The sequence below is a fragment of the Macaca thibetana genome, chromosome 2 (genome assembly GCF_024542745.1).
Source record: "Macaca thibetana thibetana isolate TM-01 chromosome 2, ASM2454274v1, whole genome shotgun sequence".
Taxonomy (NCBI): Eukaryota; Metazoa; Chordata; class Mammalia; order Primates; family Cercopithecidae; genus Macaca; species Macaca thibetana.
In genome coordinates, this window is record NC_065579.1 from 56,925,570 (window position 1) to 57,502,285 (window position 576,716).

General features: G+C 36.3%; 2 protein-coding genes, 1 long non-coding RNA gene, 2 other non-coding genes and 1 pseudogene across 5 annotated transcripts; 3 read left to right on the forward strand and 3 right to left on the reverse strand.

Annotated features, from left to right (window-relative positions):
- Positions 1–12,080: 12,080 nt before the first annotated feature.
- Positions 12,081–419,364, reverse strand: DHX36 (DEAH-box helicase 36). Its single transcript, XM_050778227.1, has 26 exons — positions 419,358–419,364; positions 65,730–66,050; positions 58,556–58,680; positions 57,585–57,819; positions 54,175–54,213; positions 52,252–52,422; positions 48,847–48,926; positions 47,677–47,751; positions 47,389–47,555; positions 45,907–45,988; positions 41,058–41,198; positions 40,664–40,766; positions 39,894–39,981; positions 35,493–35,548; positions 33,961–34,025; positions 32,794–32,937; positions 30,270–30,387; positions 29,473–29,571; positions 25,425–25,598; positions 25,194–25,280; positions 23,853–23,936; positions 21,398–21,497; positions 21,211–21,301; positions 17,866–17,986; positions 17,036–17,188; positions 12,081–16,651 (listed from the first exon to the last, which is right to left on the reverse strand). The coding sequence occupies exons 2-26, from the start codon at positions 65,970–65,972 to the stop codon at positions 16,466–16,468; spliced, it is 3,027 nt and encodes a 1,008-aa protein (XP_050634184.1). The 5' UTR covers positions 65,973–66,050; positions 419,358–419,364; the 3' UTR covers positions 12,081–16,465.
- On the forward strand, positions 36,430–36,533 carry LOC126949400 (U6 spliceosomal RNA). The gene has a single exon (XR_007723706.1). It is a non-coding gene; the product is annotated as a U6 spliceosomal RNA (small nuclear RNA).
- LOC126947515 (uncharacterized) lies at positions 67,262–93,404 on the forward strand. Its single transcript, XR_007723112.1, has 3 exons — positions 67,262–67,375; positions 72,011–72,159; positions 93,135–93,404. It is a non-coding gene; the product is annotated as an uncharacterized LOC126947515 (long non-coding RNA).
- On the forward strand, positions 71,288–71,391 carry LOC126949539 (small nucleolar RNA U13). The gene has a single exon (XR_007723817.1). It is a non-coding gene; the product is annotated as a small nucleolar RNA U13 (small nucleolar RNA).
- On the reverse strand, positions 76,355–165,787 carry GPR149 (G protein-coupled receptor 149). Its single transcript, XM_050778228.1, has 4 exons — positions 164,214–165,787; positions 163,071–163,263; positions 156,538–156,986; positions 76,355–79,782 (listed from the first exon to the last, which is right to left on the reverse strand). The coding sequence occupies exons 1-4, from the start codon at positions 165,192–165,194 to the stop codon at positions 79,210–79,212; spliced, it is 2,196 nt and encodes a 731-aa protein (XP_050634185.1). The 5' UTR covers positions 165,195–165,787; the 3' UTR covers positions 76,355–79,209.
- LOC126947675 (ATP-dependent RNA helicase DDX50-like) lies at positions 95,916–98,873 on the reverse strand (annotated as a pseudogene).
- Positions 419,365–576,716: the final 157,352 nt, after the last annotated feature.

Genomic DNA, 576,716 nt, shown 5'->3' on the forward strand with positions numbered 1-576,716 from the left:
TTTGGTACTGACTTTTTATCTACAACATGAAGAGCACAGTCCATGAAGAAAAAAAATTGGTAGTTAAGCTTTTACAGTAAAACCTCAGTTCTGTGAAAGGCATTGTTAGAATAAAAAGCCACAGACAGGAAATATTTGCAAAACATAAATGATAAAGGATTGGCAATCAAAAACATACAGAAAACTTAAAACTCAACAGAAAACAACCCAGTGTTCAAATTCGGGGGTTGGGGGGTGGGGGCACTAGGCAACTCACCAAAGATACACAATTAGTATATAAATATATGAAAAGATATCTGAGATCATACATTAGGGAATTATAAATCTAAAGGAGATACTACTATACTCATTAGAATAGCTGAAGTCTAAAACCCTGAAAATACTAGATACTGATGAGAATGTGGAGCCGCAGAACTCTTATTCACTGCTGATGGAAATGCAAAAACAACTTAGGAAGACAGTTGGGCAGTTTCTTACAGAAATACACACCTACCATATGATCCAGCAATTAGACTCCTTGGTATTTATCCAAATGAGTTGAAAATATGCCTACAGGAAAACCTGTTCATAGCAGCTTTACTCATCATTGTCAAAACTTGAAAGCAACTAAGATATCCTTCAATAGATGAATGGATAAACTGTTACATCTATACAATGGGATATTAATGAGCAATAAAATCAATGTTATCAAGCCATAAAAAGACATGAAGTAACCTTAAATGCACCTGCCAGGTGAAAGAAGCCAATCTGAAAAGCCTACACACTTTATGACTCCAAATATATGACATTCTGGAAAGACAAACCACGTAGAGTGGTTGCCTGGGAGTCGGGGGTAGGGAGGGAAAAATAGGTAGAGCACAGAGGATTTTTTAGGGCAGTGAAAGTGTTCTCTGATATGGTGATAGTGGATACATATTATACATGTGTCAAAATGTACAACACCAAGAGTGAACCCTATGTAAACTACGGACTTTGATAATGAAGTATCAAAATTGGCTCATTAATTATAACAAATATAATCCATAATACAAGATGTTAATTTAAAAAACTGGTGGGAGGGGGTAAAGGTGTTTATGGGACCTCTGTACCTTTTGCTCAATTTTTCTGTAAACCTAAAACTGCTCTAAAAAGTAAAGTATTAATTTTTTAAAAAGAATTGCTGAAGAAAGTATTTCAAAGAAAGGAAATAACAGAATGAAACTTGGAAGACGAGGAATGAAGAACAGAATGGGTAAACATTTGGGTAAATATAATAGGCTATCCTGGAGTTTTAAAAATGTGAGATGGCTGAAAGCAAAATTGTATTATCTGACATGGTTGTCAATGTATGTAAAGGAAATCTTTAAGAAAACAAATTATAAAGCAGTAAGCTAAATACCTAAGTGGTTGCAAAGTTCTTATATTTCACTAGAAGTGTCAAACTGTTGATACTAGGCAACTGATAAGTTATATATGTATACTGTAATCCATTGAGCAACAAAAAGTATATACAAAGTGATATATTTAAAAACACAATAGACAAGGCAAACAGAAGTTAAAAAAAATCAGGTACCCACAAGAAGGCAGGAAAAGGGAAACAGGAATGAAAAAACTACATAAAGGAAGCAAAAACAGAACAGCAGACTTCACTCCTAACATATGAATGAATATATAAAATTTAAGTGTCTCAATTGTAATTAGAAGACAGATATTCACAGAAACTTTAAAAATTACCTGACCATATGCTATCCACTCAAAACACATTTCAAATACAATTAATATAGGTAGGTTTAGAATAAATGAATGGAAAAACATGTCAAGCAAATACCAATTCAAAAAAAAAAAAAAGCTGGAATGGCTATACTAATATCAGACAAAGACTTCAGAGCAAAGAGAATTATCAGGCACAAAGGGGGACACTATATAATGATACAAGGGTCAGTATGCCAAGAAGACATAAAAATCTTAAATGTGTATGCAGCAAGTAATAGAGCTTTAAAATACATGAAGTACAAACTAGGACAGAATACATGAACTAAAATATATGAAGTACAAAACAGAACTAAAAGGAAAACATAGACAAATGATAATATAGCATTAAGAGTATAGAACACGATTTCAAAGATGGCCAAATAGGAACAGCTCCAGTCTACAGCTCCCAGTGTGAACAATGCAGAAGATGGGTGATTTCTGCACGTCCAACTGAGGTACCAGGTTCATCTCATTGGGATTTGTTGGACAGTGGGTACAGCCCAAGGAGTGTGAGCCAAAGCAGGGTGGGGCATTGGTGTACTGGGGAAGCACAAGGGGTCGGGGAATCCCATTTCCTAGCCAAGAGAAGCTGTGACTGGACAGTACCTGGACAATCGGGACACTCCCACCCAAATACTGCACTTTTCCAACAGTCTTAGCAAATGGCACACCAGGAGATTATATCCCATGCCTGGCTCAGAAGGTCCCATGCCCATGGAGCCTTGCTCACTGCTAGCACAGCAGTCTGAAATCAAACTGCGAGGTGGCAGCAAGGCTGGGGGAGGGGCATCCACCATTCCTGAGGCTTGACTAGGTAAACAAAGTGGCCAGGAAGCTTGAACTGGGTGGAGCCCACCACAGCTCAACAAGGCCTGCCTGCCTCTGTAGACTCCACCTCTGGGGGCAGGGCATAGCTGAACAAAAGGCAGTAGAAACTTCTGCAGACTTAAAGGTCCTTGTCTGATAGCTTTCAAGAGAGTAGTGGTTCTACCAGCACAGAGTTTGATATCTGAGAATGGACAGACTGCCTCCTCAAGTGGGTCCCTGACCCCTGAGTAGCCTAACTGGGTGACACCTCCCACTAGGGGCCTACTGACACCATATACAGCCAGGTGCCCCTCTGAGACAAAGCTTCCAGAGGAAGGATCAGCCAGCAACATTTGCTGTTCTGCAATATTTGCTGTTCTGCAGCCTCTGCTGTTGACACCCAGGCAAACAGGGTCTGGAGTGGACCTTCAGCAAATTCCCACAGACCTGCAGCTGAGAGTTCTAACTGTTAGAAGGAAAACTAACAAAGAGAAAGGAATAGCATCAACATCAACAAAAAGGACATCCATGCCAAAACCCCACCTGTAGGTCACCATCCTCAAAGACCAAAGGTAGATAAAACCACAAGGATGGGGAGAAACCAGAGCAGAAAAGCTGAAAATTCTAAAAATCAGAGCGCCTCTTCACCTCCAAAGGATCACAGCTCCTCACCAGCAATGTATCAAACCTGGATGGAAAATGACTTTGATGAGTTGACAGAAGTAGGCTTCAGAAGATCAGTAATAACAAACACCTCCGAGCTAAAGGAGGATGTTTGAACACATCGTAAAGAAGCTAAAAACCTTAAAAAAGATTAGACGAATGGCTAACTACAATAAACAGCATAGAGAAGACCTTAAATGGCCTGATAGAGCCGAAAACCATGGCACGAGAACTACATGATGCATACACAAGCTTCAGTAGCTGATTTGATCAAGTGGAAGAAACAGTATCAGTGATTGAAGATCAAATGAATAAAATGAAGCAAGAAGAGAAGTTTAGAGAAAAAAAAGAGTAAAAAGAAATGAACAAAGCCTCCGAGAAATATGGGACTATGTGAAAAGACCAAATCTACATTTGATTGGTGTACCTGAAAGTGACAGGGAGAATGGAACCAAGTTGGAAAACACTCTGAAGGATATTATCCAGGAGAACTTCCCCAACCTAGCAGGGAAGGCCAACATTCAAATTCAGGAAATACAGAGAAAGCCACAAAGAATTCCTCGATAAGAGCAACCCCGAGACACATAATTGTCAGATTCACCAAGTTGAAATGAAGGAAAAAATGTTAAGAGCAGCCAGAGAGAAAGGTCGGGTTACCCACAAAGGGAAGCCCAACAGACTAACAGCAGATCTCTGAGCAGAAACTCTAGAAGCCAGAAGAGAGTGGGGGTCAATATTCAACATTCTTAAGGAAAAGAAGTTTCAACCCAGAATTTCATATCCAGCCAAACTAAGCTTCATAAGTGAAGGAGAAATAAAATTCTTTAGAGACAAACAAATGCTGAGAGATTTTGTTGCCACCAGGCCTGCCTTAAAAGAGCTCCTAAAGGAAGCACTAAACATGGATAGAAACAGCTGGTACCAGTCACTGCAAAAACATGCCAAATTGTAAAGATCATTGATGTTAGGATGAAACTGCATCAACTAATGAGCAAAATAACTAGCTAACATCATAATGATAGGATCAAATTCACAATAACAATATTAGCCTTAAATGTAAATGGGCTAAATGCCCCAATTAAAAGACAAAGACTGGCAAATTGGAGAAAGAGTCAAGAGCCATCAGTGTGCTGTATTCAGGAGACCCATCTCACATGCAGAGACACACATAGGCTCGAAATAAAGGGATGGAGGAAGATCTACCAAGCAAATGGTAGACAGGTCTTGCTCTATTGCCCAGACTGGAGTGCAGTGGCTCACTGCAGCCCTGACCTCTCAGGCTCAAGCAATCCTTCTATCTCAGCTTCCTGGGTAGCTGGGACTATAGGCACATGCCAGCATGCCTGGCTCATTTTTGTAACTTTTGTAAAGACAGGGTTTCACCATGTTGCTCAGGCTGGTCTTGAATTCCTGGGCTCAAATGATCCACCCACCATGACCTTTCAAAGGACTGGGATTACAGGCATGAGCTACCACACCTGGCCAAGAGGACGTTTTATTTAAGTTTGTTAAACTAATTTAAAATTTTAAAATATTTAGAGATCTACTATGTTGGCTTCCATTTGTATTCTTACTTCAGACACCACAAAAATGTTAGAGAGAGGTCTGTTTTGCCTTTGCTTGAAAAAAAAAAGAAAAAAAATTTGGCTTCCAGAACAAGTAAAAATAATCAACTCTCTCATTTAACAAGAGAAACAGCCATTAAGAGAAAGTGAGGTGAATGAAAACTATTAAGTATTGAAATATTTAAAATATACAGCTAGAAGGGCCTAAAAGATAAGTCACCAAGGAATCCCTTTTTCATTAAATTAAAGCTTTGCTAAAATTAATTTTATTCCCAACCATGATGTTCACTGTATAAAGGTAACATAATATACTATATAAGGACTCAGAAATAGAAAAATACAACTCAAAAATTTATACCAGGCCATTAAGATATGAATCAAATTTAAGAACTAGAAAAAAAAGTAGTCACAATTTAAAAGTTCTCTGTCATTCTTGCCTCTATAGTGCTTCCACATCAGCTGTTTTCCTTATTTCCCATGACTTTCCTAATACCAATAAATATTTTTTCTTTTTTTTATTTATTTTTTATTACTATTATACTTTAAGTTCTAGGGTACATGTGCATAACGTGCAGGTTTGTTACATATGTATACTTGTGCCATGTTGCTGTGCTGCACCCATCAACTCGTCAGCACTCATCAACTCGTCATTTACATCAGGTATAACTCCCAATGCAATCCCTCCCCCCTACCCCCTCCCCATGATAGGCCCCAGTGTGTGATGTCCCCCTTCCCGAGTCCAAGTGATCTCATTGTTCAGTTCCCACCTATGAGTGAGAACATGTGGTGTTTGGTTTTCTGTTCTTGTGATAGTTTGCTAAGAATGATGGTTTCCAGCTGCATCCATGTCCCTACAAAGGACACAAACTCATCCTTTTTTACGGCTGCATAGTATTCCACGGTGTATATGTGCCACATTTTCTTAATCCAGTCTGTCACTGATGGACATTTGGGTTGATTCCAAGCCTTTGCTATTGTAAATAGTGCCGCAATAAACATACGTGTGCATGTGTCTTTATAGCAGCATGATTTATAATCCTTTGGGTATATACCCAGTAATGGGATGGCTGGGTCTTATGGTACATCTAGTTATAGATCCTTGAGGAATCGCCATACTTTTTTCCATAATGGTTGAACTAGTTTACAATCCCACCAACAGTGTAAAAGTGTTTCTATTTCTCCACATTCTCTCCAGCACCTGTTGTTTCCTGACTTTTTAATGATCGCCATTCTAACTGGTGTGAGATGGTATCTCATTGTGGTTTTGATTTGCATTTCTCTGATGGCCAGTGATGATGAGCATTTTTTCATGTGTCTGTTGGCTATATGAATGTCTTCTTTTGAGAAATGTCTGTTCATATCCTTTGCCCACTTTTTGATGGGGTTGTTTTTTTCTTGTAAATTTGTTTGAGTTCTTTGTAGGTTCTGGATATTAGCCCTTTGTCAGATGAGTAGATTGCAAAAATTTTCTCCCATTCTGTAGGTTGCCTGTTCACTCTGATGGTAGTTTCTTTTGCTGTGCAGAAGCTTTTTAGTTTAATGAGATCCCATTTGTCAATTTTGGCTTTTGCTGCCGTTGCTTTTGGTGTTTTAGACATGAAGTCTTTGCCCATGCCTATGTCCTGAATGGTACTACCTAGGTTTTCCTCTAGGGTTTTTATGATATTAGGCCTAACATTTAAGTCTCTAATCCATCTTGAATTAATTTTCATATAAGGAGTAAGGAAAGGATCCAGTTTCAGCTTTCTACTTATGGCTAGCCAATTTTCCCAGCACCATTTATTAAATAGGGAATCCTTTCCCCATTTCTTGTTTCTCTCAGGTTTGTCAAAGATCAGATGGCTGTAGATGTGTGGTATTATTTCTGAGGACTCTGTTCTGTTCCATTGGTCTATATCTCTGTTTTGGTACCAGTACCATGCTGTTTTGGTTACTGTAGCCTTGTAGTGTAGTTTGAAGTCAGGTAGCGTGATGCCTCCAGCTTCGTTCTTTTGACTTAGGATTGTCTTGGAGATGCAGGCTCTTTTTTGGTTCCATGTGAACTTCAAAGCAGTTTTTTCCAATTCTGTGAAGAAACTCATTGGTAGCTTGATGGGGATGGCATTGAATCTATAAATTACCTTGGGCAGTATGGCCATTTTCACGATATTGATTCTTCCTATCCATGAGCATGGTATGTTCTTCCATTTGTTGTGTCCTCTTTTATTTCACTGAGCAGTGGTTTGTAGTTCTCCTTGAAGAGGTCCTTTACATCCCTTGTAAGTTGGATTCCTAGATATTTTATTCTCTTTGAAGCGATTGTGAATGGAAGTTCATTCATGATTTGGCTCTCTGTTTGTCTGTTACTGGTGTATAAGAATGCTTGTGATTTTTGCACATTAATTTTTTATCCTGAGACTTTGCTGAAGTTGCTTATCAGCTTAAGGAGATTTTGGGCTGAGACAATGGGGTTTTCTAAATATACAATCATGTCATCTGCAAACAGGGACCATTTGACTTCTTCTTTTCCTAACTGAATACCCTTGATTTCTTTCTCTTGCCTGATTGCCCTAGCCAGAACTTCCAACACTATGTTGAATAGGAGTGGTGAGAGAGGGCATCCCTGTCTTGTGCCAGTTTTCAAAGGGAATTTTTCCAGTTTTTGCCCATTCAGTATGATATTGGCTGTGGGTTTGTCATAAATAGCTCTTTTTGAGGTATGTTCCATCAATACCAAATTTATTGAGCGTTTTTAGCATGAAGGGCTGTTGAATTTTGTCAAAAGCCTTTTCTGCATCTATTGAGATAATCATGTCGTTCTTGTCTTTGGTTCTGTTTATATGCTGGATTATGTTTATTGATTTGCGAATGTTGAACCAGACTTGCATCCCAGGGATGAAGCCCACTTGATCATGTTGGATAAGCTTTTTGATGTGCTGCTGAATCCGGTTTGCCAGTATTTTATTGAGGATTTTTGCATTGATGTTCATCAGGGATATTGGTCTGAAATTCTCTTTTTTTGTTGTGTCTCTGCCAGGCTTTGGTATCAGGATGATGTTGGCCTCATAAAATGAGTTAGGGAGGATTCCCTCTTTTTCTATTGATTGGAATAGTTTCAGAAGGAATGGTACCACTCCTCCTTGTACCTCTGGTAGAATTCAGCTGTGAATCCATCTGGTCCTGGACTTTTTTTGGTTGGTAGGCTATTAATTATTGCCTCAATTTCAGAGCCTGTTATTGGTGTATTCAGGGATTCAACTTCTTCCTGGTTTAGTCTTGGAAGAGTGTAAGTGTACAGGAAATTATCCATTTCTTCTAGATTTTCTAGTTTATTTGTGTAGAGGTGTTTATAGTATTCTCTGATGGTAGTTTGTATTTCTGTGGGGTTGGTGGTGATAACCCCTTTATCATTTTTTATTGCATCTATTTGATTCTTCTCTCTTTTCTTCTTTATTAGTCTTGCTAGCGGTCTGTCAATTTTGTTGATCTTTTCAAAAAACCAACTCCTGGATTCATTGATTTTTTGGAGGGTTTTTTGTGTCTCTATCTCCTTCAGTTCTGCTTTGATCTTAGTTATTTCTTGCCTTCTGCTAGCTTTTGAATGTGTTTGCTCTTGCTTCTCTCGTTCTTTTAATTGTGATGTTAGAGTGTCAATTTTAGATCTTTCCTGCTTTTTCTTGTGGGCATTTAGTGCTATAAATTTCCCTTTACACATTGCTTTAAATGTGTCCCAGAGATTCTGGTATGTTGTATCTTTGTTCTCATTGGTTTCAAAGAACATCTTTATTTCTGCCTTCATTTCGTTATGTACCCAGTAGTCATTCAGGAGCAGGTTGTTCAGTTTCCATGTAGTTGAGCGGTTTTGATTGAGTTTCTTAGTCCTGAGTTCTAGTTTGATTGCACTGTGGTCTGAGAGACAGTTTGTTATAATTTCTGTTCTTGTACATTTGCTGAGGAATGCTTTACTTCCAACTATGTGGTCAATTTTGGAATAAGTGTGATGTGGTGCTGAGAAGAATGTATATTCTGTTGATTTGGGGTGGAGAGTTCTATAGATGTCTATTAGGTCTGCTTGCTGCAGAGATGAGTTCAATTCCTGGATATCCTTGTTAACTTTCTGTCTCGTTGATCTGTCTAATGTTGACAGTGGAGTGTTGAAGTCTCCCATTATTATTGTATGGGAGTCTAAGTCTCTTTGTAAGTCTCTAAGGACTTGCTTTATGAATCTGGGTGCTCCTGTATTGGGTGCATATATATTTAGGATAGTTAGCTCTTCCTGTTGAATTGATCCCTTTACCATTATGTAATGGCCTTCTTTGTCTCTTTTGATCTTGGATGGTTTAAACTCTGTTTTATCAGAGACTAGTATTGCAACCCCTGCTTTTTTTTGTCCTCCATTTGCTTGGTAAATCTTCCTCCATCCCTTTATTTTGAGCCTATGTATGTCTCTGCATGTGAGATGGGTCTCCTGAATACAGCAGACTGATGGGTCTTGACTCTTTATCCAGTTTGCCAGTCTGTGTCTTTTAATTGGAGCATTTAGTCCATTTACATTTAAGGTTAATATTGTTATGTGTGAACTTGATCCTGCCATTTTGATATTAACTGGTTATTTTGCTCGTTAGTTGATGCAGTTTCTTCCTAGCCTAAATGGTCTTTACATTTTGGCATGTTTTTGCAATGGCTGGTACCAGTTGTTCCTTTCCATGTTTAGTGCTTCCTTCAGGGTCTCAAGAGTTGTAAGGCAGGCCTAGTGGTGACAAAATCTCTAAGCATTTGCTTATCTGTAAAGGATTTTATTTCTCCTTCACTTATGAAACTTAGTTTGGCTGGATATGAAATTCTGGGTTTAAAATTCTTTTCTTTAAGAATGTTGAATATTGGCCCCCACTCTCTTCTGGCTTGGAGAGTTTCTGCCGAGAGATCTGCTGTTAGTCTGATGGGCTTCCCTTTGTGGGTAACCCGACCTTTCTCTCTGGCTGCCCTTAAGATTTTTTCCTTCAACTTTGGTGAATCTGGCAATTATGTGTCTTGGAGTTGCTCTTCTCGAGGAGTATCTTTGTGGCTTTCTCTGTATTTCCTGGATTTGAATGTTGGCCTGCCCTACTAGGTTAGGGAAGTTCTCCTGGATGATATCCTGAAGAGTGTTTTCCAACTTGGTTCCATTTTCCCCCTCACTTTCAGGCACCCCAATCAGACGTAGATTTGGTCTTTTTACATAATCCCATACTTCTTGCAGGCTTTGTTCATTTTTTTTTCTTCTTTGTTCTTTTCGTTTCTCTTCTCGCTTCATTTCGTTCATTTGATCCTCAATCGCTGATACTCTTTCTTCCAGTTGATCGAGTTGGTTACTGAAGCTTGTGCATTTGTCACGTATTTCTTGTGTCATGGTTTTCATCTCTTTCATTTCATTTATGACCTTCTCTGCATTAATTACTCTAGCCACCAATTCTTCCACTTTTTTTTCAAGATTTTTAGTTTCTTTGCGCTGGGTACGTAATTCCTCCTTCAGCTCTGAGAAGTTTGATGGACTGAAGCCTTCTTCTCTCATCTTTTCAAAGTCATTCTCCGTCCAGCTTTGATCCATTGCTGGCGATGAGCTGCGCTCCTTTGCCGGGGGAGATGCGCTCTTATTTTTGGAATTTCCAGCTTTTCTCCCCTGCTTTTTCCCCATCTTTGTGGTTTTATCTGCCTCTGGTCTTTGATGATGATGGTGACGTACTGATGGGGTTTTGGTGTAGGTGTCCTTCCTGTTTGATACTTTTCCTTTTAACTGTCAGGACCCTCACCTGTAGGTCTGTTGGAGATTACTTGAGGTCCACTCCAGACCCTGTTTGCCTGGGTGTCAGCAGCAGAGGCTGCAGAAGATAGAATATAGCTGAACAGCGAGTGTACCTGTCTGATTCTTGCTTTGGAGGCTTCCTCTCAGGGGTGTACTCCACCCTGTTAGGTGTGGGGTGTCAGACTGCCCCTAGTGGGGGATGTCTCCCAGTTAGGCTACTCAGGGGTCAGGGACCCACTTGAACAGGCAGTCTGTCCCTTCTCAGATCTCAACCTCCCTGTTGGGAGATCCACTGCTCTCTTCAAAGCTGTCAGAGAGAGTCGTTTGCGTCTGCAGAGGTTTCTGCTGCTTTTGTTGTTTACTGTGCCCTGTCCCCAGAGGTGGAGTCTACAGAGACAGGCAGGTTTCCTTGAGCTGCTGTGAGCTCTACCCAGTTCGAGCTTCCCAGCGGCTTTGTTTACCTACTTAAGCCTCAGCAATGGTGGGCGCCCCTCCCCCAGCCTCGCTGCTGCCTTGCTGCGATCACAGACTGCTGTGCTAGCAATGAGGGAGGCTCCGTGGGGTGGGACCCTCCTGGCTAGGTGTGGCACAATCTCCTGGTGTGCCTGTTTGCTTAAAGCACAGTATTGGGGTGGGAGTTACCCGATTTTCCAGGTGTTGTGTGTCTCAGTTCCCCTGGCTAGGAAAAAGGATTCCCTTTCCCCTTGTGCTTCCCAGGTGAGGGGATGCCTCGCCCTGCTTCAGCTCTCGCTGGTCGGGCTGCAGCAGCTGACCAGCACCGATTGTCCGGCACTCCTTAGTGAGATGAACCCAGTACCTCAGTTGAAAATGCAGAAATCACAGGTCTTCTGTGTCGCTCGCGCTGGGAGTTGGAGACTGGAGCTGTTCCTATTTGGCCATCTTGCTCCGCCCCTCAGGAATTCAAATATTTTTCTTATGTCCCATTCTTCACCTCATGATGAATACACCGCTTGCCTTCATAACTATATAAAACTGGTGCTAGTCTCTCCTGGCACTTAGTAACACCAGCTTAACTCTTTACACTTTACCAACTAAGTCAAGAGTAGCACATCTGGCCATTATAAATGTCAAGGAATGTAAATAATAACTTTCTGTATCTCTAAAACTAATTAGTAATCCTCCTTCTCCCTGGTCAGATATATCCTTAAAACCCCAATCATTTGACATAAGATGAAATATCAAAACCCAAACAGAAATACATAAGATTACTAAGGAAAACAGCAAACACCACGTGAAAAGGTGCTCATCATTAATCATTTTAGAAACACAAATTAAACCCACTATGAGACAGGACTCCTCATTCACTAAAGGCTAAAATTAAAACGACAGCTAAAAATACCAAGTACTGGCAAGGACGTGGAATAAATACTCTGAACCTCCCAACATATATTGCTGTTGGGAATGTAAAATTTCAGCAAATGCTGAAAAGTTTAGCAGTTTCTTATACAAACACACTTACTATAATACAACAACCTTAATCTTGGGTATTTACCCAACAGAAATGAAAATATGTAACCACACACAGACTTATATACTTATGTTCATAGCAGCTTTATTCATAACAGCAAAAAAAACCTGAAAATAACTCAAATGTCCATTAACTGGTAAATGAATTAACAAACTAGTATGACTATACAATGCAAATACTACTGAATGATAGAAGATAAAACAGGAACTAACTACTAATACATATAACAGTGTCAGTATCTCAAAAGTATTATGTTCAGTGAAAGAAGCTGGACACAAAAGACTGTATCTGATTCTGGTTATTTGAAATTCTAGAAAAGGCAAAACGAAAGTGACAAACAGCAGATCAATGGGTTGCCAGGGGGTAGAAGTGGGGGCAAGGGATTGACTACAAAAAATAAAAGGGAAACTTTTAGGTGACAGAAATGTTCTATATCAGCCAGGCACAGTGGTTCATGCCTGTATTCCTAGCACTTTGGGAGGCCGAGGCAGGCGGATCAGGAGGTCAGGAGTTCGAACCCAGCCTGGTCAACATGGTGAAATCCCATCTCTACTAAAAATACAATAGTTAGCCGGGTGTGGTGGCACGTGCCTGTAATCCCAGCTACTCAGGAGGCTGAGGCCGGAGAATCGCTTGAACCCAGGCAGGCGAAGGTTGCAGTGAGCTGGGATCGTGCCATTGCATTCCAGCCTGGGTGACAGAGAGAAACTCCGTCTCGGGGGGGGGAAAAAGAAATGTTCTATATCAAGACTGTGGTGGTGGTAATTACATGACTACGTATTTGACAAAATTCACTGAATTATATACTTAAATTGGTTAATTTTATTATATATCATACCTTAAAATTTATTATATATAAAATAATACCTAAAGTTTATATGTATCAAAATGGAACAATGGTAACATGATTTACTTTGCTACATTTCCAAATTTTTCCAGTGAGGATGTATTATTTTAAAATAAGAACAAAAATCCCATTTAAGAACAATTAGCATATTACAAATATATGAGTATACATGATCGCAACGACTTATAAATAAATAAAAACTCAGAGCTAAGAACAGAAGGAAATTTACCACTATTTACTTTGGGTAAAGGAGTACTAAAATTCCTCCTAAAGCTTTTGTATAATTCATAACTTTTAGGGGACAACTTTGTTTTAAAAATGCAGTAATAGAGAATGCCCTGCAATAATTGGTATAAGTTTATCCAGAGTTTTGCCCAAATTAATTAATTGGGAAGGCATCACATGTGCTCACTTTTCAAAGATGCTTTTGAAAGATTATTCAGTAGTTTAATTTCTTTTTGTTTTTTCCGGTAAGTCTCTGTTTCAGGTATTTTTTTTTTCAAGAGTTATTCTCTGCATTACTCAAAATGATGAATCAAACAGACTTTGCTTCTTAATTTAATGTCTTATTCTTTAAAAACCCCTAAAGAACAAACAGTTCTTAGACCTGGAATGTATTTTCTACTCAGTAATGCCCTATTTTGTAAAGAAAAGAAACAGAACATAAGTAGCACCTTGGATCAAATCGTCCATTCTGATCAGCTGTACAGAAGACATAAATTGGAGGTAACAATAACTGCTTTAATCTCTGCGAATACCTCATCAATTAAATAATTCCTCAGGAACACTTTTCCCATTCATATGGGAATTAAATATTGGTTTGCAAACACAGAACCAACTAACAATCTTTTTTACAGAATCTCTAAATCCTTTCTTCCAAGACCATTCTGGCCAACTGACTGGATTTAAACTGGATAATAAAAGCAAGGAAAAAAAAAAAAAAAGCACAGACATAAACTCTTACAGAGCAAGAAAGACCAGATGGTCACCTCGACTTTAGAGGCAAAACCAGTATGCTCTAATATTGTGACACGACTCTAATGCCAGAATTCAATGAGAGACGGATCACTTTTAGAAGAACAGCCAAGATAATGGACTCAAGACATAACAGGTAACACACATTCCCAGGATTGCGAGCAGTACCCGAACAAGAGCTGTTAATGGATCATTGTAGCATTATCAATACATCCCAGTCATTGTATGATACCTTACTCTCTTGGTTTCCTTGTATTTGTTGGAAGGCACATTAAAATTTCCATTTTTTAGAGTGCAGAAAGATACTTTTCCTGTTTCTCTCTGCAGCATGTCCAGCACTTTTACACCTTCTGTCAGACAAACACGTTGAAATTCTTATATTGCAAAATCAATAATAATACTCAGTGATGGATAGTGTATGTTTCCGATTAACATCCTTTTTGCCAAGTTAAAAATACCCTACTAGGGACCAGGTGGAGTGGCTGATACCTGTAATGCCAGCACTTTTGGAAGCCAAGGCGGGCAAATTACTTGAGCACAGGAGTTTGAGACCAGCCTGGGCAACATGGTGAAACAATGTCTCTACAAAAAATACATAAATTAGCTAGGTGTGGTGGTGTAAGCCTGTAGTCCCAGCTACTTGGGAGGCTGAGGCAGGAGGATCACTTGAACCCAGGAAGTCGAGGCTGCAGTGAACTGAGATCATACCACTGCACTCCAGCCTGGGTGACAGGGCAAGACACTGTCTCCAAAAAACAAACAAAAAACTAACAATATCCTATGAAAAGTGGCTTAAACAATTGAAGGGTTTTTATCATATCAAAATAAGTTCACATGTAGAACAGTTCTAGAATGGATTAATTCTGTAGCTTACCAGCATTATCAAAGGCTCTGCTGAGTTCTATCTTTCCACTAAGCCAGCCTCAGTCTATGAGTCTGTGTCCCCTTGTGATCATTAGTTGGCTGCAGCAGTTCCAACTATCAGAGTCAGACAAGACAACATCCAGAGAGCGCAGGATTTCCTCCTCTATTAGTGAGTAAAACATTTTTCAGACACCCTCTTGAAGATCACTTCTCAGTTGCCATTCACTGGGACATGTTTATGTACTCACACCTTATCAATTATTTCTAAGGGGGATAAGACCACATGTGATTCATTTAGAACAGCAAGATTCACTCTTGGGGAAAGGGTCCAACATACCTGGGCACAAAGCTGCACAGAGGGGAACCCAAATAAGCAAAAAGAAGGGAGGGACAAAATAGTTGCTGGCCAGCAACCAACAGTATTTATCACTATCTGATAGGGCTGAAAATGTACAGCATGTGTTGTTACACTATTCCTTGGCTAAGAAGGTAAGTAGCAATAAAATAAAAAGTGTAATAAAATAGATCGTTAGACATTTACGAAAATACTTCAGGGACAACTAACAACTAAGATTCAGAGAGTACAGGCACTAGGCTATGTGCCAGGCACTAGCCTATGTGCTTTACATGTATTAATGTATTTCATCCTCACAACTGTTACCTTTACAGTCATCCCTCAGTATCTGTGGGGGACTGGTTTCCAACCTCAACCCCTCAAATACCAAAATCCATGGATGCTCAAGTCTTTTATATAAAATGGCATACTATGTATTTGCATGTTACCTAGGCACAACCTCCCATATACTTTAAGTCATCACTAGATTATTTACAATACCTAATACAATGTAAATACTATATAAATAGCTATTAAACTGTATTGTTTAGGGAATGACAAGGAAAAAAAGTCTGCACATGTTCAGTACAGACACAACCATCCTTTTCTTTTTTCAAATATCTTCTATCCACAGTTGTTTGAATCCACAGATGTGGAACACATGGATATGGAGGGCCAACTGTATCTTACAGACAAGGTAAAAGAGAGAGAAGCCAAGACTAAGTGACAGAGCTGAGACTGGAACCAAGGTAATCAGGCTTCAGACCATGCTCTCAATTGCTATATTATGCTGCTACAGGGTGATGTAAAAAAGGCACATGTTTTAAAAATAGTAAACACAGCAAATGAACCAAGCCATAGGTGGAAATGTAGAAACCAATCCAAGAAGTTGGCTGAGATTTAACATTGTACATTTTATTAAATACTGGACTTTATTACAACAAATTAATTTACTTCCGATAGAAGTTTCATTTTCAAAAATGTGGTTGTGTTCAAATTCTTAATTGACACTGTTTTTTTGGGTAAACATCCTATTTTTACTGGTGGTATCATCAATCATTATAAGAAAGATTAATTTTGTATAACAGGACAAAGGAATTTCTCAAGTGGACAATACTCAATATAAATAAAGGGAATATACTCCCAAAGAGTGGGCATGACCACAGCAGAGTATATGATCAGAGAACATATTGTTTTTACGGGGTGTGTGTGTGTGTGTGTGTGTGTGTGTGTGTGTGTGTATATATGTATGTATGAAATAGTTCCATATAACATCATGTCATGCACATTAAGTCTTTACTACCTACTGAAAGTTTCTACCTTACACATGAAAATTGGTCACGTCCCAGGATTTGGCATCCAGCCAAAATTTAAACAATGATGAAGAATGGCTGTCAAACAGACTTTTCAGACCACCCCTGCAAAGCTGTCAGCTGTAATATCCATCCTGGAATCGTGGCGGAAAGTTCCTGGGAGTTGCCTTTTCCTGTGTTTTGATCAAGTCTATAATAGCTGACAGCACTGCACAGTCTCTGGATTTAGTGTCATTCCAGTCTACAGGATGAGGACTTTCAATCTTCTCTTGCAGAAGAATATCTAGCTCCTTTCTTAATTCCTAAGGTTGAAAAAATTATACATATTCAACAAAGGCAGATATATTGCCAAATAACATAATAAATGAAACTGATTTACCTGATACAAGGAGTTACAAAAGCGATGGCTCAAAAGCTAAAATATTTAGTGAGCAATCAACTAAAGTGTGGTTATGAGCGAATAACTAAAGTTAAAATTCACATGCAATCACATTGAGCCATTTAGAATGGCTGGTCTGCTACCATCTCAAAAAACAATTCAGAAAAACCAGGAACCATTTTTTCAAAATTACTTGCTCTGCTGAAATACAGCAAGAAATGTTAATATATGTAACATTTTGAACAAAACCACTTGACCACATGCTGACTTACATGTAGATTAAAGATAATCACATAAAGTCAGTTACCTTAACAAGATGGGCAATTCTTGCTGGAGACTGAAATACAATCCACTCATCTACAGCAATAGTTTCCTGATCGTTATCCTTCTGGATGGAAATATCACCTCCAAAAAACAAGAGACAGTATGGGGAAACCTCTGTGCAGTCATACAAATATATCTGTAATGAAAATTAAAGTGAATTAATACATTCAGGAGTCTGAAAAGATTACTACATAAATTCAACAATATTACCAGTATTAATTAATGAGTACCTTCCTTCTAAAATATTAACCTGCTATTGTAATTACAGAGATTAATTTGTAAGATACCATTTTAAATAAGCCATCTTCATTATTCAGAGAACACAGGAATATTTTTTAGTTTAAACTAAGCACTACTGTTTGAACAAAATATTTTGAGTGACGAAACCAAAACACGAATATAGCTGAAGTTATTTTTATCCAGTTTTTTAATAAATCATCTCAAATTACTGTTCTAAAGAGAAAATATAAACAGAATCTCATTTAATATGCTGAATGATACTTATAAGATATATTGACATGCTAACAAAATTCTCTATACAATGTAAGCTCCTGTATACCATAAAATATGCCAATATTTCTTGAAAGCAAGTTCTGAAAGAAAATTATGCAATCCAGTAACTGTCCTAACTAAACTACAAAGATCTATCATTACAGACCTGAAAATTAAAAGAATAGGTTGTTTGAGGGACAAAGTTACTCATGTCACAGGAGTAAGAAACAACAAAAAAGTTTGTATATAATTATTAAAACTGTCATAAAAATATAATGAGACAGATAATCAGATCCTTAATTATTGTAAGTGTTCACTTACACTGCTTGTTCTCATCTTCAGGTGATAGATAAGCCAGTTGTAGTGAAAGTCTGTTTGCTCCACATTAACAGATTTAGGATGAATAGCAACCAGGCCATCAGTTTTTGTGTAAACTTTCACCCTTTAAAAAAAGTTAAAATGCAGTTTGTTAAAAAGAAGTCTTCTAGAGGATTTATGTTTGTTTGCTTTAACACTACTTGAAAAACTGATAGAAGAGCTTGGTAAAAACCAAACAAATTCCGGAATCTAAAAAAACTCCAGAGAATGGCCGGGTGCGGTAGCTCACGCCTGTAATCCCAGCACTTTGGGAGGCCGAGGCAGGTGGATCACGAGGTCAAGGTGATCAAGACCATCCTGGCTAACATGGTAAAACCCCGTCTCTACTAAAAATACAAAAAAATTAGCCAGGCATGGTGACGGGAACCTGTAGTTGCAGCTTCTCCAGAGACTGAAGCAGGAGAAAGACCTGAACCCAGGAGGCGGAGCTTGCAGTGAGCTGAGATCGCACCATTGCAATCCAGCCTGGGTGACAGAGCGAGACTCCGCCTCAAAAAAAAAAAAAAACCACTCCAGAAAATAATTCAGTTTATTTTTGCAAAAAATATATTTATATTTGAGGACAGAGCACAATTTCCTTAACAATATATGAAAAAATGCTATCAGTATGAATAATTTAAATCATGTAACTAATCTTCTTGCAGGTATAATTACTCAATATTTTAGAAAAATGACAGAATATTCTTTTCCTTAATGTTAATGCACACTATCCCACTGAAGAATAAAGAACAAAATAAATATCTAAAATAATTAAGTGATTCGTATCAAGAGAAGAGTCTATACATTTTACTATGACAATTGTATTGATAAATAGCCCTTGACTTACAAAATAACTGTAAAATTAATTTAAAAATTTTAGAGTATGACCCAGATGAACAAAAAATGAAAAGTTAAGAATTCTATTTAAATTCCTGTTGACAATTCTAATTCAATCTTTTTTTTTGATAGTCATATACACAGTCATATACATTTGATAGTCATATACTTTTTTTATAGTCATATACATTTTATCTCAATTTGTAAACATCTTTAATGTTATTCAACAGGGAGATGTTTAATAATTTTTAAATAGTTAATGTTAATTACCTGTATTAAATTAACAGCATAAAAGCTAATAATCCACTAATCTTTCCTATTTGTTTTTACGAGTGTCTCTTCTGAAGTTTTTTTTTTTTTTTGAGATGGAGCCTTGCTCTGTCACCCAGACTGGAGTGGAGGGGCCCAATCTCAGCTCACTGCAGCCTCCGCCTCCCGGGTTTCGGTGATTCTCCTGCCTCAGCCTCCCCGGTAGCGGGGATTACAGGCATGTACCACCACCACGCCCAGCTAGTTTTTGCATTCTTAGTAGAGATGGGGTTTCACCACGTTGGCCAGGCCAGTCTCAAACTCTTGACCTCAGGTGGTCCACCCACCTCGGCCTCCCAAAGTGCTAGGATTACAGGTATGAGCCACCGCACCCAGCCACTTCTGAAGTTCTAAGAATTCATAATACTTGTAGTTAAAATCATGAATCATAGTCATGAATTCATAGCTCTAAATACTGAGAATAAAACCAAAAAGTATTTTTTCTCACTTAAGTCAATTTACCAATGCCACCCTGCAACCCTGCATAACTAGAGCAGTAGAAGTTGGAAAATTTCTTTTTTTTTTTTTTTGAGACAGGGTCTTGTTCTGTCACCCAGGCTGGACTGCAGTAGCATGATCTCCTTTCACTGTGCAATGGTGTAATCTTGACTCACTGCAACCTCCACCTCCTGGGCTCAAGCAATCTGCCTGCCTCAGCCAACCAAAGTGCTAGGATTATAGGTGTGAGCCACTGTGCCTGGTCCAGCAAATTTCTATACAGGACCAGATAGTAAATATTTTAGGATCTATATTTGGGGGTCTATAATTTCTGTCACAACCACTTAACTCTGCTAGTGTAGAATAGATAACATGAAAACAAATGGGCCTGGCTGTGTTCCAACAAAAAATGTACAAAACCAAATTTTTGGCTTATAGGTCAAAATTTGCTGACCCCTAGTCTGGACAAAACTAATGCACCAGTCCAAGGAAAAAACTATGTTTGTTCATAAAGCCCTCCCAGGATGGCAGAGAGGAAAATAAAATGAATTTCAAAGTAACTCTCTGTTAAGCTACCTGTAAAGTTAGGTACACATTTAAAAAAAAAAAAAAAAAAAAATTGTCCAAGTATTGATTTTGAAAAAGTACTTAGATCACGTAAAATGTAAATAATCCAACCATAATGATTAAAATTCATCAGTTACCCATTCCTTCATACCTTGGAATAAGGTTTCTTGACTTTAGTACTACTGACACAATGTTACAACAACCAGAAGTATCTCTAGACACTGTCCAATGTTCCCTTTGGGGGCAAAATCACCCCGGTTGAGAACCATTGCCCAAGAACAATGCCTGCACTTTGGCCTATCTATAAAGTCTATATTTTTTCATGTTTGTAATTCTAGAATATCCAACTTTCATTTAACATCAGTTTAAATATTTTACATGTTACTACACAATGACTGTTTTAATGCCCACCTATGGAGATGCATTATATAGTATTATAAAACCACAATTTTCCATTTGCTACTAGAAATCTGTATTATTTACAATACAGCCATTAGAAAACATTTGAAATTACTTCCTTAAGACATGTCTATCAAATTAAAAACTCACTCATCCATGCACTGGGTCAGTGACTATTTTAATGACTCAATACATAATTCTAACCCAGAGTACCTTCCAAAATAGTAGCAACCACACTACTGGCCATCTGTGACTCTTAGTTTCTCTGTATCCTTTAGCTAGAATGAGCTCATTCTAGCTCATGCTTCACTGCTATCTCCAATTACTACTGAGGCTATCTACACATATGTTATTATACTTTATTTCTCAAAATAGTGATATAACAATTTTATTCAAAGAGCTAAGTTATCCATTTTATAAGACAAGAGGAAAAAAATTTTCTGAAATAAAATCTACTCTAAGCAATTTCAATCCAGGCACTGGTATTTACTGGCAGGCTGGCTTTTCTAATATTTACACTGGCATCACGTGGTAGCATTCTTTGTGAATAATGGGTTATCAGAGAGGTGATTCCAGGATATGTTGTGAGGGAAAGTGATACCAATGCTAAACAGTTCACCTTCTCTGAAATGATTAAAAGAACAAGAACATAACCCACATATGAGTAAGAACAAATTTATAATATAAGCCTTGTTACATGAGATTTCAAAAGTTTAAGAAGAGAATTACAAGTAATTCATAATAATCTTCAATGCTTACATTTTTCTTTTTTTACCCAAATTTAGTCGAATTTTAGCAACTTTGGGATATAAACCAGCACAGATGACAGCTTTAATTATCTTCTCATTATCTATGGTGGGGGGGGTGAGAAGGTAGAGGGAAAAACAAGTAAAATACTGATACAATAGAAAAAAGATACTTATTTACACTGTGTTTTCTGCTGTACCTGAATTTATATTAGATTCTGGATCTTTAGGATTTCTACTGCTTACAAATCCGGCTCCAAGAAGATGCTCAGCAAACTGTCCTTTCATGTTATGCAGCATCTAGGGAGCAATGGTAACAAATAGAACTAGAATACCTTTCACACATTGAGACTATAAAATATACACTAATAGATAAATTGAGTTGTAAGCTCTCTCTGCTTTATGAAAACTTTTGCAAACATGTTTTAAAGCAAAGGCTGGCAAACTACAAAAGCTGTTTTTGTCAATAAAATTTTATTGGAACACAGCCACACCCATTCATCTACATTTGGTTGCTTTTGCACTACAATAGTAGAGGTCAATGCTTATAACTGAGCTTATGACCTGTAAACCTAAAATATTACCTGACTTTTCATTGAAAAAGTTTGCATGTTGTAAGGAACAGCCACCGATGTTTAAGGATTACTCCATTTTGTGAAAGACTAATAGAATTTTTAAAATTACTTTCCATCCCCATTTTAAAAACAATATAGAAAAGCATAAAGAAAATAATCAACATCCACATTTCTATGACTGAGAATTAAATATGATTAACAATGGCACGTAAACTTAAGGTTTTTTTTTTTTTTTTTTTTTTTTTTTTTGGAAAAAAACGATACATGGCTTATTATAAAGCATTCAAGTAATTATAAAGCATTCAAGTAATATAGAAAAGTACTTCCCATGCCTCAATACTCAGTCTTTCTAAATAAACAAGATTGCAGACACCTATTAAGCATATATATTGATAGAAGAAATGTATCCTAATGACAGAATCATAGTATAGAAATTCTTTATACAACAATTAACTTTAGTTCAATTTAAAGAAAAGTTAAATAGAAATGAAAGTGAATGACCAGTGAATCTTAAATTTTCATAAGCACAGAAATATTTCCTAAGGAATTCCTTTTAGAGATTATGAAATATAAAGTTGGTTATATTTAAGTATATATCCCTTTTATGAAAGGTGTGACTTCCCCACCTAATTTCCTTACACCTGACTTTCTTAGACACCTGCTGGTTTTTACTGCCATTATTTTATACTATTCAGGATAATAACCTTTACATTCTATTTTTCATGTATAATTCCTAACACCATTTTATTATTAGCTCTATATTTAAATACTTCTAATGTATACTACCAGCTGATAAAGCATGCACTCTCCAATCCTGAAATCTCCACTGTGATTCCCCTTTTAATTGACAGCACTTCACTGTCAATGGGCTTTTCAAGAAGAGATCAGGGTTATAGTATTTCTTGAGTATTTTCTTGAATACCTGTTGTTTTTCTTTACACCTGAATTCGTATCCTGACGACATGACATTCTCAAACACTTGGATTCAGTTATGTTTTCATACTTCTGTTCATTTTTTCCATTTCAAAAAAAATGTTCTTATATGTGGCTCAAAATAAATATTCAATTACACAGGATTTCTATGCAGATACTAATATCTACTGTTCTCATGATGGATCAGTTCTGTCTTCCTGTCTTTAAGATTTTACTTATTGCTTTAATTTTTGTCTTTTTCAGGTACCTCCATAAACTGTGATTAGTTCAAGCTTTTTTCCTATGGCAATAACTTGTTTTTAAGGGGTGTCCATTCTATTCCTTGTGATTTCTTTTGTTCTTCAATTTGTTTTCTCAGCTCAAGAGTCTTTTCATTCACTCTATTGTTTATTTTCTAACCTTTGTTTTGCTGGATTCATATTCTTATTAGCTATTCCATATCATGAAACAGCTGTAAGGTGTTTTCTATTGAAACATGGCATTCCATTCTTTTTTTTTGTCTTTTCTTTTCCTTTCTTTTCGATTTGTGGTGAACCTTTTTTTCCATTTTGCTAATGACTGGGCACTTCTGATTCGGTACGTTAGATTTTTTTGTTTACTACTTTGTACATCTGTTAAACGTCCAGTATAAGGCCTCACGTCACATAGCTGGAGTGTATGTGTACTGAGAGATGAGGATATTTCTATTCCCACTGGCTTCGAATCCCCAGTTCAGTGTAGTCTGAAATATAATGGTATATGCACTCTTTACTGTTTTCTTCTGTTTTACAAATGCTTGTCTGCGGTGTTTCACTGTATTAAACCAGAAAACATACAGGTATCTATCCTATTTGATACTTTTCAACAGATTTTATAAGTGTTAGCAAAAATTCTCAGTCTGAATCATCAAAACGGCAACTAGAGTGTGGGGACAGGAACAGAAATTGAACCTTACTGTGCTTTGCTCTTATCCTCTGGAACTGTGTTTCTTTTCCTTGTTTTGTTGCAGTTGATTTAAGAAAGATCCCCCATTATTTTGGGTATATATACAAATATACTCAATTTCCATATATTTGACGTTTTTGCTATAGATCTAATTGTACAAAATGGATACACATATTCTGTAATCTAGCATACACGATAATTATTCCAAAACATTCACCATTACCTGCAGTGTGTTTGAAGACAGAAAATATTCCCAGCAATAGTCCTTTTCGTATCTGAAACCACGTCGTCTAGCCTCTTCCCAACCCTGTGGGGCAAAGAAATGAAGAAATATATATTCTTCCTGCAAACGAAGATTACTACTCATTTCCCTCTTTATTTCAGTAAAACTTTAATATTCTACTAATATTTAATTTTCTTTGTAAAAAATTCGAAGAACTTTATAACTGACAAACTAAAAACACATACGCTCCCCATGATCCTAGTCCTTGAGATAACCAACACTGAAGTTCCAGACCTTTATACAATTAAGTATACAGTAATATATTATGTATTTTACACAAAATGACATCCAAACTGTACATAATACACTAATCAAACAGAGCACACTATTAAACCGACCTAAATGCTATTACATATTTTCAAATTCACAACTTTTCTTTATGGCTTGCTTTTTTTTAGAGGAGGGAAATGGGGGAAAAAGGAAAGACAAGTTGAATAAGCTCAAAGACAAAAAAACTTGAATTTCCCCATAATATGCCATACGAAACAGAATGTAGAGCTACAGAAAAAAGATACTGCCTCTAAAAACCAAATTACATTTAAATTTTACCAAGATAGGTGATAAATGTTTACCCTCAGATACACCTGGCTTTTGGGAGGTGTCTCCCAATCTGAATTATGCACATGATTATGATTCTCTATTACATGTTAAATCTGAATACAGGGTAGTTTATTAATGAATAGAAAGAGATTGTCATGAATGTTAATAAGCCAAAGATACAAAGAAATTATTAAATACAAAATTTTAAAATAAACGATTCACTTGTTCATTCTTACCAAAAACTACTATGAATTATAACTTTTTTCAAATGTTCAGCTAAATTTCAACATTCTCAGCAATTTATTCCTGATATTTATGATTATATAATATAGATTTTGGTTTTTTGTTTTCATTGAGATGGAGTGTCACTCTGTCGCCCAGGTTGAAGTACAGTGGCACGATTTCGGCCCACTGCAACCTCTGCGCCCCCGGGTTCAAGCAATTCTCCTGCCTCAACCTCCTGAGTAGCTGGGATTACAGGCGCCCACCACCACACCCAGCTAATTTTTGTATTTGTAGTAGAGACAGGGTTTTGCCATGTTGGCCAGCCTGGTTTCAAACTCCTGACCTCAGGTGATCCGCCTGCCTCAGCCTTCCAAAGTGCTATAAATACAAGCATGAGCTACCATGCCCGGCCTTATGATAACACAGATTTCAAAAGGTTAAATATGATCCTTATTCTATTATCAGCATTTCATTTGAATAAACTGTCATAATCCAGAACAAGATTTTTTTTTTTACCTCAAATGCATTCACAACTGTTAAGTGATCACTTCTAGTATCTTTTGCCAATTCCTTTCTTCTTGCATCTGCAATCTTTTCTTTTCCCTTAAAAAGAGCAGATATAGGCAATTTAAATTGCTCTGATGCTATAACAGAGAACAGCATTCTAATAAAATGCTAATGAAAAATACATCTAAGCAACTCCTGTTCATATCTAAAATAAATTGATTTTGTTTCAATTTTTCTTACCAATGGAATGACAAATGGATCTTTGAAACTGAGACTAGCAGCAATAGTGAGTACTGGGTCTAAGCAGCAGAACAGAGCTCCAAAAAGAATCATTTTTCCAATATGTGGCTCAACGGGTAATCGTGCCAAGTGGACTCCAAGAGGTGTCAATTCTTCTTGTTTATCCAAAGCGTTCTGTAAAGGAAGAGTGTGTGTTTAAAATCAATCCTGTAAAGCATTACATTTAAAATGATTTTAGGTTGCTTTAAAAAGAGTAACAAGCCACTACTCTCTCTTCTAGTCCAAATGCCCGAAAATTGTTCAGCTTTAGTTTTCCCTACCAAAACATAAGTTTCGTGAGGTCAGCAAAGGTTACAAACTTATTTAAACGAAACCAAAATTAACGCGCATCTTGGCTTTTCTGTGTTAAGAAGAAATACCAGAAATGACAAACTTTTTGTTAAATAAAGAAAATCACCTAATAAAGTATAAAAGTTGTAGAAACAAATAACAAAAACAAAAGATACACTATCATACATTTGGAATGCATAATGCATACTCTCTAGTTTCTAGTAGTTTAGGTGACATGAGACAGAAAAGCAAAAGAAAAAGGAACTATCTAAAACCTTAGAAAAATAGGAGTGACTTCTGCTCTGATTCCCTAGGTCATCTGGTCCAACCACCCCACTGTGGACAGCTAGAAAAGTAGCCTGAAGATACCAAGGAGTTAACAAAGAATTACAAGTCAAGAGGTTAGGGAATGACAGACATCTAAGGGAGGTGAGTGTAGAGGTTGGGGCCTCTTTTCCTGGCAGAAAAGGAACATATCCTTGCTGAAAAAAAGCTACCCTCATCCCAAGCTTCAAATTTTTACCTATTTTTTGTAAACAGAATTTCCAGTGCACAATTAAAATAACTAGGCATACAGATGTAAACAAGAAATAATAATAAAAGAACTCATAAGCATCCCATCAGACACAGATTTTTACTCAACAGTTTTGGAGAAAATACCCTTAATTTTTTTTTTTAAGACCTCTTTCAAATGAAAGAAAAAAAAAAAAGAAAAACCCTCAACCTGTTTTCTGAATCTAGAATAGCTTGATATCTAAATTTTACAAGGACATCTGAAGAAAAGTGAATAAACTCACATACAAAAATCACAAAACAAAATAATGGCAAATGGAATGCTGGCAAGTTAGGTTTACTCTAAGAATAAAAATTTGTTTAATATTTGAAATATCAGTGTATCTGAATACATGAACCAACTAAAGAAGTCATACCATAATCTCATCAGAAGCAGAAGATACTTGATAAAACTGATTATTCATACAGGATAAAAATGTCTTAGTAAACTTAACGTAGTAAGAGCTTCCACACACCAAACAAAACAAAACAAAACAAAAAAATCAACAAACATTATACTCTCAATGACTTGCTGATGGCTGTTCCTTTACACTACCACATCACTTCTGCTCAACACTGTATTAAGGGTCCCAGAAACTTGAACAAGAATAAACAAAATTGTAATTATGTAGAGATGTGATTATATATGCAGCAAAAATCTACGTAAAGTGATTTGAATTAGGGGACTTTACAGCATTAATGAATACAAAGTCAATCATTCAAGCAACTTTATTTCTGTAAACTATCACACTCAAAAGATGATGAAATACCACTTATCTTCTAGGTTAGTGGTATTTTGGATTCTGCTTTTAAATATTTAAAATCTAAATTTTTAAAAATCTAAATAAAGACATATAAAACCCCAAAGATAACTCTAAAACACTGAGACTGAATACCCAAATAAACAGAGTAGTAGATGATGATCTTTTTGCTAAAACTCAATACTGTAAAGATACCAGTTCTCCCCAAAATGATTTATAGACAGAATTCAATCAAAATCAAACTCCCAAGATTCTCAAATGTATCTGGAAAAACAAAGCACCAAGAAGGGCCAAGACACTCGCCTGTTTTAAAACAATTCACTATTATTATTATTATTATTATTTTTTAGAGATAGGTCTTTTTCTGTCATCTGGTTTGGAGTGCAGTGGCACAAGCACAGCTCACTGCAACCCTCAAACTCCTGGGCTCAAGCAATCCTCCCACCTCAGTCTCTGGAGTCAAGACATTCTTGAAGAAGAATGAAAGGGAGTGATCTGTTCTACTAGAAAGCAAGACTTATCATAAAGCTAGAGTAATTAAGGCAATGTGATACCAGCTCAGGAGAGAAATACAGGCCAACAGACGAGAAATAAGCCTAGAAACTGACAAACAAATCCACAGACCTTGACCTATCAAAGACCACAGAACAAGGACAAAAAGAGATGAACTTTTCTATAAATGGTGCTCAGTCAATGCTCTACATATGTAAAAACTTTTATTTCTACCTCAATCCCAACACATATCAACTGCAGATGCATTATAAACAAAAACAACAAAAATTTTTTAAATGTATCTTTATGACCTCAGGAAAAGACTTATTAAAGGCTAAAAAGCAATAACCTTTGAGAATTATATATTTGACAGCATTAAAATTAGGAATTTAGGCTGGGAGTGGCGGCTCATGCCTGTAATCCCAGCACTTTGGGAGGCCAAGGTGTGCGGATCATACAGGAGTTCCACACCAGCCTGGCCAACATGGTGAAACCCCATCTCTACTAAAAATACAAAAATTAGCCAGGCGTGGTGGCACGTGCCGGTAATACCAGCAGGAGGCTAAGGAGAATTGCTTGAACCTTGGAGGCAGAGGTTGCAGGTTGCAGTGAGCCAAGATCACGCCACTGCACTCCAGCCTGCGTGACAGAGTGAGACTCTCTCAAAAAAAAAAAAAAAAAAAAAAAAAAGGGAATTTGTTTATCAAGGTATTAAAAACAGGTAAGTTGAAAACAGATATGCAATAATGCAATATACAACCAATAAAAGGTGCAGATGAAGAGTACACAAGAACTGTTATGATGATCTACAATCTAACAGAAAAACAGACACTAGCAATTTATCAAAGAGACTACACAAATGGATAATAAACATAAAAGCTGCTGAAAAATTCAATGATAGTCATAGAAATGCAAATTAAAACCACTACATACCTTTAGAATAAAAGGCCGATTAATACCAAGGAAGCTACAAAGCAACAGGAACCCTCACCCATCACTGGTAGGAGTTTAAGTGGTTTGCAGCTATGGAAAACTGTTGGGCGTTATCTACCGAACTTGATAATACATGTACCTTATAACCCAGGAGGTGGAGGTTGCAGTGATCTGAGATCACACCAGTGCACTCCAGCTTGGGTGACAAAGTGAGAGTCTGTCTCAAAAAAAAAAAAAAAGGAAAAAGACAAAAAAAAAAAAAAAAAAACACAAGAAAACCACAGCTAAAAGCAACAATACATTTGGATCTCATAATATTAAGTGAAATAATCCAGAGCTCTGCTCCCTCAAAGAACAAAAAAACCCACACACATTCTGTATGGGTAAAGTTCACGAAATAGGCAAAACTGAACTCTTCATGAAGATGCATACCTGTATGGTAAAACCATCAAAAAAAAAAAAAAAAAAAAAAAAAAAAAAAAAAGGAAGCCATTATAGTTAAAGTCATGATAGATGGTATCTATCATGATTGGGACAAAGGGACAGTGGAGTGATTGGGAGAGGGAAGGAAGGGGGCTTTCAGCATACTGAGAATGTTCTTCTTGACGTAAGTAATTACTACATAGTCCTTCCTTTGTGACGAATCATTTAGCTGCACATTTGTTTTACTCGCCAGTAATTAAAGACCAGTAACTTTAAAATTTCAAATTTTATGTAATCTTAAATCAGGCCTCCAATGAGAAAAAAAAGTGCAGAAAGATCCTAGTCTTTTAAGAATTATTACGAAGATATCACTTTATAACTTTCTAATGCCTATCTCATAACCTGATAGTTCTAAATTGATAGTCAAATAGCAAATCAAATTTGGCATTGGACATCACTGGTCTTCCTTGCAGTAATGAGAGTAAACATTATAATTAATTGGCTTACATGCTCTAGTATGGTAAGTTAGAATTAAAAAAACAAGTAAACAAATTTACCAGCTCCATCAGGTGTCTTATGGAGAGCAACACTGCCTCATTTGATGGTGGATCCATTAACCTACTCAGAAAATAAGCAATTCCACCTAGCCTTAAAATCTGGGGGTGGGGAAGACAAATATAATTAAACACATACAATATTAATATACTAGCATTACAACTTAGCCCTACCTGGGCTGATGACTCAAAGCATCAAATTTATACATGATTTTCAAGCTATTTTACCAAAATGAATTAAAATTATATTTGTATTTCTATAAAAACATGTTTAAAGGCCCATATATATATTACTACTTTCTACCATCAACTCTATTAATAGGAAAAGTAGTTGGCTAAAATCTTAATGAACAAGTTGATTATCCACTATCTTCAAAATAAGGCTAACTATATCAAAAGATACAAGACACTGAAAAAATAAGTAGTTTATAATGAAGGATAACATGTTAACATGTAATAACAGTAGAATGTTCACTGAGCACTTACTATTTGCCAGGCACTGTTCTAAGAATTTTAGGAGGTTAATTTAAACAACCTGCCCAATATAACAGAACTAGCTTTTCCGGGGTGGAAGCAGGATTCAAACACAGGCAGTCTGCCTCCTCTAGAGCAGTATGTAATTTAAAATTGCTTAATATACATTTGAAGGAAGTTTAAATACACAATTCACTAACACACACACAAAATAAATTGTGAGTTAATAATTCTTTCCTGGAGATTAATACAGTAATTTGTTCTATAAAAGATGTTGAAAATGAGATCACTTCCATTTAGTTTCTTCATTCTCCCAACTAATTTACCTTTATTTGTAAACAAAGTTCTTCCAAAGGAGTTCTCAAAATTTCTGGCAGTTGATAGTCATCTAGAAGACTTGCTCTAAGACCATTATACAGATGATAGCAATGACCAGGTTGAACTCTTAAAAACAAAACAAAACAAAACAAAACAAAGAGGGACAGTCATCAATGACTTTTTAGAACTCCAGAGAAAACAGTAGGCAGGGAAGTAGCCAATATCTATTTCTTATAAGCCACATAATAGCTAATGTACATAGTTATTTTTCCCTTTTTATGAATCATGTATTTGTTCTGTTTAGAAAAACCCTACACCCTCTACTCTTGTCACAGTTTTAAGAAAGATACACAATAATTCCTCCCCACGCCAATAATTTGCTTCCCTATTTCTGACAGATTCCAGATTACTGTGCTCAGTAACAGCAGTCTACTCAGGTTAAGGCTAAGAATAGTAACCTCAAGTATGCCTTGTGATCAATTATATTATGTAATGAATCCTGGCATTATGCTAACCTGTCTATATTACTGAAAAATATTTTAAGTACTGTATATTTTATTTAGTGAGTTCTCAGAGGGATATTAAAAGTTTTTGTTTTATATTTATAACTAGAGCCTTAAATGATACCATTTTTTGGACAATGATAAGACTAGATGTAGACTGGGCATGATGGCTCATACCTGTAATCCCAGCACTCTGGGAGGCCAAGGTGGGTGTATCACATAAGGTCAGGAGTTCAAGATCAGCCTGACCAACATGGTGAAACCTCATCTCTACTAAAAAAAAATACAAAAAATTAGCTGGCTGTGGTGGTATGCTCCTGTAGTCTCAGCTACTTGGGAGGCTGAGGCAGGAGGATCACTTGAACCCAGGAGGCGGAGGTTGCAGTGAGCCGAGATCATGCCACTGTACTCCAGCCTGGCGACAGAACGAGACTCTGTCTCAAAAAAAAAAAAAAAAAAAAAAAAAAAAGACTAGATGTGAAGTGGTGACCATATTCAAGTATTCTCAAGCAGAATAAATATTTCTATAGGCTCTTGCTGCTATAGGAACAAAAATGAATTCTAAAAATCTTAGCTATTTCTGCCATGAGTCTACATAGATCCATTGTCTATTATATAATATACCTGAATATCTCTCCAGTAGAAACTAAAATAAGAGTACCTCCATTGAGAGCCACATAGTATATAGCTTTTTCTGATCTCCAAAATAAGGCTTTGCTAAAAGAATTTTAATCTATAGACTCTACAAACGACTATTTTCCTTTTAAATTAAAACACCAATTTCAGGATTAGTTAAAATGCAATACTCTATTAAGTTTAGTTCTATTATTGTTTCATGGAACAAATCTAAGGCTTAGTGTGTTTACTATTCATATATAAAGGTGTGCCAAAACCTGTTCACTATGGTGAATACTTTTTGAATCAATATTTAGTGGTGATGGGTCTACGTGGGAAAACCTCAGTCTTTCTGGGTCCCTTATCAAGTTATTCCCTGATAACTGATTATCAGGAGGGTATACTTCTTTGACTAACCCACGATTTTGGTTCAACAGCATCAACTCTCTAATAAACTGTCTCGAAATCAAGTTATACTGGGATAATGTGCAAAGATTACAGCAAGTAAGTCAGAGCTTTATAGATATTCTACAAACTTAAAACAAGGGGTTGACAGATGGTCTGTAAAGTTTTCTTTCAACTCTCCTTTTCTTAAGTCTGTATCGAAAGATTAATGGAAATCTCTTATTCTATCTATAAAAGGTAAAAGAAAAACCCTCTTCTGAAAGTCCAGATATAATTCTATCACTCATATAAGTGTAGAAATACTGTGACATATGCATTAAAGTCCAATTTTTTGTAAAAGTTCAAGACAAATCATTTTTCCTACCATTAAGACAGAGATATTTTTACTTCTTAAGTTATTGTACCATTATGAGGAAAAGTACTTTCCTTGTGCTTTCATTGAAAAGTACTGGTGAAAAATCAGTACTGCTATAAAATCCAGTGATTACGAGTCTAGACTGTAGAGTCAGAATGTCTGGATTCAAATCCTGCGTCTGTAATTTCGAAAGTTATGGCACTTTGGACAAGTCATTTAACTTCCTTGTACCTTAATTTCCTTATCCATAAAATGGATATAATAACCTACCTCATAGTACTGTAGTGAGGATTAAGAAAGTTAATATGAATCAAGTGTTTAGGAGATGATCTGACACTCAAAAAGTATTAGTTGCTATTATTATTACACATATTATATGCTTTAAAAAAAGAAATGAAAACCAACTATTATAAATAACATAACTTATTAATCAAACTCAGAAGTTTAAGGCAAAGGATTCATAAAATAGAAAACTTGGCAGATACTTTTCCAAACTATGATTAAAATAACTTTCTATTTAAAAATGTTTTGCAGTAAGCTCAAAATAATAAGAAAGGTAACTCTTCTAATAAATATATTTAAATGCCAGCATCACATTTTGTTACACAAAATTTTTGTGTGTTCTAAAAGCTTTGGACAGAGTTCCCATCTTACCTTCCAGCTCGACCTTTTCTCTGTTTGGCATTAGCTTTACTAACCCACTCAGCGGACATTGTACTGATATTGTTCTGAGTATCAAAATGTGTCTCTTTGATTTTTCCTCCATCTATCACATAAACGACATCGTCTATGGTAATGCTGTTTGGAAAACAGATATATAAAATGTTAAAAAAAAAAAACACACATACACACACACATCAAAAGCACTATTAACCTATAAAAGACCAATAGACAGGGATTTCAGAGCATTTTTTTATTGGATCAAATGATTTTAGCCATTCAGGATGTTCACTACTCTTCACACCCACATTTACCAATATTATAGGGATCGAGTACCTAATAGTAGGTAGTGTCAGGCACTGTAAGTGACAGCACAGTATTAGTTCTTCAGATCATATACTAAATTCTTACTTGCCTACAGCCAAATATCACAGGTTGCCTCATACCTAGCTCCATGGGAACCCCAACAGCATGGTTTAATATCAGCTTCCATAAAAGAATCTGTTTCAGTGACTTAACTATGTCTTAGTACCCCAAGAGAATACAAGAAAATTTAAAGGCTGGATGTAACTAATTACCAAATACTACCCCCAACCAGAAACAGGCGAAAGGACAAAATTTACCTCAGCTCCCATGCTTCTTTAGGTAAACAAAACAAAATCTAACACCTTAAATGCTATTTCTGCGCTAAAGCATTATTATAGGTTAAAAAACCCCACAAAATTGGCCATGCATGGTGGCTCAGGCCTGTTATCCCAGCACTTTGGGAGGCTGAGGCAATAGGATCGTTTTGAGCCCAGGAGTTAGAAATCAGCCTGGGCAACACAGTGAGACTCTCTCTCTACAAAAAATGTTAAAAATCAGACAGGTGTGGTGGCACATGCCTGTGGTACAAGCTACTTGAGAGGCTGAGGTGGAAAGATCACTTGAGCTGAGGAGGTCAAGGCTGCAGTGAGTCATGATCGTACCACTGCACTCCAGCATGGGTGACAAAATGAGACCTTGTCTCGAAAAAGCCCACAAAAAATAAAACTATGCTCACTGCCATAAAAAAGGTTTTATTTTTAATAAATTACAAGGCATGTGGTAGAGAAAAAAGATTAACGTATGTAAATACTTTATGGTGTTTAATCAGTATTTGATATTTAAAACAACTTTTACCTAGTCTCCGCAATGTTGGTAGCAATTACTATTTTCCGAACACCAGGAGGGGTTCTTTTAAACACCTGTAAAAATAAATACATCAGAATCACAAAAGAACACTAATTTCTAATACATTATTTTTGTAATTAGAGGAATTTCTTCAGATACTGTTCATTTTTAGCATTCTATGTTCAGTCACTGACATATACATCTAATATTTATTGACGTATTTATAAAGTATAGATCATTTTCAATATTACAAAATTATCTTTTGGTAAACCAAACTAAATCTCCCACAGACGTCACAATCTTATCACAAACAAGATTTCCAATGAAGTATCATTATTTAAATATACAGCAGTTTTTTAACAAAAGCTGGAGGTTATAAAGTAGAGGGAGGGATATTTATGTTAAGGACAAGAATAATGAAGTCAAATCTCCATGGGTAAGAACAATAAACAATCAGGCAGATGCCCAACCCAGCAGAATAAATGTCAACTGTGCAGCTGTACCAACCACCGTCTACTAGCTTGAGATCAGACTGGAGTGAAAAAAAAATCCTCTTCAAATGGGGAATTCTACAAATACTGCCCACAACCCCGACAAAGTCACTAAAGTAGAAAGAAGATAGGTAATTAAGTACCACTGGCGATAATGCAAACAAACAAAAAAAAGCATAAACTTATCCTTTCATTTATAAAAGTGGCAATCAATAGAGAAAATGCTTCCCAGGCTACACACATACTCTCCAGCAAAGGAATACATAATTCACTAGGTTATGATGTGGAAGATGAATACTTTCACGCTGGTAACTCTTGCAGTCTTTGACATGAAGAGTTTTCTTTCTTGCCCCTTCTCTTCTCTCAGGTATGTACGCTAATTCGGGACTGAGGTACAGCAACAAAAATATTAAAAGGGTCTCAGAGAAAAATATGGTGATATTTTCTTACAAAAAGAGAAAAGGAGAAACTAGAAACGGGGAAAGGAGCAGGTTTTCTAATCAATTTCATTTTGCAAGAGCCTGCGAATACTATAGATCATAACATTATCCTGCCTCTGAGAATGCAGTGTTCACTCTAATTAGGAAAGTGCCTGTATCTGATGGAGTCAAAACATTCATAATACATTATTAAAACAAGAAATTTTATACCTGTGAATATACTAATTTTGTGAAATTAAATCTCAAATCATCATCAAACTGTAGTACGTCATAGATCACGAATTTCCACGTTTGGTTACTGTTGGTAGTACTGACATACCTCTTTCTCTTATTCAGGAAACCCAACCAAGTTACTGGTGAAACCGATTCTTTAAACTTTTCCCTAATGTAGACACAACTAATCTAATTTGTGGGTTATCCTCTAATATTCAAGTTTCTGAGCAATCATTCCCTGAAGACTCATTTGCAAAGGTTCTCAAATAAGTGTTTTTTACATGAATTACTATTTGAAAATGCCCCTTAAAAAAAATAAACGAAAACATGTAACAAGCAGTCCTTAAAGCTTGCCTCAGTTTGAAATACATTTAACAAATGTATCCATTTAACATACCTGTGTCTGGTTAACTGTAGGCATCAATGAATGTAAAGGTATAATTAAAAATTTATCTGAAAATTAAAGAGAATTAAATTTTAAGATAAAGAGCTGCAGAAAAGCTCCATCAAACACATGAGACAATGAATTCAGATGCTGAGCCACATAATTCTTTTTTTTGATAAGACATTGAACATTGTTTAATGAAAAGAGCTAAACCATCTAAGTTATTGACAAATTGCCCATGTGTTTAAGAGAACCACACAATTCTTAATTTATATTTCTACATACAAACAGACCAACTTAATTTCTTTATAGTCTTGTTTTCTGAGTGCTCCAAGTTCAAGCTAACACTTTGTTCTGTTATTTCATATCGATAAGTATTTTCCCCAAATTCTTAAAGAATGCTCAAAAGTTGGGAGTAACTTTTTCAAATTACACCAATAAAAGTTGAATAGCCGAAAATTCTGTTTAACATGAATATGTTTGTACACTTTGAGTGCTCCTATTTTTTTGTTGTTGAGACAGGGTCTCATTCTGTTGCCCAGGAGAGTGCAGTGGTATGATCTCTGCTCACTGCAACCTCTGCCTCCTGGGCTCGAGTGATCCTCCCACCTCAGCCTCCCAAGTAGCTGAGACCACAGGCATGCACCACCACGTCCAGCTAATTTTTGTATTTTTTGTAGAGATGGGGATTTGCCATGTTGCCTAGGCTGGTCTTGAACTCCTGAGCTCAGGCAATCCACCCGCCTCAGCCTTCCAAAGTACTGGGATTACAGATTACAGGCATGAGCCCGGCGCCTGCCAATCCTCACTATTCTAATCATAACAATAATATCTAAATTTTTAGAGCAAATTACTTATTAAATACCCATGTCCTACTTAGAAAATAATGAAATAGTCCTTGTTAAAAATAATACATTCCAAGAGTGACCCACATTTTAAACCTATTTTGGTGCTCACTTCGGCAGCACATATACTAAAATTGGAACAATACAGAGATTAGTATGGCCCCTGGGCAAGGATGACACGCAAATCTGTGAAGCGTTCCATATTTTTAAAAAAAGAAAAAAATAAAAAATAAACACATTTTGTTAAAAATATAAGAAATTCCTACTTTTTAAGTTTCCAAATAAAATAGCTCAAGCCCATTCACGATTATTAGCGAACACAGAAAGCCTGATATAATACAGTGATGGGTGAAAGGGAGAGTATTAAGAAAACAAGGGTTAATTTCACATTTAAGTATGCTTACAAAAATACAATCTGACTTAAATGCCCAAATGATTCAAGTCAGCTATATTTCCCCGGAAAAGAACTGTTGTTATCTAAAGGAGATATGATGATCCCCATGGATTCTGTGAAAAGATTTTACGAATCCTAAAAAATAAAAAGTAGTAAACAGCTGTCGAGCAACTGACGTCGCTAAAAAGAATGCTCTGAATTACTTGTCTCCGTGACAGTATGAAGTATTTCAACTATAATGTTCGAGCCAAAAATACTTGAATTGAATCAAGCCTTCAGATATAACTTCCAAGTTACAGGAAATACAGGTAAGAGAGAATCAAATGAAATGATAGCATAAAGAGTCAGAAAAATTCAGACAGTTGGACTTATTAGAGAACAACTGGCCTGGTCTTTTCCATGACTTTATTACCATGAGGAAAAAAGCAGGGAGTGGAGGGGAGCAATGTTCTAGAGCCAGATCAAAAGATGTATTTAGTTTGACATTTTCTATAGTTTGAACAGACTAGCTGTGAAAGACACTTCAAAAAAATGGGAAAATCTGATTACAGACTGGATTATTAGATGGTATTAAGGATTAGGTATGATAAAGACATGATGGTTATATAGAAAATTGCCTTTAGAGATTCTTGCTTATACATTTAGAAATAAAATGTGACAGCTGCAATTGACTTTAGGAAAAAACTAGGACTGAAAAAATAATTGTTGGCACGAAGTCGTGGATATATATATGGTATTCATTAAAATTCTCTAGTTTTGGCTGGGTGCAGTAGCTCACACATGTAATCCCAGCACTTTCAGAGGCCAAGGCAGATGGATCACAAGGTCAGGAGTTCAAGACCAGCCTAGCTAAGATGGTGAAACCCTGTCTCTACTAAAAATACAAAAATTCCCCAGGCATGGTGGTGGGCACCTATAATCCCAGCTACTCAGAAGGCTGAAACAGGGAACTGCTTGAACCTGGGAGGCAGAGATTGCAGTGAGCTGAGATCGCACCACTGAGCTCCAGTCTGACAGAGACAGAGACTCCATCTCAAAAAAAAAAAAAAAAAAAAAAAAAAAAAATTCTCTAGTTTTTTGTATGTTTAAAATGTTTCTTTACAAAAAGTTCAAAGCCAGGCATAATAAAAGTAAAAACAATTTTGTTGAAGACTACATAATCGGGGAAAAAAAATTTATATTGCTGATACCATACAACTAACAGAGTTAATGAGAACAAAATCTACACTCTTATGAAAAGAAAGGAACAAGAAATTGATAAGCATTTAATAAACTGAGTTTCAAAACTTAACTTCTCGGCACAGAGTTAGGCCAATTTTTTCCCCATGACAGTGACTGACTATACAACTGATTATCAAGGCTAAGCTTTTTTCAACATAATTTGAGAAAAAACACTCAAGTTCTGGAAAGATTTCCTTTAAAAGGAATTGAGCTGGTAGTGGAAGTATATACATCAGTAACTCTTTCCTTTAGAATAATTAATTCAAACTAGAAAGTTAATGAAGTCAATTATAATAATCTGTAATATCACACCCTTTTCCCACTCCCCACCACATACACTAAATGATAATATTTTGGTATATATCTTATCTTTATTGGTAAATATATGCATATATTTTTAAAAATTATAAGTACACTATGCAATAATGTTTATAATGGGGGAAGGAAAGGACAGAGTTAGAAGATTTAGCCAATAAAAAATTTTAGTTGTTTGAAAAAAAAAAATTCAGCTGTCTAATTATGACAAACTTTTCTACAGAGAAAAGTTGTCACACAAAAAGAAAACAGAAAACAGTGTTTCTTTATAGAGAAGTCAATTAGATCAAAATACTTCACCAGCTAGATAGTAAATAATTTTAATTACAGAGAATGCTTTCAGAGCATGACAACGGGATTTAACAAATAATAAAAATACGCATTTATTATTTTAGTCAATACAATTAGATCAAAATATTTTCTGGTGCCTGTAAATTTTGTCTGGCTGGGCGCGGTGGCTCATGCCTGTAATCCCAGCACTTTGGGAGGCTGAGGCAAACAGATCACGAGGTCAGGAGTTCGAGACCATCGTGGCTAACACGGTGAAACCCCGTCTACTAAAAATACAAAAAAATTAGCCGGGCGTGGTGGTGGATGCCTGTAGTCCCAGCTACTCAGGAGGCTGAGGCAGGAGAATCTCATGAACCTGGACGGCAGAGATTGCAGTGAGTCGAGATTGCACCACTGCGCTCCAGCCTGGGCAACAGAGTTAGACTGCCTCAAAAATAAATAAATAAATAAATTTTGTCAAAAGCACTTCAACAGAGTGAGGTTAGAAATTATATTTGGAGGCCACGCGTGGTGGCTCAAGCCTGTAATCCCAGCACTCTGGAAGGCTGAGGTGGGAGGATCACTTCAGGTCTGGAGTTCGAGACCAGCCTGGCCAACATAGTGAAACCCCATCTCTACTAAAAATGCAAAAAGTCGGCTGGCATGGTGGCACATGCCTGTAATCCCAGCTACCCCGGAGGCTGAGGCAGGAGAACTGCTTGAACCCAGGAGGCAGAGGTTGCAGTGAGCCGAGATGGCACCAACACACTCCAGACTGCCAACAGAGTGAGACTTCATCTCAAAATAAAAAAATTATATTCAGAACCGTAAAAACTAAATAGAATTTGTTTTGTTGTTTTTATATTTGAAGTTAATGATTGCTAAAAATACTCTAAATTTTATAGAAAAAAATGTTCTCATTCATTCCTCTGACGTTTATATGTTTCAAAATATGCTGCTCATACAGGATCAAAATCACTTGAGGAATTTTAAAAACTTCAGATGTTCAGGTCACATTCTTAGATTTGGGGTGATGATGGGGTCTACGTATCTGAACCTTAAAGAAGCTCCATGGGTGACTCTGTTGCATAGTCAGAATTCAGAAATACTGGGCTAAGGGATTTCTTTTTTGCAGCAGTGAGTGAAAAAATGAAAAACCCCACATACCTATGCTTTAAGAGCCAATTTTATTAGGCAAATTGTGAAAAAGAAAGAAAATATTCTCTTCAAAATACTAAATAAAAAGCTTTCCCTTCATTTGTGACCTAGTAGAAGCAACACTTCTTCAAATAAAAGAAAAATATACACATCCCACATATAATTCAAATACCACTCTTTGAATTATAGTAAAATATATTTACATAATACCTGATTTAAACATTACTTGTGACATCAAGAGATCATGTAAAGTGCTGATATTGTCCCAGCCTGGTAGAAAGACCAGTATCGCACCATCCTATATGAAGGGGAAATAACCATTACAAAGGATCGTATCAACAAAATGCAGTAACAGTAAAATTGTGTGCACACTTAAGTCTCCATTAAAATTACACTAGCTCAGGATAATTTTCGTTAATAATTAAAAGTATATAAGCCCACTTTTTTTTTTTTTTTAATTATTGGTTTTGAGCCAGAGTCTTGCTCTGTCACCCAGGCTGGAGTACAACGGCATGATCTCGGATCACTGCAACATCTGCCTCCTGGGTTCAAGCGATTCTCATGCTCAGCCTCCCAAGTAGCTGGGATTACAGGCCTGCGCCATCACGCTCAGCTAATTTTTGTATTTTTAGTAGAGACAGGGTTTTGCCATGTTGGCCAGGCTGGTCTCAAACTCCTGGCCTCTACTGATCCACCTGCTTTGGCCTCCCAGAGTGCTGGGATTACAGGCGTGAGCCACTGCACCCGGCTAAGCTCACTATTAAAAAATGAGATTTATAATCCAGATATTTGTTTAGTTTTTTCTTCAAACAGGTCAAATGCCTAAATCTTCTGCTACTATGAGATGATTTCTAGTATCAAAAGTAATTTTTTCCAAGCTATTTTATAAACATTTAAGAAAATTGTATTTTTCAAGGCCTTGATACATTAATAAAATTAAAATTATGTTAACTGAAGAAAGAAAAATAAACAAAACTAACCTCTTCTTCCAAAACAATGTATCGGATAAGGGCAACAATCAAATTGAGATCAACTTTATCATCATCCATCATTTCTATAACATCTACAGTACTTGCAGAATACCTATCAAAGTTAAACACAAAGTTACGAAATACTTAATCAAGTTTTCTAGTAACTTGCTATAAAAGTTTAAAATTAACTCAATCTGCAAATGGAGGAACATAATCTACACATCGCAGAGAATTACTGGGCTAATAATGCTTAAAAGTCAAATCAGCACAATATTTAGCTGGAGTAAGAGATTCACAGTCCTCTCCTTTAAGTATGTACAGATTCAAGAAGATGCTCCCAGCCCCTGGCTTTCTGTTTGTTATTGAGCCACTGATTTCTCACCTTCAAACAAAATAAACTCACCTTCTTCGCAGTTCCCTTACATAATCTGGCCAACGTTCTTTATATATTGCTTCTTTTTCTTCTTTTTCTTGTCTGTTTACATGCCCTTGCATGAAACCCCTCTTAAACTGGGATCTGTGTTCTTTTTGTTCTGGAACATACCTAAAATAAAAACATTCTTGAATATCTTCACTTTTTCGAAACTCTAGTTTTAGCTAAAATCTGTGATATTTTATATTTAGGATTTTCAAAAAGAATTCTACAGAATATTTTCATTATGCTTTCGAGTGAATGCTAGCTAAAATATCAGTTTGTGTTCACTAACTTATAAAACCTGATATTTTAGATAAAAATCATTCTTCTCTATTGAAGTATAGAAACCTATAGACCATTTTTAGTACTTAAAATTTTTAAAAAACACTAGAGTAACTTTTACCTTAAATTTTAAGTTTGCTTTAGAACAATAGTTAACATTAATGTAAGTCCAAACCTGACTGCAAATAAGAATTGAATCCCTCAGAGAGTTTGTAAAATACAGACTCCTAAATCCCATCCCTGATGATTTGGATTTGGTAGGTATGCCTTGGGTCTATTAATCTAAGAATTTTAATTAGTGCCCGCAGGAGATTCAGATAGTATATCCAGATCTACAGACCCATGCTAGAGAACTATTTAATTCTGCTCAGTCACACAGTTGTAGCTAATGGCAGATCCAGAATCAGCATTCAAGTCTCTCATATGTCAATCGAGTGCTGTACTATGATTCCACTACCATCCTATAGTGACTGCTAAAACCACAGAGGGCACATCTGGACAATAATTCTACCTATCACTGTCAGTCCTGCGAGGCATGGGGTGGGAAAAGATAAAAATGAACCCACACTTTAACCCCAAGGCGTCTCTGAGTTCAACTAGAGGACAGCCTCTAGATGGAATGGGGGAGGGGTTGGAGCATGGACTCCCAAGTCAGAATTGATGTCCTTGCTCAGCTACTGACTAGCTGCGTGACCTTATATAAGGCATTAAATATCTGGTCTTTAGTTATATTATTTGAGAGATTAATATGTTTATAACAGTACTGGCATGAGATTTTTAAAAATGTGATAAAGTTAAAAAAAAAAGTGATAAAGCCTCATGTATAGCAGACACCCAGAAAATGTTAATCCCCTTCCCTATTCAGTACCTGTGACCCAGAATTCCCCTAAGTCTTCGATACATACAGAGGAACCAACTTGAGGTAGGGCAAACTGAGACACAGATTGGTTCTAGTCAGCAGGATGGACCCACAGTCGGCTCCCTTTCCAGAAATTGCAAAACAGAGGTAACCTTCAATCCTCCCACCTCCAATCACAACCCTCCATATCATCTTGCCCTGCTCTTGTTCTGGTCATTGTATTTTCTTTGCTACCTCCCTGCTGTGCAGCTCTTCTTCTGGGAAGGGGACAGCCAGGAGCTTCTGATGAAAATCTCTAATCAAGGAACACCCTCATTCAACTCTCCTCTTAGAGTTGATCAGCAGATGACAAAAGCACAGATACCATCTTTTCGTTTCAAGAGACTGCTTGGCTACAATTCCATATGCATTCCCTAACATCCAGGGAGCTTCAGAAAGCAAGTTTCCATCAGGTGCCTTCAGATTATTGATCCTCAAAACTTTGTTTTCATTGTTGCCAAGCAGTTGCCTATTATTTTCCTGGCAAGCAATTGCTAAATGTGCCATGATAGGATGTGGGACACATGGTAAAAAGTGGAAATGAAGAGGGAGGATACAGAAAATTTATGGCCGCTGATGATAAAATCAGGACATGGAAGACCATTACATGCTGTCTCTCTGAGGCTTTTAGTATGTTCTATCTTCTCTGACATATACATTTCCCTCTTTCCTACTTTGACTTCAACTGCTTTCCTAACTTGACCAGTCTCTACCTAACATATAAAATCTAATTTCTAATATACTCTTCACTTCCCTCAGACTTCATATATAACAGCTTATGTGTCTCCCTGTCTACAAATAAATTCTGAGAGAATATACCAAGTCTCCCCTTGCTTAATGTTCAGACCCTAGCACAGTGCAAAGCATTGAGTAAATACTTGTGAAATAAATGGTCAAAACTCAGCAGATTTTTCTTCATATAAAAACGGTTGTAGGAACTTTGCTCTCACCTTCCACTCTCACTTCCTGGTTTTCTTAAGATAACTTTAGAGTCTTGAAAAATCTCATCCCAAGTGTTTCTACATCTAGTCCCCAATCCCTTTTTGAAACACGGTCTCCCTTTGTCACCTGGGCTGCAGTGCAGTGGTGTGATCTCTATTCACTGCAATCTCCGCCTCCCAGGCTCAAGAAATCCTCCCACCTCAGCGTCCTGAGTAGCTGGGTCTATAAGCGCATGGCACCTCATGCAGCTTACTTTTGTATTTTTTGTAGAGACGGGGTTTCACCACGTTGCCCAGACTGGTCTTGAACTGCTGGGCTCAAGCGATCTGCCCCACCTCTGCCTACCAAAGCATTGGGATTACAGACATGAGCCACCATGACTGGCTGTCCTTTTTTTCATTCAGATTTACCATAGGTTAGGCACTGTGCTATGTACTAGTTACTAAAATAAACAAGACAAAATCCTGAACCCCAAAAAGTCTGAAATCTAGTGCAAGAGGCAAATACAAAGAGATACACTATACAACAAATAACATAAGTGTTATAAGAGATATGATACAAACGTTGCAGGAATACAGATGAGAAAGAATTAAAGGCCGCCCGGGTGTGGTGGCTCACACCTGTAATCTCAGCAGTTTGGGAGGCCGAGGGGGGCAGATCACAAGGTCAAGAGATCGAGACCATCCTGGCAAAGATGGTGAAACCCCATCTCTACTAAAAATGCAAAAATCAGCTGGGCATGGTGGCGTGCACCTATAGTCCCAGGTACTCAGGAGGCTGAGGCAGAATTGCTTGAACCTGAGAGGTGGAGGTTGCAGTGAGCGGAGATCACACCACTGCACTCCAGCCTGGCGATGGAGTGAAACTCTGTCTCCAAAAAAAAAAAAAAAGAAGAAGAATTCAAGTCTGTGAGAGGTATTACGGAAGGCTTAACAAGCAATGAAGCTGGGATTTTTCTTATATAATCAATAGCTTACAAATGAAAGGATGGAGAAGATGGCATATAAAGGTCTAAGAGGAAGGAAAACATAACAGCGCAAATTCATGAATGAGAGGGCATGGCATGCTAAATATACCATTATGGAATGGTATACTTAGCACAAGCAGGCCATAGGACACGTGACTGGGAAATGAGGCTAGAAAAGAGGATGGGGACACACTGTAAAGGGCCTTGGAATGACCAGCTAAGGAATTTGAACCTGATCCTATGGGGTTGTGCTTCTCAGTCTTTTTCCCATCAAAGAATACAAATACAATTCTACACAAGCTCCTGGAGAAGTCTGCTAGCAGCAAAAGGCCAGTGGTCAGAATGCTGAGGGAATCAGTAACTTAGGCATACCAGCTGATGTGCTCTATTATAGCCATGGCAAACCAAAAAAGGCTCTTAACAGTTTCTTAAAGAGATATCACATATGCAAGGAGCTTGCCCAGGAGAAGAAAGCTCACATGAACAAATTGTTTTTAGGAAAATACATGGCAGCAATCCTAAGAGTGAAGAATATAGTACCAAAAGAGTAACTATTATATAGCACAGGAGAGACAATAAGGACCTTGGCAAACAAATAAAAATGAAAAGGCATGTTCAAGAAGAAAGTTCCCACGGTTTGTGTCTGTTTGAAGGCAAATACAAAATGACTTGGATTAACTTGGTTACTCAGCGTGTAAAACAGTTGCCATACTCTGGTATATAACTGCCTGATACACACTAGCTTTTGATTTATAGGTTAGAAAACTGAGTGGAGGATAATCATTAACCATTATATAGTAAAGTATAAAGTATAAAACATTGTTTTATTTTTTTGGTGGCAGAATATAAGGATAACAATTTAGGCTTGAGAAATGTTAGGTTCAAGGCATCTGTGGTGCTAGACTACTACTGAGTAGAAAGCCAGTTCAAAGATCAGGAGAAGCTTCAGTTCTGAAGCTATACTACTGAAAGCTGTGAAAATATACAACTACAGTCAGGGATATAAACAGGTTTGCACAGTGAAAACATAAATGATTGAGAAGCCTGGGGGAAATTATATTTAAATGTTAGGCAATGGAAGCCAACAAAGGAAAGTAAAAATCAGGTAACAGAACCATCAAAACGGCTCAAACACTTAAGACAAAGGTTCCCAAACTTTGCTGCCCAGGGATCTTCAAAAAACACTGATGCCAGCCAGGCGTGGTAGCTCATGCCTGTAATCCCACTACTTTGGGATGCTGAAGCGGGCAGATCACGTGAGGTCAGGAGTTTGAGACCAGCCTGGCCAACATGGTGAAACTGTGTTTCTACTAAAAATACAAAAATTAGCTGTGCACAGTGGTGTGTGCCTGTAATCCCAGTTACTTGGGAGGCTGAGGTGGGAGAATCACTTCAACCTAGAAGGCGGAGGTCGCCGTGAGTGGAGATGGCTACACTGCACTATAGGCTTGGTGACAGAGAGAGACTCTGTCTCCAAACAAAAAAAAAAAAAAAAAAAAAAAAAAAAACCCCACTGATGCCTGGCTACTACCTCAGACATTGTAATGTAATTTAGGTAGGAGTATAAATTAGGCATCTGGAGTTTAAAAAGCTCCAGGTAATTTTAATGTGCAGCCAAGTATAGCTAATTCCCAGCAAATTTTTTACAAGGCGGTAGTCAATGGTGGGTTTCTGAGACTAAAGTTTGACATAAGAAAAGTGATATATTACTACTTTTTAATGTTTTTTATTTTCTAATGTTTACTTACCTTATTTTTTCAATTATATCTTCCAAAAGATATTCCACAACCGGAAAGGTAAAACCAGGTATATGTATCATTGGACAGTTACCTATCACGGCAGACAAAATATAAGCATAAATTTGTACTCAAATGTTAAAAAAATTAATATACTGTAAATAGGACAATGACTCTATTACTTACTATTAATTCCAGAAAATGGTCCTGTAGCTTTTACAGTTCTACCCTATTTTTCCATATCTACTTTAATAAAAAGCAGCAGTCTAGTCTTCACTCAATACCACTTTACTGCTACCAAACTGTACACACATCTCAGTTCTACAAAATAACACAGAATACCAAAGAATAGAGTTTTAAGTTGAACTCAAAATCCATTAGTTAGAAGTCTATTTTCTCTTCATCATTAACCCAGATGGTATCATAACAGAATATCCAGAATATCGAAGTTTTACTGAATTCCAGATAAGCATTACTACTTGTAGCACCCAGAATTAGTGGAGAAAAGTAATCAAAACAAGACCTAAACAAATAAATTGTTACAATTTCAAAATTACTAATAAAAAAATCACTTCAGCATTGTTATTTAAATGCTCTTTACATTTCATAACAAGGAAAACAAGCAGTACACACTGAAAAATCAAACATCACATGGGAGGTCAAAATATCTGAGCAGGTATCACTGCTCTACATATGACGTGCATACATTTGAGCAAGGTACTCAATGTTAGTTCTAGAAGCCTCATTTTAGAAAAACAACAATAACACCTACCCCAACTAACCTTACATGGTTTTCAGTTTAACTGGGATGTATTTTAAAGGACTTTTATAATGCTGATGACAAGAACATTTATTAAACATAACTATATTACATTGTAATTCCCTCCCTTTCCCCTTCTTTCCTTCACAAGTATAAGCAGGAAAGACAGTTAGGACTGATTTTAAAAGAATGTGCTTTGCAGCTGGTCCAATCTACGTTCAGCTTGGGAAAGCTACTTAACTGCTCTGAGGCTGCTTTCTCATCTGTAAAAATGTGAATAATAGTACGTACCTCATAAAGTATTATAAAGACTAAGGAAGACAAAGTGGTAAATATACTACCCGGAACACTGAAGGTGTTTCGTTAAGTGGTCACTAGCAGTATTAGCAGAAAACTGCCACCCTAACCTGTGATAGTAGATAAAAGCCACAGAAAAATTACAGAAAGAAGTTTATAAAATTACGCAAATCTGTGGTTTGATTTCAACGATGCCATCTTAATTGTGTGGCGGTAGCAACAAGAAGCTACCTGTCCTCACTATCAGAGATGATGCCATCATTTAAAAATAGACCCAACTGTCTAATCCATGAAACTGTAGGGTAGAATAATATTAAAATAAAATTAATAGCTAAACATTCATTTTGACTACTCTTTACCTAGTACCATATTAATTTTTTTTAATTAAGTGGTTTTCTAGTACCTTTTCTAATGTAGTAACTACACATTTTACTCACCAAAATATTCTGAAAACTTTTCTGCATTCAATGTTGCACTCATCAGTATTACTTTCAAGTCAGATCGAAAATTGAGAAGATCTTTAACAACAGTCATTAAAACATCTGACTGCAGGTTTCTTTCATGGATTTCATCAAGTACGATATGACTAACGCTGGACAAACACCTAAGGCAGAAGTGTGAAGTACAAAATTTTAAAACCATTTTTCTTTAATGACTAGTAAAATCCAATTTAATAATTACATCTTTTCATAATACTTATATTTCCTTAATTGAAACATACTCACGGGTCTGACTGGAGCCACTGAAGGATGATTCCTGTTGTACAGTATAAGATAGAACCCTGTTTCCTTGGCAACCGACTGTGAATGAAAGACATGAACTAATAATTCTTGGTTTTCTTTCCTAGTAATTAGCTAACTACCACAAAGGTTTATATCTTCAATTTTAGAAATGCTTTCAGTTTTAATGAAAATCTTCATATTTTTTTTTTAGTTATAAGAACACCCACCACAATAGGGTAATGGGAAATACTTCATTCAAATTCATTATACATTATCATTGTTGTCATTGATACAATGTTAATTTCTTTTAAAAGATAAGACCATTGACATTGAGATAACAACTGACTTACTTACAGGGCCTAAATATTTGGTTCATCATAATTGGAAAGTTCACTCATTTGAAAAGGCAAACGTGTCAGGCATGGTGGCTCATGCCTGTAATCCCAACACTTTGAGGCTGAGATGGGAGGGTTGCTTGAGCCTAGGAGTTCAAGATCAACCTGGACAACATAGGGAGATTCAGTCTTGAAAAGTAAAAAAAATTAGCCAGTCATAGTGGTGTGCACTGATAGCCCCACCTACTTGAGAGGTTGAGGTGGGAGGATTGCTTGAACACAGGAGTCTTAGGCTGCAGTGAGCTGACTGCACCACTGCACTTCGGCCAGAGCGACAGAATGAGAACCTATCTCTGGCCAGAGCGACAGAATGAGAACCTATCTCTAAAAAACGTTAAGTAAATTAAAACATAAAAAGGCAAATGGAGTCCGAAGCTCCAGAAAAGGACCAGATATGTACTGCACAGTGGAGTTGGATAGGGGGTTAAGATACCAAAATCAATTTAAAAAGTCAGTCAGAAGTGTGTGGAGGTGGTACTGAAAGGTATAGAACACAATCTTTTCAGAGAGAGTAATGGTCTACTACTCTATGTCCAGGAAAAATGTTTATTTTTCTAATCATTCCAAATATAAAAGCACCATTTTAAAAAGGCAATCAAAGTCCGATTGGGTTAAAAGATAAATTTGTGGCAGCAAGCCATCTATGCTGCAATTACTTTAAATGGTAATTGTAATAGTAATAACCATCATAAAAATGGGGAAAATATCCTTTCTTTTGAATCTCCAGCTTCAAAGTTTCATAAAATCTGCTTGCATATAAGAAGTGAACATTTCTTACCTCTGGAGACGAATTTGATATCCAGTACTATTACCATTGCCACAAGATTCTGCCCTTTCTGCAGCCACTCTTTCCGCAACCTTTAATTCAAATAAAATATAAAGAGAATATAATTTCCTTTAGAACAAATATCCTGAATACCCATGAAAATCTCGGACAGTTGAAAAATTGCTCTTCAGATTTCTAAATGAGTTAAAAAAAAAACAGATATTAAAATCTGAGGTATCTAAAACAGTGTGTGCCTCTCTCAAGAGCTGTTCATGCTTATTTTTCATTTCCTCTTATAAAATCTTGTAAGGCCAAGTTCTCTCATCACTAGTTTCAAAGCGCCTTTCTATAGCATCCTCTCATTAATTTATACATTTTTGGTCTTTTCTAAGAGTTGCAAATCAAGATCTAAACTTGTAGAAGTTATGCGTAATTCGAAAGTAATTACATATTGATACTCTTCCCTTGTGTTTTTGTTTGTGGTAGGGACTGGTGTTGAATTTCTAGTTCTTGGTCATGCTTTGAAAGTTACAACTGCCAAAAATAAGCTTTGGAAAGATGAAATGTTATAATCTAATACTGATTTGTACAACTAAAAGTAACTGACAGTTATTTCATGACAGAACAGTGATAATAAGGGATCAGAAATAGAAAATGGCATAATTTCTAAGAAATAATATTTTGGAAGTAAAACTTTCCAAAGTATACCTAGTACACACTGACAGACCACGTTAACCTGTCTACTCAAATTCCAACAGATGGTGAAAAAAGAAGAAAAAAATTACCTACTTAGCATTTATTCCTACTATCTGCATATACAATAACGGCTATATATTAGTGAAAATATTTAAGTCTAGCTACAAAACTGTGTTATAACAAAAGTGGTTTATTTTTCACCATTCCGTAATTTTATGCTATTTCCTGGAATATCATCCCCATAAAAGGGTGAAGACCACGTGAAACTAAAACTACTAGAAGAAAACCTAGGGAAAAACTCTTTCAGACATTGGTCTAGGCCAAGAATTTATGACTAAGACCTCAAAAGCACAGACGACAAAAATAAAAATAGACAAATGGGAATCAACTGAGAAATTTCTACACAACAAAAGAAATAATCAACAGAGTAAACAGATAATCTCCAGAATGGAAGAAAATATGTACAAACTATTCATTCAGCAGCGGACAAATATCCAGTATACACAAGAAACTCAAACAACAACAACAAAAGACAAATCATCCCATTAGAAGGAGGGCAAAAGACAGGAACAGACATTTTTCAAAAGAAGATATACAAATGGCCAACAGGTATATGAAAAATGCACAACATCATCATCAGAGAAATGCAAATTAAAACCACAATGAGAAATCATCTTACTCCAGTCAAAATGGCTACTATGAAAGAGTCAAAAAATAATAGATCTTGGCCAGGACATGGATAAAAGAGAACTCTTATATACTGTTAGTGGGAATGTAAATTAGTACAGCCTCTATAGATAACAATATGGATAGAACTAAGAATAGCGCTATCATTTGATCCAGCAATCCCACTACTGGGTTTGTACCCAAAGGAAAAGAAATCAATGTATCAAAAAAAACCAACCAACCAACCAAACAAACAAAAAAACACCTGCCTTGCATGTTTATCACAGTACCATTCACAATAGTCAAGATATGGAATCAATCTAAGTGCCTATCAATGGATGACTGGATAAGGAATGGAATAATACTATTCAGCTGTGAGAGTGAAATCATGTCGAAATAGACACAGAAAGACAAATATCATATCTCACATAAGTGGGTGCTAAAAACCAGGTATATGTTGACATAAAGTATGGAATGACAAACAATGGAGACTCAGAAGAGAAGGTAGGAGGGGGACAGATGATGAGAAATTACTTAATGGGTACAATGTATATGATGTGGGTGATGGACACCCTAGAAGCCCTCACTTAACCACTACAGAATCTATGCATGTAACAAAATTGCACTTGTATCCCATAAATTTACACAATTTTTTTTTAAAAGCAGTGAAGTCTACTGCTCTTTCTTTATAGTACTTCTTAGAAACCAAAGCTTAAAACATATACTGTATTTTCTGAGAAATACTGTCGTAATTGGTAATGTTTTTAACCACAGATTCTATATTAAATGACTTAGACATGTGATAAACAGCACTGTCATAAAACCAAAGACAAACACAAACCTTTATAATTTATACACAAAATTATACAGCATAAATAAATTCACTATGCATACTGAAATATGACAAGAAACCCCAAACACCTTTAAAAAATATATAAAACATATTTAACTAGGTCATCTAACTAAAAATAATAACAACAAAATCAATGTACAGGTTGAGTATTCCTTAGCCAAAATGATCAGGACCAGAAGTGTTTCCAGTTTTGGATTTTGGAATATTTTCATTATACTTGCCCTTGTTAAGCATCCCAAATCTGAAAATCCAAAATGTGAAATGCTCTAGTGAGCATTTCCATGTTGGTACTCAAACAGTTCTAGATTTGGGAGCATTCTGGATTTCGTATAGTCAACCTGAAATAAGTTACTTATAAGTGTTACTTATGTATGCCTTCCCAAAATTTTGGACTTGACAAACCAGAAACAATACCTTATTTTTCCTCATGATAAATTTCCTCTTACTGAGTAGCTGCATTCAAAATGACTATGACTGGGCACAGTGGCTTATGCCTGTAATCCCAGCACTTTGGGAGGCTTAAGTGGGCAGATCATTTGAGCCCAGTATTCAAGACCAGCATGGGCAACACGGCAAAACCCCATCTCTACAAAAAATACAAATATTAGCCAGGTATGGTGGCACATGCCTATAGTACCACCTACTTGGGGGGCTGAGGCAGGAGGATCACTTGAACTCTAGAGGTTGAGGCTGCACCGAGGCCGTGTTATCACCACTGCATTCCACCTTAAGTGACAAAGTAAGACCCTATCTCAAAAAATAATTAAATAAAACACTGATTATAGAAATACAGCTTAAAAGGTTTCCCACTTTCACCACCATTCATATACTGAAAAAATGACAGAAGTAAAAAAAAAAAAATTAAATAATCCAAGTAGTAAAATGTAAAGGAATCAAATGATGGAGATTATTTGAAGCTTGTAATCAATTCCGGAAACATTTTATCTATTTCATTCTTGTGAATACACACTGAAATTTGCCTGGATATAAAGTTTATCTTGAATTCATAAATATCTATTATCTGTTAAGACAGTGGTTACTCAATTTTTTGGCCTTTATTATTAAACATGTTAAGCAAATATTTGCTTTCACAGTCACAAATCCTAAGCCTAATTAAGAATCACTCCACACCTTCAGAATCAGTAGGTTCTAGCAAGATTACTTTAAAAAAGACATTTGTAATAAGTTAAGAGATTACTTACTGAAATGGCACTAATTCTTCTTGGCTGAGTACAAACGATCCTACAAGCAGATCCTTTTCCTCTTTCAATGTAGTTATCCAAAATGAACTGAGTAACTTGAGTGGTTTTGCCACAACCAGTTTCACCACTTATTACTGTTACCTGATGTTTATCAATTAAATTTACCAATTCCTATTTCAAAAGGGAAAATAAAGAAAATCACATGTTGTCTAAGTTTGAAAAAAGATATTAATCAAAATTCGACCAAACTGAAGATAATTATTTTTAAAAAATATATTAATGTTTTCTAAATTTTGTCATATCCAATACCGGCAGTTTGGATATCTGGATCTACCAATCTGCAAGAGATAAGTACACCAAACTATAAAGAACAAAGCCAAAGCACTGTTAAAGAAAAACATACTGACATAAACAAGAAGAGATAGCTTATAAGTTCCACGCAGAAGAATTAAAATAATGTTGACATGTGGGGCTACTGACTACAGAAGCAAACTCCCGGCCTAAACAACTACTGATGACATTACGAATTTATATCATAATTCATAAATATGGCTTTGTCTGCAGAACAAGTTTTGTATGCCATTTTAGGAACAAGGAAGAAAATACTGTAGTTTAAAATGACTTCCTTTCAAATAATTAAAATAAAGTCATTAAATATCTAAACCAAAGCTATCTAGAAAACCTCACACTTGGGGAAGATGTTCTTCTACAAAATTGTATGTATTCGTATTTTTAATAATAATATTCACTGTATAAACAAAGTCATCTTACTATCTCAAAGGGATGTTAGGGGTTATTTTCATGTACAAAACAATTTAATTTGAAAACCTACCTTTTAAAAATTCCCCACTTAGGCCAGGCATAGTGGCTCACGCCTATAATCCCAGCACTTTGGGAGGCAGTGGCAGGTGGATCTCGAGGTCAGGAGATCGAGACCATCCTGGCCAACATGGTGAAACCCCATCTCTACTAAAACTACAAAAATTAGCTGGGCATGGTGGTGGGCACCTGTAACCTCAGCTATTCAGGAAGCTGAGGTAGGAGAATCGCTAGAATCCAGGAGTCAGAGGTTGCAGTAAGCCGAGATCATGCCACTGCACTCCAACCTGGTGACAGAGCAAGACTCCCTTTCAAAAAAAAAAAAAAAATTCCCCACTTATTCTAACACATTATACATATATATAGATGTATATATATCAGAAAAAAGTTTTAAGTTTGAACACTGAAATTATAGCTGGTAAATACCGAGAAGTGAAATGTGATTCATCCATTCAATAGGTATTTGTTTATTGGATGTCTTTAGAATGCCAGGCACTGTTCTGAGTCAAGAGACACAGAGTGAACAAAACAAATCCTATCCTCAAGAACTTACACTGGCCTGGGAAGGGAAGACACACAAATGTCAGGTGGTAATAAGTGCTATGAAAAGCAAAAAATAAAGTAAAATAAAATAAGGTTGAGAAAACAGAGAAGGATGAGCGATCATATTATTCTATATAGGGTAATCATATTTTAAGATATAGCGTAATAAATTAAAGAACTGTATTTTTAGTAGTACATAAATTATTTCGCACCTTGATTTTAATTAATATATTAATTTGTACATTAATCTTAACTGAAGTGTCTGGTCTTGACTTAAGTGCAAGCTATTTATCCAAAGTAACTTATAAGAGGAAATTTTACTTTTTAAATTTCAAAGATTTCAATTATGAACAAAAACAGGAGAAAACATCAGGAAAATTGTTTATATCCTTTTATTTCTTTCTGTCCTTAATTCAAAAGAATAAAATTAACTTCCAATACTATCCTGTAGAAGAAAGTTCATTAATTTACATTTTTTTCTTGATACAGAGCTCTTTAAAAAAAAAAAAATTGTGTATTTAATTTGTAAATCAAATTAAATAGTGGAAAAAAACACTTTACCTTTTGCATTCCATATGAAGGCAGCTTTTCTCTGAAATGCTGAAATTTAAAAAAAGTTTTAAATTTTCACAAAAGATATGTAATTAAATTATAATCATGGTAATTAGGATATATCATAGGGTAAATTCGCTAGAATCCAAAAGTATTTTTATTATCTTATGGCTTGTGTAAAAAAATTATAAAGAATAATTTATCAATTCCTTTTATGTCTGAAACATTCAAAACCAGAACTCCATTCCCAGCAAAATGGAGACAATGCTTTAAACTCAGTGGCAGTAAAATGAAATCGGATCTGTCCTAACAGCATTCTAATGATTGCTAAATTACTTTCACTATTTTTCAATATGTTTTATATATTCATCTTAGATTTGATTTCTGTATTATCTTTTCCCACCCAACAGTATACTATTTACTAATACATTAGCCACACTGGAGCAGATTCAGAAATTATTTCAGGATACTTGTCTTTGAGTGTAAGAGAAAAGTAGTATCTGCACAGTCAGAAAATGTGGTACTGCCATTTTAGAGCTGTGATCTCAGTTAAGTCATAAAGTGTGAACGTCTAAAAGATTTTATCTCACAGGGTTGCCACAATGTCTAAATGAAAAACCTTTACATAAAAAGCAAATACCAGTTTCTGACACATATAAGCCATATAAGCTACTCAACAGATTTCCAATGTGTTAAATTACAATTAGAATACTACAAAAGGAATGACTATTCTTTCCTGTATTTATGTGACAATTTCTTCCTAATTCTGAAAACTTTTATGGAACTTTATACCCATATTACATAAATACTTAAGAAGCAGTACTGTAGTTTACATTCAACTAAGTACATATAATGTAAAAAAAGAATCTTCAGTGGCATAAAAATAAAGTCAGCTTTAACAAACGCCCTTTATTAAAATGGAAAAAACTGACCGGGTGTGGTGGCTGACACCTGTAATCCCAGCACTTTGGGAGGCCGAGGCAGGCAGATCATGAGGTCAGGAGTTTGAGACCAGCCTGGCCAGCATGGTGAAACCCTGTCTCTACTAAAACTACACAAAATTAGCCGGGCATGGTGGCGCACGCCTGTAGTCCCAGCTACTTGGGAGGGTGAGGCAGGAGAATTGCTTGAACCTGGCAGGTGGAGGTTGCAGTGAGCCGAGATCGCGCCATTGCACTGCAGCCTGGGTGACAGAGCAAGACTCCATCTCAAAATAAAAAAAAAAAAAAAAAGGAAATAATTAAAATATATATATATATAAAATTAATAAAATTAGAATTGTCTTTGTTAATCTAGTATTATATTATTGTCATGTTTGTCATGGTCAGGTAATTCTTATCAGCACCATAAAAATAACAATCACTGTGATGACTGAAATGAATTCTAGCGATTTTAAAATAACAAAAGCTACCACACTTACTTTACCTTATAATAACTTCTCTTGTAATAATTTTTAAATTATCTAAAAACTATTTTTTAATGACATAAGTATTAACACCCCAGGTAGTCAAATGTTACCATCTTAACACATACTTATACACAAGGTATCCCACTGCATTTCAAACTGGCATTAACCATATATGATTTACACATGTAAATGCCACTGGAAAGAGAAGTATAGTCCAATATTCTTTCCCAAGGCAGCCAAAGTTTCTATGTGCTTTTGACCATCACCAAGATGTGAGATAGTTCAACTGTAAGCTCTCTGAGGACAGGAAATATCTTATTACTCTTAAAAAAAGAGTAATAAGCACAATTGGCTGGCGTGGTGACTCACACCCATAATTCCAGAATTTGGGGAGGTTGAGGTGGGAGGATCGCTCAAGCCCATGAGTTCAAGACCAGCCTGGGCAACAAAGCAAAACCCTATCTCCACAAAAATTACAAAAATTAACCAGGCGTACTGGCACATTCCTGTAGTCCCAGCTACTCAGGAGGCTAAGGTGGGAGGATCACTTGAGCCCAGGAGGTCGAGGTTGCAGTGAGCCATGATGGCACCACTGCACTCTAGCCTGGGTCACAGACTGAGACCCTGTCTCAAATATATATACACATACACACACACACATATAGCACAATAACTGGTATTCAGGAAGCAGAAGATTAATGTTTATTAAAGAACATCAAGAAAAAATATTGCACATGGCTAAAAATGATTAAAAAGCTGAGTTCTTAAACACAGCTGAATTTTAGATCTGATTCTGTTATGAGCTATGCAACCTTAGGTAGGTCACTTAACCTAAATCTTTTTCCTCATCTACAACAGACATGTAGTCTCATATTCAAGGTTGTTGAGAAGCTTAAATCATGTAGTATATATGAAGCATTTATGACAACACATGAGAAATAGGAAGACCATCAACTTTTCAAATGTTTTACACATTTTTTTCTTTCTCTGAACTAGATCAATCACCCATCTTTAGTATATGAGTTCTATCTACCATATATAGCAAAGAGAAAGACACTAATTCTCCTTGTTCTTAAGACTGTTCAAGCAGCTCTTCTCAACCAGAAGATTCTGAATTAATTCACCCTGAAATTTCCTCCATTTTCAAATCAGTTTTACCCAACAGGCATCAAAGAGCTACACAATTTGGCCCTGGACAACCTCGGCTTATCTATTCTAATAAGGAAATCCAACTTTCATCAGTAACAGTCCGTGGATCATTCTTTCCTAATAAGGAAATTCAGCTTTCATCAGTTAGCTGAGGGATCCTTTCTTTCCTATAGGAGGTGCTATATCCTTTCTTTATCAAAAACAGCAATGTGTATTTACATATTAAGATATGGCCCTCAGAGTTCCCTCAGTAATTTCTTTTAAAAATATACACACATACATGCAACCACTTTATTACACCTCTAGAACACCCACAAATCATACAATTTTATGTTTTAACTGAAAGGGACCTTAAAATATCTTGCCTAGCGTAGAAAGAAAATATCAGAATTCAGGAGACTCTCAGGTCTTGTGATAGTCCTGTATTTACAATGTTAGTGAACATAGCACATCACATAACTTCTGAAATATTTAATTTTATCATCTACAAAAAAAGAGATGTATTAAGTAACCTGGAACAAGCTTTACAATTTTAACTGCCTTTACTGCACATGGCACCTCACTAAACTGGCCTAGAAAAGCTGAAGAGTAAGTTTTTTTTTTCCATTTGCACCAGCATTTCTCAAACATTTCTTCTCCTCACCACATAAGCTTCTGTGGATGAGATAGGATACTGTAGGTTATGTGTAACTTCCATTCCCACTGCTTTTCTCTACCATTCGAAAATAAAGTAATTCCCACCGAGGATGTCTTGTTGAGGATCTCACTGATCTATGCCATGCAGCTACCTCTAACCATATATACATTTTTAGAAAGTATAAGAAAAAAAATGACAAAATATTTTTTGACATCTTTCTACTACCTGCATTTCAATATACCGAAGGTCATTTTTTTTCTTTTGTAAATCTTCCAATAATTTTTGGTCTAAAGTTCCATCTGGCTCATTTTCTTGCAAGAGATACTCAGAATCTCGGTCAATATATGATTTGTTCCTGATTCTAAACATTTTTTTTTCTTGGTTTATCAACTTCTTTTCCTGGATGTCAAGTTTCTTCTCTGAGCATGGTGTGTTCTTAGTGGAAACTTCAGTACCATATCTGTTTCGACAAAATAAGAAAATAAGAAAGGTCAGATGAAGAGCCACTCGAACCCTGGAACAAAACAAAACAAAACAAAACATTGTTGAAATATTTCACAGTCATCCAAATCTAAAGCTTTTCTTAGTACAGTAATTATGAAAATATACTTAGATTCTTATAACAAATTCAAATTTTTCCTTCCTTTAAATAGATATTGCCAGATTAAGTTATTCCTTGTGGTAGTTAAAAATTCCACACAATAGTCATTCCTTCACTGCAGTTAGTTACAGTGTTTCTCTTTTTCTGGTTTTCTTGAACTTGTTTCATGTCACAACATCTTTTTATCTTGCCACCCTTTCTGAGCTAAAAATAGGATGCTACAATACACAGTCCATGAAATACTTGTACTAATTTTTCCTCTAAATGATACAGTTCTTGTAACCTTTCTAAAACAGTAGCAATTTCACTTCTTGCAGATCTCGCAGATAGAATAATTTCATAAATACAAAGAGGACAGGTAGAGAGAAGAATAAATAACAACTTAATACACCTCATATCCAGATACACTATTATTCATACCATTTAGCTTTCCTGTGGAAACATGCCATCTAAATTTTTAAAAGTCATTCTCTAAATCTGCTTAATCTACATAAGAAAAAAAAGTACATCAAGGTTAAACTTCACTTATTGAAGAAAATAAAGATGTTATTTTTTACTCTTTGCCTATTCTTTAAAAAAATACTTCTTGTTGTACCCATGATCTTCAGGAGCAAACCAGGATATCTGTGCTTCCGACTCTTTATCATTCTTCGCTTGAACAGAATTCAGTAGCTGCACAATTTGTTCTTCTCGTCGTTCATCCATGTGTACTACAGCTCTCTAGTTTGTGCCAAGAAAAAAGCATCTTGTCACCATAAGAAAGCATATGCAAAAATTATTTGATACTAAAGAAAATAAAGGCTAAGTAATATACGTTCAACAAATACATATAAAAGAAAGGTATTCACACTTGTCCTCTAGCCCAATTCCCCTTCCTAGACCTAATTAATTAATATTAAAATTTTGGTACATATCCTTCTAGACCTTTTCCAACAAGCATTTAAAAAATTAGCCCTATTATGACTGGCAAAGAAAGCTCATTTATGTCTCTTCCTACAACTCTGGTTCTCTTACTCCCAATCCTCACATACTAATTATTATGAATTTCACCTTATCTTAAAATTTCGAAGTTATTAAAACTCAAATGGTTTAAGAAAAAAGTTGAAAACTGGAAATAGTTTGGTCGCAATGAACATTTGAAAGTTCTTAACACTAAACAGAAGAATATATTGGTAAGTAAGGCTGAGCTCAGAAGGAGTAAATAAAATTGATCAGTGCTCATTAGGTGATCCAATGTGGCAAATGACGCAGTTGCTTCAAAGAATGAGAACACAACAAATTGGACAAAGATAAAGGTCCATGGTGAACCATGAAAATTTTCAGAAACTTTACGCATTTAAGAAATGTCCAAGGTAAAAAAAAAAAAAAAAAGAAAATTGCCAAAACCCAATTCTTTGGAGACTTTTATATTTAGACAAAGTTGAAAAACAGATTCTTCAAAATCTACGGGTCTACAAACGTTAGGTTCTAATGTGCATATAAATCCATAGGCAAAAGGAAACACATGAGGAGTGGTGAAAATTAGAGTGTGTTAGGTTAAAGAACCAAAGGAGGAGGAAGGTAAAAGTATAAACGAAAAGAAAACAGTCAAAAATCGAAAGAAAGAAACCATAGGACTTAATGACTATTTGGTGGAAGTTGGAGACAGACAAAAAGGAAGAATCAAAGACAATTGTTTTCAAATTCGAGGGTGGATCACGAGAGAACAGCAGTAAGATGAATCATTAGGAGGAGGCTGCTCTGTGTTACTGTACATTTTTGTGTACATGTAGTGGTGATGGAGGTCAAAACAGGATGCTAAGTTTGGATTTTAGGCAATTAAGAACAATGATGAAAGTTCCCAACTTGTAATAATGATTAGCCAGATGAATATATGGAAATGGATCTCTGAAAGGTTTTGTTTTTAGAGTTATGATAGAAATTTTGGAGTGTTCTGTAAAGTTGAAATCACACAGACACAGGATTCTTTTAATTTACAAGTAATACCACCTCCAAAGATGAGGACAGACGGTCGACCAAGTCTGGCATTCAGGGGGCCAAGGCAAGAAAATAAGTCAGAGGAATAATCAAGAGAACAAGCAAAAGACTAGGAGCACACAGTGACAAACCACCCCTATGAAGTGAAGAAAGGTGTTAAAAAAAGGAATCAGAAGTATAAAATTGACATAACTAAGGCAGAGAACTGAAAAAATTACCACTGTATCCAACAACTAGGCAGTTGGGAATGTTCTTCAAGGTGTTTTTAGTTTTTGAGGTTTGGTTATTTTTGGGGAGAAAAGAGGGAAGCAGGAGCTAAGGTAAGGAGACTGATGAAAGCAGATGGCAAATGTGTAAAATATTCTAAAATCTAGAGCAACAGATTTCAATTGTTTTTTATTTTTTTCATAGCAATCTGCAGTAAAACTAATGACTCAGTACACACAAATACAACTAGGTAATTTCACAAAATACTTTCCTTACTCTGTACAGTGCAACTCTTATCTTCTCTTCACTGTATTCTATCCCAATTAAACAAACATGAAAATAGCTGGTCATAACAAAGTTTAACATAAAGTTTGAAAACCCAGGGTGGGTGGGGGAGTATATGTCCCAGGAGAACAAGACATAAACATGTTTAAGACAAGAGACAGGGTTTTATGAGACATTCTAATTCTAATTCAGTATTACATGCTTTGTGAAAGCTCAAATAAGTTTACATGAGTAGGAGGATAACCTAATGTGATAAAAATAAGAAGTTAGTAATAAAACAAATCTGAGGAAGCAAAGCCAATGAACTATACGCTACCTCCTTTTTTGAAGTGAAAATAAGTGGCTAATTTCAGTTGTCAGGATATAAAATGTGTCTACTAAAAGTCCTCTTAAGGTTTCTTGATGTATCTGTTTAGTTAGAACATAACCTGTATGTTATGATTCCTGTTATGTTAAGATTCCTACAGTTCTCACTTTTCCATGTTAACTCATTACTCTGTATTTTGTTTAGTAAACAATTTCCTAGATTGACATTTCACAACACATTGCCCACCTCCTGCCCATAACAGCACAAAAGATTATTCTAATTTTATGAGATTTCACGTCCCTTGGGAAAGGTGAATTACTGGATAACGTAACAGTCTACAGAAAATAAACAGATCTACACAATCTTTCAGTCCAAACTATCACAACAAAATTAGTTTTAATTAAAAAGTCAACATTAGTTGGTAGTCTTTAAGATACCTTACACAATGCATATATACCAAGTAAGCATCTGCTAATCAATAAGGAATTAGTTGAATTGTAGTACACCCAATGGTTAAGAGTGGGTAGATCTTTCTGCAAGTATACAAACAGGAAAGATGACCAAAGTATTAAATCAAAAAAGTCAGTAGTGTAGTAGGATCTTGTTTTTATTACTATTAATTTAAAAAGAGGCTATTCACTCTCCATATCCTATACTTTTTGCAGTGCCTCTGCCAGATATAACTCTGGCCATGGTATATGCCCCAGGAATGAACAGTTGAATCTATCTTTTACAATGAACATGTATGATTAGACCTTGAAAACATAATTTACACTCTAAATAAAAAGATTCGTATTTTTAATGATGTTCTCCCCACAATGAGTTTCTGGACGCACCAGATAGCAGAGAAAATACCTTAATTCCAAACTTGGATCTTGCCTTATTGTAGGATGCCTCTCTCCCACTCAACAACCTTCTTCTAGTTCTACCACACTTCACTTTATTTCACTCCTTGCCTGGAGAATCTCAGAAACACATTTTGTTTCATGACTATTTTCTTTTGTCATAGAATTTTGATTATTTCCTGCTTTCTTGGATATTCTCAAATATCCTGCTTCTAGTTTTCAGTTCCTGGCAACAGACCCTAAATGATGTCCACCAAATTTATCGTATCAGCTTCCTAATCATGTGCAACTACTTCAAACTATCTCCCCATTCTCTGTAACAGGCCAGCACCACCTTTCTGTTTGCCCTCAGCATGCACACACAGTTTTTCACAAAACAAAAGCCCCAAGAAGAAAAGGTCCTCAGTTGGTTATCACCAAACCTAAACCCACCTGTATCAGAATTTATCCTTTTTTCTTTCCTGTTAAAAAATAAGTGTGTTTTAAAGGCTAACCCCTCAACCTGAGCTCCGCAGTTCAATTCCTTTCCTGTCCTCAGGGCCACCTCCTTCATTGAAATTTACCTTGCTTTCCTAAATTTCTAACCTCTCCAGTAGACATTAGGCAGTCAATCGATATTCTAGTTTGCCTCTTTTAGTAATGTGGTAGAAAATCAAACCTTGCTTGTTGTAAACCATAAAGATTTGGGGGTCAGTTATTACTGCAGTATAATTTGGCCCACTTTGATTTCCTCTTCACCGTGCGCTTCCCATCAGGGCATGAACATGGTCAAATCTCTTCACCTTAGAAACAACAAAAACAAAAAACCCTCTCTTGAATTCCCTTACCCCTATCAGCTACTGCCCTATTTTTCTTCCACCTCTTCACAGCAAAACTGCTGGAAAATGTTTCACTTCTTAATCTCTGTTTCACTTGCTACCCTACTGCAATCTGGCTTTTACTTCTACAATGCCACAGAAAGGGCTCCCATTAAGATCATCAACGACCTTGTTGATAAATCCAATAGACATTCTCAGCTCTTACGTCATTTGTGCATGCTTGCCACTATCAATTACTTCCTGTTGTTGATGATACACTCTTCTCTCCTTTAAACACTACTCTTAGATTTCAAAACAACACACATCTTATTTTTCTCTTCTCTAGCTGATCCTTCCTAGATTCTTTTGTAACCTTCTTTTCCTCAGCCTGTCCCTTAAATTTTCATTTTCTGTATTTGACAGCCTGAGTGATCTACAGACCAGCAACACTGGCATCACCTGGGAGCCTGTAACAAAAGTCGAATCTCTGATCCCACCAGTGTTCTACATTTTAACAAGATGTCAGGTGATTCCTATGCACATTCAAGTCTGAGAAGCAATGGTCTACAGAATTCAGGCTGGGCCCATTCCGTTTCTGACTATTCCACTCCCACACTCCAACTACTACCCATGAGCCCATTAACTGTCAAATACTTATCTCCAGTCTAGATTTTTCTAGGCATCAGATCTACACAGCCCTCTCCCTCCTGCAAATCCTCATTTGTATGCCCTATAACAATATCAAACTCATAGTCTCCATAGCCGAGCCAATCACCTTTCTCCAACAAGCCTGATCCTTACAGACAGGCATAAAAGAGTCATCATTAACACTGTACTTACCCCTTCAGATAAAATAGATCACAAAATCATTTTGAGACTACCTCCCAAATCACTTTAATCTGTCCACTTCCCTCCATCTCCACTGCCAACATGCTAATTCAAGCTGTCATTTCTCATCTTAGTTACTGCAAGGGCTATTTAACTGGTCTCCCTGAACCAGGATTGCCTCTCTTCAATCCATTCCTTATACTGCTACCAGAGTGAATTTAAACATTTAAAATCCAGTCATTTCATTCTTTTTTTTTTTTTTTTTTTTTTTTTTGAGACGGAGTCTGGCTCTGTCACCCAGGCTGGAGTGCAGTGGCGCGATCTCGGCTCACTGCAAGCTCCGCCTCCCGGGTTTCCGCCATTCTCCTGCCTCAGCCTCCCGAGTAGCTGGGACTACAGGCGCCCGCCACCTCGCCCGGCTAGTTTTTTGTATTTTTTAGTAGAGACGGGGTTTCACCGTGTTAGCCAGGATGGTCTCGATCTCCTGACCTCGTGATCCGCCCGTCTCGGCCTCCCAATGTTTCACCAGCTTGCTACAGTCCAAAAGCTATAATTATATCAGACTGGGGACATGGGCTCGGAGAAATGTGCAAAGTGGTAAACCTGTTATGTTGAAGCCACATTACCAAGATTTCCAGAAAACATGTCAAGATGCAACTGAAATGTATTAGACTGAGACAGAAGTGACCCGACTTCCAAATTCAAGTTGTGAATTAGGGAATGAAATGATCTAATTTTTCCTTTTAAAAGATCACCATAGGCGGCTCTGCAAAGCACAGACAATGCAGAGCAGGAATGGAAGCTAGATGACTAGTTAGAAGGTAAGAACAGTTAGATTGGGATATATTAAGAAGGCAGAGATTTGCTGAAATGAAGGGGAAGAAGCAAAGATAAATCTCATTTGGCCTTGGCAAGTGAATAAATGGTTAGGTCACCACTAAAAGGAGGATAGGAACGCAAGTAGAAATCAAAAGTTCCATTCATAACATCCACTGCACAACTGGCTATATCCTTCATGTGGAAACAATAATGAACATTTTTTCCTGACTTATTTAACTTTTCATCTGTTTAGGTATTATTTTCCCAGCTAGACTGTAAGCTCCTTGAATACCACATTTCTTCAAGTCCCTGGAGCAACATGCATAAAACCTTGTTTGAAACAGAGCCTTAATAAACAAAAGTTGTAAAGTTACTTAGACGTCCCTATCCTGATTTTCAAAAGCCAGTTTGCCCAACGAAAAAGTTAATTTGGGGCTGTAAAAGAAGTGGGTTTGTTTTTTAAAGAAGTTTAAGTTATGAAGATAAATGGATAAGGCCCCCGGAAACACCTGAATGAACATGACATGGTTAAAGAAATAAAAAGAAATAGAATGGTTTTAAAATAGTAGTCTAGGCCGGGCGCGGTGGCTCATGCCTGTAATCCCAGCACTTTGGGAGGCCGAGGCGGGTGGATCACCTGAGGTCAGGAGTTAGAGACCAACCTGGCCAACATGGTGAAACCCCTCTCTACTAAAAATACAAAAATTAGCCGGAGGGGTGGCGGACGCCTGTAATCCCAGCTACTCGGGAGGCTGACGCAGGAGAATCGCTTGAACTTGGGAGTCGAAGTTGCAGTGAGCTGAGATCGCCACTGCACTCCAGCCTGGGCGACAGAGTGAAATCCTGTCTTAAAAAAAAAAAAAAAAAAAAGTAGTCTAAATGATGATCTAATTACACTCTATAATACATTTTATAAGGTGGTTTTTAAAAGGAAGTCACCAAAGGCATATACTAAGTTCCTGCTTAATGATAAAAATTATTTCTATTAGAATTTTATTTATTAGTCACTCCGACAACTTTGTTTCCTTTACTGCAGATCTTTAAGATACAAATCAACCTGACAATCACCTGAAGAGAGGAGAGTAAGCCAAATCATCTCTGGAGATTCCTTTCATTTTCCTTTTCAAAGAGAATCTGCTAATCAATAGAAATTTCTCCACCCCAACACAAAAAACAAAACAAAACAAAACCTAGGTCTGCGGATAATTTTAACACTAATAATAAAAGATGGACTATTTTCCTGAACGATCCACAGCCAAAGTAGTGTCTGCCTGCTTTTGTTCCGCACAAACCTATCTCAAATGTAGAAAGATCGTTATTTGCTTCTCCACCAGGCAAAGACCTTAAAGTGACAATTATTATTCTAAGTGAAAGGATAGCCAGAGATACGACAACGACACTCCTAATAAAGTTAATTTCGGTTAGAACGTGAACTTAACATTTGCTTTGTCACAGTTCTCAAGTCCTCTAAGCAAAGTATATATTCAGCCTGCATAAATCCTGCCTGTTTTTCGTCAGATGCGCATGGCTAATGTTAAGCAGTACGCCCGCTACTGGGAGCGCCCACACGATACATTTGCGCCTCGTTTGCATTTCACAAAGCACGTGCATCACTTAAGACACAAAACCAGGAAAAAGGGGGCAGCGGGAGAGAGAAGAAAACCTGTGCTGCCTCATCCCCTCCACTATCGAATCCGAGATTACCTCTTGTCTCTCCGCTTCCTTGTTCTTCTGTCCCTGTTTTTTCGCGTACCACATGCCGATTTCGCGGCCTTTCAGGTGCCCAGGGTGCCGGCCCCTGCCGCCTCGACCACCCCCTCCGCCGCCGCCGCCTCCTCCGGAGCCTCGGTTCCCTCCATGACCCCCTGCCGGCCCCCCTCCATAGCCCCCACCGGAGCTGCGGGGCCCCCCATCACGGCCCCAGTTCTGATGGTAGTCATAACTCATTGTCCTGGCGGACTGCAACCCGTCAGAACCAGCAACCACTGGAAATGGCGTCCGGTCCCGGAAGGCAGTGTGCGCCCACTTCCGTTTTGCTTCCGTAGCGCAGCGCAAGAGGGCGGGCCATTTAGCATCACAAGCAGCGGTTTCTGGTGACGTCACCGCGTGACGACCCCGGTGATCTGGACGGTGGCGGGGGTCTGGTTTTGTCTGATACCCCTGAGTTGTTTACCTTTGTACCTCTGGAGCAACAGCCAGCCAAAGGCCCGTAGATTTTCTTTCGCTGGGCCCAGCAAGTGAGCCAATGGCTTTTGGTTTTTACTTTCTTACTCCTGGTAAAATCCGCAATTTTCTTGCACTTAGGTCCTAGGGTAGTAAACGTTGATTGAAACGAAAGAACTCGTGTATCAGTTCGCCGTCTTCTAAAACTCTCTAAAAAATGAGTTCTTCTTAAGTCTTGAAAACAGCCTGACAATCTTTCAAACATATAATTTAAAACACCCTTAACCTCCTTGAAAGTATTGTCACTATTTACTACATTTATCCAATAGTGTAAGATGAGCGTGTCTAGCCAAATTCAGTGCAGAGCTCTTAGGCAATGTAAATAAACTACTTTGAAGATTCATATGTTCATTTGAAACCATATACTGTTTATTAACCAGAACACTTGAGTGTTTTGTGCAAGCTGTTCTTGAATAATCAAGTAATTGGGTCACACAGGCTTGGATGTTCACCAGGAGATATATAGCTCATGTTATGGTTAACTGATGTAAAGGTGCTGGGAATACTCACTGAACAAAGCAAGTATGGCATTAACTTTCATTTGCCTACAGTCTTAAGGGAAAGACAAAGGCTATCTTTGTGCAGTGAATTAAGAAAGGGAAATGTATGCCAGGAAGGGGTCTACGATACACCACTGTGACTTAAAAATTATTTTGAGCAAAGACATTTGAGTTTCTGAAATCTACCTGTCTAAACGCAGAACCACGCAGAAAAATTCAAATCAATCTCCTCCCTGGGAGGGAAACCAGGGAAGACTGACTCTTATCACTGGATGCTAGAAGCTGGCAACACGCTTGAATAGACATTGTCGCAAAGCTATCATATCTGGCATCTGTTTTAAGGTGTCATTTATTTTTTCTAAAAGTCATTTGTTTTTTCCATAAGTGCTGTTTTCCCCTTCCCTTTCCCTTTTAAGATGGTAGATAAGCCGGAATTCTGCCTCCCTGAATCACCTTTTTCTGTGAACTCTATTATGTATGTGGTTAAGTCTGCCTTTTCTCTTGCTAATCTGTTTTGTCACTTTAACTCTGGGACCTGCAAACACTGAATCTAAGAGGATAGACAAAAAGTTTTCCTCCCTAAGAGGCATGAGATATTACAGCAAAAGAATTTAATTTTGGAGTTAGGTGAGTTATGCAACAACTTTTGACATAAGTAGATTTTTGCCAGACTAATGGGCAGAAGAAAAGTATGACAGGTGTAGAGAACAATATGCAAAGACAGATGATGATGTGAAACATCGGAGAGCTTAGACAACTACCCTGAATCTTAAAGACTGATAGGGAAGGCCAAAGAGGTAGATAGGGGTCTGATTATGGACAACCTTATGTGCCACTTCAGGAACAGTGGTATGTTATAAGCAGAGGAGTGGTTATTTTGACTGCTTCAATTAGAAATAAATAGCGGAGACAAGAGTGGATACAGGGAAACTAGTTAATGTGCTATGATGTAGGGGAGGCAAAATGGGATGACAGGGTATTACATATGGAAATAATTGGAATCAGGGGACATTAGAAGATAAAATTAATTTGATGATTCATTGAATGTGGAGAATTAGAAGAGTTAAATGACTCCAAGTTTAAGATTTGAATTATTAACACATGAGGAGACACATATCCTGAGACGAGAAATATAGGACAAGGAACATTTTGGGGGTGGGGGGCAGAGTGAGTTAATGTGTTTTATTTGTACATTTCAACTTTGAGGAACTTATGAAACATACAAACAGAGTATCTGGAAAGCAGTTGGCTATAAGAGTTAAAAGCACAGAGGCCGGGTGTGGTGGCTCATGCCTGTATCCCAATACTTTCGGAGGCCAAAGTGGGCAGATCACTTGAGGCCAGGAGTTTGAGACCAGCCTGGCCAACATGGTGAAGCCTTGTCTCTACCAAAAATACAAAAATTAGCTGTGCATGGTGGTGCAAGCCTGCAATCCCAGCTACTCGGGAGGCTGAGGCAGGAGAATCACTTGAACCCAGGAGGTGGAGGTTGCAGTGAGCCGAGATTGTGCCATTGCACTCCAGCCTGGGCAACAGAGCTAGACTCTGTCTCAAAAAAAAAAAAAAAAAAAAAAAAAGAAAGAAAAGAAAAGTTGAAAAGTGAAAAGCACAAAGAGAGTATACTGAAATTATATGTTTTGAGAGTCCTTGGCACATGTGATTAAGGTCATAGGAATAAATAATTTCTACAAAAGCATCCCAATTGGACACTCCTAATATGAAAAGTATGTCAATTGTCTAAGAGATGAGATTGAGTAGGCATATTGAAGATGATAGGGGCCAAGTGGGAAGAAAATGGTGAGAGTGCTATGGGCTAAATCTTTGTGTTCATGCAAAATTCACCATGAAGCCCTAACTCCCAGTGTGGCTGTAGAAGAGGCCTCTAAAAAAATGTAATTAAATCAAAATGAGGTCGTAAAGGTGAGATCCTGATAAAAGGTTTACTGCCCTTTAAAAAGAGGCATCAGAGAGCTAGTTCCTCCCTCTCAGAGGAAAGGACATGTGAGGACAAAACAGCCATCTATGCTCCAGGAATAGCTCCGTAAACCAAAACTAAAATTCTTCCTATTTTATTTTATTTTATTTTATTTTTTGAGATGGAGCCTCACTCTGTTGCAGTGGCACGATTATGGCTCACTGCAGCCCTGAAATCCCTGGTTCAAGCTATCCTCCCATCTTAGCCCCCTAGAGTAGCTGGGACAATAGACGTGTACTGCCACACCCACCTAATTAAAAACATTGGTAGAGATGAGGTCGTCCTATGTTGCCTGGTCTGGCCTTGAACTCCTGGGCTTAAGCAATCCTCGTGCCTTGGCCTCCCAAAGTGCTGGGATTACAGATGGGAGCCACCACACCTTGCCCCAAAATAAAATTGGAAGCCCTCCCAACCAACTGAATGGATCCATCCTCTCAGCCAAGAGCATTCTAAAGTAAACCTGAAATATTTGTTCAGGCCATGATGGGAATGGGAGGTTGGACATGCCTCGTTATACCTTCCTTCCTTTGGAATCAGGTATGGCTGACCTGTATTAATGTTGAAGTAGAGACCTTAAGATTGACAGAACGGACTCTTTGTAACAATATGATATCAACATAGCAGTAGGTCCTGAAAGAAAGCATTTTACCCCAAAATATATTTCTTTGACATATTTTGAAACAGCCCTTCAAAGCTGTCTCTCATGGGGAAAATTACATTCTGTAGAGAATCTCCTTCCCTTTCCAGATCTTCTCCATGATCCAGGAGAGGATTAACTAAGAGTCTGGAACCTTTTTAAGTTGAATAAGAAATAGTTACAATCTCTTCTTTCTGAAGTCTGCTACCTTGGAGGCCTTATCAGCATAATAAGAACCTTGGTCTCCACAACTCACAACTGGGTTAACTTATCTTAACCCAGACAGTCCCTTCTGTTGATTCCAGGTCTTTAGATAAACTCTTTCAATCAGTCAGAAAATCTTTGAATTCACCTATGACCTGGAAAACTCCCTCCTCCTTTGAGTTGTCCAACCTTTTCAGATGGAATCAATGTACATCTTACATGTATTGATTGATGTTTCGTGTCTCCCTAAATATATAGAACAAAGCTGTAGCCTGACCACCTTGGACACATGTTCTCAGTATCTCCTGGGACTGTGTCACGGGCCATGGTCATTGGCATCTGGCACAGAATAAATCTCTTCAAATGTTTGAGAGTTTCACTCTTCGTTGACAGCTCTCATTAGGAATTGGATTAGCTGGCACCTTGATCTTGGACTTCCTAGTTTCCAGACTTTAAGAAACACATTTCTGTTGTTTCAGCTGCCCAGGCTGTGGTATTTTGTTATGACAACACAAACAGACTAATACAGAGAGTAAGGTTGGAAGAGAATTAGTGTTTGTTTGTCACTTAGCATTTGCTAGGTATTAGACTAGGTGACAGGCATTTGTGGCAGAATAATGGCCCCAAAGATGTCCTTGTGTGTTTTTTTTTGGGGGGGGGCTCTCACTCTGTTGCCCAGGATGGAGGGCAGTGGCATGACCATGGCTCATTATAGCCTTGACCTCCCAGACTCAAGCAATCCTCTCACCTCAGCCTTCCAAGTAGCTAGGACTGCAGGTGTACACCACCATGCCTGGCTATTTTTTTTTTTTTTTTAAATCTGTAGAGATGAGGTATTGCTGTTGCCCAGGTTGGTCTTGAACTCCTGGGATCAAGTGATCCTCCCACCTCAACCTCCCAAAGTGCTGAGATTACAGATGTGAGCCACTGTGCCTGGCCGAGATGTTCATGGAAACTCCCTGGAAACTGAATATATTACACGGCCAGGGGAAAGTAAGGTTGCTAATCAGCTAATGTGATAATTAATTTCATGTGTCAACTTAATTGGGCGAAGGGATGCTCAGAGAGTCGGTAAAACATTATTTCTAGGTGGGTCTGTGAGGGTGTTTCTGGAAGGGATTAGCGTTTGAATTCATAGACTAAGTAAAGAAGATCACCCTCATCAATGTAAGTGTGCTTGATCCAATCCATTGAGGGCTCAAGTGGAACGAAAAGGTGGAAGGCTAATTCATTCTCTCTTCTTGAGCTATGACATCCATCTCCTGTTCTTGGACATCAGCACTCTGTTCTCAAGCCTTTAGGCTTGGATTAGAACTATACCACCAGCTTTCCCAGGTCTCCAGCTTATAGAAAGCATATTGTGGGACTTCTCAGTCGCCATAATCTTGTGATCCAATCTCATGATATAGCTCAGTTTCTGTGTATCTATAGCTATCCTATTAGTTTTGTTTCTCTGGGAAACCTGATGAATGCAGCTGACTTTAAAGTAGGAAGATATCCTGCATTATCTGGGTGAGCCCTATGTAATCATAAGGGTCCTTGAAAGTAAAAGAGGGTGGCAGAACAGAAGGTCATAGTGATGTGACATAAGGATTTTACTAACTGTTGCTGGCTTTGAAGATGGAGGAAGGGGTCACAAGCAAAAGAATTCGGGCAGCCTCTAGAAACTAGAAAAGAAAATAGATTCTCCCCCAGGGCTTCCAGAAAGAATAGAACCATACTGATCCTTTTGTAGTTCATGAGCATGATCATTGGGTATTCATATGCACGTGTGAGATGTGCCACCCTCTAACCTTGTTATGACATCGGCACATTGCTCATCTAACATGAAGAAAAATAAATAAATAAAAAGAAATACAACAATATTGACCCCTTGATTTTAGCCCAATGAAGACTGTTGTCAAAACATTATGCTACAGAACTTTAAGATAGTAAATTTGTGTTAGTTAAGACTCTGTAGTAATTTCTTATGGCTATACTAGAAAAGTAATACAATTCCTTATCTCATTTCACACAATCCTCATGACAGCCCCAGAGAAAGTTAGCATTATCTCTATTTTCTGATAGTCTTTTATTGCCCTTCACCTCATGTTTGCTGATCCTAAGTCGATTCTTAGTTATAAATGTGAAATTACTGTTTTCCATGCTTCTTCAGCATGAACTAGTACTTAAGGTATTACTTGAGGCTATTCCTTTAGGTGAACACTTTAGGACAAATGTCACTGTAGTAAAAATCTGCACAAAAGGAAGATTTTCAATGAAAGACCTGAGAGATATTGATGGGAAGGAAAATGTCAGTTGTTACCTGCTTTTTCTTTTTTCCCTGTCTTCATCAGAACCACAAAATTGTTTACACTACCTAATGCCAGAAAACAAACAGAATGGTTCATTATAATTGCCATTGTTTCTCTGACTGGTCCTCTGTTGTGTGCTGTTCTTTGGGCAGGCAACCAAGATGTCTCTTCCAAATGTCCCCTTCATTAATGATGGCCTGGGCCACAGAATGCACAGCCATCGCTTTCAAACCCACAGCATTTGGTGTCCAGCTCCTGCTCTCCCCATCATACCTGCTGTCCAGTCTGGAATGCAGCAAAGGTGAGCCACACAGAACCACACCACCACTGGAAACTGTCACAATTTTCTCAGGATCAGGGAATCTTTTATTCATTTTTTTAATCTGAACCCTGTGAAACAACTCTTATATAATTTATTCATAGCTGTAATATTCATAAAGGCATGGGGTGAAGGAGATTTTCTTCAGTGTTTTTGGAAAATGAAACCTTTAACTTCTACTTCCACTTGGAGGTGGGGATAGGGACATGCTGATAAAAGTGACCGTACCCTTCTATAGAATGTAAAATCTGGCTGTGGACTGGAACACCTACACATAGCCTCTCCATTTGATTTCTCTGTGTGGCCTAGTTTGAGCCTCCTCACAGCATTGCAGCTGGATTCAAGAGCAGGTGTCACCAAGCAAGGTAGAAGTACATAACATTTGACATCTTTATGGACTAGTCTCAAATGTCACATAGCATCACTTCCTCTATGTTTTACTAGTTGAGACAGTTACAGGTGTCCACTTAGGTTTAAGGGTGGCTAGGGCCTTAGCACACCATGGGAGTATAGAGCCAAAGTCACATTAGAAGAGCAGGATGCAGAAATTAGGGATCAGCCTGGGCAACACAGGGAGACCCTGTCTCTACAAAAAATCAAAAATTAGCCAGGCATTGTGTTGCAAAGCTTGTGGTCCCAGCTACTTGGGAGGCTGAGGTGGGAGGATAGCTTAAACCCAGGATATCAAGGCTGCAGTGAGTGCATTCATGCCACTGGACTCCAGCCTGGGCAACAGAGCAAGACTCTGTCTCAGGAAAAAAAAAATGGAAGAAGAGAAGAGCATGTGGAATGGAAGGAAAACAATTCTAGAAAAACACTATGCTAGGTGAACCAGATATTTGTATGAACAAATGCCATTTCTGTCTACTAATTCCATCTGTTTCCCACAAAAAAGAAAACAAAAATTGTGACTTTGTAAGGTCATAGGGTTTCAAGATCCACATTAAAAACCTTCTTGAGAGATTTTCATAATATATTTTCCTTTTAAAACTACACAATCTCATTAAATTGGTGGATTTTCCTCACCTAGTGTAAACATGCAATCTTAGATCTTAGGAAAAAGTATTGTGAGAGTACTAAGAAATTTTAATGAATAGAACTTTTTTTAATTTAAAAAGGATAATGAAAATATAAAGCCTTTTAAGGTTCAGTTAGCAAGTAGATAATGTAACTTTACCACGCTAAGTAGTTAACCATGGCTTTGTCTAAACTCCTAATATTTTTTGACCTGACATTAGAAAGTTTTTGGGGCTGGGCATGGTGGCTCACGCCTGTAATACCAGCACTTTAGGAGGCTGAGGCAGGCGGATCACTTGAGGTCAGGAGTTCAAGACCAGCCTGGACAACATGGTGAAACCCCATCTCTACCAAAAATTAGCTGGGTGTGGTGGCAGGTGCCTGTAATCCCAGCTACTCAGGAGGCTGAGGCGGGAGAATTGCTTGAACCTGGGAGGCGGAGGTTGCAGCGAGCCGAGATCACACCACTGCACTCTAGCCAGGGTGACAGAATGAGACTCTGTCTCAAAAAAAAAAAAAAAAAAGGAAGTTTTTAGAAGTTGTATTTTTACTAAGTGGTAGAGAATACAATTTACCTCTGAGGCATATTTTTTCCCTTATTCTTGAAAAATTACCCAGTGAGACTACATATATGTGAAGGTAGAGCAAAGGTCTTCCTCTATAACAAAGTGTTTCAAAAACAACATGCCTTCGATTATCTAAACTGCTCTATATAACATTGCAACGGATTGTGTTCAAAGTTGTTTTACATTTGGATCTTTGACTGCTCAATTCTGGAAAGTGATTGCCTATTTTTGAGAGGAATATATGTTTCTATGCCTGTGTATGAATGTTTGTGTATATGTATTCTCTATGTATTTGAAATTAAGACTTCAAGGCTGTAGGAAAGACTAGCAGATATGATCTTCTTTGTACTTTAAGCTATAAAAGAGATTGTATAAACAAACCACCTTACATTTGGAGCACTATAGTCTGAACTAGAGTGTTGAAGTCACAGATTCAGGGTTAAGACCGTACAATTCAAAGTTGGGAAAATGTATTGTTGTTCAATTACTGTGTGCAATGCCTCTGCCTCTGCAGCTTATAAAAATGGGCAGGGAGCGCTATTTACATTCTCTTATGGTACAGTATGTGATTGTCTAGTTGGTTATAGGGCATGCAACAGAGACAGACTTGCTAGTTCTTCGCCATAGTTTGGGTTCTTCTTCATGTACACAGCTAGATATATTTCCTAGTCTTCTTTGGAATCAGCTGTGGTTCTGTATTGAGTTCTATCCAATAACAGAGGCTGCAATGACTGAGGTGCAGTTCTTCCAAGCCAGTCTCACCAAGCACTCCAGTGCAGAATCCTTCATGTCTTTTTCCCAATCTGTCGGCTGATGCAGATGAGCAAAATGATCATAAGAACCATACATTAACATTGTAAAACTACATGAACCTAGACCCCTGAGCCATATCTTAAAGAAGAAAGGAATGATAAGGAACATTCATTTAACTGCTGCTGCTCTCTGCCTTCCAAATCTTGTACAAATGCCTTTCATTGTTAGATGCTAAACCTGAACTTTGCAGAAAAGAGGGTCTTGGAAACAAAGTTTTCTGTCTTCTAGCCTCTGTGATACATAGAGGAGTGGAGAAACATTGAGATATTGCAGAGTATTGACAGAAAATAAATGTGATAATTGTTTTTCCCTCAAGCTATAGGCTTCATAGGCTTTTAAGAAATGTGTGATTTATTTCATGTTACCAAGGAAATCCTCTCCACTTATTGCATCAGAATACAATTCTAATGCCATCTCTACTACTACCACCCTAAACCTAACCAACATCATCTCTAGCCTAGACTATTAGAATAGCCTAAGTGTTCTTTCTGTGGTGGTTTTTGTGTCTGTACAGTCTTTGGCCCTTGCAATAGACAATCATTTTTGAAATCAGATCATGTCACTTTCTTGCTCAGAGCCCTCCGATGGCTTTTCACTTCATTTAAAACAAGACTCAGTGTTCATACCTGGTCTGCAAGGCACTAATAGCCCGTCTCCTCCTGCTATTATCTGTTTGCCTTTATCTCCAACCACTTTCTCCCTTTCTCACTCAGCTGCATTCACATTGACCTCCTTAATGGTTTCAGATTCCAAAAGCCACACTCCTACTTCTGGATACTTGCTGTTCCCTTTGCTGGGACTGTGATTTCCCTAGATAATCACATAGCATGTTTCCTCACTTTATTTGAGGCTCTGATGAAATATTACTTTATCAGTGAAGGCTTTTCTGACTAAATTATTGAAAACAAACACTCTTCCCATATTTGTCCCTTTATTCTAATTTTACTCTTTGGCCATTGTTACCTCTGGTCCCTATTTTCTGTCAATACACTTAATACCAGCATACATATATATGTACCACACACTTATCACTACCATATGTATATATATAAATGTATAGAAAAGAACGTAACCTATCCAAAGAGAGGTTTGGCGTTTGTCCTCAGCTTCTGGGGAGGTAATTTCTAAGCCCTTGGAATGTCATGGCTGAAGAGTATCTTTGTTTGTCTGGGGGCCTTGGACCAGCAGATAGTAACAATGTGTTTTGGAGAGGGGACTTTTGGGCATTCTGTATCAACTTGGCCTCCTGGAGAGCCTGAAAGAGACATCAGTCATGTGAGTAGTCAGCCATGCTTACCCTTGCTCCCACCATGATGCAGCCCCAGTAAGGACTCTGGACACCAAGGTTCAGTTGAGCTTTTCTGCTTGGCAGTATTCTGTGCAAGTTGTCACACATCGACGCCAAAGAAAGTGATGCCATCCATGACTCCATGGGGAGAGTACCATAGAAATTCCACATTTACAACTTTTCCTAGACTTGGCTCTGTGACCTCTTCTCTAGGCTGATTTTATTCTGTGTCCTTTTGCTGTAATAAACCATAACCATGAGTACACAGTTTTCTATGAATTCTGTGAGCCCTTCTAGTGAGTTATTGAAACTAGCAGTGGTTTTGGGAACTCCTTGAATTTGCAATTTGTGTCACGAGTGAGAGCAATCTTGTGTGGACTGTGTTCTCTGACTTTGTGGTTGTCTCAAACTCAGTAAATATAAATACATATATTTGTTTTGTTTGAGTTTTGTTCAAAAGTTATAAAACCAAGTACCTAGAACAATTTTTAGTATGTCGTAGTCATTTATTAAATGTTAGAATGAAGAAATGAATTAGGGTAGCTGAAAAGTATAAGAAATTAAGAGAAAATTGATTTATAAAATCCAATATTACAGACACATGTCAAGAAAAGCTTCCAAAAATGCATAACTAAGACTTTTTATTATATTTTAAGTAATATGGTGGCATTTGCTATCTTCAAAGAGTTGCCTCTGTCAGTCACAACTCTCAGAAGTCTTAGGGATTATGGATTAGGTGTTTATACTATTAGGGAGTCTTGGGGATTACGTATTTGCAGTTTATAGGAGTCACCACCAGATGGTGATATTTTTATTAGGTAACAAGAAGTTTTTGCCTTTGGATACATCAATTTATAGAGAAAAGAGATAACTATACAAAATAGAATATTTATTAATAAGAAGAACAATATAACTATACAAGGGTAAGGTATTTGGCTATATCACAATATATCTATAAAGGTATTTATTTCCTCTACTAGAAACACTTTTATAATCAATCACTCTACAGAGTAAGTAGACTTAAGTGAACTTGTGTAGTTTAATCTTCTCCTCCCTTAACAAGGATTTGGAGCGCCATTCATGCTTAAGCACAGCTCTAGTAGATTTTTCTTGTATACTTAGCTATTGTTGGCTTGGAATTTGAAGTGTTACATGTTAGTAATATGATGCTAATTAGCCTTTCAAACTATGACTTTGGGCTAAATAATCCTGGTGTTGTTTCAATGCAGCAGAATTTTTATGTGCATCCATTATACAGTTAATTCAACAACCAAGTGCAATTAAATGGGAATATCTTAATTATTTTTCCAATTCCCCTAGTTTAAACTTTTGTTCAGTTAAAATAAAATGAGAGGGAAAATGGGCATTACTATCTTCTATCTATTTCTTAATGCTCTTTAAACCTTGATTTCGGTTATAATCTCTGTCCCATTCAAATTGCTGTGCAGTTATAAAGAATGTGTTTGCCTCCAAGTCTTTGCTGTTTTTCAGCTTTATTATGATCCTGTGTCTAATTTACTTTTTGCCTGAAATTGCATTTTAAAGCAGCAATATCACCTTTCTCTTTCAGAAAATTATACATCTAAGTTTAAGATATCAAAGCCTATCTTTTACAAAGCATTATTAGAATATTCAATTCAATTTTTCTTTTATAAAGACATTTAATGCTACTGATTTATAATATCTGATTGATCTGTTCATTTGTCACTGTGTGAAAATAGCTGTTAATATTGGTGATACAGTCTTTTAAAATAAAATATATTTGTAATGAGAATACATTTGACTTTGAATTCATATGTTACACATTATTTGAGGCTTGCTTTACAAACATTATTAGTGGTAATACATATGTTTCCCAGATTTAGACAACTAGATAATGAGAAGTTAAAGATTGAGAAAGTCCATTGAAATAATTATTTTGAAAATGACTTGTCCTTGTGGCAACAAAACACCCTTTGAAGATGAAACATTCTGAAAGCCCATGTCAAGCAATTTTGAATTCTCATTCAAGCTAAAAAAGTAGAAACAGAAATAAATCATTCTAAAATACAATTCATTCATCTGTAAATAAATAGAGTATATGAGTGAGGGGAGGGGCACAAAGTCTAAGACCACGTAAAGTGTCAACTTAGTAACTTTGGAAAATAAACTTTTAGGTAATATATTTCATATATGTTTACAGGAAGGTTAGAATAAAGCAATTTGAAGAGAAATCAATTTATAATTTTTGAAATACACATTGCTATTATTCTGCCAAGGTGATTCCTGCATTTTTGCAATGTAATGCCTTCTAGAATTGTCTTGAAATGTATGTCTTACAATCACTTAATAAAATAGGTTCAATTGTTTCTTTGAGACAACACGTCTTTAGAGAAGAAACAAAGAAGCACCTAAACTTGATATAATATTTGAAGTAAACTTTTCTGTTTCAAGAATAACTAAGAAAGTTTGCCCAATCCATAGCTTTAAAAACAGATACTTCTGTTTTAGACTTACAGGATTTTGGACTGCTGTATCCAGAAGCCTACCATGTTTGAAGGCACCTCTCAGAACCGAATCTGCCAGTATTTTCCCCCAATTTCCACTCAAGTTAAAAAAATTTCAGAAAAAGTATACAATTATATGATTACAACTTTTTTCCAATAATGTTTGAATTAAAGATACTTCTAATTCCACCTCTAACACACAACATACTTGTTTTATGAGACAGTCTTGACATACTGAAAAGATGAACACTGTTATAGGTAAGAAAGAAAGAAAAAACAGTAAACAATTTGTATTTGGTAGAAATGAAGGAAACAACTATTTATAGACTAGGAACATGCATGTTTCCCAGTTGGAAGCTAATTTTTCATTTTACAGAAGAATGTAAAGCTAAAGCAGTAAGTGTAATAAGCTTGTTTTGCTAGCCACATTTAGGCAAGTTCCTTCAAATACAATTTGGAGTTTTGTTACATTTCTTCCATTCCCAAACTTTCTCTTTTTACCCCTTTGCAGTAAAGGCCAACATTATATGTAGAAACATATGCATGGAACAGTATAGTAACTGAGTTTATACAATTTTCTGTTTACTAGGAGGTTGACAAACATAAGCAAAAACACTAGTAAAGTAGGCCAAGATTTGATTTAGAACAGATTTTAATTACCACAGTGTGTGATCTCTAGCTAACACATCAAATGCACTTAATTGTTTACACTAGTTCTAGTTGTTCCCACAAAAAATTAACTATTAAATCAGTAAAACTTATGTAAACCAACAAATAAAAGGAAATCAGTCTCATAACAAAGGTGTTAGTTTCACAGCTGACGTTGCAGATCCATTCTTGCTGCTGTTAGACCAAATACCCATTAACTACCCTTGCTTTCTTCCTCTCTTTTTCTGTAAGCTTTATTTAACAACTGGATTTCCTCCTGATAGCCATCCCTCTCTTGATGCTGCCTTTTACTATTCTGCCTGTGTGCTTCTACGGTGTCTGGAATGGAGATATTGATATCACCATCAGGATTACTGGTGGGCAAAAAGAGGGAGTATGAGGCCGTTTCCCCTAGATCACAGGAAACAAACCTGTTTTCTTTCCTGGAGTAACGTAGGGATGGAGATCTGACTTGTGTGGAGGACTGGCTGATGTTACTAATGATTGACACAGTGTCCAAGGCCTCTTCATTATCGCAAATTTCAAGAACCTCCAAGTGTATTTTCACACTGGTATCTGCAAACGTGGATGAAGAATCTTCTGAGTTTGGTTCATGGCCAACACTTTTGGATCGATAGACTTCTATTTTCTTAGAGGCTGGAGTTATTTTTTGCCCTTCTGCGCTTACCTCATAGGTAGAAAGAGATAGGGTTTTCCCTGTAGGTGCATGGAGAGACACAGTCCCCTGGAATGCACACAAGGGAATGGCAAGGGCACCACCGGAACGCTGGGGACAAAAACAGAATTGTTATTATTGAAAGCTAGTTTCTGAGGCTGAGACATTTAGAAATTCATTTTGTTCATCAGAATGATAAAAGTTTTCTATTTCAGATCAATTTCCCTAGAAACATTTTATAGATATGGGATTTAAATACTGCCACCGAAGCACCATGCGTCAGTTTCTCCTAGGTCAAATCAGACATTTAATGAGGGTAGTTAGGAACATTTATTTGAAGATAAGGGCCATATCTCCCCAGTTAAAGGCAAAGGTGTGTACTGATGGGAAGCAATAGATGTTTTCAAAGGCAGAATTTGAACATAAAATTGAATGCATATTTACAATCTGAAATTGCTTTTATATTTGTGATACACACTCAGTTACATTAAAATGTTTGCAAAAGTTGGAAGAAATGTAGACTGTGTTATCAACATGAACTTTTTTTTTTTTTCCTGTTTGGTATGCTACAGTAAATGATAATTGTGAAACTGTGACTTAAGGACAAAAGATATTTCAACTGTTAGGTTTGAGTATACATAAGAGGAACCAAATGTCACCAGAATTACGCTACGGTGTGCTTACTTTTCTACAGAGAAATCAGTCATTAAAGTAAATCCAATAATAAAGAATACTATTCTACCTCTTTCAAAAACTTGCCTAAAAGTGTAAACCTTTTCTATTATGCTTTGTGTATTAAGATTTTTTAAAAACTGTACTTACCACTGAAAGGTGCTTCAGAAATGTAGAAAATAAGATTGATTCTTAAAATAGTCTGTACTTTTTATTGCTGATTCATGTGTTCATACTTTCAACTGACATGTTTTGATTTTTGATTATGTGTTAGTCCCAGAAGATGATAATGTGCAAAACTTCTAGAGCAGTAATTCTCAAAACTGAGTCTCCAACTCAGCATCATCAGCAGCTTCTGGTAACTTGTCAGAAATACAGGTTTTTAGCACTATCCCAGACCTACTCAATTAGATCTCAACCCAGGTACAGGGTCAAGCAATCTGTATTTTAACAAGCCCTTTAGGTGATTCTGTTGCATAGTAAAGTTTGGGATCGCTTGCTCTAACTAAAGAAATGTTGTAGTCCAAAATAAATAAATAAATAAATAAATAAGGGGGGTGGTGGTGGTGGTAGAGGTACACAGACACTTTTTATTTAAGTGCCTACCACCTGTAAAGCCTACAGTTACTAATTGGATTGGCCTAAGTGTGTCTGTCCACCTGGGGAACTGGCATGGGAGATAATGGCATTTTTCCAAATTAGGATGACCAGCTTTCTCAATTTTCCTGGGACTGTCCCATATTTAGCACTGAAATTTCTGCATCCCAGGAAATCCCCCAGTCTTAGACAAATGGGCAGGGGTCGGGACAGTGGGAGATTGATCACCCTACTTGCTATGGGCATTTTCAATCTGGACCCAACAGTGGCTAGAGGAAGACTGGTTCTCACTATTGGAGAACAGTTTAGATTATTTTCTATTTAAAGAAGTTTTAAAGAGGATGAATTTCATTAGGGGTGCCTTCATGCTCTACTTCTTGAATTGAGAGACTACAGAAAAATACAGTGTGGGCTGTGAGACATATGATCATTCTTTCCTGGTTATTCTCTGTGAGGGGGTCTTGAATTCTCTTTACTCATAAGGAGACCTAGAAACCTAACTGTAGAGTCTTGCACTCTAAAGTTTTGGAAATTTTGAAAATTTACATTGTAATGTTCAGTCCAGCCGTCTGCCAAGGAAAAGAACGTCATTGACTCTACATGTGTAATGCTGGCTGAAGTAAGAGAGACAGAGGAACCACACAGGTTCATCACAGCATCAGACTATTAATATTTGAGTGGTGGCAACTTCTGGCAAAAGAAAAGTAGGTTTCATTCCTATTATTGTACATCCAGTTATTAAACATTTGCTAAGTAAGGATGTACATGATTCTGAGGTTGCATTGGATGTATGGAGATGCTACCTCTTAAGACCCCACAGATGATTGGATGAGAAAGTCAGGTAAAGAGACAAAATAAAAATTTTAGTTCTAAATGTAGTAATTGAGAGATAGGTACCAAATACTATAAGGTCCAAGGAATGACTATTGTGGGTAGGGAGATTTCATATTGTGGAGAGGGGACACGTGAAATTGATCTTAAAAATCAAAAAAAGATTTACAGGTTTTTTCGTTTGTTTGTTTTTGAGACAGAGTCTTGCTCTGTCTGTCTTGCTCAGGCTGGAGTGCAATGGCGCCGTCTCGGCTCACTGCAACCTCCGCCACCTGGGTTCAAGTGATTCTCCTGCCTCAGCCTCCTGAGTAGCTGAGACTACAGATGCATGCCACCATACCCAGCTAGTTTTTGTATTTTTAGTAGAGACAGGGTTTCACTATGTTGGCCAGGTTGCTCTCGAACTCCTGACCTCGTGATCTGCCTGCCTCGGCCTCCCAAAGTGATGGGATTACAGGTGTGAGCCATCATGCCCGGTCAAGATTTACAATTTTAAAACCTTGCTTTCTGAGTGATAAATCACCAGTTAAAGGGTTATACTGAAAACTTTCCATCCTGAGAAAACATTTTTGTTATCAAAGACTGAAACTTCTGTTTTTTTTTCTGAATAAAAATTGACTGAAACATTATTCAGTCAGAAAAGTTGACTGTCATTTAATAATATCTTTCAATAATGTGAATTAGAAATTTAAGAATATTATTATTTAATAATGTGAATTATAAATACAGCCTAAGAGACATAGTTAATTTGAAAGCTGAACCTTCTGACATTTTAATTTATTACAGAATTAAAAAAACACCCAAACTTGGTGCTTAAAAAATGTTTCTAAAACTTAATAATGTGATGAAAAAAATGAGTTATTAGACAGTACCCAGCAGTATAGGCATGGCTATCTTAAAGAAACTTTTGCTAGAGCTTTAACAGCATAATTATGTCATTATATGTGCCAACTTGCTTGACTGATAAGTAGTTGATACAAAAGCAAAAGTAACAAAGAATTTTTCTGCACCTGATTTTATGCATCCATACAATGCAGATTTCAATAACTTCCCCATGCTAACCGTACCTTAAAATGAACGAACAAGCTTTACTGAATTATCAAATGACAGCTCATTAAAATTGGCATTTGAGAAATGCATAGTGCCAGAGTTTGGCTATATATGAAGTCTGATTTTTCTGAAAGAGCACACAAAGTCTCAAGTTACTAAAATCATTTCGTGAAACATTCTTATTCAAACGAGTGGTGTTTATTTGAGAGTTATAGAGGTAAAACCACAGACAACAACAACAAAAATAAACAACGTAATTAAAAAATGGCCAAGAAACTTGAATAGACATTTCTCAAAAGAAAATATGCAAAAAGCTGAGAAGCACATAAAAAGATGCTCAGCATCACTAATCATTAGACAAATGTAAGTCAAAACTATAATGAGATACCACCTCACCCATAGGATGGCTACTATCAAAATAGAAAATAAATATTGTTAAGGATATAGAGAAATTGGAACATGTGAGCACTTTTGGTGGGAATGTGAAATGGTACAGTTGATATGGAAAATAGTATGGCATTTTCTCAAAAAATTAAAAAATAAAATTACCAAGTGATCCAGGAATTCCATTTCTGGGCAGATACTCAAAAGAATTGAAAATAGGGTCTCAAAGGTATATTTGTTCATAGCAGCATTATTTATAATAGGTAAAATATGAAAGCAACCCATATCCATTGATGAATAAATGGATAGCAAAATACGGTATATATATAGCATATATAATTATATGTTATATAATAATACCTTAATATTAATATATTATTAATTAATTATATGTTATCTATCATGCATATAATATTAATATATATTGTATATATAAAATGGAATATTATTCTCCTTAATAAGAAAGAAAATTTGGACATATGCTACAACACAGAAACTTGAAGGTATTATGCTAAGTGAAATAAGCTAGTCACCAAAAGACAAATACTGTATGATTACAGTTACATGAGGTACTTAGAGTAGTCAAAATATAAAGACAGAAAGTAGAATGATGGTTTCCAGGGGCTGGAGGGAAGAAGGAATGGAGAGTGATTGTTTAATGAGTAGAGTTTCTGTTTTGCAAGAGGAAAAGAGTTCTGGACATGAATGGTGGTGATAGTTGCACAGCAATATAAATGTACTTAATACCACCGCACTCTACCCTTAAAATCAGTTAAGATAAAGGCCGGGCGCGGTTGCTCACGCCTGTAATCCCAGCACTTTGGGAGGCTGAGGCGGGTGGATCACGAGGTTGGGAGTTCGAGACCAGCCTGACCAACATGGTGAAATCCTGTCTCTACTAAAAATACAAAAATTAGCTGGGCATGGTGGCATGCGCCTGTATCCCAGCTACTTCGGCGGCTGAGGCAGAAGAATCGCTTGAATCTGGGAGACAGAGGTTGCAGTGAGCCGAGATCATGCCATTGCACTCCAGCCTGGGCTACAGGGCGAGACTCTGTTTCAAAAAAACAAAAAAAATAGTTAAGATAGTAAGTAAATTTCATGTGTGTTTTACCACAACTAAAAAACGAGGAAAAAACACAGAGACAGATTATATAGAAACAGATCTAAGTGTACATCTTTATATTATTAATTCAAAATTGATAGGTTAGTTTTGGCAAAACAGTACTGACTGTAATTTGGTCATTTTAGTTATGCTAGTTTTGAAAGTAGTAAATGTAAAAATTTGGTTTGGTTTTAGATTTGTATAAGAACTGTAAGTGTAAGAAGTTTACACCAATTTTATTTGTATATCTTTAAGCAAAATCACAAAAACTTGATTTGACAGCGAGATTCATAAAGTTTTTTCCTTTGTAAGAGACTAGTATATTATTTAAGTTAGAGAAACATTTCTCTAGGTAAGAGAAAATAGGAGCTTGAACTGAAAGAGAAGTAAAACTGAAAAGTAGTATCTGTATGATACAAGGAGGAAGCTGACAGAATCTTCCATCTCTCTTAGGAATGTGGGGTGAAGACTAATATAGAGTTAAAAGCTAAGAGATTGGGAGGCCTAGGTGGGCGGATCACCTGAGGTCAGGAGTTGGAGACCAGTCTGGCTAATACGGTGAAACCCCATCTCTACTAAAATTGCAAAAATTAGCCGGGTATGGTGGCGGGCGCCTGTAGTCCCAGCTACTCGGGAGGCTGAGGCAGGAGAATGGCGTGAACCTGGGAGGCAGAGCTTGCAGTGAGCCGAGATCGCACCACTGCACTCCAGCCTGGGCGACACAGCAGGACTCCATCTCAAAAAAAAAAAAAAAAAAAAAAAAAAAGAGCTAAGAGAACAAACTAATTGAACCACTATTATGTAGTAAGAACTGGGTTAGCCAGTAACTCCATAGCAATGCAACAATGAGACTTTCATACCTTAAGAGCACATAGAATACAGAAATGCTCAAGCTCATGAACAATTGCATGTCCATGTGTTTGATGCTAAAATAGACCCAGGCTGGGGTATTATGAGACAATGGAATGGGGTGCCTAACGTAGGTGGGGTGAGAAAAAGAAGACTTGAGAATCCTTCCCAGAGCAGGGCTCAATTTTTATAGATAATATTCATATTATTGTCTAACATTGTTCTAGAGGTCCTAGCTGTGCAAAAAATCAAGAAAAAAATAAGACATATATATAATGAGTAAGAAGAGACAACATTATTGTAATTTACAGATGAAAATATTATCTTCCTAGAAAATTCTAAAGAAGTAATCTAAAAATATTAGGGAGTTTAACAAGGTGGCTGAATTTTAGGTAAAAAATATTAAGAAATCAATAGTTATTGCCAGTTGAAAAATAATTTTTAAAAGGTACCATCCAAAATAGCAACAATACTATAGAAGTATGTGAGACTTTATGAAGAAAAAACAGCAATAATAAACGAAATCTTGAATAAGAGCGAAAGAATAATGTTTCTGCATGAGAAAACTTTCTCGCGACTACGGCAGTTTTCTTTTAGTTTACTGATTTAATACAATATTAATAAAAGTTCCACTGAAATTTTGTTTTAGAAGTTTCTCTTAAGATATAGTTTCAGGGGTAAATGCTTGCAGATAACCAAGAACACTTGGAAACAAACAATAAGGTGGATTCCCAAGTATAATATGTAGCTACAGCAATTAATACAGGGTATTCATTGCAAGATTTGGTAAATCCATGAAGGAAAATATACAGCCAAGAAAGTAGATATAGTATACGCTGAAGATAGCATTTCAAAATAAGCAGGGTAATTATACTTTAAAAAGAAACAAACAAAAAACAGAATAAATTATTCAAATAAACTTTTTACATATTATTCATTATCCATTACAAAATTAAGTTAGATAGCTTTCTGATGTTACATGCAAACATTTAAAAAAATTCTTCTTAATAATTATTTTAAAGTGCTGAGTGAATACGACCTTTCCAAATCTGGAATGAAAACTGGAAACCACAAAGTAAAAGATGGACAGATTTCATTGCAAAAAACTTTCAAATGTCTACATAGAAATATATACTATAAACAAAAGTGAAAGACTAAAGGCAACCTAGAAGAATACATTTGTAGTCCATATAGAACAAAGTTGAATAGTGATGCTATGGAGAATTCTTCTAAATCAGTAAGATAAACAGTCTGGCAGAAAAATGGAAAAGGGAAGTGGGCAAAAAACAATTAAAGAAAAATGGAGAGTAAACACATAAAAATATGTGCAATTTTACCAATTATTTTATTTTATTTTATTTTATTTTATTTATTGAGACAAAGTCTCACTCTGTTACCCAGGCTGGAGTGCAGTGGTACATGTGATCTCAGATCACTGAAACCTCCACCTCCCGAGTTCAAGTGATTCTTATGCCTCAGCCTCTCAAGTAGCTGGGATTACAGGGGTGCCCCACCAGGACTGGCTAATTTTTGTACTTTTAGAAGAGATAGGATTTTGCCATGTTGGCCAGGCTGGTCTTGAACTCCTGACCTCAGGTGATTCATCCTCCTCAGTCTCCCAAAGTGCTAGGATTACAGCTGTGGCCACTGTGCCCGGCCTTACAAATAATTTTAAAAGTAACTAAAAACAATGGTCATTTTAGCTTTTCAGAATGCCCTCCATAAAAGGTAAACAGAAAAAAAAACCCAGCAGAAATAAAAAGATTGATGCCATCTTTAGAGTACATTTTGATTGTATTTGACTATAAAATAAAAATTACATATGCTTACCATTGACCCTATGTCTGTGAGTTGGTTCCTCCAAATACCAGAACATCATAATGTTAGTTTATTTCAGCACTTTTGTAAGCCCCAAATTAGAAACAGTCTAAAGATCTACATTTAGAAAATAGTTAAATAAATTGTGATACAGTCATGTCCTGAAAAGCTATCTTGAACAGCTGAGGGAAGGCTGTAAGTTCTGCCCGGGTAAAATAATTTCCATACATTTTAAGATATAAAAGCAAGCAAATTGCAAAACAATCTGTACAGTATGATCTAGTTTTCTTGTTAAAAATCTAGTTTTCTTGTTAAAAATAATCATGAGAAATCAGCCCAGAAAATTAAACATGTATATAGGAATGAAAATAGATTCACAGACATACAAGCATACCTATATACGACAGGCATAGAAAAAAGTTTGAAAGGCTACACACCAAGAATTGTTTCCTCTGGGAGTGAATAGTGGCTTGGCATTTCACTTTCAGTATTTCTATATTTCTAAATTATCTTCTTATGATCATGATTACTCTTGATCAAGGAAGTTTATTAGGTGGCGAAGGAGGCAGAGATTACAAAATATTGCTAGAAAGGCATCCAGGATGTAGGGGCAGGGTACTGAGTGTGTTGCCGATGCTGGATGCTGGTAGTTAGCCGCAGGGTTCATCATCTGGAGTATGTGTTGGGGTTTGTTCTATTTTTAGGTTAAGAGACAAGAGACAAGCTGAGTAGAGGGCACTATTTCAAAAATTTGCCCTAATGGTTTGGTTGACTAGAATGAGAGTCTCAATTGGTGTATAGCTAATTTCCCATTCACATTTAAAAAAAAAAAGAAAAAGAAAAAATGTAGAGAATGGCACTTATGACAGGAAAGAAATATTTTAAAATTATCTAAAAGGAAAAGTGATTAAAATAATCCTATGGTTCTAGTAAGACAAATATATATAACACTCTCAAAGTGTCCAGTGTCTGTAATAAGTCAGATTATCCTCACTAATTTTACTGGAAAACTATTATAAACATTTGAGTCCAACAAGCCGCCAATGTAAAGTTCAAATAAAGAGTCTCATCTCAGGAAACAATAACAACAAACAGGGAAATACCATACAACTTGAATCACAAACCACAATGTAGCCAACAAATTTGAAAATCATTCAGAAAGTTTAAGGACAGTTTCAAAAAGAGACTTCAAAAGTAAAAGGCAATAGTATCTTAACAGAAAATGAACATTAATTGAAAGAAGTAGAATATGATACAAAAACTGTTAATATTGGTTTATGTTCATGTTTGTAATGGGTTGAATAGCATCCTCTTCCAAATTCGTGTCCCCCTGTAAACTGTGAATATGACCTTATTTGGAAATAGGGTTTTTGCAGGTGTAAGCAAGTTGTATGAGGTCATACTGAGTGAGGATGGGCCTTATGCAGTGACTCTTATCTTTATAAGAAGAGGGAAATTTGGACGCAGATGTACCTGGGGTAAGACAGTCATGTGAAGATGCAGATAACAATTGGAGTTATGCTGTCACCAGCCAAGGAACACCAAAGATTGCTGGAGCCACCAGAAGCTAGGGAGAGGCAAAAAAGGATCCTCCCCAAGAGCTTTCAGAGGGAGCATGGTCTTCATGACACCCTATTTCAGACTTCTGGTCTCTAGAAATGTGAGACAACACATTTTTGTTGTTTTCAAACATCTTGATTTGTGATAATTTGTTACGGCAGCCCTAGGAAACTAATTCAATCTTGTATGCAAACATGTACAAAAATACATTTGGAAAAAAACTTATTTTTAAAAGTCCTACAACAGACCATCTTTTTCTGGACACTGGGGCTATGTGGCCATTTCTGTCAAATCCACATATAATGTAATCTCTTCAAAGGAAGCGAACATTCCCTTGTTGATCTTTATCTTCTCTGCTACCTATAACAGTGTCTGGCATATGACAGGCCCTCAGAAATATCTGTAGAATGGATAAACAAAAGTGTGCATAAATTGGCAAAACTGACCTCATGTCCTTTCCAGATTCCATATTTTAACTTTTCGCGCAAAAATAGGATCATCTTTTAAAACATTGCTGTTTAACATTTATATTTAAACAGCCCTATATAATAAATGATGATAGTTACAAGTACATCAGAAGGTCATATTAGAACAGATTGTTTTTATCAAAATAAAATATTATGGCACTGAATTGTATGTGAAAGTTATTGCATGACAAAGAATGATAGATTCAGAGAGCATAGAACGATTCATTTTGTAGTCTCTGCTTTCTTTTTGTTTAAAAGTCTATGAATTAGCATATGCTGTCAGGAATAATGATAATCCATTATTGCTATATTCTTGAGTGTAGGTGGCAAGGAGCTTTTTTATTTGGTAATAAAGAGCAGTCTTTAAGCCACACAAATGCTCCAGGAGAAGAGAGCATGCCATGTAAACACATTAGCACCCATAATCTCCTGTGATAATTGATTCAGACTTACTGACCTTGGGCACATTGAATGTTTTGATTTCTTCACTATGAGCCTCCGGGTGAATTCAGGGTGAAATTTTAATATAAAAAGAGTTGCTGCAAATTTTTTTCCTAAGGTGGTGAAGTAGTCTGTTGATAATCTGAATCATTCCAGTTTTAGAAAGACATAATATAGCACCTAGGATCATGGCACTTAGCAGAAACTATGGCATTTAAATTTCTTATTTTATGAAACAAGAACTCACAGCCAGAGAGATCAAACACTTGCCCAGGGTCACATAGGTCGTATCAGGACTGGCATCAGGACTCAGTTTTCTTAACTCTCAGTTAAGTGCTCTTTCTATTTTTTGTATCATGTTGTTATTTTAAAAGAAATCTGCTCTAGCTAAGAGTCAGCTGTAGGTTTTCTGCCCTGCAAGGTAGAATTCTGTCACTAACTCATGAGTAACCCAAATGACTGACAATTTTAATCTCAATTAAACTCATATAGATGATCGTTAGGTGACTTGGGTGACTTTAGGCCTCTTAAAGTACAGACATTGAGGAATTAAAGTGGAACACGACCATTTAAGATGGTTAGTAGAGATAGGGACATTGAGAGTGGAAAAAAAAATAGCATGAAGAACAAGAACTTTGTGAGAAAAACAAAAATAGATTTTTAATAATTTACTTTTTGGACTTTATTTTTTATTCAATATGCAAAACTATGTGGTTACTGTTTTCACATATTCAACTCACAGAATATACCTTGTGTCATTCTGTCATTTTCATTTAAATGTTTAATGAACACAAATTAGAGAAAACACATGAATTCCTCAAGGAAAGAGAGAACAAGGGCAAGAAAATGAGGGCCTCCATCAAGGGTCTATAAGAGGCATGAAAAGTGCTAAGAATTTTAACACATTTCACATTTAATCCTCAAAAAGTTCAAGTTACAAATTAAGGTTTTTGTTTTCTTCTCTTTTTCTTTTTACTTTCCTTTTTTTGAGATAGAGTGTCACTTTGTCACCTAGGCTGGAGTGAGTGACATGATCTTGGCTCACTGCAATCTCCACCTCCTTCAAGTGATTCTCATGCCTCAGCCTCCCAAGTAGCTGGTATTACAGGTGTACCCCACCATGCCTGGCTAAATTTTTGTATTTTCAGTAGAGACAGGGTTTTGTCATGTTTGTCAGGCTGGTCTTGAACTCCTGACCTCAGGTAATCTGCCCACCTTGAAGCCACAGCGTCCGGCCAGCTTATTCTTTTTAAAGATGAAAACTCTAACAACTCAGTAACAGATTTTTAGGATTGATATCCATCCCCCAAAATATTTACTGATCCTGCTGAATAACAGCCATGTATCAACCTTCTTGCTAAGCAGTTTCTATGTACTTTCTTATTTAATATACACAACAACCTTATAAAATAGAAAGAGTAATTATCCTGAACTCGTAGATGATATAATTGAGTCATAGGGAGGTAATAAGGGAAGGTAATGAATATATATTAAGTGTCTAGTATGTGCTGGCACTGCACTTGGCATTTTACATATTGTATTAGTTGGTTCTCATGCTGCTAATAAAGACACACCTGAGGCTAGGTAATTTATAAAGGAAAGAGATTTGATTGACTCACAGTTCAGTGTGACTGGGGAGGCCTCAGGAAACTTGCAATCATGGCAGAAGAGGACGCAAGCACATCCCTCTTCACATGGTGGCAGCAAGGAGTGCTGAGCACAAAGGGGAGAAGCCCCTTATAAAAATCATCAGATCTCATGAGAATCCACTCACTATCACGAGAACAGCAGCATGGGGGTAACAGTCCCCACGATTCAATTACCTCCTACCGGGTTCCTGCCATGACATGTGGGGATTATGGGAACTACAGTTCAAGATGAGATTTGGGTGGGGACACTGCCAAATCATATTACATGTGAAATCTACTACAAGTGAAATATATAATATTATCACGTGGGTGGTAAAATTATTTGCATTTTGCAGACAAATAAATTTAAATATGAAGAGATTAACTAACTTGCCCAGGTAATACAGGAAGGTAAAGTTTTAACTATGATCTAAATTCAGCTCACATTCCAAATCCTTTCCATGATGCCACTGAGGGTCTAAGATGAATTGGAGAAAGGAGAGTGTGGTGGAAGAGAGCGCCAATAGAAGGTTTTTAAAATCATACATGGAGAGAAAAAACAAGATCTGAACTTCCATAGGTAGCAAAAATGGCAAACGTGGGATGGGCTATAGAAGTATTGCAAAGGCAAAACTATTGAGGCTGGGGAGGGTCGTGGGGAGATACTGCTGTGGAGTCGCATACACCTGAGTCACTATCTCTATAATCCTTACTTCTCTAAGCCTCAGTTGTCTCATTTGCAAAATATAACAATTAAATGAGTTAATGCACGTGAAATGATTAGGGGAGTGCCTCATACATAGTGAGTGCTCCATAAATGTTAGTTATTATTGGAAGGTGAGTAAGAGAGAGGAATCTAAGATGTTTTTAAGGTTTCTAATCCTAGTGTCTAGTGCCAATAGTTGAGACTAGAAAGAGGTAGATAATAAAACATGATTTCTACAATCTTTATCTCCGAATTAGACAGCAGATTCCTCTGCAGGAGTTTATTCTTATGGTCTACATAAACCAATTAAAAGCCAGACATTGGCAGAATGGATTAAAAACACAAATCAATTATATATTGTCTATAAGAAATTCATTTCATATATAATAATATAAGCAGGTTGAAAGTAAAAAAAGAAGATTTATCATGCAAACATCAATCAAAGGAAAAACAAGAGTGGTTATAATACTACCAGATAAAATAGGCTTCTGACCAAATAAAGTTATCAGAGACAGGGAAAATTACTATATAATAATAAAGTGATCAATCCACTTAGAAGACATAGCAATCCTAAATATGTATAGAGCAAGCAACAGAACTGTTAAATATGTAAAGCAAAACTGATAGAACTGAAAGGAGAAATAGTCAAATTTACAAATAAGTTGGAGACTTCAACACCTCTCTCTCAACAATTCATAGGATAACTAGAAAGAAATCAGCAAGAGTGTAGAAGAGCACCATTAATCAATAAAATCTAATCAACATTTGTAGAAAATGTTATGGATAGAAAATGTTTATTTATAGGACACTCCATCCAACAACAACAGAACACACATTATTTTCAAGTGCCCATGAACCATATACTGAGATAGACCATATCTAGGTCATAAAACAAACCCTAAGGAATTTAAAAGAAATACAATTAAACAGTGTGTTCTCTGACCACAACAGAAATAAGGTAGAAATAAATAGCAGAAGATAGCAAGACAATCTCCAAGCTCTTGGAAACTAAAGTAAACACTTCTAAATCATCTAAGAGTTAAAAAGGGAGTCTTGAGGGAAATAACAAAAAAAAGTGAAAGAAAATGAAAATGCAACCTATTGAAATTTGTGCTAGGGAAGATCTGAGAGAGAAATTTAAAGCACTAAATGCATGCATTACAAAAGAGGAATAGTCTTAAACCAATAGTCTAGCCTCCCACCTTGATAATCTAGAAGAGGAAGGGCAAACTAAACTGAAAGCAAATATAAAGGACGAAATAGATAAAAGCTGAAATCAATGACATTGAAAACAGAAAAACAAAGAGGAAATTTATGAAACAAAGTTTTTTTTTTTTTTTTTTTTTTTTTAACAGATCAATAAAATTGAAAAATCTCTAGCAGCAGTGACAAAGAGAAGACACAGATTACCGGTATTAGGAATGAAACAGGATATCACTGCAGGCTCTGCAGCCATGGAAAGTATCATAAGGGAGTACTACAAACACCTTTACACATTTAAATTTGACAACTTACATGAAGTAGATTGATTCCTTGAAAAACACAAACTACTACAATGTGCCTAATGCAAAATAGATAATTTGAATATCCCTGTAACCATTAAGATAATTAAACTCGCAGTTTTAAAACCTTCAAAAAGAAACCTCTCTGGGCTCATGTATTTTCTCTGGAGAAATCTAGTAAGTATTTAAGTAAGGATTAATATAAATTCTGCACAATCTCTTACAGAAAATGTAAGATGAATGAATACTTCTTGATTCATTTTATAAACCTAGTTTTACCCTAATAATAAAACTCTACAGACAGTACAAAAAATAAAACTATAGATTAGTATCACTCATGAATATAGATGCAAACATCCTTAACAAATATTAGCAAATAGTATTCAGCAATCTATAAAAAGAATTAAGTACAATAATCAAGCAGGGTTTCTTTCAGAAATTTAAGGCTGTGTCAATATTTATTTATTTACTTATTTGAGATAGGGTTTTGCACTGTCACCCAGGCTGAGTGCAGCGCTATGCTCCCAGCTCACTGTAGCCTCCACCTCTCTCTGTACAAAAAATAAAAACATTTAGCTAGGCATGGTGGTGTGTGACTATAATCCCAGCTACTGAGGAGGCTGAGGTGGGAGGATCATTTGAGCATGGGGGTTGGAGGCTGCAGTGAGCCATAATCATGCCACTGTACTCAGCCTCAGTGACAGAGTGAAACCCTGTCTCAAAAAGAAAAAGAAAAGAAAAGGAAACAAAAATTGTACAGACCAGAAAGGAAGAAATGAAACTGTTGCAACTTGTGGATGACATGATTGATTTATGTAGAAAATCCCAAGGAATGGACAAAAAATCCTTAAGCTAATGATTGAGCTAAGCAAGGTCACAGGATATAAGATACATGTACAAAATCATCTGTACTTCTATGTACTAGCAATGAACACATGGATATTAAAATAGAAAATGCAGTACCATTTATAATTGCTAAAAAGGTTAAATATTTAGGTGCAAATCTTATGAAACATGTATAGGACTAATATACTGGAAACTACTTGACACTTTAATTGACAATCTGAATAAATGAAGAGACATATTGTGTTCATGGACTGGAAGATTTGACAGTAAAGATATCTGTTCTGTAGAAACTGATCTATACATTTAATATAATTCCTGTCAAAATCCTAGCAATATATTTTTGCAGTTATAGACAACATCATTCTAAAATTAAAATGAAAAGGTACATGAACCAGAATAACCAAAATTATTTCAAAAAAATAAATACAGTTGATCTATAGTATCTGTGGGGGATTGGTTCCAGGACTTCCTGTGGATAGCAAAAATCTTCAGATGCTCAAGTCCGTTATATAAAATGGCATAGTATTTGTATATAATCTGTGCACCTCCTCCCATATACTTTGAAATCATCTCTAGATTACTTATAATACCTAATATCATGTAAATGCTATGTCAATAGCTGTTTACTGTATTGTTTAGGGAATACTGACAAGAAAAAATGTCTGGTCTGCATGTGTTTAGTATAGGCACAATTTTGTAGTTGAATATTTTTGATCCCAAGTTGGCTGAATTCGTATATAGGAACCCACAGATATGGAGAGTTGACTGTATAATGGGAGGAATCAGGATATCTATTTCAATATAGCTACAATAATCAAAATTGTGTTGTTGTTAGAGGGATAGAGACATAAAAAAATGGAACAGAATAGAGAATCCAAATGTAGACTCACTCAAATATACCCAACTGACTTTTTACAAAGGTACAAAAACAATTCAATGGAGGAAAGTTAGCCTTTTCAACTAACAGTGGTAGGGCAATTAGTCATCCACATGCAAAAAATAAAATAAAATAAAATAAGCTACAACTGTTTCATGGTTTATTAAAAAATTACCTCAAAATGAATCGTAAACTTAAATGTAAAATGTAAAACTAAAATTTTTATTTGAAAAATATAGGAGCAAATCTTTGAGATCTAAGGCTAGAAAGGAGTTATTAGACTTGACACAAAAAGTATGATCCATAAAAGGATATTTGATAAATTGGATTTCATTAAATTAAAAACTTGTTTTGTGCAAATGCAAATTTTGATTCAGGGGGTCTATGGTTGAACCTAAGATTCTGCACTTACTAAAAGTTTTCAAATGATGCTGAAGCTGCTGGTGTAGGAACCACCCTCTGAATAGCAAAAGACAGACACTCTGGCTTCTTACAGTCCTCAAATTATAGGGACAAATAATTTAATGGATAAATAAATTTTGTTATTTTATAGGGTTCACAATTTGGAGAAGTAGAGGAGATAATTTCAGTTGAAGGAATAATAGAAACACCTCAAAACCCAACTTTATAGCTGCATAAAATAAAAAACAAAATCTTATCTTTTCAAATGTCTTTAATTATCTAATATTCTAATTTTTTTTTTTCTAAAAAGAGACAATAAAAGGTTTCTTAATTCAAAGGTATAACTGGATAAGTAGATTTGTTTACAACTATTCTTGTGAAATACTTTTTTTAAAAAAATACGATCAACTTCTTTGAAAATAGCAGACACATACCTCAACTATCACGGGCTAATTTTTGGTGGATAATGTACATAACTAGGCAGAAATAGGCAAGCTGACATTGGTAGATTAACTATCAAATACTCTATCAAAACTCCATTTGTGGCCCTCACTTGTTGATCGATTTCTATTCCCACTTCGTCTTCTACCATCTTTTCAACCTCCTGAGTGACTCCCTTGTCGACTCTGTCTACCTGACCAGCCACCAGATCGACCACCTGACCCGCCTGACCTGCCCGACCAGCCACTTGACCAGTCACTCCTCTGTCTGGGATTAGAGTTGTTTCCATCATAATATTCTTCAGTTTCAGGTAATTTGCCTGGCACTGAGAGTATCCAGTTGGAATCATGCCACTCTGCCTGTAACCTTTCTGACTCAGTTGTAGAAACATCAAAGCAAACACCTATATTTCCTTTCAGGAGACACATGCTGGTAATCCGAGACACTGCATTCTTTCCAGGCACAGGTGACATCCTGTATTTCCTCTAGGCTTTCCAGAGTCATGGTCTTCAAGGGCGATCAAAGATCGTGGTTCAAAGCTTGATGCACCAGAAATGTGGGCTAAAGTTGTAGCCAATGCATCCACTGACCCTCGCTCTGTCGCCCAGGCTGGAGTGCAGTGGCCCGATCTCGGCTCAGTGCAAGCTCCGCCTCCCGGGTTCACGCCATTCTCCTGCCTCAGCCTCCCGAGTAGCTGGGACTACAGGCGCCCACCACCACGCCTGGCTAATTTTTTGTATTTTTGGTAGAGACGGGGTTTCACCGTGTTAGCCTGACCTCGTGATCTCCTGAACTCGTGATCCGCCCACCTTGGCCTCCCAAAGTGCTGGGATTACAGGCGTGAGCCACCGCACCCGGCGCCCCTTTCTCTTCTATCGGTCCCTGAGCTGATAGGTCAGAAAAAAATCAACAGCAGCATAAGAAACGAAAGTCAGAAACCTGATGATATCCATGCTTTTAGATTTAACCAAATCCATTGTAGAAGGAACACCTACACGTTTAAAAGTAATTGCTGCTTTTTGTTCCACTTATCTTAGTTGACCTCTTTCTCTTGGTTGATGAAAACATATACAAATCCCTGTCCAGCTCTACCTGTGCATCCAGAGCGATGGATATAGGACTCAACTTCCTGAGGAGGAGAATGTTGAATCACCAGGTCTACTTCAGGAATGTGCAAACTATGGGCAGCCACATTGGTTGCCACCAAAACTTTAAAACTATCTTCTCTGAAGTCTTTTAGTGTAATTTCTCTTTGTGACTGTGCAATGTCCCCATGTAAACACTGGGCATTCTGTTTTATATGTGGATTCATGGCCATTTCAGTTACATTCTTCTTGTTCTCACAGAAAATAATAGCCCTCCCTTCAGACCCACTGTAGACTTGAAGGACATCTCCAGTAACTGCTGGCCTCTGAGACCAATGACACTGAATGACCAAGTGTTCCACAGTAGTTGCAGCCTTTTGAGTCATTTTTCCAACAAGGTCAACCTGTTCATATCTGGATTTCATGAAATTTTTTTTGCAACTTTGTATACCCACTGTGGGCAAGTTGCAGAAAAAAGTAAAGTCTGAGGATTGTCTTCAGAATCAGTTTTGTAGGATTCGTGAATCATATATTCAACTTGCTCATCAAAACCTAAATCTAACATTTGATCCACTTCATCAAGCACAACATGGTGCAGTTTAGAAAGATCCAATCAGCCACTCTGCAGACGGTCATTATATGACCAGGGGTTCCAACCAAGATGTCAATACCATTTTGCATATGATTAATTGGGCTTTGATATGGTGTTCCACCATAAAAACATGCCATGCTGAATTTCCTAGTTTTATCTTTGAAGTCTTTGGCTACTTGGTTTGCCAGTTCCCTAGTTGGAGCCAAAACAAGTACCTTTGGTGTGCAGCTTTTTAAAAATTGTTTCTTAATTTCTTTGGAGTCTTTCAATCAAAGGAATGGCAAAAAAAAAAAAAAAAAGTCTTTCCTGTTCCTGTCCATGCTCGAGCTATTAAATCTTTTCCTTCATATACAGGACAAGGTCTTAACTTGAATAGGAAAGAGATATGTTACCCCTTGACCTTTCAGAAACTTTATAGTCTCTTCAGAAATACAGAAATAAGAGAAGGCTCCTTCTTCCTATTCACGTGTTAAGGTCTCCTCTAGTTTATTATCACTTGATTTATGAGTAGAACTATCTAAGGATGATATTCGCTTTGATTTTTTTTTCATATTCATCAATATTTCCATTTGGTAGATCTTTTCTTCTTATGAGATTTAGAGAATTCATCTGAAAGTCTATAAAATCCTTCTTCAGTGTCTCCATTTAGCTTTTCTTTCATTTTAGTTTTTTTTTTTTTTTTTTTTTTTGGCCTTGGGAACATCCAGGTCATCTGTAACATCATTTTCTCTTGTTTTTGATTTCTCATCCGAGTCATAATGGTGCCTTGACTTCCTTCTGTCACTCCAGCACTGTGTAATGTGTTTTCAGTTTATCTTGTTTAAATCTTCATAACAACCCTATAAGGGAAGTACGGGTCTATAATCCCTTATCCGAAATTGTGATATCCATAGAGCTCTTAGTGATAAGGTCAGAGGGGTAGATTCCGCTTCCTAAGGCTATACAAAATAAGCCTCATTCTTTTGTTGAATGTCAGCCTTCAAATACTGCTACCTTAGCCGCTTCAGCTGATTTCTTTTTTCCAGGTCAAATGTCTCCAGTAAAAATTTTATCTGTGCATTTTCCAGCATCTTGTGATCCTCTGAGTGTTTCAGGAATTTCTCCCTTTGCCCCCCGTTTTATTTTTGGAGGGCAGGGGGGTGGGAGGAGGAAAGATGCCACAACTCCTCTACAGGCTCCTTGAGGTCAGGGACCATTTCTTACTTAGTTTAAGCTCCTTGATGCTCAGCAAAGAGTATGGTACAAATTAAGGTCAATAAATGCCTTTTGCCTCTCCTTCTTCTGGCTCTCAGACTCCTCCAAGGGTATTTCCAGCTCCATAATGTCCCCCCAAGGAGTTTCCCAGGCATTACTGGCCACCACTGCCTCCCTCTGGGCACAGGGGCCACAACCACCTGCAGTCAGCAACAGCGTGGAAGGAAGTCGGGCCTAATGCTTTATTCAAATGGTACCGATATTGAAAATGATGAACTATTCTGATGAAAAATGATCAAGTTTCTGCATGAAACCTCATTTTACATTGATTTTATGGCCAAAACATAAGCTTCTGAAATGAATATATCATAATACTTAAGTTACTTTATTTATTTACTATTTATTTATTTATTTTGAGATGGAGTCTTACTCTGTCACCCAGGCTCGAGGGCAGTGGCGCGATCTTGGCTCACTGCAATCTCTGCCTCCTGGGTTCAGGCGGTTCTCCTGCCTCAGCCTCCTGTGTAGCTGGGATTATAGGTGTGTGCCACCAGGCCGAGCTAATTTTTGTGTTTTTAGTAGAGACGGGGTTTCAGCACACTGGTCAGGCTGATCTCACTACTGACCTTATGATCTGCCTGCCTTGGGCTCCCAAAGTGCTGGAATTACAGGTGTGAGACACCATGCCTCTCCACTTTATTTCTTATTATGGGAATTTGTATTCTCGTATTTTGAATTCATACTTTTTAGCCCTGTGTGAATCCGTGTGTACAATCATCACAGGCTACAAAAAGTCCTTAGGGAATTTTGGATTTAAGTGTGTTGTTGCTCTTTAAATTATTAGACAGGGTTCTCCATTCTCAGTTCTAATAGAAATGAAATCTCTAGTTTTATCTCCTAAAATGGCATTTCAAATCAGATATGATGTGTATCCAAATTTATTTCCATATTTTATCCATTATTTCTGTTTTTCTAACAAAAGAGGATAAACTAGCTTGAAAGTAAGCATACACTGATTCCAGTTTACAAGAAAATAAAATTTCATCAAGAATAAATGAATCCTAAGAAATGAAATAATTTTTTATATGTTAATGATAAGCACTCATTTGACTGGATGTTAGAAATACCACACAAAAATATTTGCAAGAAAAAAATTTCTCATACGTAATTAACCAGAATTAGGTCAGAAATGATATATTTTCCTTTGTAAGACCGTTTAAAAGGATAAATACAATGTTTTTGTAAGATTGCTATACTCCAGAAAAGGTGTTAAAGTTTACATTGATGATATTCATATAAGTGGGGAAGGCAAAAATACTTTTATCAAACATCATATTGTGGTACAAAGAGCATCAAACTAAAAAGCAAATTTACAGAGGCAAATACACTAGGCAGTGTCCTAGGGTAGAGGAAGCTAGTGACAGGGAATAAGAGCAAATGGGCACTTGGGACCTTACTGGTGTGATGAAAATGTTTTAAAACTGATTTATGGTGATGTTTGTACAAGTTGGTAAACTTACTAGAAATCATTGACTTATTCCCTTGAAGTGGATGACTTATGGGCTGTGTTAGTCCATTTTCAGACTGCTATGAAGACATACTTGAGACTGGGTAATTTATAAAGAAAAGAGATTTAATTGACTCACAGTTCTGCACGGCATAGGATGCCTCAGGAAACTTACAATCATGACAGAAGGTGAAACAGGCAACATCTTACATGGCAACAGGCAAGAGAAATGAGTGAGAGCAAGGGAAATGCCAGATGCTTATAAAATTATTAGATTTTGTGGGAACTCACTCATTATCATAAGAACAACATGGGGGAATCCACCCCCATGATTCAATTACCTCCACCTGGTCCCTCCCTTCACACATGGGGATTATAATTCAAGGTGAGATTTGGGTGGGGACACATAATCAAACTATATCAAAGGCTATGTAACATATTCCTCAATGAAGTATTCTTAAGAAAAGAGCATTTTGGCCAAACAAGGTACCTCATGTCTCCAATCCCAGCACTTTGGGAGGTTGAGGCAGGCAGATCACTTAAGGCCAGGAGTTCGAAACCAGCCTGGCCAATATGGAGAAACCTCATCTCTACAAAAATTACAAAAAAATTAGCTGGGTATGGTGGTATATGCTTCTAATCCCAGCAATTTGGGAGGCTGAGGCACGAGAATAGTTTGAACCCTGGAGGCTGAGGTTGCAGTGAGCACCACTGCACTCCAGCCTGGGTGACAGAGCAAGACTTTGTCTCAAAAAAAAAAAAAAAAAAAAAAAGCATTTTACTGACATTCAGGAGACCATGAAAGACAGCACTTGTTCTGCCACTAAATAGCTGTATGACCCTGTATGAACAAGGAGTGTATTCATTAAAGATCTTTGTTTCATTATCTATAAAGAATTGGGCTAAATAAACCCCAATGTATCTCTTATCTCTTCCTATTCCAAAATTCTGTGACTATTTTGGCAAAGTAACCTCAATGAAAGCACTTTTTTCCTTGAAAAATATCTAAGTATAAAATCTCTTCTGAAAAAAATTAAAATCACAAAACCTTCTTTAAAAACTTCCCCAAAGAAATTGTGGATCCAAGACACTTCAAAAGAAACTTTATTTATCAATAAAGCATTGTTGTTGAGGGAATATTTGTATCCTTCCAAAACATATGAAATCTAAGCCACTACACAGCCTATAATGAAAATGTCTGAGGTGGGAAGATATAACAAGAAAGAAAAGAAAGCAGATTTTAAACCAATGTTTATGTGTTTCATAGACCTTTGTGAACTAGAATGAAACCTATAAGGATGATTTAATGAAGCGCATATACTTCTAATTTATATCCTCTTTCAATAGGAAACAGTTATTAAGCTTGAATACAGGTAAGAGACCACGTAATATCCTGTAGATATGGGTATATACAGATACGTACATGTCTTATATATTTGCGTGTGCATGTTTGTATATATAATGCAGTGTTAACTCTTTTCTGGTGATAGAAAGAATACATTACTGCTTCATTTTGCTATTGAAATATATCTAAAGAACATGGACCAAGAAGTGCCTTAGGTTATAGAAAATTAAGGATGACTTCTACATGACGATAATGTTAGTAATTTTAACTCTTGTGAAAGAAATCATTTAACTCCATAGAGCCTACATGGATAGCATTATTCAAATCAATGGAATTTTCTTCTCAGTTTTTTTTTCATGCAAAATAAGGGACATTCTTCAGAAAATTCTGTGATACTTCTTATCTAGAAAATAATTTGATAAGTTTAATATTTATGCCTTAAAAACATAACATCTGGCATATTATACTCTGGTAGTTTGTATTCTTGTCAGTGAAGCTAAGCTGGGAATTAATTACATTTTCCCTAAGTCTCTTTCTTGTATCTCTCCAGATTGAAGTCGTCCAGGAAAGGAAGTTACATGCTATTTAGAAAGTGTAAAAAGCAATGGCCATAACCATTTGAAAATCTTCTCATAGGCAGAATCAGAGACAGACAGAAGAAGGGTACCAGACAGGGGCCAGCTTGTCATCACGCCTTTCTGCTCCACATCTAGCTTTTCTTGACTACTGTTATTGTTGACCAACAGAGCCTCTGATCCATCCCAGATGCTTGCCTATGGGCACACAGAGGTCGTGGTTATTCAGAGGCAACAGCTTTTCATAGACCTCTCCACAGATTTCCCCTTTGTGGTCCTACTTTGTTGGCTAGATATCCTCGGTTTCTCAAGGGGACTGAGTGGTAACTCTGTCTCTGATCCTCAAACTTCTCTTTAAGTCCTCTTCTTCTCCAGCTGTCTCCACAATTCTAAATGAAATATCTTATCCCACAACACCCATAGTGTTTTTGCTCCTTGGACTAAACCTTAATAGATACAAATTCCTAACCAACGGAAGAGAAAACCTAACTAAAATAGTGAAGAAAAATATGAAGATTTTAATTAATTCAAAAACCCAGAAATATTTATGGATGAAAGTGGTGGAAGGTAGTCCAATCACAGAATCTCTCTTATCCAGTAAAATGAAGAAAGAGAACAGTCATAGATTCACTAGCAACAACCAAATAAGGAAAGGGTCCAGTCTCATGCAAAAACTTCTAAGAGTGGTGGCCACCAAACAGAAACAAAACATTCATCCACTTCTGTAAGCAGTTGCCCAGAAAGAAGATGAGTTGAAAAAAACCTGACAATTCTGGCTATGAATGGATTCCATTTTGCCAAGAGATGGTTTAAAGTAATGAGTCTCAAAATGAGGTCTGCAAGCAGTTTCAGGAGATCTGTGGTCAAAACCCATCTTACAAACAGTTTCAGGGGGTCTGTATGGCCAAAACTATTTTAATGACTATATTAAGGTTTTATTTGTCATTTTCACCATGTTAACATTTTTTCTAAAGGTACTAAAGCAATGGTGGATAAAACTGCTGGCAGTTTAACAAGAATCAAGGCAGTGGCACCACATTTTCTTGGTAGCCACTGTATATCTAATCACCGCACATATAGAGTAAAAAATAAACCAACAATTTCACTTAAGAATGTCCTTGATGAAGGTGTGTATTATGGTTATCCCCATTTTACAGATGAGAAAATTGAGATGTACAGATGTTAAGTATCTTTTTCAAGGTCAAACAGCCAATAAGTGGTAGAACTGGAATTCCAATCTGGGCAGTATGGCACTAGAAAAAAAATAGACAGACAATTCGATTTATTCATTCACTGTATTTTTATTGAGTACTTAATATGAGGCAGATTCTACTCCAGGGACTGGAGATACAAAATAATTATCCATCTGTCCACCCAAACATCCATTCATTATTCTCTCTGCGTATGTGCATAGAGACCTATGGTAATTTCTGGGTAGTATAATTTTAGGTTAGAAGCCTCTCTCTTCTTGGTAGTTTTTTGCACTGCTTGAATTTTACAAATAATGAGCAAATGCTATTTTTATTAAAAACAATAAAGTAATTATTCTTAAGACAAAACTGAACACAACTGATTTCTCTTTTGAAGAAAATACAAAGTAAAATTTCAAGTCTTAAACTTAAAGGAGTATGAAAAGACTGCTCTGTTCTTTCTTCCACTTTTAAGTATTCTTTCTCCCCACTACTTACATAGCAACAGAATATAGTATGTGGAAAATTCTTTTCTAAAACTGATTTAGAAGACAAAGTCTCCAAAATCTTCCCATCCCACACAGAAGATACTAAAGCAATTCTTTTTAAAATACATTATTACAAAGATTCTTTAGAAAAAATTAACTGAAAATTCTAGTGGTATTATTGAATCTCAAATAAAAAGAAAGCTAATGATGAAGTTATACATAGAACATCACTCATATGCACACTTTTCAGAAATTAGACACTTGCCTTCAGAGGAAATGAGTTCTGTGAAAGTGAAAATGGCATATTCAACTAGTCTTCTTATTCCTGGGGAGAGAATAGCATACGCATTTTAACAACATCAGGAATACAGAAAAGTATGCCTCCTAATAAAATCTACATGTTTCTTTGTAACCTGATTGATAGTGCTTTTTCAATTGATGAAATTACTAAGATATTTGAATTTAAAATTTTTCTCAGTTTTGGTTTTAATTCACATTCACTGTGCATATAATGGATAGGACAATCATATGCACTAATGTATATTTTAATTTTATAGGGTGAAAATTTGTAATGCTCCAAAGCTTTTGTTTTCAAAACTTTTGGACCAGTACAGGGTGCTTTTTTTCTTTTCTCTACCAAAACTTTTTAGGGTTTCAGAATAAATTGGCCTTCCTAATGTGGAAGTCTAGGAATCTGGGTATCCAGCTTCTTAGAACCAATAATTCCCTTTATTATAAAAGTATTCGAGGAACATTAAACGCACTGATTGAGCCTATTTGTTCTTCCAGGATCCAGACCTCTAATCTTTATTCTTTAGACATGTTGTTTCCAAATGCCAGTCTTAGATTGGTGCTGAACTGACCACATACAAATACAAGCAGAGCTTATTAGAAAGATACATTTATAGTCTCTACTTTGAGAGATTTTGACTTAGTATTTTAGAATTGGAAGCCAAAGTTTATATTTGTGAAGAGTTCTCCAGATGATTTTCATATATAGCCAGATTTGAGAACCACTTGACTTAGAATATCCTAAAAAATGATGACAGAGCTGTGATGTCACATGGAAGCAAGCACTTCCTTGGTTAATTTACTGACACCCCAAAAAAGGACATGGAGAAATATCTTGCTAGATTTCCATATTCTCCTGTTTCCCAAGTTTTAGTCAGAATTACAACTAAAGAAGCCAATAAGCATTTGTGTTAGCTGAAACACTTAAAAACTATTAAAATATCAAAACTTCAGGGGAAAGAAACATTTATCATGAAGCTAAAGAAGTTTAAGTTCCACAACCAATCACATGCATGGGCAATTCTGAATGCTGATTATTGTTGAAAGTGGCAGTGCCCTGAGTGAAGACTGGAAGCCAGGTTGCAATCAGAATGCATTCTTTGTAACTGTATCTGGGAAATGGCCTAAAGAGATCTCAGACAAAATGTGTCTGAATCTCCAAGGCACCAATGCACTTATTATTGTTTTTATTGTAAATAAATATTCATTTTTTATCTAATTTTGTATTCATGATTTGCATACTTTTTCTTACAGTTGTCTTTCCCAAACAAACACTATTCAAGTCCTATATAACCTGGATCCACCCATGTATCAATGGTCAGTATTAAGGATTCAGTGCAGAAATATCAGGGCTATTTAGAGATATTCCACTGGGAAAAGATTACACGTGAGATCACTTGATAATACACATTAGCAGATATTCTTTGAAGAATCCTCTAAGAAGAATTTGGGTAGAGGGTGCAAAGGTCTTGTAGAAAGAAAGAGCATGACATATTCAAGGAAATAAAATTAATAGGTTAGAAACTGAAGCAAATAGTTCAAGGGGAGGTTGAGGAGAGATGAAACCACAGGAGTCAACCACTTAAGCCACATTAAGGAGTTTCAACCTTGTCCTTAAGGGGAAAGGAACTACCAAAGTGTTCTAAGCACAAAGTTGACAGGAGAAAAATTATATTTTTGCAAATTTATTCTGGGCTGTGATGTGTAGATCAGAGGGTTATCTTAGTCCACTTTTGCTGCTGTAACAAAATACTACAAACTGAATAATTTACAAATTATTCAGTCTTGAATAATTGGTCTCCTGGTTCTGGAGGCTAGGAAGTTCAAGATCAAGGTTCTAGCATTAGTGTCTGGTGAGGGGTGCTCTCTGCTTCCAAGATACTGTCCCATTGCTGCAGCCTCCCGAGGGACAAACACTGTGTCCTTTCATAGCAAAAGTGACAGGCAAGAGGGTGCTCTCTTCAACCTTGAGCCCATTTATAAGGGTGCTAATCCTGATAGTGACTGGAGACAGACAAATTCCTTAGGCAGACAGGGACAATCCCCATTGTAACCCAACCTTCAAGCCAAGGACAGTCTAAAACCTGAAAACCAAACTGCTAATTCTGGATAGAGTCCATGACAGGAGTGGGAACTTCCATCCCTGTCTTGCCCACTCTCTCGATTGGTTCCTTCTGAATGATGCCTTTTCAATCCAAAGGTACTTTTTCCAAGACCACTCATGGACAAATCAGCATGCATTCCCCTATTTTAAGCCCATAAAAACCCCAGACTCAGCCTCACAGACAGCAACCCACTTTTGGGTCTCCCTCCCACTGAGAGCTTTCTTTCTGTGGCTCAATAAAGGTCTACTCTGCCTTACTCACTCTCCAGTGTTCATGTACCTTATTCCTCTTGGTTGTGGGACAAGAATCTAGAATTCACTGAAATGCAGGAATGGAAACCATGCTGAGCGGTGGGCAGTGGGAATAAAAAATCTATAACTCTCTCTCCTTCTCATGAACAATGGGAGAGAAGAAGTGAAGCTGCTGGGCACAAAACTCCCTCCTACTCACCAAGGTATGGGAGTGAAGAGGCGAAGCCACTGGTGCCACTCCCTCCTGCTTGCTGAACTATGGGAGTAAAAAAGCTGCAACAGTCCCATTCATGAGGGCAGAATCCACAGGTCTAATCACCTTTCACAAATCATACTTCTTAATACTATTGCATTGGGCATTAAGTTACAACATGAGTTTTGGAGAAGACATCTGATTTAAACCATAGCATTCCACTCTTGGATCCTCAAAATTCATGTTTTTTTCACATACAAAATACATCATTCCATCTCAATAGCCCCCAAAAGTCTTAACTTGTTTCAGAATCAACTTTAAAGTCTAAGTCCAAAGTCTTATCTAAATATCATGTAAATCAGATATGAGTGAGCCTCAAGGTATGAGTCATCTCAGGCAAATTACTCTTTAGCTATGAGCCTGTGAAATCAAACAAATTATCTATTTCCCAAATACAATGGTGGGATAGGCCTGACACAGACATTTTCATCTCAAAAGGGAGAAATAGGCAAGAAGAAAGAAGTAATACGTTTCAAGTAAGTCCAACACCAAAAAGGGAAAACAACATTGAATATCAAGGCTTGAGAATAATCTTCTTCAGCTCTATCTCCTGTCTTATAGACATACTGAGACTGAAGTTGGGCTCCAAAGGCCCTGTTGGATCCCACCCCCATGACTTTGCTGGGTGCTGCTCATGTAGCAGTTCTTACAAGTTGGAGTCAGGTGCCTGCAAGCTGGGATTGCACTCTGGCAGTTCTAGAGTTCTGGAGTTTCAGGACAGCCTTACTCCCACAGCTTCATGAGACATTGCCTGAGTAGAGACTCTGTGGTGACTCCACCTTCACAGATCTGCTAGGCATTGCCCTGGTGGGGACTTTTTGCAGTGGCCCCACCCCATGACTCTGGTAGGCATTGCTCTACTGGAGACTTTCTGCAGCCACCCTGCTCCTGTGGCATTTCTTTGCCTGGCCTCCTGAGACTCTCTGAGTCATCCTTTGAAATCTAGGTGGAGGTAGCAATGCCTCCACAACTTGTGTACTTTGCATGCTTGCAATCTTAGCACCACTTCAATGATGAATGTTGATACCTTTTAACCCCACAGTTGGGAGCAGTTCACTAGAGTATGGGGGAAGAGAGACTTGAGGTGGCCCTGGGCAGCAAGCCCTAAGGTTCCACAGGTTCCCTGGGCCCCTCCTTTGAAACTTCTGCCTTCAAGGCTCTGTCATTCTTGGCCTATGATGGGAGTGGCAGTCTCAAAGATCTCCAAAATGCCTTCAGAATGATTCTTCCATTGTTTTGATCAACAGCACCTGGCTTCCCTCTATTCATACTAATCTTTTTATCAATGAGTAGCTTGGCCACACCCTCAGTTTTCCCTCTTTAACCATACTTTCGTTCTTTATATAACCAAGTTGAAAGTTTTCCAGATCTTTACCTTCTGCTCTAGTTTTGATTGTAAATTCCATCTTGAGCTATTTTTTCTCTTCTCACACTTTACTATAAGCGGTTAAGAAAAACCATGCACCACCCTGAACACTTTGCCTAGAGATTTCTTCCACCAAATGTCTTAGTTCATGGCCCTTAAATTTTGCCTTCCACAAAGGATTAGGACATGAACATAATTCAGCCAGTTTTTTGCCACTCTGTAACAAAGATGACCTTTCCTTCAGTTTCCAATAAGATATGCCTTATTTCCATCTAAGATGTCTTCAAAATGCTCTTTTCTCTCCACATTTCTACCCACAGTCTGTTCATGACCACTTAGATAATATCTAACACTGAAGCTCTTATACTGCTTTTCTCTTCTGAGCCCTCACCAGAATTGCCCTTAATGCTCCATTCACAGCAATCTAGGCTTTTTCTGGCATGCACTTAAAAGCTGGTCAAGCCTCTACCCATTATCTAGTTCCAAAGCTGTTTCCATATTTTCAGGTATTTGTTATAACAATACCTTACTTATGGTACCAACTTGTAAGCCAAAAATAAAATCCTAGCCCTCAACCAAATGACTGGACCCTCTTTGGGCCAAAGAGACCCCCAGAGAAATCTGAAAAACTAAATTCTCAGCCATGACAAAAAGGGAGGTCAGGCACTCCTTGTTATACTCTCTTCCTGTTGGAGTTTAGGAACAACTGACCAGCATTGACATTAAAATAGAGATCATAAGCCTGATCTCTTTGAGGCAATAAGATATTAAATTCCTGGTACAGCATTACATGACAGATAGCAGACCCTGAAGGAAATCAGAATACTTTACTCGAAAATACATTTCTGTGACATAATTTAAAATGGCCCTGCAAAGTTGCCTTTGGTGGGGGAAATTTGCACCAGCAGACAATCTCCATTAATGCAGCCAGGCCTTTCCCTGATTTAGGAAAGATTAACTAAGAGTCTGACACCTTTTAAGGTCCAAAAGAGACATTTACATCTGTTCTATCTGAGGTCTGTTACCTATAAGGCTTCATCTGTGTAACAAGAACTTTGGTCTCCACAACTCCCCTTACCTTAACTCGAGAATGTCTTTCTACTGACTTCAAGTCTTTAGACAAAGTTTTACTCCTTTCAACCAATTGCCAGTCAGAAAATCTTTGAATCTACCTATGACCTGTAAGCCCTGGCACTGAGATGTCCTGCCTTTCTGGGCCAAACCAAATCAATACCTTACATGTATTGATTTATATCTTTGTCTGTGACTTCTGTCTCTCTAAAATCTGTAAAACCAAACTGTAACTTCACCACCTTGGGCACACTTTCTCAGGATTTCTTGAAACTGTTCCCTAGGACATGGTCACTCATATTGGCTCAGAATAAACCTCTTTAAATATTTTACATAGCTTGGTTTTATTGTCAACAAATTTCCATCTTAGTTCATTTGTGTTGCTTTAATAAAATAAATACCTGAGACTGGATAAAGAACAGAAATGTATTGCTCACTGTTCTGGAGGCTGGAAAGTTCAAGATCAAGGCTCTGGCAGGATTGGTGTCTGCTGGAGGCTACACTAGGCTTCTGAGATAAGTTCCAGCTGGGCTTCCTGGGTGGAGTAGGGGCTCAGAAAGCTGTGAAACTCACTCCTTTCCTGCATCAGGACTTACTTTGGTCCTGGATGAATAATATTGAAGATATATGCTGAAAATATTCCTAACATCAGAATTTGTGCCTCTGTTTTCTTCCCCAAGAAAGCTATAAACAGTGAACATTTTGTTGTAAGCTTCCCTGTGTCCTCTCTCCCTCTCTCCCTTCCCCCTCCCCTGAAACTAAAAGAAATGTTAAAAGTCCTTTTTTCTGTGATCAGCAGACCTTATCTATGCTCCCAATTCCAATTCCTTGTAAACACAGTTTGTAAAGTCCTGTGAGATCCTGTCTCCTTTGCCATGCTGCTGCAAGGTTATAAAGTAAATAAAACTTAAGTTACAATTCCGGTTCTCCTCAAGATCTGAGATATGTTAATTGTCTTTGTTTCTCCTCTGGTAACATCTTCCTGCCACATGCAAGTATTTCCTGCCTTAAAGAGTTTAAAAGGTAATTGAAAAATCTAACACTGGCTACCGGCTTGGGACCCCTTCCACGCTGCGGAAGCTTTGTACTGTCACTCTGCTCAGTAAAATCTACAGCTTTTTTTCTCTTGGTCCGATCCATGTCTTTCTTTCACTGCAGGCTGCCGCTAAGGCAAGAACCTTTGGCGTTACACTTCCAAGATGGCACCTTGTTGCTACATCCTCCGGTGGGGTGAATAATATCTTCTTACGTGGCCGAAGGGAGGGAATGGCAAGAGGACACTCCTTTCAACTCTGAGTTCTTTTATAAAGTTGCATAAGGGCAGAGCCTTCATGATTTATTCACCTTCCAAAGGTTACTACTGTTGTTGTATTGGGGATTAAGTTTCAACATGAGTTTTGAAGGGGACACCATTATTTTCAAACCAGAGCAAGGGGTTCAAACCTAGAGGCCAGAGGACCACTATGGAGGTCATGGAGAGAGAATGGTGATGAGGATGGATGAGAAATAGTGGCTATAGTAAGATATTGGTATATCAAGACATATCTAGGTTGTAGGATTTGGTCACTGCTTTGATGTGAGTTGGGGCAGAGGAAGAGGAGTTAAGAAAGTAGACCAAGTATCTGGCTTGGGCAACTGAATGATGATGGGTATTATTTTCAGAGACAGGAAACACAGAAGAGAAGCAAGTTTGGGAGGATGGGATAATGGGTTCAGGAGAAGATAATACATTCAGTGTTGTAAAGCTAAAATTGTGGTGAAATTGAATGTCCAATTTTAGAAATTCAGTAGCAGGAGACTGGGCTTGGGACATGGGGCTCAGGAGATACTTTTTCTGGAATATATATTTCAGTAAATATTTGGGTATATATTTGAAATAAAATTGAATCAGGAGTTTGTGTGAAACGAGAAGAGGGTACTAAGGAACATGGACATTTAAAGAATGGGCAGAGATAAAGGAGACAATAAAGGAGGCTGAGAAAAAGTGAGCCAAAGAGGTAGGAGGATTGTTAGGAATGTGTTACGTCATAAAAGTCAAGGACAGAGTAGAACAGTGTCAAATGCTGCTTAGATATCAGGTAGGATAAGAACTGAAAAGCTCATTGATCCCTGAAAGAGCAGGGAATAAAAGATAAGCAAACAGGCTACTGCAATGGAATCGATGCAAAGATGAACATACAGATTCTTTACTACCAGGGGCCCATACTGGGACAGTGGCTGATGAAACCTACATTGAAAAGCACTTGGAAGGTTTTAAAAGGAAACCATGAGCTTTCATCACTGATTGCCAAGTACTTTAATCAAATAGCCTGTGTTTTATCTGACAGTTTCAATTTTATAAAATCCTCTCTTGTTACATTTGTTTGTATTTGTCAGAACTAATCATCAGATGTTTTTGTTCAAGGAAATATGGTGCTTGTATATTTTAGGAATAAACATGATTAGAACAAGAGATACAACTCATCCTGTTTTCTACCTTCTTGTACTTAAATGGCTTAGACAAGAACATACATGGGTTGCATCTAGAATTCTCTGTCTTCTACTTCTCTCAGGACTCCTTTGTTCAGGCCTCTATACCTCAAGTCTTCTGCACCAGTATGATGTGTGAGATTTTAGGGAAAGCTAATATACCATGAATAGAGTAGATGATTGTTCATTGCTGTATTCACAGTGCCTGACACAGGTCTGACATAGAGTAGGCACTTAATAAATGTTCATTCAATTAATGAATAAAGAAAAATGGGAAAATAAATTTTAATTTTTGTGTCTAACAAAAAAGGGCAAAAATAAACAAAACAACAAAAGCAGAAAATATCTTTTGGGTGCTTATTGTTTTCCTGACCAGTTTAAGAAATTTATGAGCTGTTTGAGAACTCAATCATATATCTAAAATGAACAACAAAAGTCTTTTTTTTCCTTCTATTTTCTTCCTTTTTTTTTTTTGAGACAGAGTCTCTTTCTGTTGCCCAGGCTGGAGTGCAGTGGCACAATCTTGGCTCACTGCAACTTCTGCCTCCCGGGTTCAAGCGATTCTTGTGCCTGAGCCTCCTGAGTAGCTGAGATGACAGGTGTGCTCCATGACGCCCAGATCATTTTTGTATTTTTGTAGAGACGGGGTTCGCCATGTTGGCCAGACTGGTATCGAACTCCTGGACTCAAATGATCCACCCACCTTGGCCTCCCAAAGTGCTGTGATTACAGGCATGAGTGATCACACCCAGTCCAAAAGTCTTTATATTCCCCAAGGGTCCCCAAATGGTAGGTAGGTGGAGGTGAGGGCTCTCTAGTCCCTCACAATATCCAGAAATAGAGGGATGTTTTAGACTCAAACTAGGGTTAGTCAAAATGCATAAAAATTAATATCCTGATTTTTAAAAAGCAAAGAAGAGGAACACTGGCATGCCAAATTTATATGGGTCATGATATAGGTCCAAAGGGCATATATATATATATATTAGAAGAAAGCATGACAAATCTTATGAACCAAGGGAAGATTGAAAAGCAGTTGACTGTTGGCTTGCCTTGTGCTTTTCTGATACCATCATTAGTGAGGCAGCCTTTGGTCCCCAGAGAAACATTTGAAATGGGCTAAGCAAACCTACTGGCATTTCCAATAACACACCCATCCTTTCTAACAGACTGCTATTACAGTTACTTAGCCTTGTTTCCTCTGACTAGCCTTCCAAGCTATATAAGATGGTATAGTTTGAGCAAAGATAAATATTTAGAATTAGTTATATGGCAGCTTTTGGCAGAGGTTTGTTCCTGAAAATTCACATTTCATATGCTCCTTAAGAAATATTCAATATGAAATTCTAATTAAAATGTTTACCCAAGAGCCACTTTTTAATATCACTTGCTTCCTTTTCTTTCATTTTCTTTTCCTTTACTCTCCTTTTCCTACTACAGGCACACTGTGTCAATATTCAATTTTATTTGGGTTAAATAGGAAACATTACCTTAAAAAATTTAACAAATGATTTGAGGACACTTTGTCTTCAATAGTTCCATGTCAAAACATTACATTATGTACATGTTGTATTAATTCAAATGACTGTAATCTTTTTAAGAGAGTTTTTCTCTCTATTTCCTCTATCGAACTCTATTCAGTACCATTATCATAGCCTACCACAGGGCATTTTTGTTGGTATTAACTCTCTATAAATTCCTGTCCAAAGTATCTGTAGGCTATTTTGTCAAATTGAAACTAAAACGTTATTTTTACCAGAGGACTATACATTCCAGAATGTAAACTTTTAACATGCTGAATAAATCCTAATACTGAAATTTATCACAAATAAAATTATGTTTTCTCATATCTCATATTCCTCAGTTGCAGTCAGTCTTATCAAACATTTTAACAGATGAATTACGTTGAAAATAGACAGATGTTCATGTCCCTGATTATGGAAAGTATATCATTTTATATGTCAACTTGACTGGACTAAGGGATCCTCAGATAGGTGATAACACATTATTTTCTGGGGGGTGAGGGTGGTCTGTGAGGGTGTTTCTAGAAGAGATGAGCATCTCAGTCAGTAGACCCAGCAAACAATATTGCTCTCACCAATGCTGGTGGGCATCATCCAATCCATGGAGGGCCTAAATAGAACAAAAAGCCATAGAAAACACAAATTTGCTGCCTGTTTTACCTGAAACATCCATCTTTCCCCGTTCTCTAACATCCATGCTCCTGCTTTTAGGGCCTTTGGCCTTGGACTGGAACTCACACCATCAGCTCCCCTGGTTCTCAGGCCTTCTGACTTGAACTGAATTATACACTGGCTTTCCAGCTTCTTCATATTCTGAATAGAAATTTGTGGGACTTCTCAGTCTCCATAATCATGTGAGCCAAATTCTATAATGAATCTATTAATCAGTCTATCTATCTATCTATCTATTTATCTATCATTTATCTACTGTTTCTCTAGGAAACCCTAGTTAATACAAAATGTATACAATGTATTACTGTTTTTATCATGTATTTGTTAATTATTTAATTCAATCTTTAGTTGCTGGAAGCAGCATCTCTCACGGTACTCATCTCATTGTAAAGAAGTCATATGGTCAGGACTTCAAGTTAGTTAAAGATACTTTAAGTTTCTCTGCTTTGTATCAATAATCAGTTTCTAAAAAGACATCTATAGTAGCTATGTGCTTATATAAGTCAATTTTCCCTGTTCAGGTTGTTCTTCCTTAAATGTATGTCAGGATGAAACACTGTATAAAGGGATTAGTTATTGGGATTAATGTCAAAGTTCTACAATGAAGTCAAATAAATTTGTAAGTGTGTACATGTATGTGTATTTATATAGTATGTGAATTTATAATTTTTTTCCAGTTGCCAGCACCAAACAAATATTTTGGAGGAATGGAAAACAAATTCATATAATGTGTTCACATATTTCATGTTTTGTCTGAGAGAAACTGAAGGAAGGGAACAGTATATTAATACAGTTCACAGGGTATTCCTGTTTTGGAGAGCTTTATCTAAAAATATACATGCCTATTATAATAGGGAAGATAAAACGCAAAACACTCCCTTTCTTGCACTGCTCCTGAGAGGCAGTGCAGCTCAGTGGTTAAGAGGTTGGGTAGAGGAGTCATATTTCGGCCTTACCACTCTGTGGTAAGGCAACTTCTTTGTGCCTCAGTTGCCTTTACGTAATAAAAAGATAACAATAATGACCACATCATAGAATTATTTTGAGAACTAAATAAAGTAAGGTGAAATAATGAAATAAAACAAACATGTAAAGTATTTAGAAGAGTGTAAACTTCAAAAATGTTAGCTTTTAGTGTTAGCACTGGTAGCCCTGAATTAAAAAAGAAAAAAACGAAAACAAAAACAGAGGATAACAAACAATAAAATACACGGGGTAGAGGGGAGTAGAAAATCATAGCAGGCATTTATAAAGTAAAAAGACGTGAATTGGCAGTGGAACATAATTTTAAAGTAAATGGAATAGAAATGTGTTATGACTTAGTGAATATTTGATAGTGTGGCCTTTTAACAAAAATATTAAATAAAAGGGATTTTAGGCAAAGGATATTTTGTCTTTAAATTTATAAAGCATGTCTTTGTAAGCTAATATTGGACAGTGAACTTTGCGCTAGAAGATCTTGATCTGTTCTGCAATTATTATTATTATTGTTATTATTATTGAGTCTCATTTTGTCACCCAGGCTGGAGTGCGGTGGTGTGATCTTGGCTCACAGCAACCTCCACCTCCGGGGTTCAAGCAAGTAGCTGGGACTCAGGTGGCGCACACCTGAGTAGCTGGGACTACAGGTGTGCGCCACCATGTCTGGCTAATTTTTGTATTTTTAGTAGAGATGGTGTTTCACTATCTAGCCAGGCTAGTCTTGAACTCCTGTCTTCACGTGATCCCTTTGCCTCGGCCTCCCAAAGTACTGGGATTACAGGTGTGAGCCACTATGCCCAGCCCACTCTGCAATTATTTTTACTAACAACTTCTTTGTAATATAATTTGAATTCCACTAAACTAACTCATTGTAAAGAGTACAATTCAATTATATTTAGTAAATTTATAGGTTGTGAAACCATCACCACAATCCAGTTTTAGAACAGTTCCATTATACCCCACAGAAATTGCTTCATGCCCATTTTTAGTTAATTCCTGATTCCAACTTCCCAGCCCTGATAATCACTGACATGCTTCCGGTTATATAGATTTAAGTTTTATGGACATTTATATAAAAGAAATCACACAATATGTAGTCTTTTGGGTCTGGCTTGTCTTACTTTGCATACTGTTTTTGAAGTTTTTCATGTGGTAAGATGTATCAGGAGTCCATTTCTTTATATTGCTGAATGGGATCCCATTCTATTGATATACCACCTCTTTTTTTTTTTTTTTTTTTTTTTTTTTTTTTTTGAGATGGAGTCCTCTCTGCTGCCCAGATTGAGTACAGTGGCATGATTTTGTCTCACTGCAACCTCTGCCTCCCAGATTCCAGTGATCCTTGAGCGTCAGCCACTGGAGCAGCTGGGATTACATGTGTGCACAACCACAACTGGCTTATTATTATTATTTTTTGCATTTTCAGTAGAGACGGGGTTTCACCATGTTGGCCAGGCTGGTACTGAACTCCTGGCCTCAAGTGATCTGCCCACCTCGGGCTCCCAAAGTGCTGGGATTACAGATGTGAGTCACCACGCCCGAACTATATACCACATTTTTAATCCATTCTCTACTTGAGGGACATTTGGATTATTTACAATCTTTGGCTGTTATGACCAATGCTGCTGTAACCATTCATGTAGCTGCCTTTGTAGGGACACATGTTTTTGATATTTTTTGGTAGAATGAGAGGAGTGAAATTGCTGGGTTGTGTTATAAGTTTATGTTTAATTTTAAAGGAAACTGCTCAACTATTGTCCAATTAGTTTGTACAACTTTGTTTTCCATACAAGTCGTGCAATAGTTTGTACAGTAATTTAGAATTTTACATTCCCACCAGCAATGCATGTTTCATTTTTTAACCTCACCAACACTTATTGCTGTATATCTTTTTGATTGTAGCCATTTTTGTGGGTGTGTAGTGGTATCCTATTGTGGTTTTAATTTCTGTTTATCTAATGATTTTGAGGATCTTTTTATGTGATTATTAGCCATTCTTATATCTTTGATCAAATATTTGTTCAAATCTTTTCTCCATTTTAAAAACTGGCTAAATTAGGTTGTCTTGTTTGTAAGAGTTCTTTATATATTCTGGATATCAAAGTCCTTTATCAGATAGATATATCACTTGCAAAGGTTTGTTTTTTTTTTTTTTTCCAGTTTATGGCTTATCTATACACTTTCTTAATGATGTCTTTTGGAGGACAAAGTTATTTGTTTACTTTCTTTTATAAATTAAATGTACTTATTTATTTACTTTGATGTTAAACTTTACCAATTTATTATTTTATGGATTGTGCTTTTGGTGTCATATCTAAGAACTCTTTTCCTAATGCAAGGTCACAGTAATATTTTCCTAAATTTTCTTCTATAAGTTTTGTTAGTTCTGGCAGTTAAATCTTCCACCCATTTTGAGTTAATTTTTGTGTATGGTATGAGGCAAGGGCCTAAGTTTTTGTTTTTGTTTTTTGCATGATATCCAAGTGTCCCAGCACTATTTGTTGAAAAGTCTAAACTTTGCCTATTCAATTGTTTGGCATCTTTGTGAAAAACCAATTGCCCATAAATGTAAGAATTTATTTTTGGATTCTAATTCTGTTTCATTTATAATATCTATATGTCTATCTTTATGCCAGTCCTGAACTGTCATAATTACTATGTCTTTATAGCAAGTTTTGAAGTCAGATAGTATAAGTTCTATGTATTTTTTTCTTAAAATATAAGATTTAAACACAGGATAAATTTGGGGATATATACATGTATGTGTGTTTTCTGTTCATTTTTTAGTAGAAACAAGCAAGCAAGCAAACAAAAATAAACAACTCCTCCAACAAAACCCAAAATAATCTTCTAATTGTCTAGAGAATCGAATAATTAGGCTCATATGATAAGTGAATATATATACATATATATTTTGTTTTGGTACACAGTTTACATTTGCTAGCTCTTATTCATTAACACCTCTGACAAAATTTGTGTGTGTGTGTGTGTGTGTGTGTGTGTGTGTGTGAGAGAGAGAGAGAGAGAGAGAAAGAGAGAGAGAGATTGAGAATCTCCCATTGGCTAAGCTTGCAAGTATCAATGGTGTGCAGTGGACTGGAACTAGCTTTGATGCTTTCACTGTGCTTCCAGGAAGTTCACTGCATGCATTATATTGCACTGCAGAAACCCTCAAAATCAAAAACTTATTGTTTGGTGTAAAGGTTTCTCTATTTGAATTGATGTCCATCTCTCCTAATCCCCACTGTTATCCCAGTCATTTAACAGAAATAAGGAAGATAACAAAATAAAGTTAACAAGAAAGGCACAAACCATATTTTGCAACAGAACTGCCTCTACACTATTCTTACATTTATATGATTCCACTAAATTATTTATGTGGATCTTTCTGCCTCAGCCTCCCAAAGTATTGGGATTAGAGGCATGAGTCATGGTACCCAGCCCCATAAATTATTTCAAGGTCAAATTTTTGTCCCTAAATCAATTAAATTCAAACTGCCAATATCCAACTCTATAAAAGCATTTGAGGATTAAATTATTCATATAGAGTTTTTTTTCTTAATGAAAACCTACTAGCTTAATCACTTGCTATTAGACCAGGTGTCCAAATAAGTCCCAAGCAAATTCAAGCTCAGTATCTTCTGAGCTAAGCCAATGTTAGATATGGGATTTTCAAAGGAGGAGCATTAAAACCAATGACCAGACTCTATTAGCAGAAACAGCTGAAGGAAAATTCCTATAGCTGTTTTACTTTTTGAATCCAGCAAATATTATGCTCAAAACTCTAGATTTTCAACTCTAGTGTTTTTCAACTCTAGATACTCATCAGAATCTCTTGGAGAAAATTTTAAAAATACAAAGATCGGGTTTCCACACACAGAATTTTTTAACTTAATTAGTCTATGTGAAACTGGACATCATTAGATAATTCTAATTTGTAGTCAGTTTGAGATAACCATTATTATAAATAAAGCCTCCAAAAGGCAGTTAAGCACGCCATCATGATAGTTGCAATTGAAATATTTTTTTCCAGGTTAAAATTCTTATACTGAATAAAACATGGATACCCTTGGAGAAGCTCACTGTAGACCATCATGGTGTATTCACTGGACCCCAACACCTGTTGCTATTCACATGAACTCGTCTGTTACATTCACGTTGTCGCAATCTAACAGAAAATAACCCAAAGAACTGATGTGTTTTTGTTGCTCCTTATATGTTTGCTTTTCTGATAACTATACCTTATACATGTGGCAGTTCAACAATTATTACAATACTTTTATCTGAGAAATCAAGCTTTTTAAACTAGCATTTTTCTTGTGTGCCAAGAAAAATAAAGTTTTACTATTTTAATGGCTGTATTTATAAATTAATACAGCTCTGTTAGTCTCCAAGTTGTTAGGGTTTAGTTTTTTTTTAAATATATAACTGATAATTATTTTGAAATGTTTCATACCTTACCAGAAATCTCTAATTGGTTTAAGATATTTAATATAAAGTCATTATATCCGTGGTGAGGATGAGTATCTGCAAGGTAAAACAGACTTTAGGATGTTTGGTGGAACTATTCTAACAACTTATCTAGGTCTATTTGAAGAAATAAAGGTAATTATTTGAAGTCTGTTTATGAAAGACCAGGAAAGCCTTGTTGATAAGTCATAATACCCAAAATTGAATTTGGTGATGTGCACTATTAAAAAAATATGTGATTACTTCCTAGCATAAATTGTTTAGGAATACATATTTGTCTTTATCAGGAAGTAAGGGAAAATATTATTCTTAACCCAGATGCATGAAATAGATGCTAAAAATGATCCACTTTCTTGCCTAACTACTTCTATCATACCCTAAATAATAAGGCTTTTTCTAATAGAGATAGTCTGCTAAAAGCCAAACAAGATTTTTTTCAACATAGTGAGTCAATCTTAATATATATCCCTGAGAGTTTTCAAGTTTTCTTATCCCGTTTGCATGATTATGAGAGACTAGAAGACATTTAAAATCTGGGTTTTGAACGTAGAAGAGCACAGGCTATGGGTTCTGTCATAGCTCAAGGTTCGCCAGTGATGCTGAGCAGGAGATTGGAAGAGAAGGAGTTGGGTCTTAGAGCTATGTGGCACCATTTGGGTAGGGCAAGTTATCTAGCAATGGTGTTTCAGTCACATAAGTAAGACCCAGCTACTTCAGGGAATGGCATTCTCCAGTCAACACCAGGGGCCAGATATAGCAGAGCTCAACCAAGGTGGATGGTGTGGAAAACACTCAGAAATCAAGGAAGGCTGCTGACAAGTATAGAAGTATGAACACAGCACCCAGATGGCTCAAGATGACACTGACAAGTCAATTTGCAGAAAGCTAATTCACTGAAGGGTCAAAAGTCAAATGACCACTTGATCAAATTTTTCAATTATCAAAATCTCATACTGAAAAATAGTCCTTTTGAATATCTTCAATTAATATATTTTACTCAGCTGTATTTTAAATAATGTTCAAATTTATTAAATGCTGAAGATCACGAGTCATTCAGTTTTCTTATGACTATGTTCCTGAAGAATAGGTTGATGAGAATATTCATATTTAATATACTCAAGAAGAATACATTCTTAATCATATCTAAACAAAGTGTGTCTTTAATATAGGCTCAACAAGAATATATCCAAATTAATTTAATATACTCAAAATAAATGTTTCAACAAAATTGTTGGCACATTAGAAAAGTCATTACATTCAGTGAATTAGTCATTCAAAAAATTGCTCCTTCAGGGAACTGATTTTTGATGACTTGGTCTGTTTTCAATGTGGACTGAAATTACTGGGGCAGGATTAGGGCTGAGATGAGGGTGGTGAGATCTGGAAACAATACAGAATGGCTCTCATTGAGAATGAAGCGAGGGCAGCCTAGGACATAGTGCCTGTGCCCATCGCTGGGGCCAGCCTGCAGGAAAAGGGGTGCTATAATAAGCCTAGATAAATGGAGACATTGGACTTGAGGCTACTTATTTATATCCTGCTAAAACCCAAATTGCTCTGAAAATAAATAGTGAGGCTGGATCTGTAGAAGATTAAATGAGTTGACCCAGCTGTGAGAGAACTGGGGAAGGCAGAAGCTGGGGAAACAGGAATGGGGGCGAGACATTCCACTGAGCAGGCCAAATTTAAGCTATCTCAGAGTTAACATATCATCTCTGCTTCTTTGAAATCATGGGCAGTTCCGTTATAGGAAATGATTCAAGGAAGGTTTGGCTGAGATTGGGGGCACCTGAATCTGTAGATTTCTTTCCTAGGAAGGAGGCAGTATTTTTATTTATTACTTTGTGTGAGTCTTTCACAGTGAATATGGGGCACACTGCTGGCTACATCGAAGTAGTTAAAAAAAAAAAAAAACGCCCATTAACTTGATACAGTCATATGTGGACACTTGCAGACTCTTTTCAAGTCATTTATGGACACTTCCATGACAGAGTTCTCATTTATACTTTGTGTGGCAAATTTTCCAGTGTTTAGAGTTCATGGGCATAGGCTTGGAAAACAGAGGTACTACAGTCATTCCTTGATATTTGAGGAGATGCTATGGTCTGGATGTTTGTGTCCCCCCAAAATTTGTATGTTGATCTTTAACTCCCCAAGTTATGGTACTGGGGGACATTTTAAGAGGTGATTAGGTCATGAGGGTAGAGCCCTCATGAGTAGGATTAGTGCCCTTGTAAAACAGCCCAAGAGAGCTTGTTTGTCCTTTTCCACCATGTGAAGACACAGTGAGAAGACGGCTGTCTCCAAACCAAAAAGCAGACCCTTACCAGACACCGACTTTGCCAGTGCCTTGATCTTGGACTTTCCAGCCTCCAGAACTGTGAGAAATACATTTTTGTTGTTTATAAGCTATTCGGAGGAAATAAGCTATTTATAAGCTTATTTATGGTATTTTGTTATAACAGCCCTTGCCAACTAAGACAAGATGAGAGAAATTTACATACAAGATACTGCGTTGAAACAATGTACTTTGCACTTAGAGTGCTGAAAGTCAAAGGAGATTTAGAAAACTGAAGATTAAAAAACCCCAGGCATTTACATAAAGCCTCAGGTAAGATCTTATTTTCAGTAAACTAAACTCAAAAAGCAAAGTTATAAATAGCTATTATTAATAAAGTGAAAGTACAGACACTTTCTCATAGCTTCTATATGTTCAGGCTCTTTAGCAATTAGGAACACCCCAAGCATAAAAAGAATTATTCCAGACCAAGGTTATTTGCCTCATCAATAACTGCGCCAATAATCAAGGTGCATACATCTACAGCTCTTCTAAACAACATCAGTGAGAAATACCAACTGAGACAATTATATAGTAACCATGGAAGCCTAAAAGTTGTGTTGATGTGACTGGGATGGGGAAAACCCTAATACTCTGGAGACAGAAGCTTTTCAAAGTGGAATTTGGGGACTGTGCAATGTATGAAAGAATTACAAACAATAGCGTTTTAGGGCTGAAAAAGACCCGAGGCTATTTAGTTTCAATCTTCCTGTTTTTCTCAAATACCTCATTTTTCAGATGAGAAAACACAGGCAAAGAGCCTGCTCACTGTTACACAATTAATCAGTTCCAGAACCAGAGCTAAGAGTCCAAAATCTACCCAGCAACAAGGAAGCCATCCAAAGTTCTGGGGTTTATGTGCCCTTAGTTATAATTACTCTGTGCCAGGTTAGAGCTAATTTAGGGTTTGTCATTGGAATTCTATCATCAGGATGACCACTGTTTTTGGCTATGGAACAACTATAGAATAGTTATCAATATTTCTCCTGGGCAGAAGAGGGCAAAATATGAATCACTGTTGCCTCTTCTTCATCTTCATTCCTGGCAAATTCTCCTATGGACTTTCTCCAAATGAATATATAAATAAACTAAAGCCTTTGATGAATATCTTTTGTGTGTGGTAGAGTACATGCCTGTGCTTCAGAAATACTGTTTCTCAAAGGATATGTGTGTGTTTCCTAAAGGATACAAGTATGAAGTGCAGAGCTGAGCTTATGTGTTGTACTTGGATCTGTTTGTGCCTGGGGACTTGGTGTTTAGATATTTTTAACTAGAGATGATTAGATTTTCAGCTAATTTGCTGAAAAGAAATTAATGCTATGTTTGCTGTAGGGCAGAATGATGGAATTGGAGTTTATTTCACCTGGCTTTCATCCCTAATCCCCACAAATTCTTTGGAGATGGAAAATTCAGAGCGGGCTTTCATACTTTTTGTAATGGTTGTGAACGCTAAGAAGCTTAAAAATCAGAAGAGGCACTCTTAATACAGGAACAACACCCTTAGGTACAAATGCTTTGTAAAATTCCAATAAACCAATAATTGTCCTCTTTGTGAATTACTGCCTTGTCTCCTGGGGTGTGAGTAGGGCAAAAACAGAGTTGAAAGTGAATACTGGAGTCTGACACTCTGGGTAGAATGTTGATTAGGCTTTTTACCAGCTGTGTGATTTTAAGGAAACTCTTTTTGGTTGGTTTGTTTTTATTATACAATCACATCTACACAAGAACTTCATTCTTAGGAGCCATGTAAGGGACAGTCACACATCCAAAGATCTCCAGTGCAATAACTTTCATGAATTTCTATAACTCTCTGTCTCTTCAGGTACAGGTAAGGGAAATGACTAAAGACTTGTGACAAATATTAGTTGAATGAATACATTATTAAATACATATTTAATGAACAACAAATATCTAATATTTGAAGGATATTTCATACTTTTATCTTGTTTTACCTTAGTATCTGGTGAAGTGAGTGTTTTCATCCTCCTTTTTAGTCAAGGGAATTGAGAGTCAAAAAGAGGTCAACAATAATTGTGAATCAGGACTAGACAATGCCAGTTTTGAAGTACCTGGGTCTGACTCTAAAGACCTGCAATTAAAACTTACACAATTGCAAAGAGCTACACATCATTTGTAAAGACCCAAGAATGTCTGTCTACCTTTGTTTGCAACAGTACAGACTCAGCCTGACGAGTTCCTACCAGAGATTCATACCTGATGTCAAGGGCATATACTCTGTTGAGGAATGTGGGTGGCACTGTCTCATAGTGTGACTCTGTAGTCATAAGAAAATGTTGTTTGTACAGACATTTAAAAAGAGAAGATCAGAGTTCCAAGGTTGAGCTTGTATTCATCTCTTTACTGCACAGGAAGCCCTTTGCAGTGCAAACCAGTTCCTTCAGGCAACATGTGTCATCCCCTCAGGAGACACCACCTCCCACTCTTTGATTTCACCTAGAACCTGCCTTAGAGAGACTGTGTGTTCTATGGACAAGCTATTCCTGTAAAAGACATTGCTGAAGAAAACATAAGATTAGGGACAAAAAAGAAGCAAAACCACTGCGGACTGAATTCTCATAGAGCTGATGTTAAGATTTGGATAGCTAAAAAATATTGTTATATTTTTTGTTACAAAACCATTCCCAAAAATAAGGTTAAATATGTCTGAATAGAAGAGCCAATATTTTAAAAATTTTATAATAACGTATGTATTTCCCTCCTATTCAACTGGGATAAATTCAGCCTTTCTTTTTTGGAAGAAGGAGCTAAAGTATATTTTTCTTTTTTTTTTTTTTCCCCTATAAAGGGAAATAGCCGAGAGAATCTGGGATTATGCTACAACATATGTTAACATTTAAAACCATTAACTGAATATATATAAAACAATACCTATCATGACGATTTTTGAATATGCATTTTATACTGAAAAGAAATGCGAAAAGTTCCTGGACATTTCATGCTTTTGGGTGTTGAACACACTCTCTTCCTCCCACCTTTTCTGCAGGGTGAACTATTACTCCTTTTAAGGCTTACAGTGAAAGCTGTAATGATTTCACTTTTCCTTTTGGCAAGATTATCTGTGCCTGTAACACTTTTGCACAAACTGTAGAACTCAATTTTCTTGAGGTACTGTCATTATCTGTGCCCTCCCGTTCCTTCTGATCTCTGAGTTACTTGAGAACAAGGGCTTGGTCTTATTTGGCTCTGAATGTTTCAGACCCAGCCTTGGGCTCAATGAATGTTTGTTGAGTGAATAATATAGGCCATGTCACAAGTATACTCATATTCTTCTCAGGTGTCTGAGGTTGAAATGCAGTGACCTGACATAAGCTCAAACCTGTCTGGAGCCAAGTATAGGTCAGATCCCATGTCTCCTTCAATTTTGGTAGAGTATGAGTCAGTGAGCCTAAATTATTTCCCTAGTTCAATCATCTACTATCTCTGGGTGTCTTATTAAACTTCAAAAATCTGTGCCTTCTTCCATCTCATGGGAATGGTGAAAAATAAATGAGATCACATCTAAAGAACCAGGATTTCTTATTAGAGAGTACATTATTATCATTATATCAAGCGAGCTCCGGGCATTCTCCAGAGTGCTAAAAAATCTGCCTTCAGGAAAAACAAAACAAATCAAAACTGGAAACATTTTTACTCTACCTGTGCTGTTTCTATTATTAAACAGTACACGCCTTATGAACCTCTATGGCATGACCTTAAAAAAACTGAAAAAAATAATAAGACAAACAGCAAGAAAAACAAGCCTAAGCATAGCTTTTTTTTTAATGTGTGGGGACATTGATTTTTATAACTTGCCTCAATGTGAAGATATATTTAAAATAAAGAAATAATCATATTTGCCTATTTTGAATTGCAGGAAAGCATTTTGATATGTGAACTATATAGTTTCTAATAAAATACTTTTAAAAACACTGGTTTTTCAGGTTACTTTGGAAAAGTATGCTTTAGTTAATGAGTTATTTAGAAAAATCCACTGATCTATGTTACCTTACATTTATAGTGCATTTACATTTACTGTTTTTTCATCTGTAAAATTAGTCTTGAAAAATACACTGTAAATTGATGAGTAAACAGCAGTATTCATATATATATATACACACACACACATACATATGTGTGTATATATACACACACCCCCTTGTGAACTGTTGTTTGTGGGAAAAGTGCCAATTTGGAATCCAATTTTCCTTTTGCTTTTCCTAAGTGTGTTAGGAGAATTCAAATAATTTCTCTACATCTTTTTTCCTCTGTCTCTGTCTATCTTTCTCCCCAGCTTTCCACTGTTATCTAAGCTGCTATTTCTGCATTTTTCTCCATTTCTGTATACTTGAGCTTCCAATTGTGCTTTTACCTGAGGGCTAATTTAGGAGTAATTTTCTGGCACCTTAGAAACAGCATTCAGAAAGCATAGTCCTTGCCTCCTTCCCAGCAAGGCCTGTGGAGCTGACAGGCAGGCTATGATCCATTACTCAACATTCCCTAACTCTATTCCACCTAACTCTATTGCCTTTAACTTGACTCCAGTCTATCCGTATGTCTTAGAGGTTGACTATCCTAACACATAACTTTATCATTCATGGCACAGACACTAGAAAACAGAATTCTTTCTGATAAATTGACTACTGTTAGAAGAACCAGGATTATGGTAAACATTTCACACATATAAAACACACACACACACACACACACACACACACAAAGAAACACTGTGTCTTGCATAAAAGCACTTCCCCCTGAATGGGAATGGGAGTTAATCCAGGTGAGGAGGAAGAACAAATGGATTTCCTCAAAATTCAATAGAAAGGTAAATCACTTGTAGGGAAATATGGGAGACAGTGGAGAACTCCAGAGCATTCATTCATTCATTCTTATGGAGTATTCATTTCACACTAGGCACCATACTAGGATCTTGGAGATACAAAGATTTGAAAATTCATTCAGTAATGTCAGCAAGATGGTAGAACAGAAGCCCTGGATCCTTCTCTCCTCAATGGAAACAATGATTCTATAATAAAGCACAAACTAATTTATTTTGTGAGAAATCCAGAAACTAGTCACAAGTCTCCTGCATCCTGGAGCAAGTGTAAAACCAACTACATGAAAACCAGCAAGAGAGACAGGCATACCCTCTTGCCAAGGGCCCTACCCCTGGCATGGTCATGGTGCCATACAACTGGGGGAGGTCCTAGCTCCCAGCTTCTCTCTGAGGAGGGAAGAAAAGGACAAGACCATATATTCAGCATTTAAACTTTTTTTTTGGAGGCCACCTGAGATGCTGGTTCCTGTCCCACTTGCCTTGGATAGCTGATGAAACCCGGAACACTATGGCCATCTGGGGCTACTGAGAATAATGACCGTGTTTTGAAATGGCAAGCTAACACATGAAGCAGCCGAGCTCAGCACAAGGGAAGCAATCAGAAACAAACAAAAGAACTCCCAGTGTCTCTATGGGAAGGGTAAGAAATAATAGGACAATGAATCCAATGCTCCAATATTTTTGTAAGGTTCCGAAAGCACTGAATCCTGTCTTGCCTGCCTTAGAGGACTAATGAAATCTGGCATATTATAGCTACCTGGGACCTGCTGAGACCAGAGACTATGGTTTGAAATAGTAAGTTAACACATGCCATAGCCCCACTCCCTTGCTCAATGCAAAGTGTGTGGGTAGGAAAAAACCTTAGCTCCAGCTTTTCCCTTGTGAGGGAAGAAAATAAATGGACCATACTTCCAAAAGTCTGATTGTGCTGAGGGCTACCAGAGGCATTGACATCTGTCTTACCTGTCTCAGAACTCTGATGAGACCTAGCATATTCTAGATGCCTGATGATCAGTGAGAACAAAGGCCAAAATTTTATCTAGCATGAGGATTTGAGGGGCCCCTGGAATTTCTGGCTGGTCTGACTGGTGAGAGTCTTCTCCTGTACAAGATCAATCCATGAAGACTGGGAGAGGTGGCTATTTTGTCTAATGTGCGGACACAAACACAAAGAGTCGAGAATAAAGACACAGGAAAATACGTTCCAAACAAAGCAACATGATAATCTTCCAGGAACCAATTCTAATAAAACAGAGATATGATTTACCTGATAGAAAATTCAAATAGATGCTCATAAAGATACTCAGTGAGTTCAGAAGAATAATGCATATAAACAAAAGGAGAATTTCAACAGAGATAGAAAATATAAGAAAATGCCAAACAGATCATAGGGATGAAGAGTAAATAACTGAAATGAAAAATTAACTAGAGAAGTTCAACAGCAGACTAGATCAAACAGAAGACAGGATCAGTGAAATTCAAGACAGGTTACTGGAAATTATCAAGTTAGAAAAGCAAAGAGAAAAAATAACAAAGAAAGCTTAAGGGACTTATAGGATGCCGTTGAGTGGACTAATACACACATTATGAGAGTGTAAGAAGAAGACAAAATACAGATAAAGAGGTAGAAAGCTTATTCAAAGAAATAATGAATGAAAACTTCCCAAATCTGGGGAAGGAAATGAATACCCAGATCAAGGATGTTCCACAAATTCAAATACAGTAAATCCAAAGAAATTCACAGTAAGACACATTATTAAATTGACAAAATTTGAAGACAAAGAGACAATTTGAAAGCAGCAAGAGAAAAGTGACTCATTCCATACAAGGAAGTCTCCATGGGGTTATCAACAGATTTATCAGCAGAAACATTGCAGGTCAGAGGAGGCAGATGAGAATAAATTCAAGGTGCTGAAAGAAAAGACCCCTGCTAAGAATACTATACCTGCTAAGAATACTATACTAAGAATACTATACCTGATAAAAATGATCCTTCAAAAATAAAGGAGAGATAAAGACTTTCCTTCACAAATAAAATCTGTGGGAGTTCATCACTACTAGACCTAACAAGAAATGCTAAAGGAAATTCTTCAAGTTGAAACAAAAGGAAGCCAAACAGCAATTGTAAAATATATGGAAGTATAAAACTTGCTGGTAAGGGTAAATGTAAAGACAAATACTCTGATACTGTAATGGTAGTGGGCAAACTTTTAATCATAGTATAAAAAAGTCAAAAGTACTGAAATAATTATAACCATAAAATATGTTAATTGATAGACAATATAAAAAGATATAAATCATGATGTCAAGAACATAACGTGTGTGGGAGGGGTGGGGGGAGAAGCAACTGTAGCTTTTGTACGCAGCTGAAGTTGTCAAAATCTTAGAATAAACTGTTATGACTGTGAGTTGTTTTATGCAAGCTTCTTGGTAACCACAAAGAAAATACATACAGAAAAGCCATAAAAAAAAGAGAAGGAAATCAAAGTAAAGCAAAAAGTACAAAACAAAACAAAATACAAAAGAATACAGCAAGGAAAAAAAGATGAACGAAAGAACTACAAGGTAGTAAAAAAACATGGCTATAGTAAGTACTTGCCCATCAAAAGGAAGTGCATTAATTACTTTAAATATAAAGGGATTAAACTCAATCAAAAGACATAGTGTAACTGAATGGATGAAAAAGACCAAGATGCAACTTATGATGGATCAATTTATGTAAACTTCTTAAGTTTGACAACTTATTAAGTTTTCATAACATTTACTTTAGATTTAAGGACACATATAGCCGGAAAGTGAAGGGATGGAACAAATTTTGCTGCAAATTTTAACCAAAAGAAAGACTGGCTATACTTATATTGGACAAAATAGACTTTAAGTCAAAAACTGTCATGAGACAAAGAAGGATATTATACAAAGATAAAATGGTAAACTCACTAAAAAGATATAATAACTATAAATGTATACACATCCAACATCAGAGCACTTAAATATACAATGCAAAATTTAACATTACTGATAAAAGAAAGAAATAATATGATGATTGTGAGAGACTTCAGTATCTCACTTTCAATAATATAACATTTGAAAAAAATCAATAAGGAAACAGGATCTGAACAACACTACAGATCAAATAAATATAACAGATCTATACAAAACATTTCACCAAATAGCATCAGAATATACATTCTCCTCCTTTCCAATCACAATAGATAAAACTAGAAATCAGTAGCTGAAGAAAAACTGGAAAATTTACAAGATGTGGCAATTAAACACATTCTTGAACAACTAATGGATCAAAGAAGAAATCAAAAGGAAAATTAGAAAGTCTCTTAAGACAAATGAAAACAAACAAACAAACAAACAAACAAAAACAATATACCTGAACTTAGGGGATGCAGCAAAAGAGGTACTAAGAGAGAAGTTTATAGCAATCAATGCCTATATTTAAAAAGCAGGAAACTCTCAAATAATCAGCCTAACTTTATGTCTCAAGAAACTGAAAAAGAAGAACAAACTAAGGCCAAAGTAAGCAGAATGAAGGAAATAATAAAGATTAGAACAAAAGTAAATGAAATAAGAGAATAAAAAAAGTGACAGAAAAACGGACAAAAGTAAGAGTTTATTTTTTGAAAGAATAAACAAAATAGACAAACCACTAGTAGATTAAAAAAAAAAAAAAAGAGGGAAGGCCCAAATAAATAAAATTAGAAATAAAACAGGAGACATTACAACGGATGGAACCAAGCTATTAATAAAAAGATTGTAAGAAACTACTATGAGCAACTATATACCAATAAATTGGATTACCTGGAAGAGACAGACAAATTGTCAGAAACATACAACCTATCAAGATTGAGTTATGAAGAAACAGAAAATCTGAACAGACCTAGACCCAGTGGTGGGATTGAAACAGTAATCAAAACCTTCCTAGCAAAGAAAAGCCTAGAACCAAATAGCTTCAATAGTGAATTCTACCAAACATTCAAAAAAGAATTAATGCCAGTTTTTCTCAATCTCTTCTAAAGAATTGAGGAGGATGGAGCACTTTCAATCTGATTTTATGAGGCCAGTGTTACCTGATGCCAAAGCCAGACAAAAATATCAGAAGAAAAGAAAACTGCAGGCCAATATCCTTGATGAACATAGATGCGAAAATCATCAAGAAAATACTGACAAACCAAATTCAACAACTTACTAAGAGGATCAGACACCCATGACCAGCACAATTTATCCCTGGAAGGCAAGTATGGTTCAACATATGAAAATCAATTAAGGTAATACACCATATTGACACAATAAAAGATAAGAATCACATGATCTTAATAGATGCAAAAAAGCATTTGTTAAAATTCAACATCTTTTCATGTTAAAAACTCCCAACAGGCTAGAAATAGAGAGAAATTACCTTAACATGAAAAGGCCATACATGAGATTATCACAGCTAACATTATACTCAATAGTGAAGAGCTTTTTAGAGTGTTTTCTTTAAGACCAGGAACAAGGCAAGGATGCCCACTCTCACCACTTTTATTCAGCCTAGTAGAGAAATCCTGGCCAGAGTAATTAGGCAAGAAAAAAAAAGGCATGTAGGTGAGAAAGAAAAAATTAAAGTTATCCATGCCTGCAGATGGCATGATCTTATGTATAGAAAACCCTACAGACTCTACCAAAGAAGTATTATAATTAATAAGTAAGTCAGTAATACAGCAGGATACAAAATCACCATACAAAAATTAGCTGTGTTTCTATATACTAACAATGAGCTATCTGAACAGGAAATTAGGAAAACAATCCTGTTTACAATAGCATCAAAAATAATAAAATACTTAGGAATAGACTTAACTAAGGAGGTGAAAGACTAATATACTGAACCCTATAAACCACTGACAAAAAATTAAAGAATATAAACGAATGAGAAGATATCCCATGTTTATGTGTTGGAAGACTTAATATTGTTAAAATGTCTATGTTACCCAAAGCAATGTAGAGATTCAATGCAATCTCTACCAAAAAACCCAATCACATCTTTCACAGAAAGAGAAAAAATAGTTCTAAGATTCATATGGAATCACAAAAAACACCGAATAGCCAAAACAATTTTAAGAAGGAAGAGCAAAGCTGGAGGCAGCACATTTCCTGATTTTCAAAATATATTACAAGGCTATAGTAATTTAAACAGTATAGTACAGGCATAAAGACAGACCTACAGACCAATGGAACAAGTCTATAGTTCATGTAGGTAAAAAACTATATTGAGGAAGGATTTTTAAATATCAGAATATTTTAGAAAGAATAGTGAGCGCTGGGATACTAACTTGCTAGAAAACCAGAACAGATATGAAGATTGAGATACCGACCAAAAAAAGAGCAATACATCTAAGAAGAACTGACTTATTCTTAGGTGAGCAGCAAGTTAAGAAGGCAGATTTTGGGAAGTGTATTTAAAATCAAGTTTTATCATAATTTCTAGAGCAAGACTAAAACCATGAATACCTTAAAAAACATGTACACTCTGCTAGTTAAAGGTAATGTTTTCTAAACCTTGATATATATATATCTAAATGTAAACACAATATGATTCTAAAAACACAATATATATAATTACATATATATATATATAATTTAAAAAATAGTAGGAAAGCAGGAAATCATTTAAAAGTTACTTTTTGGGCTTTAGCCCATGCCTGTAACCCTAGCACTTTGGGAGGCCAGGGCAAGAGGATTGCTTGAGCCTAGGAGTTGGAGCCCAGCTTGGGCAACATAGTAAGAGCCTGTTTCTACAAAAAAAAAATAAAAAAATAAACATTAGCCAGGCATGGTGGTGTGTGCCTGTAGTCCCAGCTGCTCAGGAGTCTGAGGTAGGAGGATCCTCGAGCCCAAAAGTTGGAGGCCTCAGTGAGCTATGACTGTGCCACTGTACTCCTGTACTCCAGCCTGGGTGACAGAGGGAGATCCTGTCTCTCCTAAACAAACAAACAAACAAACAAACAAACCAAATGTGATTTCCTTATTAAAAAAACACACCCAGGGGCTTCAAAATATTTAATATTTGAAAGTGTATAATTTCTTGACTATTCAATATTTTTCCTGATTCCTTAGGCTCAGATAGAGGAAACAGCAATCAAGAATTATAAATATGCTAATGTGTGTCTAGTTTTGAACCTAAGTCTAAAAAGCACGGAGGTGGTCTGAATTCTGAGATTTTCATTGGAACATATTGTTCTATGCATTTTTTTTAACGTTGCCTAGCTGAATTTTAACTTACAAATCATATAAAATTATGTAAATTTTTCATTCGGATCAACTCCGATTTTTAAAATTAGGAAATGTTTGTTTAGTGTGGGATCAACATAACTATTCTCATTTTACAAGACAGGTAACAGACACTTAAGAAACAAATTCAAGTAACTAATGAATTGTTAAGGAATAGTAGAGTTCACATGTTTTTTATTTCCATTATTAAGAAATTTTCATTTTAGTTTTAGACATTACTAAAGCAACAGTATTCTTGATTACAAATATATCTGCTTAAAATACATGTTCTTTTGATCTATTACTTTTAACTTGTAGCAATGGGAGGCTTAAAATGTTTCCGTCTGTAGATGACTTTGTTACTCTTCTTTTGCTTCAAAGTCTCCACAAATCTAAATTTGTTGTAGCTTAGTATGAAAGCATTGGTAGGTTGTCATTTTTAGAGAGTTTAATCATTATATAATCTGGTAGGGTATCATTTTTAGGGAATTTAAATCTAAATTATAATATATCTAAATGTAAACAAAATATGATTCTAAAAAACACAATTACAAACAAAGCTGGATATAAACAAAATATTTTTAGGAATATAAATATTAAGATCAGGCTTTATTATGTATGTAAGAACTTGGTAGGTGTGAGTTCCTTTTGCTCTTCCCTTTGTCTTTTTAACACTTCAGCTCTTCATGAATCATTTCTATCAGACTGGAGTAGTGAGGGAGATAGAGGTTAAAAAAAAGTAGGTAGTCTTTTGTGTTAGTTATCTCCTTTTTTTTTTTTTTTTGTCATTGTTGTTGTTGTTGTTTTTTTAAGAGCACTAAACATTGAGTCAGAAGATATGGCCTTGAGTTTAAAACTTAAAATAATGCCGCCTTGAAACTTGGGTGTTTGTGTCTTTCCCACTGATTTTTCTGTCTTTTGGATATGCTGAGAGGAAGGAGAGAAGTGTTGCTGAATTAGAGCTTGAATTTGAAATGGAAGCAAATCCAACCCCTATTACTTGGGGAAAGTTGAGCGTCAAACTAAGAAGACCAGATACCTAAACCAATTCTCAGGTGAGGTGTCTGGTAAAGGACAGGCTCATAAATGAAAAAAACAGAGCAAGAATCAGATTTTAAGAAGGGTCAGAAAAGATCATTCTAAGAGATGGCAGAGAGGGAAAGAGCAGTTCAGGACAGCCAGCTTGGAGGGACTATGGCTTATATGATCAGACTTTGGCTGTTTTTGAATGCATTTTATGCTGTATTTTCTTAAAGAATGGATTGTGTCAGGAGTGAGCTAGAGTTGACTCAGACTGGCTCATGCAATTTTTAGAAATCATGCAAGCTGATTATTAAAAATAAATTATAAAAGATTAAACTGAATTCTATTAAAAACAAAGGCAATAAATACTCAAAACTCATCACTCCCAATTATTCTAATATATTTTGTTATTACTCACATTCTTGAGATTATTTCCATCTATTCTATCTGTATGTTGGAAATACTATATAATATTGTGTTGCTGCACATCACAAGTCCTAATTTGTTGCAATTTCTGACTTGCATGCTATAAATACTCCCACCATGGCTGAGTTATAGCTACCACTGTGACATCATTGAATGCAGACTTGGGAAGAGATGCATGGGAAATTGTGTATTTGAAAACTACTGTGTGATTCAATAAAGAAATCATTTATATCATTGGCAAGTGAGTTTAGCATATACCTTAGTTCTTTAATTTTTATCTAACTCATTAGTACATATAAATGTTAACCGACATTTATATTGTCAGTTGTAACTACAGGTTGGCACTGGTTATAAGATTTTTGTAAAAATCAACCAAAGCACTCTGTGAGAATCAGGTAGCTATATGGAAATTACAATACAAAGTAATATCTATGTTAATATTATTTGTAAATTATGTGCCACACATCCTTTGTTATCAGTAAAGCTCGTATAAGCTTACATATATATACACACTTATATACACACCCATTTTCCCCACAATGCCAGTTTCAGTTGTTAAATATTTATCAACACACCATTGGGATATTAATCTCAGTTCAACTATCTGTCAAAGCAGAAGAAAACATCTTCCCTGACTATCTAGAAAGAGGATGAAATTAGGCAATGCATGTGAAAGTTTGTTACACACTGCTAAGTACTACACAAATAACAATTAAGGTAATGATTAGGGAAACCACTTTTCCTCTTCTGGTCCAGGCTTTCTTCAAGGTTTCACAATGACAATATCTTGACTTTCTGAAACAAAAAATTTCACTGGAGAAGAAAGTTGCTTATAGTAACTTGTGTCAATTTTCTCTATCTCTGATATTTTTCTTGCTTATTTTAATGGTCTTTTATCCTAAACTATAAAATAGATCATTCAGAATGGTTATTTCTATTTGCATCTGAATTGAAACCATTGTGGTTTTTCAGTTTACACAGCTGAGAACAGGAAGCTTTGAGTACAATTTAAAAAGAAAGAAACAACAACAACCCTATAATATCATGGGGAAATGAGGTAAGCAGAATAATTACTAAAATTGAAATTTGGCTGAAATGACAAGTTCAAAAACCCAACTATTTCCATATGTGCTCTTGGATCTTAAATAATTAAAAATGGCCGTGACTCATTTCATCAATGTAGGAACTGACTCAGAGAAACCAATACCATTTGTTCATGGATGCTCATGATTATTACTGCTTGATGACTTGGCAAACAGCAGGAAGATTGGATCAAGTCAACTCTGCTTAATTTTCACCATTTGCTCAAATTAAAGTACAAAATAATGTCTCATCCTATTCATCGAGCTGAATGTGACTCCAATAAACATAAGAAAAGGACTCTAATTAAAATTGGAACACTTTTCCCCTCATTATGTTATAACTTAGATTTATAAAATGCAGACTAGTGTTATTCAATCTAAGATGTTCATTGGAATCATTAATTTAAGAAACACTAAATGCCAGTACCAACCTGCTGGGATCCTCATTTGGTTATTCAGAAGTTGGGCCTTGGTATTAGTATTTTTTTTAAGTTTTAACGTCTAGAGGAGGTTGAGCACCACTGGCTGGATTTATGATATTTTCCTATAGTAAGTACTTCTCCAGAGGTCAGGCTCATTAAAGACAAGTCAGAGCTTATACCTGTAATGTGAATATCTTGTCAAAGATTCAGATTACAATAATTTTTTCTTCATACTTTTGTAAAAAATACTGCAACTCTCCTATAAAACTTAAACTTATGTAATATTAGAAAACTAATAAATGCTATTATAAATTAATATTTTTCACATAAAGATGGCCAGTTATAACCTTTCTTTCCCCTAAAATGTTCAAAAATTGTCAGTCATCACTTAGTGTCGTAACTATCACCTTTATCCTTAGTCTAAGCGTGTAATCCTTCTTTCTAATCACTCTGTATTCTACTTTGACCCTAGAGTTCCAGATAGAACTTTAAGTTCAATGTGGAACTTAAGTCTTCACATTGGAATCAAAATTCCCTCAGCATTTTCAGAGCTGTTAGCAACTTTCCTCTGCTCTACAGATTGATGGTCCATTTAGTCATCTAAAACTGTAGAAATATTTGAAGGCATGGCCTGAGGTATCTTTGGTGCACTATTATTAGGAAGTCTTGGATATCCTTTGAGTTTCTTTACCAAAGAGCAAGGAAACATCTCTATTAAAAACACCTAAATCACCTCCACACTCCAGCTTGAAATACTCAATTGCTTTCACTGAAATTTATTCATTCAGTTCACAGCATATTATAGAGCCCCTACTCTATGAAATACATGCATATCTGAAGGTTCTGTCACTAGTACTTCTGTACTATTATCATGTACGTGTGTCAATAATTGTATTTGAAATTATGTACAAATTATCACAATATTGAATCCTCATAGTTTTATAAGCTTGCTAAGGATCAGAGATTATATTTTTTGCCTTAAGTAATATTTCATATAATATGTAGTGGTTGTGTCAATGGATAACCTTGAAGAGGGTCTTAGCATCCTTTTCAATATTCTTCACTGGTGGTTTCAAAGCCACTTCAATAAACATGTTCTCTAATGAAAATCAAGGAGCTTTATATGCAAAGCACTTTAAGATAATTTATCTAGACACTCCTTCCACAAGATTGTCATTCTGATGCTCTCTCTATGTAGAAATCCTGGAGCCCCCCCGATATCACTGTACTATGTTCTATTGAATTACATGACATCATCTCTGAGTAATTTCCGCTTCATTTTTATTGCAATGAATCAAAAGTTGTAAAACCACCCTTCTAAGGTTACAGAATTAAGTTATATGCAGTTGGTAAAAGTTATAGATAATCTTGAAATATTTGAAGGAGATTTAAAGTTCAGGCCTGCCTGTTTCCAAAGCCTGTGCTCTACCTGCAACATTTCATAAAAGACTAGCCATTACTAAAATGAAAACACATGATAATTAGTGATTAAAACAAAGGAGATTAAAGATCATTTTATCTAGAGTAATGTTTGTTCCAAAATGAATGGACACACACTAGACTTTTATACTAAAATATTATAGAATTTTTTGTTGTATCACAGGATGACAAATGTGTTTGAGTCCTGGTTTTACCACTTAATGTATGATTCATGAGAGAAGAAAGCTGGTTCAAGCTATGAAATGCAAAAAACTATGAGCTGATTTCTGAAATTTTTATCTTTTAATTCCTGTAACTGCTTAAAATTGGTGACTCTTATAAATTACTAATAATTGTAAGTAAGTGGTATTAATTTGCTTTTTGTGTTGACACTTTTCTGGCCTTGCAGATAGTGCCACTGAACTGAATAAAGATTTCTAAATCACAGCTTAAGGTATAGAAAAGGTGGCTCTTGAACAGAGATTATTTATGAAGGTAGAGGGAATAGGATCTGTGTTTGCCCAGTAGCAAGGCAATGTTTTCAAATGATTCGCTGAGATCTATTAAACTATAAAGCAAATCAGATGGCATATTTTTGCCTTGCCTTGCTGACAGTTTCATCTCACAGAGAGTACAGGAAGCAAGAAGGAACAATTTCTTAGAATATAATTTTTATCAATAAGAGAGAAATAATTAGTAAAAGTAGAAGAGTTGGACACCTAAGGAGAAAAACAACTATTAATTCCTAGAGTATGTGATATCCAGAAGAAAAATGCTGAACTTACTTGGCTAGATACATTTAAACTTTCAGAAGGCAAATTTGGGGGGAAAACAGGAAAGAAAATCCCACATATGAGTGTCAAGACTGCAGTTTTGGCTGTATAATCGTAAGTGATCCAGTTAAGGGATAAAGGAAAATTTCATCTTTAAAATTAATGCAGATCAGGTCAGGCCTGAAGGAGACTTATACAGTAAATTACTCATTGCAAAAGATGGGAAGGTTGATGTAAGGAAGTCTAAATAAACATAATAACCTGTGGCTTGCAAAAATACTAAAACAACAAAGTAGGTCTTTGGAAACCTATGTTTAAATCAAAAGGTCAAAAAAAGGAATAGTTCTCACTTCTTGCAGCTAATGCCATCAAGTTAAGGGATGGCAAAGAAGAAGCTGATATCCTCAGCTCCTAATTTGTTTCTGTATCCTTTGTAAATGAATCTTAAAGCACTAAGAAAGTATTTGTGAACATTAAGAAAGACAAATTTAAAATAAAAATGAGAGATCCTTCTACTGTAGAAGCATTTCTGTAGCATTATGTAGCTTCATACAGTATGAAGCATACTGTAGAATTATTTCTCTCTGAAAATAATTATACTCAAAGTTACCGTGAAAAGTTGCTATATGAATATGGTTGTTGCTGATGTCCTTAAAGCAAATGGGAACACTAAAACTGTGCAAATATTTTCAATTTTTAAAATGGGAAGCAGGCCAGGCACCATGGCTGACACCTGTAATCTCAATACCTAGGAGGCTAAGGCAGGGTATCTTTTGAACCCAGGAGTTGGAGGCTATGGCAAGTTATGATCATACCACTGCATTCCAGCCTAGATGGCAGAGTGAGACCCTGTCTCAAATAAATAAATAAATAAATAAATAAATAAATAAATAAGGAAGCAGTGAATTCAACAAAGTAGACAAGTGATATTTACATCAATTCCTAGAAAGTTTCTAAGATCCATGAAAGTTTCTAAGTTCCATCTTTCTAAGATGAAAGGACAGAGTTTGAAAGCCAAGAAAAAAAAGCTGTAAGACCAAACCACAGTATGAGTTCTCTACAACTAAGTCTTTGTGTATCAATTCCTTCCTTCCTCAATGTTGCTGGACTTACCACTCCACGTTCTGTGGTCTGTTAAGTGCATTGTCTATATTCTGTACACTTTTTTTTCTCAATGGAGTGCCGCTAATTGTTTGAAAATCTTCACATACATGCCTGTGAGGAGCTTGAAAGCAGGAGGCTTATAGCTTTATATCCACCGTGCTTCTATGAAAAATATTTACTGAATAAACTAATGGCAGATGAAAAAAATGCATTTGAAAATTTTATGTTAGTATTCCATTAAAGCATTTTGTAATTTCCTAGTGGTATCCTTGTGAACAAGAAGGAGGAAAAAATATATTGACTGCAAGGGCAACTAGGAAATTATGACTATTGGAACCCACAATATTAACAGTGATTTTTTTTTTTTTTGATGGAGTCTCGCTCTGTTGCCCAGGCTGGAGTGCAGTGGTACAATCTTGGCTCACTGCAAGCTCCACCTCCCGGGTTCATGCCATTCTCCTGCCTCAGCCTCCTGAGTAGCTGGGACTACAGGTGCCAGCCACCACACCTGGCTAATTTTTTAGTATTTTTTTTTTTTTTAGTAGAGACAGGGTTTCATCTTGTTAGCCAGGATGGTCTCGATCTCCTGACCTTGTGATCTGCCCGCCTAGGCCTCCCAAAGTGCTGGAATTACAGGCGTGAGCCACCACTCCCAGCCAATATTAACAGTGTTTTTAAATAAATCAAAATGAATGAGAGGACTTGTTTCTAGTAGAGTATAGCAGGGCTCTGTCTTTGGCCCTGTCTTGATCTGCAATCAACTGTTTGGATAGAAACATGAAGCATAACTTGGGTGACACAAATTTTGGAATCATAGTATAGAAGCCAGATCTTAGGATCAGCATCTGAAAGTATTTTTTACAGCATTGAAAAGGCTATTGAAATTAAGGAAGAGTAAACTAAAGGAAGCAGGATGAAATTTAACAGAGATAAGACATAATTGGGTCCAAACAACAGATGACAAATGTACAACACGGGACACTTTATGCTAGGCAGTAGCATGGGCAAAAAGGGCTTGAGGGTGTCAGCTCTTTTTATGCTACATTGCTGTCATCATGTTTGCAAAACTCATTCTTGTTTTGTTAGCTTATTTTGTTTTGTTCTTTTTTAGATAGAGGTAGAATCAGATTTCAAGGGACTTGAAAGCTTACCGAGCTTTGTTCTTTAAAAAAGGACAGAAATCTTCTTTTTTTAACCTTATAAAAACGTATTTCCCCATGAACACATTGACAGGGATCCTCCTAGCCTCGGAAGAAATCAGCACAAGCAAGTTGCCCAAAGTTTTAGCTTCACTGGCTTCATGAAAAATACAATTCTGCATGTGGTATTCTATTGTAAAAATAATTCAACAATATATTCTAATGTTGATGGACTTTTGGTCTATTCCTAAATGCTAACTCTATGAAAAAACAGGGCTGCCGGCATGTAAATATGATTTAGGTGGCACTATCCAATAGAACTGCAAGATGGTCACTTTCCATTTGGGTGCTGTTCAGTACAGTAGTCACCAGCCACATCTCATTACTGAGTACTTGAGCTTTGGTGAGTGCACCTGAGGAATTAAGTTTTAAATTTAAAAAATGTTTAATTTATTTAGATGTAAACAACCACATGTGACTAGCAGTTCGTGTATTGGACAGTGCAATTCTAGGATGTGTAACTAAGAGTGTCATTGCTGAAGTATAAGGCATGGATATATTTAACTTTTGGAAATATTGCTAACCTGTTTTACAAAGTGGTTTTAACAATTTGTCCTACCAACAGTTTATATACGTTTACGTTTTTCCATATTCTCATTAACTTTTGAAATTTTCAGACTACTTAATTGGAGTTATTTGTGTGGGTGTGCGGTGGTCACTCACTGTTACTTTAATTGAGATATCTTGATTATTAACGACGTGGTATACCTTTACACACGGCCATGATTATTTGAATTTCCTTTTACGTGAAGTATCAGTTTAAATCTTTTGCTTATACTATTGGGTTGCCTGGTGTTTTCTTGTTGTGCTATTGGTGTTCTTTATAAGTTATATACTCTAAATATAAGTTCTGTGTTGTCTATTTTTCAAATATCCACACACAGAGTTTTAAAGAATAATACCCAAATCTCACTCCAGACCAATTAAATCATAGCTTCTGTGGGTGACATTGTGACATATTTAAACATCCCCTAGGTGATATTAATTTGCCTCTGTGAGGGGAATAAATTTAAACTTAGTGTACGAAAGGATTGCTAACTATCAAAATTATCTCTCTGAAACAGTGTATGGTAGTGAACATATGGACTGTCTCTGGAATCAGATAACCTAAGTTTGTTCACAGGCTCTGATAGACCTTAGGTTTAACTTCTCTGTGCTTCAGTTTTTTCATCTGTAAAATTGAGTAACGGTACCAACCACATAGAGTTGCTGTCACTACTAAGTGAGTAATTTTTTTTTTTTTTTTTTTTTTGAGACGGAGTCTCGCTCTCTGTCGCCCAGGCTGGAGTGCAGTGGCGCGATCTCGGCTCACTGCAAGCTCCGCCTCCCGGGTTCACGCCATTCTCCTGCCTCAGCCTCCTGAGTAGCTGGGACTACAGGCGCCCGCCACCGCGCCCGGCTAATTTTTTGTATTTTTAGTAGAGACGGGGTTTCCCCGTGGTCTCGATCTCCTGACCTTGTGATCCGCCCGCCTCGGCCTCCCAAAGTGCTGGGATTACAGGCGTGAGCCACCGCGCCCGGCCTAAGTGAGTAATTTTTATGTAAAGTACTTAGAACCTCATGTGAAACATAGCAAGTGTTCAATAAATGCTAGCTATCATCATCATCATCAGCAGCAGCAGCAGCAGAAATTTAAATTAGCTGTCTCACAAAGTAGTGAGAGTTGTCATCTTTCTTAATAGGAAAACATCAGAAACCTTTCCACTAAGATCAGGAAGAAGGCAAGAATGCTTACCACCTCCTCTACTATTCAACGATGTTTTAGGAGTGTTAGCCAATATAATCAGACAAGGGAAGTTAAACAGAGGCATAAATTAATAAAGAAGTAGTAAAGCAATTTCTATTTGCAGATGATATCATATTATGCTAGAAATTTTTGATAATGATAAAATAAGTTTAAACAATAAAAGAATTCAGTAATGTGGCAGATATAAAATTTACAGGCATAAATCAATACCTTCAATACACACACAAGCAATAGCCAATGAGAGGGTACAATGACAGAGAAAACCTCATTTATACTGAAGACAAAAAAGATTGAATATGGCCAGGTACGGTGGCTCACACTGGTAATCCCTGCACTTTGGGAGGCCAAGGTGGGTGGATCATGAGGTGCGGAGATTGAGACCATCCTGGCTTACATGGTGAAACCCCGTCTCTCCTAAAAATACAAAAAATTAGCTGGGCATGGTGGCTTGCACCGTAGTCCCAGTTACTCAGGAAGCTGAAGCAGGAAAATCACTTGAACCCAGGAGGCAGAGGCTGCAGTAAACTGAGACTGCACCATTGCACTCCAGCTTGGGTGACAGAGCAAGACTCCATCTCAAAAAAAAAAAAAAAAAAAAAAGAGTAGAAAGTCCAGAAATAGATCCAAGTAGATATAGAAATGCATAAGATAAAGATGATAACTCATTGTGGGTAATGATTGACCTTTAAATAAATAATACTTTTAAATAATTATAAGCAACCATTTGGAAAAAACATACAATTATACCCGTATCTTCTATCTACCACAAAAATAAAATCCAAATGGACCTGGGATCAAAATAGAAATAATTAAGCCATACAAGGACTTAGAAACAAGCATGGGTGAATTCCATTTTAAACTGGAGTTCTAACTATTACTAAAAAAATTCAAATGCAATTAATAAAAATATTGATAATTTTTATGACAAACACAAAATTGTGCATGGTAAAAAATACCATAAACAAAAATCAAAAGGCATCTGATAAATGATGAAAAATATTTGTAACATAGTATATAATGGATGAAGAACTAATATTTCTAATATGTAAAGAACTCTTAAAAATTAGAAGAACAAAAAGAAATCTATATAAAAGTCAGAAAAAATAATAACAATTTATAATAGAGAAAAAGATAGAAGTCCCTTAAATATATAAAAACTATTCAAGCTTACTTACAATTAGATAATTATAATTAAAAAACTCTGAGATATCATTTCTCTCCTATCACACTGGAAAAAGTTTAAAAGTATGATAATATACACTGTCACTGAAGTGATGGGGAAAAAGATCCTCCTCCATACGTTGCTGATAGGAGTAGAAACTGGTATAATCCTTCTAGAGGGGTATTCGGCGATTCCTAACAAAACTACATTTATCATTTGACCAAGAAACTCTAATTCTAAGAATTTATCCTGAAGCTATACCTCCAACAAAGTACAAATACATACATACAAGGTTAGTTACTCATTGCAGTACTGATTTTACTGCAAAATATTGGAAACAAGCTAGAGTAGTTAAATTTACTATGGTATATTCACACTGGGTTATTACACAGCCATGAGGAAGATATCTATGAACTAATATGTAGTGATGTCTAGTATTTATTGTTAAGGAAAAAAGTAAAGCATGAAGCATACCTACATGTAAGAGAAGAGGGGATATAAGAAGATAAACATGTATCTACCCAGTTGTGCAAAAAGAAATACAGGAATGTTAGGAAACCATAAACTATATGATTGGTTACTTATAGAGGGTATGTAGGAACAAGGTGGAAAGAATGAGAAAAATAAAATCAGGGAAGAAAAATGAATGAAGCGTATATGTCTTTTGTATTAGTCCATTCTCACGTTGCTGATAAAGACATACCTGAGACTGGGTAATTTATAAAGAAAACAAGGTTTTATGGATTCACAGTTCCACATGACTGGGAAGGCCTCACAATCATGACAGACAGGGAAAAGAATGTCTTAGGTGGTGGCAGGCAAGAGAGAATGAAAACCAAGTGAAAGGATTTTCCCCTTATGAAACCATCAGATCTTGTGAGACTTATTCACTACCACAGGAAGAGTATGGAGGAAACTAACCCCCACGATTCAATGATCTCCCACTGGGTTCCTCCCATAGTGTGTGGGAATTATGGGAGCTACAATTCAAAATGAGATTTGGGTGGAGACACAGCCAAACCACATCATGTTTTATATCGTTCTGACATTTGAAAACCTGATCATGCTTCAATAGTCAAATATAAATCATGAAAAATGTAATATAAAATGAAGGGAATGGAAAAATGGAAAAGCAAAGAACTAATCTAAGTAACTTGGAAAGATAATGTTTTGACTGTAACCTATAAGCTAAAGGTAAGAACCATTTGTAATTATTATACTCTTAATATTTTTTTCCTACAGGGTGTGGGTTAGCAATTCTAAATTTCTTTATGTGTATATCAGAACTGGGCAAAAAAGTAAACATATTTGTGAATAAGAGCCTGTTTTTTCACTGTCAGGAAAGGAAGTATATAAGAAAAAAGAAAGACTTGAAAGAACTCTGTAGTAGTTGATTGGAATTGGAGGTATCAGTATAAACTCGTTTTAAAATTACTAATATGGAGTAATTAATATAGAAATATAGATAAACACATCAGCATGTGTATATATATGTTCATGTGTATTTATTTCACATGTACACACACACACACACACACACACACATTTCCTAGCTCTGTAGGATAGGTGCTAGCAGCAAGATACCTCAGTGGCAATAAGTATATCTAGCACCCAGATTTTGGCTTCTCAATACTATTTTCCAGTTAAAGGAATTAGGGCTCCTTGGAAAAACTGTTGATTCTGAGGCAAGGTTAAGGAAAATACACAATGATGCCAGAATATCTCGTGCTGTCAGAAAGTCAGAAAATGCTAAAAAATGATTACGGCATGTTGAATAGATAGATACAAACATGAAAGAGCTCCCAATGGCCAAATATAGGATAGTTGGGGGTAACAAAATAAATGATAGTATAGTTTATGATCTATAAGTTAAAATAAACATCTATGAGTCCATACTGACATTAATAAATAAATAAATAGGTAAATGAAGGAGAAGAGATAGCTTTTCTTTATAGTAGAATTCCCATACTGAATATAGAAAGAATGGTAGAAATAAGACCCTGTGAAGATGGCAGATAGGAGGCAGGACTAGCTTGCAGCTCCCACTCAGACGGACAGAGCAGCATGTGGAGACTCACATCATGACCTTTTGTTCCAAGAACTACTGCAGGAACATACCAAGAAAGCCAAAAGAATTCACACATCCTTTGAAGGAATTGGATCACCGCTGCAGGCTCCCTGGGACTCCAAAAACCTGAGTCAGCTTGCATTCTTAGCAGGGAGGCTGGTGGTCTGAGGCAAGTTCTCAGCCTGGTCACTGGCTGCCTGGAAATTAGATGCCAGGCTGTTAGGGGGACACAGTGGGAGTGAGACTGACCTCTAGGACTGTGGGCTGCATTTGGGAGAGGAGTGAGGCCTGTGGCTGGTGGCTTTCCTCCACTTCCCTGGTGACCTGCGTGACTCAGCGTTGGTAGCCATAATCCTCTCCTTGGGAATATAACTCCATTGAACAGGGAACCGCACCCCCATCCCCCACAGCAGCTGCAGCAAGCCCTGCCCAAGGAAAGGCTGAGCTCAGACATGCCTATCCCTGCTACCACCTAGTGGTCTTTCTCCACCTGCCTTGGTAGTCAAGGCAAAAACAATAATCTCTTGGGAGCTCTATAGCCATGCCCACCACCTGAGAGGCCTGAATACTTAACCAGGTGCCCCCAGGGCAAGTTTGCATCCTCCCTATAGGACTGCAGCTGATACACTCTTGAAAGTGTCACTTCCTGGCTGAAGGTCAACAAACACAAAACCAGCACACTAAACAAAAACACAACCAAAGACCCTCACAGAATCCACTTCACGCCCCTGCTACTTCCACCGGAGGAGGTGCTGGTATCCATGTCTGCAAGATCTGAAGATGATCACATCACAGGACTCTTTGCAGGTACTCCCCAATACCAGACTGGAGTCCAGTAGCTCTGCTGGGTGGCTAGACCCAGAAGAGCAAAAACAATCACTACAGTTTGGCTCTCTGGAAGCCCCATTCCTAGGGAAAGAAGGAGAACACCATATCAAGGAATCACCCCATAGGACAAAAGAACCTGAACAGCAGTGCTTGAATTCCAGATCTTCCCTCTGACATAGTCTGCCCAAATGAGAAGGAACCAGAAAAACAATTCTGGTAATATGACAGAACAAGTTTCTTTAACACCCTGAAAAGATCATATCAGACACCAGCAGTGGATCCAAACCAAGATGAAATCTCTGAATTTCCAGAAAAACAATCCAGAAGGTCGATTAATAAGCTAATCAAGGAGGCACCAGAGAAAGGTGAAGTCCAACTTTAAGAAATCAAAAACATGATACAGGATATGAAAGGAAAATTCTTCAGTGAAATAGAAAGTGTAAAGAAAAAACAATCACAGCTTCTGGAAATCAAGTACACACTCAGAGAAATGCAAAATGCACTGGAAAGTCTCAGCAATAGAATTGAACAAGCAGAAGAAAAAACTTCAGAGCTCAAAGACAGACTTTTGAATTAACCAAATCCACCAAAGACAAAGAAAAAAGAATTTTTAAAAATGTACAAAGCCTACAAGAAGTTTGGGACTATGTTAAACATCCAAATCTAAGAACAAATTGTATTCCTGAGGAAAAAGAGAAATCTGAAAGTTTGAAAAGCATATTTGAGGGAATAATCCAGCATAACCTCCCCGGTGTTGCTAGACATCTAGACATCCAAATACAAGAAACTCAAAGAACACCTGGGAAATTCACTGCGAAAAGATCATCTCCTAGTAACATAGTCATCAAGTTACCAAAAGTCAAGACAAAGGAAATAGTCTTAAGAACTGTGAAGCAAAAACATCAGGTAACCTACAAAGGAAAACCTATCAGATTAACAGCAGATTTCTCAGCAGAAATCCTACACCCTAGAAGGGATTGGGGCCCTACTTTTAGCCTCCTTAAACAAAACAATCATCCAGGAATTTTGTATCCAGTGAAATTAAGCTTCATAAATGAAGGAAAGACACAGTCTTTTTCAGACAAACAAATGCTGACAGAATTTGCCACTACCAAGCTAGCACTACAAGAACTGCTAAAATGAGCTCTAACTATTGAAACGTATCCTCAAAATACACCAAAACAGAACCCCCTAAAAGCATAAATCTCATAGGACCTGTATAACAATAACACAGTGAAAAAAAAACCAAGGTATTCAGGCAACAAATACCATGAAGGATAGAATAGTTTCTCACATCTCAATACTAACATTGAATGTAAATGGTCTAAATGCTCCACTTACAAGATACAGAATGGCAGAGTGGATAAGAGTTCACTAACCAAGTTTCTGCCACCTTCAGGAGACTCGCCTAACACATAAGGATTCACGTGGACACGAAAAGTGAGCAAGAGTAGCTATTCTTACATCAGACAAAGCAAACTGTAAAGCAACAGCAGTTTAAAAAGACAAAGAGGGACATTGTTCAATGAAAAAAGAACTAGCGCAACAGGAAAATATCAGAATTCTAAATATACATGCACCTAACACTGGAGTTCCCAAATTTATAAAACTATTACCACCAGACCTAAGAAATGAGACAGATGGCAGCACAATAATAGTGGAGGACTTTAATACTCCAAAGACAGCACTAGACAGGTCATCAAGACGCAAAGTCAACAAAGAAACAATGAACTTAAACTGTATCCGAGAACAAGTGGACTTAACAGATATTTACAGTAAATTCTACCCAATAGAAAATACATTCTATTCATCAACACATGGAACATTCTCCAAGATAGACCATATGATAGGCCACAAAACATGTCTCAGTAAATTTAAGAAAATTGAAATTATATTGAGTATTCTCTCAGACCACAGTGGAATAAAATTGGAAATCAACTCCAAAAGGAAGCCTGAAAACCAGGCAAATACATGGAAATTAAATAACCTGCTCCCGAATGACTATTGGGTCAAAAATGAAATCAAGATAGAAATTTAAAAATTCTTTGAACTGAATGATAATAGTGACAAAACTTACCAAAACCTCTGGGATACAGCAAAAGTGGTGCTGAGAGCAAAGTTCATAGTATTAAATACCTACATCAAAAATTCTGAAAGAACACAAATAGACAATATAAGGTCACTCCTCATGGAACTGGTGAAACAAGAACAATTCAAGCCCAACCCCAGCAGAAGGAAAGAAATAACAAATATCAGAGCAGAAGTAAATGAAATTGAAACAAACAAACAAACAAAAATACAAAAGATAAATTAAACAAAAAGGTGGTTCTTTGAAAAGATAAATAAAATCTCTAGACCATTAGCGAGATAATCAAGAAAAGAAGAGAGAAAATCCAAATAAGCTCAATTGCAAATGAAATGGGAAATATTACAGCTGATACAACACACATACAGAAGATTATTCAAGGCTAATATGAATGCCTTTATGCACATAAACTAGATAACCTAGAGGAGATGAATAAATTCCCAGAACTATACAACTCTTCTAGATTAAATCAGGAAGATATAGAATCTTTAAACAGACCAATAACAAGCAGCAAGATTAAAATGTAATTAAAAATTTGCCAACCAAAAAAAGTCCAGGACCAGACGAATTCACAGCTGAATTCTATCAGACTTCCAAAGAAAAATTGGTACCAATCCTAATGACACTATTCCAAAAGATAGAGAAAGAGAGAATTCTTCCAAAATCATTCTACAAAGCCAGTATCACTCTAATATCAATACCAGGGAAGGACATAATAACTAAAGAAAACTATGGGCCAGTATTCCTAATGAACATAGATGCAAAAATCCTCAACAAAACACTAGCTAACTGAATCCAACACCATGTCAAAAGGAGAATCCACCATGATCAAGTGGGTTTCATACCAGGGATGCAGGAATGGTTTTACCTATGTAAGTCCATAAATGTAATACACCACATAAACCAAATTACAAACAAAAATCACATAATCATCTCAATAGATGCAGAAAAAGCATTTGACAAAACCCAGTATCTCTTTATGATTAAAACCCTCAGCAAAATCAGCATAGAAGGGACATATCTTAAGGTAATAAAAGCCATCTATGACAAATCCACAGCCAACATTACACTGAACAGGGAAAAGTAGACAATATACTCCCTGAGACATGGAACAAGACAAGGATACCCTCTTTCATCACTTCTATTCAACATAGAAGTCTTAGCCAAGCAATCAGACAAGAGAAAGGAATAAAGGGCAAATTGGCACAGAGGAAGTCAAATTGTTGCTGTTTGCGATGATCCTGGAAAACCTAACGACTCATCCAAAAAGCTCCTAGAACTGGTAAATAAATGCGCAAAGTTTCAGGATACAAATTCATGTACACAAATTAGTAGATCTGCTATACATCAACAGCAATCAAATTGAGAATCAAACCAATAACTCAACCCCTTTCACAACAGCTGCAAAAACAATAAAATACTTGGAGGTGAAAGACAAGGAAAACTACCAAACACTGCTGAAAGAGATCATAGATGACACAAACAAATGGAAACACATCCCATGCTCAAGAATGGGTATAATCAATTTTGTGAAAATGACCTTATTGCCAAAGGAAATCTACAAATTCAATGCAATTCCCATCAAAATACCACCATCATTCCTTCACAGAACTAGAAAAAACAGTCCTAAAATTCACGTGGAACCAAAAAAGAGCCCACATAGCCAAAGCAAGACTAAGCAAAAAGAATAAATCTGGAGGCATTACATTTCCCAAATTCAAACTATAATACAAGGCCATGGTCACCAAAATATTATGGTACTGGCATAAAAACAGACACATAGACCAATGAAACAGAATAGAGGACCCAGAAATAAAGCCAAATACTTACAGTTAACTCATCTTTGACAAAGCAAACAAAAACATAAAGAGGGGGAAAGGACACCCTATTCAACAAATGGTGCTGGGCTAATTGGCAAGTCACATGTAAAAGAAAGAAACTGGATCCTCATCTTTCACCTTATGCAAAAATCAACTCAAGATGGATCACGACTTAAATCTAAGACCTGAAGTCATAAATATCCTATAGGATAAAATTGGCAAAACCCTTCCAGACATTGACTTAGTCAAAGTCTGAATGACCAAGAACACAAAAGCAAATGCAACAAAAATGAAGATAAATAGATGGGATTTAAGTAAACTAAAAAGCTTCTACACAGTGAAAGCAATAATCAGCAGAGTTAACAGACAAGCCATAGTATGGGAAAAAAATCTTCACAGTCTATACATCTGACAAAAGGGTGATATCTAGAATCTACAAAGAACTCAAATAGGTCATCAAGGAATAAACAATCCCACCAAAAAGTGGGCAAAGGATATGAATAGACAATTCTCAAAAGAAGATATACAAATGGCCAGAAGCACACAGAAAAATGCTCAACATCACTAATGATCAGGGAACTGCAAATCAAAATCACAATGTGATACCACCTCACATTTGCAAGAATGGCCATAATTATAAAATGAAAAAAAATAGATATTGGCAGGGATGTGGTAAAACGGGAACACTTTTACACTGTTGGTGGTAATGTAAACTAGTACAATCACTATAGAAAACAGCATGGAGATTCCTTGAAGAACTAAAAGTGATATACCATTTGATCCAGCAATCCCACTAGTAGGTATCTACCCAGAGGAAAAAAAGTCATTATACGAAAAAGATACCTGCACATGCATGTTTATCACAGCAGAATTTGTAATCACAAAAATATGGAATCAGCCCAAAACCCTATCAATCAACGAGTTGATAAAGAAATTGTGGTGTATATATACATGGAATACTACTCAGCCATAAAAAGGAACAAAATATTGGCATTCACAGCAACCTGCATACAATTAGAGACTATTATTCTAAGTGAAGCAACTCAGGAATCAAAAATCAAACATCATATATTCTCATTCATATGTGTGAGTTAAGCCATGAGGATGCAAAAGTGTAAGAATGACACATTGGACTTTGGAGACTCAGGGGAAAGGGTGGGGTTAGCTAGGGATGAAAGACTACACATAACCTCAAAATATCTCTCCACAAAGACACTTAAAAATCACAAGGGGGAAAAATAGAAGCTTTGCATGGAGAAATCTGGCAGACACCAATTTTATGAAGGGAACATCACCTTCATAAGGTGCATCAACATCATGTACCTTTTGATATGACGAACTAGAAAAGACAACCATCACTTTGGTGATATTCTTGTCTTTAATTCTATCAACTGAAAAATAAGACAATTACTAATGAGGGGTATTCCAAAAACAAAAACAAAATTGGCCAGTAGTCTTCAAAAGAGTAAACATCATGCAAGACAAAGAAAGAGTGAGAAGCTGTTACAAATTGGAGGTAAGGAGTCATAAAAACAAGTGCAATATATCATCAGGGATTAGATCCAGAACCAGAAAGAGGACAATTGGTAAAACTGAAATAAAATTTAGAGATTAGTTATTAATTTCTTGATAATTGCACTGTACAGTGTAACATGTTTACGTTAGTGGAAACTGAATTAAGATATGTTAAAACTCTGTACTATTTTTTGCAACTGTTTTGTAGGTCATGTATTAGTTCACAATAAAAAGTTTTAAAAATACAGTGAGTTCCTAGTTACTTGAGTTCAAGTAGAGAGTAACCAAGAAGAGATTTAAGCCACAGCTGGGTCATTTCAGTACACAATCTTTTAGGTTTCATAAGCCAGGAGACTTTTATGAGAATGTTAACAGAATTCTTAGCTAACAGGTAAATATATGATTCAATGCAAGCTTTGATCCAATGATAATTCCCTTGAATTTGTAGAATGTGAGCAGTTAGAGCTATTTTTACTCATTGCGGCAAAATGATGCATGCTGTGAGGATCACAAAATGTACTATGAAATATCTGAAGTAGTTTAGAATAAAATTCCCTTAGGTTCAACTTCCAAGATTTTATATACTTGAGAACAAATTTATATTCATGGATGAGTTTTCAGCCACACTTCAAATAGCCACTGTAAACTACACCAGATAATGACACAAAGGGATGAAACAATTAAATTGAGGTTAAAGTTACGCTGTTAAGTGGAGAAAAGCAGAGCGCATGCAGTACATACAGCAGGACTGTGTTTGTTTGTTTGTTTTTGTCAAAAGTAAAAATATATGCATAGAAAAGAGCGTGATATTTTATACAACAAAATGTAAACAGTGGTTAACTCTGAGTAGGTGGAAATGAGTTTTTTCCTTTGCTTATCGGCAATTTCTAGATTTTCTACAATATTTATAAGTTAGTTTAATAATTATAAAAACAATAAAGTTTATACTTTTATAAAAACTAGGCAGTGTAGCAAATTTTCAAGTTTATGAGCAGCGAGCAAGAAACTAAGCACTTCAAACAAATGAATGTAGTCAAAATTAAAGTATATTCCAAATGGTCATTTTTGTTAAGATGACCAGGTGGAGGCTATAAATAGGTTTTAAGTGAATTTTTTCTAGTATGGTCATTTCAGTTAAAATGTCAGAAATTACTCAGACAAGTTTAGGCATCTTCATTTTAAGCTAATAGTGTCACAGAAAACAGCAATATGCTGTCCTCATTTTTAAAATAGTTTGTTTTTTAAAGTGAAAAGAAAAGATGCACAGTTTTTAGGAAGAGGGAAGAGATATGTGTATTGAGTATTTTTTTCCAGCTTTATACTTAATGAGTCATATCTTAAACAGAAAGAATTAATTTTGCCCTGCACTTCAAACTCATGCCCATTCTCTAGCAATTAGAATCTAAAGCAGTGCTTTTAAATTTTTAATGTGTATATTAACCTACTGCGGGATTTTGATTCTGTAGGTCTGAGGTGGGATCTTGGTTTTGTACAGAAATCATCTGGAAGCTTATTAGGAATGGAGAATCTTGGATCCCATCTCATACCTAATCAATCAAAATCCACATTTTAATAAGATACCCATTTGACTAGTATGCACATTAAAGCCTGAGAGGCTCTGATCTAAAGAACTCAAAATAGTCTAGCTAGCTTTTGGATCCTGTAGTTTCCTATGAAAATTACTTAAATAAACAATAATATTTAAAAAATACTATAGAAACCAATACTGCTACCAAATTCTGTTAACAACTGATACAACGTAACTTTAGAAAACTATTTTTAGACAGCTAAAACATTTTCCTTAAAATGAAAATAAAATTTCCTTGATTCTCAGGCAACTTGAGAGGGAATGTTTCAGAATCTGTTTTTAAAACATCCTACTGGCAAAATGGAGGACCTTGTGCCTTACAAATCCTATAATGATAGGATTGTAAATAGATTAAAAGTTTCAGGATATCTATGTTTTTGATTCACAAAAATAAATGAGTGAGTTTCTGGAACTCTAAAACTGAACATTAAAGGAAAGAAAATGGAATCCAGGGTAACTTTATGAACTTAGTATTAAAAGAGAAAATAGAGTGATCACCCACAGGCCAGTCAATTATTTTATAAGTCTAATTTTCTTTATTCATAGATGACAAAATTTGGGGTTCTAGAAAATTATCATTTCATTTCAGAAAGAGTCATACCAGTGGCTATCGCATTAAGACTTTCTAACTAAAAATCTCTGACACTTCTGACTATTCCTTCTGAACTTTCAAAATGGTAAACTGCTTAGATTTCTACTTATTAGGTGTTAAAAAAGAAGCAATTACGTGACCAGGTTAAAATTGAATTTCAGTCTTATGAATACCTTCAATTCTTGTAAATTTTATTGGATCACATTTAAATCTACTGAAGCCATTCTATTACCATCATTTCTACACCTTAACCTTGATGTGATGATAGTCTAACTCCTACCAGGACTTCCAAGAAAATATACTGAGAATTGTTAACATAAACTTTAATAAAACATTAAACAAAGTCTATTGTGCAAATAAAGGAGAGCTCACTAAATATGTTTAAAATCAAATCTGCTTTTTAAAAAATCCCGAGAACACATACTATTAAATGTAGTACCATTAGACACAAATTGATAAATTGAGCCTAAATGTTTGAAAGTACAACCATAAAACAATCAAAAGAAGTGGAGTTTTTATAGAGTAACTGCAGTGTCTACCACACAGTTTAATGCATCACTATATAAGATACATATGTTAACATAGCTGAGAGCAACAAACGGCACTGGGAAGAAAAAGATAAAAATGAAAGTCCTTTCTAAGTCATCATTCACTTCCATGTAATATTTGCTGCTGAAGAAAAGGGTAAGAATTAAAAGCTGTTTTGGTCTTAGGAAAAGTTCTCATAAGATTTTCAGTCCTAAATGTGTTTTTTGCTAACACTTTAAATTACAATGTGAACATTTTTAACTTTGTGCTTTAAAATGTTTCATATAATTTTGTAACACTTTTTTAATTTAAAATTTTGTATTTGTATTTGAGGCTAACCTTAAAGACCACAGGTACTTTTACTAAGGGAAGGTTATACAAAAAATGTCAATCTGCGGTTTAGGATTTCTTCCTGTTGTTTTAAAATTTATGATAGCATTTTATTTAATTTTAATTAGTTCCTGGAAATAAAAAGTTTTACCTTTCCAGAATATTGTATTATCCATCTTACTTCTAATCATTTTTTTCATGGTGACCATTTCAGAGAAGTTTCCTGAAAGACTTGATCATTACAGTTGCTTAAATATCTATATTTAACAAGCCAATATTTATAGCTGAAAGATATCTGGATTGATCAAAGTTTTATACTTTACATAAATCATTTTAATTTTTGATTTAAAGAAGATTGTGGGTAAGTTGTTCTTCATCATTCTTATGTGCAAACAGTGTCTGATTTTTTCACATTCTAGTTACAGTTATTCATGTTCTAGTTATAGTTATTTGACTCCACTTTCCAAACTATAACCAAGGCTTTTAAATGAAGGCATTTAGTTGTGGTATTTTAGATAATAATTCCAACTGTTTTGATGAAATAAATAAGAAAATTGAGCTACTCAGCAATGTTAAGTGAACAAAAGCAGGCCCCAGAAGACTATATACAGCATGATACCATCTTTAGAAGGCTCAAACTTAGCAAAGCTAAACAATGTATTATGTTAGAAGTACATACATTTGTGATAAAAGAATGTAACAAAAATACGAGTAAGATTCAAGATAGCTGTAATCCGTAAGGGTTAATCACGCGGATGATATAGGTGACTAGCACCGAAGGTAGTTACAAGTTATTGGGATGGACACACACACACACACTCGCTTCATTATGAACATAACTTAAAACAATTTCTAAGTGCAAGACTAAGAGGTTTAGATTATTCAGGAGCAAATTGATGATGAAAGTGTCGGAATTCCCCTCTTAGTTGGGAAAAAACATTTTTTCTAAACATATGGTGCGTTGTGTTCTTTGGCCTCCACCTTTTACTGTATTATTTAATTTATGACAAATATTTAGTGATATTTTCCTTTGATTTCTAATCTCTAAACAATATGCACAATTATCTCTTCTTATAATATATTTCATACACCTTCTTTTACTATTCAACTCACTTTAAAAACAATGATATCAGGAGACTAGTAGTTTTACTTAATGAGAATAAAGAAAATCTCAAATTATTCTGCTCATATTTATAGTTTGTGTTATATGATCATACTTTTGATCAATGAATACATTATTCCTATCAGTGTATTTCTAAAATAATGCTTTTGATTCCAGAGATTAGGTGCATGTAGATTCTGATTTCCATTAACTCATGTAGAAAAAAGACTCCTTTTTCCTAGGAAATCAATAGTGTGGAAAGCAAGGGCAACTTAATTATCACATATGAAAGCTTGGAGAAAGAAAAAAATCTCATATCAATGTCACACTGCCATTTCAATAAATAAGAAGGATCCCTCACCATTTTAGGAAGGCTGAAATCTAGGAAAGGACGAGAAATTCAAATGCAAATTCTTTTAGCTTTATAAAATACTATAAAACCATTCTTCCATATTTAAGGAGATGGAACATTCATAAGGGCTTGCAAATGCTCACCTGAATGTACTCTGGATTAATTTTTTTTCTGCTGGGTACTGGAGGGATTAGTTCTAGTAAGACTGATAGGCAAGCTGCCTAATATACTTTCAACAGAACAGCACTTCTCACTGCAAGTTGTATAACTATTTGCTTTTACAAGGAAAAAAAAACTTCCCTTGGAGACTTAAGAGATACCTTTGGAATGGAGGAGGGAAAAATAAAATCTACAAACTAAATTAATTTGAACCGTGAGTTCTGAGAATCTAATCTGAATTTATGCAGGTTACTTGAGGTTAAAAAAGAATGCCCTAGAGCCTGTTTAACTCTTCCTGTTATAAAATGTATGGATTTTAAACCGATTAAAAGAATTAAAAAGTCCTTCAAAAGACACCTTGAAATAAAATTAAATATCATGGAAATTAATTGAGGCAAGTGAAGTTAATGTTGGACTAGATTGAATAAAATAAACAACTGTTAATGTTTTTCATGACTATCACATTTAGTATCACCTTTAATTTAACAGCAAGAACAATCTTTACTGTACCTGACGCGGGGTTCTTTCTGATTTACTCCTACACCACTCCCAGTCTGAAATATCTGGTTTCTGACTCTCTTCATGAGACAGTCTTCTTTCTGGCCCTTCAGAAAAGGTAGTTTCTTCATAGTGAATATCCCCTCCTGTTTTGTCAAAAAACGCACCCTTTTTGTTGTTGGAATCCTGTTTAGCTTCTGTAATATCAGTATTTGTGCATTTATTGATGCCGCCATGTGTGGAGCTGTCCAGAGAGGGCGTGGTGCTGATCTCTACTTTTATAGCATTGAAGACGTTACGATTGTCTCTCTGAGGGTCTTTTGTAGTTTCACACTCATAGTTCATCAGGTTGTGATAGAATATGGAATTTTCATCATCATCATAGTAATCTTCATGTGCTATTTTATAAATCCCATAACTTTTTTTGAATGATAGATTGAATTCAAAGCCTTTTCTCTTGACTGAGTAAAAATAAAAACAACAGTTTATGGCTAGTAAGGTAGATATAAACCACATTGGCTATATATAGCAAATAAAAATAGAAAGTGCATTCAACTTGATTATTATAAGTTTTAAAATTATCTTCATTTACTTTTTGTTAATTATGCAAAGAAATTATGCCTCACAAAATTATCTTATTACCCTGTGCCTAATTCTTCTCATTTACACAGTGAGGGTCTTGAAATACATACAATCTTAAAAACTCTTTTGGTCACTAAAGAAGCCTTATATAACAAAAACTTAGCTATACATTAGGAAATTCTCAAATACATTGTTTTAGCTTATCTTAGTCTAACCAATTATTTTGCACATTTCCTTATATTTTGGGATAAGATATATTATTTATAAATTTTATTTTGCTAGAAATTAATTAAGTAGTCTTAATATTACATGAGTTATTCAGCTAAGAATACCACCAATAAATATAACTTCTTTAAATATTTTGGTGTATAATTTTTGTCATTTGTATGTCTATAAATGCATACATTTAAAATTAGACCATGCTGCTAAATAGCTTTTAAATTTAAAAAAAAAAATGTACATTTCTGATACAAGTAAATGTGAAATGAACAGTAAAAAATTAGATGGATTAATATTTTTTGCAAATTGAAGCACTTTATAATGTCTATAAAGCTGATTATTATAAGAGTTTAGCAGGAATGCATAAAATTTTTATGATTTAAATCAGGTGAAATATGATGATATACTAATTATAGTACTATTAGTTGGTGGAGTGATGCAAAGTCTTAGAATTAAAAGCAAGAAAGTAACAGAAAGTGATACAATTTTTATTTTGAATGTCATTAAATGCTAGGTAAGTTTTATATATTAAGAATCAAGTTATATTAAGGTGGTAGACAAGATATAATTTAATGTTTTTGCTTTCATCTGTCAAAACATGGTTTGTGTCAAACAAATTTTCTACTTTGATAGCTCTGTGTTTTATAGTGAGACATTTAGCTGTCTTTGGTAGAAAAAAATGTATGAAAAGATTTAAACTTTCTACAAAAATAAGTAAAATTTGATTCATTTTGCAACATACCCTAGTGTCATTCATATGCTGATTCTATTACTGAGATGTTTCTCAGAATCTAAGATTTGTAAACCAATTCTGTTGACTGAAAAATAGAATTTATCCGTATCATTCATTGTTGTTTGAGCCAGAATACAAGCAAGAAAAATTTTGATTCAAAGAAAAAATAAAAGTAGAAATAGATGTTCATATTTTATATACTGTCTCATTTATATTTTAATTGACCTCTTCTAGTAATGTAGTCAAGTAAAATCAAGTTATGCTGTTTAACTTGCTTTAAGAATGTGAAAGGTGAAGGAACTAAAAGGATGTTTAAATTATTGATGGGTTTCTATTTTTCTCCAAAAAAGATATAAAATGACAAATTGTCAATTCAAGGCCATTAAGAAAACAAATGCTATCATAAAATCCCAATTTTGTGATATAAAATGATAAAATTGATGTCTATGACTATAATTTTATGAGTTGCACATTGTAATCTCAAATATATAAAGCAAAAATGAGTAATGTTTGTGAAGGAGTGTGCAGAATGTGTTAATGCGGACTTCACCTCCATATCACAAGGGACAAAGGGCTGTGTGAGGTAGGTTATGAAAAGAAAGGAGGATCATCAAGAGACCATGATGTGCTAGAACATTCTGAGGTCGTTTTGCACATCGAATATCTCATTTAATACACCAACAATCCTACTTAGTAAAAAACTTACTGATTCTATTTCACGCTGGAGAAAACTGGGGATGACAGACAAAAGCTACTGAAGATTACTTACAGGTAAAATGATCTGAATTTAAAGCTAGCTGTTTTCAGAATTGGAGTTATTTGCCTTTATTTGAAATTGCTTTATTGCTAATCAGACCCATGAAAGAATTATGTTAATGGAAGCAGAGTTACACAATGTGCTGTGTCAGAGGAAATACAGTAATTGTGCAGTATAATCAATGAAACATTTCTTGTTAGTGACTTATCACTTAAAAGGCAAATTCTGCCTGAAGTAACTAATGTACCTGAGATACTTAAGTTGAGATAATAGGTTATAACAATATCACAAAGTTGACAATGTAAGATGAGAGGCTGGTTGTAAGGGGGTGAATCCCTATAAAAATACATTAATATAGTTAATAATCAAAATTATGTTGAAGAAAATGTGAGAATCAGAGTCAAAACTAATCATTTCTAAGTTCTTTGAGGATAAAGACTGGGTATTTTTTTTTAAATGAACCAAAAGCAGAAAATAAAAAGTGTCTATGGGGCCAGTTAGCTAACATTAATTATTAACAAAGACAAATGGGAAAGCTCTTTCTCCACCTAAAGCAGGATTCTCAGCTCCAGCCATTTGTGGGGAGATTAGGGGTTGGGTTGTCAAGAATCCTAATTTTTCAGACAAACCAGGTTCATAGACTTGATATAAAATATCCTGATCTTAAAATTTCGGTCCATAATTAAAATTAGTTATAAGTAACTATAAACATTGGTTAAAAACCAGCTCTTTGAACCAAATTCAGCGAATGGGTCATGGGTTGGGAATTTCTGTTCCTTATTGAACATGCGGCACAGTGCTAGACACATAGTGATGTTTTCCCTAATAAATATGTATTTATTGAGTGAGTGAATGAATGAATGAAATGGAGCAACCTGTAGGAATCATGCTTGATGTGATAGGAAAGGTTTGTTAGGTTAGCCTTGACTCGATGATGCTAGCTGAATAAAATATGATTTCAAAAAAGTGATATCTTTATAATATTGATTTGTTTATAGGAGGAAGGCCTTGACAGTGCTACAGTTTTATATCACTAAAAAATTACATAGTTGAGATTTTTTAAAAACTTTTTTTGTATTTTGTGTATTTTGTATTTTGTATTTTTTTGGTATTTTTTGTATTTTGTATTTCTGTCTATGAAATACAGACAGAATACAGACAGAATCTGTCTGTCAGATATCTTTCATTGATTAATAATTTTCAAGAAACTTAAAAGCCATCAGAATATTGTCCAGAATCCTTTGAAATTTATACTAAACATCTTAAAAATAAATATAATTTTTTGTTCTTAAAAGCAAAATCTTTATTCTTCCAAAATCCTCGATAAAACATGAATTAGCTCTAGTCTTCTGCTTTTAATCACATCTTGCCAATTACAATTTTAGATGTGAGTAATTACATCAACTTGTAAAAAAAATCATTCTTCAGAGTAATATCACTTACCAGATACTATCATTTTGTCAAAAAAAAATAAAGATCAAAAATCTATTTTTTATATAATGTATTTGACATTTAACTGTTTAAAAAACATCATGTCAGGCAAACAAAATGGGTCTGATAGCTATATCCAACCAATATGTCTACTGCCTGAGACCTCTATGTTAAAATCATTTGAAAAAAAAAAAAACACTTTGAGACACTAGTAGTACAGATTCTTGTTGGAAACAGGAGAAGATTATTATTTCTGCAAATTATTTTTCCACTGCTCACATTCATTTTCTGGTTGCACATCTCTCAGTTCCCATTTAGTGAAGTTGAGATTTATAATTATATTTACATCTTCAAAATTAACCTATGATAAATATGTTAGGAAAAAAATATATTTTCTCTCCCTTGCTTCTGAAGTTCGCTGACTGATAAAGGATATAAAGAGAGGGAATCTTAGCTTGTTACGGACAAAAAGTTTAAACATAAAACTCGAACCATCGAAGAATTAAGATACTCTAGCTGATCAACCACCTGGTCCACCTAAGCATGTGCTATGTTTGGGGTTTTAAAATTTTGTTGTGTTATACTAGCAATAGCAAAATTGATGGTGGCTTCTCAGACCGTAGAAACATATCACTGTTATTATCAGAAAGTTCTGATATCACAGCCTGGATCATGGGGGGAATGGAGTCGTTTGAAGTATAAGTATCTTAAAGTTTATCACAATGTTTTATTTGTGAAGCCATGCTTCTTTTTTTATAAGCCTTCGTATAAGTCCTTCTTTGGAATTTTAAAATAAACACAAATAAAAGCAATGGTAAGTTTAGAAAAAAATATTATTTTGATCTCAAGAGACATATTTTTAATTTCAAACCTGTGATATGAGTGTGACTGTTGATTCTGCTAGCCTGCCATAAGACTCTTCTGTCTGTGCAGTACAGAAAGTAGAATATTTCATAGGTCATTTACAAGAATAAGTCTGTTGTCTGCTTTGTTTTCAGCTCTGAGATGGATGGTCCCCACTTCTTAAAAATGACTGCCTTCAACCAATTCACTAAGACTTTTCATTTTCACTGACACTAGACTCATCCCTCTCACAATTTTAGACGTCGCAAAACTGGGCTGGTTTACTAGTTTAGTGGCAAAATGCTAAGATTTATTAGAATGTTAGAGTTTTGAGGCTTGTGAATTGTTTCCTTTATGTTACATGTCTTTATAAGTGGCCCATAAGGGTTTATTATTAATTTTCCCTGTCACTGTTGCTCTGGATATTAATCTTTAGAGACACATCATTATTATAAGTTCTAAGGTTATTTTAAAGACAAATGCATCTGTCATCTACTACTAATAAAACTTAATGACATTCTTAACAATAAAAAATTTTCTGGTCATTTGAAAAATATCTAGACATTCTAAATTTTAAATGCCATCATTATGACATAAGAAAAATGGCCAGTTCATGGCTAATTACATCAAATAACTTTGTTGTTTAATGGATTGCAGAGTATACTTTGATATTCTCTAGATTTTGCAACCCTAAGCCTGAGATGGACTGTTTTTATTTATCCTTCATCTCTGTTAAATAATAATATACTTGCATGATCTGAGCAAAGGACAATTAATAGGACAGTTAATGCAGCATACACTAATGCATTCTCAGATTAATTAAGTGATAAAACATCCTATTCTCTAGATTTTGCAACCCTAAAATAGCCTGAGATGGACTGTTTTTATTTATCCTTCATCTCTGTTAAATAATAATATACTTGCATGATCTGAGCAAAGGACAATTAACAGGACAGTTAATGCAGCATACACTAATGCATTCTCAGATTTATTAAGTGATAAAACATCCTATATTCTGTCTGGAAAAAATACAATAATATCCTTTTTCTTCCTGGCAGAGTCAAAATATACAGCTCACTCCTCAACACTTTTCCTGTCTTAGAATATGGGAACAATTACACTGTACGGAGTTCTGGAATGGACCCTACTTTCCACTCTCATTCTAGGTGTACTCTTCAGAACACAGAATCTTCTTTAAGTAAATAACTTGGCTAGATTCATACATGAACACACAGTAACAAACTGTCACTTGTGTCTTTTTTTTTTAAACTGAGGGTTTTGTTTGTTTTTGTGTTTGGTCCAGGGCACCCGCGCGCGCGCGTGTGTGTGCCTATGTGAGACAGAGAGAGAGAGAGAGAGAGAGAGAGAGAGAAAGAGAGAGAGAGAGAAAGGCCTACACTTGCAATTTGTTTTGGAACTGTTTTCAAGCACACTGATTCCTTACTCTGAAAACTTTCCAAAACCCTGGAAGAATACAAGCAGTAAAACAACAAAAATGTCTTTCTTTACTGTTCGATTGCATAATAATGGGTTATAGTGTAATGAGTTTTCAACTCCTTTCAGAGGGTTAATTATCCTTTTTCAAATTCAAGCTTGTTACGGCAATGCTGCATCTCATTCTAGACTTGGGAGAGGAGTTTGTTTTCTATTCTGGACTAAGAACTATGGTGAATACATCATCTAAGTGCCTTTGTTGACATGATGTGTTAAATGAATTCTAGTCTTTCCTTTTTTTTTTTTTCCTACTTAAAATAATTATTCAGTGCCACAGCACTTCATGGGGTTTTTCAAAACCAGCCTCATTTAAAATCTACCCCCAAACTGTGGTAGTGATTGTTTCATAATTTCCTCTCACTATTTACCACTTACATTTATCCTTGGACTCTCCATTCCCTACTGAGGCAGCTGTGTTAGTAGACTACTTTTCTGAAAGTCACTGAACGAGTATTGCTGCCAATCACCGCGGTGTTGAGGACTTACTTTTTTTCCCATCGGATGCCACTGCGTATGCGTTCTGCCTGCAGTTGATGATGCAGCCACAGGGCAAGTGGGTCCAGCGTTTGGACAAGACAAACACTGGGGTTACAGTGGTGGCCAGCAGGGTAAGTAGAAAGCTGAATGTCTCCAAGGGAAGGCTCTGAAACCCCACGACGTTCTGGACCACCATGTGCAGCTGCAAGGGCAAGAGAACTTCAGATCTAACCTAAAATTATACTTTGTACTTCCCAAGCCTTTTCTCCACGCACGCTGCCTCAGTTCCCTTTCCAGTTCCTTCTCCTGATTGACAGCGAGAGGGGAGCTCTACTACGCAGCTGGCGCCCTGTCCTTGGTGGTGGGCTGTTGGGAACGGCGGGACGCACCCCGCTACGCCAGACAGCACAGGATTGGGAGGAGTTTCTGCTTTTGAGTGCCGTGTCTGCGCCCGCTGCCTATTCAAGACTCCACCAGTAAGGCACAGTCTACAACGTGGAGGACGCTAGCTGGGAAACAGGCGTTCGGGAAACCTGCATCTGGTTCTCCGAACGGTCTTTGTCGCCTCCCTAGACCCTCACCTCCGCCCATGCGCGCTCGTCACAGCGGGGCGCCACTCTGCCACCTTTTAATCGGCTTCCTCCTAGAAGGAGGAACAAAAGCCTGTTTTGTCCCCTGTCTTCTCCCTCCACAACTGATCTCTCCTCCCCTCTATCCCTCCCTGCTGAGGATGGGCGTCGTCCTTACTAGGCGGGAATGGAACGGCGAGAAAGGGATGACAGAAGGTTGAAGGGAAAAAACCTTTTAATTCCCTTTCTCCTTTTCTGAATACTCTCAGGTTTTGCTGTGTAAGACAATATCCTTGGCCACCACCAATATGGAAAACTAAGTCGCTCGCGACGGAAAGCGATCTCCACGCCCCTGACTTTTGAAAGGAGAAGCATTTAGTAGCAAAGGTTTTGCGGCCAACTAGCCCTATCCCGGACTGCCTTCCTCTATCTAAGTGCATCTCTAAAACCCAGAGAGAGACACTTGCAAGTGGACTTCACTGTGTGTCTCTTGGTGACTCCCCAAACCAGCGACACCGGTCCCGACACTCATTTACACTGTCTGGCACCCACACTCGCGCCTTGTGAGCAACTGCACTTTTACCATCATGGGCAGCCAAAGGACGACTTTTGTAAGTGCTAGGATCAAAGCGAAGCGCTTCTGCGCTACGCTCACGGTGAAGCTCCTGGTGCCGTAGAGAGTCCCCCGTTTCTCACGCCTGCAGGCTCCAGCCCCAGCGGCAGCGGGCGCACCCGGTCCAAACACGGTGTCTGAGCTCGGGGAGCATCCCCTAGAGCGCCGCAGACTCGGGCCGGGAGCATCCTCTGGGGACAGGGAAACCACTCTCCCCGCAGTAGGAGGGGTTCCAGGAGTTGAAGCTCCACGGGAAATTTCCTGGTAGTTGGCGTGGAGTCTCGGCGGCTCCTCAGAACACAGCAATCGGTATGTAAGTGGGACCGAGAGGCCCACAAGGAGTCCGAAGGCCAAAGCGTACACGGTGGAGAGGAGCAGCACGTAGGAACTGGAGCAGTCCACCAGGCATCCCCAGGGCGTGCGCACGAAGGCGCCCCAGCCGCACAGCGGGAGCGCCGAGAGCAGCAGACTGGCTGTCCACACGGTCAGCGCCACGCCAAGCACCTGGCCCGATCTTCTGGAGGCTATCTGGCTCCCCACAGCCCGGTGCATCGTGTAAAAGTTGTAAGAGACTAGGAGAGTCGCCTTCAAGTTGCTAGAGAGGCCCTGGCATAAATACAATAAGGCAGATGTGGTGCATAGAAATTGGAAGTAACCGGGGACCTCGTTTGGCCACTGCAAAAACATGAAGATGGTCACCGACAGGACGCTCATGAGATCATCCACAGACCAGGAAGCCACAAGCATGGACACAACAGTTCTGTTCTGCATCTTCAGCAGTGAAATTAGTGAATAAATGCTGCCCACCAAGGCTGCAAAAGTCAGGAGACATGTCAAGCAAAAAAGATAGATATTCAGAGTTCCTGGCGGATTTAAAAGGTCCGTAGAATTATGATTCTCTTTCCACAGGCTAGAGTCATTTGTTGATAAGTTACTGAGAAATAAAGACATTGTCCTTGGTCAATATTTAATTTCTCTTATCAATGAGTCTGATAGTTTTCTCAAAAGAAAGACTGGCTGCTGCAAATCAGATTTCATTTCTCCTACCAAGTTCCCCTCTAGATGTTCTCCCGGTCAGTCCTGCAGGAAATGGTCAGGCTTGTCTCCTTTAGATCTGACTCAAGCTATATTTAAAAATTAGGTTCCATTTCAAGCATAAAAAAAAAAAAAAAAAAAAAAAAAAAAACCCGAGCAAACAACTTTTCAACATTCCAACTAAAAACAAAGCGAAAACTCCTTCCCACCGTCAAGTTTCAGGGAATAAAGAAAAAAAAAAAAAAAAAAAAAAAAAAAAACCAACTCTTCAGGTACATTGAAAACCAATGATGTCTGGATCCTTTGGGGTTCTTCTTACGGAGCAAAGCAGCTTGTAGCTTGAGATAATCAAACTCTGTTCACTTTTAAGAGCAGTAAAATGATGCATTTGGTTGCAGAGCTGGATTCAAAGGCAGGAGATTGTCAGGTAGGTTTCAGCTTTGAAGGTAGAGAGAAAGAAAGAGAGAGAGAGAGAGGGCGAGCGTGAGCCAGTCAGAGGGAGCTTGTGCACAGAATTCCATCTGAACTGCTGTGTTCTTCAATCAGCCTGTGATCCTCAGAGCTGCAGGAAGGAGGAGTCAGCTCCAAGCAGGAGAGAAGCAGGAAAAAAAGGGAGGGGAGTTCAGTGTGTGAACAAAATGATACACATATATCTTAGCCTGCCTCTTTCAAAGCAAGAAACAATGTCCTTGCTAAGCTTCCCCTTTGGTTTCAACATGTAAAACTAGTCCAAATACTTGCTCAGGCTTGATGTGAACTACAAATATCACCTGTGAGAGGTCTAAGCTACTCCAGTAACTAAGGGACTGCTTTTATTCTTATCTAGACTTCCTGCTTCTTAATCCAGTGGAGGAAGAATATAATCAATGCCATGTATAAGAATAAGATGAAGGAGATTTCTTTTAAAAAATTAGTGTACTTAAGATTATCATTATAGTCCTCATTACTCTAAATGGGATTATGCAGAATCTTTGGATAGAGTCACACTAGCTTTAGACATTTATTTATAGCTATTTATTTTCTGTCAATGGCATCAAGTAAGCAGGCTGTCATTCGAATAAATGATATGTCTAACTTTCCATAAAGTCCGATGATATTATACAGGGCCTAAAAGGAAGAGCACCCTACATTTTTAACCAGAGTATTTGGGACATGCAATAGTTTGTATCTCTGAATGGTCAATTTTGCAAGATGAGTGATTTAGCAAAGAAGTAACTAACAGAAGTACTTCTGGTCCAGCATTTCCCAGTAGTGTAGCATTCTTCTCAGCTCAGCCTCATGACCAAATGGTTGCATTCTCCCACATAGTGCTGGAGGTCTAAATGGAAACAGGGGAAGGGAAAGGAAACAGTTGATATGACAATGATTTAATAACTGGAAGTAGTAATAGAACTGCAATCATTCTTTTCATTTTAGAAATAACTGAAGTATCATTTTGAACCTGAATCTGTTCAAGTAGAAAATGATTGCATTAGTCATTGCCAGTCACACCCTTCAATAAACACAGCAGGTATTTCACTTATCTTGATATGTTGATTGTTTGATTTTCCCCCTCACTCAGCAAATGGAAACAAAAACCACATGTAACAGCTAGGTCAGCACTCTAGCTCTCCCTACTGATAGTATAGACTGTGTAGGGCTGTGTGAGTAAGAAAGGTTGGGCATACATTCATTTAAAAATAACATTGATTCAGAAAGCATGATGAAAAACAAATCTTATTTTTGAAGACTTCAAAGTTTGACATGCCATTCTGCCTCTTCTCACAAACCTTATTCTTCCTTGCTATGGCAAAAATATTATTCTTCAATATGGTACTGAATCCTGCATTTTCAGTTAGTTTGGGCAGTAAGTCTCAGATTGTTAATATGCAATGAATAGAAATTAATAATAGCTACTGTAGTACCATTTCAGGTCTGAGAACATTTCCTCTATTATTACTATCATTTCTGGGTTTTCCATTAAATCGTTAAATATAAATTAGGAAAAGAGATACTTAATCACCATATTGTACTGTTCTTTAGGATATTACAGAAGAAACAAGAATGTTTAGCACACTTCCAAAGGTTGGTAGTAGAACTGCAGCCAGGAGAGAGCTAGTAGAGACATCTGAATTTAACTTTAGACTCTGCTATTGCAGGATAGGTAACCTAGGACAAAAATTCTAGTACTTTCTCTGGGTGTCTGTTTCTGCATCTGTAAAATAAAGAGGCGTCTTAGTCAGTTTTGGGTTGCCAAAACAGAACACCACAAACTGTGAAATTTATAAAGAAAAAAACTATTTCTCATAGTTCTGAAGGCTGGGAAATTCAATATCAAGGTGCTAGCATCTTGTAAGGGCCTTCTTGCTGCATCATCCCATGGTAGAAGGTAGAAGGGCAAGAGAGAATGAGAGAAAGAAAGAGAGAAAGAGGGGGCTGAACTCACTTCTTTTTTTTTTTTTAATAAAGATCCAGGGTCTTGCTCTGTCACCCAGGTTGGTGTGCAGTGGCACCATCATCCAACTCCTGGGCTCAAGTGATTCTCCTGCCTCAGCCTTCCAAGTAGTTGGAACTACAGGTTTAAGCAACCACGCACAGTTTTTTGGTTTTTGTTTTTGTTTTTGTTTTTGTATTTTTTAGAGGCAAGGTCCTCACTATGTTGCCCAGGCTGGTGTCAAACTCCTGGCCTCAAGTGATTCACCCACCTCAGCCTCCTAAGGTGTTGGGATTGTAAGCGTGAGCCTCTTCACATGGTCTCACTTTTATAACAAGCCCACCTTCTGTAACTAACCCACTTCTGAGGTAATGGCAGTAATTCACTCATGAGAGCAGAACCCTCGTGATCGAATCGTCTCTTTTTAGGCCCCACTTTCCAAGACTCTTGCACTTGTATTAACTTTTCAACACATGAGCTTTGGGGGACACATTCAAAGCACAGTGAGGGGTTTGACTGGATTATTTTTAGAGACCTTTCCTGTTCTAAAATTAAATGATATAATTTTTAAGTTCAGTTAACCTTATCTCTATTTTATTTCCTGCCTACTTTACAATAATCATCATTGTCATCTAATAAGAGGTGGAAGCCAGCAAGAACTAATGCTTGGGTCTGCCTGATTTCTCCTTCTCAGTGATAGCATGGAGGCAACTGTCTATATAAAGGTAGTATAAGATTCAAGCAGCCTGAAATCTCGAGCCAGCTGAGAGATTAAGGCTTGCTCTGGAGATCTGTATGAACCTAAAGCAAGTTTTGCATGAATGAGAGGTAAAATTTATCGTGTAAATCACTGAATTTGGGAAGTTGACTGATACTGGATAATATCCTAGTTCATCCCAATATTGTTAGATGTATTATTGCTCCCCTTTCATAGGTGAGAAAACAGAGGCATGAGAGATTAATTGATTTGTCCAAAGTCACACATTTATTAAGTGGTGGAGTCAGATTTTAAAATTGTAGTTTAGTTCTGTATTCTTAATCACAACAGATACATATTTGCTAGTAACTCCCTTTTAGTTCTCCATCCTTGGGAACACTTCCAATGGATGTTGATAATCATAAAGTTTTATTTCTGCTTTTCTTTCTTTCAAAGATGTTTGAAATGTCTCGTTTATAAAATTTTAATCTGCAATATTTTACCAGGTTTTATATTTTATAATGTATTATATATGTATCTACAACATATATAAATATATGTTTTATAATGCATTATATGTATTATAAATGTATATATGTATTTATAATGCATTATATATATTATAAAACATAAAGGTTGGTAAAAGATGGTTTGTAAATTGAGTTAATGAACATTATTATGGATCAGTGAAGAGTTTCTTGAAAATTGTAAACCCTCTCTTGAGCCATAATTTCATTTTCTTTAAGATATCCTCCTGAGGGAAAAAAAATCACTCTCAATGCATTTTAAATAACCAAAATAACTTTTAGGAGACCATGAAGAAAGATTTCTAAGAAGCTTCTTTGTGCCTTAAAAAATCTTACTCAGTTCCCGTGAGTGAGCTTTGTTCATCTCTCTCATCTGTAACAGAAATTTATATCTTCAATGATTGTAAATTCTGTCTTTAAATTTGTTAATGCAAATTTACATTAATTTAAATAAAAATTACGGTTCTGCCAGAACGGCTTAGGTGAAGACATTTATTTTTATCCCACTGCTGCTTTGGCTACTTTAAAACATGTACCATATGTAATATAGCATTATAAACTGTTAAACAACCTACAGAGTGCTAAATTACAGAAATTTTACAGGAATAAATTACAGACAATTTAAACAACCTGCAGAAAATTACATGGCAATAATTCCATTAAGCTCATAGTTTATGAAGCCCTGATGTAATTATATCTTTGCAAAGCACTACAGGCAATTTATTTCTCTAAAAGTCCACACTACATCTAAAAATTCTCAGAGCATCACATCTGAAAATCCTCAAAGACTAGGAAATAGTGTAAAAAGTTATAGTTGAATATTATAAAATAACATTCTTAGCAATGTGGGGCTTTAACAATAAAAAAGTTACCACAGGACCAAATGAAATGGTTTAGTTTGTTTTATAAAAATAAATAAAGCATCATAGATAAAGTTAATCATGAAGGTATTTTTTTTTCTGTTTTTAGAAATAGCGTGCTATGCACCCAAAACATTAAGAGTACTGGCTTAGCATAAGATGCTTACAAACTTATCAACAAATCTCAAGTGAAATATCCATAAATTATTCAATTTCATGCATAAAACATATAAATAAAAGTCATATCTTATCAATGCAAATAGATATGAGTATATAAATTTATAATTTATATAATTGTATATATATCTGTATTATATAAAATACATGCATATTCTGCTTCAGCTGATAGTTTTCCAAGAAAGTGACTAGCAGTTTGGCATCATAGGAGAACCCAAATGCTGTGATTTATTTTCTTCTTTATCAATGTGTCATTAAAAACCTACAGTATCTTAGTACTATCTAATAACTATGAGTTAAGGACACAATTTCACATGACTCCAAGTCAGAGAGACTTTTTTTGTGAATATAATCTTTAGAAACCTGATTAATATGCTGTCAGTTCAAAGACAGTACTTGACATTTGTGGGGATTGTTTTAAAGGTCTCTCAAATGGGAAATTATATATTTTTTAAACCGATTCCATGGATAAGACACAAAAATGTTAAAGAGATGTGTGTTTATGTATAAAAGTAGACCAGCTAGAGAGAAAAAGCTTTCTCATTAGTGGATGTTGTTTATTCAATTTTAATAATACTCATTCTGGACATGGATCTTAACCACAGTAGTTATGTAACTTCTACCTAGCCATACAATAAATATATCTGGAGGAGAGCTTTTATAAAGAGCTGTGTGAAGCCGTTAAATGGATTGGGAATGACTCAACCCATCCCACAGAATAAAAATATAAATAACGTATTGCCATCCTAAGCATAATAATATACTAGAAACATTCATTCATTCATTTATTCAACAACTATTTGAGTGTTTAGCAATCAGACAATGTACATTAGTGGTAGACAGAACATTGTAGTTCCTGTTCTTGTGAATCTTACAGTTTAATCATTTTTCATATTATCACTTTCCTTAAATTCCTCTTTTTGAAAATAACCTCTCATCCCAAGGGACTCAATATACTAAATAATTAATGCCTGGGATGAGAATGCTCTGATGCAAAAAAAAAAATTTGACTAAGCCTTAAGTTAGTAATGAGGTAATGCAAGGCGAACCCTTGTGCCTTATTATGAGGTCCACTTAAGTTACAAGATTTCAAAGAAATTCTTTTAACATCTCAGTATTTCAAAAATAGAATATTACCCTGAGTTAATTACTGTCACTATAAATGATATGCAAGGCAGTTCTGCCATTAATTTTTAGTTTCTTTTTCATTAGCTAGCTGGTGAAAACCGTTATGTAGTTATGAGAATAGTTTTTGGTTCTGATATGGTCCCTTTCTCTTCATCTTGCATGGTTTATGTTATGCTAATCCATGATGATTATGTGCCACCCCCTGCACCCTCATTATTTCTGTCCCATACCGGGATGTATTGGGGTATTGCTCCTTTTAAAATAATGTCTTTCTTAGCATTTTCAGAAATATCTCATTCTTTACACGTACAATTGCTCAACGTTTGCTTTAAGTACCAAAAGTTAATCAACCATGTTCTCAAAGATGGTTGCTCTTTCCAATCCTTTGCAAAATGAATGACATACATGGCCCTGGAAGTAATTTTGCTAAGTGCTATAGCTTTACTTTTTAACCTGAGCACTCTGTGCACCCTTTAAGCATCATTATCTTGTCTTGAGGTGATATCTGGAGCATGTAATGGGAAATATGTTTTATCTTATGTCTTTCAGCGAAAACCAACTGTGTTATTGAGTCTAAGCTTTCCTCACTAAGTTAAAATAAGGACTTTGAAAGATTTCTTGGTTTATTTTAGGGGTTGGCAAACTATGACCTGTTTTTGTACATAAAGTTTTATCAGAACACAGTCACACCCATTCATTTACTTTTTCTTAAATGGTTGCATTCAAGCTACAACAACAGAGTTGAACTCTGAGTAGCTCTGAAAGGTGCTATGTGAACAAGAAAGCCCTTTTCAAAAAACATTTTGTTGATTCTTGGTTTATATGAAGGAGGAACATTTCAATGTAAAATTATCTCTTATTGGTAGAGTGTTTGGGTCATTTGTGAGATTTAGACATGTCCATATACCCTGTCTATTCTAAAATACATAATAATATGCTATAGTATGTAATAAAATGTTATATTTATACATAAATTATGTATAATTATTAATAATAACATTAATGGGAACAATATCAATGGCTAATATTTTAGTTCTTATAATGTGCTAGACATTCTTCTAAGCTATTTACATATATTGACTAATTTAATTTCACAACCTCATGATATGGGTATTAGGTTTAGCCCCATTTTCCAGACAGAGGAACTGAAGCAGAGGTTAAATGACCAAACTATAGCCACACTGCTGGTAATCGAAGGGGTTAGGATTGAACCTGATTATTCAGAGACAGAACCCTGGCTTATAGGGACAGGATGGTAAGTGCTTTATTTTTCTGCCCTATTCTCTGGATTTCTTGCCTTTCCAAGCATACTGTGAGCCTCAATAAATCAGAGTGATTGCTAGCGAAGAGAACTTCTTGAGGCAATACACATTTTACAGTTCCTAAATCAGCAGATGGCCTCCTGTTATTTCTTTTCATTTAGTATCATTGAGCTCCAAGGTCTTACAAAAATTACCTCAGTAGCTTTTAGTTTCCTAAAAAAGTTAGATTTTGTCCAAACTCTGCACTTGAGATGTTAAAGCACGCAAACAAAATCATTTGTTCACTGCAATTCAGTAACAATTAGAAATTAAATTGATCTCCCTCATTTTCCTCATGCCTTGTCTACTCACAAAGGTGGAAGTGTCTTTAAGATCTGTAGTGAGAAATACCCCTAGTTTGGTGTATTCAGGAGTGCAGTGGTGCAATTACGGCTCAATGCGGCGTCGACCTCCCAAGCTCAAACCATACTCCCACCTTGTTTTTTGATTTTTGTGTAGAGACGCGGTCTCACTCTCTTGCCCAGGCTGGTCTTGAACTCCTGGGCTAAAGTGATCTGTCTGCCTTGGCCTCCAAAGTTCTGGGATTACGGGCACGAGCCACCATGCCCAAACTTTAGGTGCATTCGAAGTTAAGCATTTATGAAGGACTTTTAAAATTTTCGAATGAAAGAAAAACATGGCAAGGGCTTAAAAATAAGAATCCTGCAAAGGTGAAAATTGATATCATTTCTCTAGTTACTGTAGTGGAGAAGTTAGAATCTGATAACCCAAATGTCTCGTTGTGGATTTCCTTGAATCCTTCAACAAGTCACTTAATCTATGGCTGAATTCCACTATCTTCATAAACATAGTAATATCTATCTTGAAGAACTTTTAAAGCTTAGATGAAAAGCAGATCAGAATAACAAAAGTCACTGTATACACAATTAAATTCTCCATTTGATGCTCAGATTAATAAGCTTTGCAATGAAAAGAGAGGAGAGAAAGGGAAGTGGAAGCCAGAGAGAGAGAGAGAGAGAGAGAGAGAAGAGAAAAGGGAAGGAAGAAAGATAATACATAGTGGACTTGATTTGAGGTGTCCGAGCAGATGTATTCTGGTGCTTGTGTCAAGGCATTGGAATTTAAAGAAATATGGCCAGCCCAGAAAGGTTAGGGATATAGACAAGTTAATAGACAAAGATTACACATTTTAAAGTTTATTTGTTTCAAAAAAGATTTGAGATGAATGCCATTAAGTCAGACTTGAAAATGGGCTAAATGTAACTAAAGATATAGCAAACAACAGTCACAAAAGTACAAAAAAACACTACCTTCTCCTCGTGCAGCAGTTATGACTATTGGCAGTTTCACGTGTACACACAAATGAAATCTACACTTACATATATCTCAATATCTTGTTCTTTCATGAATCAAATTTCATTGGAGACCGCATCATATCATCACTTAATTATTTTTATATTACTATTTTGTATTTTATTTTATGGATAAACTATAATTTATTTAATTATTTTCTCATTGAAGTACGTATTAGTTTTTTTCCTATTATTTTGCTTTACAAAACAATCCCAAACGCTGTCTACAAGAGACTCACTTTAGAGCCAAAGACACAGTAGGTAAAAGTGAAAGGATAGAAAAAGATATTTCATGCAAATAGTAAGAAAAAAGAGAGCAGATTATTGTAATACCAGACATTAGAGACTAAACAAAAAAATGCTTACAAGAGACAAAAAAAGACATCGTATGTTAATAAAAGTATCAATATAACAAGAATACATAACAATAAAAAACGTTTATGTATCTAATATCAGATCATCAAAATATACAAAACTGGGCCGGGCACAGTGGCTCATACCTGTAATCCCAGCACTTTGGGAGGCCGAGGCGGGTGGATCACCTGAGGTCAGGAGTTCAGGACCAGCCTGGACAACATGGCGAAACCCCATCTCTACTGAAAATACAAAAAGTAGCCGGGCGTAGTGGCGCGTGACTGTAATCCTAGCTACTTAGGAGACTGAGGCAGGAGAATTGCTTGAACCTGGAGGCTGAGGTTGCAGTGAGCTGAGATCGTGCCACTGCACTCCAGCCTGGGCGACAGAGAGAGACTCAGCCTCATCAAAATAAAAAAAAGAAAATACTCAAGGCTGAATAATGTTCCATTGTATGTATGCATCACATTTTGTTTATCATTTTATCTGTTGATGGACATTTGGGTTGCTTCCATCTCTTGGATATTGTAAATAGCGATGCTATAAAAATTCATGTGCAGATATCTCTTTGAGATTCCGCTTTAAATTCTTTGTATATATACCCAGAAGTGAAATTGTTGGGTCAGGTGGTAGTTCTATTTTTAATTTTTAAAGGAATCATCATATTGTTATTCATAGTGTTTGCACCGTTTTATAGTCCTACTAACAATACATAAGGGTTTAAATTTCTCTGCATCCTTGTCAACACTTGCTATTTTCTTCTATTGATAGTAGTCTTTGCTATCACTTTTTCATTTAAATTTTTACCTGTTGAATTTATTTTGGCATAAGAACTTAGAGAAGAACATTATTTTATTTTTATTTCCCAAGAAGCTATTCAGTTGCACCAACATAATCTTATGTATTCTATCTTTTCCCGCTGGATTTGATATGACACCTTTAATATACAGGTATAATAATTTCCCATATGAATTAGGTCTATTTACGACTTTCTTTTCTGTTCTAGAGATTATTTTCTGTTGATTCATCCAAAGAAGTAATATTTTTCAATGAATTCCATTGAAGTATAGCATGAATACAGAAAAGTGTGCAAATGGTAAGTGTGCAAATCAATAAGTTTTCAGAGAGTGAACTAACCTTGAAGAAAAACACATTAGCAGAGTGTAAGAAGCTGTGTTGTTCTCCTTCTAGTTACTACCTTTCCTCCCACAACCACTACGCTGATTTTTAATCTGTATTATTGATTAGGTTTCCTTGGAATGATAATGTAATTTTGTATGTCTAGCTTCATTTGTTCAACATAATGTTTGTAAAATGTATTCATGTTTTGGAATATAGTGGTTTGTTCTTTCTCTTTGATGTATAGTATTTAAGTTTATGAACCTTCCACAATTTATTTATTAATTCCAACACAGATGAACATATGTGTTTTTGCCAGTTGGGGGATATTTCAAAGAAATGTTGGTACAGTTTACCTTTGCAAGCTAACTTGCCAAGCTTGCTACAGTTTCTTGGCAAAAGACATAGAATTCTTGGTTGAGAAATAAAAGACTGCAACAGCAGTACTCAAAATACTATCATTTTCTTTTGCCAGTTTCCCAACCCCAAATTCCTAGAGGAACAGGTGCAGAGGGTCAGGTAACATCCATGCATACCTTAAGAGTTGTTAGAGAAGAGGAACCCTGAGTTTAGAGAATGCAAATACAGTCATGCGCCACATAATGACATTTTGGTCATAATGAAGTTTCAGTCAATGACAGACTGTATATAGAAAGGTGGCCCCATATGAGTGGAACAATTCCTGTTGCCTAGTGACACTGTAGCTGTCATAACATTGTAGCACATTAGTCACATGTCTGTAGCATTAGTCACATGTTTGTGGTGATGCTAGAGTTTTTGTCTCTATTTTTAATTCTATTTTTGGAAGGAAGGATGGCTGATTTTGTAGAGAAGAGTTGGGTAAAATTATGTTTTCACCATCTTTGTTTGGAAGTCTCTTTAATAAATAGCTAGTGTAAACAAACCTATTGTGCTGCTAGTCCTATACAAGTCTAGTGCATACAATTACATGCAGGACGTAATACTTGATAATAATGATAAATGACTGTTACTAGTTTACATATATACTGTACTATGCTTTTAATTGTTATTTTACATTTTGCATCTTATACTTACAAAAAAGAAGTTAACTGTAAAATAGCCTCAGGCAGGTCCTTCAGGAGGTAATCCAGAAGAAGGCGTTGTCATCATAAGAGATCACAATTCCATGCATGTTGTTTCCCCTGAAGAACTTCCAGTGGGTCAAGACGTGGACATGGAAGGCTGTGATATTGATGATCCTGACCCTGTGACCCTGTGCAGGCCTAGGCTAATGTGAAGCGTCTTAGTTTAAAAAAAAATATTTAAGAAGTAAAAAAAATTTAAAATTAAAAATATAAAAAGTTTGTAGAATAACTATATAAAGAGAGAAGATTTTTTGTTTAACTGCATAATGTGTTTGCATTTTAAGCTAAGTGTTATCACAAAAAGTCAGAGTGAAAAACATTTTAAGTTTATAAACTTACAGAAAGCTAAGGTTAATTTATTATTGAATAAATAATTTTTAAAAATAAATCTAGTATAGCCTAGGTATACAGTGTATATGAAGTCTACAATGGTGTATCGTGAAGTTCCAGGCCTTCACATTCACTCATCATTCATTCACTAACTCGTCCAGAGCAACTTTTAGTCCTGCAAGCTTCTTTCATGGTAAATGCCCTGTAGAAGTACAGCATTTTATCTTTTATACCACTATTTTACTGTATCTTTTTAATGTTTAGATATGTTTGGATACACAAATATTTAGGCAAATATTGTGTTAACAATTGCCTACAGAATTCAATACAGTAACATGTATAGTCACATGCTGTACAGGTTGGCAGTCTAGGAGCAATAGGCTGAACCATCTAGCCTAGATGTGCAGTGGGCTATACTATCAAGGTTTGTGTAAACACACTCTATGATACTAGCATAATCCAGTGGCAAAATCGCCTGAGGACACATTTCTTAGAACATATCCCTATCATTAAGTGACACCTGATTGCAGTTTATAATGAGAATACCTGCCCCTTACGCTGGAGACACTATCCCTTTCTTCCAAGGCTGTAAACAAATTTGCCCTTTATTTTGGAAGGAGATAGTTTATTTTTCTTCCCAAGCTGTTTAGTATACAAACTGCACTGAAAAGAGAGTGTAGAGAAAAGGGCAGTTGGTTTTTTGCAAAACATGCAGAAACATGAGAGACCCATGGAGAATTGTCTCCCCACAGGAATAGGACAAGGCTATCCACTACTGGCATTACCATTTAATGTATCATTAATAATATTACCAGTGCTATGAGGAAAAATACGAACAGAGTTTGAAAAGGATATATGTAAATAAAAAATTACCATAATGTGCAGATGAAATTATCGTAAGCATAAAACTACCCAGAGAATTTACAGATACATTATAACTGCTACAAAGGGAATTCAATTGTCGGGTATAAGATCAATTTTAAAAAATCAGTAGCAGGAACAAACAACTTAAAAAATCTAATAAAATACTTATTTTCATAATTTCATTCCTTGAAACACTAAAAGTTATGAAGTATTTGAGGAATTAGTTTAACCAGTAACACTTAAATTCTACTTAGAGAAAACTTGAAAGCTTTAATCAAAAAGGCATAGAAGATGATCTAAATAGATAGAGAGATTCCATGATTCTGGTTAAAGTGACTTAGTATTAAAATGATATAATTATTTCTAAAAATATCTACATATTAAATATAATCCACATAAAAATTCAAGTTGAATTTCTTGAGAAGTTCAATAAGCTTAAATTACTTGGAACAAATAGAGGTCCATGAAAAGCTAAGTCAGTTTTATAAAAAAGCCACAATACATACAACAAAGCTATTGTTGTAAAGGTAGTATGGTATTAATACAAGAACATATGAAGTACCAATACAACAGAAGACAGTTCAGAGACAGGCTGAATGTATATGACAACTTATTGTATTTCAAGCATGAACGCATGAAGTACAGGCTGTAGGGTAGGTGATAATGGGAAAACTGACTTACTTTATGGAGAAAAATAAAAATGGCTCCTGATGTTGTAACACAAGGAAGTGTAATTTTAGATGGATTAAAGACCTAAATATAGAAATGAAAACTTAAAAAAAAGTTGTTTGCAATTTGGTACAGTGAAGATCTTTTTCATTAAACCTTAAAACACCAACTACAAAGCAATAATATTGATGAAGCTTTTTACATCAAAATTTAGAATTTTTGCTATAAAACAAATACCATGCCCAAGGTTTATGGAGAGGTGAAAAAAGGAAAGAATATTTTTGTAGTTGCTAGAACTGAAGAAAAACAAATGATTAGCATCTATTGAAAGGAATAGCTCCAAATCAATAGTAGGAGGACAACTGTCCTGATGGAAAAATGAGAAAAGTGTACCAACAGGCAATTTATGAAAGAAGATATACTAAAAGCCAAGAAGTATGTGAAGAGGTGTTAAAAATAGAGAACTAAACATTAAAACAATTATGAGATATCATTTTACACTTATTAGACCAACGAGAATAGGAAAGGTGAATAATGCCAAGATTTGACAGGGTTATGAAGACATGGGAACATTTTTCATTGCTGGCGGAAGTATAGAGTGATGTATTCTAGGAAAGCACTCCTTAGGGAAATTAATTCCTTAATTGCATACCTATAACCTGGTAGGAACGTGAAATTTTTTATGAATTAATAAGTGGACACGTAACAGGATATTCATTATACCTTAGTTATGTGGGTGGTGAACTGGAGGTGACCTGGGTGTCCATAACTGGAAGAGAGGATACATAAAATGCGACAGATAACATACAGCAGTCAAAAGCACTGGTGTTAGCAAAATTAAAAAAAAAAAAAAGGAAAAACAAAATAAAAAAAAACTATATTGGTGATTTGTACACAGAGCAATATAGATGGATCTTAGAAAGCTGGTTGTTTAAAAGAAAAATTTAAGAAAGAAAAGGAAAATGTATGACATAGTATTATTTACAGATGTTAGAAATACACTAAAGCCTTAACTCATAGTTTGTAAGTACACATGCGAACAACAGTGTATATATTAAACAAAATAGATTAGATGCCTAAGGTGTAAGGGAAATAGCAATGAGGGATAGAAATAAAGGAGAAAGGGGGAAAATCATCCATTTCTTCTGGGTTTTCAAATATATGTGCATACAGTTGAGAAAAGCTTTTTGTAACAATTCTTACAATTTTTTTGTATCTTAGCTATTTTTCTCCTTCTAAATTCCTTTTTGAATATTTGTGTTTTGGCACTTTTCTTTCTGGATTAGATTGTGGTGGGTAGTCTATTTTATTGTTTTATTCAAAGTACCAGCTTCTGGATTATTTACTAATTCAGTTTTCATTTTTTAAAACTCTTTATATTGACAAGTCAAATTATTCTTTTTTTTTTTTTTTTAACTTGGATTGCATATTTCATTAGTTATTCTCATTTGTTCTTGTGAGGTAATGTGGATGCTTGAGGTTATTTATTTGTTTATTTTAGCTGAACTCCATTATAGCTGAATCCCCTGGGTTCTGATTTGAAGTGAGAACGGAAGTGTTAGTCTGTATGTGCTGAAACCAAATGGTAACTTTCCAATCGTGATTCTATTGTTGCCTATGGAAAAACAGTTATTGAGTAAACTAGCATCTTTTCTTTTGAGCTCAAATGATTATTGCTCTTTTATTTCTAACTGTGTGAATGTATTTATTTCATTGAATCACTGAACGTCGATCTGGAATTACATTCTGACCTCAACGACATAATTTTCCACTCACAATAAGATTTTTTTCTGCTTAAAAACTGGATAATTTTCTGTTGTTAGCTTTGATTGTTTCCTTCGCCTTTTCCCTGGGTATGGTGAACATCAACGTCTCTTTAAGGTGCCTCCTCATAAAACATGCATCAGATTTGCACAGACTGAGCAGCACAGGAGGAGGCAGATGAAGGAGAAAGTAGAGGTGTCATATTGCTTGCATAATCTCTATTTCAAAAGTTATGTGCAATTTCGACTGCTTTTCACTTGGCCCTAAAATTATCTGAGAGAGTTTTTATTCTGATTTCTAGGCGGGAGGATATGTTTTCATATTTTTTAAACATAATTACTGGTTTTATTATATTGGATGAGAGAAGGTGACCTATTATTTTAAGTTTTGGAATGAATTTAGGTTTTCTTGATAGTGTAATATTTGATTTGTTTTTATGAAATCTTCACAGGCGCTTGAAAAGAAGATATATCCTCTTGATAGAGCATTTGGCACTGAATTTTGAATAAGTCTGTTTCTGGACAACTACAGAGACATGCTTGCTCTTGTCATCTTCCCATCACATTCACCAAAAAATTCTCTGCACTAGTCATCAAAGATGGAGTTTTTTTGTCTCTATTTTTTTTTTTTTTTTTTTCTTGAGACGGAGTCTCGCTCTGTTGCCCAGGCTGGAGTGCAGTGGTGCAATCTTGACTCACTGCAAGCTCCGCCTCCTGGGTTCACGCCATTCTCCTGCCTCAGCCTCCCCAGTAGCTGGGACTACAGGTGCCCGCCACCGTGCCTGGCTAATTTTTTGTATTTTTAGTAGAGACGGGGTTTCACGGTGTTAGCCAGGGTGGTCTCGATCTCCTGACTTCATGATCCACCCGCCTTGGCCTCCCGAAGTGCTGGGATTACAGGTTGTCTCTATTTTTAATTCTATTTTTGGAAGGAAGGATGGCTGATTTTGTAGAGAAGAATTGAGTAAAATTATGTTTTCACAATCTTTGATTGGAAGTCCCTTTAATAACTATTTTAAAATACAATTTGATGATAATGGTTATAATGTCCAAGTTAACCATTTTGAACATAAGAATGTATTTACTTTAAGTCAAAACAAAGAGCCTAGGTTGTGACCTGACTAGGCAAGTTTTATAATAAAAATTGTTCATAATTCTTCATAGGATTCCTCCAATCTTCTCTTTGTATTGGATTTTATTGTTCTGAAGATCTTTAGGATCTTCCTAGAGGATTCTAAAATGAATCCTGAAATAATTTTTTTTATAGGCTTTGGATGTAATGGGATTTGTCCTATAAAAATAAGGAGCACTTATATGTTATAAATATTTACAATATAATATAATATACATATTATAGTGACATTAAAGATGATGAATCGTATCAATTGATGACAATATAAAGAATAAAAATGGATTTTAATGTATATTGATAATGGATCAAACTTCTGTAAATAATGATTGTAAAAGAGTAAAGGAAAATCTACATTATAATTTTCTCTTTTTACAGCCACGTAGGAAGAAGACTAGACTGTATAGTGTCACAAACAGAGTATAACTTTTTCAACAAATATTTGTTTTCTGAGTTGAGTTAAGCTGCCTTTGTAAAAAAAAAAAAAAAAAAAAGGAGGGGGGAGCAAAAAAAAAAAGATGAAAACGTAGCATCTTGTCACCTCATGTCAGGTTCTCAAACTCTCTGCGAATAATTTGAGTGTCCTGAACATGGTGTCAGGTTGAGGTAGAGAGAGAGAGGTCTTTAAGACATTCTAAATAAGGGGGTTTTGAATAAAGTAGTTATAGAGGCCAGAGAAATAAAAAAATTGGGATTTTCGTGATAAAAATAATAATAGCTTGCATTGATTGAGTGGTTACTTCATACTAGAGTCTCTTTCAAGGGTTCTACTTGTGATAGTTATCTCTGAATATTTATGGAGTTTTTATTAGAGAAATGATATTAGATTTATTTCTTTTTTATGTTTTTTTATTAATTAATTTTATTTTTTAAAAGTTTCAGGCAGGATGTGCATGTTTGTTACATCGGTAAGTGTGTGCCATGGTGGTTTGCTGCACCTAACAAGCCATCACCTAGGTATTAAGCCTAGCATGCATTAGTTCTTTTCCCAAATGTTCTTCCCCACTGCCCTCCCCTGACAGGCCCCAGTGAGTGTTGTTCCCCTCCCTATGTCCCTGTGTTCTCATTGTTCAGCTCCCACTTATAAGTGAGAACATGCAGTGTTTGGTTTTCTGTTCTTTCTTGCATTCGTTTGCTGAGGATAATGGCTTATGGCTTATGGAACAGAAGAGAGAACTTAGATCTATTCTTTGATTCTCCAAATGAGAAAATTAGAACTAAGGGAAATTAGAAAGGGATAGATTTAAAGTGAATACATGAATGAAAAAAAAAAAAAAAAAAGACCAGAACTCACTGAAATTCAAATGAGAATCCCCTGAAGTAGTGAGATTTCCTATGATTGGAAGTGTCCAAAGAGCACCTAGATTCTTATTGGCTTGGGAAGTTTTAGAAATGATTCATGATTTCAGTTGAAGGTTAGACTGAGTGACATTGAAGGCCTCTTCCAATTCTGAAACTCTGTGATTCTAGAATCCATTTCTTGAATCTCATTAAAGAAGGTAATGCACCTTTAGGAATAAAAATATAGGCTTTTAATAATGAGATATTGCAGTTATTCCTAGATTTAAATCATTCCACCAGACTTTGAGACACATATTAAAGTAATAAAATTGTAGGCTAGTTAATATTTGATTAATAAAACCAACAAAAGACACTTGTCTCTTAAACATATCCCCAGAAGAGTTTTACTCTTCCGCTGACATAGCCAATACCCAATGTACGACTCCCACCAGTTTATTTAAAAGACAAGAACAACACAAGACTACAAAATATTCTTTTTGTAGTTCCACTTATCCACAATTAAACACATGCAATACACAAATCTTCTAGTTCTCTAGTTTAGATTGATTTCTCTCTCTCTCTTTCTTTCTCTCTCTCTCTCTTTCTCCATCTCCCCTAATGCTTCTAATTTTGTTTCCCATTTAGTTCTTCCAAACAGAATTCCCTTTTAGAAACCTGTGGAAACATAAATGCCTAGAGGCAAAATGTACCTAGAATTTTTTGTTTTCTCAGGACTACAAAAACGGTCTCTGTCTTTTATTACACTCTAGCATTTTAAAATCATGGTGCATCTTACTATTTTTATCTATATCTATGTAGCTCCTACCATTTTTAATATCTGTAAAGTGATACAGTTTACTATGTAATTTCACCTTGTGATCTTGTTTACTCTTTTTTTTTTTTTTTTTTTTTTTTTTTTTTTTTTTGAGACGGAGTTTCACTCTGTCGCCCAGGCTGGAGTGCAGCGGCCGGATCTCCGCTCACTGCAGGCTCCGCCTCCTGGGTTTACCACATTCTCCTGCCTCAGCCTCTGCCTCTCGAGTCTTGTTTACTCTTACTACAGTGTAGTTGATTTAACAAATACTTAGGATTCTTTATTATTTGTCTTTTTTATATGACAACAAACCTTTAACATTTGCAATAGCTATATTCCAAAATGTTCAAAATGTACAATACAATAACTTCCTATGGTATATAATTTCCCCCATAGAATTCTTTTCCAGTCAAGAACTATCTGTTTTTGGGCAGCCTACGACTTTTCTGCATTTTAATTACCATCATGGGCATTTGACTCTCTTTCAGAGGCCATTTTTATAAAAAAATTTTCTTAGGACTTCACGAGAATTTCAAGTAGATTTAAAAAAACATTTTTTTAAGATGCTGCATGTTCACACGCATGTTTATAGCAGCACAATTTGCAATTGCAAAAATATGGAACCAGTCCAAGTGCCCATCAATCAATGAGTGGATAAAGAAATTGTCGTATATATATATACGATGGAATACTACTCAGCAATAATAAGGAACAAAACAATGGCATTTGCAGCAACCTGGATGAAATTGGAGACTGCACTTATTCTAAGTGAAGTAACTCAGGAATGGAAAACCAAACACTGTATGTTCTCACTCATATGTGGGAGCTAAGCTATGAGACACAAAGGCATAAGAATGATATACTGAACTTCGGAGAGCTGGGGGGAAGGGTGGGGACTGGCAAAGGGTAAAAGACTACACACTGGATACAGGGTACACTGCTCGGGTGATTGGTGTGCCAAAATCTCACAAGCCACCACTAAAGAAATTATTCATGTGACTAAACACCACTTCTTCCCCTAAAACCCATTGAAATTAGAAAATTAAAAAAAAAAAAAGTATTATGTACTTGAAGTTTGCTCAGAAAGTAGATCTTAAATGTTCTAATGACAGAAACAAATGGAAACCATGTGCATCAATGAATGTGTCATTAGCTTGACTGTGTCAATTTTTTCACAATGTCTATGTAGTATATCAAAACATTGCATTGTATACTATTAATCCATAAAAATTTTATTTGTCTGTTATACCTCAATAGAACTAAAAACAGTTAATAAAAGAAGACTGAGATTAGGAAGGCAAAAAAAAAAAAAAGATAATGTGTGTTCAGCTAGATTCACTTAATAGTTAAATTTCTCACTTCTGTGCAAAAGATTTGTCATGTAAATAGGCAAAAATATTGATAAATTAATGGATAGCATGAACCTTCTATATTGGTTAGAAATATTCAATATGAAGAATGTTTCATTGGGAATGGTAAGCCCTACCTATATGCCAAATAAAGAACTGACTTTAAGTTGCTGGGAACTAATTTCACGTTGAGAATGTTTATCTAAAGTCAATATTGATAGGAACATGATATTTTACAGTGCTTTAGAGATCTTAATAACATGAAAAATAATCCTTTTAAAGGTAGCAGAATAAATAATTTCTGTCTTAATTCTGTGGTTCTGAGGCTATGTCTTTTTTTTCTTTTTTTTTTTTGTTTTGAGACGGAGTCTCGCTCTGTCGCCCAGGCTGAAGTGCAGTGGCGCGATCTCGGCTCACTGCAAGCTCCGCCTCCCGGGTCACGTCATTCTCCTGCCTCAGCCTCCCGAGTAGCTGGGACTACACCCAGCTAATTTTTTGTATTTTTAGTAGAGACGGGATTTCACCGTGTTTGCCAGGATGGTCTCGATCTCCTGACCTCGTGATCCTCCCGCCTCGGCCTCCCAAAATCCTGGGATTACAGGCGTGAGCCACTGTGCCAAGCCTGAGGCTGTCTTTTATGGCCCCAGGAGTAGCTGGGCTATGAGTAATTCATGGAGACTCTGTAGGTTAGCCTGTTCTTTGGAGTTTTGACTTGAATGCTTTAGAATCTAATAAAGTGTTTCTCTGAAGCTATCAAGAGTCCTGGTATGATGAAGGTTTATGCCAACTAAGATTTCATTTAAGAACAGTTAGAGATAGCATATCTGAGGCATAGTAGATTTTGTAGTAAAAATCTCAAATAACTTGATGTCTTTTTGCAAAGAGATTTATTTTTGAGGGCTCTGACATTTTGTGAATCAATTCAAAATAGAGAAATAAGTTGTCACCATCTAAACCCAAGTTTGACACAAATCCCTAAATGTGATATGTGCAATTGCATCTAAACATAAAAATCATAGACTTGTGACTCATTATTCTTATCTACCCACCTCAGAGTTAGTAGCTGAGTTTTTTTGTAGGCTTAGAGAATAATCACAACTCAGATAATGGATGCAATCTTTAAAATTTTCCTAATAAATTGTTCAAGAACTAAATAGGCATTATAATATTTTCAGGCTAGTTTTTACAATGACCCTTTAGTGACCATTAGGATTTTCATAGTGTTTTGCTATTATAAAATTGAGTTGGGTGGTTCAAGGTTAAAAATAAATTGATCTAGTGCATTAGCTGAATTTGTTGGTAATTATCCTAAACTAGGTATCAGTCTCTATTATTATAAATAAAAGTCTTAAACACATAGTGAATTTTAAGAGTAGACAGTATTATTACACACAAATGAGATCTAGAGTCCCTGCAATAGCTCAATGAATTTAAAAGAAAGTATTTGATTTGTCCTTGAAAGAGCTTAAAATTTCAATCTGCTGTTAGAATCAAAGAGCTGCAAATAACCTTTCAGATTATTAGTCAGTGCTTTATTTTGGAGAGGAGGAAACTGAGGCTCAGAGAGGCTAAATGACTCACACAAGCTCAGGAGCTAGCTAATGGCAGAGTTGGCCTTGATTCCAAGCCCACTAAGCCTCAGATAATGCTTTCGTTTTCTGGCAGTGTTTTTGAGGTGATGAAGTTTCCTTACTCTTCTGCTTGGCAATCAAAGTGTTTCAATAATGATTTTCTGAGGTTTTAGGTCTCCCACATCCCAGCCCCTTTCTGCCCAATTAGAGAGTCTGCCCAATTAAATCAGAATCTCTAGGATGAGTATACTCTTTTTCTAAGCTGCCCAGGTCATTCCAAGGTGCATATATATTTGAAAACCAGTAGTTTGTGATTCAGACAGTCTAGGGTGGGGCCAGAGAAGTTTTTGTTTCAAACATGTTCCCAGGTGATACTGATGCTGCTGTCTCAGGTACCATTTAAGAATCACTGTTCTAACCTCCTTTCTTACTCCATTCCTCTGCTTTCTAGTCACTCACAAAATGTCCTGAATCCTAACTTCTAAATATCCTCATATGCAAGTCTCCTCTTCAGTTACTTGCCTCTGTCCTAAATCTCCCCTCTTGAAACTTCTTTCTCCCTGTGTTCTTGTTTCCAGTCTTACCCCCACACTAATTCATTTCCACATTGCTGCCAGAGTTATCTTTCTAAAAATATGTATATTATATAACCGTGGCTCTACAGGTTTGAATTATTAATTTGAAGTGTGAAATTCCATGAATTTTATAGTCAAACTACATTGCTACTACTTAATCCATATTGTTCCCACCTCCAGCTCATTCTTTCTTGGTGCCCAAGAGAACCTTGACACTCCTCCATCTTGCACAGAATTGAGTGTAGAATTCTGACATAGCATTTATTACAGTGGTTATTTAGACAGGAGTATTCTTTTCTGCACTGTGGAGGGAGGTAAGGTAATGTATCTTGCTGATCATTATATACCACGGATTTATTGTGGTACTTGGAACAAGGAAGAGTCCAATAAATATCTGCCGAGTGAGTGGGTTGCATTTTTAAAGTTATTTACTCCAAGTTCCTCCAGCTCTTTTTTTTCTTTTTCTTTTTTTTTGAGACAGAGTCTTTCTTGCTTCTGTCACCCAGGCTAAAGTACAGTGGCACTGTAGTGGTACTTTTTCACTCAGACTGCATTTTTTTTGTTTTTTTTTTTTTTTGAGACAGTCTTTCTCAGCCACCCAGGCTGGTATGCAGTGGCGTGATCTTGGCTCACTACAACCACTGTCTCCCGGGTTCGAGTGATTCTTCCATCTCAGCTTCCTGAGTAGCTGGGATTACAGGTGCCCACCATCATGCCCAGCTAATTTTTGTATTTTAGTAGAGATGAGTTTTCAGGATGTTGGTCAGGCTGGCCTTGAACCCCTGACCTCGGGTGATCTGCCTGCCTCAGCCTCTCAAAGTGCTGGGATGACAGGTTTGAGCCACTGCGCCCCATCCCAGACTGCTTTTTGAAAGAAAGTAAGAGCTTTGAAATCTTAACTATCTAAAAATGTCAATATTTCTTCCACAACAAAATATTATAAGCTATTATGCAAACATAATTTAAAATGCTTAGGGTTTGATTTTTGTCACAGTCGGGTACTTTTTGTAATGGTATAGCAGACTACATTGTGATCCTACATTAATGAGGTGTATTTATGACAGTAATAGACATACCATTCAAAACATTATTCTGTAACTTTGATGGTGACATTTTACTCCATTTACATAAATTGTGGGGAGGAGACAGATTCTCAAATTGAAATTGTAAAGAAGATAGTAATGTAGTTTTAAAAGAACTCAATTTGAAACCCTAAATAAATTTTAAGGTCTGATTGTAATGTTAATCACCATTATGTATTATCTAAATATTTGCATATAAATTTAGTTTGGATTTAGGATGAACTTAAATTTATTAAAGGCCAGTGTTACTGTATAAATACTGAATCGTCATATAAAAATCACATACTGGGCTAAAAGCAGAAGCTTCCTATTTTCTCCATAGGATAAAATCAGCTCTCCCACCTGTGGTAAAGCACGCCAGCATTGTGATGATAATATCATTCAAGGTGTTCCACTCTCCATGACCTAAGGGGTGGACATGTGGCCCAAGCTAAGCCCATTGGCTGGTCCCTCCTGTAATTTTGAAACCTGAGGAAATGAGGAAGAAAATGGTTGAAGCCAACTGATCTAAATGACAGTGCCGAGGGTTGGTTAATCAGTGGTGCAACATGCCATCAAAGAACTAGGGTTTACCTTGTTTTATTGGACATCTAGTTTCTGCAGTGTGTACACTTAGCTAAGAGCTAGGTTCACCTCATGGTCTCAAGATGGCTGCCATGCATCCAGATGTCACAAGACAATGTCTAAATGTAGAAAAGTTAATTTTCCTTTGTAGTATCAAAGAACACCATTTACAAAATCTTACCGCTAGGTTTTCTGTCATGTATTATTGGCCAAAATTGCCTTGTAGGTTCATTCCTAAACCAATCATGACAAGGCAAATGGGATTACTATGATTGACTGTCTGAAAACACATGATTCTAAGGTAGCCTCAGTGTTGTCTACTTTTTGTTGTTGTTTTTGGGAAAATATCCAAATTCAGCATACTGTGAAATAATTTTACTTTTATTTAGCTATATTCTAGTTTCTTCAGTTATGTTCATATAGGAGAGGCAATCTAACCCAAGGTTAGGAACACAAGCCATTTCTTCATATTCTTACTCTGTCAGCAGTACCTCAGTTTTTCTAACTCTGTAGCAATTCCATATGGCTATTGTGAGGACTATTAGAACAGTGCCTGGTACATTGTGAGCTCTCAATACATGTCAACAAATTTTACTAGCTAAGGCAGAGGCAAGGGCTGGAGAGAAAAGCTTCTAGCATAACTTCAATTTACCACATTTCTAGGAAGTTTCCAGTTTGTATTTTCAGATGTACTCATTTTGGAATATATTAGTCAAACAGATGATAAAAATAACCACTATTTATTGGACATCTTTGATGTGTAAGAAAATGGCTAGGATTTTTTTTATGTTTATTATTTATAACCTCATGTCTATTCTGTGAGGCAGTGGTCATAGAAATATTCTTTCCTTGTAATAACCTTCTAATGAGCTTTGAATTGTGATTCTAACCATAAAAAGTCAACCCAACTAAATGACAATAAGGTCAAGGTCAAGGATTTTTAATAAAACAGTTTTCATTATGAAAAATTATATACATTTAAAAGTAGAGAGAAGAGGATAACGAACCCCCATTACCCAGCTTCAACAATTCTTAGCTCATGGTCAGACTTGTTTCATCTGTGCTCCACCACTTCCTTCTAGATTATTTTAAAGCAAATTCCAGATACCATGGCTTTTCATCTGGAAATATTTTAGAATGTACTGTCTTTTTCAAAGATAAACATTGCTTGTTAAAATCATACCATGAAACATAAAAATACTAACAAGTTCTTATAAAAACAATTATCTAGACTGGATTTGTATTCTTTAATTGCCTTCTCTCTCTTTGGTGTGGTAAGAAGTAATATTCTAGGCCCATTTTACATGTTTGCTACACCCAAACTGTCAGTGAATTATTTTTTAGTCAAGGTAAGTTTCAGGGTCAGCTTAATGTGACTGATAAAGTCACATAATAGATAGTCCTGCAACACAAGTGGCCAAAAAATATTTGGAGAAGAAATATATTACTGGGGATTCTATTTTAAACCAGCATTTGGGAAGTGAGCTATTGAGTGGTGATGACCTCTACTAATTGTAATCTTTGGACTGAATTACGTTCATTGGCTCCGTTCATCTCCGAGATAATGTCACAGGTGGTCCCTGGCTCTTCTTACTGGAGGCTTTTCAGTCTCATCTATCCTCCTTACATGTTTAGTTCTATGTACAGATATAGTGCCTTGGAACAATTTCTCATCTTTCTTCCTGACCCCTTTGAGCTTCATTCTGTCTGTGACTAGTTTATTTGGCATTGAGCTGCCCTCTTCCATGAATGTTATCCTTCCCCTCTGCCTAGGCTTCTTGCTGCACTGGGTGGGCTGACCCCACCTCACTCCCCCCCAAAGAGTCTCCCAAGGCCCCACCCAAGGCAGAACTTTGTCCTTTCTTATTCTTAAAGAAGAGTTTGACATTTTCTCAATAGTGTAATTCACAATCAGTAATACGTCTGAAAAGATGATATCATGAAGATTTCCCCTAGGTTTTTGTGAGAGGAGAAAGATACCACCTTTGGACTAATAACATATGATTGTGTATATATATATTTTTTTTTTCTTTTTTTTTTTTTTTTTTTGAGACAGAGTGGTACCCTCTTACCCAGACCGGAGTGTAGTGGCATGATCACAGCTCACTGCAGCCTCCATCTTCTGGGCTTAGGTGATCCTACCACCTCAGTCTCCCAAGTTAGTTGGGAATACAGGTGCATGTCACCACACCTGGTTAATTTTTTTTGAAGTTTTGTAGAGACAAGTTCTGACTATGTTGCCTAAGCTGGTCTTGAACTCCTGGGCTCAAGTGATCCTCCTGCCTCAGCCTCCCAGAGTGTAGGCAATACGGATGTGAGCCACTGTTCCTGGTCCCAGATATTTCTAAAGAATGACTCTTAACACATAAAAAAGAAATCTTTTAAATTAAAATCTTTCAACTTAGTTACCAGTTTTAAAGGAGAGATGCTCAATCTGTCTAATTCTACTGTGGCTATTATCATACTCCAGTGTTTTGTTACATTCCTGTCTGTATCCAAGGAGGGACAGAAAATTTTATCATCGTCTTACATCAGGTAAAAGTAAAACATGGGTCAAATATTTTCCTAAGTATATTATCTCTTCATTCATCATGGATAGCATGTCTCTGATGAGCTAGAGCTTAGTTGCCTAGAAAAATATTATGAAGTCACATAATAATGACAGAGCCAGTTAAGACAGGTTTAAAAATCATGATGTATTTCCCATAAGAGAATCTTTAAGTAACAAGGCAAATTTCTCAAGAAACGGTAGCAGAGTCTGAGAAGAGTGACTGAGAAAAGAAATGATTTCATGTCTAGGAAGACTCTCAAATCATACAAATGTCCTTTTAAAACTTCACATTCTAAATAAAGATGCAAAAATAGCAATGTCAATCATGGAAAGATCATTTACTATCTGTAATTTGCTATTAGATGTCTTAGTCACTTACTGGATTTAATCTTCACAATGGTCCAGAGGTAGTAGATATTCTCCTGTTATGCAGATCAGGGTAACATCTCAGAGAAGTTAATTACTACATGCTGTATCACTCAGTCTGTTAGTGGTGGAACAGAAACTGAGAATCATGTTTGCTTGAGTAGAAAGTTCATAATATTTCCATTAACACAACATTATCTCAAAATTGCATTAAGAGCCTAAAAAGGTACTAATTTCTTATGCCCTAACCTCATTTCCTATTCCTATTTACTGTACTTTGCATTAAAATAAAATCTCATTTCTGATATTTATCTTAGTTGTTTTATACTAGTATAACATGACTAACCTTCAAAGTAAGTAATTACTTTTATATTTGCCATAATATATGTGTCATGAGCAGTCAAGGAAAACATCAATTTTAATACTATCTGCACTTTGCATGAACCATTGTTAACTAAATTAATACATTCACATTTATTCCATAATGTTTTCAGATCACAATACTTAATGTACTTTTCAAACACAACGTAGCAAGCTGTAAAATAGAGCACAATTATATTGAATGAATTATAGTATCTAAAAGCAGGATCTGTCAAAATGTCAAATAAGAAAAGAAAATGAAGCCACATATACAATGCAAAAATCATTTATCCATTATTAATCTGAGAAATGAGTACGTGAAGTCCATAAAATGTTTTTGGAGAAAAATTTATATTATCTTTGGTGACTCATTGATAAAATCGTACATATTGATGTTTAAAAATTAAAAATGAAATTTCTTTCCTTTGTAAGCTAAAAATCTTGAATTTGACTCACTGGGAAAATACTAGTTGAGGATCACCACATAATACTTCTTAATTTGGATCATCAACATATTTTCCAGTAGTCAACTAAAGTCAGTTTTATGTGATGCTAGAATATCTCAATGTTGTTGAATGCAATGATTTTTTTTTTTGGAAAAATCTTGATTAGATCTGCTAGAAAAGACACAGTTGATTACTTTTGTAAGGTACTGAAATATTAGAAGAAAACATTCTGTTATAAGTTGTAATCAAAAGTTTTAATTGAAAGCCATGTTTTGATGGTTTATTATGAGATTTTGCTACATCAGTGATAGATATTAAGTTCAAATGAAACAAATGCCTTTGATTCTGTAAAATATATGCATAGTAATAGTCCTTTAAATAGCGATAATCAGGAAGTTTTTATTTCACAGTTTTTTATGTGATTAATCTAATTCCTTTTTCTTAGAATTGTTTCTTTATGTAAAATATGAGTGTCGGTTTTTGGCTAAGGGGAGCTTTACCCTCCGTATTCATTTCCTAGGACCACCATAACACATTACCACAAACTTGGTGGTTTAAAATAACAGAAATATATTCTTACAGTTCTGGACACTTGAAGTATGAAAGAAGGTGTAGGACTGGCTGTATTCTCTCCAGTCTCCAGGGGAGAATTCTTCCTTGCCTCTTACAGCTTCTGATGGTTCCAAAGAATGACTTGTGGTTGTCTCACTCCAGTCTCTACCTCTCCCTTCATAAGACCTTCTCCCTCTCCCTGGGTCTATCGCCTGTGTGTTGCCTATAAGGACAGTGGCCATTGAATTTAAGGCTCACCTGGATAATCCAGCATGATCTCATCTTGAGATTCTTAATCACATCTGCGAAGACCTTTTCTTTAAATAAGATCCTATCCACAGGTTCTAAGAGTTAGAAAATAGAAATGTCTTCAATCCATTACACATACTCAATGTTTATGAATGGGCTTTGGGGTCTGGAAGCTGCAGAATAAAATGCTTGCTCAACCACTCATTAGCTCTGTGATATTTGGCAAGTATATTGTGTCTATTTGGAAGCTATACTGACCAAGAGTTGATGGACATAGGAATTTTGGTATTTATTGATTATTGACCCTCTTGCCTACTAAAATGAGTTTCTTTCGACCATCCATATTCTACATGGTCACTGAGTTGATATTTCTGTGCAATTTGGCATGAATGACCATTCTCTTCTTCTTGAGCTCTTTATTGCTTTAGCTTCTTTCTAAAACAATTTAATGATTATTGTTGTTATTATTATTATTTTAGAGATGGAGTCTTGTTATGTTGCCCAGCCTGGCCTCAAACTCCTGGGCTCAAGTGATCCTCCTGCCTCAGCCTTCTGAGCAGGTGGGACTTTTGGCATGTGCTAGTGTTCCTGTTTTTAACTGTCTTCGCTTCTAAAATAGTGCACTTCCCTGATTATTTTACTGCTACTTTGACTGTTCTTTCCCCTTCTTGTGCTTTTATCTTGCCCCTTAAATATTAGTTTCCAAGGTTTCTAATGTAGTCCTCTTTTTCAACTATCCTATATACTTTCTCCAGGTGACTTAACCTATTTTCAGAATGTCAGTTGACAACTGATTGCTGATGATTGAGAAATCTGGATCTCCTAATCACATATTTCCCTTCAGCTAGAAACCTGTATGCAACTGCCTCCTAGGCTTTCATACCTAGATGTCCCACTTCTAAGTCTTCATATTCAAATTCAAAGCTAAACCATAATAACTATGTTTTAAATCTAGAAATCTATATCTTCTTTGTAGACTACTGTTATTCTCTAGCCATCCTGACTGACCAGTTGTTCCCTAAATATGTCATGTTCTTTTGCTCCTTCTTTATTCTTATCCACACTTTTCTTTCAGTTTGCAATTCTCCTTTTCATCTTGTGAACATCTGTTTAGTTTTTAAGACTTAGCTCAAACATCACTTTGTCCTTAAGATAACCATTTGCTCTTTGCTTTATTTCCCTATTGAATCTTATACCTGTTTCCATTACACCAAAAGGCATTTTTGAGGGCTTGTTTTTCTTCCCCATTCAACTATGAGCTCCATGAAAGGTAGGTAACCATGTTCCATTTATCTTTGTAATCTTCCTTTTCAGAATATCATCTGACATATTGCCCTCAATAAACGTTTGTTAAAATGGTTTCTTACGCCTACTAAAAGGACATCTTGTTATTATTATTATTTGTGGTTAGCTTATTCTTAAAGGCATTCAATGATAGTAATAATGGTTAACATTTATTGATAACACACTTATCATCAAAATTCTGAAGTTGTCTATATTCCTTTTGCATTTAGAGTTTATGAAAACAGCAAAACAGGTTGTAAAAGACGGATTACAAAATTAAAGGGAGTTTGATTTGAAAGGAATTAGACAATGAATCATTTTAAAATATTTTTTTAAATTCTGGCAACTAGATGTGTAAATAAAAATATATAAATAAATAAATATAAATAAAAATAGAGAATTTCATAGTTTCCACATTTCTGGAGGATAAATTAAATAAATGGTAAAGACACATATGCTCTTAAAAATGGTCATGACTTACATATATTTTAGTGAACTGTTTTTTTCTGAGGATTTCTTAAAGCAAGCATAAACGTTTTCATTCTGAAGAAGTTCTTTAGTTATCATTTACCATGTTTAAGTCAGTTAACTGCTGTATTTCAGAACATTCATCTTTATTTTTCATTGAGGTTTTGTCATACTCCAGTCTGAAACATTCACATAGGTTCTGTGTGGGCCAAAATGCTGAAATGTACCGTAAATCTCTGTATGCTAATTAAGTTCAGTATTATTGGAATCTTTTAGTTTCCTTTTTACAGAAAGCTATCTAAAGATAATTGAAAGACATGTTACATTTGGGGAAACATTTAGGCCTATGTGCACTATAAAAATAGAAAAACTTGGAGTCATAAGGCTGAATTTGTAAGAAAAAATGCTCTCATTGATATTTGAAAAGTTTGTACATTTAAAGTATTTTATCTTAGTAAAATTATTCATAAAATAAGAGTGTCTCAAACATTTTTGTACTGATAATGATGGTCTTTTATGTCAGGCAAGTGATCACTTGCGAAGATAGGAGTCTACAGGCTGCTGAGCACACAGCATGGTGCGGTGCCATCTTGTGTGGTGGTTAAAAACAGAGGGTCAGATTGGCACCTCAATTTCCTCATCTATAAAATGGGGAATGCATTGACACTTATCTTAAAAGGGTTTTGTAAGGAAACAATGAAATCATCTGTATGGAGTCCCCAGGCCCTGTTATAAGTGCTCAAACTTAACTTTTATTCCATTACTATAATTCATGGTATCATTTTCATAGGCAATTTCTGGAATGCTAACCCATTGCTTTTCTAATGCCTCCTTAATGGGATTTCTTTCAAGAAAACCTGATAATATTTAGGCATTAAATTGAACTATGGCTACCAGGCCTCAATCATAATGGGATTTCACTATGTTTTAGTGCCTATCCTCATTCTAGATGAAGTTGGGGAAGGGCTTAGATGGCCAGGGAAGGGAACATTCAAGCTGTTTCCTTTTCAAAGGTAATAAATCTAAACCTTCCCCAAACCATTCAGGCAAACATTTTGAAACAATATTGTGATGCCCATTGTGTAAAAGAAGCCATCAAGTAAATAGACTGCCATCTTTCCATTTTCTGTACTGTCAAACTTCCTTTTGTGTATGTGTGTTTTAAATTTTGTTTTGTTTAAAGATGGGGTCTCACTATATTGCCCAGGCAGGTCTCAAACTCCTAGGCTCAAGCCCAAGGTCTCAAACTCCTACCTCAGCTTCTTGAGTAGCTCAAGGGATTACAGGAATGTGCCACTGCACTTGGCTCTGTCCTAAGTTGAAAAATATATGAAACTTAGAACAGATTCCTATTCTGCTTTTTAATTTGTGGGGTATTTGTAAGAACAAGGTCTCTGGCACAGCATGAAGAGCTGCAGTAGCATTCCCACACCTCTGTGAATCACTCCTGGGTGTGCCTTCCACCTTCCCATTGTATGTGCTTGCTCTGCTTTGATGGTTCTGGTTTCTCTCTTCTGTAACTATTCAGATCATTTGCAGCAGACAGTCTTTCAGCTTAATTCTAGTTTCACCCTCAGACAGTCTCTCTTTCAGTTTTTCCTTTTTTGGCTTTATGTTCCTCCAGACAGGGACCTTGAGATGTTCTACTCCATCCTAAGGTCCCTGTCTGGAGACAGGGAGTCAATAAGTACCCTGAGTCTTGGGTGTTCCCAGACTAGAGATTGTCCTGAAGAACTAAAAGCTCAAGTTCATTTTTCTGCAGAGTGACCCAAGGTTATGTAAATAGGGTCTCTGGAGATAATTTAGGCTCTGAACTAGGAATGAAGTAGAGCTGAGCCGGGGAGGCTGGATGCCGTTCCTGGTTGAGGTTACGAGAATGTTAAAAATACCACAAATGTTGCAGGTTGATCCAGCCTGAGTCTACTTTTTTGAGCCTTGGTTTGGAACTGTACAAGTCTCTTCATGTGGTAAAACAAAGTTTTGATGGATATTTCTGAAGATCCGACTTGGAAGAGTTGAGGAAATATTTAAAGATGATGCCCTTGCTGAGTGGTTTTTTTTTTTTTCCTTCAAACTTTAGACCAGTTTGTTCTGAGCCATTCAGTTTTTCTGACCCAGTCCTCTTGCAGCCAAAAAAAAACCTCATGGCGTAGAGGTATACTTTTTAGAGAATTACCCAATCCAAATGTAATTGGCTTTAAAAAAAATGATGCAGGGGTCTCATTATGTTGCTGGTCTGAACTTTTAGGCTTCAGCAATTGTCCTGCCTCAGCCTCCTAAGTAGCTGGGACTACAGGCGGTTTTCACCACATTCATCTTGTAATTGGCTTCTGTGGGATATGAAACTATGCTCTCCTAAGGCAATACCAGTGCCACAATGAACAACTCTGTAGCCCCAGTCTAAATTACAATGGTCAATTACTTAACTGGCAGATCCTTTTGGAATACATTATTTACTCCAAATATTGCATTGGTAGGTTTTGACGGAAATACAGAAAAATATGTAGATAATTCTTATGCTTGAACAGATTATTACCTGTGAAAAGTCAGAGAAACAATTACACGATAAAACATGCGTTTGTGTTCCAAGTGGTCAGATAAGGAAGTAATTATTTCAGATTGGTGGCAAGTGGTTTCATGGGTGAGTTAGATTCAAGCTGAGGCTTGAATACTTTAGACAGTTTGCAGATACGGAAAACATGGGATGGGGAATATTCAGAAAAATTCGCACTGCATATGGAACAAAGCTGTCTATGTTATTCTCATGCTTAAAACCCTTTCATGTTTTTTAGTTGTGCTTCTCAAACTTGAATGCATACATACAATTAAACTGATGACCTTGTTAATTGCAGATTCAGATTTAGTGGGTCTGCAGCGGAGTCTGATATTCCAAATTTCTAAGTTTGCTGCTGCTGCTGCTGGACCTCAGGTGAAACTTTGAAAGACAAAGATGTGCACTAGGACTGAGGAGTGGGGCAAACTGCAGCTTATGAGACAAATCTAGCCTGCCACATGTTTTTGAAGTTTTGTTGGAACACAGTGACATCGCTTTGTTCACCTATCGTCTATAACTACTTTTGTATTATGATGACAGCATTACGTATTGTCACAGAGACCTTATGGCCCACGAAGTCTAACATATTCACTATCTTATTATTTACAAATGATTTGCCTACCTCTGGTATATACTACAGGATAAAATCCAAATATGTTAGTATTATATATGAGGAACAGCAAAATTTGTTTTCAGCCTATCTGCCCAATCTCTCTGCTCTGCCTCCTTAGATACTTGAGTGCCTTATAATCAGCTAGCTGTTATGCAAATCCTAAATGGTCTTTCTCATTTCTTTGCAAGAATATATCGCCTGAAAATATATAAGCACATGATTTGAAAATTAAACTAAAATTACTTAGCAATAAGCTTGTCCCATTTTTCCCAATTTTGCAGACACCCTGTAGAATATTACACATTCACATGCATGCCGGTGAGTGAGAAGTGGGTGACATAGGAACAAGAGCTGTGGTAAAAAACAGTTGAAAATTTTCTGAAGCTTTTTTTTTGTTTGTTTTTTAATGGCAAGCTTTGAATTACACTCACATAGATTTGAATTCTTATCCTGAATGAATGTATCTGAATATTAGTAAAAAAGATACTTAGTGCTGTGTTTTCTGCAATTATATTTCCCACAGGATTTCTTGCAGTATTATATAGCACACACACACACGCACACACACACACACACACACACACACACACATATACATCTTGGAAAATGCTGGTTAAACAGATTTCTTTACTGTAGATATTCTCTGAGCCTTTATATAATAATATGCATTATGAATCTGTAAGAAAGGGATTTAATATGCAGGCCTTCTTACGGTTATTCGGTTATGAAATCTTTTTGATGTGAGGTACTATTTATCCTACAGTAGTATTTTATAGGATGCCAATTGAACAATGTTGTACTAGTATATAAATGTGCCATATATATATATATATCACAGAATTATAATAAGATTACTATAGAAGATAGCTTTATATTCACAGTTCTCTGAATGGTAGCCTGGCTCTACTGCTCAATAAATGTGTGATCTTGGGTAAACTTAATCTTTTGCAAATCAGTATTTCATACATAAAATAGATACAATAATTCTGGTAGTCACTACATTAAAAGTTGTTAGACCTAAATAAGATAGTATAAGTAAGGTGCTTAGCCTGGCACCTAGCACATTATAACCAGTAGTAAATACTGTCTTTTATTATACTATAATTATTAGCACAACTTGCATCTGCTGTTCAATTTTATCAGCGCCAATGTTTGCCATTACCCTTCTGTTTTCCTGCCTTGAACTGTGACCCAAAGTCATTGCCTAGGATTTACTGTCAAAAAACCTAGAAATTATATACTGACTTATTATATACTGCTATAGATTGATGTGGTAAAATTAGCTTTAATGTTAAACTGGAAACATTTTATCCTATACTTTCAAAATACCATGTTTCAGTACATTTTAGCAATAATTTTCACATAATTGTAGTGTATAGTAGCTAAACATATTATTGTAGTCTTCTGAGATCCATGAGACAAAAAAAGAATTTCTCATTTCATGATAAGATGACAAGAATATTTCTTCACCTGTTCCCTGAAATTTATCTTTGTAAAATGACACAGAGAACCACACATTTCCAGAAAAGCTAGAAAAAACTTCTTTTTATTTATATGGTTGGTGTTGTCAGAATCCTAGGGAGTAAAGAAATCCTAGGAAAAATGTAGATAGTCTTTCCCGTGATATAGGCCTCTAGGAATTGAAGAAAAACTTACATTTATGTAGTTCTTAATACCAATATAAATAATAGAGCATAATAGTTTGTGTTATATATTTCAAAACTCTTTTACTAATCTCATTGGATCATCAACTATCTCTCTGTCCTGGGTAACCCTAGATTTTGAAAATTGTACATAGATTTATTCTGAAGATTCCTAGATATGGGGAATATATATGCTCAAAAAATTTTTAAAGTAAATTCTACACTTTTGGCATTCACAAAATGATATTTATCTATTGTTCAAATTTAGAGAGAAATGCAAGTCAAAAATTAGCATAAGAGAGTACTATAAACCCTCAAATCTAGATGACCAAAACTAAAACTCTTCCATGAAAAACAGAGAGCAGTTAAAATCTATAGTTAAACAATTGCAAATGAATTATTTGTATCTTTTATAAACAACTGAAACCTAAATACAACTTTTTTCTTGTTTTCTATCCTGTGTATGATACTGATGTTTCCAGACTTGAGAATGCTCATTTTCTTTGGAATCACAATAACAACAAACTGGGTCAAGAAGGAATGGCTGCCAAGGAGCCATCTGCAAATCCTGTCTTTGGTAAACCCTTTGACCTCTCTGAAGCCTAATTTCTCTAATATCAACTGTATATTTTCCACAATATTATTATGAGGATTAAAAAGTTAATGTATGTGAAACAGAAATGAAAACCATAGATCACAACAGAAATCTTAAGGATTGTTGTGGATCATAAGCCATCTGAATTGTTTTTGATCTCAAATTTTTGCAAGCCTGGCTACTTCTCATCATTTAGGTTTTAACTTAAATGTCATCTCCTCAGAGAGGGCTTTCCTGAAGAATTAATTGAAAGTAGAAATCAGAGCCTCTGCCAGTTACTCCCTGCCTGCTACCTTTTTTATACCACTCATAACAATCTAAAATTAATCCAAAATTAACCTACTTTTCAGTTATGTGAGCTTTTTTTTTGTTTGTTCCAGTCCCCCAATACTGTAATGTGAGCTCTATGTGGCAGGGACTGTTGTTTATTGTATTCATTGTTGTTTATTGTATTCATTGCTGACTGCCAGTGTCTGGGACATTGCAATGAAGACATGTGCTCTCCACAATCGCTCTTGTTTTCATGCATGTCTATTCAAATGAATTTAGGTCTTGCAGCTACATCAAGCTGAACATTTTCATATAACTTTCTATGTGTTCAGTAACAAAAGGTCTTCGGAAAGCAACTCGTTCCTGATGGCAAATCTTATCCAAAAGAGAATGGTTCTCTCTGTGGAGTCATTTTCATGTCAGATAAAGTTTCTTTACTCAAAATGCTGCACAGAATTCATCTGTCTCCAGAGAACCAGAAGAGAGATTTATTTTTTGATTCTCCCTGTTAAAGTAGTTAAGATAATTTAGACGGCTGTTTTGGCATTTCTCTCTCCAGAGTCAGCCTGGAGTTACGATCGTAAAGCTAGGAGGTCAGTCTGGCACTCTCAAATGGCATGATTGTACTTCATAGGTTAAAAGACTGGGTACTTTATCCTATTAAGTGAAGAATCCCAACGTTTATGTGTTTAGGGAGCTAAAATATCCTTGCCTTACAAAATGAATGAATTAAACCCCGTGGTTATAGCCACTTGTGAAGTCTCACACATCTAGCCCCCCACTGGCCTCCTGGTTTTATGGCTAGTGCTCTTCCCGTCATTCCTTCATCCCAGCCACATTGGCCTCCTTGCTGTTCCTACAGTCCTCCGACAGGCCCTAACCCCAGGAAAACACAAGGCTTGCTCCCACGTATCTTCAGGTTTTAGCTCAAATGTCGCCCTAGCAGAGACATCTTCCTTACCACCCTGTTTAAAATCACAAAACCTTGCACTGCACTCTCTACCTCCTTCCTTGTTTCTTTACTGTTTTTCCCATAACATTTGTGATCATCTGACATACTTCATAATTTACTTATTAATTTCTTCATTGTGGACAAGGATTTTTGTATGTTCACTGCTAGGTACTGTTGGCACATGGTAGGTAAGTATGTAATAAATATTTATTAAATTAATTAATGAATGAAAGAAGAAATTAATATGCAAAAGAGTGGCATAATTTGAATCATTGAACTTCAAACAATTCGTTAAAATTGATTATTTGTAGTTCTCCATAACTTGAAGCTGGTTGTTAATTAGATTACTGCAAGGAACAAAAACTGTTGGGTTACTCCAGGATTTATTTTAAAGGACGGAGGGGGAAGTAAGGAAGAAGAAAAGCAATCTGTGCAGCCATCCAGGAGTTGCTAACCGGGAAGGGGATGTCGTAGAGGCCACTGTCACTGACCTAGTACAGTAGGTCAGTAGGATGCTGTCACTAACCTAATACAGTAGTTCTCAAACTGTAATGATGTATCAGAATCACCCAGGCGCTTATTAAAAACACAGTTTGCCTGGTCTCCCCATCTTAAAGTCAGTAAGTCTCAATGGGCTCTGAAAATGTGCATTTCTAATCGGTTCCTAGGTGATTCTCATGCTGCTAGATCAACCAGGGTCCACACTTTGAGCACCCTGGCCTCAGTATAAAAGCCACCTTATTGACCTTGGGCCAGTCTAAGCCTATTGACTTACTTTTTTCAGCTTTGCCTCCATATTCCTGTTGGATCCTCTGACACCAGTTCTCATTTTTAATCTCAAGTCTTTGGCTTCTTATGAAATTTAGTGCCTCATGACTTCTCCTTTTTACTTTTGCTCTCTGCGACTCCAGCCTTTGTGCCACTTTGTGCCTGCTGACTATGTCTGTGTCTCTCGTTTGCATTCCCCTGGGGAGTTTAAGGGTTGGATTAGATATTATAATCACTCTTCAGTACAGAGTATCTCTGTGAGGTACAGCTCTCATGACAGATATCTCACATTGGTCTTCTTGGTCATGTAAAGATGCTGCACTGGCAAGGTCACGTGGAATAAAACGTAATTACCTATGCGTAAGGCACCTCATGTCCCTTTATTCAGATGGGGTCTGTGAGAATGAAGGCACTGGTGGGTGTTCAGAAAGGACCACTGCACATGACATACAACTGGCATGGAGCATCTGCTTCAAGGTGATTCAGGATATTTTGAAATGGCTTAGAAAAGAATGCCTGTATTTTACTGCCAAATTAACAATAAATTAGACAGTGATAGAGGATAAATTTTTGTTTTTCTTTGCGCCTGCCTTTCCTCAGTGACAATGTGAGAGAATTTGGCAAGATGAGCTTTAAGTTCCTTTCCATATGCAGTATGCCATGACTTGATGAATCCAATTCATTAGCATACATACACAGGTACATGACTAGGTCAGCCTCCACTTCCAGGTTGCTATGATCTAATTTGTTTTTACTGTTGAACATTATATTCTGTTTTCTTTAAGTGCATGGATATAGAACCAACTTGCCTGGGTTTGAATTCTGGTTTTGCCACTTACTAGCCATATGACCTTGGGCAAATTATTTTGTCTGAGTGTCAATTTTCTCATCCATAAAATGAGGATTATAGTAATTTTCTTATAGTTTTGTTGGATTGAATGAATTATTACATGTGAAACTATAATAGAAATGAAATTCTAAAGTGTTTAAAAGGCTATCTGGCACACAGAAAAGTCTATATAAGTGTCTTAAATTATTTTAATAAATTTTTATCAGTGCTACGTTTTGTCTAATTTAATAAACATGACTATAATATGCATGGGAATTTTACTTAGAATTGTGCTTAGAATATGAAGCCATCAGAAATTCTTTCATTAAAATGATGCTGTAGTGAACCCTCTTTGAAGTATTTTAGAAATACCTACATTCTTTTAAAATATATTTCTGGAAGCGAAGAGGCACATGACATTTCGTGAAAGACTAAACTATAAGAACACAAAATATATCAATCTTTGCCAAAGGCTAGGAGTTGGTGGGGAGTGGGAGAATTTTCTACAAATGAGCATAGTGAAGCTTTTGCAAGTGATAGCAAGATGCTATATCTTGTGGTGATGGCTACATGATTGAATGTTTGTAAAACTCATATACAAAAGAAGAGTAAATTGTATTGTATCTATATTATAGCTAAGTGAACCCCACTTTTACAAGGTGCTTCTCAGTGCAATATTTTGATACATGAGATTTTGTAAACCACATAGCTGTGTATAATTCTGTCCTTGCACACTGATTTCCTAAACTTGCATTTATTCTTATTTCAAGCGTTTGAAATATAACCTAAAATGTCAGTGGAAACAATGCCACAGCTGCCTCCATGTTTGCAGGACCTCATGTTTGCATTTTCAGCATGTGGCGCTTTCTCATTAATCCTTGCAACCTCCCTTTCACCTCTGTAACTCACATGCCATTCGCTACTCCACCTTTGTCTCTGCCTACTCATTTCTTCTGGGGCTCCTTAGGCTTTCACTCACTCAGAAAATGGAAGCAAAGAGGCCTATGTGATATTTGTTGATGCTATTGTGAGTGGTACTATTTTATAAATTGTTCCTACTGCTTCTCTGAAAAAAAAAAAGAGTTTTTGGAAGGTTGATCTCATACTCATTAACCTAACCAAACTTATTTAATATTTTACAGATTATTTTTGGTATTTAAAAAATCTTATTCAAGAAACTTCTATCTTGCTGAGTACTTTTCAATGATTATAAATTGATATCAAATTCTACAAAACATTTTTCTCTGTATTTGCTGAGATCACATCACGTTTCTTTATTTTGTTAATGTGTGATGAATTATACAAATTGATATTCAAGTGTTAAAACAACCTTGCTTTCTTGATATAAATCTATTCATTATGTTTCATTAATTTTCTGTTTGTTGAATTTGATTTGTTAACGTCTTGGCTAGAATTTTTGCGTCTATGTTCATGGATGAAGTTGGACTTGATTTTCTTTCCTTGTGGTTTTCTTATTAGGTTGTAGTATCAAGATTATAATTGCTTTATAAAACAAGCAGAATGGTGCTGACACTTTTTCCATTTTCTAAGGGTTTTTGTAAGATTAGGGATAACTATTACTATTTCTTATAGGTTTAGAAAAATTCACCAGGGAAGCTACCTTGGCCTAGAGTTTTATTTAAGACAGGTTTTAAATTATGGATTTAATTTCTTTAATAATCACAGGACTATTTATATTTTAAAATTCTATTTTATTCATATTGTTAGATACTGTTTATTATAATTTGTTCATATTACTTAAATTTTCAATATTTTATCAGCATAAAGTAATTTATAACATGCTCATACATTTTCAGTGTCTAAAGAATCTGTAGTAATATTTCCTTGGTTTTATGTGTTGTCTCTTTTGTATATTTTTGATTATTTTATTCAACAGTTTTACCAACTTATTAATCTTTTTGGGTAATCAAGCTGTGACTTTGTCAATTCCCTCTAATATGTATTTTTAAAAATTTTAAATTTTTACTCTTATCTTTCTTCTTTTTTCCTTGAGTTTAATTTTGCTTTTATTCTCTTAATCTTGAGATAGATGCTTAGTTCATTAATTTTCAACCCTTCTTTTCTAATCTATGCATGTAAGGCTATAAATTTTCTTTAACACTTATTTATCTGTATCACATAAATATTAATATTTAGTTTATTATATAATTTTGTTATAATTCAGATAAAAGTGTTTTCTAATTTTTATTGTAATTCATTATTTGATGCATGGGTAATTTAGTATTTTTTAATTTCCAAATATGTAGGTATTTTCTATTATCTTTTTATTATTGATTTCTAGCTTAACTCCACTGAAGCCAGATTTGAATTTTTTGAAATTTGCCTTATGATTCAGCATAAGTTCAATTTTGATAAGCAATATGCCTGAAAATAATGTTTACTGCAGTTGTTAGTTTTTATGTCCTATATATATTTGTTTGTTCATATTTGTTATTCATGTTTTTCAAATCTTTCATATCTTTTCTGATCCTGTCTCTTCTTGTATAATCAAATATTGAGGCAGATGTGTGAAATTTTTATGTTAATTCTGGATTTTTAAATGTATTTGCAGTTCTGTCAATAGTCATGGAAATTTTAAAATGTTTCATCTTGATGAATTGAACATTTTATTATAAACTATCTTCATCTGTAGTAATTCTTTTTGCCTTAAAGTATACATGATCTAATACTTAAATACACTTCCTTTTTCTTGATTAGTGTTTGCTGGCATAAAATTTTTCATTTTGTTAATTTTAATTGTTACATATCTTTATATTTTACATGTCTTTCTTGTAAATAACATTTAGCTGTGTGTGTGCGTGCGTATGTATGTATGTGTTGTCCAGTATGAAAATCTTTTCAGAAGTTTTAAAAAGTTTTTAATGAAAAATTTAATCACACAGAATGTTAGCATTTTCACATATATATGCACCCATATTTGTGGTTAAATATATATTATTAATGTTTTATTTCAACCCATTTCAAAATAATGATTGTTAACATCATGCTACTTCATCGTTAAATATTTTATTCACATCCCAAGAATAAGGACATTTTCTTAAGCATAATACTATTATCACATCTAAAAAATGTGACTCATTTTTCTGGTATTATGTATATCTATAAAATATCAGAAATTCGAATTTCTGCCAATGTCCCCAAAACTCTTGCTTTCTTTTCAAATCAGAATTCAATCAACATCCATACTGTATTTGGCTATTATGTCTTTTTATTCTCTTGTCTTTAAAATTTAGAACAACCTCTCGCAACCTAGCTTTTCTATTATGATGTTGAGTTTTTTAAGAGATAAGGCTATGTATAGATTTGTTTGTGATATTATTTGACTTGTTTCTCTAACTCCTATATTTTGTGTTAATCTGGAAGCTAAAGGGTTGGTTAGAGTCCTGTTAAGTACTCCATTGTCGCCCAGTTTTTATTGTTTTTGTTGAAAAATCAATTGTCAGTCTACTATTGCTCTTTTTAGAATACTGGGTTTCAACCAGGTGTGATTTTTTTTCCCCCAATGAATATTTGATTGTCTGGAGACATTTTCAGTTGCTTCTAGTTGGTGGGTGGGTATGTTACTGACATTGGGTGCACAGAAGACAGGAATTATGCTAAATGTCTTGCAATCCCTCTACAACAAGGAATTATCCGGTCTCAAATGTCAATCATGTTGAGGTTGAGAAACTCTGGCATTAGAGTAACATGTCCTTTCTCTTTAGATTCTCTTAAGGTATCTTTTTTTTGCTTTTTAAAAAAATAGTTTCACTGCAATATGGCTATGTGTTTTGTTTTGTCTTTGTTTTTAATACTGCTCAGGGTTTGCTGGCCTTTCTGAGTGTATGTATTGATGTCCACCATTAGTTTTGAAATATTCTGAGCCATTACGTCTTTAAATATTGCTTTTGCTTAGGTATGGATCTAGATTTTTTGGGACCTAAAACTTTTACAATTTCATTATAACACTTAAATAAGAATACAAAGTTGATATGGTTTGGCTGTGTTCCCACCCAAATCTCATCTTGAATTGTAGCTCCCATAATTTCCACTTGTGGGAGGGACCTGGGGGGAGGTAACTGAATCATGGGGGCAGGTTTATACCAGGCCATTCTCGTGATAGTGTATAAGTCTCATGAGATCTGATGGCTTTATAAAGGGCAATTTCCCTACACATGCTTCTCTTGCCTGCTGCCGTGATCATGGGACCTCCACAGCCATGTGGAACTGTGAGTCTATTAAACCTCTTTTCCTTTATAGATTACCCAGTGTTGGGTATTTCTTCACGGCAGTATGAAAATGGACTAACACAAAAGTTAGGTACAAATTGTATTACTTATTTAGTATAATGAAATAAATCTCAACAAATTTCAAAAAAAAAATCAAAATACAAAAAAGACTTTTTAAATATTCAAAATATACTATTTAATTTGCTGCCTGACTTTGGTATAATATTTTTCCTCATCTATTTTGGATTTTTAAGTTACCAATTTGGTAAGCCACTTTCTGTTTATATAACAACAATCTGGTAATAGAATTTCTGATTGAGGGAGTAAAAAATAAATGTAGTCTTTCCTTCAGCATGATTAATCAAAGTTTTTTAATGTATTATTTATATTTTAGAAAAGTTTATTTTAGCTTCAATGAGAGAAATAGAGATGAGAAAGTGGAGCCAGAACCAATGATTCTAACAAGCTCCTTTGAGTAGTTTTACCATAAAAGGAAATGAAGTGAGGGGCACAAGATAACAGGAATTATTTTTGTTTTTTGTTTTTGTTTGTTTGTTTGCTTTGAGATGGAAGATATTAGACAACTGTTGTATGCCAATGATAATAATTAAGTAGACAGGTAAGGAGATTGGAATTATTTCAGGAATGTAACTCTTACACAGTTGTCTATGAATACTTTACAGAAATGGTATTTAATGCACAAATACAGGGGTTGGCCTTATCTGGCATGTTAAATCAGAGATCCACTGACTTCTGGGAAACCCATAAAGAGGATACATAAAGTTTGTGAAATTGAATGGGCAAAATATGACATTTTTATTTTTACTAATCTCTAACTGAAATTTAACATTTCCTTCAATATTAAATGTTGTCAACAAATCAGAATTAGCTACTAATACAGATATTTTCAAATCACATAACAACTGTTGGAAATATCTTCAAATATATGCTCACTGGATTAAAACTGATAGCTATTAGGCTGCCTGCTAAGTCAGTTTATATTATACATTAATAAAGAAGTACATATGTTACTAAATCACAGTTTAAAAATATTTAGATAACTGAATTTAAATAAAATCAGTCTCCCTTGTATCCTTAGGCATTTCATTTTATGCATTGAGAACATTGTTCTGAAAAGAGTCTACAGGCTTCACCAGATTGCTAAAGGGTATCAAGACACACAGAAAGGTTAAGAACACATGTTGTAACAGGAAGGAAGGCACAGAATATGGACACAGAGGCAGAGACGTTAGCAGATTTGGTGCTGGAAATTGGAGATTTTTTTTGCTAATTGCTTCTAGTTTCTGAGAGAAATAGAAGGCAAGGTCATCAGGAGGAAGTGAGAAAGGTGGGGGATGCGGGGTGTCAAGAGAGATAATGAAAATTTGAGTATAAGAAAGAAGGTGTGAATTAATTTTCTAAGAGAAGAAGAAAGCTAATTTACTAGGAGAATGAAGCAAGATTGCAGGGCAGTGTTGGGTAGCCACTTGTATTTTCAAAGTTGAAGAGAGACCACAGTTGTGAGTCTGCCTTCTGCTCTGTTCAGCTGCTTGTATACAAGTGCAGAGTAAGTAAAGAGTTGAGCTAACCAGAGTTAGGCCTTTACTAAAGAGGAAGGCGGGCAGAGCACAGTGGCTCACCACTATAATCCCAGCACTTTGGGATGCCGAGGTAGGTGGATCGCTGGAGCTCAGGAGTTCAAGACCAGCCTAGGCAATGTGGTGAAACTCCTTCTCTACAAAAATACAAAAATTAGACAGGCATAATGGCGCACACCTGTAGTCCCAGCTACTTGGGAGGCTAAGGTGGGAAGATTGCTTGAGCTCAGGAGGTTAAGGCTGCAGTAAGCTGAGATAGTGCCACTGCACTCCAGCCTGGGTGACAAAGTGAGACCCTGTCTCAAAAGAGAAAAAAAAAAAGAGGAAGGTGAAGGAAGAGAGGAGAGAGGAGTAAGGGAATTCATGGTTTAAGTGGGAGAGTGATACTAGAGATAAACTTTCAATATTCAGCTAGATAAAGAGAAAAATAAGAACATGAAGGGTGTTATGGTCAGCGGTGGGGTCAAAGGGTACTGTTTTCATAAAGTACATGGGATGTGTAAAATTAGGGATACTTCAGGAAATAAAATGGAGAGAGGAGGTTAAGTAGAGAGAGTGAATGAAAAAAATTCTAATACAAATTGATACAAATTATGATTTAAGGGAGTGAGACACAAGTGAATATTTTAAGGAGGTTTATAAGTTTAAACTCTCAAATTTTGACATTGTAATCAGCCACGCTTTTCTCAACTCTCTCCTAAGTTTCCACACCTAACACTCCACATGGGCTCTTCTCATTTCTCTGCCTCTGAGTCCTCCTGAAGCATGTAGTTGGCTTCCTTTTATATTTGAAAGACCCATGGCCCCTTAGTGTTATAAAATAGTAACAATGCCAATTAGTAAAACAGTGGTTGAGAATTAACATGTACTTTGCGTTTGTTCTATGCTCTGAAATATCTGGCACGTTTTGTCTCTTTTACACACAATCCTGTGAAATCGAGATGAATAAGCTTATTTTGAAGAGGGAAATTAACAAGATTAGGGAAATATAGGTAGCACCTGATGGCGCTGGAAATTTTAAAAAGTTCTGAGTATAAACACTTAATTTTCTCATGCTGTCACCTAGGCCAAGAGTCATATTTATACCATTTGTAGGATATATTTATATGCAAGCCTAAGTCTGGTGACTGATGGCTCCCTGGGGAAATCCACTCATGGTATTAGATAACATGAAACATAAATCTTACTTAATTTTGTTGTAGTTTATTAAATCAGCTGACAATTTTTCTTCCTTTTTTTCCTTCTGTACCCATCTTCCCTGAACCAGCAATTTCAATTTTAAGCAAATTTGAGACTATCCAAATAAAGTGTTCCCCAAATCCTCCTGGCCTGAATATCTGAAAGTTATTTTTGTCATTTCCTCTCTGTGATCGTTCTCAGTGTTATAATTTCTGTAAGTTGTAATTTGTTTCCATATAGTGCCAAAGTGACCAGTTTATTATGAAATCCATGGAGGGAAAATAAAATTAACTGTTTAATCATATGTATACCTAGCATAAGGTAGAGCAACTAGATTTTTAAATGATCATTGGGTTGATTTTGCACTTCCTGCATTTGACCTATGTATTATGAGGAGAAAGCAGTTAATAGAAAACATTTGGTTTGGCAGAAAATATTTATTCATTCATCCATGATCAAACTACCCATTTGTCCATTCATACATATATTCATTCAGAAACGTCTAATGAATCCACGCCAGGGACTGTGCCAGACACTGCGGATACAATGTATGTATCTTCTTCTTCACAAAATATGCTATATATTTCATGAGGGACAAAGAAAACAAAGACAGCTAAAGTGGGAGGGGCTGTAGAGAGTGCCTCCAGACAGCATTCAACTTGGAAAGACTCATGCCTTCTCACGCCTAAACTCTGATTCCTATGTATGGAAAGAATGCTGTACAAGAAATAACCCTGTTTCTAAAATCTCCCTAAGCCATGGAGCATCATTAGAGATCACTAGAGGACTTGGGAAAATGACTGGGCCCACTCCTGCATCTTTTCATTCAGTGGTTCTAAGGTGGATGTGAGGTAAGCCCAACGCTGGTCTAAACAGAACCTTGTGAGTGTTAAGGACTAGCATCCCTCTGATGAGTGTGATTATTTGGACAGTATGGCTTGGCCATCAGATGGCATCCTGAGATAGGCAGTCCCATGCCAGGATGTGAGCTTGGAGAACAGAGCATGGGATGGATTTTAGCCCTCTTTCCTCCTTTGCTCAGCAGAGCTGGTTCTAGACATCTGAAAACGCTCTCCATTTGTCATTGTTAGGTGTGTCATTGTTCTAAACGTTCTCCTTAAGTGAATGTTGCCCATAGGCCTCTGCCTCTCTAGTCATTGTATACATATGTGTCAGAGAACCTGCACTTCTGAGTAATTTTTTCCATTGAATATGTTCCACTGTTGTACGGAATTCAGCCCCACCCCCCTGCCATCACCTTGTATCTATATGATGCCAAGTAATGACATAAAATAAATGGTATCTACATATACACCATTTGCATATTTCTAAACTCCAGATTTTCTTACAGTTTTCATGGTTGGATAAAATTAATAGCTTTAATTTAATGATACTAATTAAAAAGTTAGTAAATTTGTTGCCTGTTCTGACCGATCACTGTTTACTGAGTTCTGCATGGGATGATTTGATAGTTGGTGATCACAAACACAAGGATATGAAAAAAATGACTTTGTGGGCAAAATGAAGGACTAGCAAAGTTTTGATTATCAATTTAATAATATCTTTATGTTTTTTGCATTTTCCAGACTATTTCTAGGTAGAGTGGTATAAATTTGCCAAATGTTAGTAACAAACAGTGCCAGAAAGAGCAACATAGAACTGATCAGGGAAACATTATATAGGTCCAACTAGGGCATTGAATAAAAATGGCTTTGAATTCTCAGGGAAAAAAACATCAAGGATAATTACTTTTTAGATATTTGGCCTATTCCGGAGATCTCTGTCCAAGACAAAGGTAATGACTTTGGAAAGCAAATGTAACAGCTCAAAATAGCTCTCTTTTTAGAGATCTAAATGTAATAGTCATATTTAGAAAGCAGAGATAGATTTTGCACTTTAGAAAATGAAACCAGAGTTCTAAAGAGGAAGAGGAAAGGAGAGAAAACATGTGCAGAAGGCAGTTAAATAACCCTGATTAAAGTTACTGGAAGAATCTCAGGTCATAATTAAAAATGAATCTATACCTGAAATAGATCCTACATTTTCAGCATCAAATAACTATGAGCTCACAATCTTTTTCCTAAACTTTTGATATTGGTTTTTATTTTTTCACTTTACAAAATATTGATGTTCATTTTCCTGGGATAAATGAAATACTGCTTTCATTTTGCTCCCTATTCTCCAACTAGAATTTAATTTTTTAAATGCCAATGTTAAGGGCTTGATATTTATGAAAATATACAAAATCACATACAATTTCTTTACTTTCTTATTTATATTTTTTAAAAGATTAAAGTATTAAAGTAGATAAATGTTATTTCTGTAGAAAAACTTTTATACAAAAAAGACTAATATTTATTATTCAAATGATTAGAATTTCTGTTTTCAAAAATAGAATTATCCCCAGATTAATGGTGATGTTACAAAGAATGGGCTGGCTTCCCTATACCATAGTCGTTTTATAAAGGCTGGCAAATGAAGGAGTGTCTATTAAAAGACGACAATTTAAAAATCAAGACCAAATATGCCATCTGAAAAGCAGCCATTATTCTTTCAATGGATATTATTGACTATTTACTGCATGCCAGGCTCTATGAATATCAACATGAAGCGGGGAAACACCAGTGACTGCTGGTTACAGTAGTTCTCAAATGTCAGATAATTGATTAATTCAAAACTAGAGTGACAGAGGTCTCTGTGGATCATATGAAACATAGTTTCAGTATGAAAATGTTTTAACAACCCCATCAAAAACTGGGCAAAGTACATGAATAAACACTTCTCAAAAAAAGACATACATGCAGCCAATAACCATATGAAAAAAAGCTCAACATCACTGATCATTAGAGAAATGTAAATCAAAACCACAATGAAATACCATCTCACACCAGTCAGAATGGTTATTATTAAAAAGTCAAAAAATAACAGATGCTGGTGAGGTTGTGGAGAAAAAGGAACACTTAGACGCTGTTGGTGGGAGTGTAAATTTGTTCAATCATTGTGGAAGACAGTGTGTTGATTCCTCAGAGACATAAAGGCAAAAATACGATTTGACCCAGCAATTCCATCACTGGGTATATACCCAAAGGAATATAAATCGTTCTGTTCTAAAGACACATGCAGGCATATGTTCATTGCAGACTATTCACAATAACAAAGACATGGAATCAATCTAAATGCCCATCAATGATAGACTGGATTAAGAAAATGCGGTACATATACACCACGGAATACTATGAAGCCATAAAAAGAATGAGATGATGTCCTTTGCAGGGACATGGGTGGAGCTGCAGGGCATTATCCTTAGCAAACTAAATGTAGAAACACAGAGCCAGATACTGCATGTTCTCACTAAGAGGGAGTTAATCATGAGAACACATGGACACAGAAAGGGGATCAACACACACTGGACATATCAGGGGATGGAGGGTGGGAGGAGGGAGAGGGTCAGGAAAAACAACTAGTGAGTACTAGGCTTAATACCTGGGTGATGAAATAATCTGCACAATAACTCCCCGTGACACACGTTTACCTATGTAACACACTTGTACATATACCCCTGAACTTAAAAAATATCTTAAAAAAGGAAGTGTTTTAAATATTTACAATAACAAAATATATTCTTTCTCTTAGATCAATTACATATTATATTGAATTTAAAAACATGTTATTTTAAAATAAAATACAGATATAGAGAAACATCACAAAGAAATAGATAACTTTTTGAGATATTAAAGTAAACATCCTTACAATCATCAGCAAGTTAAGAAACTTTGCCAGGGTCCCCAGATGTCCCTTTATGTGTGTGGCCCCCACAAAGGCTACCACTATCTCAACTTCTAAAGTAATAACTTTGCCTTATTTACAGTGTTATCACTGAGGTGTGAATCTCTAGTTTAAAATATAGTTTAGTCTTGTCATTAAAAAATTTTATTTGAAGTGTTTTCTAAGTCTCTTTTAATTCACAGTTTCCCCTGTCATCCCTCTACCTTTCTAACATTACATCTGCAAAAAGACCCAGGATATTTACCTGCAGAGTTTCCTACTGCCTACATTTGGCTGACTGCATTTTCATGGCAAACTTCATCATGCACCTCTGTCCTTTGCAAGTTGGTACTTGGAACCAGAGGCTCAATTAAATTAAGATCGGATCCCTTTGGCAAAACTCTAGGTGGTGGTGTGTTCCTTCAGATGGCATATGGTGTCTGCTCGTCTCTCATGTTAGAGATGGTAACGGCAGTGATCTTCAAGTGGTCTCTTGAGTCCTTTCAACATGATCCTAGACATTTGTGAGAACTTGCTCACTATGCAGTTTGACAAGATTTCCTAGTTTGTCATATCGCTTTCCTGTCCCAAGCCTGGAATCAACCCATTCTTCAAGAAGCTCTGGTTTCTTTTATTAGGAAATGACAATTGAAGACTACAATCTGGGTGCAAGGAATGTTAATTGCTACTGAGTAGGTCACTATTTCTTGGCGTCTCAGTGGGCAGAAAACATATACAATTTTTAAAGAGAGAATTCCTCATGACTTCATCCTGGTATTTGCAATTCAAATTCAAGACTACAGAATTTCCACATAGCTTCATTTAAATTATACAAATAATCAGTCTCAAATCCACAGGAGATAGTAAAATTTGAATAGCCCAATTATTTTTCCTTACATCATACACACATCTGTCTTAAAATAACACTACTATATTATCATCCTCAACATAATTAACAAGAACAATTAAAATATTGTTTGCATATGCTCTTCCCACGCTCCACCATTTTTTAGAGTTATGCTATATCTACATTGCCTGAACTTAATACCAATGCATACTGCAGTCTTTCTTTTTAATCCTCATTTAGTCTTAGTTCTAAAAGTAACTGTATATTCTACATGTTTAATTCTCTTCGTCATTTGGTTGTCTGATGTTCATTCTCTACTACATTCCTTAGTAAGGACTTACGGAAACAGTATTTACTGCAGTCTTTCATATTGATAATTGTTTGTATCTAAAATCATTGGTTCACATTTTTTTCCCTAGAATATCCTCCATTTTGTTGTGAAAGAAAGTGTGACTCTCGAAAAGTGTGCTAACGATGTAATATCTATAAGTCATTTGCTATTTTTGTTTCTTTTGCCTAGATGATCAATTTTTTTTGTTTTCATTAAAATCCAGTAGTTTTATTTGAATATGGTTTGTATTGGTTTTTCTAAGTTGATAACTTCAAGTATAGAGGCTGCTTTTTCAATATATAGATTCAAATTTATTTTATTTGAGGAAAGTTTTGTTTGAATTATAGTTTTTGTATTGGTTCTGTTCCCTTTGGTTTTTCTCTTCAGAGACTCCTTTTATTTGTACATATTTTAAAAACCTATCTTAAATATTTATCACTTTCTCTCAAATTTTTAAATATCTTTATCATGTTTATTTGATTTAAATTGTTTTCTCCTTTTTTCACCATGTAGTTCTCATAAGTGATTTTCTCATCATCTCAGTGTTTACTAATTTTTATATTCCCTCGGGTTTAATCTTCATTTTATATATGTTTTTTTCTTTTTGAGCACTGTCATTTTATCTCTGAGGTTTTTCTGATACTGATTTACATATTCTTTCACTGTTCTTTTATAGTTTTATTAATATCTTTTAGTGTAAAACAGGATACTGTCACTTTTTTTCATTTTGTTTTCTTATAATAGCTTCATATGAGATTTAACCTCAATATTTAATCTTTGCTCATTTTTAAGAGAAATTAGTTTTCCTCCCATTTTGGAAGGAGGTTTTGCTCAGATAGGCTTTCTACCTTCCCAGTGCTCGTTCTTTTCCTGTTTTTGCATAGTGTTAAAAAATATGGCGACTTGCTTTCTGAGATTTCTTGACTCTCTTCCCCTTCCCCACTTTTATCTGGAGCTTCTATTTTCTTCATCTCTGTTTCACATACTCTACTTGATTTTTATTCTGCTCCCAGGAGTTGCTACTGAATGTGAGCAGTCTCTGAAGAGGAAGCCATGTGGCAAGTCAATTGCAAGAATACACATGGTTTAGTGGCCAGACTTTTAACTAATGCCTTAGCTCCCTCACGGACTCCTTGTATTCATCCAACTTTGAGTTAAGCAAACCTCTCCAAATGTTAAGTTATTTCCAAATCAGCCCACTGTGCTTTCCAGTGATTCGTTTTTGGCTGTTTTGGATTTTTCTTATTATAAGGTCCAACAGATGCTCTGTTTCTTTCCTTTGTGTTTCCTGCTCAAATGCTAATATCATCAAGTATTGTGGCTGTATAGTCTGTCTTCACCTGCTTGTGTTTTTGACATTCCTGAGGATAGTCTGTTCCCTAATGTTGCCATGGTTGATTCTATGTAGTTTTTCTATCTATTTTTACCTAAGAATTCAAAGCTTGTTGCTGCTACCATCTTCCCAGAATCCCTTTTACTAGATTTTGATATAGATAATTTGTAGCCGATACTAAGTTTAATAAAACTGTGTGAAAGAAAACGATGACTGAAGACATTGTATCCATTACTTGTTACTATCTTACAAATTTGGGAAAATTAGATTTTACTTGATTTATATGAGCAAAACCCCTTTAGATATTGATCTCAGAAAGCTTCTGTGGTGCTGAGACAGTAATACAGGGAAAATTGCTGCAGAAGAGGGAATATATTAAAACTGCCCATGGTAAGTGATTTACCTACAGTCAGAGAAACAGGCTTCATGATATTTTTGTCATGCAACGATCACAAAAATAAGATAATTTAAGTATCTGAAGAAAACCTACTTCTGAATTTTTTAAAAAATTGTATTTCCAACTTAGTTGTGGAATACTTTGAAGGGAAAAGTAGAAAAGCTATTTCAAGGTTGTTATTTTTAAAAATGAAGATGCCAGTGAAGATAGTATACTCTGGGGGGTTGAAATTGCCTTGCTGGATGAGTAAATTGAATAGCTTGGAAGGTAACATCGTCCTTTTCAGGTCATGAGAACATCATTCCGGAAGTCACTGATATTACTACTAAAGATATTATCCCTCCTATGAGTTAATGCAGTTTCTAGGGGAGGGAGACAGAGTGCAATAAGCAAAAGTGTTCAACATATAATATCTGGTGCCAGTCCCGGTGTTATCATTTATGATCTATGTAATCTTAGGCAAGATATTTAATGTTTTTAAGTCTTGAATTCATTACCTGTAAATATACATTATATGTGACAATTTAAAACAATGATAAATATTATTATGTAAATACTACTCTTATTTACAGGGAATGGCTTAACACACCAAAACTGCACATCTTCCTCAATTTCCAATCTGTAGTAAGTGGCACAGTACCTGTCCAATTGCCCAGACCAGAAGTATTGAATATTTCTTCTCCTTCTTACTGGCAGCCAACCAATCACTAGGGCCTACAAAATCTACTTTGTCAATATCTCTCAACTACATTTATTTCTCCCCACACCCACCATCACTACTGTAGTTCAGGTCACCATTCTTTTTCATCTGAATTATTGCTAGAACACCCTTCAGAATTTCCCCGCCTACAAGTCTAACATTTTCCAAGAACAGTATCCATGGCATAGCCAGAGTGATCATTCAAATGTGCACAAGATTATGAAATTTTCTCCCTTAGGCTCCCTTAAATAATTATTATTATATTCAGACAAATTTCCAACTTCTTAACATGACTTGTCAGGTCCCCACCTAACTGGTCCATTTGTTACCATTTATAGTCCTTACTCACTTCTGTACAGCCCAGCAAACTAGTTTTGGTTTCCCGAAGGTGCTGTGCATTCCTTTGCCTCAGTGCCCTTGTCTGGAATATATTTATAGCTCTTCCATGTCTCTCACCACCAACTGCCAGTCTTCCCTGAATCTCAAAATCTGGCTTGGTTGTCCCTCTTATGTATTCCCACTACTTATTTTGCATTATACTTTTACTTATTTTGCATTATACTTGTCTGTTTAGTTTAACACTTTCCTCATTTGAGTTCAATCTCCAAGAAGTCAAATACCGTAAAATATTCACCATTGTGTCTTTTATTTCTCATAACAATATTTGCTGGATGAATGATTTACCACATTGTTCCCATAAAACTCACACTTTGTAGACATAATGGTGAGCTGCCTTTCAAACTTGATTAGGAGGTTATCCTGAACTGAACCACAAAAACAGCTCCAATTTTTAAAGATAGAAACATTTCCATTCTGTCCCACTCTTCTATAGATGTTCAAATTATGTTCTAATATTGTAAACAAATCTCTGATGGGCATAATGATAATCTTCTCAATAATTAATTTACTTCCTTTCTAGATATTAAGAAGAATCTGTACACATTAATATGTGTGTCTCAGGGAGGAGGGGCCAAGATGGCTGAAAGGAACAGCTCTGGTCTGCAGCTCCCTGCGAGACCAATGCAGAAGGCGGGCGATTTCTGCATTTCCAACTGGGGTACCCAGTTCGTCTCACTGGGACTGGTTAGGCGGTGGGTACAAACCATGGAGGGTGAGCAGAAGCAGGGTAGGGAGTCGCTTCACTCAGAAATTGCAAGGAGCTGGGGAATCTCCTGCCGCTAGCCAAGGTAAGCCGTTGAGGGACTGTGCTACCTGGCCTGGATACTACACTTTTCCCATGGTTTTCGCAATTTGCAGATCAGTAGATTCCCTCACGTGCCTAAACCACCAGGGCCATGGGTTTCAAGCACAAAACTGGGCAGCTGTTTGAGCAGATACCAAGCTAGCTGCAGGAATTTTTTTGTACCCCAGTGGCACCTGAAACCCCAGCGAGACAGAACCGTTCACTCCCCTGAAAAGGGGCTGAAGCCAGGGACCCAAGTGGTCTTGCTTAGCAGGTGCCGCTCCCACGGAGCCCAGCAAATTAAGAACCACTGGCTTGAAATTCTCACTGTCAGTATGGCAGTCGGAAGGCGTCCTGGGACGATTGAGCTTGGCGGGGGAAGGGGCATCTGCCATTACTCAGGCTTGAGTAGGCGATTCCTAACAGTGCTAAGGGAGGCTGGGAGGTTTGGACTGGGCAGAATTCACCACAGTGGTAAAGTGGCTGTGTCCAGATTGCTTCTCTAGATTCCTCCTCACTGGACAGGGCATCTCTGAAGGAAAGGCAGCTGCCTCAGTCAGGGGCTTACAGATAAAGCTCTCATTTCCCTGGGATAGAGCACCTGGGGGAAGGGGCAGCTGTGGGTACAGCTTCATTGGATTTAGTCTTTCCTGCCTGCTGGCTCTGAAGAGGGCAGCTGGTCCTGACAAGGGTGAATCTCCCAGCACAGCGCTCAAGCTCTGCTAAGGGACAGACTGACTCTTTAAGTGGGTCCCCAACCCCCATGCCTCCTGACTGGGAGAGACCTCCTAACAAGGGTCAACAGACCCTTCATACAAGAGAGCTCTGGCTGGCATCAGGCCAGTACCCCTTTGGGATGGAGCTTCCAGAGAAGGAGCAGGCTATAATCTTTGCTGTTCTGCAGCCTCCACTGGTGATACCCAGGTGAACAGGATCTGGAGTAGACCCTCCAGCAAACTGCAGCAGACCTGCAGAAGAGGGGCCTGTTACAAGAAAAATTAACAAACAGAAAGCAACAACAACATCATCAGCACAAAGGACCATCACGCAAAAACCCCATCCAAAGGCCATCAGCCTCAAAGATAAATCCACGAAGATGAGGAAAATTCCAAAAACCAGAATGCGTCTTCTTCTCCAAATGATCGCAGCTCCTCTCCAGCAAGGGCACAAAACTGAACAGAGGATGAGATTGTCGAATTCACAAAAGTAGTCTTCAGAAGGTGGGTAATAACAAACTCCTCTGAGCTAAGGGAGCATGTTCTAACCCAATGGAAGAAAGCTAAGAACCTGGATAAAAGATTGCAGGAACTGCTAACTAGAATAACCAGTTTAGAGAGGAACAAAAAATGACTTGATGGAGCTGAAAGACACAGCACAAGAACTTTGCCAAGCATATGCAAATATCAATAGCTGAATTGATCAAGTAGAAGAAAGGATATCAGAGATTGAAGACCAACTTACTGAAATAAGGCATGAAGACAAGATTAGAAAAAAAGAATGAAAAGGAACAAAGCCTCCAAGAAATATGGGACTATGTGAAAAGACTGAACCTACGTTTGACTGGAGTACCTGAATGTGATGTGGAGAAGGGAACCAAGTTGAAAAACACACTTCAGGATATTATCCAGGAGAACTTCCCCAACCTAGCAAGACAGGCCAACATTCAAATTCAGGAAATACAGAGAACACCACTAAGATACTCCTCGAGAAGAGCAACCCCAAGATACATAGCATCAGATTCTCCAAGATTGAAATGAAGGAAAAAATGTTAAAGGCAGCCAGAGAGAAAAGTCAGGTTATCTACAAAGGGAAGCCCATCAGACTAACAGCAGATCACTCTGCAGAAACCCTAGAAGCCAGAAGAGAGTGAGGGCCAATATTCAACATTCTTAAAGAAAAGAATTTTCAACCCCAAATTTCATGTCAAGCTGAACTAAATTTCATAACCAAAGGAGAAATAAAACCTTTTCCAGACAAGCAAATGCTGAGGGATTTGGTTACCACCAGACCCACCTTACAAGAGCTCCTGAAGGAAGCACTAAATATGGAAAGGAAAAACCAATATCAGCCACTGCAGAAACACATCAAAATATAAAGACCAATGACACTTTGAAGAAAGTTTATCAACTAATGTGCAAAATAACCAACTAGCATCATGATGACAGGATCAAATTCACCTATAACAATATTAGCCTTAAATGTAAATGGGCTAAATGCCCCAATTAAAAGACACAGCCTGGCAAATAGGATAAAGAGTCAAGACCCATCAATGTGCTGTATTCGGGAGACCCATCTCATGTGGAAAGACACACATAAGCTCAAAATAAAGGGATGGAGGAATAGCAAATGGAAAGAAAAAAAAAAGCAAGGGTTGCAATCCTAGTCTCTGAACCAACAAAAATAAAGAAAGACAAAGGGCATTATATAATGGTAAAGGGATCAATGCAACAAGAAGAGCTAATTATCCTAAATATATTTTCACACAATACAGGAGCACACAGATTCATAAAACAAGTTCTTAGAGGCCTACAAAGAGACTTAGACTCCCACACAATAATACTGGGAGACTTCAAAACTCCATCGTCAATATTAGACACATCAACAGGACAGAAAATAAGCAAGGATATTCAGAACTTACACTCAACTCTGGACCAAGCGGACCTAGTAGACATCTACAGAACTCTGCACCCCAAATCAACAGAATATACAGTTTTCTCAACACCATACAGCACTTATTCTAAAATTGACCACATAATTGGAAGTAAAACACGCCTCAACAAATGTGAAAGAACAGAAGTCATAACAAACAGTCTCTCAAACCACAGTGTAATCAAATTAGAACTCAGATGAAGAAACTCACTCAAAACTGCACAACTACATGGAAATTGAACAACCTGCTCCTGAATGACTACTGGGTAAATAACAAAATTAAGGCAGAAAAAAATAAGTTCTTTGAAACCAATAAGAACAGAAACACAATGTACCAGAATCTCTGGGACACAGCTAAAGCAGTGTTAAGAGGGAAATGTATAGCACTAAATGCCCATATGTGAAACCTGGAAAGATCTGAAATCAATACCCTAATATCACAATTAAAAGAACTAGAGAAGCAAGAGCAAACAAATTCTAAAGCTAGCAGAAGACAAGAATAACTAAGATCAGAGCAGAACTGAGGGAGACAGACACAAGAAAAACCCTTCAAAAAATCAGTGAATCCAGGAGCTAGATTTTTGAAAACATTAACAAAATAGACTGCTAGCTAGATTAATAAAAAAGAAAACAAAGAAGCACCAAATAGAAACAACAAGAAATGATAAATGGGATATCACTGTTGATCCCACAGAAATACAAACTACCAATCAAAGAATACTATAAACACCTCTACTCAAATAGCTAGAAAATCTAGAAAAAAATGGATAAATTCCTGGACACATACACTCTCCCAATATTAAACCAGGAAGAAGTTGAGTCCCTGAATAGACCAATAACAAGTTCTGAAATTGAGGCAGTAATTAATAGCCTACCAACCAAAATAAATAAAGAAATAAAAGCCTAGGACCAGATGGATTCACAGCCGAATTCTACCAGAGGTACAAAGAAGAGCTGGTACCATTCCTTCTGAAACTATTCCAAACAATAGAAAAAGAGAGACTCCTCCATAACTCATTTTATGAGATCAGCATTATCCTAATAACAATGGATATTGTTATTAGGATAACAATATCAGAGACACAACAAAAAAGAAAATTTTAGGGCAATATTCCTAATAAACATTGATGCAAAAATCCTCAGTATAATACTGGCAAACCGAATCCAGCAGCACATCAAAAAGCTTATCCACCACAATCAAGCCAACTTCATCCCTGGCATGCAAGGGTGGTTCCACGTACAAAAATCAATAAACATAATTCATCATATAAACGGAAACAGTGACAAAACCACATGATTATCTTAATAGGTGCAGAAAAGGCTTTTTATAAAATTCAATATCCCTTAGGCTAAAAAGTATCAATAAACTAGGTATTGACGGAACATATTTCAAAATAATAAGAGCTGTTCATTACAAACCCGTAGCCAATTTCATATTGAATAGGCAAAAGCTGGAAGCATTCCCTTTGAAAACTGGCACAAGACAAGCTGCCCTCTCTCACCACTCCTATTCAATGTAGTATTGGAAGTTCTGGCCAGGGCAATCAGGCAAGAGAAAGAAAGAAAGTGTATTCAGATAGGAAGAGAGGAAGTCAGATGTCTCTGTTTGCAGATGATATGATTGTATATTTAGAAAATCCCATCGTCTCAGCCCCAAAACTCCTTAAGCTGATAAGCAATTTCAGCAAAGTCTCAGGATACAAAATCAATGTGCAAAAATCACAAGCGTTCCTATACAACAATAATAAACAAGCAGAGAGCCAAATCATGAGTGAACTCCCATTCACATTTTCTACAAAGAGAATAAAATATCCAGGAACACAACTTACAAGGGGTGTGAAGGACCTCTTCAAGGAGAACTACAAACCACTGCTCAAGGAAATAAGAGAGGACACAAACAAATTGAAAAAAAAATTCCATGCTTATGGATAGGAAGATACAATATTGTGAAAATGGCCATACTGTCCGAAGTAATTTATAGATTCAATGCTATTCCCATCAAGCTACCATTGACTTTCTTTGCAGAGTTAGAAAAAACTACTTTAAATTTCATATGGAATCCAAAAAAGAGCCCATATATCCAAGACAATACTGAGCAAAAAGAACAAAGCTAGAGGCATTATGATACCTGACTTCAAACTATACTACAAGACTACAGTAACCAAAACAGCATGATACTGGTACCAAAACAATTATAAGAACTAATGGAACAGAACAGAGAGCACAGAAATAACGCTACACATCTACAACCATCTGATCTTTGAAAAACCCGACAAAAACAAGCAATGGGGAAAGGATTCCCTGTTTAATAAATGGTGCTGGGAAAACTGGCTAGCCATATGCAGAAAACAAAAAATGGACCCCTTCCTTACACCTCATACAAAAGTTAACTCAAGATGACTAAAGACTTAAATGTAAATCCTAAAATCATAAAACCCTGGAAGAAAACCTAAGCAATCCCATTCAGGATATAGGCATGGGATAAGACTTCATAACTAAAACACCAAATGCAATTGAAACAAAAGTCAAAACTGACAAATGGGATTTAATTAAACTAAAGAGCTTCTGTCAGCAAAATAAACTATTATCAGAGTGAACACGCAACCTACAGAATTGGAGAAAATTTTTGCAATCTATCCATCTGACAAAAGGCTAATATCCAGAATCTACAAGGAACTTAAACAAATTTACAAGAAACAAACAACCCCATCAACAAGTAGGCAAAGAATAAGAACAGACACTTCTCAAAAGAAGACGTTTATGAAGTCAACAAACTTGAAAAAAAAGCTCATCATCACTGGTCATTAGAGAAATGCAAATCAAAACCACAATGCCATACCATCTCACTCCAGTTGGAATGGCAATCATTAAAAAGTCAGGAAAAAACAGATGCTGGCAAGGCTGTGGAGAAAAAGGAACACTTTTACATTGTTGATGGGAGTGTAAATTAGTTTAACCATTGTGGAAGACTGTGTGGCTATTCCTCAAGGATCTGGAACCATAAATACTATTTGACCCTTTACTGGGTATATACCCAAAAGATTAAAAATCATTCTACTATAAAGACACATGCACATGTATGTTTATTGCAGCACTACTTACAATAGCAAAGACTTGGAACCAACCCAAATGTCCATAAATGATAGACTGGATAAAGAAAATATGGCACATATACATCATGGAATACTATGCAGCCATTAAAAAGAATGAATTTGTGTCCTTTGCAGAGACATGGATGAAGCTGGAAGCCATCATTCTCAGCAAACTAACACAGGAACAGGAAACCAAACACTGTACATCCTCACTTACAAGTGGCAGTTGAACAATGAGAACATATGAACCCAGGGAGGGGAACATCACACATGGGGGCCCGTGAGAGGGTGGGGAGCAAGAGGAGGGAGAGCATTAGGACAAATACATAATGCATGTGGGACTTAAAACCTAGATGACCAGTTGATAGGTGCAGCAAACCACCATGGCACATGTATACCTATATAACAAACCTACATGTTCTGTACATGTATCCCAGAACTTAAAGTAAAATAAAATTTATATGTGTGTGTGTGTGTGCACACGCGTGTGCCTCATAACTCTTTGTGGTGCTTGTTGCTGTTCTTTCCGATGTGTAATACCTGAAATTCTTGAAAATACATAACCATCCAGGAATCACTCTTTTGAGTCCTAGTCTTACTGTTATGAATTGAATGTGTGTGTGTGTCATATGTTGAAGCCCCAAATTCTTATGTTGAAGCTCTAATCCCTAGTATGATGGTATTTGAGAATGGAGTCTCTGGGAGGTAATTAGATTTAGATAACATCATAATGATGGTAATATATTTTGGCTGTGTCCCCACCCAAATCTCATCTTGAACTGTAGTTCCCGTAATCACCATGTGTTATGGGAAAGACCTGGTGGAAGGTAATTGAATCATGGCGGGGGGGTGTCCCCCTATGCTGCTATTCTCATTATAGTAAGTTCTCATGAGATCTGATGGTGTTATAAAAGGTTTTTACCCCCTTCACGCCGCACTTCCCTTGCTGTCACCATGTGAAGAAAGACATGTTTGCTTCCCCTTCCACCATGATTGTAAGTTTCCTGCGGTCTTCCAGACATGCTGAACTGTGAGTCAATCAAACCCCTTTCCTTTATAAATTACCCAATCTCGGGTATGTCTTTTTTTAGCAGCGTGCAAACAAGCTAATACAGGTATGATTTCCATGAGGGGATTAGTGTATTTATAAGGAAAAGGAGAGAACAGAGTTGTCTCTCTCTCTCTCTCTCTCTGCCATGTGAGGACAGAGTGAGAAGGCACCCAACTGGGAACTAGGAAGAGAAAGCCCTCACTGGGGAACTGAATCAGTCAGTACCTTGACATTGAACTTGTCAGCCTTCAGAACTGTGTGAAATAAATTTCTGTTGTTTAAGCCACCTAGTTATGGTATTCTGTTATGCAGCTCCAGTTGACTAATACACTTACTAAACAACAATTAATCATCATTGTATTCATCTAAATGGAGGGCTAAATGAAATATATGTTTATAAACAGAAAACCAATGTGAACTTTTGGTACTTCTAAGGTGAGAAACTCCAAAATGTCAAAAATCAATTAAAGTAACCATTCACAAAAAATATTTGTGCCAGCTCCCTACAAAAAGGGAAAAAGAATACTCCTCATAGGGAAAATTTTTGTTGAATGTATTGCGCTCTGGGCATTTTTCTCCATTTCTCACATCCCCAAATTCCCCTTTTCAGGAATATAGCAATATATTTGATTAGATGAAAGCCTACCTAATGCCATCATTCTTGTATGGCTCTCAGTACAGACAGTATTTTTCCATTTGTTTCATAACAGCATGTTTTTCCCATTATTGGGATATCTGAGAGCACAGGAAAAAAAAATAAATTATTACCTTCTATACTATCAGAGAAGACTCTAAAGCCTATTCTAAAAATGTAATGGATCTTTTTTGAAAGAAGTTTTTGAAGAAACTTAGAAGACCATGCACTTGTGAATATAGATCCTCCACTTTATCCTAATGTGTCAGAGATTGTATGTGTGTATTGTTTCTGTAGAGATATCATCAAATGAACATCAGTTTGACAAGAAAATAAATATTATTTTTAAAGCAATAGCAATACATCGATGCTAGTGTTGTATTGATATCCATGGGCTCTGGATAATTTTAAGAACTGAAAGTCAAGGAAGAACTCAGGAGGTTCACAAATGGAAAGAAAACTGAATAGAGGAGAGTCTTGAATGTTAGGTTAAACTGACACTAGCTGTGAATCTGAAAAATTCATGAATATATGATTCAGTTTCCTCTCTCATTGAAATAAATGTCATTCCATATGAAAGAGGAAGTCAAATAAAATAAGTCAATGGATATTGAGAGTTAAAAGTTTTAAATAGGTACAGTTTAAGCACTGCTAGAATATAGAAAAATTGAACTCCTGTTCAGTTACTGGATAATATCCTTAGTGAGATTCCAGTCAACCAAGCACCCTACATGCTTCACACTATATAGTCTCTCTCTTGAAAATATCTGGTGAGGCAACTTAAAAAATTAATAACATGTACTTAATAACACGTATATTGTAACTGAGACCAAAAGGGATTATCCAGAATCACACTGTGTTTATATGTATTAACCCTGTACTTAAACTGATGTTCTATATGCAGTAGATAATATGCAATATAAAGTGTGATGTACAACTACCATTTACTGGCAAAATGATAATAAACATAGCAGATGCTTTCAGTGCTTCATCTATATCCTTGTCCTTGCCACCTGAGTGCATCCAAGCCAGTCGTCTAACTTTCAGCATCTGTATGTCTTTGTCTGAGAGCCTTCTCTCTTGCTACCATAGTCTAGTTTGTCATCAATGTGTTACCTGAAGTAGGCTCAGAGTGCTGGCTTACTAACACTACCACCCTCCTCTGTAGGCAGTCTTCAACATATTACCCACTGGAGTTGATGTATAAATGTCCCAGCTCCCTTGCACATTAAAGAACACTCTCAGACATGTGGTTTAGACTGACTCTGAATTTTCCCGGACAGATTAACCTCCAGTTGCCCACCCTTCCCTTTCTCATTTCTCCTCTCCCTTACTAATACTTCCTGTACCTCCCAAATAAATTAATTTTGCATTTGAGCTCTTGCTCAGGTGTTTTTTCTAGAACAGCCTAAATTAGGAGAATAATATTGTTCTCTCTCTCTCTCTCTCTCTCTCTCTATGTATATATAGGGGTGTGTGTGTGTGTGTGTGTGTATATATATATATATTTGAGATGGATATATATAGAGAGATATATATATATTTTTTGAGATGGAGTCTTGCCTTGTTTCCCAGACTGGAGTGCAGTGGTATAATCTTGGCTCACTGCAACCTCTGCCTCCCAGGTTCAAGCGATTCTCTTGCCTCAGCCTCCAGAGTAACTGAGATTACAGGCGTGCTCCACCATGCCTTTGTATTTTTAGTAGACATGGGGTTTCGCCACGTTGGACAGGCTGGTCTCGAACTCCTGACCTCAGGTGACCTGCCAGCCTCGGCCTCCCAAAGTGTTGGAATTACAGGCATGAGCCACTGCTCCCAGCCAACATTGTATTTTAAGTTATACTAGTATTGATGCTCCTGGATTCCTCCTCCTTTGCTTTGGGAAGGAGAAGAAGCCCCTCTTCATTCCTACCACTGTGGGGAGGTAGGTGTGTGGTGATGGGAATAATCTCTTTTTAAAAACCCTGAAGCACTCAAAAGGGTAGCCTTCTTTCCCTTAGTCCTTCCCTTAAAATATCTTGGGATGTGGGTGGAGTCTTGGTTGTTAGGATAGTCTTTGAACTGACGTTTCTAAGTGGTTCTTGAAAGGAGATGGATGGCATAGCCTTTGGTGGTTCTCTGAGCTCAGAATGTAGGACCTTTACCTATGCTGCAGGAAAATCCCACTTGGCCTCCCAGAACAGGTTTGTGGGTTAGGCCCTCTCCAGCACCAAGGTGAGAGGTTCTCAGAGAAATTCACAGGGACGTGGGAAAAACTTGTGGAGACATGGACAATGGTCTTGGGACAAGGGTGAGCTAGGACAGCTGGGGAATAAAAACACAGGCAAGAGGCAAGGCAGCATCCTCATTGTGTGCCCTAAGGAGGTGTAGAACAGCTTCTGCCTGTTGAGCAGTAGAGAATTGAGTCCTAGTAAAGCTGTTGGGGAGGAGATTGTTGGAGCCTGCATCTTGAATGGCAAGTATTTCCCTGGCTGAGGAGACTGGAGACTTGGAGAGGAGTAGGGAGGACTCTCGCAGAGAGAACAGGATATGCAAAGGCATTGAGACTTAAAATACTTTATGTGTGCACTCTGAGAAAGCATTTCTACAGTCCTTGTTGAGTGACACTACTGTTATCATTTATGGCATTGTGTATTTTAATTTTTAATTAGCAAATTGAAAATTGTTCTAGATACCAACAATGACAAGAATTATGACCATTTCTTTAAAACTTGAGTAGTAAAAGATCCTTCTCATAAAAAAAGAAAAAGTTTAAAAATGACTGAACCTGAAAGCTGCCATGTGATGGCTATTTAAGCCACAGTTTCTCTTCTGGCCTTTCTGACCTTTCCCTAAGACTCATGGTGATGCCAGTGCTTGTCATCTTCATCATCACTCATCTGTTCTCCCTGTAGGACATCCACGTCCAGATGTCAAGGCAGGGCAGCTGACTGGCAGTGTTAAGATGACTTTTATTTTGTTCTAAATGATGAATAATTGCTTTAGACAAAATGACTCATCACCTTCTACAGCCTTCCTGCTGACATAGAAAACCTTAAATTTCATAAGCCTTTTGATTGGTATCATATGAAAAGGATTGTTCAGCAGTAGGCCATCTTTTTAGTTATTTTTGCTTTTGTTTTCCAGCAGGACACCAGGGATTTCGTTTTCTAGCTAGCTGGAACACTGAGTGTTAGTTCTTAGGAATGCGTTGTTAGGTTTTATAACTCCATAGAACCCTGTTGTTCAAACAAGTGTTCATCTGTCAAGAATCCGAAAGGAATTGTCACACTGGGGATAACCATCATTCTGTGGGAATGTTAATGTCACTTTGCTGCCTGGATTTCTAAACCAGGATTGTGTTTTAATTTTTACTTTACGTAGGGCCATCTCTCCTCTACATTGGAAATAAATATCCAACAGAAGAGAAAATGATTAAATTATAATCTATTACTTTATTGTGTAATAAAAATGATTCAAAAATTTCTCATAGAAAACTTATTATTCTAATTACAATGTTAGTTGAAATCCTTATTCAAAATTGTACAATTATTGATTATTTAGAAATCAATAGAAAAATGGATAAAACTGAAAAGCAGCTAATATTCTTGTTATTTAGAGTTAAAAATTATGAAAGAGTTGAAAATAGTTGCTTAAGTAGGGCAAGAAATAGGATAGTAAAGAGACAATATTTTTCCTCCACAAGCCTTGTAAAACTGTTTGGCTCTAAATTACTTTATGAAAATTGTAAAGGGGCTATAAAGAGACTTGAAAGTTAAGAAGAAAATATTTTTTAAAGTGTATATTTGGTTTTTAATTAAAATTATACAAAAATTTAGATCGGTTTAATTTAAGGAGAATTACTTGAGACGTGCTAACCTGGGAAGAAGCCAGAAGCAACTTTTACCATCAATAGTATTTAAAACCTGTGAGCAAACACTAGGTCATAATCAAATGACTGCAGAGGATCCAGCCAGGGAGTGTGTCTGAAATGCACACTTAGTGAAGCTCTTCTAAGGTGACCATTGGAGCCAAAGTCAGAATTCAGAAAAGACCAGAGAGTTAAGGAATACAAGAGAAAAAGTGAGTCTGGCCAAATACTGGAAACAATACATCTATCAAGCTTATCCAACCCACCTTCTTTTGTCGTTGTTGTTTTGTTTTACTTTAGGCTTTTAGCAGCCTGAAACCATGGTTTTTAATTTCTGTCTCTAATGATAAGTGGAAAAGAGGGATGAGAAAGGGGTTTTACTGGCCCAACCAGAAACAGAAACTAAGAACCCATGACTATACCCGATTCTAGATTTTTATATGTTGTTGCTGTCATATTTTTGGGTGAACCTGTCCTATTTAAGGACTCCAGAAAGAAGGGGCTCCTATTTTCCTCCGAACTTCCATTTCGAGTTTAGTGTTAGAAAATTTGATGATTTATAGTACTTGCTGAGGTAGGCAGTGAGTTCTGAGGAATTGCCATCCCATGTCATTCCCAATGAACTGAGTCCTAGAAATGTCTTTGGTATTGCCAAAGGTCAGGTGCCTCTTCAATGATGGCTTCTCCTCATGTTCTTCTTTTTGGAATATCATCTGCTGCGGACTGGGATCTATACACGTGATTGTCATGGAAAGAGCTAGTTGGAGCTGACACGTCACCTTTACTGGCCGGTGGTGTTGGGTCTCCCATTTCTGGCTTGGATGGGTGGTATTAGCATAGTAGGAGGAGAGGCAGATATCATTCCCTCTTGGGTTGTCTCCTTAGTGCTTGGCACTGGCTGTGCTGGAGTAACTTCTGAAGGTTCTTTTAACAGGAGGAAATACTTTATAATCCTGTTAGATATTGACCTGGTGTCCACGTTGTAGGGAAAACATGGCAAAGAAGCAAGGATGGAAATGTCTGTGCTAAAGAAATGCTCGGTATAAAATTTACATCCCACAGTGACTTGGGAGTTAGACCAATTGCATTGTATGCAAAATAAGTATAAGAGAAGAAGTATTTGTTGTCCTGATGACATATATCAGACATTCATCTTTGAATGATGAGTAGCATAAAGGTGATTGCAAATGTAGAGGACTTACTATAGTGCCAAAAAAATGCAAATTGTGGGTAATTGGATAACTCATTGAGGAAAGATCTTAATAAGCAAATGGGCAGTGACTGGTGTGGACAGGACTAAATGATGATTTTGCAAATGGTTCTGATGAATTTACATTGTAGATAAAAATTTTATCCTTGGTTGTGGCTCACCCCTGTAATCCCAGCACTTTGGGTTGCTGAGGCAGGTGGATCACCTGAGGTCAGGAGTTCAATACCAGCCTGGTCAGCATGGTGAAACCTATCTCTACTAAAAATACAAAAATTAGCTGGGAATGGTGGCACACGCCTATAGTCCCAGCTGCTCAGGAAACTGAGGCAGGAGAATTGCTTGAACCTGGGAGGTGGAGGTTGCAGTGAGTCGAGAGTATGCCACTGTACTCCAGCCTGGGTGACAGAGCAAGATTCTGTCTCAAAAAAAAAAAAAAAACAACAACAAAAAATTATCCTTAACTGGAAAAAATTCTTCTGAAAGAACTGGCTATTGACACTGCAATTTGATGCCAAAGAAATTTATGAAATCTCTACCCGTAAGTATTCCATGTTTACAGTAATGACAGTCAGTAATTATTGATTCTATGTGCTAAACTCTGTGATAAAAGTCCTAGATGCATTATCTCATTATATACAAGCTAAGTATTGGTATCATCCTGCTTTTACAGATGGGGAAACTGTGGCACAGATACGTTGTTGCACGGTTACTCAGTAAGTGATGAAGTTGCATAAAAAAAAGTTCCGCTGGCCAGGTGCGGTGGCTCACACCTGTAATCCCAGGACTTCGGGAGTTTGGGAGGCCGAAGTGGGCAGATCATGAGGTCAGGAGTTTGAGACCAGCCTGACCAACATAGTGAAATCCCGTTTTTATTAAAAATACAAAAATTAGCTGGGTATGGTGGCACACACCTGTAATCCCAGCTACTCGGGAGGCTGAGACAGAAGAATTGCTTGAACCCAGGAGACAGAGGTTGCAGTGAGCTGAGATTGTGCCACTGCACTCCAGCCTGGGTCACAAGAGGAAGACTCTGACTCAAAAAAAAAAAAGGTTCTGTTAACCAAAGGTCACAGTAGAAAGGGCATGGTGGAGGTCTATCTGACTAGAAATGGACTATGGAAGTTTTAACTCTGGCATTTCTGTTTCTACACTTAGTAACAAATAATAAATCAATATTAATTTTCTCTTCCATTGGTACAAATAGAAAAACTGTTGTATACTCTGTTCATGTATATTTCTGTTAGCTTTTCTGCCATGTCACCTTTTAAAATATCAAACAGATGAATAAAAGTCATGTTTCATTTAAAAATAGCTCTTTCTTCCTTCTAGCTGTTTGAGTCAGTGCTAGCTCTCACTAATAAAGAGAGATGGACTAGTTAAAATGTTAATGTTAAATGATAAGTTTTAGGGAGTATTCTCTTTTCGAGATACTGAAGTATAAGGTCTGTAACAGTAGCAATGATTGATGATGTTCTCTAAGGAAACCAGACCTCTATAAAATTGTAGGAATAACTAATGGTTACTAATTATTCCTCTGTTTACATGGCAGAATTTGCCCTCTATTATTCATGGATTTTTCAGTATATGCCATATTTAACCAGACACTTGCGATTTTTTAAATGATGATATTCTAGTATTTGCATTTATTTCTCTCTCTCTCTCTATTTTATATATAGCCTACTATGTATATATATGCCTACTATGTGCTAGATACTGTGCTAAGTTCTAGACATAAAGATTGAATAAGGTGACACAATCCTTATTTTCACAGGTGTTTCTTACTTTCATGTGATTCTGCTGGAGGCAAATATAAAACAGATAATTTTACAAATAAACAGTTGTTTAATTACAATGCTGATAGACTGTCAAGGAAAAGCATAAGGTTTATGAAATGTCAGGGAGACTAATTCTAATACTAAGGTTACACAGGGAAGAGGGAGCCAGATCATGCAAAGGCTTGTAAACCTTTAGTGAACTTTATTTTGATATCAAAAGTAGTCATCAGGTAAAGATACTGAATAGATAAGCATTTCCAGCAAAAGACTACTGAAATAGTGAAGTCATCAGATGATAGAGTCTTGTCTTAGTGTGGTGGTCTCTGAAAAAAAAAAAAACGAAGGGACATGTTAGAAAGTTGAGTATGTATTAGAGGGCCTGGTTATGAGATCTTGGGATTTGAAATAACAGGAAATTTGGGTGTGAAAAACTAGCTTTGATTTTTGACATGTCAAATTCCACATGACCTTGGAGTATTCACAGGAACTCTTTATAATAAATAAGGCATGGTGTCCTGGCTAAAAAATTGGGAACCATTCCTAGGATTTCTGTGAATAGCTTTTACACTTGAGTAAGTCCAAGGAAGGGGCAGATCTTTTAAATCTGCACCAAGGTGGAAAGTGTCTGTGCATCTATAGTGTTGCATCTGGTGCCTAGAAGTTTTGTCAGTTTTGCATTCACACATGTGCTGTATGACCTAAGAGAAATTTAAATGTGGAAATTGGCTGAACTCTTGAGGAATACATGCAAAAGGAGAGATTTAGGAGGCCATTATAAGTGAGTGGGAAGAAGGGGACGAACAGGTCTATCTGATGAAAATGTAATAATGTGAAAAGAAGGTAGCAATTAAAGCAAACACAGAAGACATCAAGGAGGAAGAAGTCAAGAGTCAAATGCAGCAAAATTTTGAAAAAGAGGTTTGGATGAGGAAGAATTACTGAATTTGGTGACTGGGACTTTAATTAGAGAATTTAGAGAAAGTTGTGAGAGTAGAAGCTAGATTTATTTCATTTATACATTCATTCATTGGATTTAAGCAGATTTTTTAAAAGGTGGGATGTAGAGGAAGCCACCTTTACGAAGATTCATTCAAGGAAAGCAAAATCTAATTATCATTAAATTAATAGTAAAAAAAAATTGGTGCATGAGAAGAGGTTAAACTAAAAGTTAAAAAAAAAATCAGTGCATGAGGACAGATATTGTAAAAGAAAAGGAATACTTATGGAAGTAGAACTTCAGAGATTTGAGAAGAGAAGGAAGAACAGCTAATTACAGGATTAGCTAGTATAATTTTCAACATGGATTCATTACTAGGAGAAAGTTTGTTTGATAGGCTGAGAGTAGAGAGCCTAGAAATAGAAAGAAAAGACTAGATTTGGTTAAATTATTTAAGAGTTTTTATTTCTAATGTTATCTGTACAGTCCCTTAAATAGTTTTACTATAAATGAAGAGCCAATTTATGAAGACATTAGTGGGAAATAAGTTCTGAAAAATCAATTTTATGTTCATGTAAACTGTATTATGGTTTGTAGTTTTCAGAGTTAAATTTATTGTTTTATCTTTTAAAATCATCTTATTCATATGGTAAATCTGAAAAAAATATTTTAATCAGATGAGCAATGGAGATATTAGTGTTTCCATATACTAGCAACAGATATTTGAAAAACAAAACCAAAATAACATGTTTTATAACAGCATCAAAATATTATATGCTTATGAATAACCTTAATAAAAGTATATATGACTTTATACAGTAAACTAAAAAATATTTCTAAGAGAAATTTCAGGAAATCAAAATAAATGGAAGTTCAGCCCATTTTTATGAATGAGACCATTCAATATTTTTAAGATGCAAATTCTACCAATTTGATGTTTAAACTCAATGCAACCCCTTTTAAAATAGCAACAGGCTTTTTTTCTTTTTTTGGGTAAACATGTCAATGTGATTTTAAACTTTATTAAAAAAAAAACCTAGAATAAATAAAAAGGTCTTGCAAAAGAAAAATATTGGAGGACTTATAGTATTTGACTTCAAGACATAGTACAAAGTGATGGTAATTAAGAGAGTGTAATATTAGTATAAGGATAGAAAAATAGGTCAATAAAACAGAATAGAGTTCAGAAACAAACCCATCATATATGGTCAATAAAGTTTTCAACAAAAATGTTGAATTGTCAATGAGGAAAGAAAAGTGTTTTCAGGAAATTGTGCTGGATAAGCACATGAAAATTAATCTTAATCTTAATTAATTACCTCACACCATTTGCAGACATTATTTTGATATGGATTGTATACTTAAACATAAAAGTTGAAAGTATAAATATTCTAGAAGAAAATGAATAAAATGGACTTAATACAAATTTTAAAACCTCTGCTTTTTAAAAGACACCATTTGATCCAGTAATCTCATTACTGGGTATATACCCAAAGGATTATAAATCATTCTACCATACTGACACATTCACACATATGCTTATTGTGGCACTGTTCACAATAGCAAAGACTTGGAACCAACCCAAATGCCCATCAATGATAGACTGGATAAAGAAAATGTGGCACATATACACCATGGAATACTATGCACCCATAAAAAAGGAGGAGTTCATGTCCTTTGCAGGGACATGGATGATGGTGGAAACCATCATTCTCAGCAAATTAACACAGGAACAGAAAACCAAACACCACATGTCCTCACTCATAAGTGGGAGCTGATCAATGAGAATGCACGGGCACAGGGAGGGGAACATCACACACCAGGGCCTGTCAGGGGGTGGAGGCTAGGGGAGGGATAGCATTAGGAGATATACCTAATGTAGATGACGGGTTGATGGGTGCAGCAAACCACCGTGGCACATGTATACCTGTGTAACAAACCTGCGTGTTCTGCACATGTACCCCAGAACTTAGTACAATAAAAAATAAATAAATAAAAAGAAAATTAAAGGTAAACTATAGACTAGCTGATACTTGCAACACATATATCAGGCACAGGACTTGTATTCAGTATATATAAATAACTACAGTTCAATGTTAAGAAGGCAATCACCCAATTATATTTGGCAAGATATCTGAACAGAAACTTCACAAAAGAAGATATGAAATAGCCATTAAGCATACACAAAAAAACTGCTTAGCATCATTAGTCATAGGAAGATGCAAATTAAAGCCACAATGAAGTGTCATCTTGCCCCCGCTAAAGTGGTTGCTGAAGATGAAAAGCAATAGAAACAATGAGGGTAGGAATGTAAAGTAGTAACATCTCTCTGGACAACTCTTGGCAATTCTTTATCAAGTTAAATGTGTAACTATCCTAGCACCCAGCAATTTTACTCCCAAGTATTTGTCCCAAAGAGATGAAAATATGTGTCCAGAAAAATGACACATAAAAGAATGTTTATGTGTCATTATATATGAATAAAGGTGTCGTATAGCACCTTTTTCAGGTGCTATAAACATTATTTATAATAGCCCAGAACTGGAGACAACCTAAATGCCTATCAACAACAACAAAAAGAATCAACAAATTGTGGTATTCATACCATAAAGTAATACTCAAAAAGAACAAACTTAATACCTGCTATGACATGGATGAACCTTAAAAACATGTTGAGTGAAAGAAACCAGACACAAAAGACTGCAAATTGTATTATTTCATTCATGTGAAGTTCACAAATAGGCAAAACTAATCTATGGTGAGAGAAATCAAAACAGGGGCTACCCATGGGAAGGTGTTATGAAACTCATAGAAAGATCTGTGAAATGCAGTACACATAATGTTTACATAAACAAATAAATAAATTGCCTCTGTGAAAAACAACAGCTAATCAAATTGTTAGACTTTCTATAGGCCAGGTAATTTTTTTACTGGGGAGGCTGTATGCCATAGAGGTAAAAAGCATAGGCTCAGCAATCAGACTCTCCGGGGGTTGGAATCCTGAATTCACTACTTAGGCACTTTAAGCAAGATATGGAACATCTCTGATAATTAATTCATTTATCTGTAAAATGGTGTTTTTGTTTGCATTTTGCATTCATCCTTTTCTCTTGCAGTTTGTTTGCTTGTTTGCCTCCACCTGAATTTCTGGCTGAGAAACTGTGGTTTGCACTTTTTGTTAAGCCTCTTATCTTGTGATGATGCCAGGGATGGTTCAGATTTAGTCTGACATTGACGTAGCCCAGGTGTCTGCTAAGTGGCTGTCTCTGCTCCCACCACAGCCCTTGACAATGGCTACAAGCTTCTTTGAAGCTGAATTCTTGGCCAGAGAAGTCCTTTCTATGCCTGGTTTCACAGAGGGCTGGTATGCAGGAATCTCAGAACTCACTACTCAAGGAAACTCTTAGTATCCTTTCACCTTAATAATCCAGAGCTTAGTAGTTTCCAGGACCAGTTCTGCCTCCCAGTGTCTACTTCTGTTCTGTTCCTGGCCCACGTATTTTAGAGATTTGTTTTTTGTTGTCGTTGTTGTTTGTTTGTATTGATATGGAGTCTCACTCTGTCGCCTAGACTCGGGTACGGTGGCGCGATCTTAGCTCACTATAACCTCTGCCTCCCAGGTTAAAACGATTCTCCTGCCTCACCCTCCCGAGTAGGTGGGACTGTAGATGCGGGCCACCACGCTCGGCTAATTTTTGTATTTTTAGTAGATACGGGGTTTCTCCATGTTGATCAGGTTGGTTTCGAACACCTGACCTCAGGTGATCCACCCACCTCAGCTTCCAAAGTGCTGAAATTACAGGCGCTAGCCACCACGCCGGGCCGAGAGAACTGATTTGTATTTTTAAATTAAAGCATTTGTTAATCTCTTCTTGATTTTGTTAGAGGGTGTTGTGTGGGGAGATATTCTGCGTTTTACTGATGGGAAGCAAGGCATGCTTCTTAAGATTTTAATTTAAAATGTTACCAATATTTCTACTATGTGAATGATAACAAATGATAATCTCTCTTAGAGCTAACATGTGAGGGCTACTGCCTGTAAAGTTTATATAAGAAAGTAAATTAGAGGTTTGGTGGTTTAAGCACTTAGCCTGGTTTTGTCAACACTACTTGTGCCATCATGGTCAAATCATTTACTTTTTTTGAGTGTAAATGTTCTAATTTATAAAGCTGACCTGAGCTAGATAAACTCTAATATCCCTTTCATTAAAAAAAAAAAAAAATGCCAGACTGGGAGTGGTGGCTTATGCCTGTAATCCCAAGACTTTGGGAGGCTGAGGCGGGCAGATCACCTGAGGTCAAGAGTTCGAGACCAGGCTGGCCAACATGGCAAAATCCCACCTCTACTAAAATACAAAAGTTAGCCAGGTGTGGTGGCAGGTACCTGTAATCCCAGCTACTTGGGAGACTGAGGCAGGGAGAATTGCTTAAACCCAGGAGGTGGAGGTTGCAATGAGCCAAAATTGGGCCACTGAGCTCCAGCCTGGGTGGCAGAGAGAGACTCTGTCTCAAAACAAACAAACAAACAAACAAACAAACAAAAAGAGGTTGTTAACAGGCAAATCATAGGCCTCCTTTGATTTACCCATACACGGTCCTTTAATTTTTTTAAAATAAAATTTATTTCTTAGAGAAATTTTTGTTCACAGGAAAACTGAGTGAAAATTACAGAGTTCCCATGTCCCATATAACCCCTGTGTTCACACATACACAATCTCCCCCATTATCAACTTCCTGCACCACAGTTGTACATTATTTTTTCATTTTTTTTTTCTTGGCATGTTTGTTTTTTGTTTTTGCTTTTTAGAGATGGGGGTCTCACTATATTGCCCAGGCTGGTCTCAAACTCCTAAGGTCAAGCAATCCTCCCACCTTCACCTCTGAAAGTGTTGGGATTATAGGTGTGAGCCACCACACCCGGCCTCACAATGGTACATTTGTTACAAATGACAAACCTTTATTGACCCATCATCACCTAAAGTCCACAGTTTACAGTGGGATTTGCTCTTGATATTGTACATTCTATGGATTTTGTCAGATGTTTACTGCTATAGTCACCATTATAGTTTCACACAGAATAGTTTTACTGACCTAAAAGTTCTCTGTGCTCTATCTATTCGTACCTCCCTCCCCACTGACCCCTAGCAACCACAGATCTTTTTACTGTCTCCATAATTTTACCTTTTCCAGAATGCCATATAGTTGGAATCATGCAGTATGTAGCCTTTTCAGAATGGCATTTTTCACTTTATAATATGCATTTAAATTTTTTCCATGTGTTTTCATGCTTGATATTTCATTTCTTTTAGCACTAAAGACTATTCCATGTACCACAGTTTGCTTATCTATTCACTCACTGAAGTACATCTTGGTTGCTTCCAAGTTTTGGCAATTGTGAATAAAGTTTCTGTAAATATCCCTGTTCATGCTTTTGTGTGTATATAAATTTTTAACTTTTTTGGGTAAAGACTAAGGAGCACAGTTGTTGAACTGTATGGTAAAATTATGTTCACTTTTGTAAGAAACTGCTGAATTGCCTTCCAAAGTGCTGTACCACTTTTCATTCTCATCAGCAATGAATGAGCATTCCTGTTACTCTATATCCCCAATAGCAGTTAATGTTGTATTTTGTTTTTAGTCATTCTAATGATGTGTAGTTCAATGATATCTCATTGTTATACTTATTTCCAATTCTCTAATGACATATGAAGTTGAACATCTTTTTATTTGCTTAATTACCATCTGTGTATCTTAGTTGGTAATATATCTTTTCATATCCTTGGCCTATTTTTAAATTGGGTTGTTTGTTTTCTTATTGTTGAGTTTTTTTTTGTTTTTTGTTTGTTTGTTTGTTTGTTTTTTTGAGACAGAGTCTCACTCTGTCACCCAGGCCGGAGTGTAGTGGTACGATCTCAGTTCACTGCAACGTCCGCCTCCCGGGTTCAAGTGATTATCCTGCCTCAGCCTCTCAAGTAACTGGGACTACAGGTTCCTGCCACTGCGCCCAGCTGATTTTTGTATTTTTAGTAGAGACAGGGTTTCACCATCTTGGCCAGGCTGGTCTCGAACTCCTGACCTCATCATATACTTGCCTCAGCCTCCCAAAGTGTAGGTATTATAGGCATGGGCCACTGCGCCGGGCTTATTGTTGAGTTTTAAAAGCTCTTTGCATATTTTGGATAACAGTTATTTATTAGATGTGTACTTTGCAAATATTTTCTCCCAGTCTGTTTCTTGAATTCTCATTCTCTTGATATACGCATATATATGTATATACACACGTACATATACATTTCTTTTGCAGAGTAGAAGTTTTTAATTTTAATGAAGTTCAGCTGATCCATTTTTTTCCCCAGATAATGTCTTTGGTGTTGTATCTAAAATGTCATTATTATACTCAAAGTCCATTAGGTTTTCTCCTATGTTATTTTCTAGAAGATTTATAGTTTTGCATTTTACATTTAAGTCTATTATCTGCTTAGAGTAATTTTTGTTCAAGGTATAAGGTTCGTGTCTAGATTTATTGTTTTTTTACATGTTCATTTCCAGTTGTTCCAGCATCATTTATTGAAAAAAAACTTCTTTTAAATATTTTAATGCTGGTTCCTAGCATTTAAAAATGAGGAGATTTTACATAAAATATCTTGTTCATCTTCCCTTGAAAAAAAATTTAAAGAACTGGAAACACAGTCCACTTTGCCACATGGTGCCCATAGTAGGCACTAAGTAGTGTTAGCCTCTATTAGTTGGGTCATATGTTCCATGGGCTCCTCATTCCCTGTTGTATTCTATATTGTCAATGTGTTGATTCATTTGTGTTACTTCATGGCCTCCACAGGCTTTTGAGTCTAGGCTGATAGTTCTCTAACTTTAGTTTGTACAAGAACCACCAATGGAGATGAAAAACCATGAGTGCCATCTCTAGAGATTCTAATTCATCGGGTCTCTGGTAGAGTCAAATAATCTGTATGTTGCTGAAACAGCATCACAGATGATGTATCTAATAGCAACTGTGACCTTCAATAGTTGCTGCTTTAGGCTATTTTACACAGCAATTGTATTACTACCTTGGATGTTAAAACATGAATTTCTGATATATAGATCACAAACAGTTTTAATAAATAAAATATCACGTGTGCTTTGTCTTTAAATCAATGATTCTTAACTTGGAATCTTCCTAAAGGAGTTTCATGTTTTGTATACGAACATGTGGTAGGCACTGTTGGATTTTGTATGAGGGAAGCAATGTACCCCACTAGAAATTCACATTTCTTAGCCTCCCTTGCAGCTAGGACTACACATGTGACACATTCTGGCCAGTAGAAGATAGGTAGAAGTTACTGGATAAAAGAAATGGACTCAACTGAAGAAAGCTTTTGTCCTCTATCCTTTCCTTTTCCCTGTCTGAAATACAGATTCATGTTGGAAGTAGATCATATGTCTTGTTAAAGATTGCTGAGCAGAAAAGTGAAAGGCCACAGGTCTGCTTGTATTGTGGAACTGCTATAACCAGTCCTATATTGCTTAACTCTGGGGGGAAAAAAATCCCCTACTTTGCTCAAGTGATTAGTCTGGTTTTCTTTTTTTCATTGTCAGATTCTATCTTAACTGACAGGGTACATTTTCCCTCTGTAGAAAAGGTTCCCTTTTTCGTATTTTCAAAGGGATTTATGATCCTTACAATAAAGAAAAACTTATTTTCTCACATGCACTGGTTAGGACATTATATTGGAATTCACAAAACAAAGTAATCAATGTACCAAAGCTTATATTTTCTTTTATTTATTTATTAATTAATTATTATTATTATACTTTAAGTTCTAGGGTACATGTGCATAACATGCAGGTTTGTTACATATGTATACTTGTGCCATGTTGGTGTGCTGCACCCATCAACTCGTCAGCACCCATCAACTCGTCATTTACATCAGGTATAACTCCCAATGCAATCCCTCCCCCCTCCCTCCTCCCCATGATAGGCCCCGGTGTGTGATGTTCCCCTTCCCGAGTCCAAGTGATCTCATTGTTCAGTTCCCACCTATGAGTGAGAACATGCGGTGTTTGGTTTTTTGTTCTTGTGATAGTTTGCTAAGAATGATGGTTTCCAGCTGCATCCATGTCCCTACAAAGGACACAAACTCATCCTTTTTTATGGCTGCATAGTATTCCATGGTGTATATGTGCCACATTTTCTTAATCCAATCTGTCACTGATGGACATTTGGGTTGATTCCAAGTCTTTGCTATTGTGAATAGTGCCGCAATAAACATACGTGTGCATGTGTCTTTATAGCAGCATGATTTATAATCCTTTGGGTATATACCCAGTAATGGGATGGCTGGGTCATATGGTACATCTAGTTCTAGGTAGTACCATTCAGGACATAGACATGGGCAAAGACTTCATGTCTAAAACACCAAAAGCAATGGCAGCAAAAGCCAAATTTGACAAATGGGATCTAATTAAACTAAAGAGCTTCTGCACAGCAAAAGAAACTACCATCAGAGTGAACAGGCAACCTACAGAATGGGAGAAAATTTTTGCAATCTACTCATCTGACAAAGGGCTAATATCCAGAACCTACAAAGAACTCAGACAAATTTACAAGAAAAAAACAAACAACCCCATCAAAAAGTGGGCAAAGGATATGAACAGACATTTCTCAAAAGAAGACATTCATACAGCCAACAGACACATGAAAAAATGCTCATCATCACTGGCCATCAGAGAAATGCAAATCAAAACCACAATGAGATACCATCTCACACCAGTTAGAATGGCAATAATTAAAAAGTCAGGAAACAACAGGTGCTGGAGAGGATGTGGAGAAATAGGAACACTTTTACACTGTTGGTGGGATTGTAAACTAGTTCAACCACTATGGAAAACAGTATGGCGATTCCTCAAGGATCTAAAGCTTATATTTTCTAAAGAAATTTGTATCAGTCAGAATTAATTTATCTGAAAGGAGATGGAATGAAACTTCAGCATGTATTTATTCCAACATCTGAAATACCCAAGTAAAGCAGGGATAGTTCTTTATAGAAAGTGACAATAAATACTAATGATTTACTATATTTATATTATTCTTTGTATTTTTCAAGACACTTTCAAATGAAGTACGTGGACCTGTGCCTTGGTGACAATATTCAAAAGTGTATTGTGCTATCTAATAGTGTTTCTCATTTAAAATATTTTTTTCTTTAATTAGCTAGTCAATATGTTCTACAAGAAGAAAAATCAAACAATTTCATAGTGCCAAGGTTAGGAGGAGCAGGAAAAGTCATCTACTGTCTAGACTGCTGAGTTGTAAAATTTGGCTATAGCCAAATACCTTTGGTCAAAAGTATCAAACGTGAAGATGAGGATTCATGAAAGGTGGAGTATTGCAGGGTGTCAGGGCAGGGGGAGGGGAGTGAAAGCAACTTATCTCAAAAGAACACAGCAATCCCAGAGTAGACGAATACAGAGAGGAAAGAGGAAGGACACATTTTTCAGATAGCAAAGCCCTGTCTCAGCAGGCTTGGCGAAGATGAAAGTGGAGGTACATTATAGGAAGCTTTCAGTTTCAACTTGGAAATCTGTCATGTCTTTTCTGTTGTTGTTTATTGCTGCTTAGTTTCTGAGGGTCTCTGCCTCACATTCTTAGAATAACCAAATGGCTTAAAGCTCTGAGTGGAGGCAGTTGTCATCTGAGAAGGCTCTTCTAGCAAGAAAGGTCCAACTCTGCCTATGAAAGCACCGATTCTGGCCATGCGTTGGGCTGGTTCTCTCACAGTTGTTTCCTCATTGATCACGTAGGTGCTTAAGAGTTATAATATTTCAGAACATCACAGCTAGAAAAGACCTTAGAAATCTTCTAGCCCGGAGTTTCCTAAACTGTATTCCATACATTAGAAGACATTTTGTGAAGAAAAGTTTACGTCATCAGGTGAGTTAGCTACTATCAGAGCTAAGCAGGTTTCTTAGTGCAGGACTTCCAACAGTTTTCGGTGTGTTTAATGTGCATATAAACGCCTTGGGGGTGGAAGATAAGGCCCCTCAGAACTCTGGTTCAGCAGGAACCTAAGGAATAATGAAATAAAAATGGTTATTGTTCTGCATGACAAAATAAGGGGAATCCTTTTTTTCTTTTGAGAGATAAAGAGAATCTAGGGAGAAAGGAAACAGTGAGATGATGTGAGGGAGGAAACCAGATGAGGTGAAGTATAATTTGAAGTTGGGTAGTGTGATACCTCCAGTTTTGTTCTTACATTTTCATGGTCTTCTCCACGCCCAGCTCTACACATGCTTTTGCTATTTGTTACTGCTTTGATACAGATATGAAATCCAGATCTTTCACGGATTTCCACTGAAAATACTCTTTTGAATACTGCATTTGTGGCCAAAAATGAGTTTCCTAAAAACTTGAGAATGACAGAGGAGGTTTAAGTTATAGCAATAGCAGCAACTTCACAGTAAATAGCAGGCAGCCTCCAGTCCTTTAGAACCTAATTCTGGTATATTTCTGAGGCCCTTCACCTCATACTAAGAGAAATTCACATATGGGATATAAAGCTAAAATTTTCACATTATTTTGTACAAAGTAAAAATGACTTGAATACTAACCACAGAATATTAAGTGGCTTCCACTAGATCAGCATTCCCAACGTGTATCCTGTGCCCCAATCCTGTGAGTAAATTTGTAGACTAAAAAAATGGGATCCATGATGAAGACATTTTGAGAAGCCCTGCTTTTTTGCTAATGTTCATTCTAGTTGGGATGAGGTGATATCTCATTGCAGTTTTGATTTGTATTTCCTTGACGATTGTAATGTCAAGCAAATTTTCATGTATCTATTGGCCATCTATCTATATGCCTTTTTTATAAATATCTGTTCAGATCCTATGACCACTGAATAAATAAATAAATATCTATCTATATATCTTCTTTATAAATATCTATTCAAGTCCTTTGGCCCCAGAAGCAAATAAACAAATCAATTTATTTGCTTCTTTGAGTTCATTTATATTCTGGATATTAACTCCTTACCAGATGCATACTTTGGAAATATTTTCTCCCAGTCTGTGGGTTGTCTCTTTACTCTGTTGATTATTTCCTTAGCTGTGCAGAAGCTTTTTCTTTAGATGTCATCCCATTTGTCTATTTTTGCTTTTGTTGTCTGTACTTTCGAGTTCTTATCCAAAAATCTCCTTGCCTGGACCAATGTAATGAAGGATTTTCCTTTGTTTTCTTCTAGTAGTTTCATAGTATTGGGTCTTACATTTACGCTTTTAATTCATTTTGAGTTGGTTTTTGCATACAGTAAGATATAGGGGCCTAGTTTCATTTTTGTGCATATGAATATCTAGTTTTCCCAGCACCATTTATTAAAGACTGTCCTTTCTCCAATGTTTGGCACCTTTTCCAAAAAAAAAAAAAAAAAAAAAAGAGAAATGTGATTGTGAAGTGTGTGGGTTTATTTCTGTGTTCTCTATTTTGTTCCATGTGTCTATTTTTATGCCTACATTATGCTGTTTTGGTTACTATAGTTTTGTAGAATATTTTGGAGTCTGGTAGTAAAATGCCTCAAACTTTATTTTTTGTTTGTTTGGTTTTTTTGCTCAAGATTACTTTGGCTATTTGAGATCTTGTGTGTTTCCACATGAATTTTGGGATTTTTTTCTGTGAAGAATGTCATTGATATTTTGATAGAGATTACACTGAATCTGTAAATCACTTTGGGAAGTGTGAACATTTTAACAATATTAATTCTTCCAATTCATGAACATAAGATATCTTTCCATTTATTTGTGTGATCTTCAATTTCTTTCATTAATGTTTTATAGTTTTATTGTCTAGACCTTTTGCCTACTTGGTTCAATTTATTTCCTGTTGTTTAATTTTTTGTAGCTATTGTAAATGGGATAGCTTTATTGATTTTTTTCAGATACTTTGCTATTGGCATATAGAAACACTACTTGTTTTTGTATATTGATTTTGTATCCTGTAACTTTACTGAATTTATTTATCAGTTTTAATCATTATTTTTGTGAAATCTTTAGGCTTTTCTATATACTGTAAATGGTCATATCATCTACAAACAGGGACAATTTGACCTCCCTCTTTTCTCTTTTCAATTTGGATGGCCTTTATTTCTTTCTCTTGCGAATTTCTCTGGAAACTGCCCAGTCTTTAGTGTATTTAATTTGATTGTAACTTTGAAGAGTTGGGAAATATTGAAACAGCATTTTTTTTTCCATGAAAAGTTTTTTATTGTGGTAAAATATTCCTAGCATAAAATTTACCAAATTAACTATTTTTAAATGCATATTTTAGTGGCATAAGTATGTTTACATTATTGTGCAACCATCATCATCACCCATCTCCAGAACTCTTTTTATCTTGCAAAACTGTACCCATTAAAAAATAGTCCCACATTTTTCTTTCCCCTGAGCCCCTGGAAATCAACAATTTACTTCCTCTCTATATAAATTCCCTGCTGACTCCAGGAAACATATGCATACAGTATGTTCCTGGGGAAAGGACAGTCTTCAGTAAATGGTGCTGGGAAAATGGGCTATTCATATGCAGAAAAATGAAACTAGGCCTCTGTATCTCACCATTTTGAGTTGCAAAAACCAACTCAAAATGGATTAAAAGCTTAAATGTAAGGCCCAATCTACTCTTTCTATAAATTTGCCTACTCCAGGAAACTTATATACACACAGTTGTAGATGACATGACCACACACACACACACACACACACACGCAACACACAAGTATTTGTCCTTTTGTGACTGGTTTATTTTATTTAGCATAATGTCTTCAAGGTTCATTCAAGTTGTAGCATATGCTAAAATTTTATCCTTTTTAAAATCTGAGTAATGTTCCATTGTCTGTATTGCAAAAGTTGTCAGAATCAAAATGGAGTCACTTGTGTTAAAACCCTGAAAAACAGAGCCAGTGAAGGCCATGAAGAGATGGTTCTCATGCGTGTATACCTGATAACAAGAACTATCACAAGACTGCAAAATACTACAACCTTGCACAAAGGCCACACAACCTTACAAAAAATTACTTGGGTGACAACATCTGCCCAGGTACTGTCTGTCCAAACTTGGACTGATGCCATCTTTGTTATTGATCACTGTAATCAAGAATAATTATCTCAAAACAATTATATAGTCTTCATTTTGCCTTTAAAAACTTCCCCTTACCTCAACCTCTTTGAATATGCACATAGTTTACCATGGCATACATATTTTCATTGCAATGCTACTTCCAACAAATATAGTTTTCCTTTAGAGAACCTATTTCTCAAACTGTTAGTTTGACAGTATATACTGCTTTTTGTTTGTCCATGTAACTGTTGATAAATGGAACAACTGTTGATAGACACTTGGGTTGCATCCACCTTTTGGCTATTGTGAATAATGCTGGTGTGAACATGGGTGTGAAAATATCTCTTGAGTCCCAGTCTTCAATTCTTTTGTCTGGGTAGGCAGAAGTAAAATTGCTGGATAGTATGGTAATTTTATTTTTATTATTTTATTCAACAAACAGCATATTGTAACTCTGCTAGTTAATGTAAGAATTATCTGAGTCAGTATACCATCACTAATACCTTCAGAAAAAATGGAAAGTTTTGAAGTAAGCAGTTACTCAATTGTGAAACCGACAGAAGAAAGGTACTTTTTAAATTTTTTAAATTTTTTTTATTTTTAGATGGTAGTCTCCTTCTGTCGCCCAGTGGTGCAATCTCAGCTCACTGCAAGCTCCGCCACCTCCCGGGTTCACGCCATTCTCCTGCCTCAGCCTCCTGAGAAGCTGGGACTACAGGTGCCCGCCACCATGCCCGGCTAATTTTTTTTATATTTTTAGTAGAGACGGGGTTTGGCCGTGTTCGCCAGGATGGTCTCGATCTCCTGACCTCGTGATCCTCCCGCCTCGGCCTCCCAAAGTGCTGGGATTACAGGCATGAGCCACCGCGCCCGACCAAGAAAGGTACTTTTATGTACCTTCTCCAGAAGAGGTCATAATTAATTTCACACAATAACATGGCTTCTCTCCGGGCACCTGCCATTGAACTACAGTGTTAATTCATGAAGGTATAAACATGACAAGAATTAAAGTTTTCTACTGTTTGTTAACATCACTTCGTCAACCTACTCTTGAAACCCTGAATCTGGGACACTTAAATCCTGTCCCCTCATCTTAATGCTCATCCTTACCCAAGACCATGGAGCCTATGCTATTACTAGTTAGGAGTACTTCAAGGAACATCCGTTCAGTAGTTGGCTCAGCATCAAGTCAGCCATTTTATTCACGACCATATTAATTGTCTATAAGGACACCAGGGTGTGTTTTAGTTTTAGATTATTTTCAGTCTAATAAAGCTGTAGAGGCTGACTCAGCAAAATGTTATTAGCTTTAAGAAAGAATAAAGTACATGGAGCACACACTTATGCATAAAAACAGTGTCATGGAGGCCACAAGCTCCCAGATGCTGCTTCATGATCACTGTTACCACATGAGATATGCTTCCATCATATGGGATAAGAACTGGCAGACATTTGAGTCATATCAGCACAGGACAGACCTAGGGGCTTGGATATTTTCAATTTAAATACTTTGCTAGTCCCCTTGGATTTAGCTCTCATTCTTTAATTTAGCTGTGGTCCATAATTTACCAGATTATATAATAGACAAACCTGACAACCAGATACCATATGCTCAGGGACATTTATTTCCAATCAGACACTCTTTTAGTTGATATTGCAAGAAATTTGTCCAATGGTCAAGTTTTACTGAAGTGTTCCTGTAACTAGAAGAGAGGATTGAGAGTCCAGGGGTTAACCCATTCCTTCCAGGGTATTATCCAAAAGAGATGGACTCACATAATTTTTCTGTGACACAATTTTACATACTGTAATGTCAGTCACATCACTTTTACTTAGTTTCATACATTTACAATCCAAAAGTCATAGACTTTTATTTTAGAATCAGGGGGTACACGTGCAGGTTTGTTACAAAGGTATATTGTGTGATGCTGAAATTTGGAGTATGAATGAATCCATCACCCAAGAATTGATCATAGTTCACAATAAGTAGATTTGCAACCCTTTCCCCACTTCCTCCCTCCCACCTCTTGTGTTCCCCAGTGTCTATTGTTCCTATCTTTATGTCCATATGTACTCAGTGTTTAGCTCCCACTTTAAGTGAGAACCTACAGTATTTGCTTTGCTGTTTCTGTGTTAATTCACTTAGGATAATGGCCTCCAGCTGCATCCATGGTGCTGCAAAAGAGAATTTCATTCTTTTTTTTTTTCTTTTTTTTTTTTTTACAATTGCATAGTATTCCATCATGTATATGTACTACATTTTAAAAAAAATCCAGTTCACTGTTGATGGGCACCTAGGTTGATTCCAAGTCTTTGCTATTGTGAGTAATGCTGTGATGAACACATATGTGTATCTTTTTAGTAGAACAATTTATTTTCCTTTGAGTATATACTAAGTAATGGGATTGCTGGGTCGAATGGTATTTCAACTCTTAGCTCTTTGAGAAATCTCCAAATTGTTCTCCACAGCAGCTAAACTAATTTACATTCCCACAGTATGTAAGTGTACCCTTTTCTCCACAGCCTTACCAACATCTGTTATTTTTTGACTTTAACAGAAGCCATTCTGACTGATGTGAGATAGTATCTCATTGTGGTGTTAATTTGCATTTCTCTGATGATTAGTGATAATGAGCATTTTTTCATGTTTGCTACCACTTATATGTCTTCTTTTGAGAAGTGTCTGTTCATATTCTTTGCTCAATTTTTCATTGGGTTATTTGTCTTTGCTTGTTAGTTTTTTTAAGTTCTTTATAGATTTTGGATATTAGACCTCTGTCAGATGCATAGGTCTAATATTTTCTCCCATTACATAGGTTATTTGTTTACTCCCTTGATAGTTTCTTTTGCTGTGCAGAAGCCTGTTACTTTAATTAGATCCTATGTGTCAATTTTTGTTTTTGTTACAATTGCCTTTGAGGATTTAGTCAAAAATTCTTTGCCAAAGCCATTATCGAGGAGGGTATTTCCTAAAATTTCTTCTAGGACTTTTATAGTTTGAGATTTTATATTTGAGTCTTTAATCCATCTAGAGTTAATTTTTTTATATGGTGATAGGTAGGTGTATCCTATCACCAGTACATGGTGATAGGAGTTACCCATCACCAGTTTAATTCTTCTGTATATGGATAGCCAGTTATCCCAGCACCATTTATTGAATAGGGAGTCTTCTCTATTGTTTATTTTTATCAACTTTGTCAAAGATCAGATGGTTGCAAGTGTGGGGCTTTATTTCTGAGTTTTCTATTCCGTTTCATTGGTCTATGTGTCTGTTTTTTTCTACCAGTACCATGCTGTTTTGGTTACTGTAAACCTGTAGTATAGTCTGAAGTCAGATAATGTGATGCCTCCAGTATTATTCTTTATGCTTAGGATTGCTTTGGATTTTTTGGGGCTATCCATTCCTATTTTCTACCTTCCTGGTAAAGTGAGATTTATTTGTGTTTCTACCTTTCCTCCCATAGATCACAGTTAAAACCTGAATAATCCTATTCCTCTTGATGGTGATTGGTTTAACTATGAGCAAATAAACCCTTTTTGGATAATGTGGGAAATATTTTTCTACTGAGGTCTGAAGTAAGGGTAAGCTGATATGTATAATCTCATTTAATCCCCCCTAAACCACCAATTAGATACTGTTAGCTGCTTCTTTCATAGGTTAGAAAACTGAGGTTGAAGATGCTAAATAATCATACCACTCAATAAATGTTGAAATGCATTGCACAAATAATTTCCACAGAGGAAGTAATATAGTAAAATTATATCAAATCTGATATTGTTACATGGAGAAGCTTAATTGCTTTTTAAAATTAGATTCTTTCTCAAGTTAAATGAAGCCATACATTAAAATATATCAGATCCTGGAAATAATATCAGATGGTGTTTCTACCTTTGCAGTTACTGAACTCCATACATACCAAGTTCTCTCTCAGGGCAGTATCCATGCTGTATCTCCAATTCTTAGCACATAATTTGAGTGCTTGCCCTCAATAAAGTTGGTTAACTGACTAAAAGAGTAAATTTTGAAAATTTTGTTTTGCTGCTTCTTGAATGTATCAGGCTGTTGTGCAGTTGAATTCTTGAACAAAATGAAAAAAATATGATACAAAACACGATTTAATCATTAAATAAAACTGGCCTGCATTAAGGAAATGACTGGTCTTGTCTAAACAGAGCTATTTCAGTTTCCTAAGGGAAGCATCAGCTCAGCAAACAATGAGCTAATGATTAAACATTACATAAATAGTCTTTAAAGACAATGATTTTACGTAAAGATTACTATTCACATAAAGATTATGATTTTAACTGATATTATCAAAGGTTTTATTTCTATTAATTTTTCCAACTATCATCTTTTCTAACCAATTTTCTCAAGGCTAGGGGGAGGAAATATTAACATTTCTGTGTCAACTATTTTGTAAGTTTTAAAGTTAATTATATAAAGATCCCAAAAAGTCACGTTTTAGCTCTGATTTTAGTGTCTCAAACATTGATAAACCAAGCATAAATGTGTTCAAAATGTTGTTTCTTTCGTTGTGGTTGTTTGAGACGGAGTCTCGCTCTGTCGCCCAGACTGGAGTGCAGTGGTGCGATCTCGGCTCACTGCAACCTCCGCCTCCCGGGTTCAAAGGATTCTCCTGCCTCAGCCTCTGGAGGAGCTGGGATTACAGGTGCGCGTGCCACTACGCCCAGCTAATTTTTGTATTTTTAGTAGAGACAGGGTTTCACCATGTTTGCCAGGCTGGTCTTGAACTCCTGACCACAAGTGATGTGCCCTCCCCAGACTCTCAAAGTGCTGGGATTACAGGCATAAGCCACCCGTGCCCGGCCCTCTGTTTCTTTTCACTATTCTGGCTACCTCATAAAGTACAATACCAAATTGTAATTTTGTATTAAAATTTCTCATTATACTTGTAAAGATCTATCAAATTTACTAATTGCCTGGGACATTTGTAAAGATCTTAGAATTGAGGATATGCTATACATCTTCTTTTTAAAAATTCTTTTTTTTTTTTTCTGAGATGGAGTTTCGCTCTTGTTGCCCAGGCTGGAGTGCAATGGCATGATCTCGGCTCACCACAACCTCCAGTTCCCAGGTTCAAACGATTCTCCTGCCTCAGCCTCCCAAGTAGCTGGGATAACAGGCATGTGCCACCACACCCGGCTAATTTTGTATTTTTAGTAGAGAGGGGTTTTCTCCATGTTGGTCTGGCTGGTCTCAAACTCCCGACCTCAGGTAATCCTCCAGCCTTGGCCTCCCAAAGTGCTGGGATTACAGGCGTGAGCCACTATGCCCGGCTAAAATTCTTTTTTCTAAACTTGCAAAAATTTAATCTTAATACATATCTATATTTATACCCAACCAATAATCTATACATATATTTCATTTCAAAAATCAACATAATAAATTGTCATTTGCCTGCCTTTACTACTGTGTTAACATAGAATATTTTCCTTAATTTCTAATTCATTTTGTAATCAGCTTCTTCCTTGTAGCTTTGGGAATGTTAACTGGTGAGCTTCAATCAAGTCTATTTTGTTACATTTTAAGAATGAAAGGCATTGAATGTTCTGGTGTATTATCTGAGGTCATGATATCAAGTTTTCTTAAAATTTTTTTTTTTCTATAGTCGTATTGGCAGTGGGAAGACTCATCAAGCAGTTTCCAAAAGAAATTGCCTCTGGGAGCATTCCAGTGAATATGCCAGTGGATAAACTGCTTATTATATTACAAAAATGTTGTTTATCTTCATTAAAAGAATCTCAAATTACAGGAAATGTTACTTAAAACAAACTGAGATAAAAATCTAAATCCACTGCAAATAGGGAAGTTATTGGGCTTTTTGTTCCAGGCAGTGGCAGTTTGCCTGTATGCATAATAGCCAACAATTTAGATACTGCTCAGTAGCATGCACATCACACAGAGATAGCTTATATAGCCTCTGGGTCACCCTCTAAGTAAAGCTAAGATTTTTCATGTGTTTGCGCACCCTATTCATCTAGGGAACTGAGACATGCATTCATGAAGGTCTATATGATGCCATGAATACCAGCATCTCTTTATGCAAGTTTCTCACATCAATACTAAAACAATACTCAAGTTAATTACATTCCATTGAGCTGGACTTGAATTGCACACAGGCATAGAAAATGTTGCTTAGCAGATGTGATTTCAGGAGCCTGGGGGAAAAGCACCTTTTGAGAAAAACAACACTGCAATTAAAAAGATGCAACCACCTGTTCTTTGATATTTATAATGTTTTAAAAGTACACATTTATGTAGATTCAATGATTAGATAGTTCTGAGAGTAATAAACTTCTTTGATTTACACTAAATACCAATGGCAGATAGTGGAGATATTGGATTCCTTTTGGAAAGAAATGGTGAGAAAGGACACACCACTAGGCACCTCTGAGGAAAGTGGAACCATACAGGAGAAAAGGACTGTGGAAAAGGGCTCGGGGAGACAATATAAATTACAACGTTTGACACATAATTATACACAATTTTGTATATTTCCAAATTTTAAGTTATGTTGACTTTTGTCATATTCATTTCAGATCATTTTTATTTTTTAATGGTGAAAATTAAAGTTGAAGTCCCCTCCTTTCTTTTCTCAGTGTGTGCTTCTTTGTCTGGAGCAATAATTGTGATGTTACTATACAATTAGTTTGTATTTATTTTGCTTTTATTGCATACATATGTGTCCAAAACAAATGTGAAGTTGTTATCCTGTCTATTTTTTACAATTTACATAACTGGTTTCATATACTGATATATTTTTCTGCAACTTTCTCTTTTTCACTGAGCATATTTTAAAGCTGTATCCACTTTAATTGTGGCATTATATTCATTTGTTTTAATGCATCACAATATACTATCCATCTCTCTCCCATGAACATTTAGATTATTTTCAAATTTTCACCATTTAGTAAATATTGGTGCAATAAACATTCATGTCATTCATTTCTCCTTCTGCACTTGTGGGAAAGCCTATCTAGGATTGCATACGCCCATTGGCTACTTTGCTAAATACTGACAAATTTCCCTTCTTGGCAGTTGTAATTGTTTTGTTGAATGGATAACAACTTGGACAGCTACAAACATGTTTTTTTTTTTTTTTTTTTCCCCAAATCAATGCTTGCAATTCTGTTCCTTAGAATCTTTTTTTCCACTGGGTAGTAGATTTCTTAATGGTATTGTGGGTAGATCTAATAACTTTTTGGTTAATTTCAATAATTACAACTTATTTCATGCCAGTTAAAACTTCAATATGACATCCTGTTCAGAATTATCCCACTCCCCCATTAAAGTGAAGAGATATGGCTCTAGGGACTTGTAGAGAAGAGGGCAGCATGATCTGCTGTTTTACTCTTAACAGCTTAGTGGCAAGGTGGAAGTGGTCAGGGCGTGATCTACCTTGTACAACTTCCTCCCTATCTCTTGCTCTAGATCCCCATCTTTGAGGATAGGACAAACAGGATGGGTGAAAGCAGAGATCTTCTCACATAACTGGTTTCCTCAGGTGGTTGAGGAGTTCTTTGTCTCACTGAGTTACTGTAATTCTGCCTGCTGCTTGTTGCCTTCACTTATGTGGGGTTAAACACATAAAAAGTAACCATGAGGTTTTTTTTGGATTGGTGTGCAGCTTACACAGCCCCACTGACATCCAGGACCGTTCCAGAGAGGTAGCCATGACTACTTTCAACCCAACTAGTTATCCATATCCTAAATCCCTTTCAAAGAGAACGTCTTGCTTAGCTGGCCCTACTTCCTTTCTCTAAGCTCTATTCTCCAATGCACATTGCTATGGGGACCACTGAGTTGCTTGTAGACAATTTCATAATATAGGTTCCTCCTGATCCTTGTATCTCCAGGTGTACTACATCATGGTGCCTACCTGCCCTTATATTGCAAATACCGTATCAAGCCTCCATCCTTCAGAAATATTTAGGTGAGAAGCAGAGAATAGTCTCATTAATCATGTATGCCCTCAAACTCCAGGGGATATATATCAACATAGCCCAAGAACTCCTTCACCATGCTCCATCCCCTTGTACTCCTACAATGATCCCAAGACTGAATGAGAATTCTGCAGCTCAGCAGGCCACCAGCTGGGGTATGAAATGTCATTTTCCTCTTCTTGCTAGCATCCTGATATTATTAAGTGATTTTTCTTGGAGTTTGCTTCCTTTATTTTGCCTTGGAGCAGGGAAGCAGCCTCTTCCGCTTTTATGACAAGAAGCGGGAAAATCAAGAACATTACATTTCCTATAAGATGAAGGTTCGTAATGTTTCTTTCCTCGCTCTACTGCCCTGTCTTCTTAACCAAAGGAGGAATGGAATAATTCCTGAAATAGAACCTTATTTATTAAATGTCAAAGACGCTCTTCAGCTTCAACGCAGGTAGCATTGCTTAGAATGTGGAACATGAGGTCACTTTCTGTATTCTGTTCAGTGATTGGTCTAATCTATTCCTCTCCTGTCTGTGAAATTGGTCCTGTTTCCCCACTGCTACACAAACATTTGATTAATAGACTCTAAAATTCTCATCAATCTGATGGGTATTTTGTTTTTCTTTTCTCGGTAGTTAAAACATCTTTTCATTCTTATTTTCCATTCAGTTTTTTCTTTGTGAATAATCTTTTTATATCATCTTCCAACTTTTCTATTTGTTTTCTCTACTGATTTGTGCAAGCCTTTTTTTTGACTTAGTGTCTATAATCAAACATGCAAGTTTTAAAAAGTATACTAATGCTTTATGTTGTATATTTTCCCCCAGTTTGTGTCTTGCCTTCTCTATCCTGTTCTACAGTTTTCTGTACATTTGAGTCTATGTTTAGGCCTCCTTTTCAGCTTTCTTGACCATTTTGCCTATTCTTTTGCTGTTATATACTCTTTAGTTTTTAATAAACTAAAGCAGTATTGGTATCTGGCATCTTCCTGTTTCTCCAGTGTCTTGGTGATTTTAGCCATTTATTCAGGCATATAAATGTTAGAATTAGTGTGTCAAGTTCCATAAAGAACACTGGTGAAATTTTTATTTAAATTACATTGATTTTCTAAATTACTTTATAGAAAATTTTCCTTCTCAGAGTTTTCCCATCCATGCTTATTTATCTTCATTTCATATGTCTTTTAACTAACCTTCAATTATGTTTATATTTTCTTAGTAAAATTCCTACATATATGTTATTATATCCATCCCTAGATACCTTATAGCTTTTAAATCTTTATTTTATTACACTTTCTCTGGACATACCTGAGAGATGGTTCAGTTCCAAATCACGTTACAATAAAGCAAATATCTCAATAAAGCGAGGTAAACAAATTTTTTTGTTTCCCAGTACATATAAAAGTGATATTTATACTATACTATAGTATATTAAGTGTACCATAGCATTATATCTAAGTAAACAATGTAAACACCTTAATTAAAAGACAATTTATTGCTAAAAAAAAGTGCTGAGAATCATCTGAGCCTTCTGTGAGTTGTAATTTTTTTTTTGTTGGTAGAGGGTCTTGCCTGGATGTTGATAGCTGCTGACTGATCAGGGTGGTGGTTGCTGAAAGTCTGGGGTGGCCGTGGAATTTCTTAAAATAAGACAGCAATGAAATTTGCCTCATCTATTAACTCTTGCTTTCATAAAAGATTTATCTGTAGTCTGCATTGCTGTTTGATAGCATTTTACCCACAGTACAACTTATTTCAAATTGGAGTCAATTTTACCCACAGTAGAATTTATTTCAAATTGGAATCAATCCTCTCAAGCCCTGCTGCTGCTTTATCAACTAAGTTTATGTAGCATTCTAAGTTCTTTGTTGTCATTTTGACAATGTTCACAGCATCTTCACCAGTAGTAGATTCTATCCCAAGAAATCTTTGCTTATCCATAAAAAGCAACTCTTCATCCATTCAAATTTTATCAGGAGATTTCAGCAATTCAGTCACATCTTTAGGCACCACTTGTAATGCTAGAACTTTTGCTATTTCCATCACATCTGCAGTTACTTTCTCCACTGAAATCTTGAACCTCTCAAAGTCATCCATGAGGGCTGGAATCAACTTCTGCCAAACTACTGCTAATGCTGACGTTCCGACCTCCTCTCATGAATCACAAATGTTCTCAATGGCATCTACAATGGTCAATCTTTTCCAGAAGCTTTTGAATTTACATTGCCCAGATCCAGTAGAGGAATCACTGCCTATGGCAGTTATAACCTTATGAAATGCATTTTTAAAATCGTATGACTTGAAAGTCAAAATTACTTCTTGATTCATAGGCTGCAGAATGAATGTTGTGTTAGCAGGCATTAAAACATAATTAGTCTCATACATCTCCATCAGAACTCTTGAATGACTATGTGCATTGTCAATGAGCAGTAATATTTTGAAAGAAATATTTTTCTGAGCAGTAGGTCTCACACTGGGCTTAAAATATTTAGTAAGCTATGCTGTAAATAGATGTGCTGTCATCCAGGACTTGTTGTTCCACTTCTAGAGTGCAGGTACAGTAGATTTAGCATAGTTCTTAAGGGCCTTAGGATTTTTGGAATGGTAAATGAGTATTGGCTTCAACTTGAAGTTGCCAGCTGCATTAGCCCCTAACAACAGAATCAACGTGACCTTTGGAGCTTTGAAGCCAAGCATTGACTTCTCTTCTCTAGCTATGAAAGTCCTAGATGGCATCTTCTACCATCATAAGGCTACTTCATGTAAACTGAAAATGTATTATTTAGTGTAGCCACCTTCATCAGTGATCTTAGTAGATCCTCTGGGTAACTTGCTCCAGCTTCTACATCAGCACTTGCTGCTTCACCTTGCACTTTTATGTTATGGAGACAGCTTCTTTCCTTAAACCTCATGAATCAACTTCTGCTTATTTTCATTTTTTCTTCTGCAGCTATCTCACTTCTCTCAGTTTTCATAAAATTGAAGAGTGTTAGGGCCTTGCTCTGGATTAAGATTTGGCTTCAGGGTATGTTATGGCTGGTTTGATATTTTATTCATACTGCTCAGACTTTCCCCATATCAGCAATAAGACTGTTTTACTTTTTTCTCATTCATGTGTTCACTGGAGTAGCACTTTTAATTTCCTTCAAGAGCGTTTTTGCATTTACATCCTGGCTACTTGTTTGGTACAAGAAGCCTAGCTTTTGGCCTGTCTCAGCTTTGGACATGTCTTTCTCGCTAAACATAATCATTTCTCGCTAAACACAATCAATTTCAAGTGAAAGACATGCTACTCTTCCTTTCACTTGAACGTTTAAGGCTATTAAGAGTTATTAATCAGTCTTATTTCAATATTGTGTTTCAGCAGAAGGGAGGCTCAAGGAGAGGAAGAGAGACAGGGGAATGACTGGTTGGTGGAGCAATCAGAACACACACAACATTCATCAATTAAGTTTATCATCTTATGTGGATGCAATTTGTGGTGCCCCAAAACAATTGCAATAGTAACATCAAAGATCACTGATCTCTCAGGTATACCTCTAATTGCTATTGACAGTCTGAAGGATCTCTCAGGTACGCCTCTAATTGTTATTAATAGTGTGCAACGCTAGTGATTTTGTATGTTGAGCTTATAGTTAATAACTCTGCTAAGCTCTCTTATTACTTATAAAAATATGTCAATAAACTTTCTTAAATTTCCTACATAGATAATGTTTGTCTTCAAATAATAGCAATATTCCTGTCTGTTTCCTGATTTGATAGGATCACAATTTCACCATAAATGTGAGATAGGAAAGTTTGTTTGGTTTTGCTTGGAAGTACATCAAATCTATGGATTGAGTTATTGGTAAGAATTGACTGTTTTATAATATTTTGTTTTATTTATCAAAGAACAATGTATCTGCCATATCCCTCTCTTTTTCCGCATTTATATTTATATTTAGGTCCTTTTAAAGTTACAAATCTATATCTTCTTTATGTCTGCTAGTAAAGTTTTAAATTATCTCCCAAATGTTATGCATATTTTAATATGTGGCCAGAGGGAGACCCTTCAACTTGGCTCTTGAGCCCCTTTGACATGGTCTTAGTAGTCTTCGTTAACTGGTATATCAAGATGATATATAATAATTTTGTACATTTTTCAGGTTCAGTTGGCATCATCTTTTTCTCTAAGAAGTCCTAGTGTTTTTAGAATGAGGAGTTGTATTTCAAGGCCACTACCTGGATACTAATGACATGCGTGCTTTTTTTATTGTCTTTTGATTTTTCTGTTTCTGTTTTGCTTGTCTTTTCCTTTCCTGCATTTTTTTTTTTCTTTATAATGTGGGTCCCGTAAAAAAGTGAGTATACAATACACCCTTCTGCATTGTCCTCAATGCTTGTGTATTTCTATATGAACATGTTATATTTATATATATAAATATATGTAAGTATATGCAAGTATAACAGTATATTACTGTTTCAAGAACTGCAGTTATTATAAACCACATTTCCACATTCTCAACATAGTGTAGTGATTAAGAAAACAAACTTTGTAGTCAGCCATGTTGGATTCAAATCCTAGCTTTACCATTCACCAAATCTGGTAGTGTGGGCTCCTTGTGTTTTAATTTTTTTGTCTGTAATAAGAGTATAAAAGGATTAACCCCACAGATATTGAGAAGTAAAATCAGTTAATATATATTCCTGGTATATGGAAAGTACTACATAATTTCCCATTTTCTTCTTAATTATTATTATAATCATCATTAAGTTGCTTCTCAGTCAATGATATCTCATAAAATTCCTTTTCCAATAATACAAGGGTTCTTTTTCCACCTTTCCAATTTCTTCACTATAATAAGCCTATTCAGATTTTTAAATTCTTCTTAAGGCCAAAGTGAATGGTTTTAGTTTTGCTAGGAATATCATCCTTTCTAGAAGTGTGTAAATTTAAAGTTATAGAGTTACACATAATATTTTCTAATAATTATTTTCATTCTCCTTTTATGTGGTTATATTTCTTTTTTTCATATTAAAATGCCCTTTATCGTTTAAAGACCATGTTCTCATCCCTGCTTCTATTCAGACAAATAGTTTGTATTTCTATAATCTTATAGCCCGTCTCTTGCAGAGGTGTAAATGGTTTACTCTAATTGTAAATATTTACCCCCAAAATCAACAGGAACATGTTCCAGTCAAACAATACAAATGTAAGTATTAAGTGAACAGTCACAACTAATCTAGTTTTTTACCATCTATTTTCCATTCTTATTTTCCTGCCTTTCTGATCTTGACCTGTGGCCAATTTTTAGATAAAGTTCACATTCCTCAGGCAATCAAGGAATCCTGTTTTTACCATCTATTTTCCATTCTTTTTTCCTACCTTTCTGATCTTGACCATGTGGTCAATTTTTAGATAAAGTTCACATTCCTCAGGCAATCAAGGAATCCTGTATTGATGGACCCATCGAATCTATTCTACCTACTGTTCAAGAACAATTTCATGAACTCCCACATATTTACTAAACAACTATCATAGGTACATTTTAATTCTGACCAAACATATCCTACTACCCCCACAAACAAATGGATTTCTGCCACCAGACCTTTACTTTACTTTTTTTTTTTATGTATATACTTTAAGTTCTAGGGTACATGTGCAAAACGTGCAGATTTGTTACATGTGTATACATGTGCCATGTCGGTGTGCTGCACCCATTAACTCGTCATTAACATTAGGTATATCTCCGAATGCTATCGCTCCCTCCTCCCCCCTCCCCACAATAGGCCCCTGTGTGTGATGTTCCCCTTCCTGTGTCCAAGAGATCTCATTTTTCAGTTCCCGCCTATGAGTGAGAACATGCGGTGTTTGGTTTTCTGTCCTTGCGATAGTTTGCTGAGAATGATGGTTTCCAGCTGCATCCATGTCCCTACAAAGGACACGAACTCATCCTTTTTCATGGCTGCATAGAATTCCATGGTGTATATGTGCCACATTTTCTTACTCCCGTCTGTCACGGATGGACATTTGGGTTGATTCCAAATCTTTGCTATTGTGAATAGTGCCGCAATAAGCATACATGTGCATGTGTCTTTATAGCAGCATGATTTATAATTCTTTGGGTATATACCCAGTAATGGAATGGCTGGGTCTAATGGTATTTCTAGTTCTAGATCCTTGAGGAATTGCCTATGTGGTTATATTTCTACTCTACATTCAGAGTTCAGAGTGCTCACAATTACACCATGGAACCTCCCTTTGACTCTAGGTTCTAAACTCATAAGTATGTTTTCCTCTTTTGTTTTCTTGATGAAATTAATCAATGATTTTCATATTTTCAGGGAACCAACTTCTGGATCTTTTTTCATTTTGAGAAAAATTAATTTTAGGATTCCTCTTGTTAATTTTTTCTTTCTACTTTTTTAAAAATTTATTATTCTTTTTCTAATTTCTGATGGTGATTACTAGGTCCCTTCAGTTTTCACCTGAATACTGTTTTCACTGTGGCCTGTTAGTTTTGATGTATATTCAGTGGATATTTATTGAGCATTTACTGTGTTCACTGACTTAGGACCACATAAACACAAAATTGTTGCCACAGAGATGCCTATATTCTAAAAACGTTTGCATGTTATTTTATCCACTGTGTTCTCTTTTCATTGCTGTCTATATAGCTTGTCATCACCTTTATATTTTTCTGGATGCAAGCATTATCCAGGAGCATGTTTCCTAATACCAAAGTACTTAAAGTTTTCTTTAAAAATTTGTCTCTCACTTAATTAGATTTTATTCTAAGAAGATTTTCTTTATAGCAAGTTAAATCATCAATTTGGAAATATGCTATTTATTTAATTTTTGACTAGCTTAATCTCATTTTGAAAGAAGTCTATTGTAGAGTTTTATTTTAACAGTCTACATATCAAATTCTTATTTCATTTGGAATGTTTTTGCTTTCTGTAATTAGCTGTTTTTTTGTGCATATTGATTGCTTCTTCAAAAATTGTTCCTTCTATTCTGATTTAATATCTCTTTGTATCCTATGTATTGCTTTAATTTTAAATTTCACTTTGTTGGTATTCTATTCCCTCTACTTTTTTTGTTTGCCTTTGCCTGTTATTTTTTTCTTTTCCTTGCCTAATCCTTTATTTTATTTTAATTTTATGTTTTCTTTAAGTTAAATTTAATTTAATTTTAAGTTCCAGGATACACGTGCAGATGGGCAGGTTGGTTATATAGGTAAACATGTGCCATAGTGGTTTGCTACACCTATCAACCCATCACTAGGGTATTAAACCCCACATGCATTAGCTATTTATCTTGATGTCTCCCTCCCCCATCTGCTCACCCCATGCAGGCCCCAGTGTGTGTTGTTCCCCTCCCTGTGTCCACCCATGTGTTCTCATTGTTCAGCTCCCACTTACAAGTGAGAACATGCTAACCCTTTATTTTTAATCTTTCTTTATAACTTTGTTTTACATGTATTTCTTCGAAGCCACAAATAGCTTGGTTTTCCTTTTTCAACCCACTCTGATAATGATAGCTTTAAGTTTGTTCACATTTAGTGTAATGACTAATTTACTTGGATTATTCCTTCTATCTTTATGCTTGTGGTTAATTTTTCTCTGAAGTCCCATTTCTTTTTTGTTATTTTTGCTAGGCTGATCAAGTTGCAATTTATTCTATTTTCCCCTTGTTAATATGGAACTTCTACTTTATTTCTGCATTTTCACAATGATTACTTTTCCTTTCTTGGTCATAAACAGATAGCTAGCTATCATATAAAAACGAGATCCAACTCTTTACCAAATGATTATATGTAGCTGTAAGTGTCTCACAAACCCAATTGGATGAGATTTTTATAATGCTTTTACTTCACTCTTTCACCTCTTCCCCAGAGGAGATACTTAGAATATTTTAATTTATTCTCTCTCTCAACTTTTTGCATCTATCTTCTAGTTATTGTTGAGATAGCTCAGAATTTTTTATTTCAAAAACTATTTTATTTCATACCTATATAAAATACTTCCAGCCTTTCATTATTCCTGTAAGGGTAACTGTGTTTATATGTTTGAATATTGTAAGATTCATTACTTAGTGTCCATGTCTTTCTCTTCATCTTCCCCACTCTTGGATGATGTTTCTGCCCTGCTTTACTTATTTTTACTTGGTTTAAAATTTTAAGTTGACATTTATTTTCTCTCATCACTTTGAAAATATCGCTTCATTGATTTCTTGCCTCTTTGTTGTTATTCTGAGTATTGTTTCTTAAAATATAATCTGTTTTTTATTCTTTGCTAATTTTGAAGACTTTCTTTTTTATTGCATAGTTATCATTAGATATGTCTAAGTGTTGATTTAATTTTGCTTTATTTTGCTTGGAACACTATAATTTTTCTACATGAAGATACATGACTTTAATCAATTTCAGAATTCTTACTATTTATGAGTTTAATCTTTATTGTTCCTCTGTCTCATAATATATTTATTTTTCTTTTATCTTTCTCTTTTTTACCTTGTTTTTTATCCTTAGTTTTATCTTCAGTTTTATTAATTTTTAAACTGTGTTTAATCTTTTACCTAACATTTTCATTTTGTTTTTAATTTTAATGTCTACCTTTGTATTTGTAAAATTCTACTCAGTTTTTAAAAATCTGTTTATTTATTTCATAAGCTTTGTACTGTTGTTAACATTTTTGTTTCTTGTTTTAGGTATTTAATTGTTGAAAAAATACTCGTATCTTTTCTAATTTTTAAAACAATTTACATGAAGTTCATGTGTCTTTACTTCCACTATCTTTGCTGTATCTGCTCACTTTCACTCAGGAATTGTTTTTCTACTGCGCTTTTAATTTTTGTGTGTGTGAGCTTATTTTCAGTAGGGCTTAATTTTTTTTTCCTGTGGAAACTCTTTGTAGCTTGAGTTGCAGGAATATTCTCCATGACTGGTTTTGCATTGTTTCTGTTATGTATTCAAATGATATAACCGTTCTAGGATGATTTTTATGTTAATCTTTTAGCTTAATGCAAAACCAGGAGTTTGATGTTTAGCAGAAATGTTTGTTTTTTTCCTACTCAGAGTCCCAGCAGAGGTAGATGAGTTTTGCTGTATTTTCTCTTTTACAGTGAATGAATTTTTTTGTATCTATCATTTTATTGAGTAGCCTAGACTTTATGTGAAATTCTCAGTTTTAATTTTATACTTTGCAAGAGTCATAGCCGTTGCTGACTGCCTCAGGTGGACATTAAAACCCAACCTCTAATTTATTGGACTGATATGAGTCTATCACCATGAGAGAGAGAGCAGTGACAACAGCTCATATCTTATGCCTCTGATTATCAGTTTGAACTTCATTTCTGTTATGTGCGAATTTTAATTTCCTAATTGTGAGCTCAACAATCCATTAAAAATCTTTTAAATCTTTAAAATTTTATCCATGATTCTGGATGTTTTTAGCAGGATACAGTTATTTTAGTTTACCATTGTGTTCAAAACAGAGACAATTTTATTTGTCAACTTAAGAGTTTATCATATTTAAGAGATGATTTTAGTCTCTTTCCATTATGGTTCATTCTATATATTTTTCTTTTACATCAATATTTATTATAATAAACTTTTTCTTCCAGTAATAGCAGACTAGCTTGTTATAGATCAAATCTCTCACTGAAAGCAGTTAAAAAGAAAGACTCATGTAGACAGCATTTATCAGATAGCACCAGAGAGCTATGAAGGGAATGAGGCTTGAGAGGCTAAGAGTATGGAGAGAATGAAAGCTCAGAGAAGTGAGCATAATGTTAAATGATACATTTTCTTTCCAAGTATTTTCAACTCTAAAGTGGCAGCAGAGAAGTTAAACTGATAAGAAATCAGTGACCAAGAGTTTGAAAGGCTGGAGAGCTTGTGGCATTCCCAGATAGCTGTGTAAAACAAAACAAAACTGGAGTTTAGGACCCCGGAAAAGATGAGGTGCTAATAACACACAAGGCTTTTCATTGTGACCCTAAAGAAATAAAGTGGACAAAAGAAGACAAAGCCTCAAAATGACTGAAGCCAAGCCTTGAAATAATGTCATATCTTAATGAATTAATGAATATTATCATTACTATCTTAATGTTAATGAATGAAGAAATTATCAAATGTCTGCCAGAAGGAAAAGTAACACTCTTTGGTGGAAGATGACATCACTCAGGACTTAAATTTGTCTTCCTTTGACTATAGGCAATTTCTGTCAGTCAATAAAAAAAAACTAAGCATGCACAAAGTAATACATACATATACTATATTTTTGGTTTTGTTATACATATGTGAATTATCTTATATGATGTATATGAGATATGTGATACATACATTTAAATTTTGATCTTAAAACCCAAGAGTAGATTCACAGGAGATGTGAATACTGGAATTAATAGACACTGACTTTAAAATAGCTATTGTTAATATATTCCAGAAAATGGCAAGGGGAAAAAATTCAAGAATTGAATACTATAAAAAATTAATTGAAAAATCTAGAGCCAGTTTAAAAATACAATAATTAAAATTAAGAAATCAAAAGGTGGTCTTAACAGAAGATTTAACTCACTTGAACAGAGAATTAGTATACTAGAAAATCAGTCAGAGGAAATAATTAGGCTAGATTACAGAGATAGGAAGAATACACCGCAATGTATATCTGTAATGGATATAACAACATTTTGTAACATATGTAAAGTAGGAATTCAAGAAAGTGAGTGGAGTAAGAATTTGACAAAAGCAGTATTTGAAAATTTAATATCCAGGAATTTTTCAAAATTGACTATAGAGATAATGTCCTAGATTTTCTCAAGAATTTCTGTGAGTTTTCAGTGGAATAAATGCAGAAAACATCATACCACTATAGTAAAACTACTCAAAACCCCAAATAAAGGGAACCCTTAAAAGCATCCCGAGAAGATAAATATATCTTTATATATTGTGTTGCTACCTTCACAAGAGCAACACTAAGGCTGACAGCTGATTTCGCAATAGAAATAAATGAGAGTGGATTGAAATTCCAAGTGCTGAGAAAAAATAACTGTCATCCTATAATTCTATAATAATTTAAAATTTCCTTCAAAAATGAAGGTAATATAAAATATTTTTAGGAAAAAAGGCAGAGAATCCATTATCAGCAGACATACATTTAACGAAATACTAAGGGATGTTCCTCAGGCAGAAGAAAAATTATCCCAGTACGTGCAAGAAGATATGTGAGTAAATCTAAATGAATACTAAATATTTAAAACATTTAAAATGAATCGTGACTATCTGAGAGACACACACACACACTTGCACACAGGTGGCATCGGAATACACAAGAACAGTACAAAAGCAGGTGAGGTGAGTGTAAATGGAGTTAAAGTGTTCTATGGTCTTTTCATTGTCCAGCAAATTAAAAAACTACTAATTTTTATTAGTATTTAGTAAGGCAAGAAAGCATGTAATTTACATTTAGTGTAATTTTGATTCATTGAGTTTTTATATATGATCTTTTTTACTTGTTTTCTAATTGACTCATTAGTTTTATGTTTCATTATGTCTTTCTTGAAATTTTTTAGATTTGTCAAATACATTTTACTAATCCCTTATCCTCCCTGTTAACTTGTCATACAATCCTTGCCTTTTTCTTTAGTTGTTAGCTTAAACCTTACTTCAGGTATTCATGTCTTATTTTTAGCCTAATATAATTTGTTATTTCTATGATTTTTCTGACAAGATTAGAAACTAAAGTCATTTATTGTACTGCCTCTTTTGGTGTTATAATGTTATACATTTTAATTCTATATACATTTTATAACTAGTAAACATTTATTATTATTAATTTAAAATTACCCATATATTTGCCCTTTATGTTGCTCTACATTTCTTTCTTCATTCCTTTGCTTCCATCTGGGATCATTTTGTTTCTGAACAAAGAATTCCCTTTCGTTTTTCTTTCAGTGCAGGTCTGCTAATGACTAATTCTCTCATATTTGACTTCACTGAAAATATCATTTCACAGCTGGGTGTGGTGGCTCACGCCTGTAATCCCAGCACTTTGGGAGGTCGAGGCAGGCAGATCACGAGGTCCGGAGATCGGGACCATCCTGGCTGACACAGTGAAACCCCGTCTCTACTAAAAATACAAAAAATATTAGCCAGGCGCGGTGGCGAGCGCCTGCAGTCCCAGCTGCTCGGGAGGCTGAGGAATGGCGTGAACCCAGGAGGCGGAGCTTGCAGTGAGCAGAGATCGCGTCACTGCCCTCCAGCCTGGGCGACAGAGCGAAACTCCGTCTCAAAAAAAAAAAAAAGAAAATATCATTTCACCCAAGTTTAAATTACTTTTCTTTCAGCGCCTTAAATATCGTGTCATCATCTTCTGACTTCTATAGTTTCCTTTCTTTAAAAATTCAAATGTCAATCTCTTTTCTTCCTTGAAGGTAATGGGCATGTTTTTCTTTGTTGGCCTGCTTCTAAAATATTTTTCTTTTTATTTAGCAGGTTTACTATGATGTACTATAATGGGTTTCTTTGTATTTATTTTGTTTTAATTTCTCAGTGCTTATTATGTTTACGGCTTGATGATGTTCATCAATTAGAGAACATCCTTGGTCACTGTATACTCAAATATGACCCCTGCTTTTTTCTCTCAGTGCTCTTTCTGTGACCCCTGTTATATTGATGTTAAAATTTTCATGGTGTCCTATATGCTCATATGTCCTGTAATCTCTTTTTAAAATTTTCTCTTTTCTATTTTTATTGCTCTTAAATAATTCTCTTATGTCATTAGTTGTTGTATTTATTCACTCTTGTATTCATTCTAATTTAGTCTTTGTTTCTGAAATAACTTTTTGCTTTTCTCATAATTCTTCCCATATTATTTTATCTTTCTTTTTACATCTTCCCTTTTTCTTACTGTCTTGTTTCTCAGTTTTTAAATTCTAACTTTTGTTGTTCTTTTATAACTTTGATACTTCTCTTAATTTTTAAATTCTCATTTGGAAACATTAGATTATAGTTTACTTATACTTTTAATCTGGTTTTTTGGGTGTGTATGTAAGAACATCATTCTGTTTTTTACTCTCTGGTTTTGTAACAAATTCTTTTTACCTTGATTAAAGAATTATACAACCTGGGCAACATAGCGAGACTCTGTCTCTTTAAAAAAATTTAAAAATTGGCCGGGCGCGGTGGCTCACGCCTGTAATCCCAGCACTTTGGGAGGCCGAGGCGGGCGGATCACGAGGTCAGGAGATCGAGACCATCCTGGCTAACACGGTGAAACCCCGTCTCTACTAAAAACTACAAAAAACTAGCCAGGCGAGGTGGCGGTGCCTGTAGTCCCAGCTACTCGGGAGGCTGAGGCAGGAGAATGGCGTGAACCCGGGAGGCGGAGCTTGCAGTGAGCTGAGATCCGGCCACTGCGCTCCAGCCTGGGCGACAGAGCGAGACTCCGTCTCAAAAACAAAAAAAAAACAAACAAACAAAAAAAAAATTTAAAAATTAGCTGGGTGCAGTGATGCGCACCTATAGGCCTAGTGATTTGGGAGGCCGAGGAAAGAGGATCTCTTGAACCCAGGAATTCAGGGTTGCAGTGAGCTATGACCGTGACACTGCACTCGAACCTGGGCAACAGAGCAATAACCTGTTGCAATATAATTTTTTTCTGAAAAAATGAAAAACTAGTTTTTCATTTTTTTTAAAGACACGAGTTTTGCCTACTTTTAGGAGTGAGAGGTAGCCAACATTGCATTTGTGTCTCAATTTTGTTAGAGTGGAGGCTGGCAAACTTTTAGTGTAAAGGGCCAGATAGTAAATACTTTATGTTTTGTTGGCTACGTAAGGTTTCTGCCTCCTTCTCTCCTTTCCCCTGTTTTTCCCCCGCCCCTCCCCATCTTTCCTTTCCTCTTCTTCCTCCACCTTCCCTTCCTCCCACTCTTCCTCCTTTACCTTCTTCCTCCTCCCCTCCTTTCCCTCCTCCTTTCTTTTTCTCTTCCTCTTCTTTCTCCTTCTCCTTCACTTCATCTTCGTCATCTTCTTCTTCATCTTTCTTTTTTCCTCCTCTCCTTTCTCCCTTTTTTCCTTTTCCCTTTTCTCCTCCTCTTCCTCCTACTCCTTCTCATTTCCTGCTTCCCCCCCAACTTCTTCTCCTTTTTTTTTTCTTTTTCTTCTTTCCAATCTTATCTTGTGGGGCCACAGAAAATGGGCCACAGGCCACATTTGGCCATTAGGCTGTAGTTTGCTGACCCCTAACAACATTAAATAAGCAAGTCCAGATTGATTTATAACACCAAGGGTGTTAGAGCATTCCTTCCACCATTTTGCCAAGTGATTAAAATATGGTCTTATAATTTTAGATATTGGATTATTCAGTTTTTCTCTTCCACTGTTATATGGATCTCCTCTTTCTTTATCTTTCCATGTTTACTGTGTTTTTTAAATTTATATCCTACTACCAGCAATCTTTCTTCAATGTAAAGTTTTGAAGTCAGATTTGTTAGTGTCAAGAGTTTATGAGACCCAGACTGCTCCAGCACCACTACAGCATAGTCCATTATAACCTTTACTCAGCATGAATTTAAAAAGTTTCCACTGTGGTTTATAGACTTATCCACTACACTTTCTGGAGAATACTTTTTCCTGATTCTAGAATTCTCCTCTTCTCAGAGCAAACAAAAGACCACATGCCTTCTCTCCACTTCCTCTTACAGAAATGCTGACACCATGCAGCACGGAGATTTCAAAGTTTTTACTACCTCCTTATATTTTGAGATCTGTGGGCGTATCTTGTCACCTAGTTTTGTTACAGATGCTATTCATGGGGTTTTGTTTTGGCTTTTCTAGTTGCTCTCTCTGTTTCTATGAAGGTTTTTGGGAGATTCATAAATGAAACCTTGGATGTCAAAATAGTCCACACAACTTCCTCTCTGATTTGCTTTTCCAATAAAACAATCTGGCTTCTGTGTAGAGAAAAGATAATAGGAAGAGCAATAGGAGACAAGTGCAATAACGCTGACAGGAGAGAATGGTGGCATGGAATATGGTAATTGTGGTAGAAGTAGTGAGAAGTCATCAAATTTTGGAATCTCTTTTGATACTCTCCTTATTTTCTTATGCAGGGTTCTGTTCTCCAGTCCAGCAATTCTATTTCACTGTGAATTTGTTCTATGATTTTTGTTGGCTGATGGTCTCTCTTAGATGGGTTATGCTTTTTCTTTGTTAACTCATTACAGCTCAGCTCTAGCTGTGGGGAGTCTTTCAAACTGTGGGAGTTCCAGAGGTGGTGGAACATAGGTTTCTATCCCTGTAGCCCTCAGTTTCAAAGGCAGGAAAGCTGTCTGTTGTCAGCTGAGGTACCTGGCAAAGCCTCTAGTTATTGTGTTCTTGTGCCTTCCAAACTTCAGGTGCAGGAAAATTTATAGTAGTTCTCCCATTTCCTTTTTCTAGGAACACCTGCCATATTCATAAGGAGCTGATGGCAAATTGACTTTTGGAACTCTTAAGTGGCAAGTTCTTCCCAGTTCCTGTCGCTTTTCATTCCTGACCTTGGCTTGACACTTGGATAAAGTTTCATAATAGTTTTTATGCCAGGATAAGCCCAAAGTCTAACTTCACTTGTAGATCCCAGGAGGCATTTGGCCAGGAAAATCAAATAGCTTAAAGTTGAGAGTGAAGGGGAAAGGTCACTATGCTATCATAATTTTCTCTTAACAATCTTCTTTCTAACCTGAATATCTTTAACATCATCAGAACCTGATTAATCTTGTCTTAACATGTATGTGGATTCAGTAGATTTAGTTAGTGGATTGCCATTATGGTATGTTTTCAAATTATTGATAATAGTATGATGACGATAAAAATAACTGTAGAAAGTAGAACATTGTGTATGAATCCGGACTTATCTATTGAAATTTAAGACTTGTTTGGAAATACAAGAAAACATGTCAGGATTATTTGTCTCCAGCTGTTTATGGCCTCATTAAATGGATAGGATGCATGTGATTTTTGAAAGAAAATGAAGAGAAGAAAGAAAAAAAATCTCCTATACAGGGCAGCACAAAATTTCATATGCGCTTTTAGACAAGTTCTGTAGAAATTGAGAGGATGGGGATGTACTAAAACCTTAACTCATTACTTGAGATATTCTTCATATTTTATATTGATATGACTAGCCAATAGTTAAGTTTTATTCTAAAAACATGTATTTATTAAAACTACATGCTAGACTCTGGCAATTCAATAATAAGGGTAACACTGTCCCTTATTGCCAGGAGTTCATGATTAAGAAGACTGCAATCAGGATTGTATCCATTTTGAGTTATTTTTTTTCAGGCTTTGTCATAGTTTACTTTGTGACCAACAGTAGAATATTATTGATCATGTTTAAGGATGAGAGTTGTGATGGGGGAACAGAGCAAGCAAACATAACAAGGAAAGATAAAGAAAGCAAAAGTTTTGATGTTTTAACAGCGTTGCCCTTATTATTGAATTGCCAGTGTCGGTTTCTATTGAACAAAATCTCAGTGTTCATAATGGCTGGTGCTACCAAGGAAATCAGCAAATGTAGAAGTCCAGATTTGATGGTGATTCTTTCAGTTGGATTTAGAAAGTTGCTATGAATGTGATGGTGTTGAAGTCTGTTTCCCAATGTGTGGCAGTACTAAACATAGAGACAGAACTTCCACTCCATTCCTAGAGTTGACCTTGTTATCAGAGTGTATATGGGAAGTGGAAAACAATAAGCTTTGACTTAGAAGTTATGATTCATTATTCACCGGTACATAGAGATTTTCTTTAGATGCAACCTCCATCATTTTTAGACTGCATCATTTTCTAAACTTATTTTAAGCAATTGATTTTCCAGTAATAACACAGTAATCTTTGTGATGTCAAAATCATTAATAAGAAAATATTTGTACATAGTTCTCTGAGTAATATATAATTTCATTATGAGGCTAAATGACATGTACACATGTTAGCTGTTGAAAATAAGAACACTTATAAAGACAAATATGTGTTTTTCTTTTCTTTCCTGTTTTTAAAGATCAACAAATTCTTCCTTTTTGCTCTGCTTAGCAATTCACTCAGGTCCTCTATCAGACATGGATAAATATGCCAAGAAAGGTCACTGAACTAAACAGTATGGTATTATATCCTAGAGATAAGTTGTACAGAAAGAGAATTTATTCTTAGTTTCAGTTATGAAAGCATAATACTTACGTTTCTAAATAGAATAGTGAATCCCCCAAAATGTATTTAGCAGTTCAGAGAGTTTTTTGAGGTTTTTGGGTGTCGTCTGTAAAAATCAAGGGCTACAATGTTCAGATTTTCTTTTCTACTAAAGTAAAAAAGTATAGTCATTTGTCTTATTCATTCATGGCTCCTATGAAGGTATGGAATAAAATCTAGAAAAACTTGACATTTCTCGATGTGTTAGTGATTGATGGTTTTTTCAGAATATTATAAATACCTTCAAATTACAAGCATGTAAAAATTCTGATTCAGGCTGAAATTATTCAGTGTTCCTGACAAAGGAGGCTTTGTCCACTTTAGAGTCATCATATCTTAAGTATAATCTTAAATATAATGTGGTATTTCTCTTTCAATATAATGGATTGTATAAACGTTCTTCAAGTACAAATTCATAACACTAAAAGTTGTTTTTGATGTCAAGAATTCAAAACATTCTATTTCTTCAATTGTTTCATGGTTGCCATGGCTTTAAAAGAAGCATTAAAGTATTCAAAAATCCTTTCTCTCAATGGTCCATGACTTTTCTAAGAATCCAGCATTGCTTCTGTAGTGGAACCAGGGGTTCTTAGTGACTATCGAAGCTTTGCTACTGCTGCCAGAACACAAAATAAATGAAGGTCATGTCCTAATATCTTTAGAGAATCTTTCTGCAACAGATCAACTATGGAATATTTATAATATACAGATAGTGTTGGAAACTTGGAAAAGATATCTCTGAGGCTGACTTTAGAATTTATGTTTTTTTTAAATAATTTGCTCAATTTTAAAATCCTAAAGTGCAATGCATATCTATTTGTTTCAGGAAGATTATTCTGACTGCCTTCTTTCTTAGGCCTCACTGTATCATAACCCCTGTGCTACTTGCATGCATATCCACCATCACTGACTTGTTCCTTAAGGTAAGAGACCATGTCATATTTATCCCTGTACTTTCATTGCCTGGCAAGTGCCTGCATCATAGTGAGAGTAAATAAATCTATGGAATAAATCAACCCTAGGTTCAAATTCAAGAGGAACAACAAATTGATAACAGAGAGGTTAAGATACTCTTGTGTAATCATGTATATTGTATCAACTTATTTCCACGTGCTAATTATTTGTCATCCATTTGCTCTTAGAACTATCTTGATTGTCTTTGTTCTGGATATACGGTTTCCTACCAAAGTTCTCCTACAAATGAAGAATTCCAATTTCCAGGGCCTGGAAGCTTAGTCTGAAGGGATTGTCATATTTTCAATATTTTTATGTTTGGTATTTTAAAAATAACATATAATTTCCCTTCTATTATCTCTGTTTATTTTATTATAGATATTATATAAAACATAATATATAAAAATACAATTATTCCAGGTTTATTTGGTTATAAATGTGTTTTTTTCTAAATCTTCAATGAAGTTTGACAATCCAGGCATATTCATTATGCTTATCCTATGAACTCTAATATGCTCTAATTCTGATAAACATGACATTAACATGTATCTCTTTAACAAGAGTCTATTTCCAGAACAAAGGTTATTTTTCAACAGTGTCTTGAGTGATAGTCCCACATAAAAAAGTCCACAACCTTAGGCTCTTTCTGAGATTGAATTTGTTCTGAAATATTATATTAAAATGATAATTAATACATAAATTCAGATTTCTTGATTGATCAGGATCAGGAATGTTATCCTATTTGGAGGACATAGAAAATATTTAAAATATAACAGCAGTGAAAAAAAACCAGAAGTATGCTTTCAATTGTCATTTATTAAATGATTCATTTGTTCTTCACTTCATTCATTCATCACATCATCAAGCATCCAAGAAACATATGACTCATTAGGAAAGACAGGCAAAGAAATGGCTCACTACAGTGTAACACAGAATGTAAGTGCTATGACAAAGGGATGAAAATCATGTTGTGGGAGCACAGAGAGAATTGAGCATAGTGATGGACAATGGGGAAGGCTTTATGGAGCAAGGGTTATACACATGCTGGTAATTAGAGTGCTAGAATTTGAAGTTTGGGTGAGAAAATGACCACAAATCTTCTAGCAAAGGTCTACCAAACTGTCTGTTGCAGCAAAAAAAGAATATATGAGATTAGGAAGAACATGTCTACTATATGTGGTTTGAATGTTATAGAAAATGGAGTACTGTGGAGCTTAAGTAGCCCTTGGTAGAGTAGTGAAAGATATGGTAGCCTGGACACCTTTTACAGCAGCAGTTTTAGCATACCATATCTCAAATTCATGCATTTGGTCATAAAAGGGGTAGAACCTAGACGGAAGAAATTAGGAACTAAAAGATTACTACTTATTGGCACAAGCTATAATGTTCCATTAAGATTGTGAAGTTAATAGATCATTATTATCTCATAGCATCATTCCTTACTAATGCTGAAGCTATGCCCAATGTTACTGATGTGGCAATCTATCTATTCATAGTGTTCAGGGGCAACAATACTTGTGGACTGTTGGACTGTTCTGTATTGTTCAAGGTGAAACTTTAGGGAAGAGGCTGATAATAAGAGATAAGTAGAAGTGGAGTAGGTTGATGGTGAAATAATAAAGAATGACCTAAATCATAATACCACATTTCACAGCATTTTTTGTATGTTATAAAGAGTTTTCACATAAGGGTCTAGGTAAATGAGGGATGTTTTTATTTTCATTTGACAAATAATAATCAATTGATTATTATATTACATTCCAGTTAGTAGGCAACAGAGGCCTCACATGAACTAGATCTTGTTTCCTTGCTCCTTTCATTAGAATTGTTCCTGCGGAGACGGAGTGGCTGTCAGTCAGACATGCTCTAGTCTAGAGGGGATTTCAACTGCAGGTTGATTTAGATGTTGTTTCACATCCTTGAAATTCTAAGAATCCCTGATTCTGTGACAAAAGTTTCAACTCGGGAAGGAGCCTGTGAATTGTGCAGAAAATGTTGGTGGATTTGGAAAATGTTCTGATTGTAGAAGGAGTAGAACTTGGACAGATGCTGGTTATACAAGGTAAAAGAGGAAAGAAAGTAGAACATAATTCAGAAATTCATCCTTTGGTAAGTTAAGTTAATAGTGTATTGAAGAAAATTCACATTCAAAAACTCAGCTAACGATTAAAATGGTGCCCAAAATCTCATTTAGCAAGACACTAAATAATATAAATTATTATTATTTTAATATAATATATATATATTTTTTGAGACCGAGTCTCGCTCTGTTGCTAGGCTGGAGTGAAGTGGCGCGATCTTGGCTCACTGCAACCTTTGCTTCCTGGGTTCAAGTAGCTCTCCTGCCTCAGCCTCCTGAGTAGTTGGGATTACAGGTGTGCACCACCACACCCAGCTAATTTTTGTATTTTTGGTAGAGAAGGGGTTTCACCATGTTGGTCAGGCTGGTCTCGAACACCTACCTCGTGATCCGCCCGCCTCAGCCTCCCAAAGTGCTGGGATTACAGGCATTAGTGATGTCCGACTGTAACTATTTCTCTTCATTTCAAGTCTTACGAATGATTTTTTTTTTCTATTTTCATATATATGTATACAAAAACATATTTTGATAACTGTGCAAAACTCATATTCTGTCCTTGACATATTGTAATTCTTTCAAATACAGAAAAAAGTAAAACTATTATACTAAAATCACTTGGAAATATCTATTTCCATTAATTTTTCAGGGCTTGCCTTTGCAGGCTTCTGTAACAGTGACTTCAAGGACAGCAACTCCAAGGACAGTTGCCAGCTGCAGTTTGAATAAGTTTAGCACAGTCTTAACCCAGTAAGCATTGTGAATCTCAAGGGCTTCAGTCCTCTAAATCTCACAGTTTATATGGCAACCATATGAAAGAGAAGCTGTAGAAGAGGGGGAAATACACAGACACACTCATACACAAGCACACACACATGGTAATTTAAATACTATTAACTGTAAGCTGATTGTGACCATTTTTTCTTCTTAGTCCCCCATTACTTTTGCTGCATGCCTCATAAATTTTTAATCCCCTGCCATGGAATAACCTATAATCATTAATTTTGGAAGCAACTAAGGAGAAGGTGATGAAAAAATGCCATTTCTTTGTAGTTTTATCTTTATTAAAAACACAAATTTAAGGTATTTCTGAAACTATTTTTGGGAAAAACTGTATGTATATAGACAGATATAGATGTCTGTATAGTTGTTTATTTCTGAAGTTTCAGAAGAAAAACTCTCATTGGTAAAACCCATCTATCTTTTTGCTGTATTACTGATAAGTCTCTTTGGTAAACCATTCAGCCCACAGCCAGAATGCTGGCAGTCTAACCATAACCAAAGAATACGTTCCATGCGTCTCTTCTTTTTAGCCCCTACGTTGCTGCTGCTCTCCCGAATATCTCCAAGGTCTAAAAATACTTAGATAATGGAGTCCTAGGTCTGAAAGCTTCCTCAGAAATTATCTGGAAAACGATCGTGCTGGAAAATGCATCTGTCTATATCTATTTCTAAAGCACTAAATCCAATTTTGGGGCCTCCAAATGAAAATGTTCTATTTTTTATTCTAGCTGAGACTCTCTGATGAAACCTTACTCCACAGGGATATTATATTGAATGCTAGATAACAATGCTTTTTACCAGATAAAACTATTTCCTCAATCCATTCTACAAAAGTTTCTTTTAAAAATTAAGTTTTCTAGGCCATGGACAGAAAACTCTGTGATGTTTCATGATAATCAGAACAGCACTTTAAGGGGTTATTTCTTCCTGTAAGGGTATTTTTGAAAAAGAAAAAAAAATGTATTAGTCAACCGAATTTCTTTTATGTTGAGGTTGGAAAAGGGAAGCATAGGTTAATCTGAAAGGGGGAACTAGATGTGGCTAGCAAAGTGATGTGTCCACTGCAAAAGGACTTTACTATATTTTAGACTTTTTCAGTATAGATTTTTTTCCCTAGAAACTTAAAGTTTATAGGACAATGGGCAAGATAAAATGCAAATGAAAAGATCCCCTCTTTTTTTTTCCTAAGAAAAATTAAATATTTTTTACTCACAAAGCATGATTTCCCACCAAAAGAACTGCCATGCTCCACATTTCCTAAAGAAAATACCCAAAAGAGCTCATGTTTCCTTTTTATTAATTTACCAACTTGAGAAAAAAATTATTTCCTCCAAAGTTTTAGTGCCTAAGATTACTGACTATAGAAAGATAATTTAAATAAGCTCAAAAAACTTCCTTAGAAGTTCTCGAGGTAAATAAAACCTATATGTCAGGAAACAAATGCCTGACAAAGTCAGCTGAGATATTGTATTATCCACCTAGAGGCTTGAGGAAATTTTATTTTCTTTAATGTGTTTGCTCAATAGAACATGCTATAATACTTCTAAAGCTATTTGAAGTGAACAGATCTAGAATCCCAGAAGAAGAAAAATGCATTTAACACATTGGTGATTGCATCCTGAAGACTGCCTTTTGTGTCAAAAGAGAATTGACCGGGAGAAGATTGAAACAGCTCACTCAGTTGAAGATGGGTAAAATAATTCCAATGGTTAGGAAAATAAACTGCCCCCCATCCATTTTCCTGTTATTCCTCATTGCCCTGTCTCATTCCAGAAAATATTGAGATGTTTGACAGTGATCATAAAGCATGAGATCTCTAAGAAAAACACAGTCTAAATATTTTCAACAAACTTTTTTTTTAGGGTTATATCTATTGAAGTCTCAGCAAGAGACAGCACACTCCAAAGGGCAACTGAAAAGACTTCACTGGAGAGACTGTTTACAAATTGTGAGCAGGGCTCAGGGAACCAATAGGTAATAGTGAAACACCCAGGAGTTCGCTAACAATAGCGGGAAGCCATTACCATCCTTAGGCCAGAAAGGACAAGGGAAGATAACAATTACATATTGGAATCCAATGAGAGCTGTAACCATGCAGAAACAATCCCAGCAGGAGCTGAGGCCTTAGGTATGGGGGAAAGCCACTGCCAAACCTTGGACGAGCAAGCAGAACCCAGAGAATAAATACCTTAGCCCCTCTGTCTCCTTCTATTCTCTTTTCTCCTACTGGCTTCTCCCATTGACCAAACTCAACTAGAAATTGGAATGTAATACAACTTGGCTGAAGCAACCTTTAGAGTTTACTTCCCAGGGCACAAAGCAGGACAGAGAAGCCTGCAGACCTGATCTGGAAGGGCAAAGATTATCCAGCACAAATTTAGCATCATTGTTTTTTTCTTGATTGTGTAACTAATTAGGGTGGTAGATTAGGAAGAAGTTATAGAAAAAATCAATTCTGATTTTTTAAAAAATTCACAAATTTTCCTGTGATAGGGTTTGTTGTTGTTGTTGTTTTGGGGGCTGTGTTTGAGACAGGGTCTCACTCTGTCACCTATGCTGGAGTGCACTGGTGCGATCATAGCTCCCTGCAGCCTTGACTTCCTGGGCTCAGGTGATCCTCCCACCTCAGTTTCACAAGTAGCTGGGACTGCACTGCAGGCATGCACCACTATGCCTTGTTAAATTCTGTATTTTTAGTGGAGATGGGGTCTTGCCATGCTGCCGAGGCTGATCTTGAACTACTGGGTTCAAGCGATCTGCTAGCCTTGGCCTCTTAAAGTGCTGGGATTACAGATGTGAGCCACCACTCCCGTCCTGTAATAGGGCCTAAAACACTTTGGTAGAATGTTTTCCCACTCTCAGATGCAAGTTATTGAGGAAGAATAGCTTTCCTATTTGTCTTTGTTTCTTTAGTGTCTGGTGCAGAGAATATATTCCCTAAGCAGATGTTGCATTTATGAAAGAACTTTAAAGATATTTAGTGTGAAAAAAAGCCAAAGGGAAATACCCAAGGTAGTTATTCTCAGTATTTATGAGATTATGCCATTATATTGGAGCAATAGTACATTTTCTTTCTTTTAAGACACACCTGGGTTTAATGTCAAGAACTTACATGGAAGAAGACGTTTTGCACAATTTAAGAAAATTCTGAAGATTAGAACTCTCCAGCTGGAATTAGAAAAGTATGTGAAACAGGCTGACTCTATTACTGGAAACAAACAAGAGGACAGGCTGGCTGTGTGCAAATATTCCTCAGGAAAGGATCCCTGCATTGGATGTGACGTATTTTGCTTCTTGAAATTATCGTTAGATTCCACATGACCTATATTAACATTAGATTCTATGATTTCATAAATTTTAAAGATTGATTTCAACTTTGTGAGTCTAGAATTATTTTAATTTCCAAGACTACTTTCTGTATACTCATATAGCAGCATTTTAAGTCTCAATAGTTTTAAACTTTCCTTTCTTGATTAGTTGTATTATTTTTAGGTGCATGGTTTTATTTTCTGTTAAATTGGTTGAATATTTGTTTACAGAGAAGCAGGATGAACAGCAGCTCAGCACAGTCTTCAGAACCAGGCTGCTTGAATTCAAATCTTGCCTTTATCACTCGCCAGTTTTGTAAGCAAGAGAAAATTATTTAACTTTGCTCTGTCACAGTGCATTTATCTGTTAAATGGGATAACACCAGTACCTACTAAGAAGTTTGTTATCAGGATTAAAGGATTTGATACCTATAAGAAATTAGGATAGTGCAGACACTGAACCAATACTGAATTTACTGCTACTGCTGCCATTATTACTACTACTATAGCAGGACTTATGTTGATTATGTTCATCAGTTACATATGTTATCAAACTCTAAATATATTATTCACTTTTATTTCATATGATTCTGCCTATTTAGTTAACCCAGTTTAACCCTGGCCTATATATTGCAGGATAAAACTTTTTTAAAGTTGATTATTTCTTCATAAATAATAAATCACATTGATTGTAGAAAACTAAAAATTATACAGATGTTAAAGAAAACCTTCTTAGAGAAAGCTCTCATTAACAAGTTACTATATTTCTCTCAAGATTTATTATTGTGCACATATGTAATGTATATTAACATCTATCTATCTATCTATCATCTATCTATCTATCATCTATCTAAATATGAGGTGAAGGGATGAGACTATACATACTGGTTCTTTTTTCACTCAAAAATAAATGTTACTTCTCTTGTAAATAGGCAATGTGTCTGCTTTGTTTACCTTAGCCCAAGAACTATGTCCAACTACTTTGCAGTCAGTAAACATTCAAGAAGTATATTTTGAATAAACAAATATACATTTTGTCCTACCTTTTAATGATAGAGTAACATTCTGTTGTATGTATATACTACAGTGTATTCATAATCTATTGTTCGTACTTAGGCTGGTTTTAGTTTTCATCATGATAAATGGTAAAAATCCTTCTTTGAACACATTTGGATATTTAACCAAAAATTTAACTAGATTCAAGTCCTAGATGTGAATTTCTGTGTTGAAAGTCATGTACCTTTCAAGGCAATATATATTTCACTTACTCTTCAGAAAGATTTTTGTGATGCACAACATCTTTTTAAAAAATTCTGTTATTTCATAGTGACTAAAAGTAGTTTCATTTTCCATTTATCATCCTATTTGTATAGTGAACTAATTTTCTGTCTTTCATGTCAATTTCAGGATATGTTAATTTGCTCCAAGAGACTTCAACCATTTCTCTAGCTTTCCATTATGTATATTTAATGTACATGATGCTTCCCTCATAATTACTTAGTGCATCTTTAATTTCTTTTAATATACTGAAATGTTTAACACATTGATTTTTATTTTCTAATCTACAAGGAATAATTAAGACTCTTACTATTTATCTATGACATTTGATAAGGAAGACATGCATAATTTATTTTTCTGTGCTACATTTATCTCTGCATTGAACTAGCTTTGAGCTATTCTGTATATCAAAGTATTTATATTAAGAATTACTTATTATAGAAGCATATTCATAATTACAAATTTTGTGCTTGTTGTGACTATTCAGATCTCATCTGAAATATTAAAATCAATACATAATATAACGTATTAGAAAATGAAACAGTGAAATCTTTCCCATTTCCTGATTGGCCTTTTTACTTCACGCAGCATTTTCAATTTGAGTTTCTAGGTACGTTTGCTATCATATTCTCAAATCACTGTTAGATTTTGCAATCTTCAAGACAGAACCTAAAACATGATCTCTATTTTTAACCTGGGAGTGAATTTCTACTTTAGATTTTTTAAAAAGTTTCATAACATCCCTTGAGGTTACTCTAAGTACAGCTGAAATGATGTATGAAGGTAGCTGGGAGTCACAGCTTCAGACCTTCTATTTGTTGATGCTTGTGGAAGGTGAAATGTAAATTACAAATGCTCTTAAAATTCAGACGCATTGTATTTCCTGCTCTTTCTTTGTCTGACTGGACCATTAAGCTATTGGAGGCAAATTTTGTTACATATAAATCTTTGAAAATTCATGTTAATCTTTACAAATCCAGAAGGCTGTAAAATCGTTGCTGAATGTAATAGGTTACATTTGTCCCTGTACTTTCTCTGAGTTTACTGAATCTTATATTCTCAACATTTTAAATTCAAATATAAAACCAAATAATAACTCCAGGAATAGTCCAATAAAATATACTTAAAAGCACCTTTCAATCGAATAAGTAAAATTGTTCTCAAAGAAAATTCATGATTTTGGTTTATGGTATCATCAGATATTTCTCTTTATTTTATTTTCACTTTGACATTTTTATTATTCCTGAGTTGTTATTATTCAACTTCTGAGTCCATTTGAATTGGCAACAAAAGCCTAGGTTTCTGAAGCCACATTTTCCAATAAAAGGTAGGCACTGAATATATTAAAAAACTAAATTTTGATAATTTGACAGAAAATTACAGACAGACAAGTATTCAGTGAAGACTTACCAAGCATTTATTATGTGGTAGGTATGTGGGGGTCCAGAAATTAAACAAATTTCTTCCTCTTAAGCAATTGCTTATGAGGAGAGAAAGATAGTGATGATAACAGGCAATGACTCCTCTATTACAGGTATAGTGTGATTGCAAACACAAAGAATGAGTATCTGTTCAGCATCAAGTCTCAGACTGACTTGAACTTGTGACTGCAACACAAAGAATGAATGTCTATTAAGCATCAAGGCTCAGATTGACTTGAACTATGGGCCAAATGGGGATCATGCAGGTGAAGAATGAAAGGTGAAATGGAGATCACCCAGGTGAAGAATGCAGACGAAGGGCAGTGTGGGTAGAGAAAAGAGCATGTGCAAAGGCACAGGGCCATGAGAAAAAGAGACATGCACGGCGTTGGAGGTATGTCGAGTGGTAAAGTTCACAAAAAGATAAGATTCTGTTTCTGGAAGATCTTGTATGATGTTGCATTTCTTGAAGTTGAAGGGTAGCCATGAAAGATGTTAAGCAGTTGAAGAGTGTGATCCAATTTACGCATTTGGCTATCTCTCTGGCAGAAGTGTAAAGGATCAGTGAAGGGGAAAGAGCGACACTGTAATAACTCAGTCCAGAGCTGACAAGAGCTGAACTGGTACGTTGGCAATAGAAATGGAACTCTGGCCGGGCGCGGTGGTTCAAGCCTGTAATCCCAGCACTTTGGGAGGCCGAGACGGGCGGATCACGAGGTCAGGAGATCGAGACCATCCTGGCTAACACAGTGAAACCCCGTCTCTACTAAAATACAAAAAAAATTAGCCGGGCGAGGTGGCGGGCGCCTGTAGACCCAGCTACTTGGGAGGCTGAGGCAGGAGAATGGCGTGAACCCGGGAGGTGGGGCTTGCAGTGAGCTGAGATCCGGCCTCTGCACTCTAGCCTGGGCAACAGAGCGAGACTCCGTCTCAAAAAAAAAAAAAAAAAAAAAAAAAAAAAAAATGGAACTCTGAGAGCAAGTTTGAGGGGTATTAAGGAGGCAGTAAAGTTAGGACTTTGTGAGGAATTTCTTACTTGGGCAGCTGGATAAGTGATGAGCTGTATTGTGAAATGGGGAACACAGAAATCAAGCAGATTATAGGGATGACTAAATCCAGATTGAACGCACTGAGCTTGAGATACCAGTTATACATTCAGTAGAGGTGTTTGTAGGAAGCTGGGAATGTGGATTTGGCAGGGTAGGAGAATCGATTCTGGAGACAGTAAATGAAATAAAACAGAAAACAATAACCTAATATTGAAATGAGAGCCCTTTCCCATAAGTTAGGACAGGATGAAATCACATTACTTCAGTTCCAGTACTATGCTTTAGACAGAAAAGCTGTTCTTTAATTCCACATAGAAGGTAATGAGGAGGTGCTCTCAGTGTGTCAAGGACACCAATACAGTTGACGGCACAAAAGATCCATGGTGTGCTTCCTGGATGATTAAAACATGTTCTTATTCTTTGCACTCTTTGTGTTTTATCCAGAGAAGCAGAATGGCCCAAAATGTGACTTGGGTTTTTTTTTTCTTTAGTGTTAAACAAGAGGCCCCATCTGTTAAAGCATAAATGTCAAGGCGAAGATGTCAAATATGTGTGGTGTGCATAAAGAGGAGCCACCATCTATAAATTATAAAGCTCTGGGGCTTCTGTCAAAACACAACGCTTTCAGATTTAGCAGCAGGCAGTTTTCAACTTATTAGCATTTCATTTCAAGAGGAAGGATAAAACTTCCATGAGATATACTAATAATCAAACTGTGCACGCAGGTTGATGAAAATAACATAAAAAATAGGCAAGCAACCAATCAATAATTTAAGAATGGGGAGGCATCTTAATAACTGAAGGTAGCTGACAATTGAATAAATAAATGGCCATCCCAGCATGACTAAATTGACAAGGTAGATAAGCTCTCTCTGCCACATAAGACAGATCTGGCCAAATCTGGATTTGGGATGAATATCGTCTTCATGTTTTTTCCTTTGCAATATTCGTTTTCAGTATGAATAAAAGCCCTGATAGCTTTCTTTAATCTAATGTTCTGTTTAGACAAGCTTTCTTATACCTTGTTAAGCAACTCCAGGGCAAAGAGAACATTCATTAGCGGTTAAAAAAAGTTTACATATGTATATATATGAATATATAAATATATAACTAAACATATATATATATATCAATCCTTAAAGAAAATACACAGTAAATTGAGAGTCAAGCAATTAAAAATTAAAACGACTATGACATGTGATATTTTATTTGCTTATATAGAAAATTATAGAAATAACCTGATACTTAAAATTCTGGTTTTCTAAAGTTCATAAATTATGGGTATTTATCTGTCCATTTCTGTTGGTTAAAATTAGGGCAAAAGTAAGTATCCTGCAATAGTGATAGTAGTTGTTTCCAGTAAGTCTTGAATGGCTCAAGAGGTGAGAAATTTTATAGTACAGCCTAAATTAGCAAAGAATTATAGGACTAAAAAATACATAACATTTAGAAATTAAAATAAAGAATATGTCAGTAAGCTGCTAAATTTATCTGTAGCACGTGCATTGGGCATCTGCAGCCATCTAGAAAATTACTAGAGATGAAGAAGAAACTAAAAGAAAACTTCTTGAGGAGACTAAATGGAAAACTCCAGGCAATACATTAAAGCTGATGTGCTATTTCCAGTTAAAAGTGCTATTCTGACTTATACATGATTGTGTACTTTATTCCCACTCAGAAGAAAAATTACAAGTAGTAAGTATGAAGTAAAGTGTCTATTGAAAAGGAATTGCATTTTAGTAGAGAAATAGAGAGCAGAGGATAGTTGGGATGGTGGGGGCCACAGAGAGGAATAATTCACACAAATCTAGTCAATGAGAATCCTTAAAATTAAAAGGGGTTAAGGCCAAAGTCACACCCATTGAGTACCAGATGTGGGACCTGAAACACAATTTTGTTTTGTTTTGTTTTGTTTTTAAATGAGACCTAGAGATGATCCCTTGCTTGATCACTTACTGGCAATGTGACTTTATGGGCAATAAGATTTATGTACCCAGATGTCCTATTTATAAAATTATAATACTAGTGCTACATTTCACTGATTCCAAGAGGCAAATATATGTCTGCATTTTAATATTTAAGAGAGTTGTGTCTTATAATTTAACATTTAACATGATAATTTAATATTAATATTTAATAGATATACATCTTACCGTTGATGGCATCTTGCCATTGCAGAGAGCTGGGCAGCTTTTGTGATGGTTGTGACTGCCTACCTAAGAACGAACTTGGTTCCTGCTGTTATGACTGGACAGCTAGAGCCCATCAATGATGCAGTTGACCAATCAAATAAGGAAGAAATATGTGTCTTGGTTATTGTCTTGAGGCCTTTTAGTGGCATCTTCTTGTAAGAACAAAAAACACCAGCATTAAAACTTGCAAAATAGCGGTTACTGGCTTGGAAGAAAATTTCTGAGACAGAAGGGGGCACCCTTCTGTGAAATGCACCACTCATCATCCTAATGGCACAGAGATTGCACTGGGTAGAAAAACAGGGACCTCTACAGGGCTGAGTTCAAAAGGGAGTCGGACGTGGCAGGCCAATTATGAAGATAATTGAAAAAGTTCTTTAGCCAATTTACCTCGCTTCTGTTACATAGAAAAAAGAAATAAAAATGTCAGCATTGGTATATGCATCTGCAGAGTCAATCGTGGAAAGCAGGTCACTTTAGTATGTTTATTTGCAGGACTTCCATATGAAAAACAATGCATATCACTGTATTTTATTTTAAGTGTTTATAATATACCTTTGAATATTAATATTAACTTACTTTATAAATGCAACTGGGTTAACCTAAAAATATCAATACCAGTTACATATTTTAAGTTGCACAGAGTGATATATAGGATCAAATTTATACTTAAATAATCCTAGAAGAACCTTTTGAGTAAAAATTGTTGGCAATAAATCATTGCGTTTAATTGGCAACTTTTATTTCTTTCTTAGTGCTACATTAAATAGTGGTGTCTTACAATCAGTGGTATCTTATATTTAATGAAATATGGTATTTGAGATAGTTGAAGAGGTTAGAAGAAAAATGAAAGTGATTTGCAAGACTGGAAAACAATGACAATATTTTGGGCAATTACAATGAAAAGAGATGGTTGAAAGCTGGCTGAAGGAAAAGGCATAAAAAATGGAATCTAAATTAAGATACTTCTGTACAGAAATGCTCAAAGATCACAATTCTATTCTGGACTTTGTTTACATTTTCAGGAGCCTTGCCAATTGCTACTGACATAGAAAAAAGAAATAAAAATGTCAGCATTGGTATATGCATCTGCAGAGTCAATCGTGGAAAGCAGGTCACTTTAGTATGTTTATTTGCAGGACTTCCATATGAAAAAGAATGCGTATCACTGTATTTTATTTTAAGTGTTTATAATATACCTTTGAATATTAATATTAACTTACTTTATAAATGCAACTGGGTTAACCTAAAAATATCAATACCAGTTACATTTTGTTCAAAGTAAATACTACCTCTACTACAAATTGAATAAATGATAATGTAGTATTTACATTTTGGAAATAGTATATACAAAGACCTTTACTTTTGAGTATAAAATTCTTGAAGTCTAGGATACATTTATAATTATTATTATAAAACAATAATATAAATATATACTGTTTTGCAATCTACTTTTTAAACATAGTATATTATATAAGTATGTATAGCAGATTCTGTCTCTTTTAGTGACTGCTTTGTATTCCATTGCCTACCTATGCCACAATTTATTTAACTAATACTTTATTAATGGTTATGAAGATAATTAACTGCTTGCTCTCATAAACAATGTTCGAATAAACAGCTCTTGCAGCTTCATTTTTGTACACATTTCTTTATGTTTTCCTTAGGGTAAATTTATACATATGAGAAATTGATACATTAAAAGATATGTAGGCTTATTTTGTATTTGGGAGTACAGAATTGTTTTTTCTCCAAAAAAAGCCATATAAGATTGTTTTTGCCTAGTAGTATTTTGTACAAGTGGAAGTAATTTTACAGCATAGGTTAAAAACCTTATAAACTATAGTAGATTTACTATTGAAACCTTGTGGATTTAAACATGGAGTTGAAATTGCACCCTGCAGTTAGACAAGCAGGAGATAGTTAGACGTTTCTCATTGGGTTGCTATTGGCATTTTGGACAGGACACTTACAAGTTGTAGGACTAGTTTGTGTCCTTCAGGAATTTATAAACTTGGCTCTGACTATTAAGTGCTCTGCAGTGTCATTGTGACAAAGGAAAACACTTTCATATATTTCCAAATAACTCCTGTGGCCAGGGAACCCAGTGGCATGAGAATATTATTCCAGGACTAGACAGGTTGGGGAAGGCTTTATTAAATTTAAATAGGACCTCTCTCTCTCTTGCTATGCTTACAGAACAGATTCACTCTGGATATTTCATCCTGGGATATTCAATGCTTAACTGTAAAGCTTTTTGTAATCATCTAGGAATACAGCCTTCTAGTTACAAAGTGTGGGGATCCCAAAGCTTGTAAAATATTGTAGTACTCTTTTTAAATAGTTAGAATAAAAACATGTTGTAGGAATCTTTTTACCCTAGTAAAATAATTTGTTACTTTTGCTCCACCACAATATAAATTGTGGAGGGTATGGTTGAATGTGTTTGATATTTAGAATACCCAAGATCATCTCCAGGTCTAATTTTCACCTTGAAGCCCTGTTTAAATACGTATTGCTTCTGGCAGATTGAAATGCAAACATGACTAACAGTCTCCTTCTACCATATGAAAATTCTTTGTCCACATCCTTATCAAATCTGGTTGACAATAATGAATTTGGGTTAAAATTACAGCTCTGAAATCAAACTGTTCAGATGTTGTTCAATTTTTCTGTGTTTCACTCTCCTCTGTCTGAAAGGTACAAGAATAATTCCTAACTACTTCAAAGAATTACTTTTGAGACTGAGACCCATCTCTGACTCATAGAAAGCACTCAATGCATGTTTGTTATGATCATTAACTGTTACTGTTATTGGTGATGACTTTGTAGTGTGTAGCCTAGCTAGAAATAATGCTTCCTAGAATCCCCTTTCCTGCGTGGCATGGGTTAAGGCTGACCACAAGAGAAATTTGTGTACCCTTTGGAAGGGGAAAGTGAGGCAGCAGCCCTGTTTTGTTAGACACTGTTGCAGCTCACGTTTGCTGCCTGGGCTCTGCTGGCACCCCGATGGAGCAGGGCACCATCAGCCTGGTCGGTAGACCCTCCAGCTCCTGTTTCTCTGACTACTGATAGATGTGTGTTAAGCTCTATGAGGGGGTGTACCATTATTCCTCCTGGAAAACCCATCATCAAAACTGGAGGTTTGGAAACAGCGAGAGATCAATGGGGTTTCTGGTTCTCTGGAGAGAGCTGTAGGTTCCTGCTCATCCTCATGAATTCTAGCATTTTCTTGTTTTCACATTCATCTTCTGTTTTGATTGCCAGCCTTATTGACTACAGGCAGACTCAGCAACAGGCTTGGGGCAACTCTCTTAGGCTGTTTAACCAGCTCACCCAATCACATCAAGTCCAATCCATGTATAGAGGCTCTGCTTCGCCAATCAAACCTAATACCTTGTTCTTGTTATTTTGTTGTTGTGATGGGTAAACATCCTAGACCCAAGACTCCTTTTGTTTTCATTTGTAATACTTTAATATTAGAAGCTCTGAATATCTTTTGGAGTGTTCATTGGCCATTTACATAGAGTCTATGCTTGCCTATTTGTATTTTCCCAATTTTCCATTTATATTGTTATATAGGAGTACATTATAAGTTAAGGATATAAGAACTTTTGTAATCTGCATTATATATGCTGTTTTTCTTTTTTTTTTAAAAAAAAAAAACTTAAGAAGTTCTGTTGAAAACGATAAAAACAGAAACACTAGATTCTAATTTTAAAGTAAAATTAACAGCATCTTCCAGAACAAAACTTTATTTTTTTGCAATAGTGTTTCAGATTTTTTTTTTTTAGATGGAGTCTTGCTCTGTCAGCCAGGCTGAAGTGCAGTGGTGTGATCTCGGCTCACTGCAACCTCCACCTCCCGGGTTCAAGTGATTCTCCTTGCTCAGCCTCCTGAGTACCTGGGACTACAGGCACACTCCACCATACCTGGCTTTTTTTTTTGTATTTTTTTTTTAGTAGAGATGGGGTTTCACTATGGTGGCCAGGCTGGTCTCGAACTCCTGACCTTGTGATTTGCCCCCCCCCTCGGCCTCCCAAAGCGCTGGGATTACAGGGGTGAGCCACCGTAACACAGTCGAGTTTTAGATTTTTTTAAAAAATTAAATCTGGTTAATTATGCTACTTTATAAATTCTAGTCTTGACTCTGTGCCTTCCTCAGCCAAATAATAGATAAATATTTATATATTTTTTAATTTGAAGAAAATGTATCACCAGGTCCTTGATAGGTTATGGTAGGAACTGTTATTATTCAGATAAAATGACTAAATGTTTTGATTACTGTTGGATAGACTTCCCTTATAATGAATATACACAGTTCTGTAAATGACAGATGAAAACTACACAAATATTGCCAATTTTACAAAATTAGAACAGCAGCTTTAGTAATCAGCAAAACAAAACAAAAGAAACAAAAACTGAAAAACAAATGTATTCTTTGTATTTTAATATTGTTTCCAAAGAATGTTAAAGACAATATGGAATATTAAGGACAATATTAAATACAAGACTATTAAAGAATATTAAAGACAATATAATTTAAACTTTCAAGAAAGAATATTAAAGACAATATTAAAAAAGAAAGAATATTAAAGACAACATAATCTAAATTATCAGTCAAAAAAGAAACTTTCTATCTTCTTTTCTTGGGTAGAAGAGAAAATGTAATATCTTTTGCTTATCTATCTCAAGATTCATAGCTGAGACACCTATAATAAAAAACAGATTAAGAAAACAAATACATACAAATTTATTTGACGTAAGTTTTATGTGACATGGAAACCTTCAGAAATAAACACCCAAAGAAACAGAATACAGAGAAGCCTGTGTATTTTATACTAAGTTTACTGAAGAAGTGGATAGTTGTGAAATACAGTTGGACAAAGCAGGTATGATCTAATTGTACTAAGCTGGGCCAGGGCCAGGAGGACTTAGCAAGGCCTATTTATTTAGATTCTTAGTGATAAGGACATTTCTTTCATCTGGGTATTGGGAGGGTACCTTTTGCATAAGGGTCTCAGGACCTACTTTAGAAGAAGGTCAGAGAATTCTTTTATGGCCTGCTTCAGGGGAGAAAGGTCGGAGAAGGTCAGAGCAAGTCTCCTGCTTTTGCTGTTTTCTCAAATGCCAAGGAGCCATATACTGGGGGCAGTGTGTCTTAACCCTATCACTTGATAGCTCATCCTAGCTTCAGTTATTAGAAATTCTTCTGTGATTTCTATCTTGTTGGTTCTAGTTTTGCAATCTGAAGCCCTACAAAAGATGTCTAATATTTTCTATTCCACTCTATAGCTTTTAACTTTTTGAAGACAGCTTTTGTAGTCTTAAGTTATATGTTTTCCAGTTCTTTAATCATATTCATTTGTTAATTATTAAACAAATATTTACTGAGCACATATTATATGTGAAGGGATATTCTAGACTTTGGTTATAGTATGGTGAAAAATACAGACCCCACTGTAATAGAACTTATGCTCAAGCAGTTAAGAGCTCCTCATATTACACAATTTTTATACTCTTTAACACCTTATTGAGACTTCTATATTTATCCATTTCTGGTTTTTTGTTTTGTTTTTTGTTTAGGAGGGAAGGTCTTACTCTGTTGCTCAGGCTGGTGCGCAATGACATCATCATAGTTCGCTACAGCCTTGAACTCTTGGGCTCAAGAGATCTTCTGACCTCAGCTTGTAGATAGGACTACAGGCACAGGCCACCATGCCCACTTAACCTTTTAGTTTTGTAGAAATGGTGTCTCTCTGTGTTGACCAGGCTGGTATAGAACTTCCCACCTTAAGTGAAACTCCTACCTTGGCCTCCCAAAGTGCTGGGATTACGGACATGAGCCACCACACTTGGCCCAATTTCTTCTTTAAATGCTTTGCCTATAATAAAGACAACATGATAGATATATGATCTAACTAGTGTAGCTATGGTGATGAACCATGTGTTATTTGTTTACCTAGAAATACTTTTCCATTGAATGCAATTGTGCTCCAACAAGTAAATCAACTTCAAATATAGTAGCAAGATGGGGTTAAATTTTAAACAACAACATGAAGAAAAGTTGTCTGATTCCACTTCATAGAACATCAGAAGTTTACCTAGGGAAAGAATTTGAGACCAGAAGTCAATAACACTATAGAGGTGGTTAGACTGCAGAACTTTTTAGTAAACCATCCTGTAACAGAACTAGATTCTAAATCTTCTAGTACATACATAGAGGCTAAGGCTAAAATTGGAAGGGATCTGTCAATTTTGTGTCTTTTTATTTTGCTTCAACTTTTATTTTAAGTTCCAGGGTACATGTGCAAGATGTGCAGGGTACATGTGCAGGATGTGCAAGTTTGTTACACAGGTAAACATGTGCCATATTAGTTTGCTTCACAGATCAACCCATCACCTTGATATTAAGACTGGCATCCATTAGCTATTCTTCCTGATGCTCTCCCTCCCACCTCACAATAGGCCCCAGTGTGTGTTGTTCCCTTCCATGTGTCCAAGTGTTCTCAAATTTGATGTCTTTTTACTTTATAATTGACCTGCTTCTTGTCTATGTTCTGCCCCATTTATATATATTATGTAGTTTGAGGTTGTAGCCTTTGCATTACAATGACTAACACAAGTAGAATATGAGTCCATGCTTTTACCTATTAAAAATTAAAGTGATAATGACTAAGAAATTATTAAAGGGATCTATATCTTCAATAATGAGTATAAATGCTTATCGATAGAAAAATAGTGAGGTAGCTATAGAAGGAATACAATTTCCCACTCCATATTCTTACTAGGGCAGCAATTACATGTTAGATTGTACAGTTTTTCTCACTTTTTCCTTCTCCACTTACGGTATTGAAAGTCATTAGTTTAGAATGAGTTAAAATGAGAGAGAGGGTCATTGGATAAGAATTTGGATGCCTGCTGCCTGTCTCTGAAGAGGAAAATAGAGAGCAGTTAACTGTAATTGGCGGTTCACTGACTTTGGCAGTAGCCTTTTGTGCTAAGAAACTTCCCTGGGAAACAATTGAAGACTCTAACACTTTCATACAGATTCCTGAAATGCTGACAGGATGTGCTCATAATTCTATAGAAATGCCATATAAGTAGAGGAGTCATTGCTTGGTATTCCATTGAGAAGCTGTTTTTCATCTCTTGAGTAACTTCTTTAAGTTTCTCATGAAGCAAGCACAAAAATTTTCCTCTATAAAACTGAATAGGCAGAGGGTTTTTTCAACTACGCAGTTATATAAATGCCCATGCCACTCTCTTTTGACACATGGATGTCAAAATAGGTTAAGTTATCCTGAAAGCATTCAAGTTCGCATGGCAGGAAATAAAATTTTACATTTTTTTAGTAATGGGCTCAAAGTAAAATATATCATTTAAAAAATATTTTAAAACCTATTAAAATATGGCATTAGGATGATCATTTTAATGTTCATTTCCCTTTATTAATGTAGTATAGTATCCAATTATTAATATTTTTATATTTGAATTTAAATTTTAGTTACAATTTATAATTTAAAGATATTTTCATTTTATAAAGATATTTTCATTCATTCATTTGCCATTTAACAATTACTTACTGGCACTTAATGTTCCTAACCAATGTTAGGCACCATTGATGCAATGCAGAGTTCCAATTATGGAGAATTTGGATAGAACAAAAATATGCAAGACTGTGGAATGCATTGGTAACAGATGAAGTGGTTAATTTCTATGTCTGGAGAGCCAAGCAGAGATCATGAAGGTAACAAAGAGTTAGTACTTCACCTCTAGGGTAGTGGGAAACTCTTAAAGGGCTTAAGCAGGGGATTAACATGATTAGATTTGTACTTAAGAAAGATCACTTTTGGGTACTATGCAGAAAATGGATTGCAAAGAAACCGGAAGTACAGAGACTAGTTAGGAAGCTGTTGTAATAATGTAAGCAATGATGATAGTGTCCACAGTAGGAAGAGGCAGCTTATAGGCAGGTCTTCTCATCAGAGAATATGTGTGAGGTCAGGAGGGAACAGGCATTGAAATTGTTAGAAAAATAATCTTTAAGATGAATTGAGGACAAAGAACCCACAAAGATGCTAGAAAGGGTGGCCAGAGAAATGGGAGTAAAACCAGAAGATTGTTTTGGGGTTGTCAAAAACAAAATGTTATACTGCGTTAATTATATACCTGAGAAGAAAAATGCTTTCATATTTGTATTAGGTGAAAATAAAGCAGTGGCTCACTTTTAAAAATAAGGCAAAACATTTTAAAATTATCACTATTATTTGGTTGTCAATAAATTAATAGTTTTTTTAGGGAAAAGAAATTGCAGCAAACCTCCTTTAATGGAGGCTCTGTCAGAGATTTCTTGGGGTTTGGTATCACTTTGCATGGGTAATGAGGCTAATCTATCAGCATTGTCATGTTATTCCAGTGAGGCAGTGATGATAAATGCAGAGTATGCGATAGTGCCAGAGCCTCTCTGTTATTAATTACCATCTTACAGTTATCTTCAGACATTTATTAGCAACATTGAGACGTGGTTTTAGCAGTCTATCATAGTCGATGTAAGTAAGAGGCTTCTAAATCCCAGCAGTTGTTTCCATTAGTTGACAGACACATTATGAGAAATATGACCATGTGCTCTACGCAAGTCCGAAGAGCCAGTTACACCGTGTTATCCCCAGGGTTCACAGGTCTGCAGGGAAAAGCAGCAGCCACAAAATTAACAAAGGACTACTTTTCATTCAGGCCTATATTTCAAATAACATTTTACATATTATCTTTGTAGTTTTTATTAATAATACCTAATATGTATGAACAAAATGTGATTTTTACAGTTTCTGTCTTTGTCAGTTTAGGCTGCTATAACAGGACATCCTTGACAACTTGACTACACACTAATTTATTTCTTGAAGTTCTGGAGGCTGAAAGTCTATAATCGAGGTGTCAGCGGGGTTGGGTTCTTGGTGAAGGCCCTCTTCCTGGTTTGCAGACGACCTCTTCTAGCAGTGTCCTTCACATATCCTTTCATAGAGAAAGACCAGAGCTCTTTCTCTTCTTATAGGTCACTAAGTCCATCATGGGGGCCCCAACCTCATGACTTTATCTAAACCTACTGACCTCCCAAAGGACTCACCTCCTAATACCATCCCACTGGGGGTTAGAATTTCAACATACCAATTTGAGAAGGATGCAAACATGCAGTCTGTAAGAGTCACTATTCAGGAAATTCTTATAATGGTCCTGTAAAGTCAGTATTTGCAGTGTCTCTGGTTAACCAGCAAGGGACCAGAGGCCTCAAAGTGGTTCTGTTTACCCATGTACATGTGCGAGAACTTGACCTTGAATGTAGGCCTTTCACTTGGTCATTTGACTTTTCCGGTGGTTTTAAAACCTGTTTATATTTGAGCCCAGAATGTTGTCTATTAAAAAACTTAATCCGGAACAGTTCCACCCCTGTTTCAAAGGTTCTGATGTACCTTTTCAGAATTTTTATGTCTTTTCAAAGCTACTTTTAAACTATGTGCAGGTCCTTAAGCTTTTTCCTATTTAGGTAAACTGGGGCTCTAGTGCAAAAAAAGATGAAGCAAAGAAAAGTCTAATCTAACATATTAATGATTTTTTTAAAGATTTATGTTTATTGAATACAATTCGGTATTGTCTAGAAATTTTTTAAAAATTGTATTTCTGTCATCATTTAATTTCTTTTAATTTTTAAATAATTTTAGACTAGAAAAGTTGCAAAAATAGATCAGAATGTTTATGTATTTCCTTCACCCACCTTTCCTTAATGTTAATATCATACATAACCATAATTTATGTACTTACATAGTACATTTATCAAAACCAGGAAATTAACGTTGCTGCATTACTATTAAGTAAGCTACTATTAAGTAAAACTACTATTAAGTAAAGACTTTATTATTTGTTCACCAGTTTTTTCCGCTAACATTCTTTTTCTGTTCCCTAACCCAATCCAGCATCCCACATTGCATTTAGTTATTATAATTCTGCTCAGTGTACTCCAATTGGTGACAATTTCTGAGTCTTGTCTTGACATTGTTTAAGCGTACTGATTGTTGTTTTGTAGAATGCCCCTCAATTTGGGTGTGACTGATGTTTTCTCCTGATTAGATTGATGTTATATGTTTTTGGCAAGAACACTACAGAAGTGATATTTTGCCCCTCTCAAGGAATTACTTCAAGGAGTGTATGAAGTCTTATTATTGGTGTTGTTGACCCTGATCAGTAGTTAAGGCAGTGTCTGCCAGCTTTTTCCACTGTAAAGTTATTATTTTTCTTTTTATAGTATCTTGGGGGAAAGATCTTGAGACTGTGCAAATATTCTGTTTCTCCTGAAACTTTCATTCATTAATTTTAGCATCAATTAGTAGATCTTGCTAGAAGTTATTACTGTGGCATTGGCCTCATGATCATTTTATATTTCCCTCTTTCCTTTTACTTTTATTAATTAGAATTCTAAATGGAAGAGGCTACCCTTTCCCAGATTTATTGATTCCATTATTTGTATTTATCAGTATGGACTCGCGGATATACTTTATCCTAAGGGTGTAATCCAATATCATTGTTATTTATTTTATTGCTCAAATTATTTTGGCTTTGATCATTGGGAGCTCCTTCAGTTGGCTCCTATGATCTTTTTATAAGCTGCCCATCCCTCTTTGGATATTTTCTTATGGAAAAACAAGATATTCCAGGCTCATCTTGTAGTGTCCCTGCGTCAGTCCTGGTATCAACTACGTTTCTAAGAGGACTTTCTTTTTTTGGAGAATATATTTAGAAGCCAAGATCTGGGTGTTATGTGTGTGTCATTGCTTCTAGCCCCTTTCAGTGGACAAAACTTAGAAATATATGTATGTATACTACTAACCCAGGCATACATGCATTTATATTTATTTCTTTCTGTATCTATCTGTTAACAAACAAACAAGTAGGAGTTTGTATTGAAACCCCAGCCACGGGTCTACAGCTGAATTGATCACATAAACTGTTCTAATTGAAATCCTTAAATAATGAAATTTTCAAGGTTGCCAGCTCTAAGTGCACTAGGCTGTGAGTGAACATTTGTGCTTTCTTTTCAGATTTGCCAGAAATCAATAGTATCACCTTCATCTCTCCTTTTCTGCCACCTGAACTATAGAAGCAGAATAACAATGCCTGCCCTATCTAGGTCACCAGGCGGTTTCTTGGACTTAATAAAAGTCTGGATTCTGTCTACCCTTCTCTGTATTCCTTCTTTCCCAGTTTTCTTCTGTGCCTCCGGTCTTGTTCCCCTCAAAGCTGTCCTCTGCTCTGCAGTCAGAGTAATCTATCAGAAATTAAAATCAGGTTCCATTTCTATTCATCTTTAAACTTTTCAATGGCTTTTTATCTGCTAAGAAAATAAGACCTAACTTGACATGGCAAACAAGGCCTTCCATGGTCTGATTCTTTCCTCTTCATGATCTCTTGTTATTTTTTATTTCCTGTTTTAAGCTCTAATATTACAACATTGCTTGAGATCATCTCTGCCTTCTTGCGAACAGCATTCTTTCTTCCAACTCCTTGCTTTTCTGATGCTATTTGGCTAGAGTCAGATTGGAACACTCTTGACAGTGTCTCCTTAGTTAAATTTTACCTAAATTTCAAGGACCAATTCAGTGTCTACCTTATTATGTATTTGGTCAGTTCAGTAAGTACTTTATGAGGTGGATGAGTTGTCATTTCTTTCTGTTACCATTTCCTCAGTACCTTGTCTGAAACCAGAAGCCACTGTAGTTTTTCATTTTATTCCTTATCTAAAATTGCTCTCGATAAGGTCCTAATTACCAAATCCATAGACAGTTCTTGATCTTATGTAACTTAACTCTGAAAGTATTGGACACTAGAGGTAATTGGTGGTTGCCATGAATAGCCCGTGGTTGCCATGTAGAGGGTCATAATGGTGCTGCATGATTGTTGGGAAGGCTTATTTGGGAGAAGAGTGGTGCTGAGAGACAAGGGTGGAAGGATAGACAAGGGCCATCTCTTATAGAAATCAGAAGCCACAGTAAGGCGATCACATTTATCTTGAGAACCACTGAGAACTGTGTAAAAGGTTTAAATGAACAAGCTTGTGTTTTAGGAACATAATTTATGGACATGAATGAATTTGGCAAGACTAGAAGGCAAGTGAAAATGAAATAGGCAAAGACTGGAAGGAAAGGAAATTAGGTTGTTGCATAATCCTGGAGTAAGATCATGCTTTATATAAACTAAGATAGCAAAAGCATGGGAGAAAATGGATGCATTAGAGATACTAGATAGAATCAAAATAATCTGATGATGACTTGGAAGTGGGGGATGAGAGATAAGAAGAAATAATAGTTTTTGTTTCTTATTAAGTGATAGAGGAATTTCCTGACATTGGGAATTTAAAAAGAGGAATGGCTTTAGGAGAATGAGATGGTGACTTGGTTTTTGGAAATGTTGTTTGAGATACCTGGGGACCATCTAAATGAACTGTCCCATTGGCAAGTTCACATTTTTTTACAGCCTGAAACACATATGGGGGCAGGAGACACAGGTTTGGAAATAAAGGCATGTTGATGGTAGATGAATTCATGTTTGTTGGTAAGATATCCCAGGATGTCTCCAGTGTGTAAAGGGACTCTCCTGTTTATCTTAGTGTGAACAGAAGCACCACCTACCCATTTTACCCAGCTAGAAACCTTGGAGTCATGTTCAACTGTACTGTCATCACTAAGTCAACTCATTTTGATTCCATATCCCGCTTAAGTCCTGTTTATTCCAGTTGCCTTTGCTTAAGCTTGGGCTCTCAGAATTCCTTTCATGAACTACTTATTGTTCTTGCTGGTCTTCAGACTGTCCACTTATGTGCTTTGTATCCTCAGAATATAACCTTATTCATACTAAAAATGTTAAGGTATTTTTTGTATAAATGCTGAAGGAATATAAATTAATAAGTTTTACCTGAGGTTGAAATGCCAATTTTTGTTTTATAATAATTTATAGGTGAGACTAAATTAAAAAAAATTTACTCCCTTTGTGGGTACCTAATGCCATCTATCATGAGTAAAAGAAACACTGCCTCTCAGAGTAAGTCTTGGAGAAATATCTTATTATTATCTGCGAGTGACATATGAAAGTTGATCTTGATAAGGGGATAAGAGCTGTTGTCCTGAGACAAGTGGAAGAAAGAAAGTCAGAGAGGACTTATCAGAGTAATTGTGTATTTTTCCCCAAATTTCTGACATGATATTAGAGGCAGTAAGCTACAAAATTGCAATGGCCAGCAGCCAAATTGCATCCTTTACCTGGTAGCCAGCTGCAAGATGGTGAGGAGTTTCTATGTATGCCACCTCACCACCTGCCAGGACCTGGTATGGAATGCATAGTAGTTCTTTCACGAATGCTAAAATGGCTAGTAATTTAAGAGAATGGAGTAAGCAACAATTGAGAATATTGTAACATACTTAACACTGTGCATAGAGAAAACCAAAAAAGAGAAGATAAATTCCAAAGAAGAATTTGATACTTTTCTGAGTTTGTTGAAAGGCAGGACCTAGATAAAGGTAAGGGTAGGGAAAATATTAAAACGAATTTTGATTTAAAAGCAATATTTTTTGGGTAAAATTTCTTAGCCAGTTGAGAGATCTTTACTTTTTTCTGCTACTTTAAATGCTCCTTTTCTTTGTGTGAAATATCCAGAGACAACTTGTTTTCCTATAATGAGAGTTTTGTTTTCACACCATCAGACAGAGGACACTCAGAAAAGCAGCAGAAAACAGATGTTTAATTCAGACTTTAAATGGCAACCTTGCTTATAAACATGGTGGGGTTTAGAATATTGAGATCAATGAATCACCACAGTAGTGTTGTGAATTTGGAGTAAGGTAACATAATGATATTTGTAACATATTAGCATATATTTATTGAGAAATAAATATGCATCAGATGCTGTAATTGATGGAGAGATACCACAGTGTATAAAGCAAGGCCTCTGTCCTCAAAACACTTACCTTCTAAAAAGGGAGATTGACAATAAGTGGGTATTAAACAAATATGTATTTCATGTCAAGTAGTGATAGGCGCTGTAACAAAAAGTGAAACTACACGTGGAAATAAAGAATAAAAGAGGAATTATTTTGGAAACGAGACAAAATGCCCCAAAAAACATTTAAAAGTTCATTTAAAAGTCTTCTAAGTATTTTATTTATATATGTGGAGGGAATATCATTTGGTCTGTGACACCTTATATCGCAATCCATGTAAAAATGGGATGCCTTCTCTTGTTCATTCTAAGGTCGTTGGCTCCTGATTTTTCTGAGCCCTAGTAGTGAAACTTCTTCAATAAAAATAACATAGAAAGATATAAATTGGCCAGCACGGTGGCTCACACCCGTGATCCCAGCACTTTGGGAGGTTGAGGTGGATGGATCACTTGAGGTCAGCAGTCTGAGACCAGCTTGGCCAACATGGCGAAACCCCGTCTCTACTAAAAATACAAATATTAGCTAAGTGTGCCGGTGCATGCCTATTATCCCAACTACTTGGGAGGCTGAGGCACGAGAATCACTTGAGCCTGGGAGGTGGAGGTTGCAGTGAGCCGAGATCATACCACTACACTCCAGCCTGGGTAATACAGCAAGACTCTGTCAAAAAAAAAAAAAAAAAGAAATGTATTTTTTGTGTCTTGGAAAAGCCCTCATAAAAAAATTGATGACACCTATACAAATTATTGCATGGAATTATGTTCTTAGTTTTTATTCCCAGCAGCAGGAAGTACTTTAGTGCTTGAATTAAAATTCTAAGTGCACTCCCAGAGGACTAAAGGCCTGAACCAGGAAAGACAACTGTCCTCACTTTGGCTTCTTCAGGGTGAGGGGAGGCTGAACAGAGTCCTAAATTCATCTTGGTTATATTTTGCACCACTTTACATTTGTAATCACTTAACAGCTACGCTGGGGAAGTCTTTTAGGACTCAGTAAGAGCTGTCAATTTTCCCTTTAAAGAATGGTGATTATATTTCTATAGAGTCTAGAAGTGCCCCTGTCAAACAGAAAGATAATGTGTGCCATATATGTAGTCTAAAATTTCTCAGCAGCCACATTAAAAAAGTAAAAAGAAACAGGTGAAATTAATCTTAGCAACATTTCATTTAACCCAACACATCAAAATATTATCTTTTCAATATGAAATCAATATAAAAATTATTTGTAAATATTAAGTCTTTGAAATCTAGTGTTTATATTACACTAAGACCATCTCAGTTTGAATTAGCCATGTGTGAAGTGCTCAATAGCCATGTATGGCTAATGGCAACCATAAGAGCACAGTTCCAGAAGCTTTTATGTTTTGAATCAACCTTCCTTTTATTTTAGTTTATATTTTATTTCTGAACATGTTTTAAGCCACAGAAATCCTCTACATTTCTTCCACATGTGTGCTCACAACAGATCTATTTTGATCATGTACGATATGGAGACGTATACTAACTGTGTTATTCCTTCCTCCTCACACCATCAGCTTTTGTCTGAAGCCAAAAGCAAATCAGGCTGGTGAATAATGGAACACTAACAATATTATTGATCAAAGAAATGTGCTTTGCAGATCTAAGCCATTCAGGATCTCAAACACATGACACTCAATCTGCAACGGCTCTCTAATTACAAAAGTCAATCGAATGCTATTGCTGAGAAAACAAGCAGCACAAAAGATTTTTGCTAGCTTAAATTACAAAGTGTAGTTTTGTGAATAACATTAGGCTGTCTCCTGGAACCCAGAAAATGGTTGGATAATGAAGACTCAGGCAGTACATTACTCCACACCCCAGTATGTGTGCTCAAAAACCTTACTGGACAATTGTCATTTCAAAATACTCAGCTGTAACAATGTCCTGCTTCTGAGTTCATTTATTTTAAATATCACAATCTTGAGAGAGAAAGAAGGAAAGCTGGCTTGGCCCAGCTTACATCAGGAGTCCATTGCTGGACCATTCAGCTAAGAAAAGAGTGCACAGTGATATGCTAAAAATAATTATTGGAGGCCCAGCCTGGTAGATCAGAGATCACTCTCAGAGAGGGAAGAATCACTGGCGGTAACAATGTTTTGCCCCAAAGAACAAGAGCCATAGGAGATGCTAACATGGAAATAATGTTTACATTGCTAAATTCATGCCTTACATTTTGTCTAGTATACTAGTGACCTGTGCCTCTTCATCTGTATTGCCAAGAGCATAGACAATGGTAGCATTCCTTTGTATGAATGACTATATTCTAGTTTTTCTAAGAGTGTAGAGCTAGTTCATTTCAAAATAATTCAAGTGGCAGCTTCATTTAAACATAGATTTAAGAAAGCAAAGAACTAGTGTAACTGTGAAGAATAAATTAAAATCTCAGGATATATCAAGTGAAAATCCTGAAAGACTAGAGAAACAATGTGGATTAAGAATGATTAATTCTAAAAAGACGTCCTTGAGTCATTTTGGAGTGGATTCTTGCTTCTCCTTTATCCTGTTAAGTGTTTGTAGTAGCAATGATGCAACCTGACGTTATACTTATATTAATTTGTATATTTGTTTATTGTCTTCTTATTCCATTAGCACTTATACTCTATGATAGTAGAGCCTACTACCTATTGCCATATTCCCTGCACCTAAAATAGTGTTTGGCACATAGCAGGCACTAAATAAATGATTGTTAAGTGGATTAGTAGGTGAATAAAAACATGAAATTTTCTATGTTTTTGTTGTTAGGACCAAATAAAAATGGCATGTGGAGATTTAGAGCTGAAAATTACCTTGGGAGTTATTTCAATTCTTAGTTTAAAACTTAAATAATTGAAGCCCATGTGAATGTGCCTTTGATTTAGGAGACTGTGGGAAAAGATGAGTCCAACACAGAAGGCCACTAAATAGTTCAACCATTGTGAAAGACAGTGTGGCAATTCCTCAAGGATCTAGAACCAGAAATACCATTTGACCCAGCATTTACTAGGTATATACCCAAAGGATTATAAATAATTCTACTATAAAGACATATGCATACATATGTTTATTGCAGCACTATTTACAATAGCAAAGACTTGGAACACAACCCAAGTGACCATCAATGATAGACTAGATAAAGAAAATGTGGCACATATACACCATCGAATACTATGCAGCCATAAAAAAGAATGAGTTCATGTCCTTTGCAGGGACATGTATGAAGCTGGAAACCATCATTTTCAGCAAACTGACACAGGAACAGAAAACCAAACACCACATATTCTCACTCATAAGTGGCAAGTTGAACAATGAGAACACATCGACACAGGGAGAGGAACATCACACACGGGGTCTGTTGGGGGTTGGGGGACAAGGGGAGGGAGAGCATACAGGGCTTAAAACCTAGATGATGAGTTGATAGGTGCAGCAAACCACCATGGCACATGTATAGCTATGTAACAAACCTGCACATTCTACACATGTATCCCAGAATTTAAAGTAAAATAAAAAGTAAAATTAACAAAAGAATAAAAATGTACTATGCTAATGTTAAGTAAGTTATAACTCATCTATTTATTGGCAAGAAAATTGTATAATAACTACTTTTCTGGTTTCAGCTCCTCACCAAGAACAGCTCTGCTTCAAACCCCCAAAGTACTGAATATGGACATGAATATAAATATAAAATATGAATATAAAAAGGTTATTCAAAAATTAAAATTTGGAGCATCTGAAAAACACTCTCCAGAGGTTTCAAATATATATTAAAATACATCAGTATTTTCTGTGCCTAGGTTCTGTTCAAGCCAACACATGTGAAGTTTCCAGAAGACCAAGACATAATGTCATGAATTCTGTGCTTAAATGAGGCCCACCAGATAATCCAGGCTAATCTCACCATCTCAAGATGCTTAGCTTAGTCACTTCTGCAAAGTCTCTTTTACTTTGTAAGGAAATATATTCCTAGATTCCAGAGATTATTAAGACATGGACATCTTTGGTCAGGGATGGGGATTGGTCATTATACTGTCTACCTCACATCTCTACTAGAACAATCTACAAATTAACCTCTTCCTCTTCAGACCTGTAAATGGCTCAGTCAATAGAAAATTGTCTTAGTCTGTTCTCGTGCTGCTGAAAGGACATACCTGAGACTGGGTAATTTATAAATAAAAGACGTTTAATTGATTCACAGTTCTGCAGGGCTGAGGAGGCCTCAGGAAACTTACAATCATGGTGGAAGGGGAAGCAAACATGTATTTCTTCACATAGCAGCAGCAAGGAGATGTGCAGAGTGAAGCGGGGGAAAGCCCCTTATAAAACCATCAGATATCATGAGAACTCACTCACGATCATGAGAACAGTATGGAGGTAACTGTCCCCATGATTCAATTATCTGCCACTGGGTCCCTCCCATGACATGTGGGGATTATGAGAACTACAGTTCAAGATGAGATTTGGGTGGGGACACAACCAAACCATATCAAAAGTCAAACCCAATGCTGTGTTTAAAGAACACTCAATAATCTCTTTCATTTATTTTTGAGTTTCAGATATTTTTTCTAACTATTTGATATCTGGTTATATTTTAGGGGAGTGTCATAAAGGCAAAAGTCACTAAGAGCAACAGAAAAGAGATGCATTTCTAGAGGGTAAGGTTATCACTTGAAAAAAAATGCTCTGGTTTAAATTTGTTAAATAATCTTTTTAAAAAGGTCTCATGATACTGTTATAGAGGTTATGTAGGTACATCAAGAGACTTGGAAAATGTGCCAAAAGAGTAAGCAGTACCCATAAAACCCTATGTCCCACACTTTTGAAAAATTATCAGCATATCATAAAGAGAATGCTCAGAATAACAGCTCAATATCATAAGAAGAGTAAGTCATAGCAGATATTTTAAGAATGTTTTCTATTTTTGAAAGCCTTCTTTCAAAAAAAAGTTAAAGAAAGTTAAACAGTTGTGATATAAAGCTCCATCATTAACTAATGTGTTCATTAATACTCAATGTTGTAAGAAAATTCAGCAATTATATTGAAAAACTACTATATTTCTAGCATGTGTAACTTCATTTGTGACCTGGCTTGGAGTGTCAACTTTGATTTATAATATTGTTTATTAATTACTTTTCAGAACATGAACTATTTATTAGATGGAAACTATTCTGTACTTGTATCACATAAATATTTTAAAATTAAAATTAAGTGGATATAAAAAATGAACATTTTGTAGTGAAGTTTTATGGATAACAATAAAAACCTCAAGAGGCAGCAATGTATCCTATTACATTTTATGCATGTGGTTGGTTTACTGCACTCATAGGGAAAGCCATTCTAGTAGATCCTTCTACATGGTGCATCTGCTTATTTGTTAGCAATTTTCAGCTGATGCTTGTTCTAGTGGTTACAGGTTTGTGCCTTACTGCTTTCTCTTCCTGCTGGAAGTGAGAGGTAAACAATAGCATAGGATGGGGCAGGACAGCCCAAGTCTGTTTCTCTTAAAATCTTTCACAATGCAAAAGGAAGGTCTACGTGGCCAGCCTTTATGAATGCCGCTAGAGGCCTCCTTAATGGCTGCTGAGTATCAGACACTTCAAATCCAACTAACGTTTATACAATAAGTAGCTTGTCAGCAATGTAAACCTTCTGGGAGCCATGAAGTGAGCACACAGAACACTGGGTTTGCAGGCATTTCTTAGGTTCAGCTGATAAATATTTAATCACATTGAGTACTTAGAGAAAAATGTAAAACCTTTGCTGAAAATCCAGTTTTAATAATTAGGGTTCCTTGTGCATTCTTATTCCGAAAGTCTTTGAATTTATCATATTAAATGGCTAACGAGAGAAAATAGGTTTTAAGACTGTTACTGGAAATTACTTGGGATTTTTTTGGTGGGTGAACAATAAGTGTAATTACCCTTGACAAGATCCCTTGATCTGCTACTAGCGACTGGCAGAAAGCACTCTAATGTTCTTATTTTATTCCCAAGGCTCTGGTAATGATGGTAATGGACTTCGTAATAAACAGACTAAATGACATATCTTTTAATCATCACAATTCTCCTTCTTGCTCACAAGAATCTTACAAAACTATTAGTAAGAATTACCAAAATGGTGGACATATAATCATAAAGATATTTTACAAAGTGGAGGGAGAAGAGTGCTTTCATTTTCTCTGCAAAATATCCCTGAGCATTTACCCAATTCAACCATGTAAATGTGTGTGCATTAGTTTCCCCCTTCTCTCTTCTGCTTTTTTATTCTTTACTCTGTCTCTGTACTCAAGTGATCATCATTTCAAAATTTCCTGTATTTTTCAGTGATACTTTAAAAAATGTTATCCATTTAGTCCTCCACATCATACTCTGTTCTCATTTTAAGAAAAAGGGATATCAAAAATAAAATAATGTTTTTTAATAGTTATAAGAAATGGAAAGGGACTGAAAAAAATTAAGGGAATAACCATATAGCTTATTTGACATCTGTCTGTCACATGAAAAAAATCAATCTGTTGTGTTGGGAACTATTTCTCTTCTTTTATAAAAAAAAAAAAAATGTGTGAAGAATGTATGAGTAAGTTAGACACCACAGGGAACTGTGGAGATTCTGAAAGCATTGACTGGAAAGAACTGGGCCTATTCATGATATTCTTCTAAATTCATACACTTGCATTTCACAGCTATTAAGTATTTTCTCAAAATGCCCAAGAAATGGAAGAAAGGGGTAGGGGTTCCAAATGAGAGGGCGGAAGGAAAGTTAAAACTTCCCTGGTTTCAATATTTATTTATCACTATTATTATTTTATGCTGCATTAAACATTTCTTTTTCCCATTTAATAAATCTTTTCCCAGAAAAAAAATAATTGCTGTGGAAGAGGAGGCCATAGATTTTGAACAGAATTTGCCAGAAGCCATTGGCGTTTTCCAGGGAAGATTCGGTTAAAACAAGGGATGTTCCTTGAAATCGTAGTTGGGACTGAGAAAGAAAAGAAAGTTTTAATCTGAGAAATATATGCTCCCTTTAATTATCAGGTCCAGAGAGGATTGAAATGTGATAGCATGTGATGGCAGTCATCTAACTTCTCTCTTGAGGTAAATAATTACCACTTGAAGCCACCTGTTATGTGGGCTCAAGACTAACGAGGCCAAATAACTATAAAATGCCATATGCTGGACACTATAATTCATGCCCAATGGTTCAATAATATATAACCAGTCACTAATCAATGTTACCTCTGCAAACTAGTGAAAATTCTTGTCAGACAACTTTCTGTCAGCCTACATCTTGTTTCCTTTAGCCTTTAAAAGTCTGTTTGTACCAAAGGCTGAACAGAGCATTCCCCAAGACCACTTGGAAGTGTGTACCAGGCAGCTGTCTTCAACCTTGACCCAAATAAACTATTGATGTTAATTTTGTCTTAGTCAGTGGAGGAAGATGGCAGGATAGAAGGTCCACCGATTGTCCCCTCCACAAGAACACCAAGCTAACAATAATCTACATAGAAAAACACCTTCATAAGAACCAAAAATTGGTTGAGCACTGATGGTACCTGGTTTTAACTTCATATATCGCTGAAAGAGGCACAGAAGTGATAGCAGAAACAGTCCTCAATCACTGATGCCACCCCTCTCCCAGCACTTCCACCCCTCCAGCAATTGCAAGGCATTAAACTCCGTGCTGTTCTGTTACAGCAGTGTATTCTTATCCTGCTAAAAAGAACTTCCTGATACTGGGTAGTTGATAAAAAAGAAGAAGTTCAATTGACTCATAGTTCCGCATGGCTGGGGAGGCCTCAGGAAACTTATTTTCATGGTGAAAGGGGAAGCAAACATGTCCTGATTCACATGGTGGCAGGAGAGAAAACAATGAGAACCAAGTAAAAGGGGAAGCCCCTTATAAAACCATCAGATCTCGTGAGAACTTAGCATCACAAGAATAGCGTGAGGGAAACTGCCCCCATGATTACCTCCCACTGGTCTCTCCTACTACACATATGGGGATTATGGGAACTACAATTCAAGATGAGATTTGGGTGGGGACACAGTCAAACCGTATGAAGCAGAAAAGAAAACCAGACCAAACTCAGCTGATACTCATCCACAGAGGGAGCATTTAAACCAGCCCTAAACAGAGGGGAATCACTGGTCCCAGAGGTCCAAACTTGAGTTCTCACACAAACCTTGCCACTGATGTCTACAATACTTGATGTTTCCAAGTAACTTTGAAAGGCAGTCTAACTCATAATGACTGCAACCCTTAGGCAAGTCCTAGTGCTGAACTAAGCCTAAAGACGGGACTAGGGGGGTATGCAACCTACTGAGACACCAACTGGGGGCAGCCAAGGGAATGATGGCATCTCCCCTTCCCTAACCCCAGGCTGCACAGCTCATGGTTCCAGGAGAGATCCCTTTCCCTCCACTTGAGGATAGGAGAGGGAAGAGCAGGGAGGACTTTGTCTTGCATCTTGTATACCAGCTCAGACAGAGCAGGAGAGGACACTGGTCAGAATTGCGAGGCCCCTGTTCCAGGCCCTAGCTTCTAGACATTTCTAGACACAACCTGGGCCATAAGGGAAGCCACTTCCTTGAAGGAAAGGACCAAGTCCTGGCAGCATTTATTACCTGCTAACTGAAGAGCCCTTGGACCCTAAATAACCACTAGCAATACCCAGGTACTATGTTGAGAGCCTTGGGTGAGCCTCTGAGACTTGTTGGCTTCAGGTACCAGCATGCGCACAGAGGGTTAGAGTACCAAGTGGGCTACTGACATTCCCAACTGCAGGACTTGACTCTTGAATAGCATTTTTGGACCTGTCCTGGGCCAGAGAGGAACCCACTGCCCTGAAGGGTGCGTCTCAGGCCAGGAAGCATTCACCACAAACTGACTTAAGAGACCTTGGGCCTTAAGAGAACATAACCTATAACCTGGTAGTACTCCTTGTGGCCTGGGGTGGCAGTGGCTGTGGAATGAGGCTCCTCTGCCTTTGGAAAAAGGAGGAAAGAGTGGGAAGGGCTGCAGTTAGTGGTTTGAGTGCCAGCTTAGCTGCAACACAATAGAACAGCACATAGACTTCTAAGATTTTTAACTCTAGTTCCTGATCCCCAGATGGCACCTCTGGACCCACCTGGGGCCTAGGGACCTCACTGAACTGAAGTAAAGGGCACAGACCTAGTTGGCTTAGCCACTTGCTTATTGTGGAGCCTCAGGACCTTCAGCAAAAATAGGCAGTAGCCAGTGAGTGTTTACAGCAGGCCTTTGGTGAAACCCAGTGACGTGCTGACTTTGGGTTGGATACAGCACAGTTACAGTGGTGGCAAGAGACTCCATTTGTTTGAGACAAAGTAAGGGAAGAGACCAAGCGTCTCTGCCTGGTAATCCAAAGAATTCTCATGGATCTTGTCCCAGACCATCAGAGCAGTACCTCTAAAAGTCTGCAAGAGCAACAACATTACTTGGCTTGGAGTGCTCTGTAAAGCAGATAGAGCTTAGATTATAACACCCAAGTCCTTTCAAATATCTGGAAGCCTTCCCAAGAAGGACAGCTACAAAGTGAAGACTACAGGCCGGGAAGACTATAATAAATACTTAACTCTTCAATAATCAGACACTGAAGAACATGTATTAGCATCAATACCATCCAGGAAAACATGACCTCACCAAATGAACTAAAAAAGGCACCAGGGACCAATCCTGGAGAAACACAGATATGTGATTTCAGGGAGAGAATCTAAAATAGCTGTGTTGAGGAAACTCAAAGAAATTCAAGATAACACAGAGAAGAAATTCAGAATTGTATCAGATACATTTAACAAGGAGATTGAAAAAAATTAAAATAAGTAGAAATTCTAGAGTCGAAAAATACAATTGACATACTGAAGAATGCATCAGAGCCCTTTAGTAGCAGAATTGATGAAGTAGAAGAAAGAATTAATGAGCCTGAAGACAGGCTAGTTGGAAGTATATAAGCAGAGGAGAAAAAAGAAGAATAAAACATAATGAAGCATGCCTATAGGATCTAGAAAATATCCTCAAAGGAACAAATCTAAGAGTTATTGTCCTTAAAGAGGAAATAGAGAAAGAAATAAAGGTAGAGAGTTTATTCAAAGGGATAATAACAGAGAACTTCCTGAACCTAGAGAAAGCTATCAATATCCAAGTACAAGATGGTTTTAGAGCACCAAACAGTTTTAAGCCAGAGAAGACTACCTCAAGGCATTTAATAATAAAACTCCCAAAAGTCAAGGATAAAAAGAGGATCCTAAAAGCAGCAAGATAAAAGAAACAAGTAATATACAATGAAACTTCAATACATCTGACAGCAGATTTTTCAGTGGAAACCTTACAGGCCAAGGTAGAGTAGCATGACATATTTAAAATTCTAAAGAAAAAAAATTTACTTTAGAATAGTATATGCAGCAAAAAATAGCCTTTAAACATGAAGGAGAAATAAATACATTCCCAGACAAACAAAAGTTGAGGCATTTCATCAATACCAGATCTGTCCTATAAGAAATGCTAAAGGAAATACTTCAATAGGAAAGAAAAGGACATTCATGTGCAGTACATAATCACCTAAAGGTATAGAACTCACTGGTAATAGTAAGTACAGAGAAAAACGCAGAATATTATAACACTGTAACTGTGGGTAAAAACTGCTCTTATCCTAAGTAGAAAGACTAAACAATGAACCAATCAAAAATAATAACTACAACAACTTTTCAAGACATAGTCAGTACAATAAGATATAAACAGAAAGAACAAAAAGTTAAAAAATGTGGGGACAACATTTAGGCATAGAATCCTTAATAATGTTTTTTTTTGTTTTGTTTTTTTTGTTTTGTTTTTTTTTTTTGCTTGTTTGTCTGTTTATGCCTATGGTGTTCAGTTGTTATTAGGTTAAAAAAATGGGTTATGAGGTAGTATTTTTAAATCTCATGTTAACTCCAAACCAAAAAACATAATGGATACAAAAAAATTAAAAGCAAGAAACTATATCATATCACCAGTGAAAATCACCTTCACTAGAGAAAAACAAATAACAAAATGGTGGGAGTAAGTCCTTACTTATCAATAATAACATTGAATGTAATTGGATGAAACTCTTCAATTAAAAGACGTAGATTGGCTGAATGAATGGAAAAAACAAGACCCATTGATCTGTTACCTACAAGAAACACACTTTACCTATAAAGACACATATAGACTAAAAAAAGGATGGAAAGAGATATTTCACGCCAATGGAAACAAAAACAAAAACAAACAAACAAACAAAAAAACCCAGTATTCACTATACTTGTATCAGAATAGATTTGAAGACAAAACCAAAGCTATCAGAATAGACAAAGAATGTTATTGTCTAATGATAAAGGGGTCAATTCAGCAAAAGGATATAACAATTTTAAATATATATACATCCAATGCTGGAGCACCCAGATATGTAAAGCAAATATTATTAGAGCTAAAGAGAGAGAGATAGGCCCCAATAAAATAATAGCTGGAGACTTCGGCACCACACTTTCAGCACTGAACAGATCTTCTAGACAGAAAATCAACAAAGAAACATCAGATTTAATTTGCACTATAGATAAAATGGATCTAACAGATATTTCCAAATTATTTCATCCAAAAGCTACAGAATACACATTTGTTTCCTCAGCACATGGATCATGCTCAGCATAGACCATATATTAGGTCAGAAAACAAGTCTTAAAGCATCCAGAAAAATGAAATAATATTAAGCGTCCTCTCTAACCACAATGGAATAAAACTAGAAATTAATAAGAATTTTAGAAACTATGCGAACACATGGAAATTCAACAGTATGCCCCTGAATGACCAGTAGGTCAATAAAGAAATTAAGTAAGAAATTGAAAATGTTCATGAAACAAATGGTAATAGAAACATAGCATACCAAAACCTATGTGTATTAGGGTTTTCTAGAGGGACAGGACTAATAGGAGATATATATATATATATATTTATATATATATATATTTATATATATATATAAAGGGAAGTTTATTAAGGAGTATTGACTCACATGATCACAAGGTAATCACTCACATGATCACAATAGGCTATCTGCAAGCTGAGGGGCAAGAAAGCCAGTCTGAGTCCCAAAACCTCAAAAGTAGGGAAGCTGACAGTGTAGCCTTTAGTCTGTGGTCAAGGGTTCAAGAGTCCCAAAGGTGAAGAACTTGAAGTCCAATATTTGAGGGCAGGAAGCATCCAGCACAGGAGAAAGATGTAGGCTGGAAGACTAAGCCAGTCTAGTCCTTCCACATTCCTCTGCCTGCTTTTATCTTAGCTGCACTGGCAGCTAATTAGATGGTGCCCACTCAGATTGAGGGTGGGTCTACATCTCCCAGTTCACTGACTAAAATGTTAATCTCCCTTGGTAACACTCTCACAGACACACCCGGGAACAATACTTCACATCCTTCAATCCAATCAAATTGACACTCAATATTAATCATCACACTATGGGATACAGCAAAAGTAGTACTCAGAGAGAAGTTTATAGCTATAAGTGCCTACATCAAAAAGAGAAAAAACTTCAAACAAAAAATCTAACAATGCATCTTAAAGAACTAGAAAAGCAAGAGCAAACCAAACCCAAAGTTAGTAGAATAAAAGAAATAATAAAGATCAGAGCAGAATTCAATGACACTAAAATTAAAAAATACAAAAGATCAATGAAACAAAAAGTTGTTTTTTTGAAAAGTTAAACAAAATTGACACACTTTTAGCCAGTTTAGGAAAAAAAAAAATAGAACATACAAATATAAATAAAATCAGAAATTAAAAAGGAGATATTACACCAATTCAAAGGATCGTTAGTGGCTACTTCATATGATCAGCTATATGCCAATAAACTGGAAACTCTAGAGGAAATCGACAAATTCCTAGATACATACAACCTGTGAAGATTGAACCAGGAAGAAATCCAAAACCTGCAAGTAATGGATCAAAGCTGCAATAAAAATTCCCCCAGTAAAGAAAAGCCTTGGACCTGATGGCATCACTGCTGAGTTGTATCATACATTTAAAGAAGGACTGATACCAATCCTACTCAAACTATTCCAAAAAATAGAGGAGGAGGGAATACTTCCAAACTCATTCTAGGAGTCCGTGTTACCCAAATACCAAAACTAGACAAAGACACATAAAAAAGGAGAAATACAGAAAGGAAGACAGAAAGACTGAAAGAAAGAAAAGAAAAGAAAAGAAAAGAAAGAGAGAAAGAAAGAAAGAAAGAAAGAAAGAAAGAAAGAAAGAAAGAAACAAAGAAACAAAGAAAGAAAGATTGATTAAGGGTCAATATCTCTACTGAATATTTATGCAAAAATCCTCAACAAAATACTAGCAAACTAAATTCAAGAATACATCAGAAAGATTGTTCATTATGACCAAGTGTGATTTATCCCTAGGATACAAGGATGGTTCAACATATTCAAAGCAATCAATGTGATACATCATATCAACAGAATGAAGGATAAAACCCATATGGTCATTTCAATTGATGCTGAAAAAGCATTTGATAAAATCCAACATCCCTTCATAATTAAAAACCCTCCACAAACTGAGGGTAGAAGGAATATACCTCAACATAATAAAAGCCATGTGCAACAGACCCACAGCTTGTATCATACTGAATGGTGAAAACCTGAAGACCTTTCTTTTAAGATAAGAAGACAAGGATGCCCACCGTCACCACTGTTATTTAACATAGTATTGGAAGTCCTAGCTGGAGCAATTAGGCAACAGAAAGATATAAAGGGCACACAAATTGGAAAAGAAGAAATCAAATTATCCTTGTTTGCAAATGATATGATTCTTATATTTGGAAAAACTTAAAATACTCCACAAGACAACTATTAGAACTGATAAACAAGTTCAGTAAAGTTGCAGGATATAAAGTCAACAATCAAAAATCAGTAGCATTTCTACATGCCATCAGTGAACAATGTGAAAAAGAAATTTTAAAAAGTAATCAATTTTCAATGGCCATACATAAAATTTAATACCTAGGAATTAACTTAACCAAAAGAAGTCAAAGATCTCTATAATGAAAGCTATAAAACACTGATGAAATAAATTGAAGAGGACGCTAAAAAGGAAAAATATTCCATGTTTGTAAATGGAAAGAAAAAATATTGTTAAAGTGTCCATACTACCCAAAGCAATCTACAGATTCAGTGCAATCTCTCTCAAAATACCAATGACATTCTTCACAGAAATAGAAAAAACAATCCTAAAATTTATACAAAACCACAAAAGACACAGAATAGCCAAAGCTATCCTAAGCAAAAAGAACAAATCTGGTAGAATCGCATTACCTGATTTCAAATTATACTACAGAGTTAAAGTAACCAAAACAGCATTGTACTAGCATAAAACAGGCTGTGGTGTAATATGAAATATATTTTAACTTTGTCCCCCTTTCCTGCCATAAAACTCCTAAAATTCCTAAAATTTTCTGAGGGATAGGAATATCTTTTGTTGTTCATAATGAGCCCCTTTGATAACTCTTGAGTTTATTCTAATGAAGTTACTCACTAGGGTGAGTCCCCTAGACAGACTCAGGATATAGTTAATCACCAGACAGAACAAGCGGTTAGAATTTAGAGGGTTGAAACTTTCAGCCTTACCCACTAATCTCTGAGGAAGTGAGAGGACTCGGAGAGCATGCTTTATAAAACTCTTGAACAAGATTTGAAAAGCTTTTGATTTGCCGAACACATTGAAGTGCTGGGAGGGTGACTTCCCAGAGTAAGCATGGAAGTTTCGAGGCCCTCTATATCTTGCCCTATCCATCTCTTCATCTGGCTGTTCATCTGTATCCTTTGTAATATCCTTATAATAAACTGATCAATGTAAATAAGTGTCTCAGTGAGTCTTGTGAGCCATCTTTTTTTTTTTTTTTTTTTTTTTTTTTTTTTTTTTTTTTTGAGACGGAGTCTCGCGCTGTGTCGCCCAGGCTGGAGTGCAGTGGCGCGATCTTGGCTCACTGCAAGCTCCGCCTCCCAGGTTCACGCCATTCTCCTGCCTCAGCCTCCGAGTAGCTGGGACTACAGGCGTCCGCCACCACGCCTGGCTAGTTTTTTGTATTTTTAGTAGAGACGGGGTTTCACCATGTTAGCCAGGATGGTCTTGATCTCCTGACCTCGAGATCCACCCGCCTCGGCCTCCCAAAGTGCTGGGATTACAGGCTTGAGCCACTGCGCCCCGCCTTGTGAGCCATCTTAACAAGTTAATTGAACCTAAGGAGGGGGTGTCTCTGGAAAGGCAGTTTGTAACTGGCCAGTCAGGTGTATAGGTGACAATCTACTACCTTTGACTGGTGTCTGAAATAGAGGCAGTCTTCTGGGACTGAGGCCTCAACTAGCTATTTTCTAATAGCTAGTGTCAGAATTCAATTGAACTATAGCACAACCAGTTGGTGTCCACTGGAGAATTTCCTGATGTGTGAAGAAAGCTGCTCTCCACACACATGCACAAATATTTGATCACAGAAGTTCTTTTTGTTGAGTGTGAGAGTAGTGAGAAAAAAAATATTTTTTTCTTTTACACAGGCCTTCACCAGGCACCAACTCTTGGACTTCTCAACCTCCAAAACTGTGTGAAATAAATTTCTGTTGTTGATAAGCCACTCTGTCTATGCTTTTTTGCTGTAACAGCCTGAATGGACTAACACAACTGCCTTGGTGAGATTTATTCTTAGGTATTTTGTTCTTTTAGATGTTCTTATACATAGATTTTTTTTTTTCTTATTTTCATTTCGGGTTGTTTCTTGCTGGTGTATAAAAACACAACTGAATTTTTTATGTTTATCTTGCCTTGCAACTTTGCCAAATTTATTAGCTTTAATTGTATGTGTGCATGTGTGTGTGTCTGTATTCTTCAAGATGTACAACATTTAGAATACTGCCATATATGAACAAACATCATTTTACTTCTTCCTTTCCAAAAATTTTCTGCTCAGAACAATGTCCTGGAGATTTTCTCCAGTATTTTCTTGTAGTAGTTTCATAGTTTGAGGTCTTAGATTTAAGTCTTTAATCCATTTTGATTTGATTTTTGTACATGGTGAGAGATAGGGTTCTAGTTTCATTCTTCTGCATATGGATATCCAGTTTTCCCAGCACCATTTATTGAAGAGACTATCTTTCCCATGGTGTATCCTCTCAGCACCTTTTTCAAAAATGAGTTCACTGTAGGTTTGTGGATTTGTTTCTGGGTTCTCTATTCTACTCTATTTGTTTACATGTCTGTTTTTATGCCTGTTCATAGATGGCACCTTCTCACTGTATACATACATGGTTGAAGGGGCAAGACTGCTCTCTGGGGCTACTGTTTTAAGGACACTAATTCCATTCATGAGGGCTCCATCCTCATGACATAATCACTTCCCAATGACCCCACCTACTAGTTCCATCACTTTGGAGATTAGGTTTGAGCATGTTAACTTTGGGAAGACACAAACATTCAGACCACAGCAGAGGTGAACTAGTTATAAATTGAAAATTAAAAACATTGCTGAAAGAAAATGAAGAAAGATCTAATTAAATAAAAAGACACCACATTTCCATGAATTGGAAGACAATATAGTTAGGATGACAATATTCCTCCAAATGATAGATTCGATGTATAGATTTTGTGTAATCCTTATCAAAATTCCAATGACCTTCTTAGTAGAAATGGAAAAGCTGGTTCTCAAATTCATATTGAATTTCAGGGGTCCCAGAATAGCCAAAGCAATATTGAAAAAGAGAAAGGGTACACTTACTTTCTTATTTGAAAACTTACTAAGAAAATACATAAACAGTGTGATATTGGCATAAGAATAGACATCTGGATCAGTGGAACAGAATTGAGAGTGTGGAAATAAACCCAAACATCTATGGCCGATTGATTTTCAACAAGGATGCTAAGACCATTCAATGGTGGAAAGAATAGTTTTTTCAACAAATGGTACTGGGACAACTGGATAACCACATGGAAAGTAATAAAGATGGATTGCTGCTTCATTCCATATATAAATTTCAACTCACAATGGAACAACAGCCTAAATGTAACAGCTAAATGTATAAAAATATTAGAAGAAAACATAGGGGTAAATCTTCATGACCTCAGATTTGTATTAGATTTCTTGACATTAAAAGCATGAGCAAGTAAAGAAAAAAATGAATAAATTGGACTTCATAAATTTAAAAAACTTCTGTTTTTCAAAGAACACAAGACAATTTAAAGAAAAACCACAGAATGGGAGGAAATATTTGCAAATGATTTATTTGGCAGAAGTTTAGTATTCAGAATACATAAAAAACTCCTGTGACTCAACAACTAAAAAGACAAACATCCCAATTAAAAAAAATGAGCAGTGGACTTGACATTTCCCCAAAAAGATATTTGAGTGGCCAACAAGTACATGAAACTTTTCAATTTTCTTGGTTGTTAAGGAAATGTGAATCAAAACCACAATGAAATACTACTTTACAGCCTTAAGATGACTATAATAATTTTTTAAAGGAGAAAATAACAAGCGTTGATGAGAATATGGAGAAATCGAAACTTGTATATTGCTGGTGAGAGCATAAACTAGTGCAGTCTCTGTGGAAAACGGCTTGGTGGTTTTGCAAATGTTATACATATAATTACCATAAGACCCAGAAATTACACTCTTATGTATATGCCCAACAGAAACAAAAATATGCCCACACAGAAACTTATACACAGATGTTCACATCGGGATTGTTCATAAAACAAAACAGTAGAAAGAGCCCAAAAGTTGATCTGTAGATGAATCAACAAACTGTGGTGTACACATGGAATAGAATATTATTCCACCATAAAAAGCAATGAAATACTGATACATCCTACAACTTGAACAAACCTTGAAACATGCTAAGTGAAAGAAGCCAGACACAAAAGCTCACATATAGTATGATTCCTTTTATATCAAGTATTAAAAAGAGGAAAGTTTATAGAAACAGAAAGTAGATTAGTGATTGCCAGGTGATAGGGACGTGATTAGAATAAATAGACTGTGATTAGACTAGAGACTGATTGTAAGGTGTGTAAATTTCACCTCAATTAAAAAAACAAAAAGAATGGACTGAGGCAGGCATATCATGAGGTCAGGAGTTTGAGACCAGCCTAACCACCATGGTGAAACTCTGTCTCTACTAAAAATACAAAAATTAGCTGGGCATGGTGGTGTGTGCCTGTAATCCCAGCTACTCAGGAGGCTGAGGCAGGAGAATCTCTTGAACCCAGGAGGTGGAGGTTGCAGTGAGCCGAGATTGCATCATTGCACTCCACCCTGTGAGCCTGGGTGACAGAGCAAAACTCCATCTCAAAACAAATAAAATAATAATAATAATAAAAGAATATTATTACCTGAAAGTTTAGAGGTTGCATTGGCTTTAGGTTTTGTTTGATCAGGGCTTCTCTGTCTTACAGCCCTGCCCTTGTGTGGTATAGCTGTGTCCTGAGATTGACTTTCCACATGGGGGAAGTGATTTCCATTAAAAAACCCTAACATAACAAGGAAACAAATCAACAAAAATTCTACAGAGAACAAAGGACATTTTTATTTATAGATTCTCAAATTCCTGACATTGCCTTTGATTGCCTAAGTTAGTCTTGTGGAAATCTCTGAGCCAATTACTATGGCCAGGGTGATAGAATATTTTAATTGACTTAACCTTGGTCATGGAATCCATTTCTAGACCAGAAGTACAGCAGGTTTTCTCTCAACTATTTTTTTTTTAATGAAAATGAGAACTATTGGAAAGGAAGAAGAAAAAAGAGTGTTGTAATGCATCCAAGAAGTTATCAATATATGCACAATGGCAACGTATATTCATTTAAAGTGAAATTGTTTCTCCCTTCTTTAATCAGAAATAAATTCAGCATAACAGTTTTTAAAAGTGTGGGAAAGTTACTCAGAAGTAAAGTTTACAGAAATTTGGCTTATCTAGCAGGCTATGTCTGAATATTTTATTTATACTAAGAGTAACATGATTGCTAATGCTTATAATAAACACTCTGAGGTAATATAATATCTCAGAAAGCTATTTGAACCAAATACCTTGTTCAGGACAGTTTTTTCCAAAATTTATATTTCAAAATAATTTTAGATTCACAGGAAGTTGCAAAAAGTGCACATAGAGTTTTTGTTTAAACTTCACCCGGTTTCCTTGGATGGTAACATCATGCAAAATTACAGTGCACTATTCAAACCAGGAAGTTGACATTGGAACAATCTACAGAACTTATTCATTTTTCACTAGTTTTACACGCACTCTTTTTACATGCACTTTTGTGTGTGTGTGTGTGTGTAAGTGTGTGTATAACTTGATGTAAATTTTTTACATCTGGATTCATGGAACTACCACAACAACCAAGGTAAAAACCTGTTTCATCACCACAGTGTGATACTGTGAAATATGTATTTGGCCTCTGCTTATCATTCCTAAAATCTCCTAAAATCCTTGTAGGTAAAGGAATTAGAACAATCTTCTCTTCTAATATTTGTTCTTTCACACTGGCTGCTGACACAGAGATCCTAAGCCTGAGTGAAAGGAGCATCTGAAATAACAGCTCCTAAATGTCTTGAAATTTCCTAGATGAACAGAAGGAACATGTTTTGTTCTAATGAGGTGACTCTGGGTGGGATCCTGGATTGTCTCAGGTAGGGGGCTGGTTGCCAGGGGAACCAAGCATTTAGTTAGCTGGAATTTTCAGGGGAGAGGAGAGATGGAGGTTGCTGAAGGTTGCGTTGATTACCAATAGCCAGTCATGTATTCAATCATGCCTATGTATTGAAGTCTCCATAAAACTCCCAAAGGACAGGATTTGAAAATCTTCCAGATGACTGAACATGGGGAGGTACCTAGAGGGTGACGCACCCACAGAGGATGTGGAAGCTCTATGCTTCTTCCCACATAGTTTGTCCTACACATTTCTTCCATTTGGCTGTTTATGTGCATCCTTTGTAATATCTGTTATAATAAATGGGTAAATGTAACTAAACTGTTCCCCTGAGTTCTATGAGACACTCTAGCAAATTAATCAAATCCAAGGAGGAGGTCGCAAGAACTCTGACTTATAGTCAGACAGTCAGAAGCACAGGTCACAACTTGGGGCTTTCGATTGGTATCTGAAGTGGGGGCAGTTTTGTGGGACTGAGTCCTCATCTGTGGGATCTGATGCTATCTCCAGGTAGATAGTGTCAGAGTTAAGTTAAATTTTAAAACACCCAGTTGGTGTCCACTAGAGAATTGCTTAGTGTATGGGAAGATATCCTCACACATCTGATGTCAGAAGTGCTGTATCAGGTGAGAGCAGAGAGAAAAAATGGTATTTTTCCACCAACAAGACTCCTCTAGGTGACCCTTTTACAGCTACAATCACCCACTCCTTTAACCCTCCTTAACCCTTGGCAACAACTATTCTGTTCTTCATCTCTGTAATTGCATTATTTCAAGAATGTTATCTAAAAAGAACCATCGGGTATGTGACATTTTGAGATTAGCTTTTCCTGCTCAGAATAATTCTTTTAAGATCCATTAAAATGGTTATGTGTATTAATAGTTTGACCTTTTCGTATTTCATGATCTGGATGTCCCACAGTTTGTCCAACCATGCCGCATCGAAGGACATCTGGACGGTTTCCAGTTTTTACAAATAAAGGGGCTATGAACAATTGTTTACAGGTTTTTGTGTGAAAATACATGTTCATTTTTCTAGTATAAATGCCCAGAAGTTAATTCTCTAGGTCATCTGGTAGTTGCGTGTTTACTTGTATTAAAAACTGCCAAACTGTTTTCCAGAGTGTCTGTATCATTTTACATTCCCAGCAGTAATGTATGATTGATCCAGTTTTTCTATATCCTTATCAGCATTTAGTATTACCACTATTTTTTATTTTAGCCATTCTGACAGGTATGTAGCAGTATCTCATTGTAGTTTTAATTTGTATTTCCCTAATGGCTAATGTTATTTACCATTTATATAGCCCCTCTTCATGTCTGTTGTCCCTTTTCTAATTGGATTTTTTTAACCATTGACTTTCAAGAGTTCTTTTTCTTTTTTTTTTCTTTTTTTATTTTTTGAGACGGAGTCTAGCTCTTTACCCAGGCTGGAGTGCAGTGGCATGATCTCGGCTGACTACAACCTCCGCCTCCTGAATTCAAGCGATTCTCCTGCCTCAGACTCCTGAGTAGCTGGGATTACAGGCACACACCACCATGGCTGGCTAATTTTTGGAGTTTTAGTAGAGATGGGGTTTTACCATGTTGGTCAGGCTGGTCTTGAACTCCTGACCTCGTGATCCGCCCGCCTCGGCCTCCCAAAGTGTTGGGATTACAGGCATGAGCCACCGTGCTGGCCCAGAGTTCTTTATATATTCTAGATGCAAGGCCTTTGTTGTAAATATGGTTTGAAATTATTTTCTTCAGGCTGTAGCGTATCTTTTCATTTGCTTCACATGATCTTTCACAGAGCAAAAGTTTTCATTTTGATGAGATTCAAATGTTCAAATTTTCCTTTTATTTATCATGTTTGTAGTGTCATAAGGCACTTTTTAAAAAGTATACATTTTATACTTCTCTGAAAAATGGAAAATCTATGTGAAAAAATAGAAGGACACTAAATGAATCCAAATTATGCAAAACATATTATTCCTTCACTACCTTGAGTATTACATATTTGATACTGAATATTGCATATTGGAGCAACATTTTAAATTACAGATGTTTAATATTACATTGTGCTCATTCTTAACCACATCTTTCAGGAGTACAAAGCAAAAATGAATTTAGTTGTTCTTAAATAATACCTACAAAATAACTACTGCCAATTCACTGGAAGAAAATGGCAAAAGACAATTTTTGAACAGTATGATTTTTGTCTATGGGAAAATTATAATAAGCTAGTAGAAAATGAAAATTTAATTATAATAAGCCCAATAAAATATAGGCGTATCAGTTAAACTTGAATTTCAGATAAATAGGTATATTTTTAGTATAAGCAGGTCCCAAGTATTTCATGGGACACTTTTAACTCAAAAATTATTTGCTGTTTTTCTAAACTTAAAATTCATCTGGGTATCCTGTATTTTTATTTGCTAAATCTAGCAACCTTAAATGTAGTATAAATGTTTTAACGTAGGAGGTATAACAGGTTATTTATGAAGATCTCACAAATATTATGTGTTGAACAAATAACCTCTGTACATTTTAACTTTTTTATTAAAATATTTTTTGTTTATTCAATGTAAGTAGCAATCTTTTTTTTTTTTTTTTTTTTTTTTTTTTTTTTTTTTTTTTTTTTTTGTGATGTAGTCTCACTGTGTCGCCCAGGCTGGAGTAATCTTGGCTCACTGCAACCTCTGCCTCCTGGGTTCAAGTGATTCTCCTGCCTCAGCTTCCCAAGTAGCTGGGATTACAGGCACACGCCACCGCGCCCAGCTATTTATTTATTTATTTTTCAGTAGAGACGGGGTTTCACCATGTTGGTCAGGATGGTCTCGATCTCTTGACCTTGTGATCTGACCACCTCAGCCTCCCAAAGTGCTGGGGTTACAGGCATGAGCCACTGCGCCCAGCCATAAGTAGCAATCTTAAAAGCATTCACATTAGAATAAAAAATCATAAAACTGGAATGAACCATCAAGATCACCCAGTTCAGTTCTCACAATTTACAGATGAGAAAACTGAGATGTAGATTCCCACTGTAATTCTAGGGATAAAAGCTGGAATAGATACCCTCTTCCTAACTCCAATTAGTTTCAAAATTCCTTCACAATCTTAAAATGTATGAAGAGTATAAGCATTTTACAGCCTATGCTACTTAGGGTCCCAATAATTTGGAGCCATTGGATATTTCCGAAGACTTGACAGAACTCACGGTGTCTTTATAGAAATCTAAATTAATATATCAAGTGAGTAGAGAAAAATAAAATATAAATGCTAGCTTCTATCAAATTAATATTTGCTTTGGGAAGGGACAGATATTTATTAAGACGTGTTAATGAAATTATTGGAGGTTCCCAATGTGAGGGCAGAAAACAAAAGCCTCTTTAGTTTGTTTTCTATCACCAAAATTACTATCACTAAATGAGAGCCAAAGTCATTAGAAATATGAATCAAAAGAAGAATAATTTTAGTAAAGACATTTTCTATAGCTAAGGGTATTCTGCATGGCACATATATGGCATGACTTGTTATGGGCTTGTGGGAGAATACTCTCTTCTATTCTCTCTCTTGATCCAATGTCTTTTCTTTCTGAAATATTTTTAAAAATCTCTCCATTGCTGTTAAAAATCATATTAGCAAAAGACTTCAGAGACATAATACAAAGTCTCTAAGAAGCACACACATTCTTTTAATATCTGCTGTAGTTATTAGTCAGCCAAGACTCAATTTATTAAATGTTCTTTATAAATATTCATAGGCTCACAGCTATAAAAATAACTGGAGAAAGGGTTAAAAATGTGCAAGAAGGATTCGGTGTGGTGAAATGCAGAACTCAAAAATAAAGGCAGCCAGACACTGGAGAGTAAGAGATGATAAAAGCAGCAAAGCTGTAAAGGTCAGGTCAGATTGTGAGATGAAGTAATGATGGATTATTGAGCCTGTACAAATCTGCAGGGGAAAAACTCTGGCTGTGGAGTGTGGGAGGCAGTTTTCTACATCCATCATTCAAAAGAAATATAAAGTTTACATCACCTCAAATGCTAAACTCATTTGCATTTATTCACATGATTTTCTTCTGTGTATTTCTGCTTTGCATACACATATTATTTGGAAATAAAACAAAGACTATGTTCTTTTTATGCTTTTCAGTTTATCCTTTTTTTCCTCTTCTTCAAAATTAGGAATTTAGCTTTCCTAGCACTTTGTGGAATGTGTCTTGTCCTTGTACAGGGAGACCTAGCTAACGGAAGGAACAGTTAGTTTGTTGGCTTTTGGCTGATTAAGGGACAGTTGAGACACACAGCAATTGCACCTCTGTCTCTGGGGAGTTGCCACTCATTCCAGTCAAACCACTTCTTATGTGTTTTGGTTTTTTTATTGAGGTTTGGGACAGACACAGAAGCCATATTGTTAGGTTTCCCAAATCTATAGGGTTTAGGCTGTCTAGTCCTTCTCACCTGGACATTTAATTCAAAAAAAGAGTTTGGAAAGAATCCTAAAAACGTCACCTTTCAAATTTGCATGTCGTGTCCTCTCATCTCTTTCTCAATTAATGTGAATCTGTAGGCAAAGCCATATTCATTTTATTGAGGAATTTCTGCAGCAAGAAAGACATGATTGAAACTGTATATTTTATTTAACTCTGTCATTTATTTTTCTGTCCCATGGGAAGTCATTGTATATTTTTAAATATGTGTTCTGAATATGATACAAAAAAAGGAAAAAATATACTCCCATTATTTCTCCTTTTCCTTTAACTTTCAACATCACTTTGATAGCCCTCGCCATTGCTAAACTGAGAGTTAAAACGTCAGGGGACAAGGAAGGAGATTGAGCAAATAGTATTTATTTTTGTAGTTTAAGTTTTTTTGTTGAATCGAAAACTACGCATAATGTAATCATGGTTTAGCATTAGAAATCACTGGCCTGCCTACATTTCTAGGGTCTAATATATATATATAAATTTAAATATTGTAATTGTACAAAATTATGGAAAATGCATGATAGCTGGAAGTAAGGCAAGATTAGATTGAAAAGGTAATAAATGTGAAGATCAGGGGTCAAGAATTCTCTGAAATAAGTTTCTGTACATGTAGCCACTTTAATTGAAATATTAATTATATACCAGCTGAAGTCATCAATTTTGTCATCAATATGCAAGTCAATGTATTACATGGCTCAGCTGATGCTCAAAACACCTGCAACAAAGCATTTTTCTTTTATTGACATATCACTTTTTCTGTTATTTTCAAATAAATAAATTAAAAGTTTAAAATTAAATGATTATTAGCATAAAAATATGAAAAATTCCTAACAGGACAACAGAAGATAACTCTATTTTAATAAATTTAGAGTGACTCGTAGGAGAGAAGATTCATCTAACAAAGTCAATTTTTACTGTGTATACAAATCACCGGAGATCTTTTTTAAATGAAGATTCTGAGTCAGTGATCTGGGGAAGAACCTGAGATTCTGCATTTCTGGCAGGCTTCCAGCATATGCCAATGCTGCTGGTCCTGGGATCATGCTTTGAATGTCAGGGATCACAAAACAAAGATGTTAATAAAATGCTAACACATGTAAAGAAGAACCATATTACAAATAGGCTAACACTAACATTTGTTTTACTTTATAATAATGAAGAGAGCGTGGTGTGAAAATTCTTGTTATGAAAACATTAAAAATTATTATGTAGGGAGTTTTTAATTTCAGTTAATTTTATATTGATTGCTCTCTTTTAATAGCTAGAATATTTTGTTTCTTTATGAACATGGACAGTCAAGAACAAGCTGACTTCACATATACAATATTAGGATCTGGATATATGAGTCTAAGTAATATGTATACTGGCTATTGACTGTAAAAATTTGAATTAAAAAATGTTTATTTGTCCTCCAGACATAGGATATGATATAGCGTTCTCAACCAGGAGCGATGTATCCCCCAAGGAATATTTGGCAGTAACCAAAGATATTTTTGTTGTCACAGTTCAAGGGAGTGGGCAGGAAGTTCACTGCTGGCACCTAATAGGGTAGAGTCCAGAGATGCTGCTAAACATCCTGCAATGCCCCCAACAAAAAGTTATTCAGACAAAATGTAAATAGTAACAAGTTAAGAAACTCAGATGTAGAGGATAAGAGAGACGTAAGATATGATGTTTCCGATTTAGGGTTGTAGAGCTCTTTAAGGATGTAAGATTAATCTAAATGAAACAATTACTGAGCAAGTCTCAAACAGTGTGGTATATAGAGAAGTAAGAACAGAGCAGGACAGTGGGAGGCATCCACGTGCTGAGTAGTAAGAACAATTTGTGGAAGAGGCAGCTCTGGAAGACAGATGGGTAGGATTTACTTTAATGAATCACAATGGAAAAAAAGAATTATACCTTTCCTCTTTCTAAGTAAAGATGCTTCTTGTCTTCAAAATTGAGATTGTTAGCTACTTTAAACAAGTTTTGAGAATTAGATTTTAATTTTTTTTTATTGAAGGCATTTGAAACCCCAGTTTAACGGCTATGTAGCTATTGACTACAAATGCATTATGAACACATTCACAGTCCTACTCCTCTTTTACCTAACAATATTGCAACTTTCTAAAGAATGTTATTCCCAGTAGAAACACTGAACAAAACAAAATATTTGCTAGGATTAGAAAACAGAATTTTAAGTTATATGTGCAATTGATTAGTTTTCATTACATTTCTAATACTTCCACTGAAATAGAAACATCTCAGGGCAAAGAAAAAGCTGCATCATGGGGAAATGGGTAGAATGGTGAAGTTGTGTTTTCTTCTTATGTAGTAATTTGACTGTTATTCTTGAGAGACATCATATTGTTTATAATAGATTTATAAATATTGTATGTTTTAAATATTATATATGAACATATATATGAAAACTCATTTTAAATATTAGATTTATATTGTGACATCATGCCTGTACTCTCTAAGATATTTCGAAAACATACTATGGACGAAGAACATTTGAAATAAATAAAGGTGACCTTCATTATTTGTAGATTTCATATTTGCTAATTCACCTATGCACTAAAATTTATTTGTACCCCAGAATCAATAATCACAGCATTTTTTGTGTTACTTTTGAACACATGCAGAGCACAAAAAATTTGAGTTGCCCAACATGAACGTTTACAGCTTTGGTGGAACAAAGCAATATTCTTCCTTCTTGTTTCAGCTCAAATACCATGAACAAATGTCCTTTCTGCAGTCTGTTTAGTGCCAGATTTTTTGCATGACTTTGGATGTGTTGATTTCGCTTTGTAAAATGGCCCCCATGTGCAATGCTGAAGTGCTGTCTAGTTCCAAAGCACAAGAAGGCTATGATGTACCTTATAGAGAAAATGCATGTGTTAGATAATCTACATTTAGATGTGAGTTATCTAAATGTAGATAAATTTATTATTTAATCTATTATTAAAATTTTTTGAATAACTTTTTTAAAAAAATTAGTGAATCAACTATATATTAAACAAGGTGTCTTTAAACAGAAACACACATAAAACAAAGTTATATTTTTACCTGTTGATGAAAGGATTGTGACCAGAGACTCACAGGAACCTAACTCTGTGTTTCCTCTAGGAGAAATGCTTCAGTATTGGCGAATTCAGTGTTTGAGGGGACTTTATGGAACACAAGTAACCAGAAATAAGAATTGACTGTATACTGTATTGATATTATATATTTTTTAATAGAATAAACAAGAGCCTCATCACCTGCATCATGAACCAGATGCTATCAAGTCTGGCTTGGGTTATTGCAATACCTTCTAATTGATCTTGCTTTTACTCTTGTCTCGTATGCCTATTCTCCACAGAGGTGATTGTAAGTCAGGTATGTTAGTGTTCTGCTCAAAGCCATACAGTGGTTTTCCCATCTTTCTTAGGACAAAACCCAAAGTCCTTAGGTTTGACTCTGAGGCTGTCTCCCATGCCCTGGCAGCACCAGTTTACCTTTCAGACCTTATTTCCTACACGTTGCTTCCCATTGCGTACTCCGGTTCAGCCCCTCTGGTTTCCTTGCTCTTTCTTCCTTGCTCTACATGGCTTACTCCCTCCCCACTTCGAATTCTTTGTTTGAATTTTTTTGTCAGCAAGGCTTTCTCTGAGTACCATATCCAGAATTGCAAACTTCTTCTCTCCTACCCCATGTTCCGTATTTCCTTTTCTTCCCTTTTCTGTTAGCACTTAATATCTTTTAACGTGTTTTACATTTTATTTGTTACCTTTATCTGCAGCTAAAATTGAGAAAGAATATACTTCAGAGAAGAAAATAGCATTTTTAACCTAATTTTGGTAATCTAGCAAAAATTAGGTTCTTTAATGTTCACCAGCTCATAGTTATAACAAGAAGTAATTATTACAAAATTCAAATATTTAGTTATTGCCCAAATTAACTACACTTTTGCATTTACTATTTAAAACATGATATTATGACGCACAAACTATATCTATATACATAGTGCAATTTTACACTTCTAAAATAATTAAGTAATTTTAGGTTGGTGAATGGAATAATTACTTATACTGAAGACTCCAAAATCCATGTCTCCAGTTCTATGACCTCTACTGAGCTAAGCTGCCTAATTGATGTTGTCATTTGGAAATATCACAGCACCTCAAGCCCCACACATCCCCAAAGCAGTCTACTCTCTTCTATAAGTAAAATGTGTTTTTTATCTGTACCTCTCTTCCACTAGCTATTTTATCTGCCTAGTTTTTTTTTTTTTTTGTAAATTTAATTTTATTTTAAGTTCCAGGATACATGTGCAGGATGTGCAGCTTTGTTACATAGATAAACATGTGCCATGGTGGTTTGCTGCACCCATCAACCCATCACCTAGATATTAAACCCCACATGTATTAACTATTTGTCATGATGCTCTCCTTCCCCCAACCCCACAACAGGTCCCAGTATGTGTTGTTTCCCTCCCCGTATTTATGTGTTCTCATTGTTCAGCTCCCACTTATAAGTGAGAATGTGCAGTGTTTGGTTTTCTGTTCCTGTGTTAGTTTGCTGAGGATAATAGCTTCCAGTTCCATCCATGTCCCTGCAAAAGACATGATTGTGATCCTTTTTATGGCTGCATAGTATTCCATGGTGTATATGTACCATATTTTCTTTAACAAATTTATCATTAGTGGACATTTGGGTTGATTCCATGTCTTTGCTATTGTGACTAGTGCTGCAATGAACATATGCGTGCATGTATCTTCATTACAGAATGATTTCTATTCCTTTGGGTACATACACAGTAATGGGATTGTTGGGTCAGATGGCATTTCTGGTTCTAGGTCTTTGAGGAATCACCACACTGTCTTTCACAATGGTTGAACTCATTTACATTCCCACCAACAGTGTAAAAGCATTCCTATTTCCCCACAGCCTTGCAAGCATCTATTGTTTTTTGACTTTTTAATAATCATTCTGACTGGCATGAGATGATATCTGATTGTGGTTTTAATTTACATTTCTCTAATGGTCAGTGATGTATCTGCCCAGTTTCTTAAACGTGAAGTCTCTCTACTATTCTTTCCTTTTACTGTTTGCATCCAGTCAAATATCAGTTATTGTAGATCTCATCCTTTCCATCAGCCCTCTTTTCTCCATCTCTATGGTCTGTCTTTGGTCCAGGTTCTCACTATTGACTTGCTAGAGTCCCTGCCTCTAGACAATGCTGCCTCCCAATCAATGTATACTGTTGTTTATATATATATATCTGATAATGTCTCCCCTTGTTTTAAAAACTTACAGTGACTTGCTGTTTCACCAGGGATGAAGTTTAAATTTCTAACAAAGACATTCGTTTTATTTTTCTTCTTTCAGCCTTTAAACATTTGCTTTTCTTTCTTAACCTCTCTTCTTTCTTACTACAACAAACTTCTTTCAATATCTTGAAAGTGAAACATGGTTTCTCTTGACTAGAGACTTGTGCATGGCTTCTCTTGACTAGAGACTTTGCCTGGAATTCAATCCCCAAATCTCTCAGTGTTGTTTAGTCTACTACTTAACTGGCAGTTTAACCTCAGCTTAAATGTAGCCTGACTTCCCTAGACTAGATTAGGTGGTTCTGCTGTTTCCACAGCATCCTATAGTACTTATCACACTTCATTGGTACTACTTATTGAGCTCTCTACAAGCACAAGAACTCCATGAGTCTGTCTCTAGTGCTTAACGTACTGTCCAACACATATTATGTACTCAGCATATATTTGATTGACTGAAAAAAATAGAAAAATGGTAACACAAGTGCTTTAAAACATGTTTTCAAAAAATTTTGAAAGGCATTGGAAAATGCTCCAATAAAATAGTATAAAGTACATGCTATAAAATTAGATGGTACGATTTAATTTCGTAAAATAAGAAATATTTTGTACACATTTTGTACACTGAAAAAAGATCTAAAGTATATCAAAATGTTCATAGAGAGTAAGTTTGTTGGCAAAAAAATATGTAATTTTTTTCTCATATACTTTTTTCAATTTTATAGAGTAAATGTGATCAGTTTTATGATCTTTATGATCAGAAAAAATAAATCACTTTAAAAGGAAAATCAGTCTTCTTTTCTCTATTCCTATGAAAGATATAAGAAGGATTTTTAAAAATTGTTTTACAATTTATTATTTTAGATGGAAGGTTTTGCCTCTCTCCTATTTTTTTTTTTTTTTTTTTTTTTTTTTTTGAGACGAAGTCCTGCCCTTTTGCCCAGGTTAGAGTGCATTGGCGTGAGCTTGGCTCACTGCAACCTTCACCTCCCAGGTTTAAGTGACTCTCCTGCCTCACCCTCCTGAGTAGCTGGGATTATAGGCACGCACCACCATGCCTGATTTTTGCATTTTTAGTAGAGACAGGGTTTCACCATGTTGGTCAGGCAGGTCTTGAACTCTGGACCTCGTGATCCGTCTGCCTCAGCCTCCCAAAGTGCTGGGATTACAGGCGTGAACCACCGGGTTTTATCATTTTTAATACTCTTTCTGACCCATAAAACACTTTTTAAACTATGTTTAGAAATATTTGCTAAAATAGCTCCTCCTAGACTTGGAGACACCCATAAGCACTAATGGAATAATCTTATTCTATCTGACCTGTGGTTTTTTAAAGAACTATTTTTCTCCCAAGTAATTACTACTGAAAACATTCAAAGGGTTTAGAATTCTTTCCTCAATATCCAAATTTAAAGAAGGTAAAATTACACTAATAATACAATAGTACATCATTTTTGCTACCTCACAACTCAGCAATTCTGGCTGGCTTATTAATCTTTCAACTCTCTCTTCTTTTTTATCTCTCAATTACATATTACAAATTATTTTGAAACAAAAAACATACTCTTTATTGAGATTAATTTTAATTTGTTTATTCCACAGATGTTTGTAGAGCACCTTCATACACTTGGCAGAGTATATGCTCTGAGAATGCAAAGTGAATAAGATATAGTCTCTGTCGTTCAGACACAGTCTATTGTGGGAGAAATACTATAAATACTATAAATATAGTCACAGTCTATTGCAGGAGAAAAATTGTAAAAAGATACATGATAATATTATATAACAATACCAATCCTGCTGTATAGGGAGAACTAAGTGCCTAAGGCTCAAAAGAGATTAAAGAGGCTGCTATTGAAGCCTGTACCTTTTATATCTTCTCTGGTCCAAGCCACCATTGTCTCTATCCTAGATTAGTATAGTAGCCCTCAACTGGTCACTCCACTTCTACCCCTGCATCCCTGTAGTCTATTCACAGCACAGCAGCCAGAAACATACTTTCAAAATTGTTCCAGAGCATGTCCCTCCTTTGCTGTAAACACTTCAATGGCTCATTTGCTAAGAGTGAAAACCTGAGTCATTATAAGTTGTTCCTGACTGACACTCCCTGACCCGCAGCCCCTTGCCCCAAATTACCTCTTTATCCTCACCTCTTCCTATTCTCATTTTGATCAATCTGCTGTAGTCACATGTATTAGTTTGTTCTCACACTGCTGTAAAGAAATAATTTTTAAAGAAAAGGAGGGATAATTTTTAAAGAAAAGAGGTTTAATTGGCTCATGGTTCTGCAGACTGTACAGGAAGCATGATTCTGGCACATGCTTGGCTTCTGGGGAGGCCTCAGGAAACGTACAATCATGGAGGAAGGTGAAGGGGAAGTAGGTACGTCTCAGATGGCTGGAGCAGAAGGGGTTGGGGGAGGTGTTACACACTTTTAAACAATCAGATCTCATGAGAACTCACTCACTATCATGAGAAGAGCACTGCAGGGATGGTGCTAACTCCTTTATGAGAATTCCACCCCCACTATCCAATCATCCCACCCACCAGGTCCCACCTCCAACACTGGGGATTAAAATTCAACATGAGATTTGGTAGGGACACAGACAGTCCATATTATTCCACCTCTGGCCCTTCCAAATCTCCTATCTTTCTCACATTGCAAAATATAATAATCTTTCCTCAACAGTCCCTCAAAGTCTTAACTCATTCTAGCTTAACTCAAAAGTCCAAAGCCTCAACTGAGCCAAGGTCAGTCCCTTCTGCCTATGAGCTTGTAAAGTCAAATCCAAATTAGTTACTTTCAAGATACAATGGGGTTACAGGCATTGGGTAAATATTCCCATTCCAAAAAGAAGAAATCATCCAAAAGAAAGTGGCTACAGGCCCCATGCAAGTCCAAAACCCAGCAGGGGAGTCATTAAATCTTAAAGCTCCAAAATAATCTCTTTTAACTCCATGTCACAGATCTAGGGCATGCTGGTGAAAGGAGTGGGCTCCCAAAGCCTTTGGCAACTCCGCCCCTGTGACTTTGCAGAGTTCAGTCCCCACAGCTGCTCTTGTGGGCTGGCATTTAGTGCCTAAAGCTCTTCTAGCCACAAGGTGCAAGCTGTTGGTGGATCTACCATTCTGGAGTCTGGAGGATGCTAGCCTTCTTCTCACAGCTCCACTAGGCAGTGCCCCAGTGGAGACTCTATATGAGGACTCCAACCCCACATTTCTCCTCTGACTGCCCTAGTAGAGGTTCTCTGTGAGGGCTTCACCCCTGCAGCAGGCTTTTGCTTAAACATCCAGGCTTTTCTATATGTCCTCTGAAATCTAGGTGGAGGCTCTGAAGCCTCAATTCTTGCACTCTGTGTACCCACAGGCCTAACATCATGTGGAAACCACCAGGGCTTATGGCTTGCACCCTCTGAAGCAGTGGCCTGAGGTGTAGCTGGGCCCCTTTTAGCCATGGCTAAAGCTGGAGTGACTGGAATCGGGGGAGCAGTGTCCTGTGGATGTACAGGGCAGCGGGGCGCTTGCTCTGGCCCACAAAACCTTTCAGTTCTCCTAGGCCTCAGGCCTGTGATGGGAGGGGCTGTCATGAAGGGTCTCTGAAAAGTCTTCCAGGTGTCTTCCCCATTGTCTTGGTTATCAGGTCTCTTCCCCATTGTCTTGGTTAGCAGTACTTATCTTCTTTTAGTTATCCACATTTCTGAAGCCCACTTGAATTCCTCCCCCCAAAATAGGCTTTTCTTTTTTACCACACGGCCAGGCTGCAAATTTTTCAAACCTTTACACTCTGCTTCCCCTTTAAATATCAGTTCCAGTTTTACATGATGTTTTGCTCATGCTTATGAGCATAGATTTTTGGAAGCAGCCAGGCCATATCTTGAACACTTTGCTGCTTAGACTTTTTCACCAGGCACCATAAATCATCACTCTTAGTCTCAAGGGCAGGGACACAATGCAGCTAGGTGCTTTGCTAATGCTTAATAAAAGTGACCTTTGCTCCAGTCCCCAATAAGTTACTCATCTTCACCTGAGACCTCATCAGCCTGGCCATCTCTGTCCACATCACTGTATCAGCGTTTGGGTCACAACCGTTTGCCAAGTCTCTAGGAAGTTCCAAACTTTCCCTCATCGTCCCATCTGCTTTTGAGCCCTCCACACCCTTTCAACCTCTGCCTGTTACATTCAAAAGTCACTTTCACATTTTCAGATATCTTTATAGCATTATCCCAGGTCTCAGTACCAATTTTCTGTATTAGTCCGTGCTTGCATTGCGTTGCTATAAAGAAATACCTAAGACTGGGTAACTTATGAAGAAAAGAAGTTTAATTGGCTCACAGTTCCACAGGCTGTACAGGAAACATGATTTTGGCATCTGCTTGGCTTCTGGGAGGCCTCAGGAAATGTGCAATTACGGCAGATGGCAAAGGGGAAGCAGGCACATCTTATATGGCTGGAGCAGAAGAAAGAGAGAGATGGGGAAGGTACTTCACACTTTTAAACAATCAGATTTCATGGGAACTCACTCACTTACTATCACAAGAACAGCAGCAATGGGATGGCACTAGCCCATTCACGAGATCTCCACCCTGCTGACCCAGTCACCTCCCATCAGGCCCCACCTCCAACACTGGGGATTGCAATTCAACATGTGATTTGGTAGGGACACACCCAAAATCATATGATCACATTAATCACTTTGCTGTTCTTCAAACCTACCTTTGGGGACCTCAAACTTTTTGCTGGAAAGTTCTTTACCCAACATTATTTTCTCCTTACTTCCTTTAAGTCTTGATTACATTACCTTTTCTATCAGGATAGTCTGATAGAAAAGGCTATCAGGCTGTAATCTAAAGTTCCAACTTGTACCCCCAAACACACCCAATTTCCATATCGAGCCTTATTTTTCTTATTTGCATTGCATTTACTACCATTTAACATTCTTGTTTACCGCTTCCTCCCTAAGGTCAGAGATTATTTTATTCACTAACATATTGAATACATTTGCAAAAGATCTTGTACATATTAAATGCTCAATAAGTATCTGACAAAGGCAAAACTGCAACTCAGAATTTGTAATAATTCTTACTGAATTTATTTGATATTTATCTTTATATTTTCTATTAAAAATTGTGATTCATTTGTAACTACATAACATTTCAAAAAGCTGGAATTGGAAAAAAGACTAATCTCTTTAAGAAAACTGTTTTAAGCAATTTTTATTACTTAAAACAATAAAAGACAATAAGTAAAATGTTTATTTCTAGATGAAAACCCCTACTTAAGATTTTGAGTTACTAGTTGGTTTAATTATGTTTTACTGAAAGCAATAAAATTATGTTTACTTTTAACTGGTACATTCTTCAGCCTTGAACTAATTTTGGACTGGCCATCTCAGCTAATTGCTCTGCATTAAAGGGTACTTACAATAATATTAAAAGAAATCATATACAAATATAAAATGAAGTGTTGCAAGGATACATTCTTCAGCTTTATATGCCTCTGACATTATAGGAGTCTTTGGTTCCTGATGAAAGGCACTAATAACAGCCTTTAGTCTCCCTAATGGCTAAAGCATGTTCTGTTGGAAAGGCACATTAAGGATATATTAATTATTTGAGGGAACTGGAGTACCCATTTTTTCACTACAAGATTTCAGTGACCTTAAAAAAAGGAAATGGAAACCATGAACTAATAACAAAGCCCTGTGACATTAAATGATGTCTGCAAAGCCTGGAAAACTTTACAAATGCCATAAGGATTCAATCGTTGTAGAAATCTGTCTCTTTAAGTTAAATTGATGTGCTGCCTCCACTGAACAATCAAGCTGGTAGGAATTGTGAATAGACTTGAACTGTGTGTCCCATGATGTGAGGGTTTACCCTGAACTCTTCACACCTTGGGCAATTCTCCATTGCATATGATGACATGTATTTTTCAGGCAGTTGCACAGAAGTATAATGTATTCCTGACCATGGACCTATGATCCTGGGCTCATTACCATGGAATCAGCACTGACTTTCAAGAGGATTCTAGCTTTTTCTATGTGGCATTTAAATAAGTTAACTTCGTTAAAAAAAAAAATACCTGGTGAGAATAAAGATCTCTCTGTAATTTAAAAAGGCCCAGAGCTCCTTCCATTCTTCCTGAGAGAAATTACCTAACTGCTAATGTGCTATGCAAAGAAGCTTTCCTAACTGCCTACTGCCTAATTAACTTTATTAAAAATACACATCAGACTTGTTTTGAGTAGTGGCCTTATTATCTAGAAAATTATACAAACACAGGATTACTGAATGAAAACAAGTAAACAAATTCTCAACTTACCATAAATTTTGCTAGAATTAACCAAAAGAACATATTAGTATGTTGGTCTTACTCGTCAAATTGTCAAGCAAGTGGGAGGTTTCAATTATGAGCTCTTGGTTTGAAATGAAGAGAGTGTGAGCTTCCTTCCACCCCTGATTATTTTATGTTCATTTTAATTTTTAGTTCTCAAAAATATTTCAGAGTGAGATACTGTTTTTTTCTTCTTCCTCTTTCAAAGTTTCATCAATTAGTATTTGACATGTGTATGGAATGATAAGTATTAGTTAGCATAATAAGGAAGCAAGAAAGAAATTTGCCTTTTACAGTCATATATTTTAAAAATTAATCGATGCTTATCTTTCCTAATCTCCTGTTTTTCCCTAAAAAATGAGTTTGTGCTCTAAAATTATGAGACTTGAAGAGTAATTGCAGTATACCCTGTAAATGGTAAATATGGGTTTGGCTGAATTAATTCTATTGAGCATTTGTCCACCTGTTTCCACCATTACTAATTAAATGAACTCAGTCTAGACTGAATATGAAATAATGTATGCAATATTGTTATAAAACCTTTAAGATACCACAAAATGAAGATACTCTAACTGGTAAAATATCCTCTCTGGAAAGACAGGGAATCAAATCCTTATTCCGTCAGAATGTGTCTTTCTGCATGGCCTTGGGTAAATAAAACTTATCTTTTCTCTCTTAGTTTCTTCTTCTTAGCATAGATATAATAATAGTACATTCAAAATGAATTGTAAGAATTATGGAGCATCCTTCCATTGCACTCCACAAGGTTTGACCTTCTTCTTGATCTTCTCTTCTACACCTGCTTTGGCCTTCAAAGAATCTACACTGACTTTTGATGCAGATACCAAGGACAGATTATAGCTATTTTCTATTGTCATTGTCAGATGAATAACATAAACCTTGGTGCCTGATAAGTGTGGCAAAATATGCCATTTTTATGGTTATATCTTTGAATACTCTATTTTCTTTGTTTGCACGGGATTATTCTTGCATAAATCTTAGTTCACTTGAGGCAAGTTTTTAAAGAACAACTGGAATATTTCTGGGTTAAAGTCTAAAAAGTTCTGACTAAATCTTAAAAACAGAATATTTTCTTTCCTCATTTATCAATGTTATGAGAAAAGTGGTTGGATTATATGGACGAATATGAAAAAGCTTACATAAAAATCTGGAGAATACTGTCATATACATGAATTCTAGTTTACTTATAAATATGGCATACGTATTCTAGTTTTCTTATAAAATTTTAGCCTTTAATAACCTCAAGAAAAATGAATGACCCCTCTAATCTAGGAATAAGTTAGCACAAAATTTACCACCACCACCACTATCTCATTAATGTCACACTTCTCCTATCCTTCTCATACAACCCCAAAGCAAAGCAAACAAAGCAAAACAAACAAACAAACAAAACCCTAAGGTAAATAACTAAGAAACTACCATCAATGCCAATATGTCAACTACCATTTTGAAGAATATCATTGTTATTCTTACAACAATCTATTTAAAAAGATTCACTTATCTTCATTTGACCAATAAAGTAACCTAGTTTCAGACATTAAGTTACATACCCAAGAATTAAAGATGATAAGTGGTAGGACCAGGTTTTAATTGTTAATTTAAAAACTGGTGCTCATTCTATTATCTTATCCCTAAAACATTGTTTTTAGAATTATTAAACTGGTTTTAATTTAAAGAAAATAAACCTGGTGCTCACTTCATTCTACCATGGATTTCTTTCAATAACTACCTTGCCCACTGTATAGTGTTACTATAAGCATTCAATAAAATAATATGTTTGAAGGCATCCTAAAATACTGTAAAATTCTCTGCACACATGTTTATTATATAGGTGGTATTTCCTTTCTTGGAGATTTCATGAGAAACTAAGCCAAGTTTAAGCAATGTGTTATAATTAAAAAACAAACAAACAAACAAACAAAAAAACAACAACCTTGACTTTTATAACCAAATTGGGGGTAAAAATTAGGTCCTACCGGGATATTATTTTACACTTTATTAACAGTGGAGGGAGAACTGTGGCTTTCCCTTTGTCCTTATTTTCACTCAGAACGTACTCTACCACAGCTGGCTCCTTCCTCATGACTCAAATCCCAGCCCTAAATTTTCAGAGACCCTTCCCTGAAAACCCTATTTCATGTGTCTGTTTCCACTCAGCTATTCTATATCTTTCCTTCAGCTTTAATGTTTTAATAACATTTGGTATTATTTAAATTACTGGTTTTTGTTACTATTGTTTGCTTGCTTACTATCTTCTCCTGGGAAGCTTGTCTTTTTTGGCTGTACCTATACCCCTTGGTAGACAGTTGATGTTTAATAAATATTTGTCAGAAGAATATCAGCCTATTAGGACACTTCAGTTTCATTTTGAGGTCGACCATTAATTATTTGTAGGATATAACAAATTACTCTGAACCTTAGATTCTTATCTTTTAAAATAGCAAAACTCTAGAGTCTACAGAGATACAATCTTGTCACATATTGTCTTAAAATAAGAAAATGCTAGAGTCAATTGAACAGAGCACACAAATCTCTTTCAACTTTAAAGTTTGATGTTTCTAAATCTTTGATGTGTAGCTTACATGTAATTGGTTGATAGGTAATCACATAGAAATATATTCAAATATGTACAAAAACATTGGGATTTTGAATCCCTATGAATCTTTTCTATCCTTCTATTAACCATTTGTACTCTTTATGACCTTGACATTCTGTTAAGTTGATACTGCATGGTATTTTTTAAAAAGTATTTTTTCCTAGAAGTTTAGTCATGACCTTGATTAAAATTATGATTGATACTCAAAAGTGTCAGACTCTAAAGAATTCTGCCCTTTGCCTTTCATTTTATTGACATTTGTCATGACTTGCAATTTTTTCAGACAGTGATCACCCACTCCTCGCTATTTCTTTCTGTCAGAATTATTGCTTGCATATAACCTTTTAAATAAAACAGCAAGTTAGGCTTCTGTAAGGATAACACTGTGTTTAAAACTAATTAAATAAAGTGAAGAACATGAGATTTTTCATGGTGACTCCGTTGAAATAATTGCCAAAACACATTTTATTACTGAATTAAAGGATCACGCACTAGTAGAGTAGAAAGACTAAAAAGGAAAATCAATGAGAATCATTTAATTCAATATTTGTTTTTCAAGTTTTGACTGATAAGTTGTTTTAGGGTTTAGAATTTGTAAAAGAGACTTTGTGATGAACTCCATTTAACTTCTTCTTCTTTAGCAGTTGCAATTATTTGTCTGAAAGAAGTCCTTGAAGGGGTTGGTAAATAGCAAACTGTATTTCTATTTCCAGTGATTTCCTAATTTTAATTTTTGTATAGCTTTTACATCTACAGAAAACACTTTTTATATTACATACACAAACTTAGGTAATTATAATTATTGTTTTATGACACATTTACATTATTGGTCTACACATGGTCTCTATATATCCATCATAAAATAAGCACCCAAGATTTAATCACCCAACACAAAAACTAGAATATTGGTAATAACTAACAACCATCCAGAAAGTCTTCTTCTAGCCTTTCCAAATGATCTCAAACCGTTTGCCTCATAAACTTACCTGCTACCACTTTTACCCACCTGTTCTTTCCTACCCTGATTTTCATTCTCACCACAACCCTCCTGTTCACCTATTACCTTTAGTTCACAATCTGTATCTTGCTAAAATGAGTGAAGGCTCTTTGGCTGTATGACAGAAATTGATTCTAGTTAATCAGAATTAACTAGAATTATACTTAATATAGTTTAATGGAATTAAACAGAATTAACTAAAATTAAACTGATTCTAATTAATCAGAGAAAAACAATTGTTGTGAGAGGGCTTAAGCAATGGAAAGAGAGGCTAAGAACGAAGCTACAGAAAGACAGGAATTATAGTAACTACAGCAGAATCACATAAATGGATTTTGGAGGGAGTGTGAAGGGAGCAAGGGGTATGAGGGCATGATTCAACACCAATGCTGTTAAATGTGTGATTTGTCCAATGGAAGTCATGTACCACCCTTAGCCTAGGAAGAGAGCAGCGTATCTTGATAAACTGTCCTACCAGACTATATCCAACAAAAGAACAGGTTTCAAAAGCAAATTTGGGTTGTTTTTCATAAAGAAGGGGAAGAAATGTTGAGGCCAAAGGCAGCACAAATCCACACCAGAAATACTTTCTTCACTCCAGACACTTGAACTTAATACAAGTTGATAGTCCCTAGCTGAATTTAACTTTGCAATCTTTGACCTATAGCTCAGTCACCTTATTCCACTCCTATTAATGTTGAACTACACAGAATTAACAGTATGTGTTTGTAAACTACAAAATGATAATTTTGCATGGTTTAAATAAATATAGCTGCATAAAGAGTAGAAGCGACTTGCTACATAGTTACGGTCACATTTTCCTCTTTCTAATAACAAGAAGAGTTCACTGTTTATTTTAATTTAAATTGTTGCAACCTATAACTTCTTCAGAGTAAACATTCTCAAATAACTCTCAAATACATACTGGAATAGTATGGGCTGCCGGGTCACACAGATTTAGTTCTGAGTGCCTACAGTGGGTACTATGTGTGTGACCTCAGGGAAATTACTTAACTTCTCAAAGACTTGGTTTCTACATCTAGTAAATAGGGACAACTAATGTTTCCCATCTCACATTGTCCTGAGTACTGAATGACATTACACATTTAAAATGATTAGCACAAAGCCTGGCACAAGGAAGCATGGAAGCAATGTTAGTTATTGTTATTGAATAATGACATGTATAACCTTTGCAATATGAAAATTCTCATATTAAAAGCTGCAATCGGCTCTATTAATCGAGGTTGAAAATTGAATTTATTTGGTGGGGCAAACATTCCTTTAGTTAGGTTGAATCCGTTTTGGTCAAAAGAATAAACTATACACACTGCTTCAGGGACTTCTGCAAACTGAGAATTTAAGTATTTTGTTTAACAAGGAGAATGATTCTATTCACAGGACAGTGCTCTTGCACAATCAGGAAAATGTGTGTATTTGTGAGTGTGCACCTGTGGGGATGTATTTTCTATTGTGAATTTATAGCGAACTGCTCTGAAAATTATCAATTGTGATTGAGAATTACCAATGTGCTCTATCCAATTAATGCTCTTAGATTAGGACTAGAAACCCCATTACTAATCCTGTACACATCCGTTATTTTTCATTAACATGTGAGATATTTTTTCTTGACTTTCATTATCTGAATCTTTTAAACAAAAAGTTTTACTTGTAATATAGGAATAACATGGTCATTTGTAACTCAGAGAGTTGTTGTAAGTCTGCAATAAGGTAACGAACACACAGTGATGTTTTATGTATCCTAAATCACCTTATACAATGAGCTACTATTACTATTTTATACTTACATTGTTTAACTCAAAGGCAATACATTAGTTAAGAGTATAAACTGTAGTAGTAAAGTAGTAGTTAAGAGTATAAACTCTAGAGTCACACTACCTGAATTCGAATCCTAACTTCACCACTTTGGGCAAGAGACTTGAACTTAAAGTGGTTCATTTTCCTCATCTATAAGTTGAGGATAATAATAGTACCCTTCTCAGATGGTTCTATTTAGAATTAACTGATTTCACATATGAAAAGTACTTATAACAATACCTGACATAAAATAAATGATATGTAATTATTTCTATGGTTTTTATTGTCTTCTTTCTTAAAGCTGATACATTGAGTTCTACTTTTTACCCTCATTTCAGGATTGGTGATTACAGCTTGCACCACACTGTCACGCCCTGTTATATGTTGTCCTAAAATGATATCGATGGACGAATTATTCGTGTCTTCATGTCTTATTTTTGCATCTGAATTATCTGGTCCAATGGAGTTAGGTAATGCTGTCTACATTTTGTTATTTCACAAAGGAACTAATAATTCTCTCTCACATGAATTAAAACCTCTCTTTCATTATATTTCACTTATATATTGGTTTCTGTCAGTCATTTTGCAGTTTTTATCTTGACAGAAAAGCATTGAAATTTGCCAGACTACACTGACGTGCATTTGGTATACAGTTCAAAGTCTAGTTTTAAATCTGAAGGACTTTATATAGTGAACAATAGCTAAGGTGTTGGGCCTCCATGAAAAGATATTCAAAGTTTAGTTCTGTCAGGACCAACATGGCCACTGATGTCATGGATAAGATTATATAAACATCTTCAAAAAATCCACACCTCAAACTTTTACTTTGAGCAAGAGTGTCAATTCTTAGCAAAAATGAGCAAACACACAGTTACACACACACACACACACACACTCCTAAATGAAAACAAAAAGACATTAAACTGAATTTTCAAACAATCATTTCAAGATAATTTCCTACAAATCTGACCTGAAGATTTCGTGATTATAAGGCATATTTTTCAAGGTGGTAAGGTATATTTTAATATTTTAAGGATATACTTTAACATTTTTCGCTTGTTTAGTAACTTTTAAGTATTAGACATATGATGTTTATGTTATGATATTTAGACACATGATAAATTGGCCTCCTTTTGTACTCTTTTATTGTGTTAAAATTGTTTAATTTACTTTTTTAAAAATAAATCTTTTTATTTCTAAATAGAAATAGAAATAAATTTGCTTTTAAAATTCCATGATAGTAGAGGCATATAAAATAAATCTTTAAAATTTAACTTATTTTAGATTCAGAGGGTACATGTGCAGGTTTGTTACATGCATATATTGCATGATGTTGACGTTGGGGTACTGTTGATCCCATCACCCAGGCAGTGAGCATAATACCCAATAGGTAGTTTTTCAGCCCTTCTTCCCTCCCTTGTCCCTCTAGTAGTCTCCAGTATCTATTGTTCCCATCTTTAGGTCCATGTGCACCCAATATTTAGCTCCCACTTGTGTTTCTGCATTAATTTACCTAAGATAATGGCCTCCAGCTGCATCCATGTTTCTACAAAGGACGTAATTTTGTTCATTTTCATGACTGCATAGCATTTCATGGTGTGTATATACCACATTTTCTTTATCCAGTCTATCATTGATGGGCATCCAGATTGATTCCATGTCTCTGCTATTGTGAATAGTGCTGGGATGAAAATATGCATGTATGTGTCTTTATGGTAGAATGATTTATATTCCTTTGAGCTTATACTCAGTAATTGGATTGCTGTGTTGAATGATAGTTCTGTTTTAAGTTCTTTGAGAAATTTTCAAACTGCTTTCCACAGAGGCTGAACTGATTTACATTCCTACCAGCAGTTTTCCTCCACAAACTTTTCAACATCTGTTATTTTTTGATCTTTTAGTAATCACTATTCTAACTGGTATAAGATGGTATATTATTGTTGTTTTTATTTGCATTTCTCTAATGATTAGTGATGATGTTGAGCATTTTTTATATGCTTGTTGGCTGCATGTATGTCTTTTTTTGAGAAGTGTCTGTTCATGTCCTATGCCCACTTTTTAATGAGGATATTTATCATTTGCTTGTTGAATTGTTTAGGTTCCTTATAGATTCCAGATATTGGATCTTTGTCAGATGTATAATTTGCAATTATTTTCTCTGTCACTGGTTTAATTCATTAATGATAGATAACTGGGGTATATTTAACATAGATATAATTTGTAAGAAACTGATATCAGGGAGAAATGCCATGCTATATCCACATTGTGGTGTTTAATAAGTATTAATAAGTAGTTATCTTTACAATAATAAATTCATACATTCAACAAATATTTATTGTGTTTCACATATGATTAGACACCCTTACATGTACTGAAGGTATAGCAATGAAAAAGCTTTTAAAAAGTACTTACTTTGAGGAACTTATATTCTAGTGAGGGAGGCAAATAACAAACAATAAACAGGTAAATATATTGTGGAGTCATTTAGTAATAAACGCTATGGAGAAAAAATAAAGCAGGAAGGGGAAATAAAGTTCTGATAGAGGGAATTGCTGGTTCAGGGAAAACCTTTATTAGACAATGTCATTTGAACAGAAGCCTGGAAAAAATGAGGGAGGAACTGTGCTGATAGATGGGTGTAAAGCATTCCAGGCAGAGGCAACAGTGGTGCAAAGGTCGTGGGATGAGAGTAGGATAGACATATTTAAGGAACAGGATAATGGAGGGAAGCAGGCAAAGGAAGAGAGGCAGGAAATGAGATCAGAAAGGGTACTGGGGTATGCAGCATCATGGTCTTTGTAGGGCATTACAAAAACTTTGACCTTTTTTTGTGTGAGATGGAAAGCTACTGGGGTTTTGAGCAGAGGGATGATATGATCTGTATCAAGTTTAAGCAATACTTCTGGCTAACACTGGACATATTAAAAGATGGGAAATCTGTAGGCTGAAAAATTTGAATGGCAGAGTTGGGCAAGGGTTCAGTCTGGGAGGCATTCAATGCAAGCAAGAATTGCCATTGTCATTTTAGATATTCTTCAAGAATAAGCAAAATTTTTAGAAGGGTTGATAGGTATTAAAGTGTCAGTGTGCTATGCCTTCTCAAATTATTACATGTTATACCAACATCTTTATAAAGAATAATATTTTTCCTGAAAGGGAAAGTATGCTGGGTATAAAAGGTTTGGAATAAAGATTTTCTGATGTTCTTAAACACAGTAATAATATATCAAGCCAAATAAATTATCATTTTTTCTTTAATTTTTCTGATGGGAGAACAAATTGAATCTACACTAACTTTAAGAGACTTACAAATTCTATCAGAGGCCAGGCACGGTGGCTCACGCCTGTAATCCCAGCACTTTGGGAGGCCGAGGCGGGCAGAACACGACGTCAGGAGATCGAGACCATCCTGGCTAACATGGTGACACCCCATCTCCACTAAAAATTACAAAAAGAATTAGCTGGGTTGGGTAGTGGGAGCCTGTGGTCCCAGCTACTCGGGAGGCTGAGGCAGGAGAATGGCGTGAACCCGGGAGGCGGAGCTTGCAGTGAGCCGAGATCACGCCACTGCACTCCAACCTGGGCAACAGAGTGAGACTCTGTCTCAAAAATAAATAAATAAATAAATAAATAAATAAATAAATAAATAATATCAGAGGAGTCAAGAAATAAAATATTAATAAAATTACAATTTAAATATGGATTTTGTAAGAAGATGATTATGAGATGTGATCAAATTTATATGCAAGATTAAAATGCCTAATTTGGGTCATTGTTTCATTTTCTGTGGCCTTTACAGTATTAATGCTGCAATAGTAAAAGAAGATTCAAGTTAATTCAGCAGCGAGTCAAACGCTGGCCGCTGTAAATACAACTCTCGATTACTTCATTGGTAAAGGTAAATCATTGTGAAAGACTTCCGACAAAATCAGAATCCCCTTTTCCTGCTAAACCTTGCCCTTTCCCTTTCTTTTTGTATTGTGAGAATGAATGCCACCAATATTTGGTACCGAAATATTAATTTCCCATATGTCATAAAAATCTCAGTCTCCTGAGCAAATTTTAAGTTCTCTAGTGTGATTGTGGCTTACTGGAGATTGTGGCTTATTGATTCTGTACGTTGCTGTTCATTACATGTAAATACTGTGAGGATGCTTAAGATAATAAGGTACTAAATAAACACCAGTTTTGATTACTTACTCTTTATAGTTGATGCTGAGTTATAATTATTCAGGTATAGATCTGCTTAGCTGAGCAAATTAAAACCACCAACTTCCTTGAAAACATAGAATAATTGTAGACAGATATTCTTCCACACATCTTTAATAGCACCTTATTTGGTTACTGATGTATCAATGAGCTAACAAATAATCTTTCATTAAATTTTTTATCTCAGGCACAGTGCTGGGTGCTTAGGAGAAGAAATGAATCACAAGTCCTTGCTTTTTAGGCACTTGTTGCATAACCCAAAGGAAGCATTTTTCTAAGATTCAAGATTTTTCTTTTTACTAGTTATAATTTTAAAATTCTGTTGAAGAATTAAATTTAATTAGCATTAATGAAAATCCACTTTTTCTCAGGGCCTTCCTAGGTGCAGGGGAGTATAAGACATTTCCTATTCTCATGGAGGTAACCATGGCTAACTAGAGAACAACATAGGGTGACTCTGGTTGAGCCTGAGAGTGTATGATGACTCTGAATAATGCAGGAGCTCAGAAAGAGGTAGGACCATTATGGTTTTTGCTTGGTCCACAGTCATAAGGACATAGTTCTAGAACTATAGTCTGAAGGATGGGAAGTCTTTGAAATGTAAGGAAAGCATTTTAGAGATTGAGTCTATTGAGAATAAGAAACCATCACTACACTTGGATGTGGTAAAAATAGATGGGGTTATATAAGCACCATAATGAGTAATAAGTGCCTTGATATTACCCCACTCCCCCCACCATTCTCCCAGCCTTGCAGTGAACTGACTGTTGAATTATATATTTTCCTTTTTGGTAAGAAATTAAATAGTTATTTTTGCATCAGGGAGTTATTGCAGAAGTTTTCACCCATCCTTTGTCACTTTCCTCTGACTTAAAAATATGGAGCACAAGTTATCCCAACCGCCTTTCACTTAATAACAACACTTTGTAAAACACTTTTTGCCTGAGCTACTGCTAAGATACAGAGCATAGAGTATAGATATTCTTCCGAGCAACCCACTTTTTGCAGAAACTGGAGGGAAGCCAAGAGAAAAATCAATCACAATTATTTTGAAGTGAAGTTTCAGCGTGTTCTCCTTGCATTATTATCTATGAGTTTCCTAAGATCACTGACAATGTCTTACTCACAGTTGATTCCCTTGTCACCCAGAACTGTGTCCAGCAAATAATATGATGTAAATGTTTGTAAAATTTATAAATAAGTAATAAGTAAAATTGACATCCATGCCAGGAAATCCAAACAATTGTCCTTTCACTCATCAACTATAAACTATCTTTTTCTCTCATATAGTTGCAAACATGGAAATATCTGTCAAAATATCTCTGTCATGTCCTTTTTTTCCCTTTTTTTTTTTTTTTTTTTTTTTTTGAGACAGGGTCTCACTTTGTCACCCAGGCTAAGGTGTAGTGATGCGAACTTGGCTCACTGCAGCTTCCACGTCCCAGGCTCAAGCGATCCTCCCACCTCAGGTCCCCCAAGAAGTTGGGACTACAGGTATGCATGCAACCATACCTCGCTAATTTTTGTATTTTGGTAGAGACAGGGTTTCGCTGTGTTGCTCAGGCTGGTCTCGAACTCCTGAGCGCAAATGATCTGCCTGTCTTGGACTCCCAAAATGTTAGGATTATAGGCGTGACCCACCGCACATGGCCTGTCATGTCCTTGATGCATGAAGTCTTCATGATTTATTTCAGTGTCCTATAAAGTAAACACTGGAATGAAAGATCTGTTCACAGGATGAATTTTAAATTTCAGATTTCGACCTGATATTATGGTGGCTGGCTGGTGGTGGACTTTACATTTTGAAGAAAAGGTTAAGCAGGAGATCTCCACCAGCCCCCATTACTACCACAAACACTGACAGTCCTTCCTACAGGAGAATCCTACAGTCCTCACAACCCCATAGCTCTGTTTGGAGAGCTGCCAGGAATTCACACAGCTGCACTGCCCTAGATGAGGAGCACAAAGTGCCAACTTTCCACCCCTAGCTCACGAGTCGTGAGCCAAGCCACTGCAGCATGGCACCATCTTAAGACAGACATCTCTGGAGTGCATCTGTCTTGGGGCAGCAGCTACCGCATCTCTCCAGCACTGGGGCTCCACTTTCATTATGCCAAGCCAATATGAGTGGCTGAACACCACAACCCCATCTGTGCAGAGCCTGGGCCTGGAATCAGCTGTGATTCTTGTCCCGCACAGCAGGAAAACCAACTTTTGCTACACTCACTTCAAGCCAGAGGAAAAAGTATGGCAGTCCCACTCAAGGCAAACTCACCCTAGAGCTGGCCAAACCACTGTGCACGTTCCCCTAAGAGGCCTCTGGGTCTCCAAGCAGATGATATGCCACAAAGCCAGCAAAGAGCTATGTTTCTGGGCTCATGATTTGAAAAACAGCCCCATAGTGCCTCTGCCTCCTCTGAAAACATGCCCTGGCCTTCCCAATGGTTCTGTACCCCCAGTAAGGTCCTGAGAAACAGTCATATAAGCCATCACTGGCAGGCATGCCCCTAGGCCAGCCAAGAAACCAAGCTCATGACCTGGATCAGAGAAACAGTCCTGTGGTCTACCTCCAGTGGGCACATCCCTGAGCTGGCCAAGTAAATCTTGCATATACATCCCAGACATGAAAAACATCCATGTGGCCAACTGCAGTGGGTGTAACCCTGGGGCAGTCAAGCAGACTCGTACCTATGTCCCAGACCTGATAAACAGCCTTGCGGGCCACCCTCCAACAGGCATATCCCCGCAGGCTGGTCAAGCAGCTGTGTACCCAAGTTCCAAGTTCAAGAAAGAGCCCCATGGGCCACCTGTGGTGGACACACCCCCAGCTAACCAAGCAGCTTTGTATCTATGTCCTGGGCCTATACAATAGCCCCATGGGCCACATTCTGCAAACATATCTCTAGGCCATCTGAGCATCCCTGCACCTGCATACCAGGCCTGAAAATAGCCCTGCACGTTGCAATTGGTGTTCATATCCCACTCCCGAGTCTAGCCAAGCAGCCTTAGCTCATGTCCTAGGCTTGAGAAACAGGCCTGTGGGCCACCCCTGACAGACACATTTCTGGGCTGGCCAGCAGCTATGTGCTTACATTCTGGGCCTGAGAAATAACTCTGCAGGTCGCTCCCACCAAATATGTCCCCAGGGTAGTGAACCAATCACATGCTATTGCTCATGTCCAGAGTAATGGCCCCATGGACTAAACCCTGGAGAGCCAGACCCCAGATTGGCCTAACCACTGTGTGCACACATACATCCCTGACCTGAAAAATAGCACAGTGAGTACACCTATGGCAAAGCCATACTATTATTGCCACAAACTCTGTTATCCTAGGCCACTGAGAAATTCACAAATGCCAGTAATGTGAATTATAGCTACAGAAACTACAGAGACTACACTACTGTAGTAGACCAATGCACTTCACCAAACCAACACCCTAAGACCTATTCATACAAATAAGTCTTTTTCTAAGAAACCTGCTCCATAAAATTGAAAGAAGTCACTTTTCCACCAAATTCATAGATAATAACATATGATGTGGTGTCTACTCAAAGATCTAGAAGCAAAAATACCATTTGACTCAGCAATGGAAATATACCCCCAAAATATAAATCATTCTATTACAGAGACACATGCATGTGTATGTTCATTGTAGCACTATTCACAATAGCTATGACATGGAATCAACCCAATGATTCCATGTCATTGATGTCAGCCCATCAGTGATAGACTGGGTAAAGAAAATGTGGTAACTATACCCCCATGACATACTATGCAGCCATAAAAAGAAACAAGACCATGTCTTTTGCAGGGACATGGATGGAACTGGAAGCTGTTGTCCTCAGCAAACTAATGCAGGAACAGAAAATCAAAATAATGAGAACGCATGGATACATGGAAGGAAACAGCACACACTGGGGCCTTTCAGAGGGTGTGCAGGTAGGTAGAGCATGAGGAAGAATAGCTAATGGTTGCTGGGCTTAATACCTAGGTGATGGGTTGATCTGTGCAGCAAACCACCATGGAACACATTTACCTATATAACAAACCTGCAGATCCTGCACATGTACCCCAGAACTTAAAAGAGAAGTTGAACAAAAAAAAAGAAAATAACATAGGGACACATCAACTATGAAAAAATGTCACCTCCAAAGAAAAACAGTAATTCTCCAACAGACCCTAATCATAAGGAAATATGTAAAAAGCCAGAAAAATAATTTAAAATAATAACCTTCAGGAAAATCAGTGAGATAAAAGAGAACATGTCTATACAATTCAATGAAATCAGGAAAAAAATTATGATTTGAATGAGAAATTCAACAGAGATAGCTATCATACAAAATAATCAAACAGAAACCTAGAGCTAAGTAATTTAATGAATGAAATGAAAATACAATAAGAGTTTCAAAAACTAGAAGTAGCAGAAGAAATAATTTTTGAACCTGAAGACAAGTCTTTTGAAATAACACAAGCAGACAAATAAGAAAAAAGAACACAAAGTAATGAAAAAAGCCTATGGGATTTATGGGACACCATTAAGCACATTATATTGAAAGAAAAGAAGAAAGAAAGAAAGAGAGAGAGAGAGAGAAAGCAAGCAAGCAAGCAAGCAAGCAAACAAGAAAGAAAGAAAGAAAGAAAGAAAGAAAGAAAGAAAGAAAGAAAGAAAGAAAGAAAGAAAGAAAGAAAGAAAGAAAAGAAAGAAAGAAAGAAAGAAAGAAAGAAAGAAAGAAAGAAAGAAAGAAAGAAAGAAAGAAAGAAAGAAAGAAAGAGAAAGAAAGAAAGAAAGAAAGAAAAAGAAAGAGCAGGCAACTCAACTTGGCTGGGCACGGTGGCTCATGCGTGTAATCCCAGTACTTCGGGAGGCCAAGGTGGGCAGATCATGAGGTAAGGAGATCGAGACTATACTGGCTAACATGGTGAAACCCCGTCTATACTAAAACTACAAAAAATTAGCTGGGCATGGTGGCGGGTGCCTATAGTCCCAGCTACTTGGGAGGCTGAGGCAGGAGAATGGCGTGAACCCGGGAGGTGGAGCTTGCAGTGAGCCGAGATCGTGCCACTGCACTCCAACCTGGGTGACAGAGCAAGACTCCGTCTCGGGAAAAAAGAAAAAAAGAAAGAAAGGGCAACTCACATTATGCTCATTCCAGAAAGAGAAGAGAAGGAAAATGGTGATGAAAACATATTTAATAAAATCATAGCAGGAAACTTCCCAAGTCTTGGGATAAAGACGGGCATCCATGTTTAGGAAGCTCAAAAACCCCAGATAGATTCAACCCAAACAGGCCATCAGCATGAAAACATGCAAAACTATAAAACTCACTGGTAGAGCTGACACACAAAAGGGAAAGAAAAATAAATAAATCCTATCACTACAGAAAACCACACAGCTGTAAAAATAAGTAATAACAGAAAATAGGGATGAAAGGATATACAAAATAACCCAAAACAATCAATAAAACCACAGGAATAAGTCATTACCTATCAATAATAACTCTGAATTTAGACATACTAAATTCCTATCTAAAAGATATGGACTGGTTGAACGAATGTAAAAATCAGACCTGACTATAGGCTGCCTACAGGAAACTCACCTCACCTTAAAAGTTACACAGACTGAAAGATAAGGGATGGAAAAGTATATTCCATACAAATAGAACAGTTATATCAGACAAAACAGAATTCAAGTTAAAAGCAGTAAAAAGAGACAAGGAAATTATAAAGTAATAAAGGAATCAATCCACCAAGAGAATATAACAACTGTAGATATATATGTACCCAACACCAGAGCACCCGATATATAAAGTAAATATTGGATCTACAGGGAGAAATAACTGCGAATACAATAATAGTTGAAGAATTCAACAGCCCACTCTCTGGTTGGGCAGATCATTTAGGTAGAAAATCAAACAAGAAATATCAGATTTAAATTGCACGTTATACCAAATGGATCTAACCAATTTACAAAACATTTCAAACAACAGCTGCAAAGTACACAGGCTTTTCATCAGCACATGAGAATTTTCATCAATACATCAGCAATTTTCCAGAATTGACTTTATGTTAGAATATGAAACAATATTCAATAAATTTTTAAAAATTGAAATTAAGCCGGGTGCGGTGGCTCACGTCTATAATTCCAGCACTTTGGGAGGCTGAGGTGGGTTGATCACCTGAGGTCAGGAGTTTGAGACCAGTCTGACCAACATGGAGAAATCCCATCTCTACTAAAAATACAAAATTAGCCAGGCATGGTGGCACATGCCTATAATCCCAGCTACTATGGAGGCTGAGGCAGGAGAATTGCTTGAACCTGGGAGGCCGAGGTTGCGGTGAGCCGAGATCGTGCCATTGCACTCCAGCCTAGGCAACAAGAGTGAAACTCTGTCTCAAAAAAAAAAAAAAAAAAAAAAAAAATTGAAATTAAATCAAGTATCTTGTCTGACCACAAAGTAATAAAACTAGATATCAATAACAAGAAGAACATTCAAAACTATACAAATATACGGAAATTAAGTGATAGGCTCCTGAATGATCAATGGATGAAGGAAGAAATTAAGAATAATGTTAAGAGATATCTTGAAACAAACAAAAATGGAAACATAACATACCAAAACCTATGAGACAGAGAAAAAGCAGTATTAAGAGGCAATTTTATGGCAATAAATGTCTACATCAAAAAACTAGAAGGTTTTTAATAAATAACCTAACAGTACATTTCAAGGAACTAGAAAAGCAAGAATAAAACAAACCCCAAATTAGTAGAAAGAAAGAAATAGTAAAGATTGGAGCATAAATAAATGAAATTGAGACTAAAACATGATACTAAAGATAAAACAAAAAACTGTAGTTTTGTAAAACTGATAAGCAAAATTGACAAACTAAAGAAAATTGACAAACACTTAGCTCGACTAAGTAAAAAAGAAAGAGGACACCCAAATAAATAAAGTCAGAAATGAAAAGGAGATTTTTTAAATTTCTGACTTTATTTACTTGGGGTTTTTTCATTTCTTACTATTTATTTGGATGTTCACTTTCTTTTATACCACAGAAATATAAAGAATCTTTAGAGACTACTATGAAAAACTATGCACCAATAACCTTAAAAACCTAGAAAAAATGGATAAATGAGTGGACACATAAATCTACCAAGACTGAACCAAGAAGGAATAGAAAATCTGAACAGGCCAATAAAGACTAATGAGATGGAATCAGTAACAAAAAGTCTTCCAGTAAAGAAAAGTTCGTGACTGGATAGCTTCACTGCTGAATTCTACCAAACACTGAAGGAAGAATTAATAACAATTCTTCTGAAACTATTCCAAAAAACTGAAGCAGAGGGTGTTCTTTCAAACTCATTCCACAAGGCCAGCATAACCCTGACACAAAAACCAATAAAGATATAACAACAAAAGAAAACTACAGACAAGATCCCTAGTGAATATAGACATAAAAATTCTCAACAAAATATAAGCAAACTGAATCCAAGGAACCATCAAAAAGAAAATACACTATCCCAATAATGTATTTATTGTATAAATCCCAGTAATCCCAAGTGGGATTTATTCCAATAATGCAAGAATGATTCAACATATGCAAATCAACTAAAGTCATATATTACATCAATAGACTGAAGGATAGAAACCATATGACCATCTCAATAAATTCAGAAAAAGCATTTGATAAAATTTGGCAACTTTTCATGATAAAAACTCTTTTTTTTTTTTTTTTTTTTTTTTTTGAGACGGAGTCTCCCTCTGTAGCCCAGGCTGGAGCGCAGTGGCCGGATCTCAGCTCACTGCAAGCTCCGCCTTCCGGGTTCACGCCATTCTCGGGCCACAGCCTCCCGAGTAGCTGGGACTACAGGCGCCCGCCACCTCGCCCGGCTAGTTTTTTGTATTTCTTAATAGAGACGGGGTTTCACCGTGTTAGCCAGGATGGTCTCGATCTCCTGACCTCGTGATCCGCCCGTCTCGGCCTCCCAAAGTGCTGGGATTACAGGCTTGAGCCACCGCGCCGGGCGATAAAAACTCTTAATAAACAAGGTACAGAAAGAAAATATCTCAACATAATAAAGGCCATATATGACAAATCTACCATTAACATACTACTGATCAAGGAAAAGCTGAATGTCTTTTCTGTAAGAACTGGAACAAGACAAAGATGCCCACTCTTACCACTTAGTCAGCATAGTACTAAAAGTCCTACCCAGAGAAATTAGGCAAGAGAAAGAAATAAAGGACACCAAATTGGAAAGGAGGAAGTGAAATTGTCCCCGTTTTCACAGGATATTATCTTATATAGAGAAAAACCAAAAGACTCCCACAAAACTCTTAGAACTGCTAAACAAATTCAGAAAGTTACAGGATACAAAATTAATATACAAAAATCAGCAACATTTCCATACATTAGCAACAAACTAGCTGAAAATGAAATCAAGAAGACAATCCCATTTAAAATATCTACCAAATAAACCAAAATACCTAGGAATAAATTTAACCAAGGAGGTGAAAAACATCTAAAAGTAAAACTACAAAACACTGGTGAAAGAAACTGAAGGGGATATGAACAAATGGAAAGACATTCCATGGTGATAGATTGGAAGAATTAATAGTGTTAAAATGACAATACTACCCAAAGCAATCCATATATGCAATGAAATCACTGCCAAAATACCAATGACATTTTTCACAGAAATAGAAAAACCAATCTTAAAATTTATATGGAGCCACAGAAGACCCTAAATAGCTTAAAGTGACTCCAAGCAAAAAGAACAAAGCTGTAGGTATCACACTATCAGACCTCAAAATATATTACAAAGCTGTAGTAACCAAATCAGCATAGTACTGGCATAAATATATAGACATAGACAAATGAAAAAAATAGAGAACCCAGAAATTAATTCACATATCTACAGCCAACTTGTTTTTGACAAAGGTGCCTAGACACTCATTGAGGAAAGGACAGTCCCTTCAGTAAATGGTGCTGGAAAACAGGATATCCATATGCAGAAGAGTGAAACTAGACTCCGCACTTCTTGCCCTATACAAAAATCAACTCAAATTGGATCAAGAACATAAATATAATACCTGAAAGAATAAAACTACTAAAAGAAAGGATAAGGAAAATGCTTTGGGACATTGGTCTGGAAAAAGATTTTATATATAAGCCCTTAAAAGCCCAGGCAACACAAGCAGAAACATGTAAATGAGATTATATAAAACTAAAAAGTTTCTGAACAGCAAAGGAAGCAAACAAAAGAGAAAAAAAGACAGCTTACAGAACAGACTGAAGTATTTGCAAATACTCATCTGACAGAAGATTAATGACAAGAATATACAAAGAACTCACACATCTCAACAGCAGAAAAACAAACAATTCAATTACAAATGGGCAAATTATCTGAAAATATATTTCTCAAAAGAAGACATACAAATAGCTAACAAATATCTACAAAAATTCTTAACATCACTAACCATTGGAGAATGCAAATAAAAATCACAACGAGGTATCATCTCACCCCAGTTACTCTGGCTATTATCAAAAAGAACAAAAATGATAAATCTGACAAGGATGTGGAGAAAAGGGAACTCTTAAACACTGTTGGTGGGAATGTAAACTAGTAAAACTACTATGAAGAACAGTATGGGGAGTCCCTCAAAAAGCTATAAATAGAGGCTGGACGTGATGGCTCACACCTGTAATCCCAGCACTTTGTTACAGGTGCTGGGGCACCTGTAAAAGCTGAGGCAGATGGATTGCTTGAGGTCAGGAGTTCAAGACCAGCCTGACCAACCTGGTGAAAAACAAAACAAAACAAAACGAAAAACTACAAATAGAACTCCCTGATGATCCAGCAGTCTCACTATTGAACTATCAGAAATTTATCCAAAGGGAGATAAATCATTATATTGAAGAGATATCTATATCCTCATGTTTATTGCAGCACTATCAATAATTGTCAAAATATGGAATCAACCTAAGTGTCCAACAATAGATGAACAGATTAAATAAACATGTGTTGTATACACACCATGGAATACTATTCACTCATAAAAAAGAGTGATATCCTATCATTCAGGGCAATATAGATGGAATGGAAGGATATTATGTTGGGTGAAAAAAGGTTGAACACTGCAATTCTCATTCATATGTGGAGGCTGAAGAAAGTTGATCTCATAGAAGTAAAAACTAGAACAGAGGACACTAGAGATTAGGAAGGGTAGGGGAAAGAGGGAGATAGGGATAGATTTGTTAAAGAACAGCTAGGTAAGAGGAATGAGTTCTAGTGTTCTATATCACTATAAAATACTATTGTTAACATTAATATAGTTTCAAATAGCTACAAGGAGGATATTGAATGTTCTTAACACAAAGAAATGATACACATTTGAGATGATAGACATGCTAATTACTCTGATTTGATCACTATATATTACATATATTGAAACATCGCTATGTACCAATTGACTATGTACAATTGTCAATTTAAAAATCAAATAAAATAAAGAAAAGAAAAATTTTAGTCAATAAAATTATCTCCGTACAAGAAATGCCAACTTGTAAGAGTCAAGAAACAATATGTTCTGGTAAATAGAATTTCATATGGGGATTTCTCATGTTTGAGGAAACTGAATACAATAAAATACACTTAGAACTTAAGTGGGAAGCAATTAACCTTTTGATGACTAAGAAAGCTTTCTTGATTTCTGCAGTCCTTCAGGATCCTGAGACATCAGTTCGTTACCATTTTATTTATATATGCATAAAGAAAGTGCAGGAGGTTAAAGTGAATGTGTAATAATCTGGTGACATAACCCCCCCACACACTCACACACAAATACTGCTTTTAAAACAAACACTGCCATAAGCTTCTTTCCTCTGGAAATACATAACTGCTTAACCTTTATCCCATCTTTTTATTTATTTATTTATTTTGAGACCCAGTCTCGCTCTGTCACCCAGGCTGGAGTGTGGTGGTGCAACCTCAGCTCACTGCAACCTCTGCCTCCCGGGTTCAAGTGGTTCTCCTGCCTCAGCCTCCCGAGTAACCGGGACTACAGGCGCCCGCCACCACGACAGGCTAATTTTTTGTATTTTTAGTAGAGACGGGGTTTCACCGTGTTAGCCAGGATGGTCTCGATCTGCTGACCTCGTGATCTGCCTGCCTTGGCCTCCCAAAGTGCTGGGATTACAGGCATGAATCACCGTATCCTATCTATTGAAATATCTTCCTAGTTGATGGATTTCTGAATAAACTTAGATCATAAAACAAAGACTACATTATTGTAGAGTTCCATGCTTCCCATCTTCCACCCTAAAAATATACTGAGACTGAGAGTATGGGGAAAAGATGTGAAAATATTATATCTGAACAGTGAGCAAAATGAGTATTTAGCAAAAGTTAGAATGGAAGATAACTTGTTAATAAAACCAACATCCTCAGGTGGGTTAATACGAAGCATTAGGTGAAAGGACAGCTACCCAGTATAGCACATTGTTTCCAATGTATACTTAAATTTGTGTTGGAGGATAAGGATGAGCTCATTACAACAGAACTTTACAGATAGTGACCCTGTCACCTGGGTTAAGCGACTGTCTATCCTGAGAGTTTTTGCGTTTGTCTCTCTTTGGAGCTTCAGGAGTATTGCTGGCCCTAAAATGTATTTTGTACTAGACTCATAAATTTCACTGATCAGATAAATGCTGTACATATGAACCCAGGGCAGTGATGGCTAATTTTCACAGGTGATGTTTTCATTTGATCTCTGAATTTTTTTTTCAAATTTTATTATAGATTTAGGGGGTAGATGTGCAGTTTTGTTATGTGAGTATGTAGCTTGATGCTAAGACTTGGGGTATGACTGATCCCATCACACAGGTAGTGAGCATATAGTAACCAATGTATACTTAAAAACCTTGCCCTCCTCCCTGCCCCTTCTTGTGTTCCCCAGTGTCTTTTATTCTCATATTTATATCCATGTGTACCCAAAGTTTACCCCTCACTTATAAGTGAGAATGAGCTGTATTTGGTTTTCTGTTTCTACATTAATTCATTTAGGATAATGGCCTCCAGCTGCATCCATGTTGCTGCAAAGGACATGATTTCATTCTTTTTACAGTTGCATAGTATTCTATAGAGTATATGTATTACATTTTCTTTATCTAATGCACCATTGATGAGCATCTAGGTTGATCATATGACTTTTGTATTGTGAATAGTGTTGCTATGAAAATATAAGTGTATGTGTCTTTTTGGTAGGATGACTTATTTCCCTTTGAGTATATATTCAGTAATGGAATTGCTGGGTTGAATGATAGTTCCATTTTTAATTCTTTGAAACATCTCCAAACTGCTTTCCACAGTGCTTGGACTAACTTACATTCTTACCAGTAGTGTGTAAGTGTTCCCTTTTCACCACAACCTCATCAGCACCTTTTATTTTTTGACTTTTTAATAATCACCATTCTGACCGGTGTGAGCTGGTATCTCATTGTGGTTTTGATTTGCATTTCTTTGATCATTAGTGATGATGATCATGTTTTTATATGTTTGTCGGCCATTTGTATACCTTCTTTTGAGAAGGGTCTGTTCATGCCTTTTGTCCACTTTTTAATCAGTTTATTTGTTTTTTGCTTGTTCACTTAAGGTCCTTATAGATTTTTGATATTAGACATTACTTGGATGCATAGTTTGTGAATATTTTCTCTCATTCTGTGGGTTGTCTGTTTACTCTGTTGATAGTTTATTTTGCAGCACAGAAGCTCTTTATTCAAGTACCACTTGTCAATTTTTGTTTTTATTGCAGTTGTTTTTGAGGACTTAGTCATAAATTATTTGGCAAGGCTGATATCTAGAAAGGTATTTCATATGTTTTCTTCTATGACATTATATGTTGAGGTCTTACATTTAAGTCTTTAACCCACCTTTTCTTATTAATCTTCTCTGCTTTATTTTTTTCCATAACCATTAATACATTCTCATACTATATATGAATGTGTGTAGATATATAGTCATACAGTTATATACTATATTATACATCATATAATATGCATATATCCTTTTTTATTGTCTTTCTCCATTCACCAGAATTTAAGCTCCATGAAGGCAAGAATATTTTTCTGTTGCATTCACTGCTGAACTTCAGCTTCTAGAATTTTGTGGATGATCAATAAATATTTGTTGAATGAATGAATTCAGATGGTGTTGTCTTGTACTGCTTATCAAATTAGATTTTTTTTCACTCCTAAGAAAAATAAGTATCTCTTTAGGGCCTTGCTTATATTTTAAAGTTTTTTTAATTTTATTTTTTTGAATACATAGTAGGTGTATATATTTATGGGGTACATGAGATATATTAATACAGGCATGCAATATGTAATAATCACATCATGGAGAATGGAGTATCCATCCTCTCCAGCATTTATCCTTTGAGTTGCAAACAATTCAATTATGCACTTTTAGTTATTTTAAGTGTACAATTAAGTTATTATTGACAATAGTCACCGTATTGTACTATCAAATAGTAGTTCTTATTCATTCTTTCTATTTTTTGTACCCATTAACCATCCCTACTTAACCCCTCCTTCCCACTACCCTTCCCAGCCTCGAGCAACCATCCTTTTACTCTTTATGTCCATGAGTTCAATTGTTATGGTTTTCAGATCCCCTAAATAAGTGAGAACATGTGATGTTTGTCTTTCTGTGCCCCACTTATTTCACTTAACATAATGATCTCCAGTTCAATCCATGTTGTTGCAAATGACAGAACTTCATTCTATTTTTATGAATGAATAGTACTCCGTCATGTATATGTGCCACATTTTCTTTACCCGTTCATCTGTTGATGGACACTTGGGTTGCTTCCAAATCTTAGCTATTGAAAAAGTGCTGCAACAAACAGGAGTGCTGATACGTCTTTGATATACAGATTTCCTTCCTTTTGGGTATATACCCAGAAATGGGATTGCTGGATCATATGGTAGCTCTATTTTTAGTTTTTTGAGAAATCTCCACTTTTCTCCATAACGGCTGCACTAATTAGTGTATAAGGGTTCCCTTTTCTCCACATCCTCACCAGCATTTGTTATTGCATGTCTTTTGGATATAAATCATTTTAACTAGGGTGAGATGATATTTAACTGTAGTTTTGATTTGTGTTTCTCTAATGATCAATGATGTTGAGCACTTTTTAATGTAACTGTTTGCCACTCGTATATCTTTTTTTTTTTTTTAGAAATGTCTATTTAAATCTTTTGCCCAGTTTAAATCAGCCACCACAGCTGGAAATGTGCTGAGTCTCATCTTAAGCCACTAAGACTCAGAGGCTCACCCAAGGCCCCTGATGTAGTACCTGGGTATCACTGCTAGTTATTCAGGGACCAAGGGCTCTTCAGTTAACAGGTGATGAATGTTGCCAGGACTGGGTCCTTCCCATCAAAGCAGTGGCTTCCTTTCTGGCCAAGGGTTTGTCTAGAAATGTCCCCAGGAGCTAGGGGCTGGAATGAGGGCCTCACTACTCTGATGGGTGCCCTATCCTGGCTGTGGTTGAGCTGGTATCCAAGATGCAAGACAAAATCCTCCCCACTCTTCCCTCTCCTCCTCTCAAGTGAAGGGAAGGGGTCTCTTTTGGAGCTATGAGCTGTGCAGCCTGGGGTTAGGGGATGTGTGATGCCAGCACCTCTTAGCCACCCCAGCTGGTGTCTCAGTCTGTTGTGTGTTCCCAGTCAATTGTCTTTGGGCCCAGTTCAGCACTAGGACCTGCCTAAGAGTTGCAGCTCTTGTGGCCTAGACTGCCTTTCAAGTTTACTTAGAGATTTGGAGCACTTTAGCTATTGGCGGTGAGACTTGTGTAAGTTCATTTTCAGACCAGTGGGATCGGCAATTCCCCTCGACTAGGGCTGGTCCAGATGCTCCCTCCATGGGTGGGCATCAGCTGACTTTGGTCCAGTTTTTCCTTCTGGCTCTATCAGGACAGCAGAGATAGAGCCTCATAATTGCTGTGCGCTCCCTCCCCGAGCACACAGAAATGCTTTCCGTACCACACCACCATGGCAAAGGGGATGGAATTCAAGACTGTTCTTTCTGTCTCGTTAGTGCATCTTTCAGTGATGTGAAGTGAAAATCAGGTACTAGTAGAGCTCACCTGATTTTTTGTTCTCATGAAAGTGCTTTTTGCATGTTGATAGTTGTTAAATTGGTGTCCTTGTATGGGGGATGATCAGTGGAGCCTTTTATTCTGCCATCTTTCTCCACTTCCCCCTTAACCATCTTGACTTAACTTTTGTATATGTTGATAGGCAGGGGTCCAGTTTCATTCTTCTACATATGGAGAGACAGTTATCCCAGTACCATTTATTGAATAGGGTATCCTTTCCCCATTGCTTATTTTTGTTGACTTTGTTGAAAGTCAGTTGATTGCAGGTATGCAGCTTTATTTCTGGGTTTTCTATTCTGTTCCATTTGTCTATGTGTCTGTTTTTACAACAGTACCATGCTGTTTTAGTTACTGTAGTCTTATAGTATTGTTGGAAGTTGGGTAATGTGATGCCTCTGGCTTTGTTCTTTTTGTTCAGCATACTTTGACTATTTAGGCTTTTTTTTTTTTCTTTCCATGTGAGTTTTAGAATAGTTTTTTTCTGATACTGTAAGAAATTACTCTGGTAGTTTGAAAGGAATAGGATTGAATTTGTAAATTTCTTTTGGCAGTATGGCCATTTTAACTATATTGATTCTCCCAATTCATGAGCACAGAATATTTGTCCACTTATTTGTATCATCTGTTTTCTTCAGCAGTGTTTTGAAGTTCTCCTTGTAGAGCTATTCCATGTTCTTGAATAGATGTATTCCTAGGTATTAATATTTTTGTGGCTATTTTAATAGGATTGTGTTCTTGATTTGGCTCTCAGCTTTAACATTACTGGTGTATAGAAATCCAACTAATTTTTGTACATTGATTTTTATTCTGAAACATTGCTGAAGTCATTTATCAGTTCTAAGAGACTTTTGGCAGAGTCTTTAGGGTTTTCTAGGTATAGAATGATATCATCAGCAAAGAGAGATAATTTGACTTCTTTTTTTCCTATTCAGAGGCCTTTAATTTCTTTCTCTTGCCTGATTGCTCTGGCTAGGGCTTTCAGCACTATGTTGAATAGGAGTGATGAGAGTGGGCATCTTTGTCTTGTTCCAATTCTTATGGGGCATGTTTCTAGCTTTTGCCTGTTCAATATGATGTTGGCTGTGGGTTTGTCATAGATGACTCTTATTATTTTGAGGTATGTTCCTTCAATGCCTAGCTTGTTGAGGATTTTTATCATGAACAGATGTTAGATTTTATCAAAAGCTTTTTCTGCATCTCTTGAGATCATCATAAGGTTTTTGTTTTTCATTCTTTTTATGTGGTGAATCACTTTTATTTATTTGCATATGTTGAACCAGCCTTGCATCCCAAAAATAAAGTCTACTGTGTTGTCATGAATTAACTTCTTAATATGCTGCTGGATTTGCTTTGTTTGTATATTGTTGAGGATTTTTGCATCTATGTTCATCAGGGATATTGTCCTGTAGTTTTCTTTTTTCATTGTGTTTTGCCAAATTTTGGGATTAGAGTGATGCTGATTTCATAGAATAAATTAGGGAGGAGTCCCTCCACCTCACATTTTTAGAATAGTTTCAATAGGGATGGTACTAATTCTTCTTTGTACATCTGGTAGAGATTGGCTGTGAATCCATGTAGTGCAGGGTTTGTTTCTTGTTTGGCAGATTTTTTTATACTATTTCCACTTTGGAACTCTTTATTTGTTCAGAATTTCAATTTCTTCCTCATTTAATTTTAGGAGATTGTATGTTTCCAGGAATTCATCCATTTCCTCAAGATTTTCTAGTTTGTTTGCATATAGGTGTTCATAATTATCTCTTGAAATTTTTTGTATTTCTGTGTGATTGGTTGTGATGTCACCTTTGACATTTCTGATTGTGCTTATTTGAATTTTCTCTCTTCTTTTCTTTGTTAACATAGCTAGAAGTCTATTGCCCTTGTTTATCCTTTCAAAGAAGCAACTTTTCACTTTGTTGATCCTTTGTATAGATGTTTTGTTATTTCTTTTCTTCCACTAAGTTTGGAGTTAATTCATTCTTATTTATCTAGTTCCTCTAGGAGCAGTGTTAGATTCTTAACCTCAGACCTTTCTAGCTTCTTGGTGTAGGCATTGAACAGTAGAAACTTTTACCTTAAAACTGCCTTTGCTGTATCCTAGATATGCTGGTATGTTCTCTCTCTATGTTCATTTATTTAAAAGATTTTTTTTTATTTCTGCCCTAATTTTGTTGTTTACCTAAAAATCATTAAACAGTAAGTTGTTTAATTTCTATGTAATTATGTGGTTTTGAGAGATCCTCTTGGTATTGATTTCTTTTTACTGTATTATGGTCCAAGAGTATGGTTGGTATAATTTTGCTTTTTAAGAATTGTTTGAGACTTGCTTTATGAATGAACATGTGGTTGATCTTACAGTATGTTCCATATGCATATGAGAATAAAGTATATTATATGGTTGGTGGGTGGTGTATTCTGTAGATATCTATTAGGTTCAATTTTTCAAGTGTTGGATTTAAGTACAGATTTTTTTTGTTGGTTTTCTGCCTTGATGATCTGTTTAACAATGTCAGAAGGGTGTTGAAGTCCCCCACTATTATTATGTGGCTCTCTAAGTCTTTTCATAGGGCTAGCATTACTTGTTTTATAAATGAGTGCTCCACAGTTAGGTGTATATATATTTAGAATAGTTAGGTCTTTTGGTGAATTAAACTCTTTATTATTAGGTAATGACCTTCTTCACCCTTTTTTACTGAAATTGGTTTAAAGTCTAGTTTTTTTTCTGATACAAGAATTGTGACTATTTGCATGTTTTCCATTTGCATGCTAGATCTTTCTCCATCTCTTTACTTCAAGCCTATGGGCATTGTTATTACATGTGAGATGGGTCTTTAGAAGACAATGTACATTCAAGGTTAAGTTTGATCCTGTTGTGGTATTGTTAGCTGGTTCCTTTGTAGTCTCCATTGTGTAGTTGCATTATAGGAACTGTGAGCTGTCTACTTACGTGTGTTTTTGTGGTAGTAACTGTCATTCTTTTCATTTCCATATTTAGAACTCTCTTAAGAATCTTCTTTAAGGCTCATCTAGTGGTACAGATTCCCTTAGTGATTACTTGTCTGAAAAAGATTTTATTACAAATTCATTTATGAAGCTTAGTTTGGGGGAATATGGAATTCTTGGCTGGAATTTATTTTCTTTAAGAATGACAAAAATAGTCCCCCAACATCTTCTGGATTGTAAAGTGTTGGCTGAGAAGTCTGCTGTTAGCCTGATGGGATTCCCTTTGTAAGTGATATGACCCCTTTCTCTAGCTATCTGTAAGATTTTTTCTATTTTGCATTGACCTTGAAAAGTCTGATGACTGTGTGTCTTGGAGATGGTTGTCTTGTATAGTATCTTGCATGGGTTCCCTGAATTACTTGAATTTACATGTCAACCTCTCTATCGAGATTAAAAAAATTTTCATGGATTACATTCTTAATTATGTTCTTCAAGTTGCTTAGTCTCTCTCTCTCTCACTCTCTCTCTCAGGAATGCTAATATGTCATAGATTTGGTCTCTTTACATAATCCCATATTTTTTCAGGGGCTTTGTTTATTTAATTATTTTTCTTTATTTGATTTAACTGGATTGATTTGAAGGACCAGTCTTCAAGCTCTGAAATTCCTCAGCTGTGTCCATTTTGCTACTTAGGCTTCCAATTGTATTTTGAAATTCTTGTAGTAAATTTTTCAATTTCAGAAGTTCAGTTTAGTTCTTTCTCAAAATGGGTATGTTGTCTTTCAAGGCTTGTATCATTTTTCTGGCTTCCTTGGATTGGATTTCAACTTTCTCTAGAATCTCATTGAGCTTCCTTGCCATCCGAGTTCTGACGTATCTGTCTATCATTTTAGACATTTTAATCTGTTTAGGATCTGTTGTCGGGATCGAATGTGATCTTTTAGAGGAAAGGAAACACTCTGACTCTTTGAGTTGCTGGAGATCTTTTCCTGATTCCTTGTCATCTGAGCAAACAAGTGTTTCTTTTTCTTTTTGAAATTGGTGTCATTTGAGTGGGGCTTTTTGTTTTTATATTATTTTCTCCCTTGAGGGTTTGACTGTAGCATAGATTGTATATTGATGACTGGCTTTATTTCTGGTGCTTTCAGAGCACCAAGGTTCTGTGTGAGTTCTTTAGTGAGTTTTCTGTGTTAGGTGTCACAGGCATTGTGTGCTGAAGGAATTTATGTTTGTTTGGTGGTACAATACAGGCTGCAATTTAGTACATGGTGTTTAAGAGTAAGAGCTGTTAAATAGGCTCTTACTCAGCTGTTTACCTGTTTTGTATTGCAGTACATGTACAGCAGTGCTCTGGGGAGGGGAGAAGGGGTGAGAGATGGCTCCCTCACCAAGTCTGTTCCTGGGTCTTGATGGAGTCCCCTTCAATCGCTGGCATCATGCTTGGATTATTTTAATCTCCAGGGGAGGGGTGTGTTGGTGGGCTGCACTCCACCATCCCTTAGGGTTGGTCCAAAGGTTAGGTCATCAGGAGACCCACAACTGCTCAGGGACCTGTGGGTCCTCTGAACTTGGCAGAGTCAGAGCTTGTTGTGGGATATGTCTGCAGATGGTCTGGTGATGCAGTAAGTCAAAGGCAGAGGATTCCTGGACAAGATGGTGGTACTGCAAGTAGTACCATGGATAGGAAGAATCAATATTGTTAAAATGGCCATACTACCCAAGTAATTTACATATCTATTGCTATTCCTATCAAACTACTAGTGACATTCTTCACAGAATTAGAAAAAACTATTCTAAAATTCACAGGCAACCAAGAGCCTGAATAGTCAAAGCAATCCTAAGCAAAGAACAAAGCTTGAGGCTTCACATATCCAACTTCAAACTATACTATAGGGCTGCAGTAACCAAAACAGCATGGTGGTGCAAAAACAGACACATAGATCAGTGAAATGGGTTAGAGAACCCAGAAACAAACCTGTACACCTAAACCATCTGATATTTGACAAAGCTGACAGAAACAAGCCATTGGGGAAAGGACTCACTATTAATAAACAGTGCTGGGGTAACTGGCTAGCCATATGCAGAAGATTGAAGCTGGAGCACTTCCTTAAACTATATACAAAAATCACCTTAAGATGGATTAAATATTTAAATGCAGAACCTAAAACTATAAGAACTCTAGAAGAAAACCTAGAAAATACCATTCTGGACATAGGCCCTGGCAAAGATTTCATGACAAAGATGCCAAATGCAATTGCAATGAAAAAAATTGACTAATGGGATCCAAATAAACTGAAGAGCTTCTGCAAAGCAACAGAAACTATCAACAATGTTAACAGACAACTCAGAGACTGGCAGAAAATATTTGCAAACTATGCATCTGACCAAGGTCTAATATCCAGCATCTATAAGAAATTGAAAGAAATTTATAAGAAAAAACAAACCCTATTAAAAAGTGGACAAAGTACATAAACAGATGTTTCTCAAAAGAAGGCATATATGTGGCCAAGAAGCATATGAACAAAGTTCAACATCACTAATCATTAGAGAAATGCAAATCAAAGCCACAGTGAGATACCATCTCACACCAGTTAGAATGGCTATTATTAAAATGCCAAAAACAAGTGCTGACAAGGTTACAAAGAAAACAGAATGCTTTTACACTATTGGTGGAAGTGTAAATTAGTTCAACTATTGTGGAAGACAGTGTGACGATTCATCTAAGAGCTAAAAACAGAAGTACCAGCTGACCCAGCAATCCCATTACTGAGTATATACTCAAAGAACTATAAATTGTTCTGCTGTAAAGACACATGCATGTGTATGTTCACTGTAGCCCTATTTACAATAGCAAAGACATGGAATTAACCTAGATGCCCATCAGCAGTGGGCTGGATAATGAAAATGTGGTACATATACACTATAGAATACTATGCAGCCATAAACAAAAACAAGATCATCTTTACAGTAACATAGGTAGAGCTGGAGGCCATGATCCTAAGTGAACTAATGCAGGAAAGGAAAACTAAATATCAAATGTTCTCACTTATAAATGAAAGCTAACAATGAGTACACATGGACAAAAAAGAGAACAATAGACATTGGGGCCTACTTGAGGGTGGAGGGTGGGAGGAGGCTTAGGATAAAAAGTTACCTATTGAGTGCTGTGCTTATTACCTGGGTGATGAAACAATCTGTACACCAAACTCCCATGACACACAATTTACCTATTAAAAAAACATGTATATGTACCCCTGAAAATAAAAGTAAAAAAAAGTGTTTATTATATTTTATCCAATGCTTTTATCTTTTCTATATTTCCAGAAATCAATGTTGTTGCTTTGTATTTTTAAAGTAAATGCTGTAGTGTTTCATATTTGACCCCATCTTCTCATTTGTCATATAAGATTCTCATATATTAGAAAAATTCTGCATGTTACTAAGATGAATTGTTCCTTGTGATTGTCTTATGTTTACAAACCCATTTAAATTTAACTTGCTGCAATCCGTGCATTTGGGGATGCTAATGTGCTCAATGAATATATTCTGTGGGCACATATCATTGTAGTCTTTTTTGTTTGACCATTTGCTTTTTGAAGCTCCTAGACATCACAGGCATGACAATAGCATTACTATATGAACATTGGTAAATTTGATGGGTAAAAATGTTCAGGATCTCTCAAAAGCGTCTCAAAATCTATGGAAAAGTAAGGAATGTCATATGAACTCATTTTTCCTTATTGTCTAGAGTCTTTTTTTTAAAAAAAGAAAATATTTTTATTCTGTTGTACAATGTGTTTGTGTTTTAAGCTAAATGTTATTACAAGAGTTACAAAGTTTAAAAAAGCTACAAGGTAAAACATTTACAGCAAGCTAAAGTTAATTTATTATTGAAGAAAAAAAATAGTTTTTAGAAGTGTAGTGTAGCCTAAGTGTCCAGTGTTTATAAAATCTACAGTAGTGCATAGTCATGTCCTGGGCCTTCATATTCACTCATTACTCACTCACTGCCTCACCCAGAGTAACTTCCAGTCCTGGAAGCTCCATTCATGGCATGTAGGTGTACCAGTTTTTATTTTTTATATTGCATTTTTCCTGTATCTCTTCTATATTTAGATCTGCTTAGAGACACAAATACCATTGTGTTACAGTTCCCTAGTTTTCAGTAGGCCTCAGAGAAGTTTGAAGTATGTCAGGTTACTGGTCTTTTAACGAAATGACACCTCTTTATTGAGAGATTATGTCTGGCTTTGTGGAACAAGTAGTCCTTTGTGTCTGTTCCCTGTCAGCTGTTGTTTGTTGCCCCTGGGGTTGTGACTTCCTCTAGAAATCCCCTCTGCTTTTAATTTGCTATTTCTAACCACCTGTGGATTGATTAGAACCAGGTAATCACAATTAGAATTAGTTTTCAAAATCAGAAAACATGATTGAGTGAAGAACCATGGGGCAATCCGATGAGAAACTTAATGAAGATGTAGTGTATGTGCCTTCTAAAATCCATTCTAATTGCTCTGAAGAACATTAAAAAAAAAAAAAAATTGGGGTTTTCTTTTCACATGCTTAAAATAGAATCATGTGACCTCCTACAAGGAGGAGCTGGTACCATTCCTTCTGAAATTATTCCAATCGATATAAAAAAAATAATTCCAATCCCTAACTCATTTTATGAGGCCAGCATCATCCTGATTCCAAAGCCTGGCAGAGACACAACAAAAAGAGAGAATTTTAGACCAATATCCCTGATGAACATTGATGCAAAAATCCTCAATAAAATACTGGCAAACTGAATCCAGCAGCATATCAAAAAGCTTATCCACCATGACCAAGTGGGCTTCATCCCTGGGATGCAAGGCTGGTTCAACATATGCAAATCAATAAATGTAATCCAGCATATAAACAGAACCAAAGACAAAAACCACATGATTATCTCAAAAGACACAGAAAAGGCCTTTGACAAAATTCAACAGCCCTTCATGTTAAGAACTCTCAATAAATTAGGTATTGATGGGACATATCTCAAAATAATAAGAGCTATTTATGACAAACCCACAGGCAATATCATACTGAATGAGCAAAAACTGGAAGCATTCCCTTTGAAAACTGACACAAGACAAGGATGCCCTCTCTCACCACTCCTATGTAACATAGTGTTGGAAGTTCTGGTCAGGGCAATCATGCAGGAGAAATAAAAAAGGGTATTCAATTGGGAAAAGAGGAAGTCAAATTGTCTCTGTTTGCAGATGACATGATTGTATATTTAGGAAACCCCATCATCTCAGCCCAAAATCTTAAGCTGATAAGCAACTTCAGCAAAGTCTCAGGATACAAAATCAATATGCAAAAATCACAAGCATTCCTATACCCCAATAACAAACAGAGAGCCAAATCATGCGTGAACTCCCATTCACAATTACTACAAAGAGAATAAAATACCTAGGAATCCAACTTACAAGGGATGTGAAGGACCTCTTCAAGGAGAACTACAAACCACTGCTCAATGAAATAATAGAGAACACAAACAAGTCGAAGAACATTCCATGCTCACGCACAGGAAGAATCAGTATCGTGAAAATGGTCATACTGCCCCAGGTAATTTATACATTCAATGCCATTCCCATCAAGCTACCAATGATTTCCTTCACAGAATTGGAAAAAACTACTTTAAAGTTCATATGGAACCAAAAAAAGAGCCTGTATTGCCAAGACAATCCTAAGCAAAAAGAACAAAGCTGGAGGTATCATGCTACCTGACTTCAAACTATACTACAAGGCTACAGTAACCAAAACAGCATGGTACTGGTACGAAAACAGAGATAAAGACCAGTGGAACATAACAGAGTCCTCAGAAATAATACCACACATCGACAACCATCTGATCTTTGACAAACCTGACAAAAACAAGAAATGGGGAAAGGCTTCCTTATTTAATAAATGGTGTTGGGAAAACTGGCTAGCCATACATAGAAAGCTGAAAGTGGATCCCTTCCTTACACCTTATACAAAAATTAATTCAAGATGGATTAAAGATGTAAATGTTAGACCTAAAACCATAAAAACCCTAGAAGAAAACCTAGGCAACAGCATTCAGGACATAGGCATGGGCAAGGATTTCATGAATAAAACACCAAAAGCAATGGCAACAAAAGCTAAAATTGACAAATGGGATCCAATTAAACTAAAGAGCTTCTGCATAGCAAAAGAAACTATCATCAGAGTGAACAGGCAACCTATAGAATGGGAGAAAAGTTTTGCAATCTACCCATCTGACAAAGGGCTAATATCCAGAATCTACAAACAACTTAAACAAATGTACAAGAAAAAATCAAACAACCCCATTAAAAAGTGGGTGAAGGATATGAACAGATACTTCTCAAAAGAAGACATTTATGCAGCCCACAGACATGTGAAAAAATGCTCATCATCACTGGCCATCAGAGAAATGCAAATCAAAACCACAATGAGATACCATCTCACACCAGTTAGAATGGCGATCATTAAAAAGTCAGGAAATAACAGGTGCTGGAGAGGATGTGGAGAAATAGGAACATTTTTACACTGTTGGTGGGACTGTAAACTAGTTCAACCATTGTGGAAGACAGTGTGGCGATTCCTCAAGGATCTAGAACTAGAAATACCATTAGACCCAGCCATCCAATTACTGGGTATATACCCAAAGGATTATAAATCATGCTGCTATAAAGACACGTGCACATGTATGTTTATTGCAGCACAATTCACAATAGCAAAGACTTGGAATCAACCCAAATGTCCATCAGTGATAGACTGGATTAAGAAAATGTGGCACATATACACCATGGAATACTATGTAGCCATAAAAAGGATGAGTTCACATCCTTTGTAGGGACATGGATGAAGCTGGAAACCATCATTCTCAGCAAACTATCCCAAGGACAGAAAACCAAACACCACATGTTCTCACTCATAGTTGAGAACTGAACAGTGGGAACACTTGGACACAGGAAGGGGAACATCACACACTGGGGCCTATCATGGGTGGGGGAAGGGGGAAGGGATAGCATTAGGAGATATACCTAATGTAAATGACGAGTTAATGGATGCAGCATACCAACATGGAACATGTTTACATATGTAACAAACTTGCACGTTGTGCACATGTATCCTAGAACTTAAAGTATAGTAAAAAAAACTTTAAAAACATAAAAAGAAAAATAAAAAAAGAAAAAGAAAGAATTATGTGACCTCCATATAAGTGAAATATTACCTTCTCTAATGGAAAGAAAGTGGGTTGATTGACCAGCAAGTATGTGGCCAACTGGGAATCCCATTCCTCCTTGTAAATTACTAAGCTATTATTTTGTATTGCGTTTTTCTTTTTCCTGAGACTGGTAAGAATGAGTCAATTTGCCAGGGGTATCAAAGGTGAGTAAAAATGAAAGATGAATGTCAAAGTGAAGCTGCAAAACTGAGGTCAAAATTCTGAATTACAAGACTATATAATCCGGCTGAAATTACCTCTTGTCTTTTCTATATATGGCATTTGTTTTAGATTAAAAAACAATATGAGAAGCGGAGAAAAAAGAAAACTCAAAACAATCAAAGTGGGTACTTTTGCTGAATACGTATGCAGAACCTGCATCAATTACTCAAAGATGGACAATATAATCTTGGCATCATTCATCCTGTTTTATTATTTGACAGGTAGATTTTAAATTTTTATTGGATTTTATAATAGTTTTGCTGAGGCTGGCATGCAAATACTGCAAGGCTTGATGCTAAAAATGTAAACTAAGACTTGAATGTTCGCAGCATTAGGATGTTTACAATTCCTGAAGTTCTTTCATCAACACCTATTTATTATTATCTTTGAGGCCCAAGTTGCACATTTTAGTTTAAATCCAGCTAAGTTCTGTGCTTCAAGTTCAGTTCACGTTTAACTAATTTAAAAAGCAAATGTTTAATACTGTGCTTCTCAATCTTGGCTGCACATTAGAATCACCTAATGAACTTTAACAATTCCTAATATCCAGGCCGTACCAATTAAATCGGAGAATGGGGAAGTGACCTAGGCAAAAGTTCTTGCTAAATCTCCCCAGGTGATTTTAGTGTTCAACGAACCACTGCTTTGTAATAAAGCCTAATCAGGTTAAACTCATCAAAGGGTTGGACAGGTGCCATTATAGACCTGTTCGACTCCTACTCCAGTTGGGACGTTCAAGCTTCTGCATGACTTTTAATTTGTTTATTCTTAGCTCCCTCTCACATATATCATGGAGTATTATTCAAATACCTTACATTGTATTACTTCACTCTTAGCAGAATATCTTACCGTCTCAAAATAAAACCACAACAAACCAAAACCAAACAAAGGTAGCCATCCACTGTGTAATTCCCCACTTCCCCCTACTTCCCCTCTTCACTTAGCTGTAGCTTCCTGAATCACTACTTCCTGCTCAATTGCAGAGCCAATGCCCTTGATTCATCCTCTTTTCTCCACAGTCCCCAGCTCTTCTGTCTCCCCTCCTGCTCCCCTGCAGCTTATCCTTTCCTTGGCCCAGCCTTCCTCTCAAGCTGCCACCCCAATTCTCTTCGTCTCCTGCAGGCTATTTGAATGCCTGACCTACAGTCACCATTTCAACTTCCTCAATGCTGTTTCTACTCTAGCTTCCACTCTCACATGCTACCAAAAAAAGCCTCTCAAGGCCCCACCAATGACTTCCACTGGCCAGTTCCAATAATCCGCTCCCTCCTTGCCCTATCTCTCTTTGCAGATATGCCAGATCTCTTCAGTGCTTTCTAATCTCAGCTGCCCCAACCACACTTCTTAATCCACTTCTTTCTCTACCTACACTTACAGTACTTTTGTCCTGTAGGGTTCTACCCTTAGCTAGCTTCTAGACTCTCTCTGCATGTTCTTCTTGGGTACTTCCAGCCAATCTCATGGCTTCAGCTAATTCTCACATGATATTGGTTGGTAGCCCAACGTCTCTCCTAAATGTTGGGCTTTTACATTCATCCATAAACACTGCAAAAATCCCCCAAATCTCTGTGCCTATAACTGCCTAGAACATTCCCTCAGAAACCACTCCCAACACACAAAACTAAATCCTAAAGGAATAAACAAATCAAAACAAAACAAAAAATAACAGCACAATAAAAAATTCCTTCTGTCTGTGTTTGTGCCGCAATTTCTCCAGTCACCCAGTCTCTAAGCTGCTGTCTTTTCAGTCACACATGAGACCTTGTGACACTTTAATCATCTATTGAATCCATCTCTTTGTCTGAATGTCACTGCCCAAGTGAAGGAACTCATTTTCCTCCATACAAATTATCATAATTTCCTTTCACAGGGCCACCAGAGAGATTGTTTAAAAAACACAAATTTTACTGTATTATGTTTCTACTTACAGCTCTTCAGCAGCTGCCCATTGCTTCCTGCACACATTACACTTTCTCATAATGTGCTGACCCTTCCTTCCGTGAGTGTCCACACATCCTTTGCAGGGTCCTTACTATACACAGCCCTCACACCTCTCAGCTTGGCCTCCAGCCTCACCCAGTGCTGCACTGCACTGACTCGTAGGAGACCTTTTCTGATGTTGCCTGTTATCTCGACATTCCCTCCCCTCAGAGAATCCGACTTACCCTTTAAGATTCAGATAAAGAATTATTTCTTCTGTGAACTTGTTCTCTGAATGCCATTCTCCTCTTTCAATTCTGTTATGGAGTTAGTCACTTCCTAAATCAGGCTCACACAGGGAGGATAATATAATTGATCACATTGTTTTAAAATGTTTAGAATTTTATTTTAATTTCACCTATGAAAATAAGCATGTTCTTGTATGGACTGAAATGCTATAAATAATGAGAAAATTCATTTTATTATCCCCAATTTCAGTCTCTTTCCCAGAGTTCAACATGGTTATCATTTGAATGTGTAAGCTTATAGACACTTTATTACAATTTGAATCTATACATAAAAATGTTGAATTAGGGCTGGGCACGGCGGCTCACACCTGTAATCCCAGCACTTTGGGAGGCTGAGGAGGGCGGATCACAGAAGGTCAGGAAATCGAGACCAGCCTGACCAACATAGCAAAACCCTGTCTCTACTAAAAATACAAAAATTAGCCGGGTATGGTGGTGGGTGCCTGTCGTCCCAGCTCCTTGGGAGGCTGAGGCAGGAGAATGGCTTGAACGTTTGAGGTGGAGGTTGCAGTGAGCAGAGATGTGCCATCGCACTCCAGCCTGGGCAACAAGAGCAAGTCTCTGTTTCAAAGAAAAAAAAATATTGAATTAGTTTTTGAAGCTTTACTGAAATATAATTGACATATTCTAAACCCTACATATTCAAAATATGTAATTTGATAAATTTTGATGATAGTATATAAATTACGGTGAAATCATCCATGTTTCCCTCTACCACTTGGTAATCCCCCTCTCCCATCCTTTCCCAACCTACAATTCCCAGATAACCACTGTTGTTTTCTGTCATGATGTTTATATTCCTAACATTTTATATGAATGAATCTTACAATATGTGGTATCTTTTTTCCGTCTTCTTTTACTCAGCAAAATTATTTTGAGATTCATCCATGTTCTTGTGTTCCTTTTTATTCCTGAGGAGTATTTTATTGTATAGATACATTTGTGTATCCATTAAACTATTAAGAAAAATTTGAGTTGTTTTTAGCTTTTGGCTGTTATAAATAAAGCTGCTGTGATATTTATGTGCAAATCTTCATATGCGCACGTGCTTTCATTTCTCCATTATATTTGTATAATATATATTATGTATATATAATGCATGTACATAATATATGTTATATATAATGTATATGGTGTTACACTGAGTGGGAGTAATGGGGAAAATTCCATCTACTTCCTCTACCTGAAAGTGAAAACTGAGCTCCAAATCAAATTCCTGTATCTCTTTAGTTCCATGAGATTGTCCAGATATCTACTCAGTTATCTGACTGAGCTGCAGTCTTCTGCTTGGTCTCTCAGCCTTTTGCCCTACGCCTAGAATTGGCAAATGCCTTGTGAGAAAAAGTAGCATGGAGAATCTCAGTTCACCTCTCTAAGATTCCCTTTCCTCTCTGATCTTGGTCTCCCACCTGTGTGTTGCCTTCACAGCTTTTCTCTTTCAAACAGCTGTGGTTTTCGGTTTGTTTTATATCAAGTTTTTCCAAGTGTTTGTAGCAGAAGCATTAGTGTGCTTCAAGCTACCCCAGTGGAGTAAAATTAGAAGTTTAAGATGAAGAAACATTATAGACATGTCCTACTTTTCTATTATTAAATAAGAATATTTGCTAATCTGGTTATTTTTATTCACTCACTTAAAAATATTTGTTCAATGTGAATTGTGTATAAGTTATCTGCCAGACACCAGCAATGCAGCGTTGACTCAAATAGACAATGCTGCCATTATGAAACTTCAAGTCTAGTAGGAGACCTAGATGTCAAACAAATAATGCCATGCACAAATATAGAATTATGAACTGTTATAAATGCTAAGCATAATGGTGATTATAATAATAATAGCTAAACTTGATAAATTGTTTTCCATATGCAGTTCTCTGCTTAAATATTATTTAACTCATAGCTATCTCATACAATGGGGAAGTAAGCTGATTAGAGAAACTTAATGCTATGGCTATTTGAATTCCCAGTTAAAGCTTGAGATTATAAATTAATAGTGCTATTAAGTCTATCCAGTTGGTGGATTTTCTCCTTCAGAACTGACCTGGGTATAAGTGTATAGAAGACAGATGAATGGGTTGGAAAGTGAAAAGAGGAGGTGGGTAATGGATATTGATAAATTGGAGATGTTAATAGGCTTGGTAATGCATTGATATTAAAAAGAAAACTGTATCAGTGGGGGTACTCGAGCAAGTAAGTTGGAATGAAAGAAAATTATGATCAGAAGAATGGATCACGGAAGTGATAATGAATGTAAACAGTTTTTGCTGATGAGAAAGTAAAGATTATGACTACTTGAGTGGGTAGCTAAGGTAAAGGAGTTCCTAGGAATGAGGAAATATGGGAACTGAGAGCTTAAGGATGGCTAATTTATGGAATTGTCAAAGTTATTCAGGATGCTTAGCAGGAGCTGCAGTAGAGAAGACTAAGTTTGGAGGAGGTCATTAGAAATAGATTTAAATTTTTGTCAAGGTTCTGTATTGTATCTGTAGCTGCTATTGTTATTAGGATTTGCTTCTGAATTATTTTAAGCAGTAGGGTTCTGTGCTAAACAAAATCCTTCTAAGCTAGCCTGAAGTGGCCCGATGTTTTATGCATCGTAACTATGAACATCAATTAGGTAATTGTGCTATAATATAGTGCCTTTGAGACAACTGAATGGATTATGTTTGGTTTCTTCTTTTACTGTCAAAATATCTCATTTTATTGCTTAGTGTACACATTCACCTCTGGCAGTCCTCCTTTTCGTCCTCCTCCCCCACTTCTTCTTTTTTTTTTTTTGCTTTTATTATGAAATGAGAAATCAGATAAATTTATTTAAGAGCATGGAAAGTAGAAGTAAATAGACTTTGAATAATTACCTGAACTAAACATAAGAATAAGCTTTTTTAGGTGTTTATTCAAAGTCTGTTTACTTCCACTTTCCTTGCCCTTAAATAAGTTTATCCAATTTCCCATTTTTACTTGCTTTTAAAATATATTTTGCAGTTTCTCAAACTCAAGAACACTTGAGTTTATCATTATATGACTTCAAGATAAACAAGTCATTACTATATCTGTATAGACGCTTTTATTTCATTATTTTTTCTATGTAGACTCAAGATGAATAGAATTGCTATTAATACTAATCAACTGAAATTTTAAAGTTTATTTAATAAGCATAGCCTCATAAAAATTTAAAGCTGAAGAAGGCCTTAGAGAACTTTTATTCCAAGTTAAGTTTAATATGTTACTGTCAAAAATATTTTGAGGGGGTCATCTATAAAGGATATTAAAATGAATATCTTGACCCAGGAATGCTGGATATTAAAAAGTATGATATGAGTCTGTCATTCAATCTGATTGTCTTGATTCTAGTTGTCCAGAAATTGAAACTGGAGTTCCCTAATATTAAAAGTGAGTACAATTTTGTAATAAATTTATTTAAAACTTATCTTTATAATCTTCAATAAAACTACCTTGAAACATCACTGAAATGAACAACTAAGGGATATTATTCCTTCAATTCATACATGAGTATATTCAATATTTTAATTACTATATATAATTGCTATGTTTAATAGCTATGAACATACAAGTGGGTCATTAAGCATTTAATATCAATGAAAGCAATGTGGCTCCTAAACTTAGAAATCACAGCAAAACTGTGTTAAAAACCAGATTATTTTACATTTGAAGTTAGATAGTAGTTTTAATATCATAGCAATACTTAGGATGAGCCACTAAACTTCAGAGGAAGAAAGGACTCTAGCAAAGATCCAATTACAGATTTTCCCAGCTTTAAAATCACTTAATTTTCTTTGAAGAAAATTGAATCCTAGAAGGTTTAAATAAATTTCTCAATGTTAAACAGGGAGTATTGATATTCATTCATTTTTCCTCATGTATTTATTATTTATCTAGTGTATGCCAGGATGTAGGGAATTCCTTTGCACTACACAATTTTAAAAAGATCTCCAAGAAGTTCATCATGTGATGGCAAAATGAGGACTGGAATTCAAGACTTCTGATGCTACTCTTGGCTGCTTTCCAAGAAAACTTTACACCTCATTTGTTTCAACATCTAGGAAGACCTTGGTTCTATTCCAAGTACTCTAAACAAGCTGTTTTAAGATCTTTTAGACCTCATTTTCCTCATTTTTCCTCTTTCAACCTCTTTATTAAGTTGGGTGCATAAAAGATATTTCTTTACTCTAAACACCTTTATGAAAATAAACTAGAAAATCTAGAAGAAATGGATAAATTCCTAGACACACACACCCTCCAAAGACTAAACCAGGAAGAAGTTGAATCCCTGAATAGACCAATAACAAGTTCTGAAATTGAGGCAGTAATTATTAGTCTACCAACCAAAAAAAGCCCAGGACCAGATGGATTCACAGCCGAGTTCTACCAGAGGTACAAAGAGGAACTGGTACCATTCCTTCTGAAACTATTCCAAACAACAGAAAAAGAAGAAATCCTCCCTAACTCATTTTATGAGGCCAGCATCATCCTGATACCAAAACCTGGCAGAAACACAACAAAAAAAAGAAAATTTCAGGCCAATATCCCTAATGAACATTGATGCGAATATCCTCAACAAAACACTGGCAAACTGAATCCAGCAGCACATCAAAAAGCTTACCCACCATGATCAAGTCGGCTTCATCCCTGGGATGCAAGGCTGGTTCAACATACACAAATCAATAAACATAATCTATCCCATAAACAGAACTAATGACAAAAACCACATGATTATCTCAATAGATGCAGAAAAGGCCTTCGATAAAATTCAACAGCCCTTCATGCCAAAACTCTCAATAAACTAGGTATTAATTAAATGTATCTCAAAATAATAAGAGCTATTTTTGACAAACCCATAGGCAATATCATACTGAATGGGCAAAAGCTGGAAGCATTCCCTTTGAAAACTGGCACAAGACAAGGATGCCCTCTCTTACCACTCGTATTTGACATAGTATTGGAAGTTCTGGCCAGGGCAAGCAGGAAGAGAAAGAAAAAAAGGGTATTCAAATAGGAAGAGAGGAAGTCAAATTATCTCTGTTTGCAGATGACATGATTGTATATTTAGAATGACAATGATCATATATTTAAAAATCCCCATCATCTCAGCCCAAAATGTCCTTAAGCTGATAAGCAACTTCAGCAAAGTCTCAGGATGCAAAATCAATGTGCAAAAATCACAAACATTCCTATACACGAATAACAGACAAACAGAGAGCGAAATAATGAGTGAACTCCCATTCACAATTGCTGCAAAGAGAGTAAAATATCTAGGAATCCAACTTACAGGAGATGTGAAGGACCTCTTCAAGGAGAACTACAAACCACTGCTCAAGGAAACAAAAGAGGTCACAAACAAATGGAAGAACATTCCAAGCTCATGGATAGGAAGAATCAATATTGTGAAAATGTTCATACTGCCCAAAGTAGTGTATAGATTCAGTGCTAACCCCATCAAGCTAGCATTCACTTTCTTTACAGAATTAGACAAAAGTACTTTAAATTTCATAAGGAACCAAAAAAGAGCCTGTATAGCCAAGACAATACTAAGCAAAAAGAACAAAGCTGGAGGCATCACGCTACCTGATTTCAAACTATACTACAAGGCTACAGTAACCAAAACAGCATGATACTGGTACTAAAACAGGTATATGGACCAAAGGAACAGAACAGAGGCTTCAGAAATAATACCACACATCTACAACCATCTGATCTTCGACAAACCTGACAAAAGCAAGCAATGGGGAAAGGATTGCCTATTTAATAAATAGTGTTGGGAAAACTGGCTAGCCATATGCAGAAAACTGGACCTGTTCTTTACACCTTATACAAAAATTAACTCAAGATAGATTAAAGACTTAAACCTAAGACCTAAAACCATAAAAACCTCAGAAGAAAACCTAGGCAATACTATTAAGGACACATGCATAGGCAAAGACTTCATGGCTAAAACACCAAAAGCAATGGCTACAAAAGTCAAAATTGACAAATGGGATCTAATTAAACTAAAGAACTTCTGCATATCAAAAGAAACTATCATCAGAGTGAACAGGCAGCCTACAGAATGGGAGAAAATTTTTGCAACCTCTCCATCTGACAAAGGGCTAATATCCAGAATCTACAAGGAACTTAAACAAATTTACAAGAAAAAAAAAACAAACCACCCCATCAAAAAGTGGGCAAAGGATATGAACAGACACTTCTCAAAAGAAGACATCTATGCAGCCAACAAACATGTGAAAAAAAGCTCATCATCACTGGTCGTTAGATAAATGCAAATCAAAACCACATTAGATACCATCTCATGCCAGTTAGAATGGCCATCATTAAAAAATCAGGAAACAACAGATGTTGGAGAGGTTGTGGAGAAATAGGAAGGCTTTTACACTGTTGGTGGGAGTGTAAATTAGTTCAACCATTGTGGAAGATAATGTGGCGATTCCTCAAGGAACTAGAAACAGAAATACCATTTGACCCAGCCATCCCATTACTGGGTATACACCCAAAGGATGATAAATCATTCTACTTTAAAGACACATGCACACGTAAGTTTACTGGAGCACTGGTCACAATAGGAAAGACTTGGAACCAACCCAAATGCCCATCAATGATAGACTGGATATGTGGTACATATATACCATGGAATACTATGCAGCCATAAGGAAAGGATGAATTCCTGTCCTTTGCAGGGACATGGATGAAGCTGGAAAACATCATTCTCAGCAAACTAACACAGGAACTGAAAACCAAACACTGCGTGTTCTCACTCATAAGTGGGAGTAGAACAATGAGAACACATGGACACAGGGAGGGGAACATCACACACTGGGGCCTGCCAGGGGTTCGGGGGCTAGAGGAGAGATAGCATTAGGAGAAATACCTAATGTAGATGACAGGTTAATGGGTGCAGCAAACCACCATGGCACATGTATACCTATGTAACAAACCTGCACATTTGACACATGTATCCCAGAATTTAAAGTATAATTTTTTTAAAAAAGACACTCATCCTCATATCAGCAATTCTTGAATTCTTGTTATGGAGAAAAGCAACAAAAATAAGGTAATAGAAAGATGTGCTTCACATTATAAACAGTCAGATTGTAAGAATAGGAACTCTGGATCCCTGTATAACAAAATATGAAGAAACTAATGAGAATAATCCCTGTATTCAAAATACACTCAATTGTATGTGAAAGAAAATGCACCCATAATATAGCTCACTTAATGTCCTTTGTTTATAATGCATAATTCCTTAAACATCCATTTGTGGAATAAGAATGAACTTTAAGGAACATAAAATCAGAATAATATTTATTTTCACAATATCATTGCTAATCTCAAAATAGCAACTTCCTTGACTCAAAATGTTAAATGTTTCAAAAACAAAAGTTAATTTTTTTTTACCTTCTGAATAGAGTCTGCAGAAAAAGGTGGATTATTTTAATAAACTTGCAAAGAGACTAGGTCTCAGACTGTACTTAAGAAGCATGAGCAACAAAAATGGCAAACTAATGTCACTAAAAGTAATGCCCATACATATCAAAATATCTAGTACAACCATGCTATTTCTACTAACATAGCAAGCCTATTTAACAACCAGCATAATGCAAGCTTATACTTCATGAGACAGAATTAGTAAATTAACTACCCATCTATAATAAATTTCAAAATTCCTGGTCTCAAAATAATTTTAGTGCATATATTAAGTACGACAGACTATTCAGAAAGAAACAAAATATACATCCAGTCTTTGCAATTTAAATTTTTTATAGTGTATAAACACTGTTCAGACATAAATTTTGAACTAAAAGGTTTTTTTCCTAAATTTAATTTAGGTAATTAAGCCTTTCTTAAATGAAGACAGATAATAGGTATATGATCTCTATAAACTTTGACAGTAGTTTATATTCCAAATAAAATTTTTTTCCCATTACAATATGACAATATAACTGTTTTCTGAGTGAAGATATATGTAAGGCTTAAGGTTTAAACTCTTTGGGAGACAAACAGCATAGTGAAGAAATATCTGTTCATTTAAAAATATATACCATCTCATAATGGGCCACTGACATTTCAAATTTACATGTAAGAATACATTTATATCTTAAATTTCTAGGAAAGGTGCAGGCTTCATGTTAAAAAAAAAAAAAGCAAAATTTTAAACCCATCAATTTATTGAAAAGCCATTACTCCTATTAGAAACAAATGTTGGGAAAAAGACACAGCACAAACATATATTTCATAGATGTATTTTTCCCTTTATATTCTGGTAAGAGATAGACTATCTTTTTGGCTAGGAGAAGCAGAAGTATTTGATGGACCAGCAAACTGGTCTCTTTGTACAAAAACGAAGCATTTCCTCCTCAAAACCAAATATCACGGATCCATTTAGGGACCCCACGCTAGTCATAGAGCCAAAGAAACATGTGACTCTTGGCTGTTTGCAAGGCAGAAGTTCCTGAACATTATTGTGACTGGTAGCTATTTTAGTATTTGTAAGAGCTTTAGCCTAGGTTGAAAGGCTCACTAACCTCAAAAAGTGGCAAAAAGAGGAGCAACAAAGTCAGTTATGAAAAGTTTTTTGACTGTGCCCATATGTGTTCATGTAACCAACATAAAGCAGAAGAGCAGAAATGCAATACAAGAAGACAAAGACTGCAAATATAAGACAGAATTGTGCAGAAGAAGAGAAATCTCCTGTAAAGACATGATTTTGCCAATTTACATCTCACACATTTACATCTGGAGGTGACTAAAATGATGCCTGAAGTTGCTTATCAGCTTAAGGAGATTTTGGGCTGAGACAATGGGGTTTTCAGCAAAGTCTCAGGATACAAAATTAATGTGCAAAAATCACAAGCATTCTTATACACCAGTAACAGACAAACAGAGAGCCAAATCAGGAATGAACTTCCATTCACAATTGCTTCAAAGAGAATAAAATACCTAGGAATCCAACTTACAAGGGATGTAAAGGACCTCTTCAAGGAGAACTACAAACCACTGCTCAGTGAAATAAAAGAGGACACAAACAAATGGAAGAACATACCATGCTCATGGATAGGAAGAATCAATATTGTGAAAATGGCCATACTGCCCAAGGTAATTTATAGATTCAATGCCATCCCCATCAAGCTACCAATGAGTTTCTTCACAGAATTGGAAAAAACTGCTTTAAAGTTCATATGGAACCAAAAAAGAGCCCGCATCTCCAAGACAATCCTAAGTCAAAAGAACAAAGCTGGAGGCATCACGCTACCTGACTTCAAACTATACTACAAGGCTACAGTAACCAAAACAGCATGGTACTGGTACCAAAACAGAGATATAGACCAATGGAACAGAACAGAGTCCTCAGAAATAATACCACACATCTACAGCCATCTGATCTTTGACAAACCTGAGAGAAACAAGAAATGGGGAAAGGATTCCCTATTTAATAAATGGTGCTGGGAAAATTGGCTAGCCATAAGTAGAAAGCTGAAACTGGATCCTTTCCTTACTCCTTATACGAAAATTAATTCAAGATGGATTAGAGACTTAAATGTTAGACCTAATACCATAAAAATCCTAGAGGAAAACCTAGGTAGTACCATTCAGGACATAGGCATGGGCAAAGATTTCATGTCTAAAACACCAAAAGCAACGGCAGCAAAAGCCAAAATTGACAAATGGGATCTCATTAAACTAAAGAGCTTCTGCACAGCAAAAGACACTACCATCAGAGTGAACAGGCAACCTACAGAATGGGAGAAAATTTTTGCAATCTACTCATCTGACAAAGGGCTAATATCCAGAACCTACAAAGAACTCAAACAAATTTACAAGAAAAAAACAAACAACCCCATCAAAAAGTGGGCAAAGGACATGAACAGACATTTCTCAAAAGAAGACATTCATACAGCCAACAGACACATGAAAAAATGCTCATCATCACTGGCCATCAGAGAAATGCAAATCAAAACCACAATGAGATACCATCTCACACCAGTTAGAATGGCAATCATTAAAAAGTCAGGAAACAACAGGTGCTGGAGAGGATGTGGAGAAATAGGAACACTTTTACACTGTTGGTGGGATTGTAAACTAGTTCAACCATTATGGAAAACAGTATGGCGATTCCTCAAGGATCTAGAACTAGAAATACCATATGACCCAGCCATCCCATTACTGGGTATATACCCAAAGGATTATAAATTATGCTGCTATAAAGACACATGCACACGTATGTTTATTGCAGCACTATTCACAATAGCAAAGACTTGGAATCAACCCAAATGTCCATCAGTGACAGATTGGATTAAGAAAATGTGGCACATATACACCATGGAATACTATGCAGCCATAAAAAAGGATGAGTTTGAGTCCTTTGTAGGGACTTGGATGCAGCTGGAATCCATCATTCTTAGCAAACTATCACAAGAACAGAAAACCAAACACCGCATGTTCTCACTCATAGGTGGGAACTGAACAATGAGATCACTCGGACTCAGGAAGGGGAACATCACACACCGGGGCCTATCATGGGGAGGGGGGAGGGGGGAGGGATTGCATTGGGAGTTATACCTGATGTAAATGACGAGTTGATGGGTGCAGCACAGCAACATGGCACAAGTATACATATGTAACAAACCTGCACGTTATGCACATGTACCCTACAACTTAAAGTATAATAATAATAAATAAATTAAAAAAAAAATAAATAAATAAAATAAAATAAAATAAAATAAAATGATGCCTGATTCAACCTGCATGGATAACCAAAAAATAGCTGTAGTTGTTTTAATGCCAGCAATTTTAGGAGAACAACTTATTCAAATAGCAGTTTTGTCCGTAAAATCTCCACAAGTGGTAAAAGCACAGATGGAAACGATCTATTGGAGAATATTGACGTCAAGCAGCTCTTTGAGGGTTGAGGCTGATCTGGAAGGTGGGCATCCTCTGAGGGAAGGAAGGTGAGTAAGGATAGCCAGAGGGAAGGAAGGTCTGGGAGACAGACCCCTATTTTCCTCATTTTTACCTAAATATACAAACATCTTGCTCTCTCTCTCTCTGTGTCTCTCTCTGGGCTGCTTAACAATATGAGAGGTGTGAAAACATCTTGAATTGTGCAAATAGAGTAGTAGGTGAGAAAACAGGTGCAAAGTAATTAAAAGATTTATCGAATATCACTCAGCCAAGAAAAGTTAGAGGTGTGTGCTTAGCACCCAAATTTCCTGACTACTATTTTGGGAAACAATTTGTTCCTTTTCAGTTACTATTGACCTTCATTTGATTCTATCTGGATAACATGAATGAAATCTTTAAAAACAAATGGCTTCTAAAATTATTAAATAAAATGTCAGTGTTTTAGCCAGGAATCTCCAAGAGGAACAAGAACCAATAAGACATGCCTCTGTATAGAAAGAGATTTATTTTAAGAAATTGACTCACCTAATTAGGGGGCTTGGTGAGTCCAAAATCAGATGGGAGAGATTGGTAGGCAGGAGTGTCAGGAAAGAGTTGCAATTCAAATCTAAAGGCAGTCAGCTGTGGAGCCAGGAAAAGCTGATGTTTTAAATGAAGTTCCAAGGTACCCTGCTGGAAAATTCCCTCTGTCTTGGGGGTATCAACCTTTTGTTTGATTCAGGCCTTCAGTTATTTGGATCAGCCCTACCTATATCATGGAGGGCAATTTGCTTTACCGAAAGCCCACCAATTTAAATGTAAATCTCATCCAAAAACATCCTCACAGAAACATCCAGAGCAATGTTTTATCAAATATCTGAGCAACATCACCTAGCCAAGTTGACACACACAATTTACCACCACAGTTAATATTGATTAATATATGTATATAACATGGATTATAAAATCATGCCTAACTTAGCTTGGAATAAATATCGAAGGGATCATTTTAACCCCCATCCCCCAGGCCTTTTTTTTTTTAACCCTGCAGGCCAGGGTTAAAAAATTAAATATTTTGAATAGATTATTTATAATTTATCTTATAGACATTATATTCTACAGTTCATCATAAAACTTGAATTAAAACTAATTGGAATTTAAAACAGCTATAGCAAATAAATATCTATACAATTAATTTATTCAACAAATATTCATTTAAAAATAAATTAATTTAGTGTTCTTTCTCTTAAGGGCCATTTCAAGCATCATTCGACATTATGAATTAAATTAACACTTAAAATTTCAGTTTTCAAAAGTGAAAGTTGCAAAACTTGCGATTCCATGGCTGATTGTTTCTGGTTTATTTCTAATTTTTGTTCAAACATATTTTATTTCATTGATTTACCTAGATTATAAATGCATTCAATTTGTATTTTAATCAATTGATAAATCTACCAAAAAACCAGTTAACCAATAAATGTCTACCATGTACAAGTTATTTGACCAAAAGCAATTTAAAATCTTGAAACCCGCCTCTGATATATGCCTCTATCTTGTGTAAAATAGACTTCATACCTCAAAGGGATACTTCTCATTACCTTAGATCAAACAATCTTACACTAAAAAGAAGGGCCAGAGAAGGCCATCTGCCTTAGGTAAATAACTCTATGGAAGGTTTAGAAAATTTCCAAAAGAGCAAAGCTCTGAAGTGGTATGCATAATAAATCCTCATTTGTATGATGCAATATTAATAAAGGACAAACATATTCATGATTAAAATCAGGCCAGATTCCAGAACAGCTTTCAAGAGTGATAAATTAAGTATTTATTTTTCAATTAATCTAATTTTATTCAAAACTGTAATGTTATGAGCACAATGGTGGTGCATGGTAATAGAACAAGAGCAAGACTAAGCAGTTTTTGTCCTGGTTCCTTCACTCACTAGCTACATGACTTTATATTTTTACTTCTTCTGGACTTTAGAGCAAGATCAAGATCAACTTTCTGGCTATAAATTGGGAATAAAGGTGTATACATTAATGGAAGCAAAATTGCAAAATATCCATTAGACACACCAAAGATTCTATGCCAAACTCAGGGAACATATTTTGCACTTGTACATTAGGATGTATAATATACATCATATTGTCTTATGCACGACAATGACAGGCACTTATAGCAACAGACGGTTATGGTCAAGTCTATTTTTTAGACAATAAGAATTGTAATAACAGATTTGGCTTAAATATAACAGTAGGTATCTGACTGTATTTGAAATTCAATAGTCTTACAGCCATTAGATTGAAAATTTCACAAATACAAGTGAAAGAGTTACTAAGGAAACCAAATTTGATCTACATAATTTCAATGCTTTTGAATGCCCTCTTTTGTAAAGTCACAAAGTACTCCCTAGCCCCTTTGCTCCATGGCTGAAAACATGAAAAGAAAAGAAATTTCTTATAGGTAATTTCTATGTTGCATGTATGACAATTTAAATATATATTTTCTTCTTTCATTTAAGGTATCTAAAGTTTTTGTTTTAACCCCCAACAACTAGCAGTTCTATCATTTTTCTTCTAGCTGTATAAGCTCCTAAAGGTAAGTTTTGTCAAGTACATTGATGAATTGGTTGTTTGATAGATTCAGTCATGTATTCACTCTTTCCTTAAATATCTGCCCAAGTCACTAAAGGGGCAGTCAAAAATTACTCAAGATTCTGGATCTTTTCTCTCCTCCTATCCAGCATTTATTTCCATCTCCCCATTCATTATATAGTTTCTTCCCTGTTTCTGGTCATTCTTTAAATCCAGCCTCCACATTACATCTTGATAATACAACTAAAGCACAGACCTGGCTTGGCATTCTTGGTCCTGCTATTTGTTTCATCCTCTGCCTGACTTTTTGCTTTCCATAACACTGAACTAATACACATACATACACACTCAAACAAAACTATTTTCATCCTCCTCACTCCTTGCCTTTGCCAATAGCCTTTGTTCTACTTGCAACATCTACCTGTAACCCTTTCACTTTCCTAGACCACTTTAACCTAGGCTACATGTCCCCAAGGAAATTCCTTTTCTCTTGGTTGCCCCAGACTTATTTGTTCTTTCTTCTACTGTATTAGACTCAAAATACTGTTTTTATGTTTGTGTCTATCTTATCTCACTCTATCTTTTCTTCTTCTGCAATCTTATTCAATCCCTCAAAATGCAGCCTTAATTCAATAATTCTATTTCATAGCCGAGTTCATATCTGTCCTAGGAGCTCCAGGTCTCTGATCTTTCCCTTCACATAAGTTCTTATTTCACTGTCCCCCATCAAAGAAATGACAGCATTCTTTTAATAACAGAAAAAATGTTTTAGTGATTACTACATGCAAGGCACTCTGCTGGGCTACAGTAATGAATGAGAAAGACATGATCCCTATTTTAGGTGAGTTTGTATTCCAGCACACAGATGGAGAGATATTAAACAACTTATTAATACATCTAATAGCCTTCTTTAATCACAATTATATATAGTACATATTCTTGACATTCTTTCTGTTGTGAGCAAACAGAAAGGTCAATTTATTCACACACACATGCGCGCATGCGCGTGCACACACACACATAGAGAAAGAGAGAGAGAGACGTACCCGTAACTAACTCCAATAGCTGGTATCCTCAAAGCTTTGCTGTTTGGTGCTCATGACATTGATGTCCTGGAGATCAACTAGCTCTTTCAGTCCAGTGAACAATAGTAGATGGCCCAACACCTCAGAGAAGCTTGGGGTAAGGCTTACTCCTCTTATTCGGCCATGCTGAGTGGACTGATGTGTACTTGGCGGGAGAGATGGTGCTTCGATAGGGGACAATTGGTGATTAAGGACATGGTTTAACTCTGTTTTTCTTAAGGAACTGAAAATCCCCTGCTCTCCAATTTTGGCTTAGGGGAATGGAGGAAAGTGTGAGGACAATGGCCGTCACTTTTTATGAGCCTGTCCATACTCCAGTTGGATAGAAACACATTAGCAAAACTCACTCCAGAAACCCCAGCTGATAAACTGTGTAACTGTCTTCTTTGCTACAGATGACTCCAAACTCTGGAATCATGTGAAGAGGAATATGAGTAAGCAGAAAATATGCTTTTTTCTTTGACTCCCCAGATACTCTCAAATCATTTTCTCATTGTGTCTCTGGCCATACCAAACTGCTTTCAGGTCTTGGAAGGTGTTATTTTCTCCTCTACCATGAAATTTTTGCAGGTGCTGCACCCTCAGACTCAAATTTCTTTTTCACCCCTTCCCTTCTTAACTCCTTGCTTATTCTTCAGTTTATAATGTAAAAAAAATCACTTCCTGGGGCAAGTTGTTCTCTTTCTTTTATATAGTCTTATGGCAACTCAAATGTCATTCTTTGTAGCACTCATCTACATTACAGTTGTATTCTCTTCATTTGTGAGATTTCCAAAACTCTGTCTCCTGCACTTACAGTGAATATATATATATATACACACACACACACACACACACACACACACATACATATACATAAGAATAAATTGAGATGCTCCCACTGGGCCTAAGCCATGCTAGCACCTCACCAGGATATCCAGCATCACCCCCAGGAGACTTTTGCAGTGGACAATCCCCTGCTCCATGGTAACCACATGATGAAAAATGCAAAATGTGGACACGTTAGAATATATGCAACAGGACTCAGTGGAATGTACTACTCAGGCACTGGAGACATATGTCATGGAAAAGGACATTGTGTCCCGTATCCAGAAGGAATTTGACAGGAAGCACAATCCCATCCGGTATTGCATCATGGGGGGAACTTAGGCAATTCTGTCACACATAAAGCCAAACACTTCATCTACTTCTACCTGGGCCAGCTGGCTATTTTTCTGTTCAAATCTGGTTGAAAGCATGGCCTGTGCCACACACCCGGTGATCTATCCAAAAACAAGGATTGCAGCCTAAATTCCAAATACCAGAGACTGGAGTATCCAGCTTTGCTAAGGGAACACTTCTGTTCTGAAACTTTATTGTGTTTTGTTTGGGCCATTCTCTGTACTAGTTTGTTGTGGTTATAAAACAATTAACAAAGCAGCTTACATGTGTGTTTATTTTCTATTCCAACTTTCTCTGCCCCATGTTTTTGCTCTCAAAATCCATTCCTTGAAAAAATAAATCTGTTGCAGATGTGAAAAATGAATAAATTAATCTTCCTGTTTGCTTGTAACTGAGTCAAGAATTTCAATAATAAATACTACATATAATTTTAGGGCTAGAACATGTATATGCTAATCATTGAATATCTATGCTTGATATGGCATCTGGCATTTGGTAGCTAATAAATATGTGGGGAATGAATAAATGAATAAATATTAGCCTTAACGAATTTTGATGTAAAAATTGATATATGAATGCTTTATTTTTACAAAACATAAATTTATATGCCAAAGCACTGTAGATCAAGTGTGTCAGAGCCACAGTGAGCTATTTGTTTTTCCTCAGGAGGAAATGTAACTGCAGTGAAGTTCACCCTTGTAGTGCTGATGCATTATGGTTCGGTGATTAGAGAAGAAAAAAACAAGGTTCAAAGAACAGAATGAAAAATAACAGTTAGACGCTCCAGTATAAACCCTGCTATGTGTGTACTTGTTGGTTTGTTTAAACATTAAAAAGTGGTTTCAGTGACAGTTTCCATTGTGCCTTTTATTTTCCCTTTATACAGCCCAGATGTTAGAAACAATGCCAGGTTTTAATAATGATGATGTCAGAAACCTCCAACATGGAGGCATTTGAGTAATGAACAAGAGGCTTGAATCTGAGCTTCTTAGGAATTATTTCAAGGCTTTGTAAAAAGTATGTCTCTAAATGAACTATCTATACTAAATAAAAAGAATACTTCAAAGTTTTATAATTACTAAATTCATGCATTCAGCTAAAACTTATCTTATAACAAACACATCTGTCATCCTATTCTTACACCCACTGCAAACAGTGCCAATCTGAAATGCCTATAAATCTGTTAATTCTGAACTCATTAAACTTGGGAACATTACCATTTCATCCTAAGCTTGTCCTGAATGCACAGAAGTGAAGTAAGATGTAAGGGACCTGGGCTATGAGTTAAGAAAACTGTCATTGTGCTCCCATCCTGTCTGTCAGCCCGACTTCAGATAGGACCAGACCTGAGCACCGCCATCACGTGTTCTTTTAAAGATATTCACAAAAGGTGATTACACATTGCTTTAAAAACAGTTTTAAAATCAATATTTGTCTGAGACTGGATACAATGAAACTGTTTTGATCTTAGGTTATCAATCTCTGAGCAAGCATTAAGAATATACTAAAATCATATTAAATTACTCTTGGCTATCTCTTTTCTACCAGAATGAATCTAGTTCTTTTCAAGGTGATGATGATTAGATGTCAAGCAACCTGCAGTTACTTGACGGAACATTTTTTTTCATTAAGAAACTGATATGGTTTAGATGTTCGTCCCCTCCAAATCTCATGTTGAAATGTGATCCCCAGTGTTGGAAGTGCAGCCTGGTGGGAGATGACTGGATCATGGGGGTGGATCTCACGAATGAGTTAGCACCATCCCCTTGGTGATAAGTGAGTTCTTGCTCAGTTCGTGCAAGATCTGATTGTTTAATCCAAGGGATTTAATCCAAGACACCAAGGGACCTCCCTCCTTGGTGTCTTGCTCCCGCTCTCTCCACGTGATGATGCTCCTGCTCCTGCTTCAGCTTCTGCCATGACTGTAAACTTCCAGAGGCCTTTACCCGAAGCCAAGCAGATGTTGGTTCCATGCTAGTAGAACCTGCAGAACCATTAACCAATTAAACCAATGGAACACTTTTTCTTTGTAAATCACTCAATCTCAGGTATTTCTTTATAGTAACACAGAAATGGACTAACGCAGAAACAAACACTTTAATTGATAGTGTACCCACACACGAGGCAGCAGGAGTGTGACCGAGACCAGGCCCCACACTTATCTTGGCCAAGGTAAGTGGTCTTCTTACAGGGTTCAGGTGGTGCGGGTGGGAGGTGGGGGTGGGGAGAAGCAGAGTCAGAGCTTCTGCTTTGACTGGCAGGAGGCCTGTAGACAACAGATACAGGCAGGCGCCAGGGCTGAGGTATAGGTATGCAGAGCTGTGGCTGGGACATGTGTATGTCTGTGTGGACAGGTATTTTCAAAACACCTACTGCTACACAGGGTCAGTCCTTTTGGGGTAATACAGGTTAATTCTGGACATTGTGTGGATGTGTTCAATTGATAGAAATCTTTGAAAACCAAGTAGCTAAATACATAAACAGAATCAGAGTTCACCCTAGTAGATACAAGTACAGTGGTTGCCTTTTCAGTTTCCTTATTTCCCCTCCATAGTTAAGTCTAATAAGATGGTGTCTAGCTGGGGACTGTAGCCTTCACCTTCAAGAAGCCCAGCTCCTCTGCTATCTCTCTTCCTTGGCTCTCATGTCAGTGTGTGCATATGCCCACAATCACACCCTCTACACACACCCCCCATGCCCAAACACACATGTAGACACAGATAACTTAGTAGACCTCAACAAATCAAAAGGAATAGAAACAGTTATTGGCGGCCAGTAGGATCCATTGTAATTTCCTGACATGGGAGTAATATTATTATTTTTAAAAGGTGTTTTTAGCAAATCCATAGGTCAGTGAAAGCTGCATTATACTTGCCAGATTAATTTATCAACTTTAGACAGAGTTCATTGATCTTCTGCTATCTAGTGGAGAGAAAATGGAAAGAGAGAGATTTACTAGGAATCTGCTGCAGTGAACCTGCCATGACTGAATAAGGGTTTTATCTAATTGATGTGATGTAGAGATTGATAGGAGTTAAAGGACAGGTAGAGGCAGAGATACTTTTAAGTTTGCAGGGTAAAAAGAAAAGGCAGTAACTTGGGGGTAGAGGATAAAAGGAGCAATAAGTTTGTCTCTAGGCATTTTGGTTTATGATAATACTGGTCTTTCCAAGTGAGGATGTTGTGTGGGTAGCTGGAGATGGATGACTAAAACTCAGGAGGGGGAAGGCAGAAAAATGATTTGAAATACAGAGCTGTGGAATATTGTATATCAGTTTCAGCATCTTATTCATCTCAGGGTCTCAATGCCTTTTTGGAGTCTCAGTTTTCCTTCCATCGGCAATTAGAAAGTATTTGAAATTTTCTTCATGCTGGTGCTAATTATCCCTTGATTGGACTATTGCAATACCTTGGAATTTGTCTTTTCAGTTTCATCTTTTCCTTGCTCCAGTACATCATACATGACTTTGCAGGCCTTGTTCTTCCAAGCACAATTCTGCATAAATAATATTTTTGGCTCCCCGTTGCCTACAAAATCTAAACCAGATTTTTCTTAGCTTGACTTTTCAGCTTCAACCTACTATTTGCAAACTAATTGCTCATTATTTTCCTTCATAAATGTAGAAAACTGATCTACTTGCTGATTATCACTCCTACTTGATGCTTTCTCATCTTTGTGTGCTGCTTCTGCTGATCCTCAATGCCTTTCCTTAGCCAGAATGTCCTAATCCTAAAAGCTTAGGCCAAGTGTTGGCTCTACTATAATTGCCCCAACTGAGCAGATCCCCTTGCTTAATTCTCTTTTCACTTCACCTGTATGTTGTATGCCACTAAACCCATTTTATCATTTAGTTATTTGATCATACTCCTTATGTCCCTAAAAAACTCCTTTAAGTTTTGAAGATAAGAACTCTTTCTGATAAAACTTTGAAAGTTTTTGATACTCATTATTATGTTTGGCAAATAGCAGCACTCAATAGTTATTAAAATAAATATGCTTTCTCCTAATCATGCTAAGTTTGAATTTTTAATTTAAGGCTTTTTGCTTACAAGCAAGAGAAAATAACTCTGTTTAACTTCAGTCAAAAAGAAAGCATTTATTAGAATACCATGATGCAACTCACAATAGTGATGGAAAAGTTGAGGAACTACCTCTCGAAAAGCAGAGAAATCAGGATATCCCAGGGATTCGGGGAGTAGGATCTAAGGAAAATCTCAGGGTGTTACCATTGGCATGAACAAGCTCCAACAGTTTTCCCATCCCAACCTCATTCTGGTCAAGATTCAAATTCTCCAAATAACTCTGACTGGCTTTGACTGGGCTACCTGCAAGGAGTGAGTAGGACTCCTTGGCTAACAGTCCCAATGAAACTACATGTAGTGAAGACTGGGTTATTTCTCAAAGCAAAGTCAGAGAAGAGAGATGCCTGGCAGGTAAGAAGAATGGATTCTAAACACCCATCTGTAAAACCTCTATGTGTATTTGTTTATGCATTGATTTATTTAACCAGTCAAAACTTATTGGGTGCCTGTCTTACCATCCAATATGCTAATTGCTGGGGATATAAATATGAGTAAGTCATAGATCATATCTTTAAAAAGTTTTGCAGTATAGTATGTTTCTATTGCTTTCCTTGATTCATTTTATAATTTTATTAAAATGAATGGTTAAACAAAAAGTGAAATATCTGGGGAAATTTTCACTGCATCATAATTCCCTCATGTTCTGTGACTTCAGTGCTATATGGACCATCCATCCAGCATCCTAGCCTCTGAATTCCATGCCTTCCTCATCAGTCATAAGTGTGGTAGGAGACAAAAATCAGAGAGGTCTACAGGGCAGGTTTTCTAGAGTCTTGGAGGCCTTGGCAAGGAATTTAGATTTCATTGAAAGTGTGATTGGGAGCAATTGAGGGCACAGTCAATTCAGAAAAGATCACTCTGGTTACTATCTGGAGATGAAATTATGAGAAGTCCAGAGAAACAAGAGTGGGAGCGGGACTCTGTAAGCAGGATGTCACAGTGGTCTAATGGTACTTTAGACAAGGGTGTAATCAGAGGGTTGGTGAAAAGTAAACAGGTTTAGGAAAATACTTTGGTTGTGAAACTAATGAGACTCACTCATAGGGTGGATTCTGCAATAAAGGAGGAATTGAGGACAACATCTAGGTGTATGGAGGTGCCGTTTTCTAAGATCCTTATTTTCTGTTCAATTTACTTCCACTATGTTGATTTTTCTATCTCATTTTGATCTTTAATACATGAACCCTTTTACTATTTTCCTAATCAGTTCTGTCTTGCATTCTCTTTCTTCCTTGGATCAATGATGCATTATTTCTACTGTTCTTATTAACATCTCAAACCCTTCCTCCTCAATACTCTCCCATTGTATCTGTCTGATAACACATTCACCAAACTGCTCACTTTTTATGACCCTTTGACTGGACTATTGAAAAGTTACACAGAAATATTTATTCAGAACACAATAAACTCAGCTACCAATCTCAACTGCTAACACTGGCAATTTTGTCAGTTCCCTATCAACCCTTGCTTCTCTTCTCTATCGTGACTACTCTGAAAACTCTGACTCCTTTTTCTTACTGTTTCTCCTTCTTAACATGTGAGCTCATCACTTACTTCACAGAGAAAACAGAAATTTGAAAAAGGATCTCCTTTTTCTTCCTGCTACCAAGTGTTCAAACCTTTCCTCCTTTTTAGTGAAAAGGAGTGAACCCTCTCTTGCAGGGACTCTTCTTGCCACCTGGACTCTGATTCCACATGTACCATGACCTAACTTCATTGATGACTCAACTTACTTTCCTTTGGTCAACTTGCTTCTTTCTCCTTGCTTCTTTTAGTAAGGACTTAGATCTACACAAATCTCTTTCTTAAAAGCAATATTGGAAATACAAACAAACAACTAAACCTTACTCATTCCAACTATCCACTCCTTCCACCCCCTTTGCCAAATCTCTCAACTGCTTTATAACTGTACATATTGAAAGAATGGTCTACATTACCTCTCTTAATATTCTAATTTGCCGCTTACTCCTCAGCCAACAGTCTGGCTTCCCTACATACTACTCTAAAGAAAATGCTTTTGTAAAGGCTACAAGACAAAATACATACAGGTGGTGATGGTGACATTTAGTGGGCATGCTTCCATTCTCATTTGGTTTATCCTCTCCTCAGCATTGGACACTGGGCAGTGTCATTTTTTTCTTGGCTTAGGCACCATCATGGTGTATTTTCTTGGTGTTTCTCTTACCTCTCTGGCTTGGTTTTCCTCCCTCCCTCCCTCCCTTCCTTCCTTCTTTCCCTCCTTCCTTCCTTCCTTCCTTTCTTTCCTTTCTTTTTTTCTTTCTTTCTCTTTCCGTCTTTCTTTTGTGAGTTTCTTTTTTTTTTTTCAGTTAGTTTCTTAAGTGTTACTCTCCTCTTGAGTTTATTTTCTAGGTTTTTTTTCACTTTGGGGTAATATATTAATTTGGTCTCTCATTTGGACCATTGAAATTTCTCTAGAAATGAATCTTCTGATGATGTGCTACTGTTGCTGCTGTTGCTATGTGTGTGTGTGTGTGTGTGTGTGTGTGTGTGTGTGTTGAAGACGATAAGCTTAGTTTCCTATCTTCTTTGAACCAGTAATAAAGGAGGTTGCGGGTGGGGCACTTATGGTTCTGCTTGCAGCTATTCAACCTGTCTCTTTGTTTTCAGTCTGGTTCCTCACCCTTGCCCTCTGACAGGCCTGGTGTGCCCTAATCTACATCCTCTCTGGTTCAGTTTGTCTTGAGAATAAATCTCCTGCTTCCTTCAGGGGTAGGGAAAGGGAACTTGCTTGACTGCTTCAATTAAAGTGAGGTTTCTAATAACCTTTAAAAAGAAAGTGTCTGAGCAATATTTTAAACATGACATCAGACTTGAAGTCATTCATTAGGATGAGAAATTAAATTTTAAAAATTTAGAAAAACAAAAAAATATCTCATGAACTAATTAGTGACTATGTAAAGGAGAAGGTTGGGAGTCTTTAATTGTTTTTGTCTGGGAATAGTCGCCAAAGATGTTGCCACAGTATTATGGAACTATTTTAGCTTCATAGTATACAAAGTTCACTGGCTATATTAGCTGTTATATTATTTGGCTTGCCTACTAGCCTTTGCAAAATTTCCCCTACAAACAGCCATGAATTCAAACTATGGCTCCAAAGACTGTATTTTTGCTGCATTTATGTGTGTTAACTGAAGAATTTTTTTCAGGTTTTATTTCTCGTTTCTTATACTTTACCTAACAGTTGCTCTCTCCATCACTCTCCCCCTACATCCCTTCTTCTGTAATCTCTGATGAGTTGACCCTGTGTCCATCACCTACAGAAAAGTAAATTATAGTCCAATCAAAATTGTACTTTTCAGAAGATTGCTCAGCTGAGGACCATTAGTAACACCACACTGTGAGACTTTAAATAGTTCTCTTTTCATATGGGCAGGCATATGTGCTTTGGAGTAGTGGTGTCCTTGTAAATGTCACCTATTTGTTTCTCATCTTTAATTAATGGGATTTTCCCAAAGGCCACTAATGAAAGATATTACCCTTAATTAAAACACTACTGTACATTTAGAAATGGAAAGAAAAGTAGAGCTTATGTTCAATGAATATGTAGCTGCAGTGAAGCATTCTCATTTTGAAACATAATGCTGGAGGTTATACATAAGAGGATAGATTTTTAAATTAAGTGTGGATTTTTTTTTTCTTCTAAAAATGAGGTCTCAATAAAGGTGAAATGCCTCTGCTATCATTTCTCCTGAATTTGCTTTTCTCCTGATCTATTAATATTTAAATTTGTGTGAGAGTTGATCATTATGTTTCAATGTTAGATGGAAACACTAGTCATTTGGGCAGTGGTGCTTGTATCATTTCAATTTCTTCACTGCCTGCTCTGCTCCAGGCATAGTGCTAAGTGCTAGGGGATAGTAAATGGTGATTGAGTAAACTAAGATGAGCATGCTCATCAAAGATTGCATTCTGGTGAGTACTATTAACAAACAATGTGTCAAGATGCGGGTCACTTTGAATTGGAAGGCGAGGGTGATCTTTTCTGAGAAGCTGATACTTGAACAGAAACTTGAAGGATGACGATATGGTTTGACTGTGTCCCCACCCAAATCTCACCTTGAATTGTGATAATTCCCACATGTCAAGGACTGTGTCGGGTGGAGATAACTGAATCATGGGGATAGTTTCCCCCATACTGTTCTTGTGGTAGTAAATAAGTTTCATGGGAGCTGATAGTTTTATAAATGGGAGTTCTGCACAAGCTCTCTTGCCTGCCTCCATGGAAGACATGCTTTTTCTTCTCCTTTGCCTTCTGCCATGATTGTGAGGCCTCCTACGCCATGTGGAATTGCGAATCCATTAAACCTCTTTCAGGTATGTCTTTATTAGCAGCATGAGAACAGACTAATACAGATTGTAAAAACCTAGGCAAGCAAGGAACTGAGGAAAGAGGTTTCCAGCCAGAGAAAAAAACAAAGTCACCCTCCATGAAGAGGGAAGGAGCTTAGAAGAGTCAATAAGAAAAATGAAGGCTAGTAGGGAAGAAGCATCACAATCTAGGGAAAAAAAAAAAGAGATAAAAGTGGAGGGAAATAGGAGCCAGTCCTGCAGAACCCACAGGCCTTGGTGGGGGATTTCATAATTTATTTTGGGAGCAAAAAGACATTGGTGTATTTGTAAAATGCATTCAACCTAGTTAAAAGATTGCAGAAAAGCTATTATAAACAAATAAAGTTGTAGTCTTGGAGAAAAAGAGGTTTAAAATGACGTATCCATACAAAATGGAATTGTTTTGTATTACTTGACCAATACAAGAAACAATGTGATAATGGAAAGGAAACCCAAAAGCATTATATTGAGCAAAGGAAATCATACACAAAAAGTATATAAAACTTAAGAAAAGGCAAAACTAATTTATAATGTTTGAAATTAGAGTTGTAGTTACCTTGGTGGGGGAGAAGTGGCTGTTAGAATTGGCTGGAAAGGAGCCTTGGGTAAGAGATAGAACTTATGTCTTCACTGGGGTGATGATTACTCATGTGTATATGAAGCAGAAGTGTTCCCTGATGCCCCGTGCAGGAGATGTGACAGGGCTATTGCCAGGCTGTGCACTCAAAGCTCATACAGGAGGGAGAGCACATAGACAGGCAGGTGCAGGAGCCAAGGTGAGTGCCCCTGGGCTTCGGCCCCATGGCAGCATCCAGGGGTGGGTGTTTGCGACTCCTGAAGCCCAAGTGGGTGCGTGTAACAGTGTGTTCTTTTAGCTTTGCCATCCACAGACAACTTAAGTGTTAAACAGCTCAGTAGACCCTCTGCCCTTTTGCAAAGGCACAGGGCTGGTGTGCCAGCTTTCTGTTTCTCGAGCTCTTGTCCAGTGTCCAGGAAAAATCAGGCCACACACAGACTTGAAGGATGAATGTGGGGGTTTTATTGAGTGGTGGAAGTGGCTCTCAGCAGGATGGTTGGGAGCTGGAGAGGGAATGGAGTGGGAAGATGATCTTGTCCTGGAGTTTGGCCATCCAGCAGCCAGTCTCCTCTCTGACTGACCCCAGCCAAACTCCTCTCCGTGTTCAGACACTCCTTCTCTTCTCTCTGCCATGCCGTTCTGCTCTTCTTCTGCTCTTCTGTTCATCTCCTTATGGAGCTGGGGGTTTGGGGTTTATATGGGTACAGGATAGGGGGGGTGTGGCAGGCCAAAAGGCAACTTTTGGGCCACAAAAACAGAAATGCCTGTTCTCATTTAGGGTGAGACCTTTGCCAGGGAACTACCTTCTTCTATCCAGTATTTCCCTGTCTCCTATTTGTATCATATATATTTGTCAAAGCTCATTACATGAAAAACTTAAAATGTGTATATTTTATTGTATGTAAATTACACCTCAACTTATTAGTGCATAGATGTACATATATATGCTACACATACATACATATAAGCAGTTATCTATGGAAAGAGACTTTATATCAAATTCTTTAGATTGGAGGAGAAGGCAGGGAAGGATTACTAATTCTTTCTAGATTTGTTTTATAGATTTGATTTGACGAATTATATTTGGTTTTGGTCTATATTTGTTTGTTTGTTTGTTTTCGAGGCTAAGTCTCACTCTGTTGCCCAGGCTGGAGTGTAGTGGCACCATCTCAGCTCACTGCAACCTCCGTCTCCTGGGTGCAAGCAATTCTTGTGCCTCAGCCTCCCAAGTAGCTGGTACTGCAGGCACATATCACCACATCCAGCTAATTTTTATACTTTTAGTAGACATGGGGTCTCACTATGTTGCCCAGGCTGGTCTCAAACTCCTGAGCTCAAGTGATCCACCTGCCACAGTCTCTCAAAGTGCTGGGAATACAGGCATGAGTCACCAAGCCCAACATTTTAAAAAAATTTTTTATGAGTATATTACTCTTACAATAATAGATAAATTAAAAATACAATTTGAATTTTAAAAGGCACTGATTGTTAATACTTTAAAACAGAGGTGCTCTGCACTAACATTGCCCTTCTGCCTCCTAACGCTAAAGAAGATGTTGTTTCCCAGGGGCCTGTAACTTGTCTCTATTTCCTCTGGGACTGGGCAGTTGTGAAGATAGAGCAGCTACTGGACTTGCTCCACATTTTTCAGAAATAGAGCATACTGGAGAGAAAGAAAACAACAGAGGAGAAGGACGTGTAAGAAAACCAGTTCTAAGTTTCAGTAGAAATGTATTGAGGGTCAATAACAGAAAGGAAAACATTCTGCAAGATCTCTGTTTACAGTCTTCTTCCTTTGTCTCCAACAACCTTCCCTGTATATATCTGGAAAATTGCATATTGGATATATATACAAAGTCAGCAGTAAATTATTGTCTCTGAAGGAGAACCCAAACAAACAAAAATTGTATGCAACTTTGAAGCTTGTTGTAAGGGAGCATTATTAACCGTTTTAATGAAGTTAATTCCAAAGGACTTTTAATGATTGCCTTGTTCTAAGTCTTCCTCTTGCCACCAGTTTTTAACTCACCATTCCCTTGGGTTATTTTCTCTTTAAATCCTTTCATTTAATACAAACTATCTGCAGTACCACAACCCAATTGCTAGTTCATGCTAACGAGCCTTCATTTACCTATACTGGTATTTTGACCTTCTAACATATAAATCCCAGGAGTTTCTAAACTCAGGCAATTAGTGCTTTGAGTTTCTGATCCAGACATCCCTCGCTGCAGACAGAGAGAAAGTAGTTTTTCATAAGATAATTAACTTTTTGCATGCTAACTTCCTGCTATTAAGTTATTGTTTTGACAGGCATTAGCTCTGGTTTTACCGTTTGGTGGTGGTTGTTTTTGTTTGTTTGTTTTAGCCATAGTGATTACAGCTTTTTATCTTCTAGCACTATAGCAGATTAAAGTTTTATTTAATTCCCTGAAATATATATTTAAATACATGTAATATATAATTAATTTAATTTATATATAATAGATATTTAATATTATATATATCTATTATATCTATAATTTATATATAATAGGTACTTAAATTATATATAATAGATATTTAATTATTATGATCTTTCTCATGATCTTTCTCATTCTCATTTGTCCACATGGTCAGAAGCAAAGACTCCAAGACAGTAGACACAGACAGAAGAAGCTTAATTCTTTAGGTCATCTCAGGTAGATTACGTAGAAGTGATCCTGGGAGTCACCTAGAAGATCCTCTTGACCTGCACCATATATTGTGAAGGCAGGAGGTAAACTCTTAATATTTCATATCTATCATATATTTTATATATATTTAACATATTATATAGTTACTTAAAATGTAGCTGGAAGAAATGGTTATTTTGAAGTATAGGCCTCTGTAACTTGCTACTAAATAAAATCAATGTGGGCATTGTTTCTGAAAAAGACAGCGGATTTTTGTATATTTATTCAAGGTTTCTCTTATTTTCCAAATCAGCCTGGGATACTCCCAGAGATGAAAAAGGCCTTTAAGAACTGGAGTTCTGATGTGTGTTTAAGCTAGAGGCAAAATAAATCATGCATTATTGTTTATTTCAGTTTACCTGTGGTTATAAATGGCCAACAATTTATCAATGATAATAAAGAATAGTTTTCTTATTGTAACTTCCTTTACTCTGTCTCCTACTGGTATGGACAAGCAGCAGGGAAATACTGGGTAGAAGAGGCCAGTTCCCCAGCAAAGGCCCCACTCACAAACTTGGGTCCACCGCCCTAAATGAAAACTTTACATCCTTGTTTTCCCACCCGAATGTGACTTTTTCCAAAACCTTCCTGGCCTGCCATGCCCCCAATCCTGTACCCATAAAACCCCCAAACTCCAGTGGCAGAGGAGCAGAGTGGTACAGCAGAGGAGAGAGAAGTGTCTGAATGTTAAAGAGGCAGCAGGATGGTCAGAAGGCCAAACTCTAGGGTAAGATTATCTGCCCACTCCACGCCCTTTCCAGTTTCCCATCCCGCTGAGAGCCACCTCCATCACTCAATAAAACCTTCGCATTCACCATCCCTCAAGTCCCTGTGGCCTGATTCTTCCTGGATGCCAAACAAGGACCCTGGTACTGACAGGGCAGGGTGTAAAAAAAAAAAAAAAGCAAAAACAAAAAACCTGTCACCCTGACTCTCCACTGTGCTGGTTAACACTTAACTGTCTGTGGACAGCAACTTCTAAAAGAGCGTTAATTGTAAAACAACCCTAGATGCTACCACGGAACTGGAGCCCAAAAGCATTTGTCCTGGCCCCAGCACCCACTTGCCTGCATGCTCCCCCTCCTGCAAGGTGTCTAAGTGAGCCACTCCCCATCACAAGTCCTGCAAAGGGATCTGAGGAACTCTCCTATCCCACTACTACAATGACATGACACATTTTTTGAAAAAGAACAGATACCTTATTTGTGTGGCCTTCAATATTAACTTACATGCCTGTGAGCTATTCATCAAATATGCATTTCAGCTTATGGTAGTACAATACTATGTGATCACCAAACGATTTTGTTTAATTCCTCTTTCTCTGTGGGCACATGGGAAGACATTGGTCAGACCATGTGCATTAAATGGGACCATATAATTAGCTGGGCAAGTAATGTGAGTGGAAGAGATGTATATTGCTGGGATTCTGGCAGGTCCCCATGATCTTTCTCATTCTCATTTGTCCACATGGTCAGGAGAAAAGACAATAGACACAGATAGAAGAAGCCTAAATCTTTAGGTCATCTCAGGAAGATCACCTAGTAGTGACCCTAGGAGTCACTTAGAAGTCACCTAGAAGATCCTTTTAACCTGCACCATATATTGTAAAGGCAAGTGATAAACTTTTAACTGTATTACGAAGCAGAGATTTCAGGGTTTACTTGTTACTTTAGCACAAACTCTGCTGAGAATATCACATTGATGGCAACCATGGCTTTGATTTTAGCAGTTTCATAAAAAAGAATATACTTTTGCAGTCAGGTGCAATAAAAAAATTGTCCAGAGTTTTTTCCAAAATAGCTCAAAGTTTCAGAATTTTTCTTGGAGCCATATTTTGATATTTTGTATTAATGAGTTAGATGATACAAGTTTTTCTTGTGTGAGTTGTTAAAAATTTTAGTCGGAGTATACTTGAGAGATAAGGGAAGCTCCTTTGATATTTTTGGCTGTATATTGACCTCAAAGTTGTATTCCATGAAAGAAGGAAGAAAAGAGGTAGGGAAGAGCAAAGACAGGAGTTACGAAGTTGAGAGCAGAAAAGAAGAAAACTTTTCTGAACGTCTTTTTAACTCACACTGCCAGAGGGGAGAAATCAGTCAATAACATTAGATCAACAGTGAGATGATTGCAACGTTTTTTAATAATCCAACTTACAAGTGCCTTTAAAAATCACAATTTTTTTATAGCAAAACAAATGTTATGAAAATCTGTCATAGTATGATATACAAATAAAAATATTCAATGTTGCATTATATTTTTATTTATTGAAAAGTTATTTAAGCATAGTTTCTTAAAAATTTTAAGGATTCAGTAACAAATAAATTGATAAATTATGATTTGAAATCTGGTAATTAGGTTAAACATATTAATTTGAGTAAATCAATACCTATTGCTTCTAAATAAATTTCCAAATCCTCCCCTCCCCTGGTCTATAGGGTCCTACATGACTGGCCGCTATTTTCCTCTAATCTTACCTTTGCTCCCTTTTCTTATTTGCTTCTGCCATACTCACCAACTTTTTTTTTTGGGGGGGGGTCGGGGTTTTGCTCTTGTTGCCCAGGCTGGTGTGCAATGGCACAATCTCTGCTCACTGCAACCTCTGCTTCCTGGGTTCAAGCGATTCTCCCGCCTCAGCTTCCCGAGTAGCTGGGGTTACAGATATGCGCCACCACACCCAGCTAATTTTGTATTTTTAGTAGAGACGGGGTTTCCGCCATGTTGGCGAGGCTGGCCTCGAACTTCCGACCTCAGATGATCTGCCCCCCTTGGCCTCCCAAATGCTAGGATTACAGGCATGAGCCCCTGTGCCCGGCCACTCACCTCCATTTTTATTTCTAATTCCTCTAAGCCCTGCATCTCTTGAGGGTGGTAATTTTTATAATATTTTTGTCTGGTTCTAGAATCAAGGTTATGTTGGCCTCATAAAAATGGTTGTGAAATTTTCTTTCTGTTTTGGTTATCTAGAAGGTTTTGTGTAATACTACTCTTATTTCTCTTTTCATGCTTGGAAGATTATTCACTGGTTAAGTTGTCTAGGATTTTCTTTGTGAGAAACTTACAGCAAATTTAGTTTCTTTAATAGATACCCACTATTTAGTTTCTTTAATAGATATCCACTATTCAAATTTCCTATGTCTTTGTTGTCGAGTTTGGCAAGTTGTGTATTCTTAGAAATTTGTTTATTTCATTAGAATAATCAGATTTTTATCTTTTTCATGTCTTTAGTCTGCAGTTAAGTAGCATTTTCTTTTATATTATTGATAATTTGTGTTCTCTTCTATCTTTTTCTGATTCCTAGCTTGATCCCATTGTGGTCTGAATGCAGGGAACATTTCTTTATCATGGACATAAGATGGTCAATATTATGTGTCAATCTGACTGGGCCATGTGGTACCTAGATATTCAGTCAAACATTATTCTTTGTGTTTCTGTGAGAGTGCTTTTGAATGGCATTAACGTTTAAATAAGTGGACATTGATGGAGTAAAGCAGATTGCTCTCCCCAGGGTGGTGGGTTGCAGCCAATCAACCGAAGCCCTGAATAGAACAAAAGACTGACTCTTCCTTGAGTAGAAGACAGTTCTCCTGCCTAACAGCCTTTGAACTGAAGTATCAGCTCTTCCTGATTCTACAGTAGTTTCCAGCCTTGTACTTGAACTGGGACTTCAGCTCTATGGATTTTAGGTGTGACAGCCTATATAATTGTGTGAGCCAATTCTTAGTGATAAATATCTTTATATATATATACTATTGGTTTTGTTTCTGTGGAGAACCATGACCAATCCAGAGCAGAAGAACAATGTTATACAATGTGTACGTAAAAAGAATGTTACATCTGTCATTGTTTGATGTAGCATTCTATATGTGCCAATTAAGTAAGATTTAATTATGTTTATGTCTTCTGTGTACTTACTTTAAAACATTTTCTATCAGATATTGTAAGAGGTGTGTTAAAGTCTCCATTGTTACTATGAATTTGTCTACTTCTCTTTTCTGTTTGTTAATTATATTTTATACATTTTGAATTCATGCTGTTGGATGCATATAGATTTAAATTTGGTATCTTCTGGTTATATTAACCTCTTTGTGAAGTATCATTCTTTATCTCTAGTAAAGAGATAAAGACTCCCTTAAAGTCTGCTTTGTCTGAATATTAGTATAGATATATGAGTTTTCTTTTGGTTAGTGTTTGTAGGAAATTATCTTTTTTACTGCTTTACTTACACTTTTTTCTGTGTTTTTATATTTAACATGTGTTTTTTGTATCATGTAAGTATTTTTAATCTAATCCGATAATCTTTGTATTTACCTTGTGACACTCAGTCCATTTATATTTAATATTACTGATAGAGTTGGGCCCAGGTCTACCATTATACAATTTTTTTTTTTTTACTAAAATGTTCATGTTTTGGTTTTTTTAATCCCTTGCCTTCACTTGGACAAAGCAAATTTTTATTCTTCCATTTTTTATTCTACATTAGTTAGTTACACATTGTTTTACTATTCTTTTTATGTTTGTGCTCTAGGATTACAGCATGCATTCTTCATATAATTGTCTAATACAAATGATCACTTCTATATTAATGCTAGAATCTTAGAAAACCCTAACTTCATATATCATTGCCCACTTTTTAAGTAATCATTGCCAATTTTACTTCTCTACGTATTTTAAATTTCCCAAGATACTACTAGTATTATTTTATTCAATCAACATTTATTTATATTTATCCAGATTCATCCTTTCTAATACTCTTCATTCTTTTCCATGTTTTCCTGTTTCATTTTCTCTTGTCAAAAGAAACCCCCATCAATGATAGACTAATAAAGAAAATGTGGCACATATACATCCTCGCTAACACTGTGAAACCCCGTCTCTACTAAAAATACAAAATATTAGCTGGGCGAGGTGGCGGGGGCCTGTAGTCCCAGCTACTCCCGAGGGTGAGGCAGGAGAATGGCGTGAACCTGGGAGGCGGAGCTTGCAGTGAGCCGAGATCGTGCCACTGCACTCCAGCCTGGGCAACAGAGTGTCTCAAAAAAAAAAAAAAAAAAAAAAAAGAAAAGAAAGAAAGAAAAGCAAATGTGGCACATATACACCATAGAATACTATGCAGCCATTAAAGAAATGAAATCATGTCCTTTGCAGGCACATGGATGAAGCTGGAAACCACCATTCTCAGCAAACTCACAGAGGAACAGAAAACCAAACACGACATGTTCTCACTCATAAGTGGAGGTTGAGCAATGAGAACACATGGACACAGGGAGGGGAACATCACACACTGGAGACTTTCTGGGGGTGGGAGGTAAGAGGAAGGGAGAGCATTAGGACAAATATCTAATGCATGTGGGGCTTAAAACCTAGATGAAGGGTTGATAGGTGCAGCACCATGGCACATGTATACCGCCAAGGCACATGTATTCCTACGGAACAAACCTGCACATTCTGCACATGTATCCCGGAACTTAAAGCAAAATAAAAATAAAAATAAAAGACAAAAAAAGAAATTTTATTTAATATATACATTTTAAAGCAGGCTTACTGGGAGTTAACTCAGTTTTTGTTGAAAACCTCTCAGTCACCTTCTTCTTTTTTTTTGTTTGTTTGTTTGTTTGTTTGTTTGCTTTTGAGAGGGAGTCTCGCTCTGTCGCCCAGGCTGGAGTGCAGTGGCGCGATCTCGGCTCACTGCAACCTCCGCCTCCCGAGTTCAAGAGATTCCCCTGCCTCAGCCTCCCGAGTAGCTGGGACTACAGGCGCCCGCCACCACGACCAGCCAATTTTTTGTATTTTAATAGAGTTGGGGTTTCACCATGTTGACCAGGCTGGTCTCGAACTCATGACCTCAGGTGATCTGCCTCCCAGAGTGCTGGGATTACAGGCATAAGCCACCGCACCTGGCCAGTCACCTTCATTTTTGAAGGGTATGATTTTTACATATGGCATTCTACATTGGCAGGGTTTTTTTCTTTCAACATTTCAGACATCATTTCATTGTCTTTGGATTTTCTTTTCTTGAGAAATCAGCAGTAAGTGTAATTGCTCCACTTTCAAAGTTAATGTGTCATTTTCTTCTTAACTACTTTAAAAATTCTCTTCTACATAGGTTTGAACAGAAACACTATAATGGCCAGATAGCATTTCTTTCTATTGATACTAATTTGGATTGTCTTTACTTCTTAACTCTGTGGGTTAATAAATTTTTATCATTGTAGAGCTATTATCTCTTAAAAACATTTATGGAATCTCAACTCTTTGCTTTTAAGACAGCAGTTTCCTGAATCTTTTTCTTCTAAAAATCCAACTGCATGAGTATTAGAACTTTTAGTTCTAATACATATTTAGGAATATGTCTTTCACATATTCCTAAGCCCTTTTCTCATTTACTTTCTCAGTACTTCAGTCTGGATATTTTCTATTGACCCATCTTACAGTTCATCAAAGCTGTCTTATTCTATGCCTGATATTCTGGTAAATATATTCATTTAATTTTTCCCCTGGATAGTGTATTTTTAGTTTTAGAATGTCACTTTGATTCTTTTTTAGTTTCAAATTCTGTATTTGTATTCTTCATAATTTTACTAGGTTTGTCCATATTTTATAATATTTTCTTGAGCATATTAATCAAAACTATTTTTTAGTTTTTGTCTGCTAACTCCAATATCTATATCACCTATGAATCTGTCTCCGTTTCTGTTTTTTTCACTTCCTCGGTTGTTAGTTGGTTTGTTCTATATATTGGCAAGTCTAGTAATTGATTGAACGTACATATTGTGCCTAAAAAAGAAACTGTAGAGTCAAATTTTTCATCATAAGGTATCTTCTACCAACAAGGATATATCCTTTCAACTGCTATGAAACTAGAATGGAGAACTGATCATCTTCATTCAGACATAGACTACGCTCAGGCCGGAATGCAGTTTTGGTAAGGCTCAGTGTACCTATGGTTTATATTTCCTCCCATGGTGTGACCTTCCGTAGGCTTTTGATTGAGAATTTAGTGAATCTTCTGTCTCTTGAGTACTAAGAAAAATGAAATTTCCATTCTGCTTTTCAGCATTATTTGACTAAGTTATTTAGACTTTGGCTCTACATATCTTCAGAATATAGTAAATTTTTGAGACGGAGACTGACTATGTTTGAGGTCTCTTGGGTCTCCGATTTTGCTATTTTAACCCACATAGCTGCCAAAACTGTGATTATTTATCTGTGCTGTAGCAGCAGTTCTCTGTCGTAACCAAGCTCATAGTTCAGCTTTCAATTCATTTTAGCCAAAATCTGCAAATGTCCCCAGAGAAAAAGGAAACGATATAGCACCTCAGTGTACCTCTGAAATTACCCCCATTTTTTCCCCTGGAATTCCAGTTCCTCCGTGCCATTTTGCTTCAGCAGCTAACTGAAGCTAACTGATACCCTTATAAAATTTTTTTTTGTAGTTTACCTGAGTTTTCTAGTTGCCACGAATACTTATTTCATCATGCCATGAAGCACAAGTCTTGATATCCATATTACTTTTAAGGACTGCTAAAAGTACACAATTAAAATTAATATCTTTCCTATGCTACAGATTTCTTTTTCTTTATTTTCCAATAGAAAGCTGTTATTACATCTTTAAAATATCACTACTAGGTCTTAGGAATCATCGGGCATCTTGCTGTTTTGTTCAAGACAGCTCTCAGGTCTTCCTCATCAGTAGGCTGTACTGTTCTTTTTTTCAGATACATTAACACCATACAAAAATTTTCTGGTATCCTTGTTTTTGACTGTTATGGTTTGCTGAATCCAAGCAGCTGAATTTGATACAAATTCTTGTCATTTTCTTTGGGAATTAACTCACTTTTCTGGGCTTGAGATATTGAACAAGCAATTCTTGGCCTCAGTTGAAACAAGCAGATATATATATATATTTTTTTACCAAAGAAATTTCAGATTTCATCAAGAGACCATTTTCCTGAATAATAACCTTGATGGGGAAGTGAGCATACACAAACCTCGTTTTTTTAACAAAAGCCCAGTATAACACCCTTTGTCACGTTCCATATGTGACTACAGATAGTGCAAATGGTAGCCAGCTCCTTTCTACTTCTCCATCATTTATCAGCCTAGAGCCTCTTAGCTCTCCTCTCAAGGAGCCTGAGCTCTATGTTGGTGTAGTTGAGGTCCCTCTGCGGGCCCCTTCTGTGGCCCTTCACAATCACTGTACATCCTTCTGAGTGATTACATTTCCTGAAACATAGGCAACCTACCGAGAACAGGCTTCATTCTTGAAGTAAGTGCAGCAAAGAGAGATACAGATTCATTTTACTATCTCCCTTTAGAACATTTCTATTTTAATGCATTCAAGACAGAGTTCATTCCTTTATTCTTCCATATCCATAATGACTCCACCAGGCTCCCATTCATACATCATGTTGGGAATGAGAGATATTGCAATATTAGATAGAGAAGTCCTAGAAGTCCTCACTGAGAAGATAAACTTGAGGCAAAGGCCTGACAAAAATAAAATAAAATAAAATAAAATAAAATAAAATAAAATAAAATAAAATAAAATAAAGGAGCAAGACTTCTTTTGAAATGTCTGTAGGTTGAGTGAGCAAGGAAAGAGTAATGACATGTAAATTCAGATTAGGACTAAATGAAGCATTGTCTATAACTTTTTATTCTTTTTCGATTGCTCACATCTAATAAAGTCATGTTTTACAAATGAAGTATTTTGTATATACATGCCTCATTCATAATCACGTTAAAACCACTCTCATTTGTGTTGTATTGCCTATAGAAAATTGCTCATCAGAAACTGAACTTCCTAGTTCTTGGAACTCCTCACTCCAAGTAAATTTCAAATGAAACATTCTCCTCTGTCACCATCACTATCACAGTCACAGGATAAGTCACTGAAGATTCCTAACTCTGGATTTTTCCATTGCTGTACATGAACAGGCCAATTAAAGAGAATAAAATCGACCAGTTTTTTTTATGATGGGTAATTTTAATGTCTGAATATAAACGATTACTCTATTTCAACGCCTACCACAATATTAGAAAAAAAAACTGAGAATTTTGGAATTGGTTGTAGATTTTTCAAAAGTCAAATGGATTTGCTGAATATAAGACTGTGGTAGCAAATGAATGAAATAGTCAACTTTCTGTTGTTGGAAAAAATCTGAAATAAATTAATCAGTTAGCTTCACGACTTCTTGGAAAGAATTTCACTAAAAAAGGAGCATCCTGCTCCTTCAGACAACTGCTCCCTAGAGAGCATTTTGAATCTCTCATTGTTGTTCATTCTTTTCCCACATACATCATGCTGACACCTACAGCTTTCATAAAATAGCCAAACATGATTACTGTTTTTCCAGAGAAGAAGAAACTTAGAAGACATACAAGGACATAAGTGTATATTGCCATCTAGCTATAGACTTCCTGATTTTTTTTTACCAACACAGTAAAAACTGGTTTTGTAAGCTCCCTGTATATCCTTTGGGAAACCATCTGTTGTTTTTCTGCTAAATGAGATATCATCAATATGCCTTTCCAGCCATTGCCTTTGATCATCTGCCTCTAATGTAGCACATTTGAGAGGCTTATCATTCCCTCTGTTTGCAAAGAAATGAATTTTCAAATGCTTAATAAATAATGCAAAATTATTTGGAACAAAAAAGTCACAGAAACCAAGAAATATTTATGAAAACAGCATTACTACAAGTCTCATTTCTTGGGGAAAATGTTAGAACACTTCTTCATTTTCTTAAGAGAGAAGCAAAACGCTGATTCTTCTGGTTAACACTGAAGGTTTTTTTTTGTGGCAAGAAAGTGGAAGGTACTATAGCAAAGAATGGAAAAATGAAAAAGATGAAAAAGGATAGTGGCTAAATATGCATACCACTTACACTGCATGTTACATTCTAAAATGTTCACAGTACATTGTAAAAAATGAAATATAGTATGACTGGGATTAAACAAGAGAAATGGAATATTTATTGGATTAAATTAAATTTTCTTTCATGTTTAGCATAATCTATGGTTGATATAAAGTAAGTGAAACTATGCAATCTTAAAAACACTTTTAGGCCGGGCGCGGTGGCTCAAGCCTGTAATCCCAGCACTTTGGGAGGCCGAGACGGGTGAATCACGAGGTCAGGAGATCGAGACCATCCTGGTGAACACAGTGAAACCCCGTCTCTACTAAAACTACAAAAAAACTAGCCGGGCGAGGTGGCGGGCACCTGTAGTCCCAGCTACTCGGAAGGCTGAGGCAGGAGAATGGCGTGAACCCGGGAGGCGGAGCTTGCAGTGAGCTGAGATCCGGCCACTGCACTCCAGCCTGGGCGACAGAGCGAGACTCCGTCTCAAAAAAAAAAAAAAAAAAAACACTTTTAAACGTCTGTTTTTCACTTGATTTAATAAAGCTAACACCTGGATTTGTATAAAAACAAAATATGTCTAAAAGCCTGTCAAAGCTATTATTATAGATGTTATAAGTAAATATAATGTATAAGTTAGCATTTTACTATAAGCTACATTTTAAAAGCTGCATGAGAGCCATGCAGATGACTTGTTAATTCATTTACTTGTTTAGAATCTCAGAAACTTTTTTTTGTGTGAATCTGAAGAAAGAAAAAATTTAATTTTTCAGGTGAACTTTAAATGTTATGATTTCAAAGTCTGCCCCGATCTTTTTATCTTTCTTTTTTTTTTTTTTCTTTGTGAGATGGAGTCTCGCTCTTTCTCTGAGGCTGGAGTCCAGTGACGTGATCTCAGCTCATTGCAACCTCCACCTCCCGGCTCAAGCGATTCTTCCGCCACAGCCTCCCGAGTAACTGGTTCTACAGTCACGCACTACCATGGCCAGCTAATTTTTGTATTTTTAGTAGAGACAGGGTTTCACCATATTGGTCAGGCTGGTCTCGAACTCCTGACCTCGTGATCTGCCTGCCTCGGCCTCCCACAGTGCTGGGATTACAGGAGTGAGCCACCATGCTAGGCAGTCTGCCCCGATCTTAAATGAATGCTTTTTAAAACCACAGGTTAGTCGTTATCCTAAAATGCACTATTTTACTTTACGAGCGCATGTAAAGGCCAAGACCACTGACAAGAAAAGAGCTGCTCTACGGATGTGGAAATGTGAAGAGACAATACAATACACAGATATCCAAGTTAAGAGACACGGATGAAATAGGAAGAGAAAGAGAGTGAAGCAAATTCTGAAGTACTTACACTTCACAGATCCAGAAGAGCTGATTTGGGCCATTTTTTGAAGGAGGTACATCACGAGGAGACTTTTCAAGAAGAGTTGGGACATTATTGGATAGAAAGAAGTTGAAAATCGGTTTCAGGCAAGAATGAAGAAGAGATGGTGCCATATAGGGAGAATGAAAAGCAACTGTGAGAAGATAAGATCTTGGTGGATAGTACTTTCTCTTTGTCATGTTTATTTAATGTTGAATTGAACGAACACATTAAAATAAAGAAAGTTTCTCTGTTACTACTTCATTTCCATATAAGTGTAAAAAAGCCTTCTTAAACCTTTCAACACTTAAAAACTTCCTCAGCCTAAATCTCTCACACCATAATTAACAAAATAAAGGCAAGTGTAAAATACAAATTAAAGAAAAGTTCTGAAAACTTATTTGGTGGAAAAATCTGACCTGGCCTGAACTAACACAAAGCTAGTAAATATACAGGTATGAACTTTGGAAAATCTGAAGCTTTCTGAAGTCTGAAACATTTGCTCCTGTGGGCTTCAGATAAAGATTGTGGATCAATTAGAATCAGTTTTCACCCTTCCTTTCTGCAGCTAATTAATACCAACAATTTTTTTTTTGGCCGGGGCGGGGAGGGGGGGTCTTTTTTGAGGGTAATTATATTAACCATTTTAATCTATTTCCTGTTACTTCTTTTGAACTTTCTTCAAATTCTTTATGTCCCTTTCAAAGTGACTGAGTCCAAATTTGGATGCAAAACTGAAGTCAACATCTGACCAATTCATATCATATGGTTTATTCCATTTTCACCTGTTCAGCATCTATAAGAATTTTTATAAAGGATCGTTGTTTGTTCTATTTAGAGTAAACAGGCATGGTTCTTCCTCAATATCAGCTCATAAATGATCAGTATCTAGCTGATGCTTTGCATGGAGTAGGCTGTCAAGATATGTTGGTGAATTTATCAAAACATGACGGACTACTAAAGTTCTACTCTTGTTCATGCATTGCTATCTTATGCATACTTTTTTAAATGGTAGTTTATATGCATCCCTGTCTTATGATTCCTCTCTGTCTTCCATTTGGGCAATTCCTTTTATATTCCAAAGTATGTCATTCTAAACTTGTCTTTCCTAAACTTTGTTTTTGATGACTCCTTATTAAGATTGTTTAAAATTCTAAGCATAAGTTCCATGATGATAACAGTTGCTCTTAGCTTTGGGTCATCTGCAAATCTAGAGTGTATTTTTAGAAACTTGTTTATTTCCAAAAGGAATTACCAAAAAAGGCATAAGTAAATACAGAATAAGAGTATTTAAATATTCTGAAATATTTATTTTACACTTAATCCTGCTACCTTCATTCTGCAGGGAATACACTATAAACACAAATTCTCAAAACTGACAATATGTGCAGTTTTTAGACATGGAGTTTTTAGCATTTCGATCATGTTCCATTACAGCTGAATAATAAATATAGTCCCTTTTTTCAAGAAGCTCATGGTCTTTTGAGGAGGCAAACACATGAACAAATAATTGCAATACAGAGATTTGAGAGCAATGACATGAGTATGTCTAAGGTACAGTGTTTGGGGAAAATTTGAAAGGAGAATACTGAAACAGAATATGACTGGAACTGCTCCTGGTGAGGGAATAGAAAGGATGTTTTGGGGAGATGAAATAACCATAACAGAAATATTAGTGACAGAAAACTACAACTAAACAGTACACAAAGATGCAGAGATGTGAGGGAAAACATTTAGGGAATGTTAACCTAACCAGTGTAACAGAGTCAAATAAACATATGGGCAAAATTACAAGAGACCACCTGGGCTATGGCAGGACTTTGTCTGAAGGCAATGAAGCACACTGATATGGAACCTTGCATGTCATTTAAAATAAATTTATTTTTTATTTCCTTAGGTTTTGGGGGGAACAAGTGTGTTTGGTTATGAATAAGTTCTTTAGTGGTGATTTCTAAGATTTTGGTGCACCCATCACCCAGGCAGTATACCCTGTACCCAATTTGTAGTCTTTTATCCATCACCACCTTCCACTCTTCCTTCTAAGTCCCCAAAGTCCATTGTATCATTCTGGTGCCTTTGCCTCCTAATAGCTTAGCTCCCACTTATGAATGAGAACATACGATGTTTGTTTTTCCCATCTTGAGTTAATTCAATTAGAATAATGTTCTCTGATTCCATTCAGGTTTCTCTGAATGCCATTATTTTTTCCTTTATATGGCTGAGTAGTATTCCATGGTATATGTGTGTGTGTGTGTATATATATATATGTGTGCATATATATATCACAGTTTATGTATCCACTCATTGATTGATGGGCATTTGGGCTGGTTCCATATTTTTGCAACAGCAATTTGTGCTGCTATAAACATGTGTGTGCAAGTATCTTTTTCGTATAATGACTTATTTTCCTGTGGGTAGATACCCAGTAGTGGGATCGTTGGATCAAAATGTAGTTCTACTTTTAGTTCTTTAAGGAATCTTGTCCTGTTTTCCACAGTAGCTGAGCTACTTACATTCCCACCATCAGTGTAAAAGTATTTCCTTTTCACCAGATCCCTGCCAACATCTATTATTTTTTAATTTTCTTTTATTATGGCTATTCTTGCAGGAGTAAGATGGTATGGCATTGTGGTCTTAATTTGCATTTCCCTGATCATTAGTGATGTTAAGCATTTTTTCATGTTTTTTGGCCATTTGTATACTTTTGTTTTGTTTTTGAGATAGTATCTCGCTGTGTCACCCAGACTGGAGTGCAGTGGTGAGATCTCGGCTCACTGCAACATTAGCCTCCCGGGTTCAAGTGATTCTCCTGCCTCAGCCCCCCGAGTAGCTGGGATTACAGGCATGTGCCACCACACCGAGCTAATTTTTATATTTTAGTAGAGACGGTGTTTCACCATATTGGTCAGGCTGGTCTTAAACTCCTGAGCTAGCCCACTTTTGGATGGGGTTGTTTTTTACTTGCTGGTTTATTTGAGTTCCCTGGATTCTGGATATTAGTCCTGTGTCGGATATATAGATTATGAAGATTTTCTCGCACTCTGTGGGTTGTATATTTACTCTGCTGATTGCTTCTTTCACTGTGTAGAAACTTTTTAGATTGATTAAGTCCCATCTATTCATCTTTGTTTTTGTTGTGTTTGCTTCTGGGTTTTTGGTCATAAAGTCTTTGCCTAAGCCAATGTCTAGAGGGGTTTTTCCAATGATATCTTCTAGAATTTTTTTTTTTTTTTTTTTTTTTTTTTTTTTTTTTTTTTTTTTTTTTTTTTTTTGAGACGGAGTCTCGCTCTGCCGCCCAGGCTGGAGTGCAGTGGCCGGATCTCAGCTCACTGCAAGCTCCGCCTCCCGGGTTCACGCCATTCTCCTGCCTCAGCCTCCCGAGTAGTTGGGACTACAGGCGTCCGCCACCGCGCCCGGCTAGTTTTTTGTATTTTTTAGTAGAGACGGGGTTTCACCGTGTTAGCCAGGATGGTCTCGATCTCCTGACCTCGTGATCCGCCCGTCTCGGCCTCCCAAAGTGCTGGGATTACAGGCTTGAGCCACCGCGCCCGGCCTCTTCTAGAATTTTTATGGTTTCAGGTCTTAGATTTAAGTCCTTGATTCATCTGGAGTTGAGTTTTATATAAGGTGGGAGATGAGGATCCAGTTTCATTCTTCTACATGTGGCTTGCCAATTATCCCAGCACCATTTGTTGAAAGGAATGTCCTTTCCCCACTTTATGCTTTTATTTGCTTTATCAAAGTTCAGTTGGCTTTAAGTATTTGGCATTATTTCTAGGTTCTCTATTCTTTTCCACTGATCTGTGTTCTTAGCTTTATACAAGGACCATGCTGTTTTTGGTGACTGGCCTTCCAGTATAGTTTGAATTCAGGTAATGTGATGCCTTCAGATTTGTTCTTTTTGCTTAGTCTTGCTTTGGCTATACAGGCTCTTTTTTGGTTCCATATGAATTTTAAGATTGTTTTTTACAGTTCTGAGAATGATTGTGGTATTTTGATGGAAATTGCACTGAATTTGTAGATTGCTTTTGGCAGTACGGTCATTTCCACAATATTGATTCATGATCATGAGATGTGTTTCCATTGGTTTGTGTCAACTATGATTTCTTTCAGCAGTGTTTTGTAGTTTTGCTTGTGGAGATCTTTTACCTCCTTTGTTATGTATATTCCTAAGTATTTTATTTTATTTTTGAAGCTATTGTAAAAGGAATTGAGTTCTTGATTTGATTCTCAGCTTGATCGCTGTTGGTGTGTAGCAGAGTCACTGATTTGTGTACATTAATTTTGTATCCTAAAACTTTGCTGAATTCACTTATCAGTTCTAGGAGCTTTGCGGAGGAGTCTTTAAGATTTTCTAGGTGTATGATCATATCATCAGAAAACAATGATAGTTTGACTTCCTCTTTATCGATTTGGATGACCTTTATTTCTTTCTCTTATCTGATTGCTCTGACTAGGACTTCCAGAGCTATTTTGAATACAAGTGGTGAGAATGGGCATCCTTGTCTTGTTTCAGTTTTCAGGGGGAACACTTTCAAATTTTCCCCATTCAGTTTTATGTTGGCTTTGGGTTTGTCCTAGATGGCTTTTAGGACATTAAGGTATGTCCCTTCTATGCCAATTTTGCTGAGGATTTTATTCATAAAGGGATGTTGGATTTTGTCAAATGCTTTGTCTGTGTCTATTGAGATGATTGTGTGATTTTTGTAGTTAATTCTGTTGATGTGGTGTATCCCTGCATCCCTGTTATAAACTCACTTGATCATAGTGGATTATCTTTTTGATATGTTGTTGGATTCTATTAGCTAGTATGTTAAAAGGATTTTTGTATCTATATTCATCAGGGATATTGGTCTGTAGTTTTCTTTTTCAGTTATGTCCTTTCCTGGTTTGGGTATAAGGGTAATACTGGCTTTATAGCATAATTTAGGGAGGATTCCCTCTTTCTCTATCTTGTGGAATAGTGTAAGTACGATTGGTACCAATTCTTTTTTGAATATGTGATAGAATTCAGCTATGAATCCATCTATTCTTGGACTTTTATTTGCTGGCAATTTGTAAATTACAATTTCAATCTCACTGCTGGTTATTGGTCTGTTCAGTCGAATTCTTCCTGGTTTAATCTAGGAGAGTTGTGTATTTTCAGGAATTTATCTATCTTCTCTAGATTTTCTAGTTTATGCATTTAAAGGTGTTCATAGTAGCCTAGAATGATCTTTTCTATGTCTGTGGTATTGGTTGTAATATATCCCATTTCATTTCTTATTGAGCTTATTTGGATCTACTCTCTTATTTCCTTGGTTAATCTCGCCAATGGTCTATCAATTTTATTTATCTTTTCAAAGAACCAGCTTTTTGTTTAATTTATCTTTTGTATTTTGTGTGTGCATTTGTGTGTGTATTTCCATTTCATTTAGTCCTGCTCTAATGTTTGTTATATCTTTGCTTCTGCTGGGTTTGGGTTTGGTTTGTTCTTGTTTCTCTAGTTCCTTGAGGTGTGATCTTAGATTGTCTTTCTATGCTCTTTCAGACTTTTTGATGTAGGCATTTAAGGGTATGAACTTTCCTCTTAGCACTGCCTTTGTTGTATCCCAGAGGTTTCAATAAGTTGTGTCACTATTATCATTCAGTTTAAAGAATTTTTTAATTTTCTTCTTGACTTCATTATTGACCCAATAATCATTCAGGAGCAGGTTATTTAATTTCTATGTATTTGCATGGTTTTGAGGCTGGAGTTGATTTCCAATTTTATTCCACTGTGATCTGAGAGGATACTTGCTATAATTTCAGTTTTCTTAAATTTGTTGAGACTTGTTTTGTGGTCTATCACACAGTCTATCTTGGAGAATGTTCCACGTGCTGATGAATAGAATGTATATTCTGCAGTTGTTGAGTAGAATGTTCGGTAAATATCTGTTAAGTCCATTTGTTCTAGGGTATAGTTTAATTCCATTGTTTCTTTGTTGACTTCTGTCTTGATGGCCTGTCTAGTGCTGTCAGTGGAATACTGAAGTTCCCCACTATTATTATGTTACCGTCTATCTCATTTCTTAGGTTTAATAGTAACTGTTTTATAAATTTGGTAGCTCCAGGATTAGGTGCATGTATATTTAGGATTGTAATGTTTTCCTGTAGGGCTAGTCCTTTTATCATTATGTAAAGTTTCTCTTTGTCTTTTTTTTTTTTTTTTTTTTTTGAGACAGAGTCTCACTCTGTCGCCCAGGTTGGAGTGCAGTGGCATGATCTCGGCTCACTGCAAGCTCTGCCTCCTGGGTTCACACCATTCTCCTGCCTCAGCCTCCCAAGCTGGGACTACAGGCATGTGCCACCACGCACGGCTAATTTTTTGTATTTTTAATAGAGATAGGGTTTCACCGTGTTAGCCAGGATGATCTTGCTCTCCTCACCTAGGGATCCGCCTGCCTCGGCCTCCCAAAGTGCTGGGATTGCAGGCGTGAGCCACTGCGCCCGGCACTTTGTCTTTTTTAACTGCTGTTGCTTCAAAATTTTTTCTGTCTGATACAAGAATAGCTAATGCTGATCACTTTTGGTGTCCATTTGTATAGAATACCTTTTTCCATCCCTTTACCTTAAGTTTGTATGTGTCCTTATGTGTCAGGGGAGTCTCTTGAAGATAGTAGATACTTGGTTGGTGAATTCTTACTCATTCTGCTATTCTGTATCTCTTAATTGGAGCATTTAGGCCATTTACATTCAATGTTAGTATTGAGATGTGAGGTACTATTCTATTCATTGTGCTATTTGTTGCCTGAATACCTTGGTTTTTAAAAAATTAATTGTATTTTATAGGTCTTGTGAGATTTATGCATTAAGGAGACTCTATTTTCATGTACTTTGAGAATTTGTTTCAACATTGAGAGCCCCTATTAGGAGTTCTTATAGTGCTGGCTTGGTAGTGGCTAATGCACTCTGCATTTGTTTGTCTGAAAAAGACTGTATCTTTCCTTCACTTATGAAGCTTAGTTTCACTGGATACATAATTCTTAGCTGATAATTGTTTTGTTTAAAGAGGTTGAAGATAGGGCCCCAATCTCTTCTAGCTTGTAGGGTTTCTGCTGAGAAATCTGTTAATCTGATAGGTTGTTCTTTACAGGTTTCCTGGCACTTTTGCCTCACAGCTCTTAAGATTCTTTCCTTCTTCTTGACTTTAAGTAACTTGATGACTATGTGCCTAGGCAATGATCTTTTTGCAATGAATTTTCCAGGGGTTCTTTGAGTTTATTGTGCTTGGATGTCTAGACCTCTAGCAGGGCTGGAGAAGTTGTTCTCAATTATTCCCTCAAATACATTGTCCAAACTTTTAGATTTCTCTTCTTCCTCAGGAGCACCAATTATTTTTACTTTTGATCATTTAAAATAATCCTAAACTTCTTGGAGGCTTTGTTCATTTTTATTGATTCTTTTCTCTTTGTCTTTGTTGGATTGGATTAATTCAAAAACCTTGTCTTCGAGCCTTCAAGTTCTGAAGTTTTTGCTTCTGCTTGTTCGAGTCTATTGCTGTAACTTTTCTGTACATTTTGCAATTCTCTAAGTGTGTCCTTCATTTCCAGAGGTTGTGATTGTTTTTTATTTATGCTATATTTTTCACTGAAGACATTTTTCATTCACATCCTGTACCATGTTTTTGATTTCTTTAATTTGGACTTCACCTTTCTCTGGTACCTCCTTGATTAGCTTAAGAGTTGACCTTCTGAATTCTTTTTCTGGCAGTTCAGAGATTTTGTCTCTGTTTGGATCCATTGCTGGTGAGTGAGTGTGATCTTTTGTGGGTGTTAAAGAACCTTGTTTTGCCATATTACCAGAATTGTTTTCCTGGATTCTTCTCATTTGGGTAGACTATGTCAGAGGGAAGATCTGAGGTTCAAGGGCTGCTGTTCAGATTCTTTTGTCCTATGAGGTGTTCTGCTGATATTGTGCTCTTCCCCTTTTTCTAGGGATCTGGCTTCTTGAGAGCCAAACTTCAGTGATTATTATTTCTCTTCTGGATCTAGCTACCAAGCACAACTACCAGGCTCCAGGCTGGCTGGGGGGTATCTGCAAAGCATCTACTCTGGTGGAGGTGGCAGGAGAACAAAATGGTCTCTGTGTGGGTCCTTAGCTGTAGTGTTATTTATTGTACTAGTTTTGTTCTCATTGACCTCGAGCCAGTAGGTGGCACTCTCAAGAGAGCATCAACTCTGGTAGTACAGGGAGGATCAGGTGATGGGTGGGGCTCTAGAGCTCTGAAGATAAAATGTTATTTGTCTTCGGCTACTAGGGCATGTAGAGAAAGACCATCAGTTTGGGGCTGGACTAGGTATGTCTGAGTTCAGACTCTCCTTGGGCAGGGCTTGCTGCAGCTGCTGTGGGGGATCCGGGTGTGGTTCTCAGGCCAATGGAGTCATGTTCCCAGGAGGATTATGGCTGCCTCTGCTGCTTCATGCAGGTCACCAGGGAAGTGGGGGAAAGCCGGCAGTTATAGGCCTCACCCAGCTCCCATGCAACCGAAAGGTCCGTCTCAGTCTCACAGTGCCCCCATTAATACCACCGAGTTTGTTTCCGGGCAATGGGTGAGCAGGGCTGAGAATTTGTCTTATGCTACCAGCCCCCTGGCTGTGTAAGTAAGCAGGGTTTTCAGGTTTCATGCCTCCCTGCCTGCTGTGGCTTCTGTGCTGTGTCTGCACTCCAGATTCACCCCTGCCCCCGAGTTCTGTCCAGGAAACTTTGTGTTAGGTTGAAATAGTTACAAAGTTCGCTGGAAGTTTCCTTCTCCCTGTGGTCTTTTCCCAGTTCCTCTAGCAGCCCTCCCCAAGGACCTCTGCAAGGCAAAGTCATAAATGGCTTTCCAGGGGACTAAGAGAACCCACGGGGCTCTTCCCATTGCTTCTTCTACCCCTGTGTTTTGCTCAGCTCTCTGAAATTGTCTGAGCTTCAGGTAAGGTCAAATCCTTCTCTTGTGATCTGTACCTTCAGGTTCCCCAGTGAGGGTGTGTGTTCAGGGGTGGACGATCCCCCTTTCACACTTTCACACTTTGGGTACTCGCAGTTTTTGGGCTGTCCCCTGGGGCCTGAACTTCCTTCAAAGGGTCTGTGGATTCTCTCGGCTTTTCTGGAACGTTCCTGCAGTAGTTCTTGGAGCAAAAGTTCACAATGTGAGTCTCCACATGCTACTCTGTCTGTCTGAGTGAGAGATGAAATTTAGTTCTGCCTCCTATCTACCATTTTCCTCTGCATTTCAGAAAGGTGTTTCTGGATGTATTACTGAAGATAGGTGGAAGGTACAGAAATTTGGAGTAGGGGAGTTGTCATAGTAAGAGAGAAGCACGATGGCTGAACTGAAGTGATTTGCAAGAACAAAACAGAGAGGGATAGGGAAATAGGGAACGATGTGGAGGGTAAATGTGTATAGAGTATTGGTAGTTTAAAATCACTCATGGTTGGAAAAGCCACAACACATAAATTAGCAAACACAAAAACTGACTTTTTTTTTTTTTTTTGAGAACTCTTGGTTAAATATTTACTGGCATACATCACTGAGAATATATTTGGAATAGAAACAAATTTATATTCTATATTTCTTTAGCTTGTAAAGGTAGTCATACATTATGTTAGTGGCACTGAGAGCAAACTACCTATTAAATTATTTTCATTACTTGGAGTCTTTTACAAAGACTATCCCTTCTCTCTGTTTTGAAAGTAAAAAGAAAATAAAGGAAAATAATTGTGTTTGGGGGTTATCACATGACTGGAAAAAGTGTTGAAAAGTCTTCTGCAGGTCTCTGCAGCTTCAGGCAGCTTCTGAGTCACCAAGTATATTTATTTTTATGGGCTCAGACATGTCTTATGGTTAGAGTTATATACCATGTGAATTTTTCAGTTTTATAATATGAACAAATAAAATAAATACATTCTCAAGAATGGGGTTATATTAAGAATGTTGCCTGAAATAATAGTCCCTGTAATGAAAAATAAAGGATAATACTATAATTCAAATGGATTTTGGGGGGTGTATATAAGTTACAATTATTGATATATGGTTCTATAGAAAGCCATTCATAAATAGATGTATTTACAATGTTGACCTGGTCTTTCCATTATAAATACAGATAACTACTTTAGTGTCTATCTCTGATCACAAGTGCGTTTATAATAGGTTAGCTGATGTAATTATTTAAAGTTTATTCTGTAAGTAGTCATAGAAATGAGACTTTGATACTGGAAGTAACTTTCATAAAATGTATTAAGACCTTTTTCTTCCATTTTCTGTATTAGATATACTTAAATCCCGTATGCTATAGCCGCCCTTCCTTTCCTTTCCTTTAGCTCCCTCTCTTCCTTCCTTCCTTTCTTTTTTCCTTCCTTCCTTCTTTCCTTCCTTCCTTCCTTTCTTTCTTCCTTCTTTTCTTCTTTCTCCTTTCCTTTCTTCCTTTTTTTTTCCTTCCTACTTCCTTCCTTCACTCTTTGTTAGGTCTTTAATTAAAATTTTTAGTTAATAATTTAATCACATGCTTCAAACATTTAAAAATCAAGTACAAATTCACAGTGGAAAATATTTTCACCTTTCTGGTCCTTCATCCTTCCTGTTCCCATTTCCTTCTTCCTCACAAGTGACAAGCATGGCATGTCAAATCACAGCTTTAACCATACTCTTATGCAGAGATAGATAGATAGATAGATAGATAGATAGATAGATAGTTATGAGCATCTATATAAATATAAATATATATTTATATTTATATCTTATCTATAGATTGATCTATAGATCTATCCTATCTATCTTAAATGTGTATGTATTTAGATTTAGATCTTATCCATATATAGATATTATCTATATATATATTTTATGCCAACTATGAAAATAACTGTTATTTTGCATTTTAAGTATTAGTCTATTTACTTTTAGTAAGGATCAAGATGCAATCTAGAAAATGATGTAGAACATCCCTCACTTATGCCTGGTAAAATTTACTTATAGATTCTTAAGGATCTACCTTCCAACAGGCCAACCAATCAGAGTCAAAAACCTAGTCAGATCTGAATAGGTCTGCCTTACATTCCACCTGGGAATTAACAAGGGTGACACAGCTGAGATTTATCAGAAGGTAAAACAAAAATAGTGGGGATGAGGTAGCCTCCAAAGTGAGGGAGAACGGCAGGAACAAGCCTTTGAAAGAATTGTCCCTTTCTACATGGCCTCTGCTTTCCTTCTGCCAAGCAGTTCTCCAAAATGAGAAGGTTAGAAACTTTGCCACAGACACAAGGACATATGTGTATAGAACCAAGAACTCTCAAGATAGGGGAAAAGAAAATAACTGTAGGAACCCCAGGGTAAGGTTCAAAAAAGAATGAAAATAACTTGATTTTAAAGAGATCTGAATATGTTATCTACCCCAAAACTATATTTCACAACTATCCAGTCTATTGATACACAAATTTGTCTTCTTGGTTTCATGTTAATAAATACACCAGCAGCATTCTGATAAAGAATATGTAGATCTCACACCTAGTTTAGCAATATCAATAAAACATACTTTTTCTCATGTTCTGTTTTATAAAAACCTGGTTGACATAACCTTTCTATTGTAGTTTATTTTTGGCTCCACTTATTTTTCAATCTTTTTCTTACTTATATGTTTTTTCATATCACATTCATCTTTGTTATCCACCATAAGTTCTTTATTTTTAGAGAAATACTGCATGTGGTTGAATTACAAAAGTAAATTATTCAAGTAGAGAAATGTTGATGGTGACATTTCATTTGAAAATTGTTTCTGGAACAATATGGGTACAAGTAAGTAAGTTAAATAATGCCCATAGGAAAATGTTAGAACACACATTTCATCCAGGATATAGCCACTTGAGTGTCTTGAGGTCAATTGTTTACACAGAAATACCAATAGTATCTGCTTGCTCCTTGGCTTGCTGAGTGGGTGTACATTCTCTTCTCTCTTCCTTTACACCTTATCCTTTGTAAATGCACACTGTTTTAAAATCTCGGATGCACAGATAGAAGATCATGACTCATAAATTTTGTTTTGTTTGGTTTTGATTCAGAATTATATACCTGTTGGATTATACTCAACAGTAAACTTTGCAGAGGTATGTGAAGCAAAACCTCATTATATTTACCAAAATGTAAACAAAGAGATTGTTGATTAAAATAAACAGATTTCAAAACAGTATGTATAATATCACATTGTTTTGTTAAAAAAAATACACATTTCTTTGAAAGTATTTCTTTCACAGAGTAAGATCTGGGAGGACATCTACTAAGATATTAGCAGTGTAGATCTCAAGGTGATAAGGATGTTTCTTATTTATTTTTCAAAAACTTCATTGTAGCATAAATTACCATTCTATGAACTCAGATGTATCAAGTGTAAACTGTTTCACTACTCATATGTGCATTATATTCTACTAGTAATCATTAATACTGCAGGCTTCTTACATTAATGTCATTACAAAAACCAATTTTATGAAAACAAAAAATTTAATAAAAGCAACCAGTCAGGGCATGTGCCGGAACAGTGCTTGATGCTGGGATATAATAGAGAGCAAACTAACTATAGTCATTTTTCTCATGATGCCCAGAGGCTAGGGGGACAGAAAAACAGACAAACCAGTTAAGGATTGAACTTACCACAGTGTGTAACCATAGAAATGTACAATCTGTTCACTTTAATGTGTACATGTTTGGTATCTTAGAGGCTACTCATAATTTAAATTTAAAACAAATTTCAGGCTGAGCATGGTGGCCCATGCCTATAAACCTAACACTTTGAGAGGCCAAGACCAGAGAATGGCTTGAGCCCAGGAATTTGAGACTAGCCTGGGGAATCCCATCTCTATAAAAGTTTTAAAGATCAGCCAAGCACAATGGCATGTGCCTGTGGTGGCAGCTACCTGAGAGGCTGAGGTGGGAGGATCACTTGAGCTCAGGAGGTCGAGGCTACAGTGAGCCATGTTTGTACTACTGCACTCCTGCCTGGGTGACAGAGTGAAATCCTGCATAAAAAAAAAAAAAAATTAAAACTATAAACATAAATAAATAAAATACATTTAATGGGAGATCAAATAACCAGCTAGACCTCATAAGAATCTGAATAAACCATTTCTGATATTATTGATTTATACAATGCATTGAAAAACGAATTTCTATCCCTCCAGAAAACTTTTATGTGGCATGTGAATTTGTATATGCTTTCAGAAAAAACATATAATATCTGACAATACCTACTATTTGAATCTAGCTTTTCACTTAATATTACTGGGGCAGTTTTCCATATCGTCATATAAATCTACTTTATTCTTTTAAATCCTGCATTAAGCTTGGCAATTTATTTAACCAGTGATCAACATTGATTTCAAGTTTCTTGTTATTAAACACATTTCATGGAATATCTAATATCTATCTATCCATACATTTTTGTGGTCTGCGTAAATATACTTGTAAAATAAATTTCTAAATAGGTAATTATGGCTAAAGAGTGTTAAATATTAATTTAAATAAATAGAGCCAAATTGTTCTTTAAACAGTTTTGCCTCTACTATCTGTGTATGAAAGTTTTTGCTTTATCACACTAATTTTGTCATATTATTTAATATTTAGTAGATTTCTTTGCATATTTTAATACTAAATACAGTTAAACATATTTTCAAATTTTTGTTAAATTTTTTAGTAAATTAGCATTTGCTTTTTTTCTCATTCCTTTCACTCCACATTCATTTCATGACAGTTATTTATGGCCAATAATGTGCTAAGCATAATTACAGATGCTAAGAGCATAACAGTCAAAAAACAGAAGAAAATATTTTCCTCATAGAAACTATATTATAGAGGAAAGACAAAAAAGAACAAAATAGATACGATAATATTAGAAACGTTAGGTGGTGATAAACTCAATGGTGAAAATATGATTAAGAAAAATGGGATAGGAAATGTGAGGCATGAGGTTGGGCTATTGGGTAGCACATTCAGGGAAGGCTTCAGAGAAGGTGACCTTTGCAAAAAGACCATACGAGGTAACAGGAAAACCATGTTATATCCAGGCCAAGAACAGCCCATACTGAGGACTGCAGGTGCAAAGACTCTGAGCAAAGACCAACCCAGGATGCTAGAGGGGCTGAAGCTGAGCAAGCAGGGAGGGGAGCCTTGCAGGACACAAGATCAGCTTAGTAATGAGAGGCCAAACCAAGAAGGGTGCTATAGGATTTTGCAGGCCATTGTAAGGAAACTTGTCTTTCATTCTGAGTATAATGGAAAGCCCTTTGATGGTTTTGAGAGAGAAGTAATCTATGACTCAGGTTTTTTACAGGATCACTCCAGTTGTTGTACTGAGATTCAGCTGTGGGGTGGAAGGAGTGCAAGAGCATGGGTAGGCAGACCAGGGGAAAGGTTACTGCAGTAAATCAGGGTAGAGACTCTGGTGCCTTGGGCCTGAGTTTCAGGAGTGGAAGGGGTAACAAGTGGTCAGATTCTGGATGTGCAGATGGTTCCTGACTTACGGTTTTACTTAATGATTTCTTGACTCTAAGATAGTGCAAAAATGATACTCATTGAACAGAGACTTTACTTCCACTGTACATACAACCATTCTGTTTTTCCCTTTCAGTATAATATTCAATGAATTAAATGAGATATTCAATACTTTATTATAAAATAGGCTTTGTATTAGATTTTTCCCAACTGTAGGTTAATGTAAGTGTTCTGAGCAGGTTTAAGGTAGGCTAAACTAAGCTACAATGTTTAGTTGGTTAGGTGTTGATATGATTTGGCTCTGTGTCCCAACCCAAATCTCATCTCAATTATTAATCCCCATATGTGGAGGAAGGGACCTGCTAGGGGGTGACTGGATCATGGGGGCAGTTTCCCTCATGCTGTTCTTGTGATAATGAAGGCATTCTCACAAGATCTCAGGTTTTAAAAGTTGTAGATTTCCCTGTGCCCTCTTTCTGTCTCTACTGCTGCCTTGTGAAGATGTACCTTGCTTCCCCCTCACCTTCTTCCATGATTGTAAGTTTCCTGAGGCCTCCCCAGCCAAGCAGAGCTATGAGTAAATTAAACCTCTTTCCTGTATAAATTACCCAGTCTTGGGTAGTATTTTTATAGCAGTGTGACAATGGACTAATACAGATGTATTACATGCATTTTTTATTTCTGATATTTTTTACTTACTATGGGTTTATTGGGATGTAACTCGTTGTAAGTCAAGGAGCATCTGTAATTTAAATATAGAAAGTCATAGGACTTACTGATGGGTTGGTTATGGAATAAGAGACAATAATAAGGATGACTCTGATGTTTAGTAAGAGCTTTTGTGTAAGAAAGACATTAGATTTTGTCAGTCATTTGAAGTTGTTACATGGTAATGTTCAATATGTCTTGTTAAGTGACCTTCACTTACACTAACTAACTAACAACTAACACTGTAGTAGGCTGGCTGGTTGCAATTGTTGTGATAAGGTAATGTGGACCTTATTCATTGATTCATTAAATAAATACATATATTGAATGCCGACATAGAATGGAAACACTGTTCTAGGCTCTGGGTATATAATTTTAAGTAAGATACATAGATTCACCATAATCATAACACATGTAGATCAGGAATGTTGAATCATTAGACCACATTTATAATTAAACATAAGTGCTTATTCTATACAGATATTTAAAATATAGTTAATACCATAAAAATTATAGGAATCATTTTCTATTTTCCACCTCCTATCTGGAGTATGCTACTTATCCTTCTCTACCCTAAGGCTGTGGGCCTCATCAAGCTCAGAAAACAAGGGGAGGGAAAACTAGACAACCTTAGCAATGCTTTCTAAGATAAAAAAAATATAGTCAAGGCAAACATAATCACACATTTCTGAGTTATGCTGTAAGTGGCAAATAAAGTCAACAAAAATTTTAAAAAACCTAAACAAACAAAAACTTGATTATCTCACAGATAAGTGGTCCTCAATGGAATAAGGTGATGATTTTGGCACCCAGCGGACATTTGGCTATTTCTGTAGACATTTTTGATTGTCACAACTGGGTGGAAAGTTGCTACAGACATTTCATGGATAGAGGACAAGGATCCTGATAAAAATCCTACAATGCATTGAACAACCACTCACAACAAAGAATCATCTGGCCCAAAATGTCAATAGTTCTGAGAGTCTGAAACTCTTACCTAAAGGTTCTTAAAATATAGAGTATAATTATTATGAATTAACAAATAAAGCCCTACAACTATTAATGCTGGTTTATCTAAAATACTTATCTCTATGGATGTTATCTACTTTGGTATTATTAGTCAAAATATTGAAGCAGATTAAATAAACAACAAAATCTGAAAACTATGTCATCATAAAATTAATTTTAAGATTAATTATTTTGCCTAAGGTCATGGTGTGAAAATAAAAGAGATACAGCTGGAAGACGTATCACATATCAAGACTTTGACTATAGAGACCTGAAGACAATGTGAAATAAACCATGAATTCATTTGGGTTATACCATGAAATCTACCCCCATAAGCAGACATGTATGGGAACTAAATTATAATCAGAAGATAACTTCACGAACATGGAATTAAACATAAAATGATTTATTTATTATCTAAATGATTATGTGTATGTTATACAATATCAAGTAAACAATTTTAATCCTCATTAAATCATAAATGTTTTAACTATTGACTACGATATTAAACATATTCCTAATATATGACTATAAATAAGCAATTACAAAAGGAAACACTAAAGGTATATAACTAAAAATTTTGTGTCATTTAGAATGATTTTGTTGCAAGTAAAAGAAAGACCTACCTCAAAAAGTTATGGACAATAAGTGGGTTTTCTAGTTCACATAACAAGAAGTCAAGAGGTGGTTTGGGTTTGATCCTTAACTATATTGTCAAAGGTTCAGGGTCTTTTGATCTTTCTGTTCTGCCATGTTGACCTGTTGGCGCCTGTCCTTAAGCTTGTCCTTTTGTGGTTGTAAAAATGACTGCAACAGCACCATAAACACATCCTCAGATAATGGTGTAAAATGTTACAAGAGGATTTCATATTTTTGTGTTCCGTTGGAAGAGAAAGAAATTCTCTTATTTGACCAATGAAACAAGAGAACATTTCCTGCTTTAAAGAAAGTTTCAAATTAGTCTCATTGATCAAATAAGCCACATGACCATTTTGTAAACAAATCTTTTATGGGAATGGAATGACCATGATTTTTCTGTATCACTGGTTCACAAACTTTGGTCTCAGACCCCTTTATACCCTTAAACATTATTAAAAATTTCTAAAAGTCTTTATTAATGTGGTATATCTATCAATATTTACCCTATTTGAAATTAAAATAGATAATTTTTGGTAACTGATTTACTAATTAATTTTAAATAACAATAAATCTATTATATAACATACATATTTTTATAAAATATCTGTATTTTCAAAAAATATTTAAAGAGAAGGGTGGCATTGTTTTCCATTATTCCAAATCTCTTTAACATCTAACTTAGTATAAAACATTTAGACTCTCATATCTGTTTCTGCATTTAATCTCATTCGATGCATTGTTTTGGTTGAAGTATGTAAAGAAAATCAAGCCTCACTGAGATATGTAGTTGAAAAGGGAGAATTTAATAACCTTTTCAAATAATTGTAGCTATTTAATACGACATCAGCACTTGACATGTTTTAGTATCTTAGAGGTTTGTTGTAATGTGGAATCTGAAGCCATATCAATTACTTTTCTTACTATGTAACCTTAAAAATCTATTTGTTTATTTTGCACTATGAATGGGTCTTCTACACATGCATGATTTTGTAATAGCTTGAATTGATCATTTACAAAATATTTGTTCTCTGAATTATACAGATATTCCAAGTTGACACATTTCCTTCTATAATATCAAAGCATCATATTTTAAATATCTCCACTAATTTCATCCAAAGAGTCGTTAAGAGTGAGGAAACTGTGCATGCTCACAATGGAGTATATGTTTTCTAAAATTCTAAATTTTGCTTAAAAGCCCAATTTTTATCATAGGCAACAAATGTTACAAATTGACAGTTTATTGAGAAATGGCTGTTAAAAACTGAAGTCTGATAACCATAGCTTGTCTGTGAGTCTTCGTTCAAGTAAAAATGCTGCTCCATGAAAAAAGTGGTGGTTAATTCAGCTCTCAACTTTAAAAATCAAACAAGCATTTTTCTGTGAAATAATTATTATACTTCAAAATTCAGTGTAGGTGTTTTCCATGTATAACGATAAACCTATTACATATTAATGAGTTTGTTTCTTCACAAGGAATTCCAAAATGGTAAGCATTCAAGAGTCAAGATTTAATAAAAGTAATAATTTGTACTGTTTCATGAACATTCTTAATGAAACTTGATATTCTTTCTGTGTTACTTTGAGTGTGTGGCGGTGAACAATATAATGGCTATTGGCAGAGTTTTTGCCCTTGCCTTGCTCTATGTTGAGGTGCTAGAAATTTTACCCAGCATTACTCTTGAGCTATCAGTTCAAATGTCAACACAATAAAAAGGTAATTAGTGCATTACTATTTGTATAAAAATAATTTTGATATTTTAGAATTATTCTTATCATATTGATATTTGATTACTTTATAATATTGTGTATTGTCTCTAGACAACATTTTGAGAACCACTGCTCTAAACTGAGATTCACCCACTGGGGTTAGAGTTGAATTAAGCGCCCTGGGAGCATATTCACCCATCAGCTGAACAAGCCTATGGTTCTGTTAACAGGAACTATGGCATGATTGATGAGCAAGCTACTATTGACAACATTGTATGCCATGGTTTATACATTTAAGATAAGCTTAGTTTATTAAGTGAAACTATTTTCTGTCAAGTGAAATAAGCCCTATGCCTGTCTGTAAAGTGAAATTTGAGAGTGGAAAACGTACATAGTATGTCTTACATATTGCTATAAATTCAATAATTTACAACCTTATTCCATTACTGGTTAGATCTATTTTAGTATTATTCCTGATTTCATTACTTACTAACTGTGGCTTTAGGTAAGTTTTGCCTCTTTAGGTCTTAATTTTGTACCTTTAAAGTGGATACCTTGTAACATGTTCTACTACATGGTTATAGATAAGTATATTCTATTTCTAGCTAGAAAATAACTTCGTGCTCAGAGTGCTTACGCTGAAGTCAAAAAATTGGAAGAAATATTTCTTTAATCTTGATAAGAAGCCTAATGGAGACACCAGTAGTTGCTGTTAGCATACAATTTAACAAACCTTACCTTCTATTGTATGCTACCTTTGTACTTACCTGCTGTGGGTGTAAGAATATATTTAACTTCTGAGTGATTTGTGTAATAATTTCCCTTAGAAGTTAGCAGCATATTCAAGGAAAGACTTTTGTGTCTAATTTTATTTGAAATACGTGTTTCCAATTTGGTTTTTACTGAGAAAAAAAATAGTGTCTCTTCCAGAGAACACCAAATGACCTTTAAAAATAAAATGACAGAAGAACTATGTGTGCTCAATGAAATTTGCATACTTTCATATTCAGAAATTAATTCAAGGGAGGACTCTTAAGTCTCAAACAACCTTAGTATACTTTAAGAGCCCAGAGATGAAGCATTGGGAAGTGTATTTCAACTAAAATAAGATAAGGAGATTTAAAAAAAATTAACCTTTATAGAATCTAGTAAACTGCCCAAGCTCTTCTCTATTTCTTTTATCTGTTCAAATTTGTTTCATTCTTTAAAGTGCTGGTTTGAATCCTTCCTCTTGTCTGCCATTTATCCTACCTTCTCCAAGCCTCAGGAATTTCATTTTCCTCTGGATACCTACCTTCTGTACCAAATATTTTAACATTTTATTCCATTGCATATTGTCGTTTCATGACTTTTAGTCTTGTTACTTGGATTACAAGTTTCTTTTGGTAAGAAATTATAATGTATAGGTCTTCTATTGTTCACCATTGCTTAACACAGTGATGAGCACATAGTGGGTACATAGTGAATATTTGTTGCTTGTTTTCAACTCTTTATTATAGAAAACTTGAAAATAATATAATGAACCCATGAATCTATCACCAGTTTCAACAATTTATCAACTTATGACCAATTTTATCATCTCATTTGTATCCCTACATAGTTCCTATCCCTGGGTTGTTCTGAAGCACATGCCTAAGATCTTATCATTTTATCTGCACCCACTGACCAGCACTGACTGTCCGACACACCCCAGTGAGATGAACCCAGTACCTCAGTTGAAAATGCAGAAATCTACTCGTCTTCTGTGTTGCTTACGCTGGGACCTGGAGCTAATGCAACTTTTAATCAAAGTCACAGCTGACTTTTTTTGGTGCAGAAATTGAAAATATGAGCCAAAAATGTATATGAAAATGAAGGGACCCAGAATAGCCAAAACAATTCCAAAGAAGTGTAAAATTGGTAGACATAGTTCAGGATTTCAAACTTTACTAAAATTCAAGAGAGTATGGTACTAGCATGAGAATAGGTATGTACATCAGTGAATATAACTGAGAGTCCAGAAATAAGCCCTTCAATTTTCTCTTAATTGATTTTCAATAAGGGTGCTAAGACCATTCAATAAGGAAAAATAGTATTTTCAATGAATGGTACTGACACAACTAGAAATCCAGATGCAAAAGATTGAAGTTAGACCCCTTCTTCTCACTAATCAAAGATTAAATCAAACTAGTTACCTAAACATAAAAGGTAGTACAGATACTTCTTAATTTACAATGGGGTTGGATTTCAATAAATCCATCATGAGTTGGAAATATCATCAGTTTAAAATGCCTTAAATATATCTTACCTATTAAACATCATGGCTTAGCCTAGCCCACCTTAAATGTGCTCAGGACATTTACATGAGCCTACAGTTGGGCAAAATTATCTAACACAAAGCCTATTTTATAATAAAGTGTTGAATATCACATGCATTAATGTATTGAATACTGTATTGAAAGTGAAAAACAGAATGATAATACGGGCACTCTGAAATCACGGTTTTTACTGAATGCATATGTGTCAAAAAATGTTAAGTCAAACCATTGGAAGTTAGAGACAGTCTGCACTATAAAACTCAGGAGAAAACAGAGGAGTAAATCTTCATTATTGTGAGTTAATACTTCTTACATATGACACCAAAAGCAAAGCAACAAATTTTAGAAAATACATAAATTGGATGTCATCAAAATTAAAAACTTTTGTGCTGCAAATGATACCATCAGGAAAGTGAAAGAACATTCCACAGAATTAGATAAAATATTGGTAAATTATATATCTACCCAATAAGGAAATTTTAACCAGGATGTATTTTTAAAACTCTTCCAACTCAATAATAGAAAAATAAATAACCCAGTTAAAAATTCAGCAAAGGTTCCAAATAGACATTTCTCAAAAAGATATAAAAATGCCCAATAAGTACGTGAAAATATTCTCAACATCATTAATTATTAGGGAAATGCAAATTTAAACCTTAATGAGATACCATGTCACATTTTGTAGAATGTCTATAACAAAAAACACTGACAGTAACAAATGTTGGTGAGGATGTAGGAAAATTAGGAGCCATAATTCATTCATGGGAATGTAAAATGGTGAAACCACTTTTGAAAACAGCTTGTCAGTTCCTCAAAACGTTGAATATAGAGCTACATGTGAACTGGCAATTCTACTCCTAAATATATACCCAAGAGAAATACAAAGACATATTCTCAAAATCTTGTACATGAATTTTCAAAGAAGCTTTCTTCATTGCAGCCCCAAAATGGATAACATCCAAATGTCCTGCAAGTGATTAATGGATAAATAAATGTGGTTTATATCCAAAATATAAGACTATTCTACAATAAAAAAGAATGAAGTACTGACACATGCTATGGCATGGATGAACCTTCAAAACATGCTAAGTGAAAAAATCCAGTTACAAAAGAGAACATATATAGTATGATTTCATTTTATATGAAATATCTAGAAGAGATAAAATAGAGACAGAAAAGTGGATTATTCATTGACTAGGTCTGGGACAGGATATAGAGTAGTGACAAATGACTGCTAATGGGTACCAGGCTTCCTTTTGCAGTGATAAAATGTTCTAAAATTAAGATGCAGTGATGGTTGCACAACTGTGAATATACCATAAATCATTGAATTGTACACTTTAGATGGGTGAATTTTGTGTTATTTAAGTTATATATGTAATTATATCTCCATAAACTGTTAATGACTTTTATATGTAGATTCATATGCAATTAGATACATTTTTGAATTTTCTATCCTTTTCTATTGATCCATTTAATCACAAATACTATACTGTTTTAACTGCAGAACTTCATACTATGTCTTAGGGTCTGCTATGCTTAGTTGGTCCTCATTGCATATATTACTGGCTGGAATGTTTTCTGGCTATTCTTGCTTGTTTACTTTTCCATTTGAATTTCATAATCAGTTTGTTGCACTCCAGAACAAACCAAAAAATCCCATTAATGTTTTTTTGTTGGTATTTTATTAAATTTGTTTGTCTTGCGGAGTAAAAAAACAGATATATAAATCTTTTGTTGATTTTAAGTAGCTGATGCATACTGAGTAACATGTTTTAGCACAATAGAAGGAGGGTGAATTTTGTATACATGTAGCTTCAGGTTTCAGTTTGCTCCGTCATTAAACATGCAAACTTGAACAAGTTGATTATTTTCTCTATACTTGAGTTTTCTCATTTAGAAAGTAAAAGTAATAATACTCAAGATGCTGGTTGTTAGGAGAATTAAATCTTCACAAGTGTATGCGTCTTTTTCTGTTCTTTTTCTTTTTTCTATGATACATTTCCAGTGCTAGAACAGTGTCTGCTCCATAGTGGAAGCTTAATAAATGAATGAAACATCTATTAAAGTTCTCAGCATATATTGGGCAATAAAATGTTAGTGCCTTTTAAAAATCTTTATTTTACGAACAATGCCAGCGTCAAATTTATAGTTGTATGTTAAGCAATTTCCTTTGGCTTTTCATATTATTGAAATATTTTGGATAAAAGCTAAGACTGAACATTTTTCTCTGTTGTATCTATTTTATTTATTATTTTTATTTATTTATGTATTTATTTATTTATATTTATTTTTTGAGATGGGGTCTTGCTATGTTGCCCAGACTGGTCTCAATCTCCTAGACTCAAGCGATCTTCCTGTCTCAGCCTCCCAAATCACTGAGTGTTCAGGCTTAAGCCACTGTGCTCGGACTCTCTATGATGTTTACAATGACATTTTGATGTGATTGAATATGATTTTCTAAAGTTCATGTTTTAATTTCATATTTTCTTTAGTTTTGTACAAATAATAGCACTATGTAGTTGTATTCCAGAAGCAACTCATGTAAATAGTACATTAAGAGTGGACTCACAGGAATAATGAAAAGGCAATAAGTCATATCTGTATCATCGACATGCATGATGCATGTTAACACGGTGGGGGATTTGCAGCTGGAAGAAAATGCCCTGAACAGACATTTGTATTACTTTGACTTGTTTATGAGTGAGATCATGTTTGTTATTAAACAGTAAAATTTACATAGTAAATGATTGCAAAACAAACAAACAAATCCAACCCTGAAAAACATTAATACTCTGTGAATTGGTAGCGAGAGTAGAATGAGAAAATGACTAATGCACCTGTGAACAGATTCTCAGCAGTGGTAAAATTAAGTTTTAATTGCTGTCTCTCTCTCTCTCTCTCTCTCAATAAATATTCCCTCTCACAAAATGAGTATGATATATATTTAGAACATTCTATATAAAGAGAAAATATAGAATATTTTAAATATATAAAATGTAAAATATTTATTTAGAATAATTTAACATATTTAGAATATTCTAAATAAACAGAGGGAGAATATAGAATATTATATATGTGTATATGTAGTGTGTGTGAAAGAGAGACAGATTGTTAAATTACAATAAACACGGTTTATCTTTGTACAGATAAGTGCAGGGTAGAAAAATTCATGTTGATTTATTGATAGAAGCTCTAGCTTCTGACAGTAATTGCTGGAACATCTGGCATCCTTAATAATCCAAGAAGTTTGGGGTACTATGTGTGTATTTATAAAAACAAGATTGTCTTCCTTTAATTAACTGGAACAGTTCTCCTAATGGTGTCATGGAGGAATACCTAAACTAGTTGTAAAAATAACTATTTTTTTTCTCAAAATGTCAAGGTTGTTTGTACAGGAACCAACACTAATTGGCTTAAAGATAAGCTTCCCTCCTGGCCTTGGCTCTTCTGTTATAAAATATTTCCTTCAAAATTCCCTCTTTTCATCTACATTGTTTTGGGGGGATTATTGTTATAATGGCACATACATATGATGAGATGCAAGTCTCTCTATATAATTGTGGTGTAGTAGAATGTGGAGACTTTGAAATCAAGGAAAAAATCAAATTTGGTATTATTTTTTATTAACTGAATGGCTGGGGCCAATCATTTAATTTCTCTAAACCTCAATTTCTTACTAAGGAATGGTGCAGAAACTTCATTGGTGCATATAACTTCATTGGTGAATTCTACATAACATTTAAAACAGAATTAATACTAACCCTTCACCAACCCTTTCAAACAATAGAAGAAGAAAGAATACTTCCTAGCTCATTCTCTAAGGCCACTATTATTACCCTGACACCAAACCAGACAAAAACAGCACAAGAAAACGATAAAAAATCTCTTATATAAATGCAAAAATCTTCAACACTATACTAGCAAACCAAATGTAGCAAAATACAAAAAGGATTATATACCAGGGACAAGAAGTATTTATACTATATAAGGTCAGATTAACATAGAAAAATCAATTCATGCAATATACCCTATTAAAACCCACAGAATGGGGAAAATATTCATAATCTATATGTGCGACAAAGGACTAATATTCATCCAGTGGGCCTCATGTTCTAGTCATTTATTTGCCTGTCCTCAGATAAAAAGTTTCTTATAGCTTGCTTGCAGATTTTGCCTTTCTCATGCTTGTCTTGTGTAATTCCAACAACTATGAAATGCACTATCATCAAATAGCATATAATTCCCTATATAAATGGACCATGACTTGGGGGAATTGATTTTAAGTTTTGTCAACACAGAGTGGCTATCAAAGTACTGAGACTCATTCTGAGCCTTCTTTAGCCTGTTTTACACCAACAATGACCAAGCTGAGAATTATATCAAGAACTCAATCTCTTTTACAATAGGTGCAAAAAAATAAAATACCTAAGAATATACATAATCAAGAAGGTGAAAGACCCCTACAAAGAGAACTACAAAACAATGCTGAAATAAATTATAGATGACAAAAACAAATGGAAATATATCCCATGCTCATGGATTGGAAGAATCAATATCATGAAAATGACCATATTGCTTAAATTGATCTACAGATTCAATTCAATTCCTATTAAAATATCAACACCATTTTTCATAGAATTAGAAAAAAATTTCTAAAATTCATATGGAACCAAAAGAGAGTCAGAAGAGCCAAGGCAATCCTAGACATAAAGAACAAATCTGGAGGCACCCCATTATCTGACTTCAAATTATATGACAAGGCTGTAGTAACGAAAACTGCATGGTAGTGGTATAAAAGCAGATACATAGATCAATGAAACAGAATAGAGAACCTAGAAGTAAAGCCAAACACTTCAGCCAAGTGACCTTTGACAAAGCATACAAAAACGTAAACTAGGGAAAGAGCACCCTATTCAATAAACGGTACTAGGAAAACTGGATAGCTACATGTAGAAGAATAAATCTCAATCCCTGTCTCTCACCATATACAAAATTCAGCTCCGGATAGATGAAAAGCTTAAATCTAAAACCTGGACCATAAAAACCCTAGAAGAAAATCTAGGAAAAACCCTTCTAGACACAGGCAAAGACTTCATGATCAAGAACCTCAAAGCAAATGCAACAAAAATAAAAATAAATAAATAGGACCTAATTAAGCTAAAACACTTTTGCACAGCAAATAATAATAATCATCAGAAAACCCACAGAATGGGGAAAAATATAATCTATACATGTGACAAAGGACTAATATTCATAATCTGCAAATAACTCAAGCAAATCAGCATGATAGAAACCATCCCATCAAAAAGTGGGCAAATGATATGAATAGGCATTTCTCAAAAGAAGATATACAAATGGCCAACAAACATAGGAAAAAGTGCTCAATATCACTAACCATCAGGGAAATGCAAATTAAAACCACAGTAAGATACTTCATACAATTCATTAATGTATCCAAAAACTACTTCTACCCCTACAGCTATCAAAATAATAAAATAAATTAATAAATGAGGAATGATGGTTTGGATCATAAAGGGCATGTTCATCTGTGGGACCGGCAAAGCAAAAAAAATAACATGAAGTCAATAATAAACAAGTTACAATTAGAAACTGCAACCTTATACCCAAATGCAAAAATGAGGGTTAGAGTAGTTATGCATATATTTTCCTTGCTTTATTATGATGATATACATGTACATATTGATGAATCTTTCCATCTCTTTTTCCCTAATATTTAATATAAGGTGTATTGGTACATGTGAATCTTATAATCAACCTTTAATAATATCAGCCTCATCCACTTTAAGTAGCAAAATATCAAAAGGGGATTGTAATTGTACTGGAAGATCAATAAGCATTACTTCAAGATGAAAACAGTGACTTATAGGATTTGGGATCTTCCCTTCTTTGGAAAATAATGAATGTATCTTATACAAGGGACAGCTACATTAGGTAGGTGGAAACATGTTGTTTCTGTTTCAGTTTGTCAGTTTAAATGTGATTGAAGGATGTGTGTCAACACAGAGTGGCTATCAAGGCAATGAGACTCATTCTGAGCCTTTTTTTTTCCTGTTTGTTTATCATAAGGGGTACTACTGACCTGTGAAATGGAAGAAAGTCACGCTTTGGAGATGAAGACAAAGTCATCGCATCTGATTTTGTTTTCTGTCTACCTAGCAGGATAAAGCCCTACTTGCTCATGTCCTTTCCAAAGATGCGAATAAATGCAGCGCATCTAAGCCTTCTCCAGGACCTGAAGTCCAGCCTTCCAGCCAATAGCTATTTTCTGTGCTTCAACACTTGCCAGCACTTGGAACCACATATGCCTTGGCCAACCCAAGGGAGAATGGGGCTGCTGCTATGTGGAGTGAAAGCCCTCCGGTTTGTAGGTTTAATGGGACTTGTTACAAAAGAGTTTTCAGATAGCTGTATCCATTTAGGAAATTAAGTTCAGTGTGCTCTTCAGCTACCAGTGACGTGGTCCCTGATTCCTTATTTGCCTGTCTTTGGGGAGCACAGATTTGGTTAAACAGCTGGAAAAAAAGAAGGCAGGTACAATTAACAAGTAGCTGGCATATAGCAGGCAGCTGTGGTACAAAAATACAGTAAGATACAGACCAGTATTCTGTTTTCTCTCTTCATTTTCACCCTGTAATCCTCCTCATCAGATCCCATGGATGGGAGCTTTTATCACTTAAAGGAGTGCAAAATCAGAAATGAAAGGAAAAAAATAATGATTATAAAAGAAGCTAATAAAATAAAAATTAATAGTCCAGAAAAGATTTGAGGGGAGGTGGAATCTAGCAGAACCAATTTTTTCTTTGTCCTTCAAATACATAAAAGTCCTCTGAGATGGGATTAGAAGAAAATTTAAGGAAACAGTTTGATGCCGGCACATGTATGCATATTGGGGTAGAGGGTGGGGGCTGTGCCATCCTCTTCCTCAGGCCTAACATAAAGAATAATAAAATAATGTGTGGATCTGAGAGTAAAGAGGACAAGTGCCCTGCTGCCGTCTTGTTTGCCTTGAAAGAGCAAATCTCAAGGAGTGCTTCCTTTTCCTCAGTGGTAGAATAAGGCCATGCTGCCTCAGGGCTTAGGTGTGGTCCAAGTGAGCCTCAGAGAGCCCACACCCTCACCTGGCCAATTAAACAGCTTAACACTTTTCTTGTTTGGCTATTTGGATACGGCATTGATTACTGAAAGATGGAAAGGGTTCCATGAAGTGGCCGATTGGGTGGCGTGGATGGTGAGCTGGCAGCCAGGTGGTGGGTGTTGCTTCCTTGTGGGTTGCTGAGAGGGGAAATTCAACACTGAGAAGTGGGCAGGACTCCCCATTCATTTCCCACCACTGAATACAGCTGAGAATCAGCTTTGGGAAGAAATCCCTATAACTGAGTTTCAAACTTAAATGATGAGAAAATACTTTGAATGGTCTACTTACAAGTGACTCGATTAGATGGAAATTCAAAACAGAAACCAAGTCCTTGTATAGGGAAACAAAATTAAATATCTGCACACCTAATATATCAGCAAATATATGGTGTGGTTATAATTGCATTCTGTTTCAATTATTCTAATGAATCTCCTTTTGTTTTAGTGAGAGATGGGAGAAAGTGCTATTTTTACTTTTAGCAAATGCAAACGTTATCTCAGCACTGGTGGGATTGAAGGGGGGTCGGCGTTAAGTCTCTTGAATAGAGTTTCTCAAAATACCAGCATAGCATGCAATTCTAATAAGTAATACAACTATTTTAAAAGAGGTTTTGTAATTGGGCTTTAAAAATTGTTTCATATGTTTTAAAACACATATTACTATTCAACAGAGATTTTTTTACTTCACAATTGACTTACTTCTTCAATTTGTCTAATAATAAGCTGATAAAAATGCTAACAATCATATGGCTACTATATATTATCTATATATTAGTTAACTTTAAGACAAGAAAGTTACTTTCTGTAAAAAATACATATACATCATATATATTATTATTATCCTTACTATTCCCATTATCAATATTTTCATGATCTTCCTTCCCAGCCCAGGTGATTTGAAAGTACAAATTATTTCTTTGAAAATAACTTTTTTATGAGAAAACATATGGAGAATTTAATAAAATAAAACAAAACTAGCATTTTCCTAAGGAATTTGTAGAGCAGAAGCTTCCCTTCAAATGCTGTTTTCACAAATGACTGAAAAGTAGTTGGTGTTCTTCAGCTTCTATTTTATCTTAAACAAAGTAAGACAAACGCTTTATCACATTATTTTCACTTGTTTTCTCACTGTAAGAACATTTTATTAGAGTTTCTTCTTCTGACGAATATGTGATTTTAGAATGGCTACGGAAGCCCAGATCCCTCATTATTATTTGTCTGTAAACTGTTAACTAAAAAGAGTTTCTTGAAGTGAGCATCACACAGCAACCTCCTGGAGAGAGGAAAGTTTGCCCAGAAAGCAACTTGTGGTTTTTAGAAACCATGTCTGCACCTACAATGTAAATTCAACCTGTCATTCCAAAATTACAGTCCCTTGAGACCGTAATTTACAAGGAAAAATGTTTTACTTTAACTCACATTAAAACCTCCTTCTATGACAGAAAGATAATTATAATAATGAACAACATCCCATCTCTGCCCTTCAGTCGTTTCAGTAGAACATGTAAGCGTATGCGCTACACTAGCTCTTGATCACTCTGCCTACAGATGAGGTTCTTTTCCATTTTTCAATCACTTAGAGACATAAATTGCACATAATACTTGGTACAGATGAAGAAGATAAGCTGTATTGGATCCATTTTTAACCACAACGGAAGGTTACTTATAAACTGGTGGCACATGAGGGAGAATAAATGATCTTTATTAAAATGAAGGGAATTGCATACTTCTAAATCTTAAATAATTCCAACATTGCAGAAAGCAATATAATCCCTTGGCAAATCTTGATAGATTATTTATGCTTTGGAATAGAGTCATCCATGTGTACGACCATCCTTGATTAATAATGAATGTATATTCTGGATGATCATAGCACAGTATTGTGTTACATAGCCGGCACCAATCGTTTGGAATAGAAGCAGCAAATGTGGCTACTACTCTGTAATCAAAATAGAACAGCAAATAATGGCTCATCGAAGGAAAGTGTACAATATAATCGTGACTCTATTTATTGGCCTTATATAATGAAACACAGAAAAAGCCAGTCTAGATTCTGCTGATTGGTTTTAAGATAACCTTATTGTCATCCCCTTAAAGAGATGACCATGTTAGGTAGGTTTTAAAGGGGGCAAACGGACACAAGAAAATGAGGAATTTAACTCAACAAAATCAGGGTAATCATGAGTTGATATTTCGAACCCGTTCAGACTGCATTCCTCTCCTTTTTGTTCTCTTCAAGAATGCTGCCCAGGCTCTCTGACACCTTGCATCTTTTTATCAATGGTTATTGCAGAGGACATATTAAGCTGACCTCAGAGTTTGGGTTTGGATTTATCTTATCTTCTGTTCACCATAGACACTTCATATGTAATAGACAACATCATCTGTAATACCTCGTCTGACCTTCTCTGAAGGTTTTTTGTGGCTGAGGTATGTTCAGATAATCAGAGCTGGAATTCCCTGTATTTACTCTGACCATTCCCTGTATTTACTCTGCATGATCTCTACAACCTTAGTGTATCCCTATCTATGAATGTAGGTCACGTGCAGAGGAGTGCAGGCACCTACCCTGGTATTCCTTATGCAAGAACTCAGTTGCATGTTGATGTGAAAGAAAGCATTCACATAAGCCAGGCCTGATGGCCTGTGCCTGTAGTTCCAGCTACTTGGAAGGCTGAGGGAAGAGGACTCCCTGAGTCCAGAGGTTTGAGGCCAACCTGGGCCTACTGAAAAATTCTGTCTCTTAAAAGACAGAGAGAGAGAAATGGAGAGAGAGAGAGAGGTCACTTATGCATTGATAATATTAAAGGACCACAAGTTCTGTAGAAAGATGAGAAAAAAACACACTGAACTTTAGGAAAATGTTGAATCTTTGAGTTCTGTCTTTCTATCTTCCCTCACAATGTCCCTGCAACTATTGTAAGTGGATTTTGTTATTGTGAAGATGAAATAAAATGGAAGTAAAAGTAGATTGCAAACGTTGTTTCTATATGAACGAGGCTAAACAAATATTATCCATTACAAAATGTATTCCTTAGAGCTAATCATGAGATATGAAATGGCTTTGTAATGGTTTTGTATCCCAAACCTCTAAAGTTAGAATAGTTTCTGCTTTTACCAACTTAACCTTCCAATTAGGTGGCATATCTGACTCGATTTGAGAAATCTTTATAAGGAAGTTGAATAAAAAATTTGTTGAGAAGTGAAAAATATAACTTTCTCTTTGATTCCCCAAATACGTTTTGGAGATGCAATAGAAAGTAAGAAAAGAGCCCAGTGCAGGAGTCACTGAAGGCTTAGTCTCTCCCACAAGCCTTCATTTTCTCTCTGTGTTGTCTTCCATTCACAGGAGTCTGGAAGAGGATCTATGCTTTCCTCCACACCTTCCTGACTCACTGAGTGTCTATATCCTCAGAAAAAATGTGTCTCAACCATTTGTTGCTCCCTCTGCACTTCTCTTCACACACTATTTCAGACAATAATAACGCTTTATAAATGCTTTTTGATGATAATGCTTTGTAAGTGGTACAATGGATTAGGAGTAAAGAGATATGACTTCTAATATCTTCCTCTGATTCATTTCTTTTGGAAATAGAATTTTCATGTATCACTTTTGTGTAAGAAGTGGGGGGTAAAACTTTATTTTAATGCAGTTGCATACGTGTGTGAGTGTGTGTGTACGTGTTTGTGCATGTTTAAAACGTGCATCACATTTTCAATGCCAAAATGTCCAAGCATTATTTACTTTAATGGTGTGATTTTAAGGGGACTGGTGTTACATATAAAAACCAGATGTGGCCGGGCATGGTGGCTCACACCTGTAATCCCAGCACTTTGGGAGGCTGAGGCAGGTGGATCACGAGGTCAGGACATCGAGACCATCCTGGTGAACACTGTGAAACCCCATCTCTACTAAAAATGCAAAAAAAAATTAGCCGGGTGTGGTGGCGGGCACCTGTAGTCCCAGCTACTTGGGAGGCTGATGCAGGAGAATGCATGTGAACCTGGGAGGCGAACCTAGTGAGCTGAGACTGCGCCACTGCACTCCAGCCTGGGTGACAAAGCGAGACTCTATCTCAAACAAACAAACAAACAAACAAAAAACAGATATTTTGTTGTTACCCAGATATTTGAATTTTTATCTTTTTTATTTCTTTTAAAGTTTTATTTTTTCACACATAGAAAGAGGTCCTATAATCCCCCAGATTTAAAATGTATCTTCTGTTAATAGAAATTTGCAAAGTATAGAAAAAACTGGCCTTACAACCAATTTTCAAATGAAGTTAAACTTAATTTTTCCATTCTTAAAAGAGAGCATGGTGTCTATGGATAAGTGAGGTTTGCTTGCAGCTTCAGACCCATGGTCTGTCTAGCCATTTTCCATGAAAGTGCAGTCTTGAGAGGATTAAGAAAGGCTGCCTGACTACTAGAGACATTGCCATGACAGAGGCAGTAACCTCTCTATGCCTCTGTTTCCTCCTCTGTACAATGAAGATAATGTTTACTTCCAAAATTTATTGTGAAGATGAGTTGAGCTAATATGGTAAGCAATCTTGCTTGACATTATCAAACATTCATTAACATTAAATGTAGATACCACACTCAACATTCCAGTTGTGTTCTGAACATTCTTCTTTTAGCAACCAATTTCAATACTTTCATCTGTGAATCCACATAAACCTTTTGGAATGGTATCTGTTTTCCCTAGTACCACTGGTAAAGGAATGAGTGCCTCAGTTTTACGACTCTCCATTATTTGTAGGACTTTCCAAAATCCCAATATCTCCTCTTGTTCTTACTACTCTTGAATATGGCAAACTGCCTAGTTCGGCATTTCCTAGGTATCCATTCAGTGGACCTAGTGTTCTAGTCATTTCTTTGCCTGTCCTCAGGTAAAAAGTTTCTTATAGATTGCTCACAGATTTTCCCTTTCTCATTCTTGTCTTGTGTCATTCCAACAACTATGAAATGCACCATCAGCAAATAGCATGTAATTACATATATGAATGGACCATGACTTGGGGGAATTGATTTTAAGTTTTGTCAAAATGTAAAAAGATCTCCATGAGCAACTTTTGAAAAACATAGCAATGAAGACCCAGCTCTAACCTCAAGAGACTGGAATTTAATGGTACTCCTTTTTCTTACAAAATAGCCAAAGGTCTTTCAGAACCACACAATAAATGTCTGGGAAGGCCAGTACATTAAAAAACATAATAAGTGAGTTTCTTTCCTCTCCTTCCTTTAATGTACAGCTAAGGTGCTTTGTCAGTTGATTAAATCTCTAACGTCTGCTGCCCTTAGTGCCACCCAGAGAGAACATTGTAAAAACCTTCCTAGAAATTTTCCAGACTTGAGACTGGCTTTATTTCTAGGGTTTTCTCAAATGCACAGATCAAAGTTTTGGATTTTTTTTTCCTTTTTGAATACAAATCAGTAGAGTTTTTGACTATGAAAAAGCCATCTATGTCATATAAAGTAGCAACAAATCAAAGGATATGATGTCTGCAACCAGGTAATTGATGAGAATATGGGTCCTTAGGAACATTCGTCAGTGTACCGTACTATAGTTGCACTTTCCAATGTTTGTATCACATCATAGCCACAGTATCTGTTAGCCACTTATTTTATGTTTATGGAGTTTATATCTATGTAATATGTTTTGTAAAACATGGGAAAGCATTTCACTACATTTTAACTTGAGCACATTAGGGGGTAAGTATTAATGGGCAGAAACTCAAGTGAGTTGAGATTTTTTTGACCATTCACTCTTTTTTATTTAAAAACACTATAAAACTTATTTTAAAGGAATCCTGAATAGATATAGCCTCCAAAGAACTTCCACCATTGCAGAGGATATAGAACATCTATTGAAAGTAAGACACAAAATAAAAGATGTAAGTGCCAAAAGAAAGAGCTACCCAAATTGTAGGGAAATTCAGAGTAGGGAGAAATTATAGGAAACTTCACTGATAAGGAAATGCTGGAAGACTCAGTGAGGAGAGATGGAGCCATGACGTGGATATGTGGAGTCAGATGAAGGACACTGAAAGCACCAGAATAGTGTAATCAAAGGTAAAGATAACCTGTCATTTTATTTGAGAAGAAAGCAGGCAGTAATGGTCACCATGTTGTTGGGGGTCTTGAATGTCAGAGGAAAAAGCTTAAACATAACTCTCTAGTCAGTGGAAAGCCATTGAAGACCTTTGATGAAAACATTGGTGTGAAAAGATTGATAATTAATCTAGTGGTGCTGTTTAAAAAATATTGAATAAGCAATGGAGAAAAGAAGAACTTTAGGAGAAGTGAAGAAAGGAATGGTATCTTTGGTATTTTTTGTTGTTGTTGAGTATTTATGCTTCCTGCTTTGGTATTATCTCATTTACTATGTTACACTTAAAATATTCTTATTGCATTGGAAATTGAGGATCAGCACAGTTTTGTACATAAGGAAATTAAGGTTAAAAATTGAGAAGTAATTTGACAATGTGTGAAGCTTTGTGCTATGTGAGAAACAGCAAATTTCAAAGTCTTACAAAAGTATGTTCAGATCCTTGCTTTGCCTAGCTAACTAGCTTGGTGAAATTGTGGAATTTCTAAGAACATTAGTGACTCTCCAACCTGAAAAAAAGCTACCTTATGGGACTGATGTGGAGATTAAATGAGAGAACAGGAATGAAAGCCACTGATACAATTTAAATTTAACTTGTATCAGTGGCTTTAATTCGTCAAATAATTACTTGTTCAAGTTCACACAACTAGAGTGGAGTCAGAAGTCAGATCTACATCTTTTGCTGTTAAACCAGGCTCCCTTTGTATTTCACCACTCTGTCTGGTGAAGGCCTAGAGGATCAGAAATGAGGATGTGGAGCTTGGCAGGGGTAGTTGCAAAGAGGAAGAGAGGAAAGACACAATTGATATTAGACAGATAGGATTGCAAGGAATTGGCAAGTGACCCAATTAGTATTGGCAGCTGACCCAATTGGTATTGGAATGTGCCTTTTGCATGGACTTTTGTAGAGACTATGTTCTAGAACGTGTAATGGACACATTGATGATGCCAAAACCGTGCTGGCATAATATGATCACTGTGCATTCACATCAAATGTTCAATGATGGACACAGGCCAAGGGAGTTGTTAGGTTGTTTCTAGTTTAGTCTTCAGTGTTGCTTTTATGTAACTGAAAATTTATATCTTGTTTGTGACAAAATATAACTTTGAAAAAAGCATTTTTCAGATAATAGGGCGATTCCTTTCCTTCAGATTCTTCACTACTAGAAATCTGCAGAGTCTACTCTGCTCCATATGAAAGTCAGATGAAGGAAAGTGAGTTTTCCCAAACAATATATTTGACACCTGACTACGTTAAAACCGGAATGAAAAACTGGTATTCAATATGAATAAAATAGAAAAATTGATAATACACTGGCTTGTGATGTCAAGGACAGCCACCCTCTTTCACCCCATTCTACCCACTTTTGAAGCACAAAACTGCTCATATTGCAGGAAATGATCTTGTACATCAAATCCACAAATTGTTCAATCGCATTTTCTTTGCTTTTAGAGTCAAGTTGCAGCATATTATATGCGGTAATTTGGTGTACTTGGGAGAAATGTCAGCTTTCTCCACCTGTGTCCACTCCATTACACAAGCAATGCTGCTCTCACTGCACCAAGGAAAATAATTTATCACATTTCCCACCTCCAAGGTGGCTGGTGAAGGCTTCAGCTGTACTGTGAAGGTTGACAGGGGCCAGTAGGTCTAGGAGAAGGGGCAGGAAGGGCTAAGATCCTTCTCTCCTTCACATGGGTGCCTTCAAAGGGAGAAGCCAGCCCAGCTGTTAAGAGAGATTGTTTGCGGGCCGGGCGCGGTGTCTCACGCCTGTAATCCCAGCACGTGGAAAGGCCGAGGCAGGCGGATCACGAGGTCACAAGGTCACGAGGTCAGGAGATCAAGACCATCCTGGCTAACACGATGAAACCCCATCTCTACTAAAGATACAAAAAATTAGCCGGGCGTGGTGGTGGGGGCCTGTAGTCCCAGCTACTCAGGAGGCTGAGGCAGGAGAATGGCGTGAACCCGGGAGGCGGAGCTTGCAGTGAGCCGAGATCGTGCCACTGCACTCCAGCCTGGGCCACAGAGCCAGACTCCGTCTCAAAACAAACAAAAAAAGAGCTTGTTCGTCTACTGCATATTTATACTCTAAGTTTATTCAGAAATAAAGACATAGGGAGGGAGGAAGAATGGAAAGGAAGAAAGAAAAGAAGGAAGGAGGAAGAAAGAAAGAGAGTAAAAAAAGAGGAAAGATAGAAGACAATCTGAAGGAAGGAGCAATCTGACTGCAAACTGGCATTCCACTGCAACCTTGACTAATGAAGTTGTCAATTTACTACTTAATTTACTACCCTGAGATCGATTTATCCATCTGTGAAATGGATAAATAAAATAGCTTTATTTAAGATTCCTCAAAGGATGTTTCGATCACGTTAACAATGACTGACATTTTGCATAGCATTCTTTCTTGAGAAAAACAAAGTGCCAATGACATATTCTTCATAGACTATAAATTATCCCAGGAATGTAGATATTATATCAACTTTTCTCATCATCATCCAAACTCTTCTTTCATGAGAGGACCTCTATTTGATGGCATTTTAAAATTAAATTTCCAGCTGGGCACGGTGGCTCATGCCTGTAATCCCAGCACTTTGGGAGTCCAAGATGAGTGGATCACTTGAGGTCAGGAATTCGAGACCAGCCTGGTCAACATGGTGAAATCCCATCTCTACTAAAAATACAAAAATTAGTTGAGCGTGGTGATGCGTGCCTGTAATCCCAGGTACTTGGGAGGCTGAGGCAAGAGAATCACTTGAATCCAGGAGACAGAGGTTGCAGTGAGCTGAGATTGTACCACTGCACTCCAGCCTGGGCAACAGAGTGAGACTCCATCTCAAAAATAAAATAAAATAAAAAGAAAGTTAAATTTCCAAAGCAAAGATAAAAGTCCATGTGATTATTTCTATTTTAATAACAGGGACACATTTAAATTGTTTTCAAATAGGAGACAAGTGAAAATTCCATTTAGTCTTGAAAAATTGGCAGTCTTTACAAATGTACCCAGCATCCCTACCCTTCCCAAGTGACGCAAAGAGAATGCCACAAATCTAATATCTCCCTTCCATAGGAACAGTTTCTTTAAAAAATTGGTAAAAACAGTACGTTTAACTAACTCTACCTGCACTATTTTTAGTAGGCTCGTTTCTTATCAGTAGGCTGTTTTGTTTTCAGGTAGGACCAGAGATTTCAGAATATTTAATTTTCGTGTTTTCTTTATAATAGACTTATAATTTGCATGGCTTTGGTGTGACCAAATAACTCTGCAATGCAGAGTTTATTTGCTTCTTAAGTATTGACTAGTATACTTTAAATTGCATGCTCTTGTAATAAGTTATATGACCCATGCTGTGTGTGCATGTTGCATGTGCATATGTGCTTTTAAAATCAGGGTCCCTTCATGTTTTGTTTCTATATGATGCCTCAATTAAATGGGATAAGTTGACTAAAACTATTGAAAATCAGAGATATTTTTAAACAAATAAGACATTGAAACTTGTAAGTGATTTACGTTTATAGATTATCCAGTACAAACATGAACCTTTACGTAATTTTTCTGTTTTATAAGAAATAATTTCCACATTAGAAAGTCCCCTTTAAAAAAGACTTTCAAAATAGAAAAATCTAGAAATTTAGGCACTTAGCAAAATAGAGAAGTGCTTCCTGAAATTCAAAGAAAGAATTAGAAACATTTTCTTAGACTTTGTACACAGTACTGATTACCATGGTCATATCAATTCAAGGTTATTTAATGGTAAACAACATGAAAAATTGACACAGTTCAATAAAAAATTATAAACAATTCCAGAGATACTCTGGCACTCTTTAGTGAAGTCCTATTATAATCTGTTTGACTTTGTTTTAACCTTCTACAGAATAACTGTAAGCATCTGTGTACCTATGTCTGAGGGTAGCTTTTGATGACTGATCTTAACAAAAGATTATGAAATCTCCTAAATTCTGTGATTATAAAAATGCTCCTCAATTCTGTTTAGATATGAATGAGGAAAAGGTAAAGGGCCAGTGCTATCATAATCATGACATCATGGCAATAAGTTTTAACGTTAATTAATTTATTCATTTAATTAGTTCATCAATTTATTTATTAAATGTTGAGTACCTAGCAGGTAGTAAGTACCTTCTAAATACTAAATATTTAAATATTAATATGGCACTTTGCATAATATTCAGAGGCTGGTCTAGTGGGAGTAAAGAATGTATGAAAAGTAACATAGATGATAAATGCCAAAAGAGAGATCTATCTGTACAAGGAGCCATGCAAACACAAAGAATGAATGGAGTTTGGCATGGGAGGAAGAGAGAAGGGGAGGACATGGCAGGATTTCCAGAGGAGATGTCATTTAATCTGGACCTTCCTTTTTCTGTTTAATAAAAGAAGAATAAAGGGCACTTAGAGAGACAAGCTAATCTGAACAAAGTCATGGCATACCAATTTTTAGGTACAGCAAATATTTTGATATGACCAGAATAGGTCAGATTAAGGAATATCAAGAAAAACAAGTTGGTTAGGGCTGGACTATGATGTGATATATTTTGTGCTGCACTGAGGAATATGTTTTTGCTCATATGGGCAATCAGAACCTATTAAGTATTTCAAACAGAAAATAAACATTGATGCATATGCATTTTAGAAAAGTAAAAAGAGTATATGTGTGGATTGAAAGTGAAAGACCTGGAAGCAGGAAATCTAGTCCAGAGAGACAAGTTCAGGTGGGTGATAGTGAGATCCCAAGTTAGACACCATTGTGTTAATAGAAAGAAGGGGAAGTTGTAGGAATTTCTCAGTGATCAACTGAACATGGCTGGGAAGAAGAGAGGCAGCCATAGACAATTGTTGTTTCTAATATCATAGGGATACAAAGGTTTTCATAAGTAAAGCCTATCATTTTTGTCCAAGAAAGTTACACGAGTAACTGAAAGAAAAATTGACTACTAAATTTTTTTGGTATGAAAGTAATTCAAGAAAAGAAGACGTTATTTATATTTTCATTTTAACCCATATTTATTTGGCCAAAATCTCTTTCAAAACAAGTGAAACACAAAAGTTCATCCTTCTTTAAAGAGTTCCAACTTTCAGAGTAATAGAGAGGCTGAGTCTAGAATGGTGATGATGTTGTTGATATTGGAGACAGTCATTTTAATATTATAGTACCAGCTCAAATAAAAGGCCAAATATACTGCTAAGTATCAGAGTTTTGAAAGAATGAGTCTCTAAGATAATAAAATTGAAAATATAGCTGATAACATACTGTAAATTAAGAATTAGAAACTAGGAAGAATGAATGTGGTGAAACTCCACCATTACACTTTATAATGCACAAGATGGTGCATACTGGAGTGTTTGATGAATGCCATAATATGAGTAAACTTGAAAAAGTGTTTTTTAGGAACAAGGATCTCACTGTCACCTAGGCTAGAGTGCAGTGATGTGATCATAGCTCACTGCAGCCTCAAACTCGGGGGCACAAGCAATCCTCTAGCCTTAACTTCTTGAGTATCTGGAACTACAGGTGCATGCCTCTGTGCCAGTTAAGTTTTTAAATATTTTTAAAGATGGGGGTCTTGCCATAGTGCCTAGGCTGGTCTAGAACATCTGGTCTCAAGTGATCCTCCCATTTCAGCCTCCCAGAGCACAGAGATTACAGGTGTAATCACCATGCCTGACCTGAGAAAACTCTAATTCAGAATTAAAACTTTATTCAATATTCTTAAAAATCCATACTCAGTAGAAATCTTATAAATGTTGTATCAATCCCCAAACTAGTACCTCTGGCCATGTTTCTATTTTCCTAACTCTTCAATTAGTACCATCTTTCTGTAAGCTCCATCTTATCCCAGTTTCTATCATGAGCCCATCATGGGTGAAGTATTATTACCATCTCAGCCTTTTTATCTCCATTCTGGGGAGGGTTAGCACAACCACAGTATTTAAGCCAGCGACATGTGAGCCTGGAGCCATCTCAGATTAGTCCCGTCAGCTGTGGACTAGATTCAGATTCAGAATCAAGTGCCTCGGCAATGATTACTTGTGTTGCTCCCAGAATTGCAACTCTTCCTGCTCTTTAAGGCTTATTCTCAGAAGTGAGCTTCTCATCTAGGTCCCTGTGTTCTTGTCATTCTCTCTTCTGGACTGCAGTGCTCATTCCCAGAACATGGAGCTGTGTCCCTGAACTCTATTTGGTGCCTGGAACTCTAATTCCCTGTGTCTAGACACCTGGGCAATGACCAGCAGCTCTTGCCCCAAGATCACGTGGGCTCTGCCCATCTACTAGGACCCATAACCCCCTACTAGGTGCCAAGTGCTTTTTTGAATTGTTCTCAATATGTTGGCACTTTCCCTTCTTCATGCCCTGCCACCCCAGGACTCCACATTGTTAACCTTCATGCTAGGTACAATCTTCATCCTTTGACTTGTTCCAGTTGATCAGGGATTTGCACCAGTCCTGGTCCTGATTCCCTTACCCTCGTTACTTTCCTTGGTTTGCTATGTGCAGACGTCATGCTTTATCCTATAGCCAAAAAGAAAATGAGCAAGTACAAAAAAAAGAGAGAGAGAACGAGAGCGAGAGTGAGAGCGAGAGAGAGAGAAAGGAGAGAGAGAGGAGATGGCTTTTAATAAGTTTAAGCATATAATCTGCTCTTCTTAATCCCACCCCACAGGACTAGGCCTGCAGTGACAGATTGCCAGGACACCCTCCTCTGACAAAATTGACCTTTTTTCATAGTCCAGGATGCAGTGGAATTATGGGGCTGTGCATGGAGCTTTTGTGAGCCCGGCTGCCACTCTTATCAAATGTGACAGGAAGCTCTGGCCCCTCATCCATGGCAAGGTGAGGCATGTGGGCAGCAGTCGCTCCATAGAAACGTACTGGGAAGCTACCTCCTACTTATAATCCTGGTTTTGCTTTATGGGGAACAGGTCTTTTCCATTTTAATCTACTTACACTTCTTCGAATGTTATTCAGGCCCAGTAAGGAGAAACAGCAACATGGAAGTTGGTTGTGAGAATAGACGAAGCCCACTTATCTCTCAATTAAGGAGACAAGGACTTGATAGCTAAAAATTGATATAGTTAGTTGGCAAAAAGATAGTGCATGTAAGTCTTGATCTTCTCTTAAATATATAAAGATAAGTAGGAGTCCTTGGAGAACATTTTGCATTCTTCTTCCTTCCTCAATTAACAGATAAATATATGTGACCCATCTGCTAACAATGTTTTCCTGGGTTAATTCTTATCTAAATGTGAAAAATTGTAATTATCAACAAAGCTGAAGGTCCCATTCATTGTTTTTAAATTACTTTTTAATTATATAATAAAACATGAATATATTATCTGTGTAAAAATTAAAATATTATACCTAAGGCTAAAGTGCTATCTGATCATCTCTATCCCATTTACTTTTGAAACTGTAAATTTATTTTTTGAGGTTAAGTATGTTTCCTCTTTACAATTATTGCTTAGTGTATCCATTTGGTATTTTACAAAAAATGTTTCTTAAGGACCTCTGGAAAGTTAAATATCCTTCAAGATTTTAAGTTTGCTATAGGTGACTCAATTTTGTTTGGTGATCCTGATAACTTGCTTATATGCAGCTCTGTGGGGAAAATGTCAGAAAGACAGAGGAAGAGGAGGTGACGGCCCACAGATGCATGTTGTATTTGGATTTCTCTCTAGAAGCAAATAAATTTGTGGAGGTAGTGCCTTTGCTAAGAAAAGTACACAGAGCCATTCAGTTGACAAAAATCTCAAGTTGACTATTGTATTAGTTTTCTAGGACTGCCTTGACGAAATACCACAAACTGGGTGACTTAAAATAACAGAAATACAATCTACTGTCTGGAGGCTAGAAGCCAAAATCAAGGTGTTGGCAGGACTGTTCTCCCTCTGAAGCCTGGAGGCCAATCTTTTCTAGTCTCTTTCTGGCTTCCAGTGTTTATTGGTATCTTTGGTCTTCCTTGGCTTGTTGCATTACTCCAATCCCCCATCTTCACATGAGTCTCTTTCCCCGGTGTCTCTTCACATCGTTTTCTCTCTGGGCATGTTTGTGTCTGTGTCCAAATTCCCTTTTTTGACAAGGACATTAGTTATATTGAATTAGGGCCCATCCTAATGACCTCATCTTAGCTTGATCATACCTGCAACAACCTATTTTCAAATAAGGCCACATTCTGAAGTACTTGGAGTTAGGACTTCAACATATCTTTTGGGAGTACACAATGCAACACATAACAAGTAGAAAAACAAAAACAAATAAATCAGTTGGTTATAAAAATAAAGTATTTTTATCTAACAAGAGAACCTGAGAGAAAGCCGGCCTTTAATTAAATAATAAAGGATTCTTTTCCAAAGGAGGGAAGCAATTCTGTTAAATCTGCATGAAATTAATTACGATTTTTAATGGGATTCTGATCTCTTGAAATTCATATTAAGCATTAAGTGATTGATACCTCAAAAGATTTAATGTTATGGAAAATAGAAAACCATTAAACTACATTATACTATAAAATCCTTGTGAAGAGTTACTATTCCATTACTCGGGTAAGAGTAACTTGTGAAGAGCTCAAATAAGTCTTTGCTAAAATGAATGTTGGCATTTGTTTTCTTCTGAAAAACTAAACTTAAAGGATGATATATTTTTATTTCAGAAGTTTATAGTAAATTATTAAATACGTAATTTAGTCTGTGAATTGGTTTCTGAAAAATTTGTGTTTCAGCACAAACTAGACAACAAGGTGAATGCACTGATAAAAGCCTGACAGATGTGAATGATGGATTCTTTGCATTGTCAATAAGGGATGGCACAGTACTCAGGTGTAAATGGCTGACTTCCACATTACATTTGGGTGTTGAGTTTACTATAAAGAAATCCTGACTGGCACACCAGCATTTGTTCTGGGTCCCATCAGTTTCACAAGTTGTGTTTTTTGTTTGTTTGTTTGTTTGTTTTAGCAATGCTTTGTCTAGACTACCTTACCAAGGAGCCTGGTCACTTTGAACACACTAACTGATACTATACTGGCCTCTAGTTTACAATAAACAGATTGCAAATATGTTCTCTGTCCACAACATGTGGGGTTTTCACACTGCCAAACCTCATGCCTAAATACAGAACTAAGTCAATTCTATCCTACATGTCCTGTAGGGTATGTAGCTTTCATTATGTCAAGTCATCCTTACTGGCCAAATCTGGAATTGTGTCCCACCTTTCTTAAATTCTTGCTCTCTTCTACCTCTTGTATTTATTTTTGGTTACCTGGCCCATGCCCTTAATCCTTCTTTTAAACCCTGAACACTCACTGTATATTGAATCAGAGTATTTAAGGGTTAATTTGTCTTATACACCATTTCTGTGGGAAGATATCTGCTGCATTCCAAACAATTTATAGATAGGCTTAAAATCACAGTCTGTGACTATGTTTTAAATTTTTGAGACTTTGATTGGAAAGTCATTCAATGTGAACAAATGGATACATGATTATGAGAAAGTATAATACAGCAACCAAAGAAACTTAAAGTTGGTCTATCAATGAACTCACTTTAATTGGATTTTGTTCTATAGTAATTGGAAATGAATAGCAAACATCTGATTAAAATGACTAAAAGTCTTTTACTTTGAAAAAAGAATTTGTGGCTGGGCGTGGTGACTCACGCCTGTAATCCCAGCACTTTGGGAGGCCGAGGTGGGAGGATCACCTGAGGTCAGGAGTTTGAGACCAGCCTGACCAACATGGAGAAACCCTGTCTCTTCTAAGAATACAAAATTAGCCGGGCGTGGTGGCACATGCCTGAGGCTGAGGCAGGAGAATTGCTTGAACCTGGGAGGTGGAGGTTTCGGTGAGCCGAGATTGAACCATTGTACTCCAGCCTGGGCAACAAGAGCAAAACTACATCTCAAAAAAAAAAAAAAAAGAAAGAAAGAAAAAGAAAAAGAAAAAAGAATTTGTTCGCCTAATCTTTCAGAAAAAAAAGAGAACCAAACGTAAAGGAGGCTATTCTGATGTGTCTCTGAAGATTTCTGAATGCCCTTTCCCTTTCCAATTTTTTTTTTCTTTAAGCTAGGATACCACCTACAATATTTCACTTAAGTGAGGCCTTCCTGGAAAGAGAAAGAGGGGCAAAAATCGTGGCTTGCAGATATCTTCTTCCAGCTAAGTGGAGAAGATAAATGGTGGGAGATTCTGAGGAACAGTTATTTTGATGTCCAAAGGCAAGATCTTGGATATTTGGCCGAAAGCAACCCACTTGCATACTCCCGCTTTTCCTCCCCAGGGAACTCCCATTTCCTGAAATATTAGCGATAGATTCCTTTTGTTCACCAGCACCCTCAGGAATCATTCTCATAGTATATATTAATTTACTTATCTTGGTTTCTTGAGTTAGATACAATGCTCTGGAATTTTGGTGATAGGTGGGGTGCCAAGTCGGGAAAGGATTAAGTATGAGTAAAAAATAGTTTTAGAACACTGACCATTTTAGAAGCCATCAGAGTAGGTTGGGGTCCTCAGTAGCAAAAGCTGAAGGCATCCCAGTGGGCCATATGAGGTACTGGGTCCAAGAGAGGGAGCGAAACCCAGTCGAAGCATCTTGCTGTCCTATCTGGTCTGCACCTTCCCAAGTGAGAATTCAGTGCAATTGCCCTTTGAGGAGAAGCAGATGAAGGTGTATCCAGTCTGAGAAAGGGAGTTTCTTGCCCTTTCCTTCACAGCAGGACTAGAAGAGCCATTCTTATGCCCATGCCTTCCAGATCTATTTCTTGATTTCCGGTATCTCTTACTAGACTCCCCTGTGACTCTGACATTACTTTCTCTTGAAGGAACAGAATAGGGGAGTATTTTGCCGGAAATGACTTTTGGGTGCTGAAAGAGTGAAGATAGGATTGTTCCTCTTCCAGAGCCCTACGAGCTGCTTGTATCTTTTGTGGATGATGGTACAGGTTGCCAAGTTTAGTCAATTACAGAGATAAACAGAGAAATAAGAAAGGAAGTGGGGGGCAGGGGGGTGTTGGCTAAAAATCTACTTATTGAGCCTATTGAGTGCTATGCTCACCACCTGGGTAATAGAATCATCTGTATCCCAAACCTCAGCATCAAGCCAACATACACGTATAACAACTGTGCATATGTACTGGCTGAGTCCAAATTAAAAAAAAAAAAGATTTTTAAAAGAAAATAATATAATTTAAGTAATTTTTCTTAAAAGGAAAGAAAAGTTAAACCTGCCTCATCAGAACTTTAGGCATGCAAGTAAAAAATTTAAAAGATATTTTAAAGTCTACAAATCTAATTTTGAGCCGCTGTCTCCCTAAGTTGGTGGAAAGTTCAATTTGGAGTTCTGTAGTCCCTGGATTCTCATGAAGGGCCAAAACGTTAAGGAGTGCCTATTGGGCACTGATATGCTCTCCACTGGTGTTATCACCAAGATAACTTCTGTATCAACCTACATTTTCTTTTCATGTCTCGTATTCCAATGCTTCTCGATTATGCTTGGGGCATAAAAATTGATAGTTCAATAAATAATTTTTCCATATTGTTAAAAAGGTTTTTAGGTGTTAGGTCTTTGGGGAGTGCTGCCAGATAAATATTAAAGACTCTGTAGTATTCACAATATTATCTTAAGCTCTTTCTATAGATTAAAACATAGATGATTGGAAAAGCAAATTCACTACATATGGTTTTTAGTTTCTCAGTAAATTTACTGTAAGTCTTTTTGAATGGGCGTGGTCACAAATTTAGTTGTTCTTACATTTGATTGTAGTCTCTGGAATACTGGAGAATGTTTAATATTTCCTTATCCTCCACTCAATAAAGCCTAATAAGTGTGATATTATGTTGAAATAACCTGCTATGGGCACTGGAGAAAGGAAACCATAGCTCTGATCCCAGAACTCTGTACAAACTGAACCAGACCACCCCCAACCCATGTGTCATAAGGGATAGTAATGACCCTTATAATTGAAGATCTTGCTGTTGGACCTGTAACTGATCCCTATGAAATTGTATTTAAAATGCTGTATTTGTTTGCATTTCTTTGGGGAATTCGTCGATAGCTTTTCTTAATATCTCAAAACTCTCATAAAAGCCCTATATAATTTCAACATTCTTCCAAGGGTTCCCCATGCTTAGTGGATTATCATGCCTGATTATGTTACTCAGCACTCTTAAGTGTTAATTTATTCTCAGACAATGATCCTTACAAGACTGATGATTAAGTTGGATGAAGCAGCATTTCGCTAGCAGAATCTAGAGGTCTGAAAATATGCTTGCAGTTCTTGCAGTTACTGACATAAATTCTTTTGGATTCTGAGGTGATTTAGTGTTTTTGTCTAGAAAACAAGAATCACATGTTGTTCATCTTTCTAAGTCATAGAAAATAATTGTGATGCATAACAATATTAAAATTCTATGAAAGAAACATATGACTGCAAAGTATTTCTATTACCAAGGACTCAGAGTCGCACCTCTGTTATTTCGCTTTTATGCCAAGGAGAACAAGGTCATTAAATGCAGTCCAGACCCACATATTGCATTCCCACTGGCTCAAGAGGATGCTGCCTGCAAAGAATGTAGAACAATTTAGTAAAACTGTTAAGAGCTACCTGAAAAAGAATTTTAAAATGCAGAGGGTAATTTGACAAAATTGAAATCTTTTATAATAGCACTGCAAAGATTAAAATAATTATAGCACAAGATAATTCTGTCACACTTTATCATTCTGTTCTTAACATCTGGAGATGTTGTGAGGTACATTTGGCATCCTACTATAATTTCTACCAGCATGTGCTATTATTTCTTTCCATCAACCCTGCAAGGCAAAGCTCACCCAAGTGCATTAAGTCATTCTCTGGCACATGATTTCTTTCAGTTATTTTAGAGCAGGAAAGTTAATGGTACTCTAGCACTCTCCTGTGACCAACTGAGCATAACACCTCCAGGCACTCTATGCCTTCTTTTCGCAAGTAAGCTTAATGACATTAATTTGGCACAACAATCTAAAATTCTTTATAATCTGTCTCTCTCCTCTTTACTCATGCTTGCATAGGTATATACACCCACATCTGACAGATTTATAAAATGTTTTCTAGTTGAAAGCAAAATATTTTCCTTTCATATGACACTGGAATGATAATTAGTGCACGGTTGGTCATTAAACCAATAATTCTATAGGGAAATACTGCAATGATTGAACAAATTCCTTCTAAGACTTTAAATCAAAATGTCTTCAATGAATATGAGTATGTGTCATAGTAAAGTTGTTATTGAATTGCACATGTACATTTAAGATATTTGCTATAATGTGACTGGTCTATTTTCAAATAACAACAAAACCAAGATACAGAAAATGATGATTCATTATTCTGCAAAGTTCTAGAGTGCTGAAATGCGCAGCCTTAGATTTTAAAAAGCAATATTCTCAGGCATTCTGTAAATACTCAGTGAGCTGAAACTGGGCCGAGTTTCTTCCACACTTACAATAGTCTGTTATCTTACTCAGATTTTATACTGCAAAAAAAAGGGACTCTGCTACTGTGGAAAACAGCTTGGAGATTTCTCAAAGAACTTAAAATGATAACTATCATTTGACCCAGTAATCCTATTACTGGGTGTATATGCAAAAGAAAACAAATTGTTCTACCAAAAAAACACATACATTCACATGTTCATCACAGCACTATTCACAATAGCAAGGACATGGATTCAACCTAGGTGCCCATCAATGGTGGATTAGATAAAGAAAGGGTGGTACACATGCACCATGGAATACTACACAGCCATAAAAATGAATGAAATCATGTCCTTTGAAGCAACATGGAAAGAGTCGAAGGCCATTATCCTAAGTGAATTAACACGGAAACAGAAAATCACACAATACATGTTCTCACCTATAAATGGAACCTAATATTAGGTACTCATGGACATAAAGAGAACAATAGAAACAGGAGCTACTAGAAAAAGGAAGGAGGAATGGGGCTAGGGTTGAAAAACTCACTATTGGGTCACAGGATCATTTGTACCCCAAAACTCAGCATCACACAATTACCCAGCTAACAAATCTGCACATGTACCCTCTGAATCTAAAATAAAAATTGGAAAAAAAATGTGGCTTTACAAAAGTACACCTAGATAGGAAGAGTAAGTTCTAGGATTGTATGGCACTACATGCTGACTATAATTAACAAAAATTCATTGTATATTTTCAAATAGTTAGAAGAATAGATTTCAAACACTCCCAACACAAGGAAACAATACATGCTTAAGGTGATGAATATACTAATTACCCTGATTTGAGATCATTACATATTGTATACATGTGTCAAAATAGCACACTGCACCCTGTAAATATGTGTAATTATGTGTCAATTGAAAATAATAAAAGCCAAAAAAAAAGTAAGCCAAAAGCGGCTTTAGGTTAGTTAACATTTCATCAACTTTTCTATATTAACAAATCTAAAAATGTAAAATAAAAAATAAATACATTTAGTCATCAAATTACTCTGTCTCTTGTTTCTTTGGGTAGGAATAGGAATGCCAAAAACAGAAAAAAAATTGATGTTTTCTTTTTATTATTTGGTTCCCTATAGAAATGAATAATTTAAATAATTATTATGGTACTATACTTATTAAATGAGCCTGCTGACTCATTTCTTGATGAAATGATCAGTATTTGTAGAAAGAAGACAGAAGCTGCTTCTTTTCCATTTCATCCATACCTCTCAGCTCAATCTTTCATTATTTCATGCCAGAGACAACTACTCTAGCTTTTAGGATATCATTCTTCACTTCTCCCCTCTCTAATTTCTCCATTACTACATTATTCCCATTGTGTCACTTAGCAACAAAACACCTGCAATAATAATACCTTCCATGACCTAAAAGATGGAAACGTAACTGTTTTCAGCATTGTAAATGTACAGCTAACTTTTCAACACTGTCTACCATGGCCATCTTCCTTAAATCCATGAGAATTAAATGTCTGCCCAATTCCACATTCATTCCTGATTTGTGCAATATTACTCATAAACATCTCACCTAGAATGCCTTCTCTCTGCTTATCTCATTTTAGCTATTTCTTATCCTCCTTCCTCTGGCTGATCAGATTCCCTCTTCCTAACAAAATCTTCCCTCAAAGTTCAATCCAAAGTGATTTTTTCCACAGTGAATTTCATTGGTCTGTTTTCCTCTTTATGTATTCCATCATATTCTGTATTATGATATTTAAGAGAATAGAGAATTTCATTCACCTGAATTTCAGAAGAGCTGTTCTTCTTACAATAAGTGATCACACCAGGGAAGTGAAAGTACATCTCTGTGGACTCTATTGGTGGGGAAGGGTGAGAAACTGTGAGTGTGAGGAGCAGAAGACAAGAGGCAGAGGAGGAGGAGAGTGATATGGTTTGGCTGTGTCCCCACCCAAATCTCATCTTGAATTGTAGCTCCCATAATCCCCATGTGTTGTGGGAAGGACCCAATGGATGATAATTGAATCATGGGGGCAGTTTTCCCCTTACTGTTATGGTAGTGAATAAATCTCATGAATTCTGACGGTTTCTATAAGGGGAAACCCCTCTTGCTTGATTCTCTTTCTCTTTTTGCCTGCTGCCATGGAAGACATGCCTTTCACCATTTGCCATGATTGTCAGGACTCCCCAGCCACATGGAAAGAGCCACTATACCTCTTTCTCTTTATAAATTACCTAGTCTCTGATATGTCTTTATCAGCAGCATAAAAATGGATTAATACAGAGGGGATGGAGGGAAATGTGGTGATGAGGGGACTTCGGGGATAGAGAGAAGAGCTGTCATGAAAGCAAAGTACTAGAGAGAATTAAACTATCAGAAGATATTTAGAAAATTGTGTTGAGAAAGGTAGTATGTTATCTAATCTTCCATGCTATTTCTAGAAGAAAGACTACTAGAAGAGTGTTATTTTTCAAGGTTATCAAAGTGAAATATGAGGCTTTTCAAATACACTGAGACTAGACACAAAAAGATGTAGGTTTATAAATAAGGCGTAAGATTTATTAATAACTTTTAAATTTTTTATTTGAAGGAATATTTAAATCTTTTTATGAATTTATGATGTCATTCTTATTTACACTCTTGAGAGGAGAAAATGTATTTTTTTAAATCTTAGAATATGTAGTCTACAGAATAGGACTAATAATGTAAGTTTTTCTCTAGTGCTTCTGTAGAGAGTCCGGAAAACTTTTTTGAATAAAAGGTTTCTCAATGTCAGTTACTTTAGAAATAGAGTTTTGTTATGCAGATTTTAAAACTATACTTAGTGACTCAAGGAGATGTCAACCTACCACTTTTGACTCAAGGAGATGTCAACTTACTTTTTTTTTTTTTTTTTGAGACCGAGTCATGCTCTGTTGCCCAGGCTGGAGTGCAGAGGCCCGATTTCGGTTCACTGCAACATCCATCTCCCAGGTTCAAGTAATTCTCCTGCCTCAACCTCCCAAGTAACTGGGATTACAGGCGCACACCACCATGCCCAGCTAATTTTTGTATTTTTAGTAGAGACAGGGTTTCATCATGTTGATGCTGATCAGGCTGGTCTTGAACTCCTGACTTCATGATCCACCCACCTTGGCCTCTCCAAGTGCTGGGATTACAGGTGTGAGCCACCATGCCCGGCCTCAACCTACCACTTTTCTCTCTCTCTCTCTCTCTCTCTCTGTGTGTGTGTGTGTGTGTGTGTGTGTGTGTGTGTGTGTGTGTGTGTGTGTTTTCCTGGCATTAAAAGCTTAAGGGACAAGTTAGTTAAAATATTCAAAAAAGAATTAGGAAGCATATAATCTGCTCCTTTAAAAGAAGAGTAAGAATAAAGAGAGGCAGTAGCTGATAACATCAATTCTGAGTTCCTTATGACATTTTTATTTTAATCCCCTTATTCAAATACCAATGCTGCTGGAGTCTATTCTGAACTCATTGTGCCTAAGATGAAAGAACTTTCCCCAAAAATGCAACTAGAGCATCAAAATCCATTTTTATGCCTGAAAGCCAGACGGTGGAGTACAGTGGATAGTTTCCTATGGTGGGTAATTTTGTGTAAGAAAAATAAAAATTTTTCCATCTTCTTTTGTTTATGAAACAGTGAGTCATGGTCTAGGAGACTGAGGAACAGAAAGAAGTGGGAAGAACCAGAATCTATTCCTGGACCTGCCCTTGATTCATGGAGTATATTTGGACAAATCTCTAAATACTTCTCTGTTTTAGCATCGTTTGAACATTGATTTATTAATTCACTCATTCATGCATGCAACATTAGTGAGTAAATGTAAGGTGCCCACATATGAAGATGAAAAGCCATAGTTCCTGAAACACACAGTCTGGGAAGAGTCAGATATGTAAGCAAGCCATTACAATTCCTTGTGACAGGAATATAATACATGTACTCAAGGTACCGTGGTGGCACAAACAGGTATGTTGACTAGGACATGATAGGGTAGGGTTCAGAGAAAAAGAAACACCTAGGTGTGCCTTGAAAGGTAGGTTAAAGTTTATTAGAAGGGGTTGGAAAAAGAGGATTCCAAGTACAGGGAACAATATGTGCAAATACATGGAAATATGAGAGAACATTGCAGGGGGTACTGTAAATAGTTTAATATGAAAGCATAAGGGGGGTGAGTGGGAGGCAATGGAGGACGAAATTGGGGAGAGAAAACAGTGCCAAATATTGGAGGACCTTATATGCTATGCAAAGAGTTTGGCTGAATGTTTTAATCAGGATAATAATATAATCTTATTTCTGTTTTTCAGGAAGATTGCTGGTCTTATGACAGCTAGATGGCAAGGTGCAGCTAGAGTTAGGCAAGCCATTTAGAAGTAAATTGCAATAATCCAGGCAGATGATGATATGACCCTGCACCAGAACAATGGGAATGAAGAGGCTGAAGCAGATATTAATGATGTAAAGGAAGTAAAATGTAAAGGAAACCTGTAGAACCATTAGAAATGGAAGGAACAAGGGGAATCTACGGGAATACCTCCCAGATTTCTTGCTCAGTTGACAGGTTACTCACTTATGTCATTAATTTATTACTAGGAGAAAGATAATGAATAATATTTATGTGTGTTGAACTTTAGGTGGTAAGCAAAAAAAAAAAAAAAAAAAACTTGGGAAATTTCATTTTTCTTTCTCAATGAAATTTTCTCTTTTTAAAATTATACTTTAAGTTCTGGGGTACATGTGCAGAACATGCAGGTTTGTTACATAGGTATACACATGCCATGGTGATTTGTTGCACCCATCAACCCATCATCTACATTAGGTATTTCTCGTGATGCTATCCCTCTCCCCTAGCCTCCAACTCCACAACAGGCCCTGGTTTGTGGTTTATGATGTTCCCCTCTCTGTGTCCATGCGTTCTCATTGTTCAACTCCCACTTATAACTGAGAACATGTGGTGTTTGCTTTTCTGTTCTTGTGTTAGTTTGCTGAGAATGATGATATTTTCTAAAGATTAATCAGTACCTTTTTTAGAGTCTGGAGTGAGTCCAGTGAATTTTATAGTTACACACTTTTCTCTCACAGAAGGTTTACCAATGGTCTCTTTCTAAAACTTCCTTTCTGTTCACTTTTTTCCCTTTAATTTTGGTCTTACAGAAGATGACTGTGTGGCAATACAGAATTATTACTGAAAAATTTGGAGGATGACACCTACAAAAAACCTCATAAGAAACCACTCTAGACTTTCACACTGTCGTTGTTAATTTTTTAAAAAGGAGTTTCTTTTGATTGTTGTTGCTATACTAAGAGGAAAATGTCAGCACTATTTGCCCATAGTTACACAAATTCTTCTAAATGAATGAGTTTATCATGTTCAAAATGAGATGATGTATGATACTGACTTAGGTTTTTCATAATTAAAAATAGTTAATCCTGGTCAAAGGCTATTATTTTTGTCCAAAGTAGAAAAGAAGAAAGGGAGGAGAGAGGGAAAGCTAAATAGTGAAAGAGAGAAATACCAAAAACTTCCCTAAACTATCTATTAAAAATGAATGAGAGGTTTATATTCTAATATTATTATTATTTTCTGGGTATTTTTGTATTTCTTGCTTACCCTCTGGAAAAAGAGTTCTGATTTAACATTTTCTCTTTGAACATCTTTTGTCAGTAATCAAGCTGACTTGAGTTGATTGCTCCAAATAAAGTATTTCTGTCAATTTGGAATTAGTTGTAAAAAGGCATGAGATGCCATGAAACAATTCCATCCTTTAATATGACTACAAGAAAGAAAGCAAATCATGGCTAATTCAATCCATAATGAGTTGTCCACATTTCCTAAAGGGCATTACATTTATACACTCCAGTGTGTTACATATACTAAACTTTCAAAAATACCCATCAGAAAGAGTTGTGCTTTTAGTCAAAAATTAAGCTAAAAATAAATATCCATTTTAAGAATAGCCAAACAAAATATCTCTTTATATTTTCCAATTCCACATTCTTAAAGCATCAGCTTTCCTTTTTCTGCAGCATTACATCAGTTTTTTTTAAAGGTTTTAATATTTTTATTTCAATAATTTTGGGGTTTAGAATGGTTTTGGGTTTCTTTTAATCATTATTATTATACTAAGTTCTAGGGTACAAGTGCACAATGTGCAGGTTTGTTACTTATGTATACATGTGCCATGTTGGTGTGCTGCACCCATTAACTTGTTATTTGCATTAGGTATATCTCCCAGTGCTATCCCTCCCCCCTTCCCCCACCCCACCACAGGCCTCGGTGTGTGATGTTCCCCTTCCTGTGTCCAAATGTTCTCATTGTTCAATTCCCATCTATGAGTGATAACATGTGGTGTTTGGTTTTTGTCCTTGTGATACTTTGCTGATAATGATGGTTTCCAGCTGCATCCATGTCCCTACAAAGGACATGAACTCATCCTTTTCTATGGCTGCATAGTATTCCATGGTGTGTATGTGCCACATTTTCTTAATCCAGTCTATCATTGATGGACATTTGGGTTGGTTCCAAGCCTTTGCTATTGTGAATAGTGCCGCAGTAAACATACATGTGCATGTGTCTTTATAGCAGCATGATTTATAATGCTTTGGGTATACACCCAGTAATGGGATGGCTGGGTCAGATGGTATTTCTAGTTCTAGATCCTTGAGGAATCGCCACACTGTCTTCCACAATGGTAGAACTAGTTTACAGTCCCACCAACAGTGTAAAGATGTTCCTATTTCTCCACATCCTCTCCAGTACCTGTTGTTTCCTGACTTTTTAATGATCGCCATTCTAACTGGTGTGAGATGGTGTCTCATTGTGGTTTTGATTTGCATTTCTCTGATGGCCAGTGATGATGAGCATTTTTTCCTGTGTCTGTTGGCTGCATAAATGTCTTCTTTAGAGAAGTGTCTGTTCATATCCTTTGCCCACTTTTTGATGGTTTTTTTTTTTTTTTTTGTAAATTTGTTTGAGTTCTTTGTAGATTCTGGATATTAGTCCTTTGTCAGATGAGTATATTGCAAAAATTTTCTCCCATTCTGTAGGTTACCTGTTCACTCTGATGGTAGTTTGTTTTGCTGTGCAGAAGTTCTTTAGTGTAATTGATCCCATTTGTCAATTTTGGCTTTTGTTGTCATTGCTTTTGGTGTTTTAGACATGAAGTCTTTGCCCATGCCTATGTCCTGAATGCTGTTGCCTAGGTTTTCTTCTTGGGGTTTTTATGGTTTTAGGTCTTACATTTAAGTCTTTAATCCATCTTGAGTTAATTTTTGTATAAGATGTAAGGAAGGGATCTAGTTTCAGCTTTCTGCATATGACTAGCCAGTTTTCCCAACACCATTTATTAAATAACGAATCCTTTCCCCATGTCTTGTTTTTATCAGGTTTGTCAAAGATCAGATGGTTGTAGACATGCGGTGTTATTTCTGAGGCCTGTGTTCTGTTTCATTGGTCTATATATCTGTTTTGGCACCAGTATCATGCTGTTTTGATTACTGTAGCCTTTTAGTGAGAGGTGACAACGTGCTGGCATCCCTCGCTCTCTCTCAGCCTCAGCGTCTGCCCTGGCCATGCTTGAGGAGCCCTTCAGCCCGCCTCAGCACTGTGGAGCCCCTCTCTGGGCTGGCCAAGGCGGGAGCCGGCTCCCTCTGCTTATGAGGAGGTGTGGAGGGAGAGGCAGGAGCGGGAACCGGGGCTGCGGACGGTGCTCAGGAGCCAGCATGAGTTCCGATTGGGGGCATGCTCAGCCGGCCCTGCACTCAGAACCTGGCCGGCACTGCCAGCCCCAGGCAGTGAGGCGCTTAGAACCCCAGCCAGCAGCTGCAGAGGGTGCACCTGGTCCCCCAGCACTGCTGGCCTGACCACGCTGTGCTCGAATTCTCTCCAGGCCTCAGCCACCTCCCCACTGGGCCGGGCTCTCTCCAGCCCGACTTGCCCGAGCCCACCTTGCCTGCGCCCTGCCCCTAGTGGGCTCCTGGGTGGCCAGAGCCTTCCCGATGGGCGCCTCCCCCTACTCCACGGTTCCATCGACTGCCCAAGGGCTGAGGAGTGCAGGTGCCCCACGTGGGACTGGCTGGCAGCTCCCCCAGCAGCCCCGATGGGGGATCCACTAGGCAAAGCCAGCTGGGCTCCTGAGTAGGGTGGGGACTTGGAGAACTTTTTTGTCTAGCTAAAGGTTTGTAAATGCACCACTCAGCACCCTGTTTCTAGCTCAAGGTTTGTGAGTGCACCAATGTGTGCTCTGTGTCTAGCTAATCTAGTAGGAACTTGGAGAACTTTTGTGTCTAGCTAAAGGATTGTAAACACACCAATCAGCACTCTGTGTCCAGCTAATCTGGTGGGTACTTGGAGAACTTTTATGTCTAGCTAAAGGATTGTAAATACACCAATCAGCACTCTGTGTCTAGCTCAGGGATTGTAAAGACACCAATCAGCACTGTGTCAAAACAGACCAATCAGCTCTCTGTAAAATGAACCAATCAGCAGGATGTGGGTGGGGCCAGACGAGGGAATAAAAACAGGCTGCGGGAGCCAGCAGTGGCAACCTGGGTCCAGTTCTACATAGTGGAAGCTTTGTTCTTTGGCTCTTTACAATGAATCTTGCTGCTGCTCACTCTTTGGGTCCATGCTGCCTTTATGAGCTATAACACTCATTGCAAAGGTCTGCAGCTTCATTCTTGAAGCCAGAAAGACCACCAACCCACCAGGAAGAACAAACAACTCCAGACTCACCACCTTTAAGAGCTGTAACACTCACTGGGAAGGTCTGCAGCTTCTCTCCTGAAGTCAGCAAGACCACGAACCCACCAGAAGGAAGAAACTGCAGACACATCTGAACATCTGAAGGAACAAACTCCAGACACACCATCTTTAAGAACTGTAACACTCACTGCGATGGTCTGCAGCTTCATTCTTGAAGTCAGCAAGACCAGGAACCTACCAATTCCAGACACAGCGGTATAGATTGAAGTCAAGTGTGATGCCTCCAGCTTTGTTCTTCTTTCCCAGGATTGTCTTGGCTATGTGGGCTCTTTTTTGGTTCCATATGAAGTTTAAAGTAGTTTTTTTCCAATTCTGTGAAGAAAGTCAGTGGTAGCTGAATGGGGATAGCATCGAATCTATAAATTACTTTGGACAGTATGGTCATTTTCATTGATTCTTCAATATTCTTGCATTTGTTTGTGTCCTCTTTTATTTCCTTGAGTAGTGGTTTGTAGTTCTCTGTGAGGAGGTCCTTCACATCCCTTTAAGGTGGATTCCTAGGTATTTTATTCTCTTTGTAGCAATTGTGAATGGGAGTTTATTCATAATTTGGCCCTCTGTTTGTCTGTAATTGGTGTATAGGAATGTTTGTGATTTTTGTACATTGATTTTGTATCCTGAGACTTTGCTGAAGTTGCTTATCAGCTTGAGGAGATTTTGGACTGAGATGATGGGGTTTCCTAAATATGCAATCATGTCATCTGCAAACAGAGACAATTTGACTTCCTCTTTTCCTAATTGAATACCCCTTATTTCTTTCTATTGCCTGATTGCCCTGGGCAGAACTTCCAATACTATGTTGAATAGGAGTGGTGAGAGAGGGCATTCTTGTCTTGTGCCAGTTTTCAAAGGAAATGCTTCCAGTTTTTGCCCACTCAGTATGATATTGGCTGTGGGTTTGTCATAAATAGGTCTTACTATTTTGAGACATGTCCCATCAATACTGAATTTATTGAGAGTTTTTAGCATGAAGGGCTGTTGAATTTTGTCAGAGGCCTTTTCTGCATCTATTGAGATAATCATGTGGTTTTTGTCTTTGGTTCTGTTTATATGCTGGATTACATTTATTGATTTGCATATGTTGAACCAGCCTTGCATCCCAGGGATGAAGCCCACTTGATCATGGTGGATAAGCTTTTTGATGTGCTGCTGGATTCAGTTTGCCAGTATTTTATTGAGGATTTTTGCATCAATGTTCATCAGGGATATTGGTCTAAAATTCTCTTATTTTGTTGTGCTTCTGCCAGGCTTTTGTATCAGGATGATGCTGGTCTCATAAAATGAGTCAGGGAGGATTCCCTCTTTTTCCATTGATTGGAATAGTTTCAGAAGAAATGGTACCAGCTCCTCCTTGTACCTCTGGTAGAATTCAGCTGTGAATCTATCTGGTCCTGGAATTATTTTGGTTGATAGGCTATTAATCATTGCCTCAATTTCAGAGCCTGTTATTGGTCTATTCAGGAATTCAGCTTCTTCCTGGTTTAGTCTTGGGAGGGTGTATGTGTCCAGGAATTTATCCATTTCTTCAAGACTTTCTAGTTTATTTGCATAGAGGTGTTTATATTGTTCTCTGATGGTAGTTTGTATTTCTGTGGGATTGGTGATTATGTCCCCTTTATCACTTTTAATTGTGTCTATTTGATTCTCCTCTCTTCTTCTTTATTAGTCTTGCTAGTGATCTATCAATTTTGTTGATCTTTTCAAAAAACCAGCTCCTGGATTCATTGATTTTTTGGAAGGGTTTTTTGTGTCTCTATCTCCTTCAGTTCTGTTCTGATCTTAGTTATTTCTTGCCTTCTGCTAGCTTTTGAATATGTTTGCTGTTGCTTCTCTAGTTCTTTTAATTGTGATGTTAGGGTGTCAGTTTTAGATCTGAAGCAGGGTGAGGCATTGCCTACCCGGAAGTGCAAGGGGTCAGGGAATTCCCTTTTCTAGCCAAGGGAAGCGGTGACAGATGGCACCTGGAAAATCAGGTCACTGCCACCCTAATACTGCACTTTTCCAATGATCTTAGCAAATGGCACACCAGGAGATTATATCTCGCACCTGGCTTGGAGGGTCCCACGCCCACAGAGCCTCACTCATTGCTAGCACAGCAGTGTAAGATTGAACTGCAAGGCAGCAGCAAGGCTGGGGGAAGGACGCCCTCTATTTCTGAAGCTTGAGTAGGTAAACAAAGCATCTGGGGAAGCTCAAACTGAGTGGAGCCCATTGCAGCTCAAGGAGGCCTGCCAGCATCTGGAGATTCCACCTCTGGGGGCAGGGGGCATAGTGGAACAAAAGTCAGCAGAAACCTCTGCAGACTTAAATGTCTCTGTCTGACAGAATTGAAGAGAGTAATGGTTCTCCCAGCACAGAGTTTGACATCTGAGAACGGACAGACCGCCTCCTCAAGTGGTTCCCTGCCCCCTGAGTAGTCTAACTGGGAGGCACCACTCGGTAGGGGCAGACTGATACCTCACAACACCGGGTACCCCTCTGAGATGACGCTTCCAGAGGAATGATCAGGCAACAACATTTGCTGTTCAGCAATATTCGCTGTTCTGCAGCCTCCGCTTCAGATACCCAGGCAAATGGTCTGGAGTGGACCTCCAGCAAACTGCAACAGACCTGCAGCTGAGCATCCTGACTGTTAGAAGGAAAACTAACAAACAGAAAGGACATCCACACCAAAACCCCATCTGTACGTCACCATCATCAAAGATCAAAGGTAGATAAAACCATAAAAATGGGGTAAAAACAGAGCAGAAAAGCTGAAAATTCTAAAATTCAGAGCACCTTTCCCCAACCAAAGGAATGCAGCTCCTCACCAGCAATGGAACAAAGCTGGATGGAGAATGACTTTGATGAGTTGAGAGAAGAAGGCTTCAGACAATCAAACTTCTCCAAGCTAAAGGAGGAAGTTTGAACCCATTGCAAAGTAGCTAAAAACCTTGAAAAGAGATTAGAAGTCTAGAATAAACAGTGTAGAGAAGCCCCTAAATGACCTGATGGAGCTGAAAACCATGGCACAAGAACTACGTGACAAATGCACAAGCTTCAGTAGCTGATTCGATCAACTGGAAGAAAGGGTACCAGTGATTGAAGATCAAATGCATGAAATAAAGCAAGAAGAGAAGTTTCGAGAAAAAAAGAGTAAAAAGAAATGAAAAAAGCCTCCAGGAAATATGTGAAAAGACCAAATCTATGTCTGATTGGTGTGCCTGAAAGTGATGGGGAGAATGGAACCAAGTTTGAAAACACTCTGAAGGATATTATCCAGGAGAACTTCCCCAACCTAGCAAGGCAGGCCAACATTCAAATTCAGGAAATACAGAGAACGCCACAAAGATACTCCTCGGGAAGAGCAACTCCAAGACACATAATTGTCAGATTCACCAAAGTTGAAATGAAGGAAAAAATGTTAAGGGCAGCCAGAGAGAAAGTTTGGGCTACCCACAAAGGTAAGTCCATCAGACTAACAGCAGATCTCTCGGCAGAAACTCTCCAAGCCAGAAGAGAGTGGGGGCCAATATTCAACATTCTTAAGGAAAAGACGTTTCAACCCAGAATTTCATATCCAGTCAAACTAAGCTTCACAAGTGAAGGAGAAATAAAATCCTTTACAGACAAACAAGTTCTGAGAGATTTTGTCACCACCAGGCCTGGCCTACAAGAGTTCCTGTAGGAAGCACTAAACATGGAAAGGAATGACCAGTACCAGCCACTGCAAAAACATGCTAAATTGCAAAGACCATCGTGCTACAATGAAACTGAATCAACTAATGAGCAAAATAACTAGCTAATATCATAATGACAGGTTCAAATTCACACCTAACAATATTAATCTTAAATGTAAATGGGCTAAATGCACCAATTAAAAGACACAGACTGGCAAATTGGATAAAGAGTCAAGACCCATCCGTGTGCTGTATTCAGGAGACCCATCTCACCTGCAGAGACACACATAATAAAGGGATGGAGGAAGATCTACCAAGCAAATGGAAAACAAAAAAAGGCAGGGGTTGCAATCTTCATCTCTGATAAAACAAACTTTAAACCAACAAAGATCAAAAGAGACAAAGAAGGCCATTACATAATGGTAAAGGGATCAATTCAACAAGAAGAGCTAACTATCCTAAATATATATGCACCCAATACAGGAGCACCCAGATTCATAAAGCAAGTCCTTAGAGATCTACAAAGAGACTTAGACTCCCACACAATAATAATGGGAGACTTTAACACCCTACTGGCAACATTAACTTTCTGATGAGACAGAAAGTTAAACAGGATATCCAGGAATTGAACTCAGCTCTGCACCAAGTGGCCCTAATAGACATCTACAGAAATCTCCACCCCAAATCAACAGAATATACATTCTTCTCAGCACCACATCGTACTTATTCCAAAATTGACCACATAATTGGAAGTAAAACACTCCTCAGCAAATGTAAAAGAATAGAAATTATATCAAACTGTCTCTCAGACCACAGTGCAATCAAATTAGAACTCAGGATTAAGAAACTCACTGAAAACCTCTCAACTACATGGAAACTGAACAACCTCCTCTGGAATGACTACTGAGTACATAACAAAATGAAGGCAGAAATAAATATGTTCTTCGAAACCAATGAGAACAAAGACAGAACATACCAGAATCTCTGGGACACATTTAAAGCAGTGTGTAGAGGGAAATTTATAGCACTAAATGCCCACAAGAGAAAGCAGGAAAGATCTAAAATTCATACATCAGTTTTTGAATGCAATCAAGCTTCCATTATTTAAGACCTGATTAGCAAATTCTATTACACCTGTTCTCTGTTCACCTCCTTCATCTCACCCCTAAAGAAAATCACTATGATTTGATGAAAAAGTAGAAAAATATGAAGTCAAATATTAATCAGTCTAATCTGCAATTTTAATAGTCCTGGAAAAAAATATTTGTTGTGGAAGACTTTGAAACTAAATATTAAGGTTAAGAAAAAATAAAAAAGGATAAAGGAGAAAAAAAGAAACCAAAAAAAATTCCTAAAACCAAAAATTAAAGCCACCACATCTGCCTTAATATAAGAACTTGAGTTATTGTTTGCTCACCGTGTGTGATCAGCATAAAAAGTTGGCATTGCCTAGTATGAGTGGAAAAGTATGTTTTTAATATGAAACCTTCTATTCCATTGGTTACTGTCCTTTAGCTTCTCTGCTTTTTAACATATCACATAAATGTAAATTCATTATGAAAATTATACATTGACCAAATAATGCAATTATTACAAAAACTAGTAAATTACTTATTTAGTATTTATTTATTCTCTCTCCTATACCTTTTTCTTGTTTTTCTTTTTCTTTCTTTCTGTCTACTTACCTGCTTTACCACTAAGTGACTTTATCACTAAGTGATAAAGAGCATAATGGTGTTAGTTCAACATTATCAGGCAAAGAAAAGGGTGGTAAAAGTAATAGCTTTACTCAGAAAAGATTAATGAGAAAATGAGATTACCCTGACAAAATGATTTAGATTTTCTCACACCTTTAAAAAAATGCATTTAATCATTTTTATCTGAGTCTATGTTACTTATAAAAAGAAAGTAATTAGAATAGTTCTCCAAAAAAACATTGTTAATGCCTCAGTGTTTTTTTCTTATAATTGAAGTTGTACAACATGTTTATGATGGAATCATCTATTTCCAAAGGTTTAAATGTTGTAATGATAAAATTGTGTTTAGACTTGAAATATGGTAAGCTAATTCAAGTTAAGAAAAATACAACTTGTAAGAAAACTTAAAAGAAAATATGATTTTTTTCATAAAAGCTGATGACAAAGAAAAATATATTCAATTCCAGCAGGCAAAGCCCACCATTGCAACAGGGCTTGAATAAATACTATATTTGTTGAAAAGAGTACTGAACCAGGTAGCAAAAGACACAGGTACATCATGAGTCAAGTTACTTTCCTTTCTGTTCCTTCAGCTTTTTTATTACAAAATGGGAGTTTATAAGAAATGTTCTTAAATTCCAATTCATAACATTTGAATTCTTTTTTAAAAATTATCTTTTTTCATGAGTTATTGGAGAACAGGTGGTATTTGGTTACATGTGTAAGTTCTTCAGTGGTGATTTGTGAAACTTTGGTGCACCCGACACACTAGCAGTATACACTGCACCCTATTTGTAGTCTTTTTTCCATCATCCCCTCCCACTTCTTCCCCCAAGTCCCCAAAGTCCATTGTATCATTCTTAGGCCTTTGTATCCTCATAGCTTTGCTCCCACACATCAGTGAAAACATACAATGTTTGATTTTCTACTTGTGAGTAACTTCACTTAAAATGATAATTTCCAGTCTCATCCAGGTTGCCGTGAGTGCCATTAATTCTTTCTTTTTTTTTTTTTTTTTTTTTTTTTTTTGAGACGAGTCTCGCTCTGTCGCCCAGGCTGGAGTGCAGTGGCGCAATCTCGGCTCACTGCAAGCTCCGCCTCCCGGGTTCACGCCATTCTCCTGCCTCAGCCTCCGGAGTAGCTGGGACTACAGGCGCCCGCCACCTCGTCCGGCTAGTTTTTTGTGGTATTTTTTAGTAGAGACAGGGTTTCACCGTATTAGCCAGGCTGGTCTCGATCTCCTGACCTCGTGATCCGCCCATCTCGGCCTCCCAAAGTGCTGGGATTACAGGCTTGAGCCACCGCGCCCGGCCCAATTCTTTCTTTTTTATGGCTGAGTAGTATTCCATTATGTATATATATATATATATATATATACACACACACATATATATATATATGCAATCAAGCTATATATATATGTGATATATATGTGTGATATATATGTGGTGTGTGTGTGTATGTGTATATATATATACCACAGTTTCTCTATTCACTCATTGATTGATGGGCATTTTGGTTGGTTCCACGTTTTTGCAATTGCAAATTGTGCTGCTATAAACATGTATGTACAAGTATCTTTTTCAAAAAATGACTCTTTTCCTCTGGGTAGATACCCAGTAGTGGGATTGCTGGATCAAATAGTAGTTCTACTTTTAGTTCTTTAAGGAATTTCCACCCTGTTTTCCATAGTGGTTGTACTAGCTTATATTCCCACCAGCAGTGCAGAAGTGTTCCCTGATCACCACATCCATGCCAACATCTGCTGTTTTTTTACTTTTTGATTATGGCTATTCTCACACTAGTAAGGTGATATTGCATTGTGTTTTTTATTTGAATTTCCCTGATCATTAGTGATGTTGAGCATTTTCTCATATGTTTGTTGGCCATTTGTATATCTTCTTTTGAGAATTGTCTATTCGTGTCCTTAGCCCACTTTTTGATGGGATTGTTTCTTTTGTTGTTGTTGATTTCTTTGAGTTTGTTGTCTATTCTGGATACTAGGCCTTTGTCCAATGTATAGATTGTAAAGATTTTCTCCCACTCTATGGGTTGTCTATCCTGTTTATAATTGTTTTTGTTGCATTTGCTTTTGAATTCATGAAATCTTTGCCTAAGCCAATGTCTAAAAGCGTTTTTCCAATGTTATCTTCTAGAATTATTATCGTTTCAGATCTTATATTTAAGTCCTTGATCCATCTTGAGTTGATTTTTGTGTGAGGTGAGAGATGAGGACCCAGTTTCATTCTCCTACATGTGGCTAGCCAATTATCTCAGCACCATTCACTGAAAAGGGTGTCTTTTCCCCACTTTCTGTTTTTGTTTGCTTTGTCAGAGATAAGTTGGCTCTAAGTATTTGGTTTATGTCTGGGTTCTCTATTCTGTTCCATTGGTCTATGTGCCTATTTTTATACCAGTGCTGTTTTGGTGACTATGGCCTTATAATATAGTTTGAAATCAGGTAATTTGATGTCTCCAGATTTGTTATTTTTGCTTAGTCTTGCTTTGGCTATGCAGGCTCTTTTTTGGTTCCATATGAATTTAAGATTTTTTTTTTTAATGCTGCGAAGAATGATGGTGGTATTTTGATGAGAATTGTGTTGAATTTGTAGATTGGTTTTAGCAGTATAGTCAGTTCCACAATATTAATTCTACCCATCCATGAGCATGGGATGTGTACCCATTTGTTTGTGTCATCTATGAATTCTTTCAGGAGTGTTTTGTAGTTTTCCTTGTAGAGGTCTTTCACCTCCTTGGTTAGGTATATTCCTAAGTATTTTTTTGCAGCTATTGTAAAAAGGAGTGATTTCTTGATTTGATTCTCAGCTTAGTCTCTATTGATGTATAGCAGAGCTACTGATTTGTGTACATTAATTTTCTATCCAGGAACTTTGCTGAATTTATTTATTAGTTCTAGGAGCTTTCTAGAGGAGTCTTTAGGGGTTTTGAGGTACACGATTATATCATCAGCAAAAAAATGACAGTTTGACTTCCTTTTTATGGAGGGAATAAGGGCATTTTGATGCCTTTTATTTCTTTCTCTTGCCTGGTTGTTCTGGCTAGGACTTCCAATACTATGTTAAAGAGGAGTTGTGAGAGAGTGGCCATTCTTGTCTTTTTCCAGTTTTCAGAGGGAATACTTTCAACTTTTCCCCATTCAGTGTTATGTTGGCCATGGGTTTGTCATAGATGGCTTTTATTACATTGAACTATGTCCCTTGTATACCAACTTTGCTGAGGTTTTTATTCATAAAGGGATGCTAGATTTTGTTGAATGTTTTTTCTGCATCTATTGAGATGATCATGTGATTTTTGTTTTTAATTCTGTTTATGTGGTGTATCAAATTTATTGACTTGAGTACATTAAACCATCCCTGCACTCCTATTATAAACCCACTTGATCATAGTGGATTATCTTTTTGTTTTGTTGTTGGATTTGGTTAGCTAGTATTTTGTTAAGGATTTTAGCATCTATGTTCATCAAGGATATTGGTCTATGGTTTCCGTTTTTAGTTATGTCCATTCCTGGTTTTTGTTATTAGGGTGTTACTGGCTTTATAGAATGATTTAGGGCGGGTTCCTTCTTTCTCAATCCTGTGGAATAGTGTCAAAAGGATTGGTACCAATTCTTCTATGATTTTCTGATAGAATTTTGCTATGAATCCATCTGATCCTGGACTTTTTTTTGTTTGTATTTTTTTAATTGCTATTTCAATCTTGCTGCTTGTCATTGGACTGTTCAGGGTATCTAATTCTTCCTGATTTAAGCTAGGAGGGTTATATCTTTCCAGGAGCTTACCTATCTCTTCTAGGTTTTCAAGTTTATGTACATAGTAGCTTCAAATGAACTTTTTGTATTTCTGTGATGTCAGTTGTAATATCTCCTGTTTCATTTCTTATTGGACCTTCTTTCTTCTTTTCTTGTTTAACCTTGATAATAGTCTATTACTTTTATTTATATTTTCAAAGAACCAGATTTTTGTTTCATTTATCTTCGTTATAAGAACTGCTAAAAGAACCTCCAAATCTTGAAACAAATCCTGGAAATACATCAAAACAGAACCTCTTTAAAGCCTAAATCTTACAGGACCTATACAACAAAAATACGATTAAAAAAAAAAAAAAGGAAAAAACCAAGGTATACAGTCAACAAATAGTACAATGAATGGAATGGTATCTTACATCTCAATATAAACGTTTAATATAAATGGCCTAAATGCTCCACTTAAAAGATACAGAACTGCAGAATAGATAATAATTCGCCAACCAATCATCTGCTGCCTTCAAGGGACTCACCTAACACATAAAGACTCACATAAACTTAAGGTAAAAGGGTGGAAAATGACATTTCATGCAAATGGATGCCAAAAGCAGGCAGGAGTAGCTATTCTTATATTAGACAAAACAAACTGTAAAACAACAGCAGTTAGTAAAGACAAAGAGGACATTATATAATGGTAAAAGTCCTTGTCCAACAGGGAAATATCACAATCCTAAACATATATGCATCTAACACTGGAGCTCCCAAATTTATACAACAATTAGTAATAGACCTAAGAAATGAGATAGCAACACAACAATAGTGGGGGACTTCAATACTTCACTGATAGCACTAGAGAGGTCATCAAGACAAAAAGTCAGCAAAGAAACAACGGATTTCAACTATACCTTGGAACAAATGGACTTAAGAGATATATACAGAACAGTCTATCCAACAACCACAGAATATACATTCTGTTCAACAGCACATGGAACTTTCTCCAAGATAGACCATATAATATGCCACAAAATGAGCCTCAATAAATTTTAAAAAATTGAAAGTATATCAAGCACTTTCTCATACCATGGTAGAATAAAACTGGAAATTGACTCCAAAAGAAAGCTTCAAAACCATACAAATTCATGGAAATTAAATAATTTGCTCCTGAATGGTCATTGAGTCAAAATAAAGTCACGATGGAAATTTAAAAATTCTTCAAACTAATCACAGTAGTGACAAAACACATCAAAACCTCTGGAATACAGCAAAGGCGGTGCTAAGAGGAAAGTTCATAGTCCTAACAGACTACATTGAGAAGACTTTGAAAGGCACAAACAGACAATCTAAGGCCCCACCTCAAGGAACTAGAAAAACGAGAACAAAGGAAACCCAAGCCCAGCAGAAGAAAGGAAATAACCAAGATCACAGCAGAACTAGGTAAAATTGATTTCTTTATTACAATACTTATTATTTAAGTTCTTTATAGATTCTTGATATTGACCTTTGTCAGATGCACAGTTTGTGAATATTTTCTCCCACTCTGTAGGTTGTCTGTTTTGGTTGTCGGTAATTTCTTTTGTTTTTCAGAAACTCTTTATTTTAACTAGGTCCCACTTGTCAATTTTTATTTTTGTTAGAATTGTTCTTGGGAACTAGCCATAAATTCTTTGCCAAAGTCAATGAAAAGAATGATATTTCCTAGATTTTCTTGTAGGTATTTTATAGTTTAGAGTCTTAAATTTAAAGATTTTAAGTTTAAATCTTTAATCCATCTTGATTTATTTTTTGTATATGATGAGAGGTAGGGGTTCAATTTTGTTCTTCTTCATATGAGTATCCCACCACCAGTTACTAAATAGAATGTCTTTTCTCTATTGCTTATTTTTGTCTTACACAAATCAACAATTAAAAAAACAACTAATACCATTAAAAATGGGCAAGGGTCATGAACAGACACTTCTAAAAGAACACATGCAAGCTGCCAATGAACACATGTCAACATCACTCACTAATCATCGGAGGAATTCAAATCTACAATGAGATACTATTTCACAACAGTCATAATGATGACTATTAAAAAGTCAAACAATAAGGGATTTGAGTGAGGCTGCAGAGAAAAGGGAATGCTTATGTGCTGTTGGTGGGAATGCAAACTAGCTTAGTCGCTGTGAAAAGCAGTTTGGAGATTTCTCAAAGAACTTAGAATTACCATTCAATCCAGCAATCCCATTGATGGGTATCTATCCAAAAGAAAACAAATCGTTCTATCAAAAAGACACATACATCTATATGTTTATTGCAGCATTTTCACAATAGCAAAGACATAGAATCAACCTAGGTGCCTATCAATGGTGGATTGAAAAAAGAAATGTGGTACATATACATCATGGAATACTATACAACCATAAGAAAGAATGAAGTCATGTCCTTTGCAGCAACATGGATGGAGCTGGAGGCCATTATCCTAAGTGAAGTAACACAAGAACAGAAGACTAAATACCACATGTTCTCACATAAATAGGAGTTAAACATTGAATACACATAGGCATAAAGATGGGAACAGCAGATACTGGGGACTGCTAAACAGGGAAGGAAAAGAGGGGGGCATAGACTAGAAAACTACGTACTGGGTACTATTCTCAGTACTGGGTGATGGATCCTTTGAAATCCAAACCTTAGCATCACACAATATACCCTTGTAACAAACCTGCACATGTACCCTTTGATCTATAACAAAAGTTGAAACTAACAAAAATAATTATTGTTAATAAGAATAACAAAAACAGTAGAGAAAATTTCTGAAAACAGACAAACAAAAAAGTTCCCTTTCTCTCTAAGACTTGACTGAAATGACACGGAAAATACAAATAGAGGAAAGCTGTTGTCATTAGTAGAAGCTCAGAACAATATGCCATCCACATACTACAGACACTAAAGAATATTGTCTCTATATGAGATAAGGTAGATGGAACAAGATAATTAAGGGTAAGAAAACAGTGTGTTTCCTGGGGAGGCAGACAGGGGATCATCACTGAAAATATGTAACTTTTCCTAATTTGAGTGACAAAGGATGGAGAAAAGTACAGGCCAAGAGATAGATGAGAGATGCTAATTTCCAGGGAGAGGCCTACAGACAGCAAAGAAAAACCCGTGAGAGGCAAATGTCTTTCTCAAGAGTCTAATCACTGACCTGAGGGGACTTTGTAATATGGCAGGCATCACTACCTCACGGGAGGTGAGGCGGCGCAACGTTGTTTCCTGCATGCAAAGACTGAACCAAGCAAACAAACTCTTATGCCTTTCCACCCGATAAGGGAAATAATGGATGCAACTTCAGGCTTGGCTGTCACCCACAGGCTTCTAGATTATGTACAGAAAAACAGAAACTTACAGAAAGGAGCATAAAGTTAGAGAACAAAAAGAGCTTACAAGAAGGATTTCCCACACTTTTGGGAAAACACCCTGACTCACCTTGGTCTCTCCTCAAACAGAGTGAGAAAAATTAATGTGCCACAGCTAGCTTGTACTGGCTTCAAAGACCCAACTGCTAGCTTTTTAGGAATAGTGCAAGCCTCTTTTTGTCATGTCAGCAGTTTGAAGTCAGCCATTAAGAAGTTGCAAAGAACAGTAATAACCAAAATGAAAAATTCTCTACAGAGGCTCAAAAGTAGATTTGAGCAGACAGAAGAATCATCAGTCTTGAAGATAGATAAAAAAGATTAGGCAGTCTGAAAAACTGAAAGAAAATGAAGAAATATGAGAAGAGATTCTCAGATGATTTTGAGACAATACTGAATGCACCAACATATGTGTAATGGGAGAACCAAAGAAGAGGAGAGAGGGAAAAGGGCAAAAAAAAATACTTGAAGAAGTAATGCCATTTACAATTTTTTAAAAAGAATTAACTAAATAGGAATAAACTTAGGGAAAGAAGTACACAGCTTTTATACTAAAAATTACAAAACTTTGTTGAATGAAATTAAATAGCTAAATTAATGGAAACACATCCTATGTTTATGGATCAGAATACTTTACTATTGCTAAATAGTAATACTCCCCAAATTCATCTGCACATTTAACATAATTGCTATCAAAATTTCCAGAAATCGAGAAGTTGATTATAAAATTTATTAAAAAGCAAAGGATCTAGAATAGCCAAAATGATCTAGAAAGAACAAAGTTGATGGACTCACACTTCCCAATTCCTAAACTTACTACAAAGCTAGAGGAATCAAGCCAGTGTGGCTGGATGCAGTGGCTCACACTGTAATCCCAGCATTTTGGGAGGCTGAGGCAGGTCAATCACTTGAGGTCAAGAGTTTGAGACCAGCCTGGCCAACATAGTGAGACCCCATTGATACTAAAAATACAAAACATAGCTGATTGTGGTGGCCTATGCATGTAATCCCAGATATTTGGGTGGCTGATGTTGGAAAGTCACCTGAGCCTGAAAAGTTGAGGCTGCAGTGAGCTGAGATTGTGCCACTGTACTCCATCCTGGGCAACAGAGAGACCCTGTCTCAAAAGTAAGTACATAAATAAAAAAGAGAGTGTGGCTCTTGTGTTCATATGGACATATAGATCAATGAAATAGAACCAAGAATCTAGAAATGAACCTTTATATTTGTCGTCAATTGCTTTTTGACAAGGGTGCCAAGACAACTGAATGGGCAGAAATAGGCTTTTTAACAAATGATTCTGGGACAACTGGATAACTACCTGCAAAAGAATTAAATTAGGTCCCCTAATTCACACCATATGCAAACATTAACTCAACATGGATTATAGAACTAAATATAAGAGCTAAAACCATAAAACTCTGAGGACAAAACATAAGAGTAAATCTTAGGACCTTCGATTAAGCAATTTTTCTTAGGCATGACACCCAAAATATAAACAACAAAAAAATTGATAAATAGAACTTTATTAAAATTAAGAACTTTTGTGCCTCAAAGGACACTATCAAGAATATGATAAGACAGCCCATACAATGGGGAAAATATTTGCAAATCATATATATAATAAGAGTCCTGTATTCAATATATATATATATATATATATACACACACACAATTCAATAGAAATAAGAAAACCCAATTTTAAAATTGACAAAGCATTTGAAAATATTTTTCCAAAGAAGATATACAATTGGCCAAAAGGCATATGAAAAAATGTGCAATATCTTTATTCACTAAAGAAATGAAAATCAAAACCACAGTGGGATGCCACTTCACACCCACTAAAATGGCTAAAATAAAAAAGACAGACAATAACCAGTGTTGATGAAGATATGGAGAAATTGCAACCCTCTTGCATTGCTAGTGGGATTGTGAAAATGTTGCAGCCACTTTAGAAAATACAGTTTAGCGGTTTCTCAAAATGTTAAACATAGATTTATCATTAGTCCAAGCAATTGTATTCTTAAATATATACTCAAGAGAAATGAAAACATGTTAATAACTAAACTTGTACATTAATGTCTATAATATTAATCATAATATCCAATAAGTGAAAACAACCCAAATGTCCATCAAATGATGAATGGATTTTTATAAATGCATCTTATTTGTACAATAGTGTATTATTTGGCAATAAAAAATAAGGAAATGGTATTACATGCTATTACATGAATGAATCTTGATACATCAAGCCAGGCACAAAGGAACACATATTATATTATTGCATTTATATGTAACGTCCAAAGTAGGCAAATCTATAGAGACAGAATAGTGGATTACTTGCTTGCTTAAGTCTTGGAGGTACTGGGGTAGGGAAAGCCTCCTAAGAGTTTTTTTGGAGGGCGTTGAAAACGTTTTGAAGTTAGATTGTGATGATTGTTGTACAACTCAGTGAATATACTAAAAACCATTTAAATGTACACTTTAAATGGATGAATTTTATGGTATGTGAAGTAGATTCCAGTAAAGGTATTTTTTAAAAAAATAAATGAAGAAAGAACATTTTTCTGAAGAGAATTTTAGCAGTGATATTGAAAATATGACAACTGATGTTACAGGCACTGATTATTGAAAGAGAAGATGGCCTCAGGTCTGAGCTGGAACCCGGAGGCCCCCTGCTGGTATAGCCATTAACTATTTTGGAACAGGTAGGTTTTCCAGGGGTTAGGGACAGAAGCAATTTGCCAGTGCACACAAGTATAGGCCCATAATCTTTAGGCTAAGCTTTTTAGAGCCAAATGTGTTTCAGAATTCAAAATTTTTCAGATCTTATAAAGATACTATGGCTACTATATTCAACTACGAAGTTATAGAAAATATAAGGGCCCAAGGAACAGCTTAAACTTTACCATGAATATTCAATCAGCAAAATTTAGGCTGTGGGACAATCTATAAGACAAATGCCTGGATGTCTTTAATAAATACCTTAGGAAGTTAAAACAAAAATGATGGAAAGAAAACTATTGTTTTAAAAAGACGTGAGATAAATTAACCAATGACAATTAATTGAACCCACACAATCCCAACCTCCCAGGGACTTCTCTCCATAAGCCATCCTCTATCTTTCTCTTACTTTCAAGTTCTCTCTCCAATTAGATCCTTTCCATTAGCAATTAAAATGCTCAAAGCTTTTCGATCTTTAAAAAGCACTCTTCACTGCATCTCCTCCTGACATCTTCTTAGTGGCTAGGTTTTGTAGTCTGTTTTCTGTCCCTTTTAACAGAATATCTGAAACTAGATAATTTGCAAAGAAATAGAATTTATTTCTTACAATTCTGGAGGCCTGGGGATCCGAGGTTAAGGGGTACATCTGGGAAGATCTTTCTGCTGGTGAAGACTCTCTGTGGTGTCCTGAAGTAGCACAGAGCATCACATGGTGAGAGGATTGAGCACTATAACATGCTCACTCAGGTCTTTTTCTCTTATTACAAAGCCACCAGTTCCACTCCTATAATAACCCATTTGTCTATTAACCCATTAATCTATTAATGGATTAATCCATTCAATACCTCTTAAAGGCTCCACCTCTCAGTACTGCCACTTTGGAGATTAAGTTTCAACATGAGTTTTGGAGGGGACATTCAAACCACAGCACTACATCTCAGCATCTCTTTCATGCAAATGTCTCTTTATCTCCATCTTTACTGCACTTCACTTAGTTTGGACTGCTATGGCTTTTACCTGAATATATAGTGTCTAGACAGATTTCCTGTCTTTTGGTCTTGCTCCCTGCTATGAACTGAAATGTGTCCCCTCAAAATTCATATGTTGAAACCCTAACCACTAAAGAAATGGTATGGGGGTAATTGGGTTTAGATGAGGTAATGGGATTAGTACCCTTATAAGAAGAGGAAGAGAGACCAGAATTCTTTCTCTCTTCATCATCCAAGGACACAGAAAGAAGGCCACCAACTGCAATCCAGGAAGAAAGCTCTTACCAGGAACTGTGTCAGTAGGCACTTTGATCTTGAACTCAGCCTTCAGAACTATGAGAAATAAATGTCTGTTGATCATAGTCTCTCCTACATTAAACACATCATCGATTTTCCACTCTCACAAAAATAAAAAAAAAAACAAATTTAAATTCTTTTGCCTAGTATACTCCTATTGTGGCCTAGATGAGCTTTCCAACCACTGGCACTCGTGCCAATTGCCTTCCTAATATTTCATGTTCAGTCTCATCTACTGATTACCCAATCACATCTACTGATTACCCAAGACTCTCAACTTTAATTCATTCCTCAGCTCTCAATTTGAATGTCACCTCCTCTGCAAGATTGTTCTGCCTTCACCACCCAAGACTGTCCTCCCAAAATGCTTTGTGTTTACTAATTCAAGGCATGTTCACAATCTATTGAAATAAACTATCTCAGAGAATCATGCAGTATTTAATCTAAATGAATTAAACACATTGACATTTTATAAAACAAGCAATCTTATAAGCAGTCTCCATCCCTCCCTCAACAAAACCAGAAATTCAAAGAGTAAATTATCATTTGTATAACCTACCCTTTAATTGGTACAGAACTATTATATCTGGTGGGTAAGTGATATGTTTCAATGCTAAGAAAAGATAAAACAAATTAAATTAGGCTCACTGATAGTTGGTTCAGGATAAACACAATAATGACTGCAATAATGACTATTGAACTTTTAAAAATAAATTAAGAGGTCTTCAAAGAGATCTATTCAACACTACCTATCATTCCACATCTTTCTTGCTAATGGAATTCTGGTTAGGAAATCATGAGTTTCACATTGAGCTCTCTAGCCTTAGACATCAACTCTTATACATCTAATCCAATTATAATTCTTTTCCCTTTGGAAGAGACTGGTTTGAGCATGAATATGTGACACAACACTTACCAATAATATGTAAAGAAAGTCTTAGAAACATTATAGAACTTTCCAGCTCTTGAGAGTGGGAGACAACTCAAATTTTGGTTCAACACAAAAGCTTTATTCTAGCTCTCTCACTTTCCCCTCTTTCTTATGTATCTCTTGTAGGTAACCAGTCTCATTAGTTTGCTGACTGTGCTTTCTATGTTTCTTTTTGCCCAGATGAGCAGATGCATGTGTATTCTCTTAGTCTTTCTCATACAAATGTAGCAATCATACTTTATACTTTGCATGCTCTCATTTAATATTTGTAGCAATCACCCTAAATCAGTTCAGTGAAGATCTTCCTCTTTGTTTCTTCTTAGCTATATGACATGTGATTGTATACTATGTATATTATACCACAGTTTATTCAACCACTCTCTTATTTATGTCAGTTAGATCCTTCCTAACATTTTATAATCCAAATAATACTGCAACAGATAATTTTATACATACATATGTTTTTATTGCTGGAGGGTGTATCCTTAGGGTAAATTCCTAAAAGTGAAATTTCTGGGTCAAAACATAATGTTTACGTAATTCAGTTAGACATTGTTAAATTTCCTTCCAAAAAGTTAATATGTGATTAATTTTTGTCAGCAGTAAATTAGCATACCTATAGCCTTACAAACAGAATGCACTGTCCTACTTTTTTTTTTTTTTTTTAAATTTTTGCCAATGTGATGGGTAAAAGATGGAAGGTTAAAAATGTTATAGAGATGGAGATAGAGCAAGATAACCAAATAGAAGCCTCCACTAATTGTCCTCCTGACAGGAACACCAGATTTAACAACATGTACACACAAAAGCACCTTCTTAAGAACCAAAAATGAGGTGAGTGATCACAATACCTAGTATTAATTTTATATCACTAAAAGAGGCACAGAAGAGGTTGAAAGACAATCTTAAATCATTGACACCACTGCTCCTCCATTCGTTAGCAATGGCTCTGTGGCACACAGAATCTGAGTTCTTGGGGGAAGAAGAATGCAATGATTATGGGACTTTACATTGGAACTCAGTGCTGCCCTTCACTGCAGAAAGGAACACAGGCAAAACTCAGCTGACACCCACACAGGGAGTATTTAAATTAGCCCTAGCCAGAAAGGAACTGTCCATCCCAGTGGTTGGAACTTGAGTTCTCACAAGCCTCACCACCATAGACTAAAGTGCTCTGGGGCCCTAAATAAACTTAAAGGGCAGTCCAGGCAGCAAGGACTGCACTCCTAGGTAAGTCCTGGTACTGTGCTGAGTTTGGAGCCAGTGGACTTGGGGGGCACATGACTTAGGAAGATGACAGCCAGTGGAGGCAAGGGAGTGCTTATGCCACCCCTCCCCCAACCCCAGGCAGCACAGCTCCCAGCTCCCAGCTCCAGGAGGGACTCCTTCCTTCTGCTTGAGGACAGGAGGAGGGAGAGTAAAGAAGGCTTTGTCTTGCAACTTGAATACAAGCTCAGCCACAGCAGGATAGGGCACCAGACAGAGCCATGAGGCCCCCATTCAAGGTCCTAGCTCCTGGATGACATTTCAAGACACACTCTGGGCCAGAAGGGAAGCTGCTGCTGTAAAGGGAAAAGCTAGTCTTGGTGGGACGCATTATCTACTGACTAAAGAACCCTTGGGCCCTGATCATCAGCAGCACTAGTGAGGTAGTGCACGCCATGGGTTTTGGGTGAGATTCTGAGATGTGCCGGCTTCAGGTATGACCCAGGACATTCCCAGCTGTGGTGGCTATGAGGAAAGACTCCTTCTGCTTAAGAAAAGCAGAGAAAAACATAAACGGGACTTTGTCTTGCAGCTTAGGCAACAATTCAGCCACAGTAGGGTAGAGCACCAAGCAGGCTCTTAGAGTTCCTGATTCCTGGCCTTGGCTCTTGGATGGCATCTCTGGACCTGCCATGGCTAGAGGGGAGTCTACTTCCCTGAAGGGTGAGTCCCAGGCCTGGCAGCACTTACCACCACGTGACTTAAGAGCTCTTGGGCCTTAAGTGAACATAAACAGTAGCCTGCAGTGTCCCATGGGCCTGTGGTAGTGGCGGCCATGAGGAGAGACTCCTCTACCTGGGGAAACAGGAGAGGAGAGTAGAAAGAATTTTGTCCTGTGGTTTTGGTGCCAGTTCAGCCACAGTAGAATAGAGCACCAGGTGGATTTCTGATTTCCTGACTTTGGGTCCTGGCTCCCCGATGGCATCTCTGGACAAGCCTGGTTCAGGGGAAACCTGCTGCCATTAAGGGAAAGATACAAGCCTAGCTGGATTTGCCACCTGCTGATTGTAGAGCCTTGGAGCCCTGGGTAAACATAGGCGGTAGCCAGGTAGGGGTTAGAGCAGGCCTTGGCTGAGACCCAGTGTTGTGCTGGTTTTAGGTCTGACCCAGCAGTCCTTGTGGTGTGACCATGGGGGTGATTGTGTTACCCCTACCACAGCTCCAGGCTGCTCAGCACAGAAAGAGAAACTCCCTTTGTTTGGGAGAAAGTAAGGGAAGAGAACAAGAGTCTCTTCATGGTAATTCAGAGAAATTTTCCTGATCGTACTGAACTCCACCAAAGCAATACCTCCACAAGTCTGAAAGAATCATATCGCTACTGGGCTCAGGGTGCCCCCTAATGCAGATCTGGCTGTAGTGAACAAAAACTTAGATCATGACACCCAAGTCCCTTCAAATACCTGAAAAGCCTTCCCAAGAAGGATGAGTAAAAGGAGTCCAGACTGTGAAGACAATAAATACCTAACTCTTCAATGCCCAGACACCAGTTAAATCCACAAACATCAAGAGCATCCAGGAAAACATGGCCTCACCAAACTAAATAAGGCACTAGAGACCAATGCTGGTGACCCAGAATATGTGACCTTTCAGACAGAGGATTCAAAACACTGTTTTGAGGAAGTTCAGTGAAATTCAAGATAATACAGAGAAGGAATTCAAAATTCTATCAGATAAATTTAACGCAGAGTTTAAAATAATTAAAAATAATCAAGCAGAAAAATGCAATTTCCATATCGAATAATGCATTACAGTGTCTTAATAGCAGAATGAATCAAGCAGAAGAAAAAATTAGTGAGCCTAGAGATAGGCTATTTGAAAACACACAGTGAGAAGAGACAAAAGAAAAAAGAATAAGAAGAATCTACAAAATCTGAAAAATAGCATCAAAAGGGCAAATCTAAGAGTTATGGCCTTAAAGAAAAGGTAGAGGAAAAGACAGGGATATAAAGCATATTAAAAAATATAATATCAGAAAAGTTCTCAAACCTAGAGAAAGATATCAATATTCAAGTACAAGAAGGTTATAGAACACCAAGCAGATTTAATCCAAAGAAGACTACCTGAAGGCATTTAATAATCAAACTCCCAAAGGTCAAGAATAAAGAAAGCATCTAAAGGTAAGAGAAAAGAGACACATGCAAGAGAACTCTAAAACATCTGGCAGAAGGCTTTTCAGTGGAAACCTTACAGGCCAAGAGAGAGTGACATGACATATTTAAAATGCTGAAGGAAAAAACTTTTACCCTAGAATAGTACATCCAGTGAAAATATTCTTCAGCCATGAAAGAGGAATAGACTTGCCCAGGCAAAGAAAAGATGCGGGTTTTCATCAATACCTCTGTCCTGCAAAAAGCTAAAGAAGTTCTTCAATCTGAAAATAAAAAGCATGTTAATGAGCAATAAGAAAATATCTTTAGATACAAAACTCACCAGTAGTACTAAGTACATAGAAAAACACAGACAATTATAACACTGTAGTTGTGGTGTGTAAACTACTCATATCTTAAACAGAAAATATAAAAGATGAACCAATAAAAAACAAGAACTACAACAACTTTTTAAGACATAGTCCAAAAAGATATAAATAGAAACAACAAAAGTTAAAATATCAGGTATGTCAGGACAAAGTCAAAGTTTAGAGTTTGTGTTAGTTTTCCCTTTGCTTGTTTTTTAGTTTATGCAATCCGTGTTAAGTTGTCATCAGCTGAAAATAATGGGTTATAAGGCATTATTAGCAAGCCTCATGGTAACCTTAAATCAAAAAACATACCATGGATATACAAGAAATAAAAAGCAAGACATTAAAACATAATACCAGGAAAAAGTCATCTTCACCAAAAGGAAGACAGGAAGAAAGGAAAGAAGGACAAGAAGACCACAAAACAGCAAGAAAACAAATAAGAAAATGGGAACTGTTAAGTCCTTACTTATTAATAATAATGTTTAATGAAAATGGGCTAAACCCTCAATAAAAAGACACAGAGTGGCTAAATGGATAAAAAGACAAAACTCAATGGTCTGCTGTCTCTAAGAAACACACTTCACACATAAAGACACACATAGACTGAAATTAAAGGGGTGGAAAAAGATATTCCATACGAATGCAAATAGAAACAATAAAAGAGCAGAAATAGCTATACTTATATCAGACAAATAGATTTCAAGACAAAAAGTATAAAAATAGACAAAGAAGGCCATTATATAACGATAAAAGTGTCATTTCAGCAAGAGGATGTAACAATTGTAAATATCTATGCACCCAAAACTGGAGCAACCAGATATATAAAGCAAATATTATTAGAAATAATGAGAGAGATAGACTACAATACAATAATAGCTAGAGATTTCAACACCACCACTTTCAGCAATGGACAGATTGTTCAGAGAAAATCAACAAAGAAACGTTGGACTTAATCTTCCCTATAGATCAAATGGATTTAATAGATATTTACAGAAAACTCCATTCAATGGCTGAAGAATACACATACGTTTTCCTCAACCCATGGATCATTTACAAGTGTAGAACATATGTGAGGCCACAAAACACATCTTAAACATTCAAAAAATCAAAATCATATCAAGTATCTGACCACAATGGAATAGAACTAGAAGTAAATAACAAGGGGAATTTTGGAAACTGTACAAACAGATGAAATTAAACAATATGCTCCTGAATGACCAGTGGGCCAATGAAGAAATTCAGAGGAAACCTGAAAATGTTCTTGAAATGATAATGGAAAACCAACACACCAAACCCTATGGGGTACAACAAACGCATCACTAAGATGGAAGTTTATAGCTGTAATCACCTACATCAAAAATAGAAAAGCTCCACCCAAGTAACCTAATGATGCATCTTAAAGAAATAGAAAAGTGAGAACAAACTGAAACCAAAACTAGTAGAAGAAAATAAATAATAAATATTAGAGCAGAAATAAATGAAATTGAAATGAATAAAATAATACAAAAGACTAATGAAATGAAAAGTTTTTTTTGAAAAGATAAAATTGACAAATCTTTAGCTAAACTAAATAAGAAAAAAAGAGAAAATGAAATAAATAAAATCAGGGTTGAAAAGGGTGACATTATACCTGATACCCCAGAAATTCAAAGGATCATTACAGGTTACTATGAGCAATTAAATGCCAATAAATGGGGAAGAAATAGATAAATTCCTGTACACATTCAATCTATGGAGGTTGAACTACAAAGAAATCCAAAACCTGGATAGACCAAAAATAAATAATGAGATTGAAGCCATAATAATAATTTAAAAAGTCTCCCAGCAAAGTCAGAGGCCCCATGCTTTCACGGCAGAATTTAAGTCTTTATTTAAAGAAGAAATAATACCAATTCTACTCAAGCTATTCCAAAAAATGGAGGAGTAGAAAATACTTCCAATCTCATTCTCTCAGCCAGTATTACCCCAATACCAAAAACAAAGACACATCAAAAAAAAAGAAAACTACAAGCCACTATCCCTGATGAACACTGATGCAAAACTTCTCAAAAACATAGTAAAAAAAATTAAATTCAACAACCTGTTTAAAAAGATCATCATGACCAAGTGGGATTTATCTCAGGGATGGATGGATGATTCAACACAAAAAAATCAATCATTGTGATATATCATATCAAGAGAACGGACAAAAACTATATGATTATTTCAATTGGTGCTGAAAAACCAATTGATAAAACTCAATATCCAGTTATAATAAAAACATTAAAAAAACTAGCTACAGAAGGAACGGACCTCAACACAATAAAAGCCATACATAACAGACTTATAGCTAGAATTATACTGAATGGGGAGAAACTGAAAGCCTTTCCTCTAAAATCTGGAACAAGAAAAGGATGTCTGCTTTTGCCACTGTTATTCAACATACTATTGAAATTTCTAGCTAGAGCAATCAGACAAAGGAAATAAATAAAGGGTAACCAAATTGGAAAAGAAGTCACATTATATTTGTTTGCAGATAATACAATCTTATATTTGGAAAATGATAAAGACTCCAGCAAAAAAAAACCTGTTAGAACTAAGAAATAAATTCAGTAAAGCTGCAAGATACAAAATCAACATACAAAAATTAGTAGCATTTCTACATGCCAACAGTATGCAATCTGAAAAAGAAATCAAGAAAGTAATCTCACTTACAATAGCTACAAATAAACTTAAGTACCTAGAAATTAGCCTAACCAAGGAAGTGGAATATTTCTACAATTAAAACTATAAAACACTGAAGCCAGAAATGAAACAGGACACAAAAAATGGAAATATAGTCCCTGTTCATGAATTGGGAGAACCAACATTTTTTAAATCTCCCAACTATACCCGAAGCCATCTACAGATTGAATGCAACCCCTACCACATTCTTCACATGGTGTGGACAATGAGATTATTCACAGAGTATCTATCAATGACACTTTTCACGAAAATATAAAAACAATTCTAAAATTTACATGAAATTACAAAAAACCCAGACTAGCCTAAGCCATCCTTTTTAAAAAGAACAACACTGAAGGAATCACATTACCTGACTTCGAGCTATACTACAGTGGTATAGTAACCAAAACAGCATGGTACTGGCATAAAAACAGACACACAGACCAATGGATCAGAATAGAAAACCCAGGAATAAATTCATACATCTACAGTGTAATTTTTGACAAAGGTGCCAAGAACGTACATTAGAGAAAGGACAATCTCTTCAATAAATGGTGCTGGGAAAACTGGATATCCATATGAAGAAGAATGAAACTAGACACCCATCTCCCGCCATACACGAAAATCCAATAAAAATGGATTGAAGACTTAAATCTAGAACCTCAAACTATGAAACTGCTAAAAGAAAGCATTGGGCAAACTCTCCAGGTCATTGGTCTGGGCAAAGAGTTCTTGAGTAATACCCACAAGCATAGGCAACCAAAGCCAACATGGATAAATGAGATCACATCAAGTTAAGAAGCTTTTGCATTGCAATGGAAACAAACAAGGTGAATTGACTCTCCTTAGAATGGGAGAAAATATTTGCAAACTACCTATCTGACAAGGGATTAATAACCAGAATAAATAAGGAGTTCAAACAACTCAATAGGAAAAAAAGTCTAATAATGTGATAAAAAATTGGGCAAAAGATTTGAATAGACATTTTTCAAGCAAAGACATACAAATGGCAATCAGGTATATGAAAATGTGCTCAACCTCATTAATCATCAGATAAACGCACATCAAGACGACAATGAGATATCATCTCAACAGTTAAAATGGTTTCTATACAAATGACAGGCAATAACAAATGCCAGCAAGGATGTGGAGAAAAGGGAATCCTTGTACACTGTTGCTGGGAATGTCAACTAGTACAACCATTATGGAGAACAGTTTGAAGGTTCTTCAAAAAGTAAAAATATAGCTACCATGTGGTTCTGCAATCCCATTGCCTGGTATATCCCCAAAGAAATGAAATCAATATATCTAAGAGATATCTGCAGTTCTGTGTTTCTTGCAGCATCATTTATGATAGCCAAGATTTGGAAGCAAACTATGTGTCCATCAACAGATAAATGGATAAAGAAAATGTGGTACATATACACAAAGGTGTACTATTTAATCATAAAAAAGGGTGAGATTCTTCATTTGCAGCAACATGAATGGTACTGGAAGTCATTATGTTAAGTGAAATAAGCCAACTACAGGAAGACAAATTTCACATGTTCTCACTTATTTGTAGGAGCTAAACATTAAAACAATTGAACTCATGGAGATAGAGAGGATAAAGATGGTTACCAGAGGCTTGGAAGAGTAGTAGGGGTTGTGGGGGAAAAGTGGGAATGGTTAATGGGTACAAAGATAGAAAGAATGAATAAGATCTACTATTTGATTTTACAACAGGGTGACCATGGTCAATAATAACTTCATTGTACATTTAAAAATAATTAAGAGTATTATTGGATTTTTTGTAACACACAAAAAATTAATGCTTGAGGGGATGTATATCCCATTTACCCTGATGTGATTATTACATGCTGTATGCCTCTATCAAAATATCTTAGGTACTCCATAAATACATACACCTACTATGTACGAACAGAAATTAAAAATAAATTTAAAAAATAAAAAATAAAGAAAATTTAAGAAAAATAAAAAATACAGTGTAATTTATTTTTTCCAATTATGAGTGATGTTGATCGTTTCTTTATATTTAAGAGCCATTATTATTATTATTGTGTGACTATTCTATTTATATTTGTGCCCATTTTTATGTGGGAATTTTTGCCTTTTCACAAAAATTATACAAATATACAAAAAGTGTATATGACAAAATATACTGGGAAGCCATGCAATATAAAATATACAAAATATACTACTATACTAATATACAAAATATACTATGCAACTATATAAAATAATATAAAATATACTAGAGATAGAAGCCATAATAAAAAAGTCTCCCAGCAAAGAAAAGCCAGAGACCCCATGGTTTCACAGCAGAATTTAAATCTTTATCTAAGGAAGAAATAATACCAATTCCACTCAAGCTATTTCAAAAAATGGAGGAGTAGAAAATACTTCCAAACTCATTCTCTCAGCCAGTATTACCCCAATACCAAAAACAAAGACACATCAAAAAAAGAAAACTACAAGCCATTATCCCTGATGAACACTGATGCAAAACTTCTCAAAAACATAGTAAAAAAATTAAATTCAACAACCTGTTTAAAAAGATCATCATGATCAAGTGGGATTTATCTCAGGGGTAAAAGGGTGATTCAACACAAACAAATCAATCACTGCTTTCATGCTACAACAGCAGAACTGTTTTTTTTGCGACAGAGACCACATAGCCTGTAAGGCCTAAAATATTTGCTAACTAGTGTTTTCCAGAAAAACTTAAAAACCACTGTTCTATATCATACCAACCATAGCCAAACTTCAGGAGTTCCAGTGAGAAGTTCATTCTTCAACAGCTCTCTGATGTTTTACATTGCTAAAGTTGCACAACTCAGTTTTCATCCTCAGTGATAACAAAGAAAGCAACTGGATATTTAAAATGCCAATTTAAATAATGATATTTATGTCTGTGTACAGAAATCAGCATTTAAAAAATCATATCTTTCTACTGAATCATAAACTTCTTTACTGGATTTTAAAAAAAAATGTAAACTGATTTTTATTGAGCATTCAAGAGTGCATTTATGTCTCTGGGTCTGGCTTTCCCAGTGAACAAAGAGAACAAGTTGAACACCAAGGTCACTCCCCGTATTGCCATGTTTTAAAAGAGCATTAAACTAAGAAAGACTATTAACAAATGACTTGGAAGATTATTAGAATTTTTATCCTCTGTAATAAAAGTCGATCTTCTCAAGTGTTTATTTTGAAATTCAATTTCAAAGGGTTTTATATAAATAATCTAGAAAACCTGTTGGTTTCTTGGTGAAAACATTATTGCTATCACTAGAGGGAGCCGGTTTTACATAAAATTAATGTATGTAGGCCTGTATCTAGAAAAAGAAAAGCACTTTGTGGCTCATGTTAAGAAAAAGAACAAATCCTTTTCAAAATATTTTTTCTGCTAATAAATTGTACTTGTCAAGGAATTATAAACTGAAAGTTTTCTTCAAAGTACTGTAATCTCTGTTCCCAAGAGAATTTTTGATACTCTAAATGTGATAGTGGAATAAACACTCTATGGCGGTATTACTTAATTTTCATATAGTAGTATTGATGTTTGTAGTATTTTCATTGTTTTTTAAATTTATCCTACTTTAATTTACTTTAAAATAGAATTTTGTCATTGTTTAGTTTGAATAATATGCTAAGCAGAGTTTCAGAGTACAGAATAAGATTTTGGCTAAATTGTCTATTTATTTAATATAAAAGATATCAACATTCCTGTGTTACTTTGAAATGCCTGATTTTCAGTGAGTGTTAAAATGAAAAGAACCATTAAGTATTTGCTTTAACTTAAATACTTTCTTACATGTAAGTACTATTGTATTGGTAGCTGTCTCAAATTTATGTAAATAAATTTACATAAATGTACATAGGTCACATTCAGAGTAAACTTACATAAAAACCAGATATTCAGCCAATAGCCAATAGCTTTGGCTAACTAGGAACTTACTAAATTCACAGTGTTTCCTTGAGAATTTTTAGTTGGAACTATACCTACTAAGTTTTAAAATAGGGCTAATTCGTCTCTCTATACTTTCTCTGATGCATGGATATCAATTCTTATAAATTATTTATAAATCTCCTTTCAAGTTTAGCAAATCTCTAATTTCAAAACAGGATTTAAATTGGTAGAACATGTTTGATCAGGTGAATGAAGTTTTAATAGATAAATACTTCAGACAGTGAGGAACTGGCCTTTGTTAACTCATTGACCCATTTAAACCTCTTCCCACCACATACACACAAATTCTTGCCAAATTCAATGATCTATTTAAATTTTTAAAAAATTCAGATTATGCCCTTGCATGATAGTATTTTTTTGCTACTGAACAAAAAGATTGTTACATTTCTTGTATGTCACAACTTTTCACCTTTAGTCAAGTTTTTAAATTCATAATCTTGAGTAAATATCTCTGCAGCTATTCTTGAATCAACTAAAGAAAACTAAAAATATTACTGTCTAAGTTAACGAATGTTCATTAGTTGCTCATTAATTATAATTGAAACTATTGATAATGAAGTAGAAAAAAGGGTAAGGAGTTGATTTAAAAGACAATTGTTTTTCTTTCAAAGAAAGAGCCAACTGGAAACCAAAACAAAGCTGACAATGGCTTTTCTTTCTTACCTATTCTGGTCTCAGTAACCAGCGGTAAACAATAAAGGTTCGTTGTTGTGTCTGCTAAGAAGAGTATGAACAGCTGTTGCAAACCACAGTAAATTGTTCAGTGGGTTTTCTCTGTAGAACTTGTTGATTTGAATCACAATGGGGTTTCAAGCAACTTGATAAACCTTTGTCAAGATTTTTAAGTGGCAGAAAAAAATGGTGAAATGTACAACTTGTAGAAATTGTTTTTCCTAGTGTGGTCCCAAATGGTGCCATGCTTTCACTCTCCCAGTGTGCTCTAATGAAGAAGGGACATAGAGGTCATTGAGGTCAATGGCAAATCAGCAAGAGCTGACAAGATGTGATTCTTGGCACTAAGAATGGCTAAATGCCACCAACCCCTCCAGACTATTTTCCAAATATTTTGGATTTTACAAAGACCAAAACTTTGACCAAACTGTTTCTCTCTCCACTCCATTTTTAGCTCTAAATTTATACTTACAAAGCAAACTCAAACCAGGACTTCTGAATAACACATAGTTCAGCAGTTTGAAGTGGTGTGGAACCTATACTCAAATTATATGTAGGCCTCTTAGCCCTTAGAACTGGAAGCTGGGAAGTTGATCACTATTTTCACTTTCTAGCTGGAAGACAGTGAGGTTAAGGAGACTCAACCAAATTAAATTCAGGCTTTTTTTTTTTTAACTTCTTGTCCCTGAATGGAGTTTTGGAGGTCTTTGAAATCTTAGAAATGCTATGTAAATTTTTATATTATGTATATCTGTGTATTTTGCTGGTATGTAATGTTCATGATTTTACCAGAGTCTCAAAGGGTCCACAAAAACTTAATATGCTGAAAGCAATAAAAAAAAAAATTATCTTCTGGAAAAATGTAAGCTTCTCCACTTAATCTTCACAGCAATTGTGTAGATTGGCTAAATGTCACAGCCAATGGTTAATACAGATTCTAGAAGCAGACTGCCAGGGTTCCAATTTCAGTTCTGCCACTTATTAGCTGTATGAACTGACTTTCTGTACCTCAGTTTCCTCATCTGCAAAATGAAATAATAATTGTATCTATTCCATAGGGTTATGATGAGGAATAAATGAGGTAATATTTGTAAAGTACCTTGACCTTGCTACAAGATAAATGTTGTGTGTGTGTGTGCGTGTGTGTGTGTGTGTGTTTGAAAAACACTAAATATTAATCCCCAGGGTTTAGATGATGAAACTGTGTTAAGAGATTTGCCTAAAATCACATTGCTTATAAGAGGAAGAAACAGGTCTAAAATTCAGAGGGGATGTTTTGTTTTCTTTTGTTTCCATTTAAATAGTGCTAATCATTGGCCCTGCTCAGTTCTCTGTGTGTGGTCTCTTAGCTTCCATTTCCTCTCTATTCCACCACCCTGCCCGATGTTGTCCTTTTTTTGTTTGTTTGTTTGTTTTAGAGAGACGGAGCCTCCCTTTGTCACCCAGGCTGGAGTGCAGTGGCACGATCTCAGCTCACTGCAACCTCTGCTTCCAGGGATCTAGCAATTCTCCTGCCTCAGCCTCCCGAGTAGCTGGGACTGCAAGCGCACATTGCCACGCCCGGCTAATTTTTTTGTATTGTAGTAGAGACAGAGTTTCACTGTGTTGCCCAGACTGGTCTCAAATTCCTGAGCTCAGGCAATCCACCCATCTCAGCCTCCTAAAGTGCTAGGATTACAGGCGTGAGCCCCAATGTTGTACTTTTAAAATCACTTTGTATGCATCTTCCACCGCATTTTGCTCTCAAAACTTCAAAATCTCCCCGTTATCTGGTTTGAATCAAACTTTAATTTAAAACAAGGAGTTGTTGGAGCACCAGTCTGTGAGAGGTGGTGAATTACTAATGAAGTATTAAAATAAAATTTATTTATCCAAACTACTCTTCTAGAGTCATTTAAAATGAGATAGAGAGAAGTTCACCCACTCCTTCCCTCCTACTGTATGTGCAGTCACACACACACAAACACATATACACACATGCACATGCACACGCACAGACACACACACACACCCCCCTCAGACAAACTCAAACCGAATTGCTCTGGCTAATTTTAGTGCTTTTCTTTTGCTAAAAGGAGTATCTAAATTTGTGGCAAATTCAATTGTTCTGGACAAGAGAGGAGAGATTGATCCCTATCACCTAATATAAGGGGCTTCTTTATCCCTTCTCTACATGGCTGTTAAGCTGCAAGACCCTGAAATTACTAATCAAATACTAAAAGAACAAACGTTTGAAGAGGCACCAATTATTAACTTACCCAACATGACCAGCTTAGAATCCTTCCTGAGTGCCCTCAAATTTTCATCTAGCCGTGATTCTGATCACAGGTTATAAAACCTTTACTATACAATTCTGTCTCACCTGGAATACCTCATTACCTGGAATAGAAGTCATGTCAACATTTCAGTCCAGGTTCTTTATGTCTCCTAGCCCTCATTCTTCCTCATCCAAGTTATCACAAATGAGAAGAATGGTTTTCTTTTCTATGACCACCAAGTGTATTAGATAGTAGTGGAAATTCCATTGGTAAAATCTCACCAAGAAATTTAGTTTTGAATCCTGTTTCCCACTTGTTTGCCATATTACCTAGAGAAATTTAAATAGATTTTTCTGAGCTTCATTGTCTTTTTCATCTATAAAACTGGAAAATAGCATCTATTTCAAGGGTTGATATAAGGGTAAAATAAAATGCCACACAAAATATATCTTGGCATAGGGCAGCTGCTCAATAAATGCTAATTTCTTTCATTAAATTGTAGCTAAAGATGTATTGTATAAATATAATTTGTTATATTCTTGAGTGTTTTACAGTTTGCAGAGAGAGCTTTTACATATGTCATTGCATTTGCTCCTCATGATGATTCTGTGAAAAAAAACTATGATCGTTATCCTACCAATATAGAAATGGTGTATGATAATGATTAAATGGCTTGCTCTCAACTATACAGCCTCAGAGCTGGGATTGAAACATATATCATTTTTTAAATTATGTCAATATTTAAATTTATTTTTCATTCATTATCAGTGCCTCTTTTTTGTTTGTTTACTTTTAAGATATTTTAAATTAGCTTTAATTACAAGAAGTATTAATATAATACATTATCATGGTTAAGCAAAAAACTACAAAATAAATACATATATAGGCCATCCCCTTTCTAAGATTCTCCAAAAATACTTCTTTTATTTATTTTTTAAAATAATTTCAGCTTTTAGTTTCAGTGGGTACAGGTGCAAGTTTGTTACATGGGAATATTGCATGATGCTGAAGTTTGGGATACAGAGGATCCTGTCACCAGGTATGGAGCATAGTACCCAACAGGTAGGTTTTCAGACCTTGCCCCCATCTCTCTCTACCACCTCTAGTAGTCCCCAGTGTTTATTGCTCCCATGTTTACGTCCATGTGCGTTCAATGTTTAGCTTCCAATGTTCAAGTGAGAACATGCGGTATATGGTTTTCTGTTTCTGTGTTAATTCACTTAGAATAATGGCTGCCAGCTGCATCCATGTAGTCACAAAGGACATGATTTCATTTTGTATGGCTGTGTAGTATTCCATGGTGTATACATACCACCCTTTCTTTATTCAATCCACCATTGATGGGCACCTAGGATGATTTCTGCTAGTGCATGTGTCTTTCTAGTAGTATGATTTATTTCCTTTAAATATATATAATAATCTCATTATATATATATTTTTATATATACATATATATTTTATATATACACATATATTTTATATATATATACATATTTTTATATATATATATATAAAATAATGAGATTGCTACGTGAAATGGTAGTTCTAAGTTGTTTGAGAAATCTTCAAACTTCTTTTTACAGGGACTGAACTAATTTACATTCCAACCAACAGTGTTTAAACATTTCCTTTTTTCTGCAACCCAGCCAGAGTCTGTTATTTTTTGACTTTTTAACAATAGCCATTCTGACTGGTGTGAGGCAATATCTCGTTGTGGCTTTTATTTGCATTTTTCTGATGATTAGTGATGATGAGCATTTTTTTATACGTGTTGGTTGCTTGTATGTCTTCTTTTGAGAAACGTCCATTTATGTTCTTTGGCCATTTTTTAATGGGGTTATTTGTTTTCTGGTTGTTGATGTAAGTTTCTTATAGATTATGGATATTAGACTTTTTTCAGTTGCGTAGTTTGCAAATATTTTCTCCCATTCTGTGTGTTGTCTGTTTACTCTGTTGATAGTTTCTTTTGCCATACAAAAGCTTTTTAGTTTAATCAGGTCCCATTTGTCAATTTTTGGTTTTGTTGCAATTACTTTTGAGGACTTGATTTAAAATAGTTTCCCATTCTCTATACTATATTAACACTTGAGGAAGTTTCACTGGATTAAACAGTGTTTTTTTAATTATTGTTTTCTTTCTTTTGTTTGTTTGTTTCTTGAGACAGAATCTCATTCTGTTGCCCAGACTGGAGTGCAGTGGCACAATCTTGGCTCACTGCTACCCCTCTCTCCCAGGTCCAAGCAATTCTCATGCCTCAGTCTCCTCAGTAGCTGGGATTGCAGGAGTGCGTGACCACACTTGGCTAATTTCTGTATTTTTAGTAGAGATTGGGTTTCACCGTGGTGGCCAGGCTTGTCTCAAACTCCTGACCTTAGGTGATCTCAGGTAGGAGGCCTACCTAAACAGTGGTTTTAAACCTAGTTTTGTCCTAAGTCACTTAACATCTGCAATTCTTAATTTCCTCACCTGTTAAATAAAAAGGCTGAACCAGACCACATTTTAACCCCGTTCCAGATTTTAAATTGTTGGCTATAGAGTTCTAATATGATACTAAAACTAAACAAAAACTTTCCCCATTTCCATGGCCTCTGAAATGTTAGGGCTGAATCATTTTTTTCACTTATTATAAAAAAACTCATAGGTGATATTTTCTTAATCATAGGTCATTTCCTAAATTGTGTTTCCCTAAGTATAACTGAATGAACCTCAAATAATAGTGTGAGAATGTGTGACAGTGTGATATAATGATATCAAAAAGATTCATGAAGTTTTCCCAAATGTTTTGCTTTCTATTCCCCTAAAATTTTTTGGTTTCAATTAAAAATGGAGGAGTGAAAATTGGAACTGCCAGAATCTAATTTCATAAATTATTGTACATACAAAATCACTCATAAAATTTTTATGCTTAATACTTTCTCTCCAACTGATAATTGCTTCCTGCTGTTTCCAAGAATTAATGTGAATAAAACATAAAGTATTGCCTTTTTCAGATGATGGCTTTGGCTTCTCTTTTTCCATACAGCTTTCTAAAAGAAAAGTTATAGAACATGTTACAAAACAAACACTGAGCTCTGAGCGTCCTCTTTCTTTTCTTGGATAATGGCATCATTATTTATTGGCAGGTTATGTTTCAGGATCTTTGGGGTGTCATTTTTCTGGCCTGAAACCTCTGGCTGGTGGTGTCTTTGCCTGAGTTTTGCTGGGGCCCACTGGGCTCGTTCTGCCCACTCAGCCTGGCAGGCTATGCTTGGCTCACACTACTGACCTGGATCCCACATCTGCCAAGGGCAAGTTAGATGTGGAGCAACAAGGGGTATGTGAGTGAGTTTGGGGTTTGGCCACTCCACAGTCAGACACACAGGCTGCTGCAGCAGAGCAGAAAGCTCCAGATGCCAGGTCTCTGCAAGGCTGTGGTTGGACCAGGTGCACCATAAGCAGCTTCCCCAGAGGCACCTGGGAATTGCATTGGCATCCAGAAACTTGGAGATGCCAGGCACTGCAGGACCCCAAAGAGGGAGTCAGCACTGGCTTGGGGAGCTCCCAGGTCTGGGCTCCCTAAAAGGCTGCAGCTCTTCTCTCTTCTCTTTCCCTGCAATGTGGCAAGCAAGGAGCATGTTTCAGCTATTTGTGTAATACTCTTTTAGCTCTGCCATTTGGCAGGTTCCTAGTTCTTGACTTGCAACCAAGAAGAGTGAGGTACACAGACAAGTGCAGGGTGAGCAAGATGATAAGGAGCTGTATTGAGCAATAGAACAGCTCACAGGAGAGAACCTCAATGGATAGCTCCTTTCCGCGGCCCGGGTGTCCCGACAAGTGTTCATCTCCTAGCAGAGAGGAGGCCCTGGAGTGGGTTGCTCCTCTCTGCTGCTGGTCATCCCAATGTCTCCTGCTATCAACAGAGAGGGTAGCTCCTCTCTGCAGCTGGTCGTCTGTCATCTGCTCAGCTCTGGCTGAGCCTGGGCTTTTATGGGCTTCGGAGGAGAGGAAGTGCATGCCAGTTGGCCAATGGGTAACTACAGGTGGCCTGAAAAAGGCACCACCAGTTCCCACTTCAGTCCTTGGGACTGGCATCTTGGCCCCCAGCCTTCAGACCTTCCCTAGCCTGAAGGTGGGCCTCACTGGGGACTCACCCCCTTCCACCCAGGAATCTGTCTGTGTCCTGCTGCCATTTATGGCACCCAGGCTCAGCCCCAACTTTGCTCCAAGATCTGAGTGGGCTCCAAAGGCAAGGAGAAAACAGGCAGCAAGAGCAGGCACTTCCGAACCTGTGAGGGCAGGGGATGGGGAATGCCCTGTGAGTGCAGAGATGCCCAGCTCTGAAGTCACAGCTTAGGTGGCTGTAGCTGCACTGGGGAGGGTAGGGTTCCTGCCTGCACCCTGGATCAGGAGGCCTGGATCCACAGCCATGACTTGGGTGTCTGCAGCTGCACCTAGGAGGGTGTGTCCCCAGGCTGCTCCCTGGAGCAGGAGGCCCAGAACCACAGCCGTGACTTGAGTGGCTGCAGCCCCACCTGGGAGGGTGGGGCTCCTGCCTGCTCTGTGGAGCCACTGGCCCAGGCCATGCCTCCCTGCTGCAGCTGGTTTGAAGGCAGTGGCAGTTCCATAGGGTCTCCACTGCCATCAGTTAGAAAACCTGGATCACTCTGAATTGTCCCACTACCTCACCTCACCCCAGATTTGACTTGTCTCTAAAACATCTCTTGAACTTGATGGTGTTTCTGCACTACCAATGCCTCGGTCTCTTGCTTGGACTACTGGCTTGATTTCTGTCAGAACTTCTTGCCACCAGACTTGCTCACACCTCCCTTTTTTGAAATGATCTTCCCAGAAAAACAAATTAGTTTTTTCCCTTTATGATCTAAAGTCCTTAATTGCTTTCTTCCTCTGAATTATTGCCTTTGAAATAATGAACAAACCTCTTAGCAAGTAGTGTCTTCATGATTTGGTTTTAGGGCCCTTCTCAGTTTTATATCTAGACCTCATTTTTATATAACTTGTAGACCTATCATTCATACAAAATTATTTCCAGGGGTCCATGTCTTTGCATGTTTTTCTTGTTCTCTATTTCTGTAAAGCTCTCCCTGACTGAGAACTGATGCTCATCCTTTCACTGCAATTAGAGTAAAAGTTACTCTGAGAAGATTCCTCTGGCCTTCCTTGATACTTATGTAGAATTAAGGATCTTATCTCTAGGATACCATTGGTTTTGTGCATATGTCTTTTATGGGATTTCTGTTGAACTTTAATTAATTATTTGCCTGTCTATAATTCTCATTATACTTGGAGATCTGTTAGGTTGTTAATAGACATATATTGAATGAATAGCAAATGCCAAAGTTTAGTATTGACCCCAAATATATATTACTGAACCCTAAATCAAAGAACATCAACAATGTTTGTGATTTAGATTAGTTCCTACGACAGACACAAATGATGATGGGTACATTAATTAATAATATGGAACACAAACTGAAAACAGCTGTGTGCATCACTAATAGCCAGCTAACTGCTTTAGACAGTAAGTGCTATGAATTCAGGAACAGAGCCTGTTTGGACTGGAGAGATCTGGTAAAGATTTTTGAAGGAGTAATTTAAGCCAAACCTTAGAAAGTATTTAGGATTTAAGAGGTAAAGAGGAAAGGAGAAAGCATTGGGAAAAGGGGAAAAGTATAATCAAAGTCATAGAGATAGAAGAGGATAAAGAGAGTTCATAGAAGAGTGAGTTAGCAAATTTGACACATTATGCTAGGTGAGAAAAATAGAATGTGGCCACAGTATGCATGGATCTGTATGTCATACTGAGAATCATAGACCATATCTGGAAAATAGGGGTAAGCCCTAATAATGCATTTGGGGAGGGGAGTTTTCAAATATAAGTTGTGCTACTGGAAGAAAATGTTTTGATATGGATACCACCAGAAGGCTCCTGCAGCAGCATTTTAGAGCCTGACCCGAAGTGAAGTCAGTGAAAGCGTATTTAAAAAGACAGACTGTAGGAGGTTGAGTGCGGTGACGGAGGTCTGTAATCTTGGCACTTTGGGAGGCTGTGGCAGGCAGATCACGAGGTCAGGAGATCGAGACCATCTTGGTTAACACGGTGAAACCCCGTCTCTACTAAAAATACAAAAAATTAGCCAGGCGTGGTGGTGGGTGCCTGTAGTCCCAGCTACTCGGGAGACTGAGGCAGGAGAATGGTGTGAACCTGGGAGGTGGAGCTTGCAGTGAGCCGAGATTGTGCCACTGCACTCCAGCCTGGGCCACAGAGTAAGACTCCATCTCAAAAAAAAAAATAAATAAATAAAGACTGTAGGAGAAGTGACAGAGTTAGTGTTTCATTACACATGGACTATTGGTTAAAAAAAAAAAAACACAGTATTAAACTTAAATGATCAAGTAATAATTGTAATATTAAAAATAATTAGTATTACTGAGTATTACTATGTGTCAAATATTTCATTATACATTTAAATTTTTTTTAGTTTTTATTTTAGGTTTTGGGGGTACATGTGAAGGTATGTTACATAGGTAAATATGTTATGGGAATTTGTTGTACATATTATTTAATCACCCAGGTATTAAGCCCAGTACCCAATAGTTATCTTTTCTGCTGCTCTCCCTCTTGCCACCTTCCACCCTCAAGTAGACCCCAGCGTCTGTCGTTTTCTTCTTTGTGTCCATGAGTTATTATCATTTAGCTTCCACTTATAAGTGAGAACATGTGGTATCTGGTTTTCTCTTACTGAGTTAGTTTGCTAAGATAATATCCTCCAGTTCCATCCACGTTCCCATAAAAGACACGATCTTATTACATTTTATGACTGCATAGTATTCTGTGGTATATACATACCAATTTTCTTTATCCAGTCTGTCACTGGTGGGCATTTAGTCTTTGCTATTGTGACTACTGCTGCAATGAACATACACGTGCATGTATCTTTATAACAGAATGATTTATATTTGTGTGAGTAAAGGGATTGCTGGGTCAAATGATAGTTCTGCTTTTAGCTCTTTGAGGAATCATCATACTGCTTTCCAGAGTGGTTGTACTAGTTTACCATCAGGTGTATAAGTGTACCCTTTTCTCTGTAACCTCACTAGCAATTGTTATCTTTTGTTATCTTTTGGCTTTTTAATAATAGCAATTCTGACTGGTGTAGATGGTATCTCGTGGTTTTGACTTGTATTTCTCTAATGATCACTGATATTGAGTTTTTAGTTATATGCTTATTGGCCACATATATGTCTTCTTTTGAGAAATGTCTATTCATGTCCTTTGCCTGCTTTCTAATGGAATTGCTTGTTTTTCTATTGTAAATTTGTATAGCAATTTTTTTAGATGCTGGATATTGGACCTTTGTCAGATGCATAGTTTGCAAATATTTTCCCCAATTCTGTATGTTGTGTTACTTCGTTGATAGTTTCCTTTGCTGTGCAGAAGCTCTTTAGTTTAACTAGATCAAACTTGTCAATTTTTACTTTTGTTACAATTGCTTTTGGTGTCTTTGTCATGAAATCTTTGCCCATTCCTATGTCTAAGATGGTATAGCCTAGGTGATCTTGAGGAGTTTTTATAGCTTTTGGATTTACATTTAAGTCTTTAATTTATATTGAGTTGATTTTTATGTATGGTGTAAGGAAGGGGTCCAGCTTCAATCTTTTACATATGAATAACCAGTTATCCCAACATCATTTACTGAATAGGAGGTGTTTTCCTGATTCCTTGTTTTTGTCAGTTTTGTGGAAGATTAGCTGTTCATAGATGTGCAGCCTTATTTCTGGGCTCTCTATTCTGTTCCATTGGTCCATGTGCCTGTTTTTGTACCAGTACCATTCTGTTTTGGTTTACTGGTTCTAGGGTTAGCCCTATAGTATATTTTGGGTATATTTAATTGAGGCATTTAGCCCATTTACATTCCAGGTTAGTATTGATGTGTGTGGATTTAATCCTGTCATTGTGCTGTTAGCTGGTTATTGTGTTGGCTTGTGTGGTTGCTTTACAGTGACACTGGTAAGTATGTTTAAGTGTGTTTTTCTATTAGCTGGTATTGGTCTGTCCTTTCTATATTTAGGGCTACTTGCAAGATCTCTTGTACGGCAGGTCTGGTGGTAATGAATTTCCTCAATATTTGCTTATCTGAAAAGGATTTTATCTTTCCTTTACTTAGGAAGCTTAGTTTGGCTGGATATAAAATTCTTGGTTGAGGATTTTTTTTCTTTAAGAATATTGAATATAGGCCCCCAGTCTGTTCTGGTTTGTAGGGTTTCAACTGGTAGATCCACTGTTAGCCTGATGGGGTTGCCTTTGTTGGTGATGTGCCCTTTCTTTCTAGCTGCCTTTAACATTCTTTCATTTTGATCTTGGAAAATCTGATGATCATATCTTGAGGATGATCTTGTGTAGAATCTTTCAGGAGTTCTCTGTATTTTCTGAACTTCACTGTTGGCTTCTCTAGCAAGGCTGCAGGAAGTTTTCATGAACGATACCCAATATGTTTTCCAAGTTGTTTGCATCCCACCCTTTTCAGGGATGCCATTGATTCCTAGAGTTGGCTTCTTTACATAATCCCATACTTCTCCAGGATTTTGTTTATTCCTTTTTATTCTTTTTTCTTTATTTTTCTCTGTCTTATTTCAGAGAACCAGTCTTCAAGTTCTAAGATTCTTTCCTCAGCTTGCTTTATTCTGCTGTTAATATTGTGATTGCACTGTGAAATTCTTGTATTGTGTTATTCAGCTCTGTTAGATCCATTAGGTTCTTTTTTATACCAATAATTTTGTCCTTCAGCTCCTCTATCACTTTATTGTGTATCTTACTTTCCTTGGATTCAGTTTTGCTGTCCTCCTGAATCTCAGTGGTCTTTGTTCCTGTCCATATTCTGAATTATATTTCTCTCATTCAAGCCAGTTTAGCCTGATTAAGAGCTCTTGTTGGAAAATGGGTGCAGTCATTTGGCTAGTTGAGTTACCAGAGTTCTTGAGTTGGTTCTTTCTCATATCTGCATGTGAGTATTTCTTTAACTGCACTGTAGATTGAGTGCAGTCAATAGATTTCTTTACTGGAGGTTTTCACTGGGCCAAGGCTTTGTGAGGTGTCTTTATTTGAAGCTGACTTCTTGTCTCTGGTTTCATAGGGGGGTCTATTATTGAGGTATTTTTGGTGTTGAAGTTTTGGAGTGAGATCTAGCCGGTGGCACATAGGCTTATTGATCAGTTGGTAGACTCTTGTTTGGTTTTGTGGCTCCCCTGTGTTTCCTCACAGTTGCAGCCGTGTTTCCTCTTAATGCTGTGAAAGTGTGGGTTTGTCTCCCTCTTGAGTGTTGGCTGTAGATTCTAACTTAGCACTTCTGGGATATCCACTGCAGCTGTGGAGCAATCTCATGTTTATGTTTCTTTCCCAACTTGGAGGTAGCAGAGCAAGGGATTTTAGTAGTGGTTGTGGCTTAGGGTCATTTGTTCGTCTCCTGGGGGCTCTATCCAGAAAGATGTAGGTCAGGAATCACTCAGTCTAATCAGCCCAGGATAGAGGGTCTGTGCTGTGAGCCCAAGCCAGTGTTCCCTGTATGGTGACAAGCAGTGGGCGTGTGTGGCACCCATAGGAGACAGACTGGTCTCCTCTCCTTGAGTCAACTGCAGCTTGTTGGAGGTGTAGATAAGGCACTTAGGGTTTTTGCTCCATCGTTAGCCTGAGGGTGGCAAGGGCAGTTCCACTGCAGAGGCAGGGACAGAAAAGCTTTCTTGTCCCTGTAGGCTCTGTCCAGAATGTTGTCAAGTTGCTACTGGCTTCACAGCTCTAGTGAAGGCTGGCTGGAGGCCCATACCTGGAGGACTTGCCCACTGACGAGATATGGGAATGGGCATCATCCATGTAACAGTCTGGCCACTTTTCCATATAGCTGCTGTAGTATGCTTGGGGACCTCTTCAGTGCCTAGTTGCCTCAAATTTTCCAGTACCTGGAGGTAGCACCAGTGAAGGTTGAGAAACAGCAAAAATGGCAGCCTGTTCCAAGCTTTGGGAGAGAGGTATGGGCCTGTTGCTGACCCAAAAGCACCTGTAGGACGTGGCTGGGGACCTTGATTAAGATGTCCCACCCAGTGAGGGAAAATGGGATTGGGGTCCTGCTTAAAAAAGCAGTCTGGCCATGTTTTGGTAGAGCACCTGTACTGTGCTGGGGGTCCACCCCAGTCCCCAGTTGCCTCAAACACTCTGAAGCCCAAAGGCTGGAATGGCTAAGTCACACAAACAGCAAATATGATGGCCCATCCTTCTCCCTGAAAGCTCTGTCCCAGAGAGGTTAAAAATCTCTGTCAGTCAGAGAACACCAGTGAGTATGGCTGGAGGTCCTGGTTTAGAGGAGTAAGGAGAAACAAAATTGGGCACTTACTTAAAGCAGCAGTCTGGCCACATTTCGGTAGAGCAGCTGTGCTGTTCTGAGGAATCTCTTCCAACCTCAATCAGCTCAGACTCTCCAAAAGCTGAAGGCTGGAATGGCTAAGGCACCCACACGGCAAAGATGGCAGCCCACCCCTTCCCCTGGGAGCTCCTTCTTAAGGAGGTGCAATGCTGCTACCAGTGGCTGGCTGGAATTCCATTCCAGTGGGTCTTATCTTGTGAGGTGCCATGGAAGTGGGGCCTGCAGGCAGATGCTGCTCAGCCCCCTGGATTCAGCCTCCTTCCTAAGAATATGTACAGGGGTCTAATCCCCCATGTTGTGGGAGCCGCAACTACCTTTGCTGGAAAGCCTAATTATCTAAGGCTCCAGGTTCTCCAAGCACTCCTGAGTAGCACTCTGCCAAGACTCCACGCAGCTCTGTCTATCAGACTGAAGGCTTTGGTGGAGTGAGTTTACAAGATCTCTATACCTGAGGACTGCAAAGATCTGTGGGAGAAGTGTGGTTTCCCAGGGGCACATATTCACTCACTGCTTCCCTTGATGGGGGTCGTTCCCCTGGCTTCCTATTGCTCCCAGGTGGGCCATTGTCCTGTCTTGCTTTTCTTTGTTTTCTGTGGATCAAGTTGTTTCCTTGATTAGTCCCAATGTGACTACCTGGATGTTTCAGTTGAAGGTGTTATATTTATTTGCCCTTTCCATTCCTCTCCATGAGAGCCACACATACTAGCTGCTTCTTGTTGGCCACCATGGCCACTTTCCCCTAAATTTTTAAAGTTTATCTTCTAAGAATATTTTTCAGAATGGTTTCAGGGTCATAGCAACATTGACGAAGGTACAGATATACCCCTGTCCCAACAAATGTGTGGGTTCCCTTATTTTAACACCCTTCACCAGAATAGTGCATTATTAAAACTTACAAGCCTACACTGATACATCATAATCACCCAAAGTCCATAGTTTACATTAGGGTTCACTCTTGTTTGTACATTCTGTGGGTTTACAAAATTGTGTAATGATATTTATCCACTATTAGAGTATTATATGGAGTATTTCCATTGTCCTAGAAATCCTCTGTAGTTTGCCTATTCATCCTTTCCCATCCCTTAACCCTTGACAACCACTGATCTTCTTACCGTCTCCATTGCTTTGACTTGTACCAGAATGTCATATAGTTGGAATCAAAGTATGTAGCCCTTTCAGGTTAGTTTATTTCACTTAGAAATATGCATTAAAGTTCCTCCATGTCTTGTCATGGCTTGATAGCTCATTTCTTTTTAGCACTGAATAGTATTTCATTCTTTGAATGTACCATATTTTATTTATTTATTCACCTACTGAATAACATCCTAGTTGCTTCCAAGGTTTGGCAATTATGAAGAAAGTTGCTTTAAACATGTTATTCATGTGAAGGTTTTTGTGTGGACATAACTTTTCAACACCTATGGTTAAACACCAAGGAATGTGATTGCAGAGTAGTATGGTAAGAATATGCTTAGTTTTGTAAGAAACTGCCAAGCTGCCCATCAAAGTGGCTCTACCACTATGCATTCCCATCAGCAATGAATGAGAGTTCTTCTTGCTTGACATCTTCACCAGCATTTGATGTTGTCAGTGTTCTGGACTTTGGCCATCTAATAGGTACATAGTAGCATGTTATTATTATATTAATTTACATTTCCCTGATAGCATATGATGTGGAACATCTTTTTATATGGTTATTTGTCATCATTATATATTCTTTGGTGAGGTGTCTATTCAGGAGTTTGGTCCATTAATTGGGATTTTGTTTTCTTATTTTTGATTTTCAAGAATTTTTTGTATATATTAGATAACGGGTTTACTTTTTATCAGATGTATGGCGCTTTTGCAAACATTTTCTCCTAGTCTGTGGCTTCTCTTCTCATTATCTTGACATCATCTTTTGCACAGAAGTTGTGTTTTTTTTTTTTTTTTGTAATTTTAATGAAGTTAAGCTTATCGATTATCTTGTTAATGGTTGGTACCTTTGGTATTGTATCTAAAAAGTCATGGCCATACCCAAGTTCATCTAGACTTTCTCCTACATTATCTTCTAAGTGTTTTATAGTTTTGCATTTTACATTTAAGCTTATAATCCATTTTGAATTAATTTTTGTGAATAGTGTAAGTCTATGTCTAGTGTCATATTTTTTACATGTGGATGTTCAGTTGTTTCAGCACCATTTGTTGGGAAAAACATCTTTGCTCCATTATATTGCCTTTATTCCTTTGTCAAAGATCCATGAACTACATGTACACAGGTGTATGCCTGGGCTCCCTATTTCTTTTTCATTGTCATCTATTCATCTATTATTTCACCAGTACCATACTGTCTTGATTACTGTATCTTTGTAGTACGTCCTGAAGTCAGGTAGTACCAATCTTTCAATTTTGTTCTTCTCCTTCAATATTGTGTTAACTACCCTGCATCGTTTCTGTCTCCAGAGAAACTTTAGAATCATTTTGTCAATACCCAAAAAATAACTTGCTGAGATTTTTACTTGGGATTGTGTTGAATCTATAATAAAGTTGGGAAGAACTGACATCTTGAAAACATTAAGTTTTCCCATTCATGAACATGAAATATCTCTCCATTTATTTAGTTCTTTGATATCTCAGCAGTATTTATAGCTTTTCTCATACAGATCTTATGAACATTTTGTTAGACTCTCCCTAAGTGTTTCATTTTTGGGGGTGACAATATAAATAATATTGTATTTTTAATTTCAAATTCCACTTGTTCATTGCTGATATATAGAATATCTGTTTAATTTTGTGTTACACTTGTATCCTGCAACAGTGCTATAATTGCTTATTATGTCCAGGAGTGTTTTTATGGATTCTTTGATATTTTCTAAATAGACAGTTATGTCACCTGCAAAAAACACTGTTTCATGTCTTCCTTTCCAATCTATATACATTTTCTTTTGTTTTTGTTTTTTTTTCCTACTCCATTAGTGAATACATCCAGAACTATATTGAAAATGATTCATGAGAAGGGGCATCCTTGTCTTGTTCTTGAACTTACTGGGTAAACTTTGACTATCTCACCATTAAGTGTGATGTTAGCTGTAGACTTTTTGTATATACTATCTCTCAAGTTGAGGAAGAACCTCTTTATTCAGAGTAACTGAGACATTAAAATCGTGAATGGGTGTTAGATTTTGTCAAATGTTTTTCATGCATCTTTTGATATGATCAGGTATTTTTTTTCTTTTTTAGACTGTTGATGTAATGAATTTTCTAATACTAAGCCAGACTCACATACCTGGGATAAATCTTACTTGGACATGTTGTTCAATTCTTTTTATACATTCTTGAATTTGATTTGTGTGTATCTTATAGAGAATTTTTGCATCTACATTCATGACAGACATAGGACTCTAGTTGCCTTTTCTTATTTTGTCTGATTTGGGTACTAGGATAGTACTGGCCTCGTAGATTGATTTAGGAAGTATTTGCTCTACTTCTACCTTCCAAAAGAAACTATAGATAATTGATGTAATTTCTTCCATAAATGATAGAATTGATAGAATTTGGTAGATTTTGCTAATGAAATCATCTGGACCTGGTAATTTCCGTTTTGGAAGGTTATTAATCACTGATTTAATTCCCTCAGTAGATATAGGTCTACTCAGATTGTCTATTTCTTCTTGTGGGAGTTTTGACAAACTTTGTCTTCCAAGAAATTGTTCAATTTCATTTAGCTTATCACATTCATGTGCATAGGGTTGTTCATAGTATTTCCTTGTTATTCTTTAATGTCTATAGCGTGGATGAAATTGCTCATCTTGTCATCTGAGTATTTCCAGGGCAACAACAGGCTATGCCACTTAGCCAATTCAGGCAGAAGCAGGACTGCTGCATTGAGAACTCTAGCAGGTGTTGCTCATCTGGCCACCAGTGGCAGGGGTGGATGGGAATACCCACCCTGTCATCCAGATGCTTCCTGGGAAAATAGGAGGCTGCAGCCACTGGCTGAGTTCCCACAGAGGCAGGAACACCAAGCAGAAGTTCTAGTAGGCATTGCTCACCTGGCTACCAGGTTTGGGGTATGCAGGGTCACATATTCTATCATCTTGGTGTTTCCCAAGGCAGCAGGAAACTGTGCTCTGTAGTTGAGTTCACACAGAAGTGAGGTTGCTGGGCCAGAAGCTATAGCAGGCTTGCCTGCCTCGCTATCAATGGCATGGGCAGGTGAGGTCATATGCCCCACTGTCAGAGTGTTTCTCAGATAACAAGAGCTGTGCCCTTCCTCTGAGTTTCCACAGGAGCAGGACCACTGGACCAGAAGCTGTGGAAGGCATTGCCTGTCTGGCTATCAGTGGCAGGGTTGGGTGGGGTTGCCTGCCCTGCCATCTGGGTGCTTCCTGGGTGATATGGTTTGACTCTCTGTCCCCACCTAAATCTCACCTTGAATTGTAATTATCCCTATGAATTAAGGGTGGGACCAGGTGGAGGTAATTGGATCATGGGGGTGCTTTCCTCCATCGTGTTCTCATGGTAATGACTGAGTCTCACAAGATCTGATGGTTTTATAAGTGTCTGGCATTTCCCCTGCTTGCACTTATTCTCTCTCCTGCCACCCAGTGAAGAGGTACCTTCTGCCATGATTGTAAGTTTCCTGAGGCTTCCCCAGCCATGCATAACTGTGAGTCAATTAAACCTCTTTTTGTTAGAAATTACCCAGTCCCTGTTATTTCTTCATAGCAGCATGAGAATGGAGTAACACAGTAAATTGGTACCATGAGTGGGGTGCTACTATAAGGATACCTGAAAATATGAAGGCAACTTAGGAACTGGGTAACAGGCAGATGTTGGAACAGGTTGGAGGGCTCAGAAGAAGACAGGAAAATGTGGGAAGGTTTGGAACTTCCTAGGGACTTGAAGGGCTCAGAAGACAGGGAGATGTGAGAAAGTTTGGAAGTTCCTAGAGTCTTGTTGAATGACTTTGACCAAAATGCTAATAGTGATATGGACAGTGAAGTCCAGGCTGAGGTGGTCTCAGATGAATATGAGGAACTTGTTGAGAATTGAAATATAGGTGACTCCTGCTATGCTTCAACAAAGAGAATGGTGGCATTTTATCCTGACCTAGAGATCTGCAGAACTTTGAACTTGAGAGAGGCGATTTAGGGCATCTGGCAGAAGGAATTTCTAAGCAGCAAAGCACTCAAGAGAAAGCAGAGGTTAAAAGTTTGAAAAATTAACAGCTTGAAGATGCAATAGAAAAGAAAAATCCATTTTCTAGGGAGAAATTCAAGCTGGTTGCAGAAATTTGCATAAGTAACAAGAAGCCGAATGTTAATCACCAAGAACATAGGGAAAATATATCCAGGGCATGTTTGAGACCTTCACAGCATTCCCTTCTATCACAGGCTCAGAGGCCTAGGAGGGAAAATGGTTTCGTTGGTTGGATCCAGGGCCCTCCTGCTGTGAGCAGCTCAGGATTTGGTGTCCTGCATCCCAGCTGCTCCAGCCGTGGCTAAAAGGGGCAAAGATACAGCTCAGGTCATTGCTTCAGAGGGTACAAGCCCCAAGTTTTGGCAGATTCCACATGGTGTTGGTCCTACAGGTACACAGAAGTCAAGAATTGAGTTTGGGAGGTTTGGGAACCTCCACCTAGATTTCAGAGGATATATAGAAAAGCCTGCATGTCCAGGCTGAAGTTTGCTGCAGGGGCAGAGCCCTCATGGAGAACCTCTGCTAGGGCAGTGGAGAAAGGAAATGTGGGATTGGAGCCCACACATAGAGTCTCCAATGAGGCACTGCCTAGTGGATCTGGCCACTGTCCTCCAGAGCCCAGAATGGCAGAGTCACAGACAGCTTGCACTGTGTGCCTGGAAAAGCCATAGACACTCAACTCCTGCCTATGAAAGCAGCTGAGAGGGGAGCTGTACCCTGCAAAGCCACAGGAGCAGAGCTGTCCAAGGCCATGGGAGTCCCCTCTTGTATCAGTGTTACCTGGATGTGATACATGAAGTCAAAGGAGATTATTTTGTAACTTTAAGTTTGAATGACTGCTTTATTGGGTTTTGAACTCGTATGTGTCCTGGAGCCCCTTTGTTTTGACAATTTCTCCACTTTGTTTTGACAATTTCTCCATTTGAACAGGTGTATTTACCCAAAGCCTGTACTCACTTTGTATCTAGAAAGTAATTATCTTACTTTTGATTTTATAGGCTCCTAGGCAGAAGGGACCTGCCTTATCTCAGATGAGACTTTGGACTTTGACTTTTGAGTTAATGCTGGAGTGAGTTAAGACTTTGGGGGACTGTTGGAATGGTGATTGTGTGTTGAACTGTGAGGACACGAGATTTGGGAGGGGCCGGGGCCAAATGGCTCTATGTCCCCACCCAAATCTTATCTTGAATTGTGAAAATTTCCACGTGTCAAGGGCTGGAGCAGGTGGAGGTAATTGGATCATGAGGGTGATTTCCCCCATGTCATTCTTGTGGTAGTGAGAGTTCTCACTAGATCTGATGGTTTTATAAGCGTCTGGCATTTCCCGTACCTGCATTATCTCTCTTGGCACCCTGTGAAGAGATGCCTTCTGCCATGGTTGTGAATTTCCTGAGGCTCCCCCATCCATGTGGAACCGTGAGTCAATTAAACATTTTTCCCTTATAAATTACCCAGTCTCAGGTATTTCTTCATAGCAGCATGAGAACAGATTAATACACTGGGACAGCAGGAGGCTGCACTTGCCAGCTGAATTACACAGAAGTGTGACTGCTGGGGGAAAAACTCTAGCAGGCATTGCCTGCCTGGCTACTGGTGGCAGGGTCAGCTAAGGTAATGCACTCTGCTGTCTGGGTATTTCCTGGGGCAACAGGAAGCTGCACCCCCTAGCTGCATTCACACAGAACTGGAACCATTGGGCTGGAAGTCCCAGCAAGTGTTGCCCTCCTGGATATCAGTGGCAGGGTGGGTGGAGTGGCATGCTTGGCCATTGAAGTGTTTCTTGGGGCATCAGGAGAATGTACCCTCCAACTGAGTTCACACAAAAGGGAGACTGCTTAGCTGGAAGCTCTAGCAGCATCGTCCACCCAGCTACCAGTTGGGGAGCAGGTGAAGTGGCTGGCTCAGTGCAGTACGAATCAGGACACTGGGTCAGAAGCTAGCACCAAGCCCTGTGTAGCAAGGATGGGAGTGGTGGAGCGATCTTACTGCTCCCAGACACCATAGTAAATTGGTACCACAACTGTGGCCTCTATTGGGGCTATGGTGTGGGCGCTGGTCTGCTCTGGAGCCTGAGGTTTGTAAAGGTCCCCTTGGACTCAAGAGTTGCCCTTGAAAAACATTCAGATTGCTCTCTGCCTCAGTCTAGAAGCATGGAGGGAATGTGTGTGGGGGGCTGCAGAGGGATATAACATATAGATATAAATGATCCTGGTTCTTTATCCACTCAATTTCTTTTAGTTGTTACGTTTATGGATTGGCATTCAAAGTAATTATTGACATAATTGTATTAACATCTACCATATTTCTTACTATGTTATATTTGTTACCCCTAGTTTATTGCTCCTATTTTTTGTCTTCCACTCTTTTTCCGCCATTGGTGGTTTTCATTGAGCATTTTATATAATTTGATTTTCTTTCCTTTCTTAGTGTATCGGGTGTACTTCTTTTTTTCAGTTAGAATACAGTTTATTATTTTTAAATTTATTTTTATTCAATAGGTTTTGGGTGAACAGGTGGTGTTTGATTACGTAAGTAAGTTCTTAGGTGGTGATTTCTGATATTTTGATGCACTCATCACCCAAGCAGTGTACACTGTACCCAATGCATAGTCTTTTATCCCTCATGTCCCTCCCACCCTTTTCCCTGAGTCTCCAAAGTCCATTGTATTATTCTTATGTCTTTGTGTCCTCAAAGCTAAGTTTCCAATTTTGAGTAAGAATATATGATTTTTTGTTTTCCATTCCTGAGTTACTTCACTTAGAATAATAGTCTCCAATTCCATTCAGGTTGTTGTGAATTCCATTATTTTGTTCCTTTTATGGCTGAGTAGTATTTCATGGCATGCATATATATAAAATTTTCTTTATCTACTTATTGATTGATGAGTATTTGGGCTGGTTCCATATTTTTGCAATTGCAAATTGTGCTGCTATAAACATGCATATGCAAGTTTTTTTGTTTTTTTGGTTTTTTTTAATGACTTCCTTTCCTCTGGGTAGATATCTAGTAGTGGGATTGCTGAATCAAATGATAGGCCTACTTTTAGTTCCTTAAGGAATCTCCACACTGTTTTCTACAGTGGTTGTACTAGTTTACATTCCTACCAAAAGTGTTCCCTTTTCACCACATCCCTGCCAAAATCTATTTTTTTAAATTTTTTGATTATGAACAGTCTTGCAGTATTGTGGTTTTGGTTTGCATTTCCCTGATTATTAGTGGTGTTGAGCATTTGCCATATGTTTGTTGGTCATTTGCATAACTTCTCTTAAGAATTGTCTATTCATGTCCTTAGCCCACTTTTGGATGGCATTGTTTTTTCTCGTGACTTGTTTGTGTTCTTCATAGATTCTGAATATTAGTTCTTTATTGGATGTATAGAACATGAAAATTGTCTCCCATTTTGTGGGTTGTCTGTTAACTCTGCTGATTACTTCTTTTGCTGTGAAGAAGCTTTTTAGTTTAATTAAGTCCTATCTATTTATCTTTGTTTTGTTGCATTTGCTTTTGGGTTCCTGATCATGAAGTCTTTGCCTAAGCCAGTGTCTGGAAGGGATAGTCTGATGTTATCTCCTAGAATTTTTATGGTTTTAGGTCTGAGACTTAAGTCTTTGATTCATCTTGAGTTGATTTTTGCAGTTATACTTCTTTCTAAGGAACTCTTTTTAGTAGTTGCCCCAGAGTTTTCAATAACATTTATAAATAATCCCAATCCACTCTTAAATAAATACTATACAGATAGTTAGAGTACCTATAATAAAATAATCCTAATTTCTCCCTCCTGTCCCATGTATCATTGCTATCATTCATTTCACTTGTATATAACATGCATAATATATATAAAACCATACATAATAAAATATGTTGTTGCTATTATATTTTGAACAGACTATTATCTGTTAGATCAATTAAGAATAAGGAAATAAAAGCATTTAATGTAACCTTCATGTATTCCCTCTTTGATCTTCTTTTCTTTATACAAATCTGAGTTTCTGACCCAGATTATTTCTCTCCTTTCTTTATTTCAACATTTCTTGGGCAGATAATTGACAATAAATTTCAAATGTCATTTTTCTTTTGTCTGAGATGTTTTTATTTTTCTTAACTTTTGAAGAATAGTTCCACAGGGTACAGAATTCTAGGCTGGTGGGTTTTGTTCTCTCTCAACACTTTAAGTATTTTATTTCACTCTCTTCTTGCTTGCATCGTTTCTGAAGAAAAGTTAGATAGAGTTCTTATTTACATTTTTCTACAGGTAAAGTGTTTTGTTCCTCTGGCCCCTTTCAGAATTTTTCTTCTTTGATTTTCTGTAGTTTAAAAATAATATGCCTGGGTGTAGTTTTTCAAACATATATCCTACTTGGTGTTCCTGAGCTTCCTGGTCTCTGGTTTAGTGTCTGACATTGATTTGGGGAAATTCTCAGTCACTGTTTTTTCAAATGCAATCATGCACCACATAATGATGTTTTGGTCAACAATGGACCACATATACAGCTCTGGTACCATAAGGTTATACTACATTTTTACCATACTTTTTCTATGTTTATATGCACAAATACACTGTCCTCTGTGTTATGATTGCCTACAGTATTCAGTACAGAAACATGCTGTACAGATTTGTAGCCTAGTAGCAATAGGCCATACAATATAGCCTAGGTGTGTAGCGAATACTATCTAGATTTGTGTAAGTACACAGTACAATGTTTGCACAATAATGAAATTGTCTAAAAATGCCTTTCTTAGAAGGTATCTCCATTGCTAAGTGATGCACGATTGTATTTCTTGTTTTTTTCTTTCTCTTTTTGTCTCCTGTGGTATTCTCACTACACATACGTAACATCTTTTGCAGTTGTTTCACAGTCCTTGAATATTCTGTTCTCTTTCAGTCTTTGTTTTTATTTTCTTTTCAATTTAGAGGTTTCTATGGATATATTCTCAAGCTCAGAGATTCTTTCCTCGGCTATCTCCAATCTACCACTAAACCCATGGAAGCTGCTTCTCATTCCTGTTACAGTTTTTTAAACTGTTAGCATTTCTTTTTGGTTCTTTCTTGGGCTTTCTATCTCTTCTTACATTGTCCATCTGTTCATCTATGTTGTCTACTTATCCATTAGAGACCTTAGCATTCTAATCATTGTTGTCTTAAATTTCTGGCCTAATAATTTCAACATCTCTACCATGTCCAATGCTAATACTTGTTCTTTTTCCTCAGATTGTGTTTTTTGCCTTTTGGTATGCCTTACAATTTTTTATTGATAGGTACACATGACGTACTGGTAAAAGAATTCCTATTAATAAACCTTTAGTAATGTAGTGGTACAGTGGTGGGGAGTGAGTGGTATTTTATAGTCCTGTCATTAGGCTTCAGTCTTTTAGTGAGCCTATGACTCTGGACAGTGGACTTCATAGGTGTTCCTCAATTATTCCACCCCCTCAGAGGGAACAGATGGCGAGTGTAGGCTGAAACTGGATATTTTCTTTTCCCCAAGTCAGTTAGGCTCTGATGAAACTGTGGCAGGTTAGCTCCAGATAAATAGTTCTCCTGAGGGCAGCGCTTGTTAATAAGAGTGGTGTGCTCTGGCATGTTTTGAAATTGTGAAATTGTTTCTTTTCACCTCTGCCCTGCCCTAGTAAAGGGAGATTTTTCTCCAATATTAACTAAGAGAACCTGGTTGAGCTCTAGAAGTAAAACTCACAAAAGTGTAAGGGCGCTTCTATGGTTGCGTCTCCCTGGAGTTGTTTTTAATTTTCAGTCTTGTCCACACTTCGCCTGCAGCAATTCATCAGTTACAGTTCAGGTTTTCCTACTCTGGTACTAGTTCCCGTGACAGTTTCTGCTTGTGAGTCTTTGTTCTAAAGGTATGGTTCCTTGTATTCACCATTCTGTCTCTCCAATCTTAAAGCATGTGGTTTGCCCTGTGTCCTCACCTCTCTTATAGGTCCAAAAAAAAGCTGTCAATTTTTCAGTCTGTTTAGCCTTTAACTTGTTGTTAGGAAGAAGTGGTAACATCCAATCTCCTCAAGTGTGTGTATATTATGTTTTTTTTGTTTTTTGTTTTTGTTTTTTGAGACAGAGTCTCGCTCAGTTGCCCAGGCTGGAGTGCAGTGGCGCGATCTCAGCTCACTGCAAGCTCCACCTCCTGGGTTCACGCCGTTCTCCTGCCTCAGCCTCCCAAGTAGCTGGGACTACAGGCGCCTGCCACCACGGCCGGCTAATTTTTTGTATTTTTAGCAGACATAGGGTTTCACCGTGTTAGCCAGGATGGTCGTATATTACTTTTAATCCCTACAAATACTTCACGTATTGCCCCATATTTTTTAACCCATGAAGTGTGGCATTCAAGGAAGTTAAGTCAGTTGCTTTCACTTAGAATCTGATTTATTTTATCTATAACTGCATTCTTATCTTACTCTCTGTGTTTTGGTTGATAACCTTCTCAGGACCAACAGAAACATAAAAACAAGAACAAAATAATCAAAACACAACTATAAATATGGGACCATCTACAAGAATTTTCAACGTCACTGGAATACAGAATAAGGTTTCGCCAGACTTCTTATTGCTATTTGTTTTTAGATTAATCCCTCAAAGACCTAATTTAGTTTTCACCTTCTGGTAACTCTCGATGCAGTTCATTCTACTACTCAACAAGTATATTTTCTGGAAGATGCCTTTATAAAACAAAGGAAGTCAAATAGAGCAGCCAATTCATAGAGGTTAATGATTGTTATTATTCAGTGTGAATCATCAATGTGGTTTTCCAGTTAGAAATGCTTATTCCAGTGTTGAAAATGTAGGAAGGAAGTTCAGAAAACAGACCAAGGGGACAAAATACAGCCTTTAGTCTAGAGGATTTGCTGAAAGGATTAGAGCCAATGGAGGCTTCAAGGAACTGAAAAGGACAGGATAGAAGGTTAAAACAAGAGTTGTATGTATCACTGGGGGCAGCCTAGAAAGAGAAGCCATCAAAGGAACAGGAGCAGGAGGGGAAAGTGATGCAGAAACTACGGAAGTCTTCAATAATGAGGAAGTCAAGAGGGTCAATTTTTATAAAAAGGTCAAGGAGTATAAGAATTGAGAAAAGATGAATTAACTTGTCAATTAGGATATGAGAAGTAATCTTTGAGAATATGACTCTGGCAGAGTGCCTAAGTTTTGCATCGTAATCATCCATTATTTAGTTCATTGGATTAAATAAAAACTTATTTCTAGACTTAAACTGTAAACTGGAAAAGAATCAGCACACATCAACCCCTTTTGCCAGTATAAATCAACATTGGTTTAATGAAAAATTGTAAAATAAATAATGTTTAACTTTAGTCTTTGTATCCCAATTCCTCCCTGCAAAGTGGCCTTCTTTCTCTGTAACTCTCAAGGTAAAAACCTGTGCCCATTTCAAAAACTATATATTTGCTTCGTCCTTCATTATTCTTTTATTTATCCGTTCATTCCTTTATTCATTGAGTAAATAAGCAGTTATAATGTCATTTTTGCATGTTACTTTCAATAATTCAATGAAAATATTTGTTATTGAAGTTAAATATCTTTTATCTCTGCCCAAAGAAGTGGTAGCCAAATGACTCAACTTTCTTTGAAGAGTCATAACAATATTATGTTTTATTTCCCATAATGTAGATTGAAAATAATAGAGCGGAAAGAAAACTCCAAGCAAAGAAGTTCTTTTCCAATAAAGAGTTTGTTTTTAGAGAACATTTATGGCTTTATCCTCAGGTTTCATCAGAGGTTGTGTTGGCCAAATTTATGATGTTGACATTTGTCATAGCGTCAACAACCTCCTTTTTCTAATATTTAATCTATTGGTTGAACCAAAATGTTTCCTCATTCTTTTGTCACCTATCAAAATCTATTCAGAAAATGGTCATATTTGTCATCTACACTTTATTTTAACTGGAATTCAACAAGAATATTTACATTTCAAATCTTCATTCAAATTCCTGAATAAAGAAGTCTTTTATCTTTAAAGAGTGTTAAGTATCATTAAGGAGGTAGGAAACAAACCCCACTATTTTCAGATAAGCCTTCCAGAGCCCACATTATTATGCCATCAGAAAGTCAGATATCCCAACTGCCTACTACTTGGCTCTATGATGGCATAATAGTGTTTATACAGTTGCTCTTTGCTCACAGAAACAGTGTAATATAAAGTGGATACTTTCAGGAAAGCTTTACAAACAGTATAATCCTTTAGCAGGTCCTTTGAGAGCTCACTTGTTTTTGATCACTCATTTTAAATTGTGCATAATGGTCTTAGAACACCAACCTGTTTTCTTTCAGCCTTTACATCTGAGAATTATTTCTTTTCAAGATGATGCTATAACCAAAGATTTTTAAAAATTATCTCATAATTTTTTATTTGATGATAAAAATATGGCCATTTTAGTTGTTATTCTGAAAAGCCCTTTCTATGGCAGTAATGAAAGCCTGTTTTGGGCAAGGTCAAATCTTAAACATGTGCTCTTATAACTTTTAATTCTTCATAAATTTTTAGCACTAGATCCTGGAGATATCATCTATTGATACTAAAAATCTATTCTACTCTTTTTCATTCTGCCTAAAACAAATTGTTTATTTAGCTACAACACAACATTTAACAAATATATACAACTTTTTTGAAATACTGTTCTTAGTCTACAGTGCTTAATGTTTTATTCATTTTGCTGTATATTATTCTGAGAGATAATTGGGGTCCAATATGAAGTGTTTCAGAATCAACTTTCATGCAATCTTCCATATTGATTTTGCTTTATGTTTTATTTTCTGTAATTACTACCAAAATGGAATATATAAACACATCAATGAAATCTTACAGATTAAGTTGTTTTCATTTAACAAACATACTGAGTAGGTTCTTTGGTATAACACTGTGATGGATATTAGATGATGATATGCCTGTCCTCATAAAACTTGAAGTTATTAGAGCTACAACAAAACAAGACAAAAAGTTAAAATGTATTAAGCACTTACTATGCGGAAGCTATTTTTATAAGGGTTCTACATGTCATCTCCTCTACATATTTAATCCTCACAACTCTATGAGGTAGGGACTATCATCGATCCCATTCTACAGAAGAGAAAACTGCAGGACAGAGCTATTAAGTTTCTTTGTCACCCAGGTAGTAAGTGGTAGAGTCAAAGTTTTAACTCACACAGTTTGGCTTTACAACCTGAGCTCTTAAATAAAACAATCACATAAACAACCATAAAATCACCACTATGCTAAGTGTTTTAAAGGAGAGAGGTCTGCTGCAACAAGAACATGTAACACTTGATCTGGAAGAATGGGAGACTGGTCAGTGATTACTGACATCTTAAAGATAATTTGGAGTTGATAAGGCTCTTCTTTTTACTAGTGGAGTATTCATGAGTAAAAGCCATTTCTTACTATTTCCCCCAGTGCAGAGAGAAGGCAATGGAAGATAGTGTTTAAATTGCCTAAAAGTGCTCGAGATACTCTTCTTAAAGCACAAACTACTTCTTCTGAGTTGGAAGATTCTCTCTTCAAAAGCCCACTCCTACTTTTCCTTTTCAGAGAAGCTTATTGCTGTGAGTCTATGGGAAGTCAATTTTTAAAAATGATTCAAAAAGAGCACAGAGTTTCTGGGTCCTTTCTAAGAGATACTTGGCCCCTGGAGGATTAAGTGTGCACCTCAGCAAGGAGGATGTATATGGTTCAGTAGAAGGTGTCTACACCAAACTGTGAAGCTATGCTGTTTAGCATCTTGTATTATTGAAGCAAACACATCTAGTGATGTCGATGTAGATTACGTAATATCTTTTTACGAAATGTTGGCAGTAATCTTAGATTATTTATTTAGAATCATTAAATCAACAGCCTTTAGGTTTTGTGAGATCTTAAGAGTTCCTGGGAAGCTAAAATCTATTAATGACCCTAGAGTTAATAGACCACTTTGTGCATTTACTAAGAATGTGTTCTCTATCAACCTCGTAAGATATTAAATAAAGATTAAATATATTCACATGTGAAAAGAGAGTTTGAACTTGAGCACTTTTCTGATACATAAAAGTTTGACTTTGGAAATCTTTTTTTTTTTTTTCGACGGAGTCTCTCTCTGTCACCCAGGCTGGAGTGCAGTGGTGCAATCTCGGCTCACTGCAAGCTCTGCCACCTGGGTTCACGCCATTCTCCTGCCTCAGCCTCCGGAGTAGCTGGGACTACAGGAGCCCGCCGCCATGCCCGGCTAATTTTTTCATATTTTTTTAGTAGAGACAGGTTTTCACCGTGTTAGCCAGGATGGTCTCGATTTCCTGACCTCGTCATTCGCCCGGCTTGGCCTCCCAAAGTTCTGGGATTACAGGCGTGAGCCACCACGCCCAGCCTGGAAATCTCTTTCTTTAAGAGTGTTGATATTTCAGACTCACTCTGGTCAGACAGTCAATCCTTCCTTCCTGTGTTTGCTCCCCAAGGAGGCTGTTGGCAGAAAAAGTGGACACAGCACTTTATAGTTTAGGGAGTAGTTGCACAATCCTCATTATTTCAGTCCTCACAACAACTGCATCACAAGTGAAAAGCAATCATGTTGTGTTGATTAATGTTATTTCCTCCTCCTCCTCCTCTTCTTGTTCTTGTTGTTCTTGTTCTCCTATTATTATTATTATTATCTTCATTATACAAATTGGGAAACTCAAACACAGTTCAGTGGTCTGACCAAGATTACAATTCCAAGTAGAGAAGCATGCCTTATACGTAGGTCTTCTGTCTGTAAACACTATACAATCCTCACTATCAAGTAATAAACAGTCACAGCACACTGGCTCAAGTAGGAGGTCGGCTTGTATTCAGCCTCTGCCCAATTAGCAGCTCACCAAAGTACATACCTGTGGAATCCACAGCTTGCAGAGCAACAGCCTCGTGGGGAGAGGGACAGATAAATCAATGAAGACAATGCAGTGTGATGAGTGCTATGTTGGAGACATCCAGGGCAGGAGGAGGAAGGTCATTTATGTCAGCTGGAGGTTGGTTACGAACAGCTTTGCAGAATAGGGATTAAAATGTATTGCATCTGATTGCTTTTAAAAATGTTGCAAGACTGGATTAAGAAAATGTGGCACATATACACCATGGAATACTATGCAGCTATAAAAAAGGATGAGTTTGTGTCCTTTGTAGGGACATGGATGCAGCTGGAAACCATCATTCTTAGCAAACTATCACAAGAACAGAAAACCAAACACCGCATGTTCTCACTCATAGGTGGGAACTGAACAATGAGATCACTTGGACTCGGGAAGGGGAACATCACACACCGGGGCCTATCATGAGGAGGGGGGAGGGGGGAAGGATTGCACTGGGAGTTATACCTGATGTAAATGACGAGTTGATGGGTGCTGACGAGTTGATGGGTGCAGCACACCAACATGGCACAAGTATACATATGTAACAAACCTGCACGTTATGCACATGTACCCTAGAACTTAAAGTATAATAATAATAATAAATTAATTAAAATAAATAAATAAATAAAATAATAGTTGCTCTAACCTAGTCAGGTAGTAGAGTGCTTTGAATAAACCCTGTGCCTGGCAGGTGGTCACAGTAGGAAAAAGGAAGGTGGTGGGGGGGTGGGTCACATGATTGGAGGGCAAAGCCAAGCTTAGCCACTGATGCTTATCCCTGCTATCTCAATAATCCACCCCTCAAAGTCTTTTAATTTAAAATAAAGAAACAGGAAATACCTGGAAAGAGACAGAGAGAGGCTGATAGCACGGCCAAATAATAAATAGAATACAAGACTTTGAAGTCTACCAGGTACAGTCCCCTCACCTACCCCTCTCCAGGAGAGATGGGAAAGAGAAGGAAATTGAGTGGATGAGAGTGACACATTTGCTTCAGAACCTCTTTCAGTTTCTTAACTCTCCCTCTCTGCAGATTCTTCTCCTGCCTGCTTCTAGCATTTCAAAAGCTCTGCTGTTGACATCAAAGGTAATCTTCCGACTCCACCCAAAGTCACACAATCCTCATAACATAAGTAGTAAACTAAGGAAAACCATTTAGAAATGCTTCTATTGCATTTCTGGATGGCAGGTCCTCTACCCTGTCTTCTTGATGTCTTCACATTTTATTCCCAGTACCTAGTCACAGAAGACATGTCACTTATTAGAGTAACTCCTGGACTCTATTCACTGAGCTCTTAAGCTGTACTTTTGGACCAACCAAAGGAACTGATATCTGATGTCTAGAATTTGGGGGAACGTTAGCAAGTATATAAATCCTCAAATGCTTCCTTGAAATATGTTACCACATAAAGATGCTAGTATGTTTTCTAAAAATGGTTAAAATGGGGCTATGGGGGCAGAGTTTTACCTGGTTTCTGGGAGCCACTGCTGCGTCACTCATTTGACTTACACTTGCAGGGCACTTGTATGTGACAGATACTGTGGGTACAACAGTGACCCTCAAGGGGCTTACAGCTTAGTGAAGATTCAGACAAGTGGACAAACTCCTTCAGCATATTAACCTCATCATTTTATAGGTAATGCCAGAAGGACAAATTGATGTAGATTATTAAACACAGAAATGGGAAAGCATATTTTTTTCTTCTTGGCCACGAAACTAGTATGTGAGTACTATTGAAGAAAATTTACTGAGACTTTACATGGGATGTCAGAAGAGGTGTGATGGATTTCAATAATATCTATAGTTGGTATTTCTATTTGTATTTACTCAGAATTACAAATAATCATATAAGCAAGAAAAGTTTGAACAGAACCCTTTATTGTGAGGAAAGGAAGAAAAATGTACAAAAAGACCAAAGGCATATTGCATGAATTAAGCATATTGAGGATTAAGTAAATGTATGTAACTCCTACTTCTGTGTTTTCCTCCCTGTCATAGGCAATCTCTAAAATGTCCCCCAATATCCATGTCTCATGGTCCTCACAACCTTATGAGGGGTACTCATATCTCTTCTTGAGTGTGGGCTGAGCTTGAGTCTTTCTCTGCTTTCTTGCTTTGAGGGAAGCCACCTGCTATGCTGTCAGCTGCCCTATGGAGAGACCCCTGTAATAAGGAACTGAGAGAGTCCCTAGCCAACAGCCAGCAAGACACTAACGCCCTCAGTCCAACAACCCATAGGAAATCAAATCTTGGCAACAACCACATGAGTGAGTTGGGAAGCAGATCCTCCCTTAGCTGAGCCCTGAGCTGACTGCAATCCCAAATGACATAAATGACACCTTGATTGCATCCTCATTAGAGGCCCTGAGCCACAAGATCCAGCTAAGCTGTACTCAGATTGCTGCTCCATGAAAACTGTCTGATAATAAATATTTATGGTCTCAAATCACTGTTTTGGGGGCAACTTGTTGTGGAACAATATATGTAAGGCTCCTTCTTTTCAAAAATAAGGAAAACTTTAGCTGGATCCTGAAAGAAATAAAAAGTTGGTTTTTCAAGTCTATGAGCATGTGGAGATGATCTATCTTGTCATAATCTTCCTTGCTTCTTTGGTTTTCCTTTTGTATACTTTACTACCAACTCTCCTAATTCCTTCTTTCCACCAAGCATGGGAGATATGTATAGAGTAGTGAGTAGTGCAAGGCAAGCATAGGAGCTTTGGAAGCTTTGAGATATGCACAAATTCTTCAGGGTAAAACCCAGGAGTGGGCAAGATCTGGGGTGGAGGCATGGGCCAAGCCTCCAAAAGCCTCTTTCTGTCTACTTCCTCCAGAGCAATTCCATTTTTATTATTATCACAAACTGAGATTCTGCATAAAATGTAATTTGAAAAAAGCTACTCAATTAAAAAGAAAGTTTGAAATGCTTGAAAAGCACTTGTCTAGCATGACATGTTCTTTCTAGACAAAGGACTCGGAGACAGAAAGCACGATTGCACAATTCTCTGAGGTTCAGTTTCCTCACCTCTCTCCTGCAGATTAAATGACCCATCTACTCCCATCACAGGGTTGTGGGGAGGTTTCTCTGTGAGGAATGAGAATCCTCTCTGTCCCTGTGGCCCGGACACTCTAGCCCAGATATCCCTCAAGGCTTCTTCTCCCATTCTGTACTCAAACACCGAGTCTCCCTGACCTACAAATATCACTCCACCCTCCATCACTCTTTGTGTTCTTTAACCCTGCCAGTGTTTCTTCAGCTCACTTATTACAGCCTGATATGTTTTGTATTTGTTTGAGAATTTTAAATTGTTTTTCTTTCCTACCTTGCACTAGAATACAGGCTTCAAGAGGGAAAGTACTTTGTATATTTGATTATATGCTATGTACATTCTATGTCATCAAGATTTAGAACACTGCCTGACATCTAACATACTCAAAAAATATTTCTTGAATGAAATGAATGAATGAATGAAATGAGACAATGATTTCTGCCCTTAATGTGATATTCTAAAATAGGCTCTTCTTCTTTAACTCTTTCTGGGTAACTGTATCTTTGAATACAAGTAAAATAGTAACAGATTTACTCCATACCTCTGGTATAAGTTAATGCCCTTTCCCAATTTCAAATTAATTCAGGGATTCCAAACCAACTAATCAGGACATACATTCTCTTTTTAATTTGATTGAGAAAACAAAACAAAACAAAAAACACAGCTACATAGGATTAAGAAACTGCTGCCCCTCTTTCCCCTCATTCTCATATTCTAGCATACTCACATTATTACTTTGACATATCCCTGAAGAATTTGTGGTGAGGTTCACATGCCAAGTCCAAGTTAGAACTCCCCCACCCTGTTGGTGTCTGGAGAGCTTCCAGACCCATGGCTGAGGAAAATAGAATTGAGAGGCAAAGAAGAGACAAAGTCACCCAGTTATGTTTCCAAGATAGCATAATGTGAAGCTTTGTTTTATTATACAGTTTGAATTCCAGAATTGGGTTTGAGAAGTGGTTTGTGAATAATTTTATATGAAATAAAACTAAAGAATAACAAACAGTGTTTGTTAATTGCTCTTACTGTTATAAAAAAAAAAGATTCAGAAAGATCATTTTAGATAAAAATTGCCAAACTTTTGAAAATGGGTTAAATAATTTAAGATCAAATAATGCATTTTCTAAGTGTTTCTGTCTGTATGAGTAATATAAATTACTAACCCTAAGTTTTAAAGTAGAATTTTGTAACAAACATATTTAGAGTCAAAAACTATAGTATGTATTTTTCTCTCTGATGATTTCTTCCTTCTTAGAGAATGGGAAATCTGATAGCTGACTTTTTGCTCTTTCTACATACCTTGTTTTCAAGGTGAAGCTCGTTAGCACATAGCACAAGCTGAATTCTGATTTTCTAGCTGCAGAAGATGATCTGAATCATGATGAGGATTACCTCATTCTTGAGTAGGTGTGATCAGTGGATCTCTGAGAACTGCCTCCTCGGTCAACCATTGTTAAATTCATTCTTCCCCTCCTAGCAGGACTGAGGCTCAGCTAGCAGCACGGATTTAGGAATGCTCATTGTTTACAGTAAGTGTCCATTCTAATTGGGCTGGTATATGTTCACATTGATGTTGCTCATGTCATCATGGTTGTTAAATATTTACATGGCCCTGAATTTTCTTTGGGGTTTAGGAGACACTTAAGTGGTTTAGGAGACACTTAAGACTGATGATGTAACCTCAGCTGCAAGGACTGGTTTAGTGATAGGGAAGTGGCCTGAGCCAGTCCAACCAGAAGGGAACTCAGAGTTTGGTTGGGAATTCCAGGACACAGATGTCCCTTCTTGTTCTGGATGGTGTGATGTGTGGTTGTGAAGTCTGCAATCATTTTGTCACCGTGAGGAAAACTAGTCTGAAGGGGAGGCTGACACACAGAGAATGAGAGAACTGAGAGTATAATAAAAAATAAGTAGTTTTGAACAAATAGCACCTAAAGCCCACTCTACCTCTAAACTTTTTGAGCTACATGAGCTAATATATTCCTTTTCATAACTCGGGGCTTTCTGTAACTTGAAACAAAGATAATCCAACTGATAATGGAGTGATTTATCACTAAAAGGATATTGGTACAATGAAGGTATTGTTTTTACAAATTGTACCTTTCAATGTCCAAGGACTTAATGGTGGTGAAGAATTATTTACAACAACTTGCTGAGTGCTTATAATTTCCTAGTCACTTTACATTGTTATTAAATCAAATACCCAGAATAGTACTGTGAGAATAAAAACATTATCCCATTTACTAGATTGGCCAACTAAAGCTCAGAGAAAATGTATGTCCAACACCAGGTGATCAAAGCAGAACTGACAACCAGTACTGCCTGACTCTACAATTTTACAATAGTCTCAGCGTCCCATGCCACTATATCTTTCATTACACTATTCTACTATAGTTAACTGAATTGGGAAGAGTCTTGCCTACCACACAGATGAGTTTTAAAGGCTTTTATTTTGGGAGGAGGAAGAAAGGACATGTCACAGCATAGACTCTTTTGAGAATGTATTGAAATCTATGACACTCTTCTCAAGAGAAAAACATAGTTAATGCTCATAAGACAACCTGTTTAGTATAATGCCAGAGGATTCACAGAGGTCCATGAAGGCCATCCATGCCTCTCTTTATTGTTCCCACCCCCAGTTTCAGAAATCTAGTTATATTCTTTGTAGACCCATAGACGATTTAAAGTTAAATATTGACATAATCTGATTTGTACTCTGCAAACATAATTCTGGTGGCTACCAGAGGATAGGCTAGAAGGTTGAGTGCCTGCAGGCAGGAATGTGCATTAGAATTCTAGGGTATAATTGTATCCAGGTGGCAGTGAGAACATGAGAGTGGACTATATCTCAGCAAGGGAGCCAAGGACAGGTAGAATGTGTGGGATGCAAAGAGTGAAGCAAAAGGAGGAGTCCTAGATAATTCCAAAATCCTTAAATCTGATAACTTGGCAGAGGCATGGAATTAACAGGAAGAAGAAACAAAAATTGGTGTTCACAGAAGAAGGAATGTACTGAAACTATCAACATTGTAATAGAGAATGTGACTTAGAATTAAGTGGTACATGACAACTATGCCTTGACTGACGTGAATAAACAGGGAGCAGAGAAGCACAGAGATCTTTCTGATGTAAGAAACATTATCTAAGCAGATGAAAAAATTCCAAAAAAAAAAAAAAAAAATAGGCCAAGGAAAAGTTGAAAAGTGTGTTTGCTTTTTCCCAAGTGAATATTTCAATTTTTGTGCAATCTGCATTTCCCAGGTCCTATTGGTCTGGGAGTAAAAATAGAAACAGAAGAGCAGAAACAAACAATAATTTTCTCGTTTGACTTTTTCTGCCACGCACCACACACTACACATGTGTGTGGGAGCAAATGTCTTGACTGTTTCTGCCCTGGTGATTGAGGTCACGCCTGAGTGCTGAGGTGCTCTGTTCAAGGAGCACATGGTCTTTTGTTCTGCTCAGACTTCCATGTTCTGCTTTGTTGCATAATGTCAGTTCTTCTCGGGGACCACAAATGGTAAAGTACCCTCCTTTGTATCTCCCAAATCAATGCCTAGGTGATTAATTTTACCACAAAAAAGGAGATAACTTCTTTAAAGTTACTTTTTATTATATGGCTGGCAGTCCTTTTCGCTAACTGGCTTCATTCTTTCTTCCTCACCTCCTACCCACTCCAATCCAGAAAAAAAAAAGCTAGAGAGATACTCCCTGGAATACAAAATTGCCATACCCTCTCTAACTCTGATCTAGAAATTACTTTTCTTTCAGATGCTTTCTGGTATCTCCTGCAAGTTGGCTGGTGAAACACCATACCAATGGGTGTCTAGAAATCACCATTCCGGGTAAACCCCAGGGAATTTATATCATGCTACATCTTGAGATAATACAATGATACAAATACGATATTGGAAGATATCGTTCAACGTTGTTACATAGTTGTTTGCACAGAATTAGGTTTCTGACAACATTAACGTGCAGCTTTTCTTTTCCTCTCCCAACATTAACCACACAACAACAACTACAACCACAGCAAAGTTGCATTGATTTAATGTCTGAATGTTTGTTTTATATAAATGTTTTAATCAACTCAAGGATCAGGATTATACACTGAAAACAGAAACCCAAATCATCTTGGCTCTTGATTTCTTCTGCTACATGAAGCCATAGTAAGAGTGGATGACTTTGTCAACTTTTTAAAGCCAGACCTCTTGCGCATACTGTTAACAGTGTCCCTGGCCTCTGTGATTTCACATGCCATAATTGATGTCACTGGAGTACATGTTCTATGGGGAGTTTCCTTTCTGGACAACATCACCACATCACTAATTTGCTTTGAGTAAAGAAGAAAAATTAAAATATAAAGCTGAAAAAAAAAGTAAGTTTCAAGAAAAGAATGCAAAATGTCTCATTATATAATTAGAAGCTAATTCAAAATTCACATTTGGAAGTATTGCAGTTATATGCCAGTTTAATCTCTGGCATAAGCTTCCTCAAGACTACAGATACCAAACATTTCAGATTTCACAACAGATTCTGAGTATCCTGTAACAAAAACAAGAAAGGAGTGTCAGAAAACATTTCACAGCAAATCTGAAGCAGCTTGACAAAACAAGCAGAAAAAAAATTAGGAAGCAACAGCATTATATAGACAGCCAAGTATCCTGGGAATCAGTCAGCAACAGAGATACGCTTTCTGGAACAAATGCCTAAAACCAACTGTGAATGTGAAAGTCGGGGATTCAAGCACACATGACAACTAACGGTACAACTACAAATCCTCAAGTGGTGCACTCTCCAGAGGGACTTTCGCTACTTCTCAGACATTCCCAATCCACTGGGCACACATACATCCACCATTGAGGGGAAGGACATCTCCCAGTAAGCAATATTGCAGCAGCTATTGGTACAGATTCATTACCAACTTCGTGATCTCATCATTCGTTGTAGCAAAGGCTGAGTTTGCAGATTCAGGGACAGATATAACTATTTCAAATATTTAAAAGAAAATTTTTTTTTCTTTTTTTTTTTTTGAGATGGAATTTCATTTTTGTTGGCCAGGCTGGAGTGCAATGGCACAATCTCAGCTCACTGCAACCTCTGCCTCCCGGGTTCAAGCGATTCTCCTGCATCAGCCTCCAAAGTAGCTGGGATTACAGGTGGCAGCCACCACGCCTGACGAATTTTTTTGGATTTTTAGTAGAGATGGGGTTTCACTGTGTTGGCCAGGCTTGGTCTCGAACTCCTGACCTCAGGTGATCCACTGGCTTCAGCTTCCCAAAGTGCTGGGATTACAGGCCTGAGCTACTGCGCTTGGCCAAAAGAAAAATCTTAAAGCCACTTTCAAAATGAGTCTGAGAAATAGAAGCCTAATTATCTGAGATCTAGGAAAGTAGTGTTCTGTGCTTCCTCTTTTTTCTTCTTCAACTATGTCTTGGTTCTTTGCGTTTCTATTTGTTTTAAAATCAGCTTGTCAGTTTACACACAAACACACACACGCACACACACCCTATTGGAATTTTTATCCAGATTGCGTCAAATCTCTAAATCACTATAGGGAGAAATTATATCTCTTTACAATATTGAATCTCCCAATTCATTAACATGGTTTAGATCTCATTTATTTAGCTCTCCTTCCCTCATTTATTTAGATCTGTGCTAGTTTATTTCAGTGATGATTATATTTTTCTGTATATAGATCTTACACATCATTTGCGAAATTCATTTCTAAGCATTGTTTTTATGCTCTTATAAAAGTACTGTTTTTAGATTTTAACTGTGTGTTTGTTGCTGGTGTCAGAAAAACAGTTAATTTCTGCCAATATTGACTTTTGATCCAGCAGTCTTGTTAAGCTACCTATCAATTTTAATAATTTAGTCACAGATTATTTTGGATTTTTGTAGATAAAATCATACCATCTGAATGTCCAAATATTATATCTTTATCTTTTTTTCTTATTTTATCATACTGATGAGGACTTTCAATACAATATTGCATGACTCCATGGTAATTTTTGTGAAATTTCATTCACTAGACTTCAAATTTAGCCCATTTGAGAAAGAAAATGCTTTAAACTTATCTTCCTTCAAAAAATTATGATTGAACTGTTATGGTTCTGTCACTCAAGAAGTCAGTCAAAGTATAGGTGTCTGTGGATTCCTTGCAGCAACTAACTTAAGTAAAATGACTTAGTCATAAACTGTATTACAAGATGGAAGAATCATGTGAGTAAATTTTATTTCTAGAAATACATAGAAAACAACGCATGTTTTCATCATGGCATTGCTGGATTTACATTGCACTTTTCTTCCTCTTAAGAATTCACAGATCTTTAACACTAGATTCATCTTTATCATATCCTTTAAGTGTTAAAGCATAAATTGATATTATGATCCCCCATTTGGTTATAAGCAACATTAAGCCCAGCAACATGACTTTTTGAATTTTTATTTTAGTTTCAGGGTACGTGTGCAGGTTGGTGCAACAGATAAATTGTGTGTTGTGCAGGTTTGGTGTACATATTATTTAGTCACTCAGATGATAAATTATAGTACCTAATAGGTAGGTTTTTTATCCTCATCCTCCTCCCACCTTCTACCTGCAAGTAGACCATGGTGTCTATTGTTCTTTTCTTTGTGTCCATGTGTAGTTAATGTTTAGCTCCTACTTTTAAGTGAGAACATGCAGTGTCTGGTTTTCTGTTTCTGTGTTAGTTCACTTGGAATAACAGCCTCCAGCTCCATCCATGTTGCTACAAAAGACATTATCTCGTTCTTTTTACGGCTGTGTGTGTAATATTCCATGATGTATATGTACCACATTTTCTTTACCCAGTCCACTGTTGATGGGCATGCAAGTTGAGTCTATGTCTTTGCTATAGTGACTAGTGCTGCAATGAACATATGCATACATGTGTCTTTATGGTAGAATCATTTATATTCCTTTGGGTACGTACTCAATAATGGGATTGCTGGGTCAAATGGTAGTTCTAAGTTCTTTGAGAAATCATCAAACTGCTTTCCATAATGGCTGAATTAATTTACGTTTTCATCAGAACCTTGGTTTCACAACCTCTGTGTTTTTGTTTTTGTTTTTACTTTTTAATAATAGTCATTCTGACTGATGTAAGAGGGTATTTCACTGTGGTTTTGATATTTATTTCTCTAATTATAGTAAAGTTGAGTATTTTTTCATATGCCTGTTAGCCATGTATATGTCTTCTTTTGAAAAGTGTCTGTTCATGTCCTTTGCTCACTTCTTAATGAGATTATTTATTTTTTTTGCTCATTGATTTAAGTTCCTTATAGATTCTGGATGTTAGACCTTTGAATTATACTTTTTTCAGCTAACCACAGGGGCAGGATAGAACAGGATTACTGAATCTCGGGAAATTAGACTTTCTTATCCAAATTCTCTTTCCATGTGACTTTAATATTTTCCCCTTAAATATTTGAAGTAATTACCTCTGTTTGTAAATCTGCAAAATCAATACCTCATTGTCTGAATTAATGTTGCTTTATAGTAAGTCTTGATATATAGCCCTGTATGTCTAGAGAGGGTTTAGGAAGCAGGTTCTCTGTGTTCTAGGATTTAGACCCTGCTTTGAGACATTCCTGGTTTGTGTGTGGTCGGGTGAATGGGAGAGAGGAAGGCACAGAGATCTTTCTCAGGGAGCAATCAATGTCTCAGCTTTCTTTGATTCTCCTCTAAGTCATTTTCTTTCCTAGCTAAAAGAGACTCTCCAGAATGGAAAAACCTGTGCTCTTTGATTAATCATATATTTTTTCAAGTCCATTTTTATGTTCTGAGTTTTACCCTATACTCTCTTGAGAGTGAGGCTTTTGAAATCCAAAAGCCCTAAGATTTACTTCTGCTCTCTGTTGCATCATTCCTCCCTTGAGATAGGAAATTATGATGACAGGATTGGTGAAAGAGCAAAAATTCTAAAGCGATGTTGAGGAGAAAACTAAATTATATCTCAAAATACCCAATTTGTCTAGAGTTCAAATGATAAACATAGGTCAAAGATAAACATCAGGAAGTCATAAACAAACTGATGATAGGTTAAAGTAAAATGTATGAAATGGATTCTTGTAAATGTTATAAACTAAAATTAATTAAGTCCACTTATCAGAAAGCTCATTTGCTATAATTTGCTCAACACTGGCCCAAGAAAGTTTTCGATTGGGGAAAGTTAAAATAGCTATGGCAGGGCATGTCTTTATCTCTCAAATTCATCTTTCTGTGAACTACTTATATATAGTTGTTAATGGAACTCCTTTGGGCCGAAATTCATGAAGATTACAAGTGGCTTTTAAACAAATACTTGGTGACTTCCCTTTTAGAATTCCTTTTATAATGAAATCATCTAAATAATTAACAGTGTGCATGGCTTTAAAACGTTATGTTTAAATAAATGAAAACTGAGAAAAAGTAATATGAAAAATGGTCTTTTTATATGATTTGTATTACCATTTAGGGTAGACACACAATTGGGTTAATAGTTTTCATTTTTTTTTTTTTTTTTTTGAGACAGAGTCTCTTGCCCAGACTGGGGTTCAGTAGCACTGTCTTGGCTCACTGCAACCTCCACCTCTCGGGTTCAAGAGATTTCCTGCTGGGATTACAGGTGCTCACCACCACGTCTGGCAATTATTTTGTATTTTTAGTAGAGACAGGGTTTCACCACCTTGGCCAGGATGGTCTTGAACTCCTGGCCTCAAGTGATCCTCCCACTTCAGCCTCCCAAATTGCTTGGATTACAGTCTTTAGCTACCACACCCGGTTTAGTTTACATAACCTAAAAATTATTTTTAAATAACTTGTATTTAAATAAACTCATATAAATAAATTCTTTTGTGAAGAATTTTGTTGAAAACTAACAAAAGTGAAAAACTTTCTAGGTTACAAGTGGACTTCATAAAGTTCATGGAGAATGTGTACTAGGAAAAAAACTATACATGATTTCAAAATTTGTTTGCACCAGAATAAACTCATACTAAATTGTTACGACATGTCTGAACAGGATCTAGTTTAAGGAACTAAGAAGGCTAAGACATCAATTTGAAAAGAGCCCTGTTAGAACAGCATAAATTCTGCTGAAATTGAAGTAAGAACAAACATCAAATTTACAGTGAGGCTTGGGAGGAAGAGTGATAAAATCAATGATGCTTTACAAAAAGTTTATGGGGACAATGCCCTAAAGAAATCAGCGGTTTATAAATGGATAACTCATTTTAAGTAGGCCTGAGATGATGTTGAACATGAAGCCCTCAGTGGCAGACAATCTACATTAATTTTTAAGGAAAAAATTCATCTTCTTTGTATTCTAATTAAAATGGACCGATGATTAACAGCAGAAATGAACACTGTCAACATCTCAGTTGGTTTAGCTTACACAATTATGACCAAAAAATTAAAGTTAATCCAACTTTCCATTTGATGGGTGCCCATACCATTGCATCCAGATCAGCTGCAGACAATAGCAGAGCTTGCAATGGAAATTTTAAGCAAGTGGAATCAAGATCCTGAAGCAGTTTTTTAAAAATTGTAATAGGACATGAACCATGGATTTACCAGTAAGATCCTGAAGATAAAGCAGAATCAATGCATTGGTTACCAACAGGTGGTGGAAGTGGTCCAGTCAAAGCAAAAGCAGATGAGTCAAGAGCAAAGGTCACGGAAACAGCTTTCTGGGGATGCTCAAGGCATCTTGCTTGTTGACCTTCTGGAGTACCAAACAACATTTGTTTATCATGAGACTGTTTTGAGAAAATTAGCCAAAGTTTTAACAATATGTCCAAGAAAGCTTCACCAGAATCCTTCTCTACCACAACAATTCTACTCCTCATTTCTCTCATCAAACAAGGGCAATTTTGTGATAGTTTCAACGGAAAATCATTAGGCATCCACCTTAAAGTCCTGACTTGGCTTCTTCTGACTTCTTTTTATTTTCTAGTCTTAAAAATATTTGTAAAGGGTATCCATTTTTCTTCAGATAATAATATTAAAAAGATTGTATTGACATGGTTAAATTCTCACGATACTCAGTTCTTTAGGGATGAGCTAAATGGTTGGTATCATCATGTACAAAGGTGTCTTGACCTTGATGGAGCTTATGTTGCCACATAATGTTTATATTTGTCATTTTTATCTTTTAATTCTTTTTTCCATGAACTTTTTCAAGTCCCTTTGTATTAATTTCTGTCATAGATATAACTATGTAACCTCATTTCTGTGCTACTCTGTTATCTGTACTTTTGCTCTAGATTACAGATCCAGCTCTTACTGATAAACCATCTACTCAAGTGTCCAATACTTGAATAACCTTCCTGTACCCTCTCTTTTCCTCACCTCTCACACCTAATAAATTACCAAAGCCTCTTGATTTATTTCTAACTATTCTTGAATCTCTTCATTTCTCTCCTTGTCTACTATCAATATCTTAAATTATTACCATAAAGAGTCTGAAAAACTACAAAAGGTATCTCTGATTGCCCTCTTGTTACCCTCTATTCTATTATCCACATTGCAAACAACAACGTCTTTTTAAATTAAACATGCAACCACTCCATTCCCTTGCTTAAAACACTTTCATTGTATCTTACTGCAACCCATGTCAAAAAAAACACCACTTTGGGTGCCAGTCATCCAGAACAGATACTTCATAAATCTAGATATTCTTAAATTAAATTGTAATTTGATTTCCTTTCTTCCTCTTTATAAGAAAATAAACTATGATTTCATGTTAATTATTGTGTCCCCAATGCCTTTGCATAAATGCAAATAAATTTTTGCTAACAATTGACTGAACAAATAAATTGGATTTTGCACAGCCAATGTCTAGGGATTTAGACGGGAACTCACCCCTGCTACACCCCGTACACTAATTGCAGTTAAAGTATGCTGCTACCAAGTGGAGCACGACCTCCAATGGCTAAGAAACTGAATTATGACTTCAACTGAATGACTTATATATTAAAATGTACATAACAGAAATTTCTGTAAAGTAATTATAAAGTCATAAATATTTTCCTATTATCAATAAAATAGCATAGAATTATCCAATTGTTGAGTAGAGCTAAGTAACTATGGGTCTTCCTGAAGCTTGTCCACCTCATTGATTCCAGAACTCTTCATTTACTGAGTTTTAACTCCCTTAACCAAAGAGTTCCCTCAACAAAGGCTTTCTTACCTAACCAGCTTTATTAACATTTACTGCCTAGTCTCTCTCTAACTCTTTTGCAAAGAGAAGCCACATTTTGGGACGGGTGCAGTGGCTCATGCCTGTAATCCCAGTACTTTGGGAGGCCAAGGTGGGTGGATCACTTGAGATCAGGAGTTCGAGACCAGTCTTGCCAACATGGTAAAACCCCATTTCTACTAAAAATACAAAAATTAGCTGGGTGTGGTGGCGGACACCTGTAATCTCAGCTGCTCAGGAGGCTGAGGCACAAGAATCACTTGAACCCGGGAGGTGGAGGTTGCAGTGACCCAAGATCGTATCACTGCACTCCAGCGTGGATGACAGAGTGAGACTCTGTCTCAAAAGAAAAAAAAAGAGAAACCACATTTTTACCCATGAGACTGACAAGAGATCTTGGTTATGTTGTGCATCTGCTCATCAGCAACACAAATATTTATTTGTAGGATGCATGTATTTTAATAAAAGTACTGTTTATCTCCATGAGGATACCTCTCTGTCCTTCATATTTTGAAGAAAACTGCTTTAAGTTTTCCATTCTATCTTCAAAGCAATGGTTTAGCCGAGAGTCATATGCAGTAACTTTATATTTTTCTGTTTCCTCAGCAACCATAATGAGTAGGATTATGTGCTTCTCTTCCTTTTGCTATAAATCCTCTTTGAGGACTGGAAAATACATGTCCAAGATATATCACAGCATAATTTTGAAAACATATTGAAAGAATAAAAAATCTACATACAAGCAATTTCTTCATAAGGAGTCATTTCAGAATCTCAGCTCTCAGCAAGATAAATTTTCACCCTCAAAAATGTAGTATCAGCTCTGCTTTAGATACAAATAAATTGAGCCTCAGAAAAGATTTCTGAACATAAGACTTGATGAGCAACTGTGACCTCTGTATCCATGGAAATCCTGCCATGACCATCATGACCATATGGGGCTCACAGTAATAGACCCTCTTTATAAATGAGTCTTGGCTTACTAAAATGTTGTTGGCATAAATACCACTATTCAGAAATAAATATTTAGATTGTTTTAAATGTACTCATAAATACATTTTAGGTTTGTTGTTGTTGTTTTTAATTTTAGAAACATGGCTCTCATTCTCCAGAGAAAAAAGGAAGAAAGAAAAGCAGCAAGCAAGCAAGAAAACCTAAATGAGTTTGCGTGGAGACGCATCAGTTAAATATGTAAGAGCAGAGGTCAAAGGAGAGGGCACTTCCATTTGAAAGCCAGGAGGCTACAAAGGGGCCAGATCCAAGAGACTCTAAGAGGAGGGGACAGAGGCAGAAGTACAGATAGTTCATGAGACCAGGTGCCAGCTGCCAGGCCCAATGCCTTTGTTCTCTTTTAGCCTCTTTCCTGGTCTGGATTCTGCCCTCTAGTTTCTATTTAAATTCAGCTACATCCTCTATTCACAGTTTTCATCCCGGATGTAACTATTTCTCTGTTATCAGCATCTGTGTTGCTTCAGATGGTGCTTCCTCATGTCCTTGAAGCATTTCCTGAGGTACAATTCCAACTGTTTGGATTCCAGGTGTCATTAATGCCAACCATTAATCAGACATGTATATCCTTGTCTCCCACAGAGTACTAGACTGTTTGTTTATGATTCTGTCTAAAAGGACTCGCTGTAATGATGAAGCAGAGCTTTAATTGCTCCCAAAATGTTTAATCACACCTTACACATTCCAACCATAGAAAGTAATTTTTAAATAAGAGAATCATGAAATACTATCACAAATTCCTTATCTATGTAAATAACTTGTATAGAAGCACTAGTACATCTTTAAGGAGTACATCTTTAACTAGTACATCTTCAAGGAGATTGATTTACCCTAGAAAGTTGACATGTTTGCAAAGCACTACTATTAATTTTCCATTTAATTGACTTCAGAGTTGCATGCCTATCTATTTATAGTACATGACTTTCTTGCTCTGTATATATCTGTGTGCCTGTCTTTCCTTCATATCTAAGCAGCTAATTTTAAGAGCAAGCTTTCTTATCTTCACATGTATAACAAGAAAGCTATGAAGGGTACATTTAGACAACAGCTGCTTAATCAGTGTACAGTAAGACAAAAATATCCAGTGAATAACCAGGATAATAACAGTTTTTTAAAATAATATTTCAAAGGATAGATTTATTTGTCGTTCTTACCTGAGCTAAGTACTTTTTAGTATTTTTTGTTTTTTAGAGATGGGGTGTCACCATCTCTACATGTTGCCCAGGTTGGCCTCCAACTCCTGGGCTCAAGTGATCCTTCTGCCTCAGCCTCCTGAGTAACTCTACGGCTAAGTATTTTTAGGAACAGAGCCATCCCTGACCTATTTGGTATCCCATAATTTACCTGGTACAACATAGGGCATTAAATCCAGTGGCTAACGGTTAAAATTTGTTGAATAAAAACACAATTTACCAAGTAAAAGAAAGCCAGAAAATTAATGAAGCTGACACCTTCTTACCTTTCCATATTAAATGCTTGCTTCAGTATTTGGCTAAGAATAATCTTTCACAAATAGAGCGATTTATAAGTTGAGATGAAATATTGAAAGCACTATGTATAAGTCTCCTTTATAAAATATAATATGCAATTGATTTTTCTCCACTTGCTAAAAACACAAGTCTGCACCAAAAGGTTTTTGAGCTGAGTACATCAGGTTTCCATAGAAGCACATAAAGGTAATAGGAATGTTCTGTTAAGGAGTTTGCAAAATGATATCATGCAGTTCTCACTTTGAAATGTGTATTTGTTACTCATATTGACTCTGCACTCAGGTTACCCGTAAATTCTTTGCTTTTGTTGTAGGTGAAAAAAACAAGTAAAAAAAAAAAATAGTAAACCATGTACACAAATGATTGATGAGGCTCTCCAATGCCAAGTGGTTTGAAAGATTCAGTGATAAATGCCTCTTACCCTTACTCATACTAGACAGAAAAATAATAGTTCTATCCTCCTATGAACATTCTGCTAACCTAAAAAGACCTTATTACTTAAAATTAAGATGTTAACCAATCTTTTTTTGATCTCAGAATCACTAAATTGTTTATATCGCACCACATATGAGGTAGACTTTCAGAAAAGGTGATGTTAGCAACTTAAAGGGGATCACATGCCAGTTGATCACCTGTGTTAGTTTATGTATGATTTACAACAAGTGTATATCTTTCTTATTCAGAATTATGAATTAATTGAACATAATGTCAAAATCAGCCATGAATCAAGCTTTCTGTTTGCTTAGGTCATATCTAATGAACACTTGGGGTCTCCCGAGTAATCATGGAGTTTCTGAAAGCACCTGTTGTTTTCTCACCCCTCCTGAAAAATACTTTGATAACTACAAAGGGAATACTTTTTTATGGTATCTGTTGCTCATCACTTGCGGTCAGTATTTTCAGCATTGATTTGATACATGCTAATTGTTTCTTATGCCTAGAATGGCATTTTAAGAAACTGTTTTTTGTTGAAAGAGATGTTCACAGGAAGATAGTGTAGGTATGAACACATCACTGAGCTTTAAGTAAAAAGTAAACTGAGTTAGATTGAAGGTTATAATTTTTACGTTGTGATTTAACACTCCTGGTCTTCTGGAATGAGTCCAGAGAGGAATATGCTTAAAATAGGGGTTTTTCCGTTTCTTATATGTTCTTCTTATATATTATTCTTTATATATATTCTTATATATTCTTACGATGAGGACAAAAATCAAAGCTTTGTTAACTGTAACTATATTTTTCCTATCATATTGAAGTTTAGTGTGTTTTAGTGAGAATATTCTCGTCTAGGGGATCAAGTTCACGAAGATCTATGTAGAGCAGTTTCCTTGATGTAATCTAGGATCTGATCTAAAGCAGAAGTTGGCAAACTTTGTATGGCCCATGTACTAAGAATATTTTTTCCATTTTTAAAGCTTTGTTAAAAAATAAGAAAATAAGGAATATTATGTGACCAAAATTTCAAATGTGGCCACAAAGCCTAAAATATTTACTGTCTAGCTCTTTACACAAAAATGTTTGCCAACTCCTGATCTTCACTGCCTTTTGGATAATAATAGAAATATATCTCCAAATTTGCATTTTGTTTGATAATAGAAATATATCTCCAAATGTATCCAAAAGTCATTGTATCACACTGTTAGAAAATTCCTTAGGTGCCATTGATTCTTATTTGTGTCAGATACATCCTCCTACACAACTGCTCAGATTATATTCAAATTTCTAGTTATGTTATTTATGTTAGTGAAAACAATACTTATTCCAGGATGTATCATCATTAAAATCTTCCAATTTACCAAAAAAAAAAATGCCTTCTGTATTACAAAGGAAGATGAATAATGAAAATGGTATATTACATTGAATAACACTTCCTTGTTTGTGAGGCACTTGGACTGGACTGGACCAGAGAGTAGCCCTTGGGCAGGACAGGGCAGGCCGAATGCAAATGCTCATCTTCTCTTCATCCCATCTGACCATACCCTCAGCAAACTTCAACTGTTGGCTTTACAACTCCAACCTGGTGATCCTGGAGACAGCCTCTACATCCTTCTCCACACACTTCTCCTGATGATTTGTCATTATTAATCAGTCACAGTTGTCAGCTAACAGATGAGAGCTCTTTGCCATGTTGTCATCTGACAGACTAAGTTGGGGGTTGGGGGAGGGCTGGGGTAGTCAGAAAGTGGGGTTTGCGGAAGGTTCGAATGGAGAAAGGGAAAACCAGAAGGTAGAGCTATCCAAGGAGGGTAAGAAAGTGAAAAAAAAAAAAGGAGACAGTAATTTTCAGTGCAGTGAATTAAGTTCCTCTTTTGGGCATGAACTGGCAAGTATTTTAGACTTATGTGTTAAAAATAGAATAGATAACTTAGCAAATGACTGCGTGACTTTAAGTTTCTGAAAGGCAGAAAACGAAATAGGAAAAGTTTTAAGACTCAAAGGCAGGGCCAACAGTGAGATAAAAAAGGAATGGAAACGAAAGAGACTGATTTGAGGGGATTCAGGTGTATATGTCTGTATGTATGGCTGTATTTATGTTCCCTAGGGATTATCCTTAATAAAAGAGTAAGCTACAGCCCCAATATGCATCCAATATTCAGTTTAGATCCTTAAGGGGATAGAAACACAGGGTGTTCTGAAGAATCTCAGGAATGTCAGGCTGCAGTAAAGTTAGAATAGAAAATCAAAAGGACCCAAAGATGTCAACTGCCTATACAGGAAACTATCATCAACCTTTGTAGGTGAGTTCAGTGGTTTAGAAAGGCTGTGTCCCTTCACCAGAGAATACTCTATGTGTGGAACAGATATGTAATAATGAATATCTGGACTGCCCAGTAATTTTTTTCATTAATTAAATGTTTTAATATGGAGCATTTGTCACAATTTAAAACTGGTTTGAGAAACATCCAGCTTCAGAAACGGCGTATTTCAGGAGTCTGTAATAAGCCAAATGATTGTAGAGGTGGAAAGTGATCTCATGACAATATAGTCCTGACTCCTCTAGTAATAGTTAAGCTCCCAGTTCAGGGGAATGAGACGTCACTTCAGCATTGCCTCTCAGCCCTGCTGATTCAATGTCCTTTCTATTATTCCCTGTGACCACTATCTCACCAAAATGTACAGTCTTCCTTTTTCACCAGAGAACACTTGAGACTATGTAGGAAATAATTTCCCTGAGCATTCCTTATGCAACATGAAAGTTCTGTTGTCGGTTCTCAATGAAGTCATCAGATCTTCCTGACTGCCACCTAATACAAGTAAGCTTACTCTCTTACAAGTAAGTCGTACAACTTGCCTTACTCTCAAGTAAGCTTAGAAACCTATTTTATATCTGCTAGATAATTAGTAATATGCTAGCTGCTATAGGATGGAAGGAAAGGGGAAAATAAGCCATCTTATTTGAATTACCTAACCAAGTCTTGCTCTAGATATAAGGAAATTAAATCACTTAGTAATGACATATACTGCAATGCTTCATATTTTAGTATTAAAGATGTCTTGCAGAGTTTTCTCAACTCATTTTCAAATATGAATTTATAAAAATCTAAACAAAATGGTAAGAAAAGAAGAAAACATTTGTGCATGTGCTTCTTCCAAATGTAAAAGAAAATACAAAAATGTTTCTGAGATAAACCTCTATATATGCCAGTGTGTTGTCACCGTGTTCTAAACTGTAGGAGCACAGGACTCCTGTATCATTCCCTGAGGATTCAGAAATTTGATCAAATAGAGATTTTCAGGAATTGCCTTCCAATCAATTTTCTGAGGTAAGTATGACAAAGACATGGTTATCAAGAACCAGTATTTGTAAGGAAGAAAATGTTAATTTTCCAAAAAGGGGGATAAAAGTTTTGAAAGTTGCTGCCTAAAGAAAATAAATGCAAGTTCCACGACATTGGGTAATCAGTCTCTCATAGTGACATCCAGAAAAAAATGAAAGACATGGATGATTAAAAAACAAACAAACAAACAAACAAAAAAATGATAGTGAAGCACATATTGGTCATTGTTAAAAGAAACTCAAATTTTTTGTCCTTTGCTCTCATACCACAGCAAGAATCATCACAGAAGATTTCTGTGACCAAATATATAGGGTTTTTTCTCCACCAATAAACAATCAGTCCTTCAGTGGACATCACCTGGGAATCCTCCAATTCAACATCTGACACTATCCACCTGGTGATAGCATCAGATCCCACAGGTTGAAGGCCCAGTCCTCACGACTACCTCCCCTCTTCGGACACCAATTGTAAGTCTGGGCCTCCAGAACATCTGACCAACTGGGGTTCTCACAACCCCTCTTTGGATTCGATTAATTTTCTGGAGTGCCTCACAGAACTCAGGGAAACATTTATTTATGTTTATTCATTGTAAAGGATATTTTAAAGACTACAAATAAAGAGCCAGATGAAGGGATACTTAGGGTCAGGTCTGGAAGGGTCTTGAGTATAGCAATTTCTGTCTTCATGGAGGTGGGGTGCACTACCCTTCTTACATATGGAAGAGTTCTTGTTCATCTTCCTCTAGGCCTCCCCACATTTCACTCTCTGGAAGCCCCTGAATCCTGTCCTCTCAGGCCTTATATGAAGACTTCATTGGGTAGGCATGATTGCATCATGGACAACCATGTTACAAGGTGACTGGACAAAAAGGGTATGATTTTAACTTAGCAAGGCCTAACTGTTCAGATTCTTCTGGTCCTTTCTGTGCGGCATTCCTTCCTCCAGGGTATGGGGCAGGATCTTCTCTGGAATGAGGGTCTTATGCCCCACAATCAGATTAGAGTCCTGTCTTGGAAAGGTGAAAGAAAGGAGGGAAGGAGGAGGTTAGAGAGAAAGATTCTCCTTATTGTAACAAAGGCTATGGGAGTTATACCCCAGGCACTGTAGATGAAAATTATCATATTATGATAAATCAAATGAAAACTGAGTTCTTGTAATAACTTTGAAATAGTCTCAAGTGCTTCTAAATAACACTGATATTATAAAATAGGTCTAATGGGACACTGAAAAGCCTGGTTGTTTCTGATGTTAGGATTAATCTGTAAAAATAAAAAAGAAACAGGGATTGGCACCTAAATAAAAATATCATGGTCAGGTTTTTAAAAAAGAATTCATAGAAATGATACAACCACACCTTTGAAAATGTACAATATGTATTATCCAGGTATTAGCTGGATCCAGGTATTAGCTGGTATTTCAGCTACTATGAAGTAATTACTTTGTCTTCCTTATGGCTTCCAAAATGTAGATAAGGGAGTTTCACTGCATCTTCTGGAAGCCAAGCCTGGGTTTGCCATCATTACATGAATTCTGCCACAAATCAGAAATTTGCATTATTGGCAAAGCTACTCAAGCATAGCAAACTAATTAATACATTATATTGTTGCAAACAGGCTTAGACAAATGATTACAATTACTTTTCAAAATGTAAAATCAATCATAAATTATCCTTACAATTGCTTGAACTGAAACTGAGAAATAAAATAAATTACTCATCCTTGTAAGGCTGGTTGCAATAAACTCACTTTCTCAGATCTTTATGGCTTACTAGTTTTTCTGTTTATGTTCCTGATTTAAGCTAAGTTACCACAGAGATTCTGCAAATACGGGTTTGTTTGGATGTTATGAGATAATTGAAGTGGCTCTTTAAGAATCATACATTTGAAAATGTATTGCTTCAAGTTGCTTTGCAAGATTCATGCTGGGTCATTAAAAGAGAAAAAATTAAACAATGTTTTCAATGAGTGAAAGAAATATTATCTTCTAGATAAATGTCAGCCACATGGGGGAAAAATCAAGAAATCATATTTTTAACTCAAATACTCTAAAAGTCTATTGCAAACTACACAATTTTAAATAAAATAGAACTACTAAAGATACAAATGAGGGTGAGATTAAAGGTTTCAAAATTGATGTGTGCTATTCGAAATCCCCTGAGAAGTTGAAGACTTTGACAAAATAATACTGGCCAAGCATCCTATTTTATGTTTATGTATGTACCAACAGAAACAATGTGACAAATGATAAGAAACGGAAAAAAGTCTTGAAGTCTGTGTGGACAAAGCTAATACTGCTATTTACTATTGTCAGAGAATCAACTTATTTTTTTTTTTAAAGTACAAATAAACTGAGTATACAAGATTCCTTATTTGTGGTTCAGATGAAGAAAATAAAAAGAACAAAGCCCGATAATGTGTCTTAAAATAAGTATTGATTGAAAGTCACCCTTATTTCTTGGGTGTGAAGTAATTGCATATATACAGTGTATTAATAATACGATTCAGAGCAACAAATGCTGTAAATATTTCTATAATGAGCATGGGGAATTAAAAATAAAAAAAGATCATGAAGAGATTACTATGTTCATAAAAATCCATTTTTCCACTTGTGCAATTAGCTATCATATGTTTAATCAACCTCTCTTACAGTTGCATGAGATTATGTGAGTTCTGACCATTGAAATGTGGTCAGAACGATACATATCATGTCTAAGCCTGGTTACTATTAAAAGGACACTCCTGATAATTATCTCTGTTGTCTCTTTTCCCTAGTCTGCAAATAAGATGTAGACAAAACAGTAGAGGATTCTAAGGTCCTAAGGCAGGCACTACTTCATTCATTGAGAAAGTCTTGCTATGAATCATCAACCTAACTAAGCAGTATGCTTGGTTATGCAGTTGATTTATATTCTGCTACAAGCTCCTTTTTTTTTTTTTTTCGTGCTGCAGACAGGCAATTTGTAGATTGTCACACTTTGAATAGTACTGCACTAGGAAGGCAAAAGCAAGTTGGATCCCTGAGTCTCTTCTTAGAACAGATCACCAGTCCAATCACAGCCATATTAGACTGTTACCAAAATAAGAAATAGACTTTTATTATATCAGTGAAACTACTAACATTACTGATTTTTTAAAAGCACTTGGAGAACCTTAATATATATTGTTAAAAAGATAAAAGATTCTATCCTACAAATAAGATACATAGCATTTTCAGGTGATCTTAAAATGCTGACAAAAGTTTTATGAATTCCACAAAGTGGAAATTAAGTAGAACGCACATTCTAGCCATAAAAAATGAACTAGTAATTAATAAAAAGATTTAGTAAAGTTTAAGTAAATGAAAAGCAAAAACAAAATATTATCTTTGATAACTCTTTGGCTAAAGAAGAAATTGAAAACTTTAAATAGTAAGCATTTAGAAAATGCCAACAGTGAGATCACTATTATCAAAATCAGGAAATCGAGGGCAAAGTTGTTTTGACATGCATCTAGTGAAACAACAGTAAAAGCAGTGAGGTAGGCAATCACTCAGTAAGTGTAATCAAGAATCTACAAATGCATAATACAGAAAAATATTAAGAAATTATTTAATTTGAGGAAAAGTGTTAATTACCAAAATTCACTCAAAAAGAAGTTTATGCCTGATGAGAAAAATAGTTAAGAATATATAAAACTTGTCATACTACAACTTCTACAAAAATGTAGAGGGAGTCAATATACATTGTATGAGTTTCAAAATCTACTAATTCAGAAATATGTATATACATATTGAACTATATAAAATATAATGTATATTTCTTTTAAATTATCAGAGTAAAGAGATTAAGCTAAATAAAAAGTATATATCAAACAAAAAAGAAAAATGAAAAAAATTTTAAGTCAATCTATTAAGCATAAGATAAGATGACAAAAGATCTAAACATATCTGCCATAACAGTGACAATAACAAACATACAAATAACTATATCAGGGTTCAAAAAACAGAGGGAACCATATTATGTTTATAGGGAACACACTTAAAATTGGTTTGGAATCTGTAAATTTGTTTAAAGATCTGTCAAATACCTACAAGCACAAAGAAAGGAAGACTCAGAATATTAAAATGAGTCAAGTTTGAATTTAAGGTTATAAAAATAAATGAGACATATAGGATAACTTTTCATCAATAAAATATTCAATAAAATATGCTAATAAAGGATAAAGCAAGTATTATTTGAAATATGGGAAGAAATAAACACAAATATAACTATAGTGGTAAGATAACTTTACCGAATTCTCAGCCCCAGCAAATTAAGTGTAAAGTTCTAAAACTGAATGAGAGGAATACAACTAACTTGATTTAAAAAGTGGTATTAATATATAGAAATGTTCTCCTTGTTTTAAATTGCTCATGTATTATTTACACAAATCAACCACAGTAGCTCACAAAGATACAGTTAATAAGTTTTAAAATGTAGAAATTCTACGTTTTGCTCTCTGACTACTGTTTTGTTAATTAAAACTAAATGTATTAACACTGACTTAATATTGAACTTCTGTTAAACAATACATAGAGCCAGGCATGGTGGCTTATGCCTGTAATCCTAGCACTTTGGGAGGCCAAGGTGCATGGATCACTTTAGGCCAGGAGTTCAAGAGCATCCTGGCCGACATGGTGAAACCCCATCTCTACTAAAAATACAAAAATTACCTGAGCATGCCTATACTCCCAGCTACTTGGGAAGCTGAGGCAGGAGAATTGCTTGAATCCTCGAGGCAGAGGTTGCAGTGAGCCGAGATCATGCCACTGCACTCCAGCCTGGGCGATGGAATGAGACTCTGTCTCAAGGGAAAACCAACAAACATAGAAATGCTAATTAAATAAAACAAAACTTGTAGAAAATCTTAAAGCTTATCTTTATGTTAAGCAAACTGAAAATTACATGTATAACCTCAGAAACTATTACCAGACTTAGAAAAATCTTGGATCTGGATATAAAACCTAATGGTAAGTTTGTATGCCCAATATGAATATAAGATATGGCCTTGGGCTCCTGAGTGGTAGACAAATAGTATCGAGATCTTTGAATCAAGCTCTTTAAGTAAAAAGGCAAATTTTAAAATCTTCAATCACTGGAAGATAGAACACACAAGGTTCAAGATAAAATAAAGTAAAAATCACTTCATGCAGGTAAGGCATTGAAATTTATAGCACCTGAATGGTGAAGAATTCTCAAACAAGAAATAATTGTGTAAACTATTCTCAGTATATTCCTCAGTGAAGTAAATGCAAAATTGTCTCTAAAAAATAGTTTTACAGTTCAGACTTTACAGGTGTGCCAAAGAAAAACCTGCTTCTAGTAAAAATTAACATACATTAAAAAAACTTAAGGAAAATACAAAAAGTATTTCTCTCACCATGAGTGAGAGTCAGCAAACAACAAATTGGAGGTTAGCATCCGTTGAGCTTAAGATCAATTGTTTCTTGAGTTCAAGAAACAATATTCTGAGAGACTCAAGAGGAATTACGCTTAAATAACTCAACAATAAATGAAGTAACATAAATCAGAAGAAAATAATAAAATGGTATAAATAAAAACAACATACGAATTTTGAGTAAATATAAAAAGAACTACCAGAAATTAAAAATGTAGTAGTAAAAATACAAAACTTAATAAACTCAATAGTGGATTTAGACGATTAGACATAGGTGAAGAGATAATTAGTACATTCGAAGAAACATATGAAGAAAGTACTCAGAATGCAATATAAGAAGTTGAAGAGAGAAAAAATCTGAAAGAGGGGTAGAGAAACAATGGAGAAACAAATAATTTATATCTGAGAATGTATTATATAAATGAAATAATATATATCAACTGAGATTATAATAATAAACTACATAATAATGTTGACACACTTGGTTATCTCTATGGAAAAATTAAAATGAATACCTGACTTACTCTTTATGAAAAAATCAAATCAAGATGAATTAATTACACAAGTATAAAATATAATCTTTCAAAGTTTTTGAAAAATATAATATTTTGTATAAAGTCAGGCTAGAGAATGGTTTCAAAATATTATATAACATAAATCATAAAGAAAAGGAGTAAGTTAAACTACGTTAAAATTTAAATCTTCTCATAGAAAAGAATAACATAAAAATCAAAACACAGGTACGAGCAAAGCATGTAACTGGTAATGCATTAGCATCCAGAATATATTAAAAATTCCACCCAGGAAGCGGAGGTTTCAGTGAGCTGATAGCTTGCCACTGCACTCCAACCCGGGCAACAGAGAAAAACTCTGCCTCAAAAAATAATAATAAAAATTCAAAAAGTTTATAAGAAGCCATCAAGATAAAAACAAATAGAAGAATGGTCAAAGGATATGCACAGAAATTTTAGAGAAAAGGAATCCAATAGCCAATAAACATGAAAACCAATCTTACTAATAAACAGATAAATTCAAATTTTAATAAGATACCAAATTATTATCTTATTGGCAAAAATTAACAAGTCTGATAAAATGTTGATAATTAAGCAGGGATACCTTAATTCATTTTGCTGGTTGGATATGAATTGTTACAACAAAGCAATTGGGCAATGTAGAGTAACGTTTTAATAATTGTACTATTTCATCTAACAATTTTACTTCTAGGTAGATAGTATTTCAAAAGTTTCCCCTTGAACATTAAAAGACATATACAAAGATATACTTTAAAGCATTATTTAAAACAGCAAAAAAAGCAACCTAATTTTATATATGTGGAAAAATGAAAATACATTTATTTATTTACATAATTTAACACTATACCAAGGCGAAAATAAGTAGATATACATAAGCCAACATGAACAAATGTAAAAAACATTAATATTGAGAAAAACTGACCTGCAAAAAGTTAGGTATATTATGCCATTTATGTAAATGTTTTAAACAATAAAACATTGCTTTAAATTGACTGAAGACATTTAAATTGACATTTTTACCAATATAATACAATTATTTAAGGTATATGTGAAAATGATACATTTGAAATTTAGAATTTGTATGTACTCTGAGTGAAAGAAAGGCAAAAATGGTGGATCTTAAACCATAAATTAGGTTCTAAAAAAGTAAACAAACCTGCAGATAATTAAATATGTTGAATCTTTGTTGTGTGTACATAATTGTATGTCATATTATCTTTTGCATTTTCCTAAATGTTTAAAATATTTCACATGTGAAATCAAATGTACAAGAAAAAAAGAAAAAGAAGTTGGACTTTATCAAAATCAAAAATTTTCATATTTCAAAAAATGCAGCAAAGTTAAAAGGCAACTCACACAATGGAAGAAAATTTGATATAGATTACATTGAATCTATAGATTCCTTGGGTAGTATATTAGTCTGTTTTCACACTGCTGATAAAGACATACCCAAGACTGGGCAATTTACAAAAGAAAGAGGTTTAATGAACTCACGATTTCACATGGCTGGGGAGGCCTCACAATCATAGTGGAAGGCAAGGAGAAGCAAGTCACATCTTATGTGGATGGCAGCAGGCAAAAAGAGAGCTTATTCAGGGAAACTCCTGTTTGTAAAACCATCATATCTCATAAGAATCATTCACTACCATGAGAACAGTATAGGGAAGACCTGCCCCCATAATTCAATCACCTTCAACCAGGGTCCTCTCACTATACATGGGAATTGTGGGAGTTACAATTCAAGATGAGATTTGGGTGGGGACACAGCCAAACCATACCATTCCATACCTGGGCCCTCCCAAATCTCATGTCCTCACATTTCAAAAACAATTATGTCTTCCCAACAGTCACCCAAAGTATTAACTTATTTCAGCATTAACTCAAAAGTCCACAGTCCAACATCTCATCTGAGAAAAGGCAAATCTTTTCCACCTGTGAGTCAGACAAAATAAAAAGTAAGTTAGTTACTTCCTAGATACAATGGAGATACAGGCATTGGGTAAAAACAGCCATTCCAAATGGAAGAAATTGACCAAAACAAAAGGGTTACAGGCCGTAGGCAAGTCTGAAATCTGGCGGGGCAGTCAAATCTTAAAACTCCAAAATGATCTTCTTTGACTCCATGTCTCGCATTGGGGTCATGCTGATGCAAGAGGTAGGTTCCCATGGTCTTGGGCAACTCTGCCCCTGTGGCTCTGCAGGGTAAAGTCCCCCTCCCAGCTGCTTTCATGGGTTGGCGCTGAGTGTCTGCAGCTTTTGCAGGTGTACAGTGCAAGCTGTTGGTGGATCTACCATTCTGGGGGCTGGAGGATGGTGGCCCTCTTCTCACAGCTCCACTAGCAGTGCCCCAGCAGGGACTCTCTGTGGGGGTTCCTATCCCACATTTACCTTCTGCACTGCCCTAGCAGAGGTTCTCCATGAGAGGGCCCCTGCAACCCCTAGCAAACTTTTGCCTGGACATCCAGGCATTTCCATACATCCTCAGAAATCTAGGCAGAGGTTCCCAAACCTCAACTCTTGACTTGTGTGCACCTGCAGGCTCAACACCACATGGAAGCTGCCAAGGCTTGGGGCTAGCACCCTCTGAAGCTATAGCCTGAGCTGCACCTTGGCCCATTTTAGTCATGGCTGGAATGGCTTGGATGCAGGGCACCAAATCTCTAGACTACATACAGCATGGGGACCCTGGGCCTGGACCACAAAACAATTTTTTCCTCCTAGGCCTCTGGGCCCGTGATGAGAGGGGCTACTGTGAAGACCTCTGACATACCCTGAAGACATTTTCTCCATTGTCTTGATTAACAATGGCTCCTCATTACTTATGCATTTGGTTCCTGAGTGCTTATGCAAATTTCTGCAGCCAGCTTGAATTTCTACTCAGAAAATGGGGTTTTCTTTTCTATCACATTGTCAGGTTGCAAATTTTCTGAACTTTTATGCTCTGCTTTCCTTATAGAACTAAATGCCTTTAACAGTACCCAAGTCACCTCTTGAATGCTTTGCTGCTTAGAAATTTCTTCCACCAGTTATCCTAAATAATCTCTCTCAAGTTCAAAGTTCCACAAATCTCTAGGGCAGGAGCAAAATGCTGCCAGTCTGTTTCCCAAAGCATAACAAAAGTCACCTTTGCTCCAGTTGCCAACAAGTTTCTCATCTGCATCTGAGACCACCTCAGTCTGTACTTTACTGTTCATATTGCTATCAAAATTTTTGTCAAAGCCATTCAACAAGTCTCTAGGAAGTTCCAAACTTTCCCACATTTGCCTGTCTTCTCCTGAGTCATCCAAACTGTTCCAACCTCTGCCTCTTACCCAGTTGCAAAGTCATTTACATATTTTCAGGTATCTTTTCAGCAATGCTCCACTCTACTGGTTCCAATTTACTGTATTAGTCCATTTTCACACTGCTCATAAAGACATACCTGAGACTGGGCAATTTACAAAAGAAAGAGGTTTATTGGACTTACAGTTCCATATGGCTGGGAAGGCCTCACAATAATGACAGAAGATGAAAGGCACATCCTACATGGTGGCAGACAAGAGAAGAGCTTGTGCAGGGAAACTCCTGTTTTTAAAACCATCAGATCTTGTGAGACTTATCCACTATCATGATAACAGTGCAGGAAAGACCCACCCCCATAATTCAATCACCTCCCACTGGGTTCCTCCCATGACATGCAGGAATTGGAGTTACAATTCAAGATGAGATTTGAGTGGGAACACACCCCAACCATATCAAGTAGTATTGGCATTTTAACAGTATTGATTCTTCCAATTCATGAGCATGGAATTTTTTCATATTTTTCTGTGTTCTCTTCAATTCCTTTCATCAATGTTTTGCAGTTTTCAATGTGGAGATCTTTTAAGTTAATTCCAAGATATTTCATTTTGTTTGTAGCTATTGTAAACAGGATTACTTTCTTGATTTTTTTCTCAGGTGCTTAATTGCTGGCATATGGAAATGCTACTGATTTTGGTATGTTGATTATTGTATCCTGTAACTTTTCTGAATTATTTTATCTATTCTAATAGGTTTTGGGTGGAATCCTTAGTTGTTTCCTAATATAAAATCATATTATCAGCAAATGAGGATAATTTGACTTCTACCTTTCCAATTTGAATGCTCTGTATTTGTTTCTCTTGGTGAGATTACTCTAGCTAGGAGTTCAGGTACTGTGTTGAATAACAGTGGTCAAAGTTGGCATCTATGTGTTCCATATCTTAGAGGAAAGGCATTCAGTTTTATCCCATTCAGTATGATACTAGCAATGAATCTGTTATATACAGCATTTATTATGCTAAGGTATGTTCCTTCTATACCCAGTTTTTTTAAAGCTTTTATAATGAAGGAATGTTGAATTTTACCACCTGCTTTTTCAACATCAATTGAAATGGTCATATGGGCTTTTTCCTTCATTCTACTGATATGATGTATCACATTGATAGATTTGTGTATGTTGAACCATCCTTGCATCCCTGGGATAAAATCCCACTTGGTCATAATGAATTACTTTTTTAATGTGTTGTTGAATTAGGTTTGCAAGTAGTTTGTCGAAGATTTTTTCATCCATGTTCATCAGAGATATTGGCCTATAGTGTTCTTTTGATTTGTCTTTTTCTGTTTTTGGTATCAGGGTAATACTAGCCTCATAGAATGAGTTTGGAAATATTCCCTCCTCCTCTGATTTTTAGAATACTTTGAATAAGATTGGTATAAGTTCTTTAAATGTTTGGCAAAATTCAGCAGTGAAGCTATTGGGCTCTGGGTTTTCTTTGCTGGGAGACTTTTTATTACAGCTTCAATCTTGTTACTTGTTGTTGGTCTCTTCAGGTTCAGGATTTCTTTATGATATATTGGATTTCTTCATGGTTCAATCTTGTTAGGTTGTATGTGTCTAGGAACTTATTTTTTCTAGGTTTTCCAATTTATTGGCATATAGTTGCTCATAGTAGCCACTAATGATCCTTTGAATTTCTGCAGTGTCAATTGTAATGCTTCATTTCTCATTTCTGATTTCATTTATTTGGATCTTCTCACTTTTTATCTTGGCTAGTCTGGCTAAATATTTGTCAATTTTGTTTATCTTTTTTTAAAAAAAACTTTTTGTTTCATTGATTTTTGTATTGTTTTTTCATTTCAATTTCATATATTTGTGCTCTGAACTTTATTTTTTTCTACACATTTTGGGTTTGTTTTGCACTTGTTTTTCTAGTTCTTTAAGATGCATTAGGTTGTTTATGTGAAGTTTTGCTACTTTTTCTGTATAGGCGCTTATTGTCATAAATGTTCCTCTTATTTGTGCTCTTTTTTTATCCCACACGTTTTGGTATGTTGTGTTTCCATGACCATTTCAATAGAATTTCCAATTTTTCTCTTAACTTCTTCATTGATTCCCCTGGTCATTCAGGAGCATATTTTTTAACTTCCATGTGTTTGTACAGTTTCCAAAATTCCTCCTGTTATTTATTTCTAGTTTTGTTCCATTATGTTCAGATAAAATACTTGACATAATTTCAATTTTTTGAATTTTTAAAGACTTGTTTTGTGGCCCAACATATGGTCTATTCTTGAGAATAATCCATGTGCTGAGAGGAATAATGTGTATTCTGCAGCTGTTGGGTGAAATATTCCGTACATGTGTGTTAGGTCCATTTGGTCTATAGTGAAGATTAAGTCTGTTTCTGTGTTGATTTTTCTGTCTGGATAATCTTTCTAATGCTGAAAATGGGGTGTTAAAGTGTCCAAGTGTTTCTGTGTTGAGGCCCATCCTTCTTGGTCAATTGACCCCTTTATCATTATATAGTGAACTTTGTTGTCTGTTTTTATAGTTATGGCTGGTATCTGTTTTGTCTGATATAGGTATAGCTACTCCTGCTCTTTTTTGATTTTCATTTGTCTAAAATACCTTTTCTAATTCCTTTATCTTCATTCTATGTGTGCCTTTTTTCTTTTCTTTTTTCTTTTTCTTTCTTTTTTTTTCTTTCTTTTTCCTTCTTTTTTTTTTTTTTTTTTTTTTTTTTTTGAGATGTAGTCTCACTCTCTCACCCAGCCTGCAGTGCAGTGGTACAGTCCTGGCTCACTGCAACCTCTGCAGCCCAGGTTCAAGCAATTATCATGCCTCAGCCTCCTGAGAGCTGAGACTACAGGCATGCTCCAAAACATTGGGCTGATTTTAGTATTTTTAGTAGAGAGAGGGTTTCACCATTTTGACCAGATTGGTCTTGAACTCCTGACCCTTGGATCATCTGCCTGCCTTGGCCTCCCAAAGTGCTGGGATTACAGGCATGAGCCACCGCTCCCAGCCTATGTGTTTCTTTATAGGTCATGTGTGTTTCCTGTAGGTAATAGATCATTGGGTCTTTTTTTATTACTTTTAATCTATTCAGCCACTCTACGTCTTTTCATTGAAGAGTTTAATTCATTTATATTTAATGTTATTATTGATAAGTAAGGACTTACTCTTGCCATTTTGTTATTTGTTTTCTGGTATCTTTTTGTGTGTGTGTGATCTTTCTTCCCTCTCTTCCTCCCTGTCTTTCTTCCTACCTTTCTTCTTTTCTTCCTGTCTTTATTTCTGTGAAGGTGATTTTCTCTGGTATTGTTTTCATTTCTTGCTTTTTATTTTTTGTGTATCTCTTGTAGGTTTTTAAATTTGAAGTTACTATGAGGCTTGCAAATAACTTCTTATAACCCATTATTTTAAACTGATGACAACTTAACACTGGTGGCAAAAACAATGTAATTAACAAAGAGAAAACTAATTTGAAAAACTCTACAGTTTAACTTCATTCTCCTCACTTTTTAACTTTTTTTTGCTTCTATTTATATATTATTATACTGCCTATCTTGAAAAGATGTTGTAGTTATTATTTTTGATAGGTTTATTTTATTTGTTAGTCTTTCTATTCAAGATATGAGTAGTTTACATACGACATATAGTGTTATAATATTCTGCATTTGTCTGTGCACTTACTACTACCAATGAGTTTTTTATCTTATTGATCATAAACATCCTTTTCTTTCAGATTGAAGAACTCCTTTAACGTTTCTTATAGGACAGGTCTGGTGTTGGTGAACTCCCTCAGCTTTTCTTTGTCTGGGAATGTCTTTATTTTTCCTTCATGTTTGAAGGATATTTTCACAGATATGCCACTCTAGGATGAAAGGGTTTTTTCTTCAGCACTTTAAATATGTCAAGCTACTCGCCCTTGGCCTGTAAGGCTTCCAGTGAGAAGTCTGCTGCCAGATATATTGGAGCTTCTTTGTATCTTATTTGCTTCTTTTCTCTTGCTATTTTTAGGATACTTTTTTTCTTCTTAACCAAGCAGATTCTTTTTTCTTTTTTTTCTAGATCTTGTAAAAGTGCTTCATTTTTTTTCATTCTTTTTTCTTTCATCTCTTTTTACTCTGTATTTTCAAATAGCCTGTCTTCAAGCTCACTACTTCTTTCTTCTGTTTGATCAATTACACTGTTGAGAGACTCTCACACATTCTTCAGTACAGCATTGAATTTTTCAGCTTTACAATTTCTGCTAGAGTTTTCAAACCTCAGCAAACTAACACAGGAACAGAAAACCAAACACTTCACGTTCTCACTCATAGGTGGCAGTTGAACAATGAGAACACATGGACACAGGGAGGGGAACATCACATATAGAGGCCAGTTGTGGCATGAGGGAGAGCATTAGGACAAATACCTAATGCATGCCGGGCTTTAAACCTAGATGATGGGTTGATAGGTGCAGCAAATCACCATGGCACATGTATACATATGTAACAAATCTGTGCATTCAATACATGTATCCCAGAACTTAAAGTAAAATAAAATTAAAATTAAAAAATCTAAAAAAGAAAAGAATTATCTCAATTCCTTTGTTAATAATATTGGGAACTGGCCAGACTGTAGGCCCATTTTACTTTTTGTACCATCTATTCCTGGGGGGGGGGGGGTCTTAACATTTATTTGGTCTAGGATTTCAAAATCTAATTATGTATGTTGCAACTATTATATTTAAACCTTTGGCAATTACTACACACCCCAAATAACTTGAGTCAATTATTGATATCACTGAAGTTACAAATAAAGAGATTTTAAAACATTTAGATAATTCAGGTGAAAGTAAGTTATTCATATTAAATTATATGAATAATTTATCTAATATTTTTATTACAGAATATTGAGATAGTTGCCTCTTGGTCCACATGCCATCTGGCTCTTGGAGGCCATGGAGCCCAGAATGACTGGGAAAGGCACTCAACTGGGAAGAAGGAAAGCAATGCTGGAGGAAGGAATCCAAGGCATTCCTCCTCTGGGAGGAAAGTCAAACCAGAAGAATGTTTAAGGCAACCTGATAAACTCAATCCTTAAACCACTCCAGAAGCACTCATGAACAACTGAGGAATATCTTGAGGCAACTGTCTACCAACTTCTCCAGAAGAAGACACAACTGCTTCTGCTTTAGTAACATTTGTCTCCTTGTTAGGCAGACTCAATGGCCATTTATTTGATGCATGATTCACTGGTGAACTTTACAGAGACAATCTGCCTTTAAGATAAAAGGAAGCACTTGACCTTTTAATCAACAATCAACAAATTACTCGAAGTTGACATGGTTCAGGGGTTTAATCACTGCTAGAGTCAGCCTGGCTTCCCATAGTGAGTGGGGTGGGGGGTTAGGCATTGAGGAAACTAGGGAGAATTTGGAGTAAGGAAGCAGTAACCTCACAGAGACAGGGGAAGAAAGGACTTCTCTAGCATCTTCTTTCCTTGACTAATTCCTATCTAAATTCCTAATTTCCCTAACAGGGTGTCTAGCAAAATGTTCCTGTCAACTGAGACAGGGCCCTTATTGAGCAATAAAAGAAGATTCTTCCAATAGGAATATAATGTTATATTTTGGAGATAATCAAGGAATGAGAAATAATAAATGGTGACATTGTTTAACACCCATAATTTAACAACTTATGAGTCAATATTTGTGCAGAGTTCTGAGTTCATAGGGTTAATGTAAACAGAAATAATTATCATTAATTATCAAGCTTTGCAGTCCTCACCCTCAAGGCTATATTACAGAAACAGTCTTAACATCTCTCTGAAGAGATATTAGCCAAACTGACTGAAGAGGAGCATTCTGAGAGCACTATAATTCATCAATCACAGCATCGTCTTGACATTGGGAAGTACATGGGGTGGCACTGGAGTAACATTCACTGGACTACAATTGCATATTCTCTTCTTTCTCATCAAAGATGTGGAGAATTTGTCTTTATTAACTCAGAGTTTCTGTTTTGATACAATGGCAATAATAATATAATACTTTCTTTTTTTATAATAATTACTATTTATTAAGCTCTATATGCATTATCTCAATTCACAAAACATCCCCATGAGATAGGTACTACTGTTTTTTTCTCCCAATGGAAATTTTTAAAAATTATTATTATACTTTAAGTTCTAGGGTACATGTGCCCAACGTGCAGGTTTGTTACCTATGTATACATGTGCCATGTTGGTGTGATGCACCTGTTAACTAGTCATTTACATTTGGTATATCTCCTAATGCTATCCCTCCCCCCTCCCCCCTTCCCCCATCCCACGACAGGCCCCAGTGTGTGATGTTCCCCTTCCTGTGTCCAAGTGTTCTCATGGTTCAGTTCCCACCTATGAGTGATAACACGCGGTGATTGGTTTTCTGTCCTTGCAATAGTTTGCTCAGAATGATGGTTTCTAGCTTCATCTATGTCCCTACAAAGGACATGAACTCATCCTTTTTTATGGCTGCACAATATTCCATGTTGTATATGTGCCACGTTTTCTTAATCCAGTCTATCATTGATGGACATTTGGGTTGGTTCCAAGTCTTTCCTATTTTGAATAGTGCCGCAATAAACATACGTGTGTATGTGTCTTTATAGCAGCATGATTTATAATCCTTTGGGTATATATGCCTAGTAATGGGATGACTGGGTCAAATGGTATTTCTAGTTCTAGATCCTTGAGGAATTGCCACACTGTCTTCCACAATGGTTGAACTAGTTTACATTCTCACCAACAGTATAAAAGTATTCCTATTTCTCCACATCCTCTCCAGCAACTATTGTTTCCTGACTTTTTAATGATCGCCATTCTAACTGGTGTGAGATGGTATCTCATTGTGGTTTTAATTTGCATTTCACTGATGACCAGTGATGATGAGCATTTTTTCATGTGTCTGTTGACTGCATAAATGTCTTCTTTTGAGAAGTGTCTGTTCATATCCTTTGTCCACTTTTTGATGGGGTTGTTTGATTTTCTCTTGTAAATTTTTTTAAGTTTTTTGTAGGTTCTGGATATTAGCCCTTTGTCAGATGGGTAGGTTGTAAAAATTTTCTCCCATTCTGTAGGTTGCCTGTTCACTCTGATGGTAGTTTCTTTTGCTGTGCAGAAGCTCTTTAGTTTAATTAGATCCCATTTGTCAATTTTGGCTTTTGTTGCCATTGCTTTTGGTGTTTTAGTCATGAAATCCTTGCCCATGCCTATGGCCTGAATGGTATTGCCTTTCAGAACCTCAGCAGTACAGGAGTATGGGAGATGCAGTTTGGAGCTTTTCAGTTCTTCAGTTCAGGAGGCCACAGCAAAGGAGGTTGGAAGAGGTGCTGAGCAAGAGAACCTATAATATCTGTCACAGGTGTAAGGGAAGAGCTTCCAGTGGAAGAGCTTACACTTGAGGGAGGAGAGTTGGGCCAGGTGAAGGGTATGAAGAAAAGAATCACAGGGAGAGAGATCAGCATATGTGTAGACCCTGAGGTGAAGAGTCCTTGGCACATGGAGCCCTTGTAAGAATACCAGTGAGGCTGGAGGTCAGTGAGTAAGGGAGCCAGCCCAATCCAGAGCATGCAGAAACTCGTAGGCCATGTTAACAATTTAAATTTTTTTCTCAATAATATTAAAAGCTTTTTAAGGGTTTTAAGCAGAGAATCATTATGATTGTATTAACACTGTTAAAGATAACTCTGGCTGCTGTGTATAGAATGGATTTTAGAGGGCAGCCAGATTAAAGTCAGAGAAAGTTTCAGGAGGCTTCTATTGCAGACCTGGTGAATGGTTTGGTGGAGATGGAGTGAAATGAACTGATTAAAATAGCCACAGAGAGAGAGAATCAATAGGACTTGGAGGAAACAGAGAGGAAACAGAAAATGAACAGAAAATGTACTACAATTTATTATCAGTAAAAACTAATTACTATTTTGAAGTACAAATGCACTCCCCTCCTGCCAAAAGGATCATTCTTACCTCAATATTTTTTTTTTAAAAAAGGAGTAAACACAGTTCATTTATGGTTTGACTATGTTCACTGTGCACATCATCTTTTAATCAGATGGTGTCTTGATTCTGTATGGTCTGGTTCTTGTTTCTTCAGTTTACCCTTTGTTGTTTTTCTTTTGATGTGCTGTGTTTACTGTATATTTGAATACTTTACTCTATTCTACCTCATAACCTTTGTACTCAGGAGAACAACTCAAGGCCTTCAGTTTTATTACATTACTGTAGGTACAGAAAAGAAGAAACAGTGATGAAAAGAAAGGATGAAAACAGCTGGACTAAGTGTAAAAGATGGATGAAGTACTGCAGGTCATAGAGAAATCAGTGAAGGGCTGAGGGAATTTGACAAAAACAACGAAGAAGGACGGCATGCAGTATTAAGGAACCAGGGTTCCATTTTGAGAAGGAACAGCAAAGTAGCACTTAAATGAGCATGTTTCATACTCCAATGCATGGTATTTCTATGCAAGACCTTGTTTGTGTATTTTTTAACTACCTAATAAACATTTCTTATGCTTGCCTTCCTTTTTGTGAGGAAGTGGCATAGATCATCTAGTGAGATATAAATAAGGACATAGGAAGCTGGACATTATATAAGGACATAAGCTATGTCTGTCCTTATGTAAATAAGGACATAGGAAATGGCCTCACAAGAGGCCATTTCACAGGTAAGGAAAAAGAGGTCATTAATTTTGAAATACAAAAAGGAAATGAGAACATCAAAGCAATGCAAAGGAGTTAATAGAAGAAAAATAAAAATTGTCTGACAAATTTCTCTCTTCTACCTCCTCTCTGGCAATTGTTTCCTTAAAATCTGAAAATATGGTTTCATTTCTCATCATTCTTCTGAAACTATCTTAGAAATCCCTGGTGGCCTCTAAATTTATAAATACAAAGGCCTTTTATATCATAATGTTCTGTTCTACTTAAAAATGAAGCTATATAGACGCACCACTTCTTTCCCAAAATTTAAGTACTTCACTATGAACTACTAATTATAAAAGTAGGACGTGGTCATTTTTTAAGAAAAGCAAAAGAAAACAATGCTAAGAAGAAATAAAAATTACTCCAAATTGACAGTTCAGGGTAAAAAACTAAAAACTATTAAATGGTTATGCTTCTCAACCTCTAGTATATCTTTCTGTGAATATACACTCACACATAGAAAAGAATATGCAGTTTTATGTAAATGCACTGTCCATACTCTTTCCTAACCTGCTGTTTTTCACTCAACAATGCCAATAGTTATACCATCAATTTCAACGATAGGTTATTTTAGTTTTTTCTACTTTTTCACTAACATGTTTCAGAACATGAGGAAAGAAGGAAATCTTCTAAATTCTTTGATCGGAGACATCAGAATGCTGATGTCAAAACTGACAGAACCCACCAAAAAATATGATGCACCCTGTTTATATATGAGTGTTGACATACTTACAAGATTGTTTTCTTGGTTTTATCCATAGTGGTTGGGTTGTGAGACTTATAAAGGATGTGTTTGATACATGTTTTAAAGGCTGTAAGAAAAGCTGGCCAAATGTATATCTCAACTAAGTGGGTCTAGATCTAAGTTTCCAAAACCCTACAAATACTGAGTTCTGTTCTGCATTTCATACTTCAAAATACTCATTGCTATTTTCATTTGTTTGATTACTACAAGGTAGAATATCCTTCCACATGTTTATTGATTTATTGATCATTTACACTTTTCCTTTCTGATATACCTTTCAACTCCTTTGTCCTTTTTCCTATCCTGGTGTGTATTATTTGAATTTTATTTTTAATCTATTTATCAAAATTGGAGAATTAACTCTCTATCTGTCATATTAATTGCAAATACTTTTCCTATTTCCTGAGGTTATCTTCAACCTCATTTATTGTATTTTGGCAGCCAAAGTTCTCTACTCTTTCCTTACCCGCTCTCTCACTTTCTCTATTCTCTTCCTTTATGCAACATGATCAGAAACTTAGAAAGAACTTCCCAAACAAGATATTATACAAATTTTGCCTTATGCTTATTTTAATAATTTTAGAATTGGATTTTCTGCATTTAAATATTTGATCCACTCAGAATTTATTTTGGATATTTTTATTATTCCCAATAGCTATCCAGTTATTATATCACCTTTTTTATCACTTTATTTTTATTTTTGCTAATAAATCTCCACTCCCCCAACCAGGCACTCGGTTTTAGATATCACATTCATTAGACTATATTCTAATACCTATGGGTGTAGTCCATGGTTTCCCTGGACTACAGGGAAGATGATTATCTTTTCCATTAATATTAGTCTCTTCCTGAACCATTCAGTTATTTTTATAACTATTCTTTTATAATACATTTTACCATATAAAAGCATATATCTCTTTACTTTTTCTCATGAGAATTCTTTGGATATTCCTCAATTGAAATGTAGAATCATTTTTATCAAATTAAGAAAAAAATCCTATTGGTGCTTCGATTGAAATTTACATGTTTATAATTATTTTAGTGAGAATGGACACCTTTAGAATATTTCGTGTTTGACTTTAAGACTAATTACTGTCTTCTTGTTTTCTTTTTGACAGTAGTTTTAGAGTCTTCCTCAAAGTAGTTCTACGTATTTCTAAGTTTATAATTATCTAGATGATTTAATTTTTTTAATATTATAGCTTATATATTTACTTTTATTATATTCCTAATAAATTGTCTTTTATTTAAAAAGCTGTATTTGTGTATATTCATTTTGTTATTTTTCAAGAAAGCATATTTAACATTTTATCTAGGAAAGTAATAACTTAAATTCTTTTGTTTAATAGTGAGATATTTATTTTATTTTCTAATCCAATTGTCATGGCTAGCATGGCAATGATGCTCTTAACTTTAATGGAACTTTTCTGGTACAGAATTTTAATACTAATAATGACAGAAAAGTCTTTCACAGTATACAATAAATGTGCTGAGAAAAATGATCCCAGATTTTTTAGTTTTTACATTAAATTAAACTGAACAAGTTTCTTTTCTACAGTGTCTCAGAGTTTTTATTGTGTTTTTTATATTTTATCAGTTTTAAGAACATCATTTTAAGTGGATAATTTCTTAAGTTTATTTGACCACCTTCCCTAGAATTAGCCTTCTTAGACACACAGTTAATCCCAACACAAACTGTTAGTTTTATGTATAGAAATATATACTACACATGCATGTGTCAGGCACAAATCCATATAATCCATATAGTTTTATTCTACTAAACCTTTTTTTAACATTGTCATTTTTAATCAGAGTGTTTTAAACTGAGTGTTACCAAATACTTCTTGGGAAATATATGGGGATGATTGTTGTCTTAGTTTGTTGCTGCTGCTATAACAAAATACCTTTGACTGGGTAATTTATAAATAATGAAAATTGATTTCTCATGGTTCTGGAGGCTGGCAAGTTCAAGATCAATGCAAGAGCCAATTCAGTGGCTGGTAAGGGCTTTCTCTCTACCTCACATGGCAGGAAAAAGAGCCAGGATGTGCCCTTTAACCTCTTTTATAATGGCACTAATTCCTTCATGAAATTGGAGCCCTCATTGCTTCTTTAACAACAACAAAATAACTCTGTACAATATTTTAAAGAGGTTTATTCTGAGCCAATATTAGTGACCATAGTCCAGAGATAACATAAATCTAAAAAGCCTTGAGTAAGTGGTCCCAAGATGGTTAGGTTAGTTTGATTTTACACATTTTGGGGAGACAGGAGTTACAGTTGCAGCAGGACAAGCCACAGACAAAACTCCTCAGACACCGAGTTAAAGAAGGAAGGGCTTTATTCAGCTGGGAGCTTCGGCAAGACTCATGTCTCCAAAAACCGAGCTTCCCAAGTGAGCAATTCCTGTCCCTTTCAAGAGCTTACAACTCTAAGGGGGTCTGCATGAGAAGGTCGTGGTCTATTGAGCAAGCAGGGGGTACGTGACCAGGGCCTGCATGTACCGGTAATCAGAACAGAACAGAATAGGACAAGGATTTTCACAATGCTTTTCCATACAATGTCTGGAATCTAAAGATAACATAACTGGTTAGGTCAGGGGTTCATCTTTAACCAGGCCCAGGGTGTGGCAACAGGCTGTCTGCCTGTGGATTTCATTTCTGCCTTATAGTTTTTACTTCTTCTTTCTTTGGAGACAGAAATTGGGCATAAGACAATATGAGGGGTGGGCTCCTACCTTACAGTCACAACATAAATCAATACGTGGAAGGTATACATGGGTTCAAGCTGAAAAGGCAGGACCTATCAAAGTGGGGGCTTCCAAGTCATAGGTGGATTTTAGGGATTCTTTTGTCGACAGTTGTTTGAGAGCAGCTATTGTCTGAAGACCCGAAGTCCCTAGAAAGGAATGCTCGAGTTAAGACAAGAGGATTTTAAGGGGCCAAGGCCCTTGTTATGTAGATGAAGGCTCACAGGTAACAGCCTTCAGAGAGAGTAAGTGGAAAATATCTCTATTCAGACTTTTAAAGGTGTCAGACTTTCAGTTAGTCTCTTCTAGGCCTCTGTATTAATAGAGATTCTCTATAGATGCAAATTAACCCCACAAGACAGCTTTGTAGGGTCATTTAAAAATATATCAAAGGAATATATTTTAGGGTAAAATATTTTTATTTCCTTCAGGGCCTGCTATCTGTTATATGACACTGTAACAGAGTCAGGTTGGAGAGTAAACTACATTCCACCAAGTTATTTAAAACAAACAAAAGAACCAGACAGTTTTATGGTTTATAGGGTGTGACTTTAATCTTGGCCTTGCATGGCCTTAGGTCTTGTTTATAATTTGCTATCTTATTGCCACAAAAAGTCTGTTTTGTTAGTTTTATTATGCTCTCCATTTTAACCTTAATGCTAAACTCCAAAAGGGAGAGGATATAACAAGGTATGTCTGACTTTCCTTCCCACTATCATGGCTGGGAATTCAGTTTTTCAGTTTTCTCTGGGTTCCCATTGACCAAGAGGGAGTCCATTCAGTTGGCTGGGGGCTTAGTATTTTCTTTTTGGTTTACAACTTAACCACTTATTTTCAAAGTGATTAAAAGCCGCACCTTTTAATTCTATCACACTGGATATTAGGTGCCAACATATGAATTCTAAGGGACACCAACATTCAGACCTTAGCAATCATATTCCCTTCACTCATTATAGTAATAGTCATTTGTAGTAACAGATTGCCTGATAATACATAAACTAGCATTCTTGGAATGAGTTTTTGTTGATTATGGATTTGTAAGATTTTTCATGTATTCTTGAATTCTAATTGCTAATATTTTAGTTAGGTACTTACATCAGTATACATAAGCAGGTCTGGACTAAAATTTTGCCCTTTTTAATTCTTACTGGAAAATGTTGTTTTTAGGGTTTGGCTGACTTCATTCAAAACATTATGAAGACTGCTCCCTTTCTTTATGGTCTTGAACAGCTAAAATCACTTAGAGGTTATTGTGGCTTGGAGTTATAAAACAAATTATAGGATGGAAATTAAAGGATTATCATTTTATAATTTTCCTTTTTCTTCTTGACTCAAGTTTTGTAATTTATGTTTTCCTAGAAATTTGTATGTTTAAATCAGTTTTTTCATCTACTATAATGTGTATGAAGCATATTTTGATCTCTTTTATGTCTTTTCTAATATGATATAACCTTGTTATTTTTGTTTCAGCTCATGCTTTGTGTATGTGTTGGCATTTCCAATAAACTGCTGCTCTTAGATTTCTCATTTTGCTTTTTTTTAATTTTTTTTTTTTTTTTTTTTTTTTTTGATGGTGTCTTTCTCTGTCTCCCAGACTGGAGTGCAGTGGTACAATCTTGGCTCACTGCAACCTCTGCCTCCTGGGTTCAAGTAATTCTACTGCCTCAACCTCACCGAGGAACTGGGATTACAGGTGCGCACCACCACGCCCGGCTAATTTTTGTATTTAAGTACAGAGGGGTTTCACCATGTTGGCCAGGCTGGTCTCGAACTCCTGTCCTCAAGTGATCCACCTGCCTCAGTCTCTCAAATTGCTGAGGTTACAGGCATGAGCAACCATGCCCAGCCATTTCATTCTTTTTTAGCCTTCATTTTTTTTGGAGGGGGGGATGGGTTTTTTCCTTATGGTGTTTTTCTAGTATTTACTTTGTTGATCATTTTCTATTCTTTCAGTTGAGTACTTGATATACTTTTCTTCTTATTTTGTAATAAAACTGTTCAAAGCTATGGGTATTTCTGGGTACATCTATGGATTCACCATAGGTGGATGATTATTTTTAATAATATTTTTCGATTTCTTTTTGTATTACAATAATGAGAACACTTTTGACTGAATGTTTATTTAGAAAATATTTTTTAGACTTCCAAGTGTTTGAAATTAATTTTAATTTTATTTTAATTTTCTAATTTATTTTTAGTTTTATTATGCTATGATTTTTTAAAATCTCATTTTACTGTTTTTATACATTCAAATTTGTTGATATTTCCTTTTAGGTCTGATACATGGTTAACTTATATGAATGTGTCATAAGTCTTTGGGAAAAAGTTTATTCTCTTTTGAAGTAGTATAGAGTTAATATTAGAATAAAGTAAGTTATATTAGTTAGAATTTGGTCTTCTTTATATTTTCACTTATTTTTTTCTTGGTCAATAAAAAAATGGAGATTAATGTTTTAAAATTCTTTGTTTGCTGTGTCTGTGTTTCTCATTGTATTTAGTGTTATTAAACTTTATTTGTTATTATCTTTATTTGATATCCTCCAAACAGACTTTTCTCTCATTTCTTTCTATTCTATTTCTATACTCTTTTCCTTTCAGTGAATGGTAAGACCATGAACCTAGTTTCTCAAACCAAAAATTAAAACTTTCCCCATCCAATCCAACAGTAAGTCTTGATAACTGTATCTCTACACAAATTCCAAATCTATCTACTTCCCACACTTTCTACTAACACATCCTAATCTAAGCCAGCTATCTCTTTTTGCCTGGGTTACTGATATCAACTCTCAAGTGATCTTCCTGACTCCACTCCTGCTTCTCACATAAAAGTCAGAATGATTTGTAGAAAATAAATAAGTTCATTAAACTCTCCTCCCCTCTTTCTTAAAACCTCCCAACGGATTTCCATCCCAACCTCAATTAGAGTAAGTCCACACTTTAACCCTGCCTACAAAGTATGCAGATGTGATTTATGCCTTTCTCTTTGGCTGCAGTGACCATTTCCCCTTTCTCCAGCATACTTAACTACACTGGCCATCTCTTTCTTCCTCAGACAGGACAAGTTCATTCACATATTAGAGCATCTGCTAGATAGTCCCACTTTCTTCCTGTTTCGTGCATGGTTAATAATGCATCCCAGAAATCCCTTGTCTGATAGATGCTTGTATTGTATCACCCTACTTTACATCTTCCTACAGCATTCATTATTGTTAATTTCATATGTCTTTCTACATCTCCACTAGAAGCTTTTTGACAGCAGGAATATTGACTCACTTTTCAAATTTTCCAGTAATAGAAAAGTGCCTGACACGTGGTAGACACTCAATATTTGTGTAATAAATGAAAGCATTAATGTGCAAAAAAGGGACAATTATATTTTGTTATAAATTTTAATGATAAAAAGTAGCTTTTTCTTTCCAATTTAATGCTTTTTGTCTCAAATTCAAGTTTGTCTTATATTAACATGAGGAATTCCGCTTTTGTACATGATAGAATAACATAGATGGAGATTTATCTCCCACATTAAACAACTAGAATACCAGACAAAATATATAAAACAATGGTTTTCAAACATTGAACCACAGACAACTTAAGACAGTGATTCCTGAGAGAAGGAAAATATGTGAGTTTAGATCTTGGAATACCCCAGCATCGAGCAAGTTTCTGAATAGTATCAGAAGGAAGGGGAACCCCAATAGAACTTGGCAGTTTTGTCGAGTTGAAGAAATAGAGTTTGATGTTCAAGAAAGTAAAGATGGATAGAATTTGTAAGGCAAACAAGCAGTGAGGAGAGAGCTGTGCAGAGAGACTCTTGATATCTGCTCAAGGGTCCTCTCAAGTCTTTGGCTCAATGTTAATCTGCACCTGTGTAGAAGAAAAAGCCACAGGCTGGGGAAAAATACTGCTGGAAAGGAATAAACAGAATAATCCCCAGAGCTCACACAGGGCCAAGCATAGTTTGTGCTCCCAACAGGCAGAGTGTAAAGTTTTTCCAATAAATGGGGCATCATTCAAAAGTCCTCGAAAAATCATTACTTCGGTAGTAGCCTTAGAATAGAGGTTTACCAGGACCTGCTCTAATAAACCTTAAAGGCAAGACTTGAAAGGATCAAATTGTTTTCATGTAACTTACTGGTTCCAAAACAAGGACCAAAAATATTTAAAGGATGCAAAAAATCCAACTCCAAGTATTATTAAAAAGAAACAACAACCATATACACAAAAAATGAGATTCAGCACAAGAGACAGAAAGGGAACAATATGCAGCATCCAATCAAAACTTACCAGGCCTGCGAAGAGGGCAGAAAATATGCCCATAGCGAGAAGGAAAAAACTCAATAGAAACAGACCCCAAAGTTACACAGATAATAAAATTAAGCAAGAATATTAAAAGAGGTATTGTAAAGATATAGTCAAGACGGTAAAGAAAAGCATGAATGTGATAGAGAAATGAAAGAAAGAAAGATCCAAATAAAAACTCTAAAGATGAAAAATAAAATATCTAAAATAAATAGTACACTGCAGAAGACTAGAAAACTTGAAGACACACGATAAGAACTACTAGAACGAAGGATAGAAGAAAGACTGAACAGAAACGAGCGTGCTGGTGAACTATGGGTCAATATCATACAGTCTAACCTATGTGTATTTTCAGTCCTGGAAAAGAAAAGAACAGAATGAAATATTTAATGAACTAATGACCAGAAAATTTCCAAATTTCATGAAAACTACAAACCCAAGATTCAAGAAGTTTGATGAACACCAAGCTGAAGAAACATGAACACTACATCAAAGCATATCATATTCAAATTATTGAATACAGCATGATTCTTACTAGTTTTCCATTTGATTTTGTTTGGAGCATTCTTTCATTTTATTCCTGAAATACTCATTTTGGTATCTCCTTTTTAAAATGCATATGATAAAGTTTCATTTTTTGAATAAGAATGATTCTTATGAATTTATTTATTTATTTATTTATTTTGTGATGGAGTCTCGCTCTGTTGCCCAGACTGTAGTGCGGTAGCACGATCTAGGCTCACTGCAACCTCTGCCTCACGGGTTCAAGCAATCCTCTGCCTCAGCCTCCCGAGTAACTGGGATTACAGGCACCCGCCACCATGCCTGGATAATTTTTTTGTATTTTTAGTAGAAACAGGGTTTCACCATCTTGGCCAGGCTGGTCTTGAACTCCTGACCTCGTGATTCACCCACCTTGGCCTCCCAAAGTGATGGGATTACAGGCATCAGCCAACACGCCTCGCCCAAGTATAATTTTTTTAAAGATGAAAATTTCATTTTCATTTCTTATTAAAGAGGCATAGTTCATTTGACAGCCTCCTTATTTTGTGTTGCCTTTGTTTCTGATAGTTTTCTATATAAACTATGTTTTATTTGTTTTTCTCTACCCTGTGTCTGCATCATTGACACCCTCAACTGCTAGCCCACATCCCCACACACTCGCCTAAGTAATCACAAGATGCAAATGCTTTAACATTTTCCATTGGCGCTTACCTATACAAATTTCAATATATCTCTCTGTGAACTTGAGATTAAAGACATGTGTATATATATATGTATATATTGTTCCTTACCATGAAATAAAAAGAAATTAAAGCAATGTTATCACCTCTTACCCTCCACTCAAAATTTCCCGTGGGCATCTTAAACTCACCAGTAGCTATGTGTTTAGTTCCTCAGCTTGCCTATTTGTGAATTCCTTATTTTGATGCATATTTGTCTGTATGGAGTACATCTTCAAATCCTTTTTTTTTTACAAGACACATATGAACTTTTAAAATCATGTATTGGATCTCATTTTCTAAGTTTTCACATGCAAAAAAAAACTTGATTTAATAATTAATTACTTGGACATAATTTTATACTCAATACTTGTTAATAACATTGTTCTGTTGTTTTCTCTTACCCAAAATAGCTGAAAAGAAGTCTGATATAAACTCATTTGTTTATATTTATAGGGGTCTGCTTCTTCTACTGGGTAATGTATGATTTTTTAAAATCATTGAATATCAGATTCACCAGTGTAATCTCTCTCCCCTCCCAACCATGAGCCGTGAGACTTCTAAATTATAGGGCCATTTTAATTAATTGAAGTATTTTCATTCTAATGTTTCATTAAATAGTTTTTTTCTGGTTTGTTTTTCAGATCATCAGTTATCCATACATTGAATCCTTATGTCTGTTTTATAATTCTTATTTTTAAAATGTCCTCGGTATTTTAAAAGTCAAGTTCTCAAGTATATTACTAATTTCATTTCTAAAATTGTCAGTATGTGTTCTGGTTTTAAACGTTTTTATATTTTGTAGTAATATTAATTTTTCCATTATTCTTTTCCTTATTACTACTATTTTTAGTTAATTCATCAACTAATCACTTTGTATCCAAAAATTTTAATTTTTAGTATTCAGGAATTTCTTTTCTTTAGTTTTCATGATAATGCAGTACTGTTATAGTCTAAAGTTGCCTCTCCTCTTTTGGAATGCTGTATTCATTTTAGGCATTCTTTTGCTATAGCAGTTTTTCTTTCATATTCTGGGTGTTTCTGCTTATAACATCAGTAAAAGCAGTTGTCACTCTTGTTGATGAAACTACTCTTACCACTGCTACTATGACTCCTAGTAATACAACTACACCTACAAACACCACCAAAAATTAGCCCTTCTTGATTATTACTCCTTTATAGACCCTGTATCACTCAAGATGCAAACATGAAACAAAATGTAACTAAGAAGATTCAAAAAAACAATGTAAGAACTTACAGAGTTGTGATCAGGATTAAGGGAATCAATAGAGGACGTTGAGGGATCCAGAGATCAGCAACAATGGGTGCTTTTACCACTCCATAGGCAGGAAGAGGTAAGAGAAGGAGATAGTGTTACTGAAGAACCAAGCTAGGGGCCAAATGGAAAATAAACTGCAGAGTCAGGCACTGAACCCCTTAATATATATTTTTTAATCTCCGTAAAGAGGTAGACGTTACTATTACCTTAATTTTACATATGAAGATACAAACTCTTATAAAACGTATAGGAGAACACAGAGCTAAAAAGTTACAGATCTGGGCCTCATAACCAAGTCACTCTGACTTAAGTAAGTCCGTATATGTCCTTACCTTCTCCAGCAGTAACTAGTTTGTCTTTGTCAGATACTTACCGAGCTCCTTCTATGCCAGGCACTGCCAGAAGTATTAGACTTACAATAAAGAACAAAATCAGTATCGCGGTTGCTCTCATGCCACTTCTTTACCTTTGACCAAAGACAAATCTACATGTTCTTCTATTTTCCCTAAGTTAATATGGATGACACCTTTGATTCTACTCAGAACTTTCTCTTCAAAAACAAGGTGATTTGCCTGTTTTTGGCATATGTTATCATCCATTTTCCTGAGTACCAAAGAAAAGAAGGTAGAGACTGGGCAATGTGATTGAAAAGATTTCTCCTGCTATTTCTCTCAAAATCTGTTGGAAGTTCTGCCTCTACAGTCAGCAAACCTGGATGAGGGCCCAACTGGCAGCATAACAGCACATATCATGTTGCTGGAAGTGGGTTTTTTCTCCCGCTTCAGTGTGATAGCCCTTGGATGAAAAAGTCAACCAGACTTACATACTGTACTTTTGTTTTCAGGTCCTTGAGTGTGTGGTCATCTCTGGTCCAAAGTTTATTTCACATTAGCCCTGATTCCAGATCGTACCCCTCCGAAATAAGAAGCTGCTTAGCTTAGGGCTGTCTCTTCCAGTCTGGCTGAGCGGCAGTTGGGAAATTGCCTTACGCTAGACTCATGCCTAATGCCCATATCTCACTACTCGGTGGATAGTCTTAGGGATCTTCATATTTATTTATTTTTTTTTCTGCAATGTCTTTATTTCTTTCACTTACTTGAGATACTTCTGCTGTGTTGAGAAACTTGTGTCCTATGTAAATTAAATTGAACCCGTGTGTTGATGATAATTATTGGATTTGTAGTCTGAGGTTAAGACCTTTCTAAAGTTCAGCATAGGAAGTTTTTGTCACTCTGTTATTTAGTTATTTTGGTTAAGTTTACTGCTATGGGAGGGAAACTCTTGTAAACATGACTTAATGTCTGGAAATTGTCCACGCATGTTTGAAAGAATAAATAATTTAGTTATAGCAAAGAAAGAATGGGACCACATACCCAACTAGGTAACTAAACAAAGAGGAAAATAAGGATGTAGGTACAAGAGTTAAGGTGAATAAGGTCCAGATTTTCTGTTCTCGGGTTTCAGATGAAAATAGGAAGTTAAAATAGAAATTTCCTGCATATAGCTGCAAATATGGACTGGCACTCAAATCTGTAACTGGCTTGTATGAGAAGTGGGATAAAAAGTACAAACAGTAAAGAATGAATATCTTGGGAGACAGTTACAGAGAGGGAAGAGAAGCAGGATTCAGCAGAGGAGACAGAAAGGAAACTGATGAAGTGTTGCACAATAGTGTTTCATTTGATGTATTTTTGAGTTTAATATCAAGAGATTCTTTGAGTTATAGGTCTTTCCTGCTATCACTAATGTTTCTTCATTTTTCACTTTGTATGGCTTTATTCTTCCCAGTTCATTTAAGCATACTTCCATTATGAAGATAACATATCTATAAGGTGACAATTCCAACTAGATATCCCTGTGAGAACAAACCTTAAGTATTGTGCAATGTAAAACCTCCATCATGGGATAAATGTTAACGAATCATTTTCACAGGAAATGTTCTTTTATTATAGACAAATTTATGTTTAGTGATTAGCACAGGAGTCCCTCCTTAATTAAAAAGCATTGCCAGGCTATTTCTCTCTTGATGACTAGATACTTTTCATGCTGTTAATTCTCCATTGATAGCAATAGTTACGGCCAAGGTCTCCTAGTCACATATATGCTCTTCATCTATCAGACCTTTATCATTTTATTCAATATACCTTAATTAAGCCCCTGTAACATAGTTATGCCAGATGTTGAGAGCAATTCAAAGATAATACGAGTGTCTCTCTCTTCAAGGAGATTACTATTCAGGGATTATTGATAGTCATTAGATTCAATTTTTTAATTGTTTCATTTGTATTAAAATCTTTCATTATCTCTGAAATCTATGTAGCAATATAGAAATAATCATTCTTACATGAGAAAATTTAACTAATTTACTCAAGGGAGAAAAGAAATGTGAACTTAATGATAAGGGAAACTAAATCCACATTTCAAATCTGATGCTTCCCTCAGAAGCTGTATCTGGCTTTAACAGAGTCATCTTTGATAAACATTAGCCTTGAATAGAATATGCTCTCCAATTAATTACATGTTCAAAATTATAATTAATGATTGATTTTTAAGTGAGTCAACACAGAGTTTCCTCTTGTCCAGCACAGTGCTAGACAAGAGAAAGAAATTTTTAAGTAATTATGCCATAAATTGAGAACCAGCAGTAACACATAAAATACATTTAAATACATTGCAAAGAGCATAGCCATGATCATTACCTTAATTATGTACTGTTCTATTTTGAACTGGCCCAAATATAATAGAGCAGATAATGAGGACTAAAACAGGCGGGGCAGATTAAAATGTCACAAAGAACAAAAAAGGGTGATACAAATGTGAGCTGGAGTAGTGAAGAAAGTTTCCTTGAATTGCAATGTATTGTTTTCTATTTAGTTCATCTTTTTAAATTCTATTTTCCCAGCTAGGTCCTTTAGTTGCTTCAATACTCATTATTTGACTCTGTTGTAGTGTAGATTGAGTGCATAATTAACAGGTAAGAAGGCATTATTAAAGGCTGGTGGATAGGAAACCAAATAAAATCCCTATGAAAAACACTGTTGAAAAGACTACAATGAAGAGGTGAATATATGACTTGTTTTTTAGAACCACTTCCTCATTTTCACTAAACCCACTACCTGGATTATTTCCAGTGCTAAGCCTGCTGTGGGCCAGAGCTAATTTATCATGGTTGTGTTCTGGTCATAATTCCAGAAATTTGGGGAAGTGTTGTTCATATGAACCCAGAAAACAATTACGTGCTCTGTGCACATGTTTAACTAGACAATGATCAGAAATGACATTTTGTTACACAATGACAAATTTGGATGGGATAAGTGAAGTTTTCTTGATTCCTGAATCCTCTTTGGGCCAAACAAAATGACTAAAATGCACATGCATACAGAGCTAAAATGCTTTTGAATGCCCCTGATTTTTCAGTGCTTTATTTATTTATTTATTTATTTATTCTGTTTCTAAGGAAGTTTGAACAAACCATTGCATTTTAATAGTGATAGTGGTGGCTACTAAGACAAGAAGGTTCCTGTGCTCAAAAAAGGTCCTTCCCAAGTCCTTTATCCTTCTGCTGTCTCTGCCTTTCTGT

Coding starts and splice junctions, on each gene's coding strand:
- DHX36 (XM_050778227.1), bottom strand. CDS start 65,972: ATGAGTTATGACTACCATCAGAACTGGGGCCGTGATGGGGGGCCCCGC. Junction 57,820..58,555: donor TTTGCTCCTGAAGATCATGG/GTACAACAAGAA, acceptor TTGTCGAAACAG/ATATGGTACTGAAGTTTCCA. Junction 48,927..52,251: donor GAAGAATTAGTGCCATTTCA/GTAAGTAATCTC, acceptor TTTGAATTAAAG/GTTGCGGAAAGAGTGGCTGC.
- GPR149 (XM_050778228.1), bottom strand. CDS start 165,194: ATGTCTTTATTTCTCAGTAACTTATCAACAAATGACTCTAGCCTGTGG. Junction 163,264..164,213: donor TCCTTTGGCTGCCCATGATG/GTAAAAGTGCAG, acceptor TTGCCCTTGCAG/CTGCACATGGTGGTCCAGAA. Junction 156,987..163,070: donor GGCATCCGATGGGAAAAAAA/GTAAGTCCTCAA, acceptor ATTTTTACTCAG/TCAAGAGAAAAGGCTTTGAA.